Below are 576,716 nucleotides of genomic sequence, written 5' to 3'. Positions count from 1 at the left end.
CTTTCCTCGTGTGCGTAGAGATCAATTTTCTTATTAAATTTCTTAACTTCTTACCTGGAAGGGCTGGCAGACCATGAAAACATTCATTTCCTGAGTCATCATGTTGATGAATATTCCTCTGTCTCTGAGTTTGGGATCATGCCAGATCCCAAGATTTCTGCTGCCTCCACGGTTTGTGCCGTGGCTTTCATACCTCAGAGCCTGAAATGTCCCCCACTTCTCTTGAAGCACTGAATTTTAAATACTCCAGTGGTTCTCAACCTTGGCTAATTTTGTCCACATACCTGGCCTCCACCCCCGCCAGGACATTTAACAATGCCTGGAGACATCTGTGGTTGTCACAGCTCAAGTGGAGGGGGACAGTGCTACTGGCATGGAGTGGGCAGAGGCCAGGGTTGTTGCTAATCACCTTACAATGTACCGCACAGCACAGCACCCATAACCAAGGACTTTCTGGCCCAAAATATCAGCAGTGCTGAGATTGAGAAACTGTCAAATTTCAGCTCTTCTCAAAGCCACCCCCTTCCCTCCCCTATCATCACCACCAAGAAAGAGGAAATAATTAACCTGATTGAGACATGGAGAACTGCCCCCAACTGGCTGTTGACTTCACTTCTCTGGCCACAGCTCGCTCACTGTTCAGTCTGAATAGGGATGAGAATTGAACTAGAGGTACTAAATTTCTAAATCCCATTTATGTTTTCTCCCTCTCCCTCTCATCCTCCTTCCCTCCCTCCCTCCCTCCATTTCCTCCTTCCTTCCTTCCATCCATCTTTTCTCCTTCCTCCCTTCTTCTTTCCCCCACTTTTCCCCCTCCTTCCTCCTTTCTCCAACATATATTTACTGGGCTTCAACCATGGACCAAGCACTTCCATAGACACTGTAGATGCAGAAATTAACAAAACAGAAAATTCCCTACCCATAGGGAGCTGATGTTCTAGCTGGGCAGTGAGATAATATACAAGGGGAGGAATTTCAGAGACCAATGGGTGCTGGTGTTGCAGGACTTTTCCTTAGCTCAGCTAAAGTCAGGGTCCTTATCCCACGGCCACGAAAATATAGGCTCGCAGACAATTTGAAGCATGAGTAAAGCAGGGTTTTATTTGCTGAAAAGAAAAAAAAGGTGGGGGGAACAGGGATTCTCTGCAAGGCCAGAGTTCCCTGCTGCTGTGTTTCCTGCCTCACAGTTTGAATCCTAGGAAGATCTTCCATACAGGAAGAGGAAGGGCCAGGCTCCTCCCGGCTGCAAACTGTGTGAGCTTCCTGAGGCTCCACCCCAGTGCGCAGACCCACTGGAGTTTTGCCAGGGACCCCTTACCCCATCTAAAGACATACATCTAGCTGCTGTTAAACTAAGGATAAGGACGAAAACCAATCTTTTTTTTTTCCCCCTGAGATGGGGTCTTGCTTTGTTGCCCAGGCTGGAGTGCAATGGTGTAATCTCAGCTCACTGCAACCTCCACCTCCTGGGTTCAAGCGATTCTCTTGCCTCAGCTTCCCAAGTAGCTGGGATTACAGGTGTGCGCCACCATCCTGGGCTAATTTTTTTTGTATTTTTAGTAGAGATGTGGTTTCAACATGTTGGCCAGGCTGGTCTCGAACTCCTGACCTCATAATCCACCCGCCTCAGCCTCCCAAAGATGAGGACCAATCTTAACTGCTTCCTGCTGGCAGGAAGGTGACAGGGGTGCTGTTTTGGGGAAATGGTAATCAGATCTCAGAGACCTATTTAAGGGTTCCTGGCAGAAGGGGCCATCCTCAGAGGCTCCAGTTGCATGAACATTTGGAGTTTAATGACCTGAAGGCAAGAATAGATAAAATGAGTTACTAGAAATTATGTATCAAAACAAAACAAGGGGGAGGTAAGGACAGCTAAAAAATCCCAAGGCCTTTTACCAGTTTGCCCAGGAAGATAGGGGTTAAAAGCCTGACTGATTAAAAAACACTTGACCCTTTTGCTGGCATGTTGGGATTCTGGGTTCCCTCTCCCTGAGCCCAATCTTAAGCCAGCCAGTTTAAGGTTTGGGAAATTAACTCTTTCCAGTTTGGAGGATGCATCTGAAGGGAGTGTCCTGTAGTACAGAGACACAATTACCTATCAGCAAAGAGAGGTCAGAGGAGAAGAAAGGAAAAAAGAAGGCACCTTTTAAAGGAGTCCCAGGGATTCAGGATGCATTCAAATGGGGTACAGACTGAAGACGAATGGCTACCCATCGAGAAAGAGGGAAGCAGGTATCCCTGGTTCCCTTCTCTTCCTAGCAGATACTCGGGGTATGTGAGGGAGAGAGGGAAGACGATCCCCTTTCCTCTTCTGTCCTTGCATTCCCGAGTCCTGGTGACGTTGGCAGGCACCATCATGTGTGCCAAAGCGGCTTGCACCCATGAAGCAGGGAGGCCTAGGGGGTGGGAGTCATCCACTCTTACCCACATACACCTTATCTCCCCTGCTTTCAGTAGCCTTGAATTCCCTAGAACTCATTTATGCCATAGTACTAACATGGCCTTTATCCATGAAACAGGAAGCTTGGGCTTGTCTTAATTGGCAGGAATCAGCCGTGCTTACCTGCCCTGTGCCTTTTAACCTCTGTTATCATCTGCCTCTGGATCCCTTAAATCCAGTTTTCTTTCCTATGGCCTTGACCTGAAGCTTGGAATTGAGTTTGGGACAAAAATATGTCTCGGTAGCGGGGGGGTTGCACGTTGCATGGACTTCTTATCATAAGCCAAATGCTAAGGTATAACTGTGGAACTGAGTCCTCCTCCAATAAGGGAGAGAAAAAGATGTCTTGTGACACACCCAGATAACTAGTGGCTATGGTTATGCCTGCTAGGATTTGGGTGCATTGTGCTTGGCTTTGGTTAGCTCCCTTGGTCTTACTTTCTCAAATAGGAAACCTCCAAATGGTGGGCATCCTATTTAATCCCATCACCTAGGAGGATATACAGGATAATTGCTCAGAACTAGAATTTTTTTTTTAATTTTAGATGGAGCCTCACTCTGTTGCCCAGGCTGGAGTGCAGTGGCATAATTTTGGCTCACTGCAACCTCTGCCTCCCAGGTTCAAATGATTCTGCTGCCTCAGCCTCCTGAGGAGTAGCTGGGACTACAGGCACATACCACCGAACCTGGGTAATTTTTTGTATTTTTGGTAGAGATGCGGTTTCACCGTGTTAGCCAGGCTGGTCTCAACTCCTGACCTCAAGTGCTCTACCTGCCTTGGCCTCCCAAAGTGCTGGGACTACAGGCGTGAGCCACCACGCCTGGCCAGAACTAGAATATTGATCCAGATTTTTACATTATCCATCCCTCTTGTTCTTTCTGAGCTGCAGCTGGAGATTGCTGGTAGGTTCACAGGAACAAGCAGGGTTAGTGTAAAATGTAGGCAAAATATTAAAAACAACTAGTGAGTTTGGAATTTAATGACAAATGTATTATAAGTTTTGAAATATAATTTCTCTCTCTCCAGTCCTCATTTTTGTTTAAAAAACGTATCATCATAGGACTGAGCGGTTTGAAAAATAGACTTTACTTTCATATTTGGCCTGACTGTTTGCATAAAGTGCAGCAAGAATAATTATTTCTATATAAGCCTTTAGGATTGGCTTTGATGGAACTCTGTTCCCCAAGGAATCTCAGATAAGACCTTTTAAAGCAGAGTCCAACCTGCAAGTTAAGTGATCCTTTCCTCCTAAGGTCCCAAGATAAACTTGGAGCTTCTGGACCTGTTAGAAAGTGACATTGTTTACTGACTACAGGTCAGAAACCCTGTATAGGTACTGTGTTGGCAAGTGTATGAGGCCAGTTTCCCCACTGGGTTTTTATTGTCTCTGCAAGCCAAGACTGACTCCTTAAAGGGAAGCATACCCTTCCAGTCAAAGCCTTGGTAGAATAAACACTTTCTCCAATTTCGTTCTGTTGCAAAAGGAAAATGGATTCTCATTGCACCGATGTGAACAAATATATTGCCATAAGAATAATCAGAGACAGTTTCCAAATTTTAGAGGAACCAGGCAGAGAGAAACAAACATGCTCCAAATTTTGTTCATAGGCATATACCTTACTCAATTATTAAAGACCATAAATAGTTCAAGGTAAGTTTCCTTGACTCTGAAAAACAAAACAAGGATCAGCAATAATCCAAGCGAAAGTCAAAAGGTTGCTTCAGCTTTCTGAGTTCGGTTCATTTAGTTAACTTTTGTTTTGCTTGATGTTCATGAACACTTCAGCTCTTTATGAGTCCTGTACATTTTCCTTTATTCCAATGTTACAATCCCCAAAGTTATCAGAAGCCTATATTTGAGAGCACATGTTAAAGGCCTACAGCATATTGTAGACCATCTCTTGAAAAGGATTAAAACAGGACAACAATTGTCTGTGAATAGCAAAATGTCCAGGGTAGTTACAGTTAGAAACACAATTGACAAAGAAGTTTGGTTATCTCTGTAGTTTACAATAACTTAACATAACAACCCTAATTATGATTGGTAGCATATACTTAGATATTATAATTTTAGAAATCCCATACAATTTTGGAATGCATATTAGCATAGTTTACCAAGATATAACCTAAAGAAGACTGCACATCATTTTGGCAATCCCACATCATTTTGGCATAAACATGTCAAATAATCCTGTTTACCTCTCTTTTATGGATGTCTCAGGGGCCCTCTGATTCATCTGAAAAGCCAGGTGTCAGGAAAGACAATTTTGAAACTGAAGTTTGATTTTGGGAAGCCCGTTACATGTATTTGAAGCCCTTGATATTAGGAAATAGAATTCCAGATTACCATAAGTTATTTATTGTGCCAAAATGATGACTCAGAAATTTAAAGAAGCAAAAACCTTTTATAACCTTTTTGAATTTAGTCAATATGTTCACATAGAGAACCCCTTTGCAAGATTAATTTCCACAATCTTTCCACCACTTGTTTGAACCTTCAGCTTTTCCTAACTCAAAACAATCCTTTAACCATAGGCAAAAATGTACATTTCCATGGCTTTTTGTAACCTTTTACTAAAAAACACATTTTACTGTTCTTACACTCCTTGCATGTAAATTTATTTTCAGTAGTTTCAATTATACATTATAATGGTAACTCCTAGCAATTTTTAACTTTGGGGTAAAATCTGGTAAGTTGCTTTAATTGTGTGCTCAGTGCAGCCAAAGTTGCCTTCTTAATTAAGGGTGTGGTTAGTTCTACATGTCCCCAGGCCCTACCAATTGTGAAGCCGGCAAGTCAAATAGTTTCCCAAACTCAAAAATCAGTTTGTAACCTCAAAACATTTAGCAAACCTTGCACCTGACCTGCATTTTACCAATAGTCTTTAGAGCTGTTTTTATTTCTCAAAGATTAAAGTCATGTGAACTGAAAGGTACCACAGCTTTTAACTTCCCTTAAAAAAAAAAATGCTTGATTCAAGCACTCGTTTTTCTTTAGGCCAAATTAATAGAGCTCTTTTTACAGACATCACACACAATACACACACTGACAGGCAGAAGAAAACCCAGTCCCCACAAGATCCTTTTTCACAACCAAAACTTTACGGAGAATATAAACAGGGGCGCTTATCATTCCTAGCCTAGCAAAACTTCTTCTGAAAGAAAAAACCTCACTAAATGGTAACTGCTGATGGGGTGGAGAAGGTGAAGGAAAAAAAAAACAGTTTAAAAATGCCTGGGGAAGAACTTCTTATTCTTATGTAACTGGTTTCTCCACAAGGAGAAAAGTTTAATTACTGTCCAATGGAGTAAAATCCCTTGGCTGGGGAAGAGGAAGGCTGCATGGCACGTGGCTGGGAACCAGCCAGCTGGCTGTGTGGGACCCTTGGGCCATGGGTCCCAGCCCCAGCAAGGAGCGGGGAGCAGTGGCAAGCCGGCTGCTCACCAGGTCCATCCTGAAAAAGGAAGGTAAGGCCATGAAAAGGCTCCTAACCCCCGGGAGCGACAGGAGTTGGGAATGTGATTTCCCATAAGCTCAGAACTCCTAGGATGAAAAGGCTCCAAAGAGAGAGGGGAAAAGAATTCTTGGTTTGCATCTCACTCACCACTTCTCAAGCCCCACGTTGGGTGCCAAAAATGTTGCAGGACTTTTCCTTAGCTCAGCTAAAGATGGTGTTCTTGTCCCATGGCCACAAAAATGTAGGCTCACAGACAATTTGATGCATGAGTAAAGCAGGGTTTTATTTGGTGAAAAGGAAAGTAAGTGGGAACAGGGACTCTCTGCAAGGCCAGAGTTCTCTGCTGCTGCACTTCCCACCTTACAGATTGAATCCCAGGTTCTATGCAGGAAGAGGAGGGGCCAGGCTCTTACCCACTGCAAATGGCATGAGCTTCTGGAGGCTCCACCCCACTGTGCAAGCCAGCTGGAGTTTTGCCAGGGACCCCCTCCCACCTGGCCATCTCACTAGGAAGAAAAGAAGGCAAGGTTCTGTGATCTGTACTATGGTCACCCATTTCAGTGGCCTGAAACCCAGCTTGGGGAAAAATAAAGCTGAGTGTTTCACCACAGAGCTGTGTGTCATTCTTATTGTTTTAGTAATGCCATTACTAGTGCCATATACTAAGATGTAGTTACTTTCCATGGAAAGAAAACTTTCTAAGATAAACAACAAATTTCAGCTGTACTTCATTTGCACAGCTACAAGGCTTTTTATCCAGGTCACACTAAAGCTTCTGGAGAACGGGGACTCTGGAGTTTGACTCCTAGGTTTGCTACTTATGAGCTTATGTGTGACCTGGAGCAAGTTTCTTAATCTTTCTGAAGTATGAATTCCAAGAAAATAATGACACCTACCTTGGAAAGTTGTTCTAAGGATTCAATAAAATGCTGTATACTAAGAGCTTAGCATATTTCTCAGTACATTACAAAGTACTCAATAAATAAGATTTCCTATCATTCATATGAAGGAAAAGTCCCTCTTGCACGTTTCAGTTGTCTTTTGCATAATGAGCACCTCTGCCCTCTTCTTCTCCTGGTATTTACAGGGAGGCAGAGGTTTAGTAAATGTAAATACCACTTGGGTAGATGCCAAATCCTCCTCCATGGTCCTGGCCTTCCCAGGGACCAAGTCCTCCTTCATCAGTGGTGTCAAAGAGAAACAGCAGGACAGCTGTTAGAGGTGGCAAGATTGATTTTATTCAGTCTACTCCAGCAGGGGAGAGAGGGACTTTAGTATAGAACCAAACTCAACTCCACTGAAATAACAGATGGGAGACTATTTATTTAGTTTTTGGAGAGATGGGATCTCACTGTGTTGCCCAGGCTGGTCTTGAACTCCTGGCCTCAAGTGATCCTCCTGCCCTGGGATCCCAAAGTGATGGGATTACAGGCATCAGCCACTGTACCCAGCCTAGGCTTTTTAAACCGTAGGTTGGATTGTGCTAAAGGAAAAGTACTGAAGAATGTAAAAGTGGGGCGGCGGGGTGGTCAATGTGATTAGCCATCTGTGTTTGTTAATTAGTGCTTATCTGGAGGAGAAACAAATATCTCATATCTTTATGGCAGGAGGTAGTTTTGCAAATTGGAGCAAGGCACCCACTGAATTTGGTCTGTTACCCTCCCACAGAGACCGGGAGACAAGGGAGCTATGTCCCTAGATGTTTGCATTTCAAAGCCATGGTTCCCAGGTCCTCTGGGTGGAAGGAGATTCTGGGTGGAAGGAGATTTACATCTCAAAGTGGCAGAGAAAGGATTTATAATTGTAAGTTTTCTAAAGTAACTGCTCTAAGCAAAAGGAGGGCAGGGGCCTATAGTTGTTTTAGCTGGAACAAATTCTTTAGGCAGTATTTGAGACTTCTCAGGCAGGCACTTTAAGAGGGACTGGGCTCACAGTCTTGGGCTGATAGAAGCCATCCTAGAGTTTGGTCAGGTTTCTTAGTGTGGGGAGGTTGGATGGAGTCATTCGTGCCTAGAGGTTTGCAGTTGTGAGTGGACATGACTTCCTTGTGGACCAAGGCCTCCCTCTACTGGGAGGAGAATCTCAAGGCGTCTTATGGGCCCAGTTGGACTGACAAATATCTTCACCCTTCATTAATCCTCATCAATCACACTGAGGGTGTGCCAAGAGTAGTTACCTGTTAATAGATGGCTTCTAGTTTTGAGACAACATCTTTTCAAAAGACGGTTTAAACATTCCTATAAAAAATATAGTCTGAAAGGGAATATGGTAAAAATTAAAGTTCCCCATTCCTTCATGTCCGACACCCTAGAGTTGATCATTACTAACAGTTTGTCTGGTATTTTCTGAAAGCCTATCACATGCCAATGAGGCAGATACTCTTATTATTTCCATTTTACAGAAGTGGATACCAAGGCCTCTTTCACATTTCCATGGTGACCAGCTAGTAAGTAGCAGAGCCAGGACTCAAACCCCCACAGTCTGACCACAGAGGACCTGCTCTTATCCACAATGACATGTGTGGAAGCTTTTATTTTTTCCTCTTTCAAGTCAGATCACATTCTATTCTTTTTTTTTTTTTTTGAAACAGAGTCTTACTCTGTTGCCCAGACTAGAGTGCAGTGGCACAATCTTGGCTCACTGCAACCTCTGCCTTCCAGGTTCAAGCAATTCTCTCACCTCAGCCTCCCGAGTAGCTGGGATTGCATGCACGGGCTACAACACCCAGCTAATTTTTGTATTTTTAGTAGAGATGGGGTTTCACCATGTTGGCCAGACTGGTCTTGAACTCCTGGCCTCAGGTGATCTGCCCACCTCGGTCTCCCAAATTGCTGGGATTACAGATGTGAGCCACCACACCCAGCTGAGATCACATTATACTCTGAAGCTTGCTCTGTTCACTAAACAATATGCTAAGGATGCTTTCCCACCACTACACATAAACCTGCCTTACTCTTTTGAAGGAATAGTATTCCTTTGTATGAAGGTATTATCATTTATTTAACCTGTCCCCTGTGGATGGTTATCTAAATTATTGCCCACTTCTTTGTATTACAATGTTTTGATTGTGATGAACATTCTTCTTCTTTTTTCTTTTAAGAGATGGGGTCTCGCTCTGTTGCCCAGGCTGGAGTGGTGTGGAGCAATCACAGCTCACTGCAGCCTCAACCTCCAGGACTCAAGTGGTCCTCCCTCCTCAGCCTCCTGAGTAGATGGGACCACAGGTGCACACCACCACGCCCAGCTAATTTTGTTTATTTTCTGGAGAGATGAGGTCTCACTATGTTGCCCAGGCTGGTCTCGAACTCCTGGGCTCAAGTGATCTCAAGTGATCTTCCCTCCTTGGCCTCTCAAAATGCTGGGATTACAGGCATGAGCCATAGCGCCTGGCCATGAGCATTCTTATACATGATCTTTGTACATGTTAGTGAGTATCTCTGCATGCCATAGTCCTAAAAATGAAATTGCTCTGTCTAAATATGTGCACATTTAGAATTTTGCTGATCATTTCTAAATTTCCCAGAGGTCACCTTTAAAATAGTGCTGTGTGACTGCACTTGGTGGCATCTCACTTGTTTCACTTTTGCATGAAATATTTGGTCTGTCACCACGTACTGACTTCTCAGACTGGTTAATGACTGTTAGTAAATTAGTGTGTTGGGTCTATTGCAGCTGGGAAGGCTCTCTGGAGTACCTGTGTGTACTGATATTTTTGAATTAAAGTTAATAGTTAATCCTCATGAACAGAGTGGGTTTGATAAGCCTGGCTTCAGCTCAGGCTAGAGGGTATCCCAATCACTTTCATAATTGATAAATACAGGCATGAATTTTATCACAATTCAGATTCTAATTCTCCCATTGTGTTGAGTTTTTATTCTTTATTCTTTATTTGAGGCATAAATATCCTAACAAAACAGGTTGAATTAACAATGAAGTTGTTCTTTCATTTGAGCCCCTAAAATCACCTTTTAACTTTCTTGTATTCTACAGAAACCAAATAAACCGATTTTGAACAATTGAAAAATATAGTTTGAATACCAAGGAATATCCCCTTATTTGAAAGAAGATGCTTTACTGATTTGGTTTGTTTTGCTTTTCAACCTCAGGCAAAATGATCCAGGGATGAGCTTGGGGACAGGAAGGCATTTATGCCAGTAATCTCATTGCTTTGCCATTAAAGTAGTATGTATGGGAATGACAAGAATGAAAGAAGAAAATTGCCACTTATTTATCATCATTCAGCTTATAACATGGAGGCTACAGTGACTTCCAAGGACAGTGCTGATAAAGTCTGAAAATAACTTGAATCAGGCACTAGAGGACATGGCTGTCTACACATGCTTGATGCAACTGAGGCAAATCTAGAAAATTGAGTTAAAAACATACCGGCTTGAAATCTTTTTCCTTCTGCATGTGTAGACCTGTTGCCTGATTTCCCAAAAGTTTGTACTTTCTATGGAACATTAGATTAAGTTGTATTTTTATTTGTAGTAGAATTTGTTGTCCCTTAAACAAGAAATGAGCAAGCAGGAAACCTCCCACCCAACTCGCCACTTCCCCAAATTGAGGATCTTCCCTAACTCAGGTGCGGCTGTCACATGGTTGGCCCCCTGCCACATTCCCCCACCCCCAGCATGTTCTGCTTGCCTTGCATTTTCTGAGATGGTTCCCTCTGCTTGGATACCCTACTTTGACCTTCCCGCCCTTCCCTACCATCGATTCTGCCCCATCGTCAGGAAATCGACATACCTCCCTGGGAACCTGAGTCTTTGAGCTGCACACAATAGAACCTTCCCTACCTGTGGCCTCATTTGGAACTGACCAGCCCCCTGCCACCTTTGGCCACAAGTCCTTCATTCCAGGGAAGCTAGTCTTCCTCTTTTATCCTTTTGCTATTCTGCCTGCCAGGAATTTCCTTTCCACTGGTTCTGGTTGTGCACAACCTACTATTCAAGGCTCAGCCCAAAGTACCATGCCTCCAGGTGGTCCCCTTGGCCAGCCCAGCCCTGGGCCCTGCTTCCAATGCTTGTTCTGGCCCCTTCGAAGTTCAGGTGGTCATCATCTTCTGTTCACTGGTACTTAATCTCCTCATCCAGACTGTATATGGCTCAAGGGCAGAGACCAAGTCTCAATCTGGAGGCTATTTAATTAGCAATTGACCTGGCAAGAAGATTTCTTTGCCCAAGCCAAATAAGCACAGAAACAGTTTAAAGCCAAGCTATCTGCTTCAGTAACTGGCAGGATGATAATCCCTTGCTGAGTGTAATCAAAGTCTTCCACCTGCTCCTGGGAACCAAAAGCTGGTTCTGGCCAAGATCATAAACCTGTGCTGTCCCTTGTCTTCAGCCCAGCCTTCGTTGTTTTTGCTCCTGTCTTTTCTTTCCTCTTCTTTCTCTCCCTTTGATCCTCTCACTGTCCTCATGTTCTCTTTGCTTGTTCTCTTACATAAGTAGAAATCCTATCATTTATATGTTGATCAATGAACCTTTCACACCTAAAGTAAAACATATTTGCATGGATGGACTCATAATAGCTGCTGTTTATTGACATGACTGCATAAAAGACAATCGCTCTTTTAATCCTTAAAAGACCCCTATAAGGAAGGTGTAGATCTCAGTCCCCAATTTACAGATTAAGAAGATGAGGGTCTGAGAGTGATGGAAACCTCTTAAGAAGCCAACAGAAGAGCTGGGACAGATCTCAGGCCCCACCTAATTTCAAAGCCTATACTCCAAACCTCCACTTGGTATCTTCCCCCTCAGTTTAACCTGTTGCACTTTAGGCCTTATTTCATTATGGTTTTTTGAGTGTATTATGCATAAAGTTTTTGATTTGGGTATAATTATGGTTTAAAAATATTTCCCTTTGCTGCACACATTTTAGGCATTGGCCCAGAAAGAGATTATCTTTTTATGGGAAAAGGAAAGAAATCCCTGAAATTGTTAGTGGCATAAAGAGGTCCCTGAAACTGTTAGTGGCTAAGGTTTGGGAGATGCCTCAAAATCCCATGCATTGCCAGAACCTCTTGCAGACAGACCCCTGCCCCACAAAGAAGCTGTCTATGACTAGGAAAGCCCTCGTCCTGGGATGACGGGGGAACCTGTGATTCTTTTCATGACCCTTCTCAGTGCCCGGGACCCCTAAGCCACCCCATACTTTCTACCCACTTTCGGACTCCACCATTAGAACTCCCCTGGCAACTGGTTCAGAAATTGAACTCTTCTCCCACCTTAAACCCAAACCTCCTTTCCATCTGTCCCCAAGATTCCTGGGTACCAAATGTGTGTGTGTGTGTGTGTGTGTGTGTGAGATATTCCACATTTAACGATTATTCCTATAGTTCCTAATATACAAACACACTCTCTCCCCTTCATTCCCTCTCTGCCTCCTGTCCTATCTTCAAATCCCTTTGGCTAGGGCATTTCTGAAAGGGCAGAGTGCCCTGACAGCACAGCCTGCTCATCACCCTAAGAGCCTTTGCATTTCTCTTGGGTCTCCCACAGCAACAAGTGGAGAGTAGAGTACAGGAATCAAGCAGAAACTCAGCAAATAGCTGCTGGCAGTGTGGCTGCCAACCAGCTCAGGGAAAAGCAGGTCTCTGTTTGCTGCCGGCTGCATGAACATAAAGCTCACACATACAGCCCTGGAAGTTCAAAGGGAAGCAGGAAAAAGCCAGCCAGGAACACACACCTCACTAGCTGGCTTCTAGCACACTAAGTTGTTGTCCTGCCCCTTGGACACGGCCCAGGCCAGGTGAGTCGGTCTCTGCTCCAAGCCATTTTAGTTGCTGCATCCATGAGAGCCCCCCTCTGCTGGTGTCTTTGGAGGGTAGATTTCTGGGTATCAATTACCAGCCTTGCAGCTGAATAACTCCCATTTCTTTTCTGTCTATAAACACCATCTGTTTGGGAGAAAATGGTAACAGGAAAAGGAGAGGGTACTAAGTAATTAGAAAGAGTCAAGCTGTGTGTGTGTGTGTCTGTGTGTGTGTGTGTTGGCTTGGTGGGGGGTGGTCTACTTCAGTTAAGAGGAAGCTCCAAAATGAGGAAGCTGGGATAGGATTTTTCCAAGCAACTTGAAGTCTACCGGTGAGGCAGAGGTGGGGAAAAGCAGTGGCACTGAATGACCTTCATGGTGACCTTGAGCATGGTCTGTAATGAAATAGAATAATGATTTTATGTCAGGAGGATGTGGGAGATGTCTCCACATGTGTCTCTCTCCTTCCAAATTCATCAGCCTCCCGCTGCTGGATGGAGGGGGTATATCTCGGGGTGGGTTGGGGGAGTGGCGGTGACACTCACGCTGCTCCCTCTCTACACACCCATGGTTGTCACAGTCAAGATGCAATGGTGGCATCTGAACATATACTCTGCCATCATATTTCCTCAGGAAACTGTACTTGGAATCTGTGCCCTAGGGCTCCATCCTCAGTGCTGTGCTTTCCAGCAGTGTGATCAATAGCTCCATGATGAGAACAAGCACGTGCATAGCAAAAGTGGCTCGTGCCTGTAATCCCAGCACTTTGGGAGGCTGAGGCAGGCAGATCACTTGAGGTCAGGAGTTCGAGAACAGCCTGGACAACATGGCAAAACTCCATCTCTACAAAAAAAAATATATACAAAAATTAGCCAGGTGTGGTGGTGGGCGCCTGTAGTCCCAGCTACATGGGAGGCCAAGGCAGGAGTATCACTTGAACCTGGGAGGCAGAGGTTGCAGTGAGCCAAGATCACACCACTGTACTCCAACCTGGGTGACAGGAGTAAAACTCTGTCTCAAAAAAATAAAAATAAAAAGTATGAGTGGTCTAGTTCTTATGGGAGTTGATACTATATTGGGTGACACAGGGATAGTTCAAAATACCCCCTGACCTAGCTGGAGCTGTGGGATTGGGCACATTTCGAGGGAAGGAAGAGGGAGTTTGATAAGGATCAATGCAACTCCGTGGCACAAGGAGAAGATATGATGTCACAGCAGTTTTTGTAAAACAAACAAATAAAAAAAGAGATTTGGGGGTAGGGAGAGTACTTTCTAACTGTATAAGGCAATAGTGTCATATGATTGCCAAAGAGGCTAAAGTCATTTTAGGCTGTGTTAATTAATACTTAAATCCAGATTGATTCACATGGAACCAGTTCTTCATGCTGATGAGATTCCGGATTATTGTGGTCTTAGTGCAATGGAAAAGACTGATGTGGAGTGTGAAGATGTGGGTTTACATCCCAATCCTTTACCGAAGGGTCGGTTGGTTTCTTTAGGCAATCCATCACACCGAGCCTCAGTTTCCTAGTCTGTTGTATGTGACTTCTTTTTTTTTTTTTTTTTGAGACAGAGCCTTGCTCTGTCTCCCAGCTGGAGTGCAGTGGCGTGATCTCGGCTCACTGCAACTTCTGCCTCCCAGGTTTGAGTGATTCTCCTGCCTCAGCCTCCCAAGTAGCTGGGATTACAGGCACGCACCACCACACCCAGCTAATTTTTGTATTTTTTTAGTAAAGATGGGGTTTCACCATGTTGGCCAGTCTGGTCTTGAACTCCTGACCCCGGGTGACCCACCCTCCTCGGCCTCCCAAAGTGCTGAAATTACAGGCGTGAACCACCGCGCCCAGTCCTCTAATGCCTTTGCTGCATATCTCAAAGGGTTGGAAAGAAGAACAAATAAACTAAAATATTAAATTGGTGCAATAGTAATTGCAGTTTTTGCCTTTAAAGTAATGTTAAAAAGCATCATATCATGTCCATTTCTCAGCATCACATCTTAGGAGTTGTGTGGCAGAACATGGAGGAAGTGAAGAAGGCAGGGAGGGCTTCGGTGTCCCATGAGCCTCCATGTTTCAAAAGCCCCACAGAGTAGCAGAAGGTCCGTGGGCTCAGTCAGTCTTCGTTATGTGGCTTTGCTGCTTTTCCAGCCTTCTAACCTTAGGTGAAGTCACTCACGTGCCCTGGGCCTCCGTTTCTCTATCTGTTCTGTAGATAATCACAGAAAATTTGAAGATTATATAAAACCCTGTGTAAGCACCAGGCCATGTATAACAGGTGTTCAAGAATTGCCAGAGTCTTTTCTTTTTGAAAGAGCTGAGGATGTTTTACCAGGAGCGGGGATGTCTGAAGAAGGACCAGATTGTTGTTTCCAAACATTGATTTGAAGGGCTGTCATGTAGAAGTGAGTAGACTTCTAATGTGTTGCTTTAGAAGCTAAAAGCAGTGAGTGAGAGCCACCAGGGCTTCTCTCAGCAGGAGCTGAGCACCTTCCACACCCATCTGCAGAACACACTGCCCCATGGAATGAGCACCTGTCACCATCAGGTGTTAAAGCAGGGCTTGATTCACCACCCGTCAGGGACATTGTAAAAGACATCCCTGCCATGAGAGAAAGGATGAACAGGAGTTCCACTTTAAAGCTCTGTGGCTGGGCGCGGTGGTTCACACCTGTAATCCTAGCACTTTGGGAGGCTGAGGTGGGGGTGGGGGATCACCTGAGGTCATCGGTTCGAGACCAGCCTGGCCAACATGGCGAAACCCCATCTCTACTAAAAATGCAAAAATTAGCTGGGCATAGTGGCGCATGCCTGTAATCCCAGGTACCCGGGAGGCTGAGTCAGGAGAATTGCTTGAACCTAGGGTGTAGAGGTTGCAGTGAGCCAAGATCGCACCACTGCACTCCAGCCTGGGCAACACAGTGACTCCGTCTCAAAAACAAACAACAACAACAACAACAACAAAACCCTCTATGATCCATAATATGATGTTCCTTTAAGTCCCTCATATATGTTTTCACTCACAAAGATAAAACCTACAAAAGCAGTCCCGTAGAGGGCTATGAACAGCGCCTTCAGTGTATACATGGCTCTAGAAAATAACCCCCACAGCTCTGCTTCTAGGAGGATTGCCAAGCAATTTGGGGACATTCTTCTGCCACATTCTCTATAGCAAAAATAGAAAGCTTGAGGTCTCCTGAGATTTCCACTGAAAAGCTAAAGCCTAGACAGATTAAGTGTGGTGTCAATGGCCATTGAGAACTTGGGGCAGACTTAACCTTAGGCAAAATTGTGATCTATACAAAAGTCCTTTTTAGTCCCCCCACCCCCACTACTGTTTTAATTTAGTTTTTTAAACATACAGAAAAGCACAGAATAATATTGTATATGATTATATATCATGCACATACTATACAGACTTAACAAATCTTACTTTGTGTCATATTTGCTTTAGGTCTTTAAAAAAATATATTGCTGTTGCCTCTGAAGCTTATTTTGGACCCTTCCCCAATCCCACCCCACCTTTCTATGTCTACAAGTAATAACTATCCTGATATAAAAACATCCAGGCATGTTTTTCTCTATTTTTATTATACATGTACGTATTCATAAGTAAGGTATATGTATTAGTTATCTATTGCTGTGTAATAAATCACCCTAAAACATAATGGCTTAAAATAATAGTTTAATAATAATAATAGTTTTTTCTCCTGATTTCTGTGGGTTGGGAATTCAAGAGCATCTTGAGTGAGCCACTGTGGCTTGAGGTCTCTGTAAAGTTGTAATCAGATGCTGGCTGGGGCTGCAGCCATTTGAAGGCTTCACATGGGCTACAGGAGCCATTTCCCAGGCAGCTCACTCACAGGGCTGGAAAGCTGGTATTAGCTGTCGGCAGTTAAGTTTTAGTTTCTTTTCACATGGACCTCTCCACAGGGTTGTTTGAGTGTCCTCGTGGCATGGTAACTGGCTTATCCCAGAGCAGGCAGTCCAACAGAGAGAGGAGAGAGAGAGAGAGACAGGCAGAGAGAGAAAGAGAGAGAGACATAGCATTACTTCCTCTCTACTCTGTTGGTCAGTGTGGTTCCAACTGCTCACTCAGATTCAAGGGAGGAAATATAGACCTGAGCTCTTGGTGGGATGAGTGTCTGTCACATTGTAGTTAGGAATGTTGGACTGGATTTATCATAGGCAATTTGCATCCTAATCACCCCCATCTACCTTGCACAAAAAGGCCCAGAAGACACTCCCTCAACTAAAGCATTGAGAAATCCATAAGTGAAGGGAGAACCTGAATCCTTGAAGAGCTTCGTGGTTGCTCTTCTTTGTAGAGCAGATACGACAGCGGTGGAGACCACCATTGAGATAGGCTCCATGATTTCAAAGGGGGTAAGAGAAGCAGGATAAGAAAGGGGATAAGTGGCTACATTTAACCACCAAAGTCATGGTGGGTGCATCTACTATAAAGGGATGCAGAGATGCACTGGTAATAAGAATTCCTAGACTTTCAAAGATGTTCAGTGGTGGTTAATTGATCATAGTGTCCATGGGAAGAAAACAGCCTACTAGAGTGCTTCTTGGTGTATGTAACAGGAAGACTCTAAGTCTGGTAGCCCCAAAACTGACTTGAGTCACCACAGTGGAGAGTCATGATTATTCACTGAATTTCCAGACATAAGTCAATTAACAGACCCACAATCCATTAATTGAAGCTAGCTTGGGGCTCTTTGAGGAAGTACATATGTACAAACATACATGAAAGTACATAAAATACATATACAAATGTTTGATGCACATATTATAAATCTTCCTCAAATTTCCCCCCCTAGAGACTTGGGACCATTTATTAGAAGAACAGTGCATTGGGTAAAGGGAACTACCTGGACTTTTTTGGGAATTGCTAGAAACTGGCTCTGAATTAATTCTAATTCTTAGAGACAGAAAATGCCACTGTGTCCCACAAACAAGAGCGGGAGCCTTCAGAAATCAAGAAATATTTGGAGCCTTAGCTTAAGTTCAACTTACAGTGGCCTAGTTAGTCTACAGACCACTCTGTGGTTACTTCTCCAGTTATTGAATGTAAAATTAGAAAAGACATCTTGGAAACAGGGAGAATCCCCATATTGGCCCTCTGACATATGGAATGAGAACCAATATGTCAGGAAAAGCTAAGTGGAAGCCCTTGGAACTTCCCTTCCTGACACAGGTAGTAAACCAGAAACGATATTACATCCCTGAGAAAACTACAAAATTACACCATCAAAGACTTGAAAGATGCAGAGGTAATTATATCCATCACATCCCCAGTTAGGTTACCTGTTTGGCCTGTAGAAGCTGAATGGATCTTAGAGAATGACTAGGTACTGCCATAAACTTAATCAGGTGGCAGCTCGAATTGCACCTGCCATCCCAGATGCATCCTAATAATTTTACTTGAGAAAATTAACAGATGTGGTGTGCAGCTATTGACCTAGATGAAATCTTTTTCTCTATTCAAAATTATGAGGATCTCCAGAAGCAATTTGCTTTGACCTGACAGGGCCAAAAATTCACCCTCACAGTCTTGCCTGAGGGCTTTTTCAACTCTACTGCCCTCTGGCCCTAATACAGTCCATAGACAGCGTGGTCATCTCTACAGTCCACAAAACATCACACCCATACACTATGTCGACATTATTCTGATTGAATCTGATGAGCAGGAAGTAGACAGTTACTTTAGATACCCTAGTAAGTCATATAGAACCTAGAGGGTGGGAAATAAACCCCACACATTTCAAGGGACCACCACCTTAGTGATGATTCTGGGGGCTCAATGGTTTGAGCCATGTCAAGCTATTCCCTTCAAGATGAAGGATAAGTTGCTGCACTTTGCACCATCTACCATGAAAAAAAGAGGCATAATGCTTGATTATCCTTTTCGGGTTTCAGAAGCAACACATACCACATTTGAGTGTGCTGCTTTGACCAATCTACAGAGTCTCCCACAAAGATGCTTGTTTTGAGTGGAGACCAGAAAAAATAAAGTCATTGCAGCATGTTCTGGCTGCAATGCAATCTTCCCTACCATTTGAGTCTTATGATCCTGCAAATCTGATGATGCTAGAAGTGTCCATGGCAAATGGAAATATAATATAAAGTACCTGGCAGGCTCCAATAGGACAATTATGGTGCAGACCTCAATGATTTAGAAGCAAATCTATGCCCTCTTCTGCAGCTACCATTCTCAGTAGCAAGGTTTTGCCCTGTTATTGGCTTTGCTTTGATAGAGACTGAATACTTAATCATGGTTAGGCCTGAGCTTCCTGTAATGAACTACATATTGTCTGATTCATCAGCTTTAACGGTTAGCATGTGCAACAGCAAACAGTCATGTAGTGGAAATGGTATAGGAGGGACCAAGTGCAAACAGGTCTGAAAAGTACAAGTAAGTGGCATGAGGTGGTACCTGTGATTCCTTCAACACTTACTGTTGTATTTCCTCCTCTCCATCAATCTACATCTGTTGTCTCCTGGGAAGTGACATATAATGAATTAAGCAAAGAGAAAAAAAAAAAACCCTCAAGCCCATTTACAGATGGGTCTGTATGGTGGGCTGGTACCACCCAACAGCAGACAGCTTAGGCACTGCAGGCTCACTCAGGGACAACTGTGAAGGATAGCAGTAAGGAAAACCCTCCCAGTGGAAAACCATTTTGCGGTACATTTGGTTGCCCAGTAGATTTGGAACAAGAGATGGCCAGACATATACTAATTCATGGGGAGTTGCTAATAGTCTGGCTGGATAGTAAGGGACTTGTGATAGAGGCAAGAGGCAGACAAATGCCTAGGCAGATAGGGAAGGGTCCCCGATGAAACCTCACCTTCAAGCCAAAACCGCCTGAAGGCTGAAAGACTGGACTGCTGGTCCCAGATGAAACCCATGACCCAGAGGGAGGACTTTTGCCCCTGTTTGCCCACCCTTTCCTGATTGATTCTTTCTGAATAATGCCTTTAGCCTCTTGAATGTTGCCTTTTTCAATACTATCTATGGCTTGCCTGGGCATGCCCACATGTGCACTGGGGTAATGGGGTGGAGCCACCAGGAATTCACGCCTTATGCAGGGGCAGAGCCTGGCCTCTTCAGCTAGTGTGTGGTGGCCCTGGTGAGGTGGAAACCTGCTTGCAGGACCTCTCTCTTAGCTTGGAGCTTTCCTTTCACTTAATAAATTCTGCCCTCCTCATCCTTCAATGTGTCCACATGCCTAATTCTTCCTGGTCGTGAGATAAGAACCTGGATTGAGCTGAACTAAGGAGCAAAAATTCTGCATCACTAGGAAATAATATTGAACGATTGGTGACAAGGAAATTGGGAGAATAGATATGTGGATACAAATTCTGAAGATATTTGTGTCCCACGTGAATGTTGACCAAAGGGCATTGATATGGTTTGGCTGTGTCCCCACCCAAATCTTATCTTGAATTGTAGCTCCCGTAATTCCCACGTGTCATGGGAGGGACCCAGTGGGAGGTAATTGAATCATGGGGTCAGGTCTTTCCTGTGCTGTTCTCATAATAGTGAATAAGTCTCATGAGATCTGATGGTTTTATAAAGGGCCGTTCCCCTGCACACGCTCTCTCGTCTGCCACCATGCAAGACATGACTTTGCTCCTCCTTTGCCTTCAGCCATGATTGTGAGGACTCCCCAGCCATGTGAAACTGTGAGTCATTTAAACCTCTTTCCTTTATAAATTACCCAGTCTCAAGTATGTCTTTATTAGCAGTGTGAGAACAGGCTAATACAGGCATCTACTGCAGAGGAGCCTCTGCAAAATAATCTGCAAAGTGATGGGCTCTGAGGATATCAGTCTGCCTCTTTCCCTAGCTGCCCCAGTGCTTACTCAGTGGGACCATGAACGAAGTGGCTGTGGTAATAGGTATGGAGGCTCTGCATAGGCTCATGATACGGACTTCCCTCTGCCAAGGTTGATCTGGCTAATGCTCCTGATGAGTGCTTCATCTTCTAACAGCAGAGACTACATTGACTCAATATCGTGCCATTCATTGGTACACTGGACCTCTCCTATCATGGGGAGGGCAGGGATTTGTCTAACTTGAACAAACAAGTGTTCTGAATATGGATGTGCCTTCTCGGCCTGTTGCGTTTCTGTCACACCATGCTCACAGATGCCTTATTCACTATTATGGAACAGCATTGCCTCTGATGGAGGAACCCATTTCAGAGCAATGGGCTCATGCCTGTGGAACCAACTACTCTTGCTACATACCCTACCACTTAGAGATGACTGGCCTGATGGAAAGCCTGAATGTTTTCTTGAAGACTAAGTTACAGCACCAATTGGAATATGGCACCTGGAAAGTATGGTGTTCTATCTTAAAGGATATGTATAAACTTTGAATCAGAGACTAATATTAGGTCTGTCTCTCCCACATCCAGAACTCTTGGGCCCAGGAATCAAGGGATAGGAGTGGAAGTGACTTCTCTCACTATTATACCTAATAATTCATTCTCTTTTTCTATTTTCTGAAAAAGTTTGTAGAATATATAAATTATCGGTTCCTGACTATGATGTAAAATGCACTTATAAAACGATCTGCATCTATGGGGGCAGAGGTATTTGTCTGGTTATTTAATTTTTAAAATGATTTTTGTTGTTATTTACTTAGACTTTCTCTTTATTCTTAAGTTAATTTTGATAATTTGTATATTTCTAGGAAATTATCATTCTTCCCTGTATATTCACTTTTTTACCTAAAATTATCCAGGTATTTACTAATGATTTCAAAAATCTGCTGTACCTGTTTTCATCCCTTACTAGTTTTGTTTTGGTCATACAGTTAATTTTGTTCAATCTTGCCAAATATTTTCTATTTTATGTGTCTTTTTAAAGAACCACTTGGATGTTGTTTGACCTTCTCTACTGTTTGTTTGCTATTTTATTAATTTTCTCTCTTAATTTTATTATTATGTTTCTTCAATGTTCTTTGGGTCTTCTCTTCTGTCCTTTTCCTAGATTCTTAAATTTAAGAATTCATATGTTTTTCATCTTTATTTTCTTAATGTAAGTATGAGGCTATTAGGACAAATACCTAACGCATGCGGAGCTTAAAAACTAGATGGCAGGTTTATAGGTGCAGCAAACCACCATGGCACATATATACGTATATACTAAACCTGCACGTTCAGCACATGTATCCCAGAACTTACAGTAAAATTTAAAAAAATTAAGTATAAGGCTATAAATTCACCTCTAGGTATCATCAGTGTATATTGCAATTGTAGCTCACCATATGTGAGTCTGCTACTGCCATCAGTTCTAATGATCTTTTCCTGTCCATCATGGAATGATGTTTAAGCCATGAGTTCTTTAGGAGTGCATGCTTCAGTTTCCAAATATGTGGACATCTTTACTTGATTTTCCAGTTAATTTCCTTTAACAATAGTAATAATAGAAACTTGTTTGAAAATTGAGTCCTGATATGTAATCCTTTTCTTAATGTTTCAGGTGTTCTTTAAAAGAGTATATATTTTCTTTCTTTTTGTTTTTTTTTTTGTTTTTTTGGATGCAGATCTCTCTAATTATGCATCACTTTGAACAGATCTTCCATAGACGTTTTAATTTTTTTTCTTTTTTTGACATGGAGTCTCACTCTGTGGTGCAGGCTGGAGTGCAGTGGCATGATCTCAGCTCACTGCAACCTCTGCCTCCCGGGTTCAAACGATTCTCTTGCCTCAGCCTCCCAAGTAGTAGTAGTAGTTGGGATCACAGGCATGCACCACCACACCCGGCTAACTTTTTTTTTTTTTTTTTTTTTGTATTTTTAGTAGAGTCGGGGTTTCACCGTGTTGACCAGGCTGGTCTCAAATTCCTGAACTCAGGTGATCCACCCGCCTTGGCCTCCCAAAATGCTGGGATTACAGCCATGAGCCACTGAGCCTAGCCCATCTAGCAATCTCTGATAAAGGTTGTTAAAATTTTCCACTCTGGTTTTGTTACTCGTAATTCTTTTAGTTTTTACTTGATATATTTCAGGGTTGTGTGTTAGATACATACAAGATTATGTTGGCTGCATGCATTGTTTTGTATATGATGTAGTGTCTTTCTTTATCCTTAGTAACCTTTTTAAATTAAATTCTATTTATTTGATATTAATATTGTAAAAGTTTCCTTTGACAAATATGTGCCTTGAATATCATTTCCAAAACTTTTCTTTTTAATCTTTCACTGGTAACTTTGTTTTAGAAATTCTCTGGACTTGGTTCATTATAATTATCATCATTGCTCTTTTGTGTTAATCTAATTGGATGGTCCCTGTCCTTTAATAGGTAGGCTGATTCAATTTATATCTACTGTGATTACTGTTGCATTTGAATTATTTCTACCATCTGGTTTCTCTTTACCAACTTTTTACTTCTCTTTCTTCTCTGCTTTCTGTTGGGCTAATAAAGATTTTTATGTTCTCTTTGTTTTCCTCTCCTGTTTCAGAAGCTCTTATTGATATTTCATTCTTGTAGCATTAACCTTATTTATTTCTAACAATGGGTCAAGCTTATCAGTATCTCTAGTTCTTTCTAGAACAACACAAATACCTGGGTATACTTGCCCATTAAATCTCTGCTGCTACCCTACTTCATTCGTTTACTCATTCAACAAATACTTTCCAAACACCTCCTATGTGATAGGGGCTGTGCTAAGGATTGAAGGTGAAGGGATAGCAGAGAACAGCAAAACTCCTGTCTCTTAGGGAGCTTATACTCAATGGGGAACTGACATATGCATGCCTGTTTCTTCTTGTTATTGTCCAGAGCTTCATCTTTAAAGAAAATAAAATGCACAAAACTGTGCTCATTATTTTTTATCTTTTAGTACTCAATAATTAATTAAAATGCCCTTAGTCGTCCTCTGTCTACAAAGCTCATCAGTGTGTCCCTACTCATGTGCGATAGTAAAGCTAGGTAGAATTCCATATTAACAGATTTTTTTTTTCTTTTTTTGAGAGGAATCTCACTCTGTCACCCAGGCTGGAATGCAATGGCACTATCTCAGCTCACTGCAACCTCCACCTCCTGGGTTCAAGCAATTCTCCTGCCTCAGCCTCCACAGTAGCTGGGACTACAGGTGCACGCCACCATGCCCAGCTAATTTTTGTATTTTTAGTAGAGACGGGCGGGGGGGGTTCACCATATTGGCCAGGCTGGTCTTGAACTCCTGACCTTTTGATCCACCCACCTTGGCCTCCCAAAGTGCTGGGATTACAGGTGTGAGCCACCATGTCTGGCCCTAGCCCTAACAGATATTTTTCCAGCCCGTAAAAATTTCACTTCACGAAGTTCTAGAATAGACTGTTGTGGATAAGTCTTTTTTTTTTTTTTTAGTTGGAGTTGCACCCTTTTTGCTCAGGCTGGAGTGCAGTGGCACGATCTCGGCTCACGGCAACCTCCGCCTCTCAGGTTCAAGCCATTCTCCTGCCTCAGCCTCCCGAGTAGCTAGAATTGCAGGCACGTGCCACCACGTCCAGCTAATTTTTGTATTTTTGGTAGAGATAGGGTTTCACCATGTTGGCCAGGCTGGTCTCGAACTCCCGACCTCGTAATCCACCCGCCTCGGCCTCCCAAAGTGCTGGGATTACAGGCGTGAGCCACAGTGTCTGGCCAAGAAGTCGTCTTTTAACCTAAATGCCACTTTGTAGGTAACAAGTCATTTCTCCCTGATGACTCCAAAGATTTTTCTATCATTGATGTTCTTCAGTTTCACAGATATGTCTAGGTAAAGATTTAATTTTATTTACTTTTCTCAGTACATACAGAATATCTTTATGGTGAGGGTTCATGACTTTATTCAGTTCTGGAGTATTCTGGAATAAGATCTTCAAATAATGCTTCTCTGGAATTTCCTCTTTTGTACTTTCTTGACTCTTTATTGGTGCATGTTGTAGTCTCTCACTCTAGCTTCTGTGTCTACCTGTTTCTTGTTTTTTCTTTCTGTGTCTCTTCGTTTCTCTGGCCTGCACTCAGGAGCATTACGTAGTGTTACCTTGAATGTATTAGTTATCTCTTCACCTGTATCTAGTCTAGTATATCCTATCCCTTGAGTCTTTAATTATCATCAGCATACTTTTATTTCCTAGATTTCAAATTCCTTGTTTTTCATACACTCCTGTTTTTCATCCATTTGTGCCTAATTAATGTTGATTTTTATAGTTGGTTTTCCTTCATTTGCCTTTAACAATCTTAAACATAATGACTTAAAATCCTTTAAACTTTTAATTAATATTTTAATTTCCAAGGGAGTCAGTTAATTAAATTGATCTTCCTGGTATTTATTTTCCTGTTCAAGTTCCGAATTTTGGGTTGTAGTTTCATCTTTTCTAGGAGGCTTCTCTGGTGGCTTTGCTGCTGTCCCCACCGACTCTCCACGTCCCCATAGTAAACAGTCCAGAACCAGCTTTTATAAAAGCCTTGAGATACTGCAAAGCCAGACACAGAATCAGGTAGCAGCGTAGCGAAGGTCCTGTGAGAAAGGATGTGTTAATGTCCTCCTACCTTCCTTTTTGGGCATGCAGCTATGAAAAAAAACAGAACCTTAATCAACTCTTGCTACAGCTTTTTCCAGCCTTTTTATTCACATGGGGGAAGCTTACTCCTGCTTTGCATTCAGTCCAAGACCCTGGTTCCATTTCCCTATCTCATAGCATTCTTCTTTTTATTTTTTATTTTTGTATTTTTTGAGACAGACTCTCACTCACTCTCTCGCCCAGGCTAAAGAGCAGTAGCACCATCTCGGCTCACTGCAACCTCCACCTCCCGGTTCAAGTGATTCTTCTGCCTCAGCCTCCTGAGTAGCTGGGATTACAGGTGCACACCACCATGCCTGGCTAATTTTTGTACTTTTAGTAAAGACAGCTTTTCGCCATGTTGGCCAGGCTGGTCTCAAACTCCTGACCTCAAGTGATCTGCCTTCCTCGGCCTCCCAAAGTGCTGGGGTTACAGGTGTGAGCCACTATACCCAGCCTCTCATAGCATTCTTAATCCCTGCAGTTCCCCAGGAACTGAACCCCAGACTAGCTCTGCCTGTTATAACCAAGAGCCCCGCAGGGCAGCATCTGCTAGTGTTTGGTGCAGAGGTGGCGCTTATGAGACAGAATGTCTTCAAAGCGTTATTCTTGCCACCAGCATCCAATCACCTCCCCATTTTGGTACTCTCCCCAGGCACTCAGGATGGTATTGCAGCAACTCCAAGTGCACTTATACCACATCTTCCCAACCCTCCATCAAAATATATATCCTATATATCACTATCCTGAGCCTTTAATCTCCTCTGTGCAAAATTTAACCTGACTTCTCTAATGCTACCCACATTACAGCTGGGACAAATTACCCTTAAGGGAAGGAGTAGTCCCAAGTGAGATTTTATGTTTGCAGCTGGTATTCCCAGCCAGAGGAAAGCATTCCTAAGGGCCAACTCCAATAATAACAAGACAGAGAATTGCTAACATCTTCAGTGTAATTATTCCAAGGTATCTGAGTTTCCGTTTTATTTTCTTGCAGAATTTAATTATATATTTGATTTCAGCTACTTAAATGTCATAGCTAAAGACACCAGGCTTTGTGTAAGACTGGGAAATTAAAGGATTACATTCATTAATTCATGTTATTTAATATTTACACGTTTTGGCAAGATATTCATTGGTCTAAAAAAGTTTGGGCCAGACATGGTGGCTCACCCCCGCAATCCCAATACTTTGGGAGGCCGAGGCAGGAGGATCACGTGAAACCAGGAGTTCAAGACAGCCTGGGCAACAAAGCCAGACCTTGTGTTTACAAAAAAAATTTTTTTAATTAGCCAGGCATGGTGGCACATGCCCGTAGTCACAGGTACTGAGTGGGGGGATCACTTGAGCCCACGAATTTGAGGCTGGCAATGAGCATTCCAGCCTGGACAACAGAGCGAGACCCCATCTCTTAAAAAAAAAAAAAAGAGTTGGTGTTTATTAAAGTCACTGCTACCCTTTCAGCAAGCAAAGATCGACTTAAATTCCCACACAGGGGAGGTTTTACTTTCGCATATTGCAGGAACCAGGTAGTGTTCTAGTGCATGCTGACCCATAATTAATTTGCAGGCTCACACAGGAAAACCACCAAAACGCCTTGGTACTGGACAGTAAAAATGAGGTGTTATGGATAGATTTGTTTTTTTTTTTGGAGATGGATTCTCACTCTGTCACCCAGGCTGGAGTGCAATGGTGCAATCTTGGCTCACTGCAACCTCCGCCTCCTGGGTTCAAGCAATTCTCCTGCCTCAGCCACCCAAGTAGCTGGGATTAAGGCACCCGCCATCACGCCCAGCTAATATTTTTGTATTTTTAGTAGAGATGGGATTTTAACATGTTGGCCAGGCTGGTTTCAAACTCCTGACCTCAAGTGATCTGCCCGCCTCGGCCTCCCAAAGCGCTAGGATTACAGGGGTGAGCCACTGTGCCAGACGGATTCATTTTATTTTTTCACTTTTTGAGACAGAGTTTCACTTTTGTTGCCCAGGCTGGAGTGCAATGGCGTGATCTCGGCTCACCACAACCTCTGCCTCCCAGGTTCAAGCGATTCTCCTGCCTCAGCCTCCTGAGTAGCTGGGATTACAGACATGCGCCACCACACCCAGCTAATTTTGTATTTTTAGTAGAGACAGGGATTCACCATGTTGGTCAGGCTGGTCTCAAACTCCTGACCTCAGGTGATCCACCCACCTCGGCCTCCCAAAGTGCTGGGATTACAGGCATGAGCCACCGTGCCTGGCCGGGATTCATTTTTTAACTTAAAGTAATATTTATTATTGTTGTACTCATGCGTAGTTTTTGGCTCCAACAAATTAACCTCCTGTGTGTATATCACCAATATCACCCAACAGTGGCCAGAGAAGAAGCCCTGAATCCATCACCGAGAACCCCAAGGCCTCAGGGTGAGTAGCAATAGAGAGTCACCTCTGCATTCTTTCAGGTCCACATATTTTTCACCAGAGCTTTTCATAAGTGGGTACAAAGTATATCGATTTGAATTTTATCTCCCTTCGCTCTTCTTCTTTTGCATACATTAGCCAGAAGCAGGTATCAGGAAAACTCAAATGTCTGGACCATTTAAAAACTGGGTAATACATTCCTAAATGTGCAAATTACCTGTCTTTTTTTTTGTGTGGAATTTTAAAATGGAGATAGAGCCAGTGTTTCTGAAGGACAATAACATAAGGAAATTAGAAACGTCATATGTTAAGCTATCATAATCAAAAAACTCTGAAACAGCCCATCGAAAACACACTTTTGCAAATTCTGAGGAAAAAAGGCCACTGACTTTCATGCAGACTTTAAATATATATTCATAATCTACAATTTACTGCTGTGCTCTGGCCTCTAAAACTTTTTATAATCTTCCATTTTTCTTCTGGTACAGGAACGTCACTCCATGGTTCTTAATATTTCTGCTTTACTTTGGGCTGTCAGGAGTAATTTCCTTGTGGTTAGAGATGCAAATAGCCTCCGCCTTCCTTGGAGGGTCGCCCAGGCCCTGCCTAATCCCTTTTCCGGGGGAAGAGGCTCCATGCAGATGAGACACAGAAAACTCAGCAGCTAAGAAAGGCAGTGTTTGGGGAAAAAATGAAATTTGAAAATTCCTTTAGTGGTAGCTGTCATGGAGTGTTTTCAATATGGAGTCCTGCTTAGTACCTCCTGTCAAATGACACACCCTGTCCTGGGGCTGGTGCCAATAGAAACATAGATTACAAGATTCAAGCAGATTGTTTCATCCACGTTCACCCAATAAATGTAATTAGTAAGCACCCTCTCAGCTCCAGACTAACAGAGATTGTACCCTGGAGCTCCAAGGAAACAAGGTAAGAACCAGCACGCAGTGGGAGGGCTGATCACAGCAGATGATCCCAGTATGATCAGGTGAGCATGGGTACAGAGGGTGTTCTTGACTGGGCAGTCACAGAAGGGCATGGACAGGAGACACTCTCTTTCCATGTTGCCTTTAGGTCGTGGTTGATTTTCTGCGGATGAGCCTCATGGCTCTGTTACCCAGCGAGGAGAAGAAACACTTTTCACCTGGGCTCTTGTCTCAGTGTATTCTGAGCCAAATCAATACAGCACATCCTACCACCAGTGAGGATCTCAGGTTTTTCTCATTCTGGTACCCTTTCCTATGAGGCCGTCTGACCCAGTAGGTTCAAGTAGAAACCCCAAAACCTCCAGAGGAAAGGCTGGAAGGTGATAGCATCCTGGAGCCTGGCTATTCCACGTGGGTCCACTGACCAACGGCAGCAGCACTGCCTGGGAGCTCGTTAGAAATGCAGACCCGCAGCTCCATCCCAGAACTTCTAAAGCAGAATCTGCGCTTTAACAAGATCCCCAAGTGATTCCTATGCACAGTGAAGTTCTGAGAAGCACTGACTTAGGGGCGTTTATATGTGTGGGAACCAAAGTGCTAACCTTCCTACCTGCTAAAGGCTGAATGTCTGTGTCTCCCCAAATTCGTATGTTGAAATCTAAGCCCCAGTGTGATGGTATTAGGAGGTGGGGCCTTTGGGAGGTGATTAAGTCATGAGGACTGAGCCTTCATGGATGGGATTTGTGCCCTTGTAAAAGGAACCCCAGAGAGCTTCCCCAGCCCCTTCTACCCTGTGAGGACACAGGGAGATGATGGCCATCTAGGAATCAGGAAGACACCTCACCAGACACTGAACCTGCAGGTGCTTTCATCTTGGACCTCCTATCCTCTAGAACTGTGAGTAATCAATCTTTTCTTTTTCTTTCGCTCTTTTCTTTTCTGACACGGTCTTACTCTGTCACCCAGGCTGGAGTGCAGTGGTGTGATCACAGCTCAATGCAGCCTTGAACTCTCTGGTTTGAGCAACCCTCTTACCTCAGCCTCCCAAGTAGCTGGGACTACAGGTGTGCACCACCAGACCTGGCTATTTTTTTTTTTTATTTTTGTATAGATTGGGTCTTACTATGTTGCCCGGGCTGGTCTTGAACTCCTGAGCTCAAGTGATCCTCCCATCTTGGCCTTTCAAAGTGCTGGGATTACAGGCATGAGCCACTAAGCCTGGCTGAGAAATCAGTTTCTGTTGTTTAAAATCTACTGATTGTATGGTATTGCTACAGCAGCTCAATGAACTAAGATACTACCTTCCTCAACTTCATACACATAACACTGAGGTGCGCTTCTCAGATTCTCAGATATTGCTTTGCCATAAAGAGAGAGGGATTTGAAGAGAATGCTGCAAGGAGGAAGTGAGTGAAGCAGGTGGCTCTCAGGGAGGGGCTGCCTCTGAGGGGATCTTTGCTCCATGGCAAAGGTGAGGTGGGTAGAACACCATCTAGAAATTCTCGCAGTCGACAGGGCTAGAGATGCAGGGATCACTTGTCCTAGTAATATCCCCTGGAAGAGGAATCCCTGACCTGCTTAATGGAGACCACTTCTCCTCCACCAGAGGTAAGAAAGCTGTTTTTACATTGTGACGTTCAACCCTGGCTGCCCATGACAGTCACCCAGAAGCTTGAAGAGATAGAATGCCTGGTCCCCCCTGCAAAGACTGTCTTTCAAATAAACTGGTTGGGGCCAGAAACCCTGATTATTATTATTATTATTATTATTATTATTATTATTATTATTATTGAGACAGGGTCTCTCTTTGTTGCACAGGCCGGAGTGCAGTGGTGTGATCACAGCTCACTGCAGCATGGAACTCCCAGTCTCAAGTGATCCTGCCACCTCAGCCTCCTGAATAGCTGGGACTACAGGCATGCTCCACCAAGCTCAGCTAATTTTTGTATATTTTTGTGGAGATGGGTGGGGGGGGGGGGTCTCACTTTGTTGCCCATGTTGGTTTCAACCTCTTGGCCTCAAGTGATTCTTCCTCCTCAGCCTCCCAAAGCACCCAGATAATTCTAACGGGCCACGGCTGAAAACCACTAAGGATAGGAAACTCTTAGAAAATGATAGCTGTTAGAAAGTCCTGGGTCTACTCTAGCTGCTTCCTTCCCACTTCCGGCCTCTTTTCCTTTCTTGCGCCTAACTCCCCACCTGGCAAAAGCTGGAAACGACAAGAGATGGGGGAGAGGCAGGATGACTCCAAGTGCAAAGGAGTGTGCACCACTCGAGGTCCTAGCAGCCATCTACCGTGGCTGCTGGTGAGAGGCACTTCTGACGGGAAAGCCCATCCCAGCTCCCTGGTATACCTGCTGTGGTGTATACTCTGCCAGTGCTGGGCCCAGGTTGCTCAATCTATAGCCAGGGAGAATTACAGGAACTGTCTGGAGCTCCACTCCCAGACAATTTGTTACTTACCTCTTTATCTTCGGCTACTTGTTTTTCAAATTTCCTCTTAAACCCCTTAATCTCCATTTTACACCTTACTGTCATAGTCCTTGCAGTGATTTCTCATTTTGTAAGTTCCTAGCAGTTGCCTGAATGACACAAATTTGTTATTTTGATTTTTTTATTTGACCAATTTGGACTGAGATTTTAAGCTAACCCATGCATCAAAAGCCACATATGTGCATATACGTAGGGTATGTGTGTGCGTGAGGGTGCAGCCACAGCATGGATGGGAGCCAAGGCATTTTCATATAACATCAATTTCCAATGGGTGTGGGAAGCCAAGCTTGTCAGCATGGGCCACTGTGCAAGATGCTGTCTAAACTCAGTTAATTAGACAAATCCCTGTGTTCGATAAACGTAAATGTGTGACTTAATGGACTTAGAGAATTTACAGCCCCTGCTCCCCAAATTTCCCTACCTTAGCTATCAAGGTATCTGCACTGACCCCATCTGTGTTACCTCCCATGGAGATTGGAGACAGACGTTAAGCCCCTATTCGTGACTATGTTTTTGCCTATTTGGTTAGGAGCTATGCCTTCAAGGTATGAGACCCAGAAGAGGCAACCTGGGGAAGCCCCACAGGACCTGTGAGGACCAAAAGACATCTAGAGGTGGGTGGAGAGGGTGCCCAAGGATTTTTTTTTTTTTTTTGGCTTTTTTTAGGGCAGAGCCTGGATCAATCCCCACAGCCCTAGCAGAATGCCGAGAACGTAAAGGGCAAGTGAATACCTGGTCAAGAATAAATGGACAGTTACACACAGTACAGATGTGGAGCAGTGTCCCAGTGTTTGAAGCCTCTGGCTGACACCACCCCCCTGCCCACCTCCTCCCAGACTCTAGACAGCACCTTGTGGGTGCGAACACCAGGGAAAGCCTCCCTGCCCCTCCCGCTTCTTTCCACCTCCAGGCTGATCGGCCCAGGCTTGTCACAGCTGTGCATTGAGACTTGACACCCTGTGCCCATATCACTTAATTATCAGGACTGAGACAGCCTAAGCAAGATAGGGAGACCCTGTCTCCACAAAAGAAAATTGTAAAATTAGCCAGGCCTGGTAGTGCACGCCTGTAGTCCCAGCTACTTAGAAGGCTGAGGTGGAAGGATTGCTTGACCCAGGGAGTTGGAGGCTATAATGAAGTATGATCATGCCACTGCACTCCATCCTGGGAAACAGAGTGAGACTCTGTTGCTAAAAAAAATAAAAATAAAAAATAAAATAAAGTTAAATTAAAAATGATAAAAAATTTATTTAAATGAACTAAGAACTGAGGCCACCTGTGTCAATGTGGCTTAAATGTTTTAGGAAATGCTTCTGGAAAGAGAAGGGGCAGAGGCAGGCTGAGCTAGAGGATTTTATCTTTCAGGCCCTCTTGCTACTTAATTCAACACCACAGAAGGAACTTGTTTTCTTAGGAACCAGGGCTGCCTGGCTTTCTTAGGAAGCAGAGGAAGGACCTCAGACATGCTGTGGGACAGAAGGAACAAGAACAACAAAGAATATCTGAGAGCAGGATCTGGGTCCCAACACAGGAACCCAGGATCTAGAAATCTCCAAGTTTCTACTGGAGGAATGAAGCTGGGTGCCGTAGTCACACAGATGTAGGTGGTTTGTCTTCCCTCCATAGTGAAATAATTTAAGATTCTGTAGATGCTGCTTTCAAAGATCTGCAGAGGGCTCCCAGGAAAACTGTGTTTCAAACTACTATCTACTACCAGATAGTAGACTTTGGAGATTAATAATTTAAAGTGTCAAGAAGATAAAACTTTTTTTTTTTTTTTTTTTTTGAGACAGAGTCTCACTCTGTTGCCAGGCTGGAGTGCAATGGTGTGATCTCGGCTCACTGCAACCTCCACCTCCCAGGTTCAAGCAATTCTCCAGCCTCAGCCTTCTGAGCAGCTGGGACTACAGGTGCATGTCAGCACGCCCAGCTAATTTTTGTATTTTTAGTAGAGACAACGGGGTTTCACCATGTTGGCCAGGATGGTCTCGATCTCTTGACCTCATGTTCCGCCCGCCTCGGCCTTCCAAGGTGCTGGGATTACAGGCGTGAGCCACCGCACCCGGCCCATAAAACATTTTTAAGAATAGAATTCCTCTGGCATGGAATTGAGCTGGTATCTTTTCTCATCAATGAAAGCACAGTTTCAAAAGATGGATCTATGAGCTTTAAACAAAGGAAGCCTTGTACACGGAGAGGAGAGGGGAGCCATGATCTTACGTGGGCCCAGGCTGGGGTGGTTACATCTCTGCTGCCTAAGAATTTGCATGCTTGAAATAAAGCATTTTATTTTGCGCTCAAGAGCAGGCCTGAGTGGGAAGCTGCTAAGAACTCACTACAGAGGATGCTGGTCATGAGAGAAGGGACTTGGGCTGTCATCCTAAGGAGGTGGTCCCAGTGACTGCTCTTCTACCAGACCTACTTTTATAGTCACAGAGGGCATGAGAGGACAGCCTAAGTTGTCCCGCAGTCTGGCAGTTGAGGGCATTTCTTTGATGTTCCTGAATTGTGGGGAAGCCTAGAAGAGAGCAGAGGGAGGTAATGTGACTCTGTGCCCTGGGAGCCTCTCTATTTCACAAGTTTGTTCCCAGGTCCCTGGACCAATGTGCAAAGGGCCTGTAGGCATTACTACCCTAGAGTTATTCTGAGCCCCATACTGAAGGGTGCGGGTCCCTCAGAATGTCCAGCAAAGTAAGGCAAACTACCTGGAGTCCATCCTTGTCCTCTGGACTTTGTCTTTTCCACCAAAAACAAGCCAGACAGATTCAAGCATAGTATGAATGTATCCTCCATTTCCTGGGTTAGCAACTTGAAGCCCATCAACAAAGTTCTGGGCTATCCTCAGGGACACAAAGAAAGACTCGGTCGTGTTCTCTGACCTTTGCAGCTAATAGTTTCTCTAGCTAGAGGAAGAAAGCCACTGAAAAGGAAATTGGGTACACAGGTACAATTAGACTGCACAGAGGTCACAAGACAATAGAATGGAAAGCAGTATCCTCCTTTTGTGCATATCCATGACCCTTCATAAAATAGTCACAAATATGATGTTTTGATTACACTCTCATTATCTGGAAGAACAGGTCACGTGTTTATGTACGTGCCATATGCCTCATTATTGGAACCTGTTTCTACGTCTTCCTCTAACTCTACCATATGAGTTATACCATATAGTGGGAGGTAGAGACTTCCTCCCACTATAAAAACTGAAAATCTGAGCTATTTTATTTCTCAGCCTTCCTTTCATCAGGGCATAAGCATGTCACCAAGTCTCAGTCAATCAAATGTAACCCATCTGGACTTTTTGTCTCTGAAGAAGCAGAGAAAGAAGATGGCCAAGGCACGCACATCTCATCTCCAGAGACACTGTGGATGCCATGCCTCTGACTGCACCCACTGTCCAGAGCTCATGGTTACTGATAAAAGTACCAGAATCATGTGATCTAAAGTGGTAGACACAGTATATTCATAGGACTGTTAGTAGCCTCACCTTTTTTTTTTTTTTAATAAGGTTTTGAAAATTTAACCTCCCTCTCTTCCTCCATTTTCTGAGACTGGATCTCTTGCTTCCATAGCAATTTGGTGGGTTACTAAAAACCCTTCCAGAAAATTGTTTTTCTGGTTGGATGAGAATTAGTTTCTGTTATTTGCAACTTAGACTGGATAGATATATCACATAAAATACAACAAGTTAAAAAATATTAGGTGGTGATAAAACTAGGATTTTAAAAAATAATTTCTACTTCTGAACAAAGCAAAGTGAATAGGAGCAAGATTTATCCTCTCACTTTAAGCAACTAGAAAACTGGATAAAATAATGAAACAATATCTTTACACACTAGACAACAGGCAGTGCAAGCCTGTAATCTCAGAAAAGGAACAAGATGAGCCCTATTATTGCACAAGCTTATTGCCTAGAGACAGTTTCCAGACCACAGCATATGGAGGAGAAACCCAGAAAGAGCCCAATAATCTTGAAGACTAGAGAAGATAGGGCTCACAGTTCAGAGAGGTCAAGATGGCTAGAATGTGTGGGACAGAGTACTAGAGAGAAGAGAGCTGCACAGAGAGAGCTCTGGAAATCTGCAGAGGGGTCCTCTTAAATTTTTGACTGAGAACTAACCTGCATATACATGAGAAAAAGAGCAGGGAAAGAACCACCTAAAAGGAGCACACAAAACAATTAATGAAGTGCAGGCAGGACTGGAATAGCTTGTACTCCCTCCAGCCAGAGTGGAATGACCTTGTAAACGTGGGTCATCATTTAGAATCCTCAGAAGGGTATCATCTTAGCAGTGGGCTTACATTAGCCCTGGGCCAAAAGATAGACTAAAACCACCTTAACAGAGCTTAAGAGCAAGTCTCAAAAGAAAAAAAAATATTCAAAAGAATACAACAAAGTCTAGTGCCCAGAAACAAATTTGAAATGTCTGGTACCAAATAAAAAATTCCCAGGTATCCAAAGCATCAGAAAATTATAATCGAAAATGAGAAGAAAAAATTCAATATCACAGGCCCCAAAATGACAGACATAATGGATGTCAAGGACATTAAAAGAGCTTTTATGAATCTGTTTCTTATACTCAAGAAGGTAAAGGAAAACATTGTCATAATGATGACGGAAACAAAATACACGTTTAAAAATATATCTAGAGGTAAAAAAAAAAAAACTGAAGTAAAAAACACATTGGATGAGATTACCAGTAGATTACACACTGCAGAGGAAAAGATCAGTAGTCTTGAAAACATAGTGTATAAATTACTCAAAATGAAGCACAGGAAAAAAAGACAAAAAATTAAAGCATCTGTTACCTGTGGGATGTTCGACATATGTGTGACTGGAGTCCCAGAGAGGACAGAGAACTAGACAGGAAAAAATGGAAAAAATAATGGCCCAAAATGGTCCAAACTTGACTAAAACCCACAGGTTCAAGAAACCCAGTGAACTCCAATGAAGTAAATAAACCCATGTCAGAGATCATCACATGCAAACTGATGAATACAAGTAATAAACAGAAAAATTTTTAAGTAGCCAGGGGAAAAAAGATGCATTATGTTCAGTGGAACAAAGATAAGGATAACAGCAGACTTTATGTTCGAAATTATGTAAGCCATAATATAATGGAAGTTCATTTTTTAAAAACTGAAAAAAACCCATACCTGTCAATCTAGGTTTCTTTATCCAGCAAAAATATTCTTCAAAATCAAAGCAAATGAAGACTTTTTCAGCAAATAGAAGCTGAAAGAATTCACTGTAAGCAGGCCTGCACTATAAAAATAGTTGAAGTTTTTCAGGCATAAAGAAATATCTACATTCATTCCTTTGATAATCTCATCCAGTTTTATGGCTTTTAAATAGTATCATTAACCTAACAACTGCTAAGTTTATATCTCCAGCCTCAAACTCATCCCTGAACATACGTACATACAACTGCCGGCTCAACATCTCAACTTGAGTGTTTAATAGCATCACAGACTTACTGTGTCCCAAACCAAATATCTAATTTCCACTCACAATCTTCACCATCTGGATAAATGACAACATTATCCTTGAAGTTTCTCAGGCCAAAAACCCTTCAAAGTGTATCCTAAATCTGACCATTTATTTTTATTTTAAAAAAAATTTTATGGATACATAATAGTCATACATATTTAGTGAGCACATGTGATATTTTGATATAAGCATATGATGTGTAATGAACAGGGTAATTGGGATATCCATCACCTCAAATATTTACCTTTTCTTTTTGTTAGAAGCATTCCAATTCCAATCCTCTAGTTATTTTGAAATATACAATGTTATTTTTAACTATATTCACCCTATTGTAGTATCAAACAATAGCTCTTATTCCTTCTATATGACTGTATTTTTGTACCCATTAACAAAGCCCTCTTTATCTCCCCACTCCCCACTACCTTTCCCAGCCTCTTGTGACCATCATTCTACTTTTTACCTCCACAAGATCAATTTTTTTATCTCCCACACATGAGTGAGAATATGTAATATTTGTTTTCTGTACCTGGTTTATTTCATTCAACCTCATGTCCTCCCAGTCTATCCACGTTGTTGCAAATGACAGGATTTAATTCTTTTTATGGCTGAGTAATATTCCATTTTGTATATGTATCATTGTTTCAATTTATCTATTGTAGACACTTAAGTTGATTCCATATCTTGGCTATTGTGAATAGTGCTGCAATAAACACAGGGCACAGATATCTCTTTGACATACTGAGTTATTTTATTTTGGCTACATACTCAGCAGTGGAATTGCTGAATCATTTAATAGTTCTACTTTTAGTTTTTTGAGGGACCTCCATACTGTTTTTCACAGTGGCTGTGATAATTTACATTCTCACCAACAGTATATGAGCATTCCTTTTTCTTCACATCTTCACCAGCATCTGACATTTTTTGTCTTTTGGCTAAAAGCCGTTTTACCTGAAGTGAGGTGACACTTCATTGCGGTTTTGATTTTCATTTCCCTGATGATTAGTAATGTTGACCATTTTTTAAATATACCTATTGGCCATTTGTAAGTTGTCTTTTGAGAAATGTCTGTCCATATCTTTTGCCCATTTATATATAATATTATTTTTTGTGATTGAGTTGAGTTCCTTATATATTCTGGTTATTGTTCCCTTTTCAATTGAATAACTTGCAAATATTTTCTCCCATTCTTAGCTTGTCTCTTTGTTCATTGTTTCCTTTGCTGTGTGGAAGCTTTTTAGCTTTATGTGACCTCATTTGCCCATTTCTGCATTCGTTGCCTGTGCTTATGAGGTTTTACTCATGAAATCTTTGCCCAGACCAACGTCCTGGAGAATTACTCCAATGTTTTCTCCTAGGAGTTTCATAGTTTCAGGTCTTAGATTTAACTTTTAATCTGTTTAGATTTTATTTTTGTATATATTGAGAAATAGGGGTCAAGTTTTATTCTTCTGCATATGGACATCCAGTTTGCCCAGCACCATTGATTGAAGAGCCTGTCCTTTCCCCAATGTACGTTCCTGGCACCTTTGTCAAAAATTAATTGGCTGTAAATATGTGGATTTATTTCTGGGTTCTCTATTCTGTTCCACGGGTCTATATGTCTGTCTTTATGCCAGCACTCTGCTGTTTTAGTTAGTACAGCTTTGTATTATGTAGGTAACATGATACCCCAGCTTTGTTCTTTTTGTTTTTTTTTGTTTTTTTTTTTGAGAGGGAGTCTCGCTCTGTCGCCCAGGCTGTAGTGCAGAGGAGAGATCTCGGCTTACTGCAAGCTCGGCCTCCTGGGTTCACGCCATTCTCCTGCCTCAGCCCCTCGAGTAGCTGGGACTACAGGTGCCCGCCACCATGCCTGGCTAATTTTTTGTATTTTTAGTAGAGATGGGGTTTCATCATGTTAGCCAGGATGATCTCGATCTCCTGACCTTGTGATCCGCCCGTCTCGGCCTCCCAAATTGCTGGGATTACAGGTGTTAGCCACCGCGCCCAGCTGCTTTGTTCTTTTTTTAAATCAGGATTCCTTTCACTACTTGGGGTCTTCTACAGTTCCATATAAATGTTAGGATTGTTTTTTCCTTTATGTGAAGAATGTCATTGGTATTTTGATAGGGACTGCGTTGAGTCCATAAATTGCTTGGGTACTATGGACATTTTCAATATTGTTTCTTACAATCCATGAACATGGAATCTTTCCATTTTTTGGTATCTGCTTCAATTTCTTTCATCGATGTTTTATAATTTTCATTGTAGAGATCTTTCACTTCTTTAAGTTTATTACTAGATATTTTATTTTATTATCATTATTTTTTTTTTTTTTAGAGATGGGGATCTCACTCTGTCACCCAGGCTGGAGTGCAGTGGGGTGATCACATGTAGCTGCAACCTTGAACTCCTGGGCTCAAGCGATCCTTTTGCCTCAGCCTCCTGAGTGGCTAGGATTACAGGTACAAACTATGGGTCTGGCTCTTTTATTTTATGTGTAGCTATGGTAAATGGAATTGCTTTCTTGGTTTCTTCTACAGACAGTTCACTGTTGGCATATAGAAATGCTACTGATTTTTGTAAGTTAATTTTGTATCCTGCAATTTTATTGAATTTACAGTTCTAATAGTTTTTTTGGTGGAATCTTTAGGTTTTTCTAAATATAATATCATGTCATCTGAAACAAGGATAACTTGATATCTGCTTTTCTAATATGGATGTCCTTTATTTCTCTCTTATTTAATTGCTCTGGCTAAGACTTCTAGTACTATGTTGAATAGAAGTGGTGAAACTGGACATCCTTTCCTTGTTCTAGATCTTAAGGAATGTTTTCAGTTTTCCCTGTTCAGTATTATATTAGCTGTGGGTTTGTCAAATATGGTCCGTGTTGTGTTGAGGTATATTCTTTCTATATGCAGTTTGCTGAGAGCTTTTATCCATTTCTTCTACTTTTTCCAATTCATTGGCATATAGTTGCTCATAATAGTCTGTGATGATCCTTTCAATTCCTGTGGTAACAGTTGTAATATCTCCTTTTGTCTATTTGGGCCTTCTCTCTTTTTTTCTTAATATGGCTAAAGGTTTGCCAATTTTGTTTACCTATTGTTTTTTTCAGTTTCAAATTTTATTTCATTAACTTAAAAGACAAAATGTTTATTTCAAATCTAATTGAAATTTATCTGAAACAAGTAACTTATTTCAAGTAACTTATTGTACCGTCCATTGTCCATTTAAAAATATTTGTTCTTCCAAATAACTGCACTGAAAGACTAAAAACTTCTTTTATACTTCATGAAAGCGAGATGCAAACTTCTGATGTAAATTTGTTTCACTGTCAACTTCGATAATAAAGAGGAGAGGCACAAGGGTTCACAGCTCAGTTAAATGACGCAAACAAAAAGCTTCTGTTTTCCTCCAATACAAATTCGAAGCCTCCATTCATGTCTCTGACAGTAGTACCACAAACTTGATGCTGACACTAGGTTACTTCTTTTTCTTCCCTTTCCCTTTTTTACTTCCCTCTCCTTGTTGAAGACTTTGGTCACCTCCTCCTGTTTTTTGTGTCCTTCGTTTTAGTTTAGGTATTATTTCTGCTGCATACAACATTACTGACTTACATGATGGGAACTGTACAAGGCAGAGGCCGCCATCTTCCTGTTTGAGCTGGAGCCGTTTGAGCTGGTCCTGTTTGAGCTGGACCTGTTTGAGCTGCCTCTGTATTGGACATCACGATTCCATTCTCTAGAGTACATTTAATTTTTCTCAAGAAATACGTTAAGTCCAACTTCTGAACATACATCTTGAATCTCTGTAGCTGTAGGATTTTCAACAGCCTTACTTATGGGGATTCGCCTTCCCTCTGCGATGGTCTTCTTATTATTTAAAAAAGCAGGATAGATACAAATAAACCTGTCCTGCTTGGCCGGGAACCTCACGGCAGTGCAAGCCACCTTCACAAGAGTTCAAACAGCAACCTTGTTTACCTATTTTTTTAAAAAAAAAAACTTTCTTTCATTGATGTTTTGTAGTTTTCTTTAGTCTCAATTTTTAAATTTCAGCTCTGATCATAAATTTTTCTAGTAATTTTGCCTTTGGTTTGCTCTTGCTTTTCTAGTTAGGTTATTTATTTGAAGTCTTTCTGTACTTTTGATGTAGGTGTTTATTGCTATAAATGTTCCTCTTTATATTGCTTTTGCTGTATCACAGGTTTGGGTATGGTGTGTTTCCATTTTCATTTGTTTCAGGAAATTTTAAAATTTCCTTTTTCATGACCAGTAGCCATTCAGGAGCATGTTTAATTTCCATGTATTTGTGTGGTTTTCAAAGTTCCTCTAGTTATGGATTTCTACTTTTATTCCATTGTGGTCAGAAAAGATACTTGATATAATTTTAATTTTTTAAAATTATTTGAGACTTGTTTTGGGACCTAACATATGGTCTAGCCTCGAGAAAGTTCCGTGTGCTGAGGAGAAAAATGTGTATTCTGCAGCTGTTGGATAAAAATGTTCTGTACATGTCTTTTAGGTTCAGTTGGTCTGTAGTGTAGATCAAGTTCGATCTTTCTTTGTTGATTTTCTATATAGATGATCTTTCCAATGCTGAAAGTGGAGTGTGAAGTCCCTAACTATTATTGTATTGGGGTCTGTCTCTCTTTTTGGCTCCAGTGATATTTGTTTCATATATCTGGATGCTCCAGTGTTGGGTGCATATATATTTACAATTGTCACATCCTCTTGCTGAATTGATACCTTCATAATTATAAAATGACCCTGACTTTAGAGACAATCACATTTAGCCTCTGCTGGTCCCTAACTTACAACAACAACAACAAAACAAACGTGTGTGAAGGCCACTTCTTTCATGGCAATGATTTTTTTTTTTTCTTGAGAGCTCTGGACCTTCTGCCTTGTCAGAATCTTTGGGAATGGAGCCTAGGATTGTTAATGTATTATCGAATTGTTTGTTAGTATTTTGTCAAGGATTTTTGCATCTATGTACATCAAAGGTGAATCTGCATTTTTTTAGCGTTATTTATGGTCATTAAAGTTTGAGAGCCCTTGCTATGTGCTCTCTGGGGTAACTCAGTAGCAAAAACACACCTGTGAAATGTAACATGAAAGAGAACACTTCATCCAGTGACTGGATATATGTTCCTGGGGGAGTTATGATAGTTGTCACCAAAGCAGAACTCTTTGAGAACAACAAAGTGGGAAGATCCAGCCCTTTGGACGGCTCCCCAGACCCTGAATGCCATCATACAACAATGCAAGCTTCGGATTAATGTCAATACTCCAAGTACACTGACAGTTTGTGACTATGATTGTTTAGTAAGAAAAATGCATCAGGTGTCTGGGCTATCAAAATAAAACAGAAAATTGCTGCCATGAGTATATGGAGGATCAAAACCAAGGCTGGTGGCTTTAGCACCTTGCATATAATGCTCAACAAAATGTTAATGTTGATCAGCCTCTGACATCATTCACTCTTCACCGCACCCAAATCTGACTCCTGCCCCTCCATTAAACCAACTCTCCCCCTGGTCACCAGTGAGATGCTTTTTCTTTTTTCCATGATCTCATGGCCACATACCTAGATCTCTCCCACCCTGGGTGATATGGAGGATGTTGACGAGTCCATATCACCCCTCTGATGGAGGAGTCCATACCACCCCTCTGTCCTGGATTCCTCCTGCAGTTCAGCCACTTCTCGTCATGCTCCTTTGTGGACTTCTCCACTTACCCTTTCAATGTTGGTGCTCCCCAAACTTCTGTCTTCTTTGCTTCTGAGAAACAGGAAATTATTGTAGATAACCCCAGGTCATTCTCTAGTCTAATACCTTGAGGAGTGTTCTGGGTGGTTCTGCTAACTGAACCTAACAGATTCCTGTATCAAAATGCATTTGGAAAGCGAGAAGGCATTACATATTAAACATCAGGCATTCACAACTCCCTAGAAGTTCCATCACTTCTTTGGGCTTTATAAGGATCCTCTCATCTAAATTTTCCACCTTGAGGATCTTATTCAGTCTGGGAGGAAGTCTAGAAATGTGTAAGAGAAGCTTCTTCTCTTCTCATGAGAAGCATGTGGTCAGAGAGGTCATCTTGGAAGCAACAGACTGAAGAGGTTCTTTGAAAATCAAATTTAGGCCAGGTGCAGTGGCTCATGCCTGTAATCTCAGCACTTTGGGAGGCCAAGGCAGGCAGGATCACCTGAGGTCAGGAGTTCAAGACCAGCCTGGCCAACGTGGTGAAACCCCATCTCTTAAAAATACAAAAATTAGCCGGGTGTGGTGGTGCATGCCTGTAGTCCCAGCCACTCAGGAGGCTGAGACACAAGAATGGCTTGAATCCAGGAGGTGGAGGTTGCAGTGAGCCAAGATCATGCCACTACACTCTGCCTGGGCAACAGAGTAAAACTTGGTCTCGGAAAAAGAAAAGAAAAGAAAAGAAAATTTAAAGTAGGGCACGGTGGCTCACGCCTGTAATCCCAACACTTTGGGAGGCCGAGGTGGGTGGATCACCTGAGCTCAGAAGTTCAAGACCATCCTGGCCAACATGGCAAAACCCCTTCTCTACTAAAAATACAAAAATTAGCTGGGTGTGGTGGTGGGTGCCTGTAGTCTCAGCTACTCGGGAGGCTGAGGCAGGAACTGCTTGAACCCAGGAGGCAGAGGTTGCAGTGAGCCAAGATTGCACCACTGCACTCCAGGTTTGGCAACAGAAAGAGACTCCAACTCAAACAGGAAAAGAAAAGAAAATTTAAAAACACAGAAGAGGGCATTTTCCATGGGAAGTGTTTTTCCACTTAGTGTCTTATAGTCGAGATTGCTTTCAACGCCTTTGAGTGCAGCAGCCTGCCTTGCTCCTGATGGCCAGGGAGCAAATAAGAAGCCAGCCCTTTGTAAACTATGACTTTCTACACACGTGTCAGGAAGCTTTTGTAAGGGCCATTGTTGAGTTTAAAAAATATTTCACAGCATTTTATTTATTCACTTAGCCACTAAAAATCAGAGTAGAAAACATAACATTTTTGGGATAAAAGTAGGAAAAATGGTATTTCAGTGTCCTTTTTCATGTTTGTTTCCCATGTTAATTGAAAAGGCATCTGGCCTATGAACCATGTATGAAGTGACACCATGAGGTATGAGGGACTAAAATGTACCATCTTAAGGATGATTTGTGAAATTTGAGAATGAATCACAGGACTGCCCTTGGGTCTTTAATCCACTATCAAGTTCCAGTTGACTGTTCCTTGTGCCACCAGGTAGGAGGAGCTCTAAATGGCAGGCTGATTCTGTTAGGCTCTGTTCCTTCTTTAGTGAGAAGTCAAAATCAATCCATCTGCCTTTAAATCCACTGATCGAATCAAGAGAGGTTGAAACTGATAACCAAGAGGGAGGGGGAATGTGTACCCAGACACAAGAAATTAACCAGATGCTGGAAAGGATATCAGGCATGTCCAGTGAAACAGAAAAATAACAGAGGAAGCTCCCAATAATTCTCAGGGAGAGGAAGAAACTCAGGCGTTTCTATACCATTGCACAAATCAGGGAAAGCAGATAAAAATTAAGTTGAGATTTTTGAAAAGAGAGGAATTCAACCTCATAGATGAGTTTGAGAAATGAGACTTACAAAGGAATATGGCAATGGAAGTTGCATGTTTTCTCCAGACATAAACACTTAATAAAAATGCTATGATGTGGGTATAGACAAACGAATTCTGAAGTTTATAGAGAGAGGCAAAAGACCTAGAATAGCCAATACAATATTTAAGGAAAAAATGCAAGCTGGAAGACTGACACTACCCGACTTGAGGACTTACTATAAAGCTACAGTAATCAAGACGAGGTAGTATTGGTAAAAGAATGGACAAATTGATCAATAGAACAGAATAGACAGCTCAGAAATCCATATAAATATAACCAACTGATCTTTGACAAAGGAGCAAAAGCAATACAGTGGAGAAAAGATAGTCTTTTTAACAAATGGTGTTGGAAGAACTAGACGTCCACATGCAAAAACAATCTAGACACTGATCTTCCACCTATAAAAATTAACTCAAAATACATCACAGTCCTAAGTGTAAAACACAAAACTATAAACTCCTAGAAGATAACACAGGAGAAAATCTAGGTAACCTTGGACATGGTGATGACTTTTTAGATATAACCCTAAAGGTATGATCCACTAAAGAGATAATTGGTAAGCAAGACTCCATTAAAATTTAAAAACCTCTGCTCTGCAAAAGACAATGTTAAGAGAATGAGACCAGCAACAGACTGGGAGAATATACATGCAAAAGACACATCTGAAAAAGGACTATTATTCCAAATATACAAGGAACTCTTAAAACTCAACAGTAAGAAAATAACCCTATTTAAAAATGGGGCCAGGCATGGTGGCTTAGGCCTATTATCCCAGGGGAGGCCGAGGCAGGCGGATCACTTGAGGTCAGGGGTTTGAGGCCAGCCTGGCCAACATGGTGAAACCCTGTCTCTACTAAAAATACAAAAATTAGCCGGGCGTGGTGGAAGGCACCTGTAATCCCAGCTACTTGGTACCACTGCACTCCAGCCTGAGTGAGACTTTGTCTCAAAAAAAAGGGCAAAAGACCTGAACAGACACCTCACCAAAGAAGGTATACAGATGGCAAATAAATATGAAAAGATGTTCAACATCATATGTCATTAGGGAAATGCAAATTAAAACAATGAGCTACCATGACATACCTATTAGAATGGCCAAAATCCAAAACACTGAGAACACCAAATTATGGAGAGGATGTAGAGCAACAAAAGCTGATTCATCGCTGGTGGGAATGCAAAATGGTACACCTGCTTGGGAAGACAGTGTGGCCGTTTCTTACGAAACTAGACACAGTCACCATATGATCCACCAATCGTGGATTGTTTCTTGGTATTTACCCAAGTGAGTCTGAAAACTGATGTCCATACAAAAACCCGCACCACTGAGGTTGTGCCACTGCACTCCAGCCTGGGTGACAGAGCAAGACTCTGCCTCAAACAAAAAAAGAAAAAATACATAGAGAAAACTTAAATGTACATTACTAAGTGGAAAAAAAAAAAGCCTAACTGAAAAGGCTACATACCATGATTCCAACTATATGACATACTGGAAAAGGGAAAACTCTGGAGACAGTAAAAATAATCGGTGGTTGAAGGTAGGGAGGGCTGAATAGGTGAAGCATAGGGAATTTTTTATGGCCATGACTCTATTCCGTATGGTGCTATGATGGAGGATAGATGTCATTACACATTTGTCCCAATCCATAGAATGTATAGCACGACGAGTGGATCTCAATGTTAACTATGGACTTTGGGTGATAATGATGCATCAGTGTAGGTTCATTGATTGTAACAAATGAATCACTCTAGTGGGGTGGTAAGTAGTAGTAGAGGCTGTGCCTATGTAGGGGTAGGAGGTATATGGGAAACCTCTATACTTGCCATTCAATTTTGCTATGAACCTAAAACTGCTCTAAAAAATAAGGCCTATTAAAGAAAATATCCTGCAGTATGGCAGAAGCTAAACACTAGTAGGGAAATCATTAAACCTGAGAAGAGGCAGATGACAGACAGTGTTTGGGTGATGGAATGAAGAACAGAGGGAGGCCAGAGGGAATCCTACAGAAGAAGGCCTGGCCACAGCACGTGTGTAGGTAGCGTTCGCTCCCCGCCGGCACAGAACTGGCGCAGAAACAAGACTCAGTGTAAAAGAGGTTTCTGTCCCCCTGCACCATCCTGAAGCTTCATGCAGCTAAAAGCAAGGTCCCTGGGGAAAAAATGTCCCTGCCATAGGATATGTCTGCAACAATCTAGGCGGGCAGATTTAAAATTCAGAGAAAATCTGAGTAGAATTTTATGACCACAGACAACAGAGAAGAGTGTTCAAGAGGATTGGGAGGCTTTAATTAATTCTAAGTGCTCAAACTCAAGTGACCTTGAAGAAGAAATAGTAAAGCTCTGTTTGATTAAATCCAGGCATCCAATAAACTCTTGACCTGCCCTGATGCTAATTCTGGAGATAGGGAAACTGAGTCTGAATTTGTTAAAGATTCCCTGTTTGGTAAGTTGAGGCAGGGCTTAAATCATTGTGTGACTCCCAACTCCTCCTTCTATCCTACCCCACCCCATACTCCTCATTTGAAATGAAGAGAACCTGGCCGGGTGCAGTGGCTCACGCCTGTAATCCCAGCACTTTGGGAGGTCAAGGTGGGCGGATCACGAGATCGGGGGATTGAGACCATCCTGGCTAACACGGTGAAAACTCATCTCTACTAAAAATATAAAAAATTAGCTGGGCATGGTGGCAAGTGCCTGTAGTCCCAGCTACTCGGGAGGCTGAGGCAGGAGAATGGGCATGAACCCGGGCGGTGGAGCTTGCAGTGAGCCAAGATCGCGCCACTGCACTCCAGCCTGGGCAACAAAGCGAGACTCTGACTCAAAAAAAAAAGAAAAGAAATGAAGAGAACCTGATGAACACAAGTGGTAAAGGATGGATCTCAGCCCAGAATCTCAGGATGAGACTAAGTTGATCGCCCAGTGCCCTGGGCCAAAGGCTACTTTGTAAGATGAAGGCTCACCTAGAACTCAAGTGACCATTCAGAGGTTAGCATCATCTTAGTGGGGGAAATGGTGGTGAGAGGATGACACATAGATGCAGTGTGTTTCTGTTTTTTCCTTATGCAATCTGAAAATAACTTCATGAAGCCGAGAAGGAAGATGTGAACAGTCAAGCATCCTAATCACATTTATTCTCAACTAATGTGTGCAGACGTCTGTTTCTCGGTGGTTCTCAATACTGACCACACATTAGTAACCTAGGGAGGTTTTTTTAAAGAACAGATGCCCAAGTTTGCTTCCTCTAAATTAGAGATTCTCTTACCTTGCTAACTTAGAAAGGTTAGGCTTCTTCCTCTTGCCAACAATGCTTCATTTGCCCAGACTTGCAGGGACAGTGGCAGGTCCAAAATCTCAATAGACAGGCGGATTAGTGTCCACAGTCTGGTTGTTGGAGTGTTTGTGCATGTCTGCAGGAGCTCTATTTTTCTAGCATTTGCATAATGTTAACATATTAATTGTCAAGGGGTAAAGGGGTAGAAGAGCAGGACTCAGGCCTGTGGCTTAGGAAATCAACCAGAGGTTCCACCACTCACCTCTTGAAAAAACTGAAGCTCACCCTACCCCGTAGTAGAAACTTGCCAGTCTGGATGAAAACCTAAATTGATCTCAAATGCAGTATGGCAAACGCCATTTAACTTCTTCCTAAGTGTCTTCTTATAACACAGTGTCGCCTTTGTGGATACACCAGGCAGCATCCTGAAATCCTTGCATCTGTTTTTTATAGTTTGTATTCTTCCTCCTCAGTGGGTATTACCTGTCTGGCCATTGTCTACCAGAAACCCTCTACTCTGATGCTTCTAAGCTGTTGCAAAGTGGAAAAGCAGTTGTGTAACCACATGAGAAATGTGTCACATGAACACTGAGAAGCTCCCAATAAGAGGTTCTACCTGATGAATAAACTGCAAGCAGCTTGGATGTTCTAGTGCTGATTTTGTCTGCTCAGACACATCCTTGGTTCGTGTTGATACATTCCAGACACTGAGGCTACAACTGAGAGCCCCAGATAAAAGAACTTCAATCCAACATTAATTGCCATCGCTCCCATTTTATAAGGACCAACAGCATCAGGGAGGTCAAAAGACATCTTTGTCACTAAAATCCACAATTCAATGGCACTGGCTGAGCCCCGTCAGGGTTCTTAGGTGTCTTTGCAAAGCTCATTTCAGAATGTTAGGCATGTTCAAAGAATTACCAAAAAGCTTAGCCATGATAAGAGTTTTTTAAAAATTTAACTACAGAAGCCCAAGAAGATGATAAAATAATATGATTTTGACCCAACATTTTAAAATACCAGTTTTAGGTAAGGGGAAAAAAATCCATTTTTTCTTAAGAAAACAATGTATTAAAGGGCACAAGAGAATAATGTTTTTAGAAAGTATTCTGTAAATCTTTTTTTCTTTCACTTTGCTGATTTCAACAGGATGAGGTCCATTATTGTTGCAATAGCCTATTTTAGTAGAGAGAAAGGATTAAAGGGCAAGCTGTTCCCAGCGGATCACGCCTGCTGGTCCTTACCAAGCCAGGCGCTCACTCAGGAAAATTAACCATACAGGCGTGACACAGGTTTACACTGAAAGGGAAAACATGAGCAACAATAGGGAACGTCTACCGAGCGGATACTGTGGACATGTCAAGGACCATGCGGCTTATTGCTCATGACAGCCCCATTTGGTAAGTGCAGTTCTTATCCTCCATCTGAGGCTGAGGGAAGTTAAGTAACTCACTGGAGGCCACATCGGTGGTTAAGTGACTTTTAGGGCCACTAAATTCTTAGATCAGAATTGAACAAACGTAAAAGAATGAGGTAGATTTGTAAGTCCTGATTGAAAGGATGTCAACATCATTGTATTTGGTGAAAAGAGAACATTTTTGTAAAACTGAAGAGTGCATTTTAAAACATCACTGGCCTCCTTTTGACTCCTCTAACATTTCACTGTGCAAAGTGGGCACCAGCAGCATGAGCATCCTCTGGGAGCATGTTAGAAGTGCGTAGTCAGGCTCACCCCAAACCTCCTGAGTCCACATCAGCAGTGAAGAAGACAGGTGGCTGTGTACTCCTTAAAGTGTGAGAACCCTCTAGCCCGCCAACAGCGCTCCCTTTTCGGGGCCTCTGCACTTGGCTATAATGCGCTTCCCGGGATTTACGTGCTCCACTCCCTCTCATTTCTTTGAACTCTGCTTAATGTCACCTCCTTGGAGGGGTCTCCTCTGACTTCCATCTGAAAAGCAGTGTCCTCTGTCACCCTCTATCTGCTTAACATGCTTTATCTTTCTTCACAGCAATGACCAGTACCTGAAATCACAGGCTCGTGTGTTATCTGTTCCTCCTATTCCAGTGTGAGCTCCGTCAGGGCTGGGACTTTGTACCTCCAGCACATCAGACAGTGGCTGGGTAAAAGTGCTTGATAAATACTTGAAAGAGGGTCTACTTTCTCTGCAGGACTATATATAGTGCAAATATCTAATTTAATGGTGGGTATCCCTGGGAAGTAGAAAGGGAAGACTGAAGAAAGAGACCTTTTGTAGTTTTTGCAATTTTCAACTTTTACCCTTCTGGAGTTTTTGCAACTTTTCAGAGGAGTATGCACCATTTTTAATAATTAAACACTTTTCAAATAATTTAACAAACTATCTCAAGATATATCATACCACAAAACAAAGCAGATTACATCCCTTCCTTCTAAAAGGTTTTGACTTTCTTAGTTTCTCAGATTACACTTTAATAAGAAACTGTGTTCTTTTAAGGGCCCCTTTGTTTCCCCCCAGAAATGTCATTATATTAAGAATTTTACTTTTGAAACTCAGACATTACAACTATACATGTGGACCATGCCTTGCCCCACTAGCAGGCCAGGCCCTAAATAGCCTGCCTGGTTCTTGAAGTGGTGCAGACCCTCAGACTCAGTGTAGAGTCTCCCACAATTGGCAGAGAGATTGAGCAGATTCAAATCAGAGTCCACAAAAGAAAACCATCTTTACTGGTGAATCTTTTATTTGGACAAGACAAAAACATCTCCACACTGTTCCCTTTTATACAGAAAATGGAACATCTCAAATATATTAGTTTTTCTCTTTTTCAACAGAATTCATTTCAATCTGGTCCCAGGAACTGCTTCTCATTTTAGGATTCACGTTTTAGTAACACATATGCACCCATTACAGCCAAAAGAGCATACTGGAAAGAAAACACAATGGAAAATCACTGTGAGGTCTACAAAGAAATTTGGTCTGTAAATGTATTCAGATGAAGTCCGTTAAATACTGCGCTGAGGACAGAATCAAAAGATTACCTCTTCCCCCCATGGCTTGTTCTCTAAATGAGCTGTTCAATGCTACATTATGGTCAAAAACCCAAAAATATACTGATGGACTAAAGATCAGAAAATGAACAAACACAGCAAATGCAGTGCTTACTCCTACGCAGGTTTCCCATTGTTTGTCAAGTGATTTTTTTAAAAAATATGGATACACGCCTGTAATCCCAGCACTTTGGGAAGCCAAGGCGGGCAGATCACCTGAGGTCAGGAGTTCGAGACCAGGCTGTGCAACATGGCAAAACCCCGTCTCTACTAAAAATACAGAAATGAGCTGGGTGTGGTGGCGGGCACCTGTAATCCCAGCCACTAGGGAGGCTGAGGCAGGAGAATCACCTGAACCTGGGAGGCGGAGGTTGTGGTGAGCCGAAATTGTGCCACTGCACTCCAGCCTGAGCAACAGAGCCAGATTCCGTCCAAAAAATATATATATATACACATATGTATACATATATGTGTGTGTATATATATACATATATGTGTATATATTTAGAGAGAGAGAGAGATACCATTTTTGTTGAAGTTGAGAGGTAAGCATTACTGGTTTATGGTACTACTTTTGTGTGTGTATGAAAATTTCCATAATAAAAAGCAACAATTAGATAAATGCCATTTTAGAACACTGAACATACAAGGGGAAAGTAGCTATTTTAAATAATTTAAGTGTTGCTGCTTTAAATGACTACATTAATTTGTAGTTAACTACAGATATTCTGCAGGCCTATTAATGGCAACATGTTTTAAGAAGACTGCCTGTTTACAGTTGCAGAAGTAAAAGCTCCAATATTTAACGAAGTAAATAAATATAGACACACATAAATTCCTACCTTGAATTTTGGATAGTCATTCATTATTATGGTGACCATACCAACATATGGTAAAAACCTAAATTGTGGGATAAAAAGCAAGAGATATAAAAGCTGCTTATAACATGATGATGGCAACATCTGAAAACACTATAGATCAGTCTTAAGAAATGAATTGTACGAGGGAATGCCACTGACCAGGGCTGTAAGGATGTATTCAGCCCTGTCTCAAACAGCTTTATTAGTAAGGAGCATCAGCACTGGCAGCCAGGACAAGTTTTCTAAGTAGGCACTTGGGTTGAGATAGTGATGCTGGTTGTCTTCACTTGCTACAATTAAAATAGTTAAGCCGCTTGTACAAAAAGAATAGGCAACTTTCACAAATCTAGTTTTTATTTAGAAGATAAGATTCAGATAGCCCATATAAAAACTGCTGTTAGATAAAGCTTTCAAAGTACATGAATAATGAGTTTGTAATGCAAATAATTATTTTCATTTCCCAGTGCTTGTCAGATATAACAAATAAATGTATTGGGTAGCAAATACAAATGTGAATACCATAACTTATACTCAAATATGATTATGATCCCAGAGCAAGGAGGTTCAGTGCATAAACCAGCCAACGATTATGCTCACAAAATCAACAGCAATATGTAATCAGATGGACCCAGGTCTCAATCATCTCTGCTCATGGGAAACAAGGTAACACACCCATAGGTACCCTCCAGTCTTTTATAAATCAGTAGTTCCATCCTCTCTCTTATCCAAAGCCTTTCACCAGAGTGTCTGGAAAGACAGGATGGACTAACTGGAAGCCCTCCTGGTCCCCCCGGAGATGTTCAAGTGAAAATGCAACAAAGAAAAATGGTTAAAGGAGGAGGAAGAAGCTGTAAGCCACAATCTGACTAATAACGCTAAACCTGACAAAATGGGAGCCAGTCTCTCCAGCCTTAAAAAGCTAGTGAGATTTAGGTAAGATAAAAAAACATTTCTAATGGCTGTTAAACATAAAAAGGGTTGCCAAGAGAGGGGAAGAATTCCCTTGTTTGGTTTTTAATGAGGATACATTCTCTGTTATGTCAATCAGAAGCAGAACTCATTGCTGGACAACTATACAAAGATGAATACTAAAAGATGTATCACAGAAATGTTTTTAGTTGCGAAAAACAGGAAATAATCTAAGTGTCCACCAAAAGGGGATTGGTTAAATAAATAATTATTCGCAATAAAACAGCTTGTAGCCACTTAAAAAGATACAGATGTAGATTTGACACGAAAAGCTATTTCCAACTTCCTGTTGGGTGAAAAATAATCAAATTCTAAGTAAAATTATATATATGCATAACACACATCTGTACCAGCCCAGAGAGTACCTACAGCATTCCCTGAAATGTTAAACAGTGGTTATCTCTGGGAGACTTTCTTGTAATGGTTATTTAAAATCCACAAATAACTAATCTCTCAGTGAGGATTTATATTTCTTCTTTTTTTAGAACAAATTTTTTAAAATTTTTATTAATAGAGATGGGGTATCCCTATGTTACTCAGGCTGGTCTGGAACTCCTGGGCTCAAGTGATCCTCCTGCCTCAGCCTCCCAAAGGTGCTGGGATTACAGGTGTGAGCCACTGCGCCTGGCTGGATTTATTTTGAAACAGATTTGAACCCATCATATAGATAATATAATTGGGTTCAGTTTTAGATTTTAGGTCTTTAGGAATTTCTAAGTTGTATTTAGTCTTCACAGGATAAACTAGAACTGCTTAAAACTCTCCTGATATGTCATATTTGTAATTAACGACTCATTAGCCTATTGATTTAATTTCTTCATTTCTAAGTGTTTTTCATAACCTTCTATATAACTTAAAGGTGAATCCTCACCCTCTTGCTCTTCCCACCACGTCCTTCTTTTCCAGCCAGTTCTGGCCTTCTTTGTACAAGCCTCTATCATCAACTTCATTATTATCTCCTTTAGTCAGAAATTTGATGTCTCCATTATCTCTGGAAAGCAAAATAATGTCTTCTCAAAAATTATTTTCAGCACAGCATCATTAACAAAAATATTAGTTTACTCAAGACTTTACTGTCAGACAGGAGCATTTAGAAAAACAGTCAAAGATAACCTGACCTTCCTTTAGTCTAAGATGACTGCTTAAGACAACCATTCAACTGAAGCACAAATCTAATGACAGTTTTGTAGACTTAAATTCCAAAACACTCAAGTATCCTTGACAACAAAAAGCATGACCAAGCACAAGGGCAACAATTTGCTTCCAGCACAGCACACAATGAAGAATTCCTTCTTACCACATGGCTTCTGGGAATGACGAATAAACTAGGACCTGACATTTTTTAACCTGTAAACAAGTGTATTAGTGTCATTCATCAGTGGGCAAAATCATGTGAATCACCTCTGTGCAATTCTTTCAAGTCCAGATTCATAACACACAAAAACGCTGCTGACAAGGAGCTTTTCCAGACTCACTTCATTCACCTCAAGTCAGAATAGGTCAGAAGTCAGGTCATGAAGCTGGTTTAACAACCTGTGTTGGACTTGAACTGTTTTCATTCTTAGGCCTCATGGAACAATTTGGTTTTTTGTTTATTTATTTGTTTGTTTGTTTGAGATGGAGTCTTGCTCTGTCACCCAAGCTGGAGTGCCTTGGTGCGATCTCAGCTCACTGCAACCTCTGCCTCCCAGGTTCAAGCGATTATCCTGCCTCCGTCTCTGAGTAGCTGGGATTACAGGTGTCAGCCACCACACCGAGGTAATTTTTGTATTTTTAGTAGAGATGGGGTTTCACCACGTTGGCCAGGCTGGTCTAGAACTCCTGACCTCAAGTGATCCACCCGCCTTGGCCTCCCAAAGTGCTGGGATTACAGGCATAAGCCACCGCGCCCAGCCTCATAGACCAATTTGTTAACATGGATGCTATTCCTCTTCACTCTAGACATAAACTTGATCCTAGATCACACAGATTTGAGCACAAAGTAATTTAAATCCAAGTGTGCTCTAGGCTGTCCTCAGATTTCCTTTTCCTTGCCAAATGCAGAATTTGTTACTGCATTATTTCCTTCACCACTGACCACGGTAGTATAAAGTCAAATTTGCAAGGAAACAAGAATCACAAATGGCATAACACCAGTGTGTTAAAGAGACATGTGGGACTCATTTTAAGCATTCTAAACTGGTACTCAGATAGCCTTGACTCTAGAAACATAATATTGTAGTATTATGGAGCTGTAAAGAGGGTCTTCTTTCAGTAAGACAGATGAAAAAAGAATGCACTATTATAATGAGATAAAATGCCAAAAGCCCCCAAAGATTTGAAACCATATCAAAAAGAGCAAGCTGATTTGCAGCCACGGTTATAAAGGAAATCGGGATAAAAATCCTGACAGTCTCTCATAATTCATGCAAATTAGAGCAAATAATCAACACTTCCTCAACTTGGAACAATTGATCATCTTTAGAAATTAATTGTAAGTCAGTGCGAGTACTGTCACATCATGACTGAGGATGCTTCTTCCTCAGGAATCTAACAGGTAGGCATCAAGTAACCGTTAGTACAGGACCAGTGTATCACCACAGGTTGAAACTGGATTGTTCTCATGTTTAGAGTAATGTGAAGTGAATAAGTATCAATATCTGTGGGGTACACCTGTGAAGAAGCAGTAAATGGGCCGGGCACAGTTGCTCACACCTGTAATCCTAGCACTTTGGGAGGCCAAGGCGGATGGATCACCTGAGGTCAGGAGTTCGAGATCAGCCTGGCCAACATGGTGAAACCCCATCTCTACTAAAAATACAAAAATTAGCCGGGTGTGGTGGCACATGCCTGTAATTCCAGCTACTTGAGAGGCTGAGGGAGGAGAATTGCTTGAACCCAGGAGGTGGAGGCTGCAGTGAGCTGAGATCATGCCATTGCACTCCAGCCTAGGAGACAGAGCCTCAAAAAAAAAAAAAAAAATTAGCCAGGCATGATGGTGCATGCTTGTAGTCCCAGCTACTCGAGAGGCTGGGGCAGAAGAATCGCTTGAACCCGGGAGGCGGAAGTTGCAGTGAGCAGAGATCGCACCATGGCACTCCAGCGTAGGTGACAGCGTGAGACTCCATCTCAAAAAAAGAAGCAGTGAATGGAATGGGAATCTAATACCAGATATGTACAAGTAGTTACCGCTCTCTCTCAAACTCAAACACACACACACACATACACAGTGAGAAATGCTCCATTATTTAAAAACATACCTATGCATACCTAAATTTAATTCTATGACTCACACAGATAAAAATCCACACTAAGCTGCATAAAGGTAAATGAATAACCAAGTATATGAAATGTAACATTTTTACTAATCATGTGAAGTACTCTCTCATGGCAACTTTATATATTTGAGCAAGAAGTAAATGTTTCCGGTTCCAGAAAAGGGTCTTCATAAGTAAGTCACAGCTGGTATTAACAGCAAGGCTGTTTGGGGAGTAGGGGATGGGGCGGTGGAAAAGTAATGCAGAATATGCAACGGCCAAATCATGAGATGAGTTGGAAAATGAATTTTTATCCATCCAGGACTAATATTACTGCTGAAAATGCCACTTTGGCCCAAGTAACATAGAAAAACAGCTAGCTTTTTTTGCATTTCAGAAAATAATTTTCATATCAAAACCATCCTCTGTTGCAATGTGACTTGATTTTCTTTGAGCTCCTTCAAATAACTAACATGTCATAATACATCATACCTTATATTTGTGCAGCAATTTAAGTTTATGAATTGCTTTAGTAAACATTAGTTCATTTAATTCTCATAATCACTTTGTGAGTTACTATGGGTTTAACTACTACAACTCCCATCCTACAGAAAGAGTTAAGCATTTGGTCCAAAGTCACCCAGTGAGTCAATGGCAGAACTCAGAACATAATCCAGTGCTTTTACTAGTTTCTAATTAGCCATGAATCTACCAAAAATTTACATAACAAAACCAAAAGGAAATAAAGCCTCTTTACTTTTCATGAACTTTGATTACTCTGTGAACTATTGGAATGTCTCGTCCTTCAACTTTAAAAACAACTATTTCACCAGCTCTGATTGGGTCTTCCCGGAAATTTGTGAGGAACAGGAGGTCTCCTCTGTGAAAGGCCGGCTCCATACTGCCACTGGAAAGAAGCACAAAGTCAGTATCAGCATTACCCTGTGTCCAAAAGGCGATCAGAATAGACATGTCAGAGGTGAAACTCAATAGTCAAGTAGGTCTCAGGAGCTATAAAACGAGCCAATGTGGCTTCCTTCTTAACTGCTCAAGGTGGTAACATGTGCGAAAGGAAATGACTTCTACTGAGATTAACATGTCATGAGCACTGACAGGACCCTCTGCAGTTTGTATCAGGTAGAAAAGAAACCAGGATAATTGTCAACTCTGAAGTAAAAGCTACCAATTTTTAGCTTTAAAAAAAGTCCTGCATCTACAAATATAGTAGTGTTTTCCTCCAGAACTGCAGGCTGACAGCTAGTTAATCATCTAGGGCAATCCCTTCACTTTAGAGCAGGCCTCCAGCACTTAGGATACTGCAATACTTACTTAAGAAATGAGGAACACATGGATGCACTTGGGGAGCAGGACCCGCCCTGATGCCAAACTGAGGGCTGGGACAAAACCGGAACCCAAGTCTTTTGCCTCCTGCACCAGCATCTTTTCCACCATATTCTACAAAAGCCCAATTCTAACAAACATTGACTGGGTTATTGTGGAAGTCAATAAATAATTCCACATGATACCGATTTAAACCTGTGCCAAAATCTTTGGCGGATTCAAAGTAAATTGCGATATGCTGGAAGCTGAAATTTTAAAAATTCATTATATGTATTTGCTCATGCTTTGTTTTAATACGTGAGAAAATAAGACCTAGAAATACAGCTTGACGGGGGCTGTGCAACCAAGGATGAGTAATGGCTGCTGAGCAGGAAGAACCTGAGGAGAATGAACCACTGAAGCTCCGTGGTGCTCTAGTGGAAACAAAGAAAACCATGCCTCCCAACAGGAGTTCGGGAAGCTGGCCCTCCTTCCCCTCCAGCCTGGCCCACCTTGAACATCTCAGCAGGTGCAGAAGGTGGCAGGGAGAAATGCAGCCTGTCACTAAGTACCTTCTGATAGGTTTACGTTTAAGTGAAACCAGTGCCACTAAGTATGGACATGGATGAAGCATTCAAAATCAGCCAATCTGAATGATGGGGGAAAAGGGCTAGAAATACAACTGACTTAAGAGAAAACATCACAGTCAAAACAATTGAGTTTTTCCTCCCCACAATATGAAATTCTATTTTGTCTTCTCTGAAATAAAACATAATTGTTTCAGTGTTAAAAAAAAAAAAAAAGCTAAAATGCTTAAGATAATTTCATCTGTGGCTTCATCCTTACTCCTTCAACAAAATTCCTGAAGATACAGTGGGAAGATGTTGATAGAAAAGTAACGGTTAAGGGAACTGCAGCTAGGAAAAGATCCCTGCACAGACTGCAGAGGCCACAGGTGTCCTGAAGTTGGACATCAAGGGTCATTATCATGTCCTATCAGGAGAGGAGTTCTTTTCAATGTTTCACTAATATCAATGTCTACTTGCTTTCCTCATGGGCCAGATTCCCCCAAAAACCACACATCCCTTAGGGATGTCATTGGTTTATGTTGACAAACCAAATTGCTTTAACATTACAAAGGATGCTTTAAAAAAAAAAAAGTCCCTAAGTGCAGCAATTTCACACTACCTTCTGTGTGCAAGTGTGTCTGTGAGATTTGAGGAGGGCCAGGAAATCTCAGATCTAATGTTGGCTCTGCCAAAAGTTACTGGGAGATGCTTGAGGCTTGGCCTCATTGGGCCTCAGGTTTCTTATCTGTTAAGGGAGAGGGTCCATCTAAATTTGAGGTTTTAAATTTCTTCTTCTTTAAAAAAAAAAAAGCCTTAAAATCCTTCCTTCACATGAAATCTTACCAGGAAGTATAACCACATAAAAGACATGAAGGTGGTGCTGTTGCATGTGAAGCAAGGCTAAGGCTTCCTGAATCCATGAGTGTGCTTCCCTTCTCCCCACTCCTAATCTACCCACCCCAACCCCAGGGGCGTCCCCAAAGCACAGTGTGAACACGAGTGGGTCGGAGGTCCCACAGCTCTGCTGTGAGCTAGGCTGTCCTCAGGCTTCTAAATTCATGAAAACGCGATCTCTAGAAGTGTGCCCCTTGGCCAACCACATGAGGGCGGCCTGGTGAGGCATGGATCATGGCTATGGCCCCACGAGGTGGTGGCAACGCCTGGTGGAGGGAAAGGGCACTGGTTTGGGAGCTAAGAGCCCTGTGTTCTAGCCTCAACTCCTGCACTGGTAGGCTGTGACTCCGCCCGAGTTACTGCCACAGCCTACCATGCCACCTTGAAAACAACAGATTTGATGACCTAAGACACACTGGACCGACAGCGTCTTGAAGCACCTATCAGTTCCCAAACACGGCCATTTGATTTCAAATTGATGTTAAGTTTTTCCCCTTGGATGGCTTTATGGCTGTGTGAAGTTAACTCTAATGTTAACTTTTCTAAAATAAACATGCTGTACTTTTATAAGCATCATAGTCTCAAGAAGATAGTAGCCATCAATACACGAGTATTACTGAAGAAGCTTGAAAAAAATACTAGACACAATGCTACGCACTGGGGATACAGGCTCTCTCTGCCTGTTTGGTACAAAGAAAATGAAGTAACATTTTTAGTTATGTTTAAAAATCAATTTGTATAGAAATAATGCAGGAATACCACATATTATTAAATTGTCATTTGAAATGGATTAGGTACACGAGCATCAACATGGTTAAAGCTCTAAAATGTCTACTAAGAAAGATGAGATTTTTCAAAAGCCAGAAAAAAAACGAAACATTTTCAAAATAGATATCAATAAAGACTAATAATTTATCCAATTAAAATCTTGAATTTTAGCTGTCACGCAGGTTTTCACTTAAGGCTGCCCCGCTCCTCAGGCCCAAGGCAGCCTTGTGATGGAGGTTGGAGGCTGGAGGCCAGCCTGGGGGACCTACCTCAGCACCACCACGATGGGGCTCTCACTGCCTGTGAGCACGATCAAGCCTTTCCATATCATGAGTGCAGAAGACACGATCATGGCGAAGTTTAAAACCTGGTAATAGAGCTGGAATGAAAAAGAGGAAACCACGATGAAAACCAATAGCAGAAGATCCACCAACCTGTGAAGCTGGAGATGCAGTTATCAAACTTTTTCAAAGACATGATTTTAGGACAGGAAACTAACACAAGGTACAAAATTCTGCAGTATTTCAACTTCTGTCCCTGGAAAGAGACTTGCAAATATCATCTCTCCTTAAGTGAGAGAGAAGGGAGGAAAAAAAGAGCAATCTGTGAGGTTTGTCTTGTTAAAGCCTCAAGGAGGCCCTAATCACCTCTTTGGGATTTCCCAGCACCTTATACCCTAGAGAGTTCCACTACTCAAGGCCTGCCACCAGAGCCTCCCGATGCAGACCAGTCCCAGACACAGCGCAGCATGGGGAGCACAGGTCTAACCCAGATCCACACACTGTGGATTCACCTAGAACTACCTTTAGCCTCAAATGGAAGCTTTGGAGTCCTATAGTGCTTGGCAATGAGGCCATCCTGTTCTAAAAATGACATTTTAAAACCAGTGAACAGAAACTCTAAACACCTGGAGGTTTAAATTTTTCATAAATGTTTTAAAAGGTAAATAACAAATATTTGGTTAAGAGCACAGGTGGGGCTGGGCACAGTGGCTCACGCCTGTAATCCCAGCACTTTGGGAGGCCGAGGCGGGTGGATCACAAGGTTAGGAGATCAAGACCATTCTGGCTACCGGTGAAACCCCGTCTCTACTAAAAAATACAAAAGAAAATTAGCCGGGCGTGGCGGTGGGCGCCTGTAGTCCCAGCTACTTGGGAGCCGGAGGCAGGAGAATGGCGTGAACCCGGGAGGCAGAGCTTGCAGTGAGCCGTGACTGCACGACTGCACTCCAGCCTGGGCGACACAGCGAGACTCCGTCTCAAAAAAAAAAAAGGAGCACAGGTGGGAGGGTCACACGAGTTGATGCATAAGCACTAGTTACATCAGCTCTGAGAAGGAGGTGAAAGCCCACCCGATCTACCTCAGACCACTGCGTTTAGACCCACTGGGCTTGCCTCGCTCCCTGCAGCATGGCATGGGCTGAAGCACAGGCTCTTCCTTGCTGACAGCTGCCTGCTGCACCTGCCAACTCCTGGTGACTAAAGGAGAAAACAACACCTGCCCATGTGCCAACACCTTGTCAGGCTGGAGCTGACCTGTCAGCCCAAACATCCGCCTTCCTTCCAGGCGCAAGAGGGACTAACGCTGCTGTGGCTAGCACCACTCAAAATCAAAGCCCCTCACGGCATTGCCAGCACCGCCCTCCAGGGAGGCTCCTTACTTTGGTACCTGCCTCAATCTTCCTCTTCACAATCCTGCAGTTGTTGGGGTGATCTGCAGAGCCAGGTGGGTGGTCCATCAACACTGTGCTGTCTCAATTCCTGGGCCCCCATCCACATCTCCAAAGATCTTCCCTCCACTGGGACCACTCACTCTCAGCAACACACCCTAGAACCAAAATGGCTCTATCCCCACGTGGGTCTCTGCTTCAATGACCCCCTTCCACCGGGCCACAGGTGCCTATTCTCCTGGCATCTGTGCTCACTTCTGTGTACACCTGAGGACCGTGTTCTGTGTACATCTGAGGTCCTTCACCCCTCACTTCTGTTTTTATACCCTCAGCATGCAGTGTGCACAGTCACTTATAGGGTGGGAGCCATAACCCCCACCAGGCCTGGCAGCTTTTCCTCCAGAGATTTCTGTTCCCCTCTCCAGGGAATGAACTCCCAGACCTCTGCTGAGGAGGGTGAGGCCTCTGGGTGGAAGACAAGGAGAGCGAGGGGTCTCACTGCTTCTCTGCTTTTCTACCCAATCAAACTGATTTCAGCCCTACGGTCCCCTTCACCTTCAGTTCTGGGGACACCAATTCCTGGGTCTCTGAGGACTCTCTCTGCCTCACAAACCTGAAGAGCCACAGCCTCCCCCAGTGCCGCTCACATCCTGGCTTTCTCTGGCTGTGCCAGTTCCCATTCTTCCATCTGTTTTCCAGCTTCTAGTATTTGGCTGATCTTGTTTCCTTTTCCCGGGCGTATCCTGGAGTAACTGATAACTTCTAAACTCTCCTTGCTATTAATATAGTTTTAGTGTTTTGGAGGCAGTGATGTTAGACAGGTTAGATCCCACCTTAGCTCCCTACCAGCTTTCCAGAACATACTTTTGAATTGAGTTTGGAGTGAGGACCTGGATCACGTGGCTCTGGGCAACATCATTTTCCTCAACTATCCAAATTTAATATTAACTGAGATGGAATGTGGTGGTATGAACTCTTTTTGAGCATTGAGTACAACTTAAAATACAGTTTTAAACACAGTTTAAATACAGTTTAAAATACACAAGGCCTGGAAAAGTCGGAGTGAAAGACACTCGGGAAGTCCAAATGGAGACTTTGCCAGGTGGTTCTACGTGGTTCTGACTTCTCAGTGTCCGGACAGTTCTTTACAGCAGCAGCGCAAGCATCAGCGTGCACTAGGATCAGCTGGCGATGCCTGAGGACTGCACTTCAGACACATTCCCAGGTGACACGAAAGCTGCTGGAGTGGGAATCACAGCTGAGAACCACTGCTCTATACCATTGGTTCTCAACCTTGGCTGCACCTCAGAATCATCGGGGAAGCCCTGGAAAGTCCATCCCAGACCAGCTGGATCACTGGGAGGGGTGGGGTGATTCTGAGGTGCAGTGAAAGTTGAATCACGGCTCTATACCTCCTCCTCCCATCAGCTAAAGACTCTCCCATCGCAAACCCTTCCTCCACCTCACATCCTCCTCCAGCTTTCACACTCTCTTCTCCTTCACAGCTCTTCTCAAAACAGTGTCTACCCCAAGTTGCTCCCCTTCTTCACCATCTATATTCAGTCCTCAACCTACATAGTCAGTCACATGCTCACTAAATCCAAAGGATAACTGTCGGCCCTCACCTTACCTGACCTTCCAGCAGCTCTCAACACACATGATCATTTCTTCGAACCCTCAGCCCCTGCCTTCCAGGATGGCATGCCATCCACTTCTCACCACTTTCTTGTCTTCCTGCCAGTTGCTCCTCCTCTACCTGAATCTCCTCCTCTACCTGAATGCTGGCATTGGTCCCATCAGGCTAACTACTCCCAATTCAGAGACTTCCAACTGCCTACCTGATGTTTCCACTTAGATGTCTTTAAAGATACCCCATCCTCAACATGTCAAAATTAAACTTACCTTCTCCAAAAGCTTTCAGTATTAGGGATCCTTCTCTCAGTAAATGACATTATTATCACCCTGCTGTTTGGAGCCACCCCCTACCCATTCATTCTATACATTCTGGCTTTCCAAACACGTCTGGAGTTTGTCCAGGTCTCTCTATTCCCACTGCTGCCACTCTCATCATATCACCAACGGGGCCCATCAGGCTGCTGTGAAGCCTCATGACAGGTCTCCTAATGCCCATGCACACCTCTTCTGATCCATTCTCTGTGATACACTCTGGGCGGTCATGCGCCACTTCATGACAGACACATTCTGAAAAATGCGTTGTTAGGTGATTTTATTGTTGTTTGAACATCATAGAGTGTACTTATACAAACCCAGATGGTGTCGCTTACTATACCCCTAAGCTATACGATGTAGCCTATTGCTCCTAGGCTAGAAACCTGTGCAGCATGCTACTGTACTGAATACTGCAGGCGACTGTAACACACTGGTAAGTATTTATGTAACTAAACATAGAAAAGGCACAGTAAAAATATGGTATAATTTTTTGGGACCACCATCATGTATGCAGTCCACCATTGATGGAAACATCATTATATGGTGCTTGACTGTACTGGTTTTCAAATGCACATCTGGTCACCTGGTTGTCTATGCCCTGCCTAAAGCCCTTTGATTGCATCCCACTACTCTGAGGATGAAGACTAAACTACAATATGGCCTCTAAGGCCCTGTCTGATATAACCCTGCAGCCCCGCTTCAGCCTGTGAAGCTCGCCTCACCCCAGCTGCACTGGTGGTATCTGTCCATGCTTCCACCTCACATGCTTCTTTCCACCCCAGGGCCTTTACCCAGAAGGCTCCCTCCCTGAACCCCTTAGTTTACCAAACACTCACCTTTACATCCACCTTTAAATGTCAGTGTCCAACAGAACCCTGCCCTGACTGGCTAGACCAGAAATCAGCAAATTTTTGTGTAAAGGGCTAGACAGTAAATATTTTATGTTTACGGGTCACATAGTCTCATTGAAACTACTCAGCCCTGCCAATGTAGCGGGAAAGCAGCCATAGACAATATGTAAAAGAAAGAGCATGGCCGTGTGCCAATAAAACTTTACAAAAACAGGTGGTGCAATGGGGTTTGCCAATCTCCACTCTGGCCAGCCTAGGTCTTCCTATTATATATTCTCACTGCATCCTGTATTTCTTTGTATCGTTCATCAGCATCATAATTAAGCATATAATTACCTAATGTGTCTTTTGCATTAGACCTTACATTCCACAAAAGTAGGGATCATTTCAGCCTTGCTCATAGCTGTATCCTCAAGATTCAACATGGGTTTGGCAAAAGTTAAGTATTCAATTTGTTGAATAAATAGTGATAAAATAAACATCTTTAATGGTGAGTGCAAACAAATCAGCAATAAGAAAAACACTAAAATTCCAACAGAAAAAGGTAAAAGCTTAAAACTATAATTTTCCAAAGGAAAATACAAGTAGTAAATAAACATAAAAAATGTTCAAACCAATAATCCTGCCTCTACCCTCCTTGCAACCCCTTCCTTTTTTTTTGTTTCTAGCAACTTTTTTTTTTTTTTTTTTTTTTTAAGATACAAGGTTTCAGTCTGTGGCCTAGGCTAGAGTGCAGTGGTGCAACCATAGCTCACCACAGCCTCAAACTCCTGGGCTCAATGGATCCTCCCACCTCAGCCTCCCAAGTGGCTGGACTACAGGCATGTGCTGGCATGCCTGGGTAGTTCTAAATTTTTTTCTTTGGTAGAAATGGGGTCTTTTTATGTTGCTCAGGCTGGTCTTGAACATACTAGCCTCAAGCAATCCTCCCAAAGTGCTGGGACTATAGGCGTAAGCCACCACACCTAGCCTTTGCCTAAGAAATTTAAAGTGTCTGGTTTTTTTATTGTTGTTGTTAATACTAATACTTAGTGCTAGCAAGAATACACTGTGATGGGGATACAAATTGATAAACCATTCTGAAAGCTATTTGGCATTAGTATTAAGAGGTTACTCTTGGCCCATAATCCTACTTCTAGGAATTCAGTATAAACTAAAGGCAGGTTGAGAATTATGGCCCGAAGACATTTATTACAGTCTTAATTCTAATAATGTGGAAAAGGAAATAAATGAGCAACAATATGGAAATAACTGAGTAGAAAGTGGGGCCAGGTGCAGTGTGGCTCATGCCTGTAATCCCAGCACTTTGAGAGGCCGAGGTGGGCGGATAACCTGAGCTCAGGAGTTCAAGACCAGCCTGGCCAACATGGTGAAACCCGATCTCTACTAAAGATGCAAAAATTAGCCAGGCATGGTGGTGCATGTGCCTGTAATCCCAGCTACTCGGGAGGCTGAGGCACAAGAATCGCTTGAACCCGGGAGGCGGAGGTTGCAATGAGCCGAGATTGCACCACTGCACTCCAGCCTGGGTGACAGAGCAAGACTCCATCTCAAAAAAAAAAAAAAGAAAATGGCAGATTACTCCACTATTTAAAACAATGCATAAAGAACTTAATGGGAGTGGAGGAGAAAGCGGGTTGGGTTGGGGGAGGAAAATAAAAAGGAACTTTAATGACATGACCAAACACAGTATGTTGAGTGAAAAATGTAAGCTGCAGTAGGATCTCACCAAACGATAAAACAAATACAAAGAGATGCCCCAAGACGCTAAGAGAGGCTATTTTAGGATAGTGAAATTATGAGTCATTGACTTTTCTTCTTTAAACTATTCTCTATTCTGAAAACAAACTCTGACTGATGTAGGAAAAGCAGAGCTCAGAACTGTCTCTTGCTAATGTTAAAACTGTAAAAATAGGTAATTTGAGGCAATAATGAAGGATACAACTGAAAGTGAGGACATAAATGAATTAAGATAATTGTTAATGTATTTTGGTGCAATAAATCAAAATAGGAAAATAAATATAATTCAACATTAAAGTTACACACTTTTTTTTTTTTTTTTTTTTTTTGAAATGGAGTCTCACTCTGTTGCCCAAACTGGAGTGCAATGGCGCGATCTCTGCTCACTACAACCTCCGCCTCCTTGGCTCAAGTGATTCTCCTGCCTCAGCCTGCCGAGTAGCTGGGATAACAGGTGTGCACCACCACACCCGGCTAATTTTTATATTTTTAGTAGAGACGGGGCTTCACCATGTTGGCCAGGCTGGTTTTGAACTCCTGACCTCAAATGATCTGCCCGCCTCGGCCTCCCAAAGTGCTAGGATTACAAGCGTGAGCCACTGCACTCAGCCTACACACCATTTTTAAAAGCGACTTGGCTACTGTGTCAATAGCAAATTATGAAACTATCACTATATTCCCAGGAGAGTGAAAAAGGAAACTGGAGTGCTAAGCAGACATTGACAAAGTGTTGGGCTATAATATGTTAAACCATTGCTTCTTCTGGTTCCATGGATTAAGTTCTTTAGTGGTGATTTCTAAGATTTTAGTGCAGCTGTCACCGGAGCAGTGTACACTGTACCCAATATGTAGTCTTTTATCCCTCATCAAATGAAGAATATTTACCAGAAAGTTGCCATGAAACAATCAAAGCCTTTACACCATTTCACCATAAGCTCAAAGAGCATAACGGAAAAAATCAAAGATCACAAAGCAAATACTTAAGAATGCAAAGAAGTGAGCCGTTAGAAGAGATAAAACATTCATGTCTTCATTCAATAAATATTGAGATTCCAACAACAACAACAAAACACTGCTTCTAAAGTAAAATCAGCCTTACAAGTCACGTCACTCTAAAGCAGAAGCTGTTCACTGGAATTTACATTCAAAAACCTCCCCACCGGCTCTGCCTGACTTAAAGGATTTGATAAATAACCGCTGTTTCATTATGAATTACAGATCTGATGAGGAAAGCCCCAAACCATGGTTTTAAACAACGATTGCCGTTTTCAGACAAGTTTTCAAGTCATCTGGCTCCACCCCGATAAAATCTTGCCACTTAGCCAGTAAAGAACTTGTACCAAGAATATATTTTCCAGTATAATTTCCCATGCTTGAAAAGTTCATTAAGGGAAAGCAAAATCAATTCCTCAAAAAAACTTCCTTTGAGCAAGCCATCTACCTGCTAAGGAAATGTCCAAATACACAAAAATATAAAAATCAAACTAAGAAACCACAGATCACACTTTTAACACCTTAACTTTAAGAAACCTACGAATCAGATTCTAGGCATAAAATCCTGGAATCCAGAAAAGTAATTTTGATTGAACTACTGACAAGCTGACTGCGGTCTGGAAAAAAAAAACCACCACCATGTTTCACAGGTGCTTTTGTTGTTGTTCACCTTTGCCTACCAACTTTGTATGCTCAGCACTTAATGCTCACAGCAGAGTGTAGAACTAAGTCCATACTCAGTCATTGTCAACCAATGATGAAACAGCCAATGTCTAAGAGTTTTAAGCAAACATTTCAGATCAAATATTCTGGCTGACAGCAGCAGCACTGCCAGTAGCTGTATTTCTTCCTCTCTTCCTCACTGCAGAAACAAAGAGCCCTTGTGTTGCATGTGGGTCCTGCTTTAATAGTAAGCAGGGGCAGCAGAGAAAGAAGGTCCTGCTTTCAAGACTGGTGGAGCATGCAGGCCTGACAAAGTGTCATAAGATGCTATTTTGGAGGGAAGAAGAGAAAAAAAAAAAAAGACAAAGCTTTTTTAAAAAGTACCAAGAAGCAGTAGATTTGAGCTTGCTGAATTTTAATTAGAAGACTAGCAAAACAGGCAATACAGCCAGCTACTGGCAGGCCTTATCGCTGAGAGCAAAAACACACTGATCTTTCAAAGGGCAAACTGGTTTAGGGATCAATACACTCATCAGAGGGCCTTTTCTGACAGTCTGCAATTATAGCCATCAGTAATCAGTACCAATTTTAGAGACACTTTAAAAACCCAGCCATTAAGTCTAGATTTTTAAACAAAGCTCTGCTTCCTGGAGGATATTCTTGTGAACAGCATCAATGCTCAGGACATTAGCAGTTACTTTTTTAAGCTGGTGATAATCTCTACTACAACTCATCTTCCAGAAACAGGAGTCATCAGCTTTGCACACCTAGACACTACCACATCCTAAACACGGTTGATGAAATAGAAATTATCAAACTTTCCCACACTACTGCACTAGTCTGAAATTCTACTTGGGGAAGGGGGAGGAGAGTGAGAGGGGAAAAACACGTATGCCTAAAGGAGTAAGCTGTGACCTCCCATGGGCACCACCCCACATCTCAACATGATGGAGCAAATGAAACTGGATGCCATCAAAATAATGAGGATTAATACCATTTTCAAAGACAATCAAAACTCCCTGGTTGGAAGGTCCCATTTTTCTTAGCACAATTTATTAGTAGCAATAGTGGCATTAGTATCCACCGTGATATTCAGGTCCTACAGGTCCCCCAAATTCTCTACCTAGAAGCCTACATAGTCGTATTTTTCCTGACTGAGAGGGCTTCCTTTCCAATCCCTACTCACTCTTAACCTTATAGTGAAGAGATAAGGCCCCAAAGACAGTGATGATGGCCAATAAGTGGCTAAAAAGAGAGCAAGAGGAACGTTTTCCTCTGAGGTCCTCTCACAAAGGAGAGGGAATTCAACCACCCCAGCTGCCCAAAGACCCTACACTGCCTCCTATATTCAGAGTGCAGCCATCTCAGAAGTTAGAGAAGGCTTCTGGAATCTCGCTGGGAACACTGGTTGAGTCCACAATGATTGCGCACAGCTTGTGAGCTCTCTAGGCACAAGGAGCATTATTTAGTCCCGACCCACGGTCAGGGGAAAAACAACTGCCCAGGCTGGGAAGAAACTGCTTTGGGAGGCATCGCTGGACAGCTCCCGTTGTAGGAAAGTTCTTCCCTCTCGCCTGCCTTTCTGCCTCTTCCACCTGCCGGCAGTCAGGCCTCTGAAGCCCCACAGAGAAATCGGTTCCCTCTTCACCGGGTGGCCCTTCAAATACGCTCAGAGAGCTGTCGTTCACCGAGTCATCTCTCCCACAAGCGTGGCTGTGGCATTCTCAACCACATTTGACATTCCATGGCACGGGGTTTCTATTCTCCCCTTTCCTGCACCCTCCCCTAATTGTGCTCTTGTCAGGGCAAGGAAGTGCACACCCATGCCCACACGTAGGCGTAGAACCCAGGGCCTGAGAGCCCAGCGCGGGAGCTTCGGGTGGCCGCCCGGCCGCATTCACTGGGAGCCGGAGCCCTGACTGGGAAGCCCCGACTCCCCGCTAGCACAGGCGGTCCCGGCCACGGCGCGCTCACCACCCTCCTCCGTCACCTGGCGCTTGTTCATCTTCTTCAGGTCCCCGAAGATATCCAAGCCGGACGCGGGGAGATGAGCCCCCACGGCGCCCGCACGCACCATAGCAGGGTCTCCGGGGACCTAGCGGCCCGCCGGCTCTGGGTGGCACAGACGGCTGCGGAGCACCTGCCGGCCCCCGCCCACCGGCCCAGCGTCCTTGCGGCCACGTGACCGGCGACTCGCTTGGGCGTCTGGGAATCGTAGTCTCGCCAGTCTTGGGCACTGGCCAGCCAGGAATGAACCTGAAGGAAGAAAACTACCACTCCCAGAATGCTGCGGGGTGGGCACCTCGGCCAGTGAAGACCCGGGGCTCCTAGGGAGGGCAGCTACAGGGCTCCGGAGCCTTGTCCGACCCTTCGGAGGGAACATCGAGCAGCGAGTGACCCCGCATACCTCGGGGGGCAACTCGGGGAAGGGACTACTCAAGAGGAGCTGAATTTCCCGACTCTGGTCAGGCGCCAAGAGGACACCTAACTCCCGCTCGCAAATCACCTAGCCGTGTATCTTGGCTATTGGATGACTGCAGCGAGGAAAGGTGGTGCCTCTACGCTGGGGCGGGCTGAGCCGAATTGGGGCGGGGCCTAAAGATGGACTGCGGTGGGCGGGGCTTGGAAGAGGCGGGACTTTTGAGGCCGCTGAATTCTGCATTTTGAGTGGTACCACTTGTATGCAAGGAAGTATCTTTGAATGCCTTGACCATAATTGGGTTGCAATAGATATTAATTAAATGAATACATAACCACCTAATTTCATACACGAGAAAGCAAAGGCCCAGAAAGGTTCATTGACATGGCCAAGGTTAAGTGGAAATGAGTGGAATATAACTCAAAGTTTTAAATTTAGAAGTCCTAGATCATCACAGTTCTGATCCTAGATTACCTTTGGTTCATTCACTCACTCGTGTATGCATTATGCATTCTTTATTGTATTTATTTATCCACAAATCTTTATGGAGCACCTACCATGCACCTGGCCTTGTTCTAGGCACTTGAGAAACATCAGTTAACAAAACAAGCAAAGATTCTTGCCCTCATGAAGCTTATATTCTACCGAAGGCAGACATAATGGATAATTTATACGGTACCTAAAGGATGGAGGTGCTATGACAACAGGAAAAGCAGATAAGTTGAATGGGGAGGTCTGGGGGAAAGGATCAGGTTGCAATTTAAAATATACCAGAAGCTGACTTACCATGAAGCTAATGAAAGGTAAGTTCTGGGACCCTTCAATTGCAAAGGTGTTTTTCCAAGGTGTGGGAGAAACTTAACCATAGAATGTGTAAAACTTTCAAAAGCAAGATATTGCAATTGCTATTGGTTAAGAGTTCTGTTTCTTTGCATTCCAACTTCACCTCCATTACATTTCCCCTCCTGTTGGAGGGACAAGGAGAATTTTGGGGATCCAGCTAAGGAGGAAACGAGTTGGAGATACATTTGGTTTGAGTTTAGTGAATTTATTTATGTGGTTCATGGTCTTTCCTGCCATCCTCGTGTAAAAAATGGCTTCTGGGAATACTGCCATCCACTGGGCCAACTCACCTGGCACCGTGGCAGGAAGTCCCACTGGAAGTGGCATCTGATATGAAAGTGTTCTGCAGCACTTGACCTTGGAAATAAGTGGATGGAGAGGAAAAACAAGGTTTGAAATGTACAGATCCAGAAGCTAGTCTGTGTAAAATTCTTCCAAATATCAGATGTATAAAATTATAAGTGCAAGACACAGTGCTTAGTACATAGGAAGATATGGTGATAGTTAACCCTGCCACTAATAATTGCTGGAACTAAGGTGGCAGCACTAAAGGTTCAGAATCTGGATACATTTTGAAGAAAGAGTCTTCAGGATTTTTTGAAAGAATAAATATAGGGCGTGAAAGAAGAAAAGAGATTGAGGCTGACTCCAGGGTTTTTAACCTATGGAACTAGAAGGGTAGAGTTCCCCTCAACTTCAATGAGGAAAGCTGTGGGTGGAACAGGTTTGTGGGAATAGAGTAAGGGTCCAAAATGTGACCAATAAACCTAGAACCCAGTGTGATATCTTCACATCAGAACCTTTGGCCCAGCCTCCAGGCTCCTGCTTAGGTTGAGCATTGGGTGAGAAGCAACACAGGAAGACATTGGGTAGAAGTCCCTGCATATTGTCCAGTCTTAGACTAATTTATTCACCTCCATGAACCCTTTGCTCATCCACCAAATAAAAACCGTATTTGTTACAGCCACTTTGGAAGACAGTTTGGCAATTTCTTCCAAAACTAAGCATCCTCTCACCATATGATGCAGCAATTGCACTCCTTGGTATTTACCCAAATACCAGCTTGAAAACGGATGTCCACACAAAAACCCGTACACGGATGTTTTTAGCATCTTTATTCATAATTGTCAACACTTGGAAGCAACCAAGATGTCCTTTAGTGGGTGAATGGATAAATAAACTGCAGGATATCCAGACAATAAAATGCTATTCAGTGCAAAAAAGAAATGTAATATCAAGCCATGAAAAGACAGGAGGGAAGCTTAACTGCATATTACTAAGTGAAAGAAGTCTATCTGAAATGGCAACATACTGTATGATCCCAACTACATGGCATACTGAAAAAGGCAAGAGATGTTGTGAGAGTCAAGTGAGGTATTAATAATATGCAAAAAAAACCTCCCATCTGACTCAAAATAGACTCTCAGAACCAGTAGGAGGAATTATGGCTACTATTAATATTTTTTTCTTAATCCAGGACATAAGTAATTAAGAGAACTAGAATGTTCACTTCATTTGTTCTGTCACTGGTGGCCTCTTCCCCAGTGAAGTACTCCTTCCCGTGAACTCTAGAGGCAAGACTATGGAGACAGTAAAATGATCAGTGGTTGCCGGGGGTAGGGGGGAGAGTATGATACTATAATGATGAGTACATATCATTATATATTTGTCAAAACATAGACTGTACAACCCCAAAGTGAACCCTGATGTAACCCGTGGACTTTGGGTGATAAGGATGTGTCAGTGTAGATTCACCAATTGTAACAAATGTACTACTCTGGCAGGGGAAGTTGATAGTGGAGGAGGCTGTGCATGTGTGGGGGCAGGAGTAGATGGGTATATCTCTATACTTTCCACTCATTTTTGCTGTAAACCTAAAACTACTCCAAAAAAATAATGCCTAAACATTTTGGATACAGCATATAGTGCTCAGGTGATGAGTACACTAAGATCTCAGAATTCACCACTAAAGAACTCATTCATGTAACCAAAAACCATCCGTATCCCAAAAATTATTGAAATATAAATAAATAAATAATAAAAATAAAGTCTAGTTTTAAAAAGTTTTTCAACTGTTGGTAGTATCTGCCCTGATGGTTATGACAATCACAGGTAGGATAAGTAAAAATGTTTTGTAGACTGTAAATTTTATAAATGTTAGATGCAAGCATATGTCATGGAGAGAATCAGCCCCTGTAAATGGAGGTATAAACCACATTGGCCTGCACAGAACCACTGGAGCATGGGCCCTGTGAAGATGTCTTCCCCACTTTTGTGAATGATACGCGCTGGATTTGTTTCTTTGGGCTGCCATAACAAAATGCCAAAGTCAGGTGGCTTAAAACAACGGAAATTTGTTTTCTGACATTCTGGAGGTTTTGCTGAGACCTGCTTCCCCCAAATTCTCTAAGGAAGGATCTTTGCTTGCCTCTTCCAGATTCTGGTAGCCCCAGGCATTCGTCGGCTTCTACAGCATAACTCCAGTCTCTGCCTCCATCTTCCCATGTCTTCACTCTGTGTCTGTGTCTTTCCTCTTCTCTTCTAAGGTTAATGGTCATATTTGTTAGAACCCACCCTACTCTAATGTGACCTCATTGTAACTTGATTACATCTGCAATAAAAGACCCTGTATCCAAATAAGGTCACAGTCACAGGTACCAGGTGTTAGGACTTGAAAATGTCTTCTTGGAGGACACAATTCAACCCATAACATGCAGTTTGTATACTGGAATAATAGCTTAGCAGAGAGGTTTAGAGCCTAAGCTCTAGCAAAAGACAGTCTTGGGTACCAATCCAGGTTCTAAAACTTACTAGCTGTGCAGCCCTGAGTAAGTTATCTTACCTTTCTGTGCCTCTTTTTATAGTGATAGTGGTTACACCTACCTCACAGGAGTAGGTTATGAAGAGTCATTTTTATATGTAAGGCACATAGAATAGTGTGTGACACATAGTGCTCATTAAATGTTAGACATGATCATCATCATCATTAATTACTACCAATGATCAGCAAGCACAGTGATCACCACCATTCGGGTTCATAGCTGAAGTCTTTACCATCTCTCTGCATGTATTACAGACATTCTAATGGCAGGTGTAGCTTGTTCTTAGTGTAACTCACATACACCTGGTGCTTTCCTGACCGGAGAGACGTGTTGTAAACTTATATTTTAACACTCATCAGGTCCTCTAACTACTGAGCTGTTCTCATGTTTGTTTTACCTTTGGAAAACCATGAACCCATTTGCAGTGAACCCAGTGACAGTCATCAGAAAATAGGATGTGAAGGACAGGGAGGCCACTGAGGACCACATGAAACAGAGACAGGCTACCACCACTAAGATGGAAGCCAGCACCAGCCCAAGGGCCACAGCGAGGAAAGTACGCTCTCCCTGCCCTGCATCCAGCACCATGATGAAGCAAGGCTCATGGGGCAGTGCTAGGTGGGTAATCTTTTATCAAGTTGTCCACTCCATCCAGCTCTACACGGCTGGGGGACAAGGAGGGAGATATTAATACCCACCCATCCCCTGGCACATAGAAGGCTGCTCTTTGGTGCAGTCTTTTCCTCCCTGAGGCTGCCCTAATAGTAACTTCAATCTAAATTTCCTGACGTGGGTAGATGGCTCTGGGAGAAGTGTACTGCCCTGCAGGCCTCTTTCTCAGCTCCTGGTTTGGCCATATTCCCTCTCCTTACCTGACCTTATTGTGACTTTAGGTGTCAACCCCTGCCCTATGCTCCTTGCAATCATTTTCTGAGAACTGCCCCTCTCAGAGAGGGTAAGGGGTACACCCAATGACAAAGAGCCGACCTGGGCACTGCCAAGACTTGACACCAGGTCCTTGGGCTGGTGCTTTCTCCACCACGAAACTGACCCAAAGCATTTCAGGGATGAATTTTTACCCCATGCTTAGAGTGAAAGGTGCACTATTGATGGGGTTCTCGATGCAAATCCCAGCTCTACCATTTAGTAACTTGTCACTTTAGGCAAGTGAGGTAATCTCTCTGAATGTCAATATCTTCATCAATAAAATGAAGCTAATGAAACTACCTAACAGGGATGTTGTGAGAGTCAAGTGAGGTAATATGTGAAAAGCACCTACCTGACTCAAAATAGACTCTCAAAAGCAGTAGGAAGAATTGTCATTACTATTTTTTTCTTAATCCATGATAAGTAATTTAGAGAACTAGAGCATTCTCTTCATTGTTCTGTCACTGGTGGTCCCTTCCCAAATGAAGTCCTTTTTCCCACAAACTCTAGAGGATTCTAAGCCTTTTCCTAAGATGCACTGAGTTGCTCTTCTTGACGTTGGGTTGGGGCTGCCATAATAACTCAGTGTCAGTATTCTGGCAGTTTTTGGGGGGGCCTTATGCTTACACTCATGTACTGTTTCTTCCCCCATCATAACCTTCAGCCTACACTTATATTCTGGAGATTCTCAAATCTATATTCCAGGCAAGGTCTTCCTTCCGAGACCTGAATCCGTAAATCCAACTGCATATGGACACCACCTCACGGGTGCCCCAAAGACATCAAACTCAACATTTCCAGGATGGAATTCATCATTGTCTTCCTTTCTGAATCGTCAGCTATTCTCCTTCATTCCTATATCCCTCTTCTTGATTAATGGCACCTCTGTCTACCAAGATTTCTAAGCTAGAAACCTGGGAGTTAGCCTTGATTTCTCCTGCAATCTCCTGTAACTTTTATCCCACATCCAATTGTTAGCCAGAAAGCCTATCGATTCTACTTCCAAATATCCTCATATCTTTTCCTTTCCGTGTTCTGTCAATGCCCTGGCTCAAGCTTCCTCTTCTTTTTCTTTAGCCTTATTCATTTCTCTGCCTCTGGTCTCACACCCCTCCAGTCTAACCTCCACACTGCTACTGGACTGTTCTTTTTAATCTGCAAGTCCAATCATGTTGAGCAAATTGCCACTGAAAATTTTTTAGTGGTCTCTATTGCCTAACCAGTTAAAAGCAAAACTACTTAACATGGCAATAAAACCCTTATTATTTGGCCTTTACATGCTTGTCTAATATGCAAAGGGCAACACTGTATGGAAATGAGACTGAGGGTCCACCATGAGTTGCCCAAACAGGCAGCTAGCTGAGACCCAGGGGATCCTCTGGTTCCACAGGAGGGTAACACCCAAGTCTAGCTTCCTACATGACCACAGCCTTCCTCTTTCTAGACGAAAAACTTTTAACATCCCACTGCTCCAGATTTCCCAGGGTGCAGGGCAGCTGGCTTTCTCAAATCCAGCCTGGTGCTAAGCAGCCTGTGTATTCTCCTGCTGACAAAAACGTTTTCTCTCACTTCATCCATAAAAACCCAGATAGGCTAAGACTCCATCCGCTGGAGTAGAACCTATGCCATGTTTATCACATACCCTAGCAGACTTCTCCATGGGGAAAAAGAGAAGACTGGAGAACTACATGCACCTCTGCTTTGTGAGTTTGCGCATTTCCCAACAAAGCCTGTGTCTTAGCCCATGCCATGTGACTTTGTGGAATTTATCCAACTCCTTTGCATGACAGGGGAGAGTCCTAAACACACACACATAGAATGATACCAGCTTCATCTTTAATCTTTCCCTTCTAGAAATTTGTACTGCATCATTGTTGAATTACTCATGGTGCTCTGAACACCGTACGTGATCATGCCACCCTGCCTTTTTTCCTGCTGGAGTCCCTTTTTATAATGCCCTCCCTTTGTCCCAGTTCTCTGTCTAGAAGACTTCTCCACACCCTGGAAGAAAAAAGGCCCAACCCTACTTCTTTGCAGGAAGGCATTTCCCTGGTACACTCAGATATCCCTTCTCCTATTTCCCCTGCTGTACATTAGACACTCCTTTTCTTATAGTTGTTCTGTATATTTCCTATCTTCTCATGGATCTATGTGATTCCTTAGGGTAGAGATTGTGTTGCAAGATCTTTGGGGTGTCAGTTTTCTTTCCGGAAACCTCTGTGACTGGTGGTGTCTTTGCCCAAGTTCTTGTCCTGCGTCCAGGAAGAATGAGGTTCACAGACAAGTGAAGGGTGAAGAAGACAAGGAGGAGCTTTATTTAGTTTTAGAACAGCTCAGAGGAGACCCACAGTGGGATAGCTAGCTCCTCTCTGTAGGCAGGTTGTCCTGTCATGTGTTCATCTCTCAGCAGAGAGAAGCCCTGAAGAGGGTAGCTTGTCTCTGCCCACTGGTTATCCTGACATCTGCTGCTCTCAGCAGAGAGGAGACCCTGGATGTCTGCCACTCTTAACAGAGAGGAGCAACCCTGGAGAGCATGGCTCCTCTCCCAGGCAGGTTCTTCAGACATCTCTGCATGTCTCTGAAGATCTCAGCAAAGAGGATAGCTCCTCTCTGAGGTGGTCATCCCATCATCTCTCCATTCTCTGCCCTGCTCTGGTTGTCCTCTCTCCTGCTCTGGCTGAGCCCAGGGCTTTTATGAACCTCAGAGGGGAGGAAGTATTTGCTGATTGGTCCATGAGGAGCTATGGCCAGGCCTGGAAGAGGCACCACGAGTCCCTACTCTGGTCTGCAAGACTGGCAGTCCAGCCCCCAGCCTTCAGGCCCTGGCCTGAACCCTGCCATTCATGGCCCCAGGGCTCCACCCCAACCGCCCACTCTGAGAGCAGAGCCAGCACAGGGAGTGGAGAGAGGCCAGGCAGCAGGAGTAGACACCTCTGAGCCTGCAGGGGTTGGGGGGGGGGATTCCCAGGCCCCCCAGGGTGCAGGCTGGAGAGACGCCCAGGTCCTGCACCTCTGTGTGTTGCTATTCCAGATCTGTATTTGAGCAACACAGCCCCTGGCACTTGGTATACAGCTGTTGACTTAAATAATGCTTTTCTCCCTCATATCAATTTATAAGAACCACCAGAACCAAACCACCCAAACCACCAGCCACAGTTTGGGTGGCTGCAGCAACAGGCAGGGAGCTCCTTCCCCAATTCAGAAGAAGTAGGGCTCCCACCAGCTCCATGGGGTGTGCAGCCCCAGCCACACCTCTCTGCTACAGCTAGTGTGATGGCAGCCGCTGCCATCAATTCGATCTCTTAAATTCTGCATGCCTGGCAGCAAATACCATGCCTGGCAGGTAACAGGTGCTCAATTTTTTAAAAAACTGATACAATAAATAGTCTAATCAATTTCTTGCCTTTCAGCTCCAAATCCATCCTTCTTCATTCTGCTTTGTGATACTGGAAACATTTGTGCATTGTCAGCTGGACTAACTTTAAATATTGTTAAGCTTTCTCAGTAGATGGTGCTGGAAAGACACTAGAGGAGGAAGGGGCTTCTGTTTCTAGTTCCAGTGGCCTGTGGGACACCCAGGGGTACATGCTTTTCAGCAAGTTTTCCCAGTACCACTTAGAGTGGCTTACTAGCAAGTGTAACTTATACCTCAGGGGGTGGCTTCCCAGGGAGTCTCATCAGCACCAAAGTATGCAGTTTCCGCTTTGCCAGTCCCAGTCTGTCACAGCTCAGATAACTAATACTCAGTCAGGTAGTGTATACCTTAGCTTTTTTCCTAAGCTTTCCCAGTGGAACATGTAGTCATTTATAACAGTGACTATACACTGGGGAAAAGGAACTACACAGATATTTTGGGAATTAGCAGACATTGTCTCTGTATTGACTAACTCCTAGAGACCTCAGATGTGACTGTGCTCACAAGTCAAAGTGAAGGCTTATAGCAGTCAGGTGGCAGATTAAGCCTTAGCCCAAATCTGATTCACAGTGGGACCAACTGGTCTATGCTCCCTTTCCCTCAATTGTTTTTTCCTCACCTCTTGGATGTATATTTGGAATTGATATACTTGTCACTCTCAGAATCCCCAAGTTCTTTCTCTGACCCATAGGTAAGGGCCATTATGGTAGGAGGGACTAAGTAGAAGTCCATAGAAAGTTCCCTCTTCACCAAGATAGTAAACCAGAAGCAATACTGCATCCCTGGGGGTGGAGGGGCAGGGAATTGCAGAAATCACAGCCACTATTAATGGACAAAATGATACAGAGTTTGTGATATCCATCACATTCCCACTTAACTCACCTGTTTGGCCTGTACAGAATATGGGTAAATGTTAGAGAATGGCTATGGATTATTATAAACTTAATCAAATGGTCATTCTAATTGTGTTGCTATTCCAGATCTGTATTTGAGCAACACAGCCCCTGGCACTTGGTATGCAGCTGTTGACTTAAATAATGCTTTTCCCCCTCATATCAATTTGTAAGAACCAGCAGAACCAATTTGCTTATACCTAGCAGGGCCAGTAGTACACCCACACAGTCTTATCTTGGGACTATGTCAACTTTCCTGCCATCTGCTACAATATAGTTACAGAAATCTTTATCATCTTGACACTCTGAAAAACATCACATTCTTCTACTACATTGATAAAATTATACTGATTGGAGCTGATGAATTGGAACTAGAAAGTGCACTAGATGCCTTAGTAAGAAATATGCAAACTAGAAGGCGTGAGAAAAAAAACACACAAAAATTTCACATCTGCCATCTTAGTGACGTTTCTGGTGGTTCAATGGTCTGGATAATGTTGAGGCGTTACTTCCGAGGTGAAAGATGAGTTGTTACATCTCTAAACAACTACTGCAAGTAAAGATGCACAACAGTTGGTAGGTCTTTTTGGAATCTGGAGACAACCTAGACCACTTTGAGTGTGTTACTTTAACCCATCTGTGACTCATAGGCTGCCAGTGACCCATAAGGCTGCCAGCTTTAAGAGGGGAAAATAAAAAGTGAAGCCTCTGTTTTAAGAAAGGACCATAAAAAGAGAAGACTCTGCAGCAAATCCAGCTCCTGTGAAAGCTGCTGTACCACTTGGATCTCATTATCCAACAGATACAATAATAACTCAAAGTGTGGATGACAAATAAGAAAGCTATATGAAAACTCTAGCAGCTACCAAAGGAAAATTGCAGAGCAGATTTTTAGGATTTTGGAGGAAACCTATGCCCTCCTCTATAGATAACTCTTCTGTTTAAGAAACAGCTTCTGTATTGCCATTGGTCCTTGGAGGGACTGAAAATCCAAATGTGGGACCTCAGGTGACCATGCACCCCAAGCTTTTTATCATGTACTGAGTATTTTATGACCCACCTAGTCATTAGGATGGATGTATGTAGCAGCATTTGCCACCAAGTGGAAATGGTATATAAGAGACCAAGCTTAGGCAGATCCACAAGGAATGAATAATTTGAATAAGCAGGTGGCTCAGACTCCTTCAATACTACTGCATTGCGTCCTTTCCAGTCCATACCTTCAGTCCCCTTCTGGGAATTTTCCCATCTGCAGTTAACTGATAAAGAAAAACCTCAAGCCTGGTTTACAATAGGGTCTGCATGATATGCTGGTACCACCTGAAAGTGGACAGTTGTGCCACCTAACAGCCCCACATAGAGGTGATTCCAAAGGACACCTGAAGGAAAAACATCTCAGTGGGCAAAACTTCAAGTAGTACATTGGGTTGAGAGGGGGCTAAAAGCATGGGTCTACAGTTATTTGTGGACGTTTGCTACTTATTTGACTGGATCATCAGGGATGTGGAAGGAACTGTATTGAAAAGTTGGTGACAAGGATGTCTTTGGAAAAGGTATGTGACAAATCTCTCAAAATGGGTGCAAATTATGAAGATATTTGTGTCCCAAGTGAATGCTTATCAAATGCATATCATACAAAGGAGGCTATTAATAACCAGGTGAACAAAATTATATTCTCCATGGATATCAATCAGCCTCTTTCCTCAGCCATCCAAGTACTTGCTCAATATTCCTGTAACTAAATTGGACATGGTATCAAGATAGAGGTTATGTGTGGGCCAAAATATGGCCTCTCCTTCTCCAAAGCTGACCTGAATAATGCCACTGCTGATTGCCTACTCTGCAGATAGCAGAGACTGACATTGAGCCCCAAAATGGCAAATTTTTTTGGTTGGGCTAACCAGCCAGCTGGTCACAGGTGTTGATTACATTGGATATTTTCTATCATGGAGAGGGAAGAGATTTGTTCTCACTGAAATAGATACATATCCAAATATGGATATGCCTTCTCTGCATCAAATGCTTCTGCTAGCACCACCATCTGTGGACTCACAGCATTCCTTACCCATCGTCATGGCATTACATGCAGCATCACTATTGCTTCTGATCAAGGAACTAATTTCACAGCAAAGAACATATTCAGCATTGGTTCATGCCTATGTAATAAACTGCTTTTATTACATACCTCATCACTCATAAGCAGCTGGCCTGATTGAAAAGTCGGAGGGCTCCCTGAAGCTTTGATAATGATATCAATTTGGAGATAATTCTAAAAATTTTAGTTTTGTCTTATAGAATGCAGTATATGCTTTCAATTGATAACAATTATGTAGTGCTGTTTCCATAACCAGAACACATGAGTCCAGAAATAAAAAAGTGGAAATGAGATTGGTTCCTCTCAATATTATACCCGGTAATGTACTCTCAAAAATTTGCTTCCCATCTTGGCAACCTTAAGCTCTGCTAGTTGGCAATCTTATTCCCCAAGGGGAAATGCTCCTGCTAGGGACACAGCAATGGCTCCATCAAATTGGCAGATGAAACTACCCTCGAGCCCCTTGGGCTCCTTATACACTGAATCAGAAAGCAGAAAAATGGCTGGAATAATTGATTCTGATTACTAAAAGAAAATCGGATTGCTACTACAAAATGGGGCCAAGGAGAGCTCTATCTGAAACTCAGTGGGTACTCTAGGATGTCTTTTAGTTCTTTCATGTTCAATAAAAAATGGCTACAGCAGCCAAAAATTTCTTTAAAAGACAGAACTACTGAGGACTCAGACCTTTGAAAAACAAAGTTTTTGGTTACTTCACCATATAAACAATAATTATCAGCCAAGTTGCACGCTGAAATAAGGGAACTATAGAATGGGTAGTGGTAGAATAAAATCATCACCTTGACCTTGTGGCCAATTATAGAAATGAGGGCTATATTACAGCTGCATATTTTTTTATTTGCCTATTATATGTACATATTAATTTGCATGTTATAACCATTTTGTTCTTCTTCCTCCTACCTATTATCCATTTATATGCAAGTTCTTGGATGTTAACTTTATAATTTAGTCTTTAGGTAACAGAATATTCAGTGGAACTGTGACTGAATTTAAAAAATAAATAATATAGCCAGCAAGGATACAATGACTGGGACTGCATATGTCCTCATTTTGGAGAAAGTGAGAACTTTTTCACTTATTCAAAGGTTAGCTGCTGCTTGTTCATTGGAAATATAGAGTTGTTTAATTGTTGTCCAGAAGTTCAAACATGTATAGGAGGATGCATATGGAAGCTGATTAGCTAAATGAGCGACCTGTGCCTTTGAACAATTATGACCTCTCTCCAAATCTACCCTTCCTTGCCCTGCTTTGTGATACAGAGCTGAACCCTGTGAACTTTCTCCATTGCCAGCTGACACAATGTTAAGCTTTGCCAATAGAGAGCACTAGGGGGACACCAGAGGAGGACAGGCTCTCGTGTGCCTTTTCCCCTGTTCCTGTGGTATGTAGATACCTGTGGTATTTAGATACCAGTGGCACGCGTGATTCCCAGTGCTGCTCACCCTCCAGCAAGTCACAATGTTTGCACAGCGGTTGGCTGCCCTTTGAGTTTCACCAGTGCCGTGGATGGTCTTCCAGTGCATCTCACTGGCACTTCTGTGGGCAGTTTCCTGCTTGCCATCCTAGCCCGTCACACCTCAGAGAACTTCTCTACCATCCAGGGGACCACAGCCACAGCTTCGAAATCTAATCTCAGACATCAGGAGGCAGATCCTCTTTCAAGTTTGTTCTGTTCTTGGGTATACTGCTTCAGCCCTATAAGTCGTGGCTACTCCCTGTATCTGCTAGTCCTGTATTCTTTAGAGTTCTCTTTACTCCCTAAGTAGTTAATCCACTGTTATTAGTTGCTAGTTATTAACATGTTAAATTTTCTTTGTTCAAATTACTGGTGTGATCTTTGTCTCTTGACTGCACCCTGACTGGTATAACTAATCATTGAAGAGGCTACTCCAACCACCAAATACAATATCTGACTTAATAAGCTGGGTGGGTTTTTTTCATATAGTCACACAAGTAACACATAAATATTCCCATGGAAAACCCAGATTACAGACAAATGAAATCTCCCTTCACCCCACTCCACTCTCAATGCAATCCAAGTTATTTCCCAGTGTTGGAAGTATGCTGTGTGTCCTTCCAGATCTAGCCCCTCTCCCTTCTTATTAATTTGTTTCTACTTGTTGCTTTTGAAACAATGTTATGATGTGGGGTGGGGTGGGGGGTGTCTTGGCAGTTTTGTAAGATAAAATTCCTAGAAATTGGATCACTTAGCCAAACAGCATTAACATTTAAATTTTAAATTTCCCTCCAGAAAGGCTAAACTAAATTCTAATCCCACACAATAAGATTTTAGCCAGTCACAGCAGCCCATGTCTGTAATCCCAGCACTTTGGGAGGCTGAGGTGGGCAGATCACTTGAGGTCAGGAGCTCGAGACCAGCCTGGCCAACATGGTGAAACTCCATTTCTACTAAAAATACAAAAATTAGCCAGGCACGGTGGCATGCACCTGTAATTCTAGCTACTTGGGAGGCTGAGGCAGGAGAATCACTTGAACCCAAGAGAGCCAAGATCGCGCCACTGCACTCCAGCCTGGGTCACAGAGCACGACTCCATCTCAAAAAAAAAAAAAAAAAAAAAGATTTTAGACAGTCAAGCTATGTGAAACTTAGAAGGTACCATAGAAATCACATGGGTAAAACTTTTTCACCTAACTGATGGTGAGCTAAGGCTCAGAGAGAGAAATGACTTTTCAATGTCATACAAATAACTAAATCTGGAAGGCAGGGGGAAACTTACGTTGTTGGACTAGGCTTTAAGGAATTACATTCAAAATAATGGTTCCATATTTAAGTCTTGTTGACCCAAAGCAAAGTGGATAACTGAGGCAACTCTTAATATAACCACTCTTCCAACAGCCCTATATTTCCAACAAAATGATCTATGTGTCTTGGCCATGGGTGAACTTGCAGTCCAAATCACCCAGCTGTTGGCCAATTATTTTTTAGGATCATAACTTCTAAGGCTTCAAAGGGATTTAGAACCCATCAGGGTCAAACTTCTACCTACAGCAGCATCTTCTCTAAAAGACAAGGCAATCCGCGAACCTCTCTTGAAATGTTACTGAACAGCTCCTAAATTCACTAGTGAAAATGGAGCAAGGGACAAGCACTGACTAAAAATCATCCTCAACACTGTTCATATGGCACCTCCTTAACAGTAGGCCCTTAAAAAAACAGGAAAAGAGGCCCAAGTGATGGGGCAAAAAAGCAGAAGCAGTGACACCCAACCACCCATCCTTCCAACCTCACAGCCCTGTTCACAGGGAAGGGTACACTCTCAGCATCCATACGGTCCCTCAGCACGGATGTGGCTGTGACAGATGTGATCTTGAAGATGCCTCTTGGATCAGTTCTTGATGCTGCTGGGCCCCCGGTTTTGTCTTCTTGACTTGTTCTCACAAAGGAAGTCAATAAAGTCAAGTGAAGCCTCACAGGTTCATCAAGCACCTAAATAGTTCCTCACCCTTTGCTGGGGATCAGCTCTCTCCCTCTCTGTTCTCTGTTCCTAGATCTTCATTTTCCCATCTCCAGTTGTGCTGTGATATCAAATACAGGGTCTTAGCTCTAATCAGCCTGTTCTTCCAAAGACGCATGAAAAGCAGAGTCTGATTGCCATTGGCTCTGCCAATATCTGGGGAGATCTAGTTTAACTAGCGTTAGAAATCAAGAATCCTCTCTCTGCTTAGGTCCTGGTCATTATAGCATTTTCTTGATTACATAGTTTAAACCAAAGCATAGCATTGCTTTATTTCTCCCTTTTCCATGGAAAAATAAACATATGTAAATTTTCCATTTGAAATTCCATAAACACAGGCTGACACACACCACAAACCATCTCTTTATAATTCCTAGACAGCCTTGTTTCCTTCAGGTGAGATAATAAGAAATAGAAATTTAAGAAGTCTTTCATGACACGGTTGGTTCTCTTTCTTATTTATTAAATTATTTGCTCCATCTGGCACTAGGAATCCAGAGGTGAATAAGACACTGTCCTTGGATCCAGTTAAAGCTGTAAATGTGCAGTGTTTGACATCTGTAGGGGTGTAACAGGTGAACTAGGTAGGCCATCATTAAAGGTATGCACTCTTAGCATACCAGGTAGCCCTTATGAGTGGGGAGGGTGTAATTGCTACAGAAGCAATGCCAGATAACATTTCCTATGTGTTTATTTTGTATCAGTTAAGTACATCTTTATATTTACTATCAATTTCATTTTTATAAAAGAAACTATTTTATAGAAAATGGGTAGTAGTTCTCAGAGATGATAAGCAACATGGCTGACATCACAGAGCTAAGAGATGACAGTGCCCAACTTGAATACAGGTCTGCCAAATCCAAACTGTCATCTGCTGCACCGCATAGTCTCTCCTCAGTTTTTCCTGCCCTTAGAAGCCACCAGGCTGCATGAGTAAACCCAGCCTCAGGTGAGGCTTCCAGTTTGTGAGTTCAAGTTATTGCCTACAGACTGGTGTTGGGGGAAACCAACAGCAGCTCCAAGTCATGAGTGCTGAAGAACCTCAGGGATCCTGTTCAATTTTTTTCTTGATGGAGAGAGGTAGAACTCATTCTTAAATGAAGCACAAACAGAAAGACATATGATGAATGACTGAGAATTTGGTCAGCCCTAGCAAAAACACTGCAAGCTGTCTGGGTAGGAATGAGTTGTCTCATCTCAGATCTGAGTCAGAAGCAGCTGGATAATGGGGCCAGACACCGGCTCTCTGAGTCACTCCCTACCTTCTCCATCTTTTGCATCTGTGGAAGGGTATGCCTCAGAAGAACGGCTCTGTTCCCTAGAGATGTCATAATCAGAGGGTAGAAATGTGGGCTGCCTTTTCCCTCCTCCTCAGTCCATCTCCCCTTCTGCTGCCTAAGTGCTCCTGTCAAAATAAGCCGTTTCTCAAATTACCACTCTCTTCCACCCCAGCTGACTGTTCTGATTGCCTCGCTTTTCCTTGTAGATGCTACAACCAGCTATGAGGAATTTTATGCTAAGAAAAGTGTCAGGAATAATTAAAGAGAGGGAAGGAGAGGAGAAAAAGATAGAAAGGAAGAGAACATTCCTTAGCAAAAGATGCTCATTTTGATTTTATGTCCCATGCTACTTAACTGTCATGAAACAGTCAAGAGCTTTTAAATTTTGGCTCCTAAGTTTAACTGAACGCTCTATTTTTTTTTAAATGCTAGGGAGACATTTTCTTATACTTGACATATCAGTGAGCCTCAATACTTTCTGCATAAGCTTGATAGATGCAGGAAGGCAGCACCGTGTGATGCTGAGCAGCCTGGAACCAGAACCGGGAGATCCAGGCTGTCCTCCTGGCCGTACCCACACATAGTAGTGCCACCTTGAACCACCCATCTTACTCCCTGGGCCTCAGTTTTCTCATCTGTAAAAACCAAGTTGTGGCCTCTCATGTTCTGTGGCAAGTATAAATTTTGCAATCATGGCCTCCGGGGAGCAAAAACGTAACTTTACTTTCCTATAATTTAGAAAAGTTGGCAGGGCACGGTGGCTCACACCTGTAATCCCAGCCCTTTGGGAGGCTGAGGCAGGCAGATCACTTGAGGCCAGCAGTTCGAGACCAGCCTGGCCAACACAGTGAAACCCTGTCTCTACTAAAAATACAAAAATTAGCTGGGCATGGTGGCAGGCACCTGTAATCCCAGCTACTTGGGAGGCTGAGGCACCAGAATCACTTGAACTAGGGAGGCGGAGGCTTCAGTGAGCTGAGATCGCACCACTGCACTCCAGCCTGGGCAACAGAGCGAGACTCTGTCTCAAAAAAAAAAAAGAAAAGAAAGAAAAGAAAAGAAAAGTTATATTAAAGCCCCCTTTACTTGGTCGGTAACAACTGAGTATCATCATTTTCAGTTTTAAAACTGGGTGTCAGTAATCTCAATAATTTGAGATTATTTTAAGATTCTCTCCTATCCCCACTTTTTCCCCCTACGTGACAAGTGAGTTTCAGGGAGGTGTACTGTGGCCTTCAGGGGCAGCTCTTTGTATTTGCTTCTCCCTCTTGATCTATCTCACTCCAGTTCTAGCATCCCTTGAAGGGTAGCCTGTCTTAGCTGGGCCTCAAGTGTGACCTCTTCCACAGTGACACCCTCTGAGTCATTGGCTCCTGTCCTCACTGTCCCCATTGAAGTGCCTGAGGTCCTGCTACGGCTGTGGTCCTCATACCCACTTGCACCAGCAGCCGTCAGACCTGAAGCCCCAGGCTTCTTCAAGTCCTCTCTCTTTGGGGCCTTTCTTGGCTAACTTCCTGAGCCCATCTCTATTCTATTATCCTATACCACTGTGCTCAGGAGACACTGGAAAGGCTGTTGACACTCAGAGGTACAGGTGACACACTTCCACTGTGGAATTATCAACCCTAGAAAGGCCAGATATCTTTATACATTGCTGCACCTTCAAGACAAAGCTGAAAGGGGGACAATGTAAGTGCAGCCCTTGTAAACTCTTCGGATTCTCCTCTAACTCTCCTCCCTATGCCTTAGTCTAGAGTTTTGAAGGGATTTCAAAGAAAAATGGATTATTCCAGATGTTGTCCCCATTTAAATCTTTCTGACCTTACATATGAATGGTGATTTTAGCCTTAGAAGTCAAGAATTCACCACCATAGTCTCAGACATTATAGAGACCTCTTTTTTTTTTTTTCACCAAAGTAGGTAGCTCATGTCTGGCTGTCTATACTGGGGCAAGAACAGCATCCTGGGATTCATGCGGCGGTATTAAAAGAATGGACACATGGAGAAATGGAGCAAAACTATCAATACCACATATGACAGTATGATAATTCCATGACTGGATGACTTGACTTGGTTAAATATCAATTCTAAGTTTTAGACTGGGTGCGGTGATTCATGCCTATAATCTCAGCAGTTTGGGAGGCTAAGGTGGGAGGATTACTTAAGCCAGGAGTTTAAGACCAGCCTGGGCAACAAAGTGAGACCCCCATCTCTACAAAAATTTTAAAATTAGCCAAGTCTGGTGGTGTGCACCTATGGCCCCAGCTACTTGGGAGGCTGAGGTGGGAGTATCACTTGAGTACCAGAAGTCAAGGCTACAGTGAGCCACATTCATGCCACTGTACTCCAGGCTGGGTGACACAGTGAGATTCTGTTTAAAAAAAAAAATTCTAAGTTTTAAATTAAAGGTTTTCAGCTGGCCATGGTGGCTCACGCCTGTAATCCCAGCACTTTGGAGGCCGAGGTGGGTGGATCACCTGAGGTCAGGAGTTTGAGACCAGCCTGGCCAACATGGTGAATCCCCATCTCTACTAAAAATACAAAAATTAGCCGAGTGTGGTGGTGGGTGCCTGCAATCCCAGCTGCTCGGGAGACTGAGGCAAGAGAATTGCTTGAACCCGGGGGGCAGAGGTTGCAGTGAGCTGAGATCATGCCATTGCACTCCAGCCTGGGCAAAAAGAATGAAACTCTGTCTCAAAAAAAAAAAAGAAGAAGAAGAAGTAGAAGTAAATTAAAAGTTTGCTTCTCCTTGAGAAAACTCACTAAATTCACTAAAAAGCATATATTTATAAATTCTTACTACTTACATTTTTAGAGAACCTGGGGATTCAGCTGTGTACAAGTCAAGGTCCTTGCTAGTATGATGCTTTAGTATGGAAAAAGACAGTAAACTAACAGACAAAAAATAATTTTAGACATTTATACTGTTATAAGTAATGAGAAGGAGCTGGCCATTCCATGCTCTGGGGTAAGAGCATCCTGGGCACAGGGATCAGCAATTGCTAAAGCCCTGAGAAGGAAAAGAGCCTGGAGTATAAAGATGTCATTTAGGACTGTTTGCAAAAAATGTGTAAATGATCAGAACAGTAAAAAGGCATTAGTCACATATGGAAACTCAGATAGAATGGTGAATTTCAGTGAGGGTGGGTTGCCCAAAGTTGAGATGATGGTAGGACATAGGAGCAACCAGAATGTCATTTTGTGATATGTTTATTTGCATCATTTATTCGGGTATATAATTCATTCTATAAGCACTTATAGAGAGTTCTAAGGGTTACAAAACCAAACAAAATCATGGCCTTTGCCCCCCCAAAATTTACAAATTAAGGAAGGAATTGAGACATGTATAAATAATTACATTCAAGGTACAATGTGTTAAACACACACACGCACACAAATTTTCACTGCACAGTAGTAAGTCTAAAGGAAATGAAAACAGAGATGTACTGAAAGATAGCCAGCAGTCCTCAAGATTCCTCAGCACTTGCTTTTCAAACCCAAGGTTTTGGACCAAAAAGGAAAATACAAGCCATTTCTCTCTTATAGGTTCCAGTTCTTAAAAGTCCAGACTTTCAAGACTATGGTCTCTACTGGGAGTTTAAGAGTTTATAACTTGGTCCCCTTCCCATACGGTAGCATGAGGAACTCCATGGATGCAGTCCCCAGTGAAAAAAGAAAAACTGGTGGAATTTATTTAAACAAACCATTCAGAGTTTCTGGAAATTGTCAAAAGGGCACACAACAAATGAAGAAACATTTACTCAAGAAAATCTATTGAAGTCACTAAGAAGAATAAGAGTTCATGGCATTTGAACCACACCCCAACCCCTCCCTCACCCTACTGTAGCTCAGCTTAATGGAAGTTCCACTCCAAGGTGGGTATGGCCAAGAAGTTGGAGCTCCATCTTCTTATTCAATCAGAGGTTGCCATAACTCACAAGGAGGGACTGGCCATCAGCGTTTCTCATCCTCTCCAACTACAAGTTGAATGGCTAAATTTCTGATGAGTGCAACCAAGAGGTTAATATACCTTATTCCTTCCTCTGTCAAGCTCCCATTCATGGGATGGAGCCTCTACCTCAGGTACAGAAGCCCATGAATACTTGGAGCTGGTCACCTTTGCCCCAGCTCACTCCTAAGGCAGTGGTTCCATGCTGAGAGAGAGAAGCCAAGAAGACCAGAGGCTACTGCTCCTACTCAGCTCCCTGGATAGCAGGTCAGAGATTTTGACAAGTGGAAAGAGGCAGTATGTGAAAACAGAGAGCTCCAAAATATTCTCCAGAAGAACCAACTTTATTTGAAACAGAATGTGGGGAAGTTCAAGCTAAAGGTGCTCTTGAGAAAAATATTCCTGCTAAGCAAAAAGTTAAACTATAGGCTCATATCTTAGTCTGTACATGCTGCTATAACAAAATACCTTAGACTGGGTAACTTATAAAGGACAGGAGTTTATTTCTTACAGTTCTGGAGGCTGAGAAATCCAAGATCAAGATCCCAGCAGATTTAGTGTCTGGCAAGAGCATCAAATTGTACTTTTTAAATGGGTAAATTGTATGTTATGTGAATTATATCTCAATGAAGCTTTTTTTTTAAGTGCCTGTAATAACTTGACTCTTTGTTATTGGCCATAACAGCATATAGAAAGCCATCGCTGGCCAGGCACAGTGGCTCATGCCTGTAATCCAAGCACTTTGGGAGGCCAAGGCAGGTGGATTACCTGAGGTCAGGAGTTTGAGACCAGCCTGGGCAACACGGTGAAACCCCATCTCTACTAAAATACAAAAAATGAGCCAGATGTGGTGGCATGTGCCTGTAATCCCAGCTTCTCGAGAGGCTAAGGCAGGAGAATTACTTGAACCCAGGAGGCAGAGGTTGCAGTGAGCCGAGATCGCGCCATTGCACTCCAGCCTGGGCGACAGAGCGAGATTCTGTCTCAAAAAAAAAAAAAAAGAAAAAAGAAAAAAAAAGAAAACTATCATTGCTTCAGAAGGTTGAGGGTGTGGGGGTGGCAGGGCACAGGGACAAATGGGAATAAGAAGGAAAGAAAGTCACAAAGTCACAGGGTAACCCATACTCAAGGAATAGGAAAATGGACTCTTCCTCATTATAAGAACAATGTAGAATTGTGTGCATTTTTTTAAATTTTTGTATTTGTATTTTATTTTATTTATTTATTTATTTATTTTTATTATACTTTAAGTTCTAGGGTACATGTGCACAACGTGCAGGTTTGTTACATATGTGTACATGTGCCATGTTGGTGTGCTGCACCCATTAACTCATCATTTACATTAGGTATATCTCCTAATGCTATCCCTCCCCACCAACCCACCCCACAACAGGCCCCAGTGTGTGATGTTCCCCTTCCTGTGTCCAGGTGTTCTCATTGTTCAATTCCCACCTATCAGTGAGAACATGCGGAGTTTGGTTTTTTGTCCTTGCGATAGTTTGCTGAGAATAATGGTTTCAGTTTCATCCATGACCTTACAAAGGACATGAACTCATCCTTTTTTATGGCTGTATAGTATTCCATGGTGTATATGTACCACATTTTCTTAATCGAGTCTATCTTTGATGGACATTTGGATTGATTCCAAGTCTTTACTATTGTGAATAGTGCCGCAGTAAACATACATATGCAGGCATCTTTATAGCAGCATGATTGATAATCATTTGGGTATATACCCAGTAATGGGATGGCTGGGTCAAATGGTATTTTTAGTTCTAGATCCTTGAAGAATCGCCACACTGTCTTCCACAATGGTTGAACTAGTTTACGGTCCCACCAACAGTGTGAAAGCATTCCTATTTCTCCACATCCTCTCCAGCACCTGTTGTTTCCCAACTTTTTAATGATTGCCATTCTAACTGGTGTGAGATGGTATCTCATTGTGGTTTTGATTTTCATTTCTCTGATGGCCAGTGATGATGAGCATTTTTTCATGTGTCTGTTGGCTGCATACATGTCTTCTTTTGAGAAGTGTCTGTTCATATCCTTCGCCCACTTGTTGATGGGGTTGTTTGTTTTTTTCTTGTAAATTTGTTTGAGTTCTTTGTAGATTCTGGATATTAGCCCTTTGTCAGGTGAGTAGATTGCAAAAATTTTTTCCCATTCTGTAGGTTGCCTGTTCACTCTGATGGTTGTTTCTTTTGCTGTGCAGAAGCTCTTTAGTTTAATTAGAACCAATTTGTCAATTTTGGCTTTTGTTGCTATTGCTTTTGTTGTTTTAGACATGAAGTCTTTGCCCATGCCTATGTCCTGAATTGTATCACCTAGGTTTTCTTCTAGGGTTTTTATGGTTTTAGGTCTAATATTTAAGTCTTTAATCCATCTTGAATTAATTTTTGTATAAGATGTAAGGAAGGGATCCAGTTTCAGCTTTCTACATATGGCTAGCCAGTTTTCCCAGAACCATTTATTAAATAGGGAATCCCTTCCCCATTTCTTGTTTTTGTCAGGTTTGTCAAAGATCAGATGGTTGTAGGTGTGTGGTATTATTTCTGAGGGCTCTGTTCTGTTCCATTGGTCTATATCTCTGTTTTGGTACCAGTATCATGCTGTTTTGGTTACTGTAGCCTTGTAGTATAGTTTGAAGTCAGGTAGTGTGATGCCTCCAGCTTTGTTCTTTTGGCTTAGGATTGACTTCGTAATGCGGGCTCTTTTTTGGTTGAACTTTAAAGTAGTTTTTTCCAATTCTGTGAAGAAAGTCATTGGTAGCTTGATGGGGATGGCATTGAATCTATAAATTACCTTGGGCAGTATGGCCATTTTCACAATATTGATTCTTCCTATCCATGAGCATGGAATGTTCTTCCACTTGTTTGTGTCCTCTTTTATTTCATTGAGCAATGGTTTGTAGTTCTCCTTGGAGAGGTCCTTCACATTCCTTGTAAGTTGGATTCCTAGGTATTTTATTCTCTTTGAAGCAATTGTGAATGGGAGTTCACTCATGATTTGGCTCTCTGTTTGTCTGTTATTGGTGTATAAGAATGCTTGTGATTTTTGCACATTGATTTTGTATCCTGAGACTTTGCTGAAGTTGATTATCAGCTTAAGGAGATTTTGGGCTGAGATGATGGGGTTTTCTAAATATACAATCATGTCATCTGCAAACAGGGACAATTTGACTTCCTCTTTTCCTGATTGAATATGCTTTATTTCTTTCTCTTGCCTGATTGCCCTGGCCGGAACTTCCAACACTATGTTGAATAGGAGTGGTGAGAGAGGGCATCCCTGTCTTGTGCCAGTTTTCAAAGGGAATGCTTCCAGTTTTTGCCCATTCAGTATGATATTGGCTGTGGGTTTGTCATAAATAGCTCTTATTATTTTGAGATACGTCCCATCAATACCTAATTTATTGAGAGTTTTTAGCATGAAGGGCTGTTGGATTTTGTCAAAGGCCTTTTCTGCATCTATTGAGATAGTCATGTGGTTTTTGTCTTTGGTTCTGTTTATATGCTGGATTATGTTTATTGATTTGCGTATGTTGAACCAGCCTTGCATCCCAGGGATGAAGCCCACTTGATCATGGTGGATAAGCTTTTTGATGTGCTGCTGGATTTGATTTGCCAGTATTTTATTGAGGATTTTTGCATCAATATTCATCAGGGATATTGGTCTAAAGTTCTCTTTTTTTGTTGTGTCTCTGCCTGGCTTTGGTATCAGGATGATGCTGGCCTCATAAAATGAGTTAGGGAGGATTCCCCATTTTTCTATTGATTGGAATAGTTTCAGAAGGAATGGTACCAGCTCCTCCTTGTACCTCTGGTAGAATTCGGCTGTGAATCCGTCTGGTCCTGGACTTTTTTTGGTTGGTAGGCTATTATTTATCGCCTCAATTTCAGAGCCTGTTATCGGTCTATTTAGAGATTCAACTTCTTCCTGGTTTAGTCTTGGGAGGATGTATGTGTCCAGGAATTTATCCATTTCTTCTAGATTTTCTAGTTTATTTGCGTAGAGGTGTTTATAGTATTCTCTGATGGTAGTTTGTATTTCTGTGGTATCAGTGGTGATATCCCCTTTATCATTTTTTATTGCATCTATTTGATTCTTCTCTCTCCTCTTCTTTATTAGACTTGCTAGCGGTCTATCAATTTTGTTGATCTTTTTAAAAAACCAGCTCCTGGATTCATTGATTTTTTGAAAGGTTTTTTTGTGTCTCTATCTCCTTCAGTTCTGCTCTGATTTAGTTATTTCTTGCCTTCTGCTAGCTTTTGAATGTGTTTGCTTTTGCTCCTCTAGTTCTTTTAATTGTGATGTTAGGGTGTCAATTTTAGATCTTTCCTGCTTTCTCTTGTGGGCATTGAGTGCTATAAATTTCCCTCTGCACACTGCTTTAAATGTGTCTCAGAGATTCTGGTATGTTGTGTCTTTATTCTCATTGGTTTCAAAGCACATCTTTATTTCTGCCTTCATTTCATTATGTACCCAGTAGTCATTCAGGAGCAGGTTGTTCAGTTTCCATGTAGTTGAGCAGTTTTGGGTGAGTTTCTTAATCCTGTTCTAGTTAGATTGCACTGTGGTCTGAGAGACAGTTTGTTACTATTTCTGTTCTTTTACCCTTGCTGAGGAGTGCTTTACTTCCAACTATGTGGTCAATTTTGTAATAAGTGCGATGTGGTGCTGAGAAGAATGTATATTTTGTTGATTTGGGGTGGAGAGTTCTGTAGATGTCTATTAGGTCCACTTGGTGCAAAGCTGAGTTCAATTCCTGGATATTGTTGTTAACTTTCTGTCTCGTTGATCTGTCTAATGTTGACAGTGGGATGTTAAAGTCTCCCATTATTATTGTGTGGGAGTCTACGTCTCTTTCTAGGTCTCTAAGGACTTGCTTTATGAATCTGGGTGCTCCTGTATTGGGTGCATATATATTTAGGATAGTTAGCTCTTCTTCTTGAATTGATCCCTTTACCATTATGTAGTGGTCTTCTTTGTCTCTTTTGATGCTTGTTGGTTTAAAGTCTGTTTTATCAGAGACTAAGATTGCAACCCCTGCCTTTTTTTTTTCCATTTGCTTGGTAGATCTTCCTCCATCCCTTTATTTTGAGTCTATGTGTGTCTAATCTAACACATGCACCCTAACCTGTGCACTAAAAACACTTTTTTTAATTTTCCTTGATTTCATAACAGAATTCCTTTTGACAAACTTTTAAAGACATGAGGGTACTTGGGAAGATTTAGGATCTGAATTTACCACTATCCACTGGAGCAGGACATCTTAGGGGTTCTCAGTCTCCATGGCAGGTCGTGGGAGACAGTACAGGCATAGCTCAATGTCCTATGTGGTAGAAGAGAAGACAGTGGGTGTGTAATCAAGCCTCAGCTTCTGGGGCCAACATCTATGAACAGAGTAACCAGACAGACAGCAGAGCTAGAGGAGAGCCAGGAAGAGGTGATGGGGGAAGCTCAGTAAGCAGGCTCATTATCTGCAGGAAATGTCTCAGCAAGGGAACAACTCATCCACCTAGCAGAGCTTCAGGATATTAAAACCCACTTATGCCTAGTGTTCCATTATTGGAATGCTAAGCATGTGAAAGTTATTCATATCCTACTGCTCAAGGTCATCACCAAGGTCTGATTTTTCATTTATGCAAAAATTCAAAACATTGCAACCTCTGGCATAAATGGGTTAATATGGGGGCCAGGATCTTCAGCTGATTCTCACAAGGATCAAGTTGCTAAATGTCCATAGAGTGTGACATGAGAACCAGATCTCTTTTTTTTTTTTTTTCTTTTTTTTTTTTTTTGAGACGGAGTCTCGCTCTGTCGCCCAGGCTGGAGTGCAGTGGCGGGATCTCGGCTCACTGCAAGCTCCGCCTCCCGGGTTCACGCCATTCTCCTGCCTCAGCCTCCCAAGTAGCTGGGACTACAGGCGCCCGCCACTACGCCCGGCTAATTTTTTTTTGTATTTTTAGTAGAGACGGGGTTTCACCGTTTTAGCCGGGATGGTCTCGATCTCCTGACCTTGTGATCCGCCCGCCTCGGCCTCCCAAAGTGCTGGGATTACAGGCGTGAGCCACCGCGCCCGGCCGAGAACCAGATCTCAAATACAAGGTGAAAGGCAATTCTCAGACTGGGACATTGGGTCAACCAGCACCAGACCAATGGGGCGGGGGCTTTTCCTGCTTTTGGTCAGGATGGTTTCTGGATTCTGCAGCAAGGCTGAACAAGACAGCTGTGATGGGAAGAAGTGGGACAGAAACTGATCTGTGCTCAACATTAGACTAAATCACAGGAACTAAGGGAGTTTCCATGGACTGAAATTGAATGTAATCGTGCGTGCGATGAGACTGCCCAAAGTGAGAGTCACTGAGTACAAATATCAGCTTCAGAATGTCTGCAGCAATGGATCCATTCTTCTCTGGGCTGAGGAGGTCTTCCCGGTACATGGTTTTCAGTACTGAACAAAACACTTTAAGAGGATCCTTGACAAACTACAGCACATCAGGAGAGGAGCTTTTAAAATGGAGAGGATTGGAATGTAATAGCACATTAGAAATGTATACGGGAGCTGGGCATGGTGGCTCACACATGTAATCCCAGCACTTTGGGAGGCTGAAGCGGGTGGACCAACTTGAGGCCAGGAGTTCAAGACCAGCCTGGCCAACATGGCAAAATCCCATCTCTACTAAAAATATAAAAATCAGCTTGGCATGATGGTACACACCTGTAGTTCCAGCTACTTGGGAGACTGAGACACAAGGATCACTGGAACCCAGGAGGCAGAGGTTCCAGTGAGTGAGATTGTGCCACTGCACTCCAGCCTGAGCAACAGAGCAAGACTCTGTATCAAAAAAAAGAAACAAACAAAAAAACAACCACACACAGAAGAAGAAATAGATATGGGAAAATGAAAAGGAGGTTATTCAGGTTGTAAACAAGAAGACATGCAGAAGGGGAAGTAAGGGTGGAATTGCAATTACTTTAAACTAGCTGTAGGGGACATCAGACATTAGACCCCAGAGGGAAGAACCAGGATCAATGAGTGAAAGATATCACTTTAGAGAGAGAACAGATCTAACAATTAGCAGCTGGAAAAATGGAACAGGTTTTCCTGTAGTAGTAGTGAGTTCCTGGTCCCTGGACATATACAAGCAGAGACTTCTGGGAAACTATAGAAGAAATTCATGCATTTGATAAAGTGTAGGTTGAGATGGGCTCTAAAGAACCTCATAGTCAGAGACTCTAGGTCTCTGAGACCTAACTGTCAAAGCCGTGGGAGGCAGAGAACATTCTGAGCAGGAGTCACATGCGGAGGATGGGCTTCAGGAAGAGCTATTCATCGGCAAGTAAAGTAGAATGGAGATGTAGGGAGTCAGGCCACATGGCCAGTCAGGTGGTGTAGTGGACAGCTATAGGGTTGTGTTACCCCTAATCTCCTTTTTTCTAGGAACTTACCCCTCCATTCACTACCCACATGGCTGCAGAAGCAGCCTCATATTCCAATAGAATATGGCCAACCCCAGCCACAGGTCCTGGCATAGATGCTGGACCATAGCTGGACTGAACACAGTACCTATTCCCATGACCTTAATGCACATTCTGGGTTGGGGGACCTGACTCAGCTTTCACAGTGAGCTTTTTCCCAGAATCTATGGATGTGAGGGTCTTTCCCTCGGTAGTTGAGGCTACACTACCTGCTGTCATGTTTCCTCCATGAACCAGAGAAGTAGAGACAATGCGTTTGTAGAAAGAGGGAGAAGGGACCCTGAAGGGATGCACAGGGAGGGGGGGAAGTGAGAAATGGAGAGCGAGCCCTGACCCTGCTGAATTCCACCTTCCAAAGATTCTGCCATAACCACATTCCTGTCCGGGGTTCCGCGAGACCCCCCTGGTATTCCCATGAGTCTCCCTTTGGTTTAAGCTGGACTAAATGAGCTTTCTGTCACTTAGTATACTGGTAAATATAGTCTTAGCCAATTCAAAACCTCCTTACAATTGTCAAGGTAGAGACAGATAGAAACAGTGGGAAGGGAAAGGCCATGCAGGCTTCAATCACGGAAGGAAATGATGGGCCACGGCATTCTTCCCTTGGAACCTCCCTGACCCTTCTCCCCACAGGGGCTCTCTGCAGCCCAGGTAAGAAGCATCTGAGGCTGATGGCTGAGATTATGCTCAAGTGCCAGTTTTCTTAGAAGCTGGTAAATTGGTCATGGAACAATGCTACTTAATTTCATTAGCAATTTTGCCTTTGCCAAAACACGTTTTTGCCAGAAGTGCCAGCACATCATGGTTGTGTGTTTGTTAAAATTGAACAGGATCCCAGAGAGCCCTGGAGAGGGTCACAGACCACCTGGTAGATGGTCACTTGATTTTCCACAGCAGGAAGAAAACACAGTGTGCCCCACAAAGCTGCGCTTCCCTAGGAGCCTCCAGCATCCACCCAAAGTCCCCCCAAACCGAACTGGGATCTGCCCCAGGGATGGCTTTTTGCTGATGAATGACTCAGCCCAAGAGACTCAATAAGAGATCTCCTAATGTCCACACCTTCCCAGACCTCATGCTGCTCCCACTCCATGCCCTACCCAAAGGGGAGAGCCATCAGTGCATTTTTATCTGCAGTTCATAGTCAGTTGTCAATCATCAAACTGGCTTTCCTTCTCTTCTTAGCTAATTTCAATAATATGTAAAGCAACCATTCCCTCCCCTCACACATATGCTGTGAGATTTAGTTGACTTCTCCAGTTAACAGCAGTCCTTTTCTTCGAAGCAAATTTTCTTCTGTATTAGATCTTGATTAGAAGCAATTAATAATGGGTTCAAATTTGCCAAGAGGAGCTTCTCAGCCACACACACTTTGCATTTGCAGCAGGAACCCGTTCTCTAACAACAGTTTCACACAAGGAACAACATGGTCTGAACAAGTTCAAGGATTTTCATAACTTCACGTCTCAACCTCACTAGCAAACGTGCTCACTGGGGCTACTTTGGTCCATTTCTGGATTACTTCCGGTCCACTTCCATTTACTTCTGGTCCACTTCTGTGTCTATGGGAGTGTTTTCAGACACTAGAACTATATATTCCAGGTCAAGTGTCTCTACATCTGCCTTGTCCCTGAATGCAGGATCATTTCACAATAATAATTTTGTTGTACATTTGCATAGTAGTTTTAGCTTAACAAATTTAAGTAATCTTTGGATAATCCTTATGATCATCAGGAGTTGTCAGAAATATTTAGGTTACAAGTGACAGAAACCTAACTCAAAGCTGATTAGGCACAAAGGGGTATTTCTACTGGTTTCTACAGTCTATCTCAGGGAAGGCAGAGTAGTTGAGCCCCAGGACTCAAGATTTCTCTCTCTCTCTCTCTCTCTCTCTCTCTCTCTCTTCATTTTCCAAACATGGTAGTTTATTCTCTCAGACTAGCTTTTTCCATGGGGCCAAAATCTAGCATCCAGCAGTTCAGGGGGCCATTACCTTCCCAACTTTACCTCCAGAGAGGAGAGGAATCACTTAATTCCAGAAGGAAAACTCTGGAGAATTATAACTGGTTTGGGAAATATGTCACCTCTGTGTCCAGGGATAATGGGAACTACAACTGGAGCCCTCTCTAGACCCCCATGATCGGGAGGCTACGGTGTGAAAGTGGCTGTTCCCCAAATAAATATATTGTTCTCAAAAGACAGAAGAGGTTCTAGGCAGAACCAAACAACAGATATCCACTCTGTAGGTGTCTTTGTGTTTTACAGAAGAGGAGGCAGAGAATGAGAGAGTGGCAACTTGTCTGTGCATATTCAACTACATACTGCAAAAAAAAAAAACTAAGAACATCTGGGAATAGTTACACAGTTTTCAATCTAAAAGCAAAGACAAAATTCTGAGAATGAGTCTGAAATTGGGGCAGAATATACGAAATCAGGACAGTCTTAGAAAATCTGGAGTTTTTTCTTAAGAACCATATACTCCTAAAAAATTGCTTCACATACAGTAGATGCTCAAACACGCTGAATTTCACAACTTGACAGTGTTTTATTATTTTTTCTTTATTCTTAATCTCTCTTCCTCTCCTTGCTAGAGTTTAGGGTACCATCCAAGGGGGAAATTAAAGATTTGGCACGTCATGTGTGTATAACCAAGGATAGCAACTCGCTCCTAAACCGTGTAACCTTTTCTCAGTCTGCCTGTTGCAGTCAGCTCCCCAAGTCCTAGGAGCAAGACTCAGAAAGTGTGAGTGAATGCAGTGCAAACCCAGCTTTCGTGGAGAAAGCAACCAGGGGAGGTGCCTTCCAACTCAGGCACAGCAGCTGAGTTCACTGCCAGCCCGATTACTCCGGAGGCAACAGATGTGTTGCAGATGCCATTCTGCATGATCTTCCTTTTCACCCTGGAATGGTGCCAGGCACACTGCAGTTCCAAAGGAAGACTTTGGATGTGGATATGAAACGCCTTACCCCACTACACCTCTGCCCTCCTTCCTTTCAATCCTCCCTCCCTCCAATGCCTTAGACATCCAGAGCCTTTATGTTGCCCTGCGGCTGCACAAATCCTCCCTTTGTACTAGACCCAGGCTCAGAATGAACTCATCTTGCCCTTTCCTGCCCTAGCCATCCTCCCACCCTTTAGGGTCCCGAGATAAATTGGAAGTAGGGGTGATATGAAACCCACAGAGGCATTTTCCTTGTCCAGGAATGCCCTGGTTCACAAAATATAAAGCACAGCTAAATCCTAAAAAGTCAATTGGAAGGGCTTCCATTTTAATCAATATGGCAGACTAGATATTCAGAGAGATTCCTTTCAGTACAGCACACTGAACTTTTCAAAAAAATTTAATGAACAGTTGAACTGTCAGGAAAGTAAAGGAATTCCTCAGTAAAGCCTGAACCCAGAGTGCAAGCAATACTATTGCTGGTATTTGTTGACCTCTGTTGGCCTACACCCTGGATTTTAATGGGCTACATGCACAGGGGACAAGAATAGCCAAGTATACTTTTCAAAATGTTAAAGAAAACCACTATTTCTCATACAAATACATAGCAATGTTTGGCAGTGTTTGTTTGACTCATTAATAAGAGAACCAGAGAATGACAAAGCCAGTTGCCATTTCAAGGGAAGAGACACTAAATGTGTGTGTGTGCTGTTTGTGTGTATAAATATATATGTAATGTTGGATTATGATTTCTGAATAGTTTTAATGGCTTAATGTCATACAGGGCCAAAAAAAAAAAAAAGCCATAGCTTTTGGAATTATCTCCTTTACCAGACAAAAATTGTTTGCATCTCATCAGCAATTATTTTCTATAAACTAACATCTAACTTTCTAGAGTCATAAGCTTTCTGGGCTCTAATCAATAGAAATCGCAAAAGAAGAAAAGTTTCTTTCCCTTATCTAGAGAGGCAGATGACTTTGAAGCAGCTTGTTAAACGATGCCCTAAAATGACAACGTAGGGCAGGTGATCATCTTTTTCCCTTACTTCCAAATTTCAGGTAACTTTTCTTAATACTCCCCATTGTGTTTCTAGGTATTCTCCAAAGATTATTTAAAATCACATGCATGCAAAAAAAAAAAGGCAGGAGTCATTATGTGTTTGTTATTTGGCCTGGTCCACATACATAGAAAGAGCAGCAAGTGGTCTTAGGACACATAAGCCTCTCTATTGTGTGATCATCAAGAGGTGAGCATCTACTAAAGCCAGACAATTCGCTTCTTTCCAGCAAGTTCTTAAGGAATCCAAGTTTGCTTTCTCAATAGCCTCCATCATTCCAGAGATTTTAAAAATCACTCTTATTTTTTTCAGTTATTCCAAGGCTACAAAACCAAAATTCATCTCCACCAGATTTCATTTGTAGCAGCTATAAGTTAATACTTTTCTCCTTGGTGGTTCCCACATTTCCTAAATTCCTGGCCTGCCAAGAAGGGACTGTCCTTTTACCAGATCAGTTTCCTGGGAGCATTTTGCAGACATTTGTTCTACCTATGAAGTTAGGCCTATTTACTGATATGCTTATCATATCAGAAAAAATGAGATTGATTTTCAAATAACATATTGCAGGTTTGCCCTTGGTTATACAATCAATTTGTCTAATTATATTCTAGTTTAAAAATAAAAATAAGGAGACAGCTTTTTGTTAAGCTTATGCAAATAATTACATTGCCATGCAATGTAAAAAAGACTCAGGAAAATAGTTGATTCTGAATTTTGATATGTCAAAGGGAAAAAGATATCTTTTTTTATTTTTTAGATGAAGACTCGCTCTGTCACCCAGGCTGGAGTGCAGTGGTGCCATCTTGGCTCACTGCAACTTATGCTTCCCAGGTTCAAGAGATTCTCCTGCCCAGTCTCCCGAGTAGCTGGGACTACAGGTGTGTGTCATTACGACTGGCTAATTTTTGTATTTTTAGTAGAGATGGGGTTTCATCTTATTGGCCAGGCTTGTCTTGAACTCCTCACCTCAAGTGATCCACCTTCCTAGGCCTCCCAAAGTTCTGGGATTACAGGCGTGAGCCACCGCACCTGGTGGATATTATTTTTAAAGTGTTTCAGTTAGTGAGAATAGAGTCTAGTAAATCAAGAACTAGGAATACATCAAGAAACAAAAGTGGCTCTTTATATGCCCATCAGAAAACAGAATATCAAAACAATGCCAACAATATTTAAAACAAATAACCACATTTTATTTCTTTCATTGGTTAATTCAGACATACTTCATCAAGTCTTTATTTGCCAGATCTTGAATCAACAGTCTGCTTTCGGGAGTTCACATGCATCTGGACTAAAGAGCTTCCTGGGAAGTCTGATGCAGTCCCAATGTCATCTTTCAGTTGTCTACTTGTGGCCGTGGGTCTCCATGAGTTTACTCCTTGTGGAAACAATTGATAGTATCACTTGACACAGTGTTTTCTAGAATTAGCCTAAGACACTGCAATGGACTGACTGTTTATGTCCCCTCAAATTCACATGTTGAAATCCTAACCCCCAAGGCGATGGTGTTAGGAGGTAGGGCATTTGGGAAGTGTTCAGATTATAGGGGCAGAGTTCTCATTAATGGGGATTAGTCCCTTATAAAAGAGACCCCCAGAGAGATCACTCTCCCCTCTGGCTGGACAAGTAAGGTTACAGTGAGAAGACAGCTTTCTTCCAGAAACCCAGTTCTTACCAGACACCAAATCTGCCAGCACCTCAATCTTGGACTTCACAGCCTCCAGAACTGTGAGACATCAATTTCTGTTGTTTGTAAGCCACTCAGTTTATGTTATTTTGTTATAGCCACCTGAAGAGACTGCTATATTTTGTTATAGCAGCCTGAAGAACCTCCGTTTCAGAATTTCCAGTGAATCCTAAGCAGAATGAATAACATCAAATCCTTGTCTAGACAAATATTAACAAGGCTCCAGAGCACCAAGGCAAAGGAGATCTTATAAGCAATTAGAAAAAAGAGACAAATTATATACTAACGGGTGACAATTAGGTTGACAAGAGATTCTCAACACTAGCAACAGAAACCAGAAATAGTGAAACAATTATTTCAATGTACTGAGAGAAAATAACTAAGAATCTAGAAATATATAAGTAACAAAACTATCTTTTAAGAAAAATAAAGAAAAACGGTATATTTAAACAAATAAGAAACAGAATATTACCAACAATTCCTTCCAGGAACTTCTTAAAAATGTTCTCTGGATGGGAGGAAAATTATTGATCCTGGAAAGAAGAAATTAGATTGAAGAATGAGTGGTGAGCAAAGAAAATGGTTAAATGATAAATTGTAAAATCTCGATAAACACTAATATAAAGCAATGTAAATAACAATATATATAGTTTTAAAATATCAAAATAGATCTAAAATCCATTACAATAATAGTTTGTAAATGAGAAGTGATTGATGTTAAAATGTTCTAGGATCCTCATATTATTCAAGAGAGTGAAAATTGATCAGTTTTAGACTTATGATAAATTAGTCCCCAAAATTTCTAGAGTTTCCACTAAAAAATATTTATGAAAGATTTAACTTTCAAATAATAGAGAGAATGAGAAATGAAATACTGCTGGAAAAAAAGTCCGTAAGAAGGTAAGAAAAGAGAAGAAACAAGAAAACAGAGCCAATAGAACCTACAAAATAAGATGATAGACATGAATCTAAATGTGTAACTAAAATAAATGTAAACAAAATGAAGCCTCCAACTGAAAGATAAATATTGTCAGGTTTGACTTTTAAAATTTCAGCTATAAGCTATTTTTAATGGTCACACCAAAACATAAGGTCATGAAAATGTTGAAAGTAAAAGAAAATATATTTCAGACAAGCACTAATCAAAAGAAGATTTGAGTCACCGTATTAACTTCAGACAAAATAGACTTTAAGCTAAAAGGCATCATTAGAGATAAAGAAAGTCACTACATATAACGGAAAGACTCAATTCACCATGAAGAAATAATAGATCTAAATACGTGGGCACCTAATAAAAAAGTTTCACATTCAAACAATGCAAAATGACAGAACTAAAAGGAAAAATAAAAAAATTCATCATCATACTGGGAGATTTTAACACTCTTTCAAAAAACGGATCAATTGGCCTGGCGTGGTGGCTCCCACCTGTAATCCCAGTACTTTGGAAGGTCAGCGTGAGAGAATCACTTGAGCCTGGGAGGTCGAGGCTGCAGCGAGCCATGACTACGCTACTGCGTTCAAGCCTGGGCAACAGAGCAAGAGCCTGTCGTAAAAAACAAAACAAAACAAAAAACTCATCAATCAAGCAGCCAGCACTATCAAAATGACTAGAAAAATAAAATCTACAATCTTAATCTAATGGAGATATGTGGAATAGTATACCTAATGAGTGAAGAACACGCACATTTTCAAGCATATGTGAAACTTTTAGAAAAACTGGTTGTATCCACGGTTATAAAATAAGTGTCAAAAGTTTTCAACATAGTAATATCATACAGATCACATTCTTTGGCTATAATATTATGGGGTTATAGATAACTAATAAAAACACAATTCTGAGACAGGTACATGGAAAATTAAAGCTATGTTTTAATTTAAAATAGAAAATAATTTAAAATAGAAAACAATAAAAATAGAAAATAATTTAAAAATTGTTACAATAACGTATGTTATATCTAAAAATAAATCTAATACATAATATTTATTATCTTTATGCCATAAATTAGAAACTTTTCTTTAAACACTTTAAAGAAGACCTAAATAAATGGAAATATATGCCAAAGTTATGGATAGAACACTCCCTCTTGAAAAGATATCTGTTCTCTTTAAATTTGTCTGTTTGCTGTATGGAATTCAAGTCAAAATCCCAACAGGTTTGACTCCTAAAATTTATATGGAAGAATAAAAGATCAAGAATAGCTAAGACACTTCTGAAGAAGAATCAGGTGAAATAATCTACAATGCAGTAGAAATTAAGATAGTGTGGTAGTACCAGCGGGGAAAACAAGTAGACAAACAGAATAGAATAAAGGTGCAAAAAAGACTCACACAAATATGGGAACCAAACATAGCTGGTACCCACTCTCAGCGGAAATCAATGGATTGTTTAACAAATGATTAAAGCTGTGCTAGTTTATTTTTCATATGAAAAGTAAAAAAAAAAAAAAAAGAAAAAGGAGGCCAGGCATGGTGGCTCACAACTGTAATCCCAGCACTTTGGGAGGCTGAGGGGGCCGGATCACTTGAGGTCAGGAGTTCGAGACCAGCCTGGCCAACATGGCTAAACCTTGTCTCTACTAAAAATACAAAAATTAGCTGGGCATGGTGGTGCACGCCTGTAATCCTAGCTACTGGGGAGGCTGAGGCATGAGAATCACTTGAACCCAGGAGGCAGAGGTTGCAGTGAGCTGAGATCACACCACTGCACTCCAGCCTGGGTGACAGAGTGAGACTCCATCTCAAAAAAAAAAAAAAAAAAAGAAGGGAAGATCGCTTGAGTCCAGGAGTTCGAGACTAGCCTGGGGAAAAGAGCAAGACACCTGTCTCTTCAAAAACTAAAAAATTAGCTGGGCGTGGTGGTGTGTGCCTGTAGTGCCAGCTACTGGGGAGGCTGAGGCAGAAGGATTTTCTGAGCATAGGTGATCAAGACTGCAGTGAGCTGTGATTGTACCACTGCACTCAGCCTGGGTGACAGAGTGAGACCCTTTCTAAGAAAATAAATAAATAAACAGAATATTGAAAATTTTAATTACATTAATATTAAGAACTTTTTCAAATCAAAAGATACCATTAAAAGAGAGAGATAAAACATACCATGAATTGAGAGAAGATACTTAGAATACGTAAATCAAGAACTAGTTTCCAGAATATAAAAGAAATCCTATAATTCTCTAAAAAAAAGGCTTTAACAAAAGGCATTTCACATAAATAACATGGATGCATAATAAACATATAAAACATTTTTTAACCTCATTAGTAACTAGGGAGGGAATACAACCAAAACCCATAATGAGATTTCATACTGCCCAGATTGAACCAAATTTAAAAGTCTGACAAGAAGGGTTAAAGATTCAGGGCAACAAAAGCTCTCAGTCTCTGCTGGTGAGAGAGTAAATTGGTAGGACCACTGTGGAAGAAGATGAGCATTATTAAGTACAATTGAAGATGCGCAAACCTGTGAAGCATCAATCTGCCCCTAGGTATGTATTCTAGAGAAACTCTCACACACCCACATCTGGAGACACACACAGAATGTTTATAGTAGCATTATTCCACTAACAAAACTGCAAACAACCAAAATGCTCATCCACAGTAAAATGGATAAATTATGATGCATTCAAGCAATGAAATATTAAATATAAAAAATATTTTATTCCCACATGTATCAACATGGATATACCTCAAAAGCATTATATTAGATCAAAAGCAAGTAGCAGTATGATTAAGTTTATGTAAGTTTAAAACACAGGCAAATCTAAATAAGCAAAAGCTTAGGGATACATGCATTTGTGGTAAAACTCTGAAGTGAATGAAAATGAGTAATAGTGGCTGGGCGCAGTTGCTCACGCCTGCAATCCCAGCACTTTGGGAGACTGAGGCAGGTGGATCACTTGAGGTCAGGAGTTCGAGACCAGCCTGGCCAATGTGGTGAAATCCCATCTCTACTAAAAGTACAAAAAATAGCCAAGTGTGGTGGCAGGCACCCATAATACCAGTTACTCAGTAGGCTGAAGCAGAAGAATCACCTCAACCCAGGAGGCGGAGGTTGCAGTGAGCCAAGATCATGCTTCAGCCTGGGTGACAGAGCGAGACTGTCAAGAAAGAAAGAAAGAAAGAGAGAACGAACGAAAGAAAGAAAGAAAGAAAGAAAGAAAGAAAGAAAGAAAGAAAGAAAGAAAGAAAGAGAGAGAGAGAGAGAGAGAGAGAGGAAGGAAGGAAGGAAGGAAGGAGGGAGGGAGGGAGGGAGGGAGGGAAGGAAGGAAGGAAGGAAGGAAGGAAGGAAGGAAGGAAGGAAGGAAGGAAGGAAGGAAGGGAAAAACAAAAAGAAAAGAAAAGAAGTAATAGACAATTGAGATTCAGGACAGTGATTACCTCTGAAGAAAGTGAACAGAGAATGATTGGAGTGGGGCTCCCAGGGAGATCCAAGGGGCTTGGAAATGTTTTATTTCTTAAAATGGGTGGCAGGTCCATGGTTATTTATTTTTCTTTGAGCTATAAAAGTACATTATACACCCTCTTGTAAGCATGACAAATTTCACATGCACACAAATCCATTTTAAGGTCAATCAGTATGGAAATAAGCAACATGGCTCAGAGTGAGGGAGCGTAAGAGTTTCCTGGATGCCCTGTTACTTCCCTTGGAGAAACACTTGCTGTGCACCTGCCACATGCTAGGAACGGTGCAGCTGAGCAGACTCCCTCCTGGCTCCTTCGTCCCTCCTCGCCCTCTTGGGGATGGGAGAAAAAAGCCACTTGTGCTCAGAGTTCCTACATCCTCTGTCTACATTACTCTGGAGATGGTCACACAGGCTTGCTTTGCCCTTTGTGATTCTTTTCTCTCCCTCACCACTCTGAAATTGCTTCTGAGGGTTGGATCTATGTTTTATACTATCCTTTATTTCTTCAGTGACCGGAATGCATACGTGGATACACAAATATTTAACTTCACACACACTTTCCTGTCTTTTTTTCCCTAAACCTAGATAGGAATGTGATTTCAGAAAGAAAGGAGTTAGGAGTGCAGTTTTGTGGATTATTGATTATGTTTTGTTACTGTTAATGATAATAGTAGAAGTTCAGTGGTTGAGCAATCCTCCTGAGCACAGGGGACCTTCAGGTTACTCAAGGGAGCCCTGATGGGGGAGTGTGCTGGCCACAAGCCTTAGCCCTGGGCAGGCATCGGGCAGAACAACCGCCTGCCTGGGGTGAATCCCCGCCACCACCCCTACTAGCACCAATAGAACCTAGATGTCTTTCTACCTGCCCCATGCAGCAAATAAGATAAGGGAAAGTCTGTGTGGGTCTCCTTGCAGCATCCCTTGTTTTTAGAGAAACCCTTGGGAAGAGTAGGTCTCTCTTCTTGTTCTGGGTGTTGTCATGCCAGGAGGTGATTCTGGAATCGTTGTAGCCATCTCATGCCCAATCGGAGATTGAAGCTAATACCGAAGGCCAAATCTCAGTGGCTTACAACACAAGGGGTTTATTGCTCGCTCATGCTGTATATCCAACATGGATGGGCTTTGCCTGGGTCTCTGTTCTGAGGCCAGTCTATGGAGACAGCTCTTGTAGGGGACCTGCTCATCTTAGCAGAGGAAAAGAGACATGAAACCTTTAAATATGACACTTAAAGCTTCTGTTTGAAATGGATCTTGTCTCTTACACATTTCACTAGCCCAAATAAATCACATGGCCAAGCTTGAGTGAACAAAGGGGGTGGCATAATCCTAACACAGGGGGGCTGTAAATATTTGGGGACAATTATACAATCTACCAAGGACGGCAAGAACCTAAGAATCTGGGTCCTCGTGACATCACTGAGTCATACTTTATAACTGTCTAGTTTGCCATGTCTGTGGACCTACCCGTTACGTGAGATTTTTTAAAGTTGCCTTTCTCACTCTTCATTGTTTAGACTGCAGAGGTTGGAGTGGCCTCTTCCGAGAACAATGGTATTTCCACACTTTTGTCCTTTAGCCTAGGATGCTCAAGTTCTCTGATGCTTTGACCCAACAAATAAATATCCCATAGTGACCCTTAAGCTTTATAAGCAACCTCAAGGAGGTCCAGGAAAGTTTTGGGGAGCCGGGCCAGTTAGCAGAATTTCCAGGCTCACAATTCAAACAATTTTCTGCATCTTTATCCTAGAAAATCATAAAGGTATATGATAGTTTTCATTTAGCCGGCAAACAATTCCTTTTGAAGCACTCCCACCCACTCTCTTCCAGGCCAAGCTCCTGTGTCCTTCAATGTGTGCTTTAGGCTGATTCTTATTAATGGCTGTTCTTTCATTGTCATCTCCATAGAAAGCCTTCCTGGACTCCGCCAAGATGGTCAGTTGCAAATGACAGAAAAACAACCTAACTTCAACACACTTAAGAAACAGGGAGCTTTTTTAGCAGGCCCCTGAGATACCACCCGGAATTGAAGGACGTGTGTCCCCAGGACATTGGCTAGGGGAGGGATGGGGCTGGGCCTCAGAAAAAAACTGCCTCCAGGGAATGATAAGCCATTGATTCTCCTCCCCTCCCCTCACCTCCCCTAACCTCCCCTCTCCTCTCCTCTCCTCTTCCTTCCCTCTCAGGACAGACCGGCTACTTCCACATGGCACAGATCTGTCTGCTGTGAGCTCTCAAGTTTTATGTTTTCCGACTCCACCACCAGGAAGAGAGAGGGGCCCTGTTTCTAGTTCAAGTTCTACCTTGCCAGGGAAAGCTCTGATAGGCCTGGCTTGGGTCAGATGCTCACCCCTAGTCCATCAACCACGGCCAGGGTTTTACCATTGGCCCAACCTGGGTCAGGAGTCCAAGCCTGTTCCAGGGCCAGGGGTGCAAGGACACAGCAGCTCCTGTCGGAGCCACAGACTGGAAGCAGGAAAGGAGAAATACTCAGGGGAGCTGTTCTTAGAAGAAGGATGGGGGTTGCTGGTCAGACAAAAAGATAAGTGTCCATTCTATCTTCCACAGCACTTAGTGCTCTGTGTTGATTCTATGTCTGCTCACCTATCTCCCCGCACTGAGTCAGACCCCGGAGGGTAGAGACTGTTTCCCCCAGTGAAAATCCACCACAGGCAATGGCTGCAAGGAACAAGCTCTCTCACTCAGTTGAGGCTTGGCCCTGTACATCGTGGGGAAATTTATGAGAGTCTCAAATCCCTAATCTGTAAGATTTCAATAATATCTTCTTCAAAGTTTGCTATGAGGCTTGAAAGAGATAAAGTGTTAAAGTACCTGGCATGTAGTAAGTACTCAATACATGTTGAATAAAGAGTAATTACCAAACCCCTAAGACTCTTTCAATCTTTGGTACTTAGTTGACTCCAACTGCAGAGTTCAGGGACCCCCAAAATGAATGAACCTCACTTCTGATACCAATTGCAAGGTTAGAGGCCCCCCCAAACCACCCCTGTGTTCTGTAATTCACTAAGAGGACTCATAGAACCTTCCATGGTTATGGTTTATCGCAGCAAAAGGACACAGGCTAAAATCACAACAAAAGGATGCGGGTTAAAATCAGCCAAGGGAAAGAACCCCTGGGGCAGGGGCCAGGGAGGTTCCAAGCATGAAGTTTCTACCCCCAGTGGAGTCACAACTCTCAGCAACTATGTGTGACAGTGGCAGACTATTGAGTATTGCCAGCCAAAGAAGCTCACCCAAGCCTTGGCGTCTGGAGATTTGACTGGGGCACCATCATGTGGATGTTTGTGGCTGCCCATGTGGCTGAGCTCAGTCTCCAGCCCTTCCCAAGGTCAAGCTGATACTGTATGACCCAAAGCTCCCCCACAAATCATATTGTTAGACCATTTGGTGCCACTCAGAACCCACAGAGAAACAGGCTCTTATCAGGCATGGCATTCCAAGGGCTTAGAAATCACCTCTCTGGAGTGGAGGCCAAAGTGCCGAACGCTCTTTGGGTAAGGTTCATTGTTTAGTAGACAGCCATAAATTTCTTGTGTTATCAGGTCTGACTCTTGCCTCAATAAATCCTGCAGGCAAGGGCTGTGTCTTTTTAAAAACCTTTTTTTTTTTTAATTTTAGGTACATAGTAGGTGTGTATTTTTAGGAGGTACATGAGATGTTTTGATACAGGCATGCCATGCATAATAATTACATCATGGAGAATGGGGTATCCACCCCCTCAAGCATTTATCCTTTATCCTTTGTATTACAGACAATCCAATTGCGCTTCTTTAGTTCTTTCAAAAGGTACAATGAAGTTATTATTGACTATAGTCACCTGTTGTGCTCTCAAGTAGTAGGTTTTATTAATGCTTTCTATTTTTTTGTACCCATTAACCATACCCTCCTCACCTCCCTTGCCCCATACCCTTCTCAGCCTCCAGTTACCATCCTTCTACTCTCTATGTTCATGAGTAACATTGTTTTGATTTTTAGATCCCACAAATAAGTGAGAACGTGCGATGTTTGTCTTTCTGTGCCTGGCTTATTTCACTTAACATAAGGATCTCCAGTTCCATGAATGTTGTTGCAAATGATAAGATCTCATTCTTTTTTATGGCTGAATGTACTCCATTGTGTATATGTACCACATTTTCTTCATTCATCTGTTGATGGACACCTAGATTGCTTCCGAATCTTAGCTATTGTGAACAGAGCTGCAACAAGCATAGGAGTGCAGATATCTCTTCAAAATACTGATTTCCTTTTGGTGGGGTATAGACCTAGGAGTGGGATGGCTGCGTCATAGGGAAGCTCTATTTTTAGTTTTTTGAGAAAACTCCAAACTGTTCTCCATAGTGGTTGTAGTAATTTACATTCTCACCAACAGTGTACAAGGGTTCCCTTTTCTCCACATCCTCACCAGCGCTTGTTATCAAGGGGCTGTGTCTTGTCTCACGTCTTCATCAAACCATCTAATTTAGGATAGAGCCTTTTGCAATTGTTCAGCAAACAACTGATACCAAAATCAATTGAAACCTATTATAAGTCAGCATAGACAAGAAAATGAACTCCCCTTGTGCACATGAATGATGAGAACAAGCGGGAGCTTGGGTGGAAAGGAACCCTGGAGGGTGAGTGTTTGGGGAAAGAAGCCAGTGGTATATTTTGGAAAAGTAGGCAATTAAAAAAAAAATAGTTTTAATGGCATTTGCTTTGCTTTCTAAGTAGCTCTATATTCACAAATTCAAATTCAAAACATACAAAAGTATATGCATCAAAAATCTTCTTCCCAGATGGGCAATTTTAAAATGGAATTTTGAAGACGAAAACATCTATTCACTTACTATCCCCTCCCTTCTACCCCCCAAAAATATTCCGCTTTCAGGAATGGTTTGAGGGTAGGTTATTATTGTTTTGTTTTTATCAAATGAGCTACATATAAAAACAATCATCTACATTTTAAATTGTGTGTCCTGCTCTCTTCCATGGGCAAGGATAAGGTCGAATTTATTAGAAAATACTCTTCTTGGGCCGGGCGCGGTGGCTCAATGCCTGTAATCCCAATACTTTGGGAGGCTGAGGCGGGTGGATCATTTGAGGTCAGGAGTTTGAGACTAGCGTGGTCAACATGGTGAAACCCCGTCTCTACTAAAAATACAAAAATTAGCAGGACATGGTGGCACACACTTATAATCCCAGCTATTCGGGAGGCTGAGGCAGGAGAATTGCTCGAGCCTGGGAGGCAGAGGTTGCAGTGAGCCAAGATGCACCAATGTACTCCAGCCTGGGTGACAGAGTGAGACCCTGTCTCAAAAAGAAAAAAAAAAAACTTTTATTCTAAGATAGTAAGTAGCCTTGCTCTTAGACTCTTCCCTGTGTATTTGGACTGACTTGGGCACCTTCCTTTGAATGATGAAAGGCTACCTGACCTTGAAGCAAGGATATAAATCCACACATGCTCTCCGTATTTGATGAGTAGATCTTCCTCAATGCCTCTGATCAGTTGAACTTTATTTTAATTTGAGAAATCATGTATTTTTCATCACTTTATTTGCCTTCCCAGTTAGAGGGCTTTGTCCTCACACAGGCTTCCTGTTATTTACCTGGCAAATAAAGCAACAATATTCTAGGCCTGTTTGTCTCCAGGAAGCCTGCTGAAGTGCTATTAGCCAGAAGAGTGTGTCCAAATGGAAGCATGCAGGTTAATAGAGACCAGCCTTTGCAAACAGCAAACAAAGTCCAGCTGGCGGAAGACAGGACGAAACCATATTTCAATTACCTGTTTGTTCAGAAACCGTGTGGAGTGTGTCTGGGGCATGCTTCTTTTAGAAGAGCCTCCCCATATGCCCACTGCACTTCTGGGCACCTGTCATCAAACCTGGCAGCAACTGTTTGTCTTTTCCCTGCCTCTTCTCACTGCCTGTGCTGGGAAAACAGAAGGACAGAAAACAAAGCCCTGAGGGCCAATTAACCCACAGCGCCACCCCTCACTCCCAGCCATTCTTCCCAAACACTCAGACACATGTTTCTGATGCACTGTTGGGGACTCTCTCTTTCCCACCCAGCATGCGGATGGCGCCCCTTGGCCTTGCAGTCTGCAGAGGGACGTGCAGTCTGGCCTGGATTTGCCTCCTGGTTCTCTGTGCCAGGTGTATTCATCTGTTCAGGCTGCTGTAACCAAGTGCCACAAACTGGGGGCTTACACAACAGAAATGGATTATCTCCCAGTTCTGGATACCGGAAGTCTGAGAACAAGGTGTCAGCAGAGGTGGTTCCTGCCAAGGCCTGCGAGGGAGATTCTGTTCCTTGCCTCTCCCCTGGCTTCTGGTGCTTGGCTGGTGATCTTGGTGTTCCTTGGCTTCTGCTGCGTCCCCCCATCTCTGCCTTCATCTTCACATCATATTCCCCGTCCGTCTATGTTGGTCTCTGGGTCCAAAGTTTCCTTTTATAAGGACATCAGTTGTGTTGAAATAGGGCCCACCCTACTCCAGTATGAACTTATCTTAATGAATTTCATCTGCCATGACCCTATTTCTAAATATGGTCAAATTTTGAGGTATTGGGGGTTAGCTGTCAACATTTGAACTTTGAGGGAAACACAAGTCACTTTGTGATATGGTTTGGCTCTGTCCCCACCCAAATCTCATCTTGAATTGCAGCTTCTATGATTCCCATATGTTGTGGGAGGGGCCTGGTGGGAGATGATAATTGAATTATGGGGTCACTTTCCTTTATACTGTTCTTGTGGTAGTGAATAAGTCTCACAAGATCTGATGGGTTTTTTTGTTTGTTTGTTTGTTTGTTTGTTTGTTCGTTCGTTTGTTTGTTTTGAGAGGGAGTCTCCCTCTGTTGCACCCAGGCTGGAGTGCAGTGGCACGATCTCAGCTCACTGCAACCTCCGCCTCCCAGGTTCAAGTGATTCTCCTGCCTCAGCCTCCCGAGTAGCTGGGATTACAGGTGCCTTCCACCACGTCCAGCTGATTTTTTGTATTTTTAGTAGAGATGGGGTTTCGCCATATTGGCCAGGCTGGTTTCAAACTCCCAACCTCAGGTGATCCAGCCGCCTCGGCCTCCCAAAGTGCTGGGATTACGGGCATGAGCCAACGCGCCTGGCCGATCTGATGGTTTTTTAAGGGGAAACCCCTTTCACTTGATTCTCCTTCTCTCTTTGCCAGCTGCCATGTAAGACGGCCCTCTGCTCTTCGTCTTCTGCCATGATTGTGAGGCCTCCCCAGCCCTGTAGAACTGTGAGTCAATTAAACCTCTTTCTTTTGTAAATGACCCAGTTTCGGGTATGTCTTTATCAGCAGTGAAAAAACAGACTAATACACCTTGGAAAACCAGGTGAGTGATCTGGACAGGTTTTTCAACCTCTCATATCCTTGGTGTCTTTAAAATCAGGAGACGATGCTCATCTGAGGCGTGAATTTGGTAGTTTTGCACAGCACCTAGCACATGAAAGACATTCGATATTTCTTCAAACAATCACAAGACTCCAAGATTGTTACCCTATTGTAGCTAGATCAGTTTGGCCCATGATGGTTTCACTTACCGGATTCTACTTCTGTTTTTAGAAAATGTTCTGCTGCTTAAACACAAACAAAACAAACCACTGATCTAAGAAGTACTGATCTAACAAAAGCAGCACTTTTCTGACATTAGCACTTGTCCCTGTCCCTCGCTTCAATATTCCTGCTCAGTATAACATTCCAGAATGACTCTTCTGAGTGATGGGATGATCAAAACTAAATTAACAACCAGGACTCCAGGACTACAGAGTCTGACACAAGATCAGAAGAGCAGGAGCCAGTCCCAACCAGCTCTGGTTCTGACCAGCAGGGTGACTTTGAGCTTCAGGATCCTCCTGTATGAAGAGGGATAATTCTACCATCCCCCTCTGCTCTATGGAAGAGCAAGCAAAAGAATTTATGTAAAAGCCCGCTGTAAAGTGTATACTGTGAACAAGAATGGAACATTCTGTCTTGCCAGGCTCTGTGATCAGAAATATGAGAAGAATTCACTCCACATGCATACCTCTTCTCCACTATTTGTCAATTCCATGTTGTATTGATCCCAAAAGCCACTAAATCCATTGCTTCACATGGATTTACAGGCCAGAAGGAGACCCATATAGCCGATATCATTTATTATACCTTATTCCACCACAAAATCAATATAAATGTGTCATGAAAGATCAAAATTCTTGTGAGTCTGCACCATATCCATAAACTAAGCAAAGTTTTGGGATTTCTGGTTTAATTTAGCCATAAGTATCAGGAAATAGAGAACAGGAAATTGAGCAAAAAGAAACCGAACAAAATCAAAAGAAGTCAGAATCTGAACGAAACACAAGGCCTAGGGATTTCACTGCTCAGCAGTGGGTCCTGGGCGTGGTGGGCTACTGGGTTTGTGAGTCCAGTGAACCATACCTCCTGATTCATACCTTGCTTGGTTCCCTCCACTTCAGTGTCAGCTGGGCCTGTGACTAGTCGGCTTGAACCAACGAAGTGGCAGAAGGGACGCTGTGTGGTTGGGAGCCTAAGCCTTAGGAGGACTTGGCAGCCTCCACTTCTGTGTACCTGAGAGCCCTGTGCTACCACGTTAGAATCTGAACCTCCTGCTGGAGAGGCCACATGGAGAGCACAAGCCCTGAGACTACCTGCAGAAGAACCAAAGAACCCAGGCCAGTGGGAAGAACTGAGGTCCCAAAGACATGACCTCAAGAGAGCCATTCCAGCCACCTCCAGCCATTTGAGCCATCCTTGCTGGGGCACTGGACATGGGGTGAAGATGCCACCCTGAACCTGTCCCAGCAGACACCACTTGGAGCAGAGAGAAGCTCAGAGGGCCACTGAGTTATGCAGCAGTGGCTCACAGAACAAGGGTTGAAGAAGCCAGGACAGGGGGTCCAGCTGAGGTCAGCTGGGCTCTGCTTCTAACAATTCCTAGTTGGAGCTGAAAGCAAGTATGGGCAAATTAAAACTCTCAAGGGGCAAGTTAGGAAGCAAAAAGAGGAGTTACTTGGGGCAAAATAGAGAATTCATAGATGCCCTACATACAAATAGAAGGAGGAAAGATGAGGAGAGGGACTTAGGAGGAAGGAACTGAGATGCTCTAATGGGGAATTTGATTAATTTCTTCTTCTCTATTATTTCAGGAAACCTTCAATACTGCTATCCATTTCTTGTGACTACATCACAAAGGTAGATGTTTGAGAGATGCACCTAAGAGCTGGGTGATACACTCAGGTGACACCTGCTCCTCGAAAGTTGTGTGCAGAAGCCCCAGGGAACTAAGGATTTTCCTCTTTGATTGGCTAAATCATGTTAATAAACTTTTGTGATTCAAAGATTTTCCTGCTCAAAGCATCCACGTAACCCCAAAGATGCTCCAGGAAGAGGCAATCCAGTTCTAACACAACCTAGCTAAATTATTTGCATGGATAAGGCCAACCTCAGGTAATATAAATCCAATGCCTTTTTCAGTGATGACCAAGGTAAGGCAGGCCCCAAAAGAGCCCTGGGAAGAGAAAGCCAGGGCAGATGTAGTCTTCAGGAGCTCATGGAATGGTCCAGAATTATGGGCAATTATCGCTCAAGAGGTCAGCATGCCAGAAGCCAAGCTTCAAACACCACCCTGTGCCTTCAGAATCTAACTTCAGCCAGATTCAATACACATGGTTTCTTACTTATATCCACACCAGCCGCAGCTATCTTGGTCTTGGGTTTTCTTGGGATTTTGCCATTTATTTGGCTCAGATTTTACCATTGACTACTGGCACTCTGCTACTGATCCAGGCCCTTCCATACTCATGCTCTGCTCTCCTTCAATCCATCTGCCCAGGGCTGACATCAGCACGGGTCCCTGTCCCTAGCTTCAATATCCCTGCTCAGTATAAACATTCCAGAGTGACTCTTCTGAGGGATGGGATGATGAAAACCAGATTAGCAACCAGGACTCCAAGGAAGTGAGAGGGTTTGAAGCAAGCCAAGCAGGCAGTTGAGAGACAGAACCTCCAGAAGAACATGGACATTGGAGAGGAAGGTAGGGCAACCAGGAATCTGAAAAACAGCAGGAATCCCAGACAAGCAAGAATCCAGCCAGCCTTCTCTAAAGATCCAAGAGGAGCAAGTCAAGAAACCAGGGGAGAAGGCTGGACACAGCCCCAATGCAATATCATGTGCACTGTTGTGGAAAAGAAAAACGACCCTGAAAGCGAAAAGCGAAAAACAAGAAGCCCTTGACCCTAAGGCATACATTTAAACCATCAGAGGATCTTTTCCATAACTCTGTCTCAGGGACGGGAAGACAATCAAAAGAGGAGCTGGGTGGCTGCACCTGCCCGGACATGAAGACAGGGCAAAGGTTGGGATGAAGGCAGGTTGGGGACATCACTCTTTACTTTGGTCCCTACATTCCTTGATGTTGAGTCAGGCGACATGAGTGGTATTGGAAGTGGCCTCCTATGCCCAAGTGAATGCCCAGCTTTACTCTGAATGTGGCCTCTGTGCCATTCACGGAGACCCATCATCTCCTCATCATCTCTCCTTAGACCTGTATAGTTATTTGATTGGATTTTTAGAAAGGGGAATGTCAGTGGCAAGAACAGAAAGTTCATAGTCCCCATGATATGCTGAACAGGACAAAGAAAAGGAAATGTCACTACCCTCAAAAGACAAGTCACACACCGACCCTTCCAATCAAAAACACAACAGAGTGGCAGCTTGTCCTTTGCATGTGATCCTCAGACTCACCTTGCAGTGCATCAGGCTGAGTCACATTTGGCCAACATTGAGGGGTGGCTGTAAAAGTTGCCCCTCCATGGCCCTCTGGTTATTCCATGCCACAGGCCTGCCCAGCGCCATTCAGCTGCAGGGCCACCATGTCTTCAAAGACCACACAAATAACAGACTGTCAGAAATCTGCATAAGACTAGGAGAGATTGTGAGGCCAAACAAGAATGTCTCCCTCTGCAGAACCCTGCTGCAAACTGCCCCTTAGTTGATCTGAAAGGAGGACAAGCTCTGTCTATGTGGGAGGAAGAGCAAAGTGTTTTCCTTCTGGTGTCTCTGAGCAGATAATTGGAGCCAGAGTGACGGGGAGGGAGCAAATTCACACCAGAGCAGCTGTTTCTTCTGCCTGTTTTGAAACTCATTGCAAAAATAATAGACTTCAAGGATGGAAGTGCACTCAGTTGCCATGCCCAAGATGGCGGTGTCATCTCACATAGCAAAGGGAATGGTGCTCTCCCTGGCCAATTTTGCATTTTAATGCCGAGAGGCAGCTGTCTTGTCGACAGCAGTTTCACTGTGTTTTAAGAGAGTTTCTTTCATATACCTCCTCATTCACAGTGGAAAATATTGTCTCAAAGAGCCCTTAGAAGTGCTTTATTAGAAACCTAAAGTTTTAGGCCGGGCACGGTGGCTCACACCTGTAATCCCAGCACTTTGTCAGGCCAAGATGGGCAGATCGCTTGAACCCAGGAGTTCAAGACCAGATGGGGCAATGTAATAAGACTTCATCTCTACAAAAAATAAACAAAATTAGCCACATGTGGTGGCGTGCACCTGTGGTCCCAGCTACTTGGGAGGCTGAGCTGGGTGGATCGCATGAGCCTAGGAGGTTGAGGCTGCAGTGAGCCAAAATCACACCACTGCACACCAGCCTGGGAGACAGAGCAAGACCCTGTCTCAAAAAAGAAAAAGAAACCTAAAGTTTTGAAAGGTGTTATGGATTGAATTGTGTTCCCCTCAAATTCATATTCTGAAGCCCTTATTCCCCAGTACCTCAGGATTGTGACCTTATTTGGAAATAGGGTCATTGCAAGTATAATTAGTTAAGATGAGGTCATACTGGTGTAGGGTGGGCTTCTATTCAAACATGACAAATATCCTTATAAATAGGGAAAATGTGGCCACAGATAGTGGGAACATGCCACATAAAGATGAAGGCAGAGATCAGGGCAGTGCTTCTGCAAGCTGAGGAGCCCCGAAGATTGCCTGCAAACCATGGACGCTGGGGGAGAGCATGGAACGGGTGCAAACCATGGACGCTGGGGGAGAGCATGGAACAGGTGCAAACCATGGATGCTGGGGGAGAGCATGGAACGGGTGCAAACCATGGATGCTGGGGGAGAGCATGGAACGGGTGCAAACCATGGATGCTGGGGGAGAGCATGGAACGGGTGCAAACCATGGATGCTGGGGGAGAGCATGGAACGGGTGCAAACCATGGATGCTGGGGGAGAGCATGGAATGGGTGCAAACCATGGATGCTGGGGGAAAGCGTGGAACATGCAAACCATGGACGCTGGGGGAGAGCATGGAACGGGTTTGCTCTCGCAGCCCGCAGAAGCCACCCCTGCTGACTTTGAAGACCTTGATCTTGGACTTCAGGTCTCCAGAACTGTGAGACATGACATTTCTATGGTTTAAGCCACCCGCTTTTTAGTACTTTGTTACTGCAACTCTAAGAAACTAATACACAAGACATTGCTGTATACAGATGAAAGAAAAGGACAAGTCAAATAAGCTGGTGCCACTTCATGAATTAGGTAGATTCTAAGTGTTGAAAGGGGTTAAAGAGCACATAATTCCAGGAGAAAAATATTTCACCTTCCAGGAATGTATTTTGTCACTGGGAAAACAAGATAGGTATTCAGGAATCGAGCCTTGGGTTTTTTTGTTTTTTGTTTTTTGGGTTTTTTTGTTTGGTTTTTTGTGTGTTTTGTTTTTTTGTTTTGTTTTGTTTTGTTTCTTCTGAGATGGACTCCTGTTCTGTCGCCCAGGCTGGAGTGCAGTGGCACGATCTCAGCTCACTGCAATCTCCACCTCCCAGGTTCAAGCGATTTTCTTGCCTCAGCCTCCTGAGTAGCTGGGATTCCGGGCACACGCCACCATGCACGGCTAATTTTTTTGTATTTTTAGTAGGGACAGGGTTTCACCATGATGGACAGGCTGGTCTCGAACTCCTGACGTCAAGTGATCCACCTGCCTCGGCCTCCCAAAGTGCTGGGATTACAGGTATGAGCCACCACACCCGACCTCTTACTTCCTTTTTGAAAAATAGCATCACTCATGATGTGATCTCAAGTCTCACAGTCCTGGTTCCTAGTTCTTTCTTATGTGTGGGCTAAGTCCCCTGGCCCAGGAACTGTGGCCAGAGGTCCCAGGCCTGAGCTGAGGGGAAGTCCCTGGGCCTACAGCATGGAAAGCTCCTGCCCCTTCCTGAACCCCCCCGCCTCCACCCCTTAGAGAGGTTGCAGGGAAAGGAGAGTACAAGGACTTGTAGCATTTGTCTACTGGCCAAACAGGTGCCAGAGCTCTCATCACCCACTAGTCACCAGCACAGAGCCCTCTACATGAGATACCAATTAGAGGATCAGGCTGGAAAGGCTGGGAGAGCCCAGTGAGCCCACCAATGAAGAACGTGAGGGAGGATCCTACCCTGTAGCCAAAGGGCAGGTATCAGAAGAGGACAAAGGCAAGTGGCAAGGAGGTGCCTGAAGGGCCACAGCCTCTGGTCATTGCAAAGCTTCCTTGAGCATCTCTGTTCCTATGATCTGGAATCTCCCATCCCAAGGACTGCCACGTAGTCTTCATCAGAGTGCTGATTAAGGGCAGAGGCCAGGGAATCAGCTGGCCTTGGTTCAAACCCTTCTCTGTCAGTTACTAGCTGTGTGACCTTGAACAAGTGACTCAACCTCTCTGAGTCTCACTTTTTTCAACTATAGTATGGAAATAGTAGTAGAGACTTTGGGATGGATTAAGTTAAATAACCCATCTAAAGGGTTTAGTACCTCATCAGGTACATGGTAAGTCCTCAATCCATGTTAACTCATTAATAAACTCACTTTTACACCTGAAAAAAGCATTACCCCCTTGCAGCCCATCTGGAAAATGTCCATCCTGCTTAATCAAACTCTCTCTCCTTGTTCACAGCAGCAAGTATAGGTTTTCTCTCTTTTTTTAAGAGACGGGCTCTTGCCCTGTCACCCAGGCTTGGAGTGCAGTGGCACGATCATAGCTCATTGCAACCTCAATGAGTTCTCTTTTTGTTGTGGCAGATCAGAGCAGACCCCATTAGATAGTGATGATTAGCTGTTGATTAGAGTCATTTCTACTATGGGATGAAAAGAAATCGCATTTCTCTCTGCCCGCCTCCAAATTCCAGGCTCAGCTCCCTGACAGTCTAGGGGTCAGAGAATTAGGCAGTGTGTTCCTCTGCACATGCAGAGAGAACGTTTGTTTGTTTGTTTGTTTGTTTGTTTTTGAGATGGAGTCTCCCTCTGTTACCCAGGCTGGAGTGCAATGGTGCAATCTCAGCTCACTGCAACATCCACCTCCCGGGTTCAAGTGATTCTCCCACCTCAGCCTCCTGAGTACCTGGGACTACAGGCAGGCGCCACCCTGTCATAGAGACAGGGTTTCGTCATGTTAGCAAGGTTGGTCTTGAACTCCTGACATCAGGCAATCCACCCACCTCGGCCTACCAAAGTGTGGGGATTACAGGTGTGAGCCATGGAGCCCAGCCCAGGGAGAGCATTTTTGTGCTTTAACAAAGCATGATATCAAAGTAATATGAGTAAGCTAGATGGCCAGAGAAAGAAACACTGGCAAGCTGCATTCTTTCAGAGCCAGACTACACCTGAATTGGGAGGAGCAGAGTGAGCGAGAGCAGATGAATTCAGCGATACTGAGATCAAGTGTGGCCAGCACATCTCTGCCCACATCACACAGCCAGCTGTCAGGTGAACTAGATTATATATAAGTAAACACATGTCTCTAACTGTTGAGTCAGGGAATATGAAGTCACATGGCTATGCCTGCAAGGGAGGCTGGGAAATGGCGTTCAGCTGGGCAACCATGTGCCTAGCTACAGTCTGCTATTATGAAAGGAGAAGACAGATGTTGGGGAACACACAGCAGTCTCTCTCACAAGGGGGTATAAAGAGAGAAGATCGAGGAGGGGAGCCAGGCACGGTGGCTCAGGCCTGTAACAATCCTCCCAGCTTGCAGCCAGGAGTTAGAGACTGTAGTGAGCTATGATGGCACTACTGCCCTCCAGCCTGGACAACAGAGCAAGACCCTATCTCTAAAAAACAGAGGAGGGAATTAGAGAGTGAGAACAGAGGTGAGAATGGAGAAGAAGAGTTAATTATAAGTAGAAGAAAAAACTCCAGTTGCTGAGGCAAAGCCCTGGGGTTGGATTCCAATCAGTGCCAACAGCATCATAGCAGTTGCTGAGTTGTTATTCTGGGGTTTAGGAAGAGGATGTCTGTGACTACAGTAAGAAAGGGGGGCCTATTCCATCTCCCGGGCCTTACCAGCCTCCACTTCAGGCTCATCTTGTTTCTGTCATGATTTTGTGCTTCCGACTCTTAAAATTGTTCTGCATTTTGTTCCCTTTTATTTGCCCACTGTCTTTAAACAACTCGACCAGACAACTTGAACAAAAGCTATGACTGAACAGGGATCATGAAAAGTGGGGGTCCTCTACTTCCACTATGAATGGAAAAGTATAGCACGCTTCCTTCCCTTTGCATAGTGGTCGTTTTTCAAAAGGTTCTTGCAGATGTTGTCTCAATTCCTTCTGTAACGAAACTGCAAGGCAGGGACAGACACTGTTAATAATAAGTAGTCAGGGTGCAGCCTCTGGGGTCAGACTGCCTGATTGAAATCTCAGCTCTGCCATTTATGAGCTGTGTGATCTTGGGGAACTCAACCCCTCTGAGCCTCATTTTTCTCAACTATAAAATGGGATACTAACAATATCTACTTGGAAAGATTGTTTAGTATCTATTTCTATGAGTTTTGTGTATTAAATGAAACAATTCTGTTTGGCACATGGCAAGCACTTTACAGGTAGGAAAACTGAGGTTCAACTAAAGTGATTTGCTTAAAGATTCAGAATCTGGTTTTCTAACTTCCAATTCTACTCTACCTCAAAGTATAGGTTTTGTGGAGCTCAAAGCAGGTAAGCGGCTTGTGGCATTAAATAAAAATTAATGTAAAATTATGAAACAGAACAAAATATATAGATCAGAGAAAAGAAACCCAAGGAATGGCGATGTAACACAGAAAAGAGCCAGGAAGGTAATGAGAGAAAAAGAATAGAGCTAGGCAGAGGGGAATCATGGCTGCCAGAAGCATGAAGAGCCTGAAGCTGTCATTTTCCAGAAAAGGAAACTGAGGCATGGGGCAGTCACATGCAACTCCAGCATACAGGGATGCAGCAATGTGGAAGGAAATGCATCCCCAGAATGCCAGAGAACTTTCTCATTCTGGTGATTCAGCCTCCCAAGTTCCTGGGGAAATTCTCTGGAAGGACTTTGGCATCTTCCCACTGGCTGCCCATCACTGCAGTCAGATAAGCACCACCAGTTCAGCGAGGAAAGCACACATCACAATGTGTTCTTCTTGCTTTTGTTTTATTTTAATCCCTCTAGGAACAGGAGACAGATAACCTTTCAATAATCTGAAATTCCAATAAAAAGAAACTCTCTCTGAAAAGTACACAGTGTTTGGGAAGGCTTTAGTATTTAGTAGACTTTAAAGATTTTCATCAGCCCTCCAATTTCTCTGTGTGCTTTGGAGGCATTGAGGGGAGTAATATTAGCTGAATAAAAGGTCACCACCACAAGAGTTGTTTTTAGCTAAATAAATTTGACATGGCAGGGTTGAAAGCTCTAGATAGATATTAAATTGCTGGTCATACTTGTGAGCAGGTGCAACTCTCATTTCCCACACCCCCAGGCAGCAGGGGAAGCTCTTTCACTCTATGATGGCTTGTAAATTTTTTTCCTCTCTGTTTTTACTCTTTTTCTACATTCTTGTCCTCATTTCCTCTATGATGCATTTCAAGCTTCACCTGGCTTTGCAACTATAAACATTTCCACTTAAATGCTGTGTTGCTGGTTCCCAAACTTGAATAGAATGATCTCAGGGCCTTTGGAGACACTGATTGCTGGGCCCCAGCCCCAGATTTTCTGATGCAAGACGTCTGCATGGGAACTGAGAACCAGTGTTTCTAACAAGCTCCCAGGTGATGCTGTTGCGCATAGTCCAGGAGCCACACTAGGAGAATGGCTGGCTTAGATCACCCTCCCTTGGCTGCACCCTGGACCCTGTCCTAGCCAAGGCCAGCAAATCACTCTGCACTTTTGTCTTCCTGTGGTTCCAAGGAGACTTTCCTCGTCAATATTGTAGCACTGCATTCAAGACCCAAAGATGCACCAATGAAGCTTCCATGGGGGTGCTGTGGAAGTCAGCTTGAGAGCTGAGCAATGCCAGGGGCACTAAGTCTTGGGCATCTCATCCCAAAGCCATCCCGGAAAGCACCCTGCTTGTTCTTTACTCCCAAGGCAGGTGTAGATTCCACGTTAGTCCTTAGGTTTGCGATATCTCTGGCTGGCCCCCAGGGTTGGCTTTGATCAGAGGCCCTGGAACCTGGAGCTGAGCAGTTCTCCCAGCCATCCACTGACCCAGGAATGCCAGAGACCTCCACACGGATCTCCCTCACCAGAGAGCTAGCACTGTCCCTTAGCTGACGGTGGGAGGATCCAGCAGGACATTTGTCTGATGCATTGGGTCTTAAGGATCCAGGAATTTTGAAGTCCAGTCTGACCAGCAGTCCTTACCTTAGAAATTGAAAAATAAATAAAACATAAGATTCATTTCAAGTTCCTCAGAAAGAAAGCAGTGAGAATCACTGAAAAAAAAAATACTGTTTTCCATTGAAAATGATAGATTAGATTAGAAATATTAGATGTATTTCTTAAAGGATTAAGTGAAAACCTTACTTGGGCATTCTAAATTCCTTAGTAGGCTGGTCATTTAAAAGGAAGCAATGAAGGCTCTTTGACTCTTCTACTTCACAGTCTGACAAAATCTGCAGTTTTCCTAGGAGGCTTCCGGTGTGTTCAAGAAGGCAGCGGGGCCGACACTGGTCTCTTACGTGCTGCCCTCTCGTGGTCACCCAAACACATGCAGCTAAAGCTTTCTTCCGATGCCGCTCATCTATTTGTTCAAATCCACAGGAACAGAGCCCAGGATAAAGGCGGACAGGTGATGGAGGTTGGCAACAGCACAGCTGACTCCACGGGTCTGAAACTATTGCTATGGCTGGCACTTCGTCAATGTGTGGGGTTCAGAGGAGGTCAAAAAAAATCATAGAGGCAAGAAACAGTGATTATTCTTTAGACTTTGTTAAGAGGAAATTTGGAAAGAAAACGTGTGTGTGTGTGTGTGTGTGTGTGTGTGTGTGTGTGTGTGTGTGTGTGTGTGTTATGCATATGAACACAGAGGTGGAGAGGGAGACAAACAGAGGAGAGATAATCTGATAGAGAGATTTTGTTCCAGTGCACTGCCCACGTGGTCTGGTAGGAAGAGCAGGTGGGTGAACTCGGGCAGGAGACAACACAGTTGCCTCACTACAAAATGATGTCCTTGAATAGATTATCTCTAAAGTCCCTTCCCATCCCAATTACGATTCTACTTAAAACAAAACAGAAAAGAAACCCCTTTCTTTCCCCGTGCTCATTTCACGCACCCGAGCTGATGGTCCTGGCTGCCCTTCTGCCTGCCTGCTCTCTTGCTTCTCTTTCCCTGTTTTCTAACAAAGAACTCCTTATGCCGTCACTTTGGCTTACATACATGCTGCCTTCTTTTTGAATCCATGGGATTTTCAATATGATGTACTAAAAGTTTCATTTTTCTTTTTGAGTCTCAGTCAAGGGTATTCCAATTGTCTTGTCTCTGAATTTTTTTTCCTTCTTTTCATGATCCCCTAAAACTTTCATGTGTATCTTACCCTGTTCTTTGTTGCTGGGAAAGATAAGTTCCTGGCCGAAAGCTGTCAGTGTCGGTCTTCAGCACAGAGCCTGTCTTTTAGGTGGGAAATACACCACGGTTATTCATTCCATTAATCTGCATATTGGCTTAGAGCGGCGATTCTCAAAGTGTGATCTGGGTACCCTCCAGGAGTTCCTGAAAGACTTCCAGGGAATCCATAAGGTCTACACTATTTTCAGAATAAAACCAAGATGCTTGCTTTTTTCCCTTCTCATTCCTTTATGAGTGAGTGTATGCTGGAGTTTTCCAGAAGCTACATGATATGTGATACTGCAACAGACTGACAGCAGTGGCGGATGTAAGATCAGCTATGTCTTCTATTTAGCCAGCTATTAAAGAGATTTCTGAAACTGTAGCACAATGACAGTCTTCTCGCTAGCATTTTTTGTTTTGAAAATATATGCCCTACCCTGAGCTTAAAAAAAAAATAAAAAAGAGGCCAGGCGCAGTGGGTCATACCTGTAATCCCAGCACTTTTGGGAGGCTGAGGCGGGCTGATCACCTGAGATCAGGAGTTCAAGACCAACCTGGCCAACATGGCAAAACCCTGTCTCCACTAAAAATATAAAAATTAGCCGGGTGTGGTGGCTCACACCTGTAATCCCAGCACTTTAGGAGGCCAAGGTGGGCAGATCACAAGGTCAGGAGTTTGAGACCAGCCTGACCAATATGGCGAAGCCCCGTCTCTACTAAAAATACAAAAACTAGCCAGGTGTGGTGGCACGTGACTGTAATCCCAGCTACTTGGGAGGCTGAAGCAGGAGAATTGCTTGAACCCAGGAGGTGGAGGTTGCAGTGAGCCGAGATTGCTCCACTGCACTCCAGCCTGGGCAATAGAGGGAGACTCTGTCTCAAAAAATATATATATATAAAAATTAGCTGGGCATGGTGGCATGTGCCTGTAATCCCAGCTACTCGGGAGGCTGAGACATGAGAATCGCTTGAACCCAGGAGATGGAGGTTGTAGTGAGCCAAGATTGCACCACTGCACTCCAGCCTGGGCAACAGAGCAAGACTCTGTCTCAAAATTAATAACTGGTATTTTCCATAAAAATATGTTAGCATGAAATGTATAATTTATTATATTTAAAGGAATTTATAAATATTATCCCATTTTTTCCATTTCTAATTTCTAGTATAGTAAATATCAATAGATATATTCCACATAATAAACAAAGGCTCTTCGGGTCCCAGATAATGTTGAAGATATAAAGAAATCTCGAGTCCAAATAGTTTCAGAATCGCTGACGTAGAGGAACCATGGGATTGTGGGGTGACTCCGAAGCTCAGTTTGCACACGTATCCTGGGCCCCGATGTAACATGAGGAGAGATTCGGGGTGGGTGCCAGTTCACTAGTTACCTGATTTTAAAGAGTGGAGGAAGGGGGTTAGGTTCAACACCGTTCCCCAGGAAGCACCTATTCTCAGGTTGCCTTCAACTTTCCCTGAGCCCAGGAAAAGCAAAGCTCCTTTGCGTTGCACCTGTGCTGAGCCAAAAGGGGCGGTGGCCCCAGCTGAACATATGCTGCTGTGTGATGCTAGGCAAGCTTGTTTCCCTGGTGCCACTGCAGAGTCTGTGTCCGAAGATTCTAATAGGCTGGTCCTTGCAGCAGCTGTGGGTTCCATAAAGGGACTGGCCTGAAACAGATCCCCCCGGCTTCTCACTGCTGTACTGTAGAAACCAGAAAGCTAAATGTTACATTTTTTAAAAACCCATTTGCAGCTAGGGCACTGTTATCAGATACTCTAAATTGTGTTCCAGAAAAGCACGTAGAAACTCTAACCCCAGCCAGGCACGGTGGCTCACACCTGTAATCCCAGCACTTTGGGAGGCCGAGGTGGGTAATCACGAGGTCAGGAGTTCCAGATCAGCCTGAACAACATGGTGAAACCCCGTCTCTACTAAAAATGCAAAAACTAGTTGGGTGTGGTGGTGGGTGCCTGTAATCCCAGCTTCTTAGGAGGCTGAGGCAGGAGAATTGATTGAACCCGGGAGGCAGAGGTTGCAGTGAGCTGAGATCACACCATTGCACCCCAGTCTGGGTGACAGAGCAAGACTCCATCTCAAGAAAGAAAGAAAGAGAGAGAGAGAGAGAGAAAGAAGGAAAGAAAGAAAGAAAGAAAGAAAGAAAGAAAGAAAGAAAGAAAGAAAGAAAGAAAGAGGGAGGGAGGGAGGGAGGAAGGAAGGGACTCTAACCCCCAATGTGACCTTTTTTAGAGATAGGGCCTTCAGAGAGGCAACTAAGATTAAACAAGGCCATAAGGGTGGGCCCCTAATGCAATAGGACTGGTGTCCTGGTAAGAAGAGGAAGAGACACCAGTGAAGCAAGCGCACAGAGAGAAGGCTATTTGGGGGCACAGCAGGAAGGTGGCTGTCTACAAGCCTCGGGAGAAACCAAGCCTGCCATCACCGGGATCTTGGACTTCCAGCCTCCAGAACTGTGAGAAAATACATTTCTGTTGTTTAAGCCACTCTGTTGGTGATATTTTAACATGACAGTCACAGCAAACTAACACAGGCAGTGACTGAGACTTAGATTCTGCCAAGCAGGCATTCACATGGGATTTGGAAGGTAGAAGTGAGATACACACAAAACCTCTGCTGCTTCTGCTGGAAAACATCTTGGACATGTCTGGTTTTTCTGTGGCAGCTTCCTGGTCATGGCAGTGTATGATTATATTATGATATCCCGATCATGGTAGATTTCTGATGATACTAGTTGCCAAAACATGATGGAGGAAGCATGGCTCTGCTTCAGCAGCTGCGGCAATGACTCTCCAAGTGACACGTGGCTTCCTGGGAAGTAGCTCTCATGGTACTGAGATGTGGCTTTGAGAATTATTCCTGAAAGTGATGGGCAAGAGAAGACTCTCCAGCTGGTCTACCTTTGCTATCTGGCCCCTATAAATAGTACTCCAAGTATCTGTGGCACCTCAAGTAGCTCTATGAAATCTATGACAAACCCTTAAAGGTCTCTGGGGTCATGAATCAAAGCCAAGCCCTCTTTGGCTATTAATATTCTTCTAAGTAAAAGTTTCTAACTTGTGGCCAGGTACAGTGGCTCATGCCTGTAATCCCAGCACTTTAGGAGGCCAAGGTGGGTGGATCACCTGAGGTCAGGAGTTCTAGACCAGCCTGGCCAATATGGTGAAACCCCATCTCTACTAGAAATAAAAAAAAAATTAGCTGGGCATGGTGGTGGGCGCCTATAGTCCCAGCTACTCAGGAGGCTGAGGCAGGGAGAATTGCCTGAACCCGGAAGGCAGAGGTTGCAGTGAGCCGAGATCACATCACTGCACTCCAGCCTGGGCAACAGAGCAAGAATCCGTCTAAAAAAAAAAAAAAAAAAAAGTTTCTAACTTGCCATTGGGCCCTTGTAAAAACAGAATACCTGGCTATGGGACATTAGTGGTCATGTGACTTAAGCTATCCATAATGAATTTTTATCTAATCCAGTGAGTCATAAGGTTGGATGCCTGCAGAGGTCTCCATCATAAGTGGATATGGAATATGGGGGCAGGTCCTGAAAGTGACGGTACATCACTGGAGCAGAGGCTGTACAATCTCAGTGCACCACCTCCTGCTGCTACAATGCCATCTGCCATGACCTCACGGCTGGTTTCCTGGGATCAGTTGACTAAGAAAACATTCAGCCTGGTTTACAGAAGGTGCCACGCAATCATCTGAAAGTTGATACAATATTATAGCCCCATTCAGGGGTAGCTCTGGCAGGACAGAGAAATCCTTGTAATGGGTAGAACTTTGAATTCCTGGAAGAAGAGATGGCCAAATATATAGATCTTCACTAATTCCCAGGCAGCAGCTAACCATTTAGCTAGATGACTAACAGCTTGGAAGAAGTGAGACTGGAGGAATTCTTGACAAGGCCTGGGGCAAGTTGTATGGAAGACCTTCTCAGAATAAGCCCCAAGTGTGGCAATAATTGTGTCCCTCGTTACTATCATGGAAGAGCACCGCACATAAGGCTCTTAATTCTCAGGTGAGCAGGATGAGCATGATTCTTTGGCTATGAGCCAGCCTCTCCCCATGCAGCCAGCATGCCACCTTGCTGATAATCCTGCTGAGCAAGCACAGGGTGGCTGGATAAAGAGACAGAAGCAAGGCAGGCAGCAACCTTTTGCTGCTTTTTTTGCCCTGGAGCAGGCACCTTCCATGGAAGTATCTGACCTTAGCAGCATCCTCATCGTCATCGCTCCCTTCTCCACATCCTGCTCCACACAATGGTGCTGTTTTCGTATCCTCTACCTCTAGGAGCATATTTTGGGACATCCAGGCCCTTAATGTCAATATCAGTGTTTCTTGAAGTGTAGGCATCAGAATCGCTTACTTGTTTTTGTTAGTATGTAGGAGTCAGGAAATGTATTTTTATCAACATCCCCAAGTAATCTTTGTCTTCACTAAATTTTGTGACAATCTGATCTTGAACAAAAAGAAAGTAGTTCTCTTTTTTATTCTCTGTCTCTCTCAACTATCCACAGCCTGCCCTCTTAGTTCAGTTTCCTGGGCTAAGGACTTCCTTTTTCCTAGTGTCTGGCCCCAGGAACAATCTCTTTTTAGTGGCCGTAGCCCCCATATCTGCAAGATGTAGCCTTAAACCTCATAAAACTCTACAGAAGAACCATATGCCAGTTCAGTGTAGCCTCGGCATTCATGTAAGAAATCTTCCCTTCCAAGAATGGAGTGGGTTGGGTCTTCCTTCTTTGCCCTGCCAGAAGTCATCATGATGAAGAAGGCTGACAGCTGGAGAACAGAAAGCTGAAGATCATGGGTTTATTGGTCCACTCCTCGCTGAGGAGAGGTTGAGATTGAAAAATCCTAAAAGGGAAGCAACTCCCAGACTGCCAGCTGGGAAGGCACAGTCTGGGGCCAGAGAAGCTCCCCACTGCAGATCCATTTCCAGCGTGGAGAAAGCGTCCTCCTGCTCCCTCCAGTTTCAGCCTGTCCTGTGGTTTTCTGCAGCCTTTCAGGCAAACACAGACAATGGCATTCCCATCTTCCCTGATCCCTCCATTCCCACCATGCCACCTCCCCTCAGCAGATTCCTGCTGATGTTCACCTAAGCCTCCACCCCCTCAAACCCTTTACCCTCATCACCATAGTCATCACAACCTGCTTACTTTATTCATACCAAGTAGCAACTGAAAAGTCAAATTTCTGCGGTTGGGAATGCTTAGCTTCAGCAACAAAGTGTCTATATGTCAGACCACAATGGAACGCAGTAGTTTGAACTTTTAAAATGTAATTAACAGCTAGACAGTGCTTCTCCAAACTCCCAATCCAGTAAGCACTGAAGTGTAGAGTATCTAAAACCTTAACAGACTTCCCCTGTTTCTCGCAGGGGTTTTATAAAAGGATATCAAGGAGAATGACTGCCCTTCTAGCCCAGAGATTGTAGTAGGGGATTTGTTTAGAGTTAAAGAAAATATCTCATGGGACTTGGGTTCTGTTGGGTTCTGGACACTGATTTGTTGTGTCCAACATGACCAGATTTGCTGATTTGTTTGAAGCCCATTGGTCTCAGGTTCATCTTCTGTAAAATAAGATGTTTCCCAAGAAAGGGTCTCTACATGTCTCAGAAGCTTTTATGAGGCTGTGAGCCTCATCTGATACCAGAGGAAGATATCACCAGCTCACTGTTCACAAGTCCATCCCATTCCCAGCGTGGATCTGAAAACCACAGAGTGCCAGTCTCTGTAAGTGTCCTCTATTGTCTCTGGTCCAGATCCATGAAGATCCTGAACATGTTTGCACAACTGGAGGGAACAAGGGGGCCTCCCGGGGAGATACAGGGAGGCTGTGTGACAATGGGGAAAAAGCAGCACATTTGGAGGAGGCCTCGGTCCCCCAGGTCTGGTGGTAAGACCCTCTTTTAAGCTTCCTTAGTCCTCATCTTCCTTCAAGCATTGAGGAAACATAAAATACCTCACAGAATCCTCAAGGAGTGCAAATGTCCTAAGTCTTTCTCACCTTCCAAGCCCACATCACACTCCAGCTTCCAGCGATCTCTCTCCTGCTTTTCACAGTCAAACTTCTGGAAAGAATTGCTCATAAACCCCCTGCCTGGTTAACCCATCAGGACATGGTGGCTGAGCATATGGGCTCTGGATTCGAACTGCTTGGATTCATATCCTGGTGCCCCCACCTGGCCCCCACCATTGGCCTTGCACCAATGACATAGCTCTGTGCCTCAGTTTCTCCATGTGTAGATGAGGATAATAGTGTTTATGTGCATGCTGTATTAGGATTAAATGCCTTGGTTTCTGTAAAGTGCTTAGGAAGGTACCTGGCATATAATGAGCCCTCAATAAATACTAGGTATCACTGTCTTACAAATCTCAATTTAGGGCTAGCTTCTCAGAAATTCCACTTCAGGCCTCCTAGTTAGGGTCAGGCTTTCACAGTTCTCACTTAAGTTGAAATTAGGTATTTTTGGTGTGATTATCATGACCCTCATGCAGGGCACTCACTATAAGGTCAAAGGGAGCAGAAATTGCACCTGTGTTTCTCTACATAGTGTTCCTACTGCTTAGCTCAGTAACTGGCACACAGCAGGAACAAATACATATTTCTTGAACATACAAAGGAATGAGTGAGCACTGGTACTGGCCTGAGTCCGTTAATGAATGGAGGCTGCTGTCAGAGAGCAAGTGCCCCAAGCTCCTGGACGAACCCATAATGGAAGAGATCTTTGGCCAAAGGGTACCTGGCCGCTTGAAAGAATGACTATGGCTCCCAAAGGGGGCCTATTAGGGAAGCCCTTTGGGCGTAAGAAAGCTGACTTTGGGCCAAAGACTGTGCATGTCTTGGAGAAGTTGCTATTTGCACGTGAATGTCATCAACTGAGACCGTGATGTAGAACGAATCCTGTCACTCCTTGAGTCCTGTGGCTCATTGGAATCCTTTTGGAAGTTTTGGAAAAAAAAAAAAAAAAAAAAAAAAAAGCACAGATTCCTAAGCCCCACTCCAATCTGGAAATCTCCAGGAGTAGATCCTGGGAACCTAGATTTTTAAAAAGCTCTTTGGGTGATTCCGTTGCCACCAGCCTGTACAGACCAGCAGGCTCTAATCTGGCCAAATTTTATCTTTTTACAAAGGAGGAAACAGAAACACACTTTTACCCTGCATCAGTAAAGAGGGCATGAAATTTTTAATAAACACGGAAATTAGCTGATCATTTGTTAGGGACTAGAAAATATGGTGTGTGCCCTTGGAAACAGCACATAATACAAATCATCCTTGGTAGGGGTCATTAGCATGGAAATGAGATCTGATTAAAAAGCACTGACAGCACTTCCTCCTCCTCCTATTGTGATTAGAGCAAAAATTAGACTGTTTGGCACACTCAGTCAAGTTTCCTCCGATAGACTCGTCTCTCTTGGCCAGGGTATGTTTGCCAAGTTTAACACAGGATGGCCCAGTGTTACTTATCTAAGTGCTGACAGCCCTTCACACCTGAGTGTTCCTGGCTGGTGTGGACTCAGTGATCCAATCATCACCATCATTCTCTAACCCAGGGTTTCTCAACCTGGGCACTATTGACATTTTTTATTGGATATTTCTTTGCAAGGAGTGGGGGGTGCACTACCCTCTGCACTGTAGGGTGTTTAGCAGCATCCACGGCCTATGGTGTCTACTCACTAAAGAACAATAAAGCATGTCCCACGGACATTGCCAATTCTCCCCTAGGGAGGGAAAAAAGCCTCCCCTTCTCCCACCTCCACACTGAGAACTGCTTTAACCTTACAAATTCACTTAACAGAGAACTCAAAGGACCACAGCACGATGTCAGGAATTTTCACTGGAGACTTTTTCCCTAACAGAAAAAATATAAAAGAATATTTCTATGAATTTCATGGACAAGACCCAAAAAAGGACAAAACCAAAAAGAAAGGATTGATAATTTTGCCTACATTAAACTGTAAAACTTTCATAGGAAAAACATCATATATGAAGTTGCCATAGGGGAGAAAGTATTTACAACACAAATAATCGATGAGAGATTAATGTTCAGAATACACAATTGTATTAGTTCCTTCTCACACTGCTATACAGGACTGCCCAAGACTGGGTAATTTATAAAGGAAAGAGGTTTAATTGACTTACAGTTCCACATGGCTGGGGGGACCTTGGGAAACTTACAATCATGGCAGAAGGGGAAGCAAACACGTCTTTCTTCACATAATGGCAGGAAGAAGTGCCAAGCAAAGAAGGGGAAAGCCCCTTATAAAACCATCAGATCTCATGAGATCTCACTCACTATCACGAGAATAGTAGGAAGGTAACTGCCCCCATGATTAAATTACCTCCCACTGGGTCTTTCCCCTGAACTACAATTCAAGAAGAGATTTGGGTGGGGACACAGCCAAACCGTATCAATAAGGGATGTCTCAGAATCAATAACAAAAAGAAAAACATCCAATAAAAAACTGGGCAAAGGATATGGTAGGCAGTCTGTGAAGAGGAAACTCTGAATGGCCAATACACTTGGAAACTGGTCAACCCCATTAGTAGATAGGAAATGCAAATTGAAATGATCACATCCTACCTTACACTCATCAGAGGCAGTAAATGAACAGGTTAATAGTACCAAGTATTGGGGAGCAGGCACTGAAGTGATAGTATCTACTCCCATACACCACCAGTAGAGGCATAGATTGGTAAAAATCGCTTTAGAAAACTGTCTAGCATTATCAGGTAAGATTGACTCTGCCATTACTCTCCTGAACACATACCCCAAAAAACTAACACATCTCAACAAGGAAACACCATCAAAGGGTGTTTACAATAATGTTTGCAATACTGAAAAACGAAACAGACCAAGTATCTACCAACTGGGGAATGGATAAACATTTAAGATACACGTGCACATGATAGAATATCATTAGCATTAAAAATTAATGGACTATATAACTATGTGTAATGGGAAAATCATATTTTAAAGGGTAGTACAGCATGGACCCAATTATATAAAGCTTAAAAACAAAGAGTATACCATTTATAGACACATGCATATTGGTTAAAAAAATGGGTGAAACTTGGATAAAAGGGAGGAAGTAAATGGGATACAGGGAGGTCTACAATTGAGTTTACAATGTTTTATTTTTTAAACAAACAAAAAGAACATCTGAAGGAAAAATGGCAAAATGTCAACCTGTGTTTAATTGGGATTGTGGATATATGCGGTATGAATTGTTTCATTCTCTAGACTTGTTTGAAATTTTTAGTTTTTTAAATTAAACATTTAAAAATAAATACATCTAGAAAAGGCAAAACTATAGGGATTGAAAACAGATAGGTGATTGCCAAGGGCCAGGGATGGAGGTAGGTGTTGACTACAGAGGGGCCCCAGGAATTTTCAGGAGTTATGGAACTGTTCTATATCCTGCTTATGGTGGTGGTTATACAACTCTATTCATTTGTCAAAACTCACAGACATGTATACTTCTTAAAAGGTAAATTTTATTGTATGAAAATTATACATCAATGAAAAAACAAAAATGAAAAAATATCTGCTAATAATGGTAGGAACAAAAGGTGCAGAATTAGACATTAATTATTTTAAGTTTCTTACCTAACAAAAAGGAAATACTATATAAAATTGAATTGTTACTTGGAAGCATATATCAATGCATTCCTAGGTATAATCAATACATTTTAAAAATTCAATCAACATTTGAATTAATAATAATAAATGCATTTATATCACAGAATCTGCTGAAATACCCAGCACTTTACCCCTTTCTTTTTTTTTTTTTTTTTTTTTTTGAGATGGAGTCTGGCCCTGTTGCCCAGGCTGGAGTGCAGTGGCACAATCTTGGCTCACTGCAAGCTCCGCCTCCCGGGCTCACGCCATTCTCCTGCCTCAGCCTCCCGAGTAACTGGGACTACAGGCACCCGCCACTACGCCCGGCTAATTTTTGTATTTTTAGTAGAGACGGGGTTTCATCGTGTTAGCCAGGATGGTCTCGATCTCCTGACCTCGTGATCCGCCCGCCTCGGCCTCCCAAAGTTCTGGGATTACAGGCGTGAGCCACCGCGCCCGGCCTACCCCTTTCTTAAACGAGAGCAAAATGCAACTTCAGCTCATTCTCCCTGCTCTGGGTGCTGGAACAGCACAAGATTTCTGACATTCATATTAATATTCTTGACATTCTTATAATAAGTAGCTGTCAGAAATATTTGGTTATTAACTGAATGACTGAGTCAATAACCAAATGAGTGAAAGAAGGAAGAATCACTTCTCTGTCTTAACATCCTGTTTCTATTTTACTGGGGCAAGATCTCTTACCTCTACAAGGATAGTGATAGTTTCATTAAGTTTTCTTCTCTCTGCATAATCTCCTCTCTCAAAATTCCTTTGTTCTGTGGAATCCTTTTAGTCTTACCCCTTCCAGATGTCAAAGGCTTTTCCCAGGCTTGTGGTAACCCTGGTTGTGCTCATGATTAAGGGTGAGGGACTTAGAAGCTGACTGGAAGCTTTGAGTCAGGGTGACCAACACTGAGGGGTGTCCCAGAACGTGGGAGTTTCAGCACCAAAACCAAAAAAGTCACAGGTAAGCCAGGCTGAGTCGATCACCCTACTCTGAGCCCATGGTGTGAGCTTCACTGGAGGGGATCTGGCTGGGACTTTTCTGGAAGAGCCTTTAATGTCAATATTTTTAGGGATTTCATCTTGGGCCAGTCAGAATCCCCAAAGAAGCAGCTGCCAACCTTCTGCCTGGAGGGTCAAGGCCTGTCTGGCAGGGATCGGGCAGCCTCCAGGATGCGGTATTCACACAGCCCTCACTCTTCTGTAGAATCCCCATCCTCCTGGCTTCCCTCAGCCTAGACATCCTGCTCTGTCCGCCTCTGAGCATCAAGCTTGTCCTTCTTCACATTTACAGATCTAGAAGCGTGACAAGGCTGAAGGTGGTAAAGACAAGGACTTTCTCCATGATGTCCGTCCCCCTCTTCAGCCATGCCCATCTTTCCCAGAAGTCCCCAGGGCACTTCTCCTTGTGTGTCATTGGTCAGAGCTGGGTCACATACCCAAACCCGCACCAGTCACTGGCAAAGAAAAAGAGGAGGCACATTATTGGTTTCTACCAAATATGATGATTTCCCTTGGTATGGGCACCTTGATAAGGGAACAACATCAGGGTTTGTGTAGTGAAAGAGGAAGGGGTGTAAATGTGAGTAGGCCACCAAAAGAGGCCGCCTCTCAGCATATACAAGCAGTATTGATTTAAATCCCACTTGGGGTCTAGGGACTAAAGTTCTAAAGGCTTCTCGTCCCTTCAAGGACCCTGGGGCCTCTCAACTTTGAGCTTTACTAGAAGTGTTACCAGCGGAGGGTGTCCAGGTTCTTGGTGTTTTGAACAAAGAATTGAACAAAATGCACAAACAAAGCAAGGAAAGAATGAAGCAACAAAAGCAGCGATTTATTGAAAATGAATGTAGACACCCCAAGGTGGGAGTGGCCTGAGCATAGGGCCTCAAGAGCCCCTTTACAGAATTTTCTGGGGTTTAAATACCTGCTCTAGGTATTTAAAATCCTAGTTCTTTGGGAGGCTGAGGGAGAAGAATCCCTTGAGGCCAGGAGTTGGAGACCAGCCTAGGCAACATAGTAAGACCCCATCTCTACCAAGAACTTAAAAAAATTAGCTGGGAGGTCAGGTGCGGTTGTTCACAACCTGTAATCCTAGCACTTTGGGAGGCCGAGGCGGGTGGATTGCTTGAGCCCAGGAGTTCGAGACCAGTCTGAGCAACATGACGAAACCCCATCTCTACAAAAAATACCAAAATTAGCCAGGCATGGTGGCACATGCCTGTAATCCTAGCTACTTGGGAGGCTGAGGCAGAAGGATTGCTTGAACCTGGGAAGCAGAGGTTGCAGTGAGCTGTGATCACACCACTACACTCCAGCACTCCAGCCTGGGCAACAGAGCCAGACCTTGTCTCAAAAAAAAAAAAAAAAAAAAAAAATTAGCTGGGTATGGCAGCACACACCTATAGGCCCAACTACTTGGGAGGCGGAGGCAGGAGGATCACTTGAGCCCAGGAGTTTGAGGCTGCAGTGTGATATTGCACTGCACCCCAGCCTGGGCAACAGAGCGAGACTCTGTCTCTAAAACAATAAAAATGAAAATAGAGAAAAAGCATGAGGTTCCATGGACCCATCACCCAGCTTCAAACATTAACCACATAGCCAGTCTTATTTCATCTATGCCAGTTCCACCCAATATTGTTTTGAGGCAAATATCAGATTTTATATCATTTTGTTCATAAATATTTTAGTATGCAACTAAAAGATAAGAGATATAAATGTATGTATATATATGTAGTAATATATAACTACAATACCATTATTACATAAAAAGTGCAATCAGCCCTTAATATCATCAAATCACCTAATCAGTATTTAAATTTCCAGGCTTATAAACATCATAATACTTTTTTACAATTTGTTTCAGAATCCAAATAAGGTATACACAATCTATAAATCTTAAACTTCCGGGGAATTCTAGATTGAAACAAACCCAGAACAAAACTGGATTTCTCTAACCCTGCCTTATGTTATATAAAATTACAACAGCAGGAGGGTTGGGTTTTTTCCCTTATAAAAAAGTCTTTCCAATGCTGTGTCAGTCATTAGCTAGTTACTTCCACGGGTCCCAGATTTCTGGCCTCATAACTGGAAGCATTTGGCAATTTGGCTGCAGAACGATGTTGGCATGTGAGTCATCTCCCACCGAAGTCCACCCATGTGGCAGTGTTACCCTGAAAATGCCACTGGTCCTCAACAGCTCCTTGGAGGCCTAACGAAGTGAGAGGGTTCAGGTGCCAAAGAAGCCACCAGGGGGCTCCCGAGGAACTCGATGAACTTCGGCGTTCACTGAAAAGCCAATTAGGCTGCCTTCTCACAGCGCGGCTGTTGAGCCTTGGCGCCCCACTCCCTCAGGTTGGCTTCTTCAGCAGAGGGACCAGACCTCAGGGAGATGAGGTCTCTCATCTCATCATCCTCAGGGAGATGATCCCCGTGGCTGGCTGGCAAGGCCAAGGTTAGCTGTCCGTGGCCATCAGAGTGTGTGAAACGTTCAGCCTTCCCCTCCCCACCCACATTGGTCATCTTTGCAAACGCACTGGACAGCAAAGAGCATCCTCAGATGTGGCGCATCCCACGCTAATAAGGACCTTGTAGCCTGCGGTTGTTAATACTTTAATGAGTAAGTACACAAAGAGCTTTATTATAAGCGATGGAATGGACTTAATTAATCCATAACTGTAGACAGTTAATGCATAATTATACACCTAGAAAAAACACACATCCGAGAGCCTGGATCCTAGCATCTCTGTTTGGCCTTGCGAGTCTCTCCTCATCTCTAGGTCTCATCGCTGCAAATTGAGGGGGTTGGGCTGGAAACCACTGGCTGAGGTCTCTTCCTTCTCTGTTAGTTTTTGTTGAGGCCCTATGTTGGTGCATAGGGATATCCATCTATCTAGGGCTGCTGTGACAAAGTACCAAAAACTGGGTGGCTTGAAACAACAGACATGAATTATCTCACAGTTCTGGAGGCCAGAAGTCCAAAATCGAGGTGTCCCACGGGGCCATGCTTTCTCGGGCAGCTCCAGGGCAGACTCTGTCCTTACCTCCCCCGGTTTCTGGGGTTTGCCTTGGTGTTCCTGGGTTTGCACATGACTGTCTTCTCCCTGGGTCTTCACATCGTCTTCCCTGTGTGTATGCCTGTCTCCGTGACCAAACTTCTGCTTATTATAAGGACACCAGTCATACTGGATTAGAATCTCCATCCCCAGTGACCTCGTTGGACTTCATTATCTCTATAAAGACCCTGGCTCCAAATAAGGCCACATTCTGAGGGAATGGGAGTTAGGACTTCAACAGAGCTTTTGGGGGAGGGGATACAATTCAGTCCAAAACAGGGACTATGGTGAAGAATAGGTGATATTTGAAAGGCCCTATAATGACAGACCCATGAAGTATGCATGCTAGCGGGTCATACCACTGAGGTTCTAGGATAAAGTTACAAGTCTGCAAAGACGCCATAATAACACATAAACAATTCTGTCGTGGGAAAGTGCATACTGCATGTTGTAATTTTACAGAGAAAAGTGAAGAGCATAACCCAAATGAGCTTCATAACCCAAATTACATTAAATGCACGACATTTAATCATTTCCTGTGATCATTGATACAGACAATCAAATGGAGTTTAAACCAAAAAGAAATCCAGTTTCTGTTGTTGTTGTTGTTGTTGTTTGCTAAAATGGTACAACAGAAGTTTATTATTGTGCTACTAAAAATTTAGAGAACTCTCTTACATCATAAGAACTAAGAACTCTTTCACATATTAAATGCAAAGAAAATGTATATATTAAACTTTCACAAAATGAGATTCACACCCCTTCTCGGGAATACAAGCATTCATCACCTAGATAAGGCCACCTCATCTTTGCTCGTCATTACCAACAAGGCCCATCCATTCTTTTGTGTTTTAACCAGAACATTCATGGCCCAGCAGGTGCTGCTTCAGTTCCTGACATGGTTTCTCAATGAACAGCGTCAGGGCCAGCCCAGTGACGAAGGTCAGCACACGGTGTCCAGAGAAAAGATAGAACTGGAGAGAAAGTGGGCAGGGTGAACACAGTTTTACTCTGGGATTCCTATTGTGTTCAGATCTAAAGTGTACCATCCTAGCTCTATGAAATGCATCTGTAGGACAATCAGTGCTACATATTAAAAATAAAATAAATAAAATAAAAGATATTATCCTGTGCTGAAGCCCTCCCTCTTTCTGCCACAAATAAAGCAAAGAACAATGAAGCTCTTAAAAAAAAAAAAGACTTCCACGAAAGCAAATAGGTTGCCTTGTTGCTCAAGAAGAGAACAAGCTATGATACCATAACCTACCGTAACAGAACTAGGAGCTGCGTGCTAACTCACCATGTTGGTGTCAGTGTGGTGAATAAGTGTTTCCTGAAGGCCATTGTAAAGGATGATCAGAATCGGATGCACCAAGTAGCGAGCATAACTGATGCTGGACAGGAAACTCCAGATGTCCCAAGAAAGCACACGGTTCACCAGACCTGGAGGGAACAAGCACTGATGCATGAAGCCACAGCCTGTCTCTGGGCCAGTGAAGATGCCCATCATCCCATCGATGCTCCCATTGCATTCTGTGCCTAAGTCTGTGAACTTTTCCTAAGAAAGTCTTTATGCGTTATCATTTTAAGACAATGTACCAAACCAAAAACCACCTTTCTGTTGCAAGAATTATGATAACACAAGAGAGATACATGGTTTCAGCCCCTGAGCATAAAACATTGCATGTATAAAACAAGGTAAAAATTCCTCATATTCACCTGGGTTCTGGATCAAGATGCAGCCACAGGGGGGCGTTGGGATAAGGCATTTAACATTGCCAGGCCTCAAACTCTTCTGTCAGTGAGAGGCTTGCATTTGTAGGTGCCTTTCAGGACAAATATTCTGTAACTTGGTATATATTCTAGAACTGTGTTGTCCCAGACAATAGCCCCTAGCCACTTGTGGCTATTTAACTTAATTAAAATTAAATGCAATGAAAACTTCCTTTCTGAATAGGACTTATTGCTATCTCTAGTGAGTTGCATAGTGATCTTTCAAAAGATATGTCCACCCAGAACCTCAGAATGTAACCTTATTTGGAATAAGGGTCTTTGCAGATGTCATTAAGAGAAAGAACTAGAGATGAGATCATCCTGGATTAGGGTGGACCCTAAACCCAATGACAAATGTCCTTATAAGAGACAGAAAAGGAGACACAAATGCAGAGGAGAGACACAAGGAAGAGAACCATGTGATGACGAAGACAGAGACTGGAGTGAAGAGTCCATGAGCCAAGGAATGCCAAGGCTTGCCAGCAGCTACCAGAGGCTAGGAGAGGGGATGGGACAGATTCTCCCTCAGAAAATCCAGATGGAACCAACCCTGCTGACACTTCGATTTTGAACAGCTAGCCTCCAGAACTGTGAGAGAAAAAAATTTCTGTTGTTTTAAGCCACAGATATAAAATATAACTTCTGTTTCTCCTTTGCACAAGCCTCATTAAAAGTGCTCAGTAGTGAATCACAATTTGCTCAGGATAAATCTTTGGAGCCTTCCCAGACTCCTTTCATTCCAGACTCCATAGAGTGCTTCCAAAAATATGTCTCAAATCAGACCATTGCTCCTCACCTCCATGGCTAACACCCTCGTGAATCTTCCATCACCTCCTGCGTGGGCCTCCATGGTAGCTTCCCAGTGGATCTGTTGGTCTCTGCTCTTGTTCTTGCCACCTTATAGTCCCCACACCACATCCAGAGTAATCTTTTAAAATCACATATCAGGGAGAAATGGGGAAGGGGGAGATATTGATCAAAGCGTACAAAGTTTCAGTTAAACCGATGGAGTAAGTTTTAGTGATCTATTGCACTGCATAGTGACCACAGTTAATAATAATGTACTGGATATTTTTCAATGGCTAAAAGAAAAGATTCTTAACATTCTTACCACAAAAAAGAGATAACTTGGTGAAGTGATGCCTATGTTAATTAACTTGATTTCATCTTTCTACTAGGTATACATATACCAAAACATCACATTGTACCCCATAAATACAGTTATTATTTGTCCATTTGAAAATAAATTTTACAAATCCACAAATCAAATCATGGGCTATGATCTGAGTGTTTACATTCCCCCAAAATTCATATGTTGAGATCCTAATCCCCAAGGTGTTAGTATCAAGAGGTGGAGTCTTTGGAGAGGCAATTAGTTCACGAGGGCTGGGCCTTCAGGAATGGTATCAGTGCTCTTATAAAAGCGACCCCAGAGAGACAGCCCTACCCTTCCGCCATGTGAGGACACATCTAGAAAGTTCCAGCTAAGAACCAGAAAGCAGGCCTTCACCAAACACTAAATCTGCTGGTGCCTTGATCTTAGACCTCCCAGCTCCAGAACTGTGAGATATAAATTTCTGTTGTTTTTAAGCCACCTCATTTATGGGGCTTTATTTTTGTTATAGTAGCTGAAATGGACTAAGACTTCATGTGATGTGGCATTTAAAATAAAATCCAAACTCTTCCCATGGCCTTGAAAGCTCTGCCTAACCTGGGTCCTACCCTCCTCTCTGAGTTCCCTTCCCACCTCTCTCTCCCCCTTGACCCTTGGTTCCTATCTCACTGGTCATTTTGCTCTTCCTCCAAGCCACTAAGCTCGTTCCAGTCTAGAGACCTCTGCCTTCACATTCCATCTGCCCAGAATGCTTTCATACCACATCTTTGCAAATGTACCCCTAGTCCAGTTAGTTACCCACTAATCCCTGCTTTATCTTTATTCACTATATTTAAACTTCCCCCGACCCTACTGTAATCTCTCGCAAGGGAAGGATTTTTCTTGTCTATTGCTGTATCCCCAGATTCTAGAACAGTACCTGGCATAGAATAAGCATTCAAGAAGTATTTTATGTAATTAAGTGAATAAACACAGATGGACTTACAGACAAAAGACGCTTTTCCCCCAAGTGAAGGCTATAAAAGGTAAACCACAGTTTCACTGTAGAACAAAACAAAGTAATTGTAGAAGAATGAAGTCAGCAAAGAATCCATGCTCACGCAGATAAGCCAAACACAAAAGAACGCGCCCTAAAGCAAACAATACTGTGTTCATATTATGAGCCACAGGTGATTCCAGCAACTGTTCATCATATCATATTAATGTTGCTAATGCAGATTTTATTGGTTTTATAGTTTTATGATTACTTCATAAATTTGTTTTGGCTTTCTGAATGCATGTGCTATAAACATAAAATTTTGTATCTAGGTTTATGTTTGTTCATGTTTAGGCAAAATTGGACCAAAAATAAGAGCAGATAGTCAGGGTAACTTGAATCTATGTTCCCAGGAAAAAAAAAGCATTGAAAAAATAAGAATAAAAATAAGTTGAGCCAACACCAAGAATCCAAAATAATTCTTATTTCTTTAGAATAGGCCCACATATACTTAAGTTTGAGGACGAAAGCTGTAGGTGACAGACCACCACTGAAGGGCTTTAACTGAAGGAGTAATGTGGTCAGATGACTCTGGCAGCTCAACAGAAGACAACTTTGAGCATAACAAGACCAGCATGGTCAACATTGCTACCAAGCAAAGATGGTTAAATATTCATTGAATCATCAAGATCCTTTCTAGTCCTGAAAGTCTCAACTAAACATTTCTTCTTATTCAAACTCTTATTTTTTTCTAAAGATCATCAGCTAGACACTTTTTTATTTTTCGAGACAGGGTGTCACTCTATTGCCCAGGCTAGAGTACAGTGGCCTGATCTCGGCTCACTGCAACCTCCGCTTCCCAGGTTCAAGCAATTCTCCTGCCTCAGCATCCCAAGAAGCTGAGATTACAAATGCGCACCAGCATGCCCAGCTAATTTTTGTATTTTTAGTAGAGACAGGGTTTTGCCTTGTTGCCCAGGCTGGTCTTGAAATCCTGGGCTCAAGCGATCCACCTGCCTCGGCCTCTCGAAGTGCTGAGATTACAGGTGTGAGCCAGGTAGACACATATTTTCCAAAAATGTATTTAAGCTATCACCTCCTACATTCACCTACTAATCAATATTGATATCTTACAGATAGTTTTGGAGATACAAATCTAGGACATCAGGTGCCCCTACAGTTGTGGATTTGCTAGTGACAACACACCTTTGAATGATAAATTGCTCAATAATAAGTAAACTGGCTTGCTCATCTCCTGGGTGATGAGATAGCATCCTTACTCAGACTAATGATGGAGAGCATTTGCTTGTTCCACTGTAATAATAATGCTGCAGGCTGGGCATGGTGTCTCACGCCTCTAATCCCAGCACTTTGGGAGGCCGAGGCGGGTGGATCACGAGGTCAGTAGTTTGAGACCAGCCTGGCCAACATGGCAAAACCCCATCTCTACTAAAAATTAAAAAATTAGCCGGGCGTGGTGGCAGGCGCCTGTAATCCCAGCTACTCAAGAGGCTGAGGCAGGAGAATCGCTTGAACCTGGGAGGCAGAGGTTGCTGTGAGCCGAGATCGTGCCATTACACTCCAGCCTGGGTGACAAGAGCAAGAGTCTGTCTCAAAATAATAATAATAATAATAATGCAAATTTGTTTAATCTTGTAACTTCACCTAAGTCATTCCTCTCTAATATCATTTGTTAGCCAGTTATTTTTGATAAACAGCAGCAGCTCTCACAGTAGAGAGGAATACTGTGATGTTTGCAACATTATAAATGGCCTGTGCCAGGCCACGGAGAGTAGTTGTTTATGAGGCTCTATGACAGCTCGGGGACATGGTCATGGGGTGAGGCAGCAGGGTTGTGGTAACATATCCCAGAGTTTCCCATAAATGCAAATACATCAGTCAGAGAGAACGCAGTCCATTTCCTCTTTAGTATCACTTTTCCATATAAGGGAAAGCTTTTAAAATTAAAATATGAAAGATCATTAAGGCTCATTTTAAAATTACAATATTAAAGAGCATCGTTATATTAAAATACTTGTAAAATTTAGGAACCATTTTAATTAACATCTGGGAAAAGTGCTATCACTTAGGAGTGAAGAGCACTGGCTTTGGACTTCGTGCTGGGACCTGGGTTCATTTTCTACTTCAGCCACTCACCAGCTGTGGGATTTTCACTGTGTTGCTTTCTCTCCTGACATGGTTGTTCTCATTGCTAATTATAGGTCTTCCTCCCAGGGGCGTGGTCAGTGCTACCGGTAAATCATTATTTCCCACCACCTTTGCTGAGGCTGACTGGTGTGGGTTTACAGGCTAAGTTGAAACTCCTCCTGATGGGTTATTTCCCTAGAGTATGAAGCAGGCATGCCTCCCCCCAGATCCACTGCTCCTCTGTCAGGGCTTTGGGTCGCTTGAGGCCAGAATCTCTTCTGGGAGCTTCCTGCCAGCCTTGCCCTGTTGTTTGCTGACGTCCCAAGCACACAGTTCCTACCTCTCGCCAAATAGAGATCACGGGGAGAAAAGCATCAGGTGACTTGGATACACCCTTCTAACCTGGAGAAGATTCTTTTCCATTGAAGCCTTTTATCTGCTTGGCTCTCTGCATGTTGAAAGCCAACTCAGTTATCAAAGGGGATCCTGGCAAGCATTCCCCATCTACACCTTCGGATGGGGAAACCAAGGCTCAAGGTGCTGTGGCTGGAAGGCAGTGCTCCCAAGCACTGATTTTTTTTTTTCTCATGACATTACTCTGCCTGAATTCCCTTTCCAACTTCTAAACTAGCTGCATTGGAGAGGCTGCATGTTCTTCTTTCAGAACCCACACTTGTGCATAAATCCATGTAAAAATCTTATACATAAATCCTTTGTCTTTTCCAAGGATGGAGAGAAATTGATATTTTTGAATCAATATCAGTCATTCATCAACCACTCCAGAAAACAGAAATCACTCCGGTACACACCCTGTGTGTTCGATTTGTCACCTTTAAAGGAACAGGGTGTGAACCCGACAGCAAAGCCTGGAGCCGCTTCCATACCTCCATATCCTCCGTGGCACGCAAAGAGGACTCAGCCCACAGCCGCCGCCCACAGGGTCCGGTGGAGGGCTTGGTAGAGAGCTGCAGCTACTAGAGAGGAAGCAGAGGAGTCATCCACCATGTATGCCAGAGCGGCCACCGCAAATAGGGTGACCAGGGAGCAGCTCCACCCCAGCAGGACCTGCATCTCCGGGGAGAGGAGAGGCGGGGCCCAGCCCTTTTTAGCCATTGTATAATTCCCTCCTCCTACACAAACTTATTTTTTGGTGTTATTCCTGTCACTTAGGTCTTTATTCGCAAACCTCAGTCAGCATAGATTTGACTAAAATGGAAGGTTGTAATTTAAAAGGGGTGGCCAGGAGATCTTTGTGGTGACAGAGAGTTCTGTACCTTGACTGTGGGGGTGGTTGCACAAATTTGCACATGGGACAAAATTACCCAGAACCGTACAGACGTGCGCGAATGAGTATGTGTTGGTAGATCTGAGGTCTATTGTGCCAATGTGATTTTCTGGCTGTGGTCAGGTACCATAGTTGTGTCACACGTTGCCTGTTGGGGAGCTGGAGCACACAGCACCTCTCTGTACTAATTTTGCAACTTTTGGGGCATCTATAATCATTTCAAAATGAAAGTGAAAAGAAAATCAATAAGTAATGTTCTAACCCACTCCTAATCTCCCATTTTGTCCGGTAACCAGATTAATGCTCCTTGATGGCTTCCGCCTTCACCATAAACGTGAGGGCCTCCAGCACACAGCCCCGGCCTGGGCAGCAGCCTAGTCAAGTGGAAGGAATGGGAATGTGAGAAGTCTTCAGCTCAAAGAATAGCCCCATGAGTTAAATCCTAACACCTGACTCACTTCAAGATCTTGACCTTGCGTCACCTGAGTTGACCTTTTTAGACCCAGATCTGTCTTCCAAGGAGCTCTCTTGCTTCTCCGTGCTGTACTCAAGCTGCTGTGATTATGTCTACACTGCACTGAACCAACATCGGATCAGTCCACCGTCTTGTCTCTGAGACCTGCTTAGGTCTCAGGTTCCTGGCTGCGGGAGAGGAAAGGTACATACTCAGTGGCACTCCACTCTTTTAGCCTGGGATCTCCCTCACCCCTTTGCTACTTCCCTGGCCCAAATGGGCCTGCAGTCTCTCAAAATGCATCTTGGGTATCATGTTCTCTTTCTGTCCTTGTCTGCTTATCTTTATTATGGTGCATCCTGCCTTATCTCACTCCTGGCAGCTTCCTCCAGTTTAGACCCCGTGTCTTTATTTTCTAGCTTCTAAAGCTTTGAGTTTGGTGTACCCAACTGTGCGCGTTTCTCCAGGTTAACTTGGCTTGTATTTCAGCTCCGGGCTTCCTGGTGCTGACCCTGGCCCTTGAAGTCATTCCCAAATGCTCCCTCTTCAAGTTAAGTTTTGCCCTTTGCTGACACACATTTTCTCCCTGGGCTCCCATGTAACCTGGACTATGTTGAAGCCTCTCTTTAATGGCACTCTGTTATAGTCTACAACTGAATTGTGCATTTCCAGGAAAATATCGTAACTGCAACCTATAGAAAAAGTCACACAGCTTCTGTATATTCATTCCTTTCGGTAAAATCTTATCTCTTCTTCCTCCCATGGGCAACACAAGGTTTTCCAAGGACCAGGGCCTCTTCTCTGGAACATCTAGGTAAGGTACCCACAAAGCCTAGGCAAACAAAGGTAGGACCTGGCAGAGGGGTTTGGGGCAGGAGTTGTATCCTAACTTCTGGCCCTTCCTCCATTGAGAAGAAAATTCTCTTTCATTCATTCATGTGTTGAGTACCTTCAGTGAGTCAGGATCTCAGAACCAGATGCTGGCGATTCAGAGGTGATACAAGTAGTGAATTCCAGGAGCTCACAGTCTATGGGGTGAATAAATGCTTTATCATGCGGTACAAACCAGGGCCCAGGAATATACAGTGCACAGAGGAACCAAAAAGAAGGACACAGCCTGGCCTGGAAGGATAAGGAAAGACTTCCTGGAGGTGAAAAGTCTAGGTGAGCCTTCTAGGCAAAACAGGAGTTAAGTCAGATGAAAGGGAGAGGTGAGTAGAGGGGAGGGGGTAGAGGCAGATTCCAGACGGAGGAAGAAGCATGAGCAACTGCACAGATGCCAGGAACAGCTTGTGTGTGTGTCAGTGGCGGCAGTCAAGGGCACTGTGAGCAGGTTGGTATCACTGATATGCAAAGTGCAAGGCAGAGAGTGGTGAGAGAGATGATGCTAGAGAGACAGGCAGAGTGATGTCATGGGAACTCTGAAGGCCTTGTTGAACAGATCAAGCCTTATCATGGATGTAAAAGGAAGTCATTGAAAGATTTTTCACCGTTCAAGGGCACAGCCAAGGTGGTGTCTTAAATAGATCACCCCAAGAGTAGATTTGAGATCAATAAGACTAGAGGCAAGGAAACAAGTGACAACATCCAGGCATGAGATGAGAAGAGCTTTAAGGTCAGTTCAAAAGGATGAGAGAGGATGGCAGGAGAAACCATCGGCAGAGCATGGGGGATGATTGGCTGAGAGCAGTGGTCAGTGAGGAGGAGGCATCCAAGATGAACCCGGGTTTCCAGCTTGAGTAACGAGATTGGATGGTGAACTAGAATGATTGCCCACAAAGGAGCCAGAGAAGAAAATGAGTGCTTGGGGTACATCTGGAAAAGCAAAGTAACAGCTTCCCCTCTAGACACCTCACGTCCTGATTCCCAGACACAACCATCAAATCTGACCAAGAATCTTGTATATAGAAACCACTGAGCATGTGCTGTTAAAAATCCAACCCAACTCAGTATCCTCTTCCAGAAGAAAGTCTTGCCATTGTAATCTCACTGGGTATGTTTTCTCACATTGGTGGTTTCTTTGGGTCAGTACCAAAGCTCCTACAGATGGGACCACACTGGGTTCCAAATCTGGAGGATCATAAGGAGAGGTCAGTGAAGAAAGCAGAGAATCAAGCTCTGGCAGGAAGATAAAGGCCTTATCTTTAAATTAAAAAAAAAAAATGAAGACAGGGGTTTCACCATGTTGCCTGAGCTGGTCCTGAACTGGACTCAAGGGATCCTCCTGCCTCAGCCTCCCAAAGTGCTGCGATTACAGGTGTTAACCACTGCACCTGGCCAATTCCTTCTGATTCTTTAGCACAGAGAGACATCAGTAACACTCTACAGCACAATACAGTACCCAGCAGGCTGACTGCTTCATCCACAGCTTTGGAAGAGCCTGGCCAGGTGGGCCACACAGTCCCAGCCAGACCCATGCCCATAGAGTGAGGCACGGGAAATCATACCTTGGTTCTGAGAATGTTTTCCTGGTGGTTTTGGTGCATGTAAATGCTCAGAAAGAGGCCCACAAGAACTGGCCCAAATCGGCAGTAGGGCTTTGTGTAGTACTCCACGAAATACAATACAATCGCCTCTTCACTGAAAAATACAAGGAAATAAGCCAAAATGTTATGTTTGATCTGGACATGGCAAAGGGAATCCAAATCCCTGAGATGTCCATTGGAATAATCAGCAAGCCCAAAGGTACATTTAGGGCACACTTGTTCATTTCCTTAGTCATGGTGCGCAAACAGTGACCTCATGGCCCCACCTCAGCCAAAGTTGGCTTGTTTAGGTTCCAAATTCCCTCAGGCCCCTCCACCCCAGATCCCAAGGAAATATCATGAGTGTATTCATTTTAAATAGCTGTGTCTGGTGGCCAATATGTCAGAATGTTCTAAAAATGTAGCACCCAGATGTGAACCCAAGGGTCCCAAGGACAGAGACTGTCCTGAGAGAGAAGTGATGAGAGGTCCAGGCCAGGCTATTAAAAGGACACCAAAAACTATTCTTTGAAGCTGTGTTTTTCAAGGTTTCATCCCTTGACATCAACAGCTGCGTCAGGCCAGGCATGGTGGCTCACACATGTAATCCCAGCACTTTGGGAAGCCGAGGCAAGAGGATCATTGAGCCCAGGAGTTTGAGACCAATCTGGGCAACATAGAGAGACCCCAACTCTACAAAAAAAAAAAAATTAGCCAGGCCTGGAGGCACATGCCTACAGTCCCAGCTTCTCAGGAGGCTGAAGCAGGAGGTTCGCTTGAGCTCAGGAGGTTGAGGCTGCAGTGAGCGGTGATCATGCCACTGTGCTCCAGCCTGGATGACAGAGTGAGACTCTGTTGCAATAGAATAAAAAACACAGACAAAAAAAAAAAACACCTGCATCACCTGAGAACTTATTAGGAACCCAGACTCATGGGCCCCACCCTGACCTACTGGCAGTGGGCTCAACCATCTGTGTGTTAAGAAGCCCTCCAGGTGACCCTGATACCCCCTCAAGGCTGAGAAGCTTTGCCTAAACAGTGCCATTCACGGGAGGCATCCAGGTTATACCCAAGCCCAGGGAATCATCATCTCTGCACATGGACTCAGGGACTAGAAATTTTAAAACTCTCCTGAGTTTCCCAAAGGCAGATTGAGAACCCCTGCTTTAAATTTATCACCGTTAAAATTATCACCATTCCCCACTGAAGCTAGACGCACTCTCAGCCCCTAGCTGCCCATGCAGGGACCACTGGAGGAAGGGAAGGTGTTTGAGGACTAGACGTATGGTTCTTCAACTGTGGCTGCACATAAGAATTTATTCTGCAAATTAGAATTTGTAAGCACCCTGGGAATGCTTACAAAAGTCCGCTGCCTGGGCCCCATGCCCAGAGATTCTGATTCAATTGTTCGGAGGTGGGTGGGGATGAAAGCATCAGTAGATTTAGAAGCTCCCAAGTGACTCTAATATGTGGCCAGGGTTGAAAACCGCTGGGCTGGACATGAGTGAGCCTCCTCCTCAATCACTTCACCATGCCATGATATGGGAAGGGCATGATAGTCTCCTGGTCAGGAGGCTTGGGATGTTGTCACCAATTCATTCATTTATTCTCATATGCCACCCACTCACAGATTCACATGGAACACTCACATACCAGGAACGGTTCTGGCCATTTTATTTTGGAAGATCGGCAAAGGCTGCTCTGAGAAGGTGACATTTGCACAGACACCTGAAAGATGTGAAGGAGAAAGCCCTGCCAAGATCTTAGATTTTAACAGAAGAGTAATTCAGGCTCAAAAGCAAGTGCTAAGGCCCCGGGTTGGGGAGGGTGGGGAAGGGGGTTCGGGGAGCGTGCTTGGTGCGTTGAGATGAGTTGGTGTGGCTGGTCCAGTGTCAGCAGGTAGGAGGGTGACCAATGAGGCCACTGGAGGAATTCAAGCAGATGACTGACATAATCTGATTTTCATTTGTGTCACTGCATTGAGAGAAGATTAGCAGGTAATCATAACAGTTTTTCCTGTGTAAGTGTCATACATGCCTCATTGGGGAGGGGAAATAGCACTGTGGATTGGCTTCTAAGTTCAAATCACACCTGTGCCACCTACTAGTTGTGTGACCTTGAAGAGGTAGGTTCAGTCTCTCCATCCAACAGAGCCACCAAGCAGCAATTGGCTGCTGGAGGAGAAACACAGTACAGCCACATGGGGGCGCTCCTTCCTCTGGGAAGCGTTTCAATGGGCAACGTTGAGTTCAGAGAGGACCTACCAGTGCAGGTTGAAAGGTTCAGAAGTTTGGAAGCAAGAAGGCAATCAGCTTTCCCATCCAGACCAAAAGTTTCATACCCACTTTTTCCATGAACCAAAGGGCACAGGGTGAACAGCCTGGCATTCAGCAGCCCTCCCCGGGAAGTCCTGGCCAGAAAGGGGCAGGCTGGGGAACCGCATTACCTGGTTTCTGATGGAGCCACGACAGGAAGTTTATATGCCAAGGTGATCAGAGCAGTGGCTGTGAAAGATGCCAAGAACAGCATGGCCCCAAGGAGGATGAGGATCTGTGTACTCCTGCAAAGAAGAGAGGATACGGAGAGGAGTGCCCTTCAGTTTCTTGCCCCACACATGCGCTTCCTATGGCACGAAAGGCTGGAAATCCTGACCATCAGAGGTACTTCCTGCTTTTGAGAGGCCCTGCTTTTGAGAGGCTGATGAGTGGCAGGGAGAGCGGGGCTGGGGCTGGAGGACCTGAGGCAGCCTCGGTCTTGACCATCCATTAGTTGTGCCACACCGGGCAGGGCCTTGAGCTTGAGTTTCCTGGTCTAGACAGGAACAGTAATCGCATCCTCGCCTGCCCACCCTGAGGCTTACTATGCAGCTCAAAAGGAGTCCATGCCTGGGAACGTCCCTTGTCATCTATGAAACCCGATATGGATACAAGTGGTGGTTGATTTGGGAGAGAGGACTGTCAAAGGCAGGGTGGGACACGGGGTGGACCCACTCCAAGCACAGGGGAGAGAGGATCGAGAAGGAGGATGGTATGGTTTGGATCTTTGTCCCTGCCCATATCTCATGTGGAATTGTAATCCCCAGTGTTGAAGTGGGGCCTGATAGGAGGTGACTGGATCGTGGGGATGGATTTCCCCCTTGCTGTTCTTGTGATAGTGAGTGAATTCTCATGAGATCTGGCTGTTTAAAAGTGTGTAGCACCTCCCCGCTTTGCTCTCTTCCTCCTGCTCCCACCATATTAAGATGTGCCTGGTTCCCCATCTGCCCTGATTGTAAGTTTCCTGAGGCCTTCCCAGAAGCAGAAGCCTGCACAGCCTGCAGAACCATGAGTCAATTAAACCTCTTTTCTTTATAAATTACCCAGTCTCAGGTAGTTCTTTATAGCATGTGAAAACGGACTAATGCAGAGGGGGAACCAGGCACGCCTTCAACTGAGGAGCAGAGCCTGAGACAAATGTCCGGGTGCAGGTAGTTCACGTGGGTGTAGGAATGAGGGATAGGGTAGGAGAACAGGGAAGCAGGGAAAACCAATACCAGGATGTGCTATCAAGGTGGCCAATGCTCAGTTCTTCCAGAATGTTCCACAGGGCCATATGAAATGTACCTTAAAACTGTCCTGTGAGATGAAAGACAGAAGGATTTTCCCACTGTCTTCTATCTCAAATGGGTTAAGGATGGTCCCACACAAATTAATTCCTCCACACTTTGGGACCGTGCATGTATAAGACTAGGATGTTTCCTGAAGCACCCAGAGTGAGGCGCTGTCTGGTTGTACCTGCTCCGAAGTGTGAGGGTTGGGATTAAGAGGATCCACAGTGGTGTGGAAGAAATGTCAAACACAAGTGCGAGACCATCCAGGCACAGCCTGACCTGGAAAATGCCTTTGACAATGCAATTCTGCTAGTGAAAGTTGCCATGGCTGTTCATGAGGAAGGGATGAGATAGATACTATTCAGTTATCAAGTGATACAGGGAGAAAATTATTTTCAGCCAGAGTACCAATGTTAGTGTAATATTTGGAAAGAAGGATGAATTCTAGCTCCATGATGCTATGATTGATTACTAATGTCTGCTATGAGGGTAAGCAGGGGGTTATGGTAATAATGCTGTATGTATATTTACTATGACTTCTGCCAGACCCCTTAGCTCTTCTCTCCTTGAATTACTGAGCTCCAGAAAGACCTGATTCCACTGGCATTCCATGGAATTATATTCTCTAAAGGAAGAAAAGCCCTACTTTTATATTTCCCTCCACTTATAAGCTAAATCTTGTTGCATAGTCACAAGTTTGGACAGTGTGGGTTTTCAGCTGAAGGACTGAAATCCACCTTCCACGACAGCCTTTGGGAAAGATGCTGACACGGGGCCAGTGCTCCTCAGTCACAAGGACACTCACATGGGTTCCCAGGCAAGTCTAGAGTGCGGAGGCATAAGAACTCAGTGTCCTAGGTAAGTGGTAGTCAGGCCATCCAATAAAAACCCACAGCCACCCGAGTAAATATGTGTTTAACTCCCTGGGGGACTTGAGCCCAGTCCCTGGCACCTACTTCCAAGATCAGTATCTCCACCACAGACTCCACAAGTCTCTTCCAGCTAGCACCATTTCAACTAAACTCATAAATCTTCCTGACATTGAATGTTATGGGCTGAATTATGTCCCCAACAAAGTCCTATGTTGAAATCCTAACCCCCAGTAATTCAGAGTGTGACTGTATTTGAAGATAGAGTCTTTAAAGCAATAATTAACATTAAACGAGGTCATTGGGGTGGGCCTTAATCCAATATGACTGTGTCCTTATAAGAAGAGGAAACTTGGACACAGAAGGAAGAACATGTGAAGACTCAGATGTTTTGTTTTATTATTAATATTCCATTCTGGCAACAGTTAAATTGGATGACTAGAGGACTGAATATTGATGTTCCCTCTACGGAAAGTGATTTATCATTATGATTCAAGAGCGTAAAAGACATTCATGCCCTTTGACCTATTAATTCCCCTCAAAGATATATGTTGTAGAGAAGTATCAAAGTTGGAGACAAATGGTTTCCATGAAAATATTTATCAAGCCATTATTTATGAATGCATAACATTGGAAATAATCCCAGTATTAAACAATAGAAGGTATACATAAATTATATAGTTAGTTCATGGAATGGAATGTTATGCAGACATTTAAATTATGTTGCTTTAAAAATAAAATAATATAGGGAAATGCATGTGTCATAAAACTATTGAAAGAAAGATACCAAGGTGTATATACAGAATGCTTTCATGTATCAAAAGCAGGGCACAGCCTGGGCAACACGGCAAGACCTCATCTCTTTACAGAAGGTAAAAAATTAGCAAGGTGCAGTGGTCCATGCCTGTTACTCGAGAGGTTGAGGCAGGAGAATCGTTTGAGCCCAGGAGTTGGAGGCTGCAGTGAGCTATGATGGCACCACCGCACTATAGCAGCCTGGGTGACAGAGTGAGACCCTCATCTCTTTAAAAAAAAAAAAAAAAAAAAAAAACTGGGCAGAAAAAATATCAGAAGGATAAGCCCCAAAATATTAGCAGCAAATTCTCCTTCCCTTGACTGACAAAGTGGAACTGGGGTGATTATTCCCCCCTCTCTTAACTCCTAATGTTTTCCAATGTTTCTTAAATTGAACATATATTTTAACACAAAGAACAATAAATTTTTAAAATATGGCATGAATAATCCACAACTACAAGTCTCTCCATGAATTATTGAGGCCTTAAGGTGTTTCTAAAACTAACAAAAATTAAGGTGATAAATATCCAATGTGGGAAAGCTGGTGCACCGATACATGGCTGAGGGCGTTGTAAATTACTTCACTCTTTCTGGAGAGCAATCTCACAATATGTGACAAGTGCCACAGAATTGTTCCTACCCTTTGACCTAGCAATTCCAGTTGGAAATCTGCCCCTGTGAAAATAACTAAGAGAAAAAGTAGTGTGTTCAAAGGCATGCATTGCAGTGACATTTATAATCATGAAAAATTGGCCACAATCTAGATACCCAACCATAAAAATGGTAGATAAACCCTAAAACTGCCAAGTATGCAGGTTATGTCAATATGTGGCAATGTTTATAAGAACAGTTAAATGGAAAAAGCTGAGCACTAGATATTACATGCACACACTGATTGTAACTCTGCAAAACACACACTGACTGGCGTAGGATCAATGTTGGAAAAGAATGCAGAAGAAGGCAGACCGTAGAGGATTTGGTATTTACTTTTCTGTAAAGTTTCCTAGATTTTAAAAAGCAGCTCTGCACGGAACTGGGATACTTTCTGAGGGTTTTGTGAAAGAGGGCACATGAGGAGAAAAGCTTGTCCCAATCAGACTCACTTTACATGGATGAAGATAATCACTGGTGTGGTGAGGTGGAACTGGAAGTCATTGGCAAGGTACCAGGTCCAGCCATTGCACTGAAAAGAGAGCAGCAAAGGTCACTCTTCCTTCATTTACCAGTTCTGCTCCACACTCTCCACCTGCCTGGACTAGGAGGAAGAATTTAGTAGGTGGGTGGGGCGAATTTCCATGGGAAGACAAAGGAAATTGAGTTAGAGATATTCATATTTCACATCCCTCATCTTGAGCCTTGTACCAAGCCTGGATGGTGGGTATTATTGCTGCCATTTTACAAAATGGAGATTCAGACAAATTTTCTCTTTTGTTTAAAAAAGCAAAATGATCATAGCCCATCTCCTAGGACAGTTGTGGGAAATGAACTCTGTCATGTTACGGGAATGTAAGAGTTTCTCATCATTATGGTGCGGTTGGAAGTCAGAGGGGTCAACGTTTTTCTCTTTTCTTTGCCTCTCCCCATGCCCCAACTCTAGGTGGAAAGAACATGTTCATTTAGAACCAGGGCTTGGCTCCAGATGATGTTTTGTGGAGAACCCCAGAGTTCCCATGGATGATTGACATGGTCAAAATGAGTTCCACAGACAGTCCATGCTTGTGCCAGATGAGATGGTTACCAGTATTTTTTTCGTCAATGTGAGGAAGCGCCTGGGGGCAATTCTCTCCAAAGGGCCCTGGCACCTCTGCTTTCAAGGATCTAAGGTGGGCTCTACCTCAAAAAGGCCACTGGCTGGTATCCTTGCCACTGCTTCCTGCAAGTGGCCCAAATCAGTTTGCATCAGGGAAAACAGCCCAGATTATCCCCTGGGTACCCCATCACAGACAAGCGGGCCCTACCTGCAGGCAGGTAGCTGGTGATGCAAGCCTGTCCATATGGCTGGGCCTTTGCAAATGGAAGGCAGCCATCTAGTTAGTCAGTTGTTACGTGCAAAGATTAGGGCCCTGCCACGCTTTAGCGATTCCCTTTTCAGCCTTGATTTCAAGGCATATGTGGAATTGGTGATATAATTTCATTACAGCTATTTCACTTTCACTTGCTTCAAATGCATTACGAGGAAACTGGGGCTTTGGAGAAGCCAAGACGCACATAGATCTTGTTGCTCCAAAGCAACAAGATCTTTGAACTTGAGTAGAATTCCACATAGTAAGGGTGTGATGCGATGTCCCATTGCAGTAGAGACTCAACAGGCGGAGGTGAATAATTTGTCCTTTCCCGGTTGGGCAACATGGGCTGGCACAAGAACAGTGATGGGGCAGGGTCAGCTGCCTCCGGGACATGTGCCAGGATGACTGGCCCCTTGTTGGCCAATGCTATGCTCCCCTCCCTCTGCTGTTCACAGCGGCTGCCCTCTGCATAGCCTGGTACGGTTACACCAACTGCATGGCAAGAAGCCATCCCCCACTCACACAGCCCACCTTCCTACAGCATCACCAGTACTCCAGAGAAAATACCAGAATCAGGTTGGCCCTTGGAAAGTTCACCACACTGCTTGAAGAAATGAGACTCCAGGTTTGCACCCTTCTGCCTTTTCAAAGCCAGCAACTTGAGACTCACCGCATTCTTGACCGACACAAAGTTATTTAGCAACAGCAGATTCGTCCACCATGCTTGCCGGCAGTTATCCCAGTGGAATTTGGGCATTTCCCAGACAGGTCCCCAGGGAACAAGAGAGAACAGTCCAACCAACAAGCACATTGAATACAGGTGAAGAGGCTGCAACCTGGCAGGAGAGAACCGAGAGAAAGAAGGTGACTTTCCACCGGGGTCCCTCCAGTCATCTCAGTGGGCACGTGGCGGGTGGGGCATAAGGTGCTCTAAAACAGATTGTTTGTACCGTGGGCAGCTGCCACCCAGCCACACCTCAAACGTTCAAGCATCCACGAGTTCCAGATCACTTACTGAGCACCTATCATGTACTGGCTCAGGTGCTACTGCTGCAAAAATACTGCTATTTATTTCTCTTTTTTTAAGAGACAGGGTCTCACTCACTACGGCCCTGACTTCCACCTCCTGGGCTCAAGCGATCCTCTCACCTCAACCTCCCAATTAGCTAGAACTGCAGGCGCATGCCACCATGTTCCACTAAAAATACTGTTATTTATTGAGCAAGTCATATAGGCCAACCACTGTGGGAGGAGCCTGCTAGAGATTTCTAAACCTCAAAACAATCCTGCAAGGTAGCTATGACCTCCATTTTATGAAGAAATTATAGCTAAGAGAAGATAGGGTGACTTGCCCAAGGTCACCAACCACATAGCAGTACCAAGATCTGACACTGGTTCATGTTCTTTCCACATGGCCTCACACGATGAAAAACTCTTTCTTCCTTCCCTCCCTCACTTGCTTCATTTCTCCCTTCCTTCACGCCCTACCTCCTCCAAGCAAGATCTGAAGCAGCTACAAAGGGGAAGAATCAGGAGTAAGGTGTCTAGACCAGCGCTGTTCAACAGAAACAGGATGCAAGCACAGCTGCCCCCAGTTTTACACTTTCCAGCAGCCACAATTTAAAAGGTAAAAAGAAATAGGTACAAATCATTTTAATGTTATTTATTTAGACCAATATATCCAAAATATTATCATTACAAATACGTACCCAATATGAAACATTGTTAATAAGCTATTTGACATTCTTTTCCCTTTTACTGAGTCTTCAGAGCCCAGTGTGGGCTTTGCACACATAGCACATCTCACTTACCCACTTACCTGGTGGCTATTTGCTGGACAGTGTGGGTTTAGAGTTTAGAAATGAGATTGCAGCCTGGAGGCGCATATAATACTGGCATGGATTCTGCATGGGCTGGGGTCAGAGCCCTCTTCTAAAAGAATATAGCTAAAAATCCAGGGTAGTTTTGGCTCAACTAGGGCAGAACAATGGCCCAGCAGTACCTCCAGACACCTAGGTGAGAGGGTGGGGGCTGGGGTGGTGGTCACAGATGGGAACTGGCAGGACTTGGAGCGTCTCCACTTAGAGGTACATCCCCAGCAGAGAGGGGCTCAGCACCAAGCCTCTGGTCTGCACCTGGGGACGGAGACCATTGATTCCCCTGTTCTCCCCACAATGAGAACGTCCTACATAGAGAGTGTCCGGTGGGTGGGAGGGCGGTAGGCATTCTAGGAGAGGGAGTGGAATTGTTGATCAATGTCATACAGAAAAGGCAGGCAACTCTGTCAAGACACAGCTTCCCAGATCAGCTCGCCTGCGGGTTTGCTCAGGCAACAGCCTCCCTGGGTCCTAGGCACTGGGTCCTGCCATGTTTGCCATCTGACCATGCTGCCCCGCAGCTGCCCCTACAAGCCTCCGGCCCCGCCTTTTTGATCATCCTTCCCACCATCTGTCACCTCCCCTCCCCGGGGAAAGTAGCCAGCGCTGCTCCCTTCAGAAGGAGAGCAGAAGGGAGCATTCCCCTGCCCCCCACTCCAGGCAGCATCCCTCACCTCTGCCAAATCCCCCCTCCCCAGGGTGCTTGTTAAAATGCAGACTTGGAGTCTGCAGGCTGTTGGGTGGGCCACGCCTTGAGTAGCAAGTTCATCTAAACTTTTCACACTGAGAAAATCATGTAATGTCTCCTCTTTCCTCTCCTCTAAAAGGGAAATGAGGGTTTCTGCTTTCTAAGATTTTTTTGAAAATCTAACAAGAAAACAGTTTGAAATATTTAAACCACCCTCAAATATACAGGTGCTACATTTTTGTCCAAGTTTCCAAGAGAATAAAAGTCAAAGTGGGTTTTCAAAGATTAAAATGTGGGATACTGGCCAGTGTGGTGGAGGGGTGAGAAGCAGGGATTCTCATACCTGGTGGGTGGGAAGGTAAATTGGAAAATGCACATTAAATGTTAAATGCCCAAAACCCCCCATTCCACTTGTAGGAATTTAGCCCACAAACATGTCTATACAAGTGCACAAAAATATATAGAGATTATCCCATTGTCTAAGACAGCAAAGAATTTGGACATTAGCTCCATGTCCACTAATGGGGACAAGTTAAATACATAATGGTACCCCACTGTGCCATACTGATAACCTTTAACATCAGGGATGTGGGTTCTTGTGTGCTTATAGAGAAATAGGCCAATTCTGTATTATAAATGAAAACACCACGTACAAACAGTGAAGTATATACTGCAATCCTATGCGTGCAGGAGAAGAACAGTGCTTATAAATACATGGAAAGATTCTGCAAGAATTCCTAAGAAACTGTTAAATACAGGTGTCCTGGGGGGAGTGAGACTAGAAGGGGGACCCTTTATTTTAGTTATAAGCTTCTGTTATAGTTAGACATTTTTATCACAAGGTATAAAAAAAAAAAAACCCTAATTTTTAAAATGTAGCTGCTAGTTGACATAACCAGGCAGTTCTACAGTTCTAGAGCTTTACTCTCTTCCTTTCCTGTTAGATAATCTCTGTCCTGACTTACCCCTAGAAGTTGGGTTTGGGGATTTTCTTATAACTTGCAATAGCTCCCAAATGGTCTCCCCCTATCTGGACCTTACAGCCATTCTCTGCCCTGCAGCCAGAGTGAGTCTTGCAAGATGTAAATCTGCCCATGCCACTCCCTTGCTGGGACCCTTCAGAGGTTTATGTCTCAGAACAACAGGGAGAGTCCTTAGGGCAGCCTCCGCCCGTCTCTGACCTCATTCCTCCCACTGTCCACGTGGCTCACTTCACTCCACACAACACCTTTGGGCTCTTTGAGGCTCTTCACACACTGCGACGCCCCTCCTTCCCCAGGACCTTTGTGATTCGGTTCTCCCGGAATGGACCATTCTTCCCCCACAGGATTTTCTTTGCTTAGAACATTCCTTTATTTTCTTCTGGGCTCTGGCCAAAAGTCACCTCCCCTGACTGCCCTTCCAGAGAAAGCCTCCAGCTTGCTTTCTTCTTTTATTTATTTATTTATTTGGGCAAAGTCTCGTTCTGTCGCCCAGGCTGGAAGGCAGTGGTGCGATCACGGCTCACTGAAGCATCCGCCTCCTGGGCTCAAGCAATCCTCCCACCTCAGCCTCCCAAGGAGCTGGGACCACGGGCACGTGCCACCACACCAGGCTAATTTTTTGTATGTTTTGTAGAAATGAGGTCTCACTATGTTGGCCAGGCTGGTCTCAAACTCCTGGGCTCAGGGGATCGTCCCACCTTTGCCTCCCAAAGTGCTGGGATTGTAAGGCGTGAGCCACTGCACCCAGCCTCTTCTCCAAATGATCACTTTGTGGCACCCATCCTCCCTGGCCTAGCATACATTTATTTGCATGCTGCAACTTCAAATTGCATATTCATTTATTTATTGTCTGCCTGTATTCACTGGAATGTAACCTGAGGGCTGGAAGGCACATTTGCATGGCTTATTAAAACTCTGTTCTCAGGGCTTAGGACAGCGCCTAGCACAAAATGGGCCTCAGAATGAGTGAATGAACAGATGGTCTGACCCCTGTCCTCCTGGAGATAAGCAGACAAGTGATAAGTGCTAACCAGGTAGCATCAGTGAGTTATACCAGCACACATGAGAACCTCAAAATGGCCAGGATCATGACTGTTTTTTCACTGGGGTTACCTTAGTGAGGGTGAGTTCAACTTGTGGGTTTGTGACAGTTCCCTCCATTTTCAAAAAAATTTTTTCCCAGGTTGGACTGATTGTCTCCCTAGGCTCCCACTCTGACCTGCCTCCCTTCCAGAGTTCCCCAGCTCAAGAATGCCAGCACCACCTGCCATGTTGCTCAAGCCAGAAAATTCCTGAGTCCTTGATTTCTCCTCTCTCCATTCCCACTGCCAATTGCCAGTGCAAACCCTGCTCTCCTGCCCAGACACTGCAGTAATTTACTCACTGGGGTCCTTGTCTTACAAGGTCTCACTACCACCCAACTCTCACCCCGTGCTCCTCCTGCCCCTACCACTGCTCTATCCACCTTGAAAAAACCCCTCTCTCCTCAATCCCCAGCTCCAGACTTTTACTCTGAAGTAGGTTTCCCAAGGCTGGATGCAGTGGCTCACACTTGTATTCCTAGCATTTTGGGAGGCCAAAGCGGACAGATTATCTGAGGTCAGGAGTTTGAGACCAGCCTGGCCAACACAAAAAACCCTGTCTCTACTAAAAATACAAAAATGAGCCAGGCATGGTGGTGGGTACCTGTAATCCCAGCTACTCAGAAGGCTGAGGCAGGAGAATCACTTGAACTCAGGAGGAAGAGGTTGCAATGAGCCAAGATCGTGCCACTGCACTCCAGCCCGGGCGATAGAGCAAGACTCCATCTCAAAAAATAAATAAATAGGCCAGGGATGGTGGCTCATGCCTGTAATCCCAGCACTTCGGGAGGCCGAGGCAGGCGGATCACCTGAGGTCAGGAGTCCAAGACCAGACTCATCAATATGATGAAACCCCGTCTCTACTAAAAATACAAAAATTAGGGGGTCATGGTCGTGCATGCCTGTAATCCCAGCTACTCGGGAGGCTGAGACAGGAGAATTGCTTGAACCCGGGAGGCGGAGGTTGCAGTGAGCCGAGATCGTGACATTGCAGTCCAGCCTGGGCAACAAAAGCGAAACTCCATCTCAAAAAATAAATTAAATAAATAAATAAAATAAAATAAAATAAAATAAAAAAGTTGGTTTCCCAAGCAGAACCCACCATGCCATTAGATCCCCTGCCCCAACCCCCACCTAACCCCTCTGAGCATTTATCACCATGACCCCTCATCCTGTATGCCAGCCTCTCACCTCCAGAAAACCTCAGGGCAGGACAGGCTGCTTACCCCAGTGCCACACACCCAAAATATATTGAAATCATAAGCCTTCTGCCCTTCCCTGGAGGAGGGTTAGATTTTATAAAGCTTGGAAGAAACCACAAAGACTGTGGTGAAAAGAAACCAACAAAGGTCTATTCCTTAGCTTCTCCCCATTCTTCACCTATTTGATGGAAAGCTTAAAAGGTATAAATAACCACCACGCTAATAATGATAGCTCCTACGTATTGAGGGCTTACTATGTATAAAGCACCCTTCCAAGTTCTTTACATACATTATCTCATTGAATCCTCACAAGAGTCCTGTGATGTGTCACTATTCTTCCCATTTTAGAGATGAGCAAATGCAAGCACAGAAAGACTGAGAGAGACACTTAACTCAAGGTCACACCGCTGCTATGTGATTGAGCCAGAATACACGCTCAGCAGTCCAACTACAGAGTCTGCACTTGCCCACTGCATTTCACTAGTCCCAAAGATTATGACAACACTCCTCTTCCTATTTTGTGACAGTGTGGTATAACAAGATGAACGTGAACCAGGAGTCAGGAGTGCTGGCTTCCAGCTCAGCAAATAACCACGACATAGAAAATATATCAATGGCAGGGTTGGATGACATGAGCTGAAGTTTCCTTTTCTCCCTTAACTTTGTTGTTTTTTTTGTTTGTTTGTTTTGAGACAGGGTCTCACTCTGTTGCCCACGCTGGAGTGCAGTGGCAGGATCTTGGCTCACTGCAACCTCCACCTCCGGAGTTCAAGTGATTCTCCCACCTCAACTTCCCGAGTAGCTGGGATTACAGTCGTGTGCCACCACGCTCAGCTAATCATTTGTATTTTTGGTAGAGAAAGGGTTTCACCATGTTAGCCAGGCTGGTCTCAAACTCCTCACCTCAAGTGATATGCCCCCCTCAGCCTCCCAAGGGCCTCCCCAAAACGCCTGAGATTACAGGCATGAGCCACTGTGCCCAGCCCTTCCTCCCTTAACTTTGGTTGTCTCATTCTGTCACTGCCACTCTGCTACCACCGATTCCGTATTCTGCCCCAGTGTTGGAATCCCTTCTGCATCAACCAACCACACATTCCTAAAGGAGACCGTCAGCTAGGCACGGTGGCTCACGCCTGCAATCCCAGGACTTTGGGAGGCCGAGACAGGCAGATCACGAGGTCAGGAGTTCAAGACCAGCCTGGCCAACATAGTGAAACCCCGTCTCTACTAAAAATACAAAAAAAAATCAAATCAAATATTAGCCAGTCATGGTGGCGGGCGCCTGTAATCCCACCTACTCAGGAGGCTGAGGCAGGAGAATTGCTTGAACCCAGCAGGCAGAGGTTGAAGTGAGCAGAGATGGCGTCACTGCACTCCAGCCTGGGTCACAGTGCGAGACTCTGTCTCAAAAACAAAAAAAAAAAAAAAAAAAAAAGGAGATCGTCATTCTTCCTGCCTCCCTCCCAGCAGAATGGCCATGGCCCAGAGCTTCAACCAAGTTCCTTTCCTGGTCACGTACTGTTTTATTTTTATCATTACCATTAGCACTCTGATTTATAGGATCCAATTACTACTAATTTGCAGACAAACAAATTTTCCTGTTGAATACAGATTCCATGGAAATCTGACAGTGCATTTATTGAACTCTGCTGCCCATCAGCTGAGGACTAAGGATGTTTTTGCCAGTGGAACATACCAGTTTTCATGGTATTTGTCCCAGTAGAATTTGATCCATATTAAACCAGCTTAAATCAACTGTATTTAGGGAAGAAAACTATTTCTTTCAGTTTATTTTTCTTTGGAAATTCTTTGAAAAGAGGGTTAAAGACAGAAAACTAATAAATCGTTACATAGCAATGAGGAATTGAGAAATTAAGTAAATAAACCTACTGTCAGGCCTCTGAGCCCAAGCTAAGCCATCATATCCCCTGTGACCTGCACATATACATCCAGATGGCCTGAAGCAACTGAAGATCCACAAAAGAAGTGAAAATAGCCTTAACTGATGACGTTCCACCATTGTGATTTGTTTCTGCCCCACCCTAACTGATCAATGTACTTTGTAATCTCCCCCACCCTTAAGAAGTTTCTTTGTAATTCTCCCCACCCTTGAGAATGTACTTTGTGAGATCCACCCACTGCCCCCCGCAAAACATTGCTCCTAACTCCACCGCCTATACCAAAACCTATAAGAACTAATGAAAAGCCCACCACCCTTTGCTGACTCTCTTTTCGGACTCAGCCCACCTGCACCCAGGTGAAATAAACAGCCTTGTTGCTTGCACAAAGCCTGTCTGGTGGTCTCTTCACACGGACACACGTGACACCTACCTTACCAGGTGACTGAGAAAGTATCTGAGTATGCCTTTGGGGGTTATTCCTTTGTCTGAATTCTGATGCATCTTTAAAAACGAACTTGCACTTAACCAACCACTAAAAGAAAAAGAAGAATTGTCGCAGGAATTACTTATCAATAATACATTCATTGATTGATTCATTTGGTTGTCCCAATCTGTACAGAATAAATTATGATGCATTAACAAAGCACCTCCAAGTCTTAAAACAATTTTTTTTTAAGACGGTGTCTAGTTCTGTCACCAAGGCTGGAGTGCAGTGGCGCAATCTCGGCTCACTGCAACCTCCACCTCTCGGGTTCAAGCGATTCTCCTGCCTCAGCCTCCCAAGCAGCTGGGATTACAGGCACCTACCACCACACCTAGCTAATTTTTGTATTTTTAGTAGAGACAGAGTTTCACCATGTTGGCCAGGCTGGTCTCGAACTCCTGACCTCATGATCCACCCGCCTCGGCCTCCCAAAGTGCTGGGATTACAAGCGTGAGCCACGGTGGCCAGCCAAAAACAATTGTTTTGTTCTTGCTCATGCTGCATGCCCAGGTTGACAGAGCAGCTACCATCTGAAACCTCACTAGTGACCATGGAAGATGACAACAGCATTCTGGAGGGCCACAAAATAGCAACGAAACCCTCTAATCTAAAAGTGTCACGTTTTAAGCTCTTAGCATAAGAGTCTAAAGCACTTAGCGCAATGGCAATACCAGGTACCACTTGGTCAGAACTAATGATGTGACCCACCCAATCACAATGGGTCCAGGAAGTGGAATGTTGCCAAGTGCCCAAAAGGGAGGAACACAGAAAGATTTGTTGAACAATATTAATGACTACCATTTGGTCTTTTGAAATAATAACACCAAGACTTTCCATTTGTGTAGCAGCACATCACTTTCAAAGTACTTTCGCTAATGAGATTGCTTTCCCTTCTCCAGTCGTACAAAACTACTTTGCAAAAAACATTTGTTGGCCAGACCCAGTGACTCACACCTGTAATCCCAGTGCTTTGGGAGATGGGTGGATCACCTGAGTTCAGGAGTTCAAGACCAGCCTGGCCAACGTGGCAAAACACCACCTCTACTAAAAATACAAAAATTTGCTGAGCGTGGTGGCATGTGCCTGCAGTCCCAGCTACTCAGGAGGCTGAGGCAGGAGAATCGTTTGAACCTGAGAGGTGGAGGTTGCAGTGAGCCGAGATGGCACCACTGTACTCCAGCCTGGATGACAGAGCGAGACTCCATCCCAAAAAAATAAATAGTTGTTTGTTGAGTGAATGATTGAATAGATGAATAATAGATGAATAAACAGCTCTATTAGGTAAAAAGGAAGACACTTTCATTTTGGCTTCTCTGATGGGAAAAGTGAGACCTAGAGATTATTAAGAGGGTTGCCCAAGATCACAGAATTCTTAACCAACATACCCTGATGACAAATTCATTACCCAGAATGTGCAGCTAAAGAAACAAAAGTTATGCCTTTTAATTGCTACTGGATGGTAAGCAAGTATGTGAGTTTCTCAAACTTTTGACATTTATACCAGTGATCCTTGTGGGTGTTTCCCTAAAGAGCTAATGTATTTCCTATTGTAAAACAAAGCTGTGTGTTGGGTGGGACTTGGAAGGGATCAGGGAGGGTTGGAGAATGTCTCCATTCTCTGCCTTCCAGATTTTCCTTTGAAAAGCAGCAAGTTGGACTCATTAAATAGGAACAAAATTTATAGAGACATCTAAAAGACAGTGCTAAGAGGAGGAAGCAGGGCAGCCAATTCTGATTCCGGCCTCCTATTAATTTCAGGAAAGGATAAATCAGGGCGATTCTTTCTTTTCAGAGTGACTGGCTCCCCCTCTGCCAACACGGTTGCTAAGCAAAGCCTGGGCCTCGCTGTGTGTGTGGGCATGCACCTCCCGGCCTGCAAGTTCATCAAGAGAGGGCAACGAGAAAGACTGGCAGGAAAACAGGCTCTGAGCAAGATAGCTAGCTCCAAGGGGCTAAGACCCAAAGACCTGAACACACTGCAACAGAGCAAAGCACGCACTAGTGTTGGATGAAGTCAGCCCGAGAGGTGAGAGAGGATTACAAAACAGTCGCCAACAAATTATTCTTCAAGATAATCAGAAGGCTTTGCTTTTACTATGTAAATATCAGTGACATAGTGAGTAAGACATGGTTTCCTTGTGAAACAAGCTATACGTAAGCTCTAATTCTAACCTTACTAACTGTGTAGACTTGGACAAATTACCTCATTACTGAACATCAAGAAGTTTCTCATCTGTAAAAATGGGGATGATATGGGTACCAGTTTTATAGGTTTATTGTGAGAATTGCATGGGATAAAATATTTCAAGCTCTTAGCATAATGGTAATACTAGGTATCACTATTAATAATGGTTCCATTGTTCAAAAGAAAATTTTAAATAAAAGAAAATATGAACCTTTGAAAGTAATACAATAAAAACTAAAGGAAAAGGAAAAAAAGACAGTCACAGAGACTGATGGTGAGAAATGGAAGCAAATAGGGATAAAGAGAAAAGAAATGTACTTCTCTGTCTCTAGGCTGCTGTCAGAATCTGCCTGGCTTCGGCCACCTCTGTTGGCCTCGGCTTTTCCTGCCTGGGCTCACACAGAGCTGCTCAGGCTTCAGCAGGCACAACCTGGAGAGCTTGTGACAGTCCAGATTGCTGGAGCCATGCCCCCAGAAAGTCTGATTCAATGGGTCTAGGGTGGCGCCCAAGAATTTGCACTTCTACCAATTCCAGGTGATGCTGGTGAAACTGCACCGGGACGGCTCTCTGAGGACCACTGACATAAGGCACGGCCCTCCCTGACCCCAGACCAACCCAGGTGGGAGATAAATCATCTACATATTTGTAGTTTTCTGGGCTGTTTTGTATTTCAATAGCCTTGGCCTGTGCTTTAGATATCTCAGGACTGACCTCGTGGCTTCTCTGGTGTCTCCGATTCCCACTGATGGCCCAGACATGACCAGTGGCCTTTCGTGCCCTCCATCTTTCCATCCTAGTGACAGGTTTCCTAGTCCCCAGATTGAGTTTGGCTTCGGTGCCTGTCATCCTGATCTGTCCTCGCCAGTGTCCCTCCCAGGGCTTGGACCCTGCCAGTCAGTCCCACCCCAGCATACAGACGTTTTTGCCTGGCTTGTAGGGAACAGAGTTCTGGTCTTTGCCTGCTGCCCCGTGGCAGAGCCTCCCCGTCCTCCAGGGGCCCACTCCCGGTCTTCTGCAGCTGGGCTTCCCCTGCCTGGTGAGACCCAGTGCTGCCGTCTTGGAAAGTCTAGAGCCCAGGGATTCCTGTATCACTGCTGGGTTTGCTGCATACTGTGGACCCTGAGCCTGGCCTGTCTGGGCTACTTGCCACCTCCTAGCACGATCCTTAATGGACAGGTCTGAGCTCGTTCTTCATCCCTCTTCCTCAGCATTACCACAAGAAACTATACACTAGATTCTGGAAATAAGACAAGAAATCATTCATTTCAACAATGACTTATTGAACAATACTCTGTGGCTAGCACTGCTTCAGTGACCTGGTGACACAGCAGTGCACAAAACAGAAAAACAAACTTTCTGCCTTACATTCCACTGGAGAGACACAGACAATTAATCAATCAATCAAAAATGGCAGCTATAGTATGTTGGATCAAGAGAAAAAATGAAGTCAAGAAGGCTAGGTAGTTGCACTTCAAACAGAGGGGACGAGGAAGGCTTTGCTGTGTAAAAACTTGAAGGAGAAGAGGAATCAAGCCACCAGGCTGTTAGGGAGGTAAGTGTCACAGAAAGTGGCTGGTGATTAGTCATCCCTTACTGTTGCTCTGTGCAGCATGGGAGCTAGTTCTCCCCTAACTGTGTGGGTCACACACATTTGAATTTAATGACTTTTTTTTTTTCAAGACAGAGTCTCACTGTTGCCCAGGCTTGAGTGCAGTGGCATGATCTCGGCTCACTGTAACCTCTGTCTCCCAGGTTCAAGCGATTCTCCTGCCTCAGCCTCCAAGTAGCTGGGACTACCACGCCCACCTAATTTCTGTATTTTTTGCAGAGACAGGGTTTTGTCATGTTGGCCAGGCTGATCTTGAACTCCTGGCCTCAAGCGATTAGCCTGCCTTGACCTCCCAAAGTGCTGGGATTACAGGTGTGAGCCACCACGCCCGGCCTTAATGGCCTTTTTTAAAAAACAGGGGCACTTATGAAAACATTGCTCTGTGGCTATTGTAGTTTGACCTACAATAGCATCTCCAGCAGCCATCAGTTTGCCCCTTTCTCCTCAGTCATTCTCAACATACCATAGGTATGTCTTGAGTCCCTTCTCTTTTAGCAACCTTCCTTGGTGCCCCGTACAGAGCCCAGCTCCACTCCATTTCTTTTCTCCCTTAAACAGCAAAACATCTTGAAAGAGTTGTCCAAAGTCATTGTGTCTGCATCCTCCCATCCTCACCCCACTCCACCAGACTTCCACGTCCACCACGCCACTGACTCTGCTCCTGACAATGTCACCAAAAGGCAGGCCTCTGGTTGCCAAAGCCAAAAATTGTTTCTTTACACAATCAACTCCCGGAGCATTGGGCCCCGCTGACCACAGCGTTCCTCCTTGAGGCACTTTCTTCTCTTGGCTTCCTGGTCCCCAGTGTCTGACTTGTGCCCCATTTCACTGGTCACTCATTCTCAGACTCCTTTGTGGGTTCTTCTCAGCTTCTAAAGGTTGGAACACCAGAGGTCCTGGCCTTCAGTCCCCATCGGTCATTCCATTCTCCTCTTAATGTGATCAGATTCAATACTGTGGCTTTAAATGCCTCCTATATCCCAAGGACTCCAAAATTTATGTCTCCAGCCTTGATGTTTCCACTGATCTCCCGACTTACAAATGTCAGCTACCATATCATGAGTTATGATATGACTTATGAATGTCAGCTACCATATCACAAGTTATGATATGACTTATAAATGTCAGCTACCATATCACAAGTTATGATATGACTTATGAATGTCAGCTACCATATCACAAAGTTATGATATGACTTATAAATGTCAGCTACCATATCACAAGTTATGATATGACTTATGAATGTCAGCTACCATATCACAAAGTTATGATATGACTTATAAATGTCAGCTACCATATCACAAGTTATGATATGACTTATGAATGTCAGCTACCATATCACAAGTTATGACATGACTTGTGAATGTCAGCTATCATATCACGAGTTATGATATGACTTACAAATGTCAGCTACCATATCACGAGTTATGACATGACTTACGAATGTCAGCTATCATATCACGAGTTATGATATGACTTACAAATGTCAGCTACCACATCACGAGTTATGATATGACTTAAGAATGTCAGCTACCATATCACGAGTTATGATATGACTTATGAATGTCAGCTATCATATCACAAGTTATGATGTGACTCATGATAGGTCAGCTACTCACCTGACATTTCTATGTGGCTGTCTAAAAGGCCCCTTCATCTTAATTCATCCAAAACAGAAAGCTTGGTTTTCCCTCCAGACCCTGCTTCTCCTCCCACCTTTTCCATCTTAATGAATGCCATCACCATCGACTCAGACACTGAAACGCAAATCTAGAAATCATCCTCAACTTGTCTCTTTTCTGACACTTCACATCTGATGCATCAACAAGCCTTAGCAATTCCACATCTTAAACACATCCTGAATGTGACCTTCTTTCTTGATTCCAGCCACCATCACCCCAGCCTTACCATTTCTCATCTAAAATAGGGCAAAGGTCACCTAGTTGATCCTGCTTCCACTCTTGCCCTTCTTAGGTGCATTATTCACATAGGAGCCAGAGTGATCATTTTTCAAATAAACCAGATCACATCACTGTCCAGATTAAAACAAGCTCTCTCACTCCTTCCCGTTCCACCAAGACGGAAGTCTAAACTCCTTAGTGTTGTTACAAGGTCCCCCATGGTCTAGCCTTGCCCTTCTCTTGTGTTTTCTGCCACTCTTCCTCACCTTCACTAAGCTTCAACCTTCTTTCTTCTCCTTAATAAGGCTCCCGAGCTCTTGCCTGAGCACGTTTGCACTAATTGATCCTTTGCCTGAACTTTCTTGTCTCAGATTTTCCCATGGCCAGCTCCTTCTTGCCATTCCGGTCCCAGCTGAAATAGCACCTCATCCATCAGACAAGCCTTCTGAGACCTTTGGAACTAGATAAAAGTGGTTGTGCAGGCTGGGTGCCGTGGCTTACACCTGTAATCCCAACACTTTGGGAGGCCAAGGTGGTCAGATCACCTGAGGTCAGGAGTTCGAGACCAGCCTGGCCAACATGGCGAAACCCCATCTCTACTAAAAATATAAAAATTAGCCAGCCATGGTGGCAGGCGCCTGTAGTTCCAGCTACTCGGGAGGCTGAGACAGGAGAATCGCTTGAACCCAGGAGGCAGAGGTTGTGGTGAGCCAAAATTGCGCCACTGCACTCCAGCCTGGATGGCAGAGTGAGACTCTATCTCAAAAAAAAAAAAAAAAAAAAAAAAAAAAGTGGTTGTGCAATATTGTAAATGTATTAAATGCCCTGAATTTTACACTAAGTGGTTAATTTTATGTTATGTAAATTTTACCCCAATTTTTAAAAGCAAAAATGAGAATTTTCATGAGGATTAAATGAGATACTATTTCAACGTGCTTACCACAGTGCCTGACATTTCTCAAACAATTAAGAAATTTTACCTGTTAATAGTTCATATAAATAAACATAACTTTATGAAACATCATGCCATTTTCTGAATTTTTCCCATTTCACTATAGTGAGAAGTCGGAACTTCATCAAGCACCTGTACCACTCTGTGGGCCAGAATTTGAGAAGCACTGAAATAAACAATTTTGATGAATACAATCAATGTTTAAAAGGCCTGTGTTATAGAGCCATCCTAACTCATGTAATAAACGGAAGATACAGTGGAGAGTCTCCTGTGACAACAGTACTGTCTAGAAATGGACAAAGGCTCAGATGAATAAATGTGGGTCATTCCGCTTTTCTCATTAGAGTGAGAATGGTAACACATATGCATACACATATCCCAAAACAAACACCACAAGCCCTACAGCACTGAAAACGTAGTTCAACCTTATTACCTGATCAGGAAAAATGTATCAACTCCAAGATAGAAGGGACCACTCCAAGAGTAAACACACAGTGGGTTTCTAAGCACTCTGCTGTTCCATTCAAGCACATTATCTGTAACAAACATTAAAAAGCAGTGTCTTTTTGTTTCATAGAAGAAAATCATGTGATTTCTCTTTTCAGAAAAAGCAAGAGGAACACCTTCGACTTTCAGTTGTGCTGGGCAGGCTTTAAGAATCACTATAGGCCAGGCACAGTGGCTCACGCCTGTAATCCCAGCACTTTGGGAGGCCAAGGCAGGCAGATCATGAGGTCAGGAGTTCAAGACCAACCTGGCCAACATAGTGAATCCCCGTCTCTACTAAAAACACAAAAAATTAGCCAGCCATGGTGGTGGGCACCCATAATCCCAGCTACTTGGGAGGCTGAGGCAGGAGAATCACTTGAACGCAGGAGGTGGAGGTTGCAGTGAGCCGAGATCATGCCATTGTACTCCAGCCTGGGGGTGACAGAGTGAGATTCTGTCTCAAGAAAAAAAAAAAAAAAAAAGAAGAAGAATCAATGTAATTCATGTCGAAGGAGAAGTTAGACTGGGAATAAAAGGCAGTGACTGAGGTCCCTACTGGTCGTTCAGGAGCTTTGAGCTCCTTTGTGCACTCACGGTGGCCACAGCCCCCCTGGACTGTAGCACCACCTATTCATGGGCTGGTGCAGACCACCCGGGAGGCTTCTTCAATCTGCCCTGGGCTGTGTTTACTCCCTATTTAGAGAGTACCACTATTATTGATAGGAGCGCTTCAGGAGGGTAGCAGCAGGGAGAAGGTGGAGAAACACTGATTTGATATTAGTGGACCATGTTTATGCTTGTCTGCTTTTCAAGGAAAAATAAATGTTAGGTCCTGGCTTCACTAACCATGATGAGAGAGAATTCGGCTCTTTGGATAACGAAAATACAATACCCAGGTATCACTATATACCTGGCAGCCAGGTACCTGATTTATACCTAGAGGGAGTGAAAGGAGCCACTAGACACTGGCCTGGAAAGCTTACTGATGGGAGGTTACACACAGTGTGTCTAAAACAGAAGGAAGTCTGCTCGTGGGAAGGCTGCCAGTCTCCCATCCTTTGGCCAACGTGATCCCGCCATACCAAAGAATGTCTCTTCCCTGACTGCTCCTAGAGTAAAGGCTCATCAACTCTCCGCACCCAAAGACAGCCATGCAGTCATCTGACTGGTGTGTCCCGAGATGATCCAAAGAAGACTCAAGACACGAATGCCATTCAGTGCAGAGCAGGTGCCACCTGGTGCCTTTGTAGTCCAGATGGCTGGCACATTCTTCTGCCAAGAAAAGCACTCCAGAGCATGAGCCACGGCTCCTAGAAACCCTGGGCAAGAGCAAAGATGTTACTGTCCACCTTGACTGCCAGGGTATCCACACACCACCCCGCAACAAGAACCAAAGCACAATCCACAGATCTTGGCAGTTACTCGGAGGCTCTCTTGCTCTGACCCTGGGCTTCTCAGCTCAGCCTCCGTGGTTCCATCTTCATCTATCTGTGGACTTTCATACTTGGTATCCCTCCCTTTTGAATCTTGACTTTCCCTAACAGACTTGACCTGAGTTTGGTGCCCCACATGCTTTGCACAGAATACGCTGCCCAAGCTCAGGCCCCAGAGATGCCAACCCCTGACCCCAGTCCTGCTTGACGAAGAGTTGAGGGAAGGAGAACGCAGACATCAGTAAGAATCGATGTGATACACAAAGCAAGACTTTCACTTGAAAGAACACCCCTGCAATCCTGAGGACTAGTTACTTATGAATAATGAGCCAGGTGCGGTGGCTCACGTCTGTAATCCCAGCACTTTGGGAGGCCGAGGCAGGTGGATCACTTGAGGTCAGGAGTTTGAGACCAGCCTGACCAACATGAAACCCCATCTCTACTAAAAATACAGTTAGCCGGGCATGGTGGTGCATGCCTGTAGTCCCAGCTACTCCGGAAGCTGAGGCAGGAGAATCACTTGAACCCAGGAGGTGGAGGTTGCAGTGAGCTGAGACTGCACCACTGCATTCTAGCCTGGGTGACAGAGTGAGACTCCGTCTCAAAAATAATAATAATAATAATAATAATAATAATAATAATAATGAATAACAACCCTAACGTAGGTCAAAGTATAGGCATGAAAACAGAAGGACCAGTGGCACAGGAGCTTAGGGCACAGGCCATATAGCCAGATGCTCCTGGCTCTGATTCTGTCATTTATCAGCTCTGTGACCCCCGGCAAGTGAATTAACCTCTCTGTGTCTAAGTTTCCACATCTGCAAAATAATCAAAGTAGATTTTAAAGGATTATCATGAAGAACAAATGAGATAATGCTTATAAATCACATTAAATAGAGGCAACCTAGTATGTACTCGTGAGAACACAGCTACTACTACCACTGTTTTAAGCCCTATCACTTTAAGAATGGTTAATACCATCTTCTTAATTCATTCCCTTTCTTAAAGAATTTAATGTTTACCTATCTGAGAACGAAGCAAGTGTCTGGAATTGCAAAACAGGGGCCTCCAAGCTCAAGCCGGCTCTGAGAGACTCACATTTCCTCCTGGACAGAGCCCCGTGCCTTCAACATTGTGGGCACAAAGAAGTCTTTGCAGAATTAAAACTTATTCACAAATGAGGTCTGGCTCATAACCAAACTCTGGAAATCTAAGGCAATTTCTTAAATTGAAGAATTTAACTACCTAACATTTTGAAGTTCCAGCCGTGAATACAAGTTTTTCCATTTAAGTCACTTTGTGATTGCGTCTCTGTCTGAAGTCACCACACCCACCCTTTTCATTCACAGGGGTTTTCACTCAGGAATTGGCCACAACTACAGCACAACCAGCAGCCTCCTAGAGCTGATTCACCTGCTCCTCCTCAGTTTCCCGAGCAGTGGAGAGATACAGGACCCGGGCTCTGCCAGGTTTGGCCAACTTCTTTAGCCTCCCTGAGCCTCAGTTTCCTCGCTTTTAGAATGGGTATAATTTTTGGTAGGGTTGTAATGGGGATTCTAGAACATCAAATATCTGGTTTGATGCCTCATGTGGCAAGCTAGTGCTCAATATGTTTTGTTACTATGTTTTTTCCATCTAAATTCTGCTAGTGAATGAACTTACCCATCAGTGGTTTATAAAGGTTTCTGAAAATAACTGGTCTAGAGGGAGGACAACCTCCCTGAGGCTCATTTAGCTCATTTGTAAATGGAAAGTGTTATAAACAATAAGAACGTGGGGAGGATTGGCTGAAATGATGCATGCAATCACCGGTTCTCAAAGCAGAGGTCTCTGAGCCAGCAGCTTCAACATCACCTGGGAACTTATTAGAAATGCAGATTCCCAGGCCCCACCACAGACTTACCAGGTCAGAGTCTTTGGGTCAGGGCCCAGGAATCTGTGCTGTAATAGTCTTCCAGGTGACTCTGATGCACTCCAAAGTTGAAGACCCATTGGTTGTGACAATGCTCTAAAAAACTTTGCAGCCACTTCCGGTTTGCTCAATCACAGTGAGCCCACTTTAAGCAACAGGCCGTTAAGTAAGAGCCCTGTTGCCCAGGGGCTGAATCCATAGCTATGTATGTATGTCATGAAAACTTCCTTATACATTCACTCATATTGTTCTCATCTAAAGAGCAAAGGACAGGCTCATGTGACGGGAAAGCATTCTAAGCAAATGCAATGGTTATTTGGAGGATAAAGAGTCAGGAATCCAAATACCCAATTTAGCTCTAAACTTCTAGAAGACACGGTGGTCTTATGTTGATTTGACTCACTGATTAACGTAAAAGTGGAGAGAGAAAAAAATGCTGAATCTCTGGGTCTCTCCGAATTGATTTTTATTTTCAAACATTCAGAGATGTGATATTTTACCTTTGATGGGTTTTTGTTTGTTTTTTCTTTTTGAGACAGGGTCTGGCTCTATCCCCCAGGCTGGAGTGCAGTGATATGAACTCAGTTCACTGCAACCTCCATCTCCAGGCTCATGCAATCCTCCTGGCTCAGCCTCCTGGGTAGCTGGGACTACAGGCACACACCGCCATGCCCGGCTAATTTTTGTATTTTTTGTAGAGACGAGGTTTTGCCACATTGCCCATGCTGGTCTTGAACTCCTGGGTGCAAGCAATCTTCCTGCCTCAGCCTCCCAAAATGTGGGGATTATGGGCGTGAGCCACCACGCCCAGCATCCTTTAATGGTATTAAGTACAAAAATTAAAAACTTGTTATGGCAACAGAACATGGAAAACCCCTATTTTGAGACCACATTTCAATGTGCCTGCTAAAAGAAAGCTAACATAACGTTAATGTCCTGATCATAGGGTGCCTCATTTTGGGTGAGGAACCTAAAGTTTCAGTCCCTAACACCATACCAGGTGTGTCTGGCCTAAATCCTGTGATCCAGCCTTAAAAGGTCGGGCTCTGAGGGCCAGCCTAGCAGAGATGAGCACAATGGTGAATTCTAATGACTGTGGGCTCCACTCCCATCAGAGAGTTGGAAGCACGTGGCATGTCCCTGCAACCCAGCTCTGTGGACGTGGCATGTCCCTGCAACCCAGCTCTGTGGACGTGGTATGTCCCTGCGATCCAGCTGACCCTGCTGCTCACTGAGCGAGGTCAGAGCAGCCCAAGCATGTAGCCTTGGCAGATTTAAGCCCCTACCCTTTCTTTCCTCTCGTGGCTTAACCGAAGAGAATGAGGAAACAAGGAATGAATTTAGGAGGAGGTGGTAAGTGCTCATGATCTCATTTAATTCCTTCCACAGATCCCATTCTATGCCCCTGTTTTACACATGTGGAAACTGAGGTTCATAGAGGTCACACAATCTGACCAAGGTGAGAGTTAGCAATCAAAGCATGTTTGACTGGGTCACAGGATCCCTGAGCATGTGCTCTTTCTGCCACTCCGACTGTGGAACTGTCTACAGGCTGCCGGTGTGGGAGTGCGGGGTTGGGGGCGGGGAGTGGCACAGAGACAGAGGTCTAGAACCACATCGTGTGAAGTAATTGAGGGGTTCTGAGACTTGGACAGGGCCGTCATAACTGCCCTCAACATCTGATGGGGCTGCAATAGAAACAAGAGAGCATGATTATTTTCTGGGCCCTAGAAGGCAAAACCAGGGCCCCTGGTGGGAATTACAGGACAGCAGGGATTGCCTCTCATTCAGAAGCCTGACAGCCAGCACTTCCCATCACAGATGGGTCCACAGGAAGCCACCCGGCTGCTAGAGCTGCTTCCAGCTTTGGGAAAGAGGTTGTGCCAGGGACCTCTAGGCCTTCTTGGCTCCTTCTTATATCATATCTCTGCTTACACATACATGTGTTTTGTTTTTCTTATTGTTGAGCTTTTTGTTGGTGTTGCTACTGTTTTTCTTTTGGCCTTAAGACCCGAATAGGGCTGGGCGCAGTGGCCCACGCCTAGAATCCCAGCACTTTGGAAGGTTGAGGCGAGTGGATCATTTGAGCCCGGGAGCTTGAGACCAGCCTGGGCAGCACATGGCAAAACCCCATCTCTACTAAAAATACAAAGATCATTTGAGCCAGGAGGCGGAGATGGCAGTGAGCTGAGATCATGCCACTGCACTCCAGCCTGGGTGACAGAGGGAGACCCTGTCCCAAAAAAAAAAAAAAAAAAAAAATCTGAATAGGATTTGAGAAAATAATTTCTATGCCTTCCACAGTAGGCATATTCCCTGAAGCTACTTATCATTTATTCATATCCATTCATATCCTTCTAGTTCATTCACTGAAATTTCTTTTCTTTTCTTTTCTTTTCTTTTTTTGAGACAGTCTTGCTCTTGTCACCCAGGCTGGAGTGCAGTGGCACGATCTCAGCTCATTGCAACCTTTGCCTCCTGGGTTCAAGCAATTCTCCTGCCTCAGCCTCCCGAATAGCCAGGATTACAGGCACCCACCACCATGCCTGGCTAATTTTTGTATTTTTAGAAGAGACGAGGTTTCACCATGTTGGCCAGGTTAGTCTCGAACTCTTGACCTCAGGTGATCCACCCGCCTCGGCCTCCCAAAGTGCTGGGATTAGAGGGGTGAGCCACCGAGCCCAGCCATTTCATTTTTATTTTTATCCCCCTAGTTGCAGTAAGAAAGGATAATTGTGTGGACCTAAAAGAAATCTGTCAAATATTATTCCATGCTCTGTTCTTTTTTTTTTTTGATTCAGGGTCTTACTCTGTTGCCTGGCTAATTTTTAATTTTTTTTTTTTTTTGTAGAGATGGGGGTCTTGCTGCATTACACAGGCTGGCCTCAAACTCCCGAGCTCAATCAGTCCTCCCACCTTGACATCCCAAAAGTGCTAGGATTACGGGCATAAGCCACTGAGCCCGACCCTCTTATTCCACATGTTCTGAAGGTACTTGAGTGACCAGGCTTTTTTGTGTGAGAGAGAGACACATTCTGTTTGCCTTGGTGTATAGGTAGGCAGGTAGAAATGAAGGCAATGCTCCTGATTTTTCACTAAAACCCAATGCAGTCTATCTCATCAAAATCCGGCCTCTCACTACCTATGCTGGGTTAATCTGTTTCTGGCTCACACATAGCATGCTGTGTGAATTAGCTTGTGTTGCACACTCAACACCCTCCCTTCAGTTTCTATGTAAATCACTCCCCTTCCTGGTGATGTCAGGAAGCTTCTACGGGTCATGTGTGTAAGTGTGACACTGAAAGCAGACACTGTGGCCATGGAATTGTTCCTTAGAGAATTGCTGCAGTGAAACCCCAAGCCCTGTTCTAGTCTTTGATCAGCACAAAAACACACTGGATAATTGTACCCACAAAATAAAGCAGCATTTTTAGCGACCTTGCCTGACCTTAGCATGCTGCTGGTAAACAAAGATGGGACTGTCAAGAGCGGAGATCCAACCTCCACACTGACATTTGGAAGCTGCCGGGCGTTTGCTAGAAGCCAGCACTGTAGGCATTCGTTTCCAACTGCACACTCGGCTAAGTCACTTCTCCTGGGTGGTCTTAGTTTCATTCAAATGCCTACTTTTTCCTCTGCTGGAGGCTGCTGACAGGAGGAGATGTGCCCGGCAGTGTGTCCGTGGGATTCTGCTTCTTTGTTCATTGCTCTCCGCCTCGCTCAGTGGCAGACTCCCGTAAGTGGCCAGAGGTTCCCCGTGTTCCCGCGATGTCCTGCAGGCTGACCCCCATTCCCTAGCTGCCACGCAGACTGTTCCAGCCGGAGGGAGGATGAGACCCAGCAAGGTGATGAACCTGCAGGAAGAAGACACAACAGCTGTGCCTTCCCTCATCTCAGGACACCGAAACAAGACGCCGAGAAAACGGGCCTGTGAAAAGCAAACCGCTGCATACTTACGTAGAAAAACCTTTAACAATTTTAAGGATGGAGAATGATGCTGTAAGAATAAAACTAATGAAAAAAGAGAAAAAATATAAAGGAAAATATTAATGGATTTCACTTAACTTGTCATAATTATTTTTAAAATCTTAAAGCAACCAAAATACTGAGGAAGATGTCTGCAGCTGATATGACTCAGAATTAATATTCTTTATATACATAATAAACTTTAAAAATTAGTAAGAACCTGGCTGGGTGCGGTGGCTCACACCTGTAATCCCAGCACTTTGGGAGGCCGAGGTGGGCAGATCACCTGAGGTCAGGAGTTTGAGACCAGCCTGGCCTACATGGTGAAACCCCAACTCTACTGAAAATACAAAAATTAGCTGGGCATGGTGGTGTGTGCCTGTAGTTCCAGCTACTTGGGAGGCTGAGGCAGGAGATTCTCTTGAACCCGGGAGGCAGAGGTTGCAATGAGCTGAGATCGCCCCACTGCACTGCAGCCTGGGTGACAGAGCGAGACTGTCTCAAAAAAAAAAAAAAAAAAAGAAGAGCCTAACTAATACACACATGGAAAAGGGGGTAAAGAATACGAATTTACAAGAGAAAAATACAAGTGACAGATAAACTTAGGAAAGAAAAACCCTCTTTGCCAGTTTTTTGAAGTTGTAAATTAAACCAATGTATTCACCTATCAAATTGGTTCCACTTTTTATAAAGGTAGTAGCTTTTGATGCTGGTGAGAGGGTAAAGGAACACATGAGAGTTTCCTACTGGGGGCAGGAAAAATGAATTGTTCAGGAAAACAGCATCAAATGGTTCAAGTTATGACCCAGCAATTGTACTTCTATTTAATTTATGCTAAGAGGCCGGGCGCAGTGGCTCACGCCTGTGATCCCAGCACTTTGGGAGGCTGAGGCAGACAGATCATGAGGTCAGGAGTTCGAGACCAGCCTGGCCAACATGGTGAAACCCCGTCTCTACTACAAAAATATAAAAATTAGCCAGGCATGGTGGCATGTGCCTGTAGTCCCAGCTACTCGGGAGGCTGAGGCAGGAGAATTGCTTGAACCTGGGAGGCGAAGGTTGAAGTAAGCTGAGATCACACCACTGCACTCCAGCCTGGGCAACACCCAAAAAGTATTGGGTGACTTGCTGTAATGTCTGTAGGCAAGGCAATGCCTCAAATAAAAAATTAATCTTCAGTGGTCACCTGACAGCAAGGAACAGGAATGTTTTGGGATAGAATACATTTCTCAGTGGTCCTGAAACCAATCACACTGGGCATGGTCGGCCTTCCCCTTGAACAATTGTGCATTTTCTTGTTTAAGGTAAATGGTGGGCTGAGCATGGTGGCTTACGCCTGTAATGCCAGCACTTTGGGAGGCCAAGGTGGGTGGATCACCTGAGGTCAGGAGTTCGAGACCAGCCTGGCCAACATGATGAAACCCTGTCTCTACTAAAAATACAAAATTAGCCGGGTGCAGTGGCACACGCCTGTAGTCCCAGCTACTCGGGAGGCTGAGACAGGAGAATTGCTTGAACCCGTGAGGTGGAGGCTGCAGTGAGCTGAGATTACGCCACTGCACTCCAGCCTGTGTGACAGAGCAAGACTCTGTCTCAAAAAAAAAAGGTAAATGGTGATCTCCCTGTGTCTCAGTCTATTTGGCTGTTATAACAAAATACCATAGGCTAGGCGGCTTATATGCCCCAGAAATTAATTTCTCACAGTTTTGGAGTCTGGGAAGCCCAGAATCAAAGTGCTGGAAGATTCGGTGTCTGTTGAGAGCCCACTTTCTGGTTCATAGATGGCGCCTTCTAGCTGTGTCCTCACATGGTGGAAGGGGCAAGAGGGCTCTCTGGGGTCCCTTGTCTAAACTACCTGACCCCATTCGTGAAGGCTCTGCCCTCATGACAGGCACCTCTCAAAGGCCCCATCTCTGGATATCATCACATTGCGGGTGAGATTCCAACTTATGAATTTTGTAGAGGAAACAAAAACACTCAGACCATAATATCCTGAAACAGGCAGCACTGGCCAGACATCGTGCAATGAATGAAATGTAATAGTGAAATGCAGTGGATAAGGGGAAGTTGATAAAACAGTACCGACAGATCACAACCCACCCAGGTACCTTGGATGTCCATACTCACAGACATACGGCAGCAAATGTGTCCAGGGGGATCTTTCCAGCAGCACATCTGGTCACACTCCCACCAGACAAGGAGGAAGAATTTATTGTAAAAAGAAAGAGGGAAGGGGCCAAAAATGAAGTATTTCTGAATCTTAAAGTATCTACCAGAAAAGAAAAAGAGAGTGTATAAATCATTTAGTTTGTAATAATGCCTTACATTTTTCCAAGTGTTTTCATATCTATTGTTTCAAAACGAAACTTTTACAGTAAAAAGGGACAGCTGGAGCTGGGTGCAGTGGCGCACGCCTGTAATCCTACACTTGGGAGGAGGCCGAGGCAGGGAGATCACTTGAGGTCAGGAGTTTGAGACCAGCCTGGCCAGCATGGTGAAACCCTGTCTCTACTAAAAATAGAAAAATTAGCCAGGCATGGTGATGCACGTCTGTAGTCCCAGCTACTCGGTAGGCTGAGGCACAAGAATCACTTGAGTCCGGGAGGCAGAGGTTACAGTGAGCCAGTATCATGCCACTGCACTCCAGCCTGGACCACAGAGCGAGACTGTCTCCAAAAAAACAGGGCGGGGACAGCTGGTTTTGAATATATCTGATTTACAGCTGGAGGGAAACAGGGCACAAAAATGTGGAAACTCACGGAATGAGGAACTCTTAGCCTAGCTGGAAGTAAACCCGGGTCTCCTGAATCAGTCTTTTCTCCTGGCCTTTCCTAGCACACGGTACTGGGTACAAAAAAACTAAACACGTGCCATTGCTGGCTCAAATCTATTAGTGAACAAGCCCCCTGAGAGAGAAATGCAATATAAGATGGAAATATACAATTGCAGCCCATAGTCTGGGGAAAGGTGCCGTCTGAAATTAAAGGTAAGAAGCAGCCAGTCAGGACACAGCTGATGAGCACTGGAAGAAATTGCGCGTAAAGATCTTACTGGTAAGACTAGGGCAGTTGTCTCCAATTTTACAAGCCTCAGAATTACCTTGAGGGCCTGTTGGCTCTCTGCCTCCCCTCCCTGCAAGTTTCTGATCCAGGAGGTTCGAGGTGGAACCTGACTTTGCACTTCTGACAAGTTTACAGGTGCTCTTGCTGTGAATCCCAGGAGCACACGGTTAGAATTAAGACCAGGGGACTTCCAAAATCCCCACAAAGGATGGGAACACGGTTTTCCTCCTTCTTTAAAATGGGGATCATAATAGTACCTACCTCGTAGGGTTGTCATGAGAACTAAGTGACACAATGATTGTAAAGCCCTTAGGACAGTGCAGGACAGGCAGTAAGTTTGATAAATGTTGGGTGTTCCTCATCTCACCACACCACATTGCCTAGTCTTGCATTCAAGAGGCTCAAGTTTGAGCTAGCTTGCTGTGTGACCCTGAGCAAGTCGCTTCATCTCTCTGGGTCTCATTTCCTCATCTGCGTAACAGTGAAGGGTGGGTCAGACACGATGTATTCTTTTATTATTATCATACTTTAAGTTCTGGGATACATGTGTAGAATGTGCAGGTTTGTTACATAGGTATACACGTGCCATGGTGGTTTGCTGCACCCATCAACCCGTCATTTAGGTTTTAAGCCCCGAATGCATTAGGTATTTATCCTAATGCTCTCCCTCCTCTTGCCCCCTACCCCCTGACAGGTCCCCGTGTGTGATGTTTCCCTCCCTGTGTCCATGTGTTCTCACTGTTGAACTCCCACTTATGAGTGAGAACATGCAGGGTTTGGTTTTCTGTTCCTGTGTTAGTTTGCTGAGAAAGATGGTTTCCAGCTTCATCCTTGTCCCTGCAAAGGACGTAAACTCATTCTTTTTTAGGGCTGCATAGTATTCCATGGTGTATATGTGCCCCATTTTCTTTATCCAGTCTATCATTGATGGGTATTTGGGTTGGTTCCAAGTCTTTGCTATTGTAAATAATGCTGCAATAAACACAAGGGACATGATGTATTCTAATGTCCTTTCCATCTCTAACCCTCAAGGTTCCCATGAGTCTGTGACCCAAGGGTTTCTGAAATGTCCAAAAATGCTGCTGAAAGACTAATAATATGTGATTAACTGTGATTCTTAATTGTAGCATGGTAAGGGTAGAGACGAGAAGGAAGGGTCATCTGTGTGTCCTCAGCCCTGGCCAAGAGTTGGGGTGCTTGATCTAGGTTACCAGCAGGTTCCCACAGGAGACCTGGCAGCAGAATTTTTCATAATCCAATTCCATTTGCTCTGAACCAATGCTCCCTGGAGCTACTTCCTGTTAGTATTTGGGTATCCAAACTAAACTCTTCCACTGAAAACGAAGTGTACTGACCAGCCAGCGCACGTCTGTTCCCTTTGGAAGTTCTATTTCTAATTTTAAAGGAATCAAATGGCATTTTTGTTTTGGTTTGGTTTTTTTTGTTTTGGTTGGTTGGTTTTTTTGTCAATCAACCACAGCCCAGCTCTAAATCCTGCCATAGTAAACAAAGACAACCGGCAGCCCACGCACATCCAATCGGCCTTAAGTAATCAGCCTTAAATGTCTATGCTGTGCTAGATTCCAGATCTACAAGGGAAATATGAAACCTTTATTGGAAACCTCTGTTGAATCTGTTTTCCAACAACTTCTCACCCCACCCCACCCTGACCTCTTCACTAACACAAGGTCAGCTCAAGCCCTGTCTAAATTCCCCACTCTTACTCTATCCATGCTGGGCTCTGCTTCTCCAGCTTGTATGCCCAGCCCCAGCACTTGATGTGAGGTTGGACATTTCTTTCCTGACAGTGTTTCCTAATAGCTCAGGCACACACACTTTTCTTCCTAACTAAATTGTGCATTTTTTTGAAACGAATACTCTCAATCATTTTGATCCCCTTCCTCCTCCCCAGCGCATACAGGTGATGTCTCATACAAAGGCCAGAGAGAAAATTGCTCAATAAATATTTTCTGAATTGAATTGAGAACACAAAACGGTATTCTGTGAAATGTTTTGGATTCCTTTTGAATCCTTAGCCAGAAAGGCAATTCTATGGGTAATTCAAGGAGTTACTATTAAAAGAGTTCCATTTTCTCCATTGGCGCTCAGGGAATCTGTAAGAGAGAGTTCGAGGAGAAAAATCTTCCCTCGTGCTTCTAGCACAGTTGTTCTGCTATGTAGGCCTAGTGATTCTCACAGGCAAAGCAAGGTGAAATTAGCCTAATAGAGCATAGGAAAGAGCACAGTTTAAAGCTTATTGTAAAGGACTGTTAAACGTTGATTCTAAGCGACTCGGAACTCATTGCTTTTGGCCACTGCAAACTGGGACAGTGTGATAATCATAAAACATTATAAAGTCTCCAATGGGACAGACTTAGAGTGAGTGTGTCTCAGACTTAGAGTGAGTCCCCGAGAATGGAAATATGCAGCTCTTCAGTGTTGTGTCTGGATAAAATCAGACACAAGTCAGTGTTAAACAGACCTTTAAAACAAGCCCCAGGCTGGGTGCGGTGGCTCACACCTGTAATCCCAGCACTTTGGGAGGTTGAGGCAGAAGGATCGCTTGACTCCAGGAGCTTGAGACCAGCCTGGCCAACACAAGGAGACCCCATCTCTACAAAACATTTACAAATTAGCCGGGTGTGGTGGTGCATGCCTGATCTCAGCTATTTGGGAGGTTGAGGTGGAAGGATGGCTTGGACCCAGGAGATAGAGGCGGCAATGAGCCATGATTGTGCCACTGCACTCCAGCCTGGGGGACAGAGCAAATTCTTTTCTCAAAAAAACAAAGCAAAAACAAAAACACCCAAGCCCCTTCTTTGTCAGCTCTTTTGTGGTCCCTGTGACCAGGTAGATTGCCTCTGCCTCACAATTAAACTTCAGCAAGATTATCTAACATTTGTCAAGCATATTCTAAGAGCAGGGCCCTGAGCTAAGGGGCTATGAGTCCCTATCCTCCCAACTCCCTGTTATGTTAAAGGGAACTCAGATAATCTAGCCAGACTAGGAAGTAGGTATTAGGTAGTCTTTTGGGTTGAACTGTGTCCTCCAAAAAGGTTCAAGTCCTAACTCCTAGTACAGCATATGTGATCTTATTTGGAAATAGGGTATTTGCAGATGTAATCAACTTTAAGATGAGGTTAGGGTGGGCCCTAAATCCAGTATGACTGGTGTCCTTATGCGAGGGAAGTTTGGACACGCAGGGAAGAACTCCACATGCAGGTGGAGGTAGAGGTTGGAATGATGTGGCTACAAGCCAAGGAGTGCCAAGAATTGCTGGCAGCCACCAGGCACGTGGAGTGGGGCAAGGAACAGACTCTCCCTCAGAGCCTCCAGAAGGAACCAACCTCATCAACACCTTGACTTCTGAGGTTTAGCCTCCAGAACTGCAAAAGAATGAATCTCTGTCGTTCTAAGCCACCCAGTGTGTGTTCACTTGTTACAGCAGCGATGGGAAAGGACTATTAATGACACCAAAATGCATGGGTCTGGATTTTTAGGAAAATATCCCATAATTGGGTTTCATAATCACCACATCCAAGTTCCATCCAGGCTCTCAGCATTCTGGTGTTACATATTTTTATTCTTAGGAACTCTGGTAAAGTCTGTTGGGTGAAATTTTATAACATTCTATGACAACAACTGTGCAGCGTTTTGCCCTAGCCTTTGGCCAAAAGCAGTTACGTCCTGACCTGCCAGGATCTTGCTCTCCCTCTGCAGTACTGGGGCACTTTTTCTCGCCCGATCTGAGACCAGCCCTCCCTGCTCCCCTCCTCTGGGTGAGTGCAGTCCGTGCAAACAGCTTCCACCTGGTACTGCCGAGCTGGTTGTCTCACATCTGTAGAGGAAATATTGGCAGCTCCATCAAACAGCTTTAAGGAATAGCTGACAAATCCTTTCCAGATGGGGACCTTTTACCCTGGGCAAAGACCTCTAATTTCTATCTGCTGCCTCTGTGCCAGAGCTGGAAAAATGCCTGGGCAGCAAAGACTAAATTCCCCTTATCCATCCACCCACGTCAGCTCAGCTCACAACAACCAGGCCGTTTTCTTTTCCTGGTTCCTCAAAGAGAATCTCCATCTTGTTTCTCTTTGAATGCTTCTTTCTCAAAACATCTTTTTATCAACGGCAATTATTTCTAATATTTTATTTTATTCTAATGTCAACTCTGGCTAGAAAGCTTGGCATTAGTCTGAAAAATTAGGCTAATTGACAAATCTCTTAAATAATAAGGACTATTAACTCATTAGACTTACAGAGTCACTTAGTCACTTGAAATGCTAATTTAATAATAACTACACATTTATCTTTGTTTCTAGGATATTTACGGCTTATCCAACAAGAATTGAAATTTGAATTTGATTTGCAATGATTTATTGCTTTTTTAAACAGCACATGAAATACCTGGCTAGATAGATAATATACCCAAAGCTACAGGAATCGTCACAAATGCAAAGGACCATTTAAGATTTTGACAACTAGCTGCAATATCAATACTTTAAAGGAGAACTCTTAATAATGTATAACTTTATTATATGTTAGTTCTTCTCACTCCTAATAATGTATAACTTTAGTGTGTGTTAGTTCTTCTCTGGATGACCAGAATAAATATAAAATACAATAGTGGCAAAAATCTAGGTTTAAAATTCTTGCTTTGAAAACTTTGAAAGACTTAGGGGAAGTCAAATCAGTTTCTGTGGAGACTAAAATGTATTCCTTCTGCATAGCTAAGGGAGAAGTGATTAGAAGGCCATAGAGAGAGCCATGCAGAGCCACCCCTCACTGTACAGAGGAAGAGACTGAACTTGGGGAGATTAAGTAATTGGCCCAGGATCACACAGCTGGGAGGTGACAACCAGGACCAAATGCTGGGCTCTTAATGCTAATCCATTACAACATGTTGACAGTACACAGTCCTCGTTCAGAATGGCCTCTGGATATGGCAGGTGGCAGATTGCCACACATGGGCCAGGGCACAGAACACTCACAATAGTGAAACCAAACACCACCCACCTCCTTTCTTCAGCCTAACCAGGCAGCTGTGGGTGAGGAAAGATGGTTTAACTTTATATTTTTATTACATAAAGATTCAACTCTATCTCTTCCTTATTGTCTCCCTTCCTACCTACTCCATTACTTATTCCACCATCTTTACCCCTGGACCCCTCAAACCTCCATTAGGCTCGGTTTATTAGATTGATCACGATGAAAGGTTGGCTCAATCCTGAAGGAATTACCTTTCTTGGTTCTAAGAGCTGGGGTTTTCCCAACATTATGCTGTGAGATGATAGTTTCACTGGATATTCTTTTGTACCTACCCAGCCGAGACATCAGAGTCACATCCTCTTCAGCACAAGAATCAGGGACACACACGCCCACACTGTAGTCAGCCCCATCCTGGGAAACACATCGCCACAATGTTCTTTCATTTTGGCATTCATAACATATACGCATGATCATCCCAAGTAAGTTTGCTGCTAAATAATCAGATTGGGAGTGGGAGAGAAGGATGTTGAAAGAAGAAAAGTGTTCTAACTTCTTAAAAGATGACTTTTCCATTACTGAGTAGTTCAAGTGAATTTCCAGAGCATCAGACACATGCATATTAAAAAAAAAAAAAAAGCCTCAAGGCTTAATGTAGCTGATTCTTTAAAAAGCAACCACTAGTTTTGGATAATCTGCCCCATTGCCTGTCTCTTCCATATTAGAGTTCATTAAGAGTTGCATCTCCTGCAATTTTCAATACAATTTCCAAGTTGCCATTTCTTGGTGGCAGGACACATTGTATCAAATAAAGATTTTATTAACAAATCAAGCCAATAACTAGAATGCCATCCCAATAGAGAAAACATCAAATTATAAATAAAAAATTCTGAGGTGATTGTTTTAAACACGTAATTTAGAGGATTGTGTAGGCCTGACCTTTTTCTCCAATATCAAAACCATTAATCTGCTTTGAAAATGACATTTGTATGCACTGATTAATCCCCTCAAGCAATCACTATCCCAACCCTCAGCATGACAAATGGAGCTAGGTGGTCATCTCCCTGTCTCCACGGCGAACCATTCTAAGATCATTTTATAGCATTAATATCAGAGAGCTTGGATTTCTTATTGTTACTTTATACAGTTGTTATTAGCCAACTTGTAATTTTCCTTTAGTACTGTGTGACACACATAAAGTCTATCTTTGTATTTAATAACAGGCTATGCTGTTCCTAGTTTTGTTTTTTGTTTTTGTTTTTGTTTTGTTTGTTTGCTTTGTTCCTGAGCAATAAAAGGATTAACATGCTTTGAAGATAGCCCTGCAAACTTGGTCAACTGATTTAGTAATGTTTTCATAAAAGTCCTGGCCCATCTGCTAGGATAACCTCAAATTCATGTTCAGAGCTCTGTTTCTGAGAAAAGAGTTAAGGGTAATGGGAAGTCCACCCTGCCTCTGGTATTCTAAAAGCTGTTGATGAATCAGGAGTGCATTTAAAGCTCCTTGACTTAATCCACCTCATACCAAGTAATGATGCGGTCCTTTGGTAAAGGACCTCAAAATCTGAAGTAGAGGAGAGTCCCTACTGGACCCCAGCAGAGAAGGGCAGAAGAGAGCTACCAGCAAACTCAAAATAGCTCTCAAAAAGAGAGCTATAGCATTTGAAGCTATAGAAGCTGCTGACCAGTGTTTGACCTTGGATTCCCGGTGAAAGTTGTCCAGAGGTCTTGCCCCATACAATGTGGTAGAAGGAATATCTCAAGTCCTATGTGGTTTGTGAACAACAGTCTCATTTAATGTCCCACACTCAAGATGCGGAGCAGGTTTCTGTCAAGTACTTAAAACTTAGTTTTTATTTTTTGCAAAACATCATAATAGTTTTTTTTTAATTAAGAAAAGGAATCAATGGAGTTGTATTTTGTTCTATATCATGACATTCACTTGTCCTGCAAGAGCAAGCGTGCAGGTCTCCCACACTCACCTGCAGTATATGAAGCTTGCAGTACCACCCTCGGAAGTTCCCCTTGGGAGCAGGGGTGGAAAGACACTCCATGTATGATCCCAGCCTGTCCATTGTTTCCATTGAAAGTGTTGCTCCCAAGCTTCCCCAGAGAGTCATACACTGAATTGCAAGGCAAGATAAGTTTGCAGAATTACTTTTCTGGAGTCACGTTTAAATAAATTGATAGGTACTCAGCTCTACCTTCTGAATCTATCAAACTTATGTGACTGAAAAAGAAGAGAAACAGATCTAGTCAGATGCTACTCTTTGAGCCTATGTTTTGCATACATAGCCCCTCTCATCATGCTGGGAGAACAATGATGTGAATTTTCGTGCTATTACATTGTCTACCAACAGTGCTGAAAAAGATGAAGAGTTTGATTTCTTTTAAAAAACAAACGCTTTCTGGGGAGTGAAAAGGTATAACTAAAATTTGATAGCTTTTCTTTCTCCACCACATATACCCAGGAGAAAATACTCATGTTTTTAAAAAATTTTATCCAGTTCTGTGAGACCTTACTTTAGAGAGAGTTAATTTTTTTCTTTTTTCATTTAACCTTAGGAGCGGAAGATTAGAGTGATCAAGTTCCACAGTTCATGGCATTTTCAGCCCTGGTCCTGCAGAGTCTTTTTTGTTTGTTTATGCTTATTTATGGCCTTTATTCCTTCATTTTAAAAAAATCATTTCCTTTCATCTTTCTTCATCCCTTCCTTTCCCTTTCTCAAATTCCCCTCACTCCATATATGTGTGCTGTGTATCCTCTCATTTGTAGGTGCTCTTGTTTTGTGTATGTGTATTTGCCATATGTATGAATGGTTTTGTGTTTCCACTCTCCCTCTGTTTCTATATATGTCACACAGTGCTACATTTTTACAATTTTATGTGTTATCTAGTCCAGGGCCACTAACTTCTGTATAATAATCCATCACCACCTTTGACTTAACTACTCCCCAGATGATGGATGGATAGATGACTCCAGCCCACAGAAACACACAGTGATCATCCTTATATGTGTCCCTTTATAGAGCAACATGAAGATGGAGCTCAGATTCTACCTGTGAGTGGAATTGCTGAATGATAAGGCATACAAATACTTAGTCTGTGTTAATCCAGCCAGATTACTCACTAGAGGGACTCCTTCAATCTATATTCCCCAGGGATGCTGGCTCTTTTTTTTTTTTTTTTCTTTTTTGCTTTGTACTGTTTAGCTTTTTAATTTTTGGCAATTAATGGATATAAAATGATATTTAATTACTGGCTTAATTTTCATTTATCTAATTACAAATGAGCCAGGGTATTTTTATTGATTAGTCAGCCATTTAAATGTTCTCTTCTGAATCCATGTGTCCTTTGCTAATTTTTAATAGACTTTTTTCTTTCTGGTTTGCCAGAGCTGCTTATTATTCTATACCTTGATTCTGTCTGTCTGAGTCATTGAAAGTAGACACTCTGGCAGTTATCTGTCAGTTGGCTTTTCCATGGTGTCTTTCAATGAACAGAAACCCATACTTTTGGTATCATGAAATCCACAAATATTTTGCTTATCGATTGTGTTTTTGGTGTTTTCCTAAGAAATTCTTCCCCATTCATAGGTCACAAAAGGATTTTCTAATATTACCTCCTACCATCTTTATAGTTCTACCTTTTGTATTTAAGTCTTTAATCCATCTGAATCATGGTGCATTTTTTTTTCCCTCCAAAAGGTGGACCAGTTATCCCAAAACCACCTCTAAATAGTTTTCCCTTTCATCATGGATTCATGGAGCAAGTTTCTTCTTATATCCAGGTCTCATATATACATGGATCTGCCTCTGAGCTCTCTGGTTTATTTTGTTTATCTGAGATGACACTGACTACAGAGCATGTAGGGCCAACGCAAAATGACATTGCAGGGCCCCTTGTTTAAAAATGGTTAAGAATTTGAAGATGATGACAGCAAATCACACTTCAGCCAAGTATGAGGCTCTTTTAAGAGTAGATCCCTGTGTGACTGCAGGAATTGCATGCCCTGGAGCCAGCCCTGATTCTAGCACTGGACTAGATACACATAAAATTGTAAAAATATAGCACTGCATGACATATATAAAAACAGAAGGAGGGTGGAAGCATAAAACCATTCATACATATGGCAAATACACATACACAAAACAAGAACACCTACAAATGAGAGGATACACAGCACACATATGGAACAAGGGGAATTTGAGAAAGGGAAAGGAAGAGATGAAGAAAGATGAAAGGAAATGAATTTTTTAAATGAAGGAAAAAAGACATAAATAAGCATAAACAAACAAAACTATATGGTTTTTATTATTATGGATTTGTAGTATATCAGGTATTCTGCCTTTAGTTTTTTTTTGTTTTTTTTCAAAGTGGATCTAGTTAGTTGTGGACAATTAATCATGTATACAAGTTTCAGAAAAATGTTTGCTGAGTTCATCAAAACATCCAACTAGACTATTGACTTAAAATTACTTTGAATTTATACATTAATGTTGAGGAAGAATTGACATTATTTTTATACCAAGCCATCATTGGAGACCATGCTATTTATGCAAATCTTTTTGTATCCTTATAATTTTACTTTTTTTTCTTGGTAAATTTAAAACAGATTAGATAAAACAACTCCTAAATAGAGTAGAGTTGGCTATTTTCTGTGGTATTTTATTTTCAATTTATATTTTCTAATTGATTGTTGCTGACATAGAAATATGCTATTGATTTTTATAATTTGTTCTGATATTTGGTGAATTTGCTGAACTTTCTTATTAGTTCTGCAGTTTTATTTCTCCCTCTGTAATCCTTGTACCACTTCTTTCTTCCTCTTCTAGTTTTGGAATTAAAGTTATAATCAAATTTACAAAGTGAGTTGGGCAGCTTTCACACTTTTTTGCTTTCAGGAACAGCTGTAATGATTATTGGTTACTAGGGTTACTGATGTTGAGGGAAATGGGTTATATATGGCTGTAAATGTGTAACACAAAGGAGAACATTCTAGTGATGAAATTGTTCTGAATCTTGGTTGGAGTGTGGCTTACGTAAATCTACACATGCCATGACATAGAACTATATCCACAGATTACATCAACGTCAATTTCATTTTTTAAAAAATATTGTACTATAGGTCAGGCGAGGTGGCTCACACCTGTAATTCCACTTTGGGAAGGCAAGACAGGTGGATCGCTCAAGTTCGAGACCAGCTGGGGCAACATGGTGAAACCCTGTCTCTACAATACAAAAAAAAAAATTAGCCAAGCATGGTGGTACATGCCTATAGTCCCAGATACTCAGGAGGCTGAGGTAGGAGGATTGTTTGAGCCCAGGAGGCAGAGGTTGCAATGAGCTGAGAGTTCACCACTGCACTCCAGCCTGGGTGACAGAGCGAGACCCTGTCTAAAAAAATAAATATATAAATAAAAATATGCTGTAATTATGTTTGTCACAATTGGGGAAAACTGTATGAAAGATATGTGAAACCCTTCTTGATCTGTGTTTTCATAGATTTTGTATTTGTCTATTTGGCATTCACTCATTCATCACTCAATTGTGTTAACTACATTTTCTTATTTTCTGTATTTGTCAAGCTCTGATATCTGTGGCCTTGCTGACTGAGAAGAGACTGCCCCTCCCATGGCTACCCAATTCTTAGAAGGAGCAAAGGCTTATCCTAGGAGCATACCATTAACATGCAAATGAATCAATCCAGAGCCCATGACCCCAGCTATCGCCTTTATCAAACTCTCACACACCAAGTCAATGTTCCTCTGCCCTAAAGCACCCCAGGGCCAGGTGCCAGACAATCTGAGATCACCCATGTTACCCAGAGGCCACCTACGGTATTCAAACCAGGCAGTCCTGCACTGTTCACCCTGCTCTGCCTGGCTTCCCTGCAGAAACCCTGACAAAGGCAGTGACCTATGCTTCTCCTTCACCCTCCTGCCTCCTGGCCAACCATATGCTTCCCCAGGTGGCTCTGTGTGGCATGGCAGGCCCCTCCTTCCAGGAAATGCAAGTACCAAAAGTCATCTTTTTTTTTTTTTGGAGACGGAGTCTCACTCTGTCACCCAGGCTGGAGTGCAGCGGTGCGATCTCAGCTCACTGTAACCTCTGCCTCCCAGGTTCAAGCAAGTCTGTGCTTCAGCCACCCGAGTAGCTGGGATTACAGGCACCCACCACCACGCCCAGCTAATTTTTCTGTATTTTTAGCAGAGATGGGGTTTCACCATGTTGGCTGGGCTGGCCTTGAACTCCTGACCTCATGATCCTCCCGCCTGGGCCTCCCAAAGTGCTGAGATTACAAGCGTGAGCCACCATGCCCAGCCTAAAAATCATCTTTCAATGGCATTGTCCTTTCAATGGAGATGCTAAGTCACTTCCATAAATTAAAATCCCATGGGTACAACTGATACATTGCTGAACTAGTCTTGCAACTTCCTGTGAAGCTATAATTATTTAAAATAAAAAGGTTTAAAAAAGTAAAGTGAGATGGACAACTTTCACACTTTTGAAGTTTGCTGGAACAACTGAGATTGTATATTGTAAGAAGTTGGGTAGAATGGAACTGTTTCAACCATCATAGTCTATAATTCAGTGAGAAGAAAGGTCTTAATTTCCATTTTTTAAATGCTTAATAGTTTTCCATTTTTCTATTTCTTTTTGAATCATTCAAAAAATTTTTAATTTATTTGTTTTGTCTTGCTTTCCAAATATTCATTTATAATTTTTTATTCTTTGTTGTATCTATATTTACTCCTTTTTCATTCTTCAGTTTTTATTTCTATCTTTTCTCACTTGTCCTCCTTCACTATTGCTTGAGGACTCTAACAATCAGCTTTTGGTTTTGCTAATTTTGGTATTCTTTATGGGTTTGTTTCTTTTCTGTCTCATTCATTTCTGACTTTTTTTTTTTTTTTTTTTTTTTTTTGAGATGGAGTCTCAGTCTGTTGCCCAGACTTGAGTGCAGTGGCACCATCTCGGCTCACTGCAACCTCTGCCTCCTGGGTTCAAGTGATTCTCCTGCCTCAGCCTCCTGAGTAGCTGGGATTACAGGCACCTGCCACCATGCCCAGCTAATTTTTGTGTTTTTAGTAGAGACGGGGTTTTACTGTGTTGGCCAGGCTGGTCTGACCTTATTTTTATTATGTCCTTATTGTTTCTTTGAGATTGATCTATCTTTTATAAATTTATGGAGTTGATTGCTTAGCTCATGTTTTCAACCTTCCTTGTGTCCTTATAACATGTATTGAGAGCTAGGAATTTCCCTCTAAGTACTGCTATATCTGTATCTAAATTTTGACCTCTGGTGTTTTCATTATCATTCAGCTCTAAGTGTTTGTGTGTGTGTGTGTGTGTGTGTGTGTGTGTGTGTGTGTGTGTGTGCAACTTTCCAGTACACTTTCTTTTTTTTTTACAAAGAGTTAGCTGGTAATATAATATTTAGTTTCCATACAGAGAAGGTTTCTCTTTCAGCTTTTCTTCTGTCATTTTGAAGTCTGATGTCAATCTGATTGCTGTTCTCTCCAGAAATTTTTAGGATTTCCTCATTGCTTTTAATATTCTTAATTTTATCTCTACTGACATGTACTCAAGTGTAAATTTTCTTTATTTGTTTTAGCATCCTGTAAACCCTTTCAATCTGATATTTTTAATCTTCCTTTAATTCCAGAGAAAGTATTGTCATTATGCGTTCAAATATTGCCTTCCTTCCGTTTGCTTTGTTACATTTCTCCTTTTGGTTTCTATTATCCAACTGTTGGCACCTTTAGCCTCAATATTCTTTGGTTTTTCTTTTACCTTCATGTCTCTTTATCCTTTTCTGCACTGCTTTGAGAGATCTTCAAACTGATCTTCCAGCTCACTAATTTTTCTTGGCCTCTGTCCATCTTACTATCTATCCCATCAATTTTGTTTTGATTTCAACTGTTCCTCTTGACTTTTCCTGATTGTGTTTTCGTGCTTTGTATCAGTCATATTCTCCCTTATCTCTGATTATATTTATTGTGCTTTTTAAAATTCCTGATGACCCACCTGTTCCAATCATTCAGCTTCCCATAGTACATATGTTTATTCAATTCAATGTCCCTCTTTTATGTGCCTGCTCCTCAAGGATTTGGAGGTTTTTGCTTGTGCATTCTTACACTCTGTCTGGTGAAGTGTATGTGTTCAAGAACATGTGACAGCCCAACCCCCAGAGTGTGTGCCACCTCAGAAATTTAAAGAGTGTAGAGAAGACAGCATGACCCTCAGGGCAGAAAACCCTGGCACACAGAATCAGCCGCAATTCCAGCCCTACCAAGCAACTCTCTCAGTCTGGAATTTTCCCTCAAATTATTTGAAAGAAGCAGCACTGAGAAGACATAATCTCCTGTGACTGTGATCCCCCAGCTTCTTAGGGAAGAAAGAGGGCAGAAGGCAGAGGGCAGAAGGGTGAATGAGTGAATGACCAGGAATATTGGTCAGCCCCTAACCCCAGGGAGGCGGGAGAAGGGGCAGGAGGGTGGGATCAGAGCCCTGCCCTGCCGCGAATGCTTCAGACAGAGGCTACCCTGGCTGCTACTGTGGATTTCTTTCTCAGGGGCAATGGTGGCCTGCGGTTTTCACAGGCTAGCATGCTTCAGTGTCCCTGCAGGCTTGGTAAAACACAGAATGCTGGGCCCCACAACCAGAGTTTCTGATTCAGTAGGTATAACATGTGCCTGAGCTTGTGTTTTATCAAATTCTCATGTGATACAGATGCTGCTGATTAGGAACCACTTTGAGGACCACTGTGTAGGCAGTACCACTTGCACACATACAAATGCACACACAGACACACAGACACACACACACCATACATACCGGGTGACTGCCTTCAGGACCCTAAAGGCTTCTCCCAGTTTTGACATCAGTAACAATAACAACTAACACGTAGGCCCTAGTGTGTGCCAGGCATGTTTTGAGTTGCTTTCTGTCCATTGTCTCATTTAACCCTCACACAACTGTGTAATGTTATGAGCTAAGTAATCATTATAGTCCCCATTTTACAGATACGGAAACTGAGGCACAGGGAGGTCACGTCATTCACTCAAGGTCACATTACCAGTAAAGGGTAGTAGAAGTGAGAAAACTGAGGCTCAGAAATGATAAGTAATATACACAACAACATAAACCTACCTCCTTTTACTTGCTAGCAAGAATTAGAGCTGTGTATTCAAACCCAGTTTAAGCTGAATTCATAACCTCTTACTCTTTAAAATAGACACAAGGACCCAGTTTTTACTTGTCAGTTTGGAATATAGATTCTTAGACATAACTAAAGATAATGGTAATCCTTAGAAGGAGTGAGGAGAAAACCCCAATAGAGCTTGTGAAATGACCCAGCTCCTCCAGCATTTCTGTCTTAACTACTGCAATTGGATTTCTGAGATTTAGTCTGGAAATCAGGTTGAAGGAACTGCATTTTGCTTACATGTGTGCTTTAAAAAAAAAAAAAAAAAAAAAGGAACTACATAGGCCGAGTGTGGTGGCTCACACCTGTAATCCCAGCACTTTTGGTGGCTGAGGCAGGTGGATCGCTTGAGCCCACAAGCTCAAGACCACTCTGGGCAATGTGGCAAAACCCCATCTCTCTACAAAAGTACAAAAAATTAGCCAGGCGTGGTGGCTTGCACCTGTAGTCCCAGCTACTCGAGAGACTGAGGTGGGAAGATTACCTCACCAGGGAAGGTCAAGGCAGCAGTGAGCCATGATCACACCACTGCACTCAAGCCTGAGAGAGAGAGAGAGACTCTGTCTCAAAAAAAAAAAAAAAAAGGAATATGTCATTTTGAAAACCTCCTGGTCCTAACTTGACAAACGGTACTTGCTGAGTTCACCGGGTTAACTGGCTTTTGACAGGAGCCCTCGCCTCTTCTTTGGCCAGTTCCACTGCATCAGACCTCTTGGGCTCAGCCAGTGGGTGCTGGTTATCAGTGACCTCTTTTCCATAGGTTTTCATTATTCCAGGTTTTTGCTGGAATGAGAATTACCGACCCTCCCATTTTTCTTCCAATGAGTTTGAGTCTCCTTGTTTCTCACCACACTCAGAACTTTAGAGCTGGTGTCCAACTTGGCCGTTTATAGCCATCAGTGATCTTCTAGACTGAGCTGAATCACAAGACTGACCATGTCCCTCCCCTCCTTTAAACTCTTCAAGGCACCAAGAACGTAGTTAAAAGATAAGGAGAGAACACAGTCACCATATTTATAGCTTAGATAAAGAATCGCATTCAGAACATATAAAGAACTCTTACAAAGCAAACTTTTTTTTTTTTTTGAGGTGGGGTCTCACTCTGTTGCCCAGGCTGGAGTGCAGTGATGTGATCTCAGCTCACTGCAACCTCCACCTCCCAGGTTCAAGCAATTCTCCTGCCTCAGCCTCCCAAGTTGCTGGGATTACAGGCATGCACCACCACACCCAGCTAATTTTTATATTTTTAGTAGAGATGGGGTTTCACCATGTTGGCTAGGCTGGTCCCAGACTCCTGATTTCATGATCCACCTGCCTCGGCCTCCCAAAGTACTGAGATTACAGGCGTAAGCCACTGCACCCGGCACAAAGCAAACATTTTTAAAAAGTCAAAGAAACTAATTTAAAATCCACAAAAGATATGAACAGGAAACCCTTGGAGAAGGAAATCCAACTGATTAATAAATATGAGAAAGCTGTTCAGCCTTGCCAGTGAACGACAATTAGATACCACTCTTTTCTACCTACTGTATTGGTTAAAATTTTTAAAGTTAATCCAATTAAGTGTTGGTGAGTGTCATGGTTTGACTGTCTCCCCCAAAATTCATGTGTTGGAAACTGAGTCCCCAGTGTACCAGTATTGGAGGGTGAGGTCTAATAAGAGCTCATTAGGCCTAATAAGAGACCTAATAATGGACTAATGTCATTATTGCAGGACCGGGTCACTTGTGTAGAGAGTGGGTTATTATAAAAGCTAGCCTAGTTCCTTATGCTTTCTCTCTCATTTACCCTTCCACCTTCCACTGCGGGATAACACGGCACAAAGTCCCTTACCAGATGCCAACACCATGCCAACACCATGCTGGGAAGTCTACTTCCCAGCCTCTAGAACTGTGAGAAAATAAATCTCTTTTCTTTATAAATTACCCAGTCTATCATATTCTGTTATAGCAGCAGAAAATGAACTAAGACAGTAAGAATATGAAGAAATTTTTTTATTTTTATTTTTTTTATTTTGATAAAAATGAGGTTTTGCCTTGTAGCTCAGGCTGGTCTTGAACTCCTGAGCTCAAGTAATCCACCTGCCTCAGCCTCCCAAAGTGCTGGGATTACAGGAGTGAGCCACCACACCCTGCCTGAAGAAATTTTTTTGGTCTCCTAGAAGCCATTCTCTTCTTAGTAAGCAACTAGATTTTCTTTTAGAGAATACCACTCCCCAACTGTGCACAATCTTGACCAAAAAATCAAGGTGCTCTGTCCTCTCATTACAGAGCCCAAAGGGATCCCTGGAAGCCACACCCAGCCTTACTTCTCATCACTGTGACACAAGGTCAACCCTCTGCCAGGACTTTAGTGAAGTTAGACAGGGCCCAAAGCCAAGCTTGGGCTCCACTCATCTGCCAGGAAGCAGGTCTTTGGCCTTTCCCTCCCTCCTCTGAGCTGCCCCATACTCCGCCAATAGCTTTCTTTTATGTTGAAGTTTGCCAGAGTCAGTGTCTGGGGTTTAACCAAAGACTCCTTTCTAACTGCTAGGCACAGTGACCCAGCAAGTCAACATCTCAGAATCTGCCCCAGGGATACACACATGAGCACACATTGCAAGATGCTTGTGGCAGTAATTCTTGTAATGGCAAAAAGAATTGGACACAGACTGTGTCCTACATATATATATGTGTGTGTATATATATGTGTGTATATATGTATATATACATATATGTGTACATATATACACACATATATACACATATACACACATATATATACATATATATACACACACACATATATACATATATATATATAGAGAGAGAGAGAACATTACTCTGTCACCCAGGCTAGAGTGCAGTGGTATGATCTCAGCTCACTACAGCCTTGACCTCCCAGGCTTAAGCGATCCTTCCACCTCAGCCTCCTGAGTCGCTACGACTACAGGCACACACCACTATACCCAGCTAATTTTGTTTTTTAATTTTTGTATAGACAGGGTCTATATATTATGTTGCCCAGGCTGATCTCGAACTCCCGGACTCAAGTGATCCTCCCACCTTGGCCTCCCAAAGTGCCGGATTACAGGCCACCGTGCCTGGCAAAAACAATAAATATATTTTTTAAACTTACAAAACAAAATTATGTCTTTCTAGTACATACCAAAAAGAGGAAGGAGAAAATTCTAGAAAAATTTATACCTCATTGATAACACTTATCATCTAGGAAAGGGATTGGTATTTGAATGAGGGAATAAAAAGGCCTTGAACTTTGTCTGCATTATTTAGATTCATTTACAGTGTGAACAAATTCATGTATTATTCATGTAATAATCTGTAAAAAATTTTGAATCAATATACTTCTTAAATTCTTAATGGCGTCCCATCATCTAGAGTAGGGGTTGGCCAACTATAACCCTGCTTGTCTTTTAAGAAAAGTTTATTTTTAATATGGCCTTGCTCATTCGTTTACATATTGTCAGGGCTGCTCTCGCACAAAATGGCAGGGTGGAGTAGCTGTAAGAGAGACCCTATCAGGCCCTTTAGGGAAAAACTTTGCAGACCGGTTAGCTAGGGCTGTGATTCTCAGCTCTGGTGGGAATTCTAGTAGGCATTCAAATCACCTGAGACGTTAAAAAAAAAAAAAAAAAAAAAAAACTCACGCCCAGGCTCCACCCCCGCAAAGAATGACTTAATTGGTCAGGGGTGAGGCTTGAGCTTTAATTGTTTTTCAAAATGTCCCAGGTGATTTTAATGAGCAGCCAGGCTTGCCTGCTCTGACTTTTAGGATTAATTCCAGACTCCTGAGTGTGGTTTAAAAGGCCCTTCGTAACCTGGCTTGCCCCTCTGGTCTCGTCCTCCCAACCCACGCTCATTTCCTCTGCTCCGAGATACAGAACGCACCAGGCGACACTGTCTTTAAGCTTGGAATGTTCCTCCTTTCCATCTGCCTGGCAAATGTTGAGTCATCCTTTAAGTCTAGGCTGAAGGATGTTCTTCCCTAAGAAGCATTCCAGATTCTTGCTTACATATCACATTTAAAGGTATGTTGTCATTGTGTACCTGTCTGTCTCCCATGGTGAGGGGAGGGAGGAGGCGCTATGTCTTCATGTATCTCTCAGGGCAGGAGCTCAGTGAACATTTGCTGAATCAAATTAAACTTAAAAAAATCTAACTTCAAATGCCCAAAATCCAGCTCCACAGAGACATTTTGAAGTCCTCCTTGTGTCAGGAAAACAAAACAATAACAAAAAAAAAACTGGGTGCATTTACTGTAACAGACTAAATTTTTTTTTTTTTTTTTGAGACAGAATCTTGTCACCCAGGCTGGAGTGCAGTGGCACCATCTGGGCTCACTGCAGCCTCCACTTCCTGGGTTCAAGCGACTCTCGTGCTTCAGCCTCCCAAGTAGCTGGGATTACAGACGTGCACCACCACATCCAGTTAATTTTTGTATTTTTAGTAGAGATGAGGTTTCACCATCTTGGCCAGGCTGGTGTCAAACTCCTGACCTCAAATGATCCACCTGCCTCGGCCTCTCAAAGTGCTGGGGTTACAGGCATGAGCCACCATGCCCGGCCTGTAACACACTAAATGATTTTCAAATCCCCTATTCCGTCACAGAGTAGCCCCAACTCTGTAGCCTAAAGTGTAAGAAAGGGTCTGGAACCATAAACTTTGAAGGAGACAAAAGAGATGTCAAAACTGAGGCTGTCTCCCTCCTTAGGTAAATCCTGAAGGGCACATGAAGAATATCCCATTCTTCATTTGAGAAGATTAAATTCTTGTTTTCTTTCCACTTGGTATTTGCTTTCTAAACTGATTGCATTTGTGATTGTCTAGCTGAGCTCATATCATTTGCTACGCAAATTTTCAAATTGCATTTGCTTCCTTTCTGAGTATGAATTCAAATGGACAAGTTGCCCTTTTCCAAACTAATCCTTAATTAGCTTCTGTCAAGAACCTAAGAGATGCCAGGGCACAGGCACCCTCCAAATCAAAATACATTCTGATTGTCATTGGAGGGAGAAATAGGATAAATGAATGATTAATCGCACTTGCTACGTCAAATCATATGGCAGTTGTTCCAAGTTTCATTTTCAAAAGATTAAAAACAACTTGTTTCAATTCTGTGCTAATTGGCAGGCAAATTTTCTTTCTCGCTTGGTGGCAATGAAATGTGGATATTAAAATGCACAGCTGATTAATTTCTGGGTTTGAATAGAGGAAAAAGGAGACCTTGGTCTACAGTCTTAAGTTTTTAAATATGATGCATTGACATCATGAAGTTGAAAGCAGTGGAAGCTTCTGGAATGCCAGGCCAGAAACAAATCCTGAAAGGAATTATGACCTTGAAGCTTTTATTGAGCACCTACCAGATTGCTGTTACACTGGAGATTTTTAAAAACGAGAATAGTCCTTGCCTTATAGTTGATGATACAGGGCATACAGTAAAATGCTAACTATCTGGTGCCAGAGATTTCCTTGCGGTAAAAGAAAGAGCTGAATGTGCCCTCCATTTCACAGCCTAGTTCCCAAGACAGGCTCTTAGCAGACACTTCCTGGCAGTCCCCCTTGTGTCTGGTCAGCTATTAACCTTAGACCAAAAGAACAAGAATAGCATGCATATCAATTTCTTGTGGCTACTGTAGCAATTACCACAGATTTCATGGCTTAAAACAATGGAAATTTATTTTCTCACAGTTATGGAGACCAGAAATCCCAAATAAATATGACTGGACTGAAACCAAGGCAGTAGCAAGGGCTGCACTCCTTGTGGAGGCTGCAGGAAGAATCTGTTCTTTCCTTCCTCCAGCTGCCAGCTCCCCTTGGATTGTGGCCACAGCATTCCAGACTCTGCCTCTGTGGTCACATCATCTGCGTGTGCCTGTGTGGTGGATGCATATTTCCTCCTGTCTCCCTTTTTTTTTGAGATTCTCACTGTCACCCAGGCTAGAGTGCAGTGGCACCATCTCAGCTCACGCCAACCTCTACCTCTCAGGTTCAAGCAATTCTCCTGCCTCAGCCTCCCAAGTAGCTGGGATTACAAGCACCTGCCACCATGCCTGGCTAATTTTTGTATTTATAGTAGAGACGAGGTTTCATCATGTTGGCCAGACTGGTTTCGAACTCCTGACCTTCAGTGATCCAACTGCCTCAGCCTCCCAAAGTGCTGGGATTACCAGCGTGAGCCTGGCCCGTCTCTCTCTTCTAAAGGTACATGGGGCTGCATTTAGGGCCCACCTGGATAACCCAGGACAACCCCCACATTTTAAGATCCTTAATTTAATCATACCTGCAAAGACCCTGTTTCCATACAAGGTAACATTCACAGGCTCCAGGAATTGGGATGTCTTTTGGGGGACTGTGTTTCAGTCTACTGCAGCATGGATATTTGGTATCCAGTGAACCCGGAATTTCAGTGAAGCCCAGTTTCACCCTTTATTTTAACATTTGCTTCATTTCAGCATCTTTTCTGTCCCTTGCTCTAGCACCAGGAGAGGGTCAGGCCTTGAGTAAAATGCCCTCCAGACTAACAGCTGGGTGGGAAAAGAGGCAACATTCAGAGACTGAAAATCAAGATGACCAGACCTGCCCTGGTGACAGGGGAACCAGGCTCGGCCAGGGGCCCATGATGGGTGCTGGTCCATTCAGTGTCTGCCTGCAGACCCCTGCCTCCGACAAGGCATCAGCCGTGGCCTTGGCTTCCAGGAAAGAAGGTGAGGCACACGGACAAGAAACATGAAATAAGCATTCCGGGAGGGAAACGAGGAAGCCAAAGGGAGCAAGTGACCCGAGTAGGAAGCTCAGTGCCCTGGCCATCAGGGCTTGGTATAGGAACCAGGGAAGAGGGACTTGAAGGGTTAAGAAAGTCTCAGAGCAAAAGTAGCTGCTTGGGGACAATTTCAAGAATGTGATGAGATTAGAGAAACAGGAAATGAAAAGCCCTGCAGGCTGCTTGGGATCCAGAGGCCTCCCTTCCTCCCTCCTCATTCTGTCCCAGAGGAATCAAGTGCAGCAAAATGCAGCAATCACATGAAGCCTGGGGAGGAGCCAGGATCTGCCCAGCAAAGTTATAATTCCACATCAGTAGCTTCCCTGGCAAGTCCTCTGCTGTAGACACACATGGGCCCATTGCACTTTAAGAAAATGCTCTGGGGCGAGGCACGGTGGCTCACACCTGTAATCCCAGCACGCTGGGAGGCCAAGGCAGGCAGATCACCTGAGGTCAGGAGTTCAAGACCAGCCTGGCCAACATGGCAAAACCCCACCTCTACTAGAAAAAATACAAAAATGAGCCAGGTGTGGTTGTGTGTACCTGTAGTCCCAGCTTACTTGGGAGGCTGAGGCAGGAGAATCACTTGAACTGGTGAGGTAGAGGTTGCAGTGACCTGAGACCATGCAACTGCACTCTAGCCTGGCAACAGAATGAGATGCCTCAAAAAAAAAAAAAAAAAAAAAAAAGCTCTGCTACGTCTCAAGGAAAATGAGTCCCTGGACCTACCTGAGACACAGTGCTTTGCTTTCCCGCCTCCTCTCCCCCCTCCCCCCGTTCTGGATGATAAATGCATGCTTTTGATTTTAGGGTGCATTTGAGAGGCTTTAATACACAGTTCTTTGTATTAGTTTGCTAGTGCTGTCTTCAGAATTTTCCATGAACTGGGTGGCTTAAAACAACAGAGATGTATTATCTCACAGTTCTGGGGACTAGAAATCTGAAATCAAGGGCTGAGCAGCATTGGTTCCCTTCGGAGGCTCCAAGGAAGAACCAGTTCCATGCTCTCCTAGCTTCTAGAAGTTGCCAGCAGCCCTAGGCCAGGAGGCATCACCCCAATCTCTTCTCCATCCTTGTGGAATGTTCTCCCTCTGTGTCTGTGTCCAAATTTCCCTCTTATAAGGACACCAATAATGGGATTAGGGCGTACCCTAATCTAGTATTACCTCCTCTTACATATCTGCAAAGACCTTATTTCCAAGTAACTTAACATTCACAAGAACCAGGGGGTTATGGTTTCAACATATCTTTTGGGGAGACACATTCAACCTATAACACTCACCAGGTGGGGATTAGTATCGATTACACTGATATAAAAACCATGCGGGACATTGGATTCGTTCGCTAGGGCTGCCATAATGAAGTACCACAGACGGGGTGGTTTAAACAACAGGAATTCATTTGTCCCAGTTCTGGAGGCTGTATGCCTGAGATCAAGGCACTGGCAGGGTTGGCTGCTTCTGAGGCCTCTCTCCTTGTCCTCTAGGAGACCGCCTTCTTGTGTCCCCATGTGGTCTTTCCTCCAGGCATGTCTATGTCCCAAGCTCCTTTTCTTATAAGGGTACCAGTTATTGATTAAAACAACCCCCACCCCAACTCATCTCATTTGGGCTTAATAATCAATCTCTCTTTTTTTTTTTTTTTTTTTTTTTTTGAGACAGAGTCTTACTCTGTCACCCAGGCTGGACTACAGTGCCATAATCACAGCTCACTGTAGCCTCGAACTCCCAGGCTCAGGTGATCCTCCTACCTTAGACACCTGGGTAGCCGAGATTACATGCATGTGCCACCATGCCCAGCTAATTTTTTGTATTTTGTGTAGAGATAGTTTCGCCTTGTTGCCCAGGCTGGTCTTGAACTCCTGGGCTCAAGCAATCCGCCCACCTCGGCCTCCCAAAGAGCTGGGATTTCAGGCGTGAATCACTGCGTCTGGCCCAATTATCTCTTTAAAAACCCTGTCTCCAAAGAGAATCCCATCCTGACATACTGGGACTTAAACATACAAATTTGAGGGAAACACAATTCAGCCCATAACATACACAAATTACAAATAATGAAGCCTACAGTATAATAATGAGGTCCTTAGTATCAATTCCACATATAATGAATTGATTCTCTTGGAATACTTTCATTGATTTTTGCCCAACTCTTGTATCTGTAGCCAATCTATGGTTTCAGCTGACTAAGTATTGTCCCAACATGAATGTTGATATTTTCAAGTTAATGAGTAATACAGATGTGAAACAAGGAAGATGTATGTCAGAACTTATTTGTCCATGATGTGAGCAAATTTTTTGCTGAATTTTATAACGGAGTACTGAAGATACTTCCTTATCTTTTTGTGCTATTCATAATGTAATGGTTAGTCATTACACACTTCTAATTTACACTCAACATTTTATCCATTAATTTCCTCAGTCTAGACAATAAAACAATAAATCAAGCCCTGACTTGTAGCAATTGCTGACTTCCCTGATGAAGATACAGCCCCCGTGGCTGACCCCCAGCTCTCAAGGTGACGTCCCTGAACACGAACTTAGAAGGCCGTGCACAGTAGCATAGCAGTGACTTCCACTATACAGACATGAGAGCTGTAAATAGCATTAACAATATAGATAGATTTTTTTTTCTTTTTTTTTTTTTTTGAGACAGATTCTCTGTCTCCAGGCTGGAGTGCAGTGGCGCGATTTTGGCTCACTTCAACCTCTGCCTCCCAGGTTCAAGCGATTCTCCTGCCTCAGCCTCCCGAGTAGCTGGGATTACAGGAGCATGCTACCACGCCTGGCTAACTTTTGTATTTTTAGTAGAGACAGGGTTTCACCGTGTTGGCCAGGATAGTCTCGATCTCTTGACCTCGTGATCCGCCCACCTCAGCCTCCCAAAGTACTGGGATTACAGGCATGAACCACTGCACCTGACCTACAGATAGATTTTTTTTAATGTAGTAAAATAATTAGGAAGTGATGAGTTTTGAATATTTATTACTTTTGGGCTGGGCATGGTGGCTCACACCTGTAATCCCAGCACTTTGGGAGGCCAAGGTGGGCAGATCACCTGAAGTCAGGAGTTTTGAGACCAGCCTGACCAACTTGGTGAAACCCCGTCTCTACTAAAAATATAAACATTGGCCAGGTATGGCAGCGCACACCTGTAATCCCTGCTGCTCAGAAGGCTGAGGCAGGAGAATTGCTTGAACCCAGGAGGGGGAGGCTGCAGTGAGCCAAGATTGCCCCACTGTACTCCAGCCTGGGTGACAGAGTGACTCTGTCTCAAAAAAATTATTACTGTTGTTCTTAATAAAATTTAATTGTAAATTTGCATGAGTTAGCCCCTAAAAATATATTTAACAACCACCTTGACACTTAACAATTGGCTCTCTCAAGCCAGCACAGACTACCTGTAGCACACTGCTGGGCTTAGGAGTTGGAATTCCTTTTTTAAATTTTAGGTTCTAGGTATATGTGCAGGTTTGTTATAGGTAAACTATGTGTCATGAGGGTTTGGTTGGAATTTCTTAAAGTTGCTGTAGATTTCCAGAATTGAGGACACAGCCTGGCCATTTACAGGTGAGGAACCTTGTTAAAGGTGAAGTGTTAAGCAAGATGATGTGGCCACACAGCTGGTGATTGGCCTAAGCAGGAGGCGGTCCCAGGCCTTACCATTGCCAGCCTAGCACAATTTCCACTGCTTAGTATCCTGTCTCTAAACCTGGATTCGTTTACAAGAGAAGTACAATGAGGAAAGGAACAAAGTGCCTGTGGGAAGGTTCAGGGGGTCAGGCAGAGAGAGAAAGAGAAGGAGAAAAGAGACCAATTATCAGCATAGAAGGACAGCCCAGACAGGGGACCCGACCCAGAATTACAATAGAAATAGATAAGTATGAAGAAAGAGGAAGGGCAGCTCATTCCATGGTGGTTAATGTAAACAAAAATATGATTCTAAGACCCCCAACCATCTGAATGCACCCTTCCTTTCAGCCAAGGGCATTCCAAAGTCAACCTGAAAAACTAGTTCAGGCCACAATGGGAAGGGAGGGGGGACATCCCTCATTATGCCCTCCTCCCTTTCAGAATTCAGGCACAACCGGCCAGTGTTAACGTAAGACTGATAGAACAGACTTAAGTCTGATAAGAGACATTGACAACCTATTGTCTCTGAAGCTTGTTACCTGGAGGCTTCATCTGCATAATAACCTAGGTCTCCATAATCCCTTAACGTAACCCACACACTTCCTTCTATGGATTCCAGGTCTTTAGATAAACTCTTTCAACCAATTGCCAATAGGAAAAGCTTTGAATCCACCTATGACCTAGAAGCCACCCCACCCCCTTCCAGTTGTCCCACCTTTTCAGACCAACCAATACACATCTTACCTGGATTGACTGATGTCTCGTATCTCCCTAAAATGTACTAACCTGAAGTCTGACCACCTGGGCATATGTTCTCAGGATCTCCTGGGGCTGTGTCACAGGACATCAGTCACTCATTTTGGCTCAGAATAAATCTCTTCAAGTATTTTACAGAGTTTGACTCTTTGTAGACATTAAGGAGAAAGAACATTTAACAATAACCAGGAGAGAGGATACCAGTGATCTTTCTGGATGTGGTTTTTGTTGTGTTGTTTTGTTTTTGAGATGGAGTTTAGCTCTTGTCACCCAGGATGGAGTGCAATGGAGTGATCTCAGCTCACTGCAACCTCTGCCTCCTGGGTTCAAGCAACTCTCCTGCTTCAGCCTCCTGAGTAGCCGGGATTACAGGTGCCTGCCACCATGCCCAGATAATTTTTGTATTTTTAGTAAAGATGGGACTTCACGATGTTGGCCAGGCTGCTCTTGAATTCCTGACCTCAGGTGATCTGCCTGCCTGGGCCTCCCAAAGTTCTGGGATTACAGGCATAAACCACTGTGCCTGGCCTGGATGTGGTTTTTGTACGTGATAAGAAGTTGAATGTAGGACTTCTGAGGTTTATGGAGTTTAAAACAGCAGCAACAAAACCAGAAACAGTGAGTCCAGAACACTCGCTAAGGACTTCAGCAGCGAAAAGAGACATAAAATAAAAATCCCAAGATCCTTGGAGGGTGGCAAAACCAAAGCACACAAAAGTACTTCGTGGATTTTGTTTCTGTAAGGATGGTGGACATGAGAATGTTAGAAAGCAAATGGAAAAAGATGGTGGAAAGATTGAAACGGAGCCTCCTTTTGGAGTTAGATTACTACAGTGTTTCCTACCATGGCTGCCCCTTTTAATCCATCTTGCCCACTGCTGGATTGAGTCTCTCTAAATATCAGTCTCTCTCCTGTTCTAGAACAGCCATGACTCAAGGACTCTCTCTCTACCTTATTCCTCAGGCCCTGGCCGATTATCCAAGCTCCTGTATAGCCCATGCCTGCCACCATCTTTGTGTTTGGGGATTGGAGGTGGCATTTAAAAATGCCATCATGAAGCTGGGAGTGGTGTTTCACGCCTGTAATCCTAGCACTTCAGGAGGCCGAGGCGGGCAGATCTCTTGAGGTCAGGAGTTCGAGACCAGACTGGCCAACATGGCGAAACCCCGTCGCTACTAAAATTGCAAAAATTAGCCAGGTGTGGTGGCGCATGCCTGTAATCCCAGCTACTTGGGATGCTGAGACAGGAGAATTGCTTGAATCCCGGAGGCAGAGGCGCAGAGATCGCACCATTGCACTCCAGCCTGGGTGACGAGTGAAACTGTCTCAAAAAAAAAAAAAAAAAAAAAAAAAAAGCTATTGTGTGATATTTAATACATTAAAAAGGCATAAACAATAAAACAAATGCCTATGTTCCCACCACCCAGCTTAAAAAGTAAAACTTGACCAATCATTTGAAATGTGTGTTCCTAATTGCATCCCCACCAAGGCTAGCCCTGGACTGAATTTGGAGGTTATCATTCTCATGCATTTCTGAACATTTGACCTACGTATGTAGAACCACATAGAGCAAGATAGCATCTTAAATTGCATTTGTTTAAACTTATATATGTATATAACTTTCTACAGCTTGTTTTTTTCTTCTTGATGTTATTTCCATGCGATCCTTCCATATTGATATGTGTAGCTCTGCTTCACTCTTCTTGCTATTGGGTTTTATTCTGTTGTTCTTGTTTCTCTTGTTGTGGCTTATTTTATTTATTTATTTTTTGTGTTTTTTTTTTTTTGTGAGACAGAGTCTTGCTCTGTCACCCAGGCTGGAGTGCAGTGGAGCAATCTCGGGTCTCTGCAACCTCCGCCTCCCATGCTCAAGTGATCCTCCCACCTCAGCCTCCTGAGCAGCTGGGACTACAGGTATGTGCCACCACACCAGGCTAACTTTTCAATTTTTAGTAGAGACGGGGTTTCATCATGTTGGCCAGGCTGGTCTCAAACTCCTGAGCTCAAGCAATCCGCTTGCCTCAGCTTCCCAAAGTGCTGGGGTTACAGGCGTGAGCCACCGTACCCAGCCCTGTTGTTGCTTATTTTATTCAACAATTAAAAGTGCAGACTCAGGAATCGGACGATGTGAGCTCAAATCCTATTTCTACCACTGCAGGCAGGATACTTTGCATTTCTGTGGCTCCATTTCCTCTTTTATAAAAGAGATGATACTAACACTGTCCTCCCCCGCATAGTGGCTGCTAGAACTAAATGGCACCGCTCCCGTCCAAGCCTCGGAATGATGCCTGCCGTATAAAAGTACTCTCACCAGTGACTCTTATTCTTTTTCCATCTGCATGACTGCCAGGAAAACCAAGCTGAGAACTAAGGTCAGAACGACATGCTGTGCTCAAAAATCTCAGGCGAAATGTCAGAGCAACAACGCCAAGTATTTTCCGGTACATTAGAATGAAAATCAGTTTAAAAAACTACCGATTATTGTATTCATCTGTTAAAATAAATTAAGTCATCTATCCACTTAGATAAATCATTCAATTCTTTCCCAAACCATTTATCTTGGAGGTATCTTTTTAACTTACAAGATTTTCAATTTTCAGGCTCCTACAGATGGAACAAGGTTAGTGCATGACTAGAGCAACTTACAAGGCAAATATAGCATTAACATGGCTGTGACTAATGATGACAATATGTGCCACCACCTCATCACCAGGAATCTGAGCCAGCCATGGCACCTTCTGGATTTTCTTGGCCCGCTTATTTGGCCCCAGTTTGTCAGAATGTTCCCTGTCAACATCACCAAGTGTTGTAGCAAAACACAATCAATTTCAAAATGGGACTTGAAGAAGATGGCTAGTAAATCAATTGGATTTGTATTCTCTCGCTATTTCATTAAGTATCCAGACATCTAATCCCATGTAGAATGGCAACTGCTTCAAATTATGTGCTATTTTGAATTACAAAATATCAGATGAAAGCTTTTGATTACCTTTATGATGGATATTATGCTACTAAGCATTTTTCAATACAAAGTACATTAGTCATGCATTCAAAATGTGAATGGAAATTGCTATGTTCATTTGTCTGGCTTTGGAAAAAGCAAGTTTTTACATTTTTCCTTGTTAGTGGTTTCCATCAGCATCAACTATGAATCATTCTTCTGAAAAAGAGGTTACCCCAATGAAAACACATCTGATTTTTTTGTCCCTTTCCGGCAGGAAAGTATGTGTCTCTTTAGTTGTGGGAATGATTTTGGGAAATACTAATAATAAACTTCTGACCATCCGAAGTCCATCTATATCACATGCCAAGAGGCGTGGCTACAGTCTCACTCCTTCCAGCTTGAGCCCGTGCATTTACCAACACACTCCTTAGCATTTACTATCAAGCACAGAATGGGCAAGACTTTTTCCCCAAATAAGGAAGCAACTCATTACTAAAAGCAAACTAAATGTCTAGAAAAAGAAGCCAGCCGGGGGCAGTGGCTCACGCCTGTAATCCCAGCGCTTTGGGAGGTCAAGGTGGGCGGATCATGAGGTCAGGAGTTCGAGACCAGCCTGACCAACATGGTGAAAATAAAAATACAAAAATTAGCCAGGCATGGTGGCGGGCACCTATAATCCCAGCTACTCAGGAGGCTGAGGCAGGAAAATCATTTGAACCCAGAAGGTCGAAGTTACAGTGAGCCAAGATCGTACCATTGCACTCCAGCCTGGGTGACAGAGTGAGACTCCATCTCAAAAAAAAAAAAAAAAACCCAAGATATCTCATATAACAGTGAAATGTTATCCATATTGATGACATCAATGATGTTAATAATAATCAGCATCATACAGTATATAAACTATTCTCATCTTTTTCTTTTTTGAGAAGAAGTCACGCTCTGTTGCCCAGGCTGGCATGATCTCTGCTCACTGCAACCTCCGCCTCCCAGGTTCAAGTGATTCTCCTGCTTCAGCCTCCCAAGTAGCTGGGAGTAGAGGCGTGCACCACCGCACCTGGCTGATTTTTGTATTTGTAGTAGAGACGGGGTTTTACCATGTTCTCTAGGCAGGTCTCGAACTTCTGACCTCAAGTGATCCACCCACCTTGGCCTCCCAAAGTGCTGGGATTACAGATGTGAGCCCCCGTACCCGGCCTCTCATCTTAAGAGGTTGGTCTTCGTGAGATTCTTCTGGCTAGACTGACGGTAGAGCCTCCTACGCTAAAAATTCTCCTCCCTCTTTGATTCCTGGCAAAATGCAAATTAAGGCTCATCTTCTCTTTCCTTTCTGGTTCTGTGTCTTTAATTCTCAAGAGTTTGTCTAGAATGCTCCCAGCACAAACCTCCACTGCCCTGTGTTCACCTACACGTGTTCACCTACACAATGGGCCAGGGAAACCTACTTACTTCTTAGAGCGTATTCTTTGGGCTTCACTGAATTCAGATCGGAAAGGAATTCATCAGTATCTTGCACGCACTTCAGAGAGATGTTTCTTGCAGGAAAAACAAAAGGAAATTGAAAAGACAGCAGGCAAAATAGTAGAGTCAGGCTCATCATTGTCTCCTAACCTGTTAGGATAAGCCTCACGTCTTTGACAAACAGCCTGATATTTATGAAACACTGGTGTATAATATGTCGCGGGTAAATGGGACATGCTCGCTCCTTAACAGGCGGAGAGACAAGCTGCGTCTCCCAGCCACCTGCAAAGCGGCCGAGATGAACAAACCATGGAAACCAATTTATATACAACTTGTTATTGTTGAGTAACACAGCACTGTGGATGTGGGGGCTGCTGACCACCTGGCTTCCTTTAGTTATGCAGGTTAACATTTCCAGTTAACATGGATAATGCTGGATTTTCTCTAGCTAGATGGCCTGGAGTACGTCTCTGGGTTTCAAAAATATAGTGACTATGTTAAGTGGCAATATTTGGCTTTTGTCCAAGAAGGATGATGAGCTCGTAAAACATTTGGATGAATGATAAAGAAGGGCTTCTCCGTGATAGTCTGCATAGGGTATACATCTGCCAAAGCGTGTGCTGGACTTCCAGAGTGGTATCAGCGTGGGAATGTTGAACTGCCCCGTGGGAAGGAAGTTGTTGCAGTAGGACAAATATGCACACACATCCACATGTGGGAGTTTCGAAAACACATCCTGGGAAGTCAGACGCTGATGAAGGACCATGGGAATGGTACACAACTACTTTGAGAAAACATAAAATGTGTCGATCTGGATTTCTCACGGTGTAAATATTCTTTTTCCAGAAAGGCTTGCTTTAAATAGTAACTTCCATATCTCCATTTAAAATGGGAAGCAATTTCTGTAGATCTTGTTTACACTGCTGGAACACATCTGCACTTGTGGGTGGCCGTGACTCAGTTGTGCTTCCTGCTGCCAGTTGGCTTCAGAGCATCTTCTATTCTAGCATCCCAGACCACCCCTTTCTATGCACACACCCCGCCGACTCTGACTTCTGTTCCTTTGTTCGTGCCCTGCCCTCTGTCTGGAGCAACCTTCCCCCAGCTCCCCTTCTGCTGGGCATCCTCATCTATTCCTACTTATTCTTCTAAGTAGGTGTTGGCTCTTCCAGGAAGCCCTTCTGGGCTTCCTGAGAGTAGGCTATGAGAGTAGCCTGTTCCCTCTGCTGCCTAATTGCTTTGCACACTCCCTTTACCTCCTCACTTTGAAGGTATCTATTTCTGTCTCCTTTTCTCTTATAGACTGGAAGCTCCAGGAGGGCAGGCACTGTGCTCTTTTAATCATCCTGGAATATTCTCAGGCCTTCTGGGTAGTGATTAAGAGCCAAAGCTGTTCCTTACTGGCTGTGTGACCTAGAGCAATTGTGCAGTCTCATTTATCTTATCTTGAAAATGAAGATAATTATAGTCTCTACACCTTGGAATTATGAAATTTAATATGAAGTATTAAAAGAAGGCCAAGTGTGGTGGCTCATTCCTGCCATCCCAGCACTTTGGGAGGCCAAGGCAGGAGGATTGCGTGAGTCCTGGAGTTAGAGGTTACAGTGAGCTATGATTACACAACTGCACTCCAGCCTGCACATCAGAGCAAGATCCTATGTCTAAAAAAATAAAAATAAATTTTAAAAGTACTGAAAGAGGCTGGGTGTAGTGGCTCATGTCTATAATCCCAGCCCTTTGGGAGGCTGAGCAGGAGGATCACTTGAGCGCAGGAGGTCAACCAGCCTGGGCAACATGGTGAAACCCCTGTCTCTACCAAACATTTATAAAATTAGCCAAGCATAGGGGCACACACCTGTAGTCCCAGCTACTCGGGAGGCTGAGGTGGGATGATTGCCTGAGGCCAGGAGGTCGAGGGTGCAGTGAGCTGCATTTGTGCTATGGCACACCAGCCTGGACAACAGAGCAAGACCCTGCCTCAAAAAAAAAAAAGGTACTGAAAGAGTTCCTGGCCTATTATAAATACTCAAGAAATACTACGTATTGTCCTTATATTCTAAATGCCCACTTACATACCTGGCAGATAATGTATATACCAGATATCCTGATAATGTATCTACAAGGGGACATTACAGTATCTGACCTTTTGTAGACCCTTAATAAACAGTAGGTACTGTGGCAATTTAGGATTTTTTTGTTATTGGCTTAAAGAAAAAAACATTAAGGCACACAAGCTGAAATAGTTAACACACTCTCAGGTAAATAGTTCCCTGAAAAAAAATAAAACAGATAATTTTGATCCAAGTTACAAAGGGGCAGCTTTAAAACAAATAATTTTCTAGTAGTCAAAACTAACTCAAAGATGAACTGGGGCTCTTTCAAATGACATCACGGTCTCCAGCCTTGGAGGTGCTCAGCTGTTTGTTGACCACGCATGAAGGCATTAGAGAGATTCAAGCCTTGTACAAATTACCTCTCAGGTCTCTAACTTTGAAATCCTCTGCATCTACCTTCAAAAGTATTTTCAGCCGGGCACAGTGGCTCATGCCTCTAATCCCAGCACTCTGGGAGGCCGAAGCAAGCAGATTTCTTTGAGCTCAGGAGTTCAAGACCAGCCTGGGCAACATGGCGAAACCCCATCTCTACAAAAAACAAACAAAAATACAAAAAGGATTTTTTTTTTTTACCATTAATGTGTTGGTTATTATTAAACACCTCTGAAAGTGTTGTCTAATTGAAGTAGACAATGAAATTTCCATGTAAAAATGAAAGCATCCAACTTGGAATATGTAGATAAATCAACAACTTGTAGGAAGAAGGAAACCGAATTTGGTGCCAGAAACCAGGGTTTAAGTCCTGGCTCTTACAGAAGCAGGTTCAATTTCCCTATCTGTAAAATTATGAACTCAGCCTACTTCACACAGTTGCATTGTAGTATGAACTTAAAGCTCATGATACAGAAACATTTATAGAATCCCGAGTCCTAAATAAATGTTTGTTAGCATTAGAGCTCCCACTGCCAAGTTGCTTTTTGGGTTTTGTTTTGCTTAACCATCTTTCTACCTTAGAAAAGGGTGAGAGAGGGGATTGAAAAAACTAGAGGTTTAGATAATTTGAATGCAGTCTGCTGGTTTCAAATCCACAGTTTGAATCAATGGTGGAAAGAAGATTCAGAGGGGAAAAAAAAAAACAACTTTTAAAAATACAAATAAAACAATATAGTGTAACAAGTTCTTATATCGTATTAGGTGTTGTACGTACTGTAGAGATGATTTAAAGTATAGAGGGGAATGTAGATTATATGCAAATACTAGACCATTTTATATCCAGGAATATCAGTGGATTTTGGTATCCACAGGAAGTGGTTCTGGAACTTTTCCACTGCCAATACCAAGGGAAGTCTGTATGAATGATTAAACAGAAAAATCTCTGAAACTTGGATTTATTCCCGGGTTAGTTGCTGATGTCATGTAGTCACTGAAAGTAAGAATGACATTGCTTTTAGAATTCAGCATTAAATACTTCATCTTTTTTCAAGTGGAGAAAAAATATAATGAGCAGAACCCACCTCCACATTTTAATCATTAGGAATAAAAACCACTTACGATGGTTTAAAAATACTACCTAAATAAAAAAGAAAAAGAGGATCTTACTTCTGGGTAATTAATAGCTCAAGATCCTTCTGTTTGTCCCAACCCCTAAGAAAAAAAAAATTATGACTAATCAAGGCTCAAGGAAGCTCAGTCATTTTACAAAAATATTTTAGGTACCTGTTTTGTTTTTTGTTTTTTGTTTTTTGCAAGCAGTTTGCTGGGCATAAAAATAGGACATGAAAATAAATAATGCCTTCGTTTCCTGAAAGCAGGCCTCTAACGTTTCCGGAAGCAGCAGCAATCAACCGGCTGGTGCTATTATTTATGACACGGTCACTTTATTCAAGTAACTATTAAAAAGGAAAGGGCATTCGGGCTCCCATCACTTGGCAATGGGTTTGAGAAAACAAGGATCAGTTTTGACTGTCCAGAATAAGGATCAAAGGGGAAAATATAACTAATACCCACTGCTCTCAGGCCGCAAAAGGAAGAATGCCTCTTGCAATGAGAGGAAATGGCAGTTTCAGATTAGAAAGCAAGCAGAGAGTTCATGGAAAATCTTAGAACATTCTTCCAGGGGATGGCAGACACTTAGCACATAAGCATATCATGTCAGGCAGTGATAAGTGCCAGGGAGAAAAATAATGGGAAGCGGAGATGGAGAGTGGCAAAGCAGGTGTGTGCTCAGTGGGGTGGGCACATTTCAGTAAGGGAATTGGGGAAGGCTCTCCAGGCGGGGGACTTCTGCATGGACCGGATGTGAAACATGTGAAAAACCCTCATGAGAACTGGGGAAAGAGCATTCCACGAGAAGGAAGAGCATGTGCCAAGGTCCTGTAACAGGAATATGAATCGTGGATAGGAACGAAAAGGAGTGACATGGGAGTAGGGGGAAGTGATAGGAGGTGAGGTTAGATATGGTGACGGGAGCAGGGAGGTCTTCCGGGGCTGGTCTTATAGCAATTGAAAGGCACTCGCTTCCATTTATTTTGGTCTCTTCTGAAACAACAGAGACTGGCATGTTGTTTAGCTGGTGTCTTATTCAGAGGGAACCAAGAGTCTAAACTTTAGGTTCTCCCCATGATGTTGGCACTGCTTGTGTCCAAGACATTCAGTAGTTCCTTAAAGACAAACTGACTTCCCTCACCTTGACAAACAGTTCACAAGTCTACTCTCAATTCAGAGTCACCACGGCCATTGCCACTATGCTGCCATCACGCCACCAGACAAATGGTGTTGAACTGGCCCGCTCCTTTGTATCACCTACTGAAGAGTCGAGCAGGAGCATAGTTTTGGTCATCCCGTGCCTGAAGTTAGGCTGCTGGGAGTCAGGGTGAGTGACCTTCTGGATTCTGCAGTGGGAGGTAAGATCTATCTCTTGCCAAGATTCATACAATGGCAGGTACCCCCAACACTGGAAAGGGAAGTTCAGGTGCTGAACTGGCAAAGTAGAGACATTCATTACTCCTGCTTACAGATGCATCTGTTTCCACCTTGGAAAGGGTGGAAGATGTTGCTCTACTTCCCGTTAACTCTTGTCAACATCACACCATCCTCTCTGATCAGCGGACCTGTGCCTACCTTGTTCTTTTTTAAAAAACAAATAGCATTTGTTCTCCAAAAATAACCAATCCAATTAAGCATGACATGACCTGAAGGTCAGGAAATGACTCATGGACTCAGGGGCGAAACCCACACTTTCTGGAACTGAGTTGGACTTGGAGGTGTGCTATGGTGGACTCTAATTATAGAACTCCCCCGGGTGAAAACATGGTCTTGCCAAGGATTGTATTTGCAAATAGATCTGCCATGGTCATGTAATGTACAGTTCTAACTATAAGAAAAGCTCAAGGATAAAGCAGCTTGCAATAAAATAGCACAGCAAATTTAATAATCAGTTCCCTTAAATACTGGGAAACATTATAAATAGCGCTACGTGATGAGTCAGAACTAACCTCATAAATTGAATTTAGAAACTGGTAAGGAATATCTTCTGGGAAATGTGATTCTGTTTCCTTGCATAAAAATAACCACTAGGGAAAAGGTATAATTCCAGGAGAAACCTGGCAAGGTAATTAGAAAGGGTAAATGTAGAATCTGAAGTACCGTATTCCATTGGAGAGCCTGCCTGTAGGGGACAAAATGCATGTTGACAAAACAGGCATAGAACACGCACTCCTGAAAGTGCATGCCACGTGTCAGTGATCATTATAACCTCCCACTCGGAAACCCAGATCCTTCATCCACCCTTCTTTGTCCTGTTTTGTGCCCAACACACGGACATCTATAGACTATTACTGTGGCTGCCTTGTCATCTAGCTTGTATTTAGCTTTGGCAGGTGGGAGGTGCGGGCAGGAAATCTTTGAGTGTGATGAGAGGGCCTCCTGGTGATTCCGCTCCCCACACCTTCCTGGCTTCACTGTGGCTCTGGCAGTGGCTCTTCCTGAGTGCCCTTTTCCCACAGCTCCAGCTTCCACCCCTACTCAGGCTTCTCAGGCCTTGTTCCAGCACACAGCTCTGTGTATAGTCCCTTCCTTAATTTCTTGAAAGTTAAACCTTTTGCAGTGTGCTGCACTGCATTCTGCTGGGACCTTAATTGAAACAGGATCTAGGGTACCCCCAAATCTAGATTTCCAAAGAAGGCAGCAAATATAAATGAGCAAATGCCTAGAAAAATGTAGGCTAAGATCATTAAAGTTTTATCCAATGTATTGAATCGTTACTAAAACATTCAAAATCCATTGGGACTGTGAAGAAAAAATGGATGTGAAAAGAAAATACTCTGAAAAGACTGAGAGTAGCCTAGTCTCAAATTCAGCCTTATACTCAAACCATGTGAACTGAGGCTGGGCTGTTCAGAATGGGTTGATTGGGGGTAACAGTGACTATAGAATGACAACTGGCTACTCCAGAAACTTCTAGTAGCATGAAGAGAGACTTTTCACAGAAATATGGGCATTTCTTGCTATAAATTTCCCTCTTGGAATGGCTTCTGCTGCATCCCATAGGTGTTTGGTACATAGTTGCTATTTGTCTCAAGATTTTTTTGATTTTCTTTTTTATTTCTTCTTTGACCCATGTTGTTTAATTTCTACTTATTTGTGAATTTTCCAAGATTTCTCCTGTTACTGATTTCAAGTTTCACACCATTGTGGTCAGAAAAGATACTTAAGGTAATTTTGATCCCCTGAAATTTGTTTAGATTTGTATTGCAGCCAAACATATGATCCATCCTGGAGAAAGTTCTGTGTGTACTTGAGAAAAATGTGTATCCTGTTGCTGTTGGATGGGATGTTCTGTATATGTCTGTCAGGTCATAAAGTGTAGTTCAAGTCCAATGTTTCCTTATTAATTTTCTGTCTGGATGGTAATCCATTATTGAAAGTGGGGTATTGATGTCCCCTACTATTATTGTATTATAGTTTCTATCTCCCTTCAGATCTATTAATATTTGCTTTATATATTTAGGTGCTTCATTCAATGTTGGATACATTTATAATTATTGTATCCTCTTGATGAATTGACCCTTTCATTGTTATATAATGTCCTTTGTCTCTTTTATTGCTTCTGACTTAAAGTTGCTTTGTCTGATGTAGGTATAGCTACCCTCTGCTCTCTTCTGGTTCCATTTGCATACAGTATCTTCTCATTCCTTCATTTTCAGTCTATGTGCATCCTTAAGAGAGTTGAGTCTCTTGTAGGCAGCATACAGTCGGGTACTTAGGTCTTTTTTTTAATCCATTCAGCCACTCTGTCCTCATATTAGAAAATTTAACCCATTTACATTCAAAGTAACTACTGACAGGTGAGAACTTATTACTGCCATTTTGTAATTTGTTTTCTGGTTGTTGGGGATGTATTTTGTTTCTCCCTGTCTTGCTGGATGGTTTGTGGTTTGACTGCTGTAGTGGGATGTTATGAATAATCCTTTCTATTTATGTTCTGTGCATCTACTATAGATTGTTTTCTGGTTATCATGATCTTTATAAAGAAAGACATTCACATTGTCATATTCCAAAGGCTTACAGCTAACTCGGTAAGGGTGTGAGATTCATAACTGAGAAAAGAAAAACAAAAATTGTCAAAGAAAACAAGAAGTTTCAAGGATGCATTTAAGCAGAGTGAGTTACACCTCTTGAGTAGGAGCCAAGTTTTTAAGGTAATTAAGGGTAGGTTCTTTGTTTAGAAGATGTATGTTAAAATTAAGAGCTACAATCTGGAATCCTTACAGCATCTGATATTTGCAAAGCGTGTGTGTGTGCGTGTGTGTGCATGCGTGTGTGTGTAAATTGCACAAATAGCATCCTACATTTGGCACATTACTTTTTATTTTCAGACTATCCTTTGGGATAGATGAAGGGTTCCTCTGAGTCATATTTTATAAATTTCTTGGCTGCCCAAAAATTTCAAGAGGAAATTTCACTGTTGGTCAAAGATCCTAGGATGGAAACTCACTAGCCTGCTGACACTGGTGAGGCATGCCCACCAGAGCTTCAGGGTAGAACAGCTGTTCTTTGGACTACTTGCTGTGGTAGGAGTAAGGAATTTGCAGAAAACGTGCTTGGGAGGAAGGAAGTGGTCTTTGCCATGCAGTGTAAGCCTACATTTTCCTTTTTCTCATTTTGCAAGTAACGTTTTGCTGGCATTCTTTTGTATGCATTTGTTACTCAGCTATTGATATATCACCCAAACACATAAAAACAAAAGCATAATTTGTATGTATACCTGAAACTTAAGATCATCTTCCTGGTAATCAACTCTTAATTTTTACATATATATAAAGTATGTATTATATATGTATTATATATTTTATGTATGTATTATATATTTTATATATGTATTATATATTACATATGTATTATATATATATGTACTATATATTATATATATATAAAATTTTCTTTTTTGGAGATAGAGCCTTGCTCTGTCATCCAGGCTGAAGTGCAGTGGCACCATCTCAGCTCACTGCAACCTCTGCCTCCTGGGTTTAAGCCTCCTGAGTAGCTGGGACTAGAGGTGGGTGCCACCATGCCTGGCTCATTTGCATTTTCAGTAGAGACAGGATTTCACCATGTTGGGCAGGCTGGTCTCGAACTCCTGATCTCAGGTGATCCACCTGCCTTGGCCTCCCAAAGTGCTGGGATTATAGGTGTGAGCCACCATTCCCGGCCTACTTCCATATTTTTAAGTAACCTAAACCTTGAGAAAAAATGTAAGGAATCACATAAGCTTGAACTTTCAGATCAGACTTTCTCTGTATTCCACATTAAGAAACCCTCTGGAAACTGTTTCTGAAATGCTACTTACAACCGAAGCCTCTTTCCAAGCCTACTCCCACCACCCTAGGTCAAGTGTTCCTACTGTGTTGGCACCATAGCTATGCCAATTTAAACGTTATTCCTGTGATGTCCAAATATTTTCAGCCTCCTGGGCACGTGGGAGGATTGCACTTCCCAGCCTCCTTGTGACTAGGTGGCTCCGTATGACTGGTTTTGGCCAGTGACTTGTGAGAAGTGGCATCTGTCACTTCTGGGCCTCAGCATTTCATTGCATTTTCCCTCTGCCACAGCAACTGGCAACTTTTTGATAGTGGGGTAATGGGACAAGGAGATACGGAGCCATGCCTCCAGCCAACCCACAGTGGACACTGAATGTGAACAAGAAATGTCTTGTGATAAGCTATTTAGGCTTAAGGTCATAACCACAGCATAACCCGACCTATCCTGATTGATATACTCCATCCTAAACACTGCCACCAATTAATCTGGTCCTATCACTCCCCTGTCCAAATGACTATCTCTATCAATACAAACCCCTTCATTCTATCATTCAAGGTTTTTTTGTTGTTGTTGTTTTTGAGATGGAGTTTTGTTCTTGTTGCCCAGGCTGGAGTGCAGTGGCACCATCTCCCCTCACTGCAACCTCCGCCTCCCAGGTTCAAGTGATTCTCCTGCCTCAGTCTTGGAGTAGCTGGGATTACAGGCACCTGCCACTGCGCCCAGCTGATTTTTTATATTTTTAATAGAGATGAGGTTTCACTATGTTGGCCAGGCTGGTTGTGAACTCCTGGCCTCACGTGAACCACCCACCTCGGCCTCCCAAAATATGGGGATTACAGGCGTGAGCCACCGTACCCAGCCTCATTCAAGGGTTTTTACAACTTGGCCTAAGCCTTTGCTTCCAGGCTTAGCTCTCACTTCTGCACTCAAGAGTACATGGACTTCCTAAGAATTAAGCATACCTCATGTTATCCTCCTCCTCAAATGCCCACACCCAGCATCTACAACTAATGAAGAATGGGCAGAATTTATGTCCCAGCATGATTTTTGTTGAGCATTCACTGTTGATCCAAGTATTAATGTCTTTCATTAATGGCTAAGATTTTCTACACTGACCTTCCCAGTTCTCTCTAGTCCCCCTTTCTGGAACTTCCATTAAACTGAAGCTGGATCTTCTCATTTTGTCCTTGATTCCTAACCTCTCTTTCGTATTGGAAACATCACTTTATCTCTGTGCTGAGGCTAATTTTCTCAAGGGCTATCTTCCAGTTTACCAATTTCCTCTTCAGCTGAACAATCCAGGTTTTCCCCCAGGGTTACAGCACTGTGTAGTGTTTTTCTAGAATCTAGATTTTGGTTTCTTCATTTTGGACCTCTGGGCATTTTTTAAAATTTTCTTGTATTCTCACCTATGCATTTACCAGGTGTTAATTTTATATTAAGCATCTCTGGGTATTTAAGAGTAGAAAGACTTTCAGGTTATTTATAAAGCCATAGTGCCAAAAACAAAAATTCTGTATCATGTTTTGTACATACTTTTTATTTGTTGAATAAATGAATATTTGTCAATATGTACATAACCACATAGAGCGAGCATTAGATTTAGAGAGCAAAATATTTGGGTTCTAATATGCAAAGCCACTTACCAGCTATGAGGGCTTCGGCAAAGAACTGAATCTGAGCTCAGCTCCCTCAACTGTAAAACTAGGTTATTCGGACCTATGTGGCCTACCACACAGGCTTATTGCAAGGTTCAAATGCAGAAACATATGAAAGTGCTATTATGAATACAACTTAGAGCAATACAAACAAAACAAGGAACAGCAATGGAATTTCAAGCTGAAATTCACACCCTCGGATTGTACCCATGTACTGATGGAGTCAACAAGAAAGTGACAAAATAGCTGATTACTAATGAGAACGAATATGCCATTCTTCTGAGTGGGAAGAATTCTGCAACACCCTGTAGCTTGTCGCTGCAATTAATTACTTCCCAAACTTCACAAAGATGTCAGAGACCCACCATCAATAATTCTCTCACAGAAGCACAAGGGCCAAATGTCCCACGTTTATTTACATATGAAATGTGTTTCATACAGTTATGATGGATGGAGTGCATAACACCTGACAGCAGCAAGACCTTTTGAGGAACCGAACATTGACTACAGTATATCATGCAAGTATCTATATATACACAAAAGAATTCCTTTTCTTAAAAAAAAAAAAAAAAAAGGTACAAAACATGTTCAGGGATAAATACAAGATACAAAATGCAAAAGAAAACACAAAACAAAACCAAAAAATAGAACTCTCTCAGAGAACTATAAACGGAAGGGACAGAAGAGTACCTCTGCTGCATTTTAATAAAGCAGAACTACCGACGTTAAATATACTTCTTGAAATGGCTGAACTAAACCCGGGTGGCTCAGTGCTTAAGGTAACGGCCAATTGCAATACACAGGCGGCTGCATTGATAAGTCGGTGGTTGAAGTTGTGCATCCCGACTCTAAGTACCATAACGTTTGGCAGTAGCACCCAGAACAGGAAACGCCAACTCTTTTGACAGCAAAGGGTTAAGTCAACTGATTTTTTTCTGTCAAGAGCCAGAGAAATACTTGATATTCTTAGCTGTGTTTCTGTAATAGTTAGTTAATAAATTACATGACAAAAACCTGACTATATAAATCTATTGGTCTAACTACGTATTTGTAACTTTTATAGTAGTCCAGCCCTTTCGTTACTTTCCCTCCTTGTGCTCTTAAAGCCAGCCTTGCAGATCTGCCGAGAAAACAAATCCCATTTTTTTCTTTAGAATAGCCTTCCCCATTCCTCAAAATGGAACTGAGGAAATCAGCATTCCTTATTAGATTCCTAGCTTCAGTTTTTATCCACGGCTGGGAAAGGAGCGACCTGCAAGACTGCTTTAAACACCCTTCGGCATGGCCTGAAGACAAAGGCACGTCCACACTGGAGTGCAGTTGTCTCAAATGTGAACTCACTCCCTCAGGGCAGGCACATCGAGGAAGTGCTAAGACACTTAAAAGTTCCTAGTGTTTTTGAGACCCACAATTACTTACAATTTATGTAGTGAATTCTAAAAATTAAAAACACTAAAAAAGGCATTATTTTAGCCTGTAATTAGTTAACCCATTCAAAATCCAAACATACAAAATGGTTTATTTGAATTCAGGAACTGCCCCTGTTACTAAGAACTCTGTTTTAAAGAAACAGTACAAAAAGAAAAATTCTAACCCAAAACAACTCAAATGGTTTTCCACTAAATACTGATACAAACATGTAACAAAGAGTATAAAAAGTTATTCATTTAAATATATACAAACTCTTTTAAACTCAAATACTGTTTTAATACTTATCGAGGATATATACGACGAGGTGAAGGAAGGTACATTGAAAGAGAATATATTGCAACAGCCTAGACAGTACTGTTAACTCTATTATACTGCAAACTTTGTAACAAAAATGTCTTTTTTATTCCAATGTGGACAGGGATTTTCCTCATGGAGCATCTGTGGCTATTTCTCGGCTGAGCTCATCCTTTTGGATTTGATGAAGGCCATGCCGTGTGTCCGCATGTGAGTATTTAAGGCAGCTTCAGTTTCAAAAGTTTTTGCGCACACTTTGCACTTTCTGTCTGACACGGCGCCATCAGGGGATTCATCCTCGTGGCTGGGTTTGTTCTCCTGTTGGTTATCTTCCCCAGCCCCATTTTGCTTGGACACTGGCTGAGGTTCCTTTAACTTGTGTACGATGAAGAGGTGCCTGGACAGAGAGACGTGAGACGTGTAGCAGAGGCCACACTCCCGGCACTGGTAGGAAGAACCATCCGATTTGTGCTGAGGGATGTGTTCGTGGAATTGCAGCAGGTTTTCGGTGGTGAAGCCACACACGGCACACTTGTGAACCTTAAAAACATTGATTTTCAGCTTTTTCAGTGGTTGAGTGATTGCTCCTCGGGGAGGCCTGAACTCCAGAACTGGTTCTTCCAACTTCCGCTTGGGACTGGGGACCTTTCAGGGAAAGAAAGCAAATGACACGACTGAAAACCATCCTTCACGGTGGTTGATAAATGATCGGTTCTCTTACTTTAGAGCTGCCAGGAAAACTTGTGCTGAACGCTTTGGGATTTAGGGGCTTTAAAGCTGTGTCTGCCACCCCACCCGGAGGCCCATGCCTTTCTTCCACTCCACAGAGAAACCTAGTAGCTGTTAGCAGGCATTGCTCTGCCAGTGGGGCACAACAGTGGACAAATGAGCTCCTAGCTTCCTGAAATTTGTGGCAGCGGAGTTAGATGAACAGAAACAAATGAGAAAATATGCAGTATGTCAGACCCAGGACAGCCAAGCAGGGTGGGATGAGGGCCATGGGAAGCAAGGGGGGGGTATATGTGTGGCTGCTAGGTGATGTGGTACGGTCAGGGACAGCCTGGTGACAGGTGACATTTGAAAAGAGACCTGACGCAGTGTCGGGAAAGCAGTCCAGGCATAGGAAGCTGTGAGTGCCAAGGCCCAAGGTGGGAACAGGCCTGTGAGTGGGCAACAGAAGAGGGGCTAGAGCCAGTAGGAAGGAGTGCTCAGGGAGACTGCAGGAGGTGAACTGTAACGCCCCTTGTGGGAGAGAGTGTCAGGATTTTGCTTTTAGACTGAGAGCCTCTGGAAGCTTTCCCCACCCTTTCCTGCCTCCTCACCTTCACACCATTTCCCCTACTGCGTCTGCTTCCAGGGCTCTAAATCCCACTCTGAATCCCCTCCCCAAGCCAACGTGCCCCTCCTCTCCGCACTCTGTGCCCCAGCTTTTCTGCTCTGTTCATGTGCACCTTCACACGTGGCCATGACCTGAAGCTACCTTTGCACACACTTTCTTTTTTTTTAAGACGGAGTCTCGCGCTATTGCCCAGGCTGGAGTGCAATGGCATGATCTCGGCTCACTACAGCCTCGGCCTCCCGGGTTCAAGCGATTCTCCTGTCTCAGCCTCCCAAGTAGCTGGGACTATACGTGTGCACCACGATGTCCAGCTAATTTTTGTATTTTTAGTAGAGACAGGGTTTCACCATATTGGCCAGGCTGGTCTCGAACTCCTGACCTCGTGACTGCCTGCCTTGGCCTCCCAAAGTGCTGGGATTACAGGTGTGAGCCACCACGCCTTGGCTTCACACATATTCTTTAACTCACCACCAGGAGCACTTGAAGTATTGCATTTTAATGCCACATCAGTCTGACTTATATTCTGAGGAGGTTTTACTCGATGATTAACTCCTTGAAAGCACATACAAGCTTTTACCTGGGTACATTCCAGATCTAGCATAGCACCGAAGACAGGAGGGCTTTTTAAGTATCTGCTAACTTTTTTTGGGGGGGTGGAGACAGAGTCTCGTTCTATTGCCTAGACTAAAGTGCAGTGGCGTGATCTTGGCACACTGCAACCTCTGCTTCCCAGGTTCCAGCAATTCTCCTGCCTCAGCCTCCTGAGTAGCTGGAGATTACAGGTGTGCACCACCACGCCTGGCTAATTTTTGTACTTTTAGTAGAGACGGGGTTTCACCACGTTGGCCAGGCTGGTCTCGAACTCCTAGCCTCAAGTGATCTGCCCGCCTCAGCTTCCCAAAGTGCTGGGATTACAGGCATGAGCCACTGTGTCCGGCCTAAACTATTTCTTTAAACTTTTCTCTCAAAAAAACAAAAAAAGTCCTGCTCTTGTCCCCCAGGTTTGGGTGCAATGGCTTTATCTCGGCTTACTGCAACCTCTGCCTCCTGGGTTCAAACGATTCTCCTGCCTCAGCCTCCCAAGTAGCTGGGATTAAGGCGCCTGCCATCATGCCTGGCTAATTTTTGTATTGTATTTTTTTAGTAGAGATGGGGTTTCACCATGTTGGCCAGGCTGGTCTCGAACTCCTGATGATGAGGTCAGAATGGGTCTATGGGGAGATTAATCATTATTTTATACTTTCAGTGTGGTCTGATTTTTTTTTTTTTTTTTTTTGGGAGAGTCTCGCACTGTCGCCTGGGCTAGAGTGCAGTGGCATGATCTCAGCTCACTGCAACCTCCACCTCCCAAGTTCAAGCGATTCTCCTGCCTCAGCCTCCTGAGTAGCTGGGATTACAGGAGCCCGCCACCACGCCAAGCTAATTTTTTATATTTTTAGTAGAGATGAGGTTACACCATGTCGGCCAGGCTGGTCTTGAACTCCTGAACTCGTGATTTACCCGCCTCGGCCTCCCAAAGTGGTGGGCATGAGCCACCGCACCCAGCCAGTCTGAATTTTTAAAACTGTAACTATGCAACAAAAACTTGAAAGGAAAAAAATGAATGGGAAAAGCAAGTCAACACAATTTCACTGTAAAGCAAACATCTGCAATGTTAGACCTTAGTGTCTTCTTTTATTTCTGTTTCCTCCTCATTGGTGGCATCTGTCATTTCTTTCAGGTCAGGGTCCTTGATGCCATGCATCAGCTGGACGTGCTTCTCCAGCATCAAACGTTTGGTAAAGGTACGTCTGGAGTCTGGGCAGTGCCTGTGGGGTGAAAGGCAAGGAGATAACGCACTTGCTGACAAAATAAGCTCCTGTGGAAGAACTCACGGTCGAAGGTCCTCCTTAGCCGTCAGTTCACACAGACAGGTCCAATAAGCTGAGTTCACACCATGGTTCAACACGCAATCAGCAATTTTGCTAGGAGTGGCCCTTAATTTACAGGTCTAGATGGCTTTAATTTTAAAGGGAAAATATTGCATTTCAAAAGAAGTTTTCACAATGACTCAGTATTCTCTCAGAATGAGCACCATGCTGAACACATTAGTATAAGGTCCCTCCTTGACTCCTTTGTGCTGCTGTTAATTATCCCTGTCCTCTGCCTTGACAAAGACATGAGTGTCCAGCGCCAAATTCTTCCAGGCACAAAAGCAGCATGCATGTTTATACTCATGGCAGTCGAGTGTGTATGGTCACTCAGTAGATGATAAGCAGATCAAAAATAGGTCAATTATTTTTCAAAGAAAAACTTATTTTAATAAAGCAGGCCAAAGATAGTTTAGAAAACAGGCTGGCCAGGTGCAGTGGTTCACGCCTGTAATCCCAGCACTTTGGGAGGCCGAGGCAGGCAGATCACCTGAGGTCGGAAGTTTGAGATGAGCCTGACAAACATGGAGAAACTCTGTCTCTACTAAAAATACAAAATTAGCCGGGCATGGTGGTGCATGCCTGTAATCCCAGCTACTCGGGAGGCTGAGGCAGGAGAATCGGTTGAACCCAGGAGGTGGAGGGTAGGGTGAGCCGAGATCATGCCATTGCACTCCAGCCTGGGTAACAAAAGCAAAACTCCGTCTCAAAAAAAGAAAAAAAAGAGGTAATGGCCCTAGTTATTATGTATGCTATAAAACCAGGTATCAAGAATGCTACTGAGGGAAGGACAAAAAGTCTCTTGTGGTCTCAAATCTGCCTTCAAAATAGCTTCGGAGGAATTCATACTGATTGGCCCTAAACCCTGATGACCTCACATTAGAGACACTTGCAGGGCAGTGGCAGGAGCCAGCACCACCCCCAAAGGACGAGGGCTCTCCATGAGGATGAATTTTTTGTTGGCCGTAAGTTAGCAGAACAATCCCAGCATTTTACTGCTTTACAGTGAGTTCATGGGGAAATAAACAAAACCTATCAGTGAAGCATTATGGGCCAGATCTCCCATCGTCTTCTTGGCCCAGAGCATCCTTCTAAATTCTGATTCTTTTGATTTGGTCTCAACACATACTTTATTCATAATCATTCTTATCTCACTAAACAGCTTCAATTTCACTGAATCAGATGATTCCTACCCGGTTATCATAACCCCCTGCGAATCTGACAGCCAACCTTCATAAGTCTCCTGATCCATAGGGTCCATCTGGCCTGCACTGACATCCATGTAACATTTCAGTGCTTTAGCCTCAGGGTCCTTTGTCTCTCTCTCTCTCATGAGACATGCTTTCTTCTTATCAACCCACTCCAGGTATATTCCAGCTGAGTGACAGCCTTTCACTAATGATGAGATACGTTCTGGTGTTCACGTATGAAGCAGCAGCTTATGACTGTCCACTGGAGTCTGGGTTGATGTTGGCCCACCCAGTCCCTTGCATTTGGTCACAGGCTGCCCCACCTTCAGTGGTGACTGCAGCCAAGGGGCAAAGGGCCCAGCCGAGGACTGAATCTGTGACCAGCCCTGAGTAAACAAGCTAGCCAAATCACCTCGCCAATGTGGCCAACTCGACATGTGCAGAGAGACCCTGTACTGCCAATCAATCGCTCCCCCAAGACACTCAGGGATCAGGCTGGGTGCCAGGGCTCATGCCTGTAATCCCAGCACATTGGGAGGTAGCAGGTGGGTCACCCAAGGTCAGGAGTTTGAGACCAGCCTGGCTAACACGGTGAAACCCCGTCTCTACTAAAAATACAAAAATTAGCTGGGTGTGGTGGCATGTGCCTGTAATCCCAGTTACTCAGGAGGTTGAGGTAGGAGAATCACTTGAACCTGGGAGGCAGAGGTTGCAGTGAGCCAAAATTGCATCACTGCACTCCAGCCTGGGCAACAGAGTGAGACTCCGTCTCGGGAAAAAAAAAACACACAATGTATGTGGGATATGCAAGAAAATGCTCCTTTTTTTTTTATTTTCATATTTAAGTGTGACAACCCAATCCAAAAACTCTATGCCAAAACAATAATACAATTGAGAAATGTAATGTAGGAACTGTGGAGCACACAGCAAGTTAATGGTACTACACTAAAAACCTTCCAGAGGTTCCTCCTGAGTCCTCTCACTGCGTTCCGTTAGAAACCAGGACTTACGAGCAGGCGTACACTTTCCTGATGCCTTTGTGCTTGATCCGGTTGTGCCGGCACAGGCTGTGGGACGAGCTGAAAGACTTGTCACACTGGCGGCAGGGGTGTTTCTTCATTTGCTGGAGGAAGGAGAGAAAGTTCACTTAAGGGAATGAAAATAGATGCACTCAAACAATTAAGAACTCTTTTGTAATAGTTTAAGTTAAATCATTATTACAGGTCCCCAAATCCAAAACTGAGGGTTGACATGACACTACACATGGAAAATGTCATATCTGACCTCATGTGACGGGTCACAGTCAGAACTGTGTCATGCACAAAATTAAAATTATTTTATAAAAGTCCCTTCAAGCTATCCATATAAGGTATGTATGAAACAAGAATAAATATCACAATTAGAGAGTCCCAAGATATTATGTATATTTGAATATTCCAAGATCCAAAAACATCTAAAATTTGAAACACTTCTGTTCCCAAACTTTCAGCTCAGGGATACTCAACCTGTATTTAGGAATACAGTAACAAAACCAAAAAACTTTTTAAAAATATATAATAAAAATGAGGACAGGGCTGAGGTAACCATGATGGGGCTAATTTTAGGAGGATGGGTTAAACTATCATAAGGGTAAAAAAAATTCTCTCTCAAAAACACAGGTTTTTGATTCAACACAAACATCCAGGTATTTGAAATAACATTATATAAATCTTTTACTGAAAAGATAATATATGAAACCATACATCAGTAAATACTAAGTAAAGCCACTACCTAATTTGTGGTAGATAGAATATGCTGTTTTATTCAGTATGCCATGTTAAATGAAATCTCTGGCTACCCTTTAATGACTAAGTAATTATTCATTATATAAGGGAAGTTTTCTAGAAGGATTTTTGTTTTAAATAATATCATTTGATAATCTCAAGAACACAGAACTTTGAAACAACTTTAAGGAGGCTGCCTGCTGGTATACTTAGGGGATGAGAGAGAGAGAGACAGCAAACACTGTCAAGTAGGTAAGCCGAATTTCCTTATATTTAAAAGTTTCCCACTCAGGCTGAGATATTATGTTAACTGAATATATTTCCATGCAGAACCTTTGAAGTAAATTAGTGGCGTAAAACAAATTCTTTGGTTATGACATGCATAGCAGTCTGGAACTAAACAGTGTCATATCACAAGGAAATTAAAGAGCTGTCAAGCCTCATGAATGGAACAAAATCTGGCTCTAAACTCATTAAAGACTGAAGTGGGACGAAGTTTTCATGTGAGATAATACTAAGAAGTGATTGCAAGCTATGTGATAAAGAAATGATTGATTACATTTTTTTGGGACTGAGTCTCATTCTGTTGCCTAGGCTGGAGTGCAGCGGTGTCATCTCGGCTCTGCAACCTCCGCCTCCTGGGTTCAAAGAACTCTCGTGCCTCAGCCTCCCGAGTAGCTGGGGCTAAAAGCACCCACCACCACGCCCGGCTAATTTTTGTATTTTTAGTAGAGACAAGGTCTCACCATGTTGGCCAGGCTGGTCTCGAACTCCTGGCCTTAAGTGATCCGCTGGCCTCAGTCAGCCTCCCAAAGTGCTGGAATTATAGGCGTGAGCCACCATGCCCAGACTGATTACATTTTTAAAAATCATTTTCCCATAACCGCTTGACAAACATGTCCTTGTTCAAACCGGCAGGCAAATCGGAGTGGCTGAGTCTGGCCGGCAGCACCTAAGATGAGCTGGCACCTGGTCTCTGCCTCATGAATCACAGGACCTGGTGAAAGCCACTCAACCCACGTGAATGTCCACTCCCACCCCTGTGAGGTGGGCTTGCAACAGTGCCTGCCTCCCAGGACGCTTCGAGAACACGGGGATGATTAACAAAGGGGGCAGGCAGCATGGGACACATCGCTCAGGAAATGCTCTTGTAATAGTCAAGTTATGCAGCCAACTTCCATTCAAAAAGCATAGAAAAATACTGTCTGTCTTTTAAATAAACCAAATCAGTCTGGTAGATATTCAAAAGGGTCTTGAATCCAAACAAGGGCAAAGGAGAAAATTTCTTCTCCAAGTTAAAAGTTATACCAATGCTGTTCATCTCTGGGGGAAACAACGAAAGAGAGAACAAAGCAAATAACAAGCTGGCACCCCCCAAAAATATTCTCTCATAAAGATTTGATTACACAAAATAGGCCAGCAGCAATCCCTAACCTCTTGGATTAGCATTTATGCAGCAAAAGAGTGACTAAGAGGTAACGAGCCTTTATTTATTTTAAAGCTTTAAAGTCATGAACAACAGGTCTGTATTTCAATAAAGATATTTAAAAATCTAGTATCTAATGCTTTTTATATTTTCTACATATAAAAATCAACTGAGGCTGGGCGCAGTGGCTCACGCCTGTAATCCCAGCACTTTGGATCACCTGAGGTCAGGAGTTCAAGACCAGCCTGGCCAACATGGTGAAACCCCGTCTCTACTAAAAATACAAAAATTAGCTGGGCATGATGGCAGGTGCCTATAATCCCAGCTACTCAGAAGGCTGGGGCAGAAGAATTGCAGTGGTTGCAGTGAGCCGAGAAGATCATGATACTGCACTCCAGCCTGTGAGACAGAGCAAGGCTCCATCTCAAAAGAAAAAAAAAATCAACTGAAAGTCATCTTTCTAAAAGCAAGACTGCTTCACCAAATCCTAACAGATTATAAAGAAAAATGTATCTTTCTAACAATACAATAGGACAAGAGACCCCACAGAAAGGAAAATTCGATTTCCTATTAAGGTGACGGGTTTAATATTCTATTTCTTCTTGTGTAGTAATATTAACATCAAAACAAAATTTTAATACAGAAATGCCAGTAAGAAAACCCTAAAAAATGAAGAGCAGCTTAGCAAATCAGTAACTATTTTCAAAAGATCAATCAATGTGAGAGAGACATCCTTCTGTTTCAGCATCTTTATGAAAAATGCAGAAATGAACTCTGCAATTCAAAAATAAGCAGGGTTTCCAATTCACTGGTGACAAGAAAATGAGGTTTAAAACACCAGTTTCCAGATCAAACCTGCCTGGTCACATTACCTAACAGACAACTTTCTTCCTCTGTTAGATTTTAAATACAAACTTATTCGAAGGTACTTTGCCAAATTTATTTTCGTAACTTCTGTTCCTCAATATTACTAGCTCCTTCTGCTTTTATGAGTTTAAAAAATGGGAAAACAGCATTTCAGTGTAAAGCCCACCGTCATCATTCTAAGACTTTAGGCCGTTTGCTTCCTCCTGGCTTTACTATAAGCTGAGATTGAGAGCTTTGGGTGGACTTTTTAATAGTTAACTAAGATCAGAAAAGGAACATGTCTTCCTACTCAGTTCTGAGTTACTTTGTTTTTAAATAGAACTCTTTAAAGAAATAGTGAACTAATAAGCTGGCAGGGTTTCCAAAGTTTTTAACATAAAACTTTTTGAGAGTAAAATATCAAAATAAACACTTGGGTACACTTCCTAAACTTTCTTCCTCCCGTCTCATTTTTGACTTTCATCTTCACAGCTTCAGGAAAGAAAGCATTAATCCCGCCTCCTTTTCTCCAGTGACTATGCTAGGCGTGCGCTACCCCATGCTGCTGCTGTGCTTGGGATGGTACGGCCTTGGCAGGCCATTCTTCCCGGAGAGCACTTGGTGGACGTGTCTCGGTTTGCCACGGGGCTTCCCTCACAATCAGAAACTTCCCATTCTAATAACTTGTCCTTTCTGTTTCTGTGCTTACGGGTCTCTGTTTCAGGTGACTTTGGGGAAGTTAGAGGGAGAAAAGTCATAACTTCATACCCAGATCTGGCAAGGCATCCACATCTCACCTTGTCCTGGGAGTCCTACCTCCACGAGGTATCTGCCTTGCACCAACATGCAAGAGCCTCCTTAACGACCACCATGCAGCCAGAAACTCCCACAAACTTAAAGACTGCAGGCTACAGGATTATCCTCAACCGTTGCTGACACATGCCCTTCAGCTCACACCTTTTTATGAAAAAGGAAAAACCAAGCCAATCACATGATTTAAATATAGCACAGCAGCAGTCCCTCCAAAATTCACTCCTAAAGCTCTGACCCCTTCCACTGGGCAATCTATTCTATGAAGAGACCTGCATACTTACTACAGCCCGTTTCTGCTGTAATGCAACATCGGTGCTCCTAAAAATCACTGCACTATGCAAAACTTCAACAAAACAACAGGGCCTCTAGCAAAAATGGAGTCACGGAGACAACACTCAAGACTTTGTCAGTGACACATCGAATGAAAATATTTAGTTTTAACTACGTCAAATGGTTAAGAAATGCAAAAAACACTGCACTTTACCTTGAAAAAGACCTGCAGTGAGCTTGTGGAGGTCAGAGGGTTGCAGCTTGTGAGTTACTGTGAAGTGGGGGAAGGAGGGCAATCTTAGTGGAAGGGAAGCTTGCAACACCAGCTGTGGATGGATGTGACCCACAGTTGAGAGGGAGGCCCTGGTGAAATCGGAGGTTTGTTGTGTGTATGTGTTTTGTGTTTTCCTACACAACTCCACAGCATTCTGTAGTCACTTGGTATTTCTCAGGGATGAAATCACACATAAGCAAACATGAAATTCAGGTTAAGCTCCCATTGTTCTGATAAATCTTGGTACTGGGATAAATTTGTTTCAGCATAAGTGTTATAGCAGAAGTCACTGTGTTCAAGTTTATTCACTGCACCATTGTGTACGGTGGGTCCATCAAAGGAGAACTGGCTAAATACATGCATGCACTCATACCACAAGATGCCGTGCCGCTACAGAAATGGAGGGAAGATCTCAATGCACTGATACGAAAAGAACCATAACTACTAAGCGGAGAAAGTACTGGTACACAAAATTATAGATGGAAGCTGTGTTCTGTATTAGAAGAATGAGAATATATGCATATATGCTAATACTTGCATAAGGAGACTTCAAGATAAGAAACTTAGGAGTTAAGACTTCACTATATTCCTTCATATTGTTTAAATTTTTAAACTATGTAAATATAGCACATATCCAAAAAAAATTTTACCGCAAAAAAAACTGAGCTTATTGAGATATAGTTTATAAAATCACTTTTTTAAAAGTAGAGTTCTATGAATAAGTGCCACCACAGTCAAGACATAGAACAGTTGTGTCATCCCCCAAAATTCCCACGTGCCCTTTATAATCAACCCCACCCCCTCGACCCCGCTCTTAGCAGCCAGGGATTTGCTTTCTATCTCTGGTTTTGCTTTCTCCATTTGTCATATAAATGGAGCCATACAGTACACGTGAAGCTTTGAGTCTCGCTTCTTTCACTCAGCATAATACACATATAATTCCTCCACGCTGTTGGGTCTATTGGTATTTGTTCCTTTTCTCTGCTGACTAGTGTTCCAGTGTGGATGTGCCCAAGTGTGTTTATTCACTTGCCAAGTGAAAGCCATTTAGGGATTTTCTAGTTTTTGATATTATGAATAAAGCCACTATAAACATTTACTATAATCATTCATCTGTGCATATGATTTCTCTTGGGTAAATACCCAGGAGCGGGATTACTAAGTCATATGTTAAATAAGAAACTGTCTAACTGTTTTCCAGAGCGGCTGTCCCCTGCATACCCACCAGCAATGGAGAGAAACTGCCACCGTTCCGCCATCTTTTAACATTTGGCATTGCCACTTCATTTAGTTCAGTCATTCTACAGGGTGGCCAGTAGTATTTTGTTGTGGTTTTAATTTGCATTTCTCTAATGACTTATTAAGGTAACAAAAAAATCTTTCTGGCCAGGCACAGTGGCTCACGCCTGTAATCCCAGCACTTTGGAAGCCAAGGCGGGCGCACCACTTGAGGCCAGGAGTTCAAGTCCAGCCTGGCCAACATGGCAAAATCCTGTCTCTACTAAAAATACAAATATTAGCTGGGCATGGTGGTGCATGCCTGTAATCCCAGCTACTCAGGAGGCTGAGGCACAAGAATCACTTGAACTCGGTAAGCAGCAGTTGCAGTGAGCAGAGATAGTGCCACTGCATTCCAGCCTGGGCGACAGAGTGAGTGAAAACTCTGTCTCAAAAAACAGATATATATTTCAATTAGTAGGTAAAACACCAACTTACAGTAAGCCTCTTTCTTCAAAGAAAAAGCGTACAATCAAAGTTTTGTTGTTTTTTAATTATTAAAGGGATGTTTGGGGGGCATTTTCCCTCCCCCATAAGCTCCTTGAGAACAGAAGCTGTCAATTGTTCATCTCTGCATCAGAAAACAGTAAATACTGTGGGAATGAATAAATAAAGATTAACTGAACAAAACTGTCTACTTGGAAAACATCGGCAGGTTCTACGAAGTAATCATGGAGTAACAAATTTAGGATAAAGTGCTGGACACAGAGGAACTCTGCTTATTTCCTGCAGGATGGCCAAGACATGACGGTGTTTAAATACGGATAAGAAAGAGCCTGTAATAAATGAAGAGACTGAGGATAGAGGCGAGCGATGAATGAATGAGCAGGGAGACAGGGATTCAGACACAGGAAGAACAGCTCTTCCTGTGTGGCCAGAGCCAAGGCGTCATCCGGGGACAGGTGTGATGCTTATTAAAGTCAGGGGTGGGTGGGTGACGAAGGGGCCCAGATATTGAGGGAATTCCTGCTCAGCAGCTTCCATTTTCAAAATGAAGCACGTATGGTACATTTTAGACTTCAGACTCAAATAACTGTGGCCTTCATTTTCTTATTTCTTTATCAAAGTAACAAATGCTTATTGCACAATGTAAAAGAGAAAAGATTGCTTCCAATCTCACCCATCAAAATAACCACTGTCAATTTCTAATGACACAGCCTTCCCACTTTTCTGAATATACACACTGATGTGTATTTATATTTCTAAAACCGATCTATATTATACATATTGGCTTTCAAACTAATTCTTTTTCACTTGTAAAACACACATATCTACACACACTGACAGTTGTTTTCTTGTTTGTATTTTTGAGACAGAGTCTCTGTCGCCCAGGCTGGAGTGCAGTAGTGCAATCTCAGCTCACCATAGCCTCTGCCCTGGGATTCAAGTGATTCTCGTACCTCAGCCTCCCAAGTAGCTGGGACTGCAGGTGTGTACCACCACACCTGGATAATTTGTGTGTTTTTAATAGAGATAGGGTTTCACCATGTTGCCCAGGCAGGTCTCAAACTTCTTACCTCAGGTGATCTACCCGCCTCAGCCTCCCAAAGTGCTGGAATTACAGGCGTGAGCCACCATGCCCAGCTAGTTCTGCATTCTTAACAAGTGTATTGTATTCTGTTGCACAAATGAACCATGAATTGTTTATCTTCTATTAAAGATTCAGGTTGTCTCAACTTCTTAGTAACTACAGACACAAATTTCCATAATCAATTATTTCCTTTGTATAAACTATTGAAGGCAGTCTTTCCAATATAAAGGTTGTGAAAAATAAGCCTCTTTAAATGCCAAACTGCCCTAAAAAAGATTCATTCTACCACCACTAGCACGTTCACCAAGGGAGTTTCCCACACCAGCTCTAGTCTTCAACTCTACCAAAGTGATAGGTAAAACAGTCGACCAACTTTTTCTCTAAATGGCCAGACAGTATGTTAGGCCAGAAACCATAAGGTTTCTGTTGCAACTACTCAACTCTGCCCTTGTACCTTAAAACCAAGAATAGACGATAATAATTAAATGAATGGGCGTGGCTGTGTTCTCATAAATTATTTACAAAAACAGGTGGCAGGCCCATGAAACGCAGTTTGCTGATCCCTGATTGAGACCACTGTTTCACATTCAATAGAAAATAGAGACAAGTCTCAATCATTCAGAACCAAATTTATGTAAATTTATGTAGATAATCTAAAGCCAGTCATAACTATAAAGTGAAAAGAATGCTTTTTTTTCATATGCCATGCTCTAAACAGGTTCTGAGAACCAGCACTATCACTGTCACGTGCCTAGATTACCGAGGTGACAACTTTGAAATAAAGAGGGTTAAACCAACGTGTGCTTACCACTATGCTTATTTAAAACAACAAAAACAAAACCAAGTCTCCGAAGTTTCTGGTTATAAGACTGTCTGGTCTGCTGATGACACTGTACAACTGAAAAAGTAATGACGCAGAACAGTAACAAATGCACAAGAACAGAAGGCCAAATCCGGAGCAGATGGCAAAGAAACGTGTCGCACCGTAGTTTCTGAGCTTAGGGCAATGTCAGACACTTGGGCAGAGAAAAAAAGAAAGGGCTGAAGGAAGGCTACCTAACTTTCTAACAAGCTGCCAGCATCATGCCAATGAAACCCAGAAATGCCTGCCAGGGCACGGTGGGGCTACCAGGGGTACATGCCTGCCAGGGGCCTCTGTGTCCACCTCCACTGGCCAGTGGGGATGTGCAGCAGAGGTTTGGGACTCTCACTGCAGACCCTAAACAAACCTCACATCTCTTCTCTGTCAGGGGACTCTTGGGTCAATACCCTCGTGCCATCCACTGGGTACATCTTTATTAATCCTCATTAGAAAGCCGACAAAATAAATCCTGACTAATCTTTACTGCCTCTCCTTCACAATGACTGACGCCCTGGAAAGAGGGCTGACAGGTGCCTTGAGGCATCCATTGCCATGATCATAAACTCTGAAACATTCACCAGAGACCACCTGACTATGAAAAAAATCTTTGCTGCCCTATTTGTCTAGATCTGGCTCAACTTCATTCCCCTTCTACTTGCAGGCATCTGTCCTACCTTTGAAGCCTCCCTGGTTCCCAAGATGTCCATCTACAGATGGGTGACATGTTATTTCTCTTATTATTCCTGTTCTCAGAGAATCCAGTCTTCAAAAAGGGACCACTGGCAGGAATACACAGAATATTTTCTCCTAGTACAGTAGTTATAGAATCTTTTGGCCCTTTTTAATCATAAAGCAATTGAAACAGAAAAAGGTCACTGTGAAAGATTTTTTTCCCCGTATAATAGCTAGTATTTTATAAAAGGACAAATATGGTTGGGCACAGCGGCTCACGCCTGTAATCCCAGGACTTTGGGAGGCCGAGGCAGGTGGATCACGAGGTCAGGAGTTTGAGACCAGCCTGACCAACATAGTGAAACCCCATCTCTATTAAAAACACAAAAAAATTAGCCGGGAGTGGTGGCATGCATCTGTAATCCCAGCTACTCAGGAGGCTGAGGCAGGAGAATCGCTTGAACCCAGAGTGGGAGGTTGCAGTGAGCTGAGATCACGCCACTGCCCTCCAGCCTAGGCGACAAAACGAGACTCCATCTCGGGGCAAAAAAAAAAAAAAAAAAAAAAAAGGGACAAATATTGCTACATAATAAAAATTAAATACCGCTTGAAGACTTACATAGAATCTTTCTAGTATTTATTTCCACAAATCAAAAGACAAAAGAAACTAATCATTCCTTTTAAAGATAATTGCTGTTTTTATCAGATCAATAAAAAATGTGTTAACAACATTAAAAAGTAAACAAGCAAACACAAATGTCAAAAAAGCTAACCTAATGATGACATGTCACTTTCTCCAGTCCCAGCCCCACATCATATAGGAACTTTCCAACTGCCTGAATGACCACTTTAATAAGGTCCCACCAGTAGGTATAATCAACCATCATATCTGAAGGTGTAACAGAAAAAGGGCAGTGCACAAGTGACCCCTTAGAGTGTCCCAGGAAGGTGCTGTGTACCCAGGTGAGAGACCAAGCTGCCGGGCAGCGATGAAGACGCCCCTCTGTGCTCCGTGTCGGTGTTGATTGTGGTGTTGCAATGACTGGTTTTGAGGAGACATGAAGAAAGGGTATGAGAGTGGAGCCCATCTTCCTCCCTGAACCACCCTTCCAACTGGACATTAACATGGACTTGCTGGATTTGGCAGACTGGACAGAACTTTCCTCTGTGCTGGTCTCACCCTAGGCCCCAGCTCTCCTCCTGCCAAGCAGTAAGACTGTGTTCTCACTCACAACTCGAGGTGGCTGTGGAAAAGCTCACACCCCGAGGCTCAGGCACAAGAGCTAAAGTGCTCTGCAAAAAGTCCTACAATCCCTCTGGGTCTGAAGTTTTCCCAACTTAAAACTAAAGCGAGCAAGCATCTCCTACCTCCCAGTTACCTTCTGGTGCTGTCTATCTTACAAGTCCTTATTCATTCAACCATGCCCGGGAATGGCCTCTTATTTTCTTTGATGTCCCCACCTGTGGCTAAGTTATTTTCTAGTTGTTTTAGGTTTCAAGGTAATGTCAATTTACAGACGGAATCATGTCCTAAATTCTTAAAATCTGAAAATCTGGTCTGCCAATTGGATTGAGGAACACATTTTCCTAAAGAAATTACAAATGACAGTTATATTCTAGGCCAAGTCCATAACAGCCTCACCAGGCACTGCAGTAGAATCACAACACTGAACCAATGCAACAGAGACAAATCACCCTTTTCAGCACTGATTCAATGAAGAAACCTAATCCCAGCGCAAATCTGGGCTCTTCAAGGCATGAGAGATACGACACTCCTCCCACTCCCACCACCCCAAGGGATCTATGTCTACGCTCTACCTGCCATGGATTCCAGGGACAGGGAGGGAACCGTGGGTCACAAGAAGGGACTTGAGATTGAGAGAGGACAAGGGAGAAGGTTCAGGGAGGCACTGGCCTGGGTCTGCCAGAAGCCAAGGCTTTGCCATCTGTAAGCTTCCAGGTATGGGAGCACCATGATGAGACAGCAGAACCCAATCTCCAAGCCAAAAGGAAGAGAGGGGTAAGGAGCTAGACTCGCTGCAGCCATGGGCACTGGAAGCCGAGCTGGAAGGAAAAGTGCTTGTTTGTGACAGTGAGGGAGCTTAGTCTCTGGCTATGGGAATGTTTTTAATCTGAAATATTTTTGGCCAGGAAGTCCTGGTATATTCTCCCAAAGCAGACAAAGACAGGCACCAAGTCTCCTATTTTTCCTGTCTCAGCAACAGCACCAGCCCAGTGTCAAGGGAGCCTCTACCTTCTGGGCCCCTTAGAGATAAACAGGAAAAGCCAGGGGAGGAAATATCTTCCTTGGTCTCCAAAATAACAGCAGCCCTGGTAGGCAATGAACTACAAATGTCTTAAGTGTCTGTAAACATCTTAGTCACTGTGGTGTTCTTAAGCACCATGTTCTAACCCATTATTGCCTGCATGCCTTGTAGGGTACTGACTTTTCAGAGACGAGTACCATATGTGCTGTACTTCATGTGCAAAGATACAGCTTGGTATCCACAGCTCAAGTGCTGTAAATGATTTTTTCTAACACATGTTTAATGAGCCTGCACTGAACCACTCCCTTTCGGCCGGCAATTCTGGCCAAAGGCTTGCAACTGCCATGCGGCAAGGTAGAAGGTGCAAATCTATAGTAATAAAACGTGGTGAGAGTTAAGTAGCCACAGCCAGTCCTCAGCCAAACTGAGGTCTGAAGCAGCCTCAGCAACCCAGCAGGCCGTGGGAGACCGAATGCCGTGCGTTTCGATTAATTCCTTCCACGGTATTTACCGAGCTCCGACTCTAACTTGCCAGGCTCTCCATGCCCTTGAGGAGATTATAATCTGTTGAACAACAGCAGAAAAAAAAAGTATGGTGGAGGCGGCCACAGGTGCACGGAAGGGTGCACGGGGGGGCAGGGTGGGGATGAAGAGACCTACTGGTGATAACTAGCTCACAGGCAGGCAATGCAGCAAGGAAAGGTATGTCCAGGCAAAAGGAACAGAAAGCAACAAAGACAAGGAAGAATGTGGCACATGTCAGGAAACTGCGAGCAGCTCTGTATTGCTGGAACAAGAATAGGCAAGGGTCCAGGGGGAGGAGAGGTGGAAAAGGAGGCAGGGTAAGATCATGGAGGGCTCCAGGGCCACCTATGACAGTCACACTTCCAAGAGATGCTCTGGCAGCTGTGTAGGGTCTATCGGGGAAAGCTTTGTTATCTGGCAATGGGTTCTAATGATAGGGGGATTGGTTCTGTTGGGGACCCTCCACTGGGACCACCAGCTATTCTACCTCTAGGCCTACCAGCCCCTAAATCCTAGCAGACTTTCAGAAAGAAGCCCACTGACCTGGTTACCAGATTCAACACCTTTGTCTTGCTATTACTTTAATAATTTCATTGCACATCCTTCGATGTGGGGTTTTTATACTTAATATCCAGTGGGATGTACATTAATATACTCTCATGCAGTGTCATGAGAAAACGTGCACACCATAACAATAACAAGAGTTAATAAAGCCACAGCTTTTCCCTTAGACCACATAACAGGACATACATAAATACACATTTATAGCCCTTCAACCTTGTTTATAGCAACCTCGGGTGAGTTTACAGAAAAATGCCTCCAACAGACAGACATCTGACCAAGCAGCAACATGTCACAGTAAAGAGCATATCTTCCTAAGAACCTGAAAGAAAAAAAAAAAAAAAAAAAAAACACAAAAAAATGCCTTTTCTGGCTATACACAAGATGTGGACTAATATTTTACAGTCTTATTTGTGTCACATTTTCAAAATAACGTGTTAGTCTTTCTTGAAAGGATTTATTTTTCTGTCCCTAATGGAAAAATAATCAGTAAATTTTAGAAATGGAATCTGGTCGTTTGTCATTTCATTTTCTTTCAATTTAGAGGGCAAACCTTATGGTTCCTTCTTTGTATCTTTCACTTTGTTTCAGTTCAGTGAAATTGCCTGGTACTGGGGCAAGCTTGGGGCTTTCCAGATTCTTGTTCATGATCCAAAAATAAACAGGTTTGCTAAAACACATAATAGTTATAAAATATAATTTAGAAACAAATTATAAACACCAAGGCAAGTAATTTTAGATAAACATTTTAAATGAAAGATAATTCCCAAAGTAAAAACTCATGGTTTTTCTAGCTATTCTTAAAAATATATAACTCCTAAACTGAAATTATTCTCCAATCTCATCTTCCTGTTAGGCAGCTTTTATAAACTCTCCAGCATTAAGAGCAAAATCCTCTAAATAGCTTATCTCTCAGCTTAATCCCTTTACAGCAGAACTACTCAAGGAGAAGAGAGAGGGTAGGAGAGTAGGAGGGAACGTATGTAAGTGTGAAGGTAACACAATTATCTAGAGAAATTTAAAAATAGACTTCACTCCTACCCAGGTCCTACCCACTTCTCCACATCCCAAACCCCCATAACCAGACTCAAAAAAACCCTGATTCTAACTGTGCTCTCTGCCTCGAGAGCCTCTGCTTTAAGATAACTCCTGGAGTCAAGAAAGGGCCTCTCTCTTGTGCATTTCTCCAGATTTCCGAGACACTGCAGGAAGAGGCTCTGTCCCTCATAAGGCTCAGGCCCTGCTACAATCCATGCAGCCCCCAGATACATCCCAGGCAACTGCTAAATTCAAGCCACTCTAAAACATTTCATAATTCTGCAGGAAGATTTGCCCAATTAATTAACGACACCATGATGCTGTTAACAGCAACTGCAAGTAATTCCAGAAAGCATCAGACCCCAGCTAAGGAATATAAAACCAGGACATTCACAGTCTTCCAAAACTACACACACGTCCAGTTAATGATGGCATAACCAACTTTAACCAAGATTGAACACCTAAATGAAATGAAAATGACTACATCAAAAGCAGAAGTAAAAACTGGATGGAAAGACATATCTGCTAACTGTCCCACATCTATATTGAAAGATTCAAGGAGACTAAAATTAAGCAGCTTTTGAAATGTCAGCTTTCATTCTGTGCAAACTGCAGAGTCTGGGCTAGAAACCTGCCTCTGGCAGGCTGCAAAACCCTGGGGTAAGTTATTGAACCTTTCTCAGGCTTCATTTCCTCACCTAAAAGTGGGATTCGTAACTGTCTCCCCTCAGGAGCCTGCTGCAATGAGATAGTAAGTAGGGTAAGCCCTCAGACAGTGTTAGCCCCAGTATCCTTAACACCCCGCCTTCCAATTTAGCCACAAGCTACCAAAATCACCAATAGTTCAATATGTACTTTAATATGCTCTGAACCAAAAATTTTCAACATCCTTTTTACAACACATTTATAGCCTTACATTAAAAAAAGTTCTTATTAAATCAAGTGGAGGACTTCAGAAAACTACATATAGTAAACCATACTAATAAAATATCAAATAAACTAATAAAATATAAATTATAATAAAAGTTAGTATTAAAAATTATAGATTTATATAGTATAAGAAATATGTATTATATATGATCTATAGTATATAAATATATAAGAAATATATGAAGTAAAAATATTTAGAATATAATAAAATTATAGGCCAGGTGTGATGGCGCACATCTGTAATCCTGGCACTTTGGGAGGCCAAGGCTGGAGGATCACTTGAGGCCAGGAGTTTGAGACAAGCCTGGGCAACAAAGACAACTCCCTCTACCCCGAACTCCCTACAAAAAAATGAAAATCAATAAAAATTAGCCAGGCATGGTGGTGTTCACCTGTAGTCCCTGCTACTCAGGAGGCTGAGGCTGGCAGATTGCTCGTGACCAAGAGTGTGAGGTAGCACTGAGCTATGATCACGCCACTGCACTCCAGCCTGAGCGACAGAGCGAGACTCTGTCTAAAAAAAAAAAGAAAAACTGTGTATACACACACACACACACACACACACACACACACACACACACACACAAACAAAATATCAATTCCAGTGGCCAAAACTAATGAAAAATAAGTTTCATAAAGCCAGCAGTGATATACATTTCTAGCATGAATATACAAACTCTTAATGTGCCTTTTAATCACATCTGACACAAATGCAGAATCAAGTGAGAAGCCATCACTCTCTAACAGTCAACCAGAGATAGAAGAGAACATGCAACTGATTTAAAGATATTTCTCCTAAAACCTTGAGATCACAAATAAGTTCTAAGCCAAAAAAGATAGGAGAAACTGGTTTTTTAAAAAATTTTTTACCTGTTGCTAGGGTAACAGGATTTTGGCAGGAAGTCAAAGTCGCCATAGCTAAAAGATGAGTTTTAAAAGGATAAAAATCTATTATATCCCTACATTTAGATTAAATAAGAGACTTTGTAGTAAGGCATGCCTAATGACAACAGGATGAACTCTAACAGTAAAAGAATGAAAATGAAACCATCTGGCAATGAACTATGCAAACTAGACAGTATTTCAGTATTTTTATCCCCTTAACTAATGGCCATCACCACAGTACAGCACGAAGACAGAAACAACATGGAGATGTAACGTTTTATTTCACAAAGTTATCTAAACAAGTTTCAGGGAGATTAAGGGGGGCAATTATGCCCTACCACACATTTCATACACATGGCTAGGTTCCAGGTTGTGTGGGTGAGCACCTTTTAAATTTTTTTTTTTTTTTTTTTTTGAGACAGGGTCTCACTCTGTTGCCCACACTGGAGTGCAGTGACACGACTGCGGCTCACTGCAGCCTCAAGCTCTGGGCTCTAGCAATCCTCCTGCCTCAGCCTCTGAAAGTGTTAGGATTACAGGCGTGAGCCACTGCACCCGGCCAAGTGGGCACTTTAAAAATTTATATACATACACACACACACACACACACACACACACACACACACACACACATTTTTTTCTTTTAAATACTGTGCAAGTGAGAGTCTCTGTAAAGCTCCTCAGTCAATCTGATTCTAAGCATGGTGGTCCCAAACTAGGAAATGCAAGCTGATTGCCTTGCCATTCTTTTCAAAAGTAACAACAGCACACCTGCCTCAGTGGCTGTGGTCATCTCTCCACACTCTGATCCTTTCATTCTCCCACTTTCCTTCACTGCCACTGCTGTCTTTCACCTACATCTCTGAGTGAACTGAAAGTGAATTTCAGAATGGGAAAGGCTACAAAATAGCAAGTATTCAAATCACCTATCACCTGCACCCTGTATGGAAAATGCAGATGAAATCTATGGACTTTTCTTAAAGGCTTTAGGAACAGAAACATTAAGACATCCTAAAATCATTTATAATCAGGCTTTAAATTATATTGAACAGACTTACTAATGCTGTAAATCCAACATCCAGAGAGTTGTGTCCCCTGCCTTCACCACCAAGAGTGAACGTTGGGTGGAGTCTTTAAACAAATACACTTGAGATCAACCTTCCCCAAAACATAAACTCAACAAAGGTGTGTTGGTGCTATAGCAGTCACACAGTGAGGGCCACAGCAATGAGCATCAGCAGCAAGGGCAGGTGTGCGGCAGATCCCAGGTGGTATGAGTGTTCCCAGCCCTGCCACAACACTGGAATCACCTGGAAGCTTTAAGAATGCCAGGGCCGGCTGGGTGCGGTGGCTCACGCCTGTAATCCCAGCACTTTGGGAGGCCGAGGCGGGCAGATCACGAGGTCAGAAGATCGAGACCATCCTGGCTAACATGGTGAAACCCCGTCTCTACTAAAAATACAAAAAATTAGCCGGGCGTGGTGGTGGGCGCCTGTAGTCCCAGCTATTCAGGAGGCTGAGGCAGGAGAATCGCTTGAACCCAGGGTGGGAGCTTGCAGTGAGTCGAGATGGCGTCACTGTACTCCAGCCTGGGCGACAGAGAAAGACTCCATCTCAAAAAAAAAAAAAGAATGCCAGGGCCAGGTCCCACCCCTAGTGATGCCAATTAGCTGGTCTGGTGAGCACCAAGTGTGCTGGGCCGTAGGCTCTCCGGGTGATTCTCGTGTGCAGCTACCAAGTCAGACTCACTGCTCCCCCTGTAGCCTTCCTGCTGACAAGGACTTCTTCCTAGAAGTTCTGTTTCGATCCACAAATTAGATTAACTGTGAAACCAAATGCTTTCCACAGAGACTTGGTTAGTCCATGGAATGACTTTTAGACTGTGACTGGTTTAAAATATCCACCTCACACTAGCAATGGCTACTACATAGATTACCACTGGTAGTTTCCTTTCATTCCAGTGTCCGAGGAGAAAGGTCACATTGGCCCTAGAATCCATTTTTTTTTTTTTTAGACAGAGTCTCGCTCTGTCATCCAGGCTGGAGCGCAGTGGCGTAATCTCGGCTCACCGCAACCTTCACCTCCCGGGTTTAAACAATTCTCCTGCCTCAGCCTCCTGAGTAGCTGGGACTACAGATGCCCGCCACCATGCCCAGCTAATTTTTGTATTTTTGGTAGAGGTGGGGTTTCACCATATTGGCCAGGCTGGTCTCAAACTCCTGACCTCAAATGATACATCCACCTCGGACTCCCAAAAGTGCTGGGATTACAGGCATGACCCACCATGCCCAGCCGACCCTAGAATCCCTTCTATTCCATTATTTTACAGATGAGCATCTGGCCACTACCTGAATACTTCCAGCAACAGATAGGCAGACATTTCACTCATGCATGGCCCCAGCTGGTCTGGAATTATCACATGCTGGTCCTCACATGGAGGACATCTATCTGAAGACAGCTATCAAAGCTCCCCTTAACCCCAACTTCTCTCTTCCTCCTGCCACTGTTTCTAGACTCAGCATTCTGCTTACCCTCCTCTGCTAGTTGTCAGCATCCATCTTAAATCGATGCAATGGAACCTTTCCCTGTTTAGATTCACTGTGGCCACCTTACTGCAGGTGACAAATACTACTTGTCATTCCCTCCCCTTTGCGGTACACGCGGGAATATACTTGGGGCTGCTCACATAATTCATTCTGGGCAATGACTCGTGTTGTGCATCATATCCAGAATAACGAGCGTGTAAAGACCAGGCAGGACTCGCCAGTCTTTTTTTCAGTAACACCTACGTTGAGACAATGGGGCTGAAAGAAACAGCCTTGATCACTGAGTTACCAGTGGAAGGGATGACTGCCCCGGAGAAATGCAAACTCTGCATAGCAAACTCTGTATGTGCAAGAAATGAACTTTTATTGGATAAATCAATGGGCTTTGGGGGATTGTACTGCCACTCAGACTAAGCCAGTAGTTCGCAAAGCATGGTCCCAAGATGAGCAGCATCAGCATCAGCATCAGCTAGGGCTTGTGAGAAATGCAAATGATCGGGTTCCATCCCAGACCTGCTGAATCAGAAGCTGTGGGGTAGAGGCCAGCAACTAGCTGAACAAGCCTTCCAGTTAATTCTGACGCACACTCCAATCTTGGGAACCGCCAGCTAGATTATGGTGCCAAGTCAAAGGAAGGGTGTTAGCTTTCCTTGATATGAATGCTACATCAGCAGCCACAAAGAAGGATGGGTTATAGCAAGATAGTCAAATAAAGACAGAATACTTTTTCATAGAACTTAGCTAAGCCATATCTACCTCACATAATATCTGTGTACTTTTATTTTTTTTTTAAGTGAAAAGCTCTGCATTTAAGATCTGCCTTGCAAAATCCCTCCTAGCTTCTCTTCCTATAATTAAGTCATTGATAGAAAGACTGAGGAAAATCTGATCCAAGATGGAAGCTTTCTCTCCAACAAGGCAGTGAGCCATGAGTCAGCTATCCATGCAATATTTCACCCAGGCCCTCCTGCACTACACTGTACAGAACAGTATCAAAACAGACAGAATCTGTCAACAGTTTTGCTGAAACCCAGTTTCTGTCTAGAGGGTTATTCTACCTACCAACTGGTCCCTCTGTAAAGAAAAGGAGATTGATCTGCAATCACATGTTCTTAGTCTTCGCCTAGTTCTTTTGCCCAGTGCTCAGGCAGGAACCAGCTACTTCACCATCTGTTCTCTGAAATGGCTGTGCTCAAGTAAGGTCAGATAGACTTTATCTGAAATCTTCCGAATCTATCCAACCTTCTCCTTTCACACAAGCAGGGTATCTGGCCACAGCTCATTCTCCATGACATGCATATATTTGCAATCTCCTTTCACCCCATGTAAAGATGGAAAATTGGCCCAGTACAATGGCTCACACCTGTAATCCCGACACTTTGGAAGGCCAAGATGAGACGATCACTTGAGCTCAGGAATTCAAGACCAGCCTGGGCATCAGAAGGCATCTCTACCAAAAAATTTTTTTAAATTAGTCAAGCAGGCCAGGCGCAGTGGCTCATGCCTGTAATCCCACTTGAGGTCAGGAGTTCAAGACCAGCCTGGGCAACAGGGTGAAACCCTGTCTCTACTAAAGATACAAAAATTAGCTGGGCGTGGTGGCACGCACCTGTAATCCCAGCTACTTAGGAGGCTGAGGCAGGAGAATCGCTTGAACCTGGGAGGTGGAGGTTGCAGTGAGCCAAGATCGTGCCACTGCACTCCAGTTTGGGTGACAGAGTGAGACCCTATCTCAAAAAAATAAAAAAAGAAGAAAAATCTACTTAGAAGTGGTAAATGTATAACGTCTCTGTATGCAGAACCTTCCATTTTGGTGAGCTGCTTTCTAGCAAAATTTAATTTTAAAAAAATCTATAGTGTTCAGAGAGGAAATACAGTATAGAGAGAAAAACATCTATTATGTATTGTGCTACATGCTTTCATTTTATTTAATTTAAAAAGACTCTTAGGTGGTAAATATTTCCATTTTAGACCTATGCAAACTGAAGCTGACGCTGGAAGATGGTGGTTGTTAATTATTTTTTCACAAAGTCACACTGGTAGTTGTGGTGCCAGAATATATACCCAAGTCTCCCAGGCTCTTCCCAAGTTACAGACACAGTACTGGACCACATCTATCTACATCATGAAGAATCTTGAGGCCGAGTGCACTGGCTCATGCCTATAATCCCAGCACTTTGGGAGGCCGAGGTAGACAGGTCACTTGAGCCCAGGAGTTCAACTGGGTGACACAGTGAAACACCGTCTCTATAAAAACACAAAAATTAGCTGGGTGTGGTGGTACACACCTGTAGTCCTAGCTACTCGGGAGGACTGCTTAAGCCTGGGAGGCGGAGGTTGCAGTGAGCCAAGATTACCCTACTGCACTTTAGCTTGGGCAACAGAGTGAGACCTTGTCAAAAAAAAAAACCAAAAAAAAACAAAAAAAAACAAAAAACAAAAAACTGAAAAGATCTAAGGTTCATTTTGATGGCACCAGAGTTCCGTAATTCAGCACATATGCCTCTGCTTTAGGATATTTCAATTAATAAGTTAAGGTTCCTTGATGTGTAGGAGAACCAGGCAGCAAATGAGAGAATGATTACAATTATCACAGATTGTGTTGTAATTTTCTAGATTTGAACAGGTACATATAACATGTAACTTCTTTTTAATTTTAATACTGGCTCACATAATTACAGAATGTTTGATCTCTAAGAATGACCTCAGATATTATCTCATTCAAAGGATCTTAGTTTGGTTCCTAAAAGGCCTTCTAGAACAACAAAAAAGAAGAGCAGGAGATCCACAACCCACCTAAAATTGTATGTAAAACTCTGTGCATTTGTACATGGATCTGAGGAAAGGCTCACGGCTGGGATGAGATCATCAGGTTAATGTGACACTGACACGCCCGTCCTCCTGATTTTATAGTTGAGAATATAGAGACTACAAAGGTGGTGGGATTTCTGTGGTTAGAAAGCTAGTTAGGTACCTGAACCTAGACTGCAACTTGTGTGTATCTGTGACTAACACAAAGCCCCTTCCCATATGTGCAAGTAACAATCCAAAGAGAACTGCTTCAATCAGGGACTCCAGAGATACTCTGCAAGGCACAATGCTGTAAACCATAGAAGACTGTAATAATAAAATGGACATACAACTTGCCCTCAAAGACTTTACCATTTACAAGGACAGCTAAAATTTGGCCATAACAAAACAATAATACCAACTTTAGAAAGCACAATAAAAATTAGATAATACATAAGCATTTGAGAAAAAACTTTAAAAAGAGAAATTGGTAAGTTTTTTACTGCTTTCTGTATATAGAATTTGTAACAAGAACTTCTTAAAATGCTGCTGCTTTAACTGTTTTTCTTTTTTAAATAGCTAAAGCAGTAATTCAGCAAATTGTAGGTTTTAAGATGATTACGCCTTTAATAAATATGCACTGAATATCTGTCAATATTTTTTTAAAGTATTTGACTTGATATCAGATTACGACAAATAACTGGAAAAAAGTTAAAAACCACTGAAAGTAGATACTGACAATTCATTTTTTAAAAAGAGCATCAGAGACACAGAAAAGCTACTGAATAACTAGCAGAGCCAGAATTAGGTTTTTGTATTTTTTTTTTTTTTTTTTGACACATTGTCTTGCTCTGTTGCCTAGGCTGGAATGCAGTGGCACAATCTTGGCTCACTGCAACCTCCGCCTCCTGGATTTAAGCAATTCTCGTGCCTCAGCCTCCCAAATAGCTGGGATTACAAGGCACCTGCCACTATGCCCAGCTCATTTTTGTACTTTTAGTAGAGATGGGGTTTCGTCATGTTGGCCAGGGGGGGTCTCGAACTCCTGACCTCAAGTGATCCACCTGCATTGGCCTCCCAAAGTGCTGGGATTACAGGCATGAGCCACCATGCCCGGCCAGTTCTGAATCTTAAAAACAAAGCTACTGAATATCTTTACTCAATAAATTGAACTGTATACAGAATATTTCTTTTTAGTAAAGTTCTTCTGGATGGGAACTGAGAAGGGGAAGAAAGGTCAAAAACAATTAATGAAACCAAAATGGCCATCTAAAATGAGTAGCAGTGAATTCTAATGTTTTGACATAAATTTTTAACTTATGCCAGTTAAATTTACTCCTAACCTGAAATATTTACTCCAAATCTTATCAAAATAATAATCATACTAGAAGCAGTAACACTAAGGTAATGACTGTACTGTGGTTGGCAGAATACGTTTAGATTATTCCCCAAGTTATTTTATTTCTATATATATATATATATATATATATATATGTATTTTAAGTCATAATTATGATACTAAAATCAAGTATACAAAGTTCACTGGTTCAGAACGCTGACATATTTATCCTAATGCATAATATTTCATTGGGTAATCCAATAAATTTGGATCTTTCCAATGACTTCTGGGCTGGTGGAAGTTAAACTGTATTCTCTCCTGAGACCTTTAGCCAAATACAATTTTTGAACCCTTATATGTGTATAGCGTATTTCATATTGATATCTCATCTTAAACCCATAGGAATTAGAGAATACTTATCACTTCATATACAGTTCTCTAGGTATTTACAACACAGGACACTGGAAGATCACTAAATATGTACCCATTTTAAAGAAGAGGAGGTTAAGTCTAAGAGGAGTTAGATGTCTTCCAAATCAGAACTCATTCTTGGTCTATTAATTCAAGAAATACTTTTCAACTAACTGGAGACACAGATTTGGGTGCTATCTGTATATATACTGTACACGAGAAGCAAAGTTATAAGAGTGGTTGAATTTTCCCAAGAGAAAGTTAAATGTTTCTAGGACAGAAACCTGATGGGTGTTCCGGTAATGGTGAGAGAACCCAGGAGAGAGTGGTATTCCACAATAAGGGTAGAAAATGCTTTTAGAAAGAACTGCTAATCATGTGAAACACCGCTGTGGGGTGAGTGGAGGTAAAGACAGGAACACATCCAACGACTTAACAACAAAGGGGTCACCAGAGAACTGGGTTCAGTGATAAGGTGGCAAGCCCAGGGTAAATGGGAAGGAAAGATATAGACAGCAAGGTGCTCGCCTGGTTGTCTGAAGGAAGACGGAGAAAAGACAGCACAGGGGCTTTGAAGTTTGGGTGACTTAAGTATTCTAGGAAAGGAGAAATGAATGGAGATAGATATAAGATGCTTGTAGAGGGGTGTTTGGAAGTGGGTGCTCCAGTGAGACTTGGCATGGTGGAACTCTCACACTCAACACCATTCATTTCACTAGCTTATGAAGATGCTCCTCCCCTCTCCTCACCCACTCATCTCCTTCATTCTCTCAGGAGGCTGAGGGAACAGGATTGAAACTACAATCTAATACGATGTGCCTCATTCCAAAGGCAGGGCCTCAACTCCTTCAAAGCCAATCCTAAAATTATGCTAAGCCAGACATTTCCATTCTGATGAACATCTCCATCAAAACCAAGGGCACATGCGTGCACACACATCCAATTCAGAGTGGGCTCTCTGCTGCAGGTCCAGAGCAAAGGCTTTCAATCAGTGGTACATTTCATCCCACCAACCTTTTTGAAACCATCTCCTCCTCTCATATCCTAGATCTAATCATTATCTCAAATGTAAGATAAAGATAGTTTTTTAAAAAAGGAAAAGAGTTCTGATATGTTACAAGATAGTTACAGAAATCTCACGAAATGAAAGGACTGGACTACCGGATGATGACGAAGGCCAGCTCCTGTTTGACTCTTATGCAATCTGGTAGGGGTGCCAAGTGAAGACTCCCTAGAACCACCACATCAGACTCTGACAGCACCCTGGCAGTGTACTTATACCGTAGATTATTGAAGTATTGCTCCTTAAAAACTACCCAGTATTTACAATGAACACTGTACAATGCTAGTAGGAAAGCCTGAGACTAAGATGATTAAATAAGCAATGTGCCACTAAAGCCAAATATATTCTGTAAGTAACTACTTTTTATATCAAGACACACTGTAGTGAGACCAAATACAATAAAAACATCTTTTTGCAATTTGTGAATATTGTGATCCAGCCATGTTCACAGGCCATTTGGGATAATCACAAAGTAAAACATGTCAGTTTCATGAGCAGCTCAAACAAATAGTACAAATAAATGAGATTACAGAATAGTTCTTAGCACATTTAATAGAGCAAACTGCTCAAAGATGTAGTGTATACTAATTACAAAACAATTTCTATGTACTCTCTATATAGTCTCACTACGGATGACTATTTTGTTCTATTGGCTTAAGTTAAAGCAGTAAGATGACTTTCTTTGAAAACGTCACGTATTTGAACCCACTAATCAATCTCAGTATTAGGATTACAAATGAGACAAGCTGGTAGCTGGTATTATGTTCCTCATGATGAAATACAAAAAGAATACAGCACCTATGACATATTCTTTTGTTGTTTTTTAGTTCTGAGACAGGGCCTCGCTCTATCGCCCAGGGTAGAGTGCAGTGGCATGATCATGGTTCACTGCACCCTGGAACTCCTGGGCTCAAGTAATCCTCCTGCCTCCGCCTCCCAATGTGCTGGGATTATAGGCATGAGCCACCATGCCCAGCTGACAAGGCTTACCTAAAAAATTCAAATCTAATCAATATTCCAGGAATATGAGATAAAGAGGAACAAGTTAAACGGTGTCAAAAAGTATCAAATTCCAGCTGGGCACAGTGGCTCACGCCTGTAATCCAGCACTTTGGGAGGCCAAAGTGGGTGGACTGCCTGAGGCCAGGAGTTCGAGACCAGCCTGGCCAACCTGGTAAAATCCCATCTTTACTAAAAATATTTAAAAATTAGCTGAGCGTGGTGGTGCACATCTGTAATCCCAGCTACTTGGGAGACTGACGCATGAGAATTGCTTGAACCCAGGAGGTAGAGATTGCAGCAAGCCGAGATCATGCCACTGCATTTCAGCCTGGACAACAGAGTGAGACTCTTTCTCAAAAAAAAAAAAAAAAAAAGTAGCAAATTCCATGTTGGTTCCTAGTGTCAACAAGTTAAAAAAAAAAAAGTATCAATTACCTAAATCTAGTAAAGTGAGGGACAACCTATATATAGGACAAACAATCCAATTTTTCTAAGAAATCAACCATACATTAAAAAATAAAATGAAAGGAGGACTACGTAAAATAAAGAATTACACAACAACCAAATGTAATATATGGACTTTTTGGGTCCTGACCATAACAAACCAACTTTGAGACAATCAGGAAATGTGAATACAGCCTAATATTGTATTTAATACAGTATTAGATAATACTGAAAAATAATTTTGCTAATATTATTAGGTCTAATAAGTATTTTTTAAATTCCTTATCAGTTGGAGACATATACTTACTATTTAAAAGAGAAAGGATATACATATGTGACTCAGATTTTTCAGTGACTTGGAGTTACAGAGCTTCTACTGGAAGTTAAAGGATGTGGTTCCTCTTCCCACTACCAAACTCAAGGAAGAATCATGTAAGTCACACAAATGCTACTGGCAATGTTCAACATTTCCACTGTCTTTCTCTGCTCCTTTCTTCCTTAGCTGGCACAAGGATAGAGGTAAATTCAAATGTCTTTAACCTTGGTTTACTATTTTTCTCTTTCCTAAGCTATAAATATGAATGTGATAGGTAACTTACCACATTCATGCACACCAGTCTGGAGGAGTGCATGTGAAGGCAATGACCAGGAAAACTGAAGACTGAAGGATTTGAAAAGGTCTATTTCACAGATAAAGAAGTGAGGCAGAGAGACACCAAGTGATTTTTAAGGTCACAGCACTAATTACTGATAGAGCCAAGCCAAGAGCCCACATCTTGGAAGCTTGCCAGTCCAGTGCCCTCTCTTGCACTCACCCAGAGCAGCTTTCATTCTTTACTGACCTTCCCGTGCTCCTTCCTCACGTGGGATATGTACACATCTCTCTGCATGAACAGGCAGTCACACTCCCAACACGTCCACCCAGGACTGGCCACTTTCTTGGTTTCCATTGATTTTTTCACAGGAGATGGAGATTTCTTTTCCAATTTCTCTTTCCCATTCATGGATTTGGTGTCCTCTTTGTTCTGATTTGCTGAATTTTGAGTTGCAGGCTTAATGCTCAAAGGCAAGTTTATACCCAAGTTTGGAGGCCCTTCAATACTTTTCAATGTTCCATGCATAGACTACATTATAAAAAGAAAAGAAATATCTATCACAAATCACAACACTAAAAGAAAGCACAAGTATGCTATCTTAACATGTGGTACACATTTCAACACCAGTTTATATTCATTCAGAAATATTTAATATATAAAGAAAAAAACCTAAGCTAAATATACATTTCAAAAGAGATAAAAGTCTGCTATACGTTATGCATTTCTCTTTCCAAATGCTTTTTAAAGGCCTATATATTTGTACCATTTTAAAATTCTTTAAAGAAAGACCTCTGTATTGAACACAAATTAATCCTGGTACTTTATCTTCCTGTAACATCCCAGAGGGAGGCCTCTCTACAACAAACCATTTCGGAACAACTCTCTCCTTTCCCATCAGCCTGGAAATGTTTAAATAGGCTAATACATTATTAGGAATTCAACTAGAACAAACTGACTTGAGCAAACATCTAAGATCAATACGTTAGTAAATAGCAAGCCTTTTTCTCTTCATGCCTTTCACATTCTTGGAATACTAGTAACAGTCTGGGTTTTTGCTGGGTTTTGTCAGGAATTTTCATCTCCTTACATCCTATCCCGACCCATCCTTTCTTACTGATGGCAGCCAGGCTTGAGAACTACACACATTAGATACTCATGTCTTTTTAAATTGCTTAGCTAACTATCATCATTAACATAATGGCCACAACAGCCATCTTCAACTTAAACTCACTGGATTTCAAATTTGAAAAGGGCAAAATTAGTGCAATTTGATTCTAAAGACCAGCTCACTTTGGTTTTTGTTTTGTATTGTAAAAGCATGGAATAAAAACAGCGGGGTGGGGTGTATGCAGTGGCTCACGCCTATAATTCCAACACTTCAGGAGGCCAAGGCAGGAGGATCACTTGAAGCCTGGAGTTTGAGACCAGTCTGGGCAACACAGAGAGACCCCATCTCTACAAAAAGATTAATAAATTACTCGGGCATAGTGGTGCATGCCTGAAGTCCCAGTTACTTAGAAGGCTGAGGTAAGAAGATTGCTTGAGCCCAGGAGTTCAAGGTTACAGTGAGCTACAATCACACCACTGCACTCTAGCCTGGGCAACAGAGCAAGACCCTGTCTCAAAAAATAAAAACAAAAACAAAAAAAGAGGGTGGAGGAGAGCAAAAAATAAAATCTTTGCCTCTGTATACAATATACAATTTATTTTTGAATAGGGCCGTCTCTTCTTACTAGCAGTCAGGCTTGCAGTTAAACCATGAATTCCTGAATCTACAGAAAGACAACATTAAAAATCTTTCCTAAGAGGCTTTCACACATCCGAGTTCCCCTGGGTCACAGAGACTCACACTGATAGACCTCAGCTCCACATTCCTTCTTGGATGTTTAAGAAAGAAGCCATTCCTTCAGGACACTCTCCATCACATTTTCTCAAGGCAAGGTCTTCTCTAAACAGTGCCAAGAACTAGCTAACCTTCCTCAACATCATTTTTCACCAGAGGGAAACAGGGGTTCTATCATTTTCTCACCAGCTGAAGTCACAAGGTCTACCCAAACAGGCAACAGTGAAAGTGGCCCATAAAAGGGGGCTGAGGTGGGCCACGCGCAGTGGCTCACGCCTGTAATCCCAGCACTTTGGGAGGCCGAGGCAGGTGGATCACGAGGTCAGGAGATCGAGACCAACCTGGCTAACACGGTGAAACCCCGTCTCTACTAAAAATACAAAAAATTAGCCGTGCATGGTGGCAGGTGCCTGTAGTCCCATCTACTTGGGAGGCAGAGGCAGGAGAATGGCATGAACCCGGGAGGCGGAGCTTGCAGTGAGCAGAGATCTCCCCACTGCACTCCAGCTTGGGCGACGGAGCAAAACTCCATCTCAAAAAAAAAAAAAAAAAAAAACAACAGGGCGAGGGCTGAGGTGATTGTCTAACCATGTTCTTTGCAAAGAGAAAATCTGGAGCAAGACATGATTTCTTGATAGCCAAAAACTATGCCTTGCTTCATGCCCACCACTCAGGGCAGAAGGCTTCTGTGTTTCATTGCTCTTTGTCAAAAGAGAAGCTAAGTTTTTCCATTTTTAACTATTTAAAACCTAAAGAAAACAAAACCTAAAACCCTCTAGCAACTTTTCATAAGTTTCTAGGCAAATGCATTTTTACTAACTGATAAGCTGAAGAAAGGATAAAATATTAAAATATTCTTCTGTAAGATAACCTTAAAGTGCTACAGAAATTACAGAAAAGAAGCAACAAGTTACACTGCAAGTAAAATTAAGACTACTAAGTCCAGGTGCAGTGGCTCAGGCCTGTAAATCCCAGCACTTCAGAAGGCCAAGGCAGGAGAATCACTTGAGCCCAGGAGTTCAAGACCAACCTGGACAACTAGTGAAACCCTGTCTCTACAAAAAATACAAAATACAAAAATCGGCCAGGCGTGGTGGCGCATGCCTGTAGTCTCAGCTATTCGGGGGGCTGAGGTTGGAGGATCACCTGAGCCCAGGACATGGAGGCTGCCTTGAGCCCTGATATGCCACTGTACTCCAACCGGGGCAACAGAGTGAGACCTTATCTCAAAAGAAAAAAAAAAAAGACTCTGAAAAGCAAATGTCAGCTGGGAATGGTGGCTCACACCTATAATTTCAGCGCTCTGGAAGGTCAAGGTGAGAAAACCACTTGAGACCAGAGGTTCAGCCTGGGCAACATGGCAAGACATGCCTCATTCATTCATTCATACTGTCATTTTTAAATAAAGAAACAACTTATTTCTTTTCAAATTGATTTTTCCTTAGCTCCTATAACAATAATTAATTTGAATGAGTGTCTGTAACTCAAAAGTTTAAATATAAATGTCAACATGGAGGTCCTACAAGTTTATATTTTGGTAGGAGAAGAAAATGACACAAATTGGATTAAACTGGGCAAATAAGAGCCCATCTTTAAGTGAATATGTATGTGGAGAAAACTTGTGCCTGTTCCACTTCCTCTTCCTTCCTCATGAAAAACTGCATAGCACAGGCAATGTAAATAAATAACAAGAGCTAAATAGATTATCTTAAAAATTAAAAAAAAAACAGTATGCCCCTAAAACTATGCTTACCCAACCCCAAACATATAAATGCAGGATAATATTTTTAAACGCATAGAACATACATGAAATGAGAACATAAGTGATTATTCCCACTGTTTTCGTATCATGTAGTCTTGCATAGGTTAAGATGAATAACAATTCTTTCCTCCTTGTGGCCACAGGATTTTACCACCCCTCTTCAGTTTCTATTTCTTGGAACCTTGTATTCCTCCAAATTCACTATTAACACAAGGAAGACCCTAACCACAAAGTCGATGACCCGACTTCCAGATGCAAAGATGAGTTCTAGAAACCAAATACCTTAAAAGCCTCTTAAGAAGCAACTGTTCTTTTCTTTGTTGTTGGCACACATGTAGTATGTTAAAATATTTTGGTTTAATTCCAACATCCCTAAATTTTTATTAGCAGTTTTAAATTCTTCCTGGTGTTTCATTAAATAGATATTTATTGTCAAAATAATTATGTAATTTTAGCTAAAATAGTTAAAGTATCTTAAGAGGGTTTTACTGTACTTCAAATGAGAATGATGAAATGCATCTCCCATGCTTTTATTCACCCAAGTAATGCCATCACCACCACTATCTTTACCTTGCCTGGAAGGAGAGAATCTCCAAGATGTTCATTTGCATTAAGCAATTACTCTATATGAACTCACACATGTTTAATACAGGAAATGTCAAGGATTCATAATCCAGGCACTTAGCTGACATGAGACTAGAATAATTCAGGGACTTTGCGCTTTAAACTGACCTTTTTTGTGTAACTTTTTGTTTGTTTGTTTCTGAGACGGAGTCTTGCTCTGTCGCCCAGGCTGGAGTGCAGTGGCACAATCTCAGCTCACTGAGATCTCTGCCTCCTGAGTTCAAGTGATTCTCCTGCCTCAGCCTCCCAAGTAGCTAGGATTACAGGCATGTACCACCACGCCCAGCTGATTTTTGTATTTTTAGTAGAGACGGGGTTTCACCATGTTGGTCTCAAGTGATCCGCCTACCTTGGCCTCCCAAAGTGCTGGGATTACAGGTGTAAGCCACCGTGCCCAGCCTGTATAATGTATTTTTAAAAGAGCAAAACTAAAAGAAAGAGATTGAGTTCCTGATAATATGGGGTCTCTTGTTTCTCTGTTTAAAAAGTAAGTCATTTTAATCTCTGAAAGCCAATGGATATTATCTCCTAATCACACAAGGAAAAAAAAATGCTTAACATATTACAGTGGACAGTTAAGCAGCTAGAACTAAGCACTGGCCTTAGTAAGCTTAAAAGGCTATAAATAGATTTCTGTGCCCCTTTTGGGGGTTGGAGAGTAAAACAGTCCACACTGGATATTTATTCATTTCATTAACTGAACACCACCAGGTGCCAGGTACCATACTATATCCTAGATATTTAACAGTCCATTTACAATGCAATCTTTACAGAAAAAAAAAAAAGAAACTAAAAGGTTTAGGGGCATTAATTACAATGCAAACCTAACTGCTTAAATAATTTCAAGGGAAAAAACCTTCATTTTTCTAAATATACCAATATTTGTGTGAATTAGCATAATTCCTCAGAGCCCTTGTCTGTTTCTAAGTCTTACAGAATTCTCAAGAAAAGAAAAACTTCGGCCAGGCGCGGTGGCTCATGCCTATAATCCCAGCACTTTGGGAGGACAAGGCAGGCGGATCACCTGAGGTCAGGAGTTCAAGATCAGCCTGGCCAACATGGTGAAACTAAAAATATAAAAATTAGCCGGGTGTGGTGGTACACGCCTGTAATCCCAGCTACTCGGGAGGCTGAGGCAGGAGAATCACTTGAACCTGGGAGGCGGAGGTTGCAGTGAGCTGAGATCGTGCCACTGCATTCTAGCCTGGGAGACAGAGGGAGACTCTGTCTCAAAAAGAAAAAAAAAAAAAAAAGGAAAGGAAAGGAAAACTTCACAGTCATCATTTTCACATATTAAAAAAAACAAAAAACAAAAAACTTAGTACTTTTTTACTCTTTTAAAATCAGGGCAGACATTGGTTCCTTTTCACTAATCTTTAGTAGGCAGATCAGGACTCCTGAATGAAAAGCACCACAGTCAAGTGAACACATGATGACAGCATGTAAGTTGCTCACTGACAACGACCAGCATCCATCCCTTCCCTCGACAGTGAGGCATGCTTTAGAGTCACCTGCAGCTCAGCCTTGATTTATGACCAATGAATGGATCTGCAATTCATTTAAAGTAGAGGATAGATGCACACACACCTTGATATGGTCCATCATAAGTTGCTTCTGTGCATATAAAAGAGAACAGTCTGGACACTTGAAAACAGACACCTTCTGGTTTTCAATGTGTTGGTCAAAGTGGCGATACAGCAAGGTTTGCAGGGTGAACACAGTGTCGCACATGGAACACTTATATATTATTCTAAAATAGAAGAGTGCAGCGAGATCATGTCAGTCAGCCTCTTTAAGTCAAAGGATCTGCTACTTTATAGCTGAAGAACTTGGGAGGCAGAGGCACATTGAGAACACACAAACACAATAAATAGAACAACGATTAGCTCTGAAACAAACTTTTGAAGACAACTGGCATTACTCAACCATAGATCAACCTTAACATTTTCAGTAAAGATGCATTCAGCTACATTTACTTAGAAATCTAAATTAATGACCATTTTACTATTCACAAATCTATAACTGGCACATGTTTGTACAAAGTCTTCATGTTACTTTAACACAGAGCAAAAGCATCCTTTTTTTTTAAAGATTTTTTTTTTTAAGATCAGACAAGGCAATGATGATACCCTAACTTGGAAAAGAATGTTAATCTGATTAATAAACTAAATAGGCCTACTCAACTCCAAAGTTTTCATTTAGAGTCAGTAGCAATTTTACATTTGAATGTCAATATTTCTATACCTGTTCTTAACACAGGAAGCCCTACACCAGTAAACAAATATACAGTAAAATCAAGAAACAGAAAATAAAATCGATACCACTGTTATTTCAACAATGCTTGAATGTTTCTTACGCTTTAAATGACTTAAAATATTCACTTGTCTCCTACAAACTATTTCCATGACTAATATGTTACTAACAAGCAGCCTCCTCAAATGAATTCAGCAGACCTGAACCTTCTGAACATAATCCCTCCTGCCCATCCACACTCTCTACTGAAACGAGGGCACGAGATGTCTTGAGAGGGTAAAGGGCTGCGTCTACCCTGCTGCCGGCCTCTGCCTCCAATGGATGTGTGTTCGGTCATTTGAGAACAGCTCTGATGGCAGCAGGTCACCATTTTTTAGTCACTGCTCTGGGTCACCCTGGCACATAGGAGAGGGCCTATGGGCATCTGTATTTCCTCTGGAGAACTGTGAGAATGGGCACAAAGAATTCTAAGGAGCCGCTTAGGAAAAGGTCAGAGAAAAGCTGACTGGATGTGAGGGTCAGAAATGAAAAGAGAGAAGTTGAGGTTTTACCTGGCATTCCTACGGCAAAGTTGAAGAACGGAATGCCTCCTAAAACCACCTGCCTTCCCTCTCTCAGGGCCCTGAGAGAGGACTTCCCATGTAGCTTCAAACCTCACTGTGCAATTCTCTGTCCAAAGTTACAGATGTAACTTTTTTCTCTTTTTCCCCGTAAGATTTATAAGTTTAACTGGATTGGCCTGTTTTTACAAGGTCTTGAGATGTTAGTTACTTTACTGCAGAGCACAAGTACCCTTGGGGGAGGGGGTGTTGAGAAGCAGACAAGGTTTTCGGGGCCGTACAATGCAGCACAATGTTGTATACTAATCATTTGTCATCATTAACCGTAGCAGGTGTGACAAAGATGTTCACTTCCTCCCTGTTTGAAACTGCTTAGTGTTGTGAACGGCCCAAATGTCCAAGAGTATAAATAAGTGGTTAAATAGAAAACTAGGCCAGCATGGTGGCTCATGCCTGTAATCCCAGCACTTTGGGAAGCTGAGGCAGGTGGATTGCCTGAGCTCAGGGGTTTGAGACTAGCTTGGGCAACAGGGCGAAACCCTATCTCTACTAAAAATACAAAAAATTAGCTGGGTGTGGGAGCTACAGGTGGCTGAGGCACAAGAATCGCTTGGGCCCAGGAGGCAGAGGTTGCAGTGAGCTGAGATCACGCCACTGTACGCCAGCCTGGGCAACAGAGCAAGACTGTGTCTCAAAAAAAAAAAAAAAAAAACTATATGAAGATTTTTTAAAATGATGTCACAGACCTATACCAATGGCATGGAAAGATTTTCATGCAAATTAAAACAGAAGATAACAAGATAGAATGTATGGTATGATCACATTTTTTAAAGGGCATAGAAAAGAAAGAGAAGGCATAGGATTGTCAGCATCTCTGCTGGATGATAGTATATGTATTTTTATTGCTTTGTTTGTCTCTACTTCCTGTTTTTTCTGTAATTGGCATAGGACAATTGTTTTAAAAAGGATAGACTTGGCCGGGCGCAGTGGCTCACATCTGTAATCCCAGAATTTTGGGAGGCCGAGGCAGGCGGATCACAAGGTCAGGAGATTGAGACCAACCTGGCCAACATGGTCAAACCCCGTCTCTACTAAAATACAAAAAAGAATTAGCAGGGCATGGTGGCGTGCACCTGTAGTCCCAGCTACTTGGCAGGCTGAGGCAGGGGAATCGCTTGAACCCAGGAGGCAGAGGTTACAGTGAGCTGAGACCACGCTGCTGCACTCTAGCCTGGTGACAGAGGGAGACTCCGTCTCAAAAAAAAAAAAAAATAAATAAATAAATAAGGATAGCCTCAAGAAAAGAACTGAGATTTACTAGCTAGGCTAAGAAATTGCTGAGAACTCAATTTTCACATTTTGAGAAATCACTATTTCACAGCTATGCCACAGCTCATTTTGTTCATGCTACATTCCTTTGGGGAGGGATTCTGTTGTTTGGACGTGCTGTCTTAACAACAGGAAGTGTAAAACAGGAGACCATCTATTTACGTAGCTATCATTCTGAGGAGGCTGAGCAGGTTGTTGGTGTAATATTAGAATCCCTCCCCACAAAATACTAACAGATATAAAAGGGAAAATGGTGACTTTATAATGGAGAAACTGCCTCGCCTCGATGATGAAGGGTGGCATCACCACTACCTTGTAAGACAGGTGGATGTCGCCCTTGCCCCCAGAGTGATCCTTTGAGAAAAGCATGGCATCACGGCCCAGGCATTGCCACCAAGAGCACATGCCTGAGTCCAGCAATGACAGTGCAGTGACAGACCAAGTGAGGGTCAGCCACAGGAGAGGCCTGGGTCCCCTTTTGGACGGCCAAAGACATGAGAACAGGGGACACTGAGCAACTGCTTCAGACGGAAGGACACTGATAAGGCAGCACAAGTAAATCCAAAATGTACACCCAGATAAGATCTCGGACCAGAGAGGAGAAAGACACGCATAACAACTGGGAGGAATCTGGATGAAGTCAATGAATTGGATGGTATTGTAATCAACAATGACTTCCTGACTGGGGGGCTGCACGGAGGTTACTTACACAAGTTCCTTTTGTGGAAGAGAGCAGAACACACCAAAGCATTTACATCATGGTCCCCCTTTCCTCCTAAATACAAAGCAGGGAGGGAGACAGACCAATGACTGCAACGCTAACAACCGAGGAATCTGGGGGAAAAAGATGCAAAGATGCATGCGTTCTCTCCATGTTCTTCCAGCTTTTTTGTAGGATAAAATCCATTACAAACTGCAGCTGATTTTTTTTTTAAAGTCCAAATACGACAAACCTCACAGACATGTCTTTTAGGAGCAGAATCTGAGGATGGAGCAAACTCTCCAATGAAAATGGAAAATCCCCAGGGAGACCGGCTACCAGGCAGAGAGGAGGGGCAGCATTCAAGATGGAGAGACCACTCTGCACAAAGGCAGGGGTCTACTGGGCACCGTGTGCTAGGAAACAGTGAGAACCCCAGTGTAGCTGGACTCCCAGGGGTGTGGGAGTGGCCAGAGAGGGTGCTTTAGAGTTGTGCAGGGCTTTGAAAGCCAAACCTGGAAGTCTGGACCTAATCCTAAATGCAAGATCGGATGAGTAGCAGGGTGACTACACCACAACAAAGCCAGTACGGGAAGGAGAAGAAGGAAGAGAGAGAGGAGGAGAGGGGGAGCGGGAAAGGAAGGAGAAAGAGAAAAGAATAAAAAGCTAAAACCAAATACCCATACTCAGGTCAAATTTACAGCAACAAACTCTCCAGAATACTTCAAACAGGTGTCACAACAAATAAATAAAAGACTCCAAGCTTTGAAATTGCTGCCATAAACCTCCTACATTACCATCAACTGAATCCAACTAGGGGCAAAGCACCACCCTCCGCGTCATACACCTAATCCCCACAGCCACAGTGAGGTAGATGACACTGCTGCCATTTCACAGATGGGACACCAGGACTTAGCAGACTAGATAATCTGCTTGGTGTTAAACAGATTCTAGGGCTAAAGTTCAAATTCAGCTTCCTCTGACTCCATACTCCTCTCTCATGCTGCTATTCTAATTTTGCGTGTTTTACTTCTCAGGAACATGTTCAAAAACTCTTGTCTCTTATACAATTCTTATTTTGAAGTTCTCATTTCTCCACTTACATACATTTAGAAATTGCAAATAAAAGGAAGGCACAGCAAAAGAAACTGCTGTTAATCAGCAGTCAAGGAAAAAATAGAAGCAGACACAAAACTTCATTACCATAAGATATAGGCCAGGCATGGTGGCTCACACCTATAATCCCAGCAATCTGGGAGGCTGAGGCAGGCGGATCACAAGGTAAAGAGATCGAGACCCTCCTGGCCAACATGGAGAAACCTCATCTCTACTAAAAATACAAAAATTAGCTGGACATGGTGGCGCGTGCCTGTAATTCCAGCTACTCAGGAGGCTGAGGCAGGAGAATCGCTTGAACCAGGGAGTTGGAGGTTGCAGTGAGCCAAGATTGCGCCACTGCACTACAGCCTGGCAACAGAGCGAGACTCCATCTCAAAAAAAGGAAAAAAAAAAAAAGGCTGGGCGCGGTGGCTTATGCCTGTAATCCCAGCACTTTGGGAAGCCGAGGTGGGTGGATCACGAGGTCAGGAAATCAAAACCATCCTGGCTAACATGGTGAAACCCCGGCTCTACTAAAAATACAAAAAAATTAGCCAGGCGTGATGGTGGGCGCCTGTAGTCCCAGGTACTCAGGAGGCTGAGGCAGAAGAATGGCGAGAACCCGGGAGGCGGAGGTTGCAGTGAGCAGAGATCGCGCCACTGCACTCCAGCCTGGGTGACAGAGCGAGACTCCATCTCAAAAAAAAAAAAAAAAAAAGATATAGTAATGGACAGTCAAAATGATCTCAAATTATCCAGAAAAGATTAAGGGGTACTCAGAGTTTCCTTTTAAACAGCAGGGTACTATGCCTGCCCACACACTGGAAAACAAGAAACAAAGTGCTTACAACAGTACCCAGCACAGAGTAAATGCAGTAAATTAAACAACAATCGTGTGCCATGCTTTTTGAACTGGGATGCTGGGTATTTTTTCATACATCCATATGTTCTCTAAGAAAAACGGGTGAGAGGTTATTTTAACACTGATCATTTAAAAAAGTAATGCAAATCATTTGCATACATTTATGTTATTTGTATAACCACCTGTTAAACAAATACTGCTGGGGAATTTCACTGCCTGAGCTGGGACTATTTAGTCATTTTGGACTTATGTAAACAGAATAGAGATGGATTTAATGCCAAAAGAAACCTTTGGGTCAAATGTAGGCCAAACAGCCACAGGATGAAAGCTTTTACCTTAGTTTTAATTGGAAAAGGGGGTGAGGGAGGGTTATCTCCGGGAACACTGCAGTACAGGCCTACTGGGCCCAACAGAGCTGGTGCAGCAGCCGTCATTGCCACAGTCAGGCTGCGGGTGAGGGCTCCAGGCAGCCAGACCAGCCCTCACACTGAATCCATGCGATTAACTTATCTTTCACTGGCTTTGGAGTTTTGTTAACCACTTCTTCTACAAATTTGTTTCATTTTTATAATTTAAAATACAGTACCTATTTTTAGGCTTGCACTTAGGAAGGAAGGAAGGAAGGAAGGAAGGAAGGAAGGAAGGAAGGAAGGAAGGAAGGAAGGGAGGGAGGGAGGGAGGGAGGGAGGGAGGGGCCAGGCGCGGTGGCTCACGCCTGTAATCCCAGCACTTTGGGAGGCCAAGGTGGGCGGATCACGAGGTCAGGAGTTCGAGACCATCCTGGCTAACACGGTGAAACCCCATCTCTACTAAAAATACAAAAAATTAGCCAGGCGTGGTGGTGGGCGCCTGTAGTCCCAGCTACTCAGGAGGCTGAGGCAGGAGAATGGCTTGAACTCGGGAGGTGGAGCTTGCAGTGAGCTGAGATCGTGCCACTGCACTCCAGCCTGGGCGACACAGCGAGACTGAGGGGGGGGCGGGGGTAGAAAAAAAGAAAAGAAAAGAAAGAAGGAAGGAAGGAAGGGAAGGAGGGAAGGAGGGAGGGAGGGAGAGAGGGAGGGAGGAAAGGAAAGAAGAAAAGAGAAAAGGAAGGAAGGAGGGAAGGAAGGAAGGAAGGAAAAGGAAGGAAGAAAGATGGAAAGAAAGAAAAGAAAGAAAGAGGAAGGGAGGTGAGGGGAAGAGAGAAAAGAAAAAAGAAAAGAAACAAAGAAAAGAGAAAAGAAAAAAAGAAGAAAAAAGAAAAGAAAAGAAAATACTGGGGCTGGGTGCAGTGGCTCGCACCTGCAATCCCAGCACTTTGAGAGGACTGCTTGAGCCCAAGAATTCAAGACAAGCCTTGGCAACACGGCAAAATCCCATCTTTACAGAAAACTTAAAAATCAGCCAGGCGTGGTGGTATGCGTGTGCACCTGTGGTCCCAGCTACTAGAAAGGCTGAGGCAGGAGGATCACCTGAGCCCAGGAGGTCAAGGCTGCAGTGAGGTGTGATCACACTCCAGTTTGGATCAGAATGAGACTCTGTCTCATAAAAAAAAAAAAAAAAAAAAGAGAGAGAGAGAAAAGAAACCACTGGAATAATTGTTTTCTATACAATACCCAAATTTGAAGAAAACTGTTTTAGCCTATTTTAATCATTTGCTTCCTTACATTCTGAGGTAACAACTACTGTTCCAGATGTCACACACATTTCTGACAATCAAATTTTATTTATTTTAATAAAGAACCAAATAAAAACTGTATTCATCCCAGGGGGAAAGGCTACATTAGTACCCACAAGTCTAACAGTCCTGAAAACTGAAGACACTAAAATTCACTAATCCCCATCTTCAGAGTCAAGACATCAAGACATGTATGGATTCCTTAATTTGTAATGTGTTTCATTTTGGGATCAACCTACAAAGATCAGAATGAAGGTCCTACTAAAATAAAATTTAACTTCAACATGTTTTTTTTTTTGATAAAACAGTCACTTCTGTAGTATTCAATCACATTTCCCCAAAACTAAATGTTTCAACAAAAGCCAGGAGAGAGAGAGAGAGAGAGAGAGAGAGAAAGAGTGTGTGTGTGTGTGTGTGTGTGTGTGTGTGTGTGTAAAATATGGCATAGCTGTGTATCTTCCCCCTAATACTTCCTTAATTATGGAGTTATGGGCAAAAACACAGCAACAGATTTGGACAGCAAATCTAGCTTCTTGTAATGATCAAACTCTATGTTGCGATAACTAATCCAGGAATAAAAGGAGCACAACCAGGAGCATTAATCCAGTGCTGTGTGCACAAGGAGGGAGCGAAGACACACAGGAAGGAACTAATGCTGACAGAGCCCTCCATGCTCCAGACACAGGCACTGTTGTGCTACACATTTTAAATACATCATCTCATCTCATCCTCACTTAAGCAGGACCCTCACTTCATGGGGGAGAAGATGGCCGCTGAGACAGTGCAGGTCCCAGGTCACCCAGCCGGTGGGTGGCAGGATTCCGACCGGCTCCAGTGCCCACACTCCCTCCTCTTTGTTAAGCTGCCCCTACTGCAGGCAGGCAGCCCCTTTTTGCTAAAGAACCGCTTCATTATTAAAGACTCCACAAAGCAAAAATCAATCAAATTAAGAGCAAGATTAAGGCAAAAAAAAATTTACTAATCAGGGACTTATACTGGCTATGAAGTTAAATTCAGTAACCAGTGTCTTAAGTTGCCTTCATCTTAAAAATATTACTTTTTAAGCAAAAGTGTACCCTATAAAAAAGGAACTATGGAAAAATTTAAAGATGACAGGGTTTCTAAAAAATAGTTTTCCTAGGAGTTGTCAAAAATCATCTTAAGAGGCTGGGTGCCGTGGCTCACGCCTGTAATCCTAGCACTTTGGGAGGCCAAGGCAGGTGGATCACGAGGTCAGGAGATCGACACCATCCTGGCTAACACCTTGAAACCCCATCTCTATTAACAATACAAAAAATTAGCCAGGAGTGGTGGCATGCACCTGTAGTCCCAGCTACTCAGGAGGCTGAAGCAGGAGAATCGCTTGAACCCAGGAGACGGAGGTTGCAGTGAGCCAAGATCGCACCACTGCACTCTAGCCTGGGCGACAGAGCGAGACTCTTGTCTCAAAAAAAAAAAAAAATTCATCTTAAGAAAAAAATATAAATATTTACTTGTTGAGCAAAAATTCGTGACAAGAGCATAAATAATAGGTAACGTTTTTGGACAAGGTCTTTACCTGGAAAGAACAGAAAGATTTGGATGAGCTATGAGCTGTATTTCATAAAGCATCAAAATTGGCATAGCTGCATAATTTTTCAGATCTTGGTAAATGTTATTCAATAGAACGACTACTACCTTGCTTCTAAATTGCTAATAAAGCAGTGGAGTAAAACTTGAAAGTCGGTATGACTTACTTTGGTTCTCCTATCTTGATGCCAGGATGCTGTGTGTAGGCGTGGGAATGTGTGCTTGGGGCAGACTTAAACGCCATTGGACAAATAGGACACTTGTAGAAGACTTCACAGTGAGAACCTTGAATGTGAGACTTCAGAGCAGCCACATCAGAGTACACAACATTGCAATGCACACATCTGTTAGAAAAATAAACACACGGTCATTAGCACAAGACCATAACACACGTGTAACTGCAAAAACTGGGTGAGATGAACACACTTTCATAGCCCTTTTAGGTTTTTAATGGCCCTTCGGAAGTATATTTTAGTTTTTTTCCTATTATAAATCAACTTAATTGTTTATGGGTTTTTTTTTTTTTTTTTTTTTTTTTTTTTGAGACAACGTCTCGCTCTGTCGCCCAGGCTGGAGTGCAGTGGTGTGATCCCGGCTCATTGCAACCTCCACCTCCCAGGTTCAAGCAATTCTCGTGCCTCAGCCTCCCAAGTAGCTGGGATTACAGGTGTGTACCACCATGCCCAATTACTTTTTGTATTTTTAGTAGAGATGGGGTTTCGCCATGTTGGCCAAGCTGGTCTCAAACTCCTAGCCTCAAGTGATTCGCCCACCTCAGCTTCCCAAAATGCTGGGATTATAGGTGTAAACCACCATGCCCAGCCTATTTTTATATGTTTAAGAGAAAAGATCATGAAGAAGAAAAATAAAACTCAAATGGTCTATTTTTGGAGCATCTTTAACATTTTTAAGAATGGATGTCAAATCTCCAGACCACTGTTTTTGGAGAGGTTACATATGCTGGATTCTGGCACCAGGGCCCTGAGTTTCCTACCCATCTCCAGGACCCAAATAGCATTTCTAATGGAAGAAATCTTCAGTGTCTAAACCTGCATGCCAAGAACAGAGGGGCAGAGAGGAACAAAGAAGTTCTGGCTCCAAGGCCTCGGCCCACTGTTTCCTGGTACACACTGATGTGGTCAATGTATGTGGGGTTCATGGTGGTCCACAGGATAGAGAAGGTCAACCACCTAGGTGTTTTGTCTCCTAGAAAATAAATTTAAGTACACTTGCATTTGTTTAAGAAATTGCATGAATTACAAACCTCTGAAAATTCAGCATCTCTAAAAAAAATTGTCTAGCTAACCTCCTTACTTTATGAATTTCTAGTAATCTCACAATTAGCTCATTCCCTGCTCAAATATAATCCAACAAAGACAAACTTTAAATCTAAGATACATTTCTCCTCTATCTCATCTTTTTCACACAAAGACTCTAAGCAACACTTACACCTCCACTTGATGACCAAGTCTTCCTTGTTCACACCTGAAAACTATTTAAGAGTGGTCTCTCTGCAGGTACAAAAGTCTCCAGAAATTTACCTCTAATACAACTGAACATATGTGCTCCCAGATGTGAGCTACCCAGGGAAGGAAGACTGCAGACAGGGCCTGGTTTCCGGGGGGCAGTGTCCAAAGACTTCTATGACAATCTAAGATGCTTCTATTCTTAGAACCTCCCTTCTGAATCATGGAGATGCTTCCGAAGTTACACAGGAGTGGCATGTTCTGGATTGTATGCATTCTATTTAAGCTTTGCAAGCATTCTGTTAAAATCATAACTAACGCATTAGCATTTCCAGTGACTGAAGGCATTATGTTCAGCAACAGCTATGTTTAAACACTAAATAACAATAGAGAATAAAAGGACAGCCTCTCTAGCCTATCTACTTGAACTGGTATTTCAGGCAATAGAGCCACCTAAGCATATTGAAACTATTTTGGGTTAACTTACTGAGTTGTCTTGAACAGGTTAATGCTCCTCTCTGGGCCAGTTACTCATTTGTAAAATGAGAAGAATTAAAATAGATCATTTTTAGCTCTTCCCAAACCTAGAAGCCTACAACTCCCATGAAAGAGGAAGATTATGTAAAACAAAAGTAGATGGGTAATTAATGAAACTGAAGGACCTACCACACCATAAACTATAAACAGAAGATTTTCCCATGAAGGATAGAAAGATGGTGTTTAAAGAGCAAAAGAACCAGGAAGGACAAAAAGGAATACAGAGAAAAGCAATAATTACCTAAAGTCACTTGGAGTGAGAGGAAGGTTTAATGTACAGCAAATAAAAAGGAAGTATCTAAAATAAAGATGGAATTTTTTGAAGCAAGAGGAAGTGGCTATGACTCAATCCAGAGAACACCATGGAGACCAAGGGAAACCCTCCTTAATGTAAGAAACGAAAGCAGGGTATTTTAAAAAGTCATAAAACATCTGCTTACAGGAAGAAGAGGCATTTCAGGGGGCAACAGAGGCCAATGGGGGATGTAAATAAGACAAAGAAAGGCAGACTTCAAACGGCTCATGCAGTATCTTAATGCTATGAAAAATCCTGTCTACTAAGAAATACGTAATATCCTGAAGTCCTATTCTGGATAGCAATAAAGTTTCTTTATTTTTTGAATTAAAAAAAATATTTACAGTATAAAATCCTATAACCATTCCCCTTTCTAGATATACAGTCCAGTGTATCAAGAGGCAGGAAAATTCAGAAAAAATATTTGACTTTTATCAATATATAACTTTTACCAAGTTAACCAGGAGCCAGGGATGACCCATCAGTATTTGGGAGATGTAATATGAGCAAGAGGAGAGACAGCAAGGCACACTGCACCAAGACGAGACAAAGTAAGGCGTGGGAACCATGCTGCTACATTAGACTCATCTGGCTAAAGAAAAGACACATTGAAAATGAGTAACTATAGAGCCAAAGGGAGCAAAAAACATGACAAGGCCACGGGGCTACTAAGCCCCACTTAAACATGAACCTGGACCCTCATATGAAGCAGCAGAGGAAAAGAATTACGTTTAAAATTGCTCCTCTCTTCTAAAGGAGCAGTCAACATGAACTAAACTTCACAACACATCGTTGTTTACCAGCCCCATATAGCCTCAAGTCCAGGGAGAAAAAAATCTACACTTAACACAAAATTTTTGGTTAACAACTTGAAATCTACAATTTGAAATACCGAATTTGAACAACTCTGTGAGTAGGGCAAAAGAACAGAAGAGCAAGGATGGTCTTTTCCCAAGTGAGTTGATTACTTTCAGCCTGCATGTGGAGCTTCTGTTTTAATTTAGGAAAGATATCAGCAATAGCTAAAATTGAAGAAGTCATATTTCCTTTAATCATATCAACTTTCATTCTATTAGAAAAACTAAACATTTGAGAAAAATTTGACATTAGTGCAAAGAAGAGCACTTGGGAAGTGCTGCAGAGCTGCTTTCTATTATTAAACACATAATCCATTAATAATAGTTTCAAAACGTGATGGCAAGAACGAAAGTATTATTCTGCATGGACTTTGCAGATCTGGGGCACCTTTGATTATCCTGTTTTGCTCAGTAACATCCCAGTGGAGCTGGAGGCAGACAATGCACCAATTTTACTGACAGAGGCACCATGGCACAGAAAGAATACGTGAATTACCACATAATTAGTTACTGGCAGAAGTCGTACAAGAAAACTGGTTTCTTGATTTCCAAGCCAAAGGTTTCCACCAGGCTAGATCTCAATCCATAAAACATTTGTGCATTACAAGTTTGGAGGCATGAGATAAAATGTGAAGTTAAGTCTCATAGCTTAGTGTTGTTTAATGCAAAACTGGGCAGAACCACCTAGGAACTGATGATACCAGAACCTAAACTTAAATAAAACCATCAAATCATGCCAACTGGACTTCATTTTTATTCAACATAATTTATTACAGGTGAAAAAAAAAATCACTGCATATTAACAATCTAACAAAGTTACCAGGTAAGCAAATACTTAATGTTAAGATAAACATATAATACAGTAATACCTCTATTAACAAAGACACTGTGTATCAGTGACATGTTTTCCTTGGTGGAATCTTCTTAGTGAAAATATAAAAGGCACAGGAAGGTCATAAGATGGAGAGAAAAGTTCATATATATAATCATTCAACACTAGCTAACATTAGATTTGCCAGATGTTGTACAATGCACATCTGAGAATCCTGAGGGACAGTAAAAGGGACTACAGTGAAGATATGCAGAAGAGACAAGGGAGGAATGAGAGAACTCGAAGGGGGAGAGGGAGGAGGAGGAAGGGGGGAAGAGGGGGGAGAAGGGAGAAGGAGGAAATGGGGAGGAGGGAGAAGGGGAGAGGGAGGAGGAGTGGGGGAGGAGGGAGAGGGGGGAGGAGGGAGAGGGGAGAGGAGGGAGAGGGGAGAGGAGGGAGAGGGAGAGGAGGGAGAGGGGAGAGGAGGGAGAGGGAGGAGGAAGGGAGGAGGAGTAAGGGGGAGGAGGGAGAGGGAAGGAGAAGGGGAGAGAAGGGAGGGGGAGAGGGAGGAGGAGAAAGGGAGGAGGGAGAGAAGGAGAGGGGAGGAGAAGGAGAGGGGAGGAGGAGGAGAGGGGAGGAGGAGGAGTGGGGAGGAGGAGGAGTGGGGAGGAGGAGGAGTGGGGAGGAGGAGGAGTGGGGAGGAGGAGGAGTGGGGAGGAGGAGGAGTGGGGAGGAGGAGAAGGTTATTTGGAGTGCAAGGCTGGAACATACACCCCATCTTTCAATGTGGACCAAATAAAAGTAAAAGACCATCGCACTATTTCTGTTTTCATTAGAGAAGGGGAAATATTAAGAGGTGCGGAATGTATAGTTTTCTTGCAGGGGTTAAAATGCAAAGAGTATGATAACAAAAGTCTGCTACAAAGGGTACAGTCAAAGCTGACAGTCAAAGCCACACCTGCACACATGCAAGAGTGTGCCTAAAAGGACAGGCCCCATGACCCTCCACTTTGTGCGGACCAGCAGGGCCAATATTACATTAAGAGGATTCAAACAGATGGACTCTACAAACGAGCTAGGTTCCCAGAGGATCTGTTAATCGAGGTATCACCGTATGACCCAGAAAACTGTGTGTGCAAACCACTCAAAATGCTGTGCGGTTGTAAGTGAACGAGTTTTACTTGCACATAAGTGAATGATATACTGACCGAAAACCAACTCTCCTCGTGTAGTGCAGACAGTTCTTGGTGACGTGGGTCTGGAAGTGCACCGACCTGCAGATGGCCCCACACTCAGGGCAGGTGTAGGGAGATTTGTGCTGATGGATTCTCTGGTGTGATGCATAACTGCACTGGTTAGGAAGCAGCATCTGGCAGATAGTGCAAGTCTTCTAAACAAACCAAAGGGGGAAACAGGGTTGGTCCTACTAAGTACTTTCTAATATGCAAAGAACCTTGGTTAAACCTCCAGATAATTATACATCCTTCATTTCAAACACTACAGTAATTGATTCTAAGCCCAAGGGAAAAGCCAACTTGAAAGTTACATGTCCAGCGTACAATTCTCTATCCTGTAAAATCACAGTATGTGCTATCTAGTCAGGCTCGTCTCAAAGTATGAGCTAAAAACACCTGTTTCAGCAGAGTTCCAATTCCATTACTTTTGCATTTTGCTTAGGGCAAAGAGGTATTCTTACAAATTTATGTGAGCAAAAGACTTTAATATATAGTAACAAGTTTATAGGCATACACATCTTGACAGTAGTCACAGTCCTCACAATTCATAAAAAGCTTTCTCCAAAATAATAAAAATTAATTAGAAGCTAATCCAATTGTTCACCAACCAGTTATTTGAAATCTGAAATACAGGAGTGCAAAAGAATGGCTACAGCAATTATTTGTTCTTTTTGCACTAAAATTGGCCTTTAAATGGATGATCTGGCCATGATATAATTTATAATTAAAACCAAGGAACTCAAGTTCAAGTATACAAATTTAGACATTAAATTAAAATTTTATAGAGCTTAAAATCTGATTATGTATAAAATAAAATTAAGGGTGAAATCCTCTTTGGAAAAGGCTCTATATCAGTAACTATCCAGGAAAACCCAAAACACTGTTTTTCATCCTCTTAAGATATAGGCACTAAACATGGTATATTTTTAAAAACACAAAACCAAAAAAACTTAAAGTAAACATAAACTGAGGACTTATTACTTCCACCCCAAAAATAAACCTCACATAGCATATGACATAAACTGTGTTTAAATACTTTCAGACATTCGTGCAAACACAAATTATCTACCATCTTCTAAAATGTACAATTTGTATTAAAGCCAAAGAAAGTCTCAAAATATAGATTCTTGCTAAGATTTAAAGCATTTGTTTATATTGACAACAGTTAAGAAATTTTAAAAAGACTTTTTTTATTCTTCTTGTTTTTGAAGCACGCCCAAAAATTAAGGTTTAAACTTCCGAGTGACTTAGACTAAGAAAAATAGGAAACTCACTTGAAAATTCTTTCTTGATTTTCTCCTGAAAGGACTAAAATACAAATTTTATCCCAAAAAATGTTTATTATAATCACAAAATAAGAACATTACAGGTAGCTTTAATGAAGTTAGCATCATTAAAAAAATAGCACCCCTTTTCTCATAACACATATTTCAAAGGTTAGAACAAGCCACAGCAAGGAAAACCAGTCAACAGATTCATTAATAACAGATCCTGTTAACATCTACATTACCACAGGTAACCATTTGTTTCTGTGAACTAAAGTCTTCTATCTACCTTCACACAGTCCCAGGCAGGGAATTATGATGTCTGAACTTCCACAGGCATCTTAAAATGTCTTGCACTTACTTGGGAATAAAGTTAGCATTTTCTATACTAAAAGAAGTCAAAAAACATTTATATATATATATACACACACACATTTATATACATACATACATATATACATACACACGTACATGCATGTGTGTGTATATACATATTATATTAAAATATATAGATTGGTCCCATCCTACCATGAGTCAAATGGTAAGCTAGGTATTTTAAATACATTAAGTAAATTGAAGTACATCATCTCATTTAATTCTCATAACCTATGAAGCAGATAACATCTCCACTTTACAGATAAGGAAACGAAGGCTCAGTAAAGTTAAGAAACTCGCCCAAGGCTCCATACCTATTAAGTGGAAGAACCAGGATTTGAACTGGAATCGAGGAGTGGGGTGGGGATATAATGAATGAATAAACAAAAACACACAGGGAAAACCATTAGCAAATATACCTGAATGCCAACAATGACCACGGCATGTCAGAGTAGAGGTGAGTCCCCTCCCCTGCTGCTTCTCTTTTATCTAAAGTAATGTGATTGCACTACTTTAGAACGGTAGAAAATGGAAAGAAAATCTAAAAAGCAGACAGTGTTCCTGAAAAAAATTTGCACATTTTCATCAAGATATACTACAAATGGTTATCCTTCACAATACATATAAGATGCACAAGGAATTACTTAAATTCATTGGAATGTATCATCATCATGTCTCCCCACCCCAACTGTAGGACTCTGCACTCACTCGTTCCCATCAGCTGAGGCTCCTCACCCACTTTCGATACAGAAGCACAAGGAGAAAGAGGGAGGCATAGGGACTACAGCCTCAAATCAAAATGCTTTCATACTTTGCAATTCCTGAAGTGGGAGAAAATGGTCACTGGGGAATCACGCTGGACACTAGAGACCTTGCCTTTAGTTTCTGTAGATGCATGCATATCCACGTACAGACACTTAGTTACTCCCACATTTCTATCTTTATTCACCTGCCTCCTCTACTCCTTGACTCCATTTGGTTTGGGTTTTTTATTATTGTTGTTGTTTTGAGATAGTGTCTCACTTTGTTGCCCAGGCTGGAGTACAGTGGCGTGATCACAGCTCACTGCAGACTCCACCTCCTGGCCTCAAGCAATCCTCACTCCTCAGCCTCCCCAATAACTGAGACCACAGGCACACGCCACCACACTCAGCCAATGTTCTTTTTTTTTTTTGTACAGACAGGGTCTCACCATATTGTCAAGGCTGCTCTCAAACTCCTGGCCTCAAGCCATCCTCCTGCCTTGGCCTCTCAAAGTGCTGGGACTACAGGTGTGAGCCACCGTGCTGGCTCCATTCCATTCTGAGAAAAAAAACACGCTGTTTTGGTTGGAGACATCCTCCTCCTTGATGCTTGCATGGTATCAATAGTTTTAAACTCACATGACATCATTTGCTTAGCTGTACTCCCTCAAGTTGTATTCACTGTTCCTGTTACAGAAAACTTGTCATCCCCTGTTTCCCATGATAGTGGTGATGCATTTTCACAGCACAAAGGAGTATCTTCCATTAGCTTTTCTAATGCTTTGAATTCATGAAAATAATGAACATCCTCTGGGTTTGGGGGATGTATTTGAGCATGAGGGCACACAAGGATCTCTTTGTGGCCTGTAATGACTGACTTTCCTTACTTTTTTTAATCAAGTAAATTAAAATATATCTTAAAATTCTAACACTCTACTACACAAGCTGAAGCTACTTAGTAGAGGATAAAGCAGTTTAATGTGACAGTAACTGCCTTTTCAATAGAAAAAAGCATAATAAAGGGCACCTAAGTGGTTTTATGTGTGTCTTGACATTTTACTTATGTCATCTAAAAATGGATAAATGTTTTCGGTACTTAGGTAATAAAGTTAATTTCTATTCTAGGGCAGCCTTATTTGCTCGGTTAAACTGTTACTTTTTAAAGTAAACATTACTTTTCAATAGGTAATACTAGAAAGCTATAGGAAAATAAAGCCGAAAAGTACCCACATTCCACGCTTTGCAATTACAATCAACTCTCTGTATCCTGAGGTTCTGCATCTATGTATTCAATCAACCACAGATCAAAAATATTTGGGAAAAAAATAAAAAATAACAATACAACAATAAAAAATCCAGTATAACAACTATTTATATTTACACTATTAGGTATTATAAGTAATCTTGAGATGATTTAAAGGACACAGGCAGGTTATATGCTTAGGTTATATGCAAATACTATGCCATTTTATAACAGGGGCTTGAGCATTCTCAGATGTTGGTATCTGAAGGGGGTCCTAGAACCAACACCTGAGGAAACTAAAAGATGACTGTACTTTTTTTTTTTTTTTTTTTTTGAGATGGAGTCTCACTCTGTTGCCCAGACTGGAGTGTAACAGCATAATCTCAGCTCACTGCAACCTCTGCCTCCCAGGTTCAAGCAATTCTCCTGCCTCAGCCTCCCAAGTAGCTGGGACTGCAGGCACGCACCGCCATGCCTGGCTAATTTTTTTGTATTTTAGTAGAGACAGGGTTTCACTATGTTGCCCAGGCTGGTCTCGAACTCCTGAGCTCAGGCAATCCGCCCACTTTGGCCTCCCAAAGTGCTAGGATTAGAGGCGTGAGCCACTGCGCCCGGTACTCTTACTGAGCCTTTTCTATCCAATCCTGTCACTGAAATTGATCAATAGCATGCAAATGCAGGCTACAGGGAAGGGGGAACCAGGTACATTCTGGCCAGTTAAGGAATCAGAGAGTGTTCAAGCTTGACATCCTCTTTCTATAGATGAGGAATTAGCTGAGTAATAAGAAAAATAATTCTACGTGTTTTTGCTCATATTTTAGGCAGAAAAGTAGCCTGGGAGAGGTACATGAGAGTGAGAGAGGCTAGAGAAACGTATGGCTGTATATTTATGTTTAAATTTCAAACAGACCAAAAGCCTACACCAACATGAAACATTGGAGCTAAAGGCAGAAACAATACCAGCTTAACAGTCAGCCCAGATGCTAAGCAAATTACTCTCACCTCATTAAAAGAAGTTCCACAATCTTCTGCCTAAAGTATAATTATACAAAAATAATAAAGTATACCAGTTTGTTTTGTGGCTTTCACTTTTGTCCAATTTCACACTGAGAACACAAAGAAAGCATTTCATTTCAGATCTCACTTAAATGGAAGTCATACCAAGCAAATACAGCAGAAATGGCTTTATATGCCTTTTGCTCACAGAGCTAGTTGGTTGTGCTGGTTTTGTCCTCAAATCATTCTGCTACGCAAAAAAATCCCTAATAAGAGTTGACAGTTAAATGAACAAATTTACAGAAAGCTATATGGCCAACACATATCATCTACTTACATGCTTATTACTGAAGAATACGGGTAAACTGAAGGTTGGTAACACTAAAATATAAACTAGGACAGGACTAGTCTTGACCAAAATTTAAATTAAACACTTAGAAGAGCAGGACCAAAAGCCAAGGGTCACAAGTCTTCAGCTAATAAGGGTATTTTGGGAGACGGCGGAGGGGAGGAATTCAGATGAGCTCCCTGGTTTCCAGAGGAAGCTGTCTGAGCAGAGCGGGATCTAGAAATGAGAACCAGCAGAGGCTGCTCACGAGAATACAGTTAGTATGTTGTATTAACGATGCCCAGAAAGTTCCTGAAACTAAAGTGAACCAGCAATCCCCAAAAATGAGGACCACTGCAAATGTCACCTTTATCCACACTCTTGAAGGTGACTCGGAAGTAACCCCAAGAATCCATCCTTATGTGATTCCTAAGGTCCCTCCGGCTGTAAGAGCCTATGCTTCAACATCTTAGAGAAGCAGAAAGAATGAACCAGCAATACAGAAATTTTGCCTTGAGTCCCAGCTCTGCCACCAATTGGGCATTTGTTTTTTCAATTGTAAAATAAAAGGGCTGGCCAAAAGACCTATAGCATTCTGTGATTCTACAGCTGATATAAATGCCACAAGAAGAAAACAGGTTTTTAAAATTAAGGGGTTACAGAAAGCATTTCCAGTCTGTAGTTGGTTAAATTTAGACATGGTTTTAAGAGGAGGTGAAGCAATGACATCCCAACACATTAAAATATCAATTATTCAAACGACAGTCCTCAGCTCTTAAATACTTCATGGAGAAAAGGAAAGCTCCTCTGGTCTCTTGCCCACTCCCTTTTCTCAACGTAACCCAAAGCAGAGATTATTAAGCAGATAGATCAGAATACAAACCCCTAACTGGGGCAGATTTAATGGCTAAAGAGTCAACTGCTCAGAACTGTTTTTATTTACTGCTTGATTCCATGCTCCCTGGAAGGTAGTGATCCCCACAAGGTCCTCAGTCCTCTAGGCTCTCTCCCTCTGCCACTGTCTCCTCCAAGGGGTAAGCAGATGCACGCAGGCAGTCTAACCTCAGCCTAGCAGGCTTTCGGTTCCTGGCCCAGATCGTGTACCAGAGTGTGATCAAATCCCAAGACAGCTTTGGGAATGTATGGCAGAGAGCCTCGAGCTAAAACCATATATTCCAACACAGCTCTTACCAGAGACCTGCTCTTGGGGGTCACTGAGCATAGACCAGTTCATAAGGAAGTGGTGCTTCTGAGTCTCTCTGGCAATTGTTACTTCTGCATAGATTGTCTACAGAACACTTGGAGGGGCAGCAGCAACTGGCAGAGAGAATGCACCAAATGCCACCCAAACCTTCCTTTAACCCATGGCATACTGGCAGTCTCAGAAGGCTAAAGGCATGCGTAAGGGGAGGTGGTGAGAGGCGTGGGAGGAACAGCCCCAGCTGGTGCTCACAGGCAGACAGACCCTCTGCTGGGTGCAGAGAAGCACCCTGGGGAAACTGAGACAGGCTCTGTTCAAAACATAAACAGAGGTCAAAATAGAAAATGATAACAAGGGAAAAATAAAATATAAAAAGAAAGATAAAAAAGGGGATAGTGACTGAGCTAAATCAAGAAAAGTACGTTCTTAAGGTCTTAAAAGAGGCTCAGCCCACCAGATGTGAAAGGTAAAAGACGCAATTCTCACTCCTAACTGCTTTTAAAGACGGGGCTAAGAAAGGAAGTTTACACTGGGTGGAGAAAATGTCTTCCATTCAGAGACAACAGAAATCCCAGGAAGTCAAATGGAAAGTGACCCTCCCAGGAAGCCTAATTGCAAAAACAGAGATTGGGGTCTGAAAGTCTCCGGCAGAGCACAATAATGCAATTACACAATCTCTCCTTGAAGACAGGACAGGTATATTAGGATCTTTTTTAAACATGGAGTAAAACGTCCACTTTGAGGAAAATGGAATAAGAGTAACTTTCCCTATTCTTCCCATTAAGTACAAGTCAAAACCCTGAACATTATATATAAAACAAACATAAAAGGACTCTGAAAGGTGGAGTGAAAGGTTAGCTAGGGATCTCAAGACCCTAGGAATGACAGGGTAGTCAGTTCCCTGGGTTTCTCTTCGCCTCATATATCCCAGATTTGGAGCTGAAGAAGCTAGCAACCCAAAATGCCAATGGGTAGAGACAAAAAAAAATTCCCAAGAAAAGCCTGTGCTCTGTAGCCGACCACCAAGAAACGAGTGCCTAGGAAAACAGAAAACTTTTAAAGGAACACTGTCTACTCCAGCCAAATCCCACAGAAAACACTACGGCCCCACCCCAACCTGTGCAAAGTAGAGGTGCAGCCAAGACTTCAGCCCTCTTGAGACTGTAATGAGCTGTCTGTCCCAACGTCCCTACCCAGATGGTGGGTGTCAGAGAAGCCCAGTAGCAAAGGTAAATTTTGATCTCTGCCAATTCCCCCACCACCAGCCCAACAGGTATTTTTTTAAACCCTAGAAAAGAAATCTCTAGGCCCAGATGGTTTCATTGGAGAATTCTACCAAAGAAAAACTAACACCAATTATACACACTCTCTTCCAGAAAAATTGAAGGAGGGAATACTTCTCAATTCTTTAAAAAGTGAGTATCAACCTATCTCAAACCAAACAAGAACAGAACAAAAAAGGATATCTACATGCATATAGATGCAAAACTCCTTAACAAAATAGCAGCAATTATAATTCAAAACATATAAAAAGAAATATGCAGCTTGACCAAGTGGGATTCATTCCAGAAATGCAAGGCTATTTTGATATCTGAAAAATCAGTATAATCTATCCAAAAAAAAGCCCTGAAACCAATAACTGAGTTCAACAGAGTCAAAGGATACACAAAAAATATATAAAAATTATTAGTGATGAACGTGTCCTCACCAAAAATATATACCACTTATGATTGTTTGAAAAAAGAAATCTAACAAAACATGCACAGGACTTATATGATGAAAACTACAAGGCCGGGTACAGTGGCTCACGCCTATAATCCCAGCACTTTGGGAGGCTGAGGCAGGCGGATCACCTGAGCTCAGGAGTTCGAGACCAGCCTGACCAACATGGAGAAACCCCATCTCAACCCTGTCTCTACTAAAAATATAAAATTAGCCGGGCATGGTGGCGCATGCCTGTAATCCCAGCTACTCGGGAGGCTAAGGCAGGAGAATCTCTTGAACCCAGGAGATGGAGGTTGCCGTGACCTGAGATCGCGCCATTGCACTCCAGCCTGGGCAACAAGAGCGAAACGCCATCTCAAAACAAAAAGAAAAGAAAACTACAAAACAAAGAATCAAAGATATAAATAAATGAAGAATCATTTATCGGCCTTTTGGCTAAGAACAAGTGTAGTATCTGTTCTTATCAGTATAAATAAATGATGAATCTATGCCCATGTTCATGGACTGAAACGCTCAATATAGTAAAGATGTCAATTCTCCCCCAAACTGATATGCAGGTTTAATGCAATTCCTATCAAAATCCCAGCAAGTTGTTTTACAGAAACACACAACATTATTCTAAAATTTATATGAAAAGGCAAAAGAACTAGATGAGTGAAAACAATTTTGGAAAAGAAAAATAAATTGGAAGCATCCATCTACCAGACTTGAAGACTACCTAATTACAGTACTCAGACTGTAGATACTGGTAGAGGGACAGACACACAGATCAATGGAACAGAATAAAGAATCCAGAAATAGCCCCACACAAATGCCTAACTGATACTTGACAAAGGGGCAAAAGCAGTTCATTGGAGGATGACAGCATCTTCAACAAATGGCCAAGTATTGGGGGAAAAAATGACCCTCCACCTAAATCTCACACCTGATACAAACATCAACTCAAAATGAGTCACAGACTTAAATGTAAATCACAGAATTATAAAACGTTGAGGAAAAAAACACAGAAGAAAATGTTTAGGATCTAGAGCTATGCCTTAGACTTGACACCAAAAGCAGAGGTCATAAGATGGAAAACTGATATACTTGACTTCACGAAAATTACAAACTTTTGCTCTGCTAAAGAAGAGGATGAAAAGACAAGCTATAGACTGGGCGAAAACACTTGCAGCCACATAGCCAACAAAAGACTAGTATCTAGGCTCTATCAAGAACTTGTGAAACCCAATTGATCTGTTGTAAAAGCAAACAACCTAATTAGAAATGGGCAAAAGATATGAAGAGACATTTCACCAAAAAGGAAAAACAGATGGCAAATTAAACCCATGAAAAGGTGTTCAACATCATTAGCCACTAGGGAAACATGAATTGAAACCACAATAAAATAATACCACACATCTATCAAAATGGCTAAAATAAAATATGGTAACAGCACCAAATGCTGGAGGATGCAGAGAAACTGGATCCCTCGTGTGTTGCTCCTGGGAATATAGAATGATACAGCCACTCTGAAAAACAGTTTAAGAGTCTAAACGTGCAAATACCATGTAAAACAGCAGTTATACTCTGATGATAAATAGGCATTTATCCCAGAGAAATAAAAACTTATGTCCACAAAAAAACCTATACACAATGTTAATAATAGCTTTATCCATCATAGCCCCCAACTGGATCCAATGCAGATGTCTTTCAACAAGTGAATGGTTAAATGAACTATAGTATAACCATACAATGGAATCTACTCAGCAATAAAAAGGAATATACTATTGATATACGCAACAACCAGGGAATTATGCTGAGTGAAAAAAAGCCAATCCTAAGGAGTTATACACTATATGATTCCATCTATGTAACATTCCTGAAATGAAAAAATTATAGAAATGAAAAACAGCTTAGTGGTTGCCAGGGGTTAAGGAGTGAGGAGAGGCTGTGGGTGGCTATAAATGAGCAATATGAGATCTTTGTAGTGCTGGAAAAGCTCTGTATCTTGACTGAGTCAACGCTCATGTCCCAGCTGTGATACTGTTCTATAGTTTTGTGAGATGTTACCATTGTGGGGAACTGGATGAAGGGTATACAAGTTCTCTCTGTATTATTTGTTACATGAATCTACAATTATCTCAAAAGAAAAAGGGAAGGAGGTCCCTCCGCTAATGAAGTCATACCTTTCTCCAGACCCAGTAAACCAAGGAGCTGAAAGGCACTGAGTAAAGGGCGATGGACCTGCCAGTCTAGCAAGGACCCCAGAGGCCATACCCTTTACACCTTCTGAACCATGAACAGTGGCAGCAAGGTTGGTTCAGGAATCCACTTCGGGTGATGAGACTAGACTAACTAGACACTAATGTGCAGACCCAGGGCATCCTGCCCCAGAGCCACAGGCACAGGCTTAAACTGCACTGGGTTCCTACCCCAGAAAGCACAGGTCAGGGTGTGAGCACCAGAAAAAAGTTACAGTGTAGACTGGTATACTCTTCCAATTCACCCATGAGCTACCAAGAATGTGGAGGTCAATGGGGAAATGGAGTTAAAGTGTTAAAATACATGGAATGCTAGCCGGGCGGGGGTGGATCACACCTATAATCCCAGCACTTTGGGAGGCCAAGGCGGGTGGATCACTTGAGGTTAGGAGTTCAAGACCAGCCCGGCCAACATGGTGAAACCCCGTCTCTACTAAAAATACAAAAATTAGCTGGATGCGGTGATGTGTGCCTGTAATCCCAGCTGCTCTGGAGGCTGAGGCAGGGGAATCACTTGAACCCAGGAGGCAGAGGTTGCCATGAGCCGAGATCATGCCACTGCACTCCAGCCTGGGCGACAGAGTGAGACTCCATCTCAAAAAAAAAAATATGGAATATGTTGTACAACAGAGGAAAGGAGGGGCTTGGCACAGTTGCCGGTACTTCAGGCTCCCGTGTCCATTTCTAGATTTGTAAGCAGTCATGTGTGTTTTAAGTGCCATCCTCAGACAGAAACCAAGTTCTGTGTAATTTTTTCCCATTCCAGTTGAACAAACTGTAAACTGGCCAACAGTCATGTGACTGGCAAACGAGAAGGATGAAACAAAGGCTATTTTCTCTTTTCTTTTCTCCCTGTCTTACTGCAGCCCCCACCTCCCACTCCCATGGCTGCTGGATAGCACCCCAGGCAACAGTAATGGTCGAGAACCCCCATGGCCACATGTGGAGGCTAGGATGGCAACAGCCACAGGCATCCTACTGAGCCCCTAGAACCAAGGAAGAGACTCCAGGTTGGGTTAAACCATGAATGCTGAAGACACAGCAGCTATTCCTACTGAGGCAGAAGCCACACTCCCCTCTTGGGTCTGAGTGACACAGTCTGGCTGAGTCTGGGAAAATGGGAAGCTGTGAAGAAGCATTCTAGATCCAGTGAGAAAGGGGAGACGAGGAACAGGAGGAGAGCGTGCTATGGGGCCTTTTCACACTGCTGGTCCTGCAGTGCTTGGCTATGCAGTGGGTTGAAGCTCACTACAAACCAACGCCCTTCGCTGGTGAGCTGAGTGGCCTACATAGGTGAGTGGATGGCTGCAAAACGGAAACAGATCAGGAGGTGAGTGTTTTGCTTGTGTGTATCTGGTCTGAGAGTTAAATATACATTCTGCCCTGATTCACTCCTTGGGATTCCGCGTCAAACGGGTGACCTGCGTACTCGTCCCAGCAAGATACAAAAGTGATGCCAAAGCAACCACACACAAAAGAAAAGATGTTCATCTCTCCTCCTGGGGACAGAGTTTCACCCGTTTCACCCTAGTTTGGCTGTTGAGCCTAAAAGGTTAATAAAGAACAAAAACTAGGGAAACGCAGGGAATAAGGACATTCCTACCCGCCTGCTCATGCCCTTCCTTGCTCTCAGAGAAGGAGGTCTCAGACAGACACATCTGAGGGTAGCTCCAAAGGCCAGATACAGAGCACACAGCTCATAGTGAGAACCCTCCTAAGCCAGGACACAGTCGACCGCTCTACACAGCCCACCAGCAGACACAGACACGAAGACAACAGAAATGAAGAAAGAGCTTTTTGGCTTTTTCCCCTTTTTTACTGCATCCTGTTAGGATGAAAAGAAATATTATCCTTTGATGAAGCGGTGTCAAGATGGGAGGACATCCATGTAGACAGAACCCAGGCATTGTCACCGGGCTAGGTTAACAGCTGGAGCCATCATAGCCTTCTTGAACTAAGTTGCTGCTTTCCTATTTTTTGAGCATTTTACTGCCAGAGCCAATGAAACATTTAACATTCAAACCTGCAAGAATGCTGTCAAAACTCTTTATTGCTTCCATTTCCACTGAACTGAAAAACCAGATAAAAAAATTACCGGGGTATTCTTGATCTTTTGTTCCCCAAACTGAAAATGCTACAAAGAACTTAAACCAGTAATTACCCTGAGGAACTAATCACCAAGATAGCACCAAACTTCTGAATTGCGGCATAAACATCCTAATTAATTAACAAAATATTGGAGGGAGAAAAAAAGGAAAGCCCAGTTTACTGTTAAATCTTTATAGAGATGTTTGAGGAGCAGAGTATATTAGCTCAAACTAGTGCTCCCTTTGAATTTCACAAGTTTTTTCCTTTTTTTTTTTGGAGACAGGGTCTTGCTCTGTCACCTGAGGCTGGAGTGCCGTGGTATGATCTCAGCTCACTGCAACCTCCACCTCTCAGGCTCAACTGATCTTCCCACCTCAGCCTCCCAAGTAGCTGGGACCAACAGCATGCACCACCAAGCCCGGCTAATGTTTGGTATTTTTGTTAGAGATGAGGTTTCACCATGTTGCCCAGGCTGGTCTCGAACTCCTGAGCTCAGGCAATTCACCTGTCTCGGCCTCCTAAAGTGCTGGGATTACAGGCATAAGCCACTGTGCCCAGTGAAATTTCACAAGCTTTCTAGTTTGGACAATATGTCACATGGTCTAACTCGAATTTATTTCATTCAACATGTCTAATTACTTCCAAATAATAGATTATATATTTATGATAAACACATTTATCTATTAGCTAAAAGTTGCCTCATGAAGTAGCAAATGATGGAGATAAAAGGCTGATTGATGCCCACTGTGAAATGTAATTCACCAACATTGACCTGCACTTCACTACAAAACAAAAGCTGCAAACACACACAAAGGTATTCTGTTTAATTGGAGATGGGTTTGCCATTTGTGGCTTAAATTCATTGCAGTGAAGGATATTACTGAACACACTTCTGGACCACCATCTTAAGTAAGCAGACATGCCACAGAAATGGGTACTGATAAATGCATTTAACTGTAAAAGTAAGATCAGCATTATAAATAACAACAGTAAGCTCAGTAGAGCTGCCAGCAGATAGATAAATAAATAACAGTAAGTATTTTTCTAAATATCAAAATTGTCACTAACTCAGGAGCTCTGATGATGAAGCCGGGCTCAAATACTTAATACAATGGGATGACACTATAATCCGCTAAATCTCAGACTTTCAATATACATTCCAATGACCAAACGATTACCAAAATCTAAAGTTCCACAACTCAACTAGTATATATATATTATCCTCCCCTCAAAAAACTCGTTTTACTAAAATAAGATTCATGTTTCAACATTGTTTCTGTTCTTTTTTTTTTAAAGAGATATGATCTCGCCCCAATGCTAGGCTACAGTGCAGTGGCTCAATCACAGCTCACTGCAGCTTCAAACTCCTGGGCTCAAGCAATCTTCCCACCTCAGCCTCCCGAATATAGCTGGCGCAACAGGCACACGCCACTGCTGCCACAACCACAACCACCACTGCCACTACCACTCCTGCTACCACCTCCAACACCACTGCCACCACCACATCCCCAGCTAATTGTTTCTATTCTATGAAAACAATCCTTACTGGATCATGTGCCCGGCTGCACAGGCATTCCCCCTCCCCTCCCCAAACACACACACACACACACACACACACACACACACACACACACACACACACACACACGTCCATTTCACTGCATTCCCACCCTAAAATCAAGGGCATCTTATCAAGCACTCATGCCTACAGACTCATCACTGAAACACAAAAATTTAAATGATACTCTACTTGTCCACTCGTATCTGCAGCCTGCTGGAAATGTGTAGCCAGTGATGTCTCGTCCTGGAAGACTTCATTACACTCCAAACATTTTAGACTATGTCTACACAGTTTGGAGGGGTCTTCATCTAGGGGCATGGCTGGGGTGATGGGAGTGCTTGAAGGAGCCGATATGACTGTCCCAGTTATGCCAGACTGAATTTTTGTGACAGTGTGTGTGCCAGCTCCCACAGGGCTCTGAAGAGTGGAAGTTGAAGTGGAAGTATTGCTTGACGGAGAAACTATCATTTGATCTGCTGGGACTGGCTTTAAAATTAAGTGGGAGCATTGCATTACCACCCCTTTCTCCTTATGCCCACGGGCATGGGAAAGGAGGCTGCATTTGTTGTAAAAAACGAGGTTCTTTGTACAATGGTTGCACGTTACTTCGATGCGCACGCTCCGTCTGTCGTAGTGCTGGGTCAGACTCTTTTCAAGTGCAAAGGAGTCCCCACACTCCAAGCACTTGTACCCACGCGTCGGTAACGTGATCCCTGCATTGGCGGGAGGACTGAGGTTTGGGATGTAAACAGGGACTGGATTGACACTGCTCAGCACCTTGTTGAAAGCTTCCACCACAGAACTCTGCAAGGACGACACCACCTGGACTCGAGACACCTTTTTGGGGGGTTGCGAGGCTGCTGCATTGATTATTGCCTGCTTTATTTGTTGCTGAGGTTTGGTTAGCACTTGGCGGAGTTCAGAGGTGGCCTGGGCACCCTGAGGCAAAAGGTTAAGGTTGGCAAGGTGCACAGTCTTTGGCACGAGTTTGGCATTGGCCAGGCTGGATGCCGGCACCACGACAGTTTGCTGCTGGATGGCGTTGGCAGCTTTAATGATGGCGCTGCTGGCACTCTGGACAGAGGCAGCAGATATGACCGTGGCTTTCACCGTGGTGTTGTTAGCGAGCTTCAAATTAATGACTTGGGATCCTGCCGTCTTCACAGCAGACACTGGGAGGAAAGCAGTAGCCACAGGCTTGATTGTGACCTGTTTGGGGGTGAGCTCTGCAGGGGAAACTGCATTGGTCACGACCGCAGACTGGAGAGGCGCCCTGGGGGGAGAGGAAAGGACGGCGGCTGATGCTGGAGACGACAGAAGGGATGTCACAGAGGCCATCACGGACGCTGTCTGCTCGGAAGGTTTCTTTCCAGAGTCAAGATCCACTTCTGGCAATACCCTGGTCACTGTTCTCTTGATTTCCCCAGAAGATGTCTTAATGGTTTTTATGCGGACTTTGGGGATTGCTGGTGTGGACCCTGCGGGAGAGGACGGGGATCCTTTGCTGCTGTTCTCACTTGAGATGCTTCTGGGACTATCCGGTTGCTTCAGGGATGGTTTTTTGGTCCCGTCGATGAGATTCTGGGATTCAGGAGACTTGTCAGCGGCTCTCGGACTGTCATTTACTTCTTTTGGTAACGGGGAGGATTCCCTCGAATTGGCCACTGGTTCTTTGCAGGAGTCTGAAGCCGCCTTTTTAGCGCTGAGAGCCGCGATGGCAGCGATGCAGGACGAGAGCTTGGAGGACGACTTTGTCTTTGATGGCGCAACGCTGGGGAGGCTGGTGTCATTCTTCTCGGAGCTCAGCTTCCCATCTAGGACTCTGTTTTCCAGCACCTTGTCAGAGCTTTCCTTCAATTTATCCTCTGCTTTTCTGACTTTAAAAGGTTCATAAACACTCAGGTTTATAGAACTGGCTTCTGTTTCTCTCTTAACAGCTTTGTTTTTCTCCACATTGCCTGACGTAGAGAGTCCAGTTTTGCTGGAGTTTTCCCCTCCGAGTGCCTTCAGCTTATCGTAGTCCTGCTGGGGAGCCGACCCCGTCAACACATTCGACCTGAAGCTTGATCGCATGTCCTCCTTGTCAGGGGGGTCATCCACCTCAATCTTCTCGTCGTCATCAAACTCTTCAGCACTGGAGATCGGGCTAAACTGGCTGAATGTCGAGTCTTTCAGTGTCACCTCAGAGGCAGGCACATCTCCTTTCAAGGACTTTGCTCCATCTTTACTGTAACTGTCAAGGGAGGATGCTGTGAGAAACCCATTATGTAAGCCATTGCCAGTGGGGTTGTGGCCGTCTTTCTCCCCGCCCTCGGAAGAGTCAATGTTCCGAACATTCTTGACGATAACGCTGACACCCACATCAGAAGATGATGGTGCGTGGGAGTCATCCTCTCCGTGAGCATTCTGCTTCATGTGGCTTTCATGGTCATCGTGTCCAGACTCAATAGCTGCTTTAGGATCGACCATATCTGGGATGTCAAATGCTGCCAGGAGGTCATCAAAGTCTGGGGTCTTCATATCCCCCATGGTCATTAATTTGAGCAGATGTTCTGTTAAATGAGCAGAAAATAGTTCCATCAGTAATTGGTATTTCCTCACGATGAGATAAAACCCCTATACAATTCACACTAACATAACGATTACTAAGAAAGAGCAAGGAGGTAACTGCATTTACGGTAACTACGAAACTCTGAGTCCAAGTGGACAAACATCGAGAAAATACATGTAAGACCTAGATAATTTTAGCTTCAAAAGTAAGCCCTCCACACTGCTATACGGTGTTACCAGCGTGGCTCCCAGCTAACAAGAATGAAGTTGATTGAAACTGCTGTAGCCTAGAAAAACAGGTTCTGGTGTAGCAACTAGAAAATGTGTCCCTTTCATAAAAAGCTACTTCCAACATATTTTGATCTTGACAGTATTTAATTCTGCTGGCAAAATTATCACTATCATCGTCACCATCAGATTTGGGATACCTTATTAAAAGAAACATACCACAATCAAAAAAGGCAAGTACAGATTTCAATATTCATCCACAGAAGAAAGAAATCAGCATCCACAGCTACTGCAGGATATCTGCTAATAAATTCCATTTGGGACTTTTTAAAAAAAAAAAACCCTAAGGAGCTGATTCTGTCCATTTTTATTTAACCCTAATTTTCCCTATTATGTTTGTTAAAAAAGAAACATTCCCAGATGATAGGAGGATGGAGAGTTTTAGAAAAATGGATGGTCACAGCCATTACTAAACATGAAGGATATATGAATACATGCAGTGCTTGAGGGATCTTTAAAAGGGGCTCTTCCCCCGACCCGCAGAGGACAAGTGATTGTCAGGGGAGATAAAGCCTCCACTGCAGGGGGCATGTTCTGCTCCCTGGAACCCCAGCCTTCCATCCTGAGACTCTACTGTTTCCTGGTCTCTACTCCAGTCTGTGTGTACTTGTCTCCTCTTACATACTGGCCTGTAAGCTGCCTGAGGACAGGCAAAGTGTCACTCATCTTTCTAGCATAAATGTCAAATAACGCAACACCAAGACAGGCACTGGGTTTATAACAGAAGAACAGGGCTGGACCCAGCTCTGTCACTCACTAGCTCTGGGGCCCTCAGCAAGTGAGGGGATCTCTTGGATCTGTTCCTTCTGCAGTGGAGGCAAACAGCCAGGAAGAGAAGGAAAGGAAAGAGGGAAGAGAAGAGAGTGAGAGAAGAGAAAGGGGAATGAAGCAAGCAGCAGTCAGTCGGAAGGGAAGAGGGTAGCAGCTGACTTCAGGCAACTTTCAGTGGAAGAATTCACCTAGCCAATTTAGATGCGTGTTCCTAGACAGACTCTGCCCTTCGGTATTTGCTGTGTCATTATCCTTCCTTCGAATCTGCTTTAGTGGTCCCTGACACGTTGCCTCCTTCCACATCTTACTGAAGCACTTGATTTTTTTTTTCTTGTACAATCTAGAAAACATCACACATTCCTAATAAAAGTAACTATTCCAGGGTCAAGAGAGAATTTCTACTCAGTGAGAATACACATGCCTGAGAAAACTCATATACACCACAAATCTATCAACAGCTGCTAAGACCCTCAGTATATTAACTCACTCTGGGGACACATCCAAACACACTGAAGAATTTGGTTAGAAAAAACTACTGTTGAAGGCGAAATCAACACTTAGGGTTCGATGGGAGCTGAAGAATAAATCCGCTTCTATTCACACCTGTCTCGGTTAATACCGAGCTGAAGAAGTCACATGTGCTTTTCTTTCGATGGCTTACTCAGCATAGAGAAAACATTCTGTGACCACTCTTCTCTCAGAGGGGCGCCTGCGGAAACAGAGGGGGAATAACATACCCCCAGCACCAAGCTACCACCGATGCAAAAAGTACACAGGAAATAAAACATTAACATCTCTAAAGGGATACTGACGTACAAATATCTATGAGAAGTCAGATTCAGTGGAAAGTCTGTGATTATGGTTTTGTTTTTTAAATGAAATTGAACATTTAAACTGCAAAACGTGGGGAATGAAAAAGCCATCTGTCAGGCACTATATCCACAAAAGAATCCACCCACTTACAAATAATCCCTGAATGTCACCACTCTTCTTTCTATTCATCATCCTGGTGTTGTAAATGGAATACTCACAATAAAGCTGCCATTAGCAGAGTATCCCTGTGATCTATCCTTACCAACCATGTTGATCTAAAGTTGGAGGTCACTGTGATTAGAAAACTCAAGACACCACCCCCTGCCCCACCAGGGTTGAAAGGGACTGAAAAGTAGATTTTTAACTGATGCAAAGCTTGGGCTCAGGCTCTGGAAGTCCCCATGGTAGTGGGGCTCTGCCCTAGTCCCCCAACTCTTTCTTTCGAGCTTCACAGGATTTTAATGTCATTTGCCCTCTCTTTATGACTTTGGTGAGCAAAAGACTTTATACAGTTTCACACTGTTCATCCCAGAGGGCAGTCAGTTCAGGAACAAAAAGAAGATAAGAGATAATTCAAATACTCAGTGGGTGGGAGGCCCAGAACATACAACCACATGAATGAGGAAAGGTCACCCCATGAAACCAAACTTGAGTGGTCGGCAGTGCGACTGTCTGACATTCTTATGAACCCTGGGAAGGTTAATATGGCTCTTCTCACCTTTTTCTGCTGTTGCACGTACAGGAACCTCCTGATTTATAAACGCATGCACAGCAGCCGTACTGAATCACTGAGTTAATGCTAAACTTGTTGACCTCCACATCACCCCATCTTTTCCTACCTGCCCAGCTAAAGCAGAGTTAGGATCTAGAAGGCCCCAGAGAGGAACTCCCATGCCTGCAAACCCCTCAAGGGGTTGAGAAGCAACTCTTTCTCCACAGTGATCCAGCCTCACCCTGTCCCCATCCCTCTACTCCACCTAAGGTTTATACTCTTCTCATGGGGGACGTGGGGGAGTCCAGCGTGAAGCAGTGGGACGTGGTAAGAGGTCAGAGTGAACTGATGGTAGTTTTAAAAAGTGAGTCAGTCATCCTAGTTCACCTGCAGGAAGGCCGACTAGAAGCTGAAAATGCATAATGGGCATTTCTGAGTGCAGTGGCCAACCGAAAGCGCATCGTGTCGTCTGAAACCCGAGATCACTGTGGTGCCTGGACTCCCCTCTCTGGGGTTGTATAACTAATGGAATGGATACCACTCTGTAACTTCACACTTCTTTTTTGGTTTATAGGAATGTTTTTCATACCCACAATCACATTGTCCTATTACCCTTTCCCTTCCCACATTCTGGAAGGCAAGAGCAAGTGTTCCATTCCACTTGGAGGGGAAAAAAATGTATAACTCCCACTTCATTTCTCAGTTATACTGAATACAAAGAGGAATGTTTATGTCTGAAAGTTTTCTTCGCTTTCCACCCCAATTCCTAAGTACTACTGTCTTAAAAATAGATTCTTTTGCTTAAAAACATTACAAAAATAAATCTCAGTCCTCTCTTTTAAAAGATAAAATAGAACGATCTCATTTTAGCTTCCCTTTCCCTCAACAGTTTGATTTTCAAACAGAATTAGCTTTAGTTATTTTAACAATGTCTTTCACTTATGCCCTATAAAATACATCTCCCTTCAAAGGCAATAATAGTCTTTTATTTTATTTATTTATTTTTTCCGAGACGGAGTCTTGCTCTGTCACCCAGGCTGGAGTACAGCAGTGTGATCTCGGCTCACTGCAACCTCCGCCTCCTGGGTTCAAGCAATTCTCCTGCCTCAGCCTCCCGAGTAGCCGGGATTACAGGCACCTGCCACCACATCTGGCTAATTTTTGTATTTTTAGTAGAGACGGGGTTTCACCATGTTGGCCAGGCTGGTCTCAAGCTCCTGACCTCGTGATCCGCCCGCCGCGGCCTCCCAGAGTGCTGGGATTACAGATGTGAGCCACCACGCCTGGCCAATGGTCTTTTAATTTAAAAGTAAACCCTATATAAATGACCTATAATTCACTAATAGCATTTGTGCTTAATGTATAATGTTCTTTCACCCAAAGACATCAACAATATCTGAGGGAATCAGACCTGTTTACAAAAAAGGAAATTGAAAGAACTCAGGTCTGTCACATGATCACTTTATTTTCTCGTATGACACAGAGACAAAACATTTCCTTTCCTACTCAAAGCCTCTGAGAATTATGAAAAGCTATTTCATCTTTGTTGGCAGAAGTCAAAAGTTATGAAGTCAAAAGAAAAACGTAAGAAAAACCTATTCACCCCTTAATCATACTTCTCATACTTTGTAACAAAATTCTTCTTCCTTTGCAATAAAAAAATTGTTGGTTTCCCAATTTCCAATTAGAGAATGTCAGTATTAAAGGCATAGGCACAGCCTAACCATTAAATCCCAACTTTAATCCTGAAACAGAAAGATGCACGCCTAAATCCAGCCAAGGTCTGCCTCCTCTGACCTGTGAAAACGCTGGTTCCCTATTTAATACAGAAACTAACATTTCCCTTAATGAAAATCAATACCCTCTAAATCATAACAGTCCTACTTAGAGAAAAACAAATCAAAGTCTACTGACCATCTTGGCAGTATTATAAAGGCTTCCCATAAAACAACTGTAATAATACAAGGTCTGCTTTGGGATTCCCAGTCTTATTTTCTAGCACTATCTGGCCACTGAGACCCTTCATTGTATCTTTTTTATTCCGCTGAATTTTTAAAAAAATAATTCTTTTATATATATATATTTTTTCCTTTCCCTTTCTTTTAGGATGGGGTCTCACTATGTTGTCCAAGCTGGTCTCGAACTCCTGAGCTCAAACAATCCTCCTGCCTCAGCCTCCCAAAGTGCCAGGATTACAGGTGTGAGCCACTGTGCCTGGCCCCAAAAAAATAATTCAATAAATGAATGGATCTAGCATGTTTTCATCTTTCCTATCTTTCCTTCAAATATAAAATGTTCTTATAACTTATGTTTATATTACGTAATGTTTCAAATTTAATTTCCTCCTCTTAGAAAATGAATCTAGCTAGCATCCCCAGTTTTTATACATCTTCAAGAAACACAGGGATTGACTTCTCTTGGCTGCCTACATTCAAATTCTTGCTCTTCCCATTATCATTATGCAAACCTTAGCTCTGCCTCCATCACCAATCTCTTACATCTTTAGAATTTCCAAGGCTCTGCACATTGTATCTCTTCCACCAAAGAAAAGAAAAAAAACCTTCTCTCTTCTCTTCCAACTGATCTTCTGCCGCTTTTATCCCACTTCAATCTCGACTGCATATCAGGGAAACCTATTTTCTCACTGCATTTCCATTCCAAACACCAAATCGGTTCAGCTACGCAGGTCGACCTCATGCTTCTTCACTCTTCCTAAACCAGCTGGGGACATGGGTCAGTTTGGGGGCCAAGTTTTTTTAAAAAATTTGATCAGCCGCGCCTCTGGAGCAGCTGCCATGGTTCACTGCCTCTCTCTAGGAAGTGCAGGCAGGGGTGGGAGAGACTGGGCCCCAAAAATGGCAGATTCTCAGATTTCAAAAAAATAGCATACACGCAGACACACACATGAAAAAATGTGGAAAAGAAAAATAAGCAGTTATGAAAAAAGCTATGGAATCTCTTAATTACTTGCCATCTGAAGGTCCCATGCCAGTGACAAATGCCACAGAAAAGTTTCATTTTACCTTTAGCCTTCACACTAATCAGACCCTGATTAAGTCGAGACAGCCAGCCCAGAGCACCTTGCAGGTCTAAAGGTTCCTCCCCGGCCACAGGGAAGAAAGCTGACACAATGGGACACCAACAAGTCGCCTGGACCCTCTGACCTGTCAGCACTGCTGGGCACCCTGATCACACTCTGCCCCCTCTCAGCACAAGAGCTTCATTTTCTAAGCAGCCTACACCAGGGTAACACATAGCGTACAAATACAGTTTATACGCACAGTCAAAGAACAAATGTATGTTTTGTTAATTCTGTATGAGTTAACAAGAAATTAGCAAATATAGTTGCTACTATCCAAAATAGTTATTTACTGGTTTCCTTAAACCTGATGATACCAATCATGGATATACAAATACTTTGCTCAAGGTAGTATGTTTTCTTCTTCAGCTAACACTTGATATTCCTGATCTGAAATATAACAGATTTCCTGATCTGAAATTCAAACTGCTTCTGGAAATATCAACACAGGAGTCACATACTAATGCCACGAACCAGGTCACGACCTTGGGAAATAGAGGAGTGAAGCCAGCCCCAGCCCTTTGCTGCAGTTATTCCACACTCCTCCCTCAAGGTTATAAAAGTAGGCTCCCCGCCCCCATCCATTCCCCACCTCGCACATCAGGAGCAACTAAGGGAAAGTCCCTGTCCCTACAAACCTCAGCCTTCTCTGAAAGCTCAACCTCCCCCACTCGGCCTACTTCTCACATCACAGCTCTCTAAGAAAGCTCACTCCCCAACTCCAAACTCTTCTGGGTCAAAACGAAAGCTCAGCTACAGTGAGAGCTCCTTTGCTTTTTCCAGGAGAGAAGCTCCAGGGAAATTGAGGGCGTGCCTGTAGCCCTCCACAGCAGGTCCTCAGCGTCATTTAGCACTGCAATTTTGTTTTTCCTTATTAACTCCCATCCTGCCAAGAGACAAGGGCTGCTTCTTTTCTTTCCTTTGACACAGGACCTGGCTCTGCTGTCCAGGCTGGAGTGCAGTGCCATGATCATAGCTCACTGCAGCCTCGAACTTCTGGGCTCAAGTGATCCTTACAAGCACCGCCACACTCAGCTAATTCTTATTTGCTGTAGAAATGGGGTCTTGCTCTCACCCAGACTGGTCTCAAACTGGCCTCGAGTGATCCTCCAGCCTCCCCTCCCAAGTGCTGGGATTAAAGGCTTGAGCAACCCTGCCTGGCCTAAGGCTGTGGCCTGCAGATGTTACTAATCTCTCCCTCTTCTAAACTCCATCCCCCCTTTTCTTTCTGAGGTTAACTTAAAAAATCATAGTCACCAGTCAAGAGGTCTCCCACAGCTTCATTCCTTCAAATCTTGCCTGTACCTTCATGCTGGCTTTGCCAAGCCGATCCTCCACAGTGAGCTTGGTCTGTCCCTTCTATTTTGGGTAATTCCTATCCCATTTGCCTAGTGGCATAGAGAGATCTCCTCCAGCCTTACCCTGGAACCCTTGGTGCTCTGTCCTCTTGCCACGCAGCCTTCATGGCTCAAGTTCTCCAGTACTGGGACATATCCTGCTCCTCCCAGTATCTCCCCAGCACTCTGACAATCCACTCTCTCAAAACCACCATTGAAATCCAGGCAGGGCTGGGCGTGGTAGCTCATGACTGTGATTCCAACACTTTGGGAGGCCAAGGCAGGATGATTGGTTGAGCCCAGTAAGTCGAGGCTACAGTGAGCTACAATCACGCCACTGCAATCTAGCTTAGGCAACAGAGTAAGACCCTGTCTCTTAAAAAAAAAAAACAAACCAGGCTGAAGGAGAGAATTTTAGGGCTCATGGAATAGTTCTGTATCACAAATGTGGTAGTGGAGACATGTTTCTGTGCATCTGTCAAACCCTTGAGAATTTCAGGCCAGGTGCGGCGGCTCATGCTCGTAATCCCAGCACTTTGGGAGGCTGAGGCGGGTGGATCACTTGAGACCAGGAGTTTGAGACCAGCCTGGCCAACATGATGAAACCCCCTCTCTCTCTCTCTACTACAAATACAAAAATTAGCTGGGCTTGGTGGTGCATGCCTGTAATCCCAGCTACTCGGGAGGCTGAAGCGGCAAAATCGTTTGAACCTGGAAGGCAGAGGTTGCACTGAGCTGAGATCACGCCACTGTACTCCAGCCTGAGTGATGAAGCGAGACTCTTTCTCAAAAAAAAAATAAACTAGAGAATTTCACTGTGTGTAAATATTAAATTTAAAAATAAAAACCAGGAATGGGAGGGGGCGTCCAAAATTAAGACCAACTGTAATTTTGGTCATTCATACAAATGAATAACATGACTACACTGAAGGGTTCAGGGAACAAAAAACTAACCTAAACAACTCAGAAAACAAAATTATGACTGTACATTGTAAGGCTAATGAAAAAGGACCGTGCACAAACACCATCCTCTAGTAAAAAACTGCTGAAATCTAGTTAGTAGTATTGTACGAATGATAATTTTTTAGTTTTCACAAGTGTGTTAGAATTACAAGATGTGACCTTTAAGTAAAGTTGGGTAAATGAGTACACAGAAATTCTCTGTCCTATTTTTGCAACATTTATTTTTTCTTTTTTTTGTAGAGACAGGGTCTTGCTATGTTGTCTAGGCTGGTTACTCCTGGGCTCCAGTGATCCTTCCACCTTGGCCTCCCAAAACACAGGGATTACAAACATGTGAGCCACTGTACCCAGCCAAAACTTTAAGTTAAAATTATTTCAACCTAAAAGTTAAAAAGGGAAAACCCAGGCTATGTGACATAATACAAAGGAGACAGCTTTGGAGATGAAATCCTTGCTGCCCTATTTACTACTATTAGCTAGTGACCTGAGGTGGCCATAGCGCCTCCCTGAGTGGCCCTTCCTCCTGGGTCCAAATGAAAGTGCATGCCGTCGCTGAATAGTGTAGTCTCACAGCCAGAAAACACTCCAGCAACGATCCATTCCCAATCCGTGTTCCCGCGTGCCTGTTTTTGCTGCTAATCATCTTTCATGTTGCCTGTGACCTCTGCAGAATTTCATTTTCTGGTCATCCTTTCCTCTCGTGGACCCCACAGCACTGCCTCAAGCTCACCTGGCTTTTCCTGACTCACTGGCTCTTCCTCTTCTCTCCTTTCATGAGTCCCTTCAGATTCTCTTTTGTTATCTACCTTTGTTGAAAGGCAACCTCAGCAACTCCCATGGTCACAACAGTCAGAACAAACGGGTTTCTATCTTTAGTCCTAATTCTGCCTTAAGAGTCGTCTTTCCATTGCTGGGATGATATTCTGCTTGGCTCTCCCTACACGAGGTCAAACTTAAAACTAAAGCCCTCATATTCCCTCCCAACATGTTCCTCTAAATCCTATGTTTTGTCAATGACCTTCACCTGCTCTAGGAAAACATTAAAAATCTTCAGGCAGGCTGGGCGCGGTGGCTCACGCCTATAATCCCAACACTTTGGGAGGCTGAGGTGGGCGGATCACCTGAGGTTGGGAGTTTGAGACCAGCCTGACCAACATGGAGAAACCCTGTCTCTACTAAAAATACAAAATTAGCCAGGCGTGGTAGTGCATGCCTGTAATCCCAGCTACTCAGGAGGCTGATGCAGGAGAATTGCTTGAACCCAGGAGGCAGAGGTTGCAGTGAGCCGAGATCGCACCACTGCACTCCAGCCTGGGGGACAAGAGCGAAACTCCATCTCCAAAAAAAACATCTTCAGGCAGCATTTCACAAACCATAAAACACAGATACTAGTTCTGTAGGATGTTATTAGGTCTTTCACAAAGACAAGACTGAAATGCACATAGCAAATGCTGGATTTTCTGAAGTTAAACAGATTTCTTTCAGGCAAGAGCCACTATTATGCTAATGAGTATTACAAATCTCCAAAAACACGGATGTCAGTAGTCACCAAATTTTGATCTAACTGCAGGTCATTTTTTCTGATCCATGAATACAAATGCCAAAATGATTTCCCAAAAGGCTGCAGAAACTTTTATTGTTGCAAATTATGCATTAGAGTTACTTTTACTGCATCTTGTCCCTCAACTTCATAAGCTAATGTCATTATTAGCTAATATCAAAGGCAACAAAAAGATGCCTTACTGTATTTCACTTTTCCTATTATTTGAATGTTTATTTTTTTCTCTTATGTTTTTGCTAGTTATAAATCAATGAATGATGAATGAATGGATGCAGGGAGCTGATGAATTTCCTGTTTATTTCTTTCTTCAGCTCTATGAAACAACTTACCGATCTACACTCTCGTCATTTATTAATAAGCAAGGACATACAAAGCCTATCCATACAGTTCCCTGAAATAAATTGTCTATGGACAAACTTTCATGAAGAAAAAGAGCATTTAACATCCCAGCTACACAACACACAAACAATAAGTGGGAGAGCACAACACCCGTGGCAACATGATTCCATTCCAGCACCAGCATTCCCTTTGTTCCTGGCTTGTGTCCAAAAATTTTCCACCTAAAAAATGAGGATAACAGCATACACTCAACCCCAGGGATATGGAAAGGGGCTACTGATATTTAGAGGGAGCCTTGTCATAATTAAACACACAGCACAAAACAGCATAACATTCAAACAATGAGTGACCAGTGGTTAGAGAATGTCAAAGAATACTCCTACCCTTTTCATTTAAGAATCACAGAAAAGAGACCTACAACCAGGCAGGAGACCTATTTGGCCAGTATCACATTCAGGAAAACAGTCTGTGGTCATCTCATTTATTAACCTTCCTAGTCAGACTGCGGCTTTCAGCAAAAGAAGGAAAGAAGGTAAGTGGGCATCATCTTTATGGGGAAGGACTGGTGCTAGAAGTCTTGTGGGAAGCTCAGGGGCTCACCTTGTCAAAAACAGAACTCACTGGCTGGGAGTGAGCCTTGGGAGAGATCAGAATTAGAGGATGAGGCACAAATGAGAAATCTACCACGTCAGGACCTGGGAGGCAGACGGAAGACATGCTGACCGGAAGCACAGCTACCTGACCATCCTCTCCTGAACCCTCCTGATCTTTGCAACCCCCAAATGACCACAAAATTATGAATATACACAGACACAACACTTCACTGGGTATAAAACTTCTCCGCCGGGATCGCACCACTGCACTCCAGCCTGGGGCAACAAGAGTGAAACTCCATCTCAAAAAAAAAACAAAAAACTTCTCGGCTGGGTGCAGTGGCTCACACCTCTAATCCCAGCACTTTGGGAGGCCAAGGTGGGCAGGGGGGATCACGAGGTCAGGAGTTCAAGACCAGCCTGGCTGACATGGTAAAACCCCATCTCTACTAAAAATACAAAAATTAGCCAGGCGTGGTGGCACGCGTCTGTAATCCCAGCTACTCAGGAGGCTCAGGCAAGAGAATCGCTTGAGCCCAGGAGGCGGAGGTTGCAGTGAGCCGAGATCATGCCACTGCACCCTAGCCTGGGCAACAGAGCGAGACTCCGTCTTTAAAAAAACAAACAAACAAAAAACTCATAAGCAGCAGCAGCAGCCTTAATGGTCATATCTGAAAGGACCCCTGCTTCTCTGCACCCTGCAAAACATGAGGCTGTCTCCTCTGTAGATAGGTGGAGGAGGAGGTGAGACCTGTGAGCCATCTTTTCCAGGTCCTCAGGAACCTCGCAAGTGAGTTTTCTCAAGGGAACCCCAAGAATTATACAGAAATGCAAAACTCTGACATTTGGGTCTTTGTTAAAATTTAACATTAATAAGTTTTTAACTATTTCACTATGGTTCATAAATCTGTAAAGTTCCTGGATGCTGTAATAAAAGACAAATCACAGTCCAAAAACACTATCAATCCAAATTCAATCTTTACAGCCAGATTCCTACATAGTATTAATACTGGAATTCAGATCACATAAAGAAGCAGCCAATTTCTCTTTCAAGTAATAATAATTTTGTATTAGCTTGGTCTTCTAAAAATCTGACAGCTGTAAAAATCAGAGCTGGGCAATCTATGGCAAAATTAGATAGGAAAAAGAAGAAAGTGAGGTCATGGGAGAAGGTGAACCCAGCACCGGTGCAGGTGCCTGACAACAACCAAAAGTGAGGAAGACAACCTGCCCGGAGCTGCATTTCCCACACCATTCTCCACTGAACGAAGCCAGGGCTCCTCGGAGAAATGACCGATCTAGGAATGGGCAGGAAATGCACCTACCAATGAATCTTATAGTGTCAGAAGGTAAGAAAGAGCTGAATGTCCCCCTGCCTCCAAAAAAAACAAAAAAACTACACTGATGGGGCGTGTCAAAGGGACATAGAAGCCCATGGAAAACTGGAACAATCCGAGCAACAAAATAAAGTAGTGTTGTGTTACAACCCAAAATATTAAATAAATATCCATGAATGCATACTGATATAAATGATGGAATAACTAAACAGGATATGCAAACCATCCCCTGTGCAGAAGTTCCAAAGTAATTTATGTAGATGCCCCACCCTTATGCAGTGAAGAACTCCCTGCCCCTTCAATGACTTTCTTCCGAGGACAGTACGGAAAGGGGAGAAAAAAGCAACTTTACCACGGAGAAAGAAACCTGATGAACACAACCTCAGCCAGGTGGTCAAGGTCAGCATCAACTGTGGTAAGTTACACGGACAGTATGTCCCCGGGCTGTGATGAGAATGGCACACTGCCTCCGAGACCTTCTTCCCAGAGACACACTACCCCAGCCTGACCACAGGAGACACATCAGACAAATCCCAATGGTGGGACCTCCTACAACATCCCTGACCAGTATTCCTTACAACTGTCAAGGTCATCGAAAACAAGGGAAGTCTGAGAAATGGTCATGGCCAAGTAAAGTCTGAAGACTAAATGTAATGTGATATCCTAGACGGACTCCTGGAACAGAAAAAGGACAATAGGTAAAAACTAAGGAAATCCAAATAAGGCACAGACTTTAGTTGTTGGTGGTTGGTTGCTTTTAAAGTAAGATAGAAATAGTGAATAGTTAAAGAGAACCGGCCAAGCATGGTGGCTCACACCTATAATCCCAGCATGTTGGGAGGCCAAGAGCTCACAAGTTTGAGACCAGCCTGGACAACATGGCAAAACTCCATCTCTACAAAAAATACAAAATTTAGATGGGCGTGGTGGAGCACACCTATAGTCCCAGCTACTCCAGATGCTGGAGTGGAAGGATAGCTTGAGCCCTGGAGGCAGAGGCTGCAGTGAGTATGTTTGTGCCATTGCACTTCAGCCTGGGCAACAGAGCCAGACCTTGTCTTAAAAAAAAAAAAAAAGAAAGAAAAAAAAATGGAGAACCTGGGAATGTGAAAATGCAGGGGAGAGCCGGGATGAGACGTTGTATACTATAATCCTTTTACTTCCAAAGAATATTGGCGAAAAGCAACCTAAAAAAAGAAGTAATTCGTACAGTGTTTAACAGCTCTGGATATTGGCTTTCCATTTTCTCCTCTCACCAGTAAACTGCCTCAAGGTCAGCGACTAATCAAAATGATGTAGCAACTTTTAAACCATAGGTTATTAGAAACACAATTTTCAGGCCGGGTTTGGCAGCTCACACCTGTAGTCCCAGCACTTCCAGAGGCCGAGGCAGGTAGACCACTTGAGGCCAGGAGTTCAAGACCACACTGGCCAACATGGTGAAACCCTGTCTATACTAAAAATACAAAAATTGGCCGGCCATGGTGTCACGCACCTGTAGTCTCAGCTACTCGGGAGGCTGAGGCACGAGAACTGCTAGAACTCTGGAGTCGGAGGTTGCAGTGAGCGAAGATCGTGCCACTACACTCCAGCCTGGGTGACAAGAGTGAGACCCAGTCTCAACCAAAAAAAAAAAAAAAAGAAAGAAATAGAATTTCAAAAGTTTGCATTCTCTATGATTTCTGCACACAAAATCATTCAGATTATCTTCCACGACTACAGCCAGCCCCAGTCTGTGGCCGGAGATGATAAATGATTTATTTGGTTTATCTTTTTGGCCAATGGTACGCAACACAACAACTGGATCACTGATCACTTAATATATGAAATAACAGCTTATTAAAAAACAATAGGTCCCTCCTAAGAATTTGGTTATAGGGATCACAAGGAAAGAAATTATTTCTCTCTCTCTCTCCATCCTTCAGGTATCGTCTAACAATGCCAGCCTTTCCTTCCACAACAGCAATATAACTGGGGTTTCAATTCTAAAAATTAACACCGATAAATAGGAACTACCGTTTCCCTTTAAAATATAGCCAGGTGTACATTTAGCTTTTTTTAATCATGGTAAAACACACAAAACATAAAATTTACCATCTTAACCATATACATTATTTTTTTTTTTTTTGAGACAAGGTCTCACTAGGTTGCCTAGGCTGGCATGCAGTGGCGTGATCTCGGCTCACTGCAGCCTCCCCCTCCCAGGCTCAAACCATTCCTCTCACCTCAGACTCCCAAGTAGCTGGGACTACAGGTGCACACCACCACACCTGACTAATTTTTATATTTTTTGTAGATACAAGGTCTCACTATGTTGCCCAGGCTGGTCCCAAACCCCTGAGCTGAAGCAATTCGCCTGCCTCGGCCTCCCAAAGTGCCGTGATTACAGGCATGAACCACCATGGCCAGCTGCATTTAATTTTTATATGAAGAACATATTGAACGATAAAAGCAAAAAGGCCACCTATTATTACTAAGGGAGAGCATGCAGGGGAAGTTTTAAAAAATTAGTTCAACTGTTCCCAATGTATGCTGAAATTTTCTTAAATTTCTTAAATCTCTAAAGGGCAATCTATAAATGCACACATTGTCCACGGTTTAAACTTCAGACTTCTGATTTTTTAAAACTGTATTCACTAAACACCCCCACATCAAACCACAGTCACTTCACTTCAGAGAGGTTCAAATCTGGTTTTTGTTTTTCTTGAGATATCTAGTTCAAGTGCCTTGCGGGTATGTACAATCAGATATCCCACAACCATTTCAGCTTTCTTAAACTAACTTCGTCATCTCTTACTCAATATCAGACTCCTCTCTTTCAATACCATTATTTTCTCAAACTAAGAATTTCACCTCCAATTCTTCTCCCTGGGCCCTGCCCACTTCCCTGGCGCTATTTTGCAGATGCGCCCTCATTCTCTTTATAATCGCTGTCGGTCCTCTATTTTGACCATCTCACCTCACACCGAGACCAATGCTCTGTTCTCCCTGTCTCCAGCCTCTTGTTCAGAATTTCCAGATAAATTTTTCTAAAATTCCTTTTAATTATAGCTATCACTCCTCCTATTAAAAATCCTGGAATCACCTTCCAAATTAAGTCCAAACTTCTTGGCCTCACACCAAATTCCCAATACAATCTGCCCCCAACCATGAGCTGCTGCGGTTCCGCGTGTGTTTTTCGCAGGCCCAGCTTTCCTTCTTAGTTTGCCCTTCTGGATAGCCTCTGACCTGGAATGCCTCCCCCAACACACACTTATCTCCATTAGCCAAGTATGAAGAACTCATTCTTCAGGTTCTACTGAAGGAAGAGCCTCAATTTCCTCATCTTCCAAAAGGGGAACTAATAGTTAACAGCCGTATCACAGGGTTATTCTACAAATGGAAACAAGTAACATGGAAAGTGCCAAGCACACAGACATTAAAAGGCTATTTTCTTCCTTTATTTTTTCTAAAAATTAAATGGGAAAAACTAAATTAATATTCTTGAGAAGAGAAAGTGAAGAAGTTGTGAGGTGATGATGGTATGATCAGAGGAAAAAGAAAAACGAGGGGATTCTTGGGTACTTCGCAGAGTGCTGGCACCGGTTCCCTACTGCATTTCATTCACTTTCAAAAGCACAGCCTTTCTCCTAATGTGGATGTGCCTCCAGTCCTACTCTAGGTATCGGCCACTAGAAGGATCACCTGGGGCCAGGTGTGGTGGCTCACCCCTATAATCCCAGCACTTTGGGAAGCCGAGGCAGGTGGATCACCTGAGGTTGGGAGTTCGAGACCACCCTGACCAACATGGAGAAACCCTGTCTCTACTAAAAATACAAAATTAGCTGGGTGTGGTGGCACATGACTGTAATCCCAGCTACTCGAGAGGCTGAGGCAGGAGAATCGCTTGAACCCGGGAGGTGGAGGCTGCAGTGAGTCGAGATCACACCATTGCACTCCAGCCTGGGCAACAAGAGCAAAACTCCATCTCAAAAAAAAAAAAAAGAAGGAGAAGGGTCACCTGGAGTCAGAAACGAAAAAGAATACACAGGTTTCTCTTAAAAGGCAGCAAAATGATCACGCCACTGCACGCCAGTCTGGGGCAACAGAGGGAGACCCTATCTCAAAAAAAGGGCAACAAAATTTCATCAATCCACAAAACATCTCAGCATTTCTGGGTCCCCTGTGACTCTTGCTTTTGACTTTGAGACTTGTGTCTTCCCCATCAAGCACTAACCAAAGATGGGCTATGATCTTAACCGCCCCCGTCTAACCCTGCCCACCCCACACCTCCACACCATGCTGACACAGACAACACCGCTGCACAGGGCCGGGCTCACAGACCAGGCCCCACAGAGAGCAGAGCACTGGGATGCGCAGCCACAATGTGACATGGGCCAGGAACCCCAAACCATAGCAGTGGTACCCATGCCCCGAAACAAACACTCTAAGAGAAGCTGGAGGAGAACAGGCATGGAGAAACCGCTGTTAGAGAGAAGACAAAGAGGAAGTGGGCTAAGAAGTCCTCACCATGCTGTTAAGGTGTCTACTCCTAGCTGTCCAGTTCTCTGGAAGGGAGGCAGCCTCAGGGAGGGAAGCCAGTGGGCACCCACTGGCCAGGCGACCAGCAAGTCAGCACTAGCCAGGCAGGCTGTGAGAGCAGGGTGGGGTGCGAAGCCAACAGAGAAATCCTGGAGCTCCAGAGGAGATGGGGACAGGGTTCTCCAGAAGCAGCCAGGATGATAAGAGGCCAGTACCCATTCAGGGCAATCCTTAGGCCATGCTAACTGGTGACTCCACCCCTGCAGGTGGACTCATCGTCACTTGTAATAGGTACTGTTGTCTGCTTGTGTATTTGTCTTCTCTCCCTCACTGGTTTAAAGTTCCAGATTCCACTTTGCAAAATTACCCACACCAGTGCTCTCCAAAGAGCAGGTGCTGGCTAAAGAGCAAATGCATCATAGTAAAATATATTAAGCGCCTAAAAGTCCTATGTATTTTCACACAGCCCACAGCCTCTACTTCTGAACCAAGAAGATATCGGAGGGGCGTGGACTCAGCTCCCCAAGGCGACTCCTCTGCACAATGGCTCTACAGACACTTGAAAACTGCCAGAGGCCGAGCGCAGTGGCTCACGCCTGTAATCCCACTTTGGAAGGCTGAGGCGGGAGGACTGAGGTCAGCCGTTCAGGACCAACCTGGCCAACATAGCTAGACTCCATCTCTAAAAAAGAAAAAAAGAAAAGTGCTAGAAGCCAAGAGGAGACGAAGGCCACTGATGTGGGCTTCACAACGCCCAGCTCCAGAAAAGAGAAGTTCAGGTCAAACAGAGACATTAAACAAGGGCATAAGAAGGAAAAGAAAGAGACCCAGAGGAAAGGTCCCATCTCGGCCATGGGTCAATACTATGAAGGTAGAAATAGAAACAGGCAGATGGTTTTTGAATTTTAATATTTTATACATGGCAAGGACTGCCCATGAAACAAGGCTGAGTGAATTCACGAGTTTCTTTCCCTTCCCTCCTGAAACCCTACAAAGATGGCATTAAAAGTATTTTTTTTTTAATTTAAATAGGCAAATAGAGACAGGAAGTAAGTGGTTGCTTAGAGCTTGGGGGTTGGGAACTGGGCATCATGGCTAAAGGATACAGGGTTTCTTTCTGAGGTGATGAAAATGTCCTAAAATTGACTGGTGGTGACTGTACAACTCTGTGAACATGTTAAAAATGACTGACCTGTGTGCTTTAAAGAGGCAGGTGGCATGGTATGTGAATTGTATGTCAATAACGGTTGCCAAAAACAATATGCTGTGAGAATGGAGTCAAAGCCAAGGTGAGGCATCAACAAAGTTTGGGGAAGAGGAGGAGGACAGGGAGGGGCAGGTGACCACCAGATCATGAAGCTCCGTCCTAAGGTCTGGTAGGAGGCTGCCATGGAGGTGGGGACGGTCAGTCCTACAGCTGCAGAGACAGCCAGGCCCTGGAGCCAGCAAAGAAAGCAGGGAGCAGGGCAGGGCTAGAAACAGGGAGCCCCCGACCCTTCATCAGCTGGGGAAGCTAGGGAGGAGGGAGAGGAGAATCTCTGGGCTATCAAAGCCGTGGAAGCTCAGGGTTCAGGGCCACAGGGTGAGCATGAGACAGAAACCAGAACAGAGAGCCTGACCTCCATTTCCTCCAGCCCTACAGCCTAAAGCCAAGTTTATCCCCCAGGCAGAAGCATGGACAAGTCTCCTAGGAAAACAAAAGCACCAGTGAAAAGATTCCGGATGCTGACTGCTGCGATCCTCCGATGAGTCCAGCTCCACGAGGAATCACAGAGAAGCCCCTGGAGGACAGGCCGCAGCTGCGCAGACAGACCTCCCGGGCAGCTCTCCACAGCCTCATCCCTAAACAATCACCAGATGCATGGGAAAGCCTCTAGACAAAGAGATCTGAATCAAAACAAAAATCAAAAATAAAGAGGACAGAGATGCTACAAGGAGAGGAAGAAAAGAATATATGTACAATTAGTATCCTCAGAGAAAAATGGACAGGAAGTTATGAAGGAACTTTTGGAAATTATAAATATTAATAACTGAAATAAAAGATAAAATAGGTGAAACAACAGAGTCAAGGAAATCAAGATCTCTCCCCAAGAGTATAACTAGAAAATAAAGACAGACGATAGAAGAGAAAAGGTATGAAAATTAAAAGTTCAATACAGCTGGTCCAACATCTGACTAAAAAGAGTGTTTCAGGCTGGGCACAGTGGCTCACGCCTGTCATCCCAGCATATTGGGAGGCCGAGGCAGGCAGATCATGAAGTCGAGAGATTGAGACCACCCTGGTCAACATGGTGGAACCCTGTCTCTACTAAAAATACAAAAATAAGCTGGGCGTGGTGGCTCGCACCTGTAGTCTCAGCTACTCAGGAGGCTGAGGCAGGAGAATCGCTTGAACCCGGGAGGCAGAGGTTGCAGTGAGTCAAGATCGCGCCACTGCACTCCAGCCTGGGTGACAGAGCAAGACTCCATCTCAAAAAAAATAAATAAATAAATAAAATTAAGTGTTTCAGAAAGAGGAAATGCAGAGAGGACATTATTACAGAAATAATACAGGAACATCTCCCAAGACAAAAGGAGACAATCCAATTGAAAGGGCCTCATTAGGCTGCCAGAAAAATAAAGGATGCCAAGTTAAATCTGAATTTCAGATAAACAAATCATCTTGTAGTGTAAGGATGTTCCACTGTTTATCTGAGCATCTTGTATTTTTTATTTGCTAAGTCTGACAACTCTCTACCTCTGCTGGCCCAATACAAGAGGTGGAAAGAAGTCCACGCTGGAGTGAAATTACAGAGCTCCAAAAAGCGAAGCAGCAGAACCAACAATCACACGGACTCGCTGTGTCCGGACTCTATTTTAAGAGGCTTGCCGCTGTGAACGCATGGATCCCCACAGCAATCTACGCGCACTCAGCACCTGTGCTTCCAGACAAAGGGGGCTCTGCCCCGGCCTGCGTGGTAGACAACCCATTTCTCTCCAGCGCTGAAAGCCAGAGACTATGCTTCTCAGTCTCATGGGAAACTTTTGTTTCATTCCCTTTTAATTTTGGAAACTGGCCAAACAAGGAGGAATTCTGGGAAAGACAGGTCAGTGGGGAAGCAGGGGGCATGTATGTGCAGGTCACAGCCCCTGCCCTGGGGTACCAGAGAAAAAGTGGGTGTCTAGGCAGGACAGGCTCCCTGATTTCCCCAGCACAGATGGTACAGTTTTGGGGAGGTGCTTAGAAGTGCCTGGAAATCAGAGAATCAAGGTGTGAGGGAATACGATAAAATCACCCTAGATGGAGACAGGCTCCTGGGAAGCTTGAGCTGCCAAGACTACACCTGGGATCAGCGGGTCTAGCGCGGCATTCACGCTGGGCTGCCGGGGCAGACTCCGGGGCCTGGCTCAGGGCTGGTCCAAGTGTGAGGCTGTCTGTTAGACTCTGGTCTTCAGGGAGAGTAGGCTGCAAGGACCTGGGTGAACACAGGGGCCAGGCCATAGACAGAGGTAGATTTGAACCCTTTAAATATTTAGGCATATCATATATACCTTGTAAATATTTAAATATACCTTTTAAATATTTAGCCATCTGGTCTCCATTAGTACTCTTGCCCCAGGCCCTACATACATTAAAGGTAGGCCTCGGAGCCATTATGATGATGGTGGTGATTATTCCTATTCTATAAGACAGAGAAGTTTAAGTGTCTTGCTCAAGGACACGTGGCTAGTGAGCAAGAGGATTCTGCCTCCACAGTCCAGGTCTGTCACCTTCTCTCTGACCACACACAGTCAGCAGGTACTATCTCAAATGAACAAGTCCAAGTTTAGCAATGTAAGCACATTATTTAGAAATAACAGAACAAACCAAAAAATTCAAATTCACTGCCTAAGGGAATTATGATGTAAAGTACTATTTTTTTGATCTATGTACATGTATTACTTTGACAAAAAATTTTAAATTGTTGAAAGGAGTTAAGTAATAATCTTTATTCATTTATTTATTTACTTACTTATTTATTTTTGAGACAGAGTCCCACTGCTTTGTCACCCAGGGTGGAGTGCAGTAGCATGGTCTCGGCTCACTGCAACCTCCGCCTCTGAATTCAAGCAATTCTCCTGCCTCAGCCTCCTAAGTAGCTGGGATTACAGGCACCTGCCACTACTCCTGGCTAATTTTCATATTTTTAGTAAAGATGGGGATTCGCCATGTTGGCCAGGCTGGTCTCAAACTCCTGATCTCAGGTGATCTGCCTGCCTCGGGCTCCCTAAGTGCTGGGATTACAGGTGTGAGCCACCGCGCCCAGCCAATCTTAACTTTACATCTCTTCCCTCGATGTAAACAACTTAAAAATTGCTCTGCTCTTCAAGTCTCATTCCTCCAGAACATAAAATATACTCATCATTTTTCCTAATGCCAATCTGTCATGATAACTAATCCTAAGGTTGTTGTTGCATTTAGTGCATTCTCAAAACTGTTTACAGTGAAATACAGCAAATTCTATTATTTGTCAGAAAATGTTCCATAATTGAAAACCCAAAAACAGTCATTTTAGATTGCAAAATCAGGTTTCGTGTATATGTGAAAGTATTATTCAGTGTATTTTTCTTTTTTAGGTCTTTTTCCCCCCAACCTCAATGCATTTAGAAGAACCTTGCTCAGTCCAAGTTAAAAATAAAGGGAAGGCAGCAGGGGGAGCTTTAAGTATTCAACTACTTTATATTCCAAAAAGCTACAAAACTTACAAAATTACGTGCTTAATGCAGAAACAGAGCAACTGTTCAGTCAAACTGACCATATCTAAGAGCACACACATCTAATGAAATGTTCATAACAATCCCCCCCACCCCTGCTAACCAAGACCAGAATCAAAGAGAAATTCCAACCCTAAGAGTATTTTGAGTCTGTTCAAGCCCCGGGGGAAAAAACAGAAAGAGAAGAGAAAAAAGCTTACAACCTAAGACTAGACCCCAGAACAAAACCACAGCCCTTTGAAGAGCGCAGTCCATACAGCCTTTCATGCCTCTACCTCGCTGGGCTGCCTGCTTTCAAATGCATGGTCACATGGGACAGGGATCTTGTCTCCCTACTTATTTTGCCGATTTATCTTCATCTGCTCCATTTGTCAGCCTAGGCTATCTTCCTCCTGTCTAAATCCCCTGAAAACACCTCCCTCTACTGATTAATCCTTCCAATCGATTGGTCTTTTCAATATTTATGTCCGTCATGTGGTGGTGTTGTTTTACTTAATAAATACCTCTACAGAAAGATCTGAGGTGGTTTATAAGAAGAGAAACATAAATAAGGCCCAAATAGGTTACAGAGGGAGAGGAATAAAAAAGCTGTATTGTTATACCTTGATAAACAGATAGCTGAGTGGGCGGATGGACAGACGGATGGGTGGATGAACAGATGGACAGATGCATATGGCTGAAGACATCCCAAGCATGTGCAGCAGCCTCTTTCCCCACCTTCCCAGCCCAGACATGGGTGGTGGCTTGACTGGGTCACAGTAGATTGGCCAGATAAAAACTGCTGCACTTACTTGAAGTGCCTAGAATAGGCAAATTAAGAGACAGGAAGTAGAAGAGAAGTTACCACAAGCAGGAGGAAGGTGAGAAGGGAGAGTTATTTATTTGGTTCAGAGCTTTTTTTGAAGGTGATGGAAAACTTTTACCATGGGTAACATATTTCATCTCACTGAACTGTACACTTATGGTTAAGATGACAAATATTATGTATATTTTACTTAAAAAACAAACAACAACAACAAAAAACAAACACTGCTAGATTTAACAGGGAAGAAAGTTACACTGCACTGAAAAGCAAGGATCTGGCTGGGTGACGCCCATAATTTCAACACTTTGGGAGGCTGAGGTGGGAAGATCGCTTGAGGCCAAGAGTTTAAGACCAGCCTGGGCAACAGAGTGAGACCTCATTTCTATTTTAAAAATTTAAAGTTAGTGAGGTGTGGTGGCATGTACCTGTGGTCTCAGCTACTTGGGAGGCTAAGGTAGGAGGACCGTTTGAGGCCAGGAGCTCAAGGCTGCCAGTGAGCTATGATCATGCCACTGCAGTACAGCCTCGTCGACAGAGTGAGACCATCTCAAAAAAAAAAAAAGAAAGAAAGAAAGAAAGTGAAGATTTGAGAAATGCACTGTATTCTAATGTCTGGCACCCCTTATGACACCTTTAGGGAAATGGGCTGATAAATACCAGCAACAGGCTAGCAACCTTTAGCAACAAGGAGTGTGAGGGGTGGGGAGCCCCGATTTTTAGCCTTTGCCCATTTCTGTGACTTAGATCCTCCCACTGGGATACATTTCAAGCTACTAACAAGATGTCCTGGTGGAGCTGGGAAGAGACACGTACGATATAGACTGGCAGCCAGCCTCAGCCAGCTCCAACAGGCAGGCCCGTCCGTCACTGTCTCCCAGAATGTTTGTAGACATTAGGAACAAAGGAGATCTTAGGGTCAAATGGTTAAACAAAGTTTAAACTGGTTTCTTTGCCACAAGAGTTCCCCAAATCTTTATCCCCAACCCATTTTGAGAGCTTTAATATATTAAAGCACATTTTGAATCGCCAAGAAGGGCTAGAGCATAAAATACTTATCAAATCTATCTGACCTCTGGACTCTCTTTTCCCTAACAGCATCTGGGAGGTGTACGTGCCCTTTTGGGAAATACTGCCTTAAAGACATGCGTCTGTTCCTTTGCAGCCAAACGTGAGACAGAGGCTGCAAGCATCTAGAAGACGACGCAGCTACTGCTCAGTGGAGGGCCACCAATACCATCTGTGACTGGCACCCTGGCAGAAAATTGAAGTTGGGCAAGCCGATTTAGGTCAAACTTTAGCAACAATTTACACAGAAAAGCCCAATTAGAGCCTCTGCCAATGGCTCTGTGCCACAGGGATAAGGGGAAAAGAAGGAGAATGGCTCAGGCACAATTTCTTTTGGCTCTTCCTGTGGGATAGTAACTTTTCTCTGAGTTCCACAATGCTTTTTCTTCTAAACTACAGAGACAAGGCCTATGTTGCCCAGGCTGGTCTTAAACTCCTGGGCTCACATGATCCTCCTGCCTTAGCCTCCCATGTGCTGGGACTACAGGCCACCATGTCCAGCTCCCAAAATGTTCATGTACATTAATCTCTAAATATTCCAAGTAGACAACAACATTAACCTAGAAAATATGCTAAAATATCTAGAAAAATTGACAGGGTAGTTTGTTCGTAAAATGCCAAGTAGTGCCTGAAAATCGAGGATGGCTTCAAGTCTAATGAAAACAAGGTGCATAAAAGGAAGATCAAGACCACACAAAAGGCAAATGATTAATTACTTCCTTAGGGAAGAATAAGGAGGTCAATATTCATAAAGCCTAGCAAATTAATACCCACAACGAGCCATGGTTTACTGGATTTGATTAGTAAGAACATCCTTTTCACTTATTCCATTATTTAAACTCTTCCTAGACCAAGGAAAGTCTATTTTCTTTTTTTTTTTTTTTTTTGAGATGGAGTCTCGCTGTTATCACCCAGGCTGGAGTGCAGTGGTGCAATCTCAGCTCACAGCAACCTCCACCCCTCAGGTTCAAGCGATTCTCCTGCCTCAGCTTACTGAGTAGCTGGGATTGCAGGTGCATACCACCACACCCGGCTAACTTTTTTGTATTTTCAGTAGAGATGGGGTTTCACCATGTTAGCCGGGCTGGTCTCAAACTCCTGACCTCAAGTTATCTGCTCACCTTGGCCTCCCAAAGTGCTAGGATTACAGGCATGAGCCACCACGCCCGGCCGGAAAGTCTACTTTCAATGGCAAGATGAAAATCATATATTTATGCTCCTGTGCATAAATGCTCTGAAGAATGTAAGACAAGTGGCAGGCCACAAAGAAAGGCCACAGCAATCTACCACAAAGTTACTCCAACACGGAAATGATGCCAGACACATCTCTTCCTTCTCCCTGTAGTTTGAGTCTAGAACCAGAAGAACATGGTGGTTCTTCTATCTCACTACCACAGACAGTAAATACAGGACAAGCAAAGAGCCACAATGAGCCCAGTGAGATTCAGGAACCACCCAGCTGATCCACAGTCAGGTAAAAACGAGTCACCATTCTACCCCCATGTAACCACTGCTCTCTCTGGCTTGTACCCACGAGAAGCAAAAGGCAAACCTTTAAATATCAAAATATCAAGCCAACCATTTCACAGGTGACAAGTTAGCTCTTAAGCAGTCCTAACAGATCAATATAATAAGCATGTGGGTCCAAAATTCACATAGCTTCCCAATTATCTCATTTCTTTCTTTTTTTTTTTTTTTGAGACAGAGTCTTGCTTTGTCGCCCAGATTGAAGTGCAGTGACATGATAACGAGTCACTGTGGTCTCAACCTCCCAGGCTCAAGCGATCCTCCCCACCTCAGCCTTCCCAAGAGCTGGGATTACAGGCACGAGCCACCACACCCGGCTAATATTTGGTATTTTGTAGTGACAGGGTTTCGCCACAGCCATGTTGCCCAGGCTGGGCAAGCGATCCACCCATCTCAGCCTCCCAAAGTGCTGGGATTACAGGTGTGAGCCGCCACGCCAGGCACCAGGCAACTAGTTATCTCATTTCTAAAGCAAACTATTAACATAATAATAGCAAGAGATTCATTGATTTCTAAATCAACTCACAGACACTTCTAATTATTCTTTTTTTATTCTTTAAAGTACATAACGCCCTTAATCCCAGCACTTTGGCAGGCCGAGGCAGGCAGATCACCTGAGGTCAGGAGTTCAAGACCAGCCTGGCCAACACATGAAACCCCGCCTCTGCTAAAAATGCAAAAATTAGCTGGGTGCGGTGGCACACGCCTGTAATCCCAGCTACTCGGGAGGCTGAGGCAGAATCGCTTGGTCCTGGGAGGGTGAGGCTGCAGTGAGCTGAAATCGCGCCATTGCACTCCAGCCTGGGTGACAGAGCAAGACTCCATCTCAAAAAAAAAAAAAAAAAGAAAGTACAAATCAGAAATTGCTGAGTTGATAATCTGGAGTAACTGACTTGCTCTCAGTTAATTGACAAGCATTCCTTGGGACTTTCTTTGCAGAGTACTACAGAAACAGCAGTCACAGATCTCATCATTTCACCCACCAGCAGCAGAAAACTGAATTCTCTTGTATGAGTTCTACTGCAGTAATGTTCCCCTCCTGTCTCTGCCACGCCCCCACTTGGGGAACCTTCAGCCAACAGAACCTCTTAGATTCAAAATCTCTACACGAACATTGCTTCTGCATCACAATTGCTCAAACTTGAATGCCAAAGTAGCATCGTTGTGAAGCGCTTTATTTAGACGACAGGCTGCCCTTTGTTCAAATGTACCTCTTTCATTCCTGGAATTTATTATGGGTATTACGTGCTCTTTGCCAATGCTCTAACACCCAGAAGTATAAGCAACAGAAACCAAAGGCCTCTGGGAGGCCTCCTCACCAGAGATCAACTGGTAACATTTGGGATACAGATTTCTAAATGCATACATAAGCATAAATATACATACACATATATAGGCATTTTCACACTCAGTAACATATCCCAGATACCGTTCCAGGTCTACGGGGCTTCCATCAAATCAGACACTCCATGTCAATTCAACAGTGTTTTCAAGAGTACCCTTTAAATTTAGATTGTGATATTCTCCAAAGAGAGTTTAAAGCCAAAGCAAGTAACCACAAGAACAACCTTTCTTCATAAATTCTTACAAAAATAACTCTTAAACAAAAAAGAAAAAACCCTTTGAGACACAGTGTTGTGTTTCACTCTTTTGCTTTAAAATCCTGAAGATATATGTTTAACTCACGATAAAATGAAAGATGAGAGAAATGGAGACATTAAAATAATTTACTCATGCGCTTAAATCATAATTTTTATGTTTAAAATGTCTCCAAGAATACCTTCTGTCACTCTATCCATCAAGATACTATATATTCTTGATTTCACAGTAAACCAGCCTTGCTTATGGGTGAGTGGGGGCTGGTATTTTAGCACTTTTACTTTCATTTTCCTAAAGGATCTTGGCCTGAAGGAAATGTTCTATTCCAAATAATAAACTACTTCCCCCAACTCAAGGTAAATGTGAACCCAGGAGTTTATCCAGCTTTAGGAGGGAGGGCAGACTGGCATAGGCTGGCACTTAGTATCACACCAGGGTGGGAAAGAGGATGGCACGTTCAACAACAAAACGAGGACTGGTCAGAACAGAGAAGGTTAACCAACTTTCTAAGAGATCCTCAGTCAAACTCATTATAAATAAATTCCTATTTTAGGTAAAAAGCTTAAAACACATGCAAGAACACAGACCAACACTAACAGTAAAAAGTCTTTTTAATCACACTTACAAAGCATGATCCATTTTACCTGATTTTTTTAAATGTTCGTAAGTACAAGCGTCCCAGGTTTCATTCATTCATTTTTGAGACAGTTTCTCTGTGTCACCCAGACTGGAGTGCAGTGACATGATCTCGGCTCACTGCAACCTCTGCCTCCTGGGTTCAGGTGATTCTCATGCCTCAGCCACCCAAGTAGCTGGGATGACAGGCATGCGCCATGATGCCCAGCTAATTTTTGTATTTTTAGTAGAGATAGGGTTTCGCCATGTTGGCCAAGCTTGTCTCAAACTCCTGGCCTCAAGTGATCTACCCACCTCAGCCTCCGAAAGTGCTGGGATTACAGGCGTGAGCCACCAGGCCAGGCCTCCAGGTTCCTTTTAAGAGGAAAGAGAGAGGCCGGGCGCAGTGGCTCATGCCTGTGATCCCAGCACTTTGGGAGGCCGAGGCAGGCAGATCACAAGATCAAGGGATCGAGACCATCCTGGCTAACATGGTGAAATCCCGTCTCTACTAAAAATTACAAAAAATTAGCCAGGCATGGTGGCGCACGTGTGTAGTCCTAGCTACTCGGGAGGCTGAGGCAGGAGAATCGCTTGAACCCAGTTAGCCCGATACGGTGGCATGCGTGTAGTTCCTGCTACTCAGGAGGCTGAGGTGGGAGGATCACTTGAACCCGGGAGGTCAAGGCTGCAGTGAGCTATGATAGCATCACTGCACCCCAGCCTGGATGACAGAGGCCCCATATCTAAAAAAATAGTTTAAGAAGGAAAAAAAAAAAGGAAGGAGAGGAACCATTTACCTACCGGGAAGAAGAGGTAAAGAGGTCTGAGGAAGAGGAAGAGGTGGAGTGGGGGAGGAGGAAGAAGAAGCTAGAGGGCAGGATGGAGAAAAAGAAGGGGAGAGGGAACAGACTGGGCATACAGTCATATTACAGTGACTGGTGAGAATACAGGTAGTACTTAATAAGTAATTCACATATCCTTCCTTACTTTTTAAATTTCTCAAAAAAAAAAAAAAATGGGCGGCAGTTAGTGCAAGGACAGAGGGAAAAGAATTCCTGTAACAGAGCAATGCGGGGTCATTGGGATTTTGGCAAGGAGATACCAGGTACAGTTTAAGGTTTAAAAAAAAGAAACCCAGAAGTCATTAAGGAGATAATGATGGAACCACCTTTATATCAAAAAAAGAATAAGGATCAAACTGGAGTCAAAGACACAATAATGGCCCTCTGGGTAGAAGAAGAGCAAATATTTAGATAAACCCAGTTGTAACAGTTAAGTACTAACCAGGGTACTTAATTTTACTTAAGAGTTATATATATACGTGTATATATATATATGTATGTGTGTGTATATATATATAACTCATATATATATATATTTTTCCTCCCCAGGCTGGAGTGCAGTGTCAAAATCTCGGCTCACTGCAACCCCCACCTCCTGAGTTCAAGTGATTCTCCTGCCTCAGCCTCCCAAGTAGCTGGGATTACAAGTGTGTGCCACCATGCCCAGCTAATTTTTTTTTTTCTTTTTTAAACACAGTCTCACCATCTCCTAGGCTGGAGTGCAGTGGCGCGATCTTGGCTTACCACAACCTCCACCTCCCGGGTTCAAACGATTCTCCTGCCTCAGCCTCCTGAGTAGCTGGGACTATACAGGTGCATGCCACCACACCTGGCTAATTTTTTATTTTTAGTAGAGGCAGGGTTTCACCATGTTGGCCAGGTTGGTCTCAAACTCCTGACCTCAGGTGATCCTGCCTTGGCCTCCCAAAGTGCTGGGATTACAGGCGTGAGCCACCGCGCCTAGCCAAATTTTGGGGTTTTTTTGTTTTTTGTTTTGAGATGGAATCACAGTCTGTCACCCAGGCTGGAGTGCAGTGGCGTGACCTCGGCTCACCGCAACCTCCACCCCCTGGGTTCAAGAGAGTCTTCTGCCTCAGCCTCCCGAGTAGCTGGGATAATTTTTGTATTTTTAGTAGAGAGGGGGTTTCACCATATTGGCCAGGCTGGTCTCAAACTCCTGACATCAAGTGATCCGCCTGTCTCAGCCTCCCAAAGTGCTGGGATTACAGGCATGAGCCACCACACCCGGCCAAGAGTTTGTATTTCTTAAACACCCACTCCACTTCTGGAAAAATATCCTTTTAAGTAGAAAGTACAAGTTAATATAAGTGCTGTTTTCTTACTAACTGTATTTTACAGAAAAAGTACAAGTACATGGATATGTGTTATATGGCTCAAGAAAGACAACCTGATAAATTTCAGGTACACCTGGAACAAGCATCCCTCTTTATTTGTGGCAGTTACCTGGAAACAGGAAGTGCCCAGGGAGGGTTTATTCACCTCTATCTAGCTAACTTCAGAGCTTTTTAACTCTATGTGTTAACTACTTAGGCATATATATCTAAAATGCTTGGAAAAGAGAGAGAAAGAAAATCACGGAAAGAGAAAACATGATTTGTAAGAGGTCTGGGGGAGAAGTACACTGAATATTCTAAATCTGAAATGCTCCAAAATCCTAAACTTTTTGAGTGCCAAATTAACACTCAAATGCTCATTTGGAACTTTCAAATTTTGGATTTTTAGATTTGAGATGTTCAACTGGTGAGTATAATGTAAATATTCCAAAATCTGGAACAAAAAAACCTAAATGCTGGTCCCAAGCATTACGGATAAGGGATACTCAGCCTGTATGAATTATATATATATATATATATATAAAATATATATATATAATATATATTATATATATATAAATTATATATATATAAATTATATATATAATTTATATATATAATTTTTTATATATATAAATTATATATATTTTATATATATATAAATTATATATATTAATTTTATATATATATAAAATATATATATATAATTTATATATATATATATATATATATATATAATTTTTTTTTTGCCTTCCTTGGAGACAGAGTTTCGCTCTTGTCGCTCAGGCTGGAGTGCAATGGTGTGATCTTGGCTCACTGCAACCTCCGCCTCCCAGGTTGAAGCGATTCTCCTGCCTCAGCCTCCCAAGTAGCTGGGGTTACAGGCGTGCGTCACCACACCCAGCTAATTTTTTGTATTTTTGTAGAGACAGGGTTTCACCATGTTGGCCAGGCTGCTCTTGACCTCCTGACCTCAGGTGATCCACCCACCTTGGCCTCCCAAAATGTTGGGATTACAGGCGTGAGCCACTGCACCCGGCCATATTTTCATTTCTGAAAAGAAAACTTACAAGAAAAATATCTGATTTTATATTTATAAAATTAGAAAACGTGACATTGTACATTCTAAGTGATTCTTTACTTTCACATGGAGTTAACGGATTTAATATTTGACTGATTTGCAGTTTGCTAAAATCACATGAAAGTTCCAAAATGTTCAATTTTCCTTTATTAATGAACTATCTAAAAGTTTTATACTGTCTGCCTATATAAAATAAAATACTCATGATGATTGTGGTTTATTATTCAACTGAGTAAATTCCTTTAAAATATATCAAGTTTTCATAATTTAGATTAGAGCATAATCCCAGAAAATCCTTAAAGATATGAAGTTCTGCTCCTTCCATTTTCTGAGAACTAGAATAGGAGAGTAGTTAGAAATAATTTATGAACGCAAAGCTCTAATCTAATAAAAAGATGTTTGGGGAGGGCTCCTTTAATTCCGCAGGAAAAGCCATTGGCATATTATTTCTGCTCCCCTCTGCCCCGGGGGACGCAGGGATAAAGCAGCTTTCACAAAGCCCGGCTGCCTCAGTCACTTCCTCAGGAAGTGGCACTGACCGCAGCTCGCCCCGACTCGGTGTGGTCTCCAGCCTTCAGATAGGCCCTAGGATTGGGAAGAGGACACTAACCACAACCAGCAATACTGCCTAGTCCTGCATGACGGTCCCTCCTGTGAGCGTGGGGGTTCTGTTTTGGTTTGTGGTTTTGTGTTAAGCCCAGGTGGAAGATGACAGGTCACACAATGATGCAGCAGACTACCCATTTTCTTTCTTCCCCTCTTCTCCCACCAGACCACCCAACTGACCCCAAACACATGAGAGGCAGAGGGCTGCATCACCCCGGAAATAAATATGCATCGAACAATAACCAAATTAAGCAACTCCAGCCAATTCACATGACCAGTGTTTTCCTTTTCTTGCTCAAAAGTCAAAAACAGAATTGTGCTGACTTGCTGTGAGCGTGAAGGTTCTTGAACAGTGGAATATCTACTTACTGAATATATAAAGCCTCCAAAAATACCTGCCCCATGTTTCTCTTCAGAAAACAAAATGTACATTTAAAGGGCAAGACTGCCCTCAGGTTAGCATTTCAAAACCGTGGTTCTGCACAGAAAAATTCAAACACAGAAGAGTTTACTAAATACCAAACCACTGCAGGAGACCAGAAGGCCTGGGTTCTGCCCAGGGCCCCTCGGGCCCCTACGCAACTGTGTTGCGGAATAAGCCACCTAACAAAGCTATCAGAACTCCATCATCTGCCTGTGTTCCCTCAGGGTGTTCTTCATTTCACCGCCAGAAAAGCCTTAGGAACCAGGTAATTTACCAGAGCTGACCATCCCTGCAGGTATCTGGTAAAGGACAAGTGAAAATGAGCTCTGGGCAGGGCTTGCCCAGGAACCTACTGAGATTACAAGCTAATGAAAGAACATCTCCAACTAAGGAGATTACTACAGGATAGTCTCTCTCTAATAGCATACCCACAACCAATAAATTCTAAAAATCCATATAGAAAAAAACCTACTCTTCCCCTAGTTATTCCTGAAGAAAAATGGGCAAGGCCTCTATGTGCTATATCTGGATGACATGTCATTGATCTCAGGGCATAGAGGCAATGTTTTAAACCACAGAAATAAAATCTCCCAAATTGAGGATCACATGTACAAAAACGTTTGGTGCACAGTTATTTGTAACATAGCAAAGCACTAGAAATCATGTACATATCCATGACAATGGTACATAAACGATTATGTAACAATCATGGTACATCCTTTATTTTTCAGATTGTGGTAAAAATACACATAGCATAAAATTTACCATGGTAACCATATCTAAATGCACAGTTCAACAGTGTTAAGTGCATTCACATCGTTTTTGGCACATTCCTTTTTTATGGAGTACCATGCCCTGATTAAAAGTGAGGTTAGAGTCACTGTAAGTACTGAAGTGGAACAATCAAGATTGAACATTAAGTTAAAAAAAAAAATCAGGTCACAAAACAATACATACACTACCTTAAAATAAAATAAGCATACGTTTTTATATTTAAGCATATAGACACGTAAAATTCCTAGATACATAAAATTGAATGAAAGGACCAGGTGCAGTGGCTCACGCCTGTAATCTCAGCACTTTGGGAGGCCAAGGCAGGAGGATCACTTGAGGCCAGGAGTTCGAGACCAGCCTGGCCAATGTGGTGAAACCCTGTCTCTACTAAAAAAAAATACAAAAATTAGCTGGGCATGGTGGCACACACCTGTAGTCCCAGCTACTCAGGAGGCTGAGGCAGGAGAATTGCTTGAACCTGGGAGGCGGAGGCTGCAGAGAGCTGAGATGGCGCCACTACACACCAGCTGCGATGACAGAACGAGACTCCGTCTCAAAAAAAAATAAAGAAATAAAGTAAAATTCATAGAAAGGCTCAGAAGGATGCCACCACAGATCCTGACCCCCAGCTTTAAAAGGCTATGAAACGGGGTGAGGGAAATTTTGAGCTTTTACTCTCTACTTCCAACTTTTTTTTTTTTTTGAGACATTGTCTCGACCCAGGCTGGAGTACGATGATGCGATTTCGGCTCACTGCAACCTCCGCCTCCCGGGTTCCAGTGATTCTCCTGCCTCAGCCTCCTGAGTAGCTGGGATTACAGGTGCCTGCCACCACACCCAGCTAATTTTTGTGTTTTTGTAGAAACGGAGTTTCACCATGTTGGCCAGGCTGCTCTCAATCTACTGACCTCAAGTAATTCACCCTCCTCGGCCTCCCAAAATGCTGGGATTACAGGCATGAGCCACCATGCCCAGTCCAACTGTATTCTTCTAACACTAAAAAGAATTTTTTCAAAATTCATCCACATAAGTGTAGGTTTGCATTTTCAAAATCTCATTATGTGCACAAAAGGCAGGAGGTGGAAATTTAAATTTCCTACAAACTTTGAAGGTCATAATGTATATCTGTAAATGAAGATAATAATAAATTTCCTACAATCATCAATCCTGGCAATTCTGTCAAAGGTACTTTTGTACAAGCTCTGTTTTCCACTGGCTATACGTTCTTTTAACTAAAAAAAACAAAAACAAAAAAACACCCAGCTGAGCGCTGTGGCTCATGCCTGTAATTCCAGCACTTTGGGAGGCTGAAGCGGGCAGATCACCTGAGGTCGGGAGTTCGAGACCAGCCTGACCAACATGCAGAAACTCCGTCTCTACTAAAAATATAAAAATTAGCCAGGCGTGGTGGCACATGCCTGCAATCCCAGCTACTCGGAAGGCTGAGGCAAGAGAATCGCTTGAACCCAGGAGGCGGAGGCTGCGGTGAGCCGTGATCATGCCACTGAACTCTAACCTAGGTAACAAGAGTGAAACTCCATCTCAAAAAAAAAAGAAAAAAAAAAAAAAACCCTTGTACTGGTAGCTTACTGATTCATCAGTGAGTTTATAGAAATACTGAAACGGTCTAGGCTAAACCTGTCACTTTTAATAAACCTCAGGAAAATCCATGATAACTTTTGCTTGAAACGGGTTATTCAAATAGCTTCACAATGAGAAAACAAGAAAAAATTTATAAATTTCTTTACTGTTTAGATACAAACTGCCTTTTTTTCCCTTAATGAAGCATGTTTGATGAATTTTAATATTTCAAAACTAAGAAGTTACTTATCTGTGTGAATACTAGTAACAAGGGATTCCTGGTTTGGGAGGAAAACTCATACCAACTTTAGAAGCATTCCTTTGGCATTTTGTAAGTACCATGCTTTTTAGTAGCATCTCTAAAAACTGTAGCTTCAAAATATTGATTTCCTACATTAGAAGTGATGTTTTGAGTATAGAAAAAGAATAACTTCAAAGCAATTTTCCTTTGTCACCTGAATAAGCCTTCCACATTTTTGTGCGTTAGGTCCTAAATCCTGCACAGAAGCTTTTGTCCCTGAAATGCTCCGAACTATCAGCAATAGTCGCTGCTTCTTCTCATTTACTTTGTCAATTAAAAAAAATTTTGAGACGGAGTCTCACTTTGTCACCCAGGCTAGAGTACAGTGGTACAATCTTGGCTCACTGCAACCTCCACCTTCCAGGTTCAAGCGCTTCTCCTGCCTCAGCCCTCCAAGTAGCTGGGATTACAGGAGCGCGCCCAGCGCACCCAGCTAATTTTTGTATTTTTTAGTAGAGACAGGGTTTCACCATATTGGCCAGGCTGGTCTTGAACTCCTGACCTCAGGTGATCTGCCTGCCTTGGCCTCCCAAAGTGCTGGGATTACAGGCGTAAGCCACTGTGCCCGGCCAAGTTTTTAAATTTTAAGCACTAAATTTAAAATATTAATATTTGCAAACACTTTTTGAGACTTCCAGCATTAGAAAACATGGAAGAGAAAACTAGTAGCTGAAGGTAACCTACTTCTCTGGGGATTTCACAGGTCCACGAGGCTGACTGGCTTGCTTCCCTCAACAGAGGTCTTTCTTTTGCAATTTTCATCCCCTGAAGTTTTGAAGTATTGTTCTTACTACAAGGCTTCAAGTCAGTGGCTCTCCACTGGGATGACCTATCACCAATTATATTTAGCAATGTCCAGAGACATTTTGGTTGTTCTAACTTGGGGGAGGAGGCATGCTATTGGCATATAGTGGGTAGAGGTCAAGGATGCTGCTAAACATCCTAAGACGCACAGGACAGCCCTCCCCACAACCAAGAATTATCCAGCCCCAAATGCTAACGGTGCTGAGGTTAAAAAACTCTGCTTTATGTGAGCAGGGATGCCTTCCCTATATCACCCTATCCTCCTCCCACCAATACTTAATCCTACTGGAATCATAATAAACCTGCTTGCTTAGGTCATCCATGCCAGAGCCATGTCCTAGTATACAGACAGTAGCAATTCTCTGTTCCAGCCGACCCTGACCCTGGCCCTCTCCCATTAATTGAGGGAGTGGACAAATAGGCTCCCTGCACAGGTATCACAGCTGTTCTCATCCTCCAAAATGATGCCACTGGCTAATCATGAAACAATTCTCACTAGATACCAAATTCACTTAAAACACTTTTGGAATTCTGAAACACAGTCCTTTTATCTAAAAAATATGTCTGAAAGTATCCCCCACAGTGATCACTCACAGAATGCCCACCATCATTGACTTTAAAAATCAATTCATTTAAAAGTTCTCTTCCTGGAGTAAACAGAAAACAGGAAAAAAACACAGAGAAAGAGAATTAATTACATCAGTATATCAATCATTATGTTATATTGAGAAGAGGATGGATGAAACCCTCTGAGTCTTCCTCACAAGGCCCTCTCTCAGTTTTCATTAATTTCATCAAAGACACCAACAGCTTGGAAGAATATTTACCCAGGAATGTTCCTCCTGTTACTAAACTTTCCACCCAAGAAAGGGGAAGAAGGGGTTCTACAGTCTAGGAATTTGAGAAATGTTAGATTAAATACACACACACACAGCCTGATTTCTTTTCTCAAGGCTTCTCAGAACTTTCCAGAGCTAACATGAACCTCCAATGTGAATCTTCAAAGTGGGAATCCAGGGCTTTAGCATTACCCAAGCTTATCTGATGCTGGAATCTTTCAGGATGAGATATCTCTGGGACAAACGTAAAGCTGGGTTTAAGAAATTATTCTCTTTGGAGACTGGGGATGGTGTCTCACACCTCTAATCACAACACTTTAAGAGGTCAAGATGGGAGGATCACTTGAGGCCAGGAGTTTGAGACCAGCCCAAGCAACAAAGCAAGACCCCATCTCTACAAAAAATAAAAATAATAATTAGCCAGGAATGGTGTTGCACACCTGCAGTCTCAGCTACTTGGGAGGTTGAGACAGGAGGATTGCTTGAGCCTACAGGTTCAAGGCTGCCATGAGCGGAGATCAGATCACTGCACTCCAGCCTAGGCAACAGAGCAAGACCCTGCCTCTTAAAAATATATTCTCTTTAGGAACTGGTTTTAGGAAACAGGCATGCATCCTATAGTTATCATGTGAGGGAGGTGCTTCCAGCCCATTTTCCTGACAACTCTAACTCCATGCTTTTCTTGGCAGTACTTCCTCTCCAGACACACCTCTGCATCAACCCAAGATGACTTAAGGAAAGAACAAGTTAACAAATCTCCAAATATGGAGGGAGAGCAAGAATGAAGTATTTCTAAAGAGACTCCACCTAAAGTTTCATGCCATAGAAATGATTATAAAAACTATGTTCCCAGCTTGGGCAACATTGTGAAACCCCGTCTCTACTAAAAACTGAAAAATCAGCCACACATGGCAGCGTGCACCTAATAGTCCCAAGCTACGCAGGAGGCTGAGGTGGGAGGATCACCTGAGCCCGGGAGGCAGAGGTTGCAGTAAGCTGAGATTGCACCACTGTACCCCAGCCTAAGAGACGGAGCAAGACCCTGTCTCAAAAAATAAAAAATAAAAAACCTTGTTTGATGGTTCTGGAAGTATTTCCAAAAAGAAGCTATTTGTATTGTAAAATGCACACAAGTAGGCACACATAGATACTGTAAAGGAAAAACAATGAATAAAAGCAGCACAAGATCTCTTAATGTTTATGGACATTGAGTAGCTACAGCCACATCAGTCTCCTGAAGCAAGAAATGCCTCATGGCTCTTGACAATAGGAGAAATACTGGTTGACCTAGCAGTGGCTTTGAACGTCAAAGATATCTGAGCCTGACACCAATTAGCTATAAAAATGACACCTATAAACCACAGGACACTGTAGGTGATTTAAAGCATGGGCTTTCTATAAGACAAACTGAGGTGAGCTCTGCCTTTTAGAAGTTACAAAATTCTAACCAAGTGACTTAACTTCCATAGGTGATAACAAGACAGATGTCCTCAAAACTTACAACAACCACATGCAATATGATAAACAGCATCCTCAACTTGCGTGCCCCTTGCAGACACACAACCCAGCAAGGTCTTTTAAGAAGTAAAACAGGCTGGGTGCAGTGGCTCATGCGTGTAATCCCAGCACTTTGGGAGGCCGAGGCAGGATCAGCTGAGGTCAGGAGTTCAAGACCAGCCTGGCCAACATGGTGAAACCCCGTCGTCTCTACTAAAAATACAAAAAATTAGCTGGGCTTGGTGGCAGGCCCCTGTAATCCCAGCTACTTGGAAGGCTGAGGCAGGAGAATCACTTGAACCCAGGAGGCAGAGGTTGCAGTGAATCACTTGAAGGAGGCAGAGGCTGCAGTGAACCGAGATCACGCCACTGCACTCCAGCCCGGGCGACAGAGCGAGACTCTGTCTCAAAAAAAAAAAAGAAAAAAAGAAAAAAGAAGCAAAACAGATGCAGAACAGATTCTTCCTATCTTCAGTGACCTGAAATTAGACCACTGTGTAACCAAATATGTTATAGCTCAATTTGAAACTTCAAGTGAAGTCAGTAATATCCTAACATTCAAGATTAGAAGAGAATTTTTTTAAAATTCTGAGCCATCTAAATCAAAAGCAGTAAAGCCTAATCACAGTATTACATCAAGTGCTAAACTATGTGCTTAATCTTTTCCAAAATTAACATTGGCCAGATAAACCAGACTTGCATTTTGCCAGATATATACCTCTGAGGGGCCCCAAACATACACACACACACACAGACGCGCGCGCGTGCGCGCGCGCCTATGAGAGGGCTCAAATATACATCTATGTACCTATAAAAGACCCTGAACTTTAGGTTTGAACAATTCCACCAGTCATTTGGCCAAATTTCCTACCTTCAGTGTCTCAGTCCAACAATTATTCAGACAACAAGCATTTGCTATGCATTTATGGAGCTAATACTGCAAGCTAGACATACTGTTTTTGCAATTTCTGAGTAAAGAGAAAACAGAAAAAAGATTCACTTTCCACACTCAAAAGAGCTCATCCACTCTGGCAATTGTATTAAAGAACGGTAAAGGTTACAGACTTCAGGGTGAGAAAGATCCGGGTACAAATGCCAACTCCAACTTAGCCTTGGCATATCCATTAACCTCTCTGAGCCTCAAGTTCCTCAGGAATAAAGTGGGATAATAAGATGACCCACTTTTCGGCACTGCTCTGAGGCCTAACGACTTAGATCTCAAAATGGCTCCAAATAAACAGAGTTTCCCTAGCTGCATTCTACCAAGGTGACCAAGTCACCCGTTAGCTCATCTTCACTGCAACTCTTGCTTTTCATCATTTCTTAACAAACAAGTGTCTATCGAGCCAGACAGCTATGCTCAGCGGCCTCTGCACACTTTCTTCTCCTGGTAAGTGTTCCCACCATTCCCTCTCTGGATCACCTTTCTTTTTTGTCCAACTCCATCCCTCTCTTTTTTCACACTTCCACCAAAACATCTTTTTCAGAACCTCTATTTGGATCCAATCCTTCCCTTTTTTGTATTCATCCTGTCCTTGCCCCTAGAATCCACGTAAGCATGTCAGAAAACAGTGTTAAAAGTTAAGGACACAAATCCAATTTACTTACAGGTAAGTTCCTTTCTCACAATAATGAATTAAGGCAAAGCTACAAACTACACCCCCAAAACAGTACAGTCAAGTAACAACTCTGTGCTCAAGGCTGTAAGGAGAACAGACGAAAGACGGAATGAACGAAGGAAAATCCACCCCTACCACTGAAAAAAACAATCGTTGGCCAACAGTGTTGTTTTTAATGTATGAACAAGAGTACATGCTATAGAAAAAGGCAGCTGCCAACAGCCGGGCATGGTGGCTCACTCCTGTAATCCCAGCGCTTTGGGAGGCTGGGGCAGGTGGCTCACAATGTCAGGAGTTCGAGACCAGCCCAGCCAACATGATGAAACCCTGTCTCTACTAAAAATACAAAAATATTAGCCGGGCGTGGTGGCAAGCACCTGTAATCTCAGCTACTTGGGAGGCTGAGGCAAGAGAATCCGGGAGGCGGAGGCTGCAGCGAGCCGAGACTGTGCCACTGCACTCCAGCCTGGGCAACAGAGCGAGACTCCCTCTCAAAAAAAATGAAAAAGGCAGTCGCCACTTGCATTGTCTTTTTGCCGCCAGCTTTTACACTTACCCAATAAACATGCATAGCTCACTTCTCATTGACTCTACTCATTTAATTAATTGTTTTGCCAATGTCTGAACAAAGATTTTTTTCTCACAATGACATTCTCTAGAAAGCATCGCATTTTACAATGAGGAACGCCTTGGCCAGACACAAGAGACGCTAATGTATCAGATTTGCCTCTATGGCTCCTACTGTAGCAGGCCCCGCCGGGCGTGCCTCACAACCCCACTGGCCACCTTCACTAAAGGCTACTGTCACCTATTTAGGGCTAAGAACAAGAACAACCTGCCCTCCACAGCTGATTAGACCAGGCCCAGTGAGATTTTTGGCCTTGAGAACTGCAAGTAGGACAGAGGACTACAGGTGATGTCCACTAGTATTTAAAATGAGGACATGGAGACACAGGAGCTGTGGAACAGCATTGTTTGCCCATGTGTATAGGAAAGAAGTTCTACTAAGGGGGAAGCAAAAGAGACAACCAAGGGCATGTGGTCCTCAAAAGAATGCGGAGTAAGCTTAGTGCAAGATGACGCTTGAGTTCTTGATGTCAGGTCCTCCTGACAGCTGCTAACCCTGGGCCTCAGAATGAGCTGCCTTTCTTACTGCATAGCTTGATCATGTCCTACAAATCATGCAAACTCTAAACAATCTAGTCTTTCAGAGCCTTCTCGTATGAACTTTGCCAGGCAAGGAGCTACTGCCTCTCCCAATGCACACCCCTCACCTCAGCCACCTGGGCCACGGGGGCCCTTAGTCACCACTCCACGTGAAGGCTGGGTGAAGTTGGCTCCACTTCAGGCTGCAGTTATCCAGTGATCACTGGAACTGGTAGCTCATATGGTCTTCATTCATTCACCAACTCACTCATTCATTCCATGGTAGTCCTTCAGGGGGGCCTCTCCTATCAGCACCACAGATCACAGATCTTTCGGACTGCCGACTCCTGCCATCATGCACTTGTGCATGGCCATCTGTCCTGCATCTGTATGTGTTCCCGTCCTTGCCTATTTCACCGGACTTGTGCCCATCATCTTTGGCCTTCTGATGTCCTCTGAAGGTCTACCTGCCCAGTGGTTTTTTTTCGTTTTGTTTTTTTTGTTTTTTGAGATGGAGTCTTGCTCTGTCGCCCAGGCTGGAGTGCAGTGGCTCAATCTCAGCTCACTGCAACTCCTGCCTCCCAGGTTCAAGTGATTCTCCTGACTCAGCCTCCCGAGTAGCTGGGAATACAGGTGCATGCCACCACACCTAGCTACTTTTTGTCATTTTAGTAGAGACTGGGTTTCACCATGTTGGCCAGACTGGTCTCGAACTCCTGACCTCTATTGATCTGCCCACCTCAGCCTCCCAAAGTGCTGGGATTACAGGTGTGAGCCACCATGCCCAGCCAACCTGCCCAGTCTCTGACTCTTTAACTTACCCTGACTCTTGGCATGCTATGGCAACATTCTGCCCTAGCTACATTCTAAACTCACCCCCCAACTGTGACTAACTTCCATAGTTCCACTTCCTTAATCCAGGGCTGGCCCCACAGCCTTGACCATCCTTAGGACACACCCAACCTTGTCCCTATTCTTCCAAACCCCACTCCACTCCCCTTCCAACAATCTGTGATTCCATAAGGGCCACACTCACAGGCCCAGAGCCGATACTGTCACCATGCCAGGCACAGGATTCTGCACAGCACAGGGAGTTGACAGACTTAGCCAACGATTAATAAATCCAATTCAATGTGCCAGATTCATATAACACAGAACTCTCAGTGCCCAGATGTCCAGTAAGATCTAAATTTCAACTAGAATTTCTGTGAAATGGCAGACTTTCTTGTAGAGAGATGGGGAAGTTAAAACTGAACTCATGCAACAGACATTTATTTATTGCTATAGCTGATTTAATCAATGTGCCTTCCCAAAGTAAAATAAACCCACTAAGTAAAATTCTCCAGTCTCTTACATAAGAGTTTAAACATATAACACAGTGAACTCCTTCCTGCAACTCAATCTCCTGTTTGGTCCAGGCCCCAAGGCAACCTTCCCCAGGACAGCTTCACCCAAGGACCCAATGGAGGCTGTCTCCATCACGTGCTGGAGAGGTGATGTGACTAGCCGTTTTCCAACACTGCTACATGAAGTGGCTCTTCTAACCCCCATTCTAAGGAAAACTCCCAAGTCACCTCTATTCCTCATCAGGCAAGGGGGCAGAAACGGTGGCAAGCTAACTGCCTTCAGTCCGCATCTCTCACTGGATACTGAATCCGTGAACCAAACACAGTCACTTTTCTTTTCTGCTTTTTTTTTTTCTCGAGACAAGGTCTCACTCTGTTGCCCAGGCTGAAGTGCAGTAGTGTGATCCTAGCTCACTGCAGCCTCTAACTCCTGGGCTCAAGTGATCCTCTTGCCTCAGTCTCCTAAGTAGCTAGGACTACGGGTGCACACCACCACAGCCAGCTAATTTTATTTCTTGTAGAGACGGGGTTTACCATGTTGCCCAGGCTGGTCTCAAACTCTTGGCCTCAAGTGATCTTCCCACCTCAGCCTCAGCCTCCCGAAGTGCTGGGATTACAGGCGTGAGCCATTGCACTAGGCCCAAAGTCACTTGTCTGTGCTGACCTAAGGCCTGACAGTCTTCATGAAGTCATAACAGGCACCTTTGCCCCATCTCCTGGATGCAATCACAATATTAAAATTCTTTTCCATCTGATCCGACTACAAGTGTCAAAGGGATCACAATATCAAAGGTGGAGTAATGCAGAAATGTAGGGAGAGGAATAAACCCCGGATCCATTCAGATCCTGAGTACTCAGAAATTAGCATTCATGCCAGAACTGGGCATCTGTGATCAAAAAAAACAGTCCTGGCCCCCATGTCTGCTCCCTGCTAGCATCACATGCCAAGCTAGAGGGTAAGTCCCTGTGGTGTCAGGGAAGGCCTGGAGAATCTTATCGCTTTGGAAGCAGAGAGGAAGCAGGTCCGAGACCAAGGGAGGAGCAGAGAGCCTTGCTACTCAGAGCGTGACAGGCCATGAACCAGCAGGGTCAATGGCACCAGGAGGCTACTTAGAAATGCAGTCTTGGGCCCATCCCAGCCCTACAGAATCATTATCTGTATTTTAACAAGATCCCCAAGTGAGGCTGGGCGCGGTGGCTCACGCCTGTAATCCCAGCACTTTGGGAGGCCGAGGCAGGCGGATCACGAGGTCAGGAGATCGAGACCATCCTGGCTAACACGGTGAAACCCCGTCTCTACTAAAAAATACAAAAAAAATAGCCGGGCATGGTGGCGGGGGCCTGTAGTCCCAGCTACTCGGGAGGCTGAGGCAGGAGAATGGCATGAACCCGGGAGGCAGAGCTTGCAGTGAGTCGAGATCGCGCCACTGCACTCCAGCCTGGGCGACAGAGCGAGACTCTGTCTCAAAAAAAAAAAAAAAAAAAGATCCCCAAGTGATTTGTATGCAAACTAAAGTGTGAGAAATACACTCTAGACGACAAGGGCTCCCGAGAGGTACGGAACACCAGCAGCAAACTGGAGCTTTTACACGGAAAAGATGTACAAAGTGGTAGAAACAGAAAAGAATTTCAAAGCTGGCCAGACCCTGGTTCAAATCTAGGGTCGATCACCTACTAGTGGAGCATTCTTCAGCTGGTCACTCAAGCTGTGAGTCTCAACAGGAATGTGAAGTATAACCTTACAGGGGACAGTAAGTATAAGGCATCCAGCACACAGCAAACCTGTGATTAATACTGGTTCCCTTTCCATAATGAAGCAAACACCAACCCAGTGTGGCTGTGTAGACCTGTGATGGAGACAGGTGAATTAGGAACACCTGAGAGAGAAAAAGGGGCCAAACTAGCACTATCTTTGTTAACAGAAGGAGAGACTCAATGTTATCAACAAATATGAATACTGCAGGGCACCAGAAAAATTTCATTGCTAAATTTATTTGAATGTCCACCCACCATTCCAGAACAGCATTGTCCAAGGGAAGTATAACAAAAGCCACATATCTAGTTTTACATTTTCTAGCAGTCATATTTTAAAAATAGGAAAAAAAGGACTTGGCACAGTGGCTCATGCCCATAATCCCAACACTTTGGGAGCCTGAGTGGGAAAGATCACTTGAGTCCAGAAGTTTGAGACCAGCCTGGGCAACACAGCAAGACACTCATCTCCAGGAAAAAAAAGTTTTAATTTTTTGAAAAAGAGAAAAAAAGGGGGGGGAAAGGTGAAATAGCCAAAATGTTATGAATTCAACATGTAATCAATATAAAAAACAAGATATTCTGTTTTTTTTCATTACATCTTCAAAACCTGATATGTATCTTATACTTACAGCTTATTTCAATTAGGATTTGCCATATTTCAAGTGCTCAGTAGTCATATGTGGCTAGTGGCTACCACACTACTGAACAGAGTAGTTCCAGAAATAAAATAATTATTCATAGATCCTTCTCCACTCACCCTTCTATCACCCCCAAATCCCAGTGTGCAGAATATAAGTATCTAGGCATGGTCAAACAAACATGGGAAGCGAAGTGCCGGGGGAAAGGGTCAGAATATAGGCTTTTGCTAACCTGGCATATTTTCACCATCAAGTTTTGTTTTGTTTTAAACTTTGGTCAACGTAAATTGCACCCACAGACAACCTAAAGTACAGCCACTCAGTGGAAAATTTTTCCAGAAGCAAAAAAATGTTCAAGTACTAGATTACAAATACAAAATTCAGGCCAGACGCAGTGGCTCACGCCTGTAATCCCAGCACTGTAGGAGGCCAAGGCGGGTGGATCGCCTGAGGTCAGGAGTTCAAGACCAGCCTGACATGGTGAAACCCAGTCTCTACTAAAAAAACAAAAATTAGTTGTGCATGGTGGTGGGCGCCTGTAACCCCAGCTACACAGGAGGCTGAGGCAGAAGAATCGCTTGAACCTGGGAGGCAGGGGTTGCGATGAGGCGAGATCGCGCCATTGCACTCCAACCTGGGCAACAAGAGCAAAACTATCTCTCAAAAAAAATAATAGAATAAAATATAAATAAATAAATACAAAATTCAGACAAGATTCTCCAACCACAAATGAAAGTAGAGCCAAGTAGGAACAAATACACTACCCTTGTGTCTACTTCACCCACTTTTAACCTGATATAGGGCAGCTGTAACTAAAACTCTAGCGACAAGGAGGAGACACACAGTCTGTTTTCATGGTCAAAAACAAATATACTTGCCAATGAGGTAAGGCAGGACAGGAGACAATACCCTCCAAGAAAGAAAAAAAAAGTCCTGGGACTAAGGCTACTCTCCCAAAACAGAGACCAAAGACCACAAAACAACAGCTAAGATTGTAGGAAGGGCTCACCACATATTCTGCTAAACACTTTATATATGCATTTAATCCTCCTAACAACCCTCAGGAAACGTATGGTTTAGAATTTACATAACCTGTTCAAGGTCCCGCAGCTAGTAAGTGGCAAAACACAGGTTTACATCACTGACAGGCAATCAGGTTTATATCATTGAGAGCTGGGCAAAGGCAAGTGAAAATCTCCGTGGCCTTTATCACTCAGATTTCACCAGAACACAAAGTAAAATCAGTTTTCAAATTACCTCTCCCATTCTTGCTAGGTTAAATCAGCAAAACTGGCCAGGTGCAGTGGCTCACCCCTGTAATTTAGGAGGCCGAGGTGGGTGGATCACCTGAGGTCAGGAGATAGAGACATGGTGTTACCCCGTCTCTACTAAAACTACAAAAAATTAATGAGCCAGGCATGGTGGCAGGCGCCTTTAATACCAGCTATTTGGGAGGCTGAGGCAGGAGAACTGCTTGAACCCAGGAGGCAGAGGTTGCAGTGAGCCAAGATTGCGCCATTGCACTCCAGTATGGGCGACAGAGCAAGACTTCATCCCAGAAAAAACAAAAAAAAAAATCAGCAAAATCATCAAAGACCAGCTTCTCAACAAGTACCTCGGTAAAGCTTAACTTAATCAAATCGTGTTTTCAGGTTCACATAAAGATTATAAATAGGAGGAGGATTAAATACCATCAAAACATAGTTGGGTGCAGTGGCTCATGCCTCTGATCTCAGCACTTTGGGAGGTCAAGGAAGGCAGATCACTTGAGCACAGGTGTTTGAGACCAGCCTGGGCAACATAGAGAGATCCCTTCTCTACAAAAAATAAACAAAATTAGCCGGGCGTGGTGGCATGTGCCTGTGGTCCCACCTACTCAGGAGGCTGAGGTGGGAGGCCAAGGTAGGAGGATCACTTGAGCCCTGGGGGTTAAGGCTGCAGTGAGCAAAGATCGCAGCACTGCACTCCAGTCTGGGTGACACAGTGAGACCCTGCCTCAAAAAAATAAAACATAAGATAAATTTTAGGCCGGGTGTGTTGGCTCACGCCTGTAATCCCAACACTTTGGGAGGCCAAGGTGGGCAGACCACAGGGTCAGGAGATTGAGACCATCCTGGCTAACATGGTGAAACCCCATCTCTACTAAAAATACAAAAATTAGCCGGGCGTGGTGGCACATGCCTGTAATCCCAGCTACTCAGGAGGCTGAGGCAGGAGGATCGCTTGAACCCGGAAGGCGGAGGTTGCAGTGAGCCGAGATCACGCCACTGTACTCCAGCCTGAGCGACACAGCAAAACTCGGTCTCAAAAAAAAAAAAAAAAAAAGATAAATGTTGGAAGGCAGAGAGAAGGTAATGATGAATGCGGTCTTGGGCTAGGACTATAGTGCTGGGTTCCAGTTCTAAACCTGCTATTGGTTACCTGATGGCCCCACCCTCCAATGTGGGCTCACTGTAGAAAATGAGATAACTACAAATGTGTGAAGTACTTCCAGCTATGGGGTCCTTTAAAACAGAGGGCTTTGAATTTTCTAACCTTTTTAGGTTTTTCAACTATCTAATTCTTACTATTGAAATCCCTAGAAAGAATTTGTTCCTCACAAAAGAAAATGATAAAATCAATACCCATTACTAGCCCCGGGAGTCAGCCTTGGGGAAAGGAGGAGTTTGTGTCCCAAAATGCAAAGGCTGATGGTAAGAAAACAGTTCAAGAACCACAACACCCTGATTTTATCTTTAGGTCTCTACGGATCACTCAAGATGTCTAAAAGCTCTAATTATGTAAAGCTGTAATAATAACTGACTGAAAACAGAAGAATACAAAATCTGCATTTGGGGCCCCTGAAGACCATCCTTAAAGAGTGATCCTTCATAAGGAATATGTGAGACAGCTAAAAAAGCCGCTCTGCGTCTGTCTAAAAATTACTTATTTCAGTCTCCAGATTTAGATTAAACAGAATTTGCTCTCCCTCATTATAAAACAGCCAGAATATAGAACTTCCTGCCGTAGAAGATGATTCAAAGAATTCTTTAAACTGTGTTTATTTATTGTTGGAACAAAAGATTCTTCTCGGCACCACTTTCAATTTGCTTTGATTTTCTCAGCCTTTTCAAAGAATACATAAAACAAATACATCTTTCTAGCCCTTCTCCCCTCCAATCTGTATCCTCACCCCAGTGCCCAATAAAATAAGTCTTTTCAACATGCTATTTCTAGAGATGTCTCTGGTGCAAATACAGATGCCCTGCTCTCTGTGCTGACTACAATCAGGAAAATCTGGCTAAATACAAAGGCCCTGAGTGTACCTCAAACTTCTCCACTGCATATTCTCACGCTGGCAGTCATCAGCTATCACCTCCAACGTGAACGGCGCCAGTGTCTTTGCTGTTTAGCACCTGCTGTGCCCTCTCTGGGCACCTCCACACCCTGAAACAGCTTCCATGCTCACCCCTCAGTCCACCAACTGTGCTCCCCCAAGGCAGAACAGCACAGTGAGAAGGAGCATGTTTCAAATCCTGTTTCCACTTCCACTTACGAGCTGGGAGGGTCTCTGTCTGTTTCCCCACTGGTACCACAGGGAAAAACATGTACAGCTCCTCTCATCATTTCGGTATCAAATGAGGTAACATAATAGCTGCTGCGGTGGTGCATGCCTATAGTGCCAGCTACTTGGCTGCTTGGGAAGCCGAGGCAGGAGGATCCCTTGAGCCAAGGAGTTCAAGTCCAGCTAGTTTGAGTCCAGTCTGGGCAACATAGCAGGACCCCACCTCTAAGAAAAGGTTTAAAAATCAGAAAAATGGGATAACAGACGTAAAGTGCCATCACCTACTGCAGCATCTGCAGGTTTTAGCTACATTTTCTACCTTCCTGGGAATCTTCTGCCCTCCAACTTGCTAAAGCACAGGTTCTAAGTTCTTCAGCCACCCCTGCCGCTTCGTTTATGGTTTTTACTACGTAAGCCACTATCTTAGGGGACCCAAACCCAACCCCTTTTAAAACACCTTTCTTCTATCCTCTCTGTTTTATGTTCATTACTACCAATCTTGACCTCCAGCCCAAGCAACCCTCCTAAATTCCAGACTCACAGAGCCAGAGGCAATTGGAGCCCAAAACTGAACTCACTGTATCAAGTCCCTCCACCTCCACTCTTCCAAATCTATTCTGCCTTCGGAATTTGCTATCTCAAAGACAGAACACCCAGTCTCCAAGCAACCCCCAGACAGCCACCTAAGAAGCAGCCTTACTCCTCCAATCAGGCACTACCTGGCCCCTGAAGCAGCCCCCACCTACCACTCCATCCCCACAAACAACACCTGGGATGAAAGACCCTCATCCTTTCTCTCCTGGATTGCCGGTTCCCTCTTTGGCCTCCCTACCTCCAGCCTGTACAGCCTCTATTCCAACCTCCATGGGGCTGCCACAGGACCTTTGTAACGAAAGGTCCGTCTTTTCTGCCTACACAGAAGTCCATCCTCAAGGCACTGCACCAAAAGGCCTCATCAGGTGACCCTCAACTGCCTTCCAGCTCCATCCCCTCGCACACCCACACCCCACTCGAAACACCAAGCTCTCCCCAGACCTTTCCACGTGTGCTGCATGGACTTAGATGCTCTCCCAGGCTCTGACTGCCTCACATATTCTTACCAGTCTTTCACAGCTCCTCTGTGGACGCTTGGCATGAGGCGGCCTATTCACATTCCTATCATAGCTTCTGGGGGCTCCTTCCACTAGATTTTTCTCCCTGGGGCCCTTTTCCCTCTGCACTCCTGTGCTTAGCACAATGCCCAGTGCTTAAACACTCAGTAAGCATCTGTTAAATGACAAGGCAATCCCCAGGTTAACATCATGTCCCACTTCTTGGGCTCCCCTCCATCTGTACCACCATTACCTTTGTCTGTTCTTCCCAATCCTGAAAGCTATTTTATCCTTAAAAAAAAAAAAAAAAAAAAAACAACCTGGGCTGGGCACAGTGGCTCACACCTGTAATCCCAGCACTCTGGGAGGTTGAGGCGGGCGGATCACAAGGTCAGGAGTTCGAGACCAGCCTGACCAACATGGTGAAGCCCCATCTCTACTAAAAATACAAAAAATTAGCCAGGCATGGTGGCACGCACCTGTAATCCCAGCTACTCAGGAGGCTGAGGCAGGAGAATCGCTTGAACCTGGGAGACAGAGGTTGCAGTGAGCCGAGATCACGCCACTGAACTCCAGCCTGGACAACAAAGCGAGACTCCAACTCCAAAAAAAAAAAAAAAAAAAAACAGATCTTCCAAAATCTTCCAAACAAATCTTCCAAAATCTCCCCTCTTCACTGCTTTCACTGAATATTGCTTAAACATTTTCAGTTCCTAAAAATACATAAAAGCTGAATAACTTCAAATATTATTAATAAAATGACCCCAATACTTTGGCAGTCCATAAATCAAATTATAATTCAGAAGTTAATAACACACAACTAAGATTTCAACAATGATCTGTGGTATCACTTTCCAAAATTTCTATTCTATTGTTGTTTTGTGTTTTATTGAACCTGAATGTAAAAATTAGACTGCCAAATGTTTCCGAAGAGATTAAAAATAATTGCTGCAGGAAATAAAGGATATTTTACCACTTGCAGTTTTCTGTTTCCACTTTTGGCTAATTCTGATTAGTTCAGGGTTACAAAGCATGTCATCCCATTAGAGAGTGTTCTATTATCATGATCATCTCTCGTGTGTCTTCAGACAATGTTCACTACGATCTCTTTCTCGGCGAGTCTTAACTGCAGCTGTCAACGCTAGATCTTTTTTGTGAGTTACAAGTTGGATTTATTTTCATTCAAACTTCTAACTCTTATGTATGTACCATGTGATCCAGCCACCCCAATTCTAGGAACAGTCATGCAACGCAAACCAACATTTTGGTCAACAATGGCCCACGTACACACAGTGATCCCATAAGATTATAATACCATATTTTTCCCGTACCTTTTATGTGTTTAGATTGGTCAGAAACACAAATAGTTACCACTGTATTAAAACTGCCTACAGTATGCAGTACAGTAAGATGCTGTATAGGTTTACAACCTAGGAGCAATGGGCTACACCATATAGCCTAGGTATATAGTAGGCTATAGTAGGCTACACCATCTAGGTTTGTGTAAGTACATTCTATCTTTGCACAATGACAAGACTGTCTAATGATACATTTCTCAGAATGTACCCCTGCATTAATCGACACGTGACTGCATTTAGCAAAAAGAAATAAAAACTTATGTTCACACAAAAACCTGTTTCACACAAATGCTTACAGCAACTTTACTCACAATTAGCAAAAACTGGAAACAACCCTAATGTCCTTCACCCAGCAAATGAATAAACTGTGGTACATCCATACAGCAGAATACTACTCAGCAATGACAAAGAACCAAGTATCGAAACACAGAGAAACATGGATGAATCTGAAACGCATCTTGCTATCTGACATTCTAGAAAGCCCAAACTCTAGGACGAGAGAACCATGTCCCTATAGTGAGACAGTGGATGCCAGGGGTAGGAGAGGCTGACTACAGAGGGGCGGCAAGAGGAAATGCTCTGGTGTGATGGGCCTGTTCTGCTTCGCCCGTGGTGGTGGATAAGTGACTCTACACATATGCCAAAACCCACAGAACGGTACACCACAGAGTAAATTTTCCTGTACACAAATTTTAAATTTTTTTAAGCTAATTCTTTAACCATGACTTAGTTAAAGATCAGCCCTAAAATAAAATGAACACGAAGGTGTGTGTTTCCATAATGTTTATCAAGTCTGTAGTTCTTGTTCTGATGGTCCTGGGATTAGGAGTACATGATGGGGAATGGAGTCAGTTTCCCTTGTGTTGGCAACCTCTGCTTCACCTGTTAACAGCCAGCTGGAGTTCTACCAAGGATACGGTAAAGGTTGTTCAAAGCCAACTGGAGAGCGACTGTATTGCACGGAAAAGTCCAAGAGAACATTTCAAGAGAAGAAATAAATGGGAGATGGGAGAACACAAACCCTAAAATTCTAACTCACAGTCAAAGGCATCAGAAGATTCTACTGACAAGTTGGCAACCTCCTTCCTAGACCTTCCTTAAAATGAGTCAAGGTGGGTGGGGGCAGGGAATCGCTGAGAGAAAAGAACAGAAGAAAAAGAGAGCGTGTGTGCTCCTGAACCAGGTTGCGCTGAGAGTTCCAAACACCCTGGCTCCAGTGTTCTTTAACATGGAAAAAATGATTGAATAGGCAAAGGATAAAAACAAGAAGGGTTCAACACCCAGTTACACTTTCTTTCCAGTGTGCTCTCCTCAGCCAAACCCACACATTCCTGCTCCGGAGGGGATGGACCGCAGGTCGTCTTTAGAGCCTGCTACAGGCACTGCCGACCAGGGGCTGGGCTCTGGGCTCCACGGTGACAGGAACTGCAGGCACCGGGTCCCCCCTGGCTCTCCCAGGAAGGAACATGCCCTAGCTCATCCTGCACACTCACATCCACATTCCCCAGCCCAGAAGACTCTCCCCACTCCAGGGAGGCCTGGGCCTGCTACATTGTTATACCTCAGCATGAGATCAACACCTGAGACAAGCTCCAATCCAAGATGAGCTCATGACTCCCGCCCCAGAGAACCAGCTCTCCAACCCTCAGCAGCATTTGCAGCTGGAAAGATTGGTCTAAATGCAAAACAAATGCTATCTTCAGGAGACTTCAAGGGGGAGGGAGAGGAACAAAGCTAAAAACCACCAAGACAGAAAACCAGAACATTCCATGACATGCAATGCCCTACGAAGAGGTTTTTTAAAACATATTCGCACTGTATAGCCGTGGCAAGGGGTTAGCTGTCAAAGTTAAACAAAAATCACTGACTCTCAAAAGACAAGAATGAAGGACTAAATAATAAAACAGCTTATTGTATTAAGCTAATTAAGGTTTATCATATTAGCCATCTGAGTTTTAGTTGACATCAGAAACGCAGAAGCAGCACACCACGCGCAGCGTGGATTCGGATCTGCTTTGCAAGCATATTCCTGCCACACTCATACACAGAACCTCTGGCAGTCAGAAATGATGGAGAATTGAAAACCAATTTTAGCACAGTGATTTGTAAAGAATTTTGTTCCATCATGTAAGCTATTTACTGGTATATCCGTCCAAGATTACATTTATCTCTATTAAATACTCCATAAAGTATCCTGAGCTAACCATGCACTCTTGTTTCCCTTTTGCCAGTTTTATCACATAGTGGATGTTCTGTAGCCAAATGAAAAACATTTTAACAATAAAACCCTTGCATACTTGACGTCCTTCACTGCAGATATCCTGCCCACCAACTGCCAGCACACAACTTAACCAATTCCAAGATCCTCGGCACTGCTGAAAAGCCCCTATTCTGCTGAACACGGAGAGGAACAAAATGCCCACTTCGAAGTAGGGGAAAATTTTATTTTCAGTCATGTCTTCTATGGGCTCCTCTTGACTGTACTTTTACCAAAAACCAGCAGAAAGGCAGGACCAGTTCTATCTGTTGTTGAGATCACACTGGATCCCATTCTGGAGCTGCTGGTTTCCTGTTTGGGGAAGTTGCAGTTCTTTTCACAAGGAACCCAAGGCAAAATGTTGAGTGTTCTCCTGCAAGCCCCCTCAGCCTTTGTTCTTCACTTTGCTACTCTCCTCACTCCTTCCTTCTCTCCTCTCCTCTCCAACCTCTGGTTTTGGAAGGTGCATTAAAATGCCTGCTCAAACCTAACTGCGATCTTTAAAGGCATCAGACATTTTCTACCACCCATTCCAGTACAGCTTTGAGTTAACAGGCATCTTTTCACAGATGAAGCCAGACTACCCGGCTTCCCCCTGGTATTGCATTAGTATTCCACATTAAACATATGCCACAAAGAATCCAATGGCGAACTCACCGTCAACAGCCCCCAAAATCAATAAAAGACATTCCACCACTTGAGTCGGAGTGAAAAACCTTTCAGGTTAACACAAGAGAGCAAGGTAAAAGAAAGGTGATGAATGAACAAAAGGCAAATCTACCTTCAGACTCCTCAAATCCTAAAAAGGTGGCTAGGCTGCCTCGATTTGGTGAAGCCCTTCCTTTTCTTATAATCATCGGGAAAATGCCACATGTGTACTGCTTTCGTCTTATGCAAAACAGCACATTCTCCACAAGGCCCTGACGCCTACCATTCTCCACACTCGCTTCCTTCCAGGCCTGACTCTCCCAATTGCCCAGACACATGCGATTTAATGAAGGCATTCAGATTTCGCCTTGATCGCAATACCATCATAAAGTCACTCTAATCCCATTAAACTGGGATAACATTAAGAGCATTTCTTCTCCACTCTGAACCCAATTTTATCTCCTGGGTAGCAATCCACGGTCCGTCTGTGTCTAAATGGATCTGCAAATAAATATTTAAATTCATGCTCAAAACAGCGTATCTCACCTTGTGAACCTTGACCTTTTGGAAAGACTTTAGACCAATGTTCAGTTACTGTCACACGGCTGCATTCTCAGCAAATAGGAAAGGGTTAAAAGCAGCCCCAGTCAACAGGCCTACAAGGAAAAAAAAGACAGCATGTATGGCTAACAGCATCACTGGAATGCATTTATGTTCATTTCCTAGAACGATATTGTTACCTTTTGGCCTTCATAATAGTCAGAAGCATCCCCAACACCCTTTAGTAGCTTCTAAAAGAAAAAGCACAAGACAGAACATACCCTGCAAGAGAAAAAAAGCATGCAAAGTAGCATTCTCCAGCAACAAACAAACTACCATTACAAACCCCTCAGTTCATTTTGGTTTTGTTTTGTTATAAACACCGAGAAAGAGAGAGAGAGACTGCATCAACCAAGTGTCCCCACCCTAGCAAGGCACATTTTTTTCTCTAATAAGGGTCATAAATCTCAGCTCCTTGTCCATCCCTTAAGCAAAAGAAAAAGGCAGGAAAAGCCCAAGTAATCTCAGACCCTGCAAACCTGCACCTTTTTTTCCATCTTCTCTACCCAGAATCTTTTAGGGCTCCATTAGTCACGTACCAGTGCTGTGTGGTGTCTAAGTGTGCATTCACATACTGTGTAGGGATGGTACCTTCCTGCAAGCTCCTCTGCTTTTGGCTGCCATGAAGGGAGGAAGCTGCTATCCTACTGTAGTAGCTCAGTGACTGCATTGTGTTCAGGAGCTGATCTGCCTCAAACCAGTTTCAGCCGGTTCTGGTCACCCTACATAAAAAAGCTATGGCAACCCTCGCTGAGTTGCCAACAAGTCCCTGAAAATCATCAGCACAGGGGGGATCTCGCTGGGGTTTGCTCTTCCCTCTTAGGTCTTCCTGAGGAGGAGAAGGTCATCGTGTGTCCCCCCACCCCACGAGCACACAGCCTTGGAAATGCTCACCTCGCAAGCACCCCAGAGCCCCTCAGGGCCCATCCCCCCTCCCCTCCACCCCACAGCCCACCGCAGACACTGTTTCCCCCTCCTTCTCCTTCCCCCACTTACCTCCCACAACCTGGCTCAGATCTTTGTGTACGTGTGTGTCAGTGTGTGCTCTCTGTGTTGGTGGCTGACAAAGAGCCCCCAAGAAAGCGAGCTATGTGTGTCTGCTCACACGGGATGCGTCGGCTGCAGAGCCGGCCTGGCCTCCTAGCACAGTGGTGCTGGCTTGTTGACCAGGCTCCTCTCTGCTGTCACCCCCACCCCACCCAGCCCCCTCCTCCCTTCCGTCCCTCTCCTCTCTCTCCCAGCCCTGTCACCACCACCAGCAGCCCCCCAGTCTCCTCCTCCTCCTCCAACCTTCTCTTCTTTCAAGCACCTGGGGGGAGAAGTCCAAATCCCTTCACCTCGGGGGAAGAAAACTGGGGCTGTCTGGGGAGGGGGCGGGGGGCGAAGGCAGGGCCAGTGGGAGAGGGGGCACGGAGGCCTCTGGAAACGCATCTGTGCCCGGCCGGCGCCGGCGGGGGGAGTAGGAGAGCCGCGCTCACGTGGCCCCCGTCTCGTAACCTGCGGGGCCTAGCCCGGGCGGTTCCTCCTCGGCCCCCCAAGCCAGCTGGCGGGGCGCGAAGGCCGGCTGTCCCCAAGGCCAGGGTGGGACAGGCCACTGCGGGCAGGCCCAGGGGCCTGAGCCTCACGCGCTCACCCCGGCCCGCAGGAGTGGGCACGAGGGGCCGCACCCCGCCTCTGCCCGGCGCCCACCCGCGCCCCTGGGTCCGGCTGCCCTGCGCCCCTCGTTCGCCCCGGCCGCCTCCCGCCGCCCCGCACCCCCAGAGGCGCACACCCACCCCCTTCCCGGGGTTGGCCTTCGCGGCGGTCAAGCCCGGGCGTCTGGGCCGCAGCTCGGATGACCTTTGTTCAGCGCGGCGCCGCCGGCGGCTGCTGCTGTGGCTGCTGCTGCTGTCGTCGGAGCGGCGGCGGCGGCGGCTTCCATGTTACGGGCGTGTCATCTGCGTTCCCGCTGCCGGGGTCTGTGTGTGCGTGTGCGGTGGAGCGGCCTCGCCGCCGGGCCGGGCGGCGGCGGCGGCGGCGGCTCGGCCCGGGCGGCGAGCGAACAAAAGGGAGCGCGGGCGAGGGGGAGGGGGCGGCCGGTGGGGGAAGGGAGCTCCGGGACCGGGCGGCGGCAGCGCGAAGCCCCGCGGCCGGCGGGCGCCGACGCCCGGCCGCTGCGGAGCCCCGAGTCCGGCGGCGGCGAGAAGGCGCCCCGCGGACCTGCCAAGTCTCGCCCATACGGGGCCGCTGGCTCGCGGCTTCGCCCCGGGAGTGGAGCGGGGTGGTGGGGCTGGTGAGGGGGCGCAGGGAGGGCTGCTTTTTTCCAACGACATTGCGGGCTCTCACCCAGTCCTTTCCGTGGCCCCAAGCCGCGACTTACTCGAGTGGAAGGAAGCAAGGCCTCGCCAAAGATGGTTGAAAAGACCGTGAGCCTCTACCCAGGATCTTGAAGCCAAGGTGGTGGTTTGTTTTCCTCGTAATGATGGCAAATGAGTAAGAAGAGAGCACGCTATCTTCGGACAAATTAAATCTGAAATTCTCCCTGGAGGTGGAAGAAGGGGCTCTCCTCTGGTTAGTTAGTGGTTTGGAGCCCTTTTCGCCTTCAACTGAGCCACAAAAGGATGGAAGACACCCCCTGGGGTGGGGAGAAAGCCCTGGTGTAAAAGACACACGTTTGCTTTCAGAGAAAAAGCCACTGGGGCCAGATTGAAACATGGCATGTTCAGTTCATGTAGGTTTTTTTTTTTCCTTAATGGGGGAATGATATTGAGTAAACAAGATGTAATAGCTAGGTCTTTAAATTCTAGAAGGGAGATGGTGTACAAATGTAACAAGCACATATTGTACATACAGCAGGTGGTCATAGCCTGCGGAACACAAAAAGATACATATGTAAGCCCGCTAAAGGTCACGAAGGTGTATAATCGTGACCCGTGCAAGGGCGAGAGACGATAGATTTCCATTCCAGATGAGGTATGCTGTTTTCCCAGCCCCGTGTCCTCGTTCCTTTATTGTTCACAGACGTGCACTCCATTGAAAGGTTTTTAAAACCAGACAGAAACCCCCAAGTCAAGCTAATTGTGCTGACACTGGAAATAGGACAAAATGGAAGGAGCTGAAAAAATGTCACCATAACCTGTTAAAAAGGTTCACTCCTGTTTGATAGGAATCTGAAGACACAAAAATAACACTCAAGTAGCAGTGATGACCAAGCATAAGAAACATTTCTATTTTATTTTAAATTTGATTCATTGGTTAGTATTTGCAAACTGTGCTGAAAAGTTAAAAAAAAAATCTCAGTATACCTCTCTACTGCGTTAACTTCCATTGAGGAAGCCATTGTTCTCTGTGATGGGAGCACTGTATGATGTAAATTGCAAGTAGCATTTTTGCTGTTTAAGACTTTTCATGTAAATGACCCGAATTATTGTCTCACAGAAGAGTTGTTGGTCTTTAATTTCAAACAGCAAATTGTTTGGAATTGCACATAAATTGGAATACATATTTGCATATTTACACACGTTTAGAAAGACCTATGTAATCTGCAAATTTTGCCAGTCACAGCATCGCATTTATCAGCATTACAAGATGATGAAATTGAAACCCTTGTCTTCTTTTGGCCTGAAAACGGTGCCAGTACTCTGTGGGTTGGGTTTCAGCTTTACCTGGGCTTGATTTCATTTGAAAGGGAGCCTTTTTTCTTCTCCCAAAGATGGGCCTTTATTAATATGCATATAAAAACCGTATGTGCATTGAAGAGTACACTAGGACCTGCTAATGTGAAATCTTGACATGCTACACAGTTTACAATATATGGAATTTCATAATGTACATACCATGATAAATCCTAGGTTTCATGGATTTGGGATCTTTGTTTACTTAGAAGACTCTCTTGCCCCTCCCCCATTCCCTTCTTTTAAGAGTTGAAATGACAGCAAAGCAGCACTTGAATGGTTACAAGAGTTGTACTACCAAAACTAAAGTCTGAAATGCTTATCATAAAGAGCCTTCAGCTATACAACTGCCTCGTGGCTTCATCATGCCAAACACTTTTTTGAGCAGGGCTTTGTACAAAGCCCAGTGATTTAGCCGGAGCCTCGGCTGGAAGAAATTTGGTCTAGAAGCACAATTGATCATTTGCACAAATGGCAACAAATAACATTGCATCTGCTTTTAAATATCATAAACAAAAAGTAAAAGATATTTTATTGCAAGTTATCTCAGTTCTATTTTTGTAAAGAGGATTTCAGAGAAACCCCTTTGCCAGGTAGACCAGTAGTTAAAAGCAAAGCACCCGTCTTAGTCCATTTTGCAAAATCACTAAATTTCACAGCTGAAAAGACAGCATTTATTCTGGGTTGTTTTTTTTTTAAGCGGACACTACCCCTCTTCCAAAAACACAATACAAAAAGGTTCATTCTATTATTCTACATATGTAAGGCTCTCTTGTGCACCTCTCTGCTTTGAGCAACAATAGAATCAGTCACTCGACTGCAAGAATGAAATAAAACTATCATTTGAGTGCAGTCGATAAGGAAGGGCAGAACAAAGAAATCATATGATTCTTATGCCAAATAGAAACTAAAGGAATTCCAAACCCTTTGCGATTTTGTTGTTGCTGTTTTTATTGCTAACTCTCAATGTCTTGGCTTTTCCTCCAATCAGTGTATTGCAAAATCCTAGCTTTTTTCTTTAATCTTTTGTGGCTGGAAGCCGGCTTTGCAGAAGCCTGTAAATATCATCATACTTTCCCTCCAAATGCCCTTATGAAATTAGGAAATTCGTGTGTTAGGTAGAGCGCACAAAAGGTGTGTTCCTGGAGGGACAGTGGAAGGAAAAAAGGAAACACCTTTTCTTTATCTCACCATCCAGAGGCCCTGTGGAACTAACTACTAAACCGAGCAGTCTCATGCCTTGAACTACACATTTTTAGCTTGAAACCAAGCTAAGCCTAGGGGTTTATAGAGAGATTAATATATTAAATGTGTTAGCTTCTTTTTAAAGAAATTATTACACCTTTCAATCCTAGCACCATAATTTAAAGATTTGTAGCAGGGTAGCCAGCAAAGAAAAAGGAAAAAACAAAAGTCTACCTTTTCTTTTTAAGAACATCAAAATATGGATAGAATCAGGTTTTTTTATATTCAAAAACATACGCTTGAAAGAAATCATAACCAAGTTTAAATTATTATTAGCCTGCCAGAAATAGACTGTAGAGGATTCCCCTTATCCTTTGTTCGTGATTTCATAGATTTCTGTGGCAAAACCACCTCTCCTTTTCTGAACCTCAGTTTGGAAATGCCTGCAAAGGCCTTTAACCGAGAGACCCGAAGCGGGTGGGGGTTGGGCTCAGCATTGGGCATTATTTAGGAGGCCCCTCGATATTTGAATGACCTCCTAGGTCCTGGCTACTGGATGAATCCACTAATCCTTACCTCCTGCTGTCTCTGAAGGCCTAAATGCTGGAAAGCTGGCCTTGTCCAAGGAAAGAGTTGAGAAGGGTAGGGACAGAGAAAAGTGGGTAGTTTCTATGAGCCCTCCCTTCAGGAGTCAAAGGAGAGCCAGAAGTACGGGGATTGGGATCCTGGTAAAGATTCATCTGCAGAAACTGGGCCAAAGGAGAAATCTGTAGAGAACTTTATAAGATTTCCTAACCCTTTGTAACTTTTTTATATTACATCTGGGCTTCCTTAAAAGAAACTTGTGTTTGGGTTTGTTCTCTGCTCTCTAAGTCCTAGAGGAGGGGAAGAGAAAGAAGAAGAACCTAGGGAGGTATCTGAGAAAGGAAAAGGCTTAATCCTTTGAGGGCCTACCTGAAGGAGAAGGGAACACACAGGAAATGGGGACCCAGTTCCTCCTGAGAAGGAATCTCACTGGTCTCCTGCAGTGCAGACACTACCCTGAGCACTATGCATGCGCTAATATTGACTTCATCTTCCCATCCTGCCCTCATCATCCCTGCCATCACCACCACTTGGCACAATGCTTTGTACATCCCATAACTGACATTAATTATCAGTGAACTAAGGAATGGATAATGAACCCAGAGGCACCTAAAAGTAAATATGTCCCCAATTAAACCTAAGCTCTTTTGCTATTGTAGTGGATACAGTAGTGTTTTGTCTAGGTTCTCTCTTCAGAGTATACACCCTCATCCCCTAGCTGCTAAGAATATTGGCTGCCGACTACTCACAGCTGACTCCCTCACTGCAAATTGCTTTGGCCACCGTCTTGTGACAGTTCTTGGAAACTGTCTTGCCCAAGGCTACACCCACTTCCAAGAAGCAGCCAACATCTGGCTGATGTAGAGATAGAAAAACTTGGCCCTCTTGCCTTTATTTGGGCCAACTCTGAAGGGCCATCCCAGCCCCAGAGCTCCCTGTAAATTGGCTGAGGCCTCAATCACCATAGCACTGTGGGTCAACTCCTCCTTTCTAATCCTGCCTTCCTCAGTCCTTCACAATTATATCTCCAAAGATTATTCAGGGTCTGTTTCCAGCACCGCAGCCCGAGACACCCACCCACACCAGATTCATCTCCACAGTACCTGCCCTCTCAGAAAACGACCCTCATTCCCTCTCATCTGCTCCATCACCACAGGCTGGGAGGGTTCCACCTCTCAAGTGTCTATTGATCCCAATCCCTTCTCTCGGCTGACATCACGCACACACAACCTCAGGCCCATCATCCCAGTGTGGAACTGGTCACTGAGTCCTTGCCTCCAACCTGGCCAACGTTCAATGCATTCTGCACACTAAACCTTGAGGAATCTCTCCAACGATACCATCTTGTCACTCCTCTGCTCAAATGTTTCCAGATGACTCAATTGTCCTTAGAATGAGGTCCAGATTATAACTGTGACTTAGAAGTTTCTTCACGATTCGACCCATTTGCCTGCCCATGTCCCTGCCCCTCCATCCTCACATTTCAAGATCCAGGCTTGCCTTTTTGTTCTTTGAATATCACCTACTTCCTGTCACTGTCAGGCTTTCGCACATGCCGGCCCCGCTTTCTGGAAGACTCTCCTTACCCTTCACAACCTCCTCATCTAAGTCCTGTGTATTGGCCAGGTGTAGTGGCTCACACCTGTAATCCCAGCATCCTGGGAGGCCAGGTCAGGTGGATCACTTGAAGTCAGGAGTTCAAGACCAGCCTGGCCAACATGATGAAACCCCGTCTCTACTAAAAATACAAAAATTCGCTGGGTGTGAGGGCGGGCACCCGTAATCCCAGCTACTCAGGAGGCTGAGGCAGGAGAATTGCTTGAACCCGGGAGGTGGAGGTTGCAGTGAGCTGAGATCACGCCACTTGACTCCAGCCTGGGCGACAGAGCAAGACTCTGTCTCAAAAAAAAAAAAAAATCTAAAAGTTAAGTGCTCAGAACACCAGGATTAACACCTATAAGGTTTGGGGTTTTTTTTCCAATGACAAAGATAAAAGATGATCAAATACTTTAACATTTTCTGCTAAACTTAACGATGACTATTTTGAAGTCTCTTTTGAGGTTTCTTATTTAATACCAAAAGACTAGAAGTCACATGTCACTGGGAAAAGTTTCTGGAAAAACTTGGTTATTTCTGGAAAAGTTTAAAAATGAATAATAATAATTGACATATATAAACAAAAAACAAATGCTAAAATATGAAAATAATAACCAGAAAATACGGCTGCAACATAAAATACATTCGTCAGCAAACAGTTGGAAGATGCTTAGAAAATATTGCTGTAGGCCAAGTGTGGTGGCTCATGCTTGTAATCCCAGCACTTTGGGAGGCTGAGGAGGGCGGATCACGAGGTCAGGAGATCGAGACCATCCTGGCTACTAAAAATACAAAAAATTAGCCGGGCGTGGTGGCAGGCGACTGTAGTCCCAGCTACTTGGGAGGCTGAGGCAGGAGAATCGCTTGAACCCAGGAGGTGGAGCTTGCACTGAGCCGAGATTGCGCCATTGCACTCCAGCCTGGGCAATAGAGTGAGACTCTGTCTCAAAAAAAAAAAAGCAAGAAAATATTGCTGTAGATTTAAAGAAACACACATTAGAATAGATTACACAGTGTGGGAGGTTTGTGCAACTGTTGAATGCCTCTGCTTAAGGTATCTGCTTGCCCCTGTTCTCGTGATGACACACCTGAAAACACTTATTTTTTATGAACCACTAAAAAAAGTGTTTAGCAGAGAAGGTATATTATCAACAATAAATGATCTCTTTAATCAAAACATTATATCATTTTATTTAGAACAGGAACAGTAACCACGAATGGAGTAGCTTCTATACAGGAATTTAAAATTCTGGGGTTAAATTACGAAAATTCCAACACACACAAAATGTATCACCGATTCAGTTAAAATATCAAAATGCAAATTCAACACTTTCCAATTTATGTTGCAGAAACAATTGAGTGATACTGGCAAAGAGCGACTCACCACCCAAATGTCAACTAAAATCTTTTGCATAGCTGAAGGATGAGATTGAGCAATGAGCATTATGATTAAGTAAACAGTAAAAACGGCTGGGCGAGGTGGCTCACGCCTGTAATTTTAGCACTTTGGGAGGCCAAGGCAGGTGGATCATCTGCGGTCAGGAGTTCAAGACCAGCCTGGCCAACATTGTGAAACCCTTTCTCTACTAAAAATACAAAAATTACCCGGGTGTGGTGGCCAACGCCTGTAATCCCAGCTACTCGGGAGGCTGAGGCAGGAGAATCGCTTGGACCAGCGAGGCAGAGGTTGCAGTGAGCCGAGATAGCACCATTGCACTCCACCCTGGGCAACAAGAGCAAAACTCCGTCTCAAAAAATAAAAATAAAAAAGTAAATGGTAAAAATAATCTGTCTCTTCCTACTGGCAGAAAACTTTGCAAGGCATCCTCTCCCACTAGGACAGCCCTTTAAACAACCAAGTTTGAAAAAAACTAAACAGAGTAAAATCCTCAAATCATTTTATCACACTATTATGCCAATATTTCAAAAAAAAAAAGAGAAGCATATTCAATCATACCTCAAATATTAAGCATTGTAGTAAGAGCAAATTATTTTCTACTGCTAGTAAATAAAATTAAATGTTAATGGTATTGTTTAGTCCATCATTTCAATATTTTTTAATTTCTATTTTTGTATATCTTTTGTAATGTACATATTAGGATAGTACTAACTATATTTAAGCTGTAAGTTAGTTTTTATAAATTATAAGTGAATAATTGAGATGAATACTCAAAAAATTTTGAGGTGTGATCCAAAGACTACAAAGGTCACTGGGTTAGAAAAATTGTGTAAGTGGACAAGCTCAGATTTGCTCTGCACTGTAAAAATACGTCTACTCTATGGTGTCACTTCACCAACAGTCTAGACTTGGGGAAATAAAACATATGTGTCCCTGAATAAACCCATTCCAAGTATCAGATAGATAACTCAACAAAATATATCGGCTGGGCACAGTGGCTCATGCCTGTAATCCAAGCACTTTGGGAGGTCGAGGCGGGTGGATCACTTCAGGTCAGGAGTTCGAGTCCAGCCTGGCCAACATGGTAAAACCCCGTCTCTACTAAAAATATAAAAAATTAGCCGGGTGTGGTGGCGCACAACTGTAATCCCGGCTACTTGGAAGGCTGAGGCAGGAGAATTGCTTGAACCCAGGAGGCAGAGGTTGCAGTGAGCTGAGATCGTGCCACTGCACTCCAGCCTGGGTGACAGAGCGAGATTCCATCTCAAAAAAGAAAAATAAAAAAGGAAATATATCATACCCGTGCTATGTTTGACAAGGCCACATGAACAGCACAAGTAGTATATTCTCACCACACCCTTTTGGAATTTCCGTCTCAACCTCTGACCAAATGTTCAAGAGTCTACATTGCACCATTGAAAAAGAGTTCCTGGGCCAGGCACGGTGGCTCATGCCTGTAATCCCAGCACCTTGGGGGGTGGAGGCGGGCGGATCACCAGGTCAGGAGTTCAAGACCAGCCTGGCCAATATAGTGAAACTCCATCTCTACTAAAAATACAAAAATTAGCTGGGCTTGGTGGCAGGAGCCTGTAGTTCCAGCTACCGGGGAGGCTGAGGCAGGAGAATCACCTGAACTTGGGAAGCAGAGATTGCAGTGAGCCAAGATAGTGCCACTACAGTCTAGCCTGGGCGACAGAGCAAGACTCTGTCTCAAAAAAAAAAAGAGTTCCTGGGTACCCCCTTCTGGCAGAGCCTCTTTTACCATCTTGTCCAACCGAGGCATCCTACATAACAGTCAGTCAACTTGACTGTAGCCTGTGAAAAAATCAGAGCATAAACTACAACCAATTAAGCTACCTCAGGCCTTAGGCACCCTGCACTGTGCATATAACTAGGTAGTGCCAGGTGCAGTGGCTCATGCCTGTAACCCCAACATTTTCGGAGGCCAAGGTGGGTGGGAGGACCGTTTGCCCAGGAGTTCAAGACCAGCCTGGGCAACACAGGGAGACCCCGTATCTACAGAAAATAAAAATAAATTAGCTGGGCGTGGTGGTGTGCACCTGTGGTCCCAGCTACTCGGAAGGCCGAGGTGGGAAGATCGCTTGAGCCCAGGAGGTCGAGGCTGCAGTGAGCTGTGATCATACCACTGCACACCCACCTGGGCTATGGAATGAGACCCTATCTCAAAACAAAACAAAAAACTTAGTAACTTTGAGCTGGGTGTGGTGGCTCACGTCTGTAACCCCAGCACTTTGGGAGGCCGAGGCGGGTGGATCACGAGGTCAGGAGTTCGAGACCAGCCTGGCCAACATGGTAAAACCCTGTCTCTACTAAAAATACAAAAATTAGCCGGGCATGGTGGCACACACCTGTAATCCCAACTACTTGGGAGGCTGAGGCAGGAGAATCACTTGAACCGGGGAGGCAGAGGTTACAGTGAGCCAAGATCACGCCACTGCACTCCAGCCTGGGCGACAGAGAGAGACTTCATTTCAAAAAATAATAATAGTAATACTAAGTAACTTTGAGAAGGAAGCATTAAATAAGCCCTTGCAGGTGCTGTCCATCTGTCCATTCCTTTTTTTTTTTTTTTTTTTTTTTGAGATGGAGTTTCGCTCTTGCTGCCCAGGCTGGAGTGCAATGGCGTGATCTTGGCTCACCGCAACCTCTGCCTTCCGGGTTAAAGAGATTCTCCCACCTCAGCCTCCCGAGTAGCTGGGATTTTTGGGTTTTTTATTTTTTATTTTTTTGAGATGGAGTCTCACTCTGTCACCCAGGCTGGAGTGCAGTGGCGTGATCTCGGCTCACTGCAACCTCTGCCTCCCGGGTTCAAGCAATTCTCCTGCTTCAGCCTCCCAAGTAGCTGGGATTACAGGTGCATGCCACCACGCCAGGCTAATTTTTGTATTTTTAGTAGAGATGGGGTTTTTCCATGTTGGTCAGGCTGGTCTCAAACTCCCAACCTCAAGTGATCCATCTGCTTCGGCCTCCCAAAGTGCTGGGATTACAAGCGTAAGCCACCACGCCTGGTGTCTGTCCATTCTTTTACCTAGGCCATCCTACACCTATCCTTTAAATACAAATTAAGTTAAAAGGAATAGAGGCCCTTTCTCTTGGGGCATAGGATAACCCCCTGGCCCCTTTTTTGGCTATCTCCCTCAGGGAAACTACATAACTCTATAGACTGAAAGACTCCCCCTACTTAGGAAATTCTGCAGGGAGCACTGCACACCAGCCCATTCTTAAAATTCTCTTCCCTTAGCTTCCAAGACAACTTTCTCTCTTTCCATAAAGCCGTTCCTTCTCAGTCTTCCTCCTTGGCTAATTTTCCTGCATTCCTTTGTGAAATATGGACTGTTCTCCAGGGTCTATCTTTGGCCCTCATCTTTCCGAAAACTGCATTTCTTGGAGAAACACATTTGCTCTCAGGGCCTCAGGTCTATTCTGATGATTCCACATCTATGTTTCCAGATCGGATCTCTCCTCTAATTCCAGATCATAATGAATTGCATTGTGTCCCACAACTCCCAACTCAGGAGGTCCAAAAATGTAGGTCCTCCTCTTCTGTCCTCCACCACCAGCCTGTTACTCAATGGCACCACACTTCTTGGTTTGTCCCTGTCTCTGTTGTAGGAAACCCGTCACAGAAGAAAAAACAAAAAACAAACAAAAAAAACACCTTTTTATTATTGTCCTTTAAATAGCAAATATGCACTTTTTCCCTTCCCTCCCTTTCTTCCTTCCTCCTTCTTTTTTCTTCCTTTTTGCCTGCCTGCCTTCCTTCCTTCCTTCCTTCCGTCTGTCCTTCCTTCCTTCCTCCCTCCCTCCCTCTCTCTCTCTCTTTCTTTCTGAGACGGGGTCTCACTCTGTCACCCAGATAGCAGTGTGGTGGGTGGCGTGATCACAGCTCACTGTAGCCTTGACCTCCCAGATTCAAGCCATCCTTCTGAGTAGCCAGGAGTACAGGCATGTATCACTTCACCTTGCTAATTTAAACCAATTTTTTGGAGAGACAGGGTCTCACTGTGTTGCCCAGGTTTGTCTCAAACTCCTGGGCTCAGGCGATCCTCCTGCCTTGGCCTCCCAAAATGTTGGGATTACAGGTGTGAGCCACCACAGCGAGGCTTCTTTTATTTTTGTAGCCTGGAACTCCTGGGCTCAAGTGATCCTCCCACCTCAGCCTTCTGGGTAACCAGGACTATATGCACACACCACTGTGCCCAGCTGATTTTTACATTTTTTTTGTAGAGATGGGGTCTTGCTATGTTGCCCAGGCTGGTTCTGAATTCCTGGGCTCAAGCAGTTCTCCCGCTTCAGGGGAGCCCAGGAGTTCGAGACCAACCTAGGCAACATGGTAAAACCCCATCTCTACAGAAAAAAAAATACAAAAATTAGCTGGACATGGTGGTGCATGCCTGTAGTCCCAACTACTTGGGAGACTGAGGTGGGAGGATCGCTGGAACTTGGGAGGTGGAGATTGCAGTGAGCTGAGATCGTGCCACTGCACTGCAGCCTGGGCAACAGAGACTATCTCAAAAGAAAAAACAGACCGGGCGCGGTGGCTCATGCCTGTAATCCCAGCACTTTGGGAGGCCGAGGTGGGTGGATCACCTGAGGTAGGGAGTTCAAGACCAGCCTGACCAACATGGAGAAACCCCGTCTCTACTAAAAATACAAAATTAGCCAGGCGTGATGACGCATGCCTGTAATCCCAGCTACTAGGGAGGCTGAGGCAGGAGAATGGCTTGAACCCGGGAGGTGGAGGTTGTAGTGAGCCGAGATCTCAGCACTGCACTCCAGCCTGTGCAACAAGAGTGAAACCCCATCTCCAAAAAAAAAAAGAAAGAAAAACAAACTGAGTTTGGTCCCCTCTTGCACTCTCACAGGCAGTCAGTCTCTTGCTCTGTGATGCCTTCCTACATATTATAATGCAAACAGCCCTCAGCAGATGTGGCAAAGGTGTGGTCTATTGGATTCACTGCTCTAATCCCCAACATCTAGTGTTCTGGGTCCTTATAAGGCTGGGCACTGCTAAGTGTTAAGGAATGAAGAAAGAAAACACAAAGCAAGACTGCACCAACAGAGGATTTAAGTGCTAACGGGGCAATCCATGCCGCATTCCCATCTGGCCTTGGCTGTCTCCTCGGAAATTTTTCAATTGTAACGGGGATTCCAAGGATGCAAACATTTGTTTTCTGGTCCAGATACCAGATTAAGACCACCAGTACATACCAAACTGCCAAACCCCGGGCAAATAACAGCTAACAAATCCTAACACAAATCAAAATTAAGCCATAAATTTGGAAGTAAAAATAATTTTTTAAACATACCCCTATTCATTCCTTGCCTTGCCAAGTATCCCCCACCCATAATCACTGCATTTCCTTCCTCCAACTTCATTCACTGTTACTGTCCATTGAGCTCAGTTCCCATAAGCTAGAAAACCAAATTATATCCATCAGATATTGTCCTCAAAGGCTCGTCTTTAAAATAGTTGGCTGTGTCTGGGGTGATAGTATGGGCAGCTCCATCAGATGTTCTGACAACTGAGTATTGTTAGTTTTGACTCCATTACTTAGAGGAGACTTTGTAATTCTCTCTCAATCACTCATGTATATTTACTCGCTAAGTAACTCTTGTGACCCCCGGCATTCCTCTCATGGGCATTTTACAGAGGCAGGAAGCCAGAAAGGAGGTTAAAGCCCCAAAAGCACCCCTTTTCTATCCAGCAGCAGAAAGTAAATGCTTCTTGCTAAGGTTTGAATTTTAAGAGTTTTCATGCAGAGGGAAGCCAAATTTCCTTTTTCTTTTGCCTGTCCCAAATCTCACCCCCCACTCCCCGGGGGACTAAGGGAGGGAACACACTAGAAAACATCTGCCTTCATACAAATAAATTGTCAGGTATGCCTTTTTTTCTTTTCTTTTTGAGACAGTTTCACTCCGTCGCCCAGGCTGGAGTGCAGTGAGGCGATCTTGGCTCACTGCAACCTCCGCCTCCTGGGTTCAAGCGATTCTTCTGGCTTAGCCTCCCGAGTAGCTGGGACTCTAGGCCCACACCACCAAGGCTGGCTAATTTTTTTTTGTATTATTCATAGAAGCAGAGTTTCGTCATGTTGGCCAGGCTGGTCTCTAACTCCTGGCCTCAAGCGATCCACTCCCCTTGGCCTCCCAAAGTGCTGGGATTACAGACTTGAGCCACCGTGCCTGGTCTGATTCCATTGTCCGACATAATGTTATTTCTCAAGTTCCTGAAACATCCTCCTACTGTAATGGGCAAGCTGGAATCTGAACAGAGCCTTTAAGTGCTCAATAATTGTACTACAATACAGTGAAGTCTTTAGTGTACTTTGGATGCATAAGACCCTTGCCCTCTGTTCTAAATGGCCACCATCTGCTAGTTTGCTATACTTCTGGGGTCTTGCCTCTGTTCCTTATGGTACTTCCACAGTTTTCCTCGAGCTGTACTCCTGGAAGAAGGAATTACTGCTTCTGCCATTCCTAGTGGACCTGCTTGGCAGCTTCTGCTTTCTAATCAGCTACTGAAATCAATCAACCAAATTTGCAAGGACCATGACTAAACTATTATAAAAGGAGGAGTTCGCAGTTCCTGGAGTTTACATCATCCTGCGGTTTGTAAATTTCCCCCTCCCCCTGCATTCCTCCCCGGTGTTTTAAACAGCTAGCTCTGCTGGGTACAGGTATGGTAGCTCATGCCTGTAATCCCAGCACTTTGGGAGGCCGAGGCCAGGCGGATCACCTGAGGTCAGGAGTTTGAAACCAGCCTGGCCAACATGGTGAAACCCCATCTCTCTAAAAATACAAAAATTAGCCAGTTGTGGTGGTGGGCACCTGTAATCTCAGCTGCTTGGGAGGCTGAAGCAGGAGAATTGCTTGAACCTGGGAGGCGGCGGTTGCAGTGAGCCAAGATTGTGCCATTGCACTCCATCTGGGCGACAAAAGCAAGATTCCGTCTCAAAACAAAACAAAACAAAAAACCCCAAAATTAGCCAGGCGTGGTGGCAGGCGCCTGTAGTCCCAGCTACTTGGCAGGCTGAGGCTCGAGAATCACTTGAACCTGGTAGGCAGAGGTTGCAATGTGCTGAGATCATGCCACTGCACTCCAGCTTGCGTGACAGAGCAAGACTCCATTTCAAATAAATAAATAAATAAAAATAGCTGGGTCTGCAGGACCTGTGACTTCTGGGAACTGAGTAGAATGGATAATAGCCAACACTATGGAGCACTTACTCTATGCCAGGTACTGTTGTAAGTAGTTCATTCTGTAATTATTTCACCCACTGTCTCTCACAAACCTACGACTTGGGGCTTGTGATGAGCCAAGTTTGCAAATGAGGTTAGGTCACTTTTTCAAGCAAGGAGTCACTCTCAATCCCAGGCAGTCTGGCGCCCTGATGTGTTGCATACTCCTGGATTTGGAGTTTGAACTTGAAAGCCCTGAGTCATCGCAGTCCTTTACCTCTTCCTCCAGGCGCCAGTTTTATTTTGTTTTTTTAAATATATATTTTTTAGAGTCCCACTATGTTGCCCAGGCCAGACTCAAACTCTCAAACTCCTGGGCTCAAACGATTCTCCCTCTTCAGCTACCTGAATAGCTGGGATTACCATATTCCAATTTTTTTTTTTTTTTTGAAACAGAGTTTTGCTCTTGTTGCCCAGGTTGGAATACAATGGCATGATCTCGGCTCACTGCCACCTCCGCCTCCCAGGTTCAAGTGATTCTCCTGCCTCAGCCTCCTGAATAGCTGGGATTACAGGCGCCCGCCACCACGCCCAGCGAATTTTATGTATTTTTAGTAGAGACGGGATTTCAACATGTTGGCCAGGCTGGTCTTGAACTCTTGACCTCAGGTGATCCGCCCGCCTCAGCCTCCCAAAGTGCTAGGATTACAGGTGTGAGCCACCATGCCTGGCCCCATATTCCAATTTTTATTGAGCCTGTGGACCCCTATCTCCTAAACACTCCATAGCTCTTAGGATAAAATCCTAAGACTTTAGGATTTACTCAGCCCTCCAAAGTCCAGCCCTGGCTTACCTCCCCAGCCTCTTTGGCCCAAATCCCCTGGCAAGCAACATTCCTATAGTTCCTCAGTGTCTCTTTGGTTGGAAGAAAGACTTTCTTGCCTGGAGGCCTTTGCATCAGGGCGGTCCCTTAACTATCACTCAGATCCTCCCCCTCTGCCTGGCTAACTCTTACTCACCATTTGCGTTATAGCTTAGAGCCCACTTCCTCCTGGGAGCTGTGGAGACCTCTACACTGGTTAGGTCCTCCTGATGGGAGCTCCAGTCAGCTCAGAATTTCGCAAGTTGTTGGCATTTATCCCCCAGCCCTGGGATTGCTTTATTTGTCTCTATCCCTCACAGAGTAGATTACAGGCTCCCTGAGGGCAGGACCTCCTGTGTCTGGTTCACCATTACTTCCCCAAAGAGTAGCACAGTGCCGGAGGCACCCTGCAGGAGTGACAGGAATCACAGGTAAAGTTTATTCATTCACCCACTGAACACATTTATCGAGTGCCTGCTAGACACCATACACTATGGTACTCAAGCTTTTCTCATTTAATCCTTCTTCAAGGATTACTTTATTTCATCTTCATAACGAGACACCGAAAAACCCAGTTCATAGATTCGGAAAATTAGATGGAGGTTCTTCTGTGTAAAAAAATTAGCTGGGCCAGGCGCGGTGGCTCACAACTGTAATCCCATCACTTTGGGAGGCCAAGGCGGGTGGATCACCCAGGGTTAGGAGTTTGAGACCAGCCTGGCCATCATGGTGAAACCCTGTCTCTACCAAAAATACAAAATTAGCCAGGCGTGGTGGCGTGTGTCTGAAGTTCCAGCTACTCAGGAGGCTGAGACAGAATTGCTTGAATCCAGGAGGCGGAGGTTGCCCTCCAGCCTGGGTGACAGACTGATACTCCGTCTCAAAAAAAAAAAAAAAAAAAAAAAGCCTAAGGTCACAGTAGGAAGCCTTTGTTGAATGAACACGCGAATGGATGCACCGAGGTCGGGGTTGGGAATATCCGGATTAAGATACCACTGAAGAATTAAGGTTATGTGCCTCCTTAGAGGTGAACTATTAAAAAATCTAATGTAAAAGGCCTGAGATGGGCAAAGTCCCCTTAGGAGACAAAGCCTGCCGGCCAAGGCAAGCCTAGACAGTAATCTAATTGAAGGTATTAGCATATCTAAAGAAAGAATGTGTCAATCACAAGGGGGGGTCGGTGAGTTTAGAACCTGGGAAAATACACTACAGTCGGAATCCTGCTTTGACCGTGAGGAACCCAGAACCTTTCCCCGCGGGAGGTGCCAGCTGATGTGGCAGGTGTATCCCCGCGTGGGGAAGGACGCAGCCGCCAGCTGAACCGCCGCCTACCGCCCCCGCTCCCTCTCCCGCGGAGCTGGCGACCCGATTGCAATTCCGCTTCCGCCGACAGAAACTGCCTAATAATAGCTCCCTTGTGTTTGTCTGCACCCCGGCTAGGCACTTGCCTACAGCCTAAGTTGCATTTCGGCCTCACACAGCCCAGTCTCCAACTGGGGAAGCTTGCAGAGCTAGAAGGCACGTCCAAGGTCAAATTGCAGACCGGAAAGGGAAGAGCTGGAATGGCCCAGCTCCAGGTGCGGGATCAGCTGGCCACCCCTTGCCTGTCCCGCCCATACGAGCATGCTTGGGACTCTTGGTAGAAATTAACTAAATGGGCCTTGCGGTGTAGGCCCCTGCCTTTTGCGGGCTGATTTCAGGTCCGCCTTCCTTGCGATGCAAGTCATCTCAGTATGTGAAGGTTGAAACTAATCCACTTCGGGAGTCCTCCTGCGGCCCCAGCTCCTCCCGCCCGCTGAGCTACTCCGCAAGTCACAGAGATGCTCCTGTCCCTCCAGGCCTTTCCTGCTCCCCCAACCCTGCCGTCCTGCCAGTTCTCCCTTAAAAACTAACATCTTGCAAGGGACTGAAGGGAAAAGAAACAAACGGTTGCTCTCCTCAAACCATTGAACAAAACAGATTACTTAAAACCCTGTTACAATTTTGCCAGTGAAAGGAGCAGCCCATTAGTAATTAGGGTAGGACAATCCCGCAACCCAGCACTGACCCTGGCAAAGGTGGCACTTCACCCCAGGTGCTTGGAAGAGACAGGGATCTGAAGGCATGGATCTGCCAATGTATAGCCATGTGACCTTGGAAAAAGTTTTGTTTGTTTGTTTGTTTTTTGAGACGGAATCTTGCTCTGTCGCCCAGGCTGGAGTGCAGTGGTGCGATCTCGGCTCACTGAAAGCTCCGCCTCCCGGGTTCACGCCATTCTCCTGCCTCAGCCTCCCGAGTAGCTGGGACTACAGGCGCCTGCCACCACGCCCAGCTAATTTTTTTTTGTATTTTTAGTAGAGACGGAGTTTCACTGTTAGCCAGGATGGTCTCGATCTCCTCACCTCGTGATCCGCCTGCTTCGGCCTCCCAAAGTGCTGGGATTACAGGCCTGAGCCACCGCGCCCAGCGGAAAAGGTTTTGCCATTGTATAGCCATGTGACCTTGCAAAATTCCTGAAACTGGAGGGCCTGAGAGGTCAAAGAAAGCGTCAAGGTTTTCCCTCTCTTCAAGAGCAGAGTAGGCTTAGAAGAAACAGCAAAGCATTTTAGCCTATGCACGGATAGGCACCCCGAGGCATGCTTTAGACATTTCCCACCTCGTTCTTTACAGACAGGACTTCAGGGACAAGAGGTCAGTACAGTAAGAAAATGCTGCATGAACGTTGTGACCTGCATTGTTCTTTCCCATCTCTCTGCCCTCCCTTGCTCTTCAAACACGCGCCAATGCCTCATTAAAGACTGCAAACCATCCCATTAGGTGCAAATGCATGGAAACATATTCATGATTATTCAAATGAATCCTTGTAAAATAATCAGTATTGTCTGCATAAATATTCATCATCACTGGGCTAATCACTACGCAATCTCACGAGGGTGTGGCCCTGTAATCCTGCACCCTTTTGCCCTCTCCTTCCTCCTCCCTTTGTCTGAGACTCTTTTTTTCTCCACTCCTAAGCCTCCTAAGGTTTTCCTAGGTCTTCAAGATCTCATTCAGGGTAAAGATATTTCTGGTTCTGATCTAATGCTTGATGTATTTATCTCTCTTGGAAGATTATTCTACCAGAAGGTGATTTTTTTTTTTCTGCAAAGTGTATCTGACCATGGCTCAACAGCTGCAGATTCTCCGGCATCAATACTTCCTTGATACTAAAAGATTCTCTTCATCGCATGGGCATTGTGGCCAGAGCAGTGTGCTGGGGCCGGGGGAGCACCCAGAAGGATGACACCTTATAGTCTGGTGCAGGATAAAGACAAGGGAGATACGCTCTGCAACAATATGTGGAATAAGGCCAGGCGCGGTGGCTCACGCCTGTAATCCCAACACTTTGCGAGGCTGAGATGAGCAGATCACTTGAGGTCAGCAGTTCAAGACCAGCCTGGCCAACATGGTGAAACCCCTGTCTCTACTGAAAATACAAAAATTAGCTGGGCATGGTGGCACATGCCTGTAGTCCCAGCTACTTGGGAGGCTGAAGCAGGAGAATCGCTTGAACCCCAGAGGCAGTGGTTGCAGAGAGCAGCGATCACACCATTGTAGTCCAGTCTGGGCGACAGAGCGAGACTCTGCCTCAAAAAAAAAAAAAAAAATCAATAGCGGAATGAAATCCACGCAAATAGAAGTACAAGGCAGAAGCCCTGGGAGAACATGGGGGGTTGGAGAGCAGGCACCAGGAGAAGCCTGGAGATGTGGAGAGGGGAGCACCTCTGGGCTGTGTGGCATTCAGATGCTCCATTCTAGCTATGCACCTCTTCTCATCCTGGTTGTACCCCTCTTTTTTAACTTGAAGATTTGTTATTGACGGCAGAACCATGTGGAAAGTTAGAAAATCAGCATGCATTTGGGTGAGGCAAGGTATGAGGAAGATCCCCATAAGACGTGTGAGTAAGCAGACATTAATCCTTTAAATGAACCCCTCTAGGAGCTTGTTCCAGTCACTAGGACTTAGCACAGTGGCAAGAAAAAGCCAAAGAAAACAAAGAAAGGCACATGCATTTATAAGCTCAAGAAACCAGAACACGGGGTCATACAAGTGCCCTTTTTTGGTAGTACCCAGTTACGCCCAGTGGAGTCTATTTAGACATTTGATGGTAAGGAAGTGTCAAAGCCATTTATATCCACTGATGGAAAAAGATACAAAAGAAGAGGAACCTTTTTACAGTTAAGAACTTTGCAAATTCTGGAATGGGAATAGAAATAACAAAATTTGCCCAGGCACAGTAGCTCACTCCTGTAATCCCAGCACTTTGAGAGGCTGAGGTGGGCAGATCATTTGAGGTCAGGAGTTCGAGACCAGCCTGGCCAACATGGCGAAACCCTGTCTTTACTAAAAATACAAAAATTATCCGGGTGTGTTGGCACACACCTGTAATCCCAGCTACTCGAGAGGCTGAGGCAGGAGAATCGCTTGAACCTGGGATGCAGAGGTTGCAGAGCAAGACTCTGTCTCAAAAAAAAAGAAAAGAGAAAAAAGAAAAAAGAAATAACAATATTAAAAGGAAAAGAAAAGATAATTAACAGCTACCACAACTTCAATGCCCAGAAAAAATGTGTAAGTAGTCTATGTTGTAGGCTATTCTGTAAGGTTCAGGGGAATCTCACTGTTGTCTTTAATTTGATATAAGAATCATTTTACTTTTCAAGCTTTTCAGGGTGTAAAGAAAACCCATTGTTGTGTATGTTTTGAAGAAGAATCATTTTTCTTATCAAATAGAAGCAAATAGCTCGTAAGTACCAAACATGTATAGCATGAAAATGAATTGAAAATACTTTCTAAGGCAATATTTTTAGTACATTCATTTGTCTTCTTAAAGGCCTGAAAATAAAATAGCCCATCAAGGAAAGCACTCTGTTTCCCCTTCCTATTAAACATAGAGAACACGACCAGGGTAGAGAAAGGATGCTGGGTGACAATAACCCATTTTTAATGGTTGATTTGTTAGTGGCTTCAGAGAGATAAATAATATTACTTTCTAATCCAAAGAAGTCTCATACCTAAGATTTGCAACATTATTTCTTAAATCCACATAGCTTTCTCTTCCTAGAAATTGTCACACACAAAAACATAAGAGTCCCTGGTTTGATTTAATGAGATTTACACAAAGGGAGTTGTCAGTAACCACTGAAACAGGGCAGGGTTTTCATAATGATTGTGCTTGAATTGTGTTCCAGTCTGAAAAGAGCCTTTTTAATTATAGGGTTTTGGGGGTGGGGGAAGCAGGGTGTGGGAGAGTGGCAGGGGCGGGGGAGTGGATGTAGTTTTTCACGGTAAGAGACTGAAAAGTCTTTTATCTATTTAAAAGGATAGCAGGTGGGCTCCACTAACAAGTCTTAACCCCAGGACTTAGCTTAACCCTGGAGAAAATGTTTTTCATTTTCACCCCTATGTATTTGCTGGTTCTTCACTTCTTTAAATTGCAAGCTCTTCAAATAGAGCTCAGAAGGCCTGGGGGAGTAGGCAGTTCAGCCAAGGACAGTTCCGAGGGTTTGGAATACCTCTGCACAACAGAGCTCCTGGAGACCTCGACAGTTGCGCAGGCAGCCCTGAATCAGCAGCTCCCAGGCAACGCTGACCCGAGCTATTTTGAAGCTGGTGACACTAAAGCCTATGACTGTCACCCGGATTAACAGCGTGGGAGCTAGGATTTTTGATAGTGTTAGGTAATTCCACCCATCTGAATTTCTCTATTTCGATTTCTCACCTCAAGCCTAAAAACATCCATGCAACTCATTCTAGAAAGAAGCCCAATCTAGTTAATTTTACCAGTGAACTGTATAGGATGAAATCCCTACACAAAAGGGCAGGGCCAGAGCCCGCTCCATGTGGAAGGCATGCTTGGAAGTCCAGGGTCAGCTCAGCACTGTCTGGCTTCTTGTCTTCTCAGGATTTACTCCCCCTTCACCATTTTTGTCACTTTCCATTTTTTTTCTGATTATTTTTATTGCAATACAGATGAGGTCTCCTTAGGTTGCCCAGGCTGGTCTTGAACTCCTGGGCTCAAGTGATCCTTCCGCCTCGGCCTCCCAAAATGCTGGGATCATAGGCATGAACCACTGCACCAGGCCTCTTTTTACTTTTCAAATTATGTTTATTGAGGTATAATTTATATACAGCTTAAAAATTCACCCTTTTTTGGTGTATAGTTCTATGAGTTTTGACAAACAAATGTTATGCTGTGAGATGAACTGTATCTGCCTCCCAAATTCATATCTTCTTGAAGACCTAGCCCTCAATGTGATTATATTTGGACATAGAGCTTTTTTTATTTTTTAGATAGAGTCTCACTCTGTCGCCCAGGCTGGAGTGCAGTGGCGTGACCCCAGCTCACTGCGACCTCCGCCTCCCTGGTTCAAGCAATTCTCCTGCCTCAGCTTCCCAAGTAGCTGGGATTACAGGTGCCCACCACCATGCCCGGCTAATTTTTGTATGTTTAGTAGAGACAGGGTTTCACTATTTTGGCCAGCTGGTCTCAAACTCCTGACCTCAGGTGATCCACCCGCCTCGGCCTCCCAAAGTGCTGAGATCACAGGTGTGAGCTGCCACCGCGCCGGGCTTATCATTTCTTAATATACTTAGTTCAAACTGATTAGTCAGATTAGTTTTATTCAAAAGCAGGAATGAAGAAATGGAAGATGAGACACAGCACACGTCAGTCCCACATTTCTAGTTGTCTGCTGGCAATTTTCATTTGGATATCCCACCAGCATGTCCAACCCATAAATTACCTTCCCTCAAATCAGATCTTCCTTTGGAAGGAAGGGCTGTTAACTTCACCTAATCATTGAGTTCAAAACCTCGGTGTCATTTTTGTCTTTATTTTTCCTCATTCTCTACATTAGCTTAATCTCTAAGTCCTGTTGACTTTGCCTTCATGAAGTCTTAGTTGTTCACGATTATCATCTTGATGAGGCTCAGAAACCAAGACCCGGCTGGGCACAGTGGCTCATGCCTGCAATTCCAGTACTTTAGGAAGCCAAGGAGGGAGGATTGCTTGAAGCCAGGAGTTTGAGACCAGCCTGAGCAAGATAGTGAGACCCCATCTCTACAAAAATAAAAACTTAGCCAGGCGTGGTGGTGCGCACCTGTAGTCTTAACTAACTGGGAAGCTGAGGTGGGAGGATCTCTTGAACCTAAAGCCTGGGAAACATAATGAGGCCTCGTCTCTACAAATTTTTTTTTTAATTAGCTGGGTGTGGCGCCGCATGCCTGTAGTCCCAGCACTTTGGGAGGCTGAGGTGGGCAGATCACTTGAGGCCAGGAGTTCTAGACCAGCCTTGCCAACATGGAGAAACCCTATCTCTATTAAAAATACAAAAATGTAGCCAGGTGCAGTGGCGCAAGCCCATAGACCCAGCTACTCTGGAGGCTGAGGATCACTTGAGCCCAGGAGTTCCAACCTACAGTGAGCTGTGATCATGCCACTGCACTCCAGCAAAACATCTCACCCCACCAAAAAATTCCTTTTTTAAAAGTACTTTAAAAATACGAGACAGCCAGGCTGTCTAAAAAAAAAAAATAAGAAAGAAAAGAAAGAGACCAATACACCCAAATGTGGTGCTTTGACATGCTGAACTGAAGAAGCCTCAAGGTCTTTCTGATATCCCCCCTCAACATCTCTCCCAAAACCTTTATCTGCCTAAGAACCAGACCCATCAAAATAAACAATTGCTTTTTCTTCCCCTTCTTGTAAGACCAAGAATCCAGCCACACCAACAGAAACTTTCACAAAATACTGTACAAATTAATCTCTGTTCCCTGATCCATTCATCCTTCCTAGTAACCCCTCAACAGAATTCGTCTTCCTCCCCCTTCCCATAAACTGTTTTGCCAGGATAGAGTATAAGCTTCCGAACCACTCTGGGGCCTGGGCAGTCACTCTGTGCTTCTCCTCGTGTATAGTTCATAAAATGTGTATGCCTTTTCTCCAATTAATCTGCCTCTTGGGAGCTGATTTTTCAGCGAGCCTTCAGAGGGTGAAAGGGAAGTTTCCCTTGGTCCCTATAATCTGAATCCAGGCTTAAACTTTTAGTTTCCTGGCCAGTCCCTGACTCCTGTCTGTCTTTTGAGGATATAACCATTACATTTGTCAAATGACAAAATTACAACAAACTTAGTTTGAAAGATCTTAATTGGCTTTATTTACAATTCTAGAATCGGGTAACACTTCATTCCATAAAACAGAATAAATGTTCCAATGACCTGAGCAGTAGAGGATTTTTTTGTTTGGTTGGTTGTTTTTGTTTTTTGTTTTCTTATAGGGTCTCACTCTGTCACCACACCCAGCTAATTTTTTTTGTATTTTTAGCAGAGACGGGGTTTTGCCATGTTGTCCAGGCTGGTCTCAAAATCCTGACCACAGGTGATCCGTCTGCCTTGGCCTCCCAAAGTGCTAGGATAACAGGTGTGGGCCACTGCGCCTGGCCTCTTATGAGTTTTTTTAAAACACATTTTCTCCCCAGATTTGGGAGAAAGAAAGTGCATTGGATCTAAGAGGTGAAAACAAAAGGCCTACTAGTGATGTGCAAAGGCAAACTAAATGCTGAGAAAAGAAAGAGTTGAGGGGATTATATTTAATCAGGGTACTTAATGCTCTAACTCTTGAAACAGGACCACATTTCAGTGGATTAACAAAGTAGTTTGGCCGGGTGCGGTGGCTCACGCCTGTAATCCCGGCACTTTGGGAGGCCGAGGCGGGTGGATCACTTGAGGTCAAGAGTTAGAGACCAGCCTGGCCAACCTTGTGAAACCCTGTCTCTACTAAAAATGCAAAACTTAGCCAGCATCATGGTGCACACCTGTAGTCCCAGCTACTCGGGAGGCTGAGGCAGGAGAATCGCTTGAACCCAGGAGGCAGAGGTTACAGTGAGCTGAGAGCATGCCATTGCACGCCAGCCTGGGCGACAGAGCAAGACTCTGTCTCAAAGAAAAAAAAAGTTTTTTTCTTCTTCACATCACAGGCTTTGCTGATGAGATGGTTCTCCAAACACTGACTGCATATACTGGCTGTTCCCACACAGACAGTAAACGAAACCCAAATGGCTGATAAGCGCATGAAAAAGTGTCCATCATGATACGTCATCAGGGAGATGCGAATTAAAATCATAGAAGATACCATTTTACATCCACCAGATGGCTAACACTTTTTTTTTTTTGTATTTTTAGTAGAGACAGGGTGTCACTGTGTTAGCTAGGATGGTCTCAATCTCCTGACCTCGTGATCCACCCGCCTCAGCCTCCCAAAGTGCTGGGATTACAGGCGTGAGCCACTGCGCCCGGCCAGAGATGGCTAACATTTAAAAGGCTGACAACACCAAATATTGGAGAGGATGTGGAGCAACTGGAATGCTCATGTATTATTTAGAAAATGAATCATGGCTGGGCACAGTGACTCACGCCCACAGTCCCAGCACTTTGGGAGGCTAAGGCTAGAGGATCTCTTGAGCCCAGGAGTTAAAGACCAGTTTGAGCAACATAGTGGGACCCTGTCTCTACAAAAAAGAAAACATCAGCAGGGGATGGCAGTGCACTCCTACAGTCCTAGCTAATCATGAGACTGAAGTGGAAGGATCCCCTGAGCCCAGGAGGTCAAGGCTACAGTGAGCTCGATACAAAATTAGCAGGGCATGGTGGTGCACGCCTGTAGTACCAGCTACTCAGCTACTCAGGAGGCTGAGGCAGAAGAATCCAATGAACCCGGGAGGCGGAGGTTGCAGTGAGCCGAGATCATGCCACTGCACTCCAGCCTGGGTGACAGACTGAGACTCAGTCTCAAAAAAAAAAAAAAAAAAAAGAATAGATCCATTGTTTGGATGCTTCTGAGTTCAGACTCTTGAATAAAAGGTTTACTGTAGGTATCGTGGCTGGAGCGTAGTCTCCATGAGGACTCAGGTGGAGGGGGGATGGTCTGGAAGAAGACGGTGCTATTGTCTCAACAGCCCCTCCTTTTGTTGGGAAACACTCTCCCCTGGCCCTGTGTGGTTCTGATGGGACTGCTGATCTAAGTACTCTGAATGGTTGGCCCACCTGCATTTCTCCAATATAAGCTAAAGGGAAAGGACCCTTTTCAGCTTGGGGGCAGCAGCAGTGAGGAAGAGGCAGTGGTTAGTTGAGAAATGGGGGTCTTGGAGCTCTGGTGCCCAAGCTGAGGCCTCTCTCTCAAAACATGTAGACATTCAACTCTGAACCAGTTTACATTAATAGCCCACAAACACCACCATTTAAGCACTCAGAACAAAGATCCTCCAAACTGCAGAAATTGGAGTCTGGCCCATGGGCTTCATTAGCATCCTATTTAAATGCAGAAGTGATATCTTTATTTAACGTATTGTCCCTGGACTCCTTTCTTTCCCCATCTCTTGCTGCCAAGAATTGCTACTGGGACAACTGCTACTGGGCCATCCAATGGTGTTGGCTGATTCTTGCCTGGAAGAGCTCTTTTTGCTAGGTCCTTGCCTACACCGGGCAGGAGAGAGGGGTGCCACAAAGACAGCGCAGTTAGCCCCTGGGCACAGTGCTAGCCCAAAGGCTGTCTGGGAAAGGGGAAGCTTTCAGAAGCTGTGGACTCCCTCAGGGCCGCCCCAGTCTCAGGAGAGGTATGTCCCAGGGCAGCAGCTTGTGGCCAATTCTGGGAGTCCTCCTGAGACTGTCAGTCATATGGAAATAAAGTCACCCCTCTGGGACCAAAGCCCATCAGAACACATGGAATGTACACAGCCCTGTCCAGGAGGGCAAGGTCACATTCTGGATTGTACAGAGCACCAGGAAGATCCAGCTTTGAATCCCAGCCTCAGTTCATGCAAATGTGTGTGATGAGGCCAGGCACGGTGGCTCCATCTGTAATCCCAGCACTTTGGGAGGCCAAGGCAGGCAGATCACCTGAGGTCAGGATTTTGAGACCAGCCTGACCAACATGGTGAAACTGTATCTCTACTAAAAATACAAAAATTAGCTGGGTGTGGCGGTGCTCGCCTGTAGTCCCAGCTACTCAGGAGGCTGAGGCAGGAGAATGGCTTGAACCTGGGAGGCGAAGCTTGCAGTGAACCAAGATCATGCCACTGCACTTTAGCCTGGGCGACAGAGGGAGACTCAGTCTCAAAAAAAAAAAAAAAAAAAACAAGTGTTTGATGATATTAACCCTCTGTAACTATGGGTTCCTTATCTGCGAATTTAACCAACTGTGGATTAAAAATATTCAGAAGGCCGGGCACAGAGGCTCACGCCTGTAATCCTAGCACTTTGGGAGGCCGAGGTGGGTGGATCACCTGAGGTCAGGAGTTTGAAACCAGCCTGGCCAACATGGTGAAACCCCATCTCTATTAAAAATACAAAAACTAGCCAGGCGTGGTGGCAGGTGCCTGTAATCCCAGCTAGTCAGGAGGCTGAGGTGGAAGAATCCCTTGAACCTGGGAGGCAGAGGTTACAGTAAGCTAAGATCACGCCACTGCACTCCAGCCTGGGCAACAAGAGTGAAACTCTGTCTCAAAAAAAAAAAATTTTTTTTTCAGAAAAAAAGAAAAGGATGGTTGTGTCTGTACTGAACAGAGACTTTTTTTCCTTGTCCTCATTCTCTAAACAATGCAATATAATGACTATTTATATAGCATTTACATTGTATTAAATATTATAAGTAATCTAGAGATGATTTAAAGTATAGGGGAGGATATGCATATGTTATATACAAAGTACTATGCTTTTTTTTTTTTTTTTTGAGATGGAGTCTCATTCTGTCACTCAGGCTGGAGTGCAGTGACACGATCTCGGCTCACTGCAATCTCTGCCTCCCAGTTTCAAGCAATTCTCCTGCCTCAGCCTCCCGAATAGCTGGGACTACAGGCACGTGCCACCAGGCCCAGCTAATTTTTTTGTATTTTTTGTAGAGACAGGGTTTCACTATGTTGGCCATGCTGGTCTCAAACTCCTGACCTCAGGTGATTTGCCCGCCTCGGCCTCCCAAAATGCTGGGATTACAGGCATGAGCTACCACACCCGTCCTATGCCATTTTATTTAAAGGACTTGAGCCTCTGTGAATTTTGGTATCCTCAGGGGGTCCTGGAACCAACCCCCATGGATATAGAGGGATTATTCTATCTATCTCATGGACTGCCTGGAGCACCTGATATATCATGTATATGAAAATAGTTTGTAAATAGTACTAAATTACTTGCCATTTACCCCCAAGAAATTAGGGCCACACAGAGGGCAAAGTCTAGGTCTCATACCTTTTAAAAACATTGTGATGAAAAAACACAACAAAATTTACCATCTTAACCAAGTGTTAAATATATTAAGTATGTTCATATTGTTGTCAAACAGATCTCCAGGACTTGTTTAAAATTATTATTTTTAATAGAAATGGGGTCTTGCTATGATGCCCAGGCTGGTCTTGAATGCCTGAGCTCAAGCAATCTGCTCTCCTTGGCCTCCCAAAGTGCTGGAATTACAGGCAGGAGCCACCTCACTTGGCCCAAAATCTCCAGAACTTTTTCATCTTGCAAAACTGAAACTCTGTATCATCAATCTTCTTTTTATCTCTAGGGATTTGCCTATTCTAGACATTTCATATAAATGGAATCATATGACATGTGACCTTTGTACCTGTATTCTTTCATTTAGTATATTTTCAAGGTTGATCCACATTGTAACATGAATCAGTTTGTAGGTTTTTTTTTTACTTGTTTTTTTTTTTTTGTTTGTTTGTTTGTTTTTAGATGAAGTCTCACTCTGTCGCCCAGACTGGAGTGCAGTGGCACGCTCTTGGCTCACTGCAACCACCACCTCCCTGGCTCAAGCAATTCTCCTGCCTCAGCCACCGGAGTAGCTGGGATTACAGGCATGTGCCACCACGCCCGGCTAATTTTTATATTTTTAGTGGAGACGGGGTTTTACCACATTGGCCAGGCTGGTCTCGAACTCCTGACCTCAAGTTATCCACCCACCTTGGCCTACCAAAGTGCTGGGATTACAGGCGTAAGCCAACATGCTGGCCTCTTTGTATCTTTTTTTTTTTTTTTTTTGAGATGGAGTCTCACTCTTTTGCCCAGGCTGGAGTGCAGTGGTACGATCTTGGCTTACCACAACCTCCACCTCCCGGGTTCAAGCAAATCTCCTGCCTCAGCCTCCCGAGTAGCTGGGACTACAGGCGCGCTACCATGCCCAACTAATTTTTTTATTTTTAGTAGAGACAGGGTTTCACTATGTTGGTCAGGCTGGTCTCGAACTCCTGACCTTGTGATCTGCTCGCTTCAGCCTCCCAAAATGCTAGGATTACAGGTGTGAGCCACTGCGCCCGGCGCTTTGTAGCTTTTTGTAGGTAAGTAATATTCCATTGTATGGATATATCACATTGTGATTATCCAGTAAGTCAACAGTTGATGGATATTTGGGTTGTTTTTGCCTTTTGGCCACTGTAAATAACGCTGTGAACATTCATGTAAAATAATTGTTTGAGTTTCTGTTATCAGTTCTTTGGGGTATATACCTGGGAGTGGAACCACTGGTTCATGGCAACTCTATGTTTAACTTTTTGAGGAACTGCCATACTGTTTTCCACAGTGGCTGCAGCATTTTTCATTCCTACCAGCAATGTCTGAGGGCTCTGATTTTTCCACATGCTCAATAACACTTATTTCCCATTTTAAAAAATTATAGTCACCCTAGTGGGTATGAAGTGGTATCTTCTTGTGATTTCCCCCATGGTTTCTTTTCCATTTATTTTGACAAATTTTTTTGACTTTCAAACACACCTTGATTACAATTATTTATGTGAAAAAACTATTTTTCTGATGAATAATAGTCCAAAATTAAGCATGTGTTTGTGTTCATGCCTACACATAGGAGTGCTATCATAAGCCCCTAAACATCTAAATGACAGGATACGGATTTGGGACGGTGGGAGGCCTATCTTTACACCTTCAAGGAAGCAGATTGGGCTGCTGGAAAGATCTTGGGTTGGAAGTTGAGAGGCCTAGGCCTCTATCTTCTGACACTGGTGGAATTATTAATATTTTGTTCTTATATTATTTTCAAAATTTTATTATTCTTTTTTATAAATGGTGTCTCACTCTGTTGCCAGACTAGACTGTTGTGGCCCAATCATGGCTCACTGTAACCTCAAACTCCTGGACTCAAGCAATCTTCCCACCTCAGCCTCCCAAGTAGCTGGGATTACAAGCGTGTGCCACTGTGCCCTGCTTATTTTTGTATTTTTAGTGGAGACGGGGTTTTGCCATGTCGGTCTCGAACTCCTGACCTCAGGTGATCCACCCGCCTTGGATTCCCAAAGTGCTGGGATTACAGGCATGAGCCACCACGCCTGGCACCCCCCTACACTAATTTTTAAATTTTTTGTAGAGACAGGGTTTCACCATGTTGCCCAGTCTGGTCTCAAACCCCTGCCTTAGATTCCCAAAGTGCTGAGATTACAGCCATGAGGCACTGCGGCCAGCCTCTTCCCCGTTTTTTCAGCACACCAGTCTTATTGCCTTAAGCCCCACCCTTGTAACCTGATTTAACCATAATTACCTCTTTAAAGAGGGCCAATCTCCAAATACATTCACATTGGGAGTTAGGGCTTCAAAATATAAATTTTAAGGGGCCATCGTTCAGTTCCTCTGAGCTTTGACTTTATCATCATTATAAGGAGAATTGAAACCAACTTGAGAATTTTATTGGAAACTAAAAAGTAACATCTCAGCCCTCTACAATGCCACTAATTGGCTAATTGAGCCAGTGGAGACAGTGAGTTATGGCAGAAAAAGCTGTGTCCTCAGGGCCGAAGAGGATGGCTTTCAGCTTGGAGAATAGCACCAAAGTCCTGTTATTTCTCTGGCCAAGGAGGTTATTATGAGGATCAAAAGAGAAAAAACATTTGCAAGTATGTTAAAATTATAAAGCACTATAAAAAGCAAGCCATTATTACTATTGCTTTTCTTGTCCTTAGGATGCAATCTCAGCTAAGCCATGTAGTTATTAATTTTGTCACTCACTGCCACCTCCTTGAGTGCTTGCTTCACTTACACCATTTGCCACTGAATTAGTAATGATTTGGCTTTTCTGCGAGTGGCAGAAAACCCCAGCTAACAGTTGTTTAACAAGATGACAAATTGAAGCATAAGCAATCTGCTCCCAGAAGTTTTCAGGAACCAGTCCTTATGGTCCAATGTGATGGCATCAGCATTCCCAGCATCCAGGATGCAAGAAGGGACAATGAAATTAGCCGGGTGTGGTGGCAGGCACCTGTAGTCCCAGCTACTCCAGAGGCTGAGGCAGGAGAATGGCGTGAACCCGGGAGGTGGAGCCTGCAGTGAGCCGAGATCACGCCACTGCACTCCAGCCTGGGTGGCAGAGTGAGACTCCATCTCCAAAAAAAAAAAAATAATAAAAAAAAGAAGGGACAATGAGGAAGAGAGAAGAGATGGGTTGTGAGCCACATGGACTTTGCACCCATCCATCCTATTGGTCAGAACTCAGCCATATGGCCACACATGGCTGCCAGGGAGGTCAGCGAATATAATGTTTACTCTGGGTGCCTGTGTGCTCCAATAAATAAATAAATAAATAAATATATATATATATATATATATATATATATATATATTTTTTTTTTTTTTTTTTTTTTTTGAGACAGTGTTTCACTCTGTTGCCCGGGCTGAAGTGCAGTGGTGTGATCTCAGCTCACTGCAACCTCTGCCTCTCCTGGGTTCAAGTGATTCACCTGCCTCAGACTCCCGAGTAACTGGGATTACAAGCATGCGCCACCATGCCCGGTTAATTTTTTGTATTTTTAGCAGAGATGGGGTTTCGCCATGTTGGCCAGGCTGGTCCTGAACTCCTGACCTAAAGTGATCTGCCTTCCTCAGCTTCCCAAATTTCTGGGATTACAGGCGTGAGCCACCATGCCCAGCCGCCACTAAAATTTATTAATGGGAACCATGAGAAAAATATTTCTGGAAACTAAGGAGTCTCTGCTCCTGAAATACTCTGGGCTTTGGCAGTTACATGAATCAATCGACAAGAAGATGTTGAATGAGGCAAGAAATAGAGTAGGAAATACTTTGATGGGTATAGTTCCATATTTAAAAAACTGATTTTAATAACTTGTTTCAGAGTTTGCAGGTTCCAAGTTGAGCTGAAATAAATAAACGAGTGCATATGACTATGAAGGTATTATTGTGATAGAATAAAAGGAGTTTTGGAAACCATCAACTCAGTTCTGCAGGAAGCCTCCTAAATCAGTTTCTCCCCTGATTAACTCAGGGTGTCCCGTGTTTTGAAATTTGTACCTGTGGGATTCGAATTTGTGGACATGGTTGAGTGATGGCACAGAGAGGCCAACGTCATTAACAGATGGCTTTTATCTGAGAGATTTCCTGAGAGAAGGGGGCATACCCTGCCACACAGGGCCACAGGAGAAGCTCCAGGTTTTGGTCTGGAGATGGAAGTGGGAGCAAGGGGAAAGCTGAAGCCAGGGCGTGTACTGGAGTTTCCTCGGGAAAGGCCAGGCCAGGCAGAGTCAACAGTTTAGGGTTGGATATCTTAAATAATTCCAGAGGGTTTGGGTCTGTAGCAGTGGCCTCTAGTTGCCTGGTCCTGAGGCAGGAGAATAGGGTCTGGAGTCAGGGAACCCAAGGCCGATTAATGCTGACTGCCTAGAACTAAATCAAAAGGAAAACCCCAACTTTCCACACCTAAGTAACAAAAGGACCAGAGGCTACTGCAAACCCCTCCCCCTTTCCTGCTGGGCAGATGGAAAATTCAAAGTATCAGAAGTGGCCTGGAGCTCACGCCTGTAATCCCAGCATTTTGGGAGGCCGAGGCAGGCAGATCACCTGAGGTCAGGAGTTGGAGACCAGCCTGGCCAACATGGTGAAACCCTGTCTCTACTAAAAACACAAAAATTAGCTGGGCGTGGTGGCAGGCGCCTGTAATCCCAGCTACTCAGGAGGCTGAGGCAGGAGAATCGCTTGAACCCGGGAGGCAGAGGTTGCAGTGAGCCGAGATCGTGCCATTGCACTCTAGCCTGGGGGACAAGAGACTTCTGTCTCAAAAAAAAAAATATAGGATACAACCAGAGCTAGGTCATGTGGTATTTCCATTGCCAAGTACAGTGCTTCATCATCAACCAACAAAGATTAGTGGCTTCTCTGTCTAGAGCAGTGATTTCCAAACTGTTTTTTAGGCAGGGAGACAGCATTGTATGACTTTAAGAAAATAGGCTTTACCAGGAGTGGTGACTCAATGCCTGTAATCACAGCTACTGAGAGGCTGATGCATGCTTGGGCTCAGGAGTTCGAGATCAGCCTGAGCAACACAGGGAGATTCCATCTAAAAGAAAAGAAAGAAATTAAAAGAAAAGAAAACTGGCTTTGGAGTCAGGCCTGAGCTTAGTTTTGCTTGCAATCATGTGACTTGAGGAAAAATACAGATTGAGCATCCCTTATCTGAAATGCTTGAAACCAGAAGTGTCTCAGATTTTAGAGATTTTTTTGGATTTTAGAATATTTCCATTATACCACTTGAGCATCACTAATCCAAAATACAAAATGCTCCAATGAACATTTCCTTTGAGCATTGTCAGTCTCAAAAAGTTTCAAATTTTAGAGCATTTCAAATTTCTGATCTTCAGATTAGGAATATCCAACTTGTACTATCTCTAAAGCTCGACTTCTTTACTGTAGAATGGGCAGAGTAGTAATATCTACATAGAACAACTGTGAGAATTAGATGAGATAATTTTTGTCCCCGCCCCCGGCATTGAGGGGCCTGTGTGTTGTCATGGATCTCTGCTGCATTGGTCAAGCCATCTCTTCCTAGAACCTCTCCTAGAAACATTGATTAGACTTTGCATCCACAGAAGACTGCCTCCATCCTAATTGGGCAACTCCATTTTAACAACTGGACTCGAAGTTGGAGCTTACTCACTATGTGACTTCGTCTATCAAGTGTAATTTTTTTTAATGTACTTCATCTATCAAGTGTAATTTTTTTTTTTTTTTAGACAGAGTCTCACTCTTATTACCCAGGCTGGAGTGCAATGGTGTGATCTCGGCTCACTGCAACCTCCACCTACCAGGTTCAAGTGATTCTCCTGCCTCAGCCTCCTGAGTAGTTGGGATTACAGGTGCCCGCCACCATGCCTGGCTAATTTTTGTATTTTTAGTAGAGATAGGGTTTCACCATGTTGGCCAGGCTGGTCTCGAACTCCTGACCTCAGGTGATCTGCCCGCTTCAGCCTCCCAAAGTACTGGGATTACAGGTGTGAACTGCATCCGGCCTCTGTGAGATTTTTATTCTTCCCCGTTTAGCATTTTGATAAAGAAAAAAACTTTGTATGGCAATAAGCTGTGTGATTCATGAAATCATACTTTTGACCATCTCTTTATTTTAACCATATGAAACAGTTGTTGTTACTGTTGATATTATTATTAATTTTGAGACAGGGTCTTGCTCTGTCATGCAGGCTGGAGTACACTGGTGTGATCACAGCTCCCTGCAGCCTCAACCTCCTGGACTCAAGCAATCCTCTCACCTCAGCCTCCCACATAACTGGGACCACAGGCATGTGCCACCACACCTGGCTAATGTTTTTGATTTTTTTTGTAGGGGCGAAGTCTTGCTATGTTGCCCAGGTTGGTATTATTGATATTATTATTAGTAGTAGTAGCAGTACCATGTTTACACAATGACCTAAAAGTATGTGAAAATGGATCATTTATTTATTCAGCCCTTATTATTTGATAGCCTCTTGGCACCAGAGATATATAAGTGAAAAAACAGAGGTTCCTGCTGGCATGGAGTTCACATCTGATATGGTTTGGCTGTTTCCCCACCCTAATCTCATCTTGAATTCCCACATGTTGTGGGAGGGACCTGGTGGGAGGTAATTGAATCATGGGGGCAAGTCTTTCCCTGCTGTTCTTGTGATAGTGAGTAAGTCTCATGAGATCTGATGGTTGTATAAAGAGGAGTTCCCCTGCACAAGCTCTCTTTTCCTGCTGTCATCCATGTAAGGCGTGACTTGCTCCTCCTTGCCTTCCGACATGATTCCCCAGCCACGTGGAACTGTAAGTCCATTAAACCTCTTTGTTTTGTAAATTGCCCAGTCTCAGGTATGCCTTTATCAGCAGCGTGAAAACAGACAAATACAACATCCTAGTGGGGGAGACAGTAAATAAACACATGGATAAGTAAAATGGGATTAGCGCCGTGTGCAGTGGTGCACACCTGTAGTCCCAGCTACTCGGAAAATCTCTTGAGCCTAGGAGTTTGAAGCCATCCTGGGCAACATAGTGAGACACCCGTCTCAAAAACAAAAACAAAACAAAACAAAAGCTGCTCTTTGTAGTAGCATGTGCTCATGCTCTTAAACAGAATATTCCTGAAAGTCCACTTTAGCTGAATTAGGCCTATTCCTGGGAAAACTACTTAATCACCTTCTTTGCCACTAAGGCCAAAAGCTCCAAGTCAGACTGCAATAAAGACTGGTTTAATCAGAGGACTCTTGAGTTTATTTTTCTCCTGAACTGAGGTTTTTTGGCAGAAGACTTGGGAAACTCTCATACCTCACAGGCTGGGAACTTCTGAGCTCAGAGCCTTGGGAAAACATAAAGAAGCACGGTTGGCCATTGAGAGCTTAAAGGGATACCTCCGGAGACCTTCATAATGCTACAAGTGTGCACATCTCCCCTCTAGCAAAGCAGTTCCCTATAAAATGTCATTATGCGTTGGCTGGAACAGTTGCTGAAATGTCATTTAGCAGAGTTCTTTTTTGTTGTTGTTGTTGTTTTTTTTTTTTTGGACAAGGTCTCTCTTTGTCATTCAGGCTGGAGTGCAGTGGCATGAACACAGCTTCCTGGCTCAAACAAACCACCCACCTCAGTCTCCCAAGTAGCTGGGATTACAGGTACATGCCACCAGGCCAGGCTAATTTTTTTTTTTTTTGTAGGTAGGGGCCTTGCTATGTTGCCCAGGCTGGTCTTGAACTTCTGAGCTCAAGCTATCCTCACGCCTCAGCCTGCCAAAGTGCTGGGATTACAGATGTGAGCCCCTGCTCCTGGCAAGGGTCAAATTCATGGCTTGGCGAAGCTGGAATTAAAAAACCTCGTGACGCTTACATTTGAACTGCGGATGAAAAGTTAAACCAGCAATGCCAACCTGCCAAGAACATAGCTGGTGTATTAATTACCTATTGCTGCGGAAGAAGTGACTCCAAAACATTGTAGCTTAAAACAAAACAAAAGTCATTTATTATCTCTCTTAGTTTCTGTGGGTTAGGAATTCAGAGAGGGTACAGCAGGGGTAACTGACCTCTGCTCCACGATGTCTGGGCCTCCGTGGGAAGACTTGAAGAGTGTGGGCTGAAATCATCTGAAGCCCTGTTCACTCCCATGTCTGGGGTTCATCACATGGAGCTGCTGGCTGGTGGCCCAAGGACGTTGGTCAGAACATCCACACAGAGTCTCTCCAAGTGGGCTTTCTCACAATGTGGTGGTTAGGTTCAAAGGGCAAGCATCCGGACAGAGGAAAAGATAGAGAACCAGGTGATACTATAACCGTTTGGTTACTGGTGGAGGATGTCCAGGTTCTTGGCGTTTTGAACAGAGAATTGGACAAAACGCAAAAACAAAGCAAGGAGAGAATGAAGCAACAAAAGGAACTGAAAACAAAAGTACACTCCACAAGGTGGGAACCGGCTCAGCATAGGGGCTCAGGAGCCCCTTTACAGAATTTTCTGGGGTTTAAATACCCTCTAAAGGTTTCCCATTGGTTCCTTGTGAAAGGTGACAACGTGCCAGCAGCCTTGCTTGTTCTCGGCGCCTCCTCGGCCTCAGCATCCGCTCTGGCCATGCTCTAGGAGCCCTTCAGCCCGACACTGCACTGTGGGAACCCCTCTCTGGCCTGGCTGAGGCCGGAGCCGGCTCCCTCTGCTTGAGGGGAGGTGTGGGAAGTAGAAGCACAGGCGGGAACCGGGCCTGCGCGTGGCGCTCGCGGGCCAGCATGAGTTCCGGGTGGGCGTGGGTTCCGCGGGCCCTGCAAGCCGGCCCTGCCGGCCTCAGGCAGTGAGGGGCTTAGCACCAGGGCCAGCAGCTGCAGAGGGTGCGCCGGGTCCCTCAGCACTGCCGGCCCTACCACACCGCGCTGGAATTCTCCAAGGGCCTCACCTGCCTTCCGGGGGGCAGTGCTCTGTGTCTAGCTAATCTAGTGGGGACTTGCAAAACTTTTTTGTCTAGCTAGAGGATTTTAAATACACCAATCAGCACTCTGTGTCTAGCTTAGGGATTGTAAATGCACCAATCAGCACCCCGTCAAAACAGGCCAATCAGCTCTCTGTAAAATGGACCAATCAGCTCTCTGTAAAGTGGACCAATCAGCAGTATGTGGGTGGGGCCAGATGAGGGAATAAAAGCAAGCTGCCGGAACCAGCGGTGGCAACTGGCTTGGGTCCGCTTCTGCAGTGTGTGAGTTTTGTTCTTTTGCTCTTTGTGATAAATCTTGCCGCTGCTCACTCTTTGAGTCCTTGCTGCCTTTGTGAACTGTAACACTGTGAAGGTCTGCAGCTTCACTCCTGAAGCCAGCAAGACCACCCACTGGAAGGAATGAACAACTCCAGATGTACTGCTTTTAAGAGCTGTAAGGCCCACTGTGAAGGTTTGCAGCTTCATTCCTGAAGTCAGTGAGACCACGAACCCACCAGAAGGAGGAAACTCTGGACACATCTGAACATCTGAAGGAACAAACTCCGGACACACCATCTTTAAGAACTGTACACTCACCGCGAGGGTCCACGGCTTCATTCTTGAAGTCAGCAAGACCAAGAACTCACGGATTATTCCGCACACACTTGGTTACACCCTATGTAAATGAAGTAGTGGCCCACAGTCAGTCTGATTGGTTGCAGAAAGCAACCAATCAGAGGTACTTTTGATTTTCCATCTGTCACACAGAAAAAAGGGGGCAGGGTTTGCAAAGGGAGTAGCCTCCTGTCCTTTCATTGCTTAGGTGTGGAAAGTTGGGGTTTTCCTTTTGATTTAGTTCTAGGAAGCCAGTGTGAATCTGCTTTAGATTCCCTTTGTCTAAACCCTATTTTCCTCCCTCATGGTTACTACCTAGCCTCAGAAACCAGGGAGCATCACTGCATCACTTCTGCTGTGTTCCCTTAGAGCAGTCATTGCTCAGATACAAGCAGTGGGGGAACCTGGGTTTCCTTTCCCTGGAAAGGGTGTAGGAAGGGCATGTGAGGTGGGATAAATATGTAGGTGTGGCTACCTTTAAAAAATGTAATCTGCTGGGTGAGGTGGCTCACACTTGTAATCATTCCAGCACTTTGGGAGGCCAAGGCGGGCAGATCACCTGAGGTTGGGAGTTCGAGACCAGCCTGACCAACATGGGGAAATCCCATCTCTACTAAAACTACAAAATTAGCCAGGCGTGGCGGTGCATGCCTGTAATCCCAGCTACTTGGGAGGCTGAGGCAGGAGAATCGCTTGAACCCAGGAGGCAGAGGTTGCAGTGAGCCGAGATTGTGCCATTGCACTCCAGCCTGGGTAAGAAGAGCAAAACTTCGTCTCAAAAAAAAAAAAAAAAAAAAAATAGAGGCAAGGTAATCTGCCACAGATAGTACTCAACAAATACTTACTGGGTAAGTGTGAATTCCAAATACCTGGTCTCAAACACCTGGTCTCAAACACCTGGCCTCAAAATTACAATCTAGCCAATAAAATAAAACATACAGTCATTTAACTCTTTCGCTAAATGGCACCTAAGATCAGCTAGTTATATACTACTAAGCTGTTGTTTCTCACCAGTGGTATTGAAAGGTAGTCTAGCTAGGCCACTGGACTTTCACGACAATCAATAAGCATTTGTTGGTCAGGCGTGGTGGCTCACACCTGTAATCCCAGCTTTTTGGAGGCTGAGGCGGGAAGATGGCTGGAGCCCAAGAGTTTGGGACCAGCGTGGGCAACATACTGAGACCCCATCTCCACAAGAAGTAAAAAAATTAGCTGGGCATGGTGGTGCATGCCTGTAGTACCAGCTACTCAGGAGGCTGAGGTGGGAGGATTGCTTGAGCCGCAGAAGTCTAGGCTGCAGCAAGCCGTGATTACACCACTGTACTCCAGCCTGGGTGACAGAGCAAGACCTTGTCTCAAAAAAACAGTTTTTTATCCCCTGGTTAAAAAAAATTCCATATCCCCTGGATTCCCACGTGCACACACAAGTGAGACGTGTTCTCTGCTAACTCCACTGGCTGCGGATCTCTAACCCTTTAGTATGCATTTGGAGATGTATAATCTATAGCCACACCGACTTAGTTTCATGTTCTAGCTCAGCTCCTACCAATTGTGTGATTTCAGACAAGTAAACTAATCTCTCCAGACTTGTATTTCCTCTTATGAAATGGGGTGGTTGACCCAGTGAAGGCAAATTAGCCAAAAACTTGGATATAAGCTGAAAGGACTCCTGCATATCTTTCAATATCATGCCAGAGCATAGCTAGCCCAGAGCCCGCCCAAGGATTATTTAATACTGGGAGATTTCAATATCATACTGGAGCATATCTAGCCCAGAGCCCACCCAAGGATTATTTAATACTGGGAGATACACTTTTGTCTTCTTGCTATTTACTAATGACGAAGGCTCAGATTCTCTCAAGTTACATGTTAACTAGTAGATTTCCAAGAGTATCCGAGATAACTCGGAAGGTTACCGTTCTATTGCCCGTTAGGACATTAACCAATTTTGCCTGTGATTTAGAAAATTTATTCTTGGCTGGGCGTGGTGGCTTATGCCTGTAATCCCAGCACTTTGAGAGGCTGAGGCAGGCGAATCACCTGAGCCCAGGAGTTCGAGACCAGCCTGGACAATATGGTGAAACCCCGTCTCTACTAAAAATACAAAAATTAGCTGGGTGTGGGGGCACACACCTGTAGTCCCAGCTACTCAGGAGGCTGAGGCAGGAGAATCACTTGAACCCAGGAGGTGGAGGTTGCAGTGAGCCGAGATTGTGCCACTGCATTCCATTCTGGATGACAGAGCGAGACTCTGTCTCAAAAAAAAAAAAAAAAGCTTATTTTTGGCTGCCTTTCCTGTCTGACTACATAGACCTCTGTTCTTTGAATTCTCCTTTGAACTAGTTTTACATCCTCCTGGCACCCTTGTGAATTAGTTACATACATAATTGACATGTGTTCATTCTACATTTGTATGAGAGTCAGGCTTTTATCTTTTTGAAAATTATACTTTCATAGCCCAAAGCCCTATGTATCATGGGGGGAAAAAAGTAATTAGTGTCACAGAATTCACTGGAGGAAGAGATCTGAAGAGGTCCAAGAAGACTTTCCAGAAAAGATTTTCGTGTGTGTTTTTTTTCTGTTTTTGTTTTTGTTTTGAGACAGGATCTCACTCTGTCACCCAGGCTGGAGTGCAGTGGTGCAATCACCGGAGGTCACTGCAGCCTCGACCTCCTGGGCTCAGGTAATACTCCTGCCTCAGCCTCCCAAGAAGCTAGGACCATAGGTGAGCACCACCATGCCTGGCTAATATTTTTGGATTTTTTGAAGAGACAGGGTTTTGCCATGTTGCCCAGGCTGGTTTCAAACTCCTGGGCTCAAGTGATCTGCCCACCTTGGCCTCCTAAAGTGCTGGGATTACAGGCATGAGCCACTGTGCCCAGCCTAGAAAAAATTTTCTATAGAAGTCTTTCTAGAAAGAATCTTTTTTTTTTTTTTTTTTTTTGAGACGGAGTTTTGCTCTTGTTGTCCAGGCTGGAGTGCAATGGCGCGATCTCGGCTCACTGCAACCTCCACCTCCCAGGTTCAAGCGATTCTCCTGCCTTAGCCTTCCCAAGTAGCTGGGATTATAGGCATGCGCCACCAAGCCCGGCTAATTTTGTATTTTTAGTAGAGATGGGGTTTCTCCATGTGGGTCAGGCTGGTCTTGAACTCCCGACCTCAGGTGATCCACCCACCTCGGCCTCCCACAGTGCTGGGAATACAGGTGTGAGCCACTGCGCCCAGCCTAGAAAGAATCTTGATGGTTGTGGGAGATAGTTTCAGAAGCGGGGAGGGCCTTTGAGGGCTGGGAGGGCATTTGTGCAGAAGAGGGGCCAAAGAACTGGGGGAAGTAAATTGAACAAGCCAGAAAGCCATGGCCTGGAGAGGATAAGTCATATTTTGAAACTAACCACATGAAAAACCAACAGATAACCTCCCAGCTTCATCAACTGTAAATTATTAAGATGAAAACCAGCAGTTGCTGTATATTTAAATTATATCATTTTTGTTTTATTCTTTTTTTGTTTGTTTTTTCAACATAGAGGCAGAAGAAATATAGTTGCTTCAATTTACAGTTAAGTTTCGCTTGCATCCACACCAGCCAGCATGGGTGGCCTTTCATGGGTTTCGTTTAGAAAGGAAATGAAATAGTACTCTTGGTCATAAAGGTTTTATTATTTTCCTGGGCTCTGCAGAGCAACTCAGAGAGGAAAGCCCGTGTCAATGCAGGAGGGCTTCGGATTACCAGCTAGACTTGTAACATACATTTTAAAAAGTCTTTTCCTGGCTTTGAAATGTTCCTTTAGAACTCATGGATTTTTTTATTCTATAAATTAAAGAATGACCAACTATGATACTTGGAATCAGCCAAACTAATCCATTGCAGAAATCTGTGGTATAGGAAGGCTGTCTGACAATAGTCCTCCCACCTCCTTTTTCACCCTCCTTAGTTGTGCTGCAGGCATCTCTACTATTGCCCACAGCCTTAAAAAAAAAAATGCGGCCAGGCCCGGTGGCTCACGCCTATAATCCCAGCACTTTGAGAGGCCGAGGTGCGCAGATCACCTGAGGTCAGAAGTTTGACCAGCCTGGCCAACATGGCGAAACTCCCGTCTCTACTAAAAGTGCAAGAATTAGCTGGGTGTGGTGGCGCACGCTTGTCATCCCAGCTACTCTGGAGGCTGAGGCAAAAATAATCGCTTGAACCTGGGAGGCGGAGTTCAGTGAGCCGAGATCTCGCTACTGAACTCCAGCCTGGACAACAGAGCAAGACTCTGTCTCCAAAAAAAACCCAAAAAAACAAAAGAACAACAACAACTGAAATGAAACTCTGTACCCATCAAACAATAATTCCCCCCTGCCTCCTACTCAAGTCCCTGGCAACCACCATTCCACTCTTTGATTCTATGAATTTGACTATTTTGTCATAGATACCGCATACAAGTGGAATCGTGTACTCTTTGCCTTTCTGTGTCTGGCTTATTTCACTTAGCATCGTGTCTTCCAGGTTCATCAATGTTGGAGCATGTGTCGGAATTTCCTTCCTTTTTAAGGCTGAATGTTCCATTGTATGTACGCACTACATTTTGTTTATTCATTCATGAATGGAAGAAACAAGGGGCGCTTGAGTTGCTTCTATCCTTTGGCTATTGTGAGTAGTACTACTATGAACATAGGAGTACAAAGATTGGCACATTACTTTTTAAACACTTAAAAAAAATGATAGACGCTGTCTGAAGACTGAAACATGTTCATTACTTTTCAGTTTCACAAGGGACTTTTGGAAATATCTTTGTCCAGGTCTAATCCTAATCAAGATTTCTACCCATTTTCTTTTTCTTTTTATTTTTTGAGATAAAGTCTTGCTCTGTCGCCCAGGCTGGAGTGTAGTAGCACAATCTTGGCTCACTGCAACCCCTGCCTCCCAGGTTCAAGCAATTCTCTTGCCTCAGCCTCCCGAGTAGCTGGAATTACAGGCACGTGCTACCATGCCCGGCCAAATTTTTTGTATTTTTAGTAGAGACAGGGTTTCACCATGTTACCCAGGATGGTCTCGATTTCCTGATCTCGTGATCCACTCACTTCAGCCTCCCAAAGTGTAGGGATTACAGGCATGAGCCACCGCGCCAGGCCCATTTTCTTTTATTGAGAGAGAGTCTCAATCCATCATCCAGGCTGGAGTGCAGAGGCACGATCTTGGCTCACTGCAACCTCTGCCTCCTGGGTTCAAGTGATTCTCGTGAGTCAGCCTCTCTAGTAGCTGGGATTATAGGCGTGTGCAACCAGGCCTGGCTAATTTTTTGTATTCTTATTAGAGACGGGCTTTCGCCAGGTTGGCCAGGTTGGTTTTGAACTCCTGGCCTCATGCGATCCCCCCACCTTGGCCTCCCAAAGAGCTGGGATTACAGGCATGAACTATTGCACCCAGCCTCTACCCATTTTCATGAAGAGCAAAGTTATATAGCTGTGATTAGCATCTCAATATAGCACTTTTATTTACCCAGATCCAATATGCATGGTTAAAAATTACTGAGTGATTTGGGGGGCAGCATTTGCAGTATGGCCATGATATTTCTCAACTTCCCTCTCCCCTTGCCAGTGTCAGACTCAGCCCCTGATCACAAGAGGTAGGCACGTGGTGAAGCTAATGCAATCAGATTACTTTTCCTGGGAATTTGAATAAATCATTGGATAGCAAGATCCCCAACAGAAGTTTCTTACAGGCCTCTGCCACTGTGATTCTCAGACCTGTCCTGGTTCCTGCTTTTAATTTTGTGAGCTTCTCAGTGTCATTGAAACAACCTTTTTTGGCTTACATTCATGAGTCAATTTCTATTGCTTTCTATCACAGAACTTCAACTGATACAATTCAAAAGCTGATGCTCGAATTTCTTCAAGAAATATAGGAGGCCGGGCACGGTGGCTCACGCCTGTAATCCGAACACTTTGGGAGGCCGAGGCAGGTGGATCACTTGATGTCAGGAGTTCAAGACCAGGCTGGCCAACATGGTGAAACACCGCCTCTACTAAAAATACAAAAATTAGCTTGGTAGGGTGGCACGCGTCTGTAATTCTAGCTACTCGGCAGGCTGAGGCAGGAGAATTGCTTGAACCCGGGAGGTGGAGGTTGCAGTGAGCCAAGATCACACCACTGCACTCTAGCCTGGGTGACAGAGCAAAACTTCATCTCAAAAAAAAAAAAAATATATATATATAGAGAGAGAGAGAGATGTGTATGTGTATATATATATATGTATATATATGTGTGTGTGTATATATATGTGCATATATATGTGTGTGTGTGTATATATATATATGTGTGTATATATATATGAATATCTGGCCAGGCATGGTGTCTCATGCCTGTAATCCTAGCACTTTGGGAGGCCGAGGCAGGTGGATCACCTGAGGTCAGGAGGTCGAGACCAGCCTGGCCAACATGGCGAAACCCCAGCTCTACTAAAAATACCAAAATTTGTCAGGCATGGTGGCACATGCCTGTAGTCCCAGATACTTGGGAGGCTGAGGCTGAGGCTGAGTCTACTCAGGAGGCAACCTCTGCTACCCGCTTGAACCCAGGTAGCAGAAGTTGCACTGAGCCGAGATCATGCCAGTTCATTCTAGCCTGGGTGAAAGAGTGAAACTCTGCCTCAAAAAAAGAAAAGAAAAGAAAAGAAAAGAAACATAAACATATGGTAACACTCATTTGACATAAAAATGATCTATTTTATGATGGTCCATTTCTCTCAGCACATCCTGACAGCTATTTTAAAAACATGTCATGCCAGAAGATCTGTTCTGTTTCCCTCTGTATCTCCATGTATCTGTCTTTGCGTCTGTCTGTTGTCTCTCTCTCAGAGGAGAAGGAGAAAGGAGAATTCAAGAAGGAAGGAGAAGAGAGACATGTTATAGAGTGGAATCCTCAATCGTATAAAAATGTGGAAATGTCCAAAAGGTGTCTATTTTTGCTCCTAAAGCAAAATACTTTTTTGTGCAAGAGCATGTTTCTTTTTATTTTATTTATATATTTTTTCAGAGACAAGGTCTGGCTCTGTCACCCAGGCTGGAGTGCTGTGGTGCGATCATAACTCACTGCAGACTCAAACTTCTGGGCTCAAGCAATCCTCCCAAGTAGTTGAGACTACAGGAGTGAACCACCACATCCAGCTGATTTTTTTTTTTTTACTTTTTATTTATTTATTTATTTTGTAGAGATGGGGTCTCTACACTCTATGTCACCCAGGCTGGTCTTGAACTCCTGGGCTCAAGCGATCCTCCAGCCTTGGCCTCCCAAAGCATTAGGATTACAGGCATGAGCAACTGTGCCCATCTGAAGAGTGTGTTTCTAATTTAGTGCTTGATTTACTGTCTTCAGCTTCTGGCATAGCCTCAAAGTTAAGATTCACTTGAGGCCGGGGGAGATGGCTCATGCTTGTAATCCCAGCACTTAGGGAGGCCAAGGCAAGCACGTGACTTGAGGCCAGGAGTTTGAGACCAGCCTGGCCAACACGGTGAAACTCTGTCTATACTAAAAATACAAAAATTAGCTGGGCATGGTGGCGGGTGCCTGTAGTCCCAGCTACTCGGGAGGCTGTGGCAGAATTGCTTGAACCCGGGAGGTGGAGTTTGCAATGAGCCGAGATCGTGCCACTGGTCTCCAGCCTGGGTGACAGAGCGAGACCCTGTCTCACACACACACACACAAACAAATAAATATTCATTTGAGCTGGAAAGTTATTCCCATCAGAGGAAGAATAATTGTGTTTGCATTTTCCATTCTTTGCTTTTGTGTTTTCTTGAGGAAATTCTTCCAGAGTCAGACATTCTCTATGTTCTCTAAAAACTTCTCTTGTTTGAGCCAGAGCTCTGTGAGCTGCTTCTCTTAAAGAGCTGCTCGTGGACGATCTGCCACAAAGAGTTTTAAAATGTGGTGTTGGTCTCTTTTTTCTGAACCACATCAAAGAGCACAGATTATTTCCTTTCTGAGAACAAAACTCTTTAATGACAAGAAAGAACAAGAAACTGAGCCGCCAACCAGCCCTATCAGGAAAGACACTGTAACCCTAACAATGACAAATGATCCACTTCTACAATCTCTTGTCACTTTTTGAAATTTAAACCAAACACAGTAATCATATTCTCGCATATGTGTCTCTAAAATAAAATCACACTTTGTCACTCTGAAAACTTTTTATAAACCTGGATTAATAATGTAATCCTATCATCAGGTGGGATAATCCTTACCTGTTCCTCGTTTTGGAGGGCAGATAGAACAGGATAATTGGAGTTTGCATGATCCATGATTAATGTCTCTGTGTAATCAGGACTTGCAAACTCTGATTGTTCATATCTGATTTGTTGTGAAAAAAAATTAAACCTCATAGGACAATTTAATAATGTCTATCAAATGTTTATCATGGAAGATTTAGCAAAATTACAAGTAGTTAACTAAATAGCGAACTTACAAATATTTAGCAAAATTACAAGTGATCTTATTATTTCACTCAGCAATGGTATTTGTAGGACTTTATCCAACAGCTGTATATACATATGTGCAAAACAATAGATATAAAAGGTGATTTGTTTCAGCATTTCTTGTGAGAGCAAAATATTGGAAACTATCAGGCCAGGTGTGGTGGCTCACGCCTGTAATCCCAGAACTTTGGGAGGCCGAGGCAGGCAGATCACGAGGTCAGGAGTTCAAGATCAGCCTGGCCAACATAGTGAAACCCCGTCTCTACTAAAAAAAAAAAAAAAATTAGCCAGGCATGGTGGTGCGTGCCTGTAGTCCCAGCTACTCGGGAGGCTGAGGCAGGAGAATTGCTTGAACTTGGGAGGTGGGGGTTCCAGTGAGCCGAGATTGTGCCACTGCACTCCAGCTTGGGCAACAGAGTGAGACTTCATCTCAGAAAAAGAAGAGAACTATCTGATGTCCATAAATGCCTTCATACTCTATCACCTGGTGGAATACTATGCAGCTATTAAAAAGAGAGCACTCTTACGTATTCCTATGCAAGGATCTATAAGACATATTGTTAAAAAAACAAAAACAAAACAAAAATACAAGCTGCAGAACTGTTTATATGCAGTGGTTCTTGACTTTGGATGCACATTAGAAATCACTAGGGAGGAGCCAAGCTGTCAGGCTGGAGTGCAGTGGTGTGATCATAGTTCACTGCAGTGTCAAACTCCAGGACTCAAGCGATCCTCCCACCTTAGCCTCTGGAGTAGCTGGAACTACAGGTGTGTACCACCATGCTCAGCTAATTTATTTATGTATTTACTTTGTAGAGAAGGGGTCTTGCTTTGTTGCCCAGGCTGGTCTGCCTGCCAGAATGCTGACATTACAGGTGTGAGCCACCATGCTCAGCCCTAAAAAGAAATTATGTTTAAATCATGTTTTCAGGAAGATCCATCTTTCTGTTTAGCCTAGAAATGGAGCTACATCATTCTGGACTGTGGGAGATGTAAGAAAGGCAATACTTCTTTTTTTTTTTTTTTTTTTTGGTTGAGACAGAGTCTCGCTCTGTTGCCCAGGCTGGAGTGCAGTGGCATGATCTCTGCTCACTACAACTTCCGCCTCCCGGGTTCAAGCAATTCTGCCACAGACTCCCGAGTAGCTGGGACTACAGGCGCCCGCCACCACACCCAGCTAATTTTTGTATTTTTAGTAGAGATGGGCTTTCACCATATTGGCCAGGCTGGTCTCAAACTCCTGACCTTCTGATCTGCCCACCTCGGCCTTCCAAAGTGCTGGGATTACAGGTGTGAGCCACCGTGCTCAGCAAGAAAGGTAATACTTCTTTTTATTCAAAGTAAAATACTTGTGCGTCCATCCATCCATCCATCCGTATGCATGCAATACAAAAGAGATGTGTACAGAATTTTTTGTGTGTTGTTTTGTGTTGAGACGGTCTCGCTCTGTCGCCAGGCGGGAGTGCAGTGGCACCATCTAGGCTTACTGCAGCCTCCGTCTCCTGGGTTTAAGCCATTCTCCTGCCTCAGCTTCCTCAGTAGCTGGGACTACAGGCACGTACCACCATGCCCAGCTAATTTTTGTATTTTTTATTAGAGACAGGGTTTCGCCATTTTGGCCAGGCTGATCTTGAACTCCTGGCCTCAAGTGATACAACAGCCTCGGCCTCCCAACATGCTGGGATTGATTCCAGGCGTGAGCCACTGCACCTGGCCTCATTTTGCTTTCTTAAATACTTGGAATTCCCTGCACCAAGAAGATGAAAAAGTGAAAAACTCATGGATGGGAAATTTCTTTTTGTTTTTTGTTTTTTTTTTGAGACGGAGTCTCTGCTCACTGCAAGCTCCGCCTCCCGGGCTCACGCCATTCTCCTGCCTCAGGCTCCGGAGTAGCTGGGACTACAGGCGCCCGCCACCACGCCCGAGAATTTTTTGTATTTTTAGTGGAGACGAGGTTTCACCATGTTAGCCAAGATGGTCTCGATCTCCTTGCCTCGTGATCCGCCCGCCTCGGCCTCCCAAAGTGCTGGGATTACAGGCGTGAGCCACCGCGCCCGGCCGGGGAATTTCAAACTTACTGATACCTTGTGTTTTCCTCCCAGGGACAGGTACAAGAGGGTGTGACTGTGGGAAGGGACACACTAACAATAGGCAAGGGGCCCAGGTTGTTTCTTCTGTGAAGGTACCGGTCTGTGGCCTGTTAGGAACCGGCAGCACAGCAGGAGGTGAGCGGCTGGTGAGCCATTATTGCCTGAGCTCCGCCTCCTGTCAGATCAGCGGCAGCATTAGATTCTCATAGGAGCAGGAATCCTATCGTGAACTGCGCATGTGAGGGATCTAGGTTGCGTGCTCTGTATGGGAATCTAATGCCTGATCATGTGAGGTGGAACAGTTTCATCTTCCCCACCCCTGGTCCGTGGAAAAATTGTCTTCCATGAAACCATGAAACCGGTCCCTGGTCCCAGAAAGGTTGGGGTCTGCTGCCCTAATTCATGCACTAGAGTTTCATATGCTGACATGATCTCTGTGATCATAAATATGAATTAGATTAAATTTATCTTTGACTCCAGTACAATTTCCTCTTTTCTCTCTTTTTGGTAACTCCCAATTCAGGTGCATCTGCAATGCATTCTCACAATTCATTTCAATTTAGTAAATGATGGCTGAGTGTCTCCCCATTCAAGGCACTGTGTTAGACACTGGGACAGAAAACTAAATAAGACTTGATCCTGCAGCAGAAGAGACAGCCAGGCAGGTATCTAGAATTCAGTGTGTTGAATATGACAGTGTAAGTGCCTATGCTGCCACAGCCTCCTTCTGAGCAAACAGCCGGTTGGTTCCTTATGCAAAGGTCATCCAACGTAGAAACAAATATGCTGAATCTCCTGAGGAGACAGTGATTAATTTAGGCTAGAGGTCAGTGTGGGACCAATCAAGGTGACGTTGGAATTAATTTGGACTTGAGGAGCGTACAGTTTCATAAGGCAGAGAAACATATACTACAAAGAATGAGGTATATTTGTGAGGATTTGGAGCTGTGCCATTCCTTAGAGTATTAAAGTCATGAAAAAAAGGCTGGGCGCAGTGGCTCACGCCTGTAATCCCAGTACTTTGGGAGACCAAGGCGATCACAAGGTCAGAAGTTCGAGACCAGCCCGACCAATATGATGAAATCCTGTCTCTACTAAAAACACACAAAAAAATAGCCAGCATGGTGGAATGCGCCTGTAATCCCAGCTACTTGGGAGGCTGAGACAGAAGAATCCTTTGAATCCGGGAGGCAGAGGTTGCAGTGAGCAGAGATTGCGCCATTGCACTCCAGCCTGGGCAACAAGAGCGAAACTCTGTTTCAAAAAAAAAAAAAAAAGACTATGATTATCATGCATGGGGTTAGGGATGGGGGTGCAGGAGATGAGGTAAATTGGAGGTAGATTGGGGTCGGATTGGGAGGTGAATTTCTGCCTATTCTGATGAAGAGTCATCAGTGCTTCGCAGGCATGGCAGTGGCATTACAGATGTGTTTTGGAAGAAAATTCAGGAACAGGGAAGGGTTGTAGTTTGTAGCTGTCAGATGCAATGAGGCAGATTAAAAGCTAGACAATTTAGGCCAGTCGCGGTGGCTCATGCCTGTAATCCCAGCACTTCAGGAGGCTGAGGTGGTCAGAGTGCTTGAGTTCTGGAGTTCAAAATTAGCCTGGGCAACATTGTGAAACCCTGTCTCTACTAAAAACATACAAAAATCAGCTAGGCATAGTGGTGCACACCTATAGTCCTAGCTACTCGGGAGGCTGAGGTGGGAGGACCACTTGAGCCTGGGAGGCAGAGGTTGCAGTGAGCCGAGATCACGCCACTGCACTCCAGCCTGGATGACAGAGCGAGACCCTGTCTCAAAAAAAAAAAAAAAAAAAGAAAGAAAGAAAAAAAAAGAATGACCTTCTCTTTTAAGGCTGAACTCTATTCCATTGTATGTATGTTCCACATTGTGTTTCTCCATTCGTCTATCAGTGGACACTTAAGTTGCTTCCACAGTTTAGTTGTTAGAAATGTGGAAGTACAAGTATCTGTTTGAGTCCCTGTATTAGTCCGTTTTCACACTGCTATAAAGATACTGCCTGATATATTACCTGAGACTGGGCAATCTATAAACAAAAGAGGCTTAATTGACTCGCAGTTCCCCATGGCTGGGGAAGCCTCAGGAAACTTATGGTCATAGTGGAAGGCAAAGGGGAAGCAGGCACCTTCTTCACAAGGCGGCAGGAGAGAGTGTGAGTGAAGGGAAAGCCCCTTATAATACCATCGAATCTTGTGAGAACTTACTGTCATGAGAGCAACATGGGGGAAACCAGTTCCATGATCCAATCACCTCCTACCAGGTCCCTCCCTGGACTTGTGGGGATTACAATTCAAGGTGAGATTTGGGTGGGGACCCAGAGCCATGCCATATCAGTGCCTGCTTTCATTTCTTTTGGGAACATACTCTGAAGCATAATTGCTAGATCATATGGTAATTTTAGGGTTAAGTTTTTGAGGAACGTCATTACTGTTTTCTACAACAATGGCGCCATTTTACATTCCCACCAGCAATGTACAAGGATTCCAATTTCCCAACATCCTCACCAGTTGTTATTTTCTGTTCTGTTTATTTGGATATTAGCCATCCTAATGAGTGACAGTGAAATTTTACTTACATGAAGGATCTCATTCTCCACTGATACCCACGAAAACAAAGGGGACCATTCTGCACTTGGCTGAAGTGAGCATTTTCTCATCAGGAGAGGAGTAGCCCAGGGGATGTCCACTGGAGATAGGGTGGGCGCCCTCCACTCCATCTTCCCTTCTTGGAAACTTGGAGAATTTCTTGTGTTATTCTTGGGACTGTGATGTGTATAAATAGAATGGGATGAGGGAAAAAGAAAAGGTTGAGAGCCAGTTCAGAAAGATCCTTGTAATATATTTTGTTGATCTTACTTTTTCAAACTTGTACAGCTTGATGGCTGTGAGCAAATATTTCCACTAGGAATCTGTTGACATTTCCACCACTCTTCTCTTCTTTTTCTGTTCTGTTTTTTTTTTCTGCCTAGTCTTTCAGTGTCAATCTTGTCTTAATTTCAGCATGCATTCTGTCCTCATGCATAAATTAGGTATGGTTTTCTGCTCTTTATTCGAAATTGCCTATTTCTATTGTAAATTACACCAATCATAATTTCCAGTTTACCGCTTTTCTCCAGACATTTTTGCTTTTAATACAAATTCATAAATTAAAAGTCAACTACTCTCACTCCCAAAGATTAAAAAGATAAAAGCCTGTAATTTGGTGGACACCGATCATCAAATATGCATGTTACACTGAAGAACTGGCTTTGCAATTCTGCAGCTGTACTCTTGGGTTGGTGATGAAGAAGACAGTTATAGGGGATCCCGAGCTTTCAGCATCTCAGTAGTGCCAGTACATCTGGAATCCAAGACAAAATGTGAATGCAGGCATCATGAAGCAGAATTCGAGCTGTGCGGTAATCAGCCAGATGATCTGCAACACACAGATGCTAGCTTTTTTTTAGATAACCACCAAAATAGAAACACAAATTTTACACTCAAAGAACACTCAGGGCCCTTAGTGGAGAAATAGCTGCATCGTGCCAGTTATGAATTCTGTTGTTTTTGGTGGTCACAATTTATCATAGCCCCACTTAACCATGATTTCACTTTCCATGGTTTCAGTTACCTTCCGTTAACTAAGGTCCAAAAATATTAAATGGAAAATTCCAGAAATAAGCAATTCATAAGCTTTAAGTTGCACCTGCCATTCTGAGTAGTGTGATGAAGCCTTGCACCTGCGGTGGGATTCCTCCCTTTGTCCAGCATCTCCATGCCATAGATGTCCCCACTCATGAGTCACATCGGAGCCCTCTCAGTTACCACATCGGCTGTCTCTGTATTGCAGTGCTTGGGTTCAAGTCATTCTTATTTCACTTCATGATGGCCCCATAGCGCAAGAATACTGATGCTGACCGGGCGTAGTGGCTCACACCTGTAATCCCAGAACTCTGGGAGGCCGAGGTGGGTGGATCACCTGAGGACAGGAGTTCAAGACAAGCCTGGCCAACGTGGTGAAATCCCATCTCTACTAAAAATAGAAAAATTAGCCAGGGATGGTGGTGCATACCTGTAATCCCAGCTATTTGGGAGGCTGAGGTAGGAGAATCCCTTGAGCCCAGAAGGCAGAGGTTGCTGTGAGCTGAGATCGTGCCACTGCACTCCAGCCCGGGCGATAGAGCGAGACTCTGTGTCAAAACAAAACAAAACAAAAAAATTAGCCAGGCATGGTGGCATGCGCCTGTAATCCTAGCTTTGCGGGAGGCTGAGGCAGGAGAATTGCTTGAACCTGGAAGGTGGAGGTTGCAATGAGCCGAGATCACACCACTGCACTCCAGCCTAGGCGACAGAGCGAGACTGTCTCTGAAAAAAAATAAATAAATAGCCGGGCGTGGTGGCTCACGCCTGTAATCCCAGCACTTTGGGAGGCCGAGGCGGATGGATCACGAGGTCAGGAGATCGAAACCATCCTGGCTAACATGGCGAAACCCTGTCTCTACTAAAAATACAAAAAAATAGCCAGGCGTGGTGGCGGGCGCCTGTAGTCCCAGCTACCCGGGAGGCTGAGGCAGGAGAATGCCGTGAACCTGGGAGGCAGAGCTGGCGGTGAGCCAAGACCCCGCCACTGCACTCAAGCCTGGGCAACAGAGCGAGACTCTGTCTCAAAAATAAATAAATAAATAAATATATAAATATATAAAATAAAATTATGAAATCTGCAGTGGGGCCAGGTGTGGTGGATCATCCAAAGAAGGGTGGACAAGGGCTTAAATTGTTAGAAAACTCACTTGAAATGGGAGGTGTGAAAGTAAATATTTGCAAAGATAGATGATATTCCACAGCAGCCTGAATGGAGAGTGACATTTGCTCAGAAAGAATCCCGGATTATAAATATGACTAACAGAGAAATGTGCCTATTATTTCACCATGTTTTGGCAGAAGAACTTCAAAAGAAAATCTATTATAAGGTTATCAAGCTTCATTAGTACAATTAACTGTTTTCAAAATAGGCCCATTTTCCCAGCTACTTAGCAAGATGAGGCAGGAGGATCCTTTGAGCACAGGAGTTCGAAGCCACCTTGGGCAACATAATGAGACTCCTATCTTTAAAAAAGAAAAAAAGAAAAAAAACAGGCTCATTAAAAAAAAAATTGTCAAACTGCATACTCATCATCTTCGGCTAACAAGACACCAGGAAATCTCTGGAATAAAAACTGATATAAATAACTCTCAATTAATTTAAAATCCCACATGAGTTCTCTGCTTGCATCCTGACTTTTCCTCATTTTTGCTACTGGCCTCTGTCGCTGGATTTTCAGGGAATGGTAAGGAAACAAGGGAAGACCAGAAAGTCTATTTTAGCTTCTTGCTAGGGGGTTTTGAGAAAGAACTGGTCAAGAAATTTTGAAAAGTGGTCTTAGGATGACCCGTGGGTTTTAATGAGCCCAGCAATGGGTGTTGAGACAAGGGTATAATAATAATAAACAGAACTAAGTGCCGGGCGCCATGACTCACGCCTGTAATCCCAGCACTTTGGGAGGCCGAGGCGGGTGGATCACGAGGTCAGGAGTTCAAGACCAGCCTCACCAACCTGGTGGAACCCCATCTCTACTAAAAATACAAAAATTAGTTGGGCATGATGGCAGGCACCTGTAATTCCAGCTACTCAGGAGGCTGAGGCAGGAGAATCGCTTGAACCCAGAAGGCGGAGGTTGCAGTGAGCTGAGATCATGCCATTACACGCCAGCCTGGGTGACAGAGTGAGACTGTCTCAAAAAAAAAGAAAAAAAAAGAGAATTAAGCAATCTAGCTCAAGAAACAGTACATCCAAATAATCACACTGGGATTTGTTTTGTTTTTGTTTTTTTTAATTGAATATGTTTTTTATATTAAAAAAAATACAGGCGGGATTTCACCATGTTGACCAGGCTGGTCTCAAACTCCTGACCTCAAGTGATCCACCTGCCTCGGCCTCCCAAAGTGCTGGGATTACAGGAGCTAGCCACCACGCCCCACCTGTTTTATTTGTTTCTAGAGATGCAGGTCTCACTATGTTGCCCAGGCTGAACTCAAACCCCTGGGCTCAAGGGATCCTCCTACCTCAGCTTCCTGAGCTGGGATTGTAGGTGAGTGCCACCACCCCAGGCCAGGATTTGATTTTAATTCCAGTTCTAAAATCCTTTCTCTGCCTGGAGGTACTTGCCTCATGGCAATTAGGAAACTGCTTCTCTGAGCAGGCCTTGAACTATTTTTGGCCTTCAACAGGCCCCTAGTGCCGGGAGTGGTGGCTCATGCCTGTAATCCCAACACTTTGGGAGGCTGAGGCAGGTGGATCACTTGAAGTCAGGAGTTGGAGACCAGCCTGGCCAACATGGTGAAACCCTGTCTCTACTAAAAATACAAAAATTAGCCGGGTGTGGTGGCGGGTGCCTGTAATCCTAGCTACTCAAAGGCTGAGGTGGGAGAATCACTTGAACCCGGGAGGCGGAGGTTGCAGTGAGCTGAGATGGGGCCACTGCATACTAGCCTGGGCAACAGAGTGAAACTCTGTCTCAAAAAGAAGTAAATAAATAAATAAAGTAAACCTCTTTCCTTTATAAATTACACAGTCTCAGGTATGTCTTCATTAGTAGCATGAGAATGGACTAATACACCATATATCGAGCAATGTTACTTCCAGGTATATAATCCAAAAGAAATGAAAGCAGGAACTCAAACAGATTCGTGTACATGCATGTTCATAGCAGTACTATTAAAAATTGCCAAAAGGTGGAAGCGACCCAAGCATCCACTGACAGATGAACAGATCAACAAAATGTGGCGTACATATTTTGGAATATTATGGAACACTATTCCATATGATGGGATATTATTCTTCCTGAAAAAAAGAAAATTCTGCCAAATGCTGCAACATAGATGAACCTTGAGGACATTATACTAAGTGAAATCGGCCAGTCGCAAAAAGACAAATACTGTATGATTCCACTTACATGAGGTACCGAAAATATATGGTTTTGGACACAGCCAAACCATATAGTATGGTAATTCAATTTTTGAAGAACCACCATATCATCCGAAAACAATCCTTCTATCTTTTCTTTACCCAACTGTTTTCCATCCTTTAAAGTCCTGATCTAGTCCAGGAAGTCCTCAATGGTCTCCTCTACTCTTTCTACTTGTATATTTTGTACCTCGCAATCTGGCAGCTGACTAAATGCTCCCCTGTATTATCTTTTTTTTTTTGAGACAGAGTCCCGCTCTTGTTGCCCAGGCTGGAGTGCAATGGCGCAATCTCGGCTCACTGCAACCTCTGCCTCCCAGGTTCAAGAGATTCTCCTGCCTCAGCCTCCCAAGTAGCTGGGATTACAGGTGCCCAACACGCCCAGCTAATTTTTTTGTATTTTTAGTAGAGACAGGGTTTCACTATGTTGGCCAGGCTGGTCTTGAACTCCTGACTTCAGGTGATCTGCCCACCTCCGCCTCCCAAAGTACTGGGATTACAGGCATGAGCCACCGCACCTGGCCTGCTCCCCTGTATTATCTAGTCCTGCTTCTGTTGTGTTCATTGTGTGTCCTTGATTCAATTGTAAACTGCCTCTATGCAGATAAGTCATGCCCAGGACTCCTCTTCCCCTGCTGCATGTAGCTCAAAGAAGTCTACACTGCAGGACATCAGATATCAGGAAAAACCACTGATTGTCTGAAATACAATTAGCAGAAGGCGCAAGACCATAAGTAGTCATGTCTTCCATTTTAAGGCGTTTGACAGACAGCAAAACTATTCAGGAATAGAAACCAGGAGAAGCTCCCATATGAAGTAGGAGGTGCAGAGGGTAGGAGTTGAGATAAAGATTGGAGTTGGGCTAGCACTGAGTACCAATTAAATAACACTGAGTTTTCATCTTGGCTGTAGTGCCTACTAGTGTGGCTTTGTGGCCCTGGACAAACTATTTAACTTCCTGAAGTCATAGTGTTACTGTAGGTAGCTACTCAGGCATGAGCAGGGCAGAGAGTGCTGCCCACCCACCCACACACCAGGAATGTCAGGCAACCATCAGGTGATGGGCAGGTGGTTGTTAGCCGTCTCTCTAAATAATAATTGGTCCCAGCCAGCACCAGGGAAAGGCAATCTCCCAATAAACAGAAATACCTAAAGCTGGTGATCAGCAGCTTCCGGATAAGATCTCAGGAGGTGGGCGAGTGGGCCCGAGCATGCGCATTAAGAAGCAAAACGGTAGGCCGGGCTTGGTTACTCAGCCCTGAAATCCCAGCACTTTGGGAAGCCGAGGTGGGCGGATCGCCTGAGGTCAGGAGTTTGAGACCAGTCTGGCCAACATGGTGAAATTCTGTCTCTACTAAAAATACAAAAATTAGCCTGGCGCGGTGGCGGGTGCCTGTAATCCCAGCTACTTGGGAGGCTGAGGCAGTGAATCACTTGAACCTGGGAGTCGGAGGTTGCAGTGAGCCGAGATCGTGCCACTGCACTCCAGCCTGGGCAACAGAACGAGACTCCGTCTCAGAAAAAGAAAAAAAAAAAAAAAAAGAAGAAGCAAAATGACAGAGTTTAACTTGTATATGACCTTCTAGGGACATTTCACTATTTCACTGGTTAAGAGAAGAACGCCTCAAGTGAGCATGCGTACAACTCTAGTAAACACACTGCGCATGCTCCCCTCCCAAGCGCTTGCTGGCCACTGCGCATGTGGACAGCCCACCCAAGGGAAGAATCACAGGAGCAGGGATGGAAGACCCCGGAAGTATGCCAATGTATAGAACTCCAAGTCAAAAGGTCAAACCGCACACTTGATCTCTGAAGTTGCCCACTTGGCTTTCTTCCAAGTGTACTTTCCTTCCTTTCGTTCCTGCTCTAAAGCTTTTTAATAAACTTTCTCTCCTGCTCTAAAACTTGCCTGGGTCTCTCCTCTGCCTTATGCCTCTCGGTCGAATTCTTTTATCTGAGGAGGCAAGAAGTGAGGATGCTACAGACCCGTAGGGACTCACCACCCATAACAGTAGTTGCCCATCGGCAAAATGAGCCTGACAAAACGTCCACTTTCCAAGCTCTTGATGAAGCTGACTTGGACAGTGTTCACAGTCAGAAGATGTTGGTCGCAGCCCTTCTCCGTCAGAGCCTCCTCTGTCTCTCAGTGTTCTGGATTGAACTGGTAATCATAGGTTTTGGTTTCTCTTCTGTTTCTCACTTTCTGGGAGTGTGAGATTGGAGCTGTGTTTTAAGATGTTGGTTTTGTTATTATTCAGGTATGGTGAGGCCAACAGATCAGGAGGTGACCACCATTGAAAAGATAGCTTTTATACTCAGAGTTCCTTAGAAACAGGAGCCTCGGCCCAGCATTCAGGATCCTATCGGGTAACACCAGGTGGGTCAGGAGGCAGAAAGGGCCAGGGGAAAGCGAGGGTGAGAAACTTTACTGTGGTTTTCACAGGAGGGGTTGGGCACGGCAGGGTCAACAGAGTAGGCAGGTTTAGGATTGGCCAGTTGGAATAATTTCTGCAGGCTCTGGGGCTTAGAGGGTGTCTCGAGTCATCTAGTATCTGGCCGTGGGATGATTGGGGCAAAAGAATTTTGCCTCCTGGAGTGTAAGAGCCAGGTAAAGAAGGTGGCTTGGAGTATGGGATCTGGATCCGTTAGTTTGCATACGAAAGGCCCACTACCAGGGGACGAGTTTGCTCTCTCTAAAAATTGGCTAACCCTGGGAAGGGCAGTCTCTTCCAAGTCAGCGAGCCCCCAGATACCAGAGCATCAAGAATATAGAAAATAGAGAGGCCGGGTGCGGTGGCTCACGCCTGTAATCCCAGCATTTTGGGAGGCCGAGGTGGGCGGATCACAAGGTCAGGAGATCGAGACCATCCTGGCTAACACGGTGAAACCCCGTCTCTACTAAAAATACGAAAAAATTAGCCAGGCATGGTGGCAGGTGCCTGTAGTCCCAGCTACTCGGGAGGCTGAGGCAGGAGAATGGCGTGAACCCAGGAGGCAGAGCTTGCAGTGAGCTGAGATTGGGCCGCTGCACTCCAGCCTGGGTGACAAAGCAAGACTCTGTCAAAAAAAAAAAAAAAAAAAAAGAAAGAGAGAGAGAAAGAGAGAAAGAGAAAATAGAGAGAGAGAAAAAAAAGAAAATAATAAAATTGGCCAGGTATGCCTGTGATCCCAGCACTTTGGGAGGCCGAGGCGGGTGGAACACCTGAGGTTGGGAGTTCGAGACCAGCCTGACCAACATGGAGAAATCCCGTCTCTATGTGGGGTTTAGCTGGGCGTGGTGGCGCACGCCTGTAATCCCAGCTACTCAAGAGGCAGAGGCAGGAGAATTGCTTGAACCCAGGGGGCGGAGGTTGCAGTGAGCCGAGACTGTGCCATTGCACTCCAGCCCAGGCAACAAGAGCGAAACTCAGTTTAAAAACAAATCATAACCACAATCATAATCATTATAAAATATAATCAATGCAGTTAGTGAGTGGGGGAAACACACCTGCTCTCCTATGATTCCTATGCTCCAGAGTTCCTTGGCCTAAAGCAGCCTGTATAAGGAGCTACTTAATCTCCAGCCTCAGAATAATAGTCGTTAGGAAAATGGCCTCTCTTTCCCCCAGTTCCACAAGGACTCTGACTTTCCTAGGCCCCGTCAGCAATCTCCTCTCTGCTGTCTTCACATAGAAAGGTTTTAAACTCATAACGATAAGTATCTCAGAGAGGTTACAAAATGACCTTGATGGGAAGAGAGTAAAATCCTCCCTGGAAAATTTCAACGCAGATGGCTGTCTTTCAAAGAGGAGACCTTAAAAAAGAAAGATAAACGAGAAAAACTAATAAACAGCATAATAAAACATATTTCCAAATGAGGGTTGCTGCACAGCTGTAAAACCTCATTGAAGTCTAATCGTGATAAAAGACTTTGAAATAATAAACCTAGCTGCAAATTAGGAATGTCTGCTAATGTAGTAATTTCTACCTAAGAGGCTTTGTGTCCAAACATGTCATTTGAGACTCCAGGCAGACAAAGGAGGATGCCCTTGGAAACAGGGCTGCCATTCAGCCCGGCAGCCCGAGGGCATTGGATTTCCTCACTGGGCTCAATAACATTTTCAGCCACATTAGGCACCAGCTTCAGACCTGGTGGGAAGCAAATTTAAGTGTCTCTTTTAGTGAAAAACAAAGAGAATGCTGTATTTCACAAAAGAAAGAAATTCGATCACTCTTTGGATTGGCAGACCTGGAGTCATAATGATTAAATTTGACAGTAGCTTGTGCTTCTAGAAGTTGATTTATTTTACTATTTTAAACTATGGGATGCTTCATGAATTTGCATGTCATCCTTACAAAGGGGCCATGTGAATCTTCTCCATATTGTTCCAATTTTGGTATATGTGCTGCCAAAGTAAGCACAGAAGTTGATTTTTAAAGACATTTTTGGGCTCAGAAAACTTAACCCAAAGGTATGAAATGCCCCAGATCTTATACTGAGCACAAATTCTTCAACAGTCTAGGAAAAATGTTTATCCTATTCACATTTATCTTTGTATTCCTAGGGATACATGAATGAACGATCCTATAAACAGAGAGGCAGTCCCATGGTGCTGATAGAGTAATAGATGACTCAACTCACCAATTCATTCATACATTCAATCATTTAGTCAATTTGAGGATAGAAACTGATGGCTGCCATGTGCCAGGCATTTGACATACAGAGTTAGCAAGAGAGACCTGTGGCAAGACACTGAAATAGGGGCATCTGGGGTGGGGAGTGGAGGTTCTCACACCTGTAGTTAGAGAAGAAGAAAGGCTTTTGGGAGCTGCAGAGAGAAGGAAGGAAGCTGTGGGTACAGGGGAGGGTATGCACTAATGGGTAAGGACACCAGATCCAAGAGCAGGGAGATCTCTGGTCCAACAAACAAAATATAATTTTTTTTTTTTGAGTCGGAGTTTCGCTGTTGTTGCCCAGGCTGGAGTGCAGTGGTGTGATCTCGTCTCACCGCAACCTCCACCTCTCGGGTTCAAGCAATTCTCCTGCCTCAGCCTCCTGAGTAGTTGGGATTACAGGCGTGCACCACCAGGCCCAGCTAATTTTATATTTTGTAGAGATGGGGTTTCTCCATGTTGTTCAGGATAGTCTCGAACTCCCAACCTCAGGTGATCCTGCCAGCCTCGGCCTCCCAAAGTGCTGGGATTACAGATGTGAGCCACTGCACCTGGCTACAAAATACAAATTAAAAGACTAAGAAACCAAGGATTGAGGGGTGAATGGAAAAGATTTACTCTCAAGCAAAGGACCCTAGACCAGTCTAGAGTCTAGGCTCTAGGGGATGAGTTTAGGGAATGTGAAATGGTGTCTTTTAAAGCTAAAGGATCAAGAATGATCTCTGTCCCAATTTAGGAAAGCAGTCTCTGAGTGTGGCTGAGGGGCTAGTGCATTAGATAACCCTTGGACTTGCCAGAGGGAACCAGATGTGAGTGTTGGTGTCACTCGGCTCCCTCTACTGTGTACATGAGGTACCCAGTTGGGATCATGGCATCCAGTTAGGTCTACACAGTTGTTAGCCGGTCATGGGCCAGGTCAGGATTTGTCATAGCAAGGACAGTAGACAGAAATTGCTTGGGTGGAGATCATCCTACCCCAATAATTCTTGCTCTTGCGTATATTCCGAGACACTTGTGGTAGGAAAAATCCTAAAGTGACCCCATTCATGAAATTTCCTGTTCTCATCCCATGGTCTAGGAATACCCTGATTAGGCTCCATTACCTGGCAAAATGTGGTTTTGCAGATGTCATTAAGGTCACTAATCAGTTGATTCAGAGTTAATCAAAGGGGGATTTTCCAGGGGCTCTAATCTAATCACAAATCCATTACAAGCAGAGAGTTTTATCCAGTTGATGGCAAAAAGGGAGGTCAGAGAGATTGAAAGCATAAGAATTTGATGCACCTTGAAGATGGAGGAGGTCACAGGTAAGGACCAAAGAGCAGCTTCTAGGAGATGAGAGTGACCCATGGCTGACAGCCCACAAGGTAGCAGGGACCTCAGTCTCATAGCTGCACAGAACTAAATTTTGCCAACAAGCTGAATGAACTTGGAAGCAGCTTCTTCCCTAGAGTCCAGCCTAGCCAACGTCTTGGTTTTAGCCTTGTGATACCAGAGCAGGGAACCCAGATGGGCCTGCCCAGACTTCTGACCTGCAAAACTGTGAGTTTAAAATAGGTGCTGGTTTCAACACCTATTCGGTGTTTGTGGTAATTTGTTTATTTTTATTTTGTTTTAGAGAAGGGGTCTCACTATGTTATGAGTTTAGAGAAGGGGTCTCACTATGTTATGTTTATTTTGTTTTAGAGAAGGGGTCTCACTATGTTACCCAGGCTGGAGTGTGGTGGCTATTTTCAGGCACGTTCCCACTACTGATCAGCATGGGAGTTCTGACCTGCTCCATTTCTGGCCGGGGCTGATTCACCCCTTCTTAGGCAACCTAATGGTCCCTCACTTCCGAGAGGTCACCATATTGATGCCAAACTTAGTGCAGACACCTGATAAGTGCAGACACTTGGCATAGTGCACTAAGGCCCAGAACTCCTGGACTCAAGGCATCCTCTGGCCTCAGACCCTGAGTAGCTGGGGCTACAGGTGCACACCACCATGCCCCGCAGTGATAATTTGTCATGCGCAATGGAAAATTAACACAACCTTCTGAGAGTCAGACATTGGGCTGGATGGAATAGAGACACAGTGGGTGCAGTCAAGAACCTTTAATGTTGTGAGGACAACAAATGTAGGCTGGCACAGAGAAATGCAGGATTAAAGTTCAGATGAGTGGGGCATGGAAAATCACTGAAAAATCACTTCAGAGATGTTCTGAGAAGAGACATGGGGCGGCTGGGTGCAGTGGCTCACGCCTAGCACTTTGGGAGGCCAAGGCGGGTGGATCATCTGAGGTCAGGAGTCTGAGACCAGCCTGGCCAACATGGTGAAAACCCACCTGTATGAAGAATACAAAAATTAGCTGGGTGTGGTGGCAGGCGCCCGTGATCCCAGCTACTCGGGAGGCTGAGGCAGGAGAATCGCTTGAACCCGGGAGGCAGAGGTTGCAGTGAGCCGAGATCACACCACTGCACTCCAGCCTGGGCAACGGAGTGAGACTCCATCTTAAAAAAAAAAAAGAGACAGGGGGCAATGGGATGTGGTGATAAGGATGGCATCAGGGATGAGCTTGGTGGCTCCAATGATAACATAACCCCCAACATTTAGGTGGTCCTGGGGCCCCAAAGATGCTCTATAGAGAGATGGGCACGTATAGAGGAGCGAGTCCTCCCTTTCCTTTTTACATCAAAATCAATGGGAGAAAAAAAAATCAAGAAGCGAGAATTTGGTTAAGGAGAGGATATAGGACTAAATGGCTCCTGTTGCTAAAAATTAATGAGCTGTTCCCTAAGGTGTTTATTACAGATACCATTAATAGACTGTATCCATTTTCCTTTAAAAGATGTTGCTACTGCCCAATTATCCAAAATTCTGTTTCTTTTCAACAGTATTTTATAAAAAGCCAGCACATTAAAATAAAAGGAATGTTTAAGAACCCTGGGGAGATTAAGCTGTCAGGCAGCTGAGGCAGACCCTCTCTTGAGAACAGATTAATTTCTTCTTTTTATCTCTGCACATGCTTCCCCAGGACCCCCAAAAGATGAGGATGTCAGTGAAGAAAATATTCCAACTACCAACTTTTCCGCTCTCTGAAGGGTGAGAGGTGGGGAGGGGTGGCAGGGAGGTTGGGCAATGGCAGATGGGCAGAGGGAAAAGAAGCAAAGAAGCACTGCTCACTGAACTATGGCCTGAGAGGTCCCCAGAAACACTGCTCAGAAGGGGGCCGTCTGCATCCTGCCAATTAGCATCCCAAAGACCTTGATAAATGGATGGCAAAAACATCCATTCCCCTTAATTTTTTTTTTTTTTCCTGTCACCCAGGCTGGAGTGCAGTGGTATGATCACAGCTCACTGCAGCCTTGCCCTCCCGGGCTCAAGCAACAATCCTACCTCAGTCTCCCGAGTAGCTGGGACTACAGGCGTGCACCACCACACCCAGTTAATTAAAGAAAAAAAAAATTATAGAGACAGGGTCATGCTACATGCCCAGGCTGGTCTTTAGCTCCTGGTTTTAAGCGATCTTCCTGCCTTGGCCTCCTAAAGTGTTAGGATTACAGGTGTGAGCCACTTTGCCCAGCCTAATGTTGCTACATTTACCAGTTTGCTTTGTTAGGACAATGTCTCTCCTTTAGGTTCACAGAACATGTTCCCTCTTCTTTCCCAACCTAAAATATCATAGCAAAAGATTGGAGACCTCACCATCCTGGCTAACACGGTGAAACCCCGTCTCTACTAAAATACAAAAAATTGGCCGGGCGTGGTGGTGGGTGCCTGTAGTCCCAGCTACTCAGGAGGCTGAGGCAGGAGAATGGCGTGAACCCGGGAGGCGGAGCTTGCAGTGAGCCGAGATCACACCACTGCACTCCAGCCTGGGTGACAGAGCAAGACTCCCTCTCAAAAAAAAAAAAAAAAAAGATTGGAGACCTCAGATCACAAAGAAATAATCCAGTGACAGAAAATGTTTACAACTGTACAAATCAATTTCTTAGCTTCCATTCACCTGCATATCTACCCTGAGTACCGTGGAACCTATCTTGGGTTTGGGTGTGGGTGCGAAGTTGAGATGGGCCTGGTGTTGATTCAATTACAGGGTATGACTGTGTTCTTGAAGGTGCCTTTCCCTCCTTGGCAGGTATCCTGTGTGACCCTTTGTGCAGGACGTATGCTCAGCCCTTGCTTCAGCCTTACTTCATGACTTTATGTTTGTCTGCAGAGACGCTTCCTCCTCTTGGCCTGCCATGACCTGTTCCTGAACGTCTGTCTAGTTTCACATTCAGAATCTCCCCTACCTATCAATTGTTGCAGCCACTCTGGACTGTTTCTGCCTCCTAAATACCCTGTGCTCTCTCTTCCTCTTTCTTTTTTTTATTTTTATTTTTTTGAGACTGAGTTTTGCTCTTCTTGCCCAGGCTGGAGTGCAATGGTGTGATCTCAGCTCACTGTAACCTCTGCTTCCTGGGTTCAAATGATTCTTCTGCGTCAGCCTCCCGAGTAGCTGGGATTACAGGCATGCGCCACCACACCTGGCTTTTTTTTTTTTTTTAGACGGAGTCTCGCTCTGTCTCCCAGGCTGGAGTGCAGTGGTGCAATCTCGGCTCACTGCAACCTCCACCTCCCGGGTCCTGGTTCAAGCAGTTCTCCTGCCTCAGCCTCCCCAGTAGCTGGGATTATAGGTGTGTGCCACCAGGCCTAGCTAATTTTTGTATTTTTAGTAAAGACAGGGTTTCACCATGTTGGCCAGGCTGGTCTTGAACTTCTGACCTTGTGATCCACCCGCCTCGGCCTCCCAAAGTGCTGGGATTACAGGCATGAGCCACCATGCCCGGCCTAATTTTTGTATTTTTAGTAGAGACGAGGTTTCATCATGTTGGCTAGGCTGGTCTCGAACACCTGACCTCAGGTAATCTGCCTGCCTCAGCCTCCCAAAGTGCTGGGATTATAGGCATGAGCCACCACACCCGACCTGACATCTCCTTATTTACTAGGCAAATTTCTACCTATTCTTCAAGTCTCAACATAAACTCTAGCTCTATTAAGCTTTCAATGATTCTTTTCAATGATGAGATCCCTCATGCTCCCACCAACCCTTGGTTGGCTTAGTGGACTGCAATCATCTGTGAGGCTCTCTGTTAAACCCCGCGAGTTGACGGAGAGCTCCTCTGTTGCTTTGTTCATTTACATGTTTGTTTTTTGTAGATGGAGTCTTGCTTTTTCGTCCAGGCTGGAGTGCAGTGGTGCGATCTTGGGTCACTGAAACTTCCGCCTCCCAGGCTCAAACGATTCTCCTGCCTCAGCCTCCTGAGTAGCTGGGACTACAGGCGCCCACCACCATGACTGGCTAATTTTTGTATTTTTAGTAGAGACAGTATTTCACCATGTTGGCCAGGCTGGTCTCGAGCTCCTGACCTCAAGTGATCCACCAGCCTTGCCCTCCCAAAGTGCTGGGATTACAGATGTGAGCCACTGCACCCAGCCCGTTTTCATATTTGGGTTGCTAACATTATTACCCTTCTGTAATTAATATTTGCTGACTGAAGGGCAGTAGAGATTATGGGCAGTAGAGATTATGTCCTGTAGATGAGATGTGTGAAGTGTTTGTCCTGCACAATGTCTGGCTTATCCTCCTAAGGTGCCCATTAAATCTTGGGCTTCTCATGTAAAAGGAGTGAACACACAGAGAAAAATGCAGAGTCCTTCTGAGTGAAGCCACCCAAAATGCTAACATACGTCTGAAGAGGGTTTATTTGTAGTGGAAACAAAACAGTAAGACTTTGAAGGCCAGGTGCAGTGGCTCCCACCCGTAATCCCAGCACTTTAGGAAGCTGAGGCAAGGGGGATCACTTGAGTCCAGGAGTTCGAGACCAGCCTGGGCAACATGGCATAACCTTGTCTCTACAAAAATAAAAAAAATTAGCTGGCAGTGGTGGCATCCTCCTATAGTCCCTGCTACTAGGGAGGCTGAGGTGGGAGGATCGCTTGAGCCTGAGAGGTCGAGGCTGCAGTGAGCTGTGATGTGCCACTGCACTTCAGGCTGGGTGACAGAGTGAGATCCTGTCTCAAAAAAAAAAAAAAAGACTTTGGAAAGTACTTGTGAGACATTCAGGTTTTGAGAATTTGGGTTTGGTGAACCTATTAGAGAAGAAAAAATAAGTAGATACCAGTTTCTTGTTGGCACTGGTCCTCACCTGCAGTCTTATTAATTTCCAATGCAGTCTACTTTTGGCAGGCCAAGAAGTTACATCCCTGGGGTGGTTTTTTTTTTTTTTTTTTAACTTAACAGTGGAAAGGACAGGAGACTTGGAGTCAGAAACTCCCAAGTCCCAGCCTTGACTCTGCCACTCTCTGCTAATGTGACCTTAAGATCTTGGTGCCTCAATTATGTCATCCTCAAAATGGGGGTATAACAATGGCAGTCGAGATCTCCTCACGAGGCTGTAGTGACTCATTAATGAGATACCTTAGATGTAGTTGACAGATTTTTTTTTTTTTTTTTGAGATAGAGTCTCTCTTTGTCACCCAGGCTAGAGTGCAGTGGCACAACCTCGGCTCACTGCAACCACTGCCTCCCGAGTTCAAGCGATTCTCCTGCCTCAGCCTCCCGAGTAGCTGGGACTACAGGTGCCCGCCACTACGCCCGGCTAATTTTTGTATTTTTAGTAGAGACGGGGTTTCACCATGTTGGCCAAGCTGGTCTCGAACTCCTGACCTCATGATCCGCCCACCTCGGCCTCCCAAAGTGCTGGGATTACAGGCATGAGCCACTGCGCCCGGCCGACAGATAATTTTTTTTTTTTTTAATTTGCGAATCAGGCAGCCTCCAGAACCAGAATAGGTTCAGAGAGAATCCTGACAGATTATTTGTTTAAAAACATTGTAAAATCATTTAAAAAATGAAATGAGTTTCATACAGCTATAAAATAGATATGTGTCAAGGATTTTATTTAACTCATTAATTAATGGGGGAGCCAGTAAAGCTTTAAAAACCAATTTGAAGGAGACGCTAAACAGCAAGACACATAAATATATAGTCAGTTAGGAACGCTGAGTGAGTACCTTTATTAATAGAGGCAAAACTGGCTTCAGAGGTGGTGGTGGTAGCAGGTTGGGATCAATTGCACCTCAACTGGACAAAATTCATTTGCATGTCTGTGCAGGAATCATTACTATCAGTTTTGTAAACTCACAGGGTTGAAAAACAGCTCCTACAGCTGAGAAAGCAATGTGCAAATTGTAGTTTTCTTAATTCCTAGGCAATGTGTGGCACACACAGTGCTCGTGGAAGGAGGCTGCCCGGCCTATTAAACCTTAAAAATCACTTTTTTTTTTTTTTTTTTTTTTGAGACGGAGTCTCGGTCTGTCGCTCAGGCTGGAGTGCAGTGGCGCGATCTCGGCTCACTGCAAGCTCTGCCTCCTGGGTTCACGCCATTCTCCTGCCTCAGCCTCCCGAGTAGCTGGGACTACAGGAGCCCGCCACCGCGCCCAGCTAATTTTTTTGTATTTTTAGTAGAGACGGGGTTTCACCGTGGTCTCGATCTCCTGACCTCGTGACCTGCCCACCTCGGCCTCCCAAGGTGCTGGGATTACAGGCGTGAGCCACCGTGCCCGGCCACCTTTTTGTTTTTGAGACAGGGTCTCACTCTGTTACCCAGGCTGGAGTGCAGTGGCACCATCAGGGCTCACTGCAGCCTCGACCTCCTGTGCTCAAGCAATCCTCTTGCCTCAGCCTCCTAAGTAGTTGGTACAATAGGCACGTGCCACCACATCTGGCTAATTTTTAAATTTTTAGCCGAGATGGGGTCTCACTATGCTGCTCAGGCTGCTCTTGAACTCCTGGCCTCAAGTGATCTTCCTGCCTCGGCCTCCCAAAGTGTTGGGATTACAGGCATGAGCTATCACACCTGGCCCCATCTTATCTTTTGTGTTTTGTTTTTAATCTCCAAGACTGTTTATTGTCTTTTTTTCTTTTTTTTTTTTTTTCTGTTTTCTCTTTATTTTTTATTTTGAGATGTAGTCTCGCTCTGTTGCCCAGGCTGGAGTGCAGTGGTGTGATCTCAGCTCACTGCAACGTTGGCCTCCCAGGTTCAAGCAATTCTCCTGCCTCAGCCTCCCGAGTAGCTGGGATTACAGGTGCGTACCACCACGCCCGGCTAAGTTTTGTATTTTTAGTAGAGACGGGGTTTCACCATGTTGGCCAGGCTGGTCTCAAACTCGTGACCTCAGGTGATCCACCTGCCTCAGCCTCCCAAAGTGCTGGGATTACAGGTGTGAGTCACTGCAACTGGCCTATTGTTGTTTTTAAAAGACCTATGCTAAATTCTAGTTTTCAAGAAAGTAAAATCCTGACTCATGGAAATATAAAATGAACATGTATCAAAGATTTTAATTCATTGGTGAATGTGGAAACCAGTAAGCTGCTAAAATTGGTTCAAATGAGAATTTAATTTACAGAGTTTTTTTTCTGTAAAGACATGATTCTTTTGCATTGCTATGATCAGGAATCTGTGCATTCCGATGGACAAGGAAAATTTATGTTGTCAGTTTTCTACAACTTTATCCCTACAGAATTGTTAAATAGCTTAGCCAATCACAAACAACCCAAGACACATGCCTCTGGAGTCAGATCATTCCTGGAAGGCCCTCTAGAAACACCCAGCACTCTACTACCACAAGGTCACCAGGATTCTCTTGCCCATTTGCAAGTCTTTGGCAGGTTTTCCTGACCAGTAGGTGGGTACCACTGCCCCATGGACAGTCCTGTCTTTGCCTGCCTTTGTTGGCCTCCTCTCCTTTTCTTCTTTCTTGAGACAGTTTTGCTCTTCTTGCCCAGGCTGGAGTGCAATGGCGTGATGTCAGCTCACTGCAACCTCTGCCTCCTGGGTTCAAGCAACTCTCCTGCCTCAGCCTCCCAAGTAGCTGGGACTACAGTCATATGCCACTATGCCCAGCTAATTTTTTTTTTTTTTTTTGAGATGGAGTTTCGCTTTTGTTGCCCAGGCTGGAGTGCAATGGCACGATCTCGGCTCACTGCAACCTCTGCCTCCCAGGTTCAAGTGATTCTTCTGCCTCAGCCTCCCGAGCAGCTAGGATTACAGGCACTCGCCACCACGCCCGGCTAATGTTTTATATTTTTAGTAGAGTTGGGGGTTTCACGATGTTGGGCAGGCTGGTCTAATTTTGTATTTTTAATAGAGATGGGGTTTCACCATGTTGTCCAGGCTGGTCTCAAACTCCTGACCTCAGGTGATCTGCCCGCCTTGGCCTCCCTAACTGCTGGGATTACAGGCGTGAGCCACCACGCCCAGCCTTCCTTTTCTTCTTGACAGGCCCATCGCACCTTTATCCCACTCCTCCCATCCCAGCGTCTTCTCCATTGGACGAGATCCTAAGCCATTTCCACCAGCCTTAGAGAAAGAGGTGACCCTTTGTTGGGATTCAGGACATTCTACCCTCAAATATTTTAAGCTGAAATAATGTGTGGGCCGGTTGCGGTGGTGTGTGCCTGTAATCCCTGTGCTTTGGGAGGCTAAGGTGGGAGAATTGCTTGAGGCCAGGAGTTTAAGACTAGCCTGGGCAACATAGTGAGATGCCCATCTTTACAAAAAATTTAAAAATTAGCTGGGCACAGTGGTGCATCTGTAGCTCCAGCTGCCCGGGAAGCTGCAGTGGGAGGATGGGTTGAGCCCAGGAGCTTGGGACAGCAGAGAGCCATGATGGTGCCACTGCACTCCAGCCTGGGCAACAGAGTAAGACCTTATCTCTAAAAAAAATAAGTTAATTTTAAAAAAAGAGTTTGTGCAGGAAGATCTGACTTTCTCTGCTTTTTCCCTGAAGCAGGTTATAACACTTAGGAAGGATTTTCTAACCTTTCCCTGAAGCAGGTCATGAAATCCTCATGTAACAGATACCCTCCTTCTACCCAGAGAACAAGAGCGTCTTCATCTCTGAAGACCCAGGGAGGCAGAGAATCTGAACAAGCTTGCCAAGCCTCCCCCAGTTTATTGCCATTAGATCACAGTTTTTTGCTACCTCATATTTCTCCACTAGTATACCCTTCATCAAATCTAGCATTAAAATACTCAGGTTTAACTGTTTCGTTGGGTTTTCATTTTCTTTTTTTTGAGACGGAGTCTCGCTGTTGCCAGGCTGGAGTGCAGTGGCACGATCTCGACTCACTGCAACCTCTGCCTCTCGGGTTCAAGCGATTCTCCTGCCTCAGCCTCCCGAGTAGCTGGGACTACAGGCGCGTGCCACCACACCCGGCTACTTTTTGTATTTTTAGTAGAGATGGGGTTTCACCATGTTGGCCAGGCTGGTCTCGAACTCCTGACCTCATGATCCCCCCACCTTGGCCACCCAAAGTGTTGGGATTACAGGCGTGAGCCACTGCGCCTGGCCTGGATTTTTGTTTTCTTTTGAAGGCTTCATGCCATGGTAAAGTTACATTAAATACATTTGTATGCTTTTCTCTTTTGTTATAGGGGCTGCTGCCATGAATGTAAGATGGTAGAGGAAAATACATTTTTCCTCCCCTCCACTTGCTTCTTCAAACCATTCTTTTCAAGACCATGCTCCTTTAATTAACATCCCTCTCTTCTGTTTTTCCAACTGCTCCCGTCCTTTATCGCCACTGGCTTCTGTTCCATGCTTAGAAACATCTTTAAATCCCCTTTAACTTAAAAACAAACAAAAATATGAAACCACCCACCTCTATTTGTGCAGGAAGGCAAAGGACAGAAAAAACCCTTGACTTTTTGATGGCAAATAGCAGAGATAAACAAACTTTTTCCTTAAAGTGCCAGGTAATAAATCTTTTAGGCTTTGTGGGCCACATATGGTCTCTGTTGCATTTTCATTTTTTCTTTACAAGCTGTAAAAAATGGAAAAGCCATTCCTAACTTGTGGATAGTACAAAAACAGGCTGCAGGCCAGATTTGCCTGCAGGCTATAGCGTGCTGATTCCTCGTTTGCAGAAGCAAGCATTTATTTATTTGAGGCAGAGTCTCACTCTGTCGCCCAGGCTGGAGTGCAGTGCAGTGATCCCGGCTCACTGCAATCTCCGCCTCCGGGTTCAAGCAATTCTTCTGCCTCAGCCTCCCGAGTAGCTAGGACTACAGGCACACACCACCATGCCTGGCTAATTTTTGTATTTTTAGTAGAGGCGGGGTTTTACCATGTTGGCCAGGCTGGTCTCGAACTCCTGGCCTCAAGTGATTCGTCCACCTCGGCCTTCCAAAGTGTTGGGATTAGTCATGAGCCACCATTCCTGGCCAATTTTTCTTTATGCTTCTGAGGTATGTTACAGTAGTCATTCCTTGGATGTTGGACATGGCTTGTACTTGCTTGGCTGGTGGAATGTTAGCAATGGTGACATGAGAGGAACGTGCTTTGGGGACTTGCCAGTCCAGGAAGGATGAGGGACATATGAAACACACCTGGATGCAAACTCCAGCTTGGAACCAAGCCTGGCTGGGCCCAGCTTAGATCCACCAAACCTTAGCCAACTGTGATGTTGTGCAATACAAATGGCTGACTGCTTAGTAATAAACTAAGCAGGAGAACTCAGTAACTGCAGTTATTTCTGTCTTGCTCATCAAAGCCTTAGACTAGAGTTTCTCAAAGTGTGATCAGTTATCTCAAGTGGCTGCCAAATGTCACTTTCCTGGGCCTTAACCTGAGAGGGACTAACTTGGAAAATCTGGGGAGAAGACTTAATAAAGTTTATTATTACTAATGGGGGAGTTTGAGAATGTGCCTCAGATCTTTTTTTCTAAGAGTTATTTGATTCAGGTTGGTAATAGCTACTTTAGCAACCATGTGATCCATGGTGCCTACCATGCAGGCACCAGGTGCTTTGCATAGATATGGATTTTATTTTTATTTTTAATTTTATTTATTTTTTGAGATTGAGTCTCGTTCTTTTGCCCAGGCTGGAGGGCAGTGGCACAATCTCGGCTCACTGCAACCTCCGCCTGCCAGGTTCAAGCGATTCTCATGCCTCAGCCTCCCGAGTGCTGGGATTACAGGCGTGCACCACCACGCCCAGCTAATTTTTTTGTACTTTTAGTAGAGACGGGGTTTCACCATGTTGGCCAGGCTGGTCTTGAACTCCTGGTCAAGTGATTCACCTGCTTTGGCCTCCCAAAGTGCTGGGATTACAGGCATGAGCCACCATGCCTAGCCTGATTTTATTTTATTTATTTATTTTTGAGATGGAGTCTCGCTCTGTTGCCCAGGCTGGAGGGCAGCGGCACGATCTCGGCTCACTGCAACCTCCGCCTCCCGGGTTCAAGCAATTCTCCTGGCTCAGCCTCCCGAGTAGCTGGGATTACAGGTGCCTGCCACCACGTCCAGCTAATTTTTGTATTTTTAGTAGAGATGGGATTTCACCATGTTGGCCAGGCTGGTCTTGAACCCCTGACCTCGTGATCTGCCTGCCTCGGCCTCCCAAAGCTGATTTTATTTTTAAACTTCTTAACAACAACTCCATGAACAGGTGTGACTATCCCCATTTCACAGCTGAGTACACAGAGGCTTAGAGAGGTTAAATAACTTACCTAGGATCACGAGAAGCAAGGACGAGGGTCAGATGTACCCCGTGATTCTTCTTCTATACCTGCTACCTGCTGGCATACCTAATTTGGTTTACAGCTTTCGTTCTTACCAGGGTTAAATAATTATGCAAATCAACTTCTGCAGCCAGTCCTAGCCAAAGAGCCTAGGAAAGTGAAAGAGAAAACCGAACAAGGGGAAGGGAGAGGACAATGATTCCGGGAAGCTCTGCTGGGGACTGGTGGTAAGTGGCAAGGCCTGTTAGACTCCTTCAGGGTTGATAGGCTATTTCTGGTTCCTGGGCACATATAAGAAGGAGGGAGGGGGGAAGGACCAGCAGGGACAGCAAGGCCGGGACAGAGGGGTTGAGTGGTCACATTTTTTTTTTGAGATGGAGTTTTGCTCTGTCACCCAGGCTGGAGAGTGGCAGCACAATCTTGGTTCACTGCAACCTGTCTCCTGGGTTCAAGTGATTCTCCTGCCTCAGCCTCCCGAGTAGCTGGGATTACAGGTGTGCACCACCACGCCCGCCTAATTTTTGTATTTTTAGTAGAGACAGGGTTTCACCATTTTGCCCAGGCTGGTCTTGAACTCCTGACCTCAAGTGATCCACCACCACCCTTGGCCTCCCAGAGTGCTGAGATTACAGGCGTGAGCCACCGCGCCTGGTCAAAGAAACTTTAAAGAAAGCAAACATCCACTCAGATGGTGCAGGCTGCTATAAGCAATTACCATAGATGGCATGCCTTATAAAACAACAGAATTTTGTTTCTCACAGGTCTGGAGGCTGGAAGTCTGAGATTAGGGTACCAGCGTGATCAGGTTCTCGTGAGGTCTCTCTTCCAGGTTGCAGATGCTGACTTCTCTGGGATGTTCCTCTTATAAGTGAACTAATCCCATTCCCAAAGCTCCACTTATGACATAATCACCTCCCAAAGGCTCTACCTTCTAATACCATTACCTTGGGGGTAGGGATTTCAACCTATGAATTTGCGGGGGAGGGGCACAAACATTTAGTCCCTAACAGGTGGATCGCATTACTTTAGAACTGCCTGAAGAGGGTGTTGAAAATACCTTCCTTGGGCCAGGTGTGGTGGCTCACGCCTGTAATCTCAGCACTTTGGGATGCCGAGGCAGGCGGATCATTTGAGGTCAGGAGTTCAAGACCAGCCTGGCCAACATGGTGAAACCCCGTCTCTACTAAAAATACAAAAATTAGCTGGGCATAGTGGCACGTGCTTATATTCCAGCTACTTGGGAGGCTGAGGCAGAAGAATTGCTTGAATCTGGGAAGTGGAGGTTGCAGTGAGCTGAGATTGTGCCATTGCACTCCAGCCTGGGCGTCACAGCCAGATTCAGTCTCAATTAAGAAAAAAACAAAACAAAACAAAAACACCCTTCCTCAGCTCTCCCGAAGCCTCCAAGATTCTCATTTAACAGGTCTGAGTAGTGCCTAGAAAATCTTCATTCTTCATTTTCAGCAAACTTTCTAAGCCCGAGGCTAGTGTTTTCTTTTTTCTTTTTCTTTTCTTTTCTTTCCTTTTTTTTTTTTTTTTTTTTGAGATGGAGTTTCCTTCTTGTTGCCCAGGCTGGAGTGCAATGGTGAAATTTTGGCTCACTGCAACCTCCACCTCCCGGGTTCAAGCAATTCTCCTGCCTCAGTCTCTCTAGTAGCTGGGATTACAGGTGGATGCCATGATGCCCAGTTAATTTTTGTATTTTTAGTAGAGATGGGGTTTCACCATGTTGGTCAAGGCTGGTCTCGAACTCCTGAACTCTGGTGATCTGCCCGCCTTGGCAGATCTGTGGCTTGCATTTTGCACTTTCTGTATCTTAACACATCTTTCCATGTCAATAGATATAAATATACATCATACTTATGGTAGATTTTCAGGTATATGTGGAGATGCTTATTTGAGGGGACCATACCATCTGGGACCTTTGACTTCCTTTTCAACTCACACTGTCTAGCAAACACCCACTCTGCTGGTGGTTAAGGCTAGAACTTGGGGTGCATTTCTGAATCCCAGAGTCCTGACTGGGCTTGGAGGTGAGGAGCTCTTGGCTGGTCTGGGCCTTCTGCATTCTGCATCAATACTCATGGGCTTCTGAAAATAGTCACCAGTATTTTCAGCCTCTGATGCTGATCCTGAGGGTCTCCCAGCTCCGAGGCCACCGTGAAGCTGCAGGGCTTGCAGTTTGGGGTTACACAGAATGTCCATCCCAAGTCCCAACCCCCCACCTCCCATGCACAGGAGGCCAGTGGGGATAGTGTTTAGGATTCAAGGACTGAAACCTTAAGCCAAGTGAAACCACAGCGCCCGCCTTTGAACTGCAGAGATAGCTCCCCCAGCTCTCCCCTCCCAAGAAGGCCCTGGGTCCGCAGCAACAATGCAAAGTTCAAATCTATGACTACTTGCTAGCGCATTTGGGAACCATTAAGTGACCTCTGACCTCCCCTGGCCCTTGGACATGTGACCCTTAGGGGCTGTCTTCCCTGCCACAGAGACTGGGCGTGAGTTGTTGGAACCAAAGGAAAACTGTGTGTAGCAGCCTGTTTTGGAGATTAAATGAACTTAAAAATACAATCTGTAGTAAACTTTATTTTATTTTTTTAGTAATTGGGATAATTGGCTTCAGTCTGTGAGATAAACAAACTACAAAGCAAATCCTTTAACCTCCTGTGCCGGGCTGTAAAGGGGCCCGCATTTGTATTTTCCTGATGCTTTTGGTGACCTAAGGGCTGGCCTCTCTGCCTCTGGACTGGGGCTGGCACAAAGCCGGGCTAATCACAGAGCACTTTCGGAAATGAGGGTCTTGAATGGAATTTCCTCAACACGCCCTCGGCAGTCTGCAGCCTCCTCACTGAGTTTTCCCTTCTGGAAGGCTCTGGGCTGGGCAGGGCTGGAGAACAAAGGAGCCGTTTCTCTGAGTCTTCCTCAGAGCCCAGAAAGCCTCCTGACCCAACAAAAATTCAATAAAAGCAACTCTTGTGTTCCCTTCCGTGTACTACGGCTGTCAATAAATCAAGTGCTAGGGCTGAAAATAAGTCAAATGCTGCATATTCACAGTTAACAATGTGTACATCTCTGTGGGGGGAATAAAAATTGTTTACTGTAGATAAGAGTCTTGCCCTCAAAGAGCTTAATATTTACTTGGAATATCATGACTAATCACAGCAAGAGGAAAAAGTCAAATCATGATTTGTGGCAGCAATCCAAGCAATCTTGGGACAAAAGTAACAAGCTTTAAGAGTTCAGTAAATGCAAACTGTTGAGCATCTCTTCTACTAGACAAGGCTGCAGAAACCCTAAGGTGGGGACTTATCTCAAAGATAGCTGTCATTATTTTTTCTTTCCTCCCATGCACCTACCACTCCCTTTTGGAGAGGTGGAGCCTATCTCTCCACCCGCTGGGATCTGGGCTGGCCTATGACGGCTTTGACAAATAGGATGTGATGGAAGTTATGCTCTGCCAGTTAGGTCTAATCCTTAAGAGGCCTGGCAATTTCTGCTTCCCCTCTCTTAGAAAGACCCAGCTGACATGCTATGGGAAGTCCCTAAGCCACCTGGAAAGTCCAAGTGGAGTACAATTGAGGCTCCAGGACCATGGTACCAGCTGAACTCCCAGCCAATAGCACCAAGTCACCAACTCCGAGTGATCCACATGGAGGTAGATCCTCCAGCCCTGTTGATCCACCTCAGCTGCCAAGCAGTCCCTGCCTGCTTAGCCCCAGTTGCAAAACTGTGAGCAAATAAATGATGGTTGTTGCATTCTTGCATCTGCTTTGCTTTCACCACAATCCCTGTAAAGAAGGTGTTTCCAGGCGTGGTGGCTCATGCCTGTAATCCCAGCACATTGGGAAGCCTAGATGGGAGGATTGCTTGAGGCCAGGAGTTCAAGAAGGTGTCATTAGCATTATCCCCATTTTATAGATGAGGGGTTAAGGTGGAAGTGGTTAAGCAAATTATCCAAGATCTCACCAGTCAGTAGTAAGCGGAGGAGGCCCAAGGACACAGGGTGTGTTCTGGGGTTGGTGCTTACACCAGCGTGGCAGGAGCTTGGGATATTAGTCAGGAAGTGGTGTGATATAAAATAGGAAGAAGGGCCAGGTGTGGTGGCCCACGCCTGTAATCTCAGTAGTTTGGGAGGCTGAGGCAGGAGGATCACTTGAGCCCAGCAGTTTGAGGCCAGCCTGGGCGACATAGCGAGACCCCATCTCTAAATAAATAAATAAAATAAAACCAGGAAGATGGATGGGTTGGGATCAAATTAAGGAGGGACCCATGTGCCAGGATAAGAAGTTAGCACTTCATTCAATAATGACCGTTTATAAGTGGCCATCGGTGGCTTTTTAGCCAGAGAAGTGATGGGGTAAAAATATCTGAAACAAGTGGTTGAACACGAGATAGTCTGAAGGGCCAAGAGTCTGCCAGCAGATGGCTCAGCGGAGACAGAGTTGAAGTGATGGAAAATTGCTGCCTGCGATGGTGGCAACGGAACAGAAAAAGACACATGACAAGACTTAAAAAAAACACAATGGTAGGATTCCACGGTCAGGAATTCCAAAATATTTAAATCTGGGTGGCCCAAAGGAGAAGGGGTGATATCACCGAATGAACTGGCAATGCAGGAGGAAGAGCCAGTTTAGAAAGTCTTGCGCACGGAAAAAAAAGGTTTTTGTGGCATTGGCACAGATTTGAGGGAGATGAATTTAGTTTAAGATATGCTGAAACTGAAGAGCTGGCAAAGAATGAAGATGTGTAAGTCACACTTCCAGCCCTCGAGCCGTTGGTAATTCTGAGTTCCTTTTCTCTCTTACAAATACATACACAATCACACATGGACACAAATGTACGCACACACACATTATTTATATATTTATTTATTTTTTGAGACGGAATCTCACTCTGTCGCCCAGGCTGGAGTGCAGTGGCAAGATTTCAGCTCACTGCAACCTCTGCCTCCCTGGTTCAACCGATTCTTCTGCCTTAGCCTCCCGAGTAGCTAGGACTACAGGCGCACGCCACTACACCTGGCTAATTTTTGTATTTTTAGTAGAGACGAGGTTTCGCCATGTTGGCCAGGCTGATCTTGAACTCTTGACCTCAGATGATCTGCCCGCCTTGGCCTCCCAAAGTGCTGGGATTACAGGCATGAGTCACTGTGCCCAGCCTCACACACACATTCTTACATACATGCCAGAGAAGCAAATAGAAGTAGTATATAGTAAATAATAGTAAAATGAAAAAACCGTCCAAAACACTTGGTACTGACAATATATGCTACGAGTGATCTGAAAGAGAAAGATCAATTGGCCTCGTAGCATTCAAAGGGGTTACAGTAGGATCAGAGGAGGGGTATTCCTGGAACACGTGCTTACAGGCATTGAGCATCGAGGCAAACATGGAGGGAGGGATAGTGGGAGAGGACAATTATCATAGGCATCACACATTTTTTGAAAATGTGGTTTTAATGACCTCAAAGTATTCCATGCAAAACTACAATTTATTAGACGATTCCTCTAACTTTTTACATTTATGAGGTTGGCAATTTTGGCTATTATAAATTACATTAAAATGAAAGCTGGCTGGGTACAGTGGCTCACACCTGTAATCCCGTGCTTTGGGAGGAATGGGGAGGATGGCTTGAGCCCAAGAAGTCGAGGTTCCAGTGAGCTATGATCACACCACTGCACTCTAGCTTGGGTGACAAAGCAAGACCCTGTCTCAGAAAATAAATAAAATAAAATAAAATAAAGTCTCTGTAAATAATTTTTCGCTTACATCTGACCATTCTTGGAAGACAGATTCTTTGTTTTTTGAGATGGAGTTTCACTCTTGTTGCCCAGGCTGGAGTGCAATGGTGTGATCTTCGCTTACTCTAACCTCTGCCTCCTGGGTTCAAGTGATTCTCCTGCCTCAGCCTCCCAAGTATCTGGGATTACAGGTGTCCGCCACCATGACCAGCTAATTTTTTTGTATTTTTAGTAGAGACAGGGTTTCACCATGTTGGCCAGGCTGGTCTTGAACTCCTGACCTCAGGTGACCCACTTGCCTCGGCCTCCCAAAGTGCTGGGATTACAGGCGTGAGCTACTGTGCCCAGCCAGAATAGATTCTTAGAAATGGAATTAGTGGGCTGAAAAATGTCAATTAAAAAATATATATGTATATATTTTAGAGACAGGGTCTCACTCTGTTGCCCAGGCTGGAGGGCAGTGATGCAATTATAGTTCACTGCAGCCTTGACCTCCTGGGCTCAAGCTATCCTCCCACCTCGGCCATCTGAATAGCTGGGATTATAGGTACGTGCCACCATGCCCAGCTCTAAGATATTCTTGACACTCTTTGCCAACAGCCTGCTAAAAACATGGTCAGTTTGGCTGGGCAGGACGCACAGCTGTGTGTTCTGTATGACCTGTTTTACACATTAAATATTTGAAAATAAATAAAAACACAACCCACAATGTTAACAGTGCTTACCTCCGGGTGTTGAGGTTTAGGGGTGATTTAATGGACTTCTTTTTACCTTTCTATATTGTATACATTTCCAAAATAATTTTATCAAATTACTTTTTTAAGTAGGAAAATCCTATGATAGAACACTGTGCTCAAGGCATGAATCCTGTGTTGTTGCTCCAGCTCTCCAGCCGACAATGTGAACTTGGACAAGCCACTGGATCTCGGCTGAGCTAGAGCATCTGAGACAGCCACTAGGTGCTCTCAGCCCAGGACCTGGGGCACTTAAAAAACTCCTTGCTCTGAGTCCCTGCCCAGAGTAACTGCATCTGTATTTGCAGGGTCGGGTGAGGCCTGGTTATGGGAATTTTTCAAAGGTGAGTCATGGACACTAATGTGCAGTTTAGGGCAGGCTTCCCTGATCCAAAGGCTCTAAGGAAGGCCTTGAAAGCCACGATGAAGACCTCATCCCATGGGAGCTGTGGGCTCCTTCAGAGCTGGGAGAGAGGAGGCGGGTGGTGGCTGCGGCACACCTTTCTGTGTCTGTTGGCAGCATCTCAGCCGCAGGTAGCAGGTGGGGTCTGATTCATCTCCAGCAACATTTACAGACAATGAGTCACAACCAAAGAAAATCACGTATCCCGAGAGGGAAGCCAGGTCCTCTTTGATTCCAAGCACCGGGTGAGATCAGAACAGGAGGACCAGGCAGGCAGTGTCTGGCGGTGGCTCTCCCTTCCTGCAGCAGGGGAGCAAAGCCGGGGGTCTCTATTTTGGCGGGGCTTGTGGTTGAGGAGAGGGGAGTGAAGATGGGCCGGAGGGAGAAGTGGGATCAGGCTGGTGGCCTTGCTTCCTCTGGGCCAGTGAGCAGTGGCCACTCTGCTGGCCAGGCACCTACCCTCCTCCAAAGCCTGGAGATGAGGGCAAGTGAATCCTTCACTCCTCTCTTGGGGTTATTTCTATGGGGAGGGGGCTGGGCCCTCTGCTGGTTCCCTTAGCAACAGGGCCTGGCCCAGCTGCATTGTGCAGAGGCCCCAGCTAGGAAAGGCAGAGGGGGAAGGAAGGGAGGAGATGGTTTTCCACGGCCTGCCCTTCTCAGAGGTGGCGGGGGCTGTCAACATCCCAGAGCCCTTGGTTCCGGAGGGGGAGGGGATGCCCGTCGAGAACTCAGTCTTTTCCCAGGGGGAGAAGGCCAGAGAGGGGCCCCGTGGGCATCACTGAGGTCATTGTTTACATGTAGAAAATTAGGCTGCAGCCACTCTTGGCTGCATCCCGGGTGGGAGGTGTTAGAAAGAGGACCAGACCAATCTTGCCCTTTGACGCTGCCCAGAGGAGGCGACCAGTCCCCGACAGCCCTGCTTGGCGGCGGGTCCTGGCCTTCCATCCTCTGTGCGCACGCGTGGCATTTTCTGACCTGCCCTTGTCAAAATGACTGCATGTTCTTCTTAGCATTTGGATTTGCAGAGCTTCTGAAGGGCTTCTGCCTCTGAAGTCCCCTGCCCTGCCTCGGTTCTCACGCCTTCACGCTCTCCCTGCTCTTCTTGCTCTTCCATTCTGCGTGGCTGTGGTCCCCTCTCCCTCGCCCCATCTCTCCTGCTTAGCGTCCATCTCTCCCCACGTTCCTTCTTCCCATTTATTCCTCCCCCACCACTATTCCAAAGCCAAACAAATTTCCCGTCCTCTTTCCAGTCTGTTTTCCCTCAGGATAATAAAAGTTCTCTCGGGGATCAATAAAACCATCCAGGCTACAAGACATTAGCAAACTGTGACCTAGATAGGCAATGCATGTTAGAAAGCTTTTGCCAATAGTGATATTTATTTTTATTTATTTAATTTATTTATTCATTTATTTTGAGACAGAGTTTCGCTCTGTTGCCCAGGCTGAAATGTAGTGGCGCAATCTTTGCTCACTGCAACCTCCGCCTCCTGGGTTCAAGCAATTCTCCTGCCTCAGCCCCCTGAGTAGCTGGGATTACAGGCATGTGCCACCATGCCTGGCTAATTTTGTATTTTTAGTAGAGATGGGGTTTCTCCATGTTGGTCAGGCTGGTCTCGAACTCCTGACCTCAGGCGATCCGTCTGTCTCAGCTTCCCAAAGTGCTGGGATTACAGGCGTGAGCCTCCGCGCCTGGCATATATTTATTTATTTATTTATTTATTTATTTATTTATTTATTTAGAGATGGAGTTTCGCTCTGTTGCCCAGGCTGGAGTGCAGTGGGGTGACCTCAGCTCACTGCAACCTCTGCCTCCTGGGTTCAAGCGATTCTCAGCGATTCATTCCTTAGCCTCCTGAGTAGCTGGGACTACAGGTGTGTGCCACCACACCTGGCTAATTTTTGTATTTCTTTTTTTAATAGTAGAGACAGGGTTTCACCATGTTGGCTAGGCTGGTCTTGAATGTCTGACCTCAAGTGATCATCCTGCCTCAGCTTCCCAAAGTGCTGGGATTACAGGTGTGAGCCACTGCATCTGGCCCCAGTAGTGATATTTAAATGCCTTGATATGTAAAGGTTTGAGCTTCCAAATGGAGATCACGATTATTGTAAAAGTGACCACTTTTCTGACCATGCCCGATGAAAAAGATGTTAGCATATATTCTAAACGCCATTAAGTGTCTTAAAAAGAACATAAATGTCTTCTGGAGGGATATATTGATGTTTTTAGTAATTCTCATATTGCCACTTTCTTAGAGATCATTATTTCGACCTAGAAAATATCTTTTTTTTTTTTTTTTTTTTTTTTGAGATAGGGTCTGGCTCTGTTGTCTAGGCTGGAGTGCAGTGGCACAATCTCAGCTCACTGCAGCCTCCACCTCCTGGGATCAGTTGATCCGCCAGCCTTAGCCTCCTGAGTAGCTAGGACTACAGGTATGCACCACCGTGCCTGGCTAATTTTTGCATTTTTCGTAGAGACAGGATTTTGCCATGTTGCCCAGGCTGGTCTCGAACTCCTGGGCTCAAGCCATCCACCCAGCCTCGGCCTCTGTGGTGAGCTGCGTGCCCGGCCTGCAATGCTCTTAAATACACACTGGGGAGACTCAGTCACCCATTTCATGATGGCCCTTTTCATTATTGAATGCATCACCCACATAGAGGAACAATACCCAGGACCCAGCTTTCCACAAACACAGAGGAGGTGGGCTTTCCTGCACTGCTGTGATCTCAGGGCAATGGGAAGCTTCCCCATGAAGTGTCCTCTAGATCCAGGTAGTCTAACATGAACTGGGCCTGAAGTGCCAGTGTCGGAGGATGCTTCTTCTGAGGTCTTTGCTCTGTCTAGGGTCCTCTTTCCAAACGCACATGCCAATGAAGGAAATTTGGGGACCTCTTTCTGGAAAGCATTAACCGCTGCCTAGCTGGGCTTGGGGAGTCAGAGGGAGTGGGCTCCTAGGAAGAGCAACTCGGGTGTCGGGGCGAGAACAAGTGGGAGAGAGAATGGGGCAACAAGGAGAGGATAACTGAGGTCCCATTGTCCTTCCCAAGGTGTGTTTCTTTTTTTTTTTTTTAAGGCAAGGTCTCACTCTGTTGCCCAGGCTGGAGTACAGTGGTGTGACCTTGGCTCACTGCAGCCTTGACCTCCTGGGCTCAAGTGATTTTTCCACCTCAGCCTCCCATATAGCTGGGACCACAGGTGCATGCCACCATACCTGGCTAATTTTTTAAATATTTTTTTTGTAGAGATGAGGTTTTGCCATGTTGCCCAGGCTGGTCTCGAACTCCTGGACTCAAGTGATCCACCGGCCTCGGCCTCCCAAAGTGCTGGGATTACAGGAGGGAGCCACTGTGCCCAGCCAGTAAAATACTTTTAATTTGATATTTGTTTCACGGTCTCTGTTGGGCTTTCTGGCTCCTCCCTGCTAATTTTTGGCTAGAAATGGAGAAGAGGGATGGTGGCAAGAGGAGGGTGTGTGCGTGAGTGGCAGAGGGTGAAGGAGAGTGAGCTGGTTGTTGGGCTGAGTGGTAGTGGGTGGATGAGAAGGAAGCTGTCTCCCAGCTTCGACACAGGGTTGTGCACACAAGAGGCCACATGCCACACCATATACCATGCACACCACCTCACACACGCACACTGAATCACACACACCATATACACACCCCTTACCCCATGCCACACACATACAACATCACACGCACACATCATGCACATAATCACACACCACGCACATACACACCACACACACTACACTGCACATTATACACACACCACCACCAAGGCATACACACACACAGGCACATGCCACACACAGCCTTTAGCCTTTCGAGAGAATAACACTGCCACCTGGTGGCTATTCACGTGCAAAGGCCCCGCTGAGTCTCGAGCATCAGTAACACAAGTTGTGTTACTCTGTACTTAGTGACTCTGGTTCCCACAGTCGAAAGTCTGCTCTTTTGACTCTTTGACTCTGCTCCCTCATGTCCTTTTCTCTGAAAATGAGCCAAACCATAAATGTACTTCTGAGGAGTGTTCGACAGTGTTCCCGGGAAACTCTGGGTGAGACAGAGAGCACTCCGATAACATCTCCCAAACGCGCTCCTGGTGCTCAGGGCCTTCAAACCCAGACAACTGGGCTTCTTTCGGAAAGAAGCTGTGGACTTGAGGAGGCAGAGAATAGCCAAAGAAAGGGCTTGATTTCAGGAGCTGATTCCAGCCTCTGTCAATACTGTGCATGTTTTAGCTACAACGACGGAAGAGCAGAGAACCCTGCATTATCAATATCAATTTCTGCTTCCCTGACCCATGCTTGGTATCTCCAGTAACGGCTCATTTCACTTTGCGATAATTAAAAGAAATGCCATCCATTTGCATTTTGAGTTCCTGCCCTGGGCCAGGCACAGTGCCTGGGAGTTCTGTCCGCTCCATCCACTGCTGGTGGCCTCAGTCCTCCCAGAAGGTGCAAAAACAAGTGTGCTCCTTGCTTTTTCTTTTTTTGAGACAGGCTCTCTCTCTGTCACCCAGGCTGGAGTGCAGTGGCACAATCATGGCTCACTGCAGCCTTGACCTTTTGTGCCCAAGTGATCCTGTTGCCTCAGAGCTAGGACTACAGGTGTGAGCCACCACATCTGGCTAATTTTTAAATGTTTTGTAGAGGCCGGGCGCGGTGGCTCACACCTGTAATCCCAGCACTTTGGGAGGCTGAGGCAGTTGGATTGCCTGAGGTCAGGAGTTCGAGACTAGGCTGGCCAACATGGTGAAACCCCTTCTCTACTAAAAATACAAAAAATTAGCCGGGCATGGTGGCACATATCTGTAATCCCAGCTACTTAGGAGGCTGAGGGAGGATAATTGCTTGAACCTGGGAGGTGGAGGTTGCAGTGAGCCAAGATCGTGCCACTGCACCCCAGCCTGGGCAACAGAGCAAGACTCTGTCTCAAAAAAAACAAAAAAAGTTTTGTAGAGACTGGGGTTGGAGGGAGGTCTCCTTATACTGCCCAGGCTGGTCTCGAACTTCTGGGTTCAAGCAATCCTCCTGCCTTGGCCTCCCAAAGTGCTGGGATTATGGGTGTGGGCCACTGTGCCTCGCCTGCTTTCTTTTTCAACCAGTGACTCAGGAAGTCCAGGGCACAGGTGATCTTTATCTCCCTACATCGATGCAGCAACAGGGTTCAGCTGAATGAGATCCTATGCATAAGGATATGGTTTAGATTTGTGTCTCCACCCAAATCTCATGTTGAGTTGGAGGAGGGGCCTGGTGGGAGGCGATTGGATCATGAGAACGGATTTCCCCCTTGCTGTTCTCGTGATAGTGAGTGAATTCTCACGAGATCTGACGGTTTAAAAGGGTGTGGCACCTCTCCCTTTCTTCTTTCTACTGCTCCGCCATTGTGAGGGCGTGCTTGCGTCTCCTTCGCCTTCTGCCATAATTGTAAGTTTCCTGAGGCCTCTCAGCCATGCTTCCTGTACAGCCTGTGGAACTGTAAGTCTATTAAACCTCTTTTGTTCATAAATTACCCAGTGTCAGGTAGTTCTTCATAGCAGTGTGAGAACGGACTAACGCACATACTGAGCATAACTCACTGCCTATCACATCATATGTGTTCCTAATGGTAGCTGCTTATGCATATAAGTAATAACGATGCTTGGGAGCAATGTACATTTTCAAGTGCCTTGGAATTTTATAAGGACTCATTATAAGGCATCAGAATTTTCAGCTATAAGAATTTTTATTTATGAGGAAGTTTAAGTTCTTTCCAAATACTAACCCATGAGTCTTTGCAAAATCCCCTGGAAGTGACTGACCAGAAAGGGAACGCTGGCCGACCATTAATCTGAGTAATAGAGTTAGGACAAGGTACAGGCAGTTCTTCAAAGCCTCCCTCAAAGTCTGGAGCAATAAAACTGTTGTAAACAATTTGGTATTGAACTGTATGTTCTAGGTAAAGGCGGACTTATTTGCCTCAACACCGGCAAGGAATACAGTTGTGAAAAATGACTCAGGATTAGTCCACGAGCAGGGTGACAGGGAGGACTGGAGGGCTCACATCGTCCCTTCTTTTCCTCCCCAGTATTTGAATATAGGTGAAATCAAGTCAATGTGAGGATTAGAGGAGGATGTAGGATAGGAGTGTGGAAAGCGACATCGGGTGGGCTTTCAGGGCCTTGGAGAGGCAGGTGGGTTCTTGTGCCTGTGTCAGTCGTGGTGGTGAAGAGTTAAGTGCAGCTCTCTGAAGCTGAGTTGCTTCCCCCTAAGCTGCCTGTGAAGCTGGAAACTAGGCTGTTTACCTCTTATTTCTCCTGGGTCAGAACTCTAAGCACTTTCTGTTGGAGACATTTCTTTTTTTTTTTTTTTTTTTTTTTTTTTGAGATGGAGTCTCACTCTGTTGCCCAGGCTGGAGTGCAGTGGCGCAATCTCGGCTTACTGCAAGCTCAGCCTCCCGGGTTCACACCATTCTTCTGCCTCAGCCTCCCTAGTAGCTGGGACTACAGGCACCCGCTACCATGCCTGGCTAATTTTTTGTATTTTTAGTAGAGACAGGGTTTCACCTTGTTGGCCAGGATGGTCTCGATCTCTTGACCTCGTGATCCATCCGCCTCGGCCTCCCAAAGTGCTGGGATTACAGGTGTGAGCCACTGTGCCTGGCCTGTTGGAGACATTTCTAAGTGTCCAGAAGAAAGGCAAAAAAAGAAGAGTGAAAAAGTTTAGAGTAAGTCTATCATCTATGCATGTGACTGTTAGGAGTAGAGCTTAAGGCCACATTCCTTGCCACAGAGTCTAATTCCAGCTTGTTCTTTGTCTCCTTTTACCTGTCTTTAAGCTTTTTTTTTCCTTTGGAGGCAGGGTCTCCCTCAGTTGCCACTGCTGGAGTGTAGTGGCGTGATCATGGCTTACTGCAGCCTTGAACTCATGGGCTCAAGCGATCTTCCTGCCTTAGCCTCTGGAGTAGCTGGGACCAGAGGTGCGTGTCACCACGTCCAGCTAATTAATTATTATTTTTTTTAAATTTAGAAACAGGGTCTCACTATGTTGCCCAGGTTGGTCTCAAACTCCTGGGCTCAAGTGATCCTCCCACCTCAGCCTCCCAGAGTGTTGGGATTACAGGCATGAGCCACTGTGCCCAGCTGAAGCTTTTTTTTTTCCTTTTATTTTTTTCTTTTTTTTGAGATAGAGTTTCACTCTTGTTGCCCACGCTGGAGCGTGATGGCTTGATCTTGGCTCACTGCAACCTCCACCTCCTGGGTTCAAGCAATTCTCCTGCCCTCAGCCTCCTGAGTAGCTGGGATTACAGGCATGTGCCACCATGCCTGGCTAATTTTGTACTTTTAGTAGGGATGGGGTTTCACTAAGTTGGTCAGGCTGGTCTCGAACTCCTGACCTCAGGTGATCCATCTGCCTCAGCTTCCCAAAGTGCTGGGATTACAGGCACGAGCCACCATGCCCGGACCCCAGCTGAAGCTTTTTTTAAAAAGCCTTTTTATCTTAAGATGATTTAAAGCTTACAAAAGAGTTCCCATCTACCCTCCACCTAAATTCCCCTAAAGTTAGCATCTTAACATCAGGACAGCCCTCTTTACTAAACTGCAGACTTTATTCGGGTTTTACCAGTCTTTCCATGAATGTCCCTTTTGTGTTCCCAGATCTCAACTACACATGGCGCGTGTAGTCGCTTGTCTTGTCTGCTTAGCCTCCTCCTACCTGTGACAGTTCCTCTCTTTCCTGACCTTGACCCCTGACACTTATTCTGCAGACCGTCTTTCAGTTTGAGTTTGATGTTTTCACATGATTAGATGGAGGTTATGCCTTTTTGCAAGAATATCTCAGAAGTGAGGTTGTGCTCTCTTTAGCAGGCCACATCAGGGGCATGTGATGTTGACATGTCTCATTACTGGTGATGTTACTTTAGCCATATGACTAAGGTGATGTCTGCTGGTCTCTCCTCCAGCCTGTCTTTGAAGACAGCATGGCCCCTCACAGCTCCAGGACAGCCCCAACCCCAGCCAGAAGGACGCTTCTGGGAAGTTCATCTTCACCTGCAGCTCTTAGAGTCGAAAATAGGCTGCTCAGAGCTGAGCTAGGGCCCAAGTGGGTGCTCTGTAAACCTGCACGTTTCTAATTTGATAGAATTGATTATTTCAATTGAGGTTCAAGCTGATGATTACATGAAAATAAGCCAGGTGAGGTGGTTCACACTTGTAATCCCAGCACTTTAGAAGGCTGAGGTGAGAGGATCACCTGAGGCCAGGAATTTGAGACCACCTGGGCAACATAGTGAGCTCCGTCTCTACAAAAAATTAAAAATTAGCCAGGTGAGGTGGCACACCTGTAGTTTCAGCTACTCGGGAGGCTGAGGCAAGAAAATTGCTTGAGCACAGGAGGTTGAGGCTGCAGTGAACCGTGATTGCACCACTGCGCTCTGGACTGGGGGACAGAGGGAGACCCTGTATCAAAAACAGTGATCCCACCTAAGAGATGAAGGAGCTGATGGATTTATGCTCTAACTCATATCAGTCACTGGTTGAAGAGGCGGGAGTTGGTGTGAATCCCTGGGTACCTCCAGGCTGCTGGGTACATAGGCAGAACCACCTCTGGAGAAAACCCTTAGGAAACAGATGCAGATATTGGCATTTGGAAGAGCACATTGAAGTGGTGAGCCCTGCAAGATATGGGCAGAGTACCAACATCTGCTATAGGAAAGAAAGAGAAATTATGTAAGTGTTGTTGTTGTTGTTGTTGTTTTTTGTGTTTTTTTTTTTTTTTTAGAAAGTCTCGTTCTGTTGCCCAGGCTGGAGTGCAGTGGTGTGATCTTGGCTCACTGCACCCTCCGCCTTCCGGGATGAAGCAATTCTCTTGTCTCAGCTTCCCAAGTAGCTGGGATTACATGCCTGGCTAATTTTTTTGTATTTTTAGTAGAGACAGGGTTTTACCATGTTGGCCAGACTGGTTTTGAACTCCTGACCTTAAGTGATCTGCCTGCCTCAGCCTCCCAAAGTGCTAGGATTACAGGTGTGAGCCACCGTACCTGGCCAAAAATTACATAAGTTATATATTTGTGTTAGTCTTTTTGTGTTGCTATGAAGAAATACCTGAGGCTAGATTGTTTAAAGAAAAGAAGTTTATTTGGCTCACAGTTCTGCAGGCTGTACAGATAGTATAGGGCTGACATTTGCTTCTGGGGAGTCCTCAGGAAGCTTATCATGGCGGAAGGCCAAAGGAAGCCAGTCTGTCACATGGCAAGAGGAGGAGGAGGTGCCAGCCTCTTTCAAACAATCAGATCTCATGTGAACTCATAGAGTGAGAACTTGCTCATTCCTGTGAGGACAACACCAAGCCATTCATAAGGGATCCGCCCCCATCACCCAAACACTTCCCACTAGGCCCCACCTACCACATTGGGGATCACATTTCAACATGAGATTTTGAGCGGACACATCCAAACCATATAAACATTTAAACCCCAAAAGGGGTATGTGTCCTGTTCAGCTTCCTGAAGTTATTCATCTTAGTCCCCTACCAGCTAGCACAGTGCCTGGCATGGAGTGGGTATTCAGTATACATATTTCATTGTTGAGGGGAAAAAGTTTCTCAGGAAAGGGCAGAAAGTGCTGAGAAGGTCTCATGTCAGGAAGCAGCAAGAGCTGTGCATAGAAAAGACTGCAGCCGCCAGGCACGGTGGTTCAGGCCTATAATCCCAGCACTTCAGGAGGCCGAGGTGGGTGGATCATCTGAGGTCAGAAGTTTGAGACCAGCCTGGCTAACCTGATGAAACCTTGTCTCTTCTAAAAATACAAAAATTAGCTGGGTGTAGTGGTACGCACCTGTAATCCCAGCTACTTGGGAGGTTGAGGCAAGAGAATCACTTGAACCCGGGAGGCAGAGGTTGCAGTGAGCCGAGATCACACCATTGCACTCCAGCCTGGGCGACAGAGCAAGACTCTGTCTCAAAAAAAAAAATTCTTAGATAGTTCTGGAGAACAGAAATCTGAAGTCAGTTTCACTGGGCTAAAGTCAAGGTATTGGCAGGGCTGTTTTTTTCTGCAGGCTCTGAGGGGAGACGCTTCTTGGCAGCTTCCAGCTTTCATTAGCTGCCTGGGTTCCTCAGCTCATGGTCTCTTCCTCCGTCTTCAAAGAGCATCACTGCAGTCTCTCCTCTGCCGTCACATTGCCTTTTTTTTTTTTTTGTTATGAGATGGAGTCTTGCTGTGTCGCCCAGGCTGGAGTGCAGTGACCTGATCTCGGCTCACTGCAACCTCTGCCTCCCGAGTTCAAGTGATTCTTGTGTCTCAGCCTCCCAAGTAGCTGGGATTACAGGCACGTGCCACCACACCTGGCTAATTTTTTGTATTTTTAGTAGAGACAGTGTTTCACTGTGTTAGCCAGGATGGTCTCGATCTCCTGACCTCGTGATCTGCCTGCCTCAGCCTCCCAAAGTGCTGGGATTACAGGTGTGAGCCGCCGCACCTGGCCTGCCTTCTTTCTTTTTTTTTTTTTTTTGAGACAGTCTCACTCTGTTGCCAGGCTGGAGTGCAGTGGCGCGATCTCGGCTCACTGCACCCTCCACCTCCCGGGTTCAAGTGATTCTTCTGCCTCAGCCTCCTGAGTAGCTGGGCCTATAGCCGCCCACCACCACGCCCAGTTAATTTTTGTATTTTTAGTAGAGATGGGGTTTCACCATGTTGCCCAGGCTGGTTTTGAACTTCCGGCCTCAAGTGATCTGCTCGGCTTGGCCTCCCAAAGTGCTGGGATTACAGGCATGAGTCACCGTGCCCGGCTGCCTTCTTTGTGTCTGGTTCTTCCCACATTCCTGCTATAAGGATGCTTGTGATGCCATTGGCCTATCCAGATGATCCAGGACAATTTCCCCATCTTAAGATTAATCAGCTGCAGAAATCCCTTTTGCCATATAAGGTAACATTCACAGGTTCTGAGGATCAGAATGTGGACATATTTGGGGGCTGTTTTCAACCTCTGTCCCTGGGAAATTGAAGCAAGGAGACTGAACGACATCAAGCAGAGGAAATTCTCTGTAATATGGAATCCTTCCATAACATCAATCCCTATAAGGCCAAGGACTAAGGACTCTTTCAGCCATGGGAGTTTGCATGTGCGAATGGGAGCTGTGTATCTTGATGTGTTCCCCACCTTGGGGGCGAGGAGGGCATTCCCAGGACTTTCCTGAGCTATGGACAGTTTGAGGCCTGGGAGCCGCACAGGTTTCTTTCTCTAGAAAGCAGCGGAAGCCCTTTGAAATCCATTCAGCTACCAACTGGGTGGGCCATGCAGGGCCACTGGGAGCTACCCTTGGCTATGGCAATCACTGAGAATGGAAAATGGATTTCAAAACAACCAAAGTGCATCGAATTAGTTCTTTTTGGCTGCCTCTGGTGAAACTGTTTCTCGTGTTGGTTTAGTAAGAGCAATCCTGCTGGGAGCTGCATACACCAAGTGGAAGTCTCTCCTGCTTCTCAAGTAAATCAGTTTTTTTTTTTGTTTTTTTTTTTTTGAGATGGAGTCTTGCTCTGTCACCCAGGCTGGAGTGTAATCGTGGGATCTTGGCTCACTGCAACCTCTGCCTCCCAGGTTCAAGCGATTCTCCTGCCTCAGCCTCCTGAGTAGCTGGGATTACAGTACCCACCACCACGCCTGGCTAATTTTTGTATTCTGTTTAGTGGAGATGGGGTTTCACCATGTTGGCCAGGCTGGTCTTGAACTCCTGACCTCAGGTGATCAGCCCACCTTGGCCTCCCAAAGTGCTGGGATTACAGGCATGAGCCACTGCGCCCAGCCTTTTTATTTTTAATGTAACAGAGTTTAATTGAGCAAGGAACAATTCACAAATCGGGCAGCCTCTTGAGCTAGAGTAGGTTTAGAGAGACTTCAGCGCAGCTGTGTGGTAGAAGATTTATAGACAGAAAATGGAAATGGACTTACAGGAGATGGAAGTGAGATGGAAGTGAGGTAAGAAACATCCGGATTGGTTACAGCTCGTGTTTACCTTATTTGAGTAGTTTGAACAGTTAGCCCCCTTTGACCGAAACTAGGTGGTTGGCACAAGAGTAGGCTACAGTCTGTTGACACCTCCATTTAGGTTATAGTTCATTATGTACAGAGAAACCTGTAGGCTGAACTTAAATATGTAAGGAGGCAGATTTAGGCTAAACTTGATTTAACAGTTCCCCACTTTTGATCATCCTCTTGATTTTGAGAGATTGACCGAAACCTCCAGCATTGGTATCACTATCTTAAGTGTTCTTATTCTGTCTTGTAACCCACTGGGAAATAGCAGAATAGTGGGTTTTGTAAGGTGAGAACAAGGACAAGATAAGAGTTCTTGGGCCGGGCGCAGTGGCTCATGCCTGTAATCCCAGCACTGTGGGAGGCTGAGGTGGGTGGATCACAAGGTCAGGAGATCGAGACTGTCCTGGCCAATGTGGTGAAACCTCATCTCTACTAAAAATACAAAAATTAGCTGGGTGTGGTGGCACATGCCTATAATCCTAGCTACTCGGGAGGCTGAGGCAGGAGAATCGCTTGAACCAGGGAGTCGGAGCTTGCAGTGAGCCAAGATGGCGCCACTGCACTCCAGCCTGGCGACAGAGCGAGACTCCATCTCAAAAAAAAAAAAAAAAAAAAAAAAAAAAAAAAAAATTCTCAGCAGAGGCAGCTGCTTCAGAATGCCTCCGAGTTTCCAACATCCCAGAATCGGCACCACTGGAAAGGAGTGGAGTCTCTCCCTTCTGAGAGAGGAGGTGGCATCCACGTGTCCCAGAACCTCTGAGATGGTGCTGATTGCAAATCTTCTGTCCTGTTGTTAGCTCTTGTGGTAGATTCTAGAACCAGATCTGACCCAAGGACACTGAGCAGCTGGACTCTTCCTCCTCACAGCATGAATTGTTGGATTTATTGCTGCCCCCTCTCCTAATATTGTGGCTGTGAAGTCCCCAGTGGGAGACTCTTTACAGAAACCGTGGAAGGGGAAAGGTGGCCTCTTGGGTCACCACTGAGATTGTCACATCGCCTATCACAACCTCAGCATCCCACTGGTCAGTTCCCCTTTCCCTTCGAAGGGGTTTGCTACATCTCTACAAAGTGTCAGATGGCCCCAGGTTTAGGATAAGCACATGTTCCCTCTTCAAAGTGTTTATCTTTAACAGAATTCTTTCAATCTCCTTGATTGTATCAGGGCAAAAAAATCTTATTGAGGGATGTATTAGGAATCTGTTAGGTTGCAAAATCCAAAAAACTCGACTTCTGCCAAGTTAAACAGGGCAAGGTTTCTCAACCTCAGAGTTATTGTCGTTTTGGGTTGATGCTCTGTGTTATGGGGGGCTGTCCTGTGTATTGGAGGATGCTTTGCAGAATCCCTGGCTTCTACCCATTACCTTAGTGATTCTCAAACAGGGGCAATTGTGTTCCCCCAGGGAGCGTTTGGCAATGTCTGGAGATATTTTTGGCTGTCACAACTGGAGGTGAGGGGTGGAAGTTGGTGTTACTAGCAGCTAGGGGGCAGAGGCCAGGGATACTGCTAAAATATCCCGCGATTCTCAGGAGAGCTCCCAGCAACAAGAAATTATCGGGCCTCCGGATGCCAGTCATGCCAACGTAGAAAAACCGGGTCTGAGGGAATGGAAATGGACATTGACGTTGATCCAATAGGATGCGAGGAGAAAACCCCCAGAAGAGTGACACCCCCCCAAACACAGAATTCATATCCTATTCCCTCTGCAAAATCTGACCCATTGCTGAGAAAGCCAAAAATAGTTGGTTTTAACTGATGAGTGCTGGGATAAGATTCCTCACTGGCCTACTCCCTGAAAAAAGGGATTGCATTTTTTTTTTTGAGATCAAGTCTCACTCTGTCACCCAGGTTGGAATGCAGTGGTGCAATCTCGGCTCACTGCAACCTCCACTTCCTGGGTTCAAGTGATTCTTTGTGCCTCAGCCTCCTGAGTAGCTAGGATTACAGGTGCACGCCACCATGCCTGGCTAATTTTTTGTATTTTTAGTAGAGAGGGGGTTTCACCATGTCAGTCAGAACTCCTGACCTCCAGTGATCTGCCCACCTCAGCCTCCCAAAGTGCTGGGATTACAGGTGTGAGCCACCGCACCCGGCTGGGACTGCGAAACTTCTAAAAGCCACCAAATGCAGCTGCACTGGGCCATGTGAACCTTGACAATATTCTGAAAAATGAAACAGATCCTGAAAGAACCAGATACAAACACAGCCCACCTGAGCAGCAGGCAGGGCGGCCTCTGTGTTCTTTCTTCCTTATTATCCAACATCTGTTGAAATGCTTCGGCCTCAAAGTGCAATCAAATATCACCAACTTGTATATACAAATGAAAATAATGAACAGATAACAAAGGGAAAAAGGAAAGTGTATAAGCATAAATGCCTCAGCTGCAAATTGATCCAGTGCTGGGCATGAAAGACTATATTTTTTGTTCTCTGATAAGTATAGCTAAGTGATGATAAATAAATAGAAGTGGGTTGTCACCAATTAGCATGGCTACTTGTTTCCTTCTCACGCTGCTTCCCCAGTGAAAATGCAGTAGGTATAGGTTGAGGGAGAAGGTCAGCTATGGAGTGAAAGAAAGGAGAGGTTAAAGTCATGGTGTGCACAGCTGCTGGGTGCACCTGAAATAACATTGTTTTCAAAACTTTTTCTTTTCTACCTACCACTAGCTTGAAATATAAGAGCTCATATGCTTCTTTAAAATCCAAGTACAGGAAAAAGGAAAACCAGACCACACTTCCGGTTCTACTTTTGCTCTCTGCTCTTCTGGTGTTATCAAGAGATAACACCACCTCCCTGGGCTGTCCTCTCTCTGGCCATGTGCTCTCAGGCTCAAGTCCCTTAAAGAGCTGGACAGCAAAGTCAAGGATGAAGGAGAAGGGACAGGCAAAGGAAGGTCTTCCATAGGCAGCACATCCCAAGACATGTGTGTATGAAAACATTCTGGATTTTCTCAAGTCCTTTGGCAACATTAAATTTTTTGTGTGTGTGTACTAAGGCTGAAACAGAAGGACTGGTGGAAAGAGGATTGTTGGTGAATGCACGTAGACAGCCTGTGGTTGCATTGATAAGCCTTGTTAAAGTATTCATGTGAAATTTTACTGTCAAAATGGAGAGATTTAGGGCAATTCTAGGTCCCCAAGACCAGTGACTCTGACATTATTCAAAGTTGACGGACTGGGCTAGGTGCAGTGACTCCCACCTGTAATCCTAGCACTTTGGGAGGTCGAGGCAGGAGGATTGCTTGAAGCCAGGATTTTGAGACCAGCCTGGGCAACATGGCAAAACCCTGTCTCTACAAAAAATGTTAAAATTAGCTAGAGCATGGTGGCATGCACCTGTAGTCCCAGCTACTCTGGAGGCTGAGGTGGGAGGATGGCTTGACCCTGGGAGTTTGAGGCTGCAGTGAGCCATGATTGCACCACTGTGCTCCAGCCTGGGTGACAGTGTGAGACCCCATCTCAAACCAAAACCAAGAAAAAAATTAGCAGACTCACCCTTCCACAAGCTTCTGAGCCTCCCAGAGTGGGAACTGGCTCAGTCTATACAGCTCCCAGCACAGCATCAGGCAAGGGTGCCATCATAAGCCATGTTATTGGAGCCAGTCTGCCTGGGTCCAAATCCAGGCCCCACCATTTACTTCCCCTGTGACCTTGAGCAAGCCAGCTAGCCCTCAGGGCTTTGATTTTCTCCTCTGTAAAACAGGGATAATAGCAGCATTTCCACTGCAAAGACCTGAATGAGTAAAATGGTTAGCACTGTGCCAGGCTCATAGCGCTCTGTAAGTATTAGCTGTTATAATTATTAGGGGTTCAAGTTCTGTCTTGCTCAGCTTTCCAGCTCATTGAAGGCTAAAGACCCAGTGCATTAATTGCTCAAAAATTTGTCGTAATTGCTTGGAACTTTTCATTTACATCCTGCAAAGATTATTTCTGCCATAACATTGCAAAGTTTTCAAATAGCCTTGTTCCCGTTTCTGAATATGGGCAGGGATCCCTTTGGGGTGCTCACTGACCACTCCCAGATGAGCCATGGGTTCTGTCTGGGCTGTGTATGGGGAGGGCGTGGAGGGTGGCATGACGGATGTACAGAGTGGAAGCCCTCAGGACAGAGGTGCCCTGGAAAGTTCGTAAGGCACAGCGGCTGCAAAACCTCTCACGCCCACCTTAGAATTCCCAATGTACTTTCCTCAGTCTCCAGGTCTGTCTTTTCCTTATAGTGTTTCTCAGTGTCTCATTCTGTACGTGAGAAATCCCAGTAAAAATCGAGAGTGGGAACAATGCAAAATAGAACTGTATACTTAAAAATGGTTAACATGGCAAATGTTATGTTTTACAAGAATTAAAAATAATAGTTAAAAAAGCCGCAATTATAAAAACAAAAAACTAGAGTAGGAGGGACCTAGGGACCTCTATTCATGATTTGACATCCAGTTTGGAGAGGCCAGAGTCAGGGAAGCTCCCTGCCAGGATTTCAGTCCTTTTTGTTTTTCCCTGCTGGGTGGGTAGTTTTCAAAACTCCGCTAGAATCTAAACGCTTTTGCTTCCGTGCCCTGCCCCCTGCCCCAGGGGCCCCAGATGGGTATCTGGTTGACTGTTCTCAAGGCAGGGGCCTCCCTCCCAGGAGATTCGGTGGAGCTTTTTGATATTTCTCTGCCCTTTGGCAGCATCACAGGCATGGGCATGGGAGAGGAGGGAGCCGGCCACTTGTCCTGGCCTGTTGATGCATGCCCGAGTCTGGCTGTCATCCCAGCCGCGCTGGCTGCTGTCCCTCGGTCTTCCTGAGGGCCCCCAGGCCTTCTAGGTATTGTATTGAGCCACGAGCTGGACGGGGAGGACCTGGATGTGCGTGGGAGCTCGCGGGTGGGTGAGAGCGCACCACTGCTCCGTGCGCTGCGCAGCTGCAGGGCCCCGGGCAGGTGCAGACGGCGCTCAGACCGGGACGAACGCAAGCCTGTGCTGCCCTCTGCTGGGTACCCAGCTCCCGGCCGGCCCCGAGCTCAGAAGGCGAAGGGAGACCCAAGGCCAGGCTGGGGCCCACGAAGCCGGGCTCCTCTAAGGGGTGCACCCAGCTCCCAAGGCCCCCGGGCGGACTTCGAGCAGTCCCCGCGCGGGGGCCCCAGGGTTTCTCGCTGGGCCCATCATGCCCTCTGGGCTAGGTGGCCAGGACTGTGCTCTCTTGCCTAGGGACCGGGTGAGCTCGAACTGTCCCCATGGGGCGGCTGCGGCTCCTGCAGGCTGTGCCGTCCTGGGCTCCTTTTCCGACATTGCCACCTGCCCCATTTCCTTTCCAAAGCAGAGGTGTAGGCGCCTGCCCACTATCAGTCCCTCTTTGTTGCAAGAGGCTCTGAAGGGCCCTCCCGCCTCCAGACCATTCATTCCCGTCTGACTCTGCAGCCAGACAGATCTTTCCAGAACATTAATCTGATTCTGTCATGCCCTGGCCTGACCTCCTTCAAAGTCTGCCAATTGCCAAGAGGGTCATTACAAAACTCAGCATGAAATACAAAGGACTTCAGATCTGGTTCCTGCTTCTCTTCCACCTTTTAACCCCCAGCATTATGGTCTCTTATGTCTGTCATCTTCCTGTCGAGACCAGAGGCCTTGCGCTCTGGAGCCACACAGCCGGAGTCCTTTCCCAGCTCTACTATTTGCTAGCTGTCTGACCTTGGCCGAGTTTCCTCTCTCTCTCTCTCTCTCTTTTTTTTTTTTTTTAAGATGGAGTCTTGCTCTGTCGCCCAGGCTGGAGTACAGTGGTGCGATCTCTGCTGGTTGTAACCTCCGCCTCCCAGGTTCAAGCAGTTCTCCTGCCTCAGCCTCCCAAGTAGCTGGGATTACAGCTGCACACTACCACGCCTGGCTAATTTTTTTGTATTTTTAGTAGAGATGGGGTTTCACCATGTTGGCCAGACTGGTCTTGAACTCTTGACCTCAGATGATCTGCCTGTCTTGGCCTCTCACAGTGCTGGGATTACAGGCGTGAGCCACCTCGCCAAGCCCCAGAGTTTCCTCTCTTGCCTCAATTTTTCATCTATAAACTGGGGATGATAACAGTAATATGCTTCATAGGGTTGTTGTTAATATTATTTGTATATAGAATATATAAATATATGCAAAGCACTTAGAATAGTATCTGGCACATAGTAGGCACTTTATAAGTGTTAGTCAAGATTATTCACTGAAAATGTGGGGTATCTCAGTATGTTGCCCAGGCTGGAGTGCAGTGGCTGTTCACAGGAGTGGTCATGGCTCACTGCAGCCTCGAACTCCTGGCCTCAAGGGATCCTCCTGCCTCAGCCTCCCTAGTAGCTGGGACTACAGGCACGTGCCACTGTACTCACTGCAACGTCTTCCCTTTGACTTCAACTTCTCCTGTTCATCTGATGACTTGAATAGCCATTTGAGCAACCTATCCAGCAACCTCAGATCAGTTCCTCGATCTGAATCCCAGTGACCTTCACTTCCAATTTACTCAATCCACCCCCACTCATGACCACCCCAGAACTGGCCAGCACTTACACTAGCAGAAGTGTTTTCGAAATCTTACACTTCAGTATTCCACCTTCTGACAACGCCCACCTATCCTTCCAGGTATCGTAATGTAAATGATTTTTTATTTGCTCATTTTCTTTCCAGGTTATCCAGTTTTTTTGCCTCTCCTTTTACTATCAGATCTTTCTAGCTTTTAAAAATTTTCCTGAGTGTATACATTACTGATCCCTTGAACTTTTTTCAAGTTCTTGAACTCTCTTGCACATCCATTCCCTCATTTATTCACTCAGTAAACATCCACTGAGCGTCAGGGACTGTGTCAGGGACGAGGACACATGATGTCTGCCCACAGAGCTTAGAGTGAAAGAAGGCAAAAAACACGTTCACAATTATACAACTTTGCATGAGAAAAATGCTGGGAATGAAAGCAACAGGCTGCCAGGTTGGAGAATAAAGTGGAGAACTGCAAGAGGAGAGTCTTCAGGGATGGCTTCAGAAAAGGTTCTTTGAATGTCACCAAATTGAGGCCATATGGAAACATTGACGAGGATGGTTTTTTGTTTTTAGGAGAAAAGTGTTGGGATTGAAACACTTTCAGAGTTAGTAAAAGTGGACTGGGTGCAGTGGCTCTGATGCCTGTAATCCCAGCACTTTGGGAGGCCAAGGTGGGTGGATCCCTTGATTCTAGGATTTGGAGACCAGCCTGGGCAACACAGTGAGACCCCATGTCTACAAAAATTTAAAAATTAGCCAGGCATAGTGGCACATGCTTGTGGTCCCAGCTAATTGGGAGGCTGAGGTGGGAGGATCTCTTGAGCTCACTGTGATTGCGCCACCGCACTTCAACCTGGATGACAGAATAAGACTCTGTCTAAAAAAACAGAATTAGTAAAAGTGACAAAGTAGAGATACAAGTAGAAATAGAGATGGCTCACCTAGGCTCTGTTTTGGCAGTTTAGAGAGGGGAAGCAGAGAAAATGGCAGATACTAGAGCAGGCAGGACTGGCTCCTTGTTAAAAAATTATTAAGAATTTAAAAACAGTGACGGCAGAATATTAAACCAGGCACAGGGTGCTGTGTGTCTGTAGAGGTCTCATGCCCACGAAGCTGGCTCTGACAGCATGCCTGTGTGCCAGTGAGAATAATTGGTCAAAATGAGGCATATTGATCATATTAGAGGGGAGATAACCAAAGAAATGAAATTTAGGAAAGACAAAAAGGAGATGGAGAGGCTGGGCATGGTGGCTCACACCTGTAATCCGAGCACTTTGGGAGGCTGAGATGGGAGGATCACTTGAGCCCAGGAGGTTGAGACCAGCCTGGGTGACATAGCAAGACCCTGTCTACAAAAATAAAAATAAATTAGCTGGGCATGGTGACATGTGCTTATAGTCCAGCTACTCGGGAGGCTGAGGTGGGAGGATTGCTTGAGCCCAGGAGGTTGAGGCTGCAGTGAGCTATGATTATACCACTGTACTCTAGCCTGGGCTAGAGAGTGAGAACCTGTCTCTAAAAGAAAATAAATAAAAGGGGATGCAACCCAGAGTCTACGTGGAGGGGTTAGACAGGAGTGACAAGTCCTCCATTGTAACAGGAAGAAAGAAAACTATCGATGCAAGAGGGTTAATAATACGCTGTGATGGCTTCAGTTTTTCAGTGACGGGTGAAGCAAGGCTCTCAGGAGTGGGAGGGTAGGAGGAGAAGGAGAATGAGGGGCTTAAGTAGAGAGAAGTGTGTGGAAGTTGGTGGGGGTTGGAGTTTTGCCAGTTGAAAGTAAAAGAATGGATCAGGGGAGTTGGTGTTTGTGAGAGCGAATAGACGAAACAAAGAATCTGGTTAGACAAGAAAATAAGTCGAGATTTGAGTGAAATAAGAGGGGTCAAGTGTTAGCATCTTGATTCTGGTGACTTGTGATATTGAAGGGGCACTTGAGAAAGTGGGCTGAAAGATAGGGCTTTGTAATCAGAGAGGACAAAATTTAAATCCATGATTTTGGAAGAGTGTAATTTTTGTGATGACAAGGTCCAGGATATCTCTTGGGTGGTGTATGGTTGGGTTACAAGAAGTCTCTGTGGATGAGGAAGCCAAAGAGCCAAGAGAAGAATTGTGTGGGTCATCAACGTGGAGTTGAAATTACCAGGAATGATGAGGGCATAGGATGGAGCTAAGCTTTCAGGTCAAGTGCTAAGTCTTCACTCTTCTCTCAAGATGGGAAAATAATGCACCATTAAAATTATTTTTTCTGCTAGGCACGGTGGCTTACACCTATAATCCCAGCACTTTGAGAGGCTGAGGTGGGAGAATTGCTTGAGCCCAGGAGTTTAAGACCAGCCTGGGCAATATAGCAAGACCCATCCCTACAAAAAATAAACAAAATTAGCGGGGCATAGTGGAGAATCACTTGAGCCCTGGCGGTCGAGGCTGCAGTGAGCCGTGATCAAGCCACTGCACTCCAGCCTGGGTGACAGACACCCTGTCTAAAAAAAAATTTTTTTTTCTTGCAACAGCATTTCTAAGTTTTGCGAACTCCTCTCTCCTCCCACTTCATTAGAGAGATCAAATCTCCGTGGGACTGAAGGGGGCACAGTTCTTCCTTTGAGCCAGGAGGGGGAGCAAGAGACTGCAACAGAAGGCTCTGAATCTAAACGAAGCCTTTCGGAAGACAAAGGGGTGGATCACAAAGGAGCTTGCGGTTCCCCTCCGCCTTTCTGCATTAGTTTCCTAGGGTTGTTCTAATAAATTACCACTAGCTTGGGCCTTACAATAGTGGGCATTTATCCTCTCATAGCTGGAGTGCAGTGGCTCCACCTCCTGGGTTCCAGCAGTTCTCCTGCTTTAGCCTCCCAAGTAGCTGGGACTACAGGTGTGTGCCACTGCACCTGGCTAATTTTTGTATTTTTAGTAGAGATGGGGTTTCACCATGTTAGCCAGGCTGGTCTCGAACTCCTGACCCTCAAGTGATCTGCCTACCTCAGCTTCCTAAAGTGCTGGGATTACAGGCGTGAGCTACCACGCCGGGGCCAATGATTTGCTTTTTTAAAAAAACAAAAACCAAACAGCCTCAGAAATTTTGAACTACTTTCTCTAAAAGAAACCAGCTTTATTGAGAAATAATTCACATGCCAGACATTCACCAATTTAGTATATTTGTAGATCATTGATCATCACAATCAATTTTAGAACATTTTTTTATCACCCTAAAAGAGTCCCCATACCCATTGGCAGTCCCTTCCGGTTTCTCCCACCTTCCCGGGCCCCCAGTCCCTGGTAGCCTACCCTATCACTAGAGATTTGCCTTTCCTGGACTCTTCACAGAAATGGAGTCAGACAGTAGAAATGCAGTCTTTTAAATTATTTATGGGCCGAGCTGGGCGCTGTGGCTCACGCCTGTAATCCCAGCAATTTAGGACGCCAAGGTAGACAGATTACTTGAGGTTAGGAGTTTGAGACCAGCCTGGCCAACATGGTGAAATCCCGTTGCTACTAAAAATGCAAAAATCAGCTGGGCATGGTGGTGCACACCCCTAATCCCAGCTACTGAGGAAGCTGAGGTAGGAGAATCAATTGAACCCAGGAGGCAGAAGTTGGAGTGAGCCGAGATCATGCCACTGCACTCCAGCCTGGGTGATAGAGTGAGATTCTGTCTCAAAAATTAAAAAAAAAAAAGATTTATGGTGAACAGCGGGTTAGATGTCATTCTTTTGATTTTAGGGTTGTATTCAAGTATAAGACTCATTCTTTTCACAATGAGCGGTTAGAGCAGCAAAGCTGTAGATATCTGAAGACTTTGAGAGCTTAGGGAATAGGAGGATCATCTGGGGTCCCCCCTTTCTCTCTCCTTCCCCCGCAGCCCTCTCCTTTGCCACCAGCAGCCGAGAGAACAGTCTTGGGGGAAAGAAAACACAGAAGCTCAGTGCTGCGGGGAGAGGGGAATGAAGGCGTGATAAGAGACATGCGGGGGCTGTTCCTGGCTCGCTCACCTCCTTGTCCTCTTCCTCACCGAAACCACAGAGTCTCCCCCAGCCTTGCAGCAGAAGTGTGGTCGTGCCTCTGCAGTAAGCTGGGTGTAGGACTGGCTGGCCAGCATCTGCAGTCTATGCTGAGTACCTGTGCCTGGGTGACCCTTCCCCCGCGACTCCAGTGTGACCTTCCTTCCCAAGCCTCTTGTTGCCCTGGGGTCTTCCACATTCAGCTGTGTCAAGCTCAGGGAATACAGGAGGAAAATGGGATCGCCTCAAAGTTAGGGGCTGGGGGATGAGTTGCCGCAGGTACTAACAGGCAAACCTGCCCTGTTCCTCCAGCCGGGTGCCAGTGGTAGTTGACAGGGAAAGGGCCCTTGAGGAAGAGAGCAAGTGGGGAGAGAGAGGGAGAGACAGAGAGGATGGAGAAGTTGGAGGTCTCTGTGGTGGCCCAAGGGGGCAGTGGGGCCTGGAGGAGGTGGTTGGGCATCTGCTCCCACTAACCCATGGGCCACCTGGTCCCTTTGCCACGGACCCTGCTATGGGCAGCCATGGTGGGGTGGAGGCGTGTCCCTGGCACCCCCATGTCTCCCCGCATGAGTTTCCTGAGGAACCTGTGGGCATCCCGACGCCCTCTGGGTTTCACCTGGAGGACCACTGCTCACAAGTGGCCTCTCCTTATTTCTTTGAGCAACTTGAACTCTGTGAAAAGAACGTGGGCTCCACGGAGGCCTGTGCCAGCGGAGACAGGAAACATCACCGCTGTTTTCAAGATGGTTCCATTCACTCTTTGTCCTAGTGACCCTGTACTCAGCTCCCATTGTGATGGCTTGGGCGGGGGGATGGGCATGTTTTCTGGATAGTTCCACTGCCTCTGCCCCACTGCATGCAAGCCTGGTCAGCCTGGTGAGGGAGGGCATGCTCAGGCCCCCACCAGCCCCGGGCCTGCTGTCCTTCAGTGGCCTGTGTTCTGAAGACACAGGTGCATCTCTGTCACCCACTACCCACCAAGTCACAAACACCTGGGGCGGGAAGGAAGGTAAATGTTCCTCAAGGGATAGTGTGTATATGAGGGTGGGGTGCGTGGCTGGGAGGCGCACAAATGGCAGCATCCACTTAGGAGCCTGTACCCATCTTCCAGCAGGTCAGCACGGCTGAAGCCAGCAAATTTGTTGTGTTCTCTGGGCCTTAGCAGTCACGACCTTGGACCACGAGATGTGCCCTTGTCGCATTTATTTAAAGAGTTGAAATCTGAAAGGTGCATTAGAAATCGTTCTATTTATAGAGTCACTCTAAATACACTGTGGTGGAAGATGGCCAAGAGCTATTGTGAAGTGAAAGTAGGAACTGGAAAACGGTGAGCTCAGCATGATCTCACATATGCACATATGTGTACACCTGTGTGTATACATGTATAAAAGATATCTGTACACATGTATGTGTATAATACTCATACGTGTGTGTGCATATGTGTGTGTGTGTCCATATGGTCTGGAGATTTATATGCATAATACAACCGGAAGAAATATACACTGAAGAGATAGCATTATCTCTTGAAAGTGAGATTGGGATTATGTGGGGAGGGGAACTTTTAAACATTAATTTACGGAAAAGAAACGGAAAAATGTTCTGGTTCAGTCTAGCCAGGGTAAGTTTGAGACCTGGGCCCCAGGGTGACTTTCACCTCAACCACTGCTCTCTGCCAGTGCCACGCTGCCTGTGGCCTGGCCCTTGCTGTGAGTGTTTACGACCACAAAATTTACTTTTCCTGGAAGTGGTTTCTTCTGATGGCTGGAGAATGTTTATGACATTGTCCATCTCTGTTTCTCCTTAATGAAATTGCCTGGCAGCCGCGGTATTTTAGAGAAGTCTTAACCCCTACTCACTCTCCATTTAGCTTTCCATTCCATTTTCCATGGGAATGGCTGCTCTGACATCAGAATAGGCAATGGCAGCAGGAAGCAGTATCATCAAAGGTGCGAGTTTGAACTCTGGGGAGAGAGGTGTTCATAGGGTAATTTTTGCAACAGTTGGAAAATGCTCTACTGGACAGGGCTGGCTTTTGCTAAGAGGCTCAACAGGAGTTGGTCCATGTGCTGCATTCTCATTTTCACTCCCCAGTTACTCCCTGGGCCACCTGCCTGCCGCAGCACCTGAAGTCAAGTCACCAGAGGCTCAACTTTCTGGTCCATGTGTGGCTGTTTCTTTTTCTATTTATTTTTGTATTTTATTTATTTATTTTTTGTGATGGAGACTTGCTCTGTCACCAGGCTGGCACGATCTTGGCTCACTGCAACCTCCGCCTCATAGGTTCAAGTGATTCCCCTGCCTCAGCCTCCAGAGTAGCTGGGACTACAGGCACGCGCCACCATGCCCAGCTAATTTTTTTGTATTTTAGTAGAGACGGGGTTTCACCATGTTGGCCAGGATTGTCTTGTTCTCTTGACCTCGTGATCCGCCCATCTTGGCCTCCCAAAGTACTGGGATTACAGGCGTGAGCCACTGCGCTGGCCATGTGTGGCTGTTTCTAGGAGAGATTTCTGTCTCATTCCTTCTCTTCCTTTTTTCTTTCTCTCCCTCAAAATTTTCCAATGTTCCTGGGAGGGCTAGTCAGTCACAACTTACAGTGGTGTAGTAGTGGGCTCTCTGCCTGAAAGCTGAGGAATTGGGACTTTAGAGTGGATGAGTGGAGGCATCATTTGGGAGAGGAAGGCAGTGACTAGAAACTAGGTGGCAAGAAGGCATCTTTTTGCACTTCTGCTCACCCCATCTCTTCCCCATAGCAAAAAGAACTGCAGTAAATTCTAGGGATTTGCAGTGTTGACATCGAGTCCCCAGGGTGTCCCAGCAGAAGGGGTGGCAGCAACGGTGGGCTGTTTCCACTGAAGGGAAGACTCCACCTCAGGAAGAAATAAACGGCAGCAAGGTTTTTTGGGCATGTGGCATCTGTGAGATCTGAGGGGATCAGATAATGCCCAGGAAGAATTCTGAAAGCAAATGAGAACATTCAAAAATGCTCATTGACAGCACAGCCATGTAAAGATGATCTGGGAGATCTTAAAGGAAGCATTTTTCCAGGGATGGGGAATCTCAGGTTGGCTTCGCAAGGTTGGCTGAAGCGAGAGCCAGTGCCCTCTCCCTGGACCGCCTGCTTAGGTTAGGATGCACGTGTGCCTCCCTCACTAAGGTTTCATCAGTCATTCTTTTTTTTTTTTTTTTTTTGGGAGACAGTCTCACTCTGTCACCCAGACTGGAGTGCAATGGCGTGATCTCAGCTCACTGCAACCTCCGCCTCCCAGGTTCAAGTGATTCTCCTGCTTCAGCCTCCCAAGTAGCTGGGATTACAGGCACCTGTCATCATGCCTAGCTAATTTTTGTATTTTTAGTAGAGATGGGGTTTCACCACATTGGCCAGGCTGGTCTCGAACCCCTGGCATCAGGTGATCCACCCGCCTTGGCCTCCCAAAGTGCTGGGATTACAGGCATGAGCCACTGCGCCCAGCCAGGAATTCATTCTTTAAAAAGGTCTGAAGTATCTCAAAGTAGATTGTAGCCGCCATACACTGAACAAACAAAAAGGCATTCTTCAGCCGGGCATGGTGGCTCATGCCTGTAATCCCAGCACTTTGGGAGGCCAAGGCAGGTGGATCACCTGAACCCAGGAGTTTGAGATCAGCCTGGCCAATGTGGTGAAACCCCGTCTCTACTAAAAATACAAAAATTAGCTGGGCATGGTGGCGCACGCCTGTAATCCCAGCTACTTGGGAGGCTGAGGCAGGAGAGTCGCTTGAACCTGGAAGGTGGAGGTTGCAGTGAGCTGAGATCATGCCACTGCACTCCAGCCTCGCAACAGAGCGAGACTCCATCTCAAAAAAAAGCATTCTCCATTTTTCATTCATCTCATAATTGAGGTTGGATTGGGAGACTGAGGCATGAACAGGATGTGAAGGAATGGAGATGTGGGTGTAGGTGGTGTTATTGAGTAGTGTGGGAGAGAATGAGGGAGAGTTGAAGAGGGCACCCGGGATTGAGAAATGCCTTGTGGGGTGATGTTGTAGCCTCTGGTCAAGAAGCCAGTGTCCAGGGAGAGGCTGTATATATCAGAAAGGGAGGACAATGTGAGCCCCACGGATGAGCGAGCAGGGGCAGGTCCTTAGGGAGTGCTTCTATGAATTTGGCATCCTGGGTGAATTTGGCAACAGATGGGTAAAAACCCAGAGGCTGACAGAGGAGATGGGATCTCATGTGAAGCTCAGCCCTGGAGAAGTATCTGGAACTCTGAGCTTGGTGGGGGCGCAGAGTGGGGTGGGAACGAGAGAGCATGGAGGCTGGGGACGGGAACGGGGCGTGGGCTCCTATGGCCTCTGTGTCTCCATGGAGTGAGCTGAGTGGTCGTCTGCTGAGATGAGTGTAGTGGGAAAGAGACTGGGACTCCAAGGAGAGAGCTTAAGCTCCAGCTCTTGGGCGTGCCCTGCAGAGTCTGCCTGATGCTGGAAAGGAGGACAAGGAGAGGTGGTGCAGTGCTGAGGGATAGGGCCCCTGATGGGGCAAGCCGAGGCTCCCTGGGAATGTGCAAAGGGGAATTTTATCCAATTTGGAGGCTGAGCAGTAAGTTTTTCTGAAGGATGTGTCACTTAAGGTACAATTTGAAGAAAGAAGAGGGGTGAGCCTGGCAAAGTTTTTACTGGAAGGAGGTCTTGATCCAGACCCCAAGAGAGTGTTCTTGGATCTTGTGCACAAAAGAATTCAGGGTGAGTCCATAAAGTTTATCAAAGGAGTTTATTAAGAAAGTAAAGGAATGAGAGTAGTTACTCCATAGGCAGAGGTGTGGCATGGGCTGCTGGACGGAGTATATTCATGGTTACTTATTGATCATATGCAAAACCGGGGGGGGTTGTTCATGAGTTTTCTGGGAAAGTGATTTCCTGGAACTGAGGGTCCCTCCCCTTTTTAGACTACATAGGGTAACTTCTGGACATCGCATGGCATCTGTAAACTGTCATGATGCTGGTGGGAGTGCCTTTTAGCATACTAATGCATTATAATTAGCAAATAAGTAGCAGTGAGGATGATCAGAGGTGACTTTCATCACCATCTTGGTCTTGGTGGGTTTTGGCTGGCCTCTTTACTGCATCCTGTTTTATTGGCATGGTCTTTGTGACCTGTATCTTGTGATGCCAGTCCTGCCAACCTCCTATCTCATCCTGTGACTGAGAAGGCCTAACCTCCTGAATGCAGCCCCTATTCAAGATGGAGTCACTCTGGTTCAAATGCCTCTGACAAAGTGAGGAAGGCATTCCAGGCAGTCAACAGCAGGCATGATACTCCAGAGTGAGAGAAACTCAAGTGTCCTGGGGTGCAGTCATGATTAACCTTCAACAAGGAGAGGTTTGGCCCTTATCCCCAGCTCCCAGGAGGCAACCTCTAAGCCCTTGGAATTGCCTCCCTGATAAGAGTGCGTTTATTTACCTGGGGGCCTTGGGCCCCACCAGATAGTCTCTGCTAACAATGTGACCTATGGGGGGCCCTTGGACCAAGTGGTATCAGCTTGACCTCTGCAGGGGCTGGAAACCAGGATCAGCCAACTGGGCGGCCAGCCATGTCTGGGTGACCAGCCCCTAGTAGAAACCTTGGACACCAATGCTCAGGTGAGCGGCCCTAGCTGGCAGCACTTTGTGTGTTTCGGCACGCATCGTTGCTGGGAGGAGTAAGCACTGGCCGTGCAACTCCACCAGGGGAGGATGATGGAGGGGGTGCCTGGTCTCTCCTGGCCTCTGTGCACGTGGCTCTTCCCTTGCTGATTGGAGTTTATGCCTTTCACTGTGATAAACCATAACCATGAGTGTTATGGCTTCTCTAAGTTCTGAGTTGTTCTCGTGAATTAATGAACCTGATCTTCCAGTGGAATGGGGTGGGCGGGAACCAGATTGGCTCATGATGGCCTGTGATGTCCTAGAGTAGCCAGGTCAGAGGTGGGCCTTCTCATTCAGGGAAGGTGATGAGCCCAGTCTGGCTGGTGCAATCCGGGGTCATTGTCAGGAGTCATTCATGCCAACACATGGTTTAGTCTCCGTTCTGTGTGCGTTTTTGGGTGAAATGCACACAGAAAGCACTGTTCTCTGTCTCTAGGTGGCTTCCTGTTGAGGGGACCAGGGAGGATGCAGTGAGAGAGATGGCCTGTGAGCTAGTCTCTGAGGTCCCCTTTAGGAATTGGTAAATAACACAGCCCCGAAAGGAGAGGGACTTGGAGAAACCCAATGCTGGCTGGGGTGGCAGACTTGCCCCTGAAGCCTTTGGGTTGGACCCAGCTTTGTGGGCTCATCACCTTCCCTGAATGAGAAGTCCCACCTGTGACCTGGCTATTCTAGGACATCACAGGCCATCACGAGCCAATCTGGTTCCCGCCCACCCCATTCCACTGGAAGATCAGGTTCATTAATTCACGAGAACAACTCAGAACTCAGAGAAGCCATAACACTCATGGTTATGGTTTATCACAGTGAAAGGCATTGACTCCAATCAGCAAGGGAAGAGCCACGTGCACAGAGGCCAGGAGAGACCAGGCACCCCCTCCATCATCCTCCCCTGGTGGAGTTGCACGGCCAGTGCTTACTCCTCCCAGCAACGATGCGTGCCGAAACACACAAAGTGCTGCCAGCTAGGGCCGCTCACCTGAGCATTGGTGTCCATCTCCCCAGGCTTAGCTCCCACGTGCCCTCTGCCCTCTAGTCTCGTCTGTTGCTCTGCCCCTAGTGCTGGCCCCAGAGGTCCCCAGCCTTCCTGCTGAAGTGCCTGGGCTCCTGAGGAATGGAGTCCAAGCTTCCTCACATTCAGCCAGCAGCACTGGCCTGGGGCATGGATCACATACCCTTTGGGGAGCGGGTGAGTCCTCCAGGAGTAGGTCCCGCACTGCCCCACTGTCCTCTCACAGCCCCACTCGGATTATGTATTTGGAGATGGGCTCAGGGAGTCTCAGCTCTAGGCTTACTGGTGACCCCAGGCCCTGTGGCATCTGGTCAGGAAGCTTCTGTGCAGTGTAGGCCAATAGCCAGCCTCCCTTTTAAGTGGCATTTTGAAAGCCAGCTGCTCCCATTGGCTCACCTGAAGACATCCCTTCTCCTGCCTCTCCTCAGCAGGGGCCTGCCTCCAGGGTAGCTCGGCCGAGCAGAGCATCATGGAATGGTCTTCCTTATCCTCCTTCTCGACATCATTTGGTGATGTTCTTTTCAGTCTACAGGCAGAATCAATCCTATCTAATAATGGTTGTGGTCTCCTCAGCCCTCAGCCCTCCACTCTCTGTTGGCCAGTCTAGCTTGGGCCTTGGTGGCCAGTGTTGGTCACGTGCTGCTAACAAGGGGCCAGGACACGAAAATGCCGGAAAAGGTAATTTTGCGAGTCACATCGTGGGTCAGGCCTGGGTGTGAAGTCAGCTTACACAGCTAGAATGGCTCCAAGGCAAGTCTGCGAGCTGAGTAAATGGATTATTGTAGCTACAGCAAACTGTCAGAAAGCACCTCGGGCAGCAGACATTGGCAGGGTCCTGTAAGTGCTGTCCAGGACAGAGAGACTCTTAGCTTGGAAGCATTCAGCCTCACTGGCAAGGCTGGCCAATGAGAGGGACATTTGGCTCATCTTAGCCTGCTGTCATTAACCATCAGGTTCATCTAGACGATCCCCTCCCCGCCCCACCCCGTGTTCCTTTTGTGCTCATAAAGCCTTGGACTATGATGTGGCTTTCTGCACGTATACTTCCAGGAAGAGCGTGTCTTAGCATGCCAGCCCTGTGTACCCCCTATCTGACCTTCCCCCAACAAGCACACTTCTCCCTTGCAGGTGAGAGTGCCACTGCACACCTTGAAACTGTATCCCCCACAAAGCTATAACTGGGCCAGGTGATGCCAAAGTACAAAATCAGGTTTTCAGACACTTAATACCTAGTTAGCAATAACAACTGATTCCAATGGGAAGATACCACATGGTGCTTCGCCTTGTTAATAACACCTGCTAGCAAGCCACATCTTGAATGACAAAGCTGATCTGGGGGCCAAGTTTGGTGCTGTTTGCTCCAGGGGCCCGAACTGCAGGTCAGGACCTGCTCACATGGCCTTTCCCTGTCACCAGCAGCTCACACTGGCTGACAGTGTGGAGTCCAGTGGCCTGGACTCCCTCCAGGCCAGACGCCTCCAGCCCTCACTGTGCAGTCAGGAGGCTTTTCTTCCCCTTTTCTAAGGGCTGCGGTCTCCCAAAGGCGCCCAGCTGGTGTGGGGTACGGCTGTGTGGGGGGAGAATATCAAAGCAAACAGCGGGGTTTAACGCAGACCAAAGCTTACTTGGAAAGGCAATGTGGAAAACAGTGGGGAACCCCAAGGCTGCCGCTCCAACAAGGGGCTACTCTGACGTTTGAAAACCACTAGACAAAGATGTGAGGTCAACTGTCTGACCAGGAGATTGGGAAGGAAACAAAGCCGCTTACCCAAGTTGGAGCATAACATAAAGGATGCTGAGGTTAGATGGCAATGTAGGAACCCACATCTGGCAAGAATAGATGTGTATGTTATAAACACAGACTATAAAAACTGTCAGCCTTTGAGGGAGTCACTGTCTTTGTAATGTAGAAATAACCAGTCTGTACAGACTTGGAAGTGGTAAAGCTAAAGCTTAGGAAAATATTTTTAAAATATTAACAATTTCCCTAGCAGAACAGCCTGCTGTATTGAGCATAATGTAGCAACATTAACTTCAGGTCAAATCCTTTGGAAATGTTTTCAATGTGACCTAAAAGTATATTTAGAGATGTACTTCTGCTCCTATAATGTTTCAATATTTTAAAAGTGTTTTTCATGGAAGAATGAAATATTAAGACACTGTTGTGTACTTTTCCCGTTACGGTATAAGCAGCAGCAGTACTGTGGACAAAACACCCGGCTCTGGTCTGGGTCTGAATCATCCTGGCTCTGCCCTTACTAGCTGGGTTATCCTGGAGGGTATAGTAACACCTCTGGTTAGCCTAACAATCAGTTCATCTATAAACTGCAAGGCTGTTTTAAATAAGACTGTGTGTAAAATGTTTAAACCTAGCACACAGAAAGGCATTCTATCTGCTACCCTGGTGCCTAATTAGCAACTTATTAATGTAGAAATACTCATCCAATCATTTTTAGTATCTAAAATGCTATTTATCAACTAAACTCAAGCATGAAAAAAAGTGGGAATTACTTCAGATTTAGAGGCAGAATCAGCTTTACTAATTTTGTAACAGAATAAGCACTCTGTAATGACACTGTACTTTTAAACTGAAGACTCCTTACGAAAAGTTAAAAATGTGTTCTTAAATGTATTGAAGCTGAGCATATTTACATTACACAATTGTGCATATCTGTATTTTAAAATTATACAGTCATTGTTCACTGTGTAAAATCTGCAAGACACAGGTAAACAAGCAAAGAAAAATTATCCCACCAGAGATAAATGCTGTTAATCTTTTAGTAAATCACCTTTAGAGCTGTTTTGCGGGATAGATACATAACACAAACTGGTGGCATTAAATCTGCATGCTTTTTGAAAAGTGATTCTGGAGTGAACAAAAATTGCAACTTTAGAAGATATACACTGCCGGCCGGGCATGGTGACTCACGCCTGTAATCCCAGCACTTTGGGAGGCCGAGGCAGGCAGATCACTTGAGGTCAGGAGTTTGAGACCAGCCTGGCCAACATGGTGAAACCCTGTTTATTTTAGTAGATACTACTAAAACTACAAAAATTAGCTGGGCGTGGTGGTGTGTGCCTGTAATGCCAGCTATGCGGGGGGCTGAGGCACGAGAATCGCTTGAACCTGGGAGGCGGAGGTTGCGGCGAACCAAGACGTGCCACTGCACTACAGCCTGGGAGACAGAGTGAGACTCAAAAGACAACAACAAAAAAACAAATAAAAAAAAACACTCTATACTGCCTACAGGTATAGCTTTAAGAATGCCAGATTTAAAGCACAAGGTTGATGGGTTGATGCTTTTCAAAATGCTGGCACTTTAGAGGAATGGTCTTATTTAGTACTGCCAGCTCTGGAAAGTATTATAAGCTCTTTGATGTTACAGCATCATCCCCATTTTACAGATAAGGAAACAGAAGCACAGGCAAGTTAACGCTCTTTGAGCCACGCTATTAGTAAGGGCTGAAACCTGAGGTGTCTCAGACTCCTTCTTCATAAAGCCAAACTTTGATGCTTAAGTATTTTTAATGCTACCAAATTAGAAAAAAAGAGAATATGCACATTTACACATTTTCATATTCTGATTGTACTCTTCTTTACTAATATTTTATTTTTGAGACAGCGTCTTGCCCTGTCGTCCAGGCTGGAGTGCAGTGGCACAATCTCTACTCACCGTAACCTCTGCCTTCTGGGCTCAAGCGATCGTCCCACTTCAGCCTCCTGAGTAGCTGGGACTACAGGTGTGTGCAACTATGCCCAGTTAATTTTTGTTTTTGCTTTTTTTTTTTTTTTTTTTTTGGTAGAGATGGGGTTTCACCATGTTGCCAAGGCTAGTCTCAAACTCCTGGGTTCAAATGATCTGCTTACCGCAGTCTCCCGAAGTGCTGGGATTACAGGTGTGAGCCACCATGCCCAGGGTTTCAGTGTCAAACTCTGAATTTGAATGACAATGTCAAACTGAGAAACAGGATGAAATGCACAAAAGTAATGTGTAAATTGAGTAGCTGACATCAGTTGACAGATAAAAGTAATGACAGTATATAAGCGTCAGGTGAATGTTCAAGGAATAGGAAACAACATTGTCAGGACGTCTGTTTGGAAAAAAACCCTTAAAAGTAAAATTACATACATCAGATTTTATCTAGATATTAAACTGATGCTGCTGAGGCAGGAGGATCACTTGAAGACAGGTGTTTGAGACCAGCATGGGCAACAAAATGAGATCCCACTTCTAATAAAATTAAAAACAAACAAAAAAAAGCTTATGCCAGTATACATGTCAGTGATCTAAGCTCTGGCTACATAATTGAATTTCTTCAATTTGACAAGTCAAAAAATTGCGACTGCTGCACAGGACACCTCACTGTTACTTCATGTGCAAGTCAGAGATTTGAAAAGAGGCATTAGAGATGGGGGAAGAAGGCAATGTCTAAATGGACCTTTTCTGTGCCAGGATTCTTCTTTAAAGGCTTTCTTTTCTGAAACGTTTTGACTTGTTCATCACTGAATGAGGAACAATAGTGTTTTAAATTCAAATTGTCCCATGAGTTGAGATTTCTTTTATTAGGAAATATACAATTTATAATTGTGACTTTAATTTTTAAAAATTACCTTCCAGAAAATATCCCCTCTCAGCATCAAGTATTGGCTTTGAATTTGGGTGAGCCTTTACTTGCTCAAACCTCCACTATCCTAATTTCTTTATTACATTCTAATTGGTATTGACAGATTTGATAGATTATCATCTTTTCTAAATTCCACTTGTGTAAATCCTACTTTAATATTACAAAGCAATTGGCACGAGATTCAAGTAAAATAAAAGCATGGTTGATAAAAAAGAAGACCAAAACTGTTATCATTCTTCTTAAGCCCGTTTTAAAATTACATGTTTAGATTTTTTAAAAAATTCATGCGATTCTCCTGTTTCAGCCTCCACGGATGCTGCAGTGAGCTGAGACTATGTCGCTGCACTCCAGCCTGGGCGACAGAGCCAGGACTCTGTCTTAAAAAAAAAAAAATCAAATATACAGAAGAGTATAAAGGGGAAGTACGATTCTCCTGCCTCAGCCTCCCTAGTAGCTGGGATTACAGGTGTGTGCCACCATGCCCAGCTAATTTTTTTGTATTTTTAATAGAGACAGGGTTTTGCCATCTTGGTCAAGCTGGTCTTGAACTCCTGGGCTCAAGTGATCCGCCTTCATTGGCCTCCCAAAGTGCTGAGATTATAGGCGTGAGCCACCACACCCATCCTAAAACTAAAATTTTATGTTCAGTTCCTCACACTAGCTATTATTTCAACTGCTCAACAACCCCATGAGGCTAAAGGCTATCACACTGGGAGTGCGGATACCAAGCATCCCATCATCACAGCAAGTTCACTGGACAGTGCTGCTCGGTGGTAACCACAGCTGAGCACCTGCATGTTTGTTTGTTTTTTTATCAGATACATGATTTTTCAAAAATTTTTCTCCCATTCTGAGGGTTAACTTCACTTTCTTAATGGTGTCCTTTAAGGCGCTAAAGTTAATTTTGATGAAGTCCCATTTATCTACTGTTTGCCTTTGTTGCTTGTGCTTTTGGTATTATGTCTAAGAAACCATTCCTAAGCCCAACATCACAAAGATTTACTTCTGTTTTCTTCTAAGAGTTTAAACTCTTATATTGAGGTCTATGATCCATTTTGAGTTAGAATTTGTAATGTGGTAGGAAGGTAGGGATCCTTTTGCTGTGCACGTAGCTACCAGTTAGTTGTCCCAGCACCGTTTGTTGAAAAGACCACTCCTTCTCTATTGATGGTATTGGCATCCTTGTTGAAAACAAGTTGACCAGAAATGTATGGGTTTATTTCTGGATGTTCAGTTCCATTCCTCTGATCGATATGTCTATCCATATGCCTACACTGTCTTATTGTAGCTTGGTAGCACTTTTTGAAATTGGTACGTCTTCCAACTTTGTTCTTTTCCAAGGTTTTTTGGCTATTCTGGGTCCCCTGCGTTTCCCTACCAATTTTACCAGTTTGTCAATTTCTGCAAAAAATACAGCTAGGATTTTGATAGGAATTGTTGAATATGTAGACTAATTTGGGCAGCATTGCCATCTTACCAATATTCAGTCTTCCAATCCATGAACATGGATGTCTTTCCATTTATCTGGATCTTAATTTCTTTAAACGTGTTGGAGTTTTATTCTTGATGCTACTGTATATAGGATTTCTTTATTCTCATTTTCAGAATGTTTGCTGTTAGTAGAGAAATAAAACTGATCTTGTATCCTGCAACCTGTTGAACTCATTTATTACTTTTTATGGATTCTTTAGCATTTTCTATATACAACTATGTATCAACTGTGAATACATATAGTTTCACTTCTTTTGCAGTATAAACCTCTTTTCTTTATTAGCTTATTTGATTTTTAGATGTTGAACAAACCTTGAATTCCTAACCTAACTGCTGTGGCTAGAACTTCAAGTACAATGCTGAATAGAAGTAGTGCCGAGTGAACATCCTTGTCCTTCTTCCCAATCTTAAGGGGAAAACATTCAGCCTTCAGTCTATCACCATGAAGTATAATGTTAGGTGTGGGCTTTTCATAGATGTTATATTTATCATATCTAGGAAGATTCCTTTTATTCCTAAGTTTGTTGAGTGTTTTTATGAAAGAGTTTTGGATTTTATCAAATGCTGTAATAAGACAATCTGTGTGGGTTTTGTGCTTTATTAAATATGGTACAGTTGATCCTCATTATTCAAGGTTATGTATTTGTGAATTTACCAACTTGCTAAAATTTATAACCCTCAAATTGATATCCGTGGCACTTTTGCAGTCATTTGTGGATATGTGTAAATGGGTGAAAAATTTGAGTCACCCAGTACACATGTTCCCAGCTGAGGCTGAACAAGATGATGCTCTGCCTTCCTGCTTCAGTCTCATAGAGAAATGACTGGAGGGTGGAAATGGCAGGGGCAATTCTGTGTAGTACAAGAAGCTCTGGCTCCGGGGCCAGCTGGATGGGGTTTGAATTTCAGCTCTGACACCTGTTAGGGGGGTGCCTCAGGCATGTCACTTAACACTTCTGATACCTCACTTTCACTTCTGTAAAATAAGGTAGAATTTGCTAGGATGAATTAAGAATTCAAGCTCATAATGTGTGTGAGATAAACATATGTATACACACATATACACAAATACACTTTCTCCTAAAAGCAGTTGTTCCATATTTAATTCAGTGTTTATGGGAGAATATTCTGTAGAACATAATTACTGTGAATAATGAGAACTGACTGTATATTAGCTTATTTGATTTTTAGATGTTGAACCAACCTTGAATTCCTGGGATAAATTCCACTTGGTCATGATATAGAATCCTTTTTATAGGTTGCTGGATTCAGTTTGCTAATATTTTTGTTAATGATTTTTGTGTTTGTATTAATAAGGAATATTGGCTTATAGTTTTCTTGTGATGTCTAGTCTAGTATCAGGGTAATACTGACCTAGAGTAAGTTGGGAAGTGTTCTTTCCTCTCCTACTTTTAGAAACAGTGTGCAAAAAATTAGTGCTAATTTTAATGTTTGGCAGAATTCAACAATGCAGCCATCTAGGCCTGGGATTTTCTTTGTGAGACTTTTAAAATTACTAATTCAGTATTTTTCCTTGTTAATGCCAATTGCATTTTTAACCAACTTTTAGGTAGAGCCAAAGATAAGAGTATTATCTCATTAGGCCAGTGAAATTCAAGAAGAAAATACATATTATCAAGGAAGATGCTAAATATTTGGGAAATTCTGATAGGCAGCTATGAAAATTATCCATTATATCTTGATTCTTAACCTCTATCTAGCTTTAACAAACATTTTATCACTTCTCATGTGGTTTCATAATCTTATGAACAAGAAATTTCAGCCTGTTCTATAACAGATTTATATACAAACCTCTTAACTAAAACTTGCAGTGAAGTCCTTATAATCAAAAACTAAAGTTTGTACATTCCTTGAGATAATACACAGATATGTATCTGTATATATTTATATATATATAAATATATTTCACTCTATCTACAAACATAACACTTATCTCAGAACCTGTCAGGAAGGCAGTTGTGTAGTGGAAAAAATACTGGAATAGATTTCTGGAGGTCTCAGTTCTGGTGCCAGCTCTAACTTAGATGCCTTTCTGTGTTTCTTCCATGGATAAAATTAGGTTATGCCTGGTGATCGGCAAGGTTCTTTCTGGTGTTAAAAATACAATGACTTATTCTACAATAATGCCATTCCCATTGCTCTTACTTCAGAGTGGTCACAATGAAAATATTTTGTTATATACATATAAACATACACACCTCCATACTTCATTTGTATAGAACTATTCAACCAATTCACAAAATCTTAGAAAGAGGAAGTCTGTAATTAAATAATGTAATTTCAACATCTCAAAGTCCTGAAGTTTGCTATGAAACAGTTACTACTATTCTTTCTCTACATATACAAATTTGCCTTTTCACAATGTCTCACTTTATGTAAGTGCAGTACTATTTCACAGGCATCTAAAATTATGCTAACTTTCAAAAACAAGGAGGTCATTTTTCAGAAATTCTGAGCCTGTCAGAGAAACTAAATGGTATTTCATCAGTTGTCTCTACTGGCACATTACTTCTACTAAAATGACATGAAGCATGGTGAGCGAAACTTGAAATAAATGCATCTGGAGTCCGGCTGCAATGACAGCTATCTGCTGGTGTAACATTACTTGGATTACCAGGATGTGAATGGTAAACACCATGGAATGGGTCTTGCAATGAGTGATAATGCCCTGCTCCTCCTGAGGTGGCTGCAGAACTCTGGTAAGGACCATTAGACATAAGACAAGTTTGAAAGCAAGTCTTCCTTCCCAAACCTCGATGCATGTCTAATTTAGCAATGAGAGGTTTCCCAACATTCACTTCCTGCTTGTCCTCTACAGTATCTTCCAATCCTGAGTACTGATATGATAAACATACTGTGAAGACTAGATGTTCCTGAAAAGGAAAAAAATCTGGTTTATTATTGGCATCAACAGTGAATATATATCAATCTGAAAATATTCACACATACACACCCCCACCCCCAAAAATCCACTCACTCTCCTTTCCCAGGTTCCAAATCCTCAAGGCATCCTTTATATCTCCCTGAAACTGAGAAACGCCAGCTATCATTATCTTCCTTTTCCTTCATGCAATACTTACAACCCATTTAGAATTTCTAGTTCTTACTACTGTTAGTAGTCAAAGTCAAAGAGATCTTTCTTACACTCTAGATGAACAGGGAAAACATTTTCCAAGCAGTGCAGCTTAGGAAACTTACCCTTCCCTATTATTAGAGATGGGGTATTAACTTTTAATTAAAAAATGATCTGGGCCCGGCGTGGTGGCTCACGCCTATAATCCCAGCACTTTGGGAGGATGACGCAGATGGATCACTTGAAGTTAGGAGTTCAAGACCAGTCTGGCCAACGTGGTGAAACCTGTCTCTACTAAAAATACAAAAAATTAACTGGGCATGGTGGTGTGCGCCTGTAGTCCTGGCTACTCGGGAGGCTGAGGCACAAGAATCACTTGAGTCTGGGAGGTGGAGGTTGCAGTGAGCTGAGATCGCGCCACTGCATTCCAACCTAGGCGACAGAGAGAGACACCATCTCAAAACAAAAAAAAAAACCTGGTTTTATACCAGTTTTATAAAAAAAGCTTAAGCTGTTTTTAAAATATTATAGTAATCCATAATCGTAGGTGGAAAATATAACTGAATCAGATAATGGGCTAACTTTTTAAGAGAAGAAAGGATTTTAAGTAGATGAGCTCCGAACAGGATGACAACAGGTTTATGTGTGTAATTCTCAATCATGCCCATTCCATTCCCTGAGTTTTAGCTGATACATTCTATGGTCATGTAGTTGTGAACAAATTAAAAGCTTTCATTAGAACACTCAATGTGCAGAACTAGCTTCTCATTTGTAAGTCAACTAGAAATAAAAAAATGGAAAAAAAATTCTAATTTGCTATATGTCTAGTCATAGAACTAGGAAATGATTACTTGAAAATCTGAACATATTTAAAAGTAGAATATGGAGCTGGGAGTGGAAGCTCACACCTGTACTCCGAGTGCTTTGGGAGACCAAGAAGGGAGGATTCTTGAGGCCAGGAGTTTGAGATTGGCCTGGGCAATATAGTGAGATCCCTTCTCCACAAAAAGTTTTAAAAAATTAGCTGGGTGTAGTGGCATGTGCCTGTAGACTCAGATACTTGGGAAGCTGAGGTGGCAGGATCATATGCACTGAGGAGTTTGAGGTTATAGTAGGTCATGTTCATGCCACTGCACTCCAGCCTGGGTGACAGAGTTAAGACTCTGTCTCTAAAAAAAGAAAAAAGAATATACTCTAATGTTACTAATTTTTTAGCATTCTGGAGGGTAAGCACACATAAAGTCCTCTGGTCACCATCGGAAACAGAATATAAAAAGGGTCACTGATAGGACCTTCTGTAGACTGGTTATCTCTACTTTAATAATAAGGCAGCATATCTATGGTCTATGCCAAAATAAGTTTCCAGTTTCATAAAGTTTTCCATTAGTAGCTATAAACAGAAAAGGTAGTAACCTTTAATTTTTGCAGTGAACTGAGTCTGGTATAGAGGCAATGCTTGGGAAGATCCTTTGATACCAAGTAGCTGCCAGTTTCTTCAGGTGTGCCTTTATTTGCATCTTTTGGATCAATATCTAGATCCTGTAAAAAAAAAAATTAGGGACTGTTAATAATGAAATCAATGAAAGCCACAATATAATCTAGTACATAAGACATCTTAACTGATACTATCCTCTCGTGAATTCTGGCCTCTCGTGAATTTTGGTAATCCCAAAATTATCCAGGACTAAACAATGAAAACAACAATCTATGGTTATAATAGGAATTCTCAATTCTGTACTAAGCCATCTAAAAAGTAAAGTGAGCTCTGAAAGAGCTTCCTTTCAAATGATTCCTAGAAATGCTTCTTGAGCTACTCAAGTTTCCTCTTAAGCAGAGAGAGCCCCATTAGTGTTTGACTCCTGGATTCTCTCCTCTTAATCATCACTTTTGGGAAGGTGCAGGGAAATTTATATGATTAGAATATTTAAGAAGGATAAATAAACAGCCTTTTCCTTTTTCTTCTTTTAGAGCCAACCCAATGGCCAAGAGTAAGGGTTCTGCTGCTCCAGTGAGAAGCCCACAGGCCCCCAGCTTGCTCAGTACCTCAGGAAGCCTATCTGGGCTCCGTACTGCTGAGACTGGAGGTGTGGGGTGGCCACTCAATTCTGGGGTTTGGTGCTAGACCATTTACTCTGACATGAAGCAATATCCTCCACAAAGCCTCTATCAGTAATCAAAGTGATATTTTGGGTTTCTGCTTGTCTTACTCCTTGCTTGCTTCTCAGTTTGTCACACTCATGTAGGAAAGAGGGGTACTATTTACTGGCTTCTTTAGACCAACGTAAAATAACTATCAAACCTAAATGTTTGAAAAGAGCAGAACTAGATTTCTATTATTCCAGCATATGACCATACCTTAACAAGACTTAAAAACTACTGTTTCCAATATAAGTTATAACTGTTTAAAAGGAAATTATTCTTGACATATTTATAGCACATTTTATTCCTTCACATTGGCTCTCGTGTTTAGGATATAAGAAATTAGAGGCATCCTTCCTGAGTGAACTTTAGACATTTCTAAATCTCATAAACTTAAGGTATTTTGGCAATTAGTAAATATTATGATCAGTGTTACTAAACTATAAATATATACACATATATAAATATATATATTTCCTTTATATTTACCATCAACTTTAAGTTTTAAAAAATTTAGTCTTTAATAAGTGAGAATATATCACTGTATTTTAAATAAAAGAAGAGACTCACAAGTGGAAAATCAGTAACGTAGGCATCACACATTATTATCTCCGGTGGTTTGTAAACTATACTTGTATAGATGATCATGACATTGGAAAACTCAGCTGCAAATCCTAATTGAATCTGAACACCACAGTCAAACTTAAGACACATACTTTCTGGAAGTTCTGAAAAAGAACAATAAGAACAACTTTGGTAGGTTTTCTGATGATAAGAGGCAAATATTTATGGAGGAGAATATAGTTAGCATTTCTTTTGCTTAAAAACATGATTTACATTGTTTAAACACATACAATTTAAAAAATAATGCTCACTATTCTGCTGGCCAAACAAAGTCTTTCATTTACCATTTGTTTATAGTTCTTATCCAACTGTATATATAATTTTTATTGTGGCAATCAAAAATATGCATACAATTGTAGATAAATTTTCACTGTTGCCTCAATTTATATGACCAGAATTTTTAATAAAGCACAATGTCACTGAACAGCCACATTATAGTTTGTTACCTTTAACCATTCTGTTAACTCTTGAATATTTATAATACCTCTGGGTTTTATTGTTTTTCTATCATAGTTAATATTTATATATACGTAATGCTTTAAGATAGATAAAGCTATGTGATTGTTCCTTTACATATGGGACAAATTATTTTCAATTTGCATGGAATATAAAGTTTCAGCATAACATGTCCAAAACAGAGTATTAATTTTTAAAACATTTGTCTACTTGATGGTATTAAAAAGCAGAAAGATACCATCAGTTTTAATTATTCCTTAATTACTTACATTAGCCATTTAAAAAATTTTTCTCTATACTTCCAGCAGTGTGGATTGTTGAATTTGTATCATTTGCTTGTTTACTGAGGAGGGTCTTAATTTTTTTTCTCTTATTTGTTACAAATATTTTCTATATGACCTTTTCATTTTGTTTTATGAAGTTTCGTTTATTGTTGATCTTTACCACCGTAATTTTGCTATTTGTTGTTTAGATCTTTTTTAGAGAAAAGACATTCAATTACTTATCCAGTTATCTGGAATGGTGAGATATTTATAGCATTTTACATTTTAATGTGCTTTAATATGTTAATTTACTAAAAATATGTATTAGAGAATAAATTCTTTTTTTGAGACTGAGTTTTGCTCTTGTTGCCCAGGCTGGAGTGCAATGGCGTGACCTCAGCTTACTGCAAACTCCGACTCCCAGGTTCAAGTGATTCTCCTGGCTCAGCCTCCAGAGTAGCTGGGATTACAGGCACCTGCCACCATGACCAGCTAATTTTTTGTATTTTTAGTAGAGATGGAGTTTCACCATGTTGGCCAGGCTGGTCTTGAACCCCTGACCTCAGGTGATCTACCCACCTTGGCCTCCCAAAGTGCTGGGATTACAGGTGTGAGCCACCACACCTGGCCAAGAACAAAAATTATTATTTATGAAAATAAAGATATTTTATAGAAGTTCATTAAATACAATTATTTTTCAATTATCTATAAGAGACTCACAGACTAGATACTTGGACTCAGAAAATCCAAAATTATTTCAATTGGTAATTTAAACTTATTTTTTCATTAAACCATACACAATTACCAAAAGGTAATTAAGCTACAGATTGATTTTCACGTCATCTTCTCTGCTGATCACTCAACTTACTGATCAAGTGTCCAAGAGAGGATGCTCAGTTATACGAATAATCAAAAGTACAGAGGACTTGTCGAGTGCCATGCTCATTTCTACCTATGCACTCATTCAATCCCAATAACCTATGAGGCAGGTACTATTTCTTTTTCTTTTCGAGACAGAGTCTCGCTCTGTCGCCCAGACTGGAGTGCAGTGGGACAATCTCTGCTCACTGCACTGCAACCTCCACCTCTCAGGTTCAAGAGATTCTCTTGCCTCAGCCACCCTAGTAGTTGGGATTACAGGCACGTGCCACCACACCCCGCTAACTTTTTGTATTTTTAGTAGAGACGAGGTTTTGCCATGTTGTCCAGGCTGGTGTCTAACTCCTGACCTCAGGTGATCCACCTGCCTTGGCCTCCCAAAGTGCTAGGATTACAGGCGTGAGCGACCACACCCAGCCTGAAGCAGGTACCATTTCTTATTTACATGTTATAGATAACATGTTCATAGAGTGGTAGAGACTGGATCAGAACCCAATCCATGATTTTCGACAGGTCACAATATAGGAGAATCTAAAGGATTGTGTATTAGACAAATGGAAACTTAACCTATTTTAAAAATAGAAAAATTTTTAAATGGTCATTTAAATTTTACCAATAGTGACAATAATGGGCTAAATAATTTGATATTTCTAAATCAAATAAGCCAGTGTAATATCCATAATTGAAATATTTGTTTGGTTTGAGATTTGCCTAGTAGGCCAAAATATTTTCACTGTAAAACTGGGAGGAAAGTTATTTATTCAGAAGAAACTTTATGATTTAACGTTAAGTATATTGTAGATCTAACAAAAAATGGGCTTTACCGTACCATGAGCCTTGGCCCACTGTAGATTCCGCACAAGAGATTCAGCAGAATATTCTGTTCCCTGTATTGGATCAGTAAGTGCTCTCTTCTCAGATAAACTACTTCGAATCTCTAGAGCCTGTTTGCCTTTGGTAAGGTGACACTTACCCATATCTAAAAGATATGAAAATAAATATTATTTTTAAGACCACCAATTCTTATGTTTTAAATATTTAGGCTAAGAACTATCCTACATTATCAGGTTATATTCTCAGTATCATTTATTCACTCAACAAATATTTCCTGAGCACCTATTATGTGCCAGACATATCAGGCATGTTTTAATTTTTACTCATGTGTGTAAGTGTTCATAAATAGTATATGCCAATGTTTTAGGTTTTTGAATTCAACAAAAATGTTCTATGTATGTCTTTGTAATGTACCATTTTCATTCAACATGTTTTAGATAGACTAATGTATATGGATACACATCAATTTAAATTTAGAAGTATATTATTTAAGTTATAGTTTATCCTACTTCTGTCTACTATGTTATAAATTAACAATAGTAAGGTTCTTTTTTTTAAAAAAAGAGACAAAATTATATAGTGATCCAGAACTAAGTCTAAGTTAAATCAACATGTTGGGAGTTAAAAGGAGATACCAAGTATTGTAGGAGTACATTAAAATTATTATTTGTTAGAGAAGAAAAGATATAAATACAATTTTTTTAAAAAAGATAAGAAAATGAGCCAAATCAAAAAATTAGATGGTTAAAACAGGTACAAAAAATAACAAATGTAAATTAACTAAATTTTCTCATTAAAAGACCAAGATTATCAGATTGGATTTTAAACAATCTGTTATATGGTGCCTCCAAAAGCTACAGCAAAGCAGAATGACATGAAATGTTTGAAAGTAAAAGTGTAGAGAAGCAGGCTAGCCTAGGGGTTAAGAGTAGGAAAGTAAAAGTGTAAAAAATAGCATATTAGGTCAACAAAAAGGAAGTTGGTGTGGCTCTGTTAGTATGATACAAAAAGAGAAGAAGCATTTGAAATGGAGGCATCACTACATAATGATAAAGGTTCAATAAGAAAATATAAACATTTAAAACACGAAAATAGTCACTATATATGAAGTAAAAAGTGCTAGAACTACAAGAAAATTTGGTAAATTGAGAGATTTCAACATCTCAATTATTGATCAAAGAGACAATCAGCAGAAATATAGAACTGAACAAAACAATAAAAATTAATACGCCAAACCTAATGGGCATACATAGAGTTCTGCAACCAGTTACTACAAAAATATCCATTTTTCTCAAGTACACATGCAAAATTTACAAAATTTCATCTTTTACTTGGCCATAATGAAAACCTCCACAAATTTCAAAGCATAGCAATTAGACAGACTATTATTCGATCACAAAGCAATTAAGGTAGAAATAAAAAGCAAAAAGTGAAATGAAAATTCCTGCCATATTTGAAAATTAAAGATAATATTATATAACTTAAAGGTCAAAGAAAAAAAAAGTCAACTAAAAAAAATCCCTAAACTTATAGGATGTGTGATGAAAGTGATGTTTTAAGAGAAATGTAAAGCCTTAGAAACTTAAATTGGAAAAAATAGGCTAAAAGTGAATAACTACGATGATGTTAGAAAAAGAAATAATAAATGCAAGGCAAGACATAAATAAACAGCAGAAGTTAATGATGTAGAAAACAATGAAAAAGTAGAAGAAATCAACAGAGTCAAAGATTGGTTCTTCAAAATGAAATAGCACAATTGGCAAAAGCTGGCAATAAATAAAAAAGGAAAGTAAGTACAAGTAATACTGATGAAAACGGATATATAACTATGGATAAGGCAGAGATTAAAGAATACTATTAGAAATATGAGCAACTAAATGACAACGAATTTGAAAACTGCCCAAATTCCTAGGAAAATATAACTTATCAAAATTGACTCAAGAAATGAAAAGCCTATATGGTACAAGAAATATTCAAGATACTGAACCAGTGGTTAAAAATCTTCTACCAAAAAAATACCAATCCCAGGTTGGTTTATAGGCAAGTTCTACCATAAACATTAGGGAACAGATCATAATTTATACAAAAGTTCCCAGTAAACAACAGGGTGTACTTCTTCTGTATTAGAGTTCTCCAGAGAAGCAGTACCAACAAGATGGGCGCATGTGTACACGTACACGTGTGTGTGTGTGTGTGTGTGTATGTGTGTACATAGAGGGACAGTGAGAAGAAGGGACTGACTTAAGGTATTGGTTTATGAATTGTGGCGGTGCAAGTCTGAAACCTGCAGGCAGGCAGGCTGGGGATGCAGAGGAGAGTTGTAGTTTGAGCCCCAGAGGCGGGCTGCTAGCAAACTCCATGCTTGTGGGAGGTCAGTCTTTGCTCCATTAAGGCCTTCAGCTAACTGAATGAGGCCCATTCACATTATGGAGAGCAATCTACTTTACTGAAAGTCCATCAATTTAAACTTTAATCTTATCCAGAATAATGTTGGATCCATCACCTAGAAACATCTTGAATAATGCTGGACTAAATATCTTGGCACTGAGGCCTGGCAAAAGTTGACATAAAATCAACCATCTTGGTTGTCCTCCATCTCATTCCACAAGGCCTACGCTACATTCTATCAGATAACACTGATACTCTGTATGCCACTGATACTGATAACACTGATACCACTAAATACTAATTTTATTTTCTCATAAAATTAAACCAAATACTATAAGAAAGTAAAATTACAGGCCCATTTCCCATATGAATATAGATATGAAAATTCTAAACAGAATGATGGCAAATTAAATCTAGTAGTGTATTAAAAATATACATCCCAATGAAAGTGATTTATCTCAAGTTGGATTAATGTTAGACTATCTATAAATTTAACTCACCATATTAAGAAATTGAAAGAAAAGAAACATCCTATTTTCTTCTTCATAGCTGCAGAAAAACCATTTAATCTTGTTCATTTATTCATAATAAAAATTTTCAAAAAAATTAAGAGAACTTCCTTAACCTGATAAAGTGTTAATAAAAAAACTTACAATATTATTCTAAATGTGAAGACATTAGCAGTATTTCCTTTAAAGTCAGAAACAAGACAAGGATGCCCACAACTACCTATTCAATTGTGTCTTAGCGGTCCTCGCTAGTATTATATCAAGAACACATACAACATTCCTCTAAATCAATAAGCCAAAACACACACACACACACACACACAGAAGAATGCACAAATGACATAAAAAGATGTTTCACATAAGATATACATATAGCTATTAAAAATATGAACAATGTTCAATATCACATGAGATACTATTTAACATTTGGCAAAAATAAAAAAGTCTGACTATCAAGTGATGGAGAGAGTACAGATTCACATTATCCCTTGCTGGCCGTGGGGAGTAGGGTTAAGTGTAGACTCGGCAACCACTTTACAAAACTGTCTGGCATTCTCTCTCAAAATGGAATACTGTCACACCCTATGACCCAGCAATTCCAAGTTGTAGAATTATACTGCAAAGAAATTCATGCATACATATTCCAGGAGACATACACAAGACTGTTAATGATAGCACTGTTAACATAGCAAAAACCTACAACTAACTCAAATGCTCACCAACACAGGAGAGTAGTTGAAAAAAACTGTAGTATGTTTGCATAACAGAATATTACGTAGCAGTTAAAAACTACAGTCATGCAACAATAGGGATCAATCTTAGCAACATAATATTAACCAAAAAAATCTAGTCCCAAAAGACTACATAGAGCATAATACCTTTTTATGAAGTTAAAAACAAAACTACGCATACTTTTTTGGGTATATATAAACTCAATAAAACTATGTAAAACGAAAAAGGAATAAGTTTAGAATGGTAGTTATCATGGAGTGGGGGAAGGGAGAAGAGGGGTCCTATAATTAGATGTAGGTTACTTCAAGGTCCTATATTCATATCGAACATCTACTCACAATGAAAACCTTCAGTAGTATGTTCAACACTTCTAATAATAATGCTGTCCTGAATAGTACAAAAATAAAAGTCACGTTACAGATTGATGGCTGTAGCATTATAACAACCAATTTACCTCATATTTTGTTTTCCTTGCACACAGTTGAAATTGGTAAGGTGGGCCGGGCGTGGTGGCTCACGTCTGTAATCCCAGAACTTTGGGAGGCTGAGGCCGGTGGATCACTTGAGGCCAGGAGTTCGAGACAGGCCTGGCCAACATGGCGAAACCCTATCTCTACCAAAAATACAAAAATTAGCCGGACGTGGTGGTGTGTGCCTTTAGTCCCAGCTACTTGGGAGGCTGCGGCAAGAGGATCACTTGAACCTGGGAGGTGGACGTTGCAGTAAGCCAAGATCATGCCACTGCACTCTAGCCTGCGCGACAGAGACTCTGTAGTCTCACACAAAGAAACCAAAAAATTAAAAAAAGAAATTGGTAACATGTTTATTTTCCCCTTCAACTGCTTGGCTTATAATCTGTGAATACTTTTCTCCCTCTGGAATTTTCTTTTTTTTTTTTTTTGAGATGGGGCTTGCTCTGTCACACATGCTGGAGAGCAGTGGTGTGGTCATACTTACTACAGTCTCAAACTGCCAGGCTCGAGCAATCCTCCCACCTAAGTCTCGCGAGTAGCTGGCACTGCAGGTGCACACCATAATGCCTGGCTAATTTTTTAAATTTTTATAGAGATGGGGGGTCTGACAATGTTGCCTAGGTTGGTCTCAAACTTCTGTGTTCAAGTGATTCTCCTGCCTCAGCCTCCCCAAATGCTGGGATTACAGGCATGAGCCACTGTACCTGGCCCCAAATAATTTTTTTTTTAAATTGAGATGGGGTCTTGCTGTGTTGCCCAGACTGGTCTTGAATTCCTGGGCTCAAGCAATCCTCCTACCTCAGCCTCCCAAAGTGCTGGGATTACAGGTGTGAGCCACCATGCCCAGCCATGGAATGAGTTTCAATTAAGTAATCTGGAAGATCCAAAGGGAGAAACAGCAAAGTTTTGTTTCAAAATTGGATGACTTGTGAAAAATTTCATACAACTACTTTTGCTCTTTACTACTAAGACAGGGGTCAGACACAAAGCATCCAAAACTCAAAATAAGGGCTAGATTTAACTGTATTATTTATCATGATACTATTAGGCCTTTACTTATTTTGTACAATGAGTGGGCCGTTACCCACGAAGGGCACAATGTGCACGGCACTGAGCTGAGTGTGCTCCATGTACACTACAGGGTCTTCCTGCCTGGGCAATTCTGGTTAAGCAGACATGGTAGGACTGAAAAAGATCAGCGAAAAGCAAAACTGTCTAAGATGTTTATAAGAAGTTCAAATATCCTCACAGCACATATCGGGATGCCATTCATTGCTATGACAATTTGGTAAATATCATATGTGAGTGAGCATGGTGCTTTTTATTAAGTTTTAAAATAGTTAAAATGGACTTAAAAACGAAATTGAAATAAAACACTGTAGAGTTTCTGGAGCACCTTACTGGATCTCAGTTTGAATATAACTGACATAATCCAAAGGTTTTCTTTCTTTCTTTTTTTTTTTTTAAAGCAGCAGAGCCTTTCCTTCAAATGTAAGCTTCAGAAGAAGCCTAATGTAGAAAACAAATAAAAGTGGAACTTCTCTGGATGAAGCGGGAGGGTGGCAGGAAGTCCAAAGCCCTGGCTGGTTATGTTAAATGGAAAAGTGGCTAAGTCAAGTGATCTAAAATAGCTACACAGATAAAAACATGAAAATAAATATGGCTGACAGTTGGTCAAACACCTTATACCCAAACTGCCATCACTGGAACATCCATGAAACTCCATTTTCTAGTGGTGCTAGTTTGTAAAATAATTTCTTCTTTTTTATTTTTATTTTTTATTTTGAAGACAGGGTCTCGCTATGTTGCCTAGGCTGGTCTTGAACTCTTGGCCTTAAGTGATCCTCCTGCCTCAGCTTCCCAAAGTGCTGGGATTACAGGCTTGAGCCACCATACCTGGCCAAGTTACCTTCTTTTTGCTATGGCTTATAAAATGTTTTTTCAAAAAACACAGTGCAATCTACTGAAATAATAGGTACTTGTTCAGCATCTGACATATGCACAGCATTATACCAGCAGGCAGGGAGAACAGATAGAAATGGAAGATGTGGCATTAGACCCCCTAGGATCACATCCTTAAATCAGGATTTAAAAACTACTAAGTTCATCAGGGAAAAAAATGAACTCAGCTTTTCCCAGCAGTGTCTAAAAATTTCTGTAAAGTTTTCTCTCTCCCATCCTGGGAGAGACTGCTCACTGGACAATTCCCCACCACCCCTCCATGCCACCCACCCACCCTCAAATAGGGAGATTTGCCAGTACCAAGGCACTGGGCATAGAAGCAAAGTAGAGCTCTGAGAATTCAACTTTATTAATGACTGTGCCGAGGCTTAGCCTTGTAGTCTGAGTAATGCTGCACAGATGGTGGAGAGCTAGGTCAAAAGGGAAGGAAAGATGACATTAAATAGCAGAAGTGTTGCTGAACGTTATATTAATATAAAAATTGTTTTATAAAGTAGGTACTAATTCCAAACCCACATAATAAGAATAAAACAATCACCAGAGAGGGAACCCTGAATAGGTGTGTCTCCCCTGCTCTCCTTTTTCTGAGTACTTTTCTCTTTATTTTTTATTTTACCTTCTGCAACTTCATCCAGTAACACAGTGATTTTCTTATCTTCTAATAATCTGTCTTTTAAAAATTTCATAAAGATTCCATTTGCCAATCCAGAATGCTGGATTTCAAAAGCTTCTGCTCCTTGACACCTTAAAAATAGAAAAAGAAGTTAAGCCAGGCACAGAAAGGCAAATACTGTATGTTCTCACTTATATGTGGATGCTAATAAAAATGAACTCAGAGAAGCACCCAGCAGAATGGTGGTTACCAGAGGCTGGGGGGGGGTGGGGACAGCGTGGGGACTGTTAGTCACAGGGTACAATGTTTCAGTTAGGAAAAAAGATAAGTATTTGAGGTGATATGTGAATTATCTTGATTCAATCATTCCACATTGAATACGTACATCATAGCATATCTTTGTATCCCATAAATACATACAATTATAACTTGTCAATATCCAATAAAAATAATTTTTTAAAAAGAAAATGTTAGAAAAGCAAACACTTGCCACATGGGACTTCTGTATACACCAATAAGCTTCATTTTCTCTTCTGCCTCTCACATGACATTGATAATTAAAGAGTTAATCTTTAAGCAGGAATTACATGCCCAATTTGGGCTTAATAATTAAGATACCATGATATGGAATGCTAAAGTCGATCATTTAAAATTTTCTACGCAGAATATCAAGGAGGTAAATTTATGCCTACATGTCTATAGGTATTTTCTAGGCCTCTAATCTATAATCAAAAAACCCTCAGGGGCCAGGCACAGTGGCACATGCCTGTAATCCCAGCGACTCAGAAGGCTGAGGCAGGAGGATCGCTTGAGCCCAGGAGCAGTGAGCTATGATGGCGCCTCTGCACTCCAGCCTGGGTGACAGAGTTAAGACCCCTGCTCCTAAAAAGCAAAAACAAAAAGACATCAAACAATAAAGGAAACTTCAACGTAAACATCAAATGTTCTTACGTGGCATATCCAAACACAATATTGGCGGTGACTTTTAGTGCATCCAAGATTGGAATGGTATCATCGTAGTCATTTCTATTTAAGGGAGGCGGAGGAGGGCAGATAGAAATATGAAAAGTTAAAGAGCATTCTTAAAAGGGTATAAATAATGAGAAAATACAACAGTTTTTTAGAATACATAATTTAAAATTATAGATTCAAAATTTTTCATCTAGGTAGCTACATATCTACCCAAAATAACCCACTAACTCCTTGTTAGCTTTAAAACTAGAGTTGCATTTGAACTCTGGCATTGGATTTTGATTGGTAAATGCTGAGCAAGCAAAAAAATAGTAAATCTAGAGGAACAGTCATTGGTTCTACTCCTTAGAAAGGCAATGGCAGACAAATGGGATCCAAACCTCCAAACATCTGCTTCGGCTACTCATTCCATGTCTGGAAGACCAGGACTGACTAGTGAGCAGAGATCCCAACTCCATGGGTGTTGGTTTTGTTAATTCCTGAGGGAATAACTATAGTGATTATTAAAGTCATCTAAAGGCATTCTGGAGAGTTGAATCCCCTGTAGTGTGAGTAAATGCCCATGCCCTTTAGTTCTTCATTTGTGTTCTATAGCAAATATGAAGAGTTAAAATAATTAGATATACATGGAGTAAATGTATTTTCCTCTAGTTTTGTTCTTCCAGTTTCAATGTATAAACTAAAATTCACAAACGCAAATGGCTTTTAGCATTTCACAGGTTTCTCTAGTTTGTCATGGTCGATATTTAACTCCAACAATTCTTTAATAAAGATTAGAAAACTTACCTTTTCCTACACATATCCAATAAGAACACATTAAGTCCAGTTTCTTTTTCTTGCATCAATTTCAGTATATTTTGTACACACAGACAATTTTCAGACCTATATGGATTTGGAGCATCAACGGGGACCATGAAGCTGTTCCCAAAATTTTCATAACCATGTCCTGCATAATATAATAACCCTGAAAAGAGGAAAAATAAGAGAGAGATAGATGTCAATTCTAAATGCACTCTGAACATACAGACTGCATAACTTTTTGTAGAAAAACCTTGACTTTAATTTTCTTCAGGTTGATGTGAGCATATGTAAGAAATACCCAATTATAAATATAGACAATGTTATTTTGCATTTAAAATTATTGGCAACAGGCCAGGCATGACGGCTCACACCTATAATCCCAGCACTTTGGGAGGCCGAGGCAGGCAGATCACTTGAGGTCAGGGGTTCGAAACCAGCCTGGCCAACGTGGTGAAACCCCATCTCTCCTAAAAATACAAAAATTGGCTGGGCGTGGTGGTGGGCACCTGTAATCCCAGCTACTTGGGAGACTGAGGCAGGAGAATCACTTGAACCTTGGAGGTGGAGATTGCTGTAAGCTGAGATCATGCCACTGTACTCCACCCTGGGCGACAGAGCAAAACTCTGTCTCAAAATAAATAAATAAATAAATAAATTACCAACAGTCTGCACTTAAAATTTGCATTTCAAGACAATATCAAAATGCTGTCTGAAGTATATCCTAATTTATAAAATATATTTGTAACCAATAGTATAATATAAAATACAATTTTATGTTATGATATATAAAAAAGAATGCAGCTAGGATTTCTCTCCTGACTCATTTGTCTCCTCCATGAAGCTAGGAGTTCTGTTAGGGCAGAGATAGTCTTACATTTATTTATTTGTGTGTTCCTGGCATAGAGAGCAGGAGCTTAGTAAGTATTTAACGGATGAACAAACACAATTCAGATGAATAGCAACTGCAATATGAAGTCAAGAAACTGCAGGTATTACCATAAACAGTTAAGGGTTATTAAAATATATAGTTTTATAATCAGAGATGGGAAATCTGACTTCGCAGATTGCTATTTTTTCTTTTTGCTATGAGATATAAATATCAATCTTCCATCTAGAGTCTTTTGACTCAATAATCTAAAATTTGGGATAGTTTTAGGACTCAACAGATGAATCATATTTCCTTACTGAGAAGTGATACTATAAAAACTAACCCAAACAACTCAATGTTTTCTTGAAATTTGTTTTGGCTGTAAAAAACAACAAAAATATCAGTCTGAACTTCTTCATAAAAGTACTGGACAAAACACTTTTGAAGATATCCTCCCCTCTGCTTGCAATATCTGGAGCCCACTGATTTTGCTCTCTCAATATTCTGGATTTAATGATTTCTTTACAGGGTATTTTAAAGCAAATAGTAAAAGCCATTTAGACAGGGAACCAAAAGTAGCTAATCCATTGTAATTATGGCCCCGACTCCTAGCAGAGAATGCGGCTTTGAGAATTAAAGACAATTTGCTTCATGTGGTCCTACAGGACAAAATCCAGGTCGTCTGCTTTTTCTGAATTTCGATTAAAATGAGAAAAATGGTTCTTTCAAATACGTTTCAGCTAAAATGAGAAAATGGATATACCCATTTTCAAGTGTGGGTTTATATTACAGCTCATGTGTGCACTGGAAGTTATCATGTAGGCACTGAGAGAAACAAAAAAGAAGGACAAAGTTCCTGACCTCTAAGCAGGAGATCAGGAGATTCATGTATCTCCATACATGAATTCACACGATTCACACGTTTATGTTATCAAGCAACAATGAAAGTCATCACATAATTAAATGCCATAAATCATGTTAGTGGGACAACCACCATGTACGTATGAAATGAGTAAAGTAGAGAGGAATATCAGTATGAAGTGAAACAACAGGGGATGGTCTTAAGAGAGGGAATGGCTAGAAATTTGCAAAGGCAGAGAGAGAGCGAGGTAGATTATGGGCAGGAGAACAGAAATAAACACGGATTGGACCTGGAATGAAAGCTAACAGAAAAGAGACTAGCCTAGCAAAAAACTAAATTACTGTTGTGAATGAAAATAAGACTGCACACACAGGGAATTTTAAAAAGGAGTGCACAGATAGGGTTTTAAAAATAATGACCAAAAGAATGGATTTAATTCAATAAACCACGAAGATCAGGTAAAGTGAAAAGACAACCCACACAATGGGAGAAAATATTTGCAAATCATTTATCTGATAAGGACAGCTTGTATCCAGAATAAAGAACTCTTCCACTCATCAATAAAAAGACTAATGACGGCCAGGCGCGGAGGCTCAAGCCTGTAATCCCAGCACTTTGGGAGGCCAAGGTGGGTGGATCACCTGAGGTCAGGAGTTCAAGACCAGCCTGGCCAACATGGTGAAACCCCGTTTCTACTAAAAATACAAAAATCCAGCTAAGTGTGGTGGTGGGAGCCTGTAATCCCAGCTACTTGGGAGGCTAAGGCAGGAGAATCGCTTGAACCTGGGAGGCAGAGGTTGCAGTAAGCTGAGATCGTGCCACTAGCACTCCAGCCTGGGCAACAGGGCAAGACTCCATCTCAAAAAAAAAAGACTAATGACTTGATTTAAAAATAGGCAAAGGATCTGATGCTTCTCCAAAGAGGATATATGAGTGGCAAATATGCACATGAAAAGATGCTCAACATCATTAGCCACTAGTTCCAAGTCATTTTAAACTCACCAGGATGGCTACAATAAAAAAGACAGACAAGAACAAGTGTTGGCAAGGATGCAGAGAAATTGGAACCCTCATTCATTTCTGGTGGCACAAATGTAAAATGGTGTAAGAACTTTGGAAAGAGTTTTGCAGTTCCTCAAAAAGTTAAATATAGATTACCATATGACCCAGGAATTTCACTTCCAGGTACATACCGAAGAGAAATGGAAACTACGTCCACACAAGAATGTGTACACAAATGCTCACAGCAGTATTATTAATCATGTCCAAAAATGTCCATGAGATGATAAATGGATAAACAAAATATAATCATATAATAGAATATTATCTAGCCCTAAAATAATGAAGTTCTAGTACATGCTACAATATGAATGAACTTTGAAAACATGTGAAGTGAAAGAAGGCAGACATAAAAGGCCACATATTGGGTGATTCCATTTATATGAAATGTCCAGAATAGGCAAATCCACAGAAACAGAAAATAGATTGGTGGTTGCCAGGGGCTGGGGTAAGGAGGAATGGGAGTGACTGTTAATGGATATGGGGTTTCTTTTTGGGGTGATGGAAATGTTCTGAAGTTAGGTAGTGGTGACTGATGCCCACTTTGTGAAGATACTGAAATCACCAAATTATACACTTTAAAAAGGGTACAACTTATACACCTCCATCAAGTATTCAAAATATAACTTTATTTTCCATCAGTCTCTTTACTGCTTCAAGAGCAAGATAAACTTATTTTTAACGTCCACAACTTTGCTCAAGTTACTCTATCTCCGTTCTATCTACCCAAACCATAACCAGTCCTCAAGGGTTATTTCCAAAGTTCAGAATCCTTAGCAAGTTACTCACCTGGTAACTACTACCTGGTAACTGGTTTGTGGCTTTCTAACACACTTCAAATTCTCCCTACTTTGAAATGCTGTAGCAGCACTTTCTGACAATCACATACTGGCTTTTCCTGACATTCTATAGTCCTATGTCTACTTAGTTTTTCTGATAAGAAATCATAATGACACTAATCTTTTACATTTACACACTCTGAGTAGCTCTTATCTGAAATGTTTGGGACCAGGAGTGTTTTGGATTTGGGATTTTCAGATTAGAGATATTCAACCTGTATAACATTTTCTTGGTTTTCAAAGGACTTTCATATACACAATCTAATTTTAATCCATATAACAACTTTAAGTGATTTCTGCCCTTATTTTATAGATGAGAAAATTAAATTACAAAGATTAAATGATTTGCTTAAAATCACAGAGTTGATGTTTTGACTCCATAGTGTTTTTTTCTCCTTGTATTAAAGGACTATAATTTTTTTTTTCTTTTTTTTTTTTTTTTGAGACGGAGTTTCACTCTTGTTGCCCAGGCTGGAGTGCAATGGTGTGATCTCAGCTCACTGCAACCTCCGCCTCCCGGGTTCAAGTGATTCTCCTGCCTCAGCCTCCCGGGTAGCTGGGATTACAGGCATACGCCACCATGCCCAGCCAATTTTGTATTTTTAGTAGAGACAGGGTTTCTCCATGTTGGTCAGGCTGGTCTCAAACTCCAGACCTCAGGTGATCTGCCTGCCTCGGCCTCCCAAAGTGCTGGGATTACAGGCGTTGAGCCACCGTGCCCGGCCCAGGACTGTAATTTTCTTAGGAGGACAGATCATGATCTTTATTCACTATTATTTCTCTCAGCACATAGCATACTCCTTCATCTGGACTATAGATGTAACAAAAATAACTCAGTAAATACTTACTGAATTGCATTAAATTAACAATGCAAACCAATCAAGACAGGGTCAGATCTGGAGGTCTCTTTTCAAGGGTCTGACTTTTAGTAGAAATGGTACCATTTCAACAACTGGTATTACTCAGAGACGACTGACAGCAGGCCTGGGTGCTGCCTCCCTCATGTCAGGTAATACGTCTGGCTCCAGCAAGACTTGATTGGGGTGAAGATACAACTCTGAGGGAAGGCTTAGCTTCCATTCATCCAGGGAAAAGCTGAATGTTGTTCTGTTACATTAATGCCACATGCCCAGCCCTGCAACTGCTGAATGGAATTAAGGCACTTAACACCAAAATATTTTTTCTCTTTCCCAAAATGTCTTACGAAAAGTGTAACTATTCTGTATCAAAGTCTGCAACCAAATTATATTGAGGGGAATTAAGTACTTTTGTGTAAAATGAACTAGTCCAAATCATTTTTTTAAAAAATTTATTTATTTATTTATTTGAGACAGGGTCTTGCTCTGTTGCCCATACTGGAGTGCAGCAGTGTGATCACAGCTCACTGCAGCTTCGACCTCACAGGCTCAAGCTATCCTCCCACCTTAGCCTCCCAAGTAGCTGGGACCACAGGCATGTGCCACCATGCCTGGCTAATTTTTAAATTTTTTGTAGAGATGAGGTCTCACTATATTGTCCAAGGCTGGTCTCAAACTCCTGGGCTCAAGCAACCCTCCCACCTTAGCTTCCCACTGTTAGGATTATAGGTGTGAGCCACCGTGTGTGGCCCAAATCGTTGTTGTTGTTGTTTTTAAATTCCATCTCTAGTACTGCTTATTTATTTAGTTAACCATCCCATTACTCAAGGATAGAGAAGAAAATAGGTATTTTTTAAACAAATGTCAAAGAACTTACTGTACTTAGAAATACAATTCTGCAAATTAGATCTTTAGGGAGTTTTATTTCTTGGGAGGATGATTCAAGAATATAGTCACAGATATTTATTTTTGTCTACAGAGAAAATAATCATTTAAATGAAAAACTTTTCCACTCAACTGAATATGCACTCCACTTAGCACAGTGAGTGGCTGATGAGCACAACACCCGCCACCCCAGCAGGCTTACACGGCACTTACTATGTGCCAGGCACGGTTCCAAGAAAGGTCACTAGTTACATTGCCTCACACAATCCTCACAACAAAGTAGGTAATATTAACATCCCTCTTTTACAGATGGGAAAACTGAGACATGAAGAGGTTTAAAAGCTCACCCAAACTGAAATGCCTAGTAAGTGACAGAACCAAAATACAGATGCAGGCCAGCCTCGCTACTGTGCTATATGATACTGTCTCTATAATCTACTGCTGGCTTTTTAGGTAACTCGACTCTCAGACAACGTAAAATGTCAGTGCACTGGCTTTTCACTGTTTTACTACACTACAGCTTTAAACCCCCTGACTTTTTTTCCTCAAAAAAAAAAAAAACAAAAAAAAAAACACAAAAAACCTTTGGCAGGCTGGGTGCAGTGGCTCACGCCTGGCCTTTTGGGAGGCCAAGGTGGGTGGATCACAAGGTCAGGAGATAGAGCGAGACCATCCTGGCTAACACAGTGAAGCCTGTCTCTACTAAAAATACAAAAAATTAGCCAGGCGTTGGTGGCATGTGCCTGTAATCCCAGCTACTCTGGGGGCTCAGGCAGGAGAACTGCTTGAACCCAGGAGGCAGAGGTTGCCGTGAGCCGAGATTGCGCCACCGCACTCCAGCCTGGGCGACAGAGCAAGACTCCATCCGTATCAAAAAACAAAACAAACAAAAACCCAAAACCAAAAAAAAAACCCAAAAAACCTTAGGTAGACCCTTAATACACAGAAACTGATTAAAGCTGGGTTTCTCTCATTGAGGCCTGAAATAGAATGCTACCTAGTCCAAATCCCCAATCTAAAGATGAAAAAGTGCTTGAATGTCTTTAATAAATTGACAGGAAACGACAACAATAATAGGTACAATATTTTGAGCATTTTTAGTGTGCCAGGCACAGGGATAATTATTTTATCTTATCCTGTAAACCTCATTAATTTAGTTCTATCCATTTTGTAGATTCCTTTTGGCTTAGAAAAGTTAAAGAACCACAGTCACACAGCTAAGTCAGCAGAAAGCCAAAGCTTTGAACCCAGGCTAGCTATGCTAAGGCCCACTGCTTAACCACTGAGCTATGTGAACTGAACAGCTGCTCCGCTGCAGGCCGAATAACACTTTTGCCATATTCCGACAAGACTCCTTTACCGTTCTTCTACACGAAAGCACAACTAAGCTGCAGCAAGCGATGAACACAGAAAGGCTATGCAGGGATAGATCTCAGGCCAAAGGGTTACTTTTTATCCTGGCCATCTATACAACATAACTAGAAATCTTTCTCCTTATTTATCTTTAAGGACATGTATTTTTGTATTTTTAAGGACAGTTATTTCTGGTTTTGGTTTCTGTTTTTTATGTTTACATATGTTTAAAACTGAATTATTGTCTGTTCTGTTGCAACTTTTATTTCTTCTACAAACCTGCGTGCAATATAATATAAAAGGGCATGAACTCGAGTTCCTCTGTTCTCCGTATCTAGCTGTTCATGCTGAAATTCCTGTGACTCTGCCTTCCATCTTCCCCCACAGCCCTCAAGCACTGAGTCCCCTGGTAATATCAACTAGCGGTAAAGGCATAGTCCAAAAGAAAAACTAAAGGTTTCTTTATGATATGCCCTAAACCCTCAAGCCTCTACCACACTTACATTTAGTGTAGATGTGTCTGATGTTTGGAATATTCACAATACTTCAAAATATAATGCAGCCACCCTGTTAAGACACGAATCAGTAGGATTTAAAAGTTTTCTAGCTTTCTTAAGCTGACATTTTGCTTTAACATGCCTCTTTATTTTGTACTCCAAGATGACGTTTTTATATTGGGGCAAAGCTTCAGCCTAAACTGCAGTCTTGTCACAATTTTTAATATTTCTGGTTCTCTACTTCACAGGGGCAACTAAAGGATCTGTTTTTGTTATTTTGAGATGGAGTCTCGCTTTGTTGCCCAGGCTGGAGTGCAGTGGCATGATCTTGGCTCACTGCAACCTCCCCCTCCCAAGTTCAAGTGATTCTCCTGCCTCAGCTTCCCAAGTAGCTGGGATTACAGGTGCCCACCATCACGCTGGGCTAATTTTTGTACTTTTAGTAGAGACGGGGTTTCACCATGTTGGCCAGGCTGGTCTCGAACTCCTGACCTTAGGTGATCTGCCCGCCTTGGCCTCCCAAAGTGCTGGGATTACAGGTGTGAGCCGCCATGCCCTGGCCACAGGATTTGGTTTTAAAAGTCAAACAAAGGGCTTAAAAGCCAAGGTGAAAATATCAATAAGAAATGAGAATAAACAACCAAGGTAGTAATTCTTCATATGATTCCCTCAATCTTTAAATACTTCACCAATACAGAAACCTAAACTGATCAATATTTTTTCCTTACACCTCATCACTTCTAGTGAAGTTTTGGAAGCCTTTTCCTTTTTATGTCACGTAGGCACCTTAAAAGCTGAGATCAATTGTATAATATAAAAACAAACAACACCCCTGATGCCAGATTGAAAATACAGGTTGAGTATCCTTTATCCGAAAGACTTGGGACCAGAAGTGTTTCAGATTTTTTTTTTCCAGATTTTGGAATATTTACGTATACATAATGAGGTTATCTTGGGGATGCCACCCAAGTCTAAACATGAAACTCATTTATGTTTTTCTTTTCTTTTTTGAGACCAAGATTCCAAGTCTCATTCTGTCGCCTAGGCTGCAGTACAGTGGTGTGATCTTGGTTCACTGCAACCTCTGCCTCCTGGGTTCAAGCGATTCTTGTGTCTCAGCCTCTTGAGTAGCTGGGATTACAGGCATGCACCACCACGCCCAGCTAATTTTCGTGTTTTTATTTTATTTTATTCTATTTTTTTTTTTTTTGAGACGGAGTCTTGCTCTGTCACCCAGGCTGAAGTGCAGTGGTGTGATCTCGGCTTACTGCAACCTTCACCTCCCGGGTTTAAACCATTCTCCTGCCTCAGCCTCTTGAGTAGCTGGGATTACAGATGACTGCCACCATACATTTTTAGTAGAGATGGGATTTCACCATGTTGGACAGGAGGGTCTCGAACTCCTGACCTCAGGTGATCTGCCTGCCTTGGCCTCCCAAAGTGCTGGGATTACAGACGTAAGCCACTGCGTCCGGCCCAATTTTTGTATTTTTAGTAGAGATGGGGTTTCGCCATGTTGCCCAGGCTGGTCTCAAACTCCTGGGCTCAAGTGATCCACCCACCTCGGCCTCCCAAAGTGCTGAGATTACAGGCATGAGCCACCATGCCCAGCCTCATTTATGTTTCATATACATATTATACACATAGCCTGAAGGTAATTTTATACAATATTTTAAATAATTTTGTGCATGATACAAAGTTTTAACTGCGACCCCTCATGACGTAAGGTGTAAAATTTTCCACTTGTGGCATCATGTTGGCACTCACGAAGTTTTAGACTTTGGATTTTCAGATTAGGAATGCTCAACCTGTATAAGCCAATTACCAAGGTGGCATATTTGCATTGTATATTCTTTCATATTTTCATAAGAAAAAAATGGATGGATTCACCCATTAGTCATCAGTCCATAAGAGTTATAAATAAAGTTTTATTAACACATCAGCATAATAGCTGAAATCTCACATTTGAGGTGTTTACCTTGTTAACTTCATTTGTCTTTCTCTAAATCCTCACTATTTAGAGAGGGAAACTCATTTAAGTAAGATTTTGAGACTTTTCCCCATCCCTTACACAACAGTGTGGTAAATCTTGGGGGGAAAAAAAAAGCTTTTGTTCCATTAAAAATTCTACTTTGAGCACCATTAAAAATTCTGACCAAACTTGCCTTATCATATCAATCTAATTATAAATAACAAGAGTAAATTCAGAAATTATTAAAATAAAATAACTGGAAAGATACAGGAGCCAAACCGGTACTTTTTGTTTATCATTGCATGCCTAACAACAGGCCTGGAAATGTCACTTCCCTGGCAATCTGATGTTATTGCACAATGTCATGGAAGCACAATCCTGCAAAACACGGTTCAGATGAGCTCAACAGCTGGCCTTCCCATATTGAAAGAAATAAATCACCAAATAAATGATTAGCTAGTGACAGCACATTCTGTCTCCTTTGAAATTCTTTACCATATATGCAGTGTTAATATATTTAGGTGAAAGAATGGGGAAAAAACATTAAATATTTACTGTAAGAATTTTTGTAGAGGTACATTTCTAAGCATATCTGTATAGAACTTTAATTTACAAATTACTATTATATGCCCCATCCACCAACATTTCCTTGTTAAAATCTAGTTCTCACTAAAAGACTAGAAAAGACCATGCAATAGTTAGGAAAAGGAAACATACAAAATATACATTCTACTAGAACCTTTTATGCTACCCCCCTCAAAGAAAACCCCACATACTGTAATATTTTACGCATATGAATGTAAATTTTGCTGTGTGGTTATCAAGTTTTATTATACTGTGGCTCTATCAATTAAAAAAAAATCACAAAAGACAGGTAAGAATTCTAGTAAGAAAAATATGTTTTGACAAAACAGGAAACATAAAAGTAAAGACATGAAGCTAATTAGTTATTCAGATGGAATGAAGATCAAATGTATCATCTTAATAAGAAAAATAAAACTCTTCCATTCAACAACATGTTTACCTTATCTTTATCTGATTTTCAATTCTTAACCTAACTTGTATAATGAAAAGAATAATGGATAATTGTAAAAACAAACATTATAAATATCTTACCATATACTCCCTTGTCTAAAAGGAGTAAAAACTCATCCACAGCATTACGCATCTCATATTCAGTAAGATCCAACAGTGAAACCACTTTGAAGTCCAGCTGTCTCAGTAAGTTAGTCAATTCGTACACATCCACCAAAGGAGCTTTGAGCTTGGGGTGCTCCCGGTAATTCATATTTCCTATCAAAAGGGCAACCTTGTCCTTCGCTTTGAAAAAAAAAGAAAGGGGGTGTTTAAAGAAGATATAAAGATTAAAACAAAACCTATGGAGATGGTATTATAATAAAAAGTATGCTTTAAGATTGCATTATTTCATTTCAAATAAGATTTCATTATTTAATTTCATTTTAGAACTATTTATGTAAGCAGATCAATATTCTCTGAGGAACACAGATGCTAAAATCATCAAACTGAAATTAAGCATATTCACACTTTTGAGAGCCAGGCAAAGGATATTTATTAGCTGTATATGAAACATAACAGTAATTAATATTAAAGTTTACTTTTATTAAATTATAACAAAAGGGATATAATATTCAACTAGACTTTTGGAGAAAATTTAAACAAGGAATATTTGAAATTGGGTTCCCATCAAATTAGGTTCTGTTTTGCTGAGAATGGAAGAGGCTAAAAACAAGATAACTAAAAAAGGGACAGGAAGAATCCCATCAGAGTGAATGAGGGGAAATATCAAAGAGAGAGAGAACTTCACGGGTACTGTATTCTTGGTTTCTGCAGTAGCCATGTGGATGTACTACCGTCTCCTCTTAGCATCTTTTAAAAATACTCCCCCATTTGACTCAGATGAGGCTATTTCAGGGGTATGTGAAGATTTTGTGTATGAGTACCTTAAAAGTTCATTTTTTGAACTTAGTGCACTGAGACTTTGCTCAAAGATAATGTATTCTGATAGAAACAGTTTTTTTGTTCATAAGAGAAAAAAAGATCTGTATCTATGCCTTAAAAAGTAGCAGCTAGCTTAACCAGGTGTGCAGCCCATCTAAAACAGTGTGGAAAGCCAGACCTAGCTTAGTGCTTATGAGGTCTTCAACACGGTACCTTTCTTTGATAGCCTGGAATGGGGTCAATGGTTAAAAACTCAAGACCCACTGGTATCAAAGGGAAGAAAAAAATAAAAAAAAAAAAATAAAGAACACACCAAAACCTCAAGACCATCCCGTGACAATAATAGCCTCTGACGGCTTTCTTCTTGAGGGCTGACAGTGGGGCGTGTGCAGCACCCGTAATAGTAGCAGCAGTGACAGAAATGCCAGGGAGCAGAGAGACAGGGTGACAAGAGCACCTGCAGCCCCAGCCAACTGGCTGAAGAGCCGCCTGGGTAGAACTGCAGGCCACCCCCTCTGACGCAGGCCAGGACTTGGTAACCAACCCCTGCCACAAAGTGCTGCTAAGTAGTTTATTTGTAAGTTATTATGAATACTACTCTTATGAAGTTGAAACAGGCATGAATAATCACATTGCTGACTCGACGTCTACAATATGTAATTTCAGATGTTTCAAATAATTGAGATGATTATTTCACCAAAAATCTCTCTGGTGAAATTGCTTTTCTTTCCATGGAACACTTAAACCTAGTGTTAAAACTAGCATCAATTTAAAAGACTGTGACTCTCTCAAAGGATAAAAAAAACTCTACTTTGTGAAAAGCCTCAGTAATTTTATATCATGTCATCTCTATTCTATATGTACATGTTCAGAGATTTCTAGCCAACTGCCCAGTGTTATGAATATACATAACAGTGAAATGATACTTAAGCCGCATTATTAATTCAATGAAAAAGCGGAGAATACTCAGCATGGATTTCAATAGGAGGCAGCATAAAACTTAACATCACTTGTATTTCCTTTTTTTTGAGACGGAGTTTCGCTCTTGTTGCCCAGGCTGGAGTGCAATGGCATGATCTCAGCTCACTGCAACCTTCTGCCTCCCGGGTTCAAGCGATTCTCCCACCTCAGCCTCCCGAGTAGCTGGGATTACAGGCATGCGCCACCACGCCCAGCTAATTTTGTATTTTTAGTAGAGATGGGGTTTCTCCACTTAGGTCGGGGTGGTCTCGAACTCCTGACCTCAGGTGATCTGCCCACCTCGGCCTTCCAAAGTGCTGGGATTACAGGTGTGAGCCACCACGCCTGGCCTTTTTAAAATTTCTTTTAAAATAAACTAGTATTCTTACACTAAAGTACCTGCTACAGCAAGACTCTTAGCTGGCTGATCCACAGCACATTTTTTTGAGTCCATCAATGCTATTAGAATAAGGATCCAACCTCAACAGAGTGACAGACTCAAATCAGTCTTCTTCTAAGGTGAGGGGAAATGTGAGAATGCATTGTCTCTGCTTTACATCATTATAGTCCAAATCATAGGTTTACAGCAAGAGGTTAAAAAGTTACTGGGGTAGTAAAATGCTTGTAAATAATTCCATTTTTCCATGGAATACCATCATTTAATTATACACATCATAGATTTTTATTGGTAGAAAACAATTATAAGTATATAATAAAAAAATCACTGGGTCTTTGGGGAAATAAAATTAACTGTCAAACTAAGCATCATGGGATGTTTTTGCTGATATCAAATCATTATTCACTGGTTTTGTTCTCTATTTGGGAAAGAATACTTGGTACAGTTTACAGAATGCACGGGTTCAACAGTGTGAGAACTACAGGTCTTAAAACATATGTATCGATAATTGTCTATAACACTTCTAAAATTTTCCTCCAATGATAATTTTTAATAGCTAGTTCCTAAGATGTCTTACAGCATTTCCTTGACTTTACTGGTGAAAAAGATGGTGGGTAAGTAAATCTTACCTGTCCAATCTACTTGTAAAACAGTTCCTGGGTGACAGGTGAACTGGGGTGGATGGAAGATCGAGAAGTAGTAGAAAGGGAGAGGAAAAAGGACACGACAGAGAAACGAACAATAAAACTTGAATTTGAGGAGGTAAGAGTGAGGAATAAAGAAAACTTCAAGACGGCAAATATAAAGCAATTTATAATGGTTTTCAAGTGATAACATAAATGAAAGAGTTTTTCTGTAGAAAAATATTTACTGTAAGAGCTACCCACAACTTCTTGAACACAAACAATTTATTGGAAAAGTGAAACAAAAATGCCAGTGGATTCAGCAAAAGAATAATGAAGCCACTTCAGAAAGACATTTTAACTCATGATCCTAAACGTCTTCCAAAGTTTAATGTAATATATTCTTCAAAAACTGGTGTTATATCATTAATCCCATGTCTAATAATTCTGATTATTATGTTACTTTTCTAAATAGAGTTAATATTCAGAAGCACCTAGAAAAGGAGCTGGCATATAGTAAATGCTATTAAGTATTTATTTAAAAATCACATGTATTAAATCTTTTAATGACTCTCCATGTCCTACAAAATAAAGTCCCAGTTTGATGGTGTGGGTGAGGAACAGGCAGCTCAGTATTGCTGGAAGGTAGAGGACTAGGGAAGGAGTGGCTGGGGGTTAGACTGGTGATGTAGTTTGGCATTCAAGGCCATTTGCATTCTAGTCCATGCCTATCTTTCCAGATGTGGTAGCAGGTAGCCCCCAGCAAACCACAGTATCCTTGCCCTTGTGTAGTACAGTCACCCCCACCTGTGAATCTGGGCTGTATCACGACTTTCTTTGAGCAACATAATATGTGTGACCCCTCTGCCAGTTCAGGGTCTAAGCCCTTAAAAGCTCTGACAGTTTCCACTTTGGAGATCCAGCCCGACATAAAGAAAACAGCTACATGGAGAGACCACTCAGGGAGGGAGAAGGAACCAAAGGAAAGAGGGAGAGGGAAACGAAGAGAAAGAAGTTGGGGGCGGGAAGAGGAGGGGAGGACAGAGAGAGACAGACAAGGAGAGGGAGAGACAGAGAGACAGAGTAAGAGGAAGAGAAAGAGAGAGAGAGAGGGAGGGAGATTTTTTCAGTCTTCACAGTCTTTCACCAACCCCCACTAAGGTGCCAGGTATGTAAGCAAAGCCATCTTGAATGTGGCAGTCCCAGCCTCATCTGACTGCAGTTGCATGAGAGACCCCAAGAAAGACCAGCAGAACCACCTGCTAAACCCAGTCCAACCCACAGAACAATGAGAGATAATAAAACTGATGCTGTTCTTAAGCTAGTAAATTTTGCAGTGTTATTCAGCAATAAATAACTACATTACCAGTATAGCCTCCAGCCACTCCTTCCCTAGTTTTCTACCTTCTAGCAATACTGAACTTTGTTCCTCACCCACACCATCTATTTCATGCCTCCATTCTTACCATGTCTTCACCCTTTTTTCCCTCTCCTTCATTTCTGAATGAACTCTCATCCCATATATTTTCATTTTATCCCCTTGAGAGCTCCCAATTCGTCCTTGAAAATCCTCACCTTGGCTTTGCCTCTTAGGTAAAGCCCTCTCTAACTCTCCTCGACTAATCTGATCACCATCTTCTATGAACAATTTCTAGATTCTTTACATATTTCTACTAGGCATGTAGCATGTACTATATTATTCATTTAATGTCTGCCTCCTATTAGTATCCAAAGCCTTGAATTCACAAACCAAGGCTTGTTCTCTTGTTTCATTAAGCAGCGGTCCCCAACCTTTCTGGCACCAGGGACCAGTTTTGTGGAAGACAATTTTTCCATGGACGGTGTCAGGGGAGGGGTGGTTTTGAGATGAAATTGTTCCATCTCAGATCATCAGGCATTAGTTAGATTCTCCTAAGGAGTGCACAATAGGGTTCACACTCCTATGAGAATCAAATGCCGCTGCTGATCTGACAGGAGGCAGAGCTCAGGTGGTAATGCTCGCTCACTCGCCTCCTGCTGTGTGTCTCAGTTCCTAACAGGCCACAGACCAGTTCTGGTCCACAGCCTGGGGGTGGGGGATGCCTGTCATAAAGCACAGATGAAACATTAGATAAATGTTTAGTGAACTTCAATGATAGAAGTTGACCTGATATTCCATTTATCTTGTTATTCTTTCAATTGGGACATGTTTGAGAAAGAATACCTGGCATAATGGAGCTAACGGAGGCTATGGAATGAGAGATAGATGGGTTTCAATCCTGTCTCAACTACTACATTGTATAATCCTGAGCAAGTTTTATTAAACACTTACAGTTTTAAATTTTCATCTACTAAAAATGAGGAAAAATACCTACATCTCAGGGTTAAATTAAACATTTCACTAGGTGAAAACACTTAGTTTATTAGCATTACTATTAAATGCATATTTGTGATTAAACCATCTTCAGCAACTAACCCAGTTACATTTGGATCTTGTCATTTTGTGTACCTAAGACATATGTATGCTCCTCTCTACAGAATATGATGGCTATGCCTTTGTTCAGAACACTATTTTAATAGGTATTTCTTAATCAGTGAGGTCTGTCTGGAGGATCTAAAGAAAAGATCATGGAGCTGGAATACATGAAAACTTACCACTATGAATGAAACATAGCAGGTTTCTTTTTTTTTTTTTTTTTTTTTGAGACAAGAGTCTTACTCTGTCGCCCAGGCTGGAGTGCAGTGGCACAATCTCCACTCACTGCAACCTCCGCCTCCTGGGTTCAAGTGATTCTCGTGCCTCAGCTTCCCGAGTAGCTGGGATTACAGGCGTGTACCACCACACCCAGCCTATCTTCTCTATTTTAAAGCTGAGATCTGCTACAGAAAAAGCACACAACTGATCTGAACCATTATAAATTCTTACTCTTTAAAAGTCTTAGTTGGACTCTCAATACACATTCACTTGTAGATCAGACTTGTAAGACCTTGCTTCCATTTTCTTTAGCCTCTAAGCCTCTGCCATAGAATAAGATCTATATTCAGCCTTACTTTACTCTTTTTCCCTCAATCTTTTTTTTTTTTTTTGAGACAGAGTTTCACTCTCGTTGCCCAGCTGAAGTGCAATGGCACGATCTCAGCTCACCACAACCTCCACCTCTCGGGTTCAAGAGATTCTTCTGCCTCAGCCTCCTACGTAGCTGGGATTACAGGCATGCACCACAATGCCCAGCTAATTTTTGTATTTTTAGTAGAGACGGGGTTTCTCCATGTTGGTTAGGCTGATCTCAATCTTCTGACCCCAGGTGATCCTGCCTGCCTCGGCCTCACAAAGTGCTGGGACTACAGGTGTGAGCCACCATGCCCAGCCTTTTCCTCAATCTTTTAAGCATATTACTACGCCTAATTACTTAGAAACAAAAAACATAAACTAAAAATGTCCTCAGCTTCCCAATAAATCTATCTGTTCACCAATCTCTCCTTCTTTTTAATCTCAAAAGAGGTTTCAACATTCTGATTAAAGCCAATTTCTCTTGTTTTCACCTTGGCCCAAATCCCTATCATCTCTTCTAGGAACTTGCTCTATAAATTGTCCTCTCTTTGATGGATCACTCTAATCTACACAGTCTCAACAGATACTTCCTTTCCAAATGTAAATATCCTCACATTTTCCCCTCCTACCAAAACACTTTGAATATATGCCCTATCTAGTTAATTTCAAACCACTCTTTCTTTCCAACAAATTAATATGTACTGTCTTCATTTGTTCACTTCTGAATCTTTCTTTTTCCACTATTTTATACATTGTATCCATGTTTAAATTCCCAGCATAACTCAGTAACTGACACATATTAGGCACTTTCAACATTCCACTCAAAGCCACCAATCACATCTTCAGTAGCTGAATCCAATGGACAAATTTTAGACATATTTTATCTGGCTTCTGCCAGCATCAAGCTGTTAGCTATTTTTACCATCTTTAAATGTTAATCTGCTAAACTTTTATCTGCTAAAGTTTTCTCCCTTACATTTTCTTGTCCCAGGCATTCTTCAAATGCAACTGTTCGTTTACATTTTATCCTAAATTCTTTTCTCTTTCCATTGGAGAAGACAGGGGAGCAAACGCTAAAGCTACTGCAGCCTTTGTGATTTCTATCCCTCACCAAGAGACAGCACTAACCACTTCCTCCTCTATGCTAACTATGCAGCATGTACATGTTTCTTTTTGTACGCATGTCTGTTTGCATATCGTGAGAAACACACAAATCACTCCACAGAAGTTGACTTGACCCTAGAAACTGAATTTGTAATCATTTTTAAGCCTCCTCTTCTAAACCTTCTTTTACAGATACAAAAAAATAAAACATTTGGTCCCAATGTTATTCACATTTCTTTAAAAAACCAAATTAAAATGTCTTAAATTCCTTCTGGAGTTATACACAATAATTATACTTTGATAATGCATTTTAAAGTTCTACTCACCCAAAGGCTGGTCAGTTGTTTGCTCTTTATTATCTATACAAAGATAAAAAAGCAAAACATGTAAGATCCATGGTATATTTCCAGAGTTAAAGATACATGAAAAGTATATAACATCAGCAGCATCACTTACAGAATATAGTTTCTACTCTTCAGATTTTTAATAAAAACACTCTTGAATGGAAAAAAACGATGGTGGTGTTCACAATAGGAAGTAGCAGTAGTTACCATTTCCTGATGCCTCAGCTGGCACCGTTCTATATGCTTTATATATAACAGATCTAATGAAACCTCACTCTACCCTATGAGGTGCCTACTATTATTAACCCCATTATATAGATAAGGAAATTAAGGCAGAGAGAGATTAAAGTCACTTGCCCAAAGTTATGAAGCTAGTAAGTAGCAAATCTGGATACTAACTTAGGGAGTCTCCTTCTGGATTCTATGCTTTCACCCTCTAGTATACATAAAATAAAATCCCGCCCCGCACCTGAAGCACCATGTAGGGAAAGATGTAGTTCATCAGTTGTGTGTCCACTACTGTCGGGAGATAACTTTGTACTACTGGTCAAATACATGCCACTGAAGCCTATTAAAAGCTTTCCCTATACAACATTCTTCTTTTAAACCTAAATTTTTGGTACTCCCTGAATTGTGGGAAATGAGGAAAAACTCAAAGGGCCAGGAAAATTTTAGAATCTTAGTGGTGGCTATTTACAAAAGTTTTTCTGAAATAACTTTTCATAATGTTCATTAAAGAAAAGCAAGAATTAACAGACTAATTTAGGAAAGGGGATTCTATCCAGACCCCCTATTCTCCCCCAGTAAGAGAAACAATTACTAGGATGGTTTTTGACAGTTCAAGACCTACTTGAGGCAGGTCTCATTGAGGCTTTATGTGAATTTGAGGACACTACAGCAAGGAGAATGACGCACAGGTAATGGGGACTTTCTGCTGTGTCTAGTTTGCTTATATACAGTCAGCACAGCCCAATGGCATTCACAATAATAGATGTTTGCTAATGCAATATGAGTATGACACTAAGCAAACTAGTAATGATGCTAAAATAATGAGAAATAAGTGGAGAAGTAATAGGGTTTTCTACAAATATTAAATGACATAACCACCTTCTTAAACTATTCCTGAAAGGTTTTATTTTCAGATCTATCCACAGGTTCCATCATTGTCTTTCAGAAAGCCTACACGAGGTTGATATCCTGTGTCTTCATGTAGTTCTCACTGTTGATATGCCTTTTATCTCAGGTGAAGGCTTAACTTATTAGAAATCTGTTCTAATTAAAATTAGCCTACAGAGTTCTACATACTCTTGACAACTGTCACTCATTAAGAAATGGTCACTGACCAACCGACCTGTACGATGCCAATGATCCCCACAAACACACTTCTTACTCCAGATATAGGCACCCACCCAACTAGTTCAGATATGCTGTATGACTGAGGCACCAAGAAAAAGGTCCCAGGGGTCTGATCAGTTCAGAAATGTTACCCCTGTCACTCTGTCAAACACTGCTTCCTGCTTTCAGATTAAAGGTCACGTACTTCCCCCATTAACTTCCTTGTTATGATATAAGGAGTAATACACAATGATAATACCTTGAGGTTTTATGTTACCTCAAACACTTCTTTTCTACCCTTACAGTTTTATAACCTAAAATATTTTTAATGTATCACTTGTATAAAATTGTACTTCATGTAGTTAATTTCAACCTTAAATTATATTATTTCAATAAAGAGAAAAAAGTTACTAGTATTACTGTAGCAAAAGAGTACCTACGGTAACTTTGCTGCATTCAACAACTTAAAAATCTAAAACTAAAGTTTTATGTTTGTATTACTCACCAGGATGACCAAGATTATTTAATTCATCTAAAACAAAGTAAGAGAAAATAGATTAAGTAATCTAAACACCAATTTAGCACAAATAGTAAGACTAATCCAAGTAGTTTTGAGCCAGTGAATCATGTTATAGTGTTTTATCAGTTTACAACTTTTCAAATTAAATGAAGAAGCCATGCAAATACTGAATAGCAAAGAATAGTGAATATTGCTGTGCTTATCATTTAGGACTTCTAAGCCATCACTGTTTTCATTAAGTGACAAAAACTAGGCTCTTTCATAATTTATTCATAGTTTTAGATATTCTGGCTAATTAAAAACAGTAATCTCAAATGATCTTTTTAAGTCAACTTTTAATTTTAGAACATTTTAAGGTTTACAGAACTACTGTGAAGGTAGTGCAGAGAGAGTTCCTATATACCCCATACCTAATTTCTCTATTATTAACATCTTATGTTAGCCTAGTGTATTTGTCACGTCTTATGCTAGAATAGTATATTTGTCACAACTAATGAACCATTAATGGTCTTTTTTGCTCAGGGACTCCATTCAGGATCTCACATTACAACTGCTTGTGTCTCCTCAGGCTTGTATCTTCTTGGTTCTGACACCTGCTCAGGTGTTCCTTGTCTGTGATGACACTGACGGTTTTGAGGAGTAACTGTCAGGTATTTTGCAGAATGTCACTCAACTGAGATTTGATGTTTTTCTCATGGTTAGATTCATAGTTTCTCAAGGTGTAAGGTGTTTTTGGGAGAAATAGTGGTTTCAGAATTAACCTGTACCCCATGGGACATCTTATCATGGCCAATGGATAGGTAAAATAAGTAATGACATTATAGCTATCTATTTTTTCAAGTTTTATGAAGATAAAAATTAACATTAACAATAAATTACAAATGTTATATACTATTCATACTTTTTTAATGTAGAAACTTTATTCTTATATGTTACATAAAATCAATTGAAGAAGGTCTGAGTCAGCACATGTGTTATGTGCAATTTTTTTTGCCTTCAGTATTAGGCTCAACTCATTCCCAGTTACTTAGTTATTTAGGTCAGTAGCACTGTACTCTTTCACCCCTCTTCAGTGAGGCTGTACCATACATTTGCAATACAGTTAGGTTCTTTTCTTATAGTCTGTATTCCATCTTGGAATCCCCCTCCTCTGACCTCCTAAATGATTAAAATTTGTATACATGTATTCATCATTAATCATACAGAATAGTTCCACTGCCCTAAAAAAATCCACCTATTCAACCCGCACCCCTCATCCTGATCAAGTATCTTTTTTTCATTCATACATAATAATCGTACATATTTATGGGATACATATGATATTTTGACACATGCATATGATATATAATGATCAAATCAGGGTATTTAGGATATCCATCATCTCAGACACTTATTTCTTTGTGTGGGGAACATTTCACTTCTAGCTATTTTGAGAGACATGGTAAATAGCTGTTACCTATTGTCACCCTACTGTGCTATCAAACACTAGAACTGATTCCTTCTAACTGCAGGTCTGTACTTATCAACCAACCTCTCTTCATCCACCCCCAAGCCTCTTGCCAGTCTCAATCTACTCTCTACCTCCATGAGATCAACTTTTTTAGCTCCCATAGATAAGTAAGAACATATGATATTTGTCTTTCTGTGCCTGGCTTATTTCACTTAACATAATGACTGTTCCATCCATGTGGCTGCAAGTGACATCATTTCATTCCTTTTTTATGGCTGAATAGTCTGATCAAGTCTCTTGAATAAAATACACAAAATGAAATAGAGGACACCATGCTAAATAGGTAAAAATATATATATAATAAAGGACACTGTTCATATGCAATTCTCAATTTTGTGGACTTTCATTGAAAAAAATTTGGATCTAATTTTTTCATCTGAGACTTCTGGAGAAACTTCGTAACTGGATTTTCATCTCTATATGTTCTAAATAGAGTTATTTGAAAATTATTATTTAATAGTGTGCTTGCTACTGCAAAAATTATAGAGAATACTGCAGGTACAGAAGCAGCACAGCAAGGTGATAATTCACATGCATCACCTTGGAGCCAAACAGCGGGGCTAGCTTATATTTATTCTTAAGAGGTTTCCAACATTAGGAAGACTTAAAAACCATGCAATTAGGCAAAAAGGATTAGGAGAGGAAGAGGAGTTCGATTAGGATTTCTTCACATGGCTTCCCTCAAACAGGGTTAACAGATCATGGGATTAGAACTCTCTTACAAGAGAGAATTCTTGTTTGCAACTACATATTAGGATGAAAACAGTAATTATAGTATTTCAGAGTGATACTATAGAGACATGAAGGACAGGAAAATCAGAAAATATAAAATTTAACATTATTTCCTTACTTTACCCAAGTAGAGCCTAAGCTTATGTAATAGAGGCAGAAATTGAAAAAAATACTTTGCCATCCACAAATCTAATTTTGCAAAACAATGTGACATCACACTAAGGAAAGATGATCCAAATTTTAATATTTACTCATTACAATTTAAGTACAATGCTTTGGCTAATTAAAACAAATTAGAAGTTTATGTTGAAATAGATTTTCAGTTCCCTTTACATATTATGGTAAAGGTGACATGGTAGATTATCTAGAGTCCTGTAGCTTCAAAAAATCCTGATCAATTTTATATTAATACAGAATATTTAATATTTCATAGAACATATGTTAAACAATAAATCTCCTCTCCTGAAACTTTTATAAAAACTAAATTTCATTTGAGAGCATCTAATCATGGCTAAAGGACAGACAAAATAATCTAAAACAAATATCCATGATCACGTAGCCACCTATCTTTCTTACAAATTTTATGTAGATAAAAATTAACATTAAGAATTAATTGCAAATGTTCACTACTCAAAAGATACAATGCAGGAACTTTGTTCTTATATGTAATATTAAAAGAAAGTCAACTGAAGATTAGTTATTGTAATACTGTGTCAATTTAATCATGTCTGTCCATTTATAAAACTTCAAAGATTAAAATACAATATTCTTCAATCAAAATCATTTCTTACAGCTAGTATTTTTTCCATCACTGCACTCAGTAGGCTAAAAGCACTCCACCAATCCCAAGAGTAACTAGCATGCAGGAGATTTGGTTTCAAACCAAAGACTTACACTACCTTCAGTGCACTCCACTGCCTCATCTGTTCTTCCTTGTTTCAGAAAAAACAAATTTGAATATATTGTAATTCATGATCTTAAGAAGGGCAGCCGTCAAGCAAATAGAGATCAATATCATAGAGATAATGTTGGCAAACCAACACATGCATCAATACCTCCAACTATGAACAATATAACTATAAATATATTAAGCTGAAATATAACAAATTCCCAAATTACGCAGTTAAGAATGGGATTGTTAATAACCTTTCTTTCCTTTATATGTGTATAATGTTTGTTTTTAAAAATGTTTTATTAAAAATCTTTTTCTTTTATTATTATTATTTTTAATTCAACCTCCCAGCCTGAAGCAATCCTCCCACCTTAGCCTCCCAAGTAGCTGGGACCAAGTGCATGCCACCATGCCTAGCTAATTTATTTATTTATTTGTATTAGAGATGGAATCTCACTATGTTGCCCGGGCTGGTCTCAAACTCCTGGGCTCAACTGAACCACCAACCTTTGGCCTCCAAAAGTGATGGGATTACAGGTGTGAGCCACTGCACCTGGCCAAAAATCTTTTCCCACTGAATCAAGTTTTTTGTAGCTAAAGCTTTAAAGAATACATATTTTATCATAAGTGTTGAAAATAAACTGTAACTAAAATAATTTAAACAAAATGGCTTTTTTTCCTGATTCTTTTTGCTTTCTGTGAACCTAGATTATGATTTTAGTATGCATTCTTTCAAATTTCAATATAAACAATATAACTTCTAATGCTTAACACATCATTAAATAGTATGGGGTAAAAAGTATAATTTCCTTTGCTTAATTAAACGTTGCAGTTTATATAGCTTATATTATAGTCCACTTGTCAGAACACTGGGGAAATACTTCTTACCTATGATGATTTCTACCTTCTTGCTATCTTGACTGTCTCGATCATTATATACATGACACCAGTAGGTTCCTTGGTGTTCCAAATCCACATAAGGCACCTATATCAATATTAGAACATGTAAATGCTTCCTCTTCTATTTTAATGGCTTGGAGAAAAAATCATTTTGTGTTTTAAAAATACGCTCCAAAACATAACATCTTAGAAGGCTTTAGACATTTGTTACATTAGCTCCATTCATCAGGTTAAATACCAGCAAGTAAATGTTGTAATGATTCCAACAGTGCTGAGTTTCATGCAATACTATTTGACATTTTACATATAAGCCTGAGTTGAATTCTAGCACTTTAGCAAATATAAGAGCTAGTTAATATGAAATCATAAGGGACTTTAAATAAAAATACTGAAAACATTAAAACATCTGAAAGGATATGAGTTTTAATGTTCACCTTATATTTCAATTGTACCATTTGTTTTACATGTTAACTCCCCCAAAAGACCCCAAAATCAACTTCCTACCATGTATAGCTTTTTGGTCTCATGTGTTAATGGTAATTCATTTTTGAACCACTGGTAGTGAGGAATAGGGCTTCCAACAGCAACACACTGTAAAACCAATGTGCTGCCTGGCATCAGCTTTTGGGAAGTTGGTTCAACACAGATTTGCAACTTGGATTCAGAGACGCCATCAACACTTCCTTAAATTAAAAGAAAAAATAAAATCTCTAGGTTAAAAATAAAAATAAAATTTCCCTATAATTAAAGAGATGTGTCAAGTTCCCCCTTCATTTGTTACAATTTTTAATAACATTTCCCAAACTGTTTAAAAAAACTATAGCACTCATAGAAATATTACGAGATATTCTGTGGCCAAAAGAATGCTGTGGACAAATAAACTTAGAAAATTCTGGGTTAAACACATTTCTCGATTGCAGGACTTCTCAAAGCTTTAAAAGTGTTAGTATGAATTGTCAATTAAGGAGAGGAATATAGTTCAAGTGTCTTCTAAATGTGTTTGGCTGCAGAATCTTTTTGATCGAGGCAAACAACTTATTAACATCTTGAACGATATTGGCATTTAACATGGAAAGCTCTAAGTTCCGTTCTTTGACATACTGAAATAAGTTTTGTAACCCGCACTGAATAAATATTGGTGAGTTATCACTAACATTTCTACCCCAGGCAGATATTAGACATCATTTACTTAACACTCATTTAATACTCTTTAAGTTTCCTGAAGGCAAAGAGCTTGTCAATTTTATGCAACAAGTCTCCATTATGAAACTCAGTGTCTAACACATTACAGGTGATCAGTAATATTCATTGAATGAATATGATTCCACTTATAGATATATTATTACATGCACAAAAATAGTCTAGAAAGATATGCATTGCTCTCTTAATTCATCAGGATTATTTCTGGAGACTGCTCCACTCCCACATGGACACCTTACCGGGGCTTTGATATCCTGCTCTGGGTCATCCCAGTCCCTTCCCACTGCCTCCCACCCCACACAAATGTCTACCATGTTTGGTGCCACCTAATGCCTTTAGAACTGAGTTGACAAGGAAGGGTAAGCCAGCTGAATGTTTTACAAAATTTTAAAGGCAGACTGTGAGCTGGCATTAGGGTAACCAGTGGTCTCAGTTTGCCTAGGACAGAAAGGTTTCCCAGAATGCAGCACTTAAAAGTGCTAAGACTAGGAAAGTCCTGGGAAAACCAGATGGCTGGTCACCCCTAGTGGGCATGACCAATTAGATCCTCAAGGAACCCCAGCTGCAAAAGATTCTGCCTCACTCACCAACTCCCTGTCTTCGGCCCTTCTCAAGTGCTCTTGCAGAAGGCGAAGGAGGAGAGGAGAGCTAAAAGATCACCTGTGAAGTGCAGGTCCACAGGGCCTGTTGAAGGCTGACGGCACAACAGAGGCCTGAGGGAAACCCTTGGAGGCCCACGAGGCCCTCAGTGAATGCAGTGCCTTTGCTTTCCAAGGCTGGCTGGGGGCAAGGCAGCTAGGCAGGGGGGTCTCAGACCCCCTGAGACATAGAAGAGACAAGGGTGGGGTTGGTGAACAAAAATGCTTCAGTGGTCCAATAAGCTGAGACTCTGGATGTAAAGTGGAGAGAGATCTCTTGCAGTTTGGCACTAGAGCTGTAAAACAGAGATTTCTAGTCTTCTCGATATGTCAATTTCAGTCCTGCCAAAGGGAAATCCTCATTCTACCCTCAATTCCGTCAGTAGTAAACTGAATACATCTAAAGCACAGACCTAACAACTACAAACTGGATGGACTCATACCCCTATTCTAGTAGCCATTACGAGGGGTGTGTCTAGTTCCTGAGCATAAAAATATTAATTTCAATCTCTATATGTTAATGTGTAATATGTTAATCTCATATGTTAATGCTATTTTTCTTTTATACTCAATGTTCAGCATTGAATAAATAATTATGAGACTTACGAAGAAGAAAGAAAATGTAACCCTGTCAGGGGCTGGGGAGTTAGGGTAGGGACAGCATTAGGAGAAATACCTAATGTAGATGACAGGTTAACGGGTGCAGCAAACCACCATGGCATGTGTATACCTATGTAACAAACCTGCACGTTCTGTACACGTATCCCAAAACTTAGAGTATAATTAAAAAAAAATTTTCTAATGTTGAAATAGCCTCACATTTCTAAAATAAACCATGTTTACTTGTTAAAAAAAAAAAAAGAAAAAGAAAAGCAGAGCTGACCTACATTCTGGAATTATCAGATAGAGACTCACATTAATTCGAAGATAAACATCTTAAAGGATCTGGAGAAAAAGGCAGTTAATCAACTTGCACAGAAGATGGTGGCCAACTTACAATTTCAGCAGTGAGAAATTGAAGAAAAAAAAAAGAGCCAAATGGAAATAACAGAAATTTAAAATATCAAGATTTCCACTCATCAGTGCATTCGATGGGCTTACCAGCAAACTGGTCACACCAAAAAATCAGTAATCTTGAAAACAGGTTAGAAGAAATCTAACTGGAAACAAAAGAGATAAAGTGAAGGAAAGAAAAAAAAAGAGCTTACAAGATCTGTGGGACAATATCAAATAGTCTAACATACATATAATTAAGAGTCCCAGAAAGAAAGTAGAAGAAAAATATTTGGAGATTATGGCTAAAAATGATTCAAAATCGATGAAAGATAACTTACAGGTCCAAGAATCAGAGAATTCCAAGCAGGAAAAATTCAAGGGAGCAATTATAAAAGGAATAAATAAATTTCCATGATAAACAATGGAGGCCAAAAGACAATGGAATGGCATCTTTAAAGTGGTGAAAACAAACCAACACACCTCTAAAATTCTATACACGACGAAAATATCCTTCAAAAATGAAGACAACAGATTAACAGAATTCAAATGCTGAGATAATTTGTCTACAAATTATTACACAAATAATTTTTACAAATTATTACAGAAAAACAGCAGACTGTAACCATAAGAAGTATTAAGAGGAATTCTTCAGCCAGAAGGGAAATTTTACTTGATAGCAACCTGGGTCAGAAGGAAAGACTCAAGAGTGCCACAACAGGTAACTATGTCAGTGAATATTTTAAACAAAATCTTTAAAAATTATACACACGTGGGCTGGGCGCGGTGGCTCACGCCTGTAATCCCAGAAGTTTGGGAGGCCGAGGCAGGTGGATCATTAGGTCAGGAGTTCAAGACCAGCCTGGCCAAGATGGTGAAAAGCCATCTCTACTAAAAATACAAAAATTACCCGGGCACAGTGGTAAGAGCCTGTTATCCCAGCTACTCAGGAGGCTGAGGCAGGAGAATCAGTTGAATCTGGGCGGCAGAGGTTTCAGTGAGCCGAGATCACGCCACTGCACTCCAGCGTGGGTGATAAGAGTGACTCACCCCGTCTCTACTAAAAAATACAAAAAATTAGCCAGGCGTGGTGGCGGGCGCCTGTAGTCCCACCTACTCGGGAGCCTGAGGCAGGAGAATGGCGTGAACTCAGGAGGCAGAGCTTGCAGTGAGCCGAGATCGTGCCACTGCACTCCAGCCTGGGCGACAGAGAGAGACTCCATCTCAAAAAGTCAGGAAACAACAGGTGCTGGAGAGGATGTGGAGAAATAGGAACACTTTTACACTGTTGGTGGGACTGTAAACTAGTTCAACCATTGTGGAAGTCAGTGTGGCGATTCCTCAGTGATCTAGAACTGGAAATACCATTTGACCCAGCCATCCCATTACTGGGTATATACCCAAAGGACTATAAATCATGCTGCTATGAAGACACATGCACACGTATGTTTACTGCGGCATTATTCATGATAACAAAGACTTGGAACCAACCCAAATGTCCAACAATGATAGACTGGATTAAGAAAATGTGGCACATATACACCATGGAATACTATGCAGCCATAAAAAATGATGAGTTCATGTCCTTTGTAGGGACATGGATGAAATTGGAAATCATCATTCTCAGTAAACTATCGCAAGAACAAAAAACCAAACACCGCATATTCTCACTCATAGGTGGGAATTGAACAATGAGATCACATGGACACAGGAAGGGGAATATCACACTCTGGGGACTGTTGTGGGGTGGGGGGAGGGGGGAGGGATAGCATTGGGAGATATACCTAATGCTAGATGACGAGATAGTGGGTGCAGTGCACCAGCATGGCACATGTATACATATGTAACTAACCTGCGCAATGTGCACATGTACCCTAAAACTTAAAGTATAATAATAAAAATAAATACACACACACACACACACACACACACACACACACGTACTTTTACAAGATTGCTCAAAAGTAAATGTCGAAGTAAAATATATGACAACAAATATACAATGGGGGGCACAATGAAAGTATACTATATAAGGTTCTTATATTTTAAGGTAGAATATGTAGAAGGTTTACTACAATAAGTTAGAGGCATACTGTAATCTCTAAAACAGCCACTAAAAAATAACACTAAGACACAGCTAAAGTCAATAAAGGAGATAAAATGGAATATTAAAAAATGCTTTTTTGGCCGGGCGCGGTGGCTCACACCTGTAATCCCAGTCCAAAAGAGGTCAGGAAAGGAGGATCAAAAGAGAACAGATGAGACTAACTGAAAACGAACATCAAGATGTCAGACTTAAACATAATCACATTATATGTAAATGGACTAAACACCTTGAAAGAGACTTTTTTCTAGACTAGAGCAAAAAGCAACACTTACCTGTATTCTGTCATCTAAAATGAAACTTTAAACAAAGACATTCCAAACTAAAAGAATGAAAAACATATACTATACAAAAAAGCTTATGAAAGAAATGCCATGGTTCTGGCCAGGCGCGGTGGCTCATGCCAGTAATCCCAGCACTTTGGGAGGCCGAGGTGGGCGGATCGCTTGAGACCAGCCTGGGCAACATGATGAAATCCCATCTCTACCAAAAATACAAAAAATTAGCCAGGTGCAGTGGTGCATGTGTGTGGTCCCAGTTACTCAGGAGGCTGAGGTAGGAGGATGATTTGAGCCTGGGAGGCAGAGGTTGCAGTGAGCCATGATCGTGCCACTGCACTCCAACCTCGGTGACAGAGTGAGACCCCTTCTCAAAACAAAACAAAAAAGAAAGCTTCCATGGCTATATTAGTATCACACAAAGTAAACTTCAAGACAAAGAGGATTACCAGAGATAAAGGAGCATTTCATAATGACCAAAAGCTTAATTCATCAATAAGAGCTAACAACCAATGTTGGCCAAGATATGGGGCGAGTAACCTGAAATCTTATACGCTGTTGGTGGTAATGCAAAATGGTAAACTATTTTGGAAACTTTGGCAGTTAAGAAAAATTAAACATATATCTACTCTAGGATTCAGCAATTCCACTTCTATGTAACTATCCAGAAGAAATAAAACATATGTCCAGAAAAGGTCTTGTATGAGAATATTCATCGTAGCTTTATTCATAATATTCCAAAACTGGACACAAACTAAATGTCTATCAACAGGAGAATGAATAAACAAACTAGTCAATCCATACAATGGAATGTTACTCAGCAAAAAGATGGGACTGCCTAATGATACACTGAACAACATGAGTAAATTTTAAAAACATTATGCTGAGTGGAAGAAGCTGAATATAAAATATCTAGACTGGTCAATGACTATATATATGTTAAATGGGTACATATACCCATGTTATATATATGTTAAAACTCACTGGACTGTACACGTATCTGTACATTGTACTGTATATAAATTACCCCTTAATAAAAAATGGGATAAAAAAGTTAAATAAAATTGAGAAAGGTTGATATGAGTTGGCTGTGTCCCCACCCAAATTTCATCTCGAACTGTAATCCCCACATGTTGAGGGAGGGACCTGGTGGGAAGCGATTGGATCATGGGGGCAGTTTCCCCCATGCTGTTCTCGTGACAGTGAGTTCTCACAGATCTGGTTATTTACATGTCTGGCATTTCCCCTGTTTGCTCTCTCTCCCTCCTGCCACCATGTAAGACATGCCTTGCTTTCCTTTCACCTTCCACCATGATTGTAAGTTTCCTGAGGCCTCCCCAGCCATGCAGAACTGTGAGTCAATTAAAACTCTTCTGTTTATAAATTACCCAGTCTCAGATAGTACCTCTATAGCAGTGTGAGAATGGGCTAATGCAGAGGTGCATGAGGTATTTTTTATTTAAAGAAAATGGTGATATTTTCTTTTTTTTTGAGATGGAGTCTCACTCTGTCACCCAGGCTGGAGTGCCATGGTGCAATCTTGGCTCACTGCAACCTCCGCCCCCTGGGTTCAAGCGATTCTACTGCCTCAGCCTCCTGAGTAGCTGGGATTACAGTCACGGGCCACCACACCCAGCTAATTTTTGTATTTTTAGTAGAGACAGGGTTTCACCATGTTGGTCAGGCTGGTCTCAAACTCCCGACCTCGTGATCTGCCTGCCTCGGCCTCCCAAAGTGCTGGGAGTACTGGTGTGAGCCATTGCGCCTGACCGATATTTTATTTCTCAACAACCTTAACGTCATTTGAGTTTACGGAAGACTAAAGTGAGAGAAAAGAATGAGACAGCAGCATTTTAACTCTTTTAACAAAAAGTGTTTTCCTCCCTATCCTTCTTTTTGTCCAGCAAATACAACAAAGAACATGGTTCTTGACTGTGCACCAAATAAACAAAATAATATCTGACAACTACTCTTTAGAGGAGACTGGTTTTTTGTCTTGATCAATGCTAGTTATTGCACTAAAAAGATGGAGCAGAGTGAGTAGCAAAGCAGTCTGATGAATGTTTCCTTGCAGTGAATGATACACTCACTACATGGCCTTTAGTGCTGACATCAACGCTAGAGTTTTTTTCCACAAGATCATTTTTTAGGAGCAATACAATAGTTTGGGAGAAAAATACGCATTATGGAAAAGAATTGAAAAGTGAGCAGCAAGACTACTATATGAGAGTTTTTTCTCCTACAAAACTGAAGACCACAACATTCAAATTCATAACAAACTGACCTCTTCTTGATTCATATCCTAATTATAGAACTCAAGACTATCAGGTCTCAAATGCTATGTGCTTATCTACTGATCTACTTTTTATAATGATCATATTTAGTATTCATGAGTAAGAGTAACTTCAGGAAATAGCATTTTTCCATGATGTTAGTTTCACAATGTTTCTTTTTCTTATTTTTTGAGATAGGGTCTTGCTATGTCACCTAGGCTGGAGTGCACTGGTGTGATCCCAGCTCACTGCAACCTCCGCCTCCCGGGCTTGAGTGATCCTCACACCTCAGCCTCCTGAGTTGCTGCGACTACAGGTGTGCACCATCAGGCCCCATTTTTTTTTTTTTTTTTTGCATTTTTTTTGTAGAGATAGGGTTTTGCCATGTTGCCCAGCATGGTCTTGAACCCCTGGCCTCAAGTGATTCACCCGCCCCAGCACCCCAGCTTCCCAAAGTACTGGGATTACAGGTGTGAGCTACCATGCCAGATCCACAATCTGTTTCTTAAATAAGGAAGTGTTCTAGATATCAAGAATCCTTCAGAGATTTTTAGGTAGCTTTGAATTTGTGCTTTAAATGTAAGAATATTAAATGTTTTTGATGGAAATATTTCCGTCTCTACTTTGTTAAACAGAATTCACCCTGGTTCTTCATTCTGTCAACAAACATCTACTGAGTGCTATTGGTTATTGAGTGTTTGTTTTTACGAAAGATTATTAAGACCGAGACTTTCCCTTCAGGAGTTCAGTTAGATAGGGAGACAAGCCTGACAACACAAACAACCAAAATATAGAAATACGTTCAAAAGATTAACTTTTGGGAGAAAGAGGTGGTAGCAAGAAAGTCTTCCTGCTTTCTGTTGTAGCAGATAATCTTTCCTGATAGTTGTGTAAGTAGTTTGGGGTCAGGGGCTCTCTCTCATGCTTAGTTTAAAATAGCTGTAACATCGAAGCCCAAGGCTGTGCCTCATGAGGGTGGTCAATGAATTGCATAACTGGTAAGCGACTACTACCTGCCAGGCTTTGTTCTAAGAACTAGAAAGAGAAAAGGGAACTCCTTATCCCTACACTGCTCAGACAGCTAGCAAACAAATAATTTCAAAATCAATGCAACGAGTTCTATAATAGAGGTAAAATCAGAATGCCAAGGCAGCAGAGGGAGCTGAGGCTTGAAAGAGTCATAAAAGTATGACAGACAGAAAAGGTATTCAAGATGGAAGGAAGAAGTGACGCAAAGATGTGGAGTGTGAATATGCAAGACATTTCGAGACCATGGAAGCAGCAGGGAGAAACGAAGTTGAATATAGGTGCCGTGTGTGAGGGCAGAGTAATGGAACATGAAGGAAGGCAAACTTGAAGAGGTCAGTGGCAGCGACCAGACTGAGGCCTGTCTATGTCATCCTAAAGTATCTGCACACACACATATATGTGTGTGTGCATGTGTGAACGTGCGCGCACACACACAGAAGGACAATTAAAGCAGGCCGGGCATGCTGGCTCACACCTGTAATCCCAGCACTTCAGGAGGCTGAGGCGGGTGGGTCACCTGAGGTCGGGAGTTCAAGACCAGCCTGGCCAACATGGTGAAACCCCACTTCTACTAAAAATACAAAAATTACCCAGGTGTGATAGCATGTGCCTGTAATCCCAGCTACTCAGGAGGATAAGGCAAGAGGAATCACTTGAACCTGGGAGGCGGAAGTTGCAGTGAGCTGAGATCAGATGGCACCACTGCACTCCAGCCTGGGCAACAAAAAGACTTTGTCTTAAAAAACAACAAAACCAAAAACTAAATTAAAAAAAAAAGAAAGACAAAACACATGGATCAAATCTTAACAATGGTTGACATTATAATGGATGAAGTACCTATGTGAAATTTTGCTATGTTTTTTGATACTTTGAAATTGTTTAAAAGTAAACATTTAAAATAAAATAAAATATGGGGAATCCCCATCCCAACATTCAGCTTCTTTCGTTACTTACTCTGGAAGCTCTCTGGGATGTCGCAAACATCCAGCTGTGACCACTGGCTGAATTCAAAGGTGAAATTGTTATTAACTCGACAGACATAAAAGCCTGCATCTTTTACATGCACTGCATTAAAAATAAGCTCTGATGTATTTCCATTTGGAATCTGTGAAAGAATCAATAAGAGAAGTGGATGACTCATCAAAAACACACCTTATAAAATATGCTGTACAAAATCTATGATTTCAGTATGAAGCTTTGAAAGTGCAACATTTTTCCCCCAAGTTCTAAAACATTTCTGAGTTAAAAACAGTAACGCTTTGAGTTATTTAGGACTGAAGTATTAAAAATCCAGTCTTTTACAAATCCATAAACCAGAGAGTTAAGCTGGCCCCCAAACATCTTCCAAAGGCTCACTAACAGAAAACTATTTGCTCTGGCATTTAAGAGATCAATCACTGAGTATTGAAAGAATCTACAACTGCAACATTTATGAGTTTAGCAGCCATACAACATACAAACACCACAGCGGCATAGAGAAAACACAGAGAATTGGGCTTGGCTATTGCTTTCAGCTCTGACCACATTAGCTGGGAAGACGTGGGCAAGTTATTTCACCTTGAGACCCCGGACCTTCTGATCTGCAAAATTCTGTAAGAGGATAAACTCCTTAACCAAACAATATCCAATCTCCTTCAAGGTCTAGACAGAGAAGAGCTATGGAAAGCATATCAATGAGACAGTAAGACGGGATGGCCATCCACAGTCCCCACCTCCAATAGTAAGGTTTCTTTTATTAATGCTTTTTCTGCTCCCAGCAATTGATCAGCTACACCCAACTTTGGCACATTGCCAAGGGGCTTACTCAAGTGCCTCATTACAATAACTCCCTTGCAAAGAACAGGTTAATCTGATGATTTAAAATCTGAAATACTCCCAAATTCAAAACTCTTTGAGCACCTCCATCATGCTCACTGGAACATTTCAGATTTGGGATGCTGAACTTTTAAGTATACAATGCAAATATTTCAGCACCTAAAAAAAATCCAAAATCTGAAATACTTCTGGTCTCAAGCATTTCAGACAAGGGATATTCAACCTGTACTTTAACAAGCTCACCTCCTCCCTCTCCAAACCCCAAGTTACTGAACTCTACTCTCTCCCCTTTCAGTACCTACACCAAAGCAAGAGTATTTTGCTCAGGATGTGACAACTGGGATGACAGGCTGCACTTACAACTGCCTGACAATCCTACTATATCGTCCTAAGTGTGTTTTCCTTCTAGACTATTGATGTATACTCTTTCCTCAAACTTCCTGTAATCCTAGTTCTCTTAGGCACTGACTTCAGACAGAAATTACCTCCTTTTTCTGCCAACAAATCACAAACCTATCCATGTCTGTACTTATTTATAACTGCTCTGTTCCCTCCTGTTAAAATGGAAGATGTATCCTCTTAACAAAGGCTACTTGGGCTGAAGATCTGTGGAGACCCACTCAGAACCCCTGAGTTGGTATGAAGATTATATTAAACTGAAGACATCTGGGACTCAACAGATACAGAAAGAAGTCTTCTCAGTCTTCCTTTATCTGACCCAAAACAGAAAGTTCTGGGAAATGAGGCTGCCATAAATTCCCTCGTGGGGCAGCTTTTACCCCCAGGCAACAGACCAAGAGTAAAAGTACCATAAATCTCTCTTTGGGGACTTTACGGTCACAATGAAGAGGAGATACCACTGGTGCCTGCATGAACAACATTACCACAAACTTTGCTATCTTCCCTTGTTCTTCTCCCCTTTGTCTTTCCTGAAGAAACCCATCCATTATGCTCACAGGGCCCCTGCCTTTCCCTACTAAATTAGCTACATAACTTAACCAGTTAGCAAGCTACTCCTTCTGAAAGCTCTTGCATGCACACAAATAAGCTTTTTCTCCGTTAATCTGTCTTCTGTCAATTAATTTTCCAATCTTCAACACCTCAGTATATAACACATCTCAGATGCTCAGGTGGAAAGCCTAAGGGGTCATCCTTGATTTCTCTTCCTTCTCCCCATGCTCTACATCTAATCTGTCAGCTTAGTTGACTCTCTCTAAAATATACACTGAATTATGCACTGTGATCCACCTTCTCTTCTCCACGCTACTGCTACTTCCAGTCAAGCACAGGTATTAAGACAACTGCTCACCTTGCTGTTCTCTGCTTCCTTCAAGCCGCAAGTTTATGTTTTAAAAACATGAATCCTAGTCGGGTGCGACAGCTCACGCCTGTAATCCCAGCACTTTGGGAGGCTGAGGCAGGCGGATCACGAGATCAGGAGATTGAAACCACCCTGGCCAACATGGTGAAACCCCGTCTCTCCTAAAACACAAAAAATGAGCTGGGCGTGGTGATGCGCGCCTGTAATCCCAGCTACTCAGAAGGCTGAGGCAGGGTAATCGTTTGAACCGGGGAGGTGGAGGTTGCAGTGAGCCAAGATCGCGCCACTGCACTCCAGCCTGGCGACAGAGCGAGACTCCATCTCAAAAAAAAAACAAAAAAACAAAACAAAACAACAACAACAACAACAAAAAACCCCACGAATCCTACCATGTTACTTCCCTTGCTTAAAACCTTAGTAGCTTCTCATATTATGTTGCCACCCTGTTGATTTTCCTCATAGCTCTTAACTCACAGGAATTAACAGTACTTGCTCTGTCCCCACTGGCGTGTAAGCTCTTTGAGGGCAGAGACCTTCTGGTCAGTGCTGTATCATCACACCTAGAACATGGCCCGGCACAAAACAGGTGCTCAACAAGCACTTGTTAAGTAAACATCTCCTACAATACTCCTATGATCATGTGGTTTTACAAAACTTAAGAGTTTTAAAATCCATTACAACTCTTCAACTCTAAGATGCATTTTCCATCCCCTACATTTCTACCTTTTTCCAATCAGGACATAGCTTACAAATGATATACTTAATGTAGTAGGGTTTTTCCACTATTTCTCCTCAAAGGGCATTTAATAAAATGAAAGTAACTTTGCAATTGAGAAAATATGATAAAAAAATACCTTTAGGTGCAATCTTTCAAGAGCCTAGGCACGTAAAACATCCTGTCTACTTAATTCTCACAACCTCTGATGATAGGAATTCACATGGCTAATAATGGCAGTCAGAGTTCCAACACAGACCTATCTAGTGCCAAAGCTACATGCAATCTTTTTACTACATTCCACAGTTGCTCTGTCTTACCTCTGTGTAACAGACGGAAACAAAATCGTATAAAACCACAGAATTCACCTACAGTATGAGGCAATCCAATTAAAGGAAAAGTCATTCTCAGAACAGCTTTTATTTAGTTTCAGATTTGCAAAGGGAGACGTGACATCAAGTTTGGAAGAAAGCTGAATTACTGGGACTAACAGAGTGAAAAGAATATGGACTTTCAAGGTACTGTGGAAGTGGGAGGAGGATAGAGAGGGATGGGGGGATCGAAGATAAAAGCCCACAGAAGTGGGACACAATGCAGGCAGCCAGCCCACTGAGAAATCCCCAGTGCAAGATGGCTCAAGGAACTCTGAAGAAAAGAGAATTCTAAAATGTGAATTTAAATTATTTGTTGGGTGCTGCAGGGATCCAATCATTTCACAAAAGGAATAAATGGCCCATTCTGCCCATCTGAATTTTACTTCAGAATCTACCACAAGGTCCTAAATCTTCTGATACAGATAAAACAGTGATGTGGAATTCTTAAAAAGAATAGCACATTAACTTTCCATATAGCCTTGAAAATCTTTTAAAGATTTTGGTTGGAACATAATCTGTTGTGAAGAGTTTGTATACACAAGAATGTACTGGTGATGTTTTATACTCGCTAACACTGCTGCCCTAAGTAATCCCTATTTTCCACAATTTTTAGAGTGGAGAACTAATTTCATTATTGTTTACAATGTTTTCATGAGACAATTCTGGAACTGTCTTACCAAAATAATGACTATTGACTACTTCAGTAATAACCTAGCAATGTCTATCAGACTCTTTTACCAAACTGTTAAAACTACATTTAGGACGATAATGTTAATTAATTCTCTATCATTCTCTCTCCTTGGAAGAATTAAAAGATATATTTAAAAAATTACCTCTTTATTCATTTTGAACCACTGATATTGAACAAAAGGATGTCCAGTTGCCCGGCAACACAGTTTCACAAACTGTCCAGCCAAGACTGCCTTTGACTCTGGGTTTACAGTAATCTTTATTCCTAAAAAAAAAAAAAAAAAAAAAAAAAATTAAAGTCACAAGAGGGATTTTCCTTGTTTATACATCTGAAACCAAAAATTGAAACATTTTAGAAATAACTTGCATATTTATCTTTGTCATAAATCACTCATTCACATCTCCTTCTCAATCAATTTACACTTTGTGAGTTGCAGCTTTTGTAAAATCAGAGGAAAGAAACTTACTTGCAGAAGACTTTGATCTATTGTACTTCCCCATGATTGGGTGGGGGAGAAAATTATTTACCATATTTCTTCAATTTCTAGAAGCTTTTTTCCCCCATATTCTAACACTTCTGAAATCAGGATGCACCTTATAACAGATGCCTGTCAGGCACAGCCACAGGGTAGTTCTCAGTGTTAGCTCATGGAAATGTTTGGTCATAAATGCTCATATGGCTGCCACTTCAGTCAAGTTACGTGCACTGTTAGTAACAGACGTGTTAAGTTGCAATGTCTGCTATTGTCTGAATATGTGCCCCCAAATTCATGTGCTGGAAACTGAATCCCCAATGTAACAATGTTGGGAGGTAGGGCCTAGCGGGAGGCTCTACCCTCACGAATGAATTAATGCCGCTGTAATAACGGGGTTTGCAGGTAGGTTCTCTCTCTTTTGCCATGTGAGGACACAGCAAGAAAACCTTCATCAGAAGCTGGTTCTTTGATCACGGACTTCCCAGGCTCCAAAACTGTGAGAAATAAATGTCTGTTCTTTAAAAATTACCCAGTCTGTGGTACTGTATTATGGAAGCATGCAATGGACAAAGACAACACCATTGAAAACGTCTTCAAATGACTGCATTATTATTTAGTATTGAAATGAAAATGATTTTGGAAGAGAAAGACACAGAAACAGAGCAGTGAGATATATATTTGATATACCTGTGACACAAACATTCCTCATTTGAGGAATAACTGCCAACATCTAAGCTTGGAAGACTTTTGACAGGAATTTGGAAGAAAATCCTAGTCAATAATGGAACACCCCCAACTCCTTCTCTTGCCTCTCTCTCACTCACTCGCCCCAGGGAAGCACATGACTGTGGCAGGAGGCCATTCAGGTAGCCCTGCAGAGAGGCTCAAGTGGTAAGAGTATTAGTCTGTTTCACACTCCTGATAAAGGCATACCCACGACTGGGCAATTTACAAAAGAAAGAGGTTTAATAGACTTACAGTTCTACGTGGCTAGGGAGGACTCACAATCATGGTGGAAGGTGAAAGGCATGTCTCACATGGCGGCAGACAAACGAGAAGAAGGTGCGGGCAGGGAACCTCCCCTTTATAAAACCATCAGATCTCATAAGACTTATTCACTATCACAAGAACAGCAGAGAAAGACCTGCCCCCATGATTCAATTACCTCCCACCAGGTCCCTCCCACAACACATGGGAATTCAAGATAAGATTTGGGTGGGAATACAGCCAAACCATATCTCTACAGAAAGAAACAGATCTCCCGCCACAGCCAGTGAGGAAATGAGGTCTCTTGACAACACCTGTGAGAGAGCCATCTGAGAAGATCCTCCAACCCTGGGGAAACCTTCAGATGACTGCAGACCTGGCTGACAGTCTGACTGCTGCCTCACGAGAGACCCTCAGCCAGGACTACCCAGCTAAGCCACTTCTGGACTACTAGCCTCAGAAACTGTGTGAGATAATAAACAGTTGTTGTTTTTCACTTCTGACTTGGGGGTAATTTATTAATGCAGCAATAGATAACTGACATAAAAGAAACCAAAGCTAGAAAAGCTTACATTTGCAAAAGTTGTAATTAATAAAACTGGGTTAGCTGGCTTTTAGGAAGTAAAGAAAAAGATAATTAAAACTTATAAAACTTAATTTCCTGCACCTACTTTTATTTTCTTTCCTTGTCTATACTGAATGTGACCTCATAACAGTGTCTTTTTCTTCTACCACCCACCAATGCAAAGAAACAAAACAAGATTACAAGTAAAAAGGAAACAGTGTAAATAACAGTAATCTTAATACATCAAAGGTACTAAACTTTCTAGGAAAAAAAATAATGTTCATGAAAGTCACAGCACAAAGATACTAAATAAAAGCAAAATTAAAAATGAGTAAATATTTATTGTATACCTAGCACATTTGAGGGCCTCGAGAAGCCCTAGAAAATCTTTAGTAAATATAGTAGAGCCTCTCAGAATTTTAAACTCTTGCCAAGGGAGGACATTCATATTCATTAATCCTTTATGTCGAGGCCAAGTTAGTACAGGACGGATGAAGTTCAGAATTTTTCTGAAATCTGTGATACATGTTGGTAGGAAAGGTGGAAAATGGGATAAGCACTCTTGCTGAAGCCAGCAAATTCATAACACTGTATTTTAATGTCCCCACATTTACCATTCATCTGCCAGGAGAGTTTTACATCACAACTTTAAAATACAAAGATTCTGATTTCCCAAGTTTCGATGTGACAGGAAAAAGTTGCAACAATGACAAAAGAGAACAAGTAATAAATCTAAAAAATATAGGAGTTTTGGCTATCCTGGCTTTAAATTTGAATGTCCTATAGCCACCACCAATTTTATATGTCCCAAATCCCTTCTGACACAAAATCTACTCCTCTGCCAGTCCCCACAGTTTCCCCATCTCAAAGATGGTAAACCAGTCTTACTGCCTACCACCATCCATCTGGTTACTCAGGACAAAAACTTTGCAGTTTCTTAGCATCATTCTTAAGGGCCCTAGGATTTTCAGAATGGTAAATGGGCACTGGCTTCAACGTAAAGTTGTCAGCTGCATTGGCCCCTAACAAGAGTCAGCCAGGCACTGACTTCTCTCTAGCTATCAAAGTTCTAGATGACATCTTCTTCCAATAGAAGGCTGTTTCATCTACACTGAAAAATCTGTTTATTATAGCCATTTTCTTTAATTATCTTAGCTAGATCTTTTATTGCTTTTTTGTTTTGAGACAAGGTCTGTCTCTGTTACCTAGGCTGGAGTGCAGTGTCATGATCTCGCTCACTGCAACCTCCGCCTTCCAGGTGTAAGCAATTCTCCCACCTCAGCCTCCCGAGTGGCTGGGACTACAGGCAGGTGCCACTGTGCCTGGCTAATTTTTTGTATTTTTTGCAAAGACGGGGTTTCACCATGTTGCCCAGGCTGGTATCAAACTCCTAAGCTCAAGCAATCCTCCTGCCCTGGCCTCCCAGAGTGGTGGGATTATAGACACCATGATCAATTACGAGCCACCATGCCTGGCATTAGCTAGATCTTCTGGATGACTTGCTGCAGCTTCTCCACTAGTACTTGCTGCTTCACTTTGCACTTTTATGTTACAGAGACAGCTTATTTCCTTAAACCTCATGAACCAACTTTTCTTCCGCAGCTTCCTCACCTCTCTGTCTTCACAGAAATGAGGCGAGTTAGGGCCTCACTCTGGATTAGGCTTTGGCTTAGGGGCATGCTGTGGCTGGTTTGATCTATCCAGACTACTATAACTTTCTCCATCTCAGCAATAAGGCTGTTTTGCTTTCTTATCATTCGTGTGTTCACTGAAGTAGCATTTTTAATTACCTTCAAGAACTTTTCTTCTGCATTCGCAACTTGGTTAACTGGCACAAGAGGCCTAGCTTTTCAGCCTATCTCAGCTTTTGATATGCCTTCCTCATTAAGTAAAATCAATTCTAGCTTTTGATTTAAAGTGAGAGACATGTGACTCTTCCTTTCACCTGAACACTTAGAGATCACTGTAGGGTTATTAATCAGCCTAATTTCAATATTGTTGTGTGTCACTGTTCTTTCACTTGAACACTTAGAGACGATTGTAGGGTTATTAATCAGCTTAATTTCAATATTGTTGTGTCTCAGGGAATAGGGAGGCCCAAAGAGGGAGTGGGGAGGTGGGAGAGGAAGAGGGACAGGGAGGGAGGGAGGGAGGGAGGGAGAGAGTGAGAGAGAGAGAGAGAGAGAGAGAGAGAGGAATGGCCAGTCGGTGGAGCAGTTGGAATACACATGACATTTATCAATTAAGCTCAACTTCTTATAGTGGCATAATTTGTGGCACCCCAAAACAATTATAATAGTTTTTTTTTCCTTTGCAATGCAAGGGCTCTTTATTGTCAGTGAGACCACCAGGCTAGATGAGCACTGAGGCTCCAGGGGGACCCCAGGCCCTCTTCAGTGGGAGAAGGCAAAGGTGGGTTTCGGGCCTCAGAATGGTCCTTGGCTCACGTAGCACCATGTAAATACAGAGCTAAAAACTTCCTGGATGTCTCCCACTGGAAACCAGTCAGCCCAACGCATTCCACAACCACCCTCTTTTTTTTTTTTTTTTTTTTTTTTTGAGACGGAGTCTCGCTCCGTCGCCCAGACTGGAGTGCAGTGGCGCGATCTTGGCTCACTGCAACCTCTATCTCCCAGGTTCAAGCAATTCTCCTGCCTCCATCTCCTGAGTAGCTGGGATTACAGGCACGTGCCACCATGCCTGGCTAATTTTTTGTTGTTTTTTTTTTTTGAGACGGAGTCTCGCTCTGTCACCCAGGCTGGAGTGCAGTGGCGCAATCTCGGCTCACGGCAAGCTCCGCCTCCCGGGTTCATGCCATTCTCCTGCCTCAGCCTCCTGAGTAGAGTAGCTGGGACTACAGGCGCCCGCCACTACGCCCAGCTAATTTTTTGTATTTTTAGTAAAGACGGGGTTTCACCACGTTAGCCAGGATGGTCTCGATCTCCTGACCTCGTGATCCACCCACCTCAGACTCCCAGTGTTGGGATTACAGGTGCGAGCCACTGGGCCCGGTCCCACCTTCTTTTTTATCACTGGGAGACACCAAAAATGCTGAGAGAGTAGCTGGCATGATTCCACCCAGACCAAACTCTTGCCACACTTGTTAAGAGGCCAGGTCTGTGGTGTTCTACTGTAACACCAGGAAATGGAATGCACGTCCGTCTGTGCATGTACTCTGCACAACCACGGGCTGCTCCGAGATCTTGGTGTCATTGCCACAGAGGAGCTGGGCCTGAGCCAGGGCAATGCCAAAAGCAAACAGGATCATCTTGGCCCACAGCTGATCTGGTTGAAGGCTATGTGGTTGCAAATCGGCTTTCTCCAGGAAGTGCAGGATATGGAGATAGGGGTAAGGATAGCCCTCCCAGAATCCTGTGTCATCTTTCACATCAGAAACATTGCATTCCTGAAGATCAGTAGTGGGGAGAGGGGACAGAAGGCCTCGAGAACATGATTTTTAGTAGCTTCAACCTCTTCTCTGGAGGAGATGGCGGGGGCAGAGGATCCTTGGCACTCAGCCGGCTCCACTAGAACCATGACCCTGAAGAACAGACACAATTCCAGGTGGTGGATAACGTGGAGTTTTGGGCACAAATCTGCCTGGCCAGAGAAGGATGCCTGAGAATCTGAGACTTACACAACTTTATCAGACTGTCCACAATGACCAGACAGCAGGCCTCTCTCCTGGGGCCGTACTCAGTACAGTGCCAGAGACAGGCATGAGAGATCAAATTCAGAAGACGCTCATCTTGGTTCTCTATGTGGTTCCTTGTATCATCAACAAGGCCAAGTACTTTCTCAGGAAGGCATTTTATTAACTTGGCCTCGGTAAGCCAGAGGGCCTGCTTGACACCCCTGAGAAGGCGGCAACGCTGGTGAAAGACATAGCAGGCCTGGTCTTTGTATGGTGGCTGCTCGTGAATGGAGCTTGAGCAGCAGAACTTTGGGTGCTTCGAGCCAGGGTCCCAGGGTCGTGAACGGGGTGAACAGAATTTTGGGTGTTTCTACCCAGGGTCCCAGGGCAGGAAGATCAGCGGTGGCAGCCCGGGCGTGAAGTACATCTCTCTCACAGAGGGGATGGGCTCCGGTCCAGGGATCTCGTACACTCCATCCAGGGGAGGAGGCTCTGGCTTCCACATGGAGTGCATGCCCCACTCACAGGCTCCACCTCTCGGGGCCCCGAAGCTCCCAAGGTTGAGCTGCCTGGAGCTAGTCAGTGCCTGCCTAGCGGCACCATACTGATCTGCCAACACCATACTGATCTGGTCTTAAGACCACCAACACCATACTGATCTGGTCTTAAGACCGCCACCTGGATGCCACCATCTTACCAGGCACCAACAATCACAGTAGTAACACCAAAGATCACCGATCACAGATCACCACGACAGATATAATGAAAAAGTTCGAAATATTGTAAGAGTTACCAAGGTGTGACACAGAGATATGAAGTAGGCACATGCTATTGGAAAAATGGCACTGACAGACTTGCTAGACACATGGGTGCCGCAAGCTTTCAACTTGCAGAAAGTGAAGTATCTGCAAAGTGCAATAAAGTGAAGCATAATAAAACAAAGTGTGCCTGTACTTAGAATAAAAAATCCAGATTCCTTACCATGGCTACAAAGTCCTCCACGAACTGCTCCTTTGGCCCCTCCGCTCTTCTCCAGGCTCACCAAGCTCCAGCCATACTGGGCCTCCTTCCTTCTATAAGCCAAGCTCTTTTCTGCCTTTCCACTTACCAGTCCTCTGCTGGGTTCTCCCCACAAGCTCCGCTTTGCCATCCCCCGCAACCGCCACCCCACTGGCTTCCACTATTCTACTGTTTCATGGCAGGCTCTTTCCTCATCATCCAGGTTTCTTACTAAAATATCACCAGCTTCTCTGGGAAATGTCTCTAAATTAGGTACCCTCCCACCCCCCAGTTATCTATTACATTCACCCAGTTCAGTGTCCTTCACTCTCTAAAATCCCTGTTTCTTACTGTCCGTCTTAGGTATTAAAATAGAAGCTCCATGAGGGCAAGGCCAAGGACCTTGATGGTCTTAGTCACCAGTTCATTCAGCACCTAGAATTGTGCCCACATATGGCACTGCAGTGGGTGTTAGTGGGTGTTCAACACGTGTTTGTTGAATATATATAATAATAACAGAAATTACTACAGCAGCAAGTTACTGACTGCTTTACATGCACCAGGCATTTTTATCACTAACCTTTGAAATAACCACACAAGGTAGATACTAATTACATCTATGTTACAATGAAAAAAAGGTACGTAATTTGCAGAAGGTCACCCAAATTACCTGGGGTAAATTAAACTCTCTGAGACTTTTTTTTTTTTTTTACATTGTAAAATGGCAGAACCAGGATGCAAACCTAGGTTTTCTTGCCTTTTAAAGGTTTTAAACCTTATGTTTTGCTTTCTCAGTGATTCTGTCTTTTTGTTTTTTTGAGACAGGGTCTCACTCTGTCACCCAGGCTGGAGTGCAGTGGCATGATCAGGGCTCACTGCAGTGTCAACCTCCTGGGCTGAAGCCATCCTCCCACCTCAGCACCCCCAATAGCTGGGTCTACGGGTGTGCATCACCATACCCGGCTAATTTTTGCATTTTTTGTAGAGGCAGGGTTTTGCCATGTTGCCCAGGCTGGTCTTGAGCTCCTGGGCTCAAGCAATCCACCTCACCTCAGCTTCCCAAAGCACTGGGATTATAGGAGTGAGCCACCATGACCGGCCTCTTGGTGATTCTCAATATATCTCCCACGGTAATCCCGCTTTCTGCCACAGTGAGCCTACCTTACTGAGAAAGTGTATCACACAAAGAGCAATCCCACACCAGGACACGGCTCATGAATATACCATGGCAAATATTCTCTGCCATTATACAAGGAGATAAGAGACAAGAAGGATGGAAAGGGTTTTTCCTCTAGAGTATCTTACAAAGAAGCAGGTGACTACTGGAAAGGGATCATATGGCCAGGTTCTAAAAGTTATCCTTCCTTTGTATGGGACACAAGACTAAGTGATTTTTAAAATTAGTATTTTTTTTTTTTTTTTTTTTTTTTTTTGTAGAAACAGGGCCTCATTATGTTGCCCAGGTTGGCCTCATATGTTGCCTGGAACTGCTGGCCTCAAGAGATCCTCCTACATTAGCCTCCCAAAGTGTTGGGATTACACGTGTGAGCCACTGTGCCTGGCCAAGACAAAGTAGCTTTTAATGTACATCTAAATTAACAGTTTATAAGCCTGTCCTGCACCAACAACTTTATTAATAAGCGTGTGTGTGTGTGTGTGTGTGTGTGTGTAACATATATATACAATTTATTGCTTCAAAGACTGAGAATTGAAAGGCAAAATGTGATTTGGAAACCACCCCTGGTGAATAGTCAAGAAAATGAGTTGCAATACCTCCCATGTTTTAACCACACAAATTTCCTTCCTCCCACAAAGCCTTGTGCGACAGGGACCCATGGTCAACCCTTAGCCACCCCAATGCAGCACCCACTAGTGAGAAGGTGCTGAACAAAGGTAAAAAAAGAATATGGTATAGTGCTACGTAGGCTGTACGAAGGCATACAAATGAAAGTTCTATTTTAAACGGTGAACACACAGCTTCCTGGTAAACAAGCATATTTTTCAGATAACATCTACAAAGAAGTCAGAGAAGTTACTTGATTTCCTGTAAGCCTGGGAGAATGTGACTAGGTACGATGGAACCAAGGATCGTGCTTTCAACTACACACACATATGCCGATAAACAAGTACATGCTATTAAGCAATAAAACAAAAATTTAAAACCCTGCTGAAATTATAAGAAAGATAAATTAGGATAATTTTTGACAAAAGGACACATAGCTTCCCTTGAAGTTATTCTCTCTCACGACGCATTTAAATGTTGATGTAGTTTATCAATAAATACTTTTTCCAAAAACAGATCTATTCCATACACTGAAGTCCATCTACTTTCAGAGGCCATGAAACAAAAAAAGATTTTTATCAACTTCCATCTAAAACTTGTCCTCAAAGTTACTCTGCAATCTTCTATGCTATCACAGAAGAGTACCCACATGCCCTACAGTGTGCCCAAATAAATATCATTCCTCTTCCTCTAACAATTTCCCCCAGTATATAACCAAAGTAGGTCCATGTGTGTCCCTCCTACGGCATTACACAAAGTATGTCCACATATGTTTCTCTTACATGTCAATTGAAATCTGTATAGATTATAGCTAAATCTAGTTTCCCACATCACATCCCTTATTCTGTTACATTGCCTGAGACTCCCCTCCACACTCCACATCCAGAAAGACATTCCTTCAGGCCTTGCTCACCAGCCCTTTCTCTCCCTCTACTTATTCCTTATCCTCATGCACATCCATACCATCTTTTTCTCTTTTCACTTCTTGATATTTTTCTTTTAGGAATAATTGCCAATTTCCTCATATTCATGAAATAAGAAAAGTCCCTTACAAATAAGATCCAGTCTTTGAGCACTTTTTAAGTTGGCAAGAAGAAAAAAATTGAAGTCCATGGGTCAAAGAGGCAACTGAGGTAATAATACAGAACTAAGTTTCTTAATTCAGAAATTTCCTAGCATTATGGAAATGGTATTGAGTTCAGGTCAGGGTCAGCAGACCTGGTTTTTAATCCTACCTTTGTCAATAATTGTGACTTTGGCCAAATGATCACTTTTGGAAATCTCATTTTCCATGTAAATGTTTGTTGGTTAAAATTTAAATGTTCACAATAGCACTGTTCTGTCGCTTCACAGAATTGTGAAGATAAAATGTGAAGTAAAGGTATTTTAGAAACTAAAGAATAACATTAAACAACCTTTGCACTTATTTTAGAGATAAAGTAATAAAAATAGCCAAAACATAACAATGCGTATGTTACAACGGATCTGAGAAAAAAAGGTATGAAATAAAAAAGGAGTAGAGGCAAATGGAAAAGGTGCCACTGAAAAGATGGCACATGACCCTGCCACAGACATCTCATAGGTACCCTCAGTGAGGCACCTTTCATATGAAGAGTGAAATAAAATGGCAATATTGCAGCACTGGAGCTGAAAAGCAACTTGGGATTCATCTTAATGAGATCCACATCAACAATGCTAGTTCTCTCTAAACAGCTCCCATCGTTCAGCCTCTGCTCTGCCCATTCCAGGTTAAGGGCATCACTTCTCCAGGCAACCATTTCGTGATGTATGTAACTAGGACTGATGAAGCCTATAATTCTACACTCACAATGTTTTCACTTAAAACAAAAGAAACAAATAGGCTGTGTGTGGTGGCTCATGCCTGCAATCCCAGTACTTTGGGAGGCCGAGGCGGACGGATTACCTGAGGTCAGGAGTTTCAGACCAGCCTGGCCAACATGGTGAAACCTCGTCGCTACTAAAAATATAAAAATTAGCTGGGTGTGGTGGCGCGTGCCTGTAATCCCAGCTACTCAGGAGACTGAGGCAGAAGAATCGCTTGAACCTGGGAGATGAGGTTGCAGTGAGCCAAGATCGCGCCACTGCACTCCAGCCTGGGTGACAGAGTGAGACTCAAAAAGCAAACAAACAACAACAACAACAAAAGAAACAAAAGCACCTTGAACTACACATCTAAGTCTATCTATACAGATGTCAATATTGGTTGCTTTGGAATCAGTCTTTGAAACTTAAATAAGATCTAAAAAAAAAAATCATTACAGACCTTTGGTTCAAAACCCTTTCAACACATCCATTTAACCCCCTTCTACAATTCCCACTGAGATGAGCAAAGGAATAAAAGTAGGGAAACAATTTACTAGCGCTGGAAAATGGGATGAACACCATCCACAAATAAAAACTAGAAGCGATTTCTCTATCATATAATTCAAGTAAGACCACACTGAGGGGCAAGTTGGCCAACCCATGTGCAGTGGAAATGCTCGACAAGAAAGAAAGCAACAGAGAGTAAAAACCTCGATCCTCTGAGGCTCCTTCACAAAATATATAAAATTATAATTCCAGAGTGAGTTTACACTCAGACTACATGCTGAGTGACTGCTGAAGCTGGGTCCTCATCACAGAAACTGCTCTAGTTAGAGATGCATGGATACTGCTCTAGCTATTTCTGGGCACCAAAACAAATCCAGAAAAGAAACTTGGTCAGTTTCTCAAAAGACAGAGAAACTCCACATGACAGTTACAGTTACCTTTCAGAGCTACCTCTGACTGTTGTTCCACCGTCACTTGGAACAGAATATGGCAACGTAAGACTATAGTTTCTCGTTTAATCAAAATAAATCTAAAGTTTCCCCATCTCCCTGCATTTAGACCTCAAAGGCCAGTTCACAGCATAACCCAAACCAGGCTTCTCTCTGTAAGGACAGAGGAAAATCATCAGACTTCCTGTGGAATAAGAAGTAATGTCCTCCTATGAAATAGTACCAATGCAAAAAAGAGAGAAAACATTAGAATATTTCTATTTTGTATTTTCACTAAGACTCAAGAATATAGCAAAGAGAGAAAACTGGAGATCAGATAAACTTACTATATATATATATTTTTTACAACTGTCTTGGATATGATCTTTTATATGTTTGTCTCCCCTACTAAACTATGACCTATCAGCAGGTGGAAACGATTGTTTTATTCATCTCTAAACTCACAGTACCTAGCATAATGCCTAGCACAGCAAGGGCATTGCAATACAGTAAACTTTATTGAATACACGAGGCAAACCACCAATTAAGTTGATTCTATCAGAGCTTATCTTCTTAATATAATTAAAATAGTTTTTATTCTCAATATCTTTATTAAAATATTAAAATTCTTCTCTGTAATTCTTATATTTCTTTATTCTACTATCTATAAATAGAGTAAGTTGGCTGGGCGCAGTGGCTCACGCCTGTAATCCCAGCACTTTGGGAGGCCGAGGTGGGTGGATGACCTGAGGTCGGAAGTTCAAAACCAGCCTGATCAACATGGAGAAACCCCATCTCTACTAAAAATACAAAATTAGCTGGGCGTGGTGGCACATGCCTGTAATCCCAGATACTCGGGAGGCTGAGGCAGGAGAATCGCTTGAACCTGGGAGGCAGAGGTTGCGGTGAGCCAAAATCATGACATTGCACTCCAGCCTGGGCAAGAAGAGCAAAACTCCATCTCAAAAAAAAAAAAAAAAAAAAAAAAGAGTAAATCTTAGATTATGCATATTAGATGCAGATAGTAAGCTAACAAATTAATTACTTCTTCCTAAAATTACTGAGCTTTATTAGATCTCAAAATGTTTGCTGTTAAATCAATAACTAACATTCAAGCAACAACCAATTCCTAAGGATATTATACGGCTAACATGACATAAAACTTCACAGAAACAGTGCACAAGTGGTAACACAGAAACAGGGCGGTGGCTCCCGCCTGTAATCCCAGCACTTTGGGAGGCCAGGGCAGGTGGACTGCTTAGAGCCCAGGAGTTCAAGACCAGCCTGGGCAACATGGCAAAACCCCGTATCTACCAAAAATACAAAAATTAGCTGGGTATGGTGGTGCGTGCTTGTAGTCCCAGCTACTCAGGAGGCTGAGGCGGGAGGATTGCTTGAGGCTCCGGAGGCAGAAGTTGCAGTGAGCCGAGATCATATCACTGCATTCCAGCCTGGGAGACAGAGCAAGACCCTTTATCACAAAAAATTTAAAAAACAAAATAAAACAAATAATATTTCCCTACAGCTCACAAATGTACTGAAGAGAAAATTAAAAACAAAAAGAAAAAAATAAACTGCTTTCCTTTCCTATTCTCTCCTCAAATGCAAAAAAGCCCTATGAGATAATCTTGAGAAAGTCTGTAAGCCAAATATCATCAGGATAATCTTCACTGGGGAACACTGATAGAAAAGTGCTAATCCTATTTGGAGAAAAACACAAAGAGCAAAAATGGATTTTTCAAAGGAAGATTACTAATGTTTATTAGGGTGGCACTTTATTAGTTGCTGGCCTGTCAAAAATAAAAATATAAAATATTGTGTTATTTTTAAAATTCAGGCAAATTGTTACACCTAAGTAAATATATGACTCAATTTCAGTCAAGCCCGGTTTCACATATGGGAAACTTAAAAATTCCGAAACCCTAGCTCTCAGGCCAGTGATCACAACACAAATCAAAAGAGATATGAGGCCCCTGTCATTGTATAGATGAAATTCAACACAACATTATCTCATGCAGCTCCTATAACTCTGTGAGGTAGAGAATACTTATGTTCATATTATAGACTTGGCAAATAACGGTTAGAGTAATTAAGCATAATTATTGAAAAAGAGAATGAAATACATGTTATATTTACTTCCCAGAAAGGTTTCCTAAGCTTTCAGAGGCCCTGGTATTCAATAAAGTATGAGAACTTAGTAAAGTAAGCAAAAGTAGACTTTACTAGGTATGAGACTTTACTAGGTATGAGAACTTGGACTTTAACAGTATGAAACCTAGACTAGTAGATTTCAAATGTCACAACTCTTGGGTGCTACTTCAAGCACCAGCAATATAAAAATTAATAAATACCACTTTAGGAACTCTACTGTTTCTATCAGTAATGGGCCAGGTTTAAAAAAGAAAGTTTACTGTTTGGTGCCAAACAACAGTTGCATTTGGGAGGGTGGCATTAGCAGCTAGTTATTCCCACCCCAGCCCTGTTGGTAGGAAGAGGCGCTGGGAAATAGAAAGCAAGCATCCAATACAGTGTGTATCAAATTCATAGGGCATTTATCAGAGGCCTATTTTACCATCTACAGAGGGCCTTGTAAAGCAGGGGATGATTGGGAGTCCAAGTCTCCTTATTTATAATCCAGGGCCCTTTCCATTTGTAGTAAACTTTTTGGTTACCTCCCCAGTATCTGCTACTTCCTTTTTCCTTCTAATAGTTTCAATTTTGTTTGGTGATCCATGTGGTTCCAGGAAAGCAGACTCAACCCAACTCCACTCCTGGCTTCAAGCCAGGCGAGTCAGCACATTCCATCTCCTTGGCACAGTGACAGGTTAAGAGCTAGGCATTTGACCGAAGCTAGTTAACTAGATGAACCCTCTGGGTTTTGCTGGGGCAAGAATGAAGGAGCCCAGAAAAAGCCAGCAGACGTCTTGCGCTATGTGGAGAGTCAGTCATGGAAGGAAGCCAATGCCAAGAAAGGAAGAGCAAAGACAAAAACCAACCAATGCGTTGAGAACAGGATTGTTCCTTGATTCTCTTGAAGCCAAACCTGCTCTAAGCTTTTCAATTAGAAGGAGAAATGTATTCTCTTTATTATGCCTATTTGGGTTGGGGTTTCTGGTACATGTAACTGACAGCATACCACTATACCATGTGTTCCTAATTCCCTATCCCACAACTAACAATAAAAAATAACATCTCATTTATGGTTTTAAGTTCCTCATGTTAACTTAAAAATATATCATAACCAAGCTGGTTATATATTGAAATGGTATACATCAAAACCACGTAAAATAGAGTGCATCAGGTCCTTTGTCTTTCCAAGCTCAACCTGCCTTTCCAAGCTCAACCAGCCTCTTTGCTTCCTGTGGGACAAATAATGGCCCACTGGATCCCCAGGTAAAGAAGGAGGTCTGCAGTGCTGCCACAACCAGGCAACTTCAATGGCATGTCCCTCCTGCCCTCCACCACTGCTGTAGACCAACTCTATCTGCAGCTGAGAGGAGAGCAGCTGAATGGAGAAGAGGGACTGTTTCCTAAGCCTCGCCTGATGTGGGAAGTACAAAGCCTCATCCAATATCGGTAATTCAGGAAAAACTCATAAGAGTACAAGGTTGAGTTAATCAACATTCAAAAGCCTCACTGCGGCAAAAAAAAACTTAAACATTTGTCATACTTGCTTTACTTCATCTATATAAATACATAGGAATAAATATATGTTCATTTTTTTGGCTGCACTATTCCAATGTATGTCATAGGAATCTTCTCCCTAAATACTTTAAAATGCATCTCCTTTTAAAAAAAGGACATTCTCCTATAGTATCATTATCATATGATAATTACTTAATATATCAAATATGTAGTTACATTCAAATTTTTCCAACTATCTCAAAAATGTCTCATGTAGCTGGTTTCTTCAACCACAATCCAACCAATATTCATGCATTGCATTTGCTTCAACCTGGGAAAGCAAACAAGGCACTACACATTTACATTTTCCAAAAATACTTAACACAGTTCACCTGGTCAAAAGAGATAATTTCTTCTAAGTTTGGCTCCATGAACTCCTGGAGAATAATCCTAAGAACAAAACCTACCTGGGGGGCTGAGAAGCTGAAGAACTTCAGTGTGTTCCATAGCCTGCAGGAAATCACTCAATTCTGTGACTGTGCAACCTTTTTCACCCATTAACTTCAGCAGACACAGGCTGGGGCTTCCTTCAGGCTCCAGTACCTTAAGAGAACACTGCTCCAGGTCTAGGCAACTGAAAGCAACAGAAAGAATTCAAGTCAACAGCTTTCTTCCACATGATACACCTGCTATATATCTGGACCACGGTGGTGCTGTATGGAATAAATCACAAGTGAGTGGGTGGGTGGTGACAAACTATTCACATAATGAATGCGAGTATCCTTTCCTCCTCTTTCATCACGGGGAATTCCTCTTTATTCCCTTCTCCCACTCAGCTCCCATGATTATTTTTTTTTTTTTTTTTTTTTTTTTTGAGACGGAGTCTCGCTCTGTCGCCCAGGCCGGACTGCGGACTGCAGTGGCGCAATCTCGGCTCACTGCAAGCTCCGCTTCCCGGGTTCACGCCATTCTCCTGCCTCAGCCTCCCGAGTAGCTGGGACTACAGGCGCCCGCCACCGCGCCCGGCTAATTTTTTGTATTTTTAGTAGAGACGGGGTTTCACCTTGTTAGCCAGGATGGTCTCGATCTCCTGACCTCATGATCCACCTGCCTCGGCCTCCCCAAGTGTCCCATGATTATTAAATCAGGAGAATGAGAAACCCAGAAACAGGATGTGAGAGAAATTGAGCCTTGATACTGACAAAGGTTTTTTTGCCTTTAATTTAGGAATGGGGAATAGGAAGGCCAGAAAAATTTCCTTACTCCTTCTTCAAAGATGATGAAATACAAAATGACCCCAAATGAAGCGGATAGAACAATCAGTGTTACAAGGTTAGCAATTGAAAAATACTAAAAATATCCTTAATTACTAGTTTAAATAAATTATGGCATGTATATCAAATGAAATACTGTTAATTCATTAAAAAAACTGAGCCTGAGGTAAAGGCATAGGTCTTTAAGACATACTGAGAAATGAAGGAATTAACATAAAAAACTGTGTATAATACACTACTATTTGTATTAACAAGGTAGTATGTCTATGTGTGTATTCATATGAAAAAAGGAAGATACAGAACAGCGTTTGTTATTACCAAGATCATTTGTGTGTGTTCTTATACATGGAGAGTAAACTCTGAAAAGGTATCTAAGAAACTCGTAGCCATAGTTGCCTCACAGAGGGTAAGACAGTAGAGCTCATGGCTGGATGATCTACTTTTCACTATAACCCCTTTTGTACTGTTGATTTTTTTATGTGCATTTATTTTTTGATAATTTTTTTTTAATAGAGATGCTGTCTTGCTATGTTGCCCAGGCTGGTTTCAAACTCCTGGGCTCAAGCAATAATCCTGCCTCTGCCTCCCAAAGAGCTGGAGCCACCACTCCTGGCTCTTTTGATAATTTTTAAAAAGTATATTTAGAAAGAGAACCAGTACTATTGACATTCAAAGTACTTAGGCTGGGCACGGTGGCTCACACCCGTAATCCCAGCACTGTGGGAGGCCAAGGCACGCGGATCTCATCAAGCCAGGAGTTTGAGACCAGCCTGGCCAACATGGTGAAGCCCCATCTCTACTAAAAATACAAAAGTTAGCCGGTGTGTGGTGGTGCACGCCTGTAGTCCCAGCTACTCAGGAGGCACAAGAATCGCTTGAACCCAGGAGGCGGAGATTGCAGTGAGCTGAGATCATGCCACTGCACTCCAGCTTGGGCGACAGATCGAGACTCGGTCTTAAAAAAAAGAAAGAAAAAAACCAAAGTACTTCTAAGTACCTAGAAATATCCTATTGCAGGGACCATGGCCTGTGGGCCAAATGTGTTCAGCTACCTGATTTCTGTAAATAAAGTTTCACTGGAGCACAGCTACACTCATTCATTCACATATTCACAAATGTCTATGGCAGCTCTCCTGATACAACTGCAGAGCTGAATACCTGGCTGCAAAGCCAAAAATATTTACCATTGGGCCCTCTATGGAAATAGTTTGCTAACCCTTCCTTTAAAGAATGTCTTATTGTCCTTTTATTAAAACTATTCTTTTAAAAATACCAGTATTTAACATACATATACAATTTCCTTTTCCATGTTATTGTGTGCAGTAGTGGTATACCAGATTAGAAAGACAGGTTAAGATCAGATCATAGAAGGCCATGAAGAATGGAACAATGATATGAATTGTAATCATTTTATAGAAGGGGAAAGTACAAGTATTAAACATTCAAGGGGAGACAAAAGAATCAAGAAAAAACCGAGCAATCAACGACAGAAAAACTTTCCCAAAGAAACATAACCAACAACAGCCAACCAAAGTGTTTAGATAATCTGCATGATATACTGTAGAATTCACACCTCATCCATCTTTGCAGATCCTGCTCCTTTTCCTGCCAATTTGAATTACAGTCCCATATTAACTCTAGCTTCTCTACAAGGTCCTCCTAGACCACACCAGTCCACCAAACACACTTTATAGACACAGTCTCCTAACTGCACTTATTTTATAGACAACTGTTTTTCTAAGTGGCCAGCAAGGATATATTTTAGATATTCTGGGCCATAGAGTCTCTATCACACATTCTTCTTTGTTGTTTTTTGTTTTACAATTCGTAAAATACAAAAACCAGTCTTAGATCATGGGCTATATGAAACGGGTAGCAGCCTGGATTTGGGCCTTAAGCAGTCATGTGCAGACTTGTTTCATGTTTTATCTCACATAATTTCACCTTAGAACGGTGAGCTTTTCTTCATGAGCATGAAGAAAAGCTGCCTTATCCAACTAGATTATAGTAAACTCCTTGAAAACAGAAACCCCATCATATTAAACATATATGTGTGTGTATACACACACACACGCAGACATAAAATCCCTCAATACCTAAAATTCTGTCTTGTCCATATTAATTATGCATTAATGAATGATTACTGAATGAATTTCAATCATAATTGTCAAGGCTGAAAGCCTGAACAGATGCAAGAGGTGAAACATAATAGTGCCAGGGTGTGACAGAATCAAGGTTAGCAAACTATTTTATTGCTTGAAATATTAATCCTCATTCATTTTGAGTAGTCTTATGAAGATGCTGTCATAGCATTTATACTGTTACCCAAGATTTAAAATTCAGTGATAATGTTGATTATTTCATATGGAAAAAATGTATACGATCAAATTAATTTCATTAGTAATATTATCTACCTCATAGGGTTGTTAGAATTAAATAGCTAATCCATGTAAGAAGTGCTTAACACAGTGCTTGGCAAGTAACAGACATTCAATAAAGGTTAGCTCTTATTATGCAATAAGAATATGGGGATATTAAAAGAATATTAAAGCTAACTTCTTAACTATGCTTATTTCTGAAACAATTTTAGCTTTTCCTTAAACATTTTTTTGAGTAACTATTATTTTGGTAACCTGAAAATGTCCTCTAAGGCCTCCTGTGATCACTATATTTACTAGGTATTCTTTTCTAAGCATCCTAGTTCAATTTTATTATATTCAATATGCCATTCTTGTTAAATGTGAATCATCATATCACAAGTCAACCAGTCTCAAATTCTGGACTGTAGACCAGTGGCAGCACAATCTGCAGTCCAAGGTAAAATGATAAAAATAAGGACAATAAAGCTGTCTTTTATTCTAAAATTGTCTTTTCCATTTTTAGGTGTTAAAGTGTTCTTTCTTTTAAGAAACAATGGTGACTATGATGACAGAAAACATAAAAAGGTGAAGCTGCCTGTTAGTGCTCTTATTTTGTGAAATTTTATTTTACTAGTTTCTGAAATACCCAAGTGAAAGAACCTGTATTAGAAACAATACAAGGATTACTAATTTTGTAAATAATTAGAATGAGATTTGTAAAAATAGGGATGCTGTATGCTAAATATAATTTTTATGATTCAGAAGTTTACCAGGATCTGATAAATGAAATTAAGAAGCCATCTCATCAAATGCAACCAAGTGATGCTTTAATTAATGTCTATATTGATATAGAGAAAATTAAAAACACTTGGCTTTCCTTCCCCCCCAAAAGAACAAAGATCAAATTGAAGTACAGATGATTTCTCTTCCATTACAAGAGGCACAGGAGAAAAAGAAGACTCTGTATCTCTTTTTGTTTTTACTGATTTTCCGTATGGGCACTGGCTTTCAGCTAAGATGATGCTTATACATACCTAACTTTTCTTTCTTTCCTTTTTAAGTTACATTCCTGTAAGAGTGTGCTTTGAAGTAGTTTCTGAAAGTCCTAATTTAGAATTTTTGATTTAATTTAAAAACTGCTTTATGACTGAAACAAATGTACTTTACTTTTTAAAAATATCTCTATTTTTATCTTTAAAAAAATATATAATCAAATAGAATGTATTATACACCCTTTAGGGGACAAACCATAATGCTGTTTTTAGGTTCTTCTGCTTCTCCTCTTGGTACATTTACTATTTGGAATCTTTATTCATTAATTTGATCTATTTCTCCATCACCTAAAATAGGCCACTGTTTTTTCTAGGTGTTGAGGATACAGCAGCAAACAAAACAAAATTCTGTATCTTCCTGGATCTTTCATTCTAGAGAAGTACAGACATAAATTTAAATAAACACAGAGATATCTTTTTGTGTATGTATCCAACTAACCAATGGTCTTAAGTGTTGTGGAGGTAACGCAAGTAGACAGGTAACACTGAGCAGATGTAGAGGGTAATTTTAAATATTATGATCAGAGAAGAGCTCAGTGAGGTGAACAAGTCATGTGGTTACCTGTGGAGACCATCTCAGCCTGAGTAGGCAGCAAGTACAAAGACTACTGTGTCCAAAGGAAGGCAAGAAAGCACATGTGACCAGAGTAGAGAGGGATGGAGACAAGAAGATATCAGGTTGAAGAGTGAACTGGTAGCTAATGGTGTTTTTACTCTGAGATGGAAAAACAATAGGAGAGTTGGCATTTTTTTTTAATGGGGTCTATCTATGTTGCTCAGGCTGGTTTTGAAGTCCTAGGCATAAGTAATCCTCCCACCCTGGCCTCCCAAAGTGCTGGGATTACAGGTGTGAGGCTACCACGCCTGGCCACAATAGGAGAGTTTTGAGCAGAGGAGGAATAAGACCTGATGTGATGTTTTAAAAGAATAATTCTTACTGCTATATTGGTAACAGACTGGGGTGGGAGCAAAGCAAAACAGGGAGAAGTTAAGTGGCTACTGGAATAATCTAGTTGAGAGACAACGTGGCTTGGCCCAGCGTGCCAGCAGTGGACATTGGATTCTACATATATATAGTGAAGGTACAGCAGGAAGGATGGGCTGACAAAAACGATTTGTGTGTAAAAGTGGAGTCAGGAATGAATTCGAAGTTTTTGGACTGAACAACCAGAGGGTGCAGAAACTGAAAGAAAGAGGTTTATAAGGGAAGACGTGTTAAATTTTGGACATGTTATATTTAAGACGTGTCTTAGTCATTCAAGAGAAGATGGCAAACAAGTGTTTACATACGTGAATCTAGGAGTTCAAAGCAGAGAAATGGGCTGGAAATAGAAATTAGGAGTAATCAACCCAAATAAATGTAAAGTCATGGGACTGAAGGATAAGACCAAGAGGGCGAGAAGGAAACCTTTTTTAGTTTATTTGTTTTAGAGACAAGGTCTTCTCTGTCGACCATGCTGGAGGTTGACAATACCTAAATCAATAAAATTCTGTCTTGTCCATATTAATTATTCATAAATGAATGATTACTGAATGAATTTCAATAATAATTGTTGAGGCTCACTGCAGCCTCGAACTCCTGGGCTCAAGCAATCCCACCTCAGCCTGCAGAGTAGCTGGGACTACAGGCCTGTGCCACTATGCCTGGCTAATTTTTTGTTTTTTTGTAGAAACAGGGTCTCAGTATGTTTCCCAGGCTGGGAGGAAACCTTCTGTTAGAGCCTTTTACACGTTCTCATTCCTATAATAAACTGCATGAAAGCAGGATTTCTGCAGCTAAAAGTGCACCTTCTACTCAGCAGGTATGCAATGACTGTTTTTCCATGGTCCAGGTTCCACAGCCCCATTTCTAAGCTCCCTACTTAACAGAATTTTAGGCAGCATTTAGAACCTCCTGGAAGGTCTGCCATCCTTAGGGCTCAGATGTTCCATGCCACCAAAGAATTTACATAGCTTGGGCAAGACCCTCAGAGTCTGTGTCTATCTACACTAACAGCAAAGGGTGTCCAGGTCAGTCTTGAATGGAATCAGGGCCGGGTCTGACTATAGCACATTCCCAAATGTACATGGTTGTGGGGAACTAAGCTATCAACAAGGATTTACTCTGAGTCATCAGCAATGAAAACATTTACAATTATTTCTAATCTCTTGTAGACAGTTTGAACGGGCTCTTTTCTTGTGGTTTACTTATTTGTATTATTAAATTTTCACCCAGTTTGAGGAAAGATGTAAAGTGTCAGAAAAAAAAGTGAAGAGAAGAAAAAGAAACAGAATGGGCAACATTTCGAGATTCTAGGGCTGCAGATCCAGTGACTGAAGAAAGCACTTCACAGCCTCGTGGGACTTGTCACCCACACGGACTAGACACTCACACTATAATTCCTGTCTTTGGCACCAGAGAAAAAATACCTTTAGGACCTTCTAGTATCACAGATCTTCTCCCAACAGCATGAAATCACTTTACAATAACTTTTTTGTCTTAAATAGAGTAAGCATCCCCAGCTGACCTTGCTTCACTGTCCAGCCCCCAAGCTCCCAGTGCTGTTTTTTGAAAAAAAGTCCGTTTAATTCTTCTGATCTCCATAGGGATGAGCTTAACGTTCCCAAATTCTCCAACCCTTCTCACCCCAGCCAACCTCCTCAAAACTAATCTTTACCATCTTGAAAGACAGGTGAAACTCATCTGCCTCTCATCAGACTTCCCACCCCAAATTCTCAGATTCCACAACTGCATGCCCTTTGTGCTTGCCACCTCTTGTTAGGCAACTGTCCCCTTCTCTCTGTGTGACTCCACAGAAAAGTGGCCTCAAATATTTCCTTTAGTTCCCCCAAACAAAGCTAAGACCATTTTGTAGCCTTTAACAAAAACTGACTGAAGGCAGGCGAGGAAAACACAACACCCAACATCAAGTATCCGCTGCTTTTGGATTCCAGCAGCCACGCTTCTTCCCTGGCAGGGCCTTGCTGACTTTCTTCTCTCTCCTTCATGGCCATGTAGGAGTCCTCCATACCTGGCTTTCTTCAGGAAGCCCAGAACCTTCCCTAACCAGAGTACTCGTTAGCACCGTAATACTCTGGAGATCTGCCCCCAAAGACAATTTTTTACATTATGGTAAGTCCAGAAATTCAAAATTTTATGTACCTAGCATAACAATATTTTGTATTTGTTTTTTTTGCATATCCAAAAGCCCAACGTGTTTTTCCTAGAACAGAAAAAAATTATGCCACTTCTCTGCTAGGCCTTGCTAGTTATTCCCTCCTCACATCATTACTCCTTTGCACAAGCAATAATCCCAAGTCACTATTATCCTTTGCCTCAATCCCAAACTCTGAAACAAGAGTTGTCAGGAGGGTTTAAGAAAATAATGTGGCCAGGCAGGGTAGCTCATGCCTGTAATCCCAGTACTTTGGAAGACTGAGGCGGCTGGATCACCTTAGGTCAAGACCAGCCTGGCTAACACAGCAAAACCCCGTCTTTACTAAAAATACAAAAAAATTAGCGGGCTGTAGTGGCGCACGCCTGTAATCCCAGCTACTCAGGAGGCTGAGGCAGGAGAATTGCTTGAACCTGGGAGGCGGAGGTTGTAGTGAGCCACGATCACACCACTGCACTCCAGCCTGGGCGAAAGAGCAAGACTCCATCTCGGAAAAAAAAAAGATAATGCAAAAATAAGAAGAATAAAGAAGAATGAAGCAGCAGCAGCAGCATGTAAACATTTAGTATATTTTGTGGTACATACCATGTCCTCAATAAAAGATAAAAATCCATTATCATTCATACCCAACACAGCATTTAATATGTTATTGTAAAGGTCCCCAAATAATAGTCCATTCCTGGATAAACCCTTATGATTAGGAATTGAATATTTGTTAGTTTTTTATCTTCTAAAATTTCTAGCAAATAATAAGCACTTAATAAATACCATTTTGAATGAATGACTTTCCTCTCATCAAGTATTTACTAACCTCTATACATAACAGAATATTAAGAGACAGTTTTTGTTCTTAAGGCATTTATAAAGATGTGTACAAATAATTATACTGTAAGACAAATCTTTGTCATTTGAGAAGTTCAAAAAACTGCTAAGGGGTTCAAAGGCAGGCCAAAGTTACAACAATGGTATAAAGTAATGGTTCTAAGTGGGGTCTGGGAACCCCTAGTGCAGTTCCTGAGACCCTTTCGCGGGGTCCACAAGGTCATAAAGATTTTTCATAACAATATTAAGACTTTATTTAGCTTTTTCATTCATTCTTTCAGGAGTGGACACTGCAGTTTCCAGCGTTCTGTGACCTGTAATAGTGCGACAGACTGAATGCAGAAGCACATAAACGAATCCAGCTCTGTGATTAAGCCAAGACATTAAAGAGATCTTCAAAATGAAAACCAATGCCACTTCTCTAATAGACTTTTTTGTTTTGGAAAATTTGTTTTTCCACGAAAGTATTATTTCTGTTACCATATAATGGGTTATTCTTTTTAAATAAATTAATATTTTTTAAATGTCTTAGCTTTAATTTCAAAGGTGGTAAATATCAGTATGTATTACATGTATGTATTATCTCTAACCCACATAAGAGCTCTCTGGGGTCCTCAATAATTCTTAAGAGGGTAAAGGAGTCTCGAGACCAAAACTTCAGGAACCCTAATACAGCCATTCCAAACCTAACAAGGAAAATAGTTTTACTTCGAGTTTCATGTTCATGGTGAAGTCAAGAAGAGAACGTGGTAACCTGGTTTGATGGAGGGAGATGATGAGTTCGGCGTCAGTCTTTCCCAATACCTTGCAAAATGTTCATGAATTCCTGCACCCCACCCTCTGCATTCATCACCTCGCCTGCGCTTCTTCCCAGCCTTCCTTAGGTCTCCCAGAGCAGTGTCCACATCCCTTTCTTTTGCATTTTAAGTCCTCTGGATGACTGCCCCATCCTAGGGGTCCCCTGACAGCTTTCCTTCTCTCACTATCCTCCGGGGTCAACCTCGACTTCTCCCTTTCACCAGGGGCGGGGGTGGGAACAGGGAGCGAGGCAGCCGCTGGGCCACTTTTGCCTCCACCCTCCAGAGCCCTGGGCCCCGCTCTCAAACCCCAGGCGTTCCGGGGAGCTGCTGAGTTCCGCTCCGCCTCAATGACCGAAGTCCTCCCCACCTCCGCTCACTCACGCCGGCGGCCCCCGCCGCGCTCAGCCCCACCGACAGCGCCCCCACCTCCCCACCGCAGCCCACCCCGCTCGACCCGCGCGCCCGGCCTGCCGCGGCCCTGAGCTCACCTGAGGCGGAGGCGCCCGCGACTCCCCGCCAGCTCCGCCAGTCTCCTCCAGCCCCGGCCCTCGGGCGCCTGATCCAGGAGCTCGCTGAGCCTCCGCAGCAGCGGCTCCCGCAGGCGGTTGAGGGTCGCGCCGGCCGGAGGGGCGAGCAGCGGCCCCGTGGGGGCGGCCGAGGGCGGCAGGGCCTGTAGCGGGTCCCCCAACAGCGACATGGCCCTCGCCGGCGACCCCGGACTGCCGGGGCTCCCGCCCGCCCCGTCACGGGCCTCGGCCCCGGGGCACCTTCCGCTCGCCTCCGAGCCGCGGAGGCAGGGGCGGAAGAACAAATCTGGCAGCGCGGCACGGCCCTCAGAGGAGGAAGCTCCGCTCCCCGCCCCAATTAGACAGGTTTGCCGAGGGGAGCCTGGCCTGCTGGCCGCGCCAGCCGCGCAAAGGGGCGGGGCACCCGGGGGGCGGGGCACGGAGCCTCGAGGGGCGGGACCTTGGGCCTCGAGGGGCGGGGCGGGGCTGCCTACTGCGTGCGTGCGGCTGCGCGCCTCCCTCGCCCTCCCCCGCGGTCCCGGGCTGGCCGTGGCGCGCGCTTCAAACCCAGCCCTCCCGAGCAGGAAAGGACGGGTGGGTGCAGCTGGAGGAGGAAGCGGTGGAGGAATTACGCCCCGGCAGCTCCTCTACGGCGGGGAAGCCTGCGGCGTCTGGGCTTCCTGAGACCGTGGGAGGAGGCCTGCGTACTCACGCCAGAGAGCGGGGCAAGCGGTTCTCAGTCGCCGGCTCCCGCCCGCAGTCCCCGGCGAGCGCTCTCCCCTGACTCAGGGACTTTCATGTGCCCGGCGACACACCAGCATCCTGCAGTGGGCAACCTCAGCGGACGCTTCCTCGTTTTAGGGTTAGATGTGTATGGCATTGCTAGAGGGAAGTAGTGCTGGAGATCCGGATACTTGAGTTGGAATTGGCCAAAATCTTTGCCTAGACTTTTAAACAATTACTACTTTGCAAACTGAGCTGTGGCATATTTAGGGCTAATCAGATCTTGGAAATGATTGTTTTTAGCAGGAATCATCTGGTTTACACCGCGTCAGACTGCCGCCCGCAATCTCCGTCATCAAAGCAGGCAACCCTGTAGAGGATGCCTTTCCCTGGAATGATCCGGAATGGACGACACCTGAGCTCTCTCTGCCAATCTTAGCAACATCCAAGGCCATTATCCCTTTGAAAACTATGGCTTCGTTTGGGACAAAAAGGAAGTAACTTACGAAATGTGACCAGTCAGGTAGTTCCCTACACGAGGCTTCCTGGCCCAATTTCTGTTGCCATTAGCTTTTCATCACCCAAGGCCGCAGGATTTTCTGACCAGTAATTTGGATACCTATATTCTTATACATGTTGGCGAGGTAGGTGCGCCATACAGTCTCCACCACATTCTAGCACAAGCAGTCATTAAACTTCACTCTAGCATAAGTTAAGAATTCAGACTGCAGTGAGATGGCTAAGAGCATGAAAGATCTGCTCGATTCAAGTGTTAGGAGCTTGAATAAGTTTCTTAATTTCTCTGCCTCATCTATTAACACAGGACTGACAATACAGTTTATATAGAGTTGTTGCCAGAATTAAAGGAGTTGATGTATGTGAAGCACTTAACTCGGTAACTGGCACATCGTAGATGACTCAGTAAATGCTATTACCCTTACACATACAAGTGCCGTTTCATACTCAGTTTGACTTGGCAAGCCTTTCCCAACCGCTTCAGGTGCCTTCCTGTTTTGTCCTCAATTACTGTACAAATATTTTCTGAGGATCTGTTACCTGCATGTGCCAATTATGGAAATAAAATCTTCTAGTCTTTACTGGAATCCTGCCTTTTAATTTAAATTCAACAGAGGTCTTCTAAATTTAGACTTCTTAGAAAAGTCTGCCATGTACAAAGCGTTGCTTATGCAACCTCTCGTGTGCATACGAGTTAAATGGGTGCCAGTGTTATTTACTCTTAGCCAATATAGCTCAGCTGGGCACTGTTTTGACCTCGAGTTGTACGCCCCCACCCTGGCTTCCCAAGTGACTGCCTCCCTCGTTTTACCCTACTCCCAACCTTTTTTTCCACCTAGCAATTTTATACCCTATCCAGTCACTACCCGCCACCCTCCATCCTCTACCCAAACTGACATTACCTTTTTTGACTGGTCTTTTTCTCTCCTCAATCAAATGTTAATATTTCTATGACATAATTTCACTCCTGTGGTTCTCTTATGGGCATAATGGTATAGTAGAATGTGACCTTTAAAGTTAGTCCTGAATTGGAAACTTGATGTTGCTGCCACTTACTAGTCTAGTGGTGGAACTTAGGTGATCTACTTAACCTCTCTGAGCTTCAGTTTCCACACCTGTAAAAAGTGGAAAATAATAGTACCTAATAGTGTTATATAGCGTCAGGGAGAAGTATGTGCATTGTATATTAGTACTCTTAAAACTGCTACATCAATTTTGGGAACAATGTAAATAGTAATTCAGCTTTCTTTTCTATATTAACCGTTATGTTTATATAAAGATAGGAGAAAAATTGGGGGTAAAGATCTGGCTTTTAAATGTCCCTTAAAAGTTCATGCATGTCTATAGATAATAGCCTTGGGAGTTCTTCCTCATTAGTTCAAAGTGAAATAGATCTTTGTAAATCCAGACAATTGGCAGGAAGCTTGTGGTTTCAATATATGGAACTCCATTGATGTAATCTTCAAAGCACTCATAGGTCTGGAAACTGACTCATAGGATTTTTTTCCTTTATACAGTTTAACTATAGATGGTACTCCAACTAAAAAAAAAAAAAACGCCAGAATGATATATTATTTCACAGTTGGACAGGGTTTAAAAGACTCAGTGCAGGAGAAAACCTGCTGGTCCTTGGATCTGTATACAATGGAGGGAAAGGAAGCAGGAGTTATGTGGCTTAAATGGCATTCATGGCCGAGCGTGGTGGCTCACACCTGTAATCCCAACACTTTGGGAGGCTGAGGCGGGCAGATCACGAGGTCAGGAGTTCAAGACCAGCCTGGCCAACATGGTGAAACCCCATCTCTACTAAAGATACACCAAAAAAAATTAGCCAGGCGTGGTGGCACGCGCCTGTATTCCCAGCTACTTGGGAGGCTGAGGCAGGAGAATCACTTGAACCCAGGGGGCGGAGGTTGCAGTGAGCTGAGATTGTGCCACTGCAGTCCAGTGTGGGCAACAGGGCAAGACTCTGTCTAAAAAAAAAAAAAAGGCATTCATTGTCTGCCATCCCTTATTCCATGCTCAGCCCACTTTGTGACCTCTCTGACTCAGCCTCTGTAGGAGCCACTCAGGTGACCCACAGACACAGGCTCAGCACATCCCCTGCAGCCCATTCTTGCCACCATCTTCCAAAGGATTAGGGAAATTTTCTCATTTCGATTTCAACTTTGTAATAGTAGCTAGGCATCATGCTAGTATTCCACACTCTTCCTTCATGATGAATCATCCAGACCTAAATATTTGATCCTGACCATGGAAAGTCTACACCTACTTGTCTAAATTGATTCATTCACTCAATCATTCATTCCGTCATGAACACATATTCTTGGGGCACCAGGCTCTGTATCAAATACATACTGTTAAAGAATAGTTTTTATTTGATTAATTTATTTATTTTGAGACGGAGTTATGCTCTTGTTGCCCAGGCTGGAGTGCAATGGCACGATCTCGGCTCACGGCAACCTCCACCTCCCAGGTTCAAGTGATTCTCCTGTCTCAGCCTCCTGAGTAGCTGGGATTACAGGTGCACACCACCACGCCCAGCTAATATTTTGTATTTTTAGTAGAGACGGGTTTCACCATGTTGCCCAGGCTGCTCTTGAACTCCTGACCTCAGGTGATTCACCCATGTCGGCCCTCCCAAAGTGCTGGGATTACAGGCATGAGCCACCGCGTCCGGTCTTAAGAATAGTTTCTACAAGAAAGTTTAAATCATGATGCAACAAATATGCAATGAACACATATCAGAGATTTTAACTCATTAACTAACAAGGGAATCAGAAAGGTGTTACAATTACTTCAGAGGAGAACCCAAAGACCAGATAAATATGTCAGCCCACTGAAATGAAGTTGCTTCCTAGATGCAAAACTAGCTTCTTCCACAGTGGAGGAGGGAATGCAATTGAACCTCCACCTGACAATTTATTTAATTATAAACAAGATTCACTTGCATCACTATCAGTTTTCTGTAAGTTCACTGCGATCTCAGAGTTGTAAAGTAGCCTAGTCATGAGACAAAGATAAAGACAACCCAGGCAGATGAGCTAGGCGGGATTCCCACACCACAGTTCGGTCTTCACCAGTTTTCCCTTAGAGTTTGCAGAATACAATGTTGACCAAACCCGATGTCTGCTTAAGACAAGGAACAGGAGGAGTAAGTGCTCTGTTGATAGCAAGAAGTATACAAATCCAGGGGAGAGCCCTTCAGTCCATGTGGAAAGATGAGAGGAGATGGCTTGGGAAACAGGGTAGAAAGAATACCATACTGTAGGCTGGCCGCAGTGGCTCACACCTGTAATCTCAGCACTTTGGGAGGCCAAGGCGGGTGGATCACGAGGTCAGGAGTTCAAGACCAGCCTGACCAACATGGTGAAACCCTGTCTCTACTAAAAATACAAAAATTAGCCGGGCATGGTGGCAGGCAGCTGTAATCCCAGCTACTCGGGAGGCTGAGTAAGAATTGCTTGAACCCGGGAGGTGGAGGTTGCAGTGAGCCGAGGTCGTGCCACTGCACTCCAGCCTGGGTGAGAAAGCGAGACTCCGTCTCCAAAAAAAAAAAAAAAAAAAAAAGAATACCATACTATAAAAGCACAGAGCCAGAAAACATCACAGCAAGGTTGGAGAACTGCAGTTGCTCCAGGAGAGCTGGGGATACTGATGGGAAAGGGACAGAGACCACGATGTAAAAGGCAGTGAAGACCAGATTATGTCATGCCAAAAGCTGAGATTTTATTCTGTAGATACATACCTACCACAGAGCCATCTATGCCCCACTGGTGTTATACAAGATGCTTTTAAGTCATAACATGGATGAACATTTTTATCTTAATAGTTATACATTAATACAGAAAAGAAAAATAGCTGCCAATCAAAATTGCCATTTCAACTAATAGTATTGATTAGGACTATATCAAATTTACTTGTTAAAATTTGATTTTGTTTAAGGAAGTATATTAAATACCCAAGAGAACAGGTGGTATGTGGATATGTCAAAACCCCTAAAGCTAAATGTTTACAGTTTGAGAAACACTGCTTTAAGTGATGGAGAGTAATTGAAATATTTTAAGCAGGATAGTGATTTCACTTTTGGATTTTTGAAACATCTCTCGGGCAGCAATGTGGGGAGGGGAAAGAGTGGAAGTCCAAGAAGTATTCTGGTAATGTAGATGGGAAAAAAAGGCCTCCACCAAGAGCCACAACATTGGGCATGGAGAGGAGGGGCAAACTGAACAAATATTTGGGATTATTTTTTACTAGTCTGTGGCTGTGCCTGGTTGCATGAATCACTATACTTTAAAGAATGTTTAAACTTTTTTTTTTTTTTGAGACAGAGTTTTGCTCTTGTTGCCCAGGCTGGAGTGCAATGGCACGATCTCAGCTCACTGCAACCTCCGCCTCCTGGGTTCAAGCAATTCTCCTGCCTCAGCCTCCTGAGTAGCTGGGATTACAGGCATGCGCCACCACACCCGGCTAATTTTTGTATTTTTAGTAGAGACAGGGTTTCACCCTGTTGGTCAGGCTGGTCTCGAACTCCTGACCTCAGGTGATCCACCCGCCTCAGCCAACTTTCAAATGTGTTATTCTACATTCTACTTGGTTTAGTCAGAAGGAAATGAAACAAACATTTCTGGTGTATGGAATATAGTAAACGTGCAGTAGAGAGGGCAATGGTATTAGATTTAGCCTGGTTGTTAAATGAGTAAGTATGAAAGGTAGAGATGACAAATTATTCCCAAGAGAAGATTCATGTAACTGTATCACCAGCAGTTTCTCTGTGATACACTAGGATTAAATAAAGCAGAATTTAAATAACTGAACATTCCATGTAAGTGGACTTCTTCAGAAAAGGCTTCCTATAGTCAGAGTTTAGGGCTGGATCTTGAAGGAAGGGATGGATATGTTCCAAGTGGGGGAAATGAGAAGGGGCAAAGGTGCAGGAGGTGGATTTTAATATGTGGCATTCAAGGGATGGGATAGACATTGTCTTGGAAAGAAAAGTGGCTAATAAAAGGAAATGAGAGTTGTGAGAAGCTGTGGTTGAATGAGGGCTTGGAACACTAGGAGGAATGAATAAGGTTTGAAGGGCCGGGTGCGGTGGCTCATGCGTGTAATCCCAGCAATTTGGGAGGCCGAGGCGGGCGGATCACTTGAGGCCAGGAGTTTGAGACCAGCCTGGCCAACATTGTGAAACCCCATCTCTACTAAAAATACAAAAAATTAGCCAGGCCTGGTGATGCATGCTTGTAATCCCAGCTACTTGGGAGGTTGAGGCAGGAGAATCGCTTGAACCCGGGAGGCAGAGGTTGCAGCGACCCAAGATGAGATTGCGCCATCACACTCCAGCCTGGGTGACAAGAGCAAAACTCTGTCTCAAAATAATAATAATAGGGTTTGAAGGTCCAGGGATATAAGAACAATGGTTGCAAGAGTATCCAGTTGCTCTAGAGCAAAATTTCCCAAGTTATGTCCTGGGGAACACCAGTTCCTTGAAACACATTATTAGTGCATTACTTACAAAAAGAGCTCCATGGCAAAACTAATTTGGTAAACGCTGTGTTAAAGTTTTTCAGGTTTCTTTTCTGTGTGTCTCAGAGCCTTTAAGAAACTGCAATATGTTGTGGCTTCACCGGTATATAGAGTGTCTCCAAACTTCTTTACTTACTGGGCCTGTTTTTGCTAAGTGTGTCCCAGAACTAGTGTTCTATGGATTTTCCTTTAGAAAGTGCTATCTTAGAACATACCTAGTAGATCTCAAAACTCACAGGTGCTGCCACTTCTCCTCTCAGCTCAATCAACTCTCCAGGTGGCACTGACTCTCCTCTGCTTTTCCTATCCCCCTGACCTACCCCAGCTGATGCCCCAAACCACTATCGTTCCACTTCACATCCAGGAATGGTTGTAAAACTTCAGACACATTTTTTAAAAATGGTAAAGCAACAAGAAAAAGGTAAGAGATTCATCAATTATTTGAGACAACAGTGGTTTTCAGTATTGCTTAGACTGGTTGGCAACTTTTTCTTTTTTTTTTCCCCAAAGTGAACTTTGGGATTTCTCTATTTGATGTATGTTTATCCATGTATACATTTTTACAGATTTGTATACATTGAGGTATGGGATTGAAGAACCTTTATAGGGAGACTGCATGTATTTCTGTCTGTCTCCACCCATCCCTGTCTCTGCGTAAAGCATCCCACCTGGCTCCTACATTGAAACAGAAGTTGTAAATTCTGAAGAAACTGTCCAATTTGCAGAAAGGGCAATAGTGTATTGCAAAAGGTGGTTGACATCTTAGAGCAGACACCACTTGGGTAGGAAGGGTATATTATAATGTAGTAAAACATCCTTGCAGTTAATTTTCAGGTAGAAATGTTGAGGCCTGATAGAAAAGGATAGTTTGGCAATGCTTTATGAGATGGAAGACATTTATATGTACTTGTTCATATGGATATAGACAGCTTCTCCTTTCTATTCAAGAGAAGCTATCTGAGCATTAGTATTACAATAGGAATAACACCAGGCGTTATTACAAAAATGGCATTGTGATAGGAAAAGTCTTGAATCAGGCCTAATTTATTATCTACAAAGCAAATCATTAAGAAACTCTGAAACTTAAATTATCACAGGGGACACATTTCAACTGTGGGTGGAAACTTCAATTGGGATGTTATTTCGAATGGAAAATGGGATTTTCAACCGGGTAATAACTACATTAATCCACAGAATAGTTTTTTGAATGTGGGATAATAACAAATGCATTGGACTATCATATAATTTATGAAGAAATTCATTCAATAATATTTACCAACTACCAATCAGTACACTCTTAGGTTTTTTTTTCTTTTTTTTTTTTTTTTGAGACAGAGTCTCGCTCTGTCACCCATGCTGGAGTGCAGTGGCGCGATCTCGGCTCACTGCAACCTCCGCCTCCCGGGTTCAAGCAATTCTCCTGCCTCAGCCTTCCGAGAGTAGCTGGGACTACAGGCGTGCGCCACTATGCCCAGCTAATTTTTGTATTTTTAGTAGAGACAGGGTTTCACCATGTTGGTTGGCCAGGATGGTCTCGATTCCTTGACCTCATGATTCCCCGCCTCGGCCTCCCAAAGTGCTGGGATTACAGGCATCAGCCACCAAGCCTGGCCACTCTTAGGTTTTAAGAGGAATGCTGGCCATATCAGCGTTCCTTCCTCTCCCTTGGCTGTACCTAAGAGTTACATGAGGGATAAAGAATTCCTCAAAAAGCTAAACAGAATTACCATATGATCCAACAATGCCACTGCTAGGTACATACCCCAAAGAATTGAAAATTCTTTAAAAAAATGTAGTATATCCATACAATGGAATCATATTCAGCCATAGAAATAACGACATTCTCTTTTCTTTTTTCAAAAATAAGTGTCTGTTTGTTGTTTTTATTTTTTGTTTTATTTTTGTTTTGAGACAGGGTCTCACTCTGTCTCCCAGGCTCGAGTGCAGTGGCGCCACCTCGACTGACTGCACCCTCCGCCTCCCAGGTTCAAGCAATTCTCGTGCCTCAGCCTCCAGAGCAGCTGGAATTACAGACGTGCACCACCATACCCAGAGGATTTTTGTATTTTTCAGTAGAGAGGGGGTTTCGCCACGTTGGCCAGGCTGGTCTCAAATTCGTGGCCTGAAGTGATCAGCCCACTTCGGCCTTCCAAAGTGCAGGGATTACAGGCGTGAACCACCGTGCCCAGCTTCTTCTATATTTTTGGAGATAGGGTCTCCCTTTGTTGCCCAGGCTAGTCTTGAACCCCTCCTGTGCTCAAACCATCCTCCCACCTCGGTCTCCCAACGGCGTATGATCCCTCCCACTCCTGGGATGACAGGCATGAGCCACTATGTCTGGCCCATAAAAAAGGAATGATATTCTTATACATGCTCAGCATGGATAAACCTAGAAAGTTTGTGCTAAGTGAAATAAGACACAAAAGGACAAATATTGTACAACTTTGCTTATAGGAGGTACTTCACATGGTCAAATTCATAGAGACAGGAAGTAGAAAAGTGATTGCCAGGGGCTAGTGGGAGAAGGGAATGGGGAGGTATTGTTTAATAGGTACAGAGTTTCTGTTTGAGACGATGAAGAAGTTCTGGGGATGGCTGTACACACTGCAAACGGACTTAAGGCCACTGATTTGCACACTCAAAAATAGTTCAAAGGTAAATTTTATGTTATATATAGTTTATCGCACACACAAAAAGAATCATACTGATATCTTGGCTGTAGTCCCCAGAGACAGTGATTTTAATTGGTTTGGGTGGGGCACAGGCAACAGTGGTTTTAAAAGTTCCTCAGATGAGTCTGATGTGCAGCGAGGCCTGAAAAGGGATGGACCATCTCCAGGGCAGCTGGCTCAGCCTTGACTGCATATTAGAATCATTTGGGGAGTTTAAAAATGTACCTAGATCTGTGGCTAAAGTAAAAAAAAATTCATTGTACACTTAAAAATAACTAAAAGCATAATTGGAATGTTTGTAATACAAAGACATGAGAAATGCGTGAGGTGATGGACACCCCATTTCCCCCAATGTGATTATTATATATTGTTTGCCTGTATCCAAATTGCTCACATATCCCATAAATATAGATACCTGCTAGGTCCCCATAAAAATAAACAATTTAAAAAAATATACTCATGTCTGAGTCTTACACCCCAGATTCTTACTTGATTGGCTTGGGGGTGCTGCCTGGTCATTGAGATTTTTTTGTGTTTCCTAAGCTGATTCTAAAATGTGGGTAAGGCTCAGAATCATTGCCCTTGAGAAAGCCTAGGATCATTTCACCTTTGGAGAAAAAGTACTTAACGTATGTCATTGAAGAAATCAGAGTCATGGGGCTGGGGGGGTGCTTCTGGTGAGAGTCAAGGGGCCAAATTCTCTATATATTGCCATGTATGTATATGCAGTCAGAATGTGAAAAATGGGAGAAGCAAAGACCAGTAGAGGGCCCAGGAGAAAGGGAGTAAAGATCCATCTATTAGGCTCACTCCTAAGGGAGAAAGGCTCTTTATTCTTCCAGGCATCCAGCTCCTACCAGCTGCTGCTGCTGCTTTTATTTTATTTTATTTTATTTTATTTTTTTCTGAAACCAGAGTTTTCCTCTGTCACCCAGGCTGGAGTGCAGTGGCACGATCTTGCCCCACGGCAACCTCCACCTCCTGGGTTCAAGCAATTCTCCTGCCCAGCTGCTGGGACTACAGGCACATGCCACCACGCCCAGCTAATTTTTATATTTTTAGTAGAGATGAGGTTTCACCATATTGGTCAGGCTGGTCTCAAACTCCTGACCTCAGTTGATCCACCCACCTCAGCCTCTCAAAGTGGTGGGATTACAGGCGCAAGCCACCGCGCCCGGCCTTCCTACCGGTTTCTAACATAGGCACTGCTCCTCTGCTCCCGTACTCCATCCCCAATCCCTATGTGAACTCCTTTCCCTGCCCAGGAAGAGTTCAGAGCTGACCTTTCCAGCCAGAGTTATAAAAAGCCGGGGATGTTGAGAGTGTCCCAGTGAAGGGACCATAGGCTGGTGCATGAAAAATAAGCCCGTTTACCTTTAAAGGACCACTGAGGTGGTAGACATACACCATCCCCTGATGAATTCTGACCGGCTTCAGCTTTTTCTCTCTCTCTCTCTTTTTTTTTTTTTTTTTTTTGTCTTTTGTCACTCTTATCTGCCTTGGTATTTGTATGTCTGTTCTTCTGTATAGATGCTTTCTTAGTCTGCTCATTAGGTTGCATTACATTCCTGCTGTCTTATTTGTGAAAGCCCTACTCCAGTCCTAGGTCCTTGGAATCAAAGCCAACTAGATGAGGGGTGGGGTGGGGATTTAGACATGCAGCTGAAAGGCAATGAGGGATCAGGGTGGCACCTAGAAGACAGGAAGTGTGGAGACAGTTGATGGCCCAGCTCTGCTCTGGGCCTTGGAGTAATGGTGGTTCCTCGTTAGTCCAACCCATTCCATCAAGGTAGAAGTCTATTATAAAGATTTCAGCAGATGACTCACCTGATCGTAAAGAGACCACACTTGCCAGCAATGTCTTCTGTGTACTATGCCCCTCTTCCATTTACAGGTGTCCTTGGGAACCAAGCAGACATTGACAAGGAGACTTGGGCTTCCAGATCCTGACTCCATTCAGATACAGCTGCCAAGGGGCACAAAATTTAAAACAGAACTCATGTTTTCTAGAAGCCTATGATCTAGTTGTGGAGATAAATTATACAAACAAAAAAGTGACAAGCAAGGTTTTGGACATTAGGACTTCTTTATTGTTGATGTGTGTAGTTCAGTAGTTTTCTGGAGACTTTTGTCAAAGAGCCTATGGATGAGCAAAGAGCAAAGAGAAATAATTTTCCAGGATTAGGAATGGTGGGTGCAGAGAGTTAAAGGAATCTTTGTGAAGACTGATTATGAAGGCATGATTCTTTCTGCATAATAAATTGTGTACTTTATTATTATTAGTTTAAATGTGACAACCATGATCATTCTCGGTTAATATCGACATTACCCTTTGCAGGTAAGCACACTCAGGTAGAAAGGTGGTTAAATACTGTATTACATACCTCCAAGGATGACCTGTTCTCAGTCCTCTGGGATTTCTGATAGAGGGAGTTTAGCAGACTCTTCACAAACTGTTAGGTGCCAAGAATTGATTCAAAGCTCCTGATCACTGGGCTGTTCATTCAGAGTGTGGGAGTTCCTTGGTGTGGTACACTGTAGACACATTTAAACAGAGGGCAGCGTGGACTGGATGTTCTCTGAGGTCCCTTTACTTCCGAGGTTCTAAGTAGTAAGGGACTTTGGATAAGGGAGAAACTTAAAAAAGTTACAGTGGCTGAAGAAAGCCTAAGAGAAAAGTAGGGGCCTAAATTGTACCTGAAGGCTGGGCAGAGTTGGAAGGACATATTAGTTCCTCCAGACAGGAGAACATATGATCAAAGACTACCTGTGGACAATTATCACAGATCAAAGACTAGCTGGGGACAATGATCACAGTGACTGCAGGATGGTGGAATACTTATGAAGCAAATAATATGTAAATAAGATTTATTTGTGTCAGGGAGGGGGCAGCATTTAAATAACCGGCAGTTGAAAATTGTACCATATTAGTTATATGTCTAAAATTAGATGTTCAGAATAAACAGCTATTTCAGAAGAATGGACACAGTATTAAATTAAAATACAAGTAAGATTTATTTGTTGGAGGAAGTGGGAGAGGAAGGTACATGTTCAGTTGACTCAACAGTTTAAATCATACCTAAGACATTTACATATCAGCTATATGCTAATCCTTATATGATAATTAGTAATTAAATTCATTTTGCAAAAACATCAGTGAAAGCTTTGCTGTGAAACAGTTTTGTAGGAGGCTAGTTGAAATTATTGTTAAATGCCTATTTGAAAGGGCAATTAGTTAGACTATTCTGTAGTTCAAGCTTTTCACTAAGTGACTTAGTGAGTTATACTTAATGAAGTTCTGTTATATATAGATCAGAGGTCCGAAGCTCTTGGAAATTCTTATATTTTAATAAAGTAAGCAGTCAAGAACTGTTTAATGATAATAAGAGTAGCTTGACACAGATACATATTTAGTCACCTGTTTAACAATCACAGAATATCAACCCTAAAGAGCACCTTAGCTGACCTAGGCCAAGACCTTCAGCATCAGACAGTCTTGTAGCCTGGAGAGATTTTTCTCTGTCTCTTCCTAAACCTCTACTATAGTGGTTCTTAAAGTGTGGTCCTGCCTCAGCAACATCAGGGACCTTTTGAAAAATGTAAATTCTGGCTGGGTGTGGTGGCTCACACCTGTAATCCCAGCACTTTGGGAGGCTGAGGTGGGCTGATCACTTGAGGTCAGGAGTTTGAGACCAGCCTGGCCAACATGACGAAACCCTGTCTCTACCAAAAATATAAAAAATTAGCCGGGTATGGCAGCACGCACCTGTAATCCCAGCTACTTGGGAGGCTGAGCCAGGAGAATTGCTTGAACCCGGCAGGCAGAGGTTGCAGTGAGTCGAGATCTTGCCACTGTACTCCAGCCTGGGTGACAGAGCGAGACTCCATCTCAAAAAAAAAAAAAAAAAAAAAGAGTTAAAAACATGCAAATTCTTAGGCCCCACCTCTGATCCCCTGATCGACTGAATCGAAACTCTGGGGTGGACCCAACAATATGTAGCTTAGTAAGCCCTCCAGGTGATCCTGATCCACACTGGGGTTTGAGAACTGTTTCCCCACACTACAGCTTCAAAATATCTTGAGGAAATAACTTCTCTTAGATCACTCTTAGCCACACAGAGAAATACTTCCTGTTTTATGTCTAAATTTATCTTCCTAAAGCTTTGAAGGGTGGAGCACACTATCTTCAGAAGTGTAGATACTTTTTTCACATTCCTTTATGGGCAACATGCTAGGGTGCATCTCAGCAGAAGGGTGGCCAAGCCTGGGAGGGGATGAAGACAGAGCTGGCACTAAGCAGGGACATGGGGAAACAAGGGCTGATCTTAGCCATTATTTGATTATTTGATAATCCAAGATTCACTCCAAAGAGGAGCACAGCATAGTCTGGTTCAGCACCTGGGTTTTTAAGACTAATAACACTGAGTCAGAGATTCACAAGGTTGTGGGGGGAATCTTTGGACCTAGGTAGTAGAGATAAAATGACGGGAATCATCTATACTGGCCAACATTGTTCTAGAAATTGTCTGAATAAAGCATAACAGAATAGAGAAGGGTCCAACCCTCTGGGGATATAGCATTGACAAGGAAAAAATGACCTCAGATGACTGGCTGCAATTTAGGGCAGGATTCTACTGCTCCCCTCCCCCTCATTTCTGCCAACCCAGCATTAGCTAAGAAATCCAGGGATCCAGGATGTACAAGTAATGAGGGCGGAAGGAGCACATAGGTGGTCCAACTGTGCTGCTGAGGTCTTCCCAGCACTGTTTGGGATCTGTTCCAGAGAAGGGAAGGACTGTGCAGATAGCTGGTGGCTACTGCTTTGTCTGCCTAGAGTGGAGTAGCACTCTGTTCTCAGGAATACTGCTTTCCACAGTGTGGTTTAATGGGATCCCCCAGTTTCTGACTGATCTGCTTCCCTAACTCAGTGATTGGCTACAGATAGGCATGTTCCCCAAATTCAGTCCTGAGACTTCTGACCTTCAACCAGATGGAAGATCTTGGGTTTGCTCAGGTGGCAAACCTGTGAGGTATGAGTCTGAGCTGTTCGGTGGCCATGTCCCACAGGCTGTGCAGAAGAAGCCAGTCTGTGGTGGGAGAGAGTGGCTGGTGCACTGAGAGAAGCAGAAACAAGAGACAGAGAAAGGGCGGGTGGTGTTCCAGTCCCAGGTGTGGTCAGTCCTGAGGTCCAGCTCATACCCACCTTTCCTGCAGTTCAGTTGGGTGAGCCTACAAATCTCCCTTTTCTGCCTAAGCCAAATTGTTCCTGTGGATACAGTGTCTAACTTCTTGTCATCTTTCTGAAGATGCTTTAACTGGCAAAGCATCCATCAGGGTTTTATTTTGGTTTTAGAGGTAATAATGATTATTTTATTTTATTTTCCCAGTGGATAAACAATCATCCTATGCTATTTTTTTATTGTGATGAAATATACAATACATAAGATTTTCCATTTTAACATTTTTTAGCGTGCAATTTAGTGGCATTAAGTACATTCACATTGTTGTGACATCACCATTCATCTCCAGAACTTTTTCATCTTCCCCAACTGAAACTCTATACCCATTAAACAATACCTCCCCATCTCAGGCAACCACCAGAGGATTTCTAGTCAAAAGTAGAATGGTGGTTTTATTTGCATTCTAATACTTCCCTGAGAACAGTTCTTGAGGCCTTTGAGACATTGGGCAGATTAACTTCAGGAGAGAGATGAGACTCCTAGGTTCCTTCCCATGGCTACACTTTTCCAATTGAAATTCACCAACTACTTTTCTATCTCGCCTCAGTAGTGTGAGCAACCTTAAGTTAAACAGGCAGGACTTGGAGGGTCTAATTATAATGCAATTTTACTTTTAACTCCCACTATTGCTTTAAATGTATTCTGTGGAATTAGTCTTTGTCCCACCCTCGATTAAATTTGGGACAATATGACTATTCCATTTATTCATGTGCAATAAAAAGGTCTTGCAATTAGTAATTAAAATGTCCAATCTTGGGTAATCATCACATAATCAAATCTAGGAGGCTCCTCCTTTCCCGAGCTCAGATGAGAAGCCTGCAGTGAGGAAGGAAGGAGGTAGGCTGTTTCCATGTGATTCCATCTAATGCTTTTACCTTTTTTTTTTCTTTCTGAGACGGAGTTTCACTCTTTTTGCCCAGGCTGGAGTGCAATGGTGCCATCTTGGCTCACTGCAACCTCCACCTCCCAGGTTCAAGTGATTCTCCTGCCTCAGCCTCCCAAGTAGCTGGGATTACAGGTGCCTGCCACCACGCCCGGCTAATTTTTTGTATTTTTAGTAGAGACGGGGTTTCACCATGTTGGCCAGGATGGTCTCGATCTCTTGACCTCGTGATCCGCCCACCTTGGCCTCCCAAAGTGCTGGGATTACAGGCATGAGCCACCACGCCCGGCCTGCTTTTACCTTTTCTTCTGCAGTTTGCCAAGTGTGGTTTCTGACCCTGCAAGCATAAACTGCAGGAAGGGAGAAGAGGTATGGGGTACAAGGAATGCTTACCTGGCTGGTACTGTTATGTTGAGCTAACAGGGGGCTCTAGAAACTTGGCAGATGTTTAGAGCTCTCTGGTGGCCATATTAATAGACACTTCTTCAAAGACCCAACCCTCATCACTGGGTATCTCTCGTTCCTAATTTCCCTAGCTGGGGCAAGTACAGCTCTATTTTGGATGGCCATTTCCTTCTTCTTCAGCTCTTAGGAACTTTAGATTATTTATGGCTTACCCTACTGAGGTTTTGCTGCCCCTCTAGGTAACCCCCAGAACAAGACCTAAATTGATCCTTTGTGCTAGCTCTTGCTTGCATGAGGCCCCCAAAGGGATTAACAGCCCACCAAAGTGGCATTAAAATTACTTCATAATGAAAACATGTGAACAATTAGCAGCCACAGAAAAATATTAAACTTAAGCAGAACCTGTCAGTCAAGAGTTTTGTGTCCTGCCAGAAGCTGACTTCATAAATCAAGGAGAAATAAACTCCTTCCCAGACAAGCAAATGCTGAGGGAATTTGTCACCACTAGATCAGCTGTACAGGAAATGCTCAAAGGGGTCTTAAACATGGAAGTGAAAGGTTAATTTTCACCATTATGAAAACACACAGAAATATAAAAGACACACAGAACTAAATGAAATAGAGATTTAAAAATACGAAGGACTGTTGAAATGAAAAGCGGTTCTTTGAAAAGGTAAACAAAAATGATAAACCACTAGCTAGACTAACAAAGAAGAGAGAAGATCCAAATAAACACAATCAGAAATGAAAAAGGAAACATTACGACTGAAACCACAGAAATACAAAAGATCATTAGAGACTATTACGAGTAGCTGCACACTCACCAACTAGAAAATCTAGAAAGTTCACAGTTCGTATAAAACAGCAACACAAAGGAGGAAAAGAAAGGAATCAAATGGCAACACAACAGAATTTCATCAAACCACAAAGACAAGGAAAGAAAAGAAACAAAGAATTTATAAAAACGACTTGAAAACAATCAGCAATTTGACAGGAACAAAGCCTCCTGTGTCAATATTAACCTTGAATATAAATGGATTAAACGTGCCACTTTAAAGGTAGAGTTTGGTAGAATGGATTTAAAAAACATGATCCAACTATATGCTGCCTACAATAAGTTCACCTTACCCATAAAAACACATAGACTAAAAGTAAAGAGGTGGAAAATGAGATTCCAAGTAAATGGAAATCAAAAGTGAGCAGGAATAGCTATGCTTATATCAGATAAAACAGACTTTAAACCAAAAACATAATATAATTTAAAAAAATGAAGGCCATTATATAATAATCAAGGGATCAATTCAGCAAGAGGATATAACAATTCTAAATATATATGCACCCAACATCAGAGCACCCAAATTCACAAAACAAATATTACTAGACCTAAAGAAAGATAGACAGCAATACAATAATAGCAGGGGATTTTAATACCCCACTCACAGCACTAGAGAAATCACAGAGACAGAACATTAACAAAGAAACATCGGACTTAAATTGGACTTTAGACCAAATAGACTTAACAGACATTTACAGAACATTCTGCCCCCAAACCACATACAACTACAAGGTGCATTCTTTTCATCAGTACATGGGATGTTCTCCAAGATAAACCACATGTTAGGCCACAAAACAAGTCTTAACAAATTTTTAAAAATCAGAATTAGATCAAGTATTTTCTCAGACCACAGTGGAATAAAGGTAGAAATCAATATCAAGAGGAACTTTGGAATCTATACAAATTAAACAACATGCGCCTGAACAATTGCTGGGTCAATGAATAAATGAAGACAGAAGTTAAAAATTTTTTTGAAAAGAATGAAAATGAAAACACATCATACCAAAACACGTGAGATACAGCAAAAGCAGCACCAGGTGAGAAGTTACATCAAAAAAGTAGAAAGATCACAAATTAATGATCTAATGTTACACCTCAAGGAACTAGAAAAACCAGAACAAACCAAACCCCAAAGTTAGTAGTAGAAAAGAAATAGCAAAGATTAGAGCAGAACTAAATGAAATAGAGATTTAAAAATACAAAGGATTATTGAAATGAAAAGTGGTTCTTTGAAAAGATAAACAAAAATGATAAACCACTAGCTAGACTAACAAAGAAGAGAGAAGATCCAAATAAACACAATCAGAAATGAAAAAGGAGACATTACAACTGAAACCACAGAAATACAAAAGCTCATTAGAGACTATTATGGGTAGCTGCACACTCACCAACTAGAAAATCTAGAGGAAATGGATAAATTCCTGGAAAAACATAACCTGCCAAGATTGAACGAGGAAGAAACAGAACACCTGGATTGATATAGTTTGGCTGTGTCCTCACCCAAAACTCATCTTGAGTTGTAGCTTCGACAATTCCCATGTGTTGTGGGAAGGACCCAGTGGGAGGTAATTGAATCATGGGGGCAGGTCTTTCCCATGCTGTTCTCGTGATAATGAATAAGTCTCATGAGATCTGATGGTTTTATAAAGGGGAGTTTCCCTGCATAAGTTCTCTTCTCTTGTCTGTTGGCATGTGATATGTGCCTTTCATCTTCTACCACGATTGTGAGGCCTCCCCAGCCACGTGGAACTGTGAGTTCATTAAATCTCTTTCTTTTGTAAATTTCCCAGTCTCAGGTATGTCTTTATCAGCAGCGTGAAAATGGATTAATACATGGATGGATCAATAACGGGCAGCAAAATTGAATTAGTAATAAAAAAAAAACCCCAAGGCAAAAAAAAAAAAAGTCTAGGACCAGATGGATTCATGGCCAAATTCTACCAAACATGCAAACAAGAACTAATACTGATCCTTTGGAAACTATTCTGAAAAATCAAGGAGGTGTATCACCCTGATACCCAAACCGGACAAGGACACAACAACAACAAAACCACAAACCAATATCTCCGATGAACGTAAACACAAAAATCCTCAACAAAATATTAGCAAATTGAATCCAGTAGCACATCAGAAACATAATACATGGCCGGGCGCGGTGGCTTACACCTGTAATCCCAGCACTTTAGGAGGCCGAGGCAGGCGGATCACGAGGTCAGGAGTTTGAGACCAAGCCTGACCAACATGGTGAACGAGGTCAGGAGTTCGAGACCAGCCTGACCAACATGGTGAAACCCTGTCTCTATTAAAAATACATAAAAAAAAAATTTGCCGGGCATGGTGGCGCATGCCTGTACTCCCAGCTACTCAGGAGGCTGAGGCAGGAGAATCGCTTGAACCCAGGAGGTGGAGGTTACAGTGAGCCGAGATCATGCCGCTGCACTCCAGTCCAGGTGACAGGGTGAAACTCCATCTCAAAAAAAACAAAAACAAAAACAAAAACAAACCCCATAATACACATAATCAGATGGGTTTTATCCCAGGGATGCAAGGAATGTTTAACATATGCAAATCAATAAACATGATACATCACATAAACAGAATTAATAACAAAAACAGATTATCTCAATAGACACAGAAAAAATGCTTGATAACATTTGACATCCCTTCATGCATGATAAAAATCCTCAACAAACTAGGCATAGAAGGAATGGGCCTCAATAGAGTAAAGGCCATATACAACAAACCCACAGCCAACACTATACTTCATAGGGAAAAGTTGAAAGCATCCCCTCTAAGAACTAGAACAAGAACACTTTTACCACTCTTATTCAACATGGTACTGAAAGTTTTCACCAGAGGAATCAGGCAAGAGAAAAAAAAAGGCATCAAAATTAGAAAAGAAGTCAAATTAGACTATTTGCTGTGATATGATCTTATATCTAGAAAACCCCAAAGATTCCACCAAAAAACTATTAGATTTGATAAATGAATTCAGGAAAGTTTCAGGATACAAAATTAATGTACAGAAATTGGTAGCATTTGTATACATCAATAATGATCTAGCTGAGGACCAAATCAAGAAGGCAAGCCCATTTATAATAGCTACACATTTATTATTTTTTATTTTTATTTATTTATTTATTTTTTAGATGGAGTCTTGCTCTGTCACCCAGGTGGGAGTGCAGTGGCACGATCTCAGCTACCTGGGAATATATTTAACCAGGAAGGTGAAAGATCTCTAAAAGGAGAACTACAATACATTGATGAAAGAAATCATAGATGACACCGCATGTTCTCACTCATAGGTGGGAACCGAACAGTGAGAACACATGGACACAGGAAAGGGAACATCACACACTGGGGCCTGTTGTGGGGTGGGGGGAGGGGGGAGGGATAGCATTAGGAGATATACCTAATGTTAAATGACGAGTTAATGGGTGCAGCACACCAACATGGCACATGTATACATACGTAACTAACCTGCACGTTGTGCACATGTACCCTAAAACTTAAAGTATAATTAAAAAAAAAAAGAAATCATAGATGACACAAACAAATGGAAAAACATCTCATGCTCATGAATTGGAAGAACCAATATCATTAAAATGACCATACTTTCCAGGGAAATCTACAGATTCAACACAATCCCTATAAAATTACCAATGCCATTTTTCACAGAATTAGAAAAAATAATCCTTAGAAATTTAGAAACTGGAGTGCAGTGGCATGATCTCGGCTCACTGCAACCTCTGCCTCCCGGGTTCAAGCCTCCCGAGAGGCTTGATTCTCCTGCCTCAGCCTTCTACATAGCTGGGATTACAGGCATGCGCCACCATGCCTGGCTAATTTTTGTATTTTTGTAGAGAAAGGGTTTCGTCATGTTGGCCAGGCTGGTCTCAAATTCCTGACCTCAGGTGATCTGCCCACCTCGGCCTCCCAAAGCGCTGGGATAACAGGCGTGAGCCACCGCGCCTGGCCAACAATGACTCTTGAAAGGATGTTGCCTTCCTCCCTTGAGACGCATTTCCCTTTATTCCTACCCTTCATGTCCTGTCATAAAGCCAACAGCTGAGCGGATGCACACTCTTCAATCCTATGTCGACTATGTGTTTAGAAAAATTTGTTTTTTGTGTGGAACTTGGCCAAAGAAATTCATCACCATAAGTAATTGATAGCCACCAATGAGCATGATATTAATCAATTATGCTTTCATTTTTTTGGATACCATGTTACTATTCATTCTATAGATTGTTCATGCATGTATGCATGTATATGTTCCCATATTTTATGACAGATCACTAAGGCTGTCCTCTGGAATATTTTTTTTGGGGGGGGTCATGGAAGTAGTATGGGCAGCTTGACAGCTTCCTAGCTCAGTGTTCATTTGTTAACACCACATTGACTGACAGTAACTCAGTTTTGTCCTTAGCTGTCTTCTGATATTTTCAATTGATACTAATTCTGGTAACTTCATATTCAGGTGGTTTGAAAATTGAGTTAAACAGCTTTTGTTTAGCCAAATGCTTCAAACTTACTTGCTTCAAAAGACATTTGGGGATAAGACTATCCCTAGAATTTGGAGCAAAGACTAAAGCAAAGACAGCTTAAATGCTCCAATCCTATCATTCCTGAATGCACATCTGCACTGCATCTATCTAGTACAGAATGAAGTAACATAGACTCTAAGTTTTGACTGTAAACTTTTGGTTTCACCCTGTTATGTTTCCTCCCTTTGTGGTTAGCCACTTTGGGAGGGGATTTCCAGAGATGCAGGCTTTACAGTTTGCTTCCCAAAATATTTTGTATCATTTTGTGTGAGAGAGTGCATTGCCTACTCTGTGATACCTAGGCTGCAGAGATATGATTTATAAACATAGTCACATGATCATAATTTGTCCCAGTGATGAGAGGAGGTGCTTCTCCCAAGACCAGTTCTTTCCTAGGAAAGAAGAAACTTAATTTTTTTTTTATTGCAGTAGAATATACATAAAATAAAATTTACCATTTTAACCACTTTTTGGTTTTTTTTTTTGAGACGGAGTCTTGCTTTGTTGCCTAGGCTGGAGTACTGTGGCACAATCTTGGCTCACTACAACCTCTGCCTCCTAGGTTCAAGCGATTCTCCTGCCTCAGCCTCCCAAGTAGCTGGGATTACAGGCATCCACCACCATGCCCGGCTAATTTTTGTATTTTTAGTAGAGACAAGGTTTCACCATGTTGGCCAGGCTGGTCTCAAACTCCTGACCTCAAGTGATCCGCTCGCCTCGGCCTCCCAAAGTGCTGGGATTACAAGCGTGAGCCATTGCTCCCAGCCCATTTTAACAATTTTCAAGTGTATAATTCAGTGGCATTAAGTTCACAAGGTTGTGCAACCATCACCACTATCCATTCCCATTAAACAATAACTCCCTCTTCCTCCTCCACCTAGTCCCTGGTAGCCGCCATTCTACTTTCTGTCTCTATAAATTTGACTACTCTAGGTGCTCATAGAAGTGAAGACAAATAATATTTGTCCTTTTGTGTCTGGCTTGTTTCTCTTAGCATAATGTTTCCTATGATCATTTATGTTGTAGCCTGGATCAGAGTGTCATTCGGTTTTAAGGCTGAATAATCCGTTGTATGTATGTATCACATCTGGCTTATCTGTCATCTGTTGAGGGCCACTTGGGTTGTTTCCACCTTTTGGTTATTGTGAATAACGCTGCCATGAACATTAGTATGCAAGGATCTGTTTGAGTCCCTGCTTTCAGTTCTTTAGGATATATACCTAGCAGTGGAATTGTTGGATGGTATGGTAATTCTGCTTAACTTTTTGAGGAACTGAGGAAAGGAAAACTGTTGCGGTATCATAGTTTTTTCTTCACCAACCACAAGTTGTATCTCCAGGCCCCAAATGTAATGCGACAGAGTATCTCAGAATACACCATTGCCATTTAGAATGAGGCTTGGGGTCAGGAGGACATCTCTTCAGCCTATCAAATGCTCTAGAGCTGGTTTGGTATCTCTCATAAAGGGCAATTCAGTTTGGGGTATCTTGTCTGAACCTGTGATATCTCTCTACAGAAGAGCTCCAGGTCCTTCCCCAAGAGGGCCTTTATTTTTAGGGCAACTATAAAACTAATTCTGTATTTTTGGATTGATGCAGAATGGGGCTTTTCTGGAACTGGACTAAAGTCTAGGACTGCTCTAAGCAAGACTAGAAAAAACACTTACATTTTCCTAAGCTGCTAAATCACATTCATCAAGTCCTGACAATTCTTATTCCTCCATATCACTTGATCCTGTTTTCTTTCCATCTCCACTGCCACAATCCTTGTCCAAGTTCCCCTCATCTCTGGTGAACCTCTGCATATCTTGCAGGTCTTCCTACATATACTCTTCTCTTCACACTGTAGCCAGAATGATCTTTTTGAAATTCAGATCTGATCATGTCACCAACAGGATTTTGGGAGGAACCTAACAAGATGATTATAAAGTTCATATGGAAAAGTAACCAGGTAACACTCAGGAAGTTTTTGAAAAACAAGAGTAATGAGAAGGGGTCAGCCCCATCAAATATCAAAATAGATTACAGGCCAAGTACGGTGGCTTATGCCTGTAATCCCAGCACTTTCGGAGGCTGAGGCAGGAAGATTACTTGGGTCCAGGACTTTGAGAACAGCCTGGGTAACATAGTGAGACCCCATCTCTACTAAAAATAAAAAAATTAGCTGGGTGTGGTGGCATGCTCCTGTAGTCCCAGCTACTCTGGAGGCTGAGGTGGGAGGATCACTTTTGCCCAGGAGTTCGAAGACACAGTGAGCTATGATCATGCCATTGCACTCCAGCCTGGGTGACAGAGTGAGACTCTGTCATAAAACAAACAAACAACAAACAAACAAACAAAGAAACAAATCGATTATAAAAGCTGTAAGTACTGAACTGGTTTCACATCAGCTCATGGATAGGCAAATCAATGGAACAAAATACAGAACTATAAATGAGACGCAAAATAGATGAGAATTTAAATTATAATGAAGGTGGCGATTTGAATCAGTGGGGAAAATTTGTTTTTGAATAATTGGGTGTTGAGACAATTGGGAAAAAATTTGTTTCCTTAACTCACACATCACACCAAAGCAAGTTCCAAGTGTTTCAAGATGTTAAAAAAAAAAATGTTTAAGTGAAACCATAAAAATTCAAAAAGAGAATTCAGGAGAATGTCTACTTTCAGAGTACAAAGGGTTTTCTAAAAATGAAATATCTCAGAATCTTTCAAAGAAATGATTGGTAAATTTGTCTACATACAGATTAAGATTTTCTTTCTGGAAGAATGGAAATGACAAGCTGGTAAATACATGAGGGACAAGGTGTACTATTTCTAATATATATAAAGTGTTCTTACAAATCAATTACAAAGACCAATTATAAACAGGAAAGTCGACAAAGAACATGGACAGGCAGTTCACAGAAATAATTCAAATTATCTGAGTGCTGTAGCTCATGCCTGTAATGCCAGCACTTTGGGAGGCCGAGGTGGGTGGATCACTTGAGCTCAGGAGTTCAAAGCCAGCATGGGCAACATAGCGAGACCCCGTCTCTACAAAAAATACAAAAATTAGCTGGGCATGGTGGCATGCACCCATAGTTCCAGCTCTTTGGGAGGCTGAGGCCAGGCAGGATCACTTGAGCCAGTGAAGTGAAGGTTGCAGTGTGCCAAGATCGGGCAACTGCCCTCCAGCCTGGGCGACAGAGGGAGACTCTGTCTTAAAAAATACAATAATAATTCAGATGGCTTTTAAATATGTATATGAAAAGATACTTCACTTCTTTTTAAATAACAGCAATGCAATTACATAATACAATAATACCAATCCTATCTATCAAGTTACCAAATAAAAATTTCTGGTACTACGTTGTGTTGGCAAAAGTATTTCAAGTCTGACATCTTATATACTGTTAGGAAGAATGTAAATTAGCATTACTCTTCTAAGGACAATTAAAAAATATCTATCAAAATGAAAAATGTATTTCCTGTTTGACCTAGCAATTTCATTTCTAGAAATTTTTCTGATAATTATTAAAGACCCATATACAAAGATACCCTAAGAACATTCTAGAAGCAATGATTAATTCTGGCAGAGGAGGGTGCACAAGAGACTTTCAGAGGGGAATCATCAACAGAAGAATAAAATATCACACACTTTCTTAGCTACAATAAGATAAATTCCTCACTGACAGCCAATGTGTGATACAGTTCATGTATGTTCATATGGATGACTTAAAAAACCTAAGTGAAGCAAAAACTATTGCTTGCTGAATTCTAAAGTTTAGAGAAGGAGCTCTTTGTCAGGCCTCTGTGCCCAAGCCTGCACATATACAACCAGATGGCCTGAAGCAACTGGAGAATCACAAAAGAAGTGAAAATGGCTGGTTCCTCCTTTAACTGATGACATTACCTTGTGAAATTCCTTCTCCTGGCTCAGAAGCTCCCCCACTGAGCACCTTGTGACGCCCCCCCCATCCCTGCCCGCCAGAGAACAACCCGTTTGACTGTAGTTTTCCACTACCCACCCAAATCCTGGTAAACTGCCCCACCCCTATCTCCCTTTGCTGATTCCTTTTTCGGACTCAGCCCCCCTGCACCCAGGTGAAATAAACAGCTTTATTGCTCACACAAAGCCTGTTTGGTGGTCTCTTCACACAGAAGTGCATGACATTTGGTGCTGAAACCCGGGACAGGAGGACTTTTTCAGGAGACTGGTCCCCTGTCCTTGCCCTCACTCCTTAAGGAGATCCACCTATGACCTCAGGTCCTCAGACCAAACAGCCCAAAGAACATCTCACCAATTTCAAATCGGGTAAGCGGTCTTTTCACTCCCTTCTCCAGCCTCTCTCGCTACCTTTCTTTCTTTTCTTTTTTTTTAGACAAAGTCTAGCTCTGTCACCCAGGCTGGAGTATAACAGCATGACCTCGGCTCACTGCAACCTCCGCCTCCTGGGTTCAAGCGATTCTTCTGCCTCAGCTTCCTGTGTAGCTGGGACTACAGGTGAATGCCACCACGCCCGGCTAATTTTTTGTATTTTTAGTAGATGGGGTTTCACCATGTTGACCAGGCTGGTCTCGAACTCCTGACCTCATGATCCGCCTACCTCAGCCTCCCAAAGTGCTGGGATTACAGGCATGAGCCACCGTGCCCAGCCGACTACCTTTCAATCTCCCTCTCTCCCTACCCTTCAATCTCCCTGTCCTTCCAATTCCAGTTCTTTTTCCTCTCTAGTAGAGACAAAGGAGACACATTTTATCTGTGGAGCCAAAACTCTGGCACCGGTCACGGACTTAGGAAGACAGTCTTCCCTTGGTGTTTAATCACTGTGGGGATGCCTGCCTGATTATTCACCCACACTCCATTCGTGTCTGATCACCACAGGGATGCCTGCCTTCATCATTCACCCACATTCCCTTGGTGGCAAGTCAATTGCAGGGACGCCTGCTTTGGCTCCTCTCCTACCTTGCAGCCCAGGGCTGCTCACCATCCCCCTTCTCCGTATCTCTACCCTCTCTTTTATCTGGGCTTGCCTCCTTCACTATGGGCAACCTTCCACCCTCCATTCTCCCTTTGTCTCCCTTAGTCTGTGTTCTCAAAAACTTAAAACCTCTTCAACTCTCGCCTGACCTAAAACCTAAGCATCTTATTTTCTTCTGCAACACTGCTTGGCCCCAGTACAAACTTAATAATGGTTCTAAATAGCCAGAAAATGGCACTTTTGATTTCTCCATCTTAAAAGACCTGGATGATTTTTGTCAAAAAATGGGCAAATGGTCTGAGGTGCCTGACGTCCAGGCATTCTTTTACACATTAGTCCCTCCCTAGTCTCTGCTCCCAATGCCACTCATCCCAAATCTTTCTTCTTTCTCTCCTGGCTGTTCCTTCAGTTTCCACCCCAAGCTCTGAGTCCTTTGAATCCTCTTTTTCTACAGACCCATCTGACCTCTCCCCTCCTCCCCAGGCTGCTCCTCGCCAGACTGAGCCAGGTCCCAATTCTTCCTCAGCCTCAGCTCCCCCACCCTATAATGCTTCTATCACCTCCCCTCCTCACACCCGGTCCAGCTTACAGTTTTGTTCCATGACTAGCCCTCCCCCACCTGCCCAACAATTTCCTCTTAAAGAGGTGGCTGGAGCTGAAGGCATAGCCAAGGTTAATGCTCATTTTTCTTTATCTGACCTCGCCTAAATCAGTTAGCATTTAGGCTCTTGTTAATCAAATATAAAAACCCAGCCCCGTTCATGGCCAGTTTGGCAACAACCCTTAGACACCTTACTGCCCTAGACCCAGAGGGGCCAGAAGGCCGTCTTATTCTCAATATGCATTTTATTACCCAATCCACTCCTGACATTACAAAAAGCTTCAAAAATTAGATCCCAGCCCTCAAATGCCACAACAGGACTTAATTAACCTCGCCTTCAAGGTGTACAATAATAGAGAAGAGTTGCAATTACTTGCCTCCCCTGTGAGACAAACCCCAGCCACATCTCCAGCACACAAGAACTTCAAAACGCCTGAACTGCAGTGGCCAGGCATTCCTCCAGGACCTCCTCCCCCAGGAGCTTGCTTCAAGTGCTGGAAATCTGGCCACTGGGCCAAGGAATGCCCACAGCCCAGGATTCCTCCTAAGCTGTGTCCCATCTGTGCGGTACCCCACTGGAAATCAGACTGTCCAACTCGCCCGGCAGCCACTCCCAGAGCCCCTGGAACTCTGGCCCAAGGCTCACTGACTGACTCCTTCCCAGATCTTCTCAACTTAGCAGCTGAAGAATGACGCTGCCCAATCACCGTAAAAGCCTCCTAGACCATCACAGATGCTTTGGGTAACCCTTACAGTGGAGGGTAAGTCCATCCCCATCTTAATACAGAGGCTACCCACTCCACATTAACTTCTTTTCAAGGGCCTGTTTCCCTTGCCTCCCTAATTATTGTGGGTATTGAAGGCCAGGCTTCCTACAAATCTTCCCAACAGGACACCCTCCTGCTCCTCTGACATCTATTCTCAAAGGGATACCACATATCTCCCTCCAAAGCCCAAATTTCTTCTTCATCCGTTACCTATCTCGGCATAATTCTTCATAAAAACACACGTGCTCTCCCTGCTGATCGTGTCTGGCTAATCTCCCAAACCCCAACTCCTTCTACAAAACAACAACTCCCTTCCTTCCTAGGCATTGTTAGGTACTTTCACCTTTAGATAACTGGTTTTGCCATCCTGACTAAACCGTTATATAAACTCACAAAAGGAAATCCTTAAAAACAGCCCTAGAAGCTGCTCCCACACTAGCTCTCCCTAACTCATCCCAGCCCTTTTTCATTACACACAGCTGAAGTGCAGGGCTGTGCAGTCAGAATTCTTACACAAGAGCCAGGAGTGCGCCCTGTAGCCTTTCTGTACAAACAACTTGACCTTACTGTTTTAGGCTGGCCCCCACATTATTCCTGATACCACACCTGACCGTATCTCTCTGATCCACCTGGCATTCACTCCATTTCCCCATATTTCCTTCTTTCCTGTTTCTCACCCTGATCACACTTAGTTTATTGATGGCAGTTATACTAGGCCTAATCTCCACTCACCAGCAAAGGCAGGCTATGCTATAGTATCTTCCACATCTATCATAGAGGCTACCATTCTGCCCCACTCCACTACCTCTCAGCAAGCTGAACTCTTTGCCTAAACTCAGGCCCTCACTCTTACAAAGGGACTATGCATCAATATTTATACTGACTTTAAATATGCCTTCCATATCCTGCACCACCAAGCTGTTATATAGGCTGAAAGAGGTTTCCTCACTATGCAAGGGTCCTCCATCATTAATGCCTCTTTAATAAAAACTCTTCTCAAGGTTGCTTTACTTCCAAAGGAAGCTGGAGTCATTCACTGCAAAGGCCATCAAAGGGCCTCAGACCCCATTGCTCAAGGCAACAATTATGCTGATAAGACAACTACAAAAGCAACTAGTATTCCTACTTCTGTCCCTCATGGCCAGTTTTTCTCCTTCTCATCAGTCATTCCTATATACTCTCCCACTGAAGTTTCCACCTGTCAATCCCTCCCCACTCAAGGCAGATGGTTTTTAGACCAAAAAAAAAAATCTCTTTCCAGCCTCACAGGCCCATTCTATTCTGTTGTCATTTCATAACCTCTTCCATGTAGGTTACAAGTCGCTAGCCTGCCTCTTAGAACCTCTCATTTCCTTTCCATCGTAGAAATCTATCCTCAAGGAAATCACTTCTCAGTGTTCCATCTGCTATTCTACTACTCCTTAGGGATTTCTCGGGCCCCCTCCCTTCCCCACACATCAAGCTCAGGGATTTGCCCCTGCCCAGGACTGGCAAATTGACTTTACTCACATGCCCTGAGTCAGAAAACTAAAATACCTCTTGGTCTGGGTAGACACTTTCACTGGATAGATAGAGGCCTTTCCCACATGGTCTGAGAAGGCCACCACAGTCATTTCTTCCCTTCTGTCAGACATAATTCCTCAGTTTGGCCTTCCTACCTCTATACAGTCTGATAACGGACTGGCCTTTATTAGTCAAATCACCCAAGCAGTTTCTCAGGCTCTTGGTATTCAGTGGCTCCTGGTTTTACCTCAAACCGCCACCCGTAAGTCTATCTTGAAGTGGATAGAAGATCTTCAGTGGCAAGGTACACTCCAATACTTTCACCCTGATGAAGTCCTATTCTTTACTTTTATACCTATTCTTTTATACTCACTTTTATACTCACTCTTATTCTTGGTCCCATTCTTATGCCACCCTCTACCTCTCCCCAGCTATCTACACCACACTATCAATCTCACTCACTCTCTCGTAGCCATTTCTAATCCTTCTTTAACAGACAATTGCTGGCTTTGCATTTCTCTTTCCTCCAAAATCTCTGAGGCCTCGACTTACTCACTTCTAAAAAAAGAGGACTTTGTATATTTTTAAATGAAGAGTGTTGTTTTTACCTAAATCAGTCTGGCCCGGTATATGACAACATAAAAAAACTCAAGGATAGAGCCCAAAAAACTCACCAGCCAAGCAAATAATCACGCTGAACCCTCTTGGGCACTTTCTAATTAGATGTCCTGGGTCCTCCCAATTCTTAGTCCTTTAATACCTGTTTTTCTCCTTCTCTTATTCAGACCTTCTGTCTTCTGTTTAGTTTCTCAATTCATACAAGACCTCATCCAGGCCATCACCAATCATTCTATACGACAAATGCTCCTTCTAACAACCCCATAATATCGCCCCTTACCACAAAATCTTCCTTCAGCTTCATCTCTCCCATTCTAGCTTCCCACGCTGCCCCTAATCCCGCTCGAAGCAGCTCTGAGAAACATTGCCCATTATCTCTCCATACCACTCCCCAAAATTTTCGCTGCCCCAACACTTAAGGACTATTTTGTTTTATTTTTCTTATTAATATAAAAAGACAGGAATGTCAGGCCTTTGAGCCCAAGCCTGCACATATACATCCTGATGGCCTGAAGCAACTGAAGTGAAAATGGCTGGTTCCTCACTTAACTGATGACATTACCTTGTGAAATTCCTTCTCCTGGCTCAGAAGCTCCCCCACTGAGCACCTTGTGACCCCTGTCCCTGCCTGCCAGAGAACAACCCCTTTGACTGTAATTTTCCACTGTCTACCCAAATCCTGCAAAACTGCTCCACTCCTATCTCCCTTTGCTGATTCCTTTTTCGGACTCAGCCCGCCTGCACCCAGGTGAAATAAACAGCTTTATTGCTCACACAAAGTCTGTTTGGTGGTCTCTTCACATGAACGTGCGTGACACTCTTCGAGATTTTTTTCTGGGACTGACATTAATTTTTACATGAATTCCTCTCATATAAATACCTGTATTTCCCTGTCTATGAGTAATCCTACACTTACACATTTTCTGATGAAGCGTACTATCACATCTGCCCTCAGGACCAACTCTATAATTGACAGGGCCCATGGCACAGTAAAAATGCAAGGCCTCTTGTCTAAAAATGTGTAACTTCAAGATGGTAACAACAGAACATTTAAAAAGCACAGAATCTTTGTAAATAAGGGGCCCTGTGTGTCTGTACAGGTCACGGGAATGCATGCTTTCCATTAATTATATTTCATCCATACTAAACTATTTTTGCAGTTCTCTTAAACAAGCCAAGTTTTTACTCATCACTTTGCACAAGCTGTTGTTTTTATCCGAATATTCTTCCATAGACCCTGCATCCTCCTCCCTGACGCTTCTGCCCATCCATCAAAAACCCTCAGATGTCATTTCCATGAGGCATTCTTTGTTCCAATCCTGGTAAGTGTCCCTTCCCTAGCTCCCTTGGCTACCTGGGCATATCTCCCTAAGGGCAGGAATTTTGTCTCTGCAAATCTGCTTGCCCAGCCCCTATCATAGTGCCAATTACCAACCGTTAGTGGATACTTCCTACATAGCAAGTACGGTGTTAGGAATGTGCATAAGTAGCTCACTTAATCCTCACATAACCCAAGGAAGGAGCTGTAATCATTCTCTTTTAACAAAGGAGACTCTGGGAGATAAAACACGTCCAGGTTCACACATCTTGGGGCAGAGGTGCTAATAAGAGTGAGCTGAAGTTAATATTATTTATTCTCACTAGTAGCCTAAACCATGATAGATTAGTAAGCCTACATTTGAAACAGCATGGTGTAAACAAACCCCAGAAAACAGGTAACTTCGCTGATCAGACTGCTTCCTTTATTTAAATAGTACGAGAGTACATTTGCATATTAAACAGGGTGGTTTTTACTGCCCCACTCCTTTAGTGATGATGGTTGAAACTCAGAATCAACCTTTGAGTTTCATTGCTTTGAGGTAAATGTTTGCTCTCTTTGGGCATTCTCTTTAAAATGCAAATGTTCTCCAATGTTAAAGCATTAAATTCCTAACAGTATATTGAGTATGAATTTTTCACAGACTTTTACTCTAGCCTAAAGCAGACTGGAAAAATACTGGGCAGAAAATGATTACACAATCTGGTGAAATGTGGTTGATTGTCTATAAATGTCTTAAAGTAGTGATTCATGGTGTACTGTTCACTGGGAGCTTATTTAAACTGTTGATTTGTGGCCCTGTATTCAGATCCGCTGAATGAGAGTCTCTGGGTCCTTAAAATCTGCATCTGAATGAGAGCCTCGGGTGATTCTGACGCATAGTAAAGTTCAAAGCTAACTGCTTTAAGGTCTATTAAGCTTACAATAAGATGAGATGAAAATATCCTGCAGTCTATGTTTTGTTCTTCTCACTACTTTTATACTGATATGAAAATTATAGGGGAAAATGGTCCCACAATATTACATGGTCAGGGCAGAGGAAATATTGAAAATGGGGAGAAAAGGAGATTGAAAGAAAAGGCCTAGGAAATGACACTTCAAAAATTCAGTTTTTGGCCGGGTGCAGTGGCTCATGCCTATAATCCCAGCACTTTGGGAGGCTGAGGCAGGAGGATCGCTTGAGCTCAGGAGTTTAAGACAAGCCTAGGCAACATGCTGAAACCCCATCTCTACAAAAAATACAAAAATTAGCTCAGTGTGGTGGTGTGCATCTGTAGTTCCAGCTACTAGGAAGGCTGAGGTGGGAGGATGGCTTGACCCCAGGAGTTGGAGGTTGCAGTGAGCAAAGACCATGCCACTACACTCTAGCCTGGGCAACAGAGCCAGACCCAGCCTCAAAAAAAAATTTTTTTTTTTTTTTTTAGTTTTTCCTGGGGCTGGTGCTGTACCTGTTAAGGCTTCTTAGAATAACTAGGATTGATCTTACATTCCACCTTAATCAGTGCCATTTGCTAAGTTAGTCTTTTGAGAGCGAATGAGCATATACTGCAGTGAGAAGACCGTGTATCTAAGAGCCATCCATTCATTCACTCAAGGACTGTCATTTGAGCCAGTGCAAGCCAAACACTACACTAACTGCTGGAGATAGAAGGGTGAGCAAACATCTCATAAGACTTACAGACTGGTTGGAGAGAGAGGCAACAAAATTAGACATTGATATTGATATTTGTCTTCAAAACTTTAGGAGTAATAGAATAAATTGCTATGTTAATGACAAAAACGGAAAGCGAGTTTGTTATTGCATTTCAGCTTTATGATATGGGGAAAAGTGAAAATGGGGACTTATGGGGTTTGAGACTTTTTTTTTCTTTTCAGCCAAGCAATGGGTAAGAAAGCATTGTGGCACAAGTAATGAATTCATCAGCAATGTAAATGGTTCTCTGAACACCAGGAATTAATCTGTTTTAATGGTGTGGTTTTCAGAATGCAGCAGAATTATCTCCACTTCCTACTCCACCAGTTCTTTGAGTATGTCTGGATCTTTGTCTGAATCTGTGAAGTGAGTAAAATGAGGAAGTTGGATGGGGTAGTTGAAAAGTGCTTTTGAAGTTATTCTTGTTCTTCTGTAACCTAGCCCAGTGGATTCTTCTTGGCTGATGCCTAGATAGAACCGATTTATTAAGACAAGAGAACTGCAACAGAGAAAGAGCCGGCTAAACTCAGGAATGTCAAGTGGAGATGTTTTAGCTTTATTCTATTTGTGATGGGGAATCACAGAAGATTTATAAGCAAGAGAGAGAGAGAGATGAAAAACAAGTGTCTAAGAAGATTGGCCCGTTGGCTGTCTGGGCAGTCCCCACGATAGTGTCTGTGGTGCTGGGAAGGGGTGGTGATGGCAGATTTGGCAAGAGGAGACTCGGAGGCTATTGCTAAGGTCTCATTACCGATGGGTAATAGACAGAAAAAAATGGATTCATAAATGAACACTGATAAAGCAAATGAGGATGAGAAGTGCTTCTGTAGCACACACACTTTAATTGGTAGTTAAATTATTCCTGTCACGTGCAGCCACATTTGCAGATTGGGAAGACAGTTTTTCACCCTGTAGTGAAGTTCTTTTTGTCCTCAGGAAGACAGGTTTGGACAGCTTACGAGAAAGGGGGCTGTGGAACACAGACAGCGGAAAGGGCCAAGTTATCAAGGGTGTAGTCATGGCCTCTCCTGGGGGCAACAAAGATGGGAGTTCGTGGGGCTGGCAAAACTGAGCCCAGAACTCAGCCTCATGGATCTTTTACACCAAGAAAAGGACTAGTTGCATGAGGCTTGGATGAGACTTAGGAGCTCCAGAAAGGGGAAAGAGGGCAACTGGGGTAGACTATGCTTCAGAAAGCTGTGGCTTGGAGTGAACTTCCTTTGTGAAATTTTGCTACAGGCAATCCTGATTGATCAATCAGGTAGGATTGATCAATCTCTCAATTGGCCATGTAACCATAAAAGTAAATGGTAGGGACAGGAAACATAATATTTTGCTAAAAACTCTGACTTAAGACCAGGTAAGCTTCATTATGCCTTTTATAAAAAAAGAATGTCATTAATAAGAACTTGGGCACTGCCTTCTTCAAGACTCCCTGACCAGCCAGTAGCAGGTGGTAACAGAGTCCAGGAGCCCCATCTCCTGACCTTTGCAGAGCTCCTAGAGAACCCTGTTCTCCCTGCCGCCTTTCCATTTGTTGGAGGACAGGCTCCACACTGTCTTGGTACATAAGGGAACAGCATAGTAACACTGTCAAATGAGCAATGGGACAGGAGGCGGCTGGTGATAATTCTTGCCTTAGACTTTTGGCTCTCTGGGTACCTGTCACGAGGAATATCATGTTCAGGAGGATTTACTCACTAGGTATCTGCTTCTCAGACTCGTGGGGATGAAAATCTGGAGTAGTCGTTCAAGTCATAGTTTTATCAAGTAGGTTTGATGCTTTGAACGTGACTTAAGAATAAAAGTCAGAAAATATTCTATTGTAGGGCAAGATAAGCAAGGGATCCACTAACTGTTTTATTCTATTGTTTTACATTTTTTAAAACAATTGACCCAGCATTTTGGGAGGCCAAGGCGGGTGGATCACTTGAAACCAGGAGTTTGACCAGCCTGGCCAACATGGTGGAAGCCCGTCTCTACTAAAAATACAAAAAAAATTAGCTGGGAGTTGTTGTGCGTGCCTGTAGTCCCAGCTATTGGGGAGGCTGAGGCAGGAAAATTGCTTGAACACTGGAGGTGGAGACTGCAGTGAGCTGAGATTGTACCACTGCACTCTAGCCTGGGTGACAGAGTGAGACTCCGTTGCAAAAAAAAAAAAAAAAAAAAAAAAAAAGATTGAGACAGGGCCTCACTCTGTCACCCAGGCTGGAGTGCAGTGTGGCACAATCATGGCTTACTGCAGCCTTGACCTCCTTGGTTTGAGTGATCCTTCTCCTTCAGTCTCCTGAGTAGCTGGGACTACAGGTGCATGCCACCATGCCTGGCTAATTTTTTTGGTAGAGACAGGATTTTGCTATGTTGCCCGGGCTGGTCTCAAACTCCCGGCCTCAAGTGGTCCTCCCACCTTGGCCTCCAAAGTGCTGGGATTGCAGGCTTAGGCCACTACACTCAGCCATAAACAGTGTTATTGAGGGATAATTTACATAAAATTTTGTCATTGTTAGTGTACAGTATAATAATTTCTACTATATTTATGGGTTTGTGCAACTGTTATCATACTTCAGTTCAAGAACAGTCCCATCATCCCAAAATATTCTTTCATGTCTATTTGCAGCTAACCCTGCTTCTCCCAACCTTAGAAAACCACCGATGTTTTGTCTCTATAAATTTGTCTTTTTTGACTTTCATAACATTGGAATATTTCAATATGTCGTCTTTTGTGTCTGGCCTTTTATAGTTAGCACAGGGTTTTTGAGGTTTATCCAAGCTGTAACATGAATCAATTGTCCTTTGCTTTTTGTTCTTGAATAGTACACGGGCCATAGCTTGTCGTATCCATTCATTGGTTGACAGACATTTGGATTGTTTTCAGTTTTTGGCATACAGGTTGTTATTTGAACTTGTGTTGTTATTTCTCATAGGGAGGGTTCTAGGAGTGGAATTGCTGAGTCATATGGCAAGCTTGTGTTTAACGTTTTAAGAAATGACCAGTTATTTTCCAAAGTGGCTGTGCTACTTTACATTCCCACCAGCAGTGTATTAGGGTTCCAGTTTCTTCTTCACATCCTCATTATATTTGGTATTGTTCGTCTTTTTTTTTTTATTATAGCCATCCTTGTGGGCATTGTGGTTTTTTTTCAATATGTTTTTTTCTATTTCTTTGTTTTATTGTGTTTCCATTTTAATATGCATTTCTTTATTGATTAAAGGTGTTGAGTATCTTTTTTTTCTTTCCAGACAAAGTCTCACTTTGTTGCCCAGTCTGGAGTGCAGTGGCACAACCATGGCTCACTGCAGCCTTGACCTTCCAGGTTCAAGTGATCCTCCCTCTTCAGCTTTCTGAGTGGCTGGGTCTGCAGGTACACACCACCACACCCAGCTAATGTTTTGTTTTCATTTTTTTGGTAGAGATGGGGTATTGCTATGTTGCCAGGGCTGACCTAGAACTCCTGGACTAAAGCAATCCTCCCACCTTGGCCACTCAAAATGCTGGGATTACAGGTGTGAGCCAGTGTGCCTGGCCTAACGTGTTGAGCATCCTTTCATGTGCTTATTAGCCATCTATAGATTTTCTCTGGCGAAATGTCTATTCAAATCTTTTGCCCATGTTTTAAATTGGGTTTTTGTTATTTATTTATTTATCTATCAAAAGATGGGGTCTCACTCTGTTGCCCAGGCTGGAGTACAGTGGCATAATCGTAGCTCACTGCAGTCTCAAACTCCTGGGCTCGAGCAATCTTCTCACTTCAGCCTCCCCAGTAGTTGGGAGCACAGGCACATGCCACCATCCCTGGCTATGGGTTTTTAATCTTTTTATTGTTGAGTTTCATGGGTTTTTAAAATATATGTTCTGCTCTCTCCGCCTCAGCAAACCAATGCACAAACAGAAAACCAAATACCACATGTTCTCACTTACAAGGGGAGCTGAATGATGAGAACACATGGACACGTGGCAGGGTACAACACATATTGGGACCTGTTGGGGGCTGGTGGGGAGGGTGAGCATCAGAAAGAATAGCTAATAGATGCTAGGCTTAATAACTAGGTGATGGATTGATGTGTGCAGCAAATAATCATGGCACATGTATGCCTATGTAACAAATCTGTACATCCTGCACATGTACCCTGGAACTTAAAATAAAAGTTGAAAAAAAAAATAAAATAAATAAAATATATATTCTGGCTGTACATCCTTCATGACACATATGATTTGCAAATATTTTCTTCCAGTGTGTGGCAGGTAATGATGGCTTTTGAAGCACAAAAGTTGCACTTAAGTTTCTTCCATTTTCAAGTCTGCCTGATACTCACTTTTTGTTGGGCCCTTTCATGTCTCCTCTGAACATGCTGGGAAAGTGTGGATAGCCAGGTTCCCCATGGTCTGCCCTGCACACACATGCAGCCCGCATCAGCCAGATGCTTGCCCCAATCCCACTCCACTCGCCTGCTGCCAGGATCATATCCATCAATAACACTGCTGGGCGTAGGTGTTGTCCACTGCTTCAAATCCAGCAAACCCCCTTGACCATGGCAGTGAAAATGCCAGTGCTTACAGGTGGCCCTGGTAGAACCCCTGTGACAGCAGAACAGGGTGGGGGAATGGGAGCAGCTCCAGGCAAAAGCACTGCAGAGACTCACTGTTAGTAACCAAAGCTGAGAAGTTTTCCAATCATAAATGCTTCTCAAATTGTTATGTCTTTGGTTGATGAAAATATCCAGCAGTTTTAGTAATGAGTATGTTTTGCTCTTACAATCAGAAAAAAGACCAAAGTAAACTGTTCCAAAGTAGTACATATAACATATGCAAATATTTTTAAAATTTTAAGTTTTCACACTAACTAATGAATTTTACTTAGCATTTGTGAAATAGGGCCTCACATTTACAAAATTGGAATTTTGCTCCTGTTCTGAGAGTTGCAATGCATTTTTGTGGTTGTTCTAAAACTGAAACTGAAGCACTAGAATAAACCATGACAAACTTTTATCTTGGAAACTTGGGTACTTTTTGTTCAGGTACTTAGATTCTCATATTTTGTTACATTGAATTTTGAGCTGGTTTTGCTATTTTGGTTTTACATAGCTCAAATACAGTCCTTCAGGAACATGATGGATAAAATACTTCTGTGTCTGTGAACCTAACTACCACTTATAATTTTGCTACTCTGGGGGAAAATGAATTCCAGGTTCCGAACAACACTCATATGCTTGAAAGATCCCTCTCAGATATATCAATTCTGATAAAATTGCATTTTTATTGTTGTTTTGCAATTTTTTTTTTGAGACAGGGTCCCACTCTGTTGTCCAGGCTGGAAGGCAATGGCACAATCATGGCACACTGTAGCCTCGACCTTCTAGGCTCAAAAGTCCTCCCACTTCGGCCTCCTGCGTAGATAGGACCACAGGTGCACACTACCACACCCGGCTACTTTTATGATGTTTTGTAGAGACAAGGTCTCACTATGTTACCCAGGCTGGTCTCAAAGTCCTGAATCCAAGCAATCCTCCTGCCTCAGCCTCCCAAAGTATTGGGATTACAGGCATGAGCCAGCATGCCTGGCCTGTTTTGCAAATATTTTTAAATTCCGTCTTCTCATTAAGAATATTATAGAAAGATGTTACCCGGGATGAAAAACATCATGAGAGAACAGAGTTTCATTTACATTCATATTTCTTTTGCCACTGCACTTAAGGGGAGAAAATGCCTGTTTAGTTGACCTACCCGAGTGACTGGCAGCTATTTTAAATAGATGAACTGGGCTGGGCACAGTGGCTCACGTGTGTAATCCCAGCACTTTGGGAGGCCGAGGCAGGTGGATCACCTGAGGTCAGGAGTTTGAGACCAGCCTGACCAACATGGTGAAACCCCGTCTCTACTAAATACAAAAAAGTAGCTGGGCGTGGTGGTGCATGCCTGTAATCCCAGCTACTTGGGAGGCTAAGGCAGGATAATTGCTTGAACCCAGGAGGCAGAGGTTGCAATAAGCCGAGATTGCACCATTGCACTCCAGCCTGGGCAACAAGAGCGAAAACTCCGTCTAAAAAATAAAATAAAATAAAATAACTGAATGAAGGTTGCAAATGCATGATTCAGGTCACATCTGCTAAGGGGAATCCCTGGACCCTGGATAGGGATGAATTGTTGGGGAGGGAGGTTCTCAGTGCTCCAGAGAGCTCCCCAAACACTGACAGTTCTCACTGCAGCAGGAGTGACCTGCTCAGTTCCAGCCTGGCCCGAGGACCCTGGCAGAGTCCCTGATCTGCCACGTGATTGGTACTAAGCCTCCGCCAAGAATATGCTTTACTGGCAAAGACTGTGCCATCAGCCTTGCCACTAGTGTTCAAGGGCCTTCCATGCCAGGAAGAAGAAAATGAGCAGATAAACCTCTCACGTACCAATCCCAGTCCACGTTATAGGAGCACAGAGCAGCATAAGAGCCTAATGAATTTGCTTTAATTGTTCAGATTAGTTGGGAACTGATTTGATCCCAGTCTCCAGCAGACCTAGGGTGGTCGGTGAACCAAGTGGCGCTCATTCATTCAAGAAACCGAGAAAATAACAGTTGGAACTTGGGAAAGCTGAAAAGGCCTTTCAGAGAGAGAGAATAAACATCTGATACAAAAATACATTTCCAACTCCATTCCTTAGAAGGAAAATCTTCCTAAAATTAAGTTTTAAGAAAATTCTTCCTATAGTTTCAGAAAAATAGAGATTAAACACAATTTCTTATACTCTACATTACTTTACTTGGAATAATGCTAAACATTTTTATGTCTTTACTTTTAATCTCAAACTCACGTGTTTTTTTCAA

The 576,716-nt window shown here is 43.3% G+C and overlaps 3 protein-coding genes, 4 long non-coding RNA genes, 1 other non-coding gene and 5 pseudogenes across 78 annotated transcripts, besides 43 other annotated features; 4 read left to right on the top strand and 9 right to left on the bottom strand.

The window, feature by feature from the left end:
• Positions 19,262–20,461: an enhancer, noted in NCBI's record as "MED14-independent group 3 enhancer chr18:56855703-56856902 (GRCh37/hg19 assembly coordinates)". NCBI's record gives its function as "activates an origin of replication core promoter dependent on BRD2, BRD4, P300/CBP and CDK7 cofactors, and independent of MED14, by STARR-seq in HCT116 cells {active_cell/tissue: HCT116}" and the evidence as "EXISTENCE:reporter gene assay evidence [ECO:0000049][PMID:35650434]".
• Positions 39,595–40,458, bottom strand: LOC100286992 (signal recognition particle 19kDa pseudogene; annotated as a pseudogene).
• Positions 50,100–69,048, bottom strand: SEC11C (SEC11 homolog C, signal peptidase complex subunit). 3 transcript variants are annotated; one of them, XM_011526260.4, is made up of 7 exons: positions 68,897–69,048; positions 60,701–60,867; positions 59,310–59,419; positions 56,247–56,396; positions 53,125–53,244; positions 51,267–51,324; positions 50,100–50,300 (listed from the first exon to the last, which is right to left on the bottom strand). In XM_011526260.4, the coding sequence occupies exons 2-7, from the start codon at positions 60,776–60,778 to the stop codon at positions 50,247–50,249; spliced, it is 570 nt and encodes a 189-aa protein (XP_011524562.1). In that variant the 5' UTR covers positions 60,779–60,867; positions 68,897–69,048; the 3' UTR covers positions 50,100–50,246. The 3 variants fall into 3 exon arrangements, with proteins under 3 accessions (XP_011524562.1, NP_150596.1, NP_001294870.1); NM_033280.4 differs by lacking the exon at positions 60,701–60,867; NM_001307941.2 differs by lacking the exons at positions 51,267–51,324; positions 60,701–60,867.
• Positions 64,340–64,389: an enhancer, noted in NCBI's record as "active region_13412". NCBI's record gives its function as "activates an Ori minimal core promoter by ATAC-STARR-seq in GM12878 lymphoblastoid cells {active_cell/tissue: GM12878}" and the evidence as "EXISTENCE:reporter gene assay evidence [ECO:0000049][PMID:35858748]".
• Positions 66,306–66,405: an enhancer, noted in NCBI's record as "active region_13411". NCBI's record gives its function as "activates an Ori minimal core promoter by ATAC-STARR-seq in GM12878 lymphoblastoid cells {active_cell/tissue: GM12878}" and the evidence as "EXISTENCE:reporter gene assay evidence [ECO:0000049][PMID:35858748]".
• Positions 67,224–67,273: an enhancer, noted in NCBI's record as "active region_13410". NCBI's record gives its function as "activates an Ori minimal core promoter by ATAC-STARR-seq in GM12878 lymphoblastoid cells {active_cell/tissue: GM12878}" and the evidence as "EXISTENCE:reporter gene assay evidence [ECO:0000049][PMID:35858748]".
• Positions 69,009–69,148: a silencer, noted in NCBI's record as "silent region_9491". NCBI's record gives its function as "represses an Ori minimal core promoter by ATAC-STARR-seq in GM12878 lymphoblastoid cells {active_cell/tissue: GM12878}" and the evidence as "EXISTENCE:reporter gene assay evidence [ECO:0000049][PMID:35858748]".
• Positions 69,189–69,288: an enhancer, noted in NCBI's record as "active region_13409". NCBI's record gives its function as "activates an Ori minimal core promoter by ATAC-STARR-seq in GM12878 lymphoblastoid cells {active_cell/tissue: GM12878}" and the evidence as "EXISTENCE:reporter gene assay evidence [ECO:0000049][PMID:35858748]".
• Positions 69,369–69,458: an enhancer, noted in NCBI's record as "active region_13408". NCBI's record gives its function as "activates an Ori minimal core promoter by ATAC-STARR-seq in GM12878 lymphoblastoid cells {active_cell/tissue: GM12878}" and the evidence as "EXISTENCE:reporter gene assay evidence [ECO:0000049][PMID:35858748]".
• Positions 69,569–69,618: a silencer, noted in NCBI's record as "silent region_9490". NCBI's record gives its function as "represses an Ori minimal core promoter by ATAC-STARR-seq in GM12878 lymphoblastoid cells {active_cell/tissue: GM12878}" and the evidence as "EXISTENCE:reporter gene assay evidence [ECO:0000049][PMID:35858748]".
• Positions 117,327–117,828: an enhancer, noted in NCBI's record as "NANOG hESC enhancer chr18:56758336-56758837 (GRCh37/hg19 assembly coordinates)". NCBI's record gives its function as "activates a minimal SCP1, AML or CMV promoter by ChIP-STARR-seq in primed H9 embryonic stem cells {active_cell/tissue: H9 hESC(primed)}" and the evidence as "EXISTENCE:reporter gene assay evidence [ECO:0000049][PMID:30033119]".
• Positions 135,916–135,965: an enhancer, noted in NCBI's record as "active region_13407". NCBI's record gives its function as "activates an Ori minimal core promoter by ATAC-STARR-seq in GM12878 lymphoblastoid cells {active_cell/tissue: GM12878}" and the evidence as "EXISTENCE:reporter gene assay evidence [ECO:0000049][PMID:35858748]".
• Positions 135,976–136,095: an enhancer, noted in NCBI's record as "active region_13406". NCBI's record gives its function as "activates an Ori minimal core promoter by ATAC-STARR-seq in GM12878 lymphoblastoid cells {active_cell/tissue: GM12878}" and the evidence as "EXISTENCE:reporter gene assay evidence [ECO:0000049][PMID:35858748]".
• On the bottom strand, positions 139,623–212,321 carry OACYLP (O-acyltransferase like, pseudogene; annotated as a pseudogene). The gene is made up of 15 exons (NR_024021.3): positions 212,048–212,321; positions 189,284–189,424; positions 187,637–187,715; positions 181,384–181,525; positions 178,918–179,144; positions 173,085–173,264; positions 171,890–171,992; positions 164,755–164,856; positions 157,262–157,427; positions 155,689–155,768; positions 151,779–151,892; positions 149,315–149,447; positions 146,013–146,199; positions 140,418–140,560; positions 139,623–140,091 (listed from the first exon to the last, which is right to left on the bottom strand). The product of NR_024021.3 is annotated as an O-acyltransferase like, pseudogene (transcript).
• Positions 145,418–146,617: an enhancer, noted in NCBI's record as "BRD4-independent group 4 enhancer chr18:56729547-56730746 (GRCh37/hg19 assembly coordinates)". NCBI's record gives its function as "activates an origin of replication core promoter dependent on BRD2, P300/CBP, MED14 and CDK7 cofactors, and independent of BRD4, by STARR-seq in HCT116 cells {active_cell/tissue: HCT116}" and the evidence as "EXISTENCE:reporter gene assay evidence [ECO:0000049][PMID:35650434]".
• Positions 158,157–159,126: an enhancer, noted in NCBI's record as "H3K27ac-H3K4me1 hESC enhancer chr18:56717038-56718007 (GRCh37/hg19 assembly coordinates)". NCBI's record gives its function as "activates a minimal SCP1, AML or CMV promoter by ChIP-STARR-seq in naive H9 embryonic stem cells {active_cell/tissue: H9 hESC(naive)}" and the evidence as "EXISTENCE:reporter gene assay evidence [ECO:0000049][PMID:30033119]".
• Positions 159,127–160,097: an enhancer, noted in NCBI's record as "H3K27ac-H3K4me1 hESC enhancer chr18:56716067-56717037 (GRCh37/hg19 assembly coordinates)". NCBI's record gives its function as "activates a minimal SCP1, AML or CMV promoter by ChIP-STARR-seq in naive H9 embryonic stem cells {active_cell/tissue: H9 hESC(naive)}" and the evidence as "EXISTENCE:reporter gene assay evidence [ECO:0000049][PMID:30033119]".
• Positions 168,495–168,544: a silencer, noted in NCBI's record as "silent region_9489". NCBI's record gives its function as "represses an Ori minimal core promoter by ATAC-STARR-seq in GM12878 lymphoblastoid cells {active_cell/tissue: GM12878}" and the evidence as "EXISTENCE:reporter gene assay evidence [ECO:0000049][PMID:35858748]".
• A 10,130-nt stretch (positions 212,322–222,451) lies between the features above and the next one.
• Positions 222,452–346,008, bottom strand: ZNF532 (zinc finger protein 532). Of its 62 annotated transcripts, none has more exons than XM_017025810.2 (13): positions 345,766–346,008; positions 343,547–343,628; positions 343,353–343,462; positions 292,322–292,427; positions 291,907–292,058; positions 288,299–290,661; positions 274,318–274,499; positions 269,311–269,487; positions 260,703–260,865; positions 255,133–255,414; positions 229,765–229,877; positions 227,315–227,462; positions 222,452–224,960 (listed from the first exon to the last, which is right to left on the bottom strand). In XM_017025810.2, exons 5-13 carry the CDS (start codon positions 292,019–292,021, stop codon positions 224,466–224,468), a joined length of 4,038 nt encoding a protein of 1,345 aa, XP_016881299.1. In that variant the 5' UTR covers positions 292,022–292,058; positions 292,322–292,427; positions 343,353–343,462; positions 343,547–343,628; positions 345,766–346,008; the 3' UTR covers positions 222,452–224,465. The 62 variants fall into 62 exon arrangements, 58 of the variants coding, with proteins under 58 accessions (XP_016881299.1, XP_047293537.1, XP_047293540.1 ...); XM_047437581.1 differs by lacking the exon at positions 345,766–346,008 and adding an exon at positions 345,182–345,449; NR_148459.2 differs by lacking the exons at positions 291,907–292,058; positions 292,322–292,427 and adding an exon at positions 254,598–254,706 and having other exon boundaries at positions 254,890–255,414.
• Positions 224,123–225,322: an enhancer, noted in NCBI's record as "BRD4-independent group 4 enhancer chr18:56650842-56652041 (GRCh37/hg19 assembly coordinates)". NCBI's record gives its function as "activates an origin of replication core promoter dependent on BRD2, P300/CBP, MED14 and CDK7 cofactors, and independent of BRD4, by STARR-seq in HCT116 cells {active_cell/tissue: HCT116}" and the evidence as "EXISTENCE:reporter gene assay evidence [ECO:0000049][PMID:35650434]".
• Positions 240,058–240,971: an enhancer, noted in NCBI's record as "H3K27ac hESC enhancer chr18:56635193-56636106 (GRCh37/hg19 assembly coordinates)". NCBI's record gives its function as "activates a minimal SCP1, AML or CMV promoter by ChIP-STARR-seq in naive H9 embryonic stem cells {active_cell/tissue: H9 hESC(naive)}" and the evidence as "EXISTENCE:reporter gene assay evidence [ECO:0000049][PMID:30033119]".
• Positions 282,636–282,735, top strand: RNU2-69P (RNA, U2 small nuclear 69, pseudogene; annotated as a pseudogene).
• Positions 292,888–293,398: an enhancer, noted in NCBI's record as "H3K27ac-H3K4me1 hESC enhancer chr18:56582766-56583276 (GRCh37/hg19 assembly coordinates)". NCBI's record gives its function as "activates a minimal SCP1, AML or CMV promoter by ChIP-STARR-seq in primed H9 embryonic stem cells {active_cell/tissue: H9 hESC(primed)}" and the evidence as "EXISTENCE:reporter gene assay evidence [ECO:0000049][PMID:30033119]".
• Positions 315,700–316,526: an enhancer, noted in NCBI's record as "NANOG-H3K4me1 hESC enhancer chr18:56559638-56560464 (GRCh37/hg19 assembly coordinates)". NCBI's record gives its function as "activates a minimal SCP1, AML or CMV promoter by ChIP-STARR-seq in naive H9 embryonic stem cells {active_cell/tissue: H9 hESC(naive)}" and the evidence as "EXISTENCE:reporter gene assay evidence [ECO:0000049][PMID:30033119]".
• Positions 318,615–319,115: an enhancer, noted in NCBI's record as "H3K27ac hESC enhancer chr18:56557049-56557549 (GRCh37/hg19 assembly coordinates)". NCBI's record gives its function as "activates a minimal SCP1, AML or CMV promoter by ChIP-STARR-seq in primed H9 embryonic stem cells {active_cell/tissue: H9 hESC(primed)}" and the evidence as "EXISTENCE:reporter gene assay evidence [ECO:0000049][PMID:30033119]".
• Positions 319,116–319,616: an enhancer, noted in NCBI's record as "H3K27ac hESC enhancer chr18:56556548-56557048 (GRCh37/hg19 assembly coordinates)". NCBI's record gives its function as "activates a minimal SCP1, AML or CMV promoter by ChIP-STARR-seq in primed H9 embryonic stem cells {active_cell/tissue: H9 hESC(primed)}" and the evidence as "EXISTENCE:reporter gene assay evidence [ECO:0000049][PMID:30033119]".
• Positions 337,978–338,959: an enhancer, noted in NCBI's record as "NANOG-H3K27ac-H3K4me1 hESC enhancer chr18:56537205-56538186 (GRCh37/hg19 assembly coordinates)". NCBI's record gives its function as "activates a minimal SCP1, AML or CMV promoter by ChIP-STARR-seq in primed H9 embryonic stem cells {active_cell/tissue: H9 hESC(primed)}" and the evidence as "EXISTENCE:reporter gene assay evidence [ECO:0000049][PMID:30033119]".
• Positions 346,058–346,597: an enhancer, noted in NCBI's record as "OCT4-NANOG-H3K27ac-H3K4me1 hESC enhancer chr18:56529567-56530106 (GRCh37/hg19 assembly coordinates)". NCBI's record gives its function as "activates a minimal SCP1, AML or CMV promoter by ChIP-STARR-seq in primed H9 embryonic stem cells {active_cell/tissue: H9 hESC(primed)}" and the evidence as "EXISTENCE:reporter gene assay evidence [ECO:0000049][PMID:30033119]".
• Positions 346,598–347,139: an enhancer, noted in NCBI's record as "OCT4-NANOG-H3K27ac hESC enhancer chr18:56529025-56529566 (GRCh37/hg19 assembly coordinates)". NCBI's record gives its function as "activates a minimal SCP1, AML or CMV promoter by ChIP-STARR-seq in primed H9 embryonic stem cells {active_cell/tissue: H9 hESC(primed)}" and the evidence as "EXISTENCE:reporter gene assay evidence [ECO:0000049][PMID:30033119]".
• Positions 348,641–348,935: a silencer, noted in NCBI's record as "tiled region #466; K562 Repressive non-DNase unmatched - State 22:ReprW". NCBI's record gives its function as "represses a minimal TATA promoter and a strong SV40 promoter by Sharpr-MPRA in K562 cells {active_cell/tissue: K562}" and the evidence as "EXISTENCE:reporter gene assay evidence [ECO:0000049][PMID:27701403]".
• Positions 360,687–361,499: an enhancer, noted in NCBI's record as "OCT4-NANOG-H3K27ac-H3K4me1 hESC enhancer chr18:56514665-56515477 (GRCh37/hg19 assembly coordinates)". NCBI's record gives its function as "activates a minimal SCP1, AML or CMV promoter by ChIP-STARR-seq in naive and primed H9 embryonic stem cells {active_cell/tissue: H9 hESC(naive and primed)}" and the evidence as "EXISTENCE:reporter gene assay evidence [ECO:0000049][PMID:30033119]".
• Positions 361,500–362,312: an enhancer, noted in NCBI's record as "NANOG-H3K27ac-H3K4me1 hESC enhancer chr18:56513852-56514664 (GRCh37/hg19 assembly coordinates)". NCBI's record gives its function as "activates a minimal SCP1, AML or CMV promoter by ChIP-STARR-seq in naive and primed H9 embryonic stem cells {active_cell/tissue: H9 hESC(naive and primed)}" and the evidence as "EXISTENCE:reporter gene assay evidence [ECO:0000049][PMID:30033119]".
• Positions 362,313–363,125: an enhancer, noted in NCBI's record as "NANOG-H3K27ac-H3K4me1 hESC enhancer chr18:56513039-56513851 (GRCh37/hg19 assembly coordinates)". NCBI's record gives its function as "activates a minimal SCP1, AML or CMV promoter by ChIP-STARR-seq in naive H9 embryonic stem cells {active_cell/tissue: H9 hESC(naive)}" and the evidence as "EXISTENCE:reporter gene assay evidence [ECO:0000049][PMID:30033119]".
• LINC01926 (long intergenic non-protein coding RNA 1926) lies at positions 374,568–395,052 on the bottom strand. The gene is made up of 3 exons (NR_146904.1): positions 394,858–395,052; positions 377,144–377,246; positions 374,568–374,747 (listed from the first exon to the last, which is right to left on the bottom strand). It is a non-coding gene; the product is annotated as a long intergenic non-protein coding RNA 1926 (long non-coding RNA).
• Positions 389,916–390,049, top strand: LOC124900406 (U8 small nucleolar RNA). The gene has a single exon (XR_007066479.1). It is a non-coding gene; the product is annotated as a U8 small nucleolar RNA (small nucleolar RNA).
• Positions 400,115–401,105: an enhancer, noted in NCBI's record as "OCT4-NANOG-H3K27ac-H3K4me1 hESC enhancer chr18:56475059-56476049 (GRCh37/hg19 assembly coordinates)". NCBI's record gives its function as "activates a minimal SCP1, AML or CMV promoter by ChIP-STARR-seq in primed H9 embryonic stem cells {active_cell/tissue: H9 hESC(primed)}" and the evidence as "EXISTENCE:reporter gene assay evidence [ECO:0000049][PMID:30033119]".
• Positions 401,298–404,517: an enhancer, noted in NCBI's record as "VISTA enhancer hs1397". NCBI's record gives its function as "enhancer in: nose[6/6] | ear[5/6]" and the evidence as "EXISTENCE:transgenic organism evidence [ECO:0001131][PMID:17130149]".
• Positions 401,566–401,685: an enhancer, noted in NCBI's record as "active region_13405". NCBI's record gives its function as "activates an Ori minimal core promoter by ATAC-STARR-seq in GM12878 lymphoblastoid cells {active_cell/tissue: GM12878}" and the evidence as "EXISTENCE:reporter gene assay evidence [ECO:0000049][PMID:35858748]".
• Positions 401,696–401,765: an enhancer, noted in NCBI's record as "active region_13404". NCBI's record gives its function as "activates an Ori minimal core promoter by ATAC-STARR-seq in GM12878 lymphoblastoid cells {active_cell/tissue: GM12878}" and the evidence as "EXISTENCE:reporter gene assay evidence [ECO:0000049][PMID:35858748]".
• On the bottom strand, positions 403,558–403,664 carry RNU6-219P (RNA, U6 small nuclear 219, pseudogene; annotated as a pseudogene).
• Positions 419,011–419,816: an enhancer, noted in NCBI's record as "H3K27ac-H3K4me1 hESC enhancer chr18:56456348-56457153 (GRCh37/hg19 assembly coordinates)". NCBI's record gives its function as "activates a minimal SCP1, AML or CMV promoter by ChIP-STARR-seq in naive H9 embryonic stem cells {active_cell/tissue: H9 hESC(naive)}" and the evidence as "EXISTENCE:reporter gene assay evidence [ECO:0000049][PMID:30033119]".
• Positions 425,358–426,119: an enhancer, noted in NCBI's record as "H3K27ac hESC enhancer chr18:56450045-56450806 (GRCh37/hg19 assembly coordinates)". NCBI's record gives its function as "activates a minimal SCP1, AML or CMV promoter by ChIP-STARR-seq in primed H9 embryonic stem cells {active_cell/tissue: H9 hESC(primed)}" and the evidence as "EXISTENCE:reporter gene assay evidence [ECO:0000049][PMID:30033119]".
• Positions 426,120–426,882: an enhancer, noted in NCBI's record as "H3K27ac hESC enhancer chr18:56449282-56450044 (GRCh37/hg19 assembly coordinates)". NCBI's record gives its function as "activates a minimal SCP1, AML or CMV promoter by ChIP-STARR-seq in primed H9 embryonic stem cells {active_cell/tissue: H9 hESC(primed)}" and the evidence as "EXISTENCE:reporter gene assay evidence [ECO:0000049][PMID:30033119]".
• LOC105372146 (uncharacterized) lies at positions 428,714–536,319 on the top strand. 3 transcript variants are annotated; one of them, XR_935537.3, is made up of 4 exons: positions 428,714–428,774; positions 511,665–511,755; positions 528,356–528,460; positions 536,073–536,319. It is a non-coding gene; the product is annotated as an uncharacterized LOC105372146 (long non-coding RNA). The 3 variants fall into 3 exon arrangements; XR_935536.4 differs by lacking the exon at positions 536,073–536,319 and adding an exon at positions 531,286–531,322; XR_007066391.1 differs by lacking the exons at positions 528,356–528,460; positions 536,073–536,319 and adding an exon at positions 514,024–514,260.
• Positions 433,472–433,973: an enhancer, noted in NCBI's record as "H3K27ac hESC enhancer chr18:56442191-56442692 (GRCh37/hg19 assembly coordinates)". NCBI's record gives its function as "activates a minimal SCP1, AML or CMV promoter by ChIP-STARR-seq in naive H9 embryonic stem cells {active_cell/tissue: H9 hESC(naive)}" and the evidence as "EXISTENCE:reporter gene assay evidence [ECO:0000049][PMID:30033119]".
• Positions 440,011–440,160: an enhancer, noted in NCBI's record as "active region_13403". NCBI's record gives its function as "activates an Ori minimal core promoter by ATAC-STARR-seq in GM12878 lymphoblastoid cells {active_cell/tissue: GM12878}" and the evidence as "EXISTENCE:reporter gene assay evidence [ECO:0000049][PMID:35858748]".
• Positions 440,241–440,390: a silencer, noted in NCBI's record as "silent region_9488". NCBI's record gives its function as "represses an Ori minimal core promoter by ATAC-STARR-seq in GM12878 lymphoblastoid cells {active_cell/tissue: GM12878}" and the evidence as "EXISTENCE:reporter gene assay evidence [ECO:0000049][PMID:35858748]".
• Positions 444,509–444,778: an enhancer, noted in NCBI's record as "active region_13402". NCBI's record gives its function as "activates an Ori minimal core promoter by ATAC-STARR-seq in GM12878 lymphoblastoid cells {active_cell/tissue: GM12878}" and the evidence as "EXISTENCE:reporter gene assay evidence [ECO:0000049][PMID:35858748]".
• Positions 446,900–446,949: an enhancer, noted in NCBI's record as "active region_13401". NCBI's record gives its function as "activates an Ori minimal core promoter by ATAC-STARR-seq in GM12878 lymphoblastoid cells {active_cell/tissue: GM12878}" and the evidence as "EXISTENCE:reporter gene assay evidence [ECO:0000049][PMID:35858748]".
• MALT1 (MALT1 paracaspase) lies at positions 454,455–537,467 on the bottom strand. 4 transcript variants are annotated; one of them, NM_006785.4, is made up of 17 exons: positions 537,080–537,467; positions 527,596–527,762; positions 512,445–512,566; positions 508,341–508,491; positions 499,376–499,554; positions 498,860–498,956; positions 497,979–498,011; positions 494,823–494,849; positions 492,965–492,997; positions 485,681–485,884; positions 475,358–475,535; positions 474,551–474,625; positions 473,603–473,730; positions 466,918–467,067; positions 464,437–464,594; positions 463,141–463,266; positions 454,455–461,527 (listed from the first exon to the last, which is right to left on the bottom strand). In NM_006785.4, the coding sequence occupies exons 1-17, from the start codon at positions 537,286–537,288 to the stop codon at positions 461,090–461,092; spliced, it is 2,475 nt and encodes an 824-aa protein (NP_006776.1). In that variant the 5' UTR covers positions 537,289–537,467; the 3' UTR covers positions 454,455–461,089. The 4 variants fall into 4 exon arrangements, 3 of the variants coding, with proteins under 3 accessions (NP_006776.1, NP_776216.1, XP_011524096.1); NM_173844.3 differs by lacking the exon at positions 497,979–498,011; XR_007066087.1 differs by lacking the exons at positions 454,455–461,527; positions 463,141–463,266; positions 464,437–464,594; positions 466,918–467,067; positions 473,603–473,730 and adding an exon at positions 474,952–475,050 and having other exon boundaries at positions 474,545–474,625.
• MRPL37P1 (mitochondrial ribosomal protein L37 pseudogene 1) lies at positions 517,330–518,576 on the bottom strand (annotated as a pseudogene).
• Positions 536,939–537,728: a silencer, noted in NCBI's record as "silent region_9487". NCBI's record gives its function as "represses an Ori minimal core promoter by ATAC-STARR-seq in GM12878 lymphoblastoid cells {active_cell/tissue: GM12878}" and the evidence as "EXISTENCE:reporter gene assay evidence [ECO:0000049][PMID:35858748]".
• On the top strand, positions 537,059–538,923 carry MALT1-AS1 (MALT1 antisense RNA 1). Its single transcript, NR_164150.1, has 2 exons — positions 537,059–537,463; positions 538,124–538,923. It is a non-coding gene; the product is annotated as an MALT1 antisense RNA 1 (long non-coding RNA).
• Positions 537,889–538,148: an enhancer, noted in NCBI's record as "active region_13400". NCBI's record gives its function as "activates an Ori minimal core promoter by ATAC-STARR-seq in GM12878 lymphoblastoid cells {active_cell/tissue: GM12878}" and the evidence as "EXISTENCE:reporter gene assay evidence [ECO:0000049][PMID:35858748]".
• LINC03110 (long intergenic non-protein coding RNA 3110) lies at positions 539,584–550,393 on the bottom strand. Of its 2 annotated transcripts, none has more exons than NR_187442.1 (4): positions 550,301–550,393; positions 548,919–549,069; positions 548,362–548,500; positions 539,584–539,876 (listed from the first exon to the last, which is right to left on the bottom strand). It is a non-coding gene; the product is annotated as a long intergenic non-protein coding RNA 3110 (long non-coding RNA). The 2 variants fall into 2 exon arrangements; NR_187441.1 differs by lacking the exon at positions 539,584–539,876 and adding an exon at positions 540,692–541,031.
• Positions 570,383–570,512: an enhancer, noted in NCBI's record as "active region_13399". NCBI's record gives its function as "activates an Ori minimal core promoter by ATAC-STARR-seq in GM12878 lymphoblastoid cells {active_cell/tissue: GM12878}" and the evidence as "EXISTENCE:reporter gene assay evidence [ECO:0000049][PMID:35858748]".

The sequence above is a fragment of the Homo sapiens genome, chromosome 18 (assembly GCF_000001405.40).
Source record: "Homo sapiens chromosome 18, GRCh38.p14 Primary Assembly".
In the NCBI taxonomy this organism is placed as follows: Eukaryota; Metazoa; Chordata; class Mammalia; order Primates; family Hominidae; genus Homo; species Homo sapiens.
This window is presented reverse-complemented; position numbering and strand designations above follow the sequence as displayed.

What these genes read in the sequence shown, in the direction of transcription:
- SEC11C (NM_033280.4), bottom strand. Translation starts at nt 68,983, where the DNA reads ATGGTGCGTGCGGGCGCCGTGGGGGCTCATCTCCCCGCGTCCGGCTTG. An exon ending in CCCATCGTGGTGGTGCTGAG is followed by an intron (nt 56,397 to 59,309) that starts GTAGGTCCCCCA and finishes GCTTCTTTCCAG; the next exon opens with TGGCAGTATGGAGCCGGCCT. An exon ending in GTAATCAAAGTTCATGAAAA is followed by an intron (nt 53,245 to 56,246) that starts GTAAAGAGGCTT and finishes TTTGCTTTCCAG; the next exon opens with AGATAATGGAGACATCAAAT.
- ZNF532 (XM_017025810.2), bottom strand. Translation starts at nt 292,021, where the DNA reads ATGTGGAAGGAGGCAACGTGTCAGGGACCACTAAAGCAGATTCGAAGG. An exon ending in CTGCAGATACGAGTGGACAA is followed by an intron (nt 274,500 to 288,298) that starts GTAGAGTATCAT and finishes TGGTTTGTTTAG; the next exon opens with AAGACTTGCACTATCTGCCA. An exon ending in ATCAAGATAGGAGAACCAAA is followed by an intron (nt 260,866 to 269,310) that starts GTAAGTCATACC and finishes CTTCTATTTTAG; the next exon opens with AATAATATATAAGTGTTCCA.
- MALT1 (NM_006785.4), bottom strand. Translation starts at nt 537,288, where the DNA reads ATGTCGCTGTTGGGGGACCCGCTACAGGCCCTGCCGCCCTCGGCCGCC. An exon ending in TCAGCTTCTCAGCCCCCCAG is followed by an intron (nt 512,567 to 527,595) that starts GTAGGTTTTGTT and finishes TTTTTTTTTTAG; the next exon opens with GAATAAAGATTACTGTAAAC. An exon ending in ACGTTACTGATTTTCCACTT is followed by an intron (nt 463,267 to 464,436) that starts GTGAGTCTCTTC and finishes TTTTTTTTACAG; the next exon opens with GATCTAGATATTGATCCAAA.